General features: G+C 37.7%; 3 protein-coding genes and 1 long non-coding RNA gene across 9 annotated transcripts; 3 read left to right on the forward strand and 1 right to left on the reverse strand.

The window, feature by feature from the left end:
* Window positions 1-81,550: 81,550 nt before the first annotated feature.
* TAFA2 (TAFA chemokine like family member 2) lies at window positions 81,551-272,764 on the reverse strand. Of its 3 annotated transcripts, XR_005700630.2 has the most exons (6): window positions 271,852-272,762; window positions 136,438-136,544; window positions 104,788-104,940; window positions 103,700-103,824; window positions 90,200-90,446; window positions 81,551-83,677 (listed from the first exon to the last, which is right to left on the reverse strand). XR_005700630.2 is itself a non-coding variant. In XM_040062944.2 (5 exons), the coding sequence occupies exons 2-5, from the start codon at window positions 136,541-136,543 to the stop codon at window positions 83,666-83,668; spliced, it is 396 nt and encodes a 131-aa protein (XP_039918878.1). In that variant the 5' UTR covers window position 136,544; window positions 271,852-272,764; the 3' UTR covers window positions 81,551-83,665. The 3 variants fall into 3 exon arrangements, 2 of the variants coding, with proteins under 2 accessions (XP_039918878.1, XP_058276355.1); XM_040062944.2 differs by lacking the exon at window positions 90,200-90,446 and having other exon boundaries at window positions 271,852-272,764; XM_058420372.1 differs by lacking the exons at window positions 81,551-83,677; window positions 90,200-90,446 and adding an exon at window positions 91,191-92,465 and having other exon boundaries at window positions 271,852-272,764.
* A 619-nt stretch (window positions 272,765-273,383) lies between these two features.
* On the forward strand, window positions 273,384-276,636 carry LOC120752427 (uncharacterized). Its single transcript, XR_005700704.1, has 4 exons — window positions 273,384-273,453; window positions 274,594-274,688; window positions 275,276-275,373; window positions 276,385-276,636. It is a non-coding gene; the product is annotated as an uncharacterized LOC120752427 (long non-coding RNA).
* A 14,291-nt stretch (window positions 276,637-290,927) lies between these two features.
* Window positions 290,928-350,553, forward strand: USP15 (ubiquitin specific peptidase 15). Of its 3 annotated transcripts, XM_040061681.2 has the most exons (22): window positions 290,928-291,080; window positions 301,937-302,064; window positions 305,065-305,195; window positions 307,783-307,909; window positions 312,535-312,680; window positions 315,217-315,278; window positions 325,574-325,657; window positions 331,974-332,118; window positions 340,797-340,970; window positions 341,326-341,484; window positions 342,157-342,381; window positions 343,960-344,043; window positions 344,134-344,228; window positions 344,402-344,590; window positions 345,395-345,510; window positions 345,626-345,901; window positions 346,206-346,276; window positions 346,643-346,758; window positions 348,620-348,769; window positions 349,142-349,245; window positions 349,796-349,884; window positions 350,187-350,553. In XM_040061681.2, the coding sequence occupies exons 1-22, from the start codon at window positions 290,992-290,994 to the stop codon at window positions 350,370-350,372; spliced, it is 2,946 nt and encodes a 981-aa protein (XP_039917615.1). In that variant the 5' UTR covers window positions 290,928-290,991; the 3' UTR covers window positions 350,373-350,553. The 3 variants fall into 3 exon arrangements, with proteins under 3 accessions (XP_039917615.1, XP_039917616.1, XP_039917617.1); XM_040061682.2 differs by lacking the exon at window positions 325,574-325,657 and having other exon boundaries at window positions 290,948-291,080; XM_040061683.1 differs by lacking the exons at window positions 290,928-291,080; window positions 301,937-302,064; window positions 305,065-305,195 and adding an exon at window positions 307,098-307,175.
* Window positions 350,554-364,379: 13,826 nt separating this feature from the next.
* MON2 (MON2 homolog, regulator of endosome-to-Golgi trafficking) lies at window positions 364,380-436,194 on the forward strand. 2 transcript variants are annotated; one of them, XM_040061440.2, is made up of 35 exons: window positions 364,380-364,590; window positions 377,346-377,409; window positions 381,328-381,455; window positions 382,273-382,404; window positions 390,191-390,320; window positions 390,880-390,977; window positions 392,171-392,296; window positions 393,024-393,218; window positions 393,923-394,047; window positions 394,434-394,573; window positions 397,209-397,362; window positions 399,811-400,040; window positions 401,216-401,297; window positions 401,995-402,176; window positions 403,428-403,540; window positions 404,593-404,697; window positions 404,948-405,028; window positions 405,108-405,181; window positions 405,260-405,350; window positions 406,591-406,692; window positions 408,858-408,968; window positions 409,644-409,819; window positions 412,990-413,152; window positions 413,645-413,938; window positions 414,696-414,894; window positions 416,211-416,839; window positions 419,731-419,874; window positions 420,402-420,419; window positions 420,684-420,812; window positions 422,707-422,897; window positions 429,467-429,527; window positions 430,827-430,950; window positions 431,742-431,949; window positions 432,658-432,740; window positions 434,673-436,194. In XM_040061440.2, exons 1-35 carry the CDS (start codon window positions 364,480-364,482, stop codon window positions 434,834-434,836), a joined length of 5,157 nt encoding a protein of 1,718 aa, XP_039917374.1. In that variant the 5' UTR covers window positions 364,380-364,479; the 3' UTR covers window positions 434,837-436,194. The 2 variants fall into 2 exon arrangements, with proteins under 2 accessions (XP_039917374.1, XP_039917377.1); XM_040061443.2 differs by lacking the exon at window positions 420,402-420,419 and having other exon boundaries at window positions 364,425-364,590.
* The last annotated feature ends 23,986 nt before the right edge of the window (window positions 436,195-460,180 follow it).

A 460,180-nucleotide genomic window follows, 5' to 3' on the forward strand; every position in this document is an offset into this window, starting at 1 on the left:
ATGATCGTTGAGAAATTTGGATCAAATACATTACCTGAGCCTCAGCACAAACTTTAGTTAAGACATAACTTCAGAAACGTAGGATCAGAAGTTTAGTTTGAATATACTAGGATATATTGGTCCTCATGCTCCTAAAGAATTAAAGATAAAGAAAAGCTCTATATTTCACCATCAGAAGGATTTTGTTGCTAATATACACTAATTTAGGATGCTTCTAATAAAGATCTAACCAAGCTGTCATTATAAATTATGCAATATACCATTTAGAAATATTATACCTGAAAACAAAACCTGGAGAAATTTAGAACTCAGAACTCTTGAATCAGAATTCTAGAAAATGTTCCAGAATTGTTAAGATATTTTTCTACCTAAATGTAACTAATAATGTGAGCAATTAACACAGCCCATAAGAAATTTTTCACATTTATTTTGAATGAGTTATTTTCATATTAATCAGTCAAAAAAAAGAGTAATGTATTTAACTGATTCTTATGTAGATCTACAGCAACCAAGCCAGATGCAGAAAATTTATTTTTCTCTTTCACCAGGACCTCCACTGGCTATACAATTACTGTACCAGGATATAAGCTGATTGCAAGCCAAAAGTAGTAACATACAATGTTGGATATTAAAAATTTATTACAACAACTTGGGCAATAACTTAGTGGTGTAGCTCTGTGTGGTAGAGATGTGCAGGGTATCTAGGCTTTAAAGAGAATTATGGATGTAAGTCAGGGTGCAAATATAGAAAAAATGTTTCCTGAAACTAGAAGAAAAAATACCAAGAGTGAAATTTGTCAATATAGTCCTCTGAAATGGTGCCCAGCAGCCTGGTTAAAATCCTTTAATAGGAATCTGGTAGCACTGGGTCCTCCATGACTTGTGGCTTACCCTGTGCTATGGAAGCTTTTATGCAAAAGCTTAAAAGGCTGCAGTGGAGGAGGCTACACTTTTGCTGCACACAAGCTGTAGTAATAGTTATCTCAAGAAAATGGTCTAGTATAGATGGCAAAATCTGGACAGGTTATCTAAACAGGGAGGACTGCATTTTTGGTGCTTTTCAGTGGATATGAGAGATCATATCCAAAAAAAAGAGATAAAATTTAGAGGAAAAAAAATATTTTCACATATGACCCTTTCTTTTTATTTTTACACATAATTCAGAGAGATCTTGCTTTGTTTCAGGCAGAGTTTTTCTCTATTAATAATTATAGTAGCCAGTTGTCTCTCAAAACTACCTCATGCAATTATACTAATTTTTTTAAGTTTATAATCTCTACCTCTGTATATACAGTATATAAATAATATACAGCATAGTTTCATGGTATCAGAAATTATATGATGACCAATGGCTGGTAAATCTGGTCAAATATCAATCTCATAAATTTTTACATAATTACAGAAAGTGTTACTACCACATTTATTTAATGTCATTAACATAATTGACTTCAACAGGTGAGATAAAATAATCTATTTGGTTGTCCTAGGGTAACTATGATGCCTGTATCCCCAATCGTCTGTTCTGTTTGTGCTGTATATTGAGTCCTGTGCCTTTAAGACTGGTTCTAAGAGCAAGGAGAAGCGCGGAGTTTGTTTTGAGAAAACTGCCTGACTCCTCCACATTCTTCTGCGGACGGCGTGTTCGGCGGAGGCTTGGAGAGACTGCAGGACAGAGATTCCTTTTGCTTTTAGTTAGTTTCAGCTAGCTAGGGCAGAGAAGTTCCCTGGACTGGTTTTTTTTCCTTTTTCTTGTAACTGTTTAAACCTGCTCTGGACTGAAAACCCAGGGGAGCACTGGGGGCTGCACCTGCAGCCCACCGGGGCCTGGACCTCGGCATTTTCCAGCAGCGCCGGAGGGACTGGGACTGAGGAGAGACTGAGAGAGAGACGAGCTACACCCACGGCAAGGACTTTCTCAATTTGCCATCTCACTCCAGAATGAGAGGTTTTATTGTTTCATATTATTCATTCTTTATACTTGTATGTACTTCATTTGTTTAGTAAAATAGTTTTTTCCACTTTTCTCCAAAGAGGTTTTTTTTTTTTTTTTTACCGGACCGGTTGGAGGGAGGGGCCACTTGGGTTTGCTTCCCAAATGGATCCTATACAGGGGGTTTCCCCCAAATTTGTCCCCAAACCAGGACATTGGTTTAGTTCTTAATTGCATGGTTGGTTTGTTTTTTGGGTTTTTTTAATAAAATAACTAAACTTGATTTACAGACACTTTTATCAACCTAGCTGATTGCCATTTTATCTCAAGAGAAAGCTTTCCTCTCCCTGAGATCTCTCATTGACACTTATACAGACTTAAGTAAAACATTTAACAAGGGGGAACCTGTTTATTTTTGAGAGACCAGCCTATATAGGAAAAAAATTGAGGAATGGTGACTTGGACAAGGAAGGAGCTGTGAAGGAGTAGTGCAGCTTCCAACCATAGGACAGCTTTCATATCAAATTTAAAAGGTGATATTTTCAGGTTGAATAGAAAAAAAAAAAAAAAAAAAAGAAAATACAGAGTTTTCTAACAGAGATTTCATTTGTAACTTTTACATTATTTATTTAAAGAAAAATAAACTTCTTTTTCTTTACATAACAGAAGAAAACCACCATAAACTTGAAGAGAAGGTTTCTTCATTGGATTGAATTTATATTTTGCAGATTATACTATTAAAAAAAATCTGACCAATTATTTAGTAAGCACTCTAAACTTAAGCACTGTTTTTAAACTGTTTTTTAAACGGTTCTGCCTGTATTTAATCCAGGAAAGTAAATGTGAAGAGCTCCAAGGGCATCATCTGTACTTCCACTGTGGTCTCCACAAGAGTCAGAAGGAAGTCTAGTTGCCGTTACTCGTGTAGCTCCTTTCCCCATGGTGCCTGTTCCACAGACAAGGCAAAGGAGGAGATTAGTTGGTAGTCTTTCCGTGTGCTATTCCATAAGGATATTGTGTTGTAACAGACCAAAGAGCTCCAAAACTGCTAGTGGATGCTGAAGGATAGGAATTGTAAAGGTATTTCTGGCATTGTCCAAGTCTGTTCTGCATATGAGGTCTCAGTCAACCAAAAGCAGTGGAAACACTCCCAAAAGCACATCTTTCATGCAAAAATTTTCAGTGCTCCTTGTTTCATGCTTACCTCTTGATTAGAGAAACCATGATTGAACATAAAAAAATACAGGACCAGGGGATTCAATGGCCACCAGCCTTGCACCTACTGGATGCATTAGCTGAAAATACACACCACTTCATGGGAAGAGCTGTGCTTATCAAAAATCACTTCTTGAAGACCATGCCAACCAGTTTAACAGCATATCATCAAAACAACTTTTTCATGGTAAGAAGAAACATCTGAAAGGCCCAGACTCATTGGGCACTAAATGTTCTCATATACTGCTAATGTGCATTTTGTCAGTGTCACAAGTTGAATGGAAGCGTCTAGCAAGGTTTTTGAGGAACACTGTTAAACCACAAGATTCAGAAAGGACACTCTTGTTTTCTAAACTCCTTCTCAGAGAGGAATGTAGGTGCAACTGCATTAAATCCTAGTCCTAGACTTGGTAAACATTTTATATCTAAAGGATTGTATAGATGTAATTGAATCTTTGTGCAACTTTGTCCTGCAGTACTAATGATTTCAAACCAATATAAAAGAATTATTTATTTGAATTCATTATAGTAATGATTAAAATAAAGTACCTTAATCAGAATCATTTCTACTCAATATAGGTAACTATAACTATTAGAACAGTGCGCTATTTTTTAAGCAATATTGAGGCAACAGCACTAGAGCTAGAAAAATAATTATTAAGTAGAGAATTTTGTTGCTCACTCACACCAATGACCATGGGCAGAACTCTTTTGCTCAGTTTGAGGAGTAACCTTGAGGGGTGTTTTACTCACGAGAGGAATCTCCACACATTATGGAACAGGTGTGTGAGAAGTTCCCGCTGTTAAAAAGTGATAGTGTGCTTTTATGGTACATTGGTTGGCCGTCACTCACTTGTTTCTAGGCTAGCCATCCCAGCTCTAGACCAGCTATCAGTTCTATCATTTGTTGGTTCCTTTACGACAAACTTTGTCTGACACATACTCACCCATGCAAATTTCTGTTCTTCACATCCTTAGAATTTTTAACTTTGGGATTGACAAATCAGGCTTGTCTCAACACCAAAAGAAGTAACACCAAAAAGAAGAGTTACCCCCAATCTATATGCACCACTGATAACTTTTGCAAATTTGGTAAAGTTCAAGCTGTTTTACCTCCCACTTAGTCAGAATATCCTACTAAACTGATCCACAGTGAAGACTGACATAAACATTCAGATCATATCCACCTCAGGTATGCATTCAGAAATCTATTCTGTATTCTGAGATCTCCAGCCTATAAGTATTAATTTACAATTATAAACAGCCATTATCCATAGCTACTTGAAAGGCAAAGGCTGTTCTAAAAAAAAAATAGAGAAAATAATTTTATGAAAATGTATTCATGACAAATTAGAGACTTGGGCAACATTCTGATTAAAGTCAAAATGCCCTTTATTTCTTTTTTTTCTAATTATTGCATTGATATGTTCAGTTTATGACATGAATTGGTGCAAATAAAGGAACGGCTTCTCACCTTGTGCAAAAGTGGAACAGAAGACAAAAGGATGTTTTATAGATATGATGAATACCATGGACAAAATAGAGGCATTAGTAAATGCAAGAAGCAAAAAGAAGTGTATAGGAAAAAAAGATAGAAGATGGAATTTAATCTACAAAGAAACATGAAAGTGATTAACAGAGAATATTAAACTAAAAATAAAAATCTGATAATTTAAGGAATGAGGTTAAAAGAAAGAATATAGAAAAGCCTGGACAAAAAAGTCATACTCGAATCTTGCAGTAAGGGTTGGATGCAAACACAATATTGCTGTAGAACAAACATAATCTACATCTGGGTTGGGGTTCTTGCTTCTTTATTCACATGCTCATAACTACTGATTATATTTTATGTTGCACTAAAATTAAGAAGTAAAACAAATGACTGCTGTTCTATACGTCAACTTCATTTTTTTTACCAAAAAAACTCCTACTACCAATATCTAAGAAGAGTTGTCAAGGACTTCCTCAAGAAAGTTGCTTTTGCTCATAAAATAACTCATAAAATGTTCCTCTGATCATAAAAGTAACCTGCTGTCATTTTACCTTATCATTTTTGAATGTGATTTTTTAATCACAGAACAATATTGTTTTATTTCCCAAATCAATATAATAGAGAAAACTGAATATCTGCCAATACAGAAGACAGAACAGAAAGAGAAATACAACTTTGTGAGAGAGGATAAATAGAAATTTGGATAAAAAAACTCACAATGAAAACAGGAACATTTGAAGAACATGGAAAAAAAGAACATTCAGAGGTTATAGCTCCGAAAACAGCCTTAGTTATCTACTTAAATTCTGTGTTTATAAGAAAGCTTTACTAGTGATTCTTTCGCTTCTCCTTGCTGTCATTAAAGCCCTTCATCAGTGGCATATATCAAGGAATTTCTTCTGATAGTTTACTGTTAGTACAGAATTCAAGAATTTTATGTACCTTGAGGCAGAAGAGGCAATGGAGAGAAGATACATTTCGTATTACAGGTTTAAAAGTTTCTCAGCTAATATGGGATACCAGTAACTCCTTGTGCTGCATGAATGTTTCTGAGACAAAGGCATTCTGACAGTGAAATTAGAGAAGCACAACTCTCACAGGACAACCAACATGGCATCCAAATAATGAAAATAATGATCAGCTAACATAGTTTAGAAACAGCTACAAAATTTCCCTTAAATAAATAGAGGTCCCAGTTCCTGTTTCCCTGGAAATGCAACAAGTATATATTTCACAAAAAAATAATTTAGAGTAATAGGATTTCAACATTTACCTTACAGACATGTTGTATTTTGTATTGGATAGATTATATTTAAATGCAAGCTCAAAACCAGATAAGTAGTCTATGAAGCATTTTTAAAGATTTTTATTTTCTTAAGATTTTTTTTTAATATTTAAATGTTTTTTACACAGATACTCATGAGCTGCCCAGGCAAGCAATAGCAGTTCCAATTTCTAAGTCAGAATAGCAAATGTTGTGTAATCAGATACAAGTCTGATAATAATTTTCAGCTTAGGTCCATTATATTCCAAATAGTAAATGTACAAAAAGTGGTAAGTGATGGACAGAGCGAAGGATTTTTCATCAACAGCCTCTATGTCAGAGTGCTGTGATAAAGGAATGAAGTTGTGAATTATTATCTATTATATCTTGTTTTGAATTATCGACAAAGGTGGCCACAGTCAACTTCATATACTTTTTATTTCTCTTTTTTCACATTAAATTGAAAGTAAGTAAGTGCATGGATAGGGAGAAAATAGAGAAGTACATTACTATGGACAGTAGAGCTAGAGAGGGTAAGGAGAGTAACAGCAATTCAGGGAAATAATCTTCTTGAAGACATAAAATGACAATGAAATAATTAATGTCCAATATATGCAGCATTTCTTAAATATATTAGAAAATATATTGGCAAGTATCATAAGTAAATGTTGTGTGTCCTGAAGAGTAAGAGGGTAATTTAAGGAAAAAATTAAAGAGAAGGCTACTAACAACAGCCAGATATCAAGAGACTACTTCAGAGGACATCTTCTGTCAAAGAAACATCTGTCCACTTTTTAACTTTTTCTGTGAGGTAAAAAACCTGGTTTGGGAACTAAACAGCTTCTAATAAGATATTCGTGGTGAAAATGATAATAATTTTTGTTATCACTTCTATTTCCCATGCTTTTTCATTTATTATTTTGTTGCTTTTCAGTTCTGGTTTTTTGGTTCATTGTGGCTTTGTTTCCTTTTTTTTTTTTTTGTAACATAAATATCTGCATCAATTTCAATAATCTATATTAGTTTTGAACTGAAATGTGAAAATTGACCTAAACAAGGATAAAATAAACGTCAAAACTTTCTATAGGTGTCTCTCTATGGAGTGGGATTGCTGGTTCAGATTACACAGCCAGATTACCTGACTTTCTATAGTTTATCACTTGACATTTACAGTGCTAAAATTATAAGGGAAAAATCACAATCTCAAATCCTCCTACCACTGTAAACTCTGTAGTATGAGTACTCAGGAGATGTATCTGCAACATTTACTCCTCAATATTCCCTAAAATTGCTATCACAACACACTTTTTACTTCTGACACTGCAAAATGTAGTTTGGAGTGGTGGTGTTTGGCAGTTTACCACGGAATTCCTTATACCAAAGGAATGTAATTGTAATTTGTAACCCAGGTGAATCAGGTATGAATTGTATTAACGGCTAAATCACTATCATGGATACTAAAGGACTGAGGTCCACATTGAGGTATTTCATGAGACCTTTTTTTAGTGAAAGGCATTCAAAATTCTAATCACTTACAGTCGGAAATCTCAGTAAGAGGATTGCCTCAGAACTCTAGAATTCCTTGACATTAAGGTTTTCTTTCACAAACAGGAGTTCAGTAACTTTTACATCTTGAGCTCGGAGCTAGCAGCACACTGGGCAGAGCTCATGTGACAGGAGGGGCACAACACATGGCAGCCCTTAGCTTTGTATGCTGAGGCTTGGACTTTGAGTCCAAGCACCCTTCTAAAGACTCAGGATCCCACACAGAGCAAGAATTTAGCAGTCTTGGGTCTTAAAACTCTGTTCTTCAAGGCATATAAAGTCCCAGATTCATGCATACCTATAGCTGACCCTTGCTTTGGGGCATTAGCTATGAATTTTAGGCAGCCTAGTAAGTCCTTGGGGATTTGGTGGCTGATTAGACATTACAGAAGAAGACTCGAACTTTTTTTTTTTTTTTTTTTTTTTTTTTTTTTTTTTGGTAAAAGGTAAACCCAGGTGATTTTCTTTTTCTAATATGCTTTTAATGTCAAACTTTTAATCTCAAATTTAATCTCAAATTTTCTCATGGCTGAAAAGACTAATTTCCCTTAAGAATCAGAATAAAAAGTTTTTCAAACTCTAATTTTCCTGCAACACAGACATTAAATTTCACCCTCTCCACAGCATTTAATTGGAGGCCATAGGCACAGGTGTCTGTCTCATTCTTCACAGTAGCATTTCTACATGCATTTATCTATACCTCACACACACACCTACCAAACACTAATGAGTACTCAAGGACTTATCTGTGATCTTTAAGATATTTTCCACAGACAGTGCAAGGACAGAACTAACCTAGCTTGAGAGGAACATGTAGAAACTGGGAAGATTCACTTCTCTTTCTATCAAAATTAAAAGCTACTGAGCATGAGTAAAGGGAAGCAACAACTCACAGCGAAATTAAGTTCATAGAAGAAATAATATAAAAACTATTATTTTAAGGCCAACAAAGCATGTATGAGAATGTATTGAGCAGGAATGATGTTTTTCAAACTTATTTCCTGTTGCCAAAAAAGTTTCTCAGCAGATCAAGGGTTCCCTAGATGAATTCATTTATTAAAATAATATTTCACACAACTATGTTCTGCCCTGTGTATTGATTACCAACATCACATTTTGCATATATCATATCTCCACAGAGAAGGCTTAATTGGATATATCAGTCATTTAGTACAGTCTTCTTTCCTGTCTAGATTATTTTCGCTTTTCAGCAGACAAGTTATAGTGAATGTGAATAAATTCAGAGAAGAGTTGAAATCAAAGTCAATGTTGAGAAAGAATGAGAACAGAAGGTAATACATCTATACTGAGAGAGAGACATACATTGATAATAATAACATTCATGCTCGCAGTCCCAGATCCCTAATATTTCCTTCCTGTTGTCACAGTCTGTTTTATATTGCCTTGAAACTGTCCTAAAGTACTCATGGATTTTCTACAATCAGATGCACAGTCAGTCTCTCCCCCCAGTATTCAGAAGCCACAAACCACTAGTTTGATTCAAAGCAAATCATTCTCTCAAATGCACTTATTCAGGCAGGATGGGTAGTAAGAAATTTAACTGTATGTACCACTGGTCAGACTGCACGTAGGACCATGAGGACTGGACTAGGAATGCAACCAGAGAGAAAACAGCAATCTGTTATTTCCAGCTATTTAATGACTGAAATAAATGGTGTGTTGAAAAGGATTATCCAACAAACGTAATAAACTTCCAGTTGAGAAGAAATCTGCATTCCAGGCTTAATTGTGTATTTAACTTACACTAAAGCAAAAGCAGAGCTGCTCCACAGTCTTGCATGCTTTCTTAATGACAGACAACTCATCATTGCACTTGAAGAGCAGTAATCCTTCTGCTCCCCTAGCAGGTGTCTGCCTTCTAAGGAAGCTCCTCTTATGGTGTAGTAAGAAATGACACTCATTTCTAGCCTTCTTTGTAAGTACTTTTTTAATCATCAGGGGTAGTGTCACAGCACTTTGGTGGAATGGAAATCACCAGTTAATTAAGGTTCTGGAGACGTGAGGCATCCACATCCTCCTAAACATTCTTTTGCCTGGCAGTATGTAAAATGTCAGCATCCCAATTAATATTTAGTTTGTAGCTGGAATTTTAAAGTACAGTTACAAGAATGATGTAAGAGAACTATGCCAAATAATCAAGTTGTGCAGACCTTAAAAATATGCCTAATGGAACTTGTTAGTCTCAGCCTTATACACCTGAACTTTGACATTCAAATGTTATGTGCAATCTTCCTAAGGGACTTGCATCACAGTTTGAAAGAACTCAGGAGACATTTCATATGAAGCACAGATGAATCACCAGTAATGACATAAACCATAATGAAATAAACCGTAATTATATTAATATTCCTAGCAAGGAGGTCAGTGGCAATTATGAATGACCATGGTGAACCCAAAGAACAGACTGAGTCAAATCTTAACAGGTGAGTGTCATCATCATCAAGGTCTTCACACAGGTCAGTTCTTGGCTTTGCTGGTGGCAGTGAATGACAGTTTAACCCACAGTCCTTAGATTTTATTAAGACTGGAACTGCACTTATTTCCTTAGAACACCCTCATGGAAAGTGAGTAGCTTCTTTTTTTAAGGTCTTCCAGCCATAAAATCCTTGTTGATTCATTGATGTTTTCCTGATTTACAAAGCACTGCAGAGGTTTGCTCCCCTCATAATCAATACTTCATTCACACCTCACACAGAAAAAGTCTGTTGGTCTGAGGTATTTCCATGGACTGAGGAAAGCACATACAACTGCAGAGAAATATATAACCCTGTGATTAAAATCTTATTCTAAATTAAAATGACCAGCTTCTGCACAATTTTTTACAGTGTGATCTGCTACAGGATAAACATTAAGATGAAGACAAACTTTGTATTAGGGTGTTTATTTTCTAATAAATTAAGTGGAAATATTTATGCTTCCTTTTAGTATCTGACAGTTGAGCACACCCAACCTCTGCAAAATGAAGATGAGGACACATTGGTCAAGTTCTTTGCTTGAAAACCTGATTTTCAAGCCCTGTGATCTAAGTAGAGCCTTAGCAGATTCATTCCAGCATTGTTACTGTTGACAGTGAAGTGGATTAAATTTTTCTGGCAACAGTCAAGAATGTTTTGCTTTCCCCACTAATCAGCTACTCCTACTTTCACTGCAAAGCTCTCCCAAATCTGCAGGGTGATTTGGCACTCAGCTCACTTCTGCTAAGGGAGTTAAGAACACAGGTCCAATCCCACACTTAAAAGCTGCTGGAGGGCTTGCATAGGCTCTGGAGTGATCCTAAGCCCAGGACTGAATTTCATTAAAGGCTGTTGACAACCACCAGGCTCTAATTTGTAACAGATTGGGAAGAAAATGCTATTCATTTTGAAAATATGTATTAAAATTTCAGAGAAGTAAAATCAAATGCACAAATACATTGCTTTATTGGATTTTTAGATATATTAAGATATTTTGCTAAATTTATATATATGTATACCATAATGTAAAACCCACATGGGTTTGCTAGCATATATACAATTATGATTAGAGCCGCTTCATTTCAAATCTGCAAAATATTTTTAGGTCTTAACTTTTTGGAAATCTTGGTTAAAGACTTTAGGATTTGAACTGCTTGGATACATAATAGAGAACAAGTCCCTGCAGCTGGAGCTTGAGATTTATTGTTAGGGGGATATTGGAAAATTATGTGTACTAAACTCTTATCAAGGGATAAATATAAGTTCAAAGATGCTAGTCTGTCTTCTTTAGCACATAAATAGGATTTTCCTGTGCATGCAAAGCAGAAAGACAGAACCCAGAAGCACAGGTTAACCAGTATGTCAACAATGCAACTTCTTGATTGCTTTACATATACAAGACCTAAGATATGCCACTACAAAAATAAACACAATATGAAATATAATAGAGACACAGAGACAGGCTTTAAACAAATTCTTTACCAGAAAACCCATAAAGACCAAACCAGAGTCCCCTTTCCAAAGAAATAAAGTGTTGCTATGAATACTATTTGAATATATCACAGACAAATAGAAAGCAATTAAAATCCTCACAAAACTGAAATAGGATCAGTGTGCAATGCTTATCACACTGAACACATTGAGCTAATGAAGAAGAATTTTGCATCAAAATGCCTGATTTAAAAAATGTAACTATAATCACACCTTTTAGCATTCTGAACCATATTGTGTGCAACCACATAGGTGTTGGCAGTTTTCACAAACGGGACAGGACTGCTGGGATATGTTCCTTGAGCTTTATTGCGACATCTGCCTCATTACAGGGTGAGACAATTGAAAAATGGCAACAGCTCACGTCTTGCCAGCAGCAGCCAAAGATCTCTTTGTTAAAGGGCATTTTAAAAGTTTTCCAGCCAATAGCATATTGCTAAGGCTTACAAACAATTTTTCTTGCCAATCACTAAAAGCACAGGTACATCTGCTTCAAACAATGCTTGCCTAAATGCTTTCTATTACCAATACACAATACTCCATTATTAAGCTTTAAACCTTCTACTATCTTGCTAAGCATATTTTTCTGCTCAAGGTCTATTCTAGCCAAGCCTAAAAACTAGAACTATTGTTTAATGTCCTTGCTTATTCTATCATTGTATCTTCTCTACTTTCAGGCTTTGCAGCTGCAGCTAGCTCTAAGTTCTCAGCTCTTTCTGTTTCTGAGGCCTGCTTTCACAGCTTCTGAAAGTCCTCTTACCTTTACTATTTCTCACAACATACACTGATGCAAAGTCAATGAAAACTTACAGACTGGCTACCTGAGGACACCATGCTGTTAAGGTCATCCTCCAAGCATCAATGATCTGCCTTAGGTAAGGGACATAGAAGCCTCAACCTCAGCAGTTATGCAGCCCATGAGAGCCAGACCAAGATCCTTAGAGGAGGAATAGTATTGTTTTAGAATCACACTTTCAATTTTTGCTCCTTCAACAGATGAATATTGTGTCTACAACTGAGTGCCTGGGATTTCATACTTAAGTGTCTCAAACATTCAGTTTGGTTTTGTTGGGTTCACTAGTTCTTTCTCTCTTAACCCAACCCTCTTCTTCCTTCCCATTCTTCCCTGTCACTTCTTTCTCATACTGCAGTTAAAAGGAGCAGGAAAAAAAAAAAGTGCAGTTTTCAGTTTGGCTTATTACATCTTCTTCAACCTTTAAGTAAGCTCATTGAGGCTTGCATCATTATGAACTCAATTTTTGCCACAGTGCTTAATACACATACCCACATTACCTCTCCAACATCTTGTTTAAAATTGCATCCTGCTAAGGGTACCTCTTAAACTACAGATATTCTCTTCATTATGCCCTTTCCTATATTTCGCTGATGCCTGTTCTCATGAGTGACTGTTTAAAGCAATTTTGATTAACAATTCCTGATTCACCACTGCGCACATCTAATCATATTTGAAGAATGTTATAATTCATGGAAAAACTAAGCATGTAATAAAGGTAAAATGTCAAAAATGACAATATACAGCTTTTGTCTAGAGGTTTTTTTCCATAGTTAGACAGGCGATCTCTAGGGGGAAACAGTGTTTATTTGCATTCTAATAGAGGAAGAATATTTTTCTGAAACCTGCCAGTATTTCATTGTAAAGTAAGACATGCCTGAGTAGGCTCTTTTCAGTATTTCTCAGACACTTTTAAATTACCATATCCATTTAATTTTCTCAACCGAAACTCCAGTAGGATAGCAACATATAGCATGGCATTAACACACTGGGATGTTCAGCAAAGAAGACAAAAGCAGTGTGGCGATATGGTTCCATTGCACCACTCAGAGAGGTTCTAACAGGCAAGATAGACTCTTACTCTTCTAAATGTTCAGGCCCCAGTGAGCTATGATAGGGCTGACTATAGCACCTATTGCTCCTCTTTGGATAAGGAGGGGAGGAAAAATGAGACAAGGAATGCTGATTACATCTTCATCTTTCTGACTGGCATATCTGAACTAAAATGAATTGATTCTTCTAAATATTTCATTTTTTGAAAATGCTGGGTAAAGAATATTCAAATGTAAAAGTATGCAAACTATGCAGGCAAGGTACTATCTATATAGCAACAGTACCAGTGAGTTTAAAATTGTATTCATTCCTGTGAGAAAGAAACCAGAATAATGAAATTTCGGAAATATCGGATCAGTGAGAGTCCAAAAATGCTTACTCCAGATATTTTTAGTGTTATTTTTTCTCCTGTGAAAAACAAAAAAAACCAAAAAACCAAAACAAACAAACAAAAAAATAAACAAACCTACCCAAAACTACACTCACAATCCCACCCTCCCCCACACAAAATAGAGAGACCTTTTCTGTTCCTGCAATTTTTCAGGTGTAATTGCAACATGCTATTACTAGTTATTGATCTATTTCCATGTCACATACTGCTCTTCCTCATGCCAATAGGTAAAGCAATCTTACAATAAGAAGCTACATGTCAATAAGATGGGTCCTAGAAATTATTTAGCATCTCATGTTTTTTCCCAGTGCAAATCTGCAGCACAGCAGAGTGCAATTCCAAAGAAGATAAGAGAATGTTTCAGAGAAAAAGATTTGTTATCTCTCCCTTGCCAACAGAGCAGTAAGCTGAGTTCTCACCAGGTCTTCACTCAGAGGATTTTACTAACCCCAAGAGACAACCCAGTGATGTGTGCAGGAGCAAAATGTTCTGAGCACATTTCACAATTTAATAACCCTCTGGATTATGACTATCAGAAGTTATTTGTGACCTCCAGCATGATGTTACCAACACATAGCTGACAGAAACTAACACAATTTTCTCATTATTATTTTTTTTATTTAATCACCCACCTTTCACAGGTTTCCCAAAGGCTGTATTATAAAACAAGGGACTACCTCACTCCTGAAAATTCTTAATTCTTATTAATTACAATTTATTCAGGATATTCTTCTTCTTGAACCAGGATTGTACTGTGCTACACACTGCAAAAAAAAAAAAAAAAACCTAAAAGACAGTCACTGTCCTTGCATCAACTAAATGTAAGAGATAAATATTAATATAAACTGGCAGGGATATCACAGGAAACAATGAGATATTATTGGTCAGGATATTAGGGGATGATCTCCGTACAACATCTTAAAATGCCATACTTTTAAATGTATTGTCAGGCCTTATTGGCGCAAGTATTTTTAGGGTTAGTGGTCAATCTGAAAAAGCTCAGGAGTGGAAACTGCAGAAACCAATAAATACACAGGTTTACAGAACTTAGCAAATAATGACTGACATATTGCTTGATGCTCAGTAGAAATCAGCAGGGCAATTTAGTATTCAAACTCTGTGACTGGTCACCAAAATCTCATTACACGACTTCTTTTTTGATTAGAGCTTTCTAGTCAGAAGGCATGATGAACTCACCAGGACTTTTGATTTTTTTAAATAAGAAGTGTAAGTAGGTAGAATAGCAGATATAGTGAATGCAATTAGACACTCAGAGTTTCCTTTTAATTTTTTTTTTTTTAATCAAGAAGGTATTTTGGTGAGATATATAGACATCAGATTTTTCCAGCATAAACCAAAAAAATAGTTTAAGCTCGCTAGAAACTACTTTTATTCACTTTGTGTAGCACACAGTATTCTAGTTTCTCCTGCCACATTCACATTCATGAAAAGTAATTGCATTTTCATATACATGCAAAATTCTTTTCACCACATATGAGTTCTATTTATTCTGCCCACACACCATACCTTTCTGAGGAATAGTACACTCACAGAGCATTTTATCAAGTAAGAGTATAGGCTCTTCTGTACCTGAACAGGTCTGCCCACACAGCATTATACAATTCAGCCAATGTTATCTCATCATCACAAATTCAGCTCTTTCATCTATTTTATCCTTTACCTAAAATTGTCATCACAGAAGAAAAATGGAATTTACACATAGTACTTTTTCAAAAAAAAAGATTGCAGATTTGAGGAGAACAGTTCATCACAATCTTCTAGGAACTTTAACTGATATAAGCACTAATGGAATCAGGAGTCTAAACAACAGCTTTTGAATTGACCTAGGAAGACTTAATGGACAATCTATATCCTACAATAAATAACACAGAGACAAAAAGGCTTCACAAACATCAGAAGCAGCATATATACAGCAAGGAGAGGAAACATTCACTTATATCAAGAAACAGAAAGATTGATTTTTTCATGTGACTTTATATAACTAATATGCACTCAGAAACATTAAAAACACTTTACATTATTATGTAAAGAGCATATTAAAATATATGAGGGTATACAAACACTCTTAGATCTGAAATTTTTTCTTACCAAGAATTAGAGAATGGTTTGGGTTGGAAGTAACCTTAATCATCATCTATTTCCAACCCCCCCTGCCATGGGCAGGGACACCTTCCAGTAGGCCAGGTTTATCAAACCCTCATTCAACTCACCTGATTCAAAAAATTAGCAAACAGGTCTTGGTGTGGTAGGAACCTGACTCATCACTAAACCCATCGAGCTAAAGTCTATCTTTTCCTCAATTTCCTTACATCTCTCTATATCTGGACACTTCTTCCCCACACAGAGCCATCACACCCACGCTGGGTGTGCTCCTAGCAGGGTATCCTATGACAAAAAGAGAGTGCAGTGATCACTGTGCAGAGGTAGTGGGGATACAGACACCACTGCCATTCAATTCATGCCTAATTAACTCTGAAGGTCTGTGCGGAGAACTAGACTGTCAGTTTATAGAAGCTGATTGATACTGTTGTTGACTTCTAAGGCTCTGACTCAGCACACAATCAGACCCTGGATTTTCAACTCAAACCATGAACTCAAGAGTATGTACTACTGCAGCAGGACCTTTTTCCTTAAGGCTGCATATCAGCATAACACTGAAGTTCTCCATAAAGCTGTGTTTTGTTGATGTGCATGAAAAAACTGCTATCATGACTGAGCAATTTTGGTGAATGGAAATATTAGCTTAATGACAGATCTCCATTACATGGTTTCATTACATAACTGCACTTAGTTTTTAAAGAGTGTATGTTCCCATTTATTTCAGTGTAGAAACACAGTTACGCTTTAGTGCATCTGAGATTCTACAAGATTTGAGCAGATTAATTACAATTTCCTTTTATATTCTCTTATTTTAAGAATAATTACAGGTATAGTAGGTTACTGTCCATGTCTCCTTGCATCTATAATATTAGGTGTATTTTGAAAGTAGATAATTCACATTAATATAATGTTTTGAGAAGCCAAGTATATTTAGATATTTTCATTATGGGTGTAACATAGAAAATATCAAGGAGGGACATACATAGGAAGTGCAGAGTGCTTGAAAATTTGTTCCTTTCATATGAATGCACAGTACCAGGGCTCGGATCTTGTAGCTAAATACAACATTATTATATATTACACGGCTCACATGCACAGTCCTAGTTTATGGCAAATGCAACGTAATTCAGCTCAGCCTTCTTTCATTGCTGCCTCCTGTATTTGTTGTGTTTTAAGTCATGTGCACTCAGTCCTACTAAGGTCACTAGACTCGTTATTTTGCCTCTAATGGTGAGCAAGAAACCCCGGCACAGGAATCTTTGCAGTAGCCAAGGAAGAAGTCCTGCCTATGAAGGATATCTATTTTCCTCCGCCGCCTCCCCTACTATGACCACATTACAGCAAATGTCGTCCATATTGACCTTTGGGATCTCAGTAATCCATATTACATAGGAGTGTCTTTAGAATTAGTCCATATTTGAAATTGCTTACAGAATGCCATATAAATCAATGACGGTATCATGACTCATCAACAAGAATATAGATGAGTTATGAGAGTTCTCTGTAATACTAGAGATTAGATTTAAACTTCAGTTTGAAAACATCAGATCATTACTAAATCACTGAGTAGAATTCTTCAAGAAGTATTTGTATTGCTCTCAATATTAACCATTAAAAATAAATTATCACAGACTGTGGGAATAGAAAGGACAGAAAGTGAAAGGAAAAGAAAAGACAGTGGAAAGGGATGATTTGAATCACATCATACAGTGAATGAGACCCTTTTCTTAAAAACAAGAAAAAATAATCAATGGAAATCTCCAATCATCTTATTTGGTACTTAAATAGAAAACTTAAATATTTTCAAATTCTATTGCCACACCAATTTTAAGAGCCTAAACAGCAACTTCAGATGGACTTCCAAAGGATTTTGAAATGTCAGTAAAAATTTTTCTCAGACTGAAAATAAAAGACTACAAAAATCCCTGATCAGCACTTGTAAATTCAAATATTTATCTTGTTTTTTCAACATCAAGGATGCCAAGAGAGACAGAATAATCTGGCAGTATTTTTCATGCAGCTGATTTATTTTTAAGCATACTAAGGAGGGCTCAAGAAAAGAAAGCATTATCAGCAGTTTAAGGATTAAGTGTTAAGTGTCACTCACTAGGGAAACTGGCTTGAATTTCTCCCTCCCCATCCTCCTCCAATTAGAGATTTATTTAACATGCTCAGACTGAGATTGATCAAGGTAGAAGAGAGAACTGCTTGCCTGGACATCTGGTCCCAAATACTAGTGACTCACAAGAGAGTCTCACTCACAGTAAAATGAAATTCATTAAATACACTTACATATTCTCTGCCCTTATGACCAATTTTTATCCCACAGTATTCATGCCTTTTAATATTAAGCAAAAAGTATGCAAGCAGGGCACCAAAAAAATCCATTTCTGCAGCTGTTCAGTTACTTTCTATAGCCAGTCACTGAAGAGCTGTCATGGAAATTGATTATGAACAGTAATTTATTATTTATGAGCAGTAGTTCATTTCCCATGAGCCTTTCACAGGAGGGCATAGCTCATGGTGGAACATAATAGTGCAGCTCATATAGATCTCCTCCATTAGCTTTGGGTACAATCCCCAAGTGAGGGCAAATGTCTCATATTGTATCTTCCATCAAAACTCCATTTCAACATAAGTTAAGGTCTTGTTTGTGTTGAGTTCTCTGGCTTCTTCCAGAACCTCATTTATCTTTTGATTAGAAGCTCTCTTATTTTGAGTCTAAACACTAAACTTCATTAAGCTGTGGGGAAATCTGGTACATAAGATCAGTACTGGGAGGATGAACTGTTGAGCTCCTCTGATGTTTTGAGAGAAAGTTATTATATCCCTTTTAAGTCTCTCTTGCTGTGTTAAGGAACAGAGTGGGGAAGATGTTCGCTCTCTTCACAAGACATCTGTCATCTGTACTGTTATCATCCTATCCTCCTTCTTCCAGAACCCAAATACAGCAGAATTCCTCTTCTGTGAGAGAAGTACAGGTATGATATTCCCAAATCCCAGCTACTATACAGCAGATTCAATGGTTCTGTACTTCTCAGGATGAAATCCTTTGCAATACATGCTATATGATGATATTTGGAGAAATATTGCTGAGAAAGACATGAGAAATCAGTAAATTTCAGAGACTAAGGCCTACAAAAATGTAGGCCTTACTCTCTGAAAGTTCACAGAAGGATTCAGGATAGTTTCTTGTCTTCTTCCCTCATAATTAAGAACAATATTCAGAATGTCCATTTATAGACAGTTTGATCACTAATATTTTAGGAAAGAGCCACTACAGAAATCACTACTGAGTCCAGTTACAGGGTTGAAGAACAAACATTTATCATCAGTATTCTTGTTCTTTGTGAAATTATGAACTAAGAATTTATTTTTGAATTAATTAATAAATAGCAGATGTTCAAATTGGTGAATATACTATGTAGATAAGCAGAAAAAGTTTTTCAGTATAGCATATTTATTAATCCAAGAGTAAGTATGCTTTGATGACTGCATTGGCTTGATCACACTCTAAATTCACAAGCTGTCAATCACATAGTTATAGTCTGAATTCAAACTCCTTTTTAAATTTAGGCCAAAAATAAAGCATTGTATCATCACTGCCTTGCCAAGTTGCGATAAAACCCATTTGCAACAGCTGAATCAGCAGGGTCATTACAAAATCCAAAACTATGACAAAGTATAAGTGGAGTATTTGACTTAATTTCTACCTCATGAGTTAACACTGCCATCTTCATTGTCTCATACCTCCATCCATGCCATGTATTCACATCAGGCTCCATCTGTCACCAATACAAACAGAAGTCGTAATGTTACTAGAATGAATGTCCACACCTTAGTCACAATCTATTGCACATTTTATATGCAGGAAAATCCCCAGCACCATCTATTTTTACCCTCTTCCTTAACTCAGAAATGTTTTTTCCTTCAATTACTTTTGGACACTTCATATGGTATTTTCTGGTAGGAGAGAATATACATAGTCACCTGGAGTATTAATTCAGAGGAATACTCTAATAAAAATTCACCACTAAAGAATTTTTATTGTGGTTACAAACTTAAATCATGAGGGGGAAAGGGGTGGAGGAGGGAGAAGGAATTGTTTCTATAGTTTAGTTACTTTTGAGAATAAAATTTCATGGGCAACTTCCACTTTGTAATCTCTGTACATTAGAACAGACCTGTTGCTGGTTTGAAAGTTTTAACCCTTGAAACAGGAATCCAGTTATATAAAATAAATAATTTTGTAGAACTGAAGAAAAGTATGTTCTATTTTTCACTCACCATAAATTTTGCCTCATGATTTTTTCCTCCTAGGTTACTAAAACACTACAAAAATATACCTAAGTTCTTAGAGAGATTAATCACAATTCACCTAGGTTTTATTTTGAAAAATTCTTGTAAGTTTGATAATTTTTAATTGGAAAAACCAAAATTAATTCTGGATATTACTATGTTTTAATATTTAGAAGTGTCTAAGTCTAAAATTAGTTAAAGACACTAATGTGTCTTCAAGAGTATCTTAATAGACATATTTAACTTGATACATTTTTCTAAACCTATGTCTAAGCATAACAAATTGGAAGTTAATTTTAATATCATTCCAGATTCTCAAGATTTAGTCAAGTATTAAGTTTGAGGTAATATTCTACATGTCCTAATTGCATATAAACAGATGTTAGCAGGGTTTTTTTTTACAAAATAAAATTAGTTACAGATAGCTGGAGAGTTAAAAATTATTATAAAATGCTAAAATGCTAATGTGAAAAAAACATAGCATCAAATATCAAGATCTGGCCAAGGAGACTAAAGGCCATATTTTCTCATACTAACTTGTCCAGTTTCACAAGCTAAATATGCATCACTATCCTATCATCAAGTAAACCTAGCTCAAAAATGAGGGGAAAATGCTTATAACTTTTCTGTTGAGAAACATATATTTATGATCATTTTCTGGAAGACTCTTTACAATATGTTAAAAAATTAGGGGAACACACCATTCAGACAGCATTCTTTCTTACTAGGTTCAAATAAATCTTTGTACCAAGGAAGTGATGCATATTTCCTCTATTCAATGAAGCTACTTACCCCAACAAAAATGAAAGGGACTGCTGACAGCTTGGTACTATTGTTACTAAGAAACATCCTACTAAGATGAGACTGGATCAACAATTCATTTCAAGTTTATTTGTTAGAAAAACTTACCCAAAGAATAAAAATTGAAAGTGTTTAAAAAACAAAAAAAAAAAAAAACATTTTCACCTTTCATAGCATTGTTGGGCACTGGAACAGGGTCTCCAGGGTCACAGCACAGGGTTTCTTGGTCACAGCACCAAGTCTGACAGAGTTCAGGAAGCATTTTGACAATGCTCTCAGACATACAGCATGACTCTCAGTGTGTTCTGCACAGGGACAGGAGTTGGTCTTTATGATTCTTGTGGGACCCTTCCAACTCCAGCATATCCTACGATTCTGCAATACACTTCCTTGCCAAGTCTTGTATCTCTGTTCCTACTGGTGATTTTAACTCTTTTGAGTTTAAGAACATCAATTTTATGGCTGGTAAACCATTTCTATGTAAAAGTACTTATCTGAAAAAGAAGAAATAAACTTAATTATGCATCTAGTAGACTTTACTCAATATTTTCTTTTTTTCTTTTTATTTTTCCTGGAAATATGCATTAGCTCTGCGACACAAGTTTCATCTTTCTGGAGATGTGTTTCAAACACTTTTTTAAATTGCTACCATCATAATGCTCTTGGTACTTGAGCTCTGGTGAAAGTTAAAGTTACATCTTCTAAACAACATTACTGACCCTTAAAATTAAATAAACAAAAAGGTTATGTTGCAAAACACCATGCTCCATCAAGCAAATTCACCTGTGTTTTGAAAGTTCTGGTTAGAGTTAACGTGCTCTGGGAAGAGCTTGGACCATAGTTGCAGTGGCATAGGGTCCTCCATAGGCTGGAGAGGAAGCTCTGCTCCAACACCTGCAGCACCCCCTCCTTTTTCTCTGAACTTAGTGCCTGCAGGGCTGTTTCTCTCTATAAAAGCTGCTGCACAGTAATTTTTTACCCTTTCCTTTCCTAAATATTATCCATATGCCACCATTTTGGAACCAACCGTAACTGGCTCTGCCCTACTTGAGGGCAGCTCCTAATGTCTTCTGACAGAAGACATAAACCCATAAAACTACCCTACTACTCAAAGCTAACCACATAAACAAAACACAGTAAGTTTAATAGTGATTAAATTTGAAAATTTTTTAAAGCAAATGGTAACCTGTTCCCTATAATTCCAAGGGGACAAACATGCCTTTTTACAAGGGCGTGTAGTGATAGGACAAGAGGGAATGTCTTTAAACTGAAAGAGGGTAAGTTTATATTAACTGTCTGGAAGAAATTCTTTACTGTGACGATGGTGAGGCACTTAAACAGGTTACCCTGAGAGCTTGGGGATGCTCCATCCTTGGAAGTGTTCAAGGCCAAGTTGACTGGGACTCTTAACAGCCTGGTCTAGTGGAAGTTATCCCTGTCCATGGCAGCAGGATTGAAACCAGGTAATCCTTAAGGTCCCTTCCAACCTAAACTGTTCTGTGATTCTGTGCTTGAAACAGTGCTTGAAAGTAGAAGCACATCACACATGGTCTTCTGTTTAACAGCTAGACTGAATAACAGAAGTAATCGTAATCTTTCTACCTTCAAGATCATATATGTTTCAGTGACTGGCAAAAAGTTATTTTAATTTCCCATCTCTATACAGTGGGACAGTCTTAATAATGTTCTCTGTACAAAATTACAGAAACTTTAAATTTGTATTAACTTTTCCAAATACTATTGTATTCTATAGGCTGGGTCATCCTCATCCTCTCAGAGGAACTTACTGAAGCTGTGTTTCAAGTGCTGCACATTTATCTGATGAAAGTACCACAAGGTACTAACCTTTATCTACTCAATACCAAGCAGATCTCTAACTAGTGTTTTCCTGTGCATAAGGATAGCACAATTTTCTCCTTACTTTTTATGTAAATACACATCATTCTTGAATTTCCAATGCTTTGTCTTCATTTAAAACTCCTAAAAGACACAATATTATTTTTCTGTGATCTTCCTGAAATTAGTCTCTCCATATTTTAGATTCTGAGTTCATACAGAACTAGATTATTTTGCATTTGATTATTTTATTATAGTTGTCATTCATAGAATCATATTTTAGAAAACCTTCCATGCTTGTAAGTCCTTGCAGCCCTGAATACCACCTTTACAGCATACTAGCAAAAAAAAAAAAAAAAAAAAAAAAAAAAAAAAGGCCAGAAACTACACTCTCTGCCCCCAAAAAGCTAATAACCTAAGATACTGTCAACATCAACAAAAAGGATTCAAGAGCACTGCAGAAGAAAAGAGAATAGCAAGTTTCTAACAAGGGAAAGAAATGATATAGGGTGGATTTTAACAAGAACAGGGTCTTAATTAGGGAGGAATAAGGAGAGAGAGAGAGTGAGAGAGACAAAAATATTCTTGTAATAAGATAATTAGTGGCAGTAGTTTACATCAGCACAAATTAGGACAGGCAGTTGGCAATTAGAAAATATGCTTTCTTGGTGGTATCAGTCAAGTGGCACATAGCAGCAAACATTTCTAAACCAAATAAAGTGCCAGATATCAGCAGGAAACACAATCATCTTCTCTCTTTTTGTCACCATAGTTTTGAAACCCTGTAGTACTCCTTTTGTTTAAGTACTTTAAAAATTAACTGGAATATTTGAAAACAAAATACTAGATGCTTCCTAAAAAAGAGACAAATATATGAATAGGCAGAGAGGAAGATAAAAGGAAGCTGTCAGATTTTCATTTTGGACATCCATCATATGTGTTCAGATAAGAAGAGTTTTATGCTGAGGAAGAGGTTAAGTCAGAAACAACACCGTTGAAAACAGATTACTTAGATTATGCATAAAAGGCTTACTATCTTTGATCTTAGAAGAGTTTAGGCAGCTCCTTAATTTTTTTCTTATTGAGACATATACTAACATATTAGCCAAAGAAATAAAGATATCATTTACAGCCAGCTAAGTATAGCCTGCATTTCCTCTGGCTCCCTTCCGAAATAAGCATCCTCTTGTCTAAACTGTCAGTGGCAGCAGAAATATTCACTATGCACTGTACTTTTTACTCTCTATTCTTGGTACTTGGTAAATACATGCCTTTTTTTTTCCTTCTTTTCTTTTGTTTTTGCTTTTTTTTTAACACCTTTGTCTGTGATTCTCTATAATTCCTCTGACATGGTGACTACCTTGCATCACAGTGAGTCTATCGTGGATGAGTGGTCTGCGTGCTCTGAGGTGTGTGCTGACTGACATACAGCACTTTGGCAGAACTTTCCAGAAGCCAGTGCACCAGAGCATCCTTGTGGTGCATCCTACATCAGCACAAGTATTACCAGCATTGTGTTTAATCGCAAGAGAAGAATTTACAATTTCTTGCTCTTGATGAAAACCATGCATTATTTCTAAGCTGGTGAAGGAAATGTCCAAATATTAAACCAACAGCTTCAATTGCTTCAGCCCTATGTTACCTGATTATATTTCTCTAATAAGTCTCTTTCACCACCATACCCTTTTCCCCTTTCCTCACTCTGCTGGGATATCCCTGCAGAAATTCTTAAGTGACCTTTCTCACTATCACTTGTTCATCCCTCTCACCTGCAGCCATGCACCCACAGACCAGGAGTCCTGTCTGAGCAGGAAGAACTTGAGCAGGGGCCATGTATAACTGTGTTGAGCTGAATCTGCCAATGAGGACCTTCATCTGCATGGTACCAGTTACAGTTCTTGGGCCTAAAGAATAACTGGGATAAATACTGTCAATCATTGATGTCATACTCCTAGTCAGGCATCTGCAGAGTGTGCGTTAACTGATTGGTACTACATATTTGGGGGCTTTACAAATGCTGGGACGTTACAGCTGTTGGAGATGAATGAGGACAAAAATGGCATAGAAATCATTCCTACATTTACAGTAATGGGCTAAGGTGGAAAAGAAACAATCAGTGACACAGTTTGTGCTTCTAAGTGGGTAAACAGGATGGTTCGAGGGCAAAGGGGCAACCAAGGATTTAAACTTTAGGCAATTTCTTGAACATTATGTTAATTGAGTCCATCAGTGATGGACTTTTGTGTGCTCAGTTGTCTGGTTTTGTTGTATACTGATCCTGAGGTAGAAAACATACTCAAAAAATGGGCAACTAAAACTCCTGCTCCCAGAAGAGTTCAGTTTAAAAGGAATTCTATCTTAGTGAAAGCCAGTGTCATACACTGAAGGGAAGGAAGATATTCTTACAGAAATACATCCTGTTTTGGGTAGCAGCAGTTCATCCCCCTGAAAGTAAATCATCAACATCCTAATCACTTCTGAAATTTAGGCCAATGCATTTAATTTACTTTTCTGGGAGCAGTCAAAGATCAGGGAAGCAGCAGAAAGAATAACTAAACAAATTAGTTTCAATCTGAAAATGGCAAAAGGATTTTATCTTAATACCATTTTCATTTTCAGTTTCTGTTCACAAGGGGATCTGCTGTAGTGTTTAGCATATTTGATATCAAAGGCACTGATGATTCCAGGAGCTGAGTCAAATGACGTAGTGAACTGCAACCACAGCACTTTGCTGGAATGAAGAAAGCTTCTGAGGCTCTAATATCTGATGGGCTTTACTTAGGACAACAGTAAGACTTTACTGTGCATTAATGTTTCAAATAACTCAGTCTACTAAGCTTTTGAAAGTTAACAGCACATAGAAAATAATTTATTCTGGCCTAGCAAAATAATCTCTGAGATGCACAAATGCTCACATACTCTCTTCCATTCTTGTCTCCTATCTTTCTCTTGGACTACACCAAGCTTACACAAGAAGGGGAAAAAAGGGGCTAAAATTAATTTAGAGATATTTTCTCTAGCAAATAGGAAGAAGCAGCACTCACCTGCAAAGCCTGCACAGGCACAAGAAAACAGTTTAAAACAAATGTGATGTTGCATGTCTGTTAAAATTTCCTTCCACTGTAATAACTGGTTTTAACTGTAATAACCAAAAGTTAGATTCTTTCTTAAAATTACAGCCAACAGAGTATTAGAGAAAATTTGTCTTACTGTGGAAAAAGAGGTGTCTGTGAACTTCTAAGGAGAATAATTTTATACAAATATTGTGTTCATCAAGCCCAAAATTTCTTTTCAGAAATGTCTCATTAACAAGTAATTTTCATTGCACTGAAGCCAAGGTTTCAAGGCCACATTGTTTCTATTTATCATCCCTGTGCTACAAAACCCAGTAATGTGGAAGTGGTGGCTCTCTGACCCTGTCATAAAGAAAGTAATAATATAGAAAGAGCCTCAAAACTTTAACTTTGTGAATACACACTCTATCAAATATGTTCCAAGCCAGAAGGTTATAATACCGCCTATACGACTTTGTCAAAAAAATCAAAACATTTCAAAATATGCAGAATGCACCATGGGCTTCTCAGACCATCAAACTTTCCTGGGAAAAGAGCATAAGAGCATGACATTGGCCTTGATATTGAATAATCCCTCCAGTTTCACAGAAGAGAACTTCAAAGATTTGGAGGAATTTTAATTTTTTTTCTTATTTGCTCTAATTCAGACTGAATACAAAACAAACAGAACAAAAGAAAATCCCATTGAAAACTAAATATTACTCATTGGCCAACTGTGTAGGGAAAGAGATATACAGTGTAGTGCACCAGGCAGTGGACATGGGGACAATGTGACAGAGCTGTATGGATGCCTTGGTTCCCTCGGGCCATCTCTAATGACACTAAGACTCTGTATCTAGGGAACATATCTATACGCTGAAATAACTCCAAATTAAAAGATATGCATGTTTATCTCTACAAATTTAATGTCTAAACTCCGACTTTAATAGATAATAGTGGGACACTTCAGCTCATCATAAAGTTCTTATTTAGCATATGGTGAACTAATTATCTCTCTTGACTCCACTGGTTGGCTTGACTGGGTGTTTGTTTGCCATAGAAGAATTCTGGACCTCACTGACCTGTACACCCATTTAAAGTATCTTCAGCTCTAATTTTGATCTCACACAGTGGTTAACCCCTTGTCCCTTCAGAGAAGCAATCCTAATTCTTCCAGGTGAAAATACCTTTTCACATATATACAGATCTCTCTTCTTACTTTGAAGGTTAGGGACTCACAGGATCCATACCAAACGTTGACCAGAAGCTGACTTATTTCTCAGTCCAGTTAAGAACATGTGGATTCGGCATCCTCAGTTTATTAGGACAGAAAAAATTACAGGAAATGAAAATAATCAGGGGCAGTAGAAACAGTTTGCATAAAGCAGAAATAAGCAGATTAAGGTTCTGGCGACATCTCAAAAACCACAGGGCAGCTTGCAGAATTAATTGAGGAGCAAAGGCAGTCTGCACATTTCAAGGTGAGCTTGTATATAACAATTTGGTGTTAACAGAAAGATATGTCTACATGGTGGTGACAAAGATTCATGTTGAAGGGCACACTAGTCCTCTATTACAGCTGGAGTCTGTTTCATATTAAAGGTCTTTTAAGAGGAGGAGAACTGGAACGGGGGAGGACGATACTCGGAGTCTGGATATGCCTCAGCGAACCACTCCAGCTGAGTGGGCCACTCCATCTGAGGTTCTTCTTCTAGGTTTCTGTCTTCCTCCGAGTCTTCCTCCAGTTCCATGCCCCCCTCCCATTCAGGCACAGATGGTATAGCAACTTGGTTTACGGAGGGGGAGTGTATGGTGCTAGAAATTAACCTATTTAACATTCTTTTGACAATACCAATCATAACTAAAATTAATACAATAATAAACAAAACTAATAGAACTGATTTTATAATTGAGCCTACCCAGCCCAAAATGCCCCAGTTCCCAAACATCCCACTCAGCCAGTCACCAGTCTCTTTTTTGATGTCATCTACCATGCCCTGGATGCTCTGGATGGCTTTGTGGACATCCTCAGCCTTCGTCGACAGGTTGAAACAGCACAACCCCTCAAACTCCTCACACCGATGTCCATGGAGAAGGAGGAAGTAGTCGATTGCTGCTGGGTTTTGCAGCGTTGCCTGCCTTGTTATCTCCTCATCTGATAGGAGGCCGGCCAGCGCGTAGGAAGTTAAATTTGCCTGTTTAGCCACCCAACACTCCAGGTGAGCCAGCGTACCTAGAGCTTTCGCAATTGATACCCAAGGTAAAAAAACTGTGACTGCCACTCCTTTTACTTTTGACCAATGGATAATTTCTGAGTCACAGTTGGCAATGAGCGAGGCCAAATCTCTTTTTTGGACCTTTTTGCTGGTGGAATTTTTTTGCTGGCAATTCATGAGAGTGGTCTTGTTGGGGGAAAACAAGCCCAACCAGCCAAAAGTACATGGTCCTCCTACAAGGTGAGGGGGAATGCCTGCCCATGCTCTATCCCCACAAATCAAAAACACACCTTTAGGAAGGGCCAGGGGTTTCCTATCAGTTGTCGATGCCATCTCCACATGGGCAATCTGGCCGCACTGTATTTTGGCTGTGTAAACGTCCTTGGTCTGATAGACAAACTGATAAGATCTCTCCTGACCCTGAGGGGGGGTAAACATAAAACTAACACAAAAAGAAGCATTTGAGGAACCTAAAATTTCCAATTCATTGAGAGGAGAACTTAAGGTTGAAAGGGTAGATATATATTTTTTCCATAACAAAAATGGATTTCTAACGGGGAATGTAACTTCAACATCAAGAAAGGATTCAGGTGGGGATAGCTGGGATACGGATTGCCCCTTAGAGGCGCCCTGTCTATTAGTCTGCTCAGTGATCTCCAAGAGCTTGGAGGGTAACTCCTTGGGCCCATTTGGGATCCCCACAAGGCAGGACATGAGTGGGTTGTCTGCCAACGTGGCTGAGAGGCAAATGTGGTCCTGTCCCATTGCCCTGGTGAGAGTCACCCAAACGTTGGCCTTGGACTGGGGCACCAGCCATCCGGAGACAGGCGCAGCGAGACTGGCAAGCAGGAGGATGCTGAGGAGCAGGTAGAGTTTCCTCGGAACTGGGGACCGGCACTGGACAGGTTCCATCAGAACTGAAATGACTGAAACAAACAATCAGCACTTGAACAGGGGGTTATTTAGGAAAGGGAGCCCATCCCAGGAAAGACCTTCCCTCCTTCTCCGCCTAAAGGCTGCCTGGGTGACTTGGGGTAGTTTCTTTTTCTCCCCTGAGACCTTCGGGACATAGGGCCTCACCTATTTTGATGGAAACCATTTCAGCCCCGTGGGGGTGGACACGCAAGCGTATCCACGACCCCACATGACCAAATCGTGAGGTCCCTCTGTCCTTCCAGTCTCAGGGTCCCAGACTATGACCGGCAGCCTCTCTTTGATATTTAGTTGTGGGTTTGCCCCGAAATGGCGAACAATTGGAGGGTTCAAAAACTCAAAAGTGCAATTTAAAAAATTCATGGTGAATAGAGCCCTGGCCAATCGGGTCTGCGGTGTTTCTATTTTTAGAACCTGTTGTTGTTGGTTGAGGACCCTTTTGATTTCATGGTGGGTCCTCTCCACCATGGCTTGGCCTGTCAGGGAATGGGGGATGCCGGTCTTATGTCCCACTCCCCATTGTTGCAGGAAGCTGCTGAATTCCCTGGAGCAGTACGCTGGGCCATTATCAGTTTTTAACTCCCTTGGGATGCCCATGAAGGAGAAAGCCTGGATGAGGTGTTTTATTACATCCAAGGTTTTCTCCCCTGCGTGAGCGGAAGCGAAGACTGCGCTGGAGAAGGTGTCCACTGAGACGTGCACATACTTAGATCGTCCAAGTTGGGGGATATGTGTCACGTCAGCCCGCCACAGCTCACAGCTTTTTAGGCCTCTGGGGTTCACTCCCACAATCAAGGTGGGAAGTGCATGCTGGTTGCAGGAGGGACACATAGCCACAATTGCCTTAGCCTGTTCCCGGGTGATGTGAAACCGGCTAACAAGGCCAGGCGCGTTTTGATGGTGAAGCTGATGGCTGAGCTTTGCCTGCTCAAAAATGCTCAGCAATGGGGCCATCACTGAGGAGCAGCAAGAGCATCAGCCCTTCTGTTTCCCTCAGCAATGAACCCTGGCAAATCAGTATGTGATCTTGTATGCATCACAAAAAATGGCTGCTCCCTGTGGGAGACAAGTTTGACAAGCTTAGAGAGCAGCTCAAACAGTGCGGTGTTAGACGCTTCTTGCAGTATGGCCTGATCTGCTCTGGATAACACTCCCACCACATAAGCGAAATCCATCACTAAACTGAAGGGTTCGGGGAACCTTTCAAAGGCCCTGATGACAGCGGCCAACTCAGCAACTTGAGGTGATCCCTCCACCTCAGCAACATCTGCCTCCCACTGATGAGTCTGAGGGTCCTTCCAAGTCATGACCGACTTGTGGGACCTTTCGGACGCATCAGTGAAAACTGTCAAGGCCTCTAAAGGCTTCCTACTTCAAACACTTTTCAAACTTAATGTGAATTTGGCATCCTGATTAAAAATTTTGTGGGCTGGCCAATGAATGGAAATTTGTCCGGTGAAGGAATCCAGAGCAAACTGCAGTGCTTTGTTCTCCTGAAGCAGGTGTTCTAACATCGCCTTTGTAATTTGGCCCGATCTTAATCCAATTGGAATGTGAATGCATTCAAAATCACATCCGGCCAATTCCCTGATCTGGACTCTAGCCTTTCGGATCAGTTCAGCCACCAGTTCTTGTGGACATGTCATTCTTTTGGACCTTTGATGACTGAGAAAGACCCATTCTATGATTAAGAGTGGGTCTTCTCTGCCCTGGTCCTTTTTGATGTTGTTCCTCCATTGGAAAATGACCCCATGGAGGTGTGGCAATTTTCCCATTATTATGAATTTGAAAGGCAGGTCAGGATCACACCGGTGAGCCTGCCGAGTGGACATAAGATGCTGTACCTTTTTCAGCGCGTTCTTTGCTTCCGGGGTGAGTTCCCTAGGAGAACTCAGCTCCTCTCCCCTTTTCAATAAATTGAAAAGAGGGGCCAGGTCCTCTGTGGTCAGACCTAGTCAGGATCTCACCCAGTTCAATGCCCCACACAGTTGGTGGACATCTGCGAGGGTCTTGATTTTGGCCTTAATTTCCAATTTTTGCGGCACAATGGTCCGCTTGCCGATTTCCAGCCCAAGGTACCTCCAAGCCAAGGTGGCATCCTTTGAACCTTGTCTTCTTGCAGCTCGAACCCTGCAACAACCAAAGCATTGATTGTCAGGTCAAGCGAGTGGGACAAGACATCATTGGTGGGGGCACACACAAGCACATCATCCCTATAATGATGGATGATTGCTTTCTCCGCAGCTACGCGGACCGGGGACAGCAAGGAAGCCACATACCACTGGCAGATGACAGGCAAAACCTTCAACCCTTGGGGTAAAACTCGCCAATGGTAGCGTTTCCTCAGGGCCTCTCGGTTAATGGTGGGAACTGAGAATGCAAAACGCGGGTCATTGTCAGGGTGTAGGGGAATTTGGAAGAAGCAATCTTTTGTATCTATTACTGCCAATTTCCAATTTTGTGAGAGCATGGTAGGAAAAGGCATACCAGGTTGGAGTGAGCCCATGTCTTCAATCACATTGTTAATTTGTCTGAGATCCTGGAGGAGCCTCCACTTGTCCTTCCCCGGCTTCTGGATGACGAAAACTGGGGAGTTCCAAGGGCTGCTTGTCTCTACAAAGTGTCCTTTGGCCAACAGCTCCTCCACAAGCTCTTCAAGCACCTTCAATTTTTGTTTTGAAAGCGGCCACTGTTCTACCCACACTGGTGAATCTGTTTTCCAATTCAGCTTGCGGGTAGGGCGCTCCTCAGCGGCCCCCACCCAAAAATCCTGTGAGGGGTCTGGGATGTCAATTGTGACCCCCCACTGGGCCATCAGGTCTCTCCCCAACAAGGGTTCCTTATAATCCAAAACAAAAGGGCGTAAACTGGCCAATTGTCCTTTTGGACCCTTAATTTGCACCACACTCTTTGATTGCTTAGCCAATTGCATTCCCCCTATACCTTGCATGTGTCCGGCCACGTTTTCCAAGGCCCAATGTGACAGCCAATGCTTAGCTGGGAATATCGTCAAGTCTGCCCAGGTGTCTAGGAGGCCAGTGATGTTAAGGGCCTCCCCACCCACGCTCAACTCACACACCACCTGGGGCTTTGTCTCTGCGATGTTGTGCACTGGACAAGCTGTTGGTATGCTGTCTTCTGGGTGCTCCCAGGCAGGTATGATTTGGGCAACTATTTGTCCTTTTGGTAAGAATGTTGGTGGGTGGGTGCAACGTAGCCAGAGAACGAATCTCCCAGGATTGTTGTCAAGTGTTCCCAGAAGGATTTCGATCTCTTGCAGAGTGTGTTTGCAATCCCCCACAACAATGAGCTTACCTTCGACCCTTGGCCAAGTGCCCTGCTCACCGTTGGCGACCGACGCTAATTTCCAATCATCGTCTTTCAGGTGCAAACCCTCTGTGAGCCGTAACCTGTAGGGTGTATAGTTAGAATCAGTTGTCAAAATTGGTTTTGCAATGTCATCGTCTGTGTAAGTCATTTCCAGTAAGTTCTTTGTGCTGTCACCCCAACTGGGGCAAGGCAGCTTTTCATTCTTTTTCCCTTGGCTCCCTCCCCCTTCCCCTTCTGCCCCATCCATCCCATTTTTGTCACTACGCAGGGTGGACCTGCACTCCGCCATTAGTTTTTTTGTGGGGGTTTAAACCCTCTCCCTTTTCCCCCATCTCCTCCCCCTCTTTTGTTCTTGAAATCCTCAAATTCTTTCTTAAGGGGGCATTGGGAGGACCAGTGCCCCAATTTCCCGCAGAGAAAACATTTTTGGGAGCCTTGAACAGAAGGCTTCCTCCTGGTGTTTGGTGTTTTTCGGGAGTCCTCAGCATCGATGGGCGCAGCGTGGTGTAATTTGGGCCGCTGTCCTGTGGAGCTGCTCATGAATGGGACCTTTACCTGACATACCCAAAGCATGTCCTGCAGATTGGGTGGAGGGTCTAGGGGAAGACTCAAGATTGCAGCACGACATAAATCATTTGAATTTGAAAATGCAATCTCCCCTAAAATGCACTCTCGTGCCCCTTCACTTTTGACTTGGACCTCAATGGCTCTGGTGAGCCTCTCCACAAAATCTGTAAATGATTCACTTTGGCCCTGTCTTATTTTTGAATATGGAACCACAGGACCATGGGGCTGCATCCCAAAGAAAGCTGTCAAGGCTGCCTCTTTCACTACATGGAGGCACTGCTGGGGAATGGCGACTTGGTCAGTTGCCACCGGCCACTGCCCCTCACCAGCAAGGTGGTCAAGAGTGAGAGGGTTCCCGTGACCATCCACCCTAGTCTCCAAGTTGTTCAGGAGACCAGGCAGGGCATCTCTGAGCAGCTGCTTCCATGCTCCCTCCCAGAGCCTATACTTTGTGGAGTTAAGCAAGCAAGAAAACAGTTGCTTCAAATCAGCAAGAATTGCTTCTGCCCCTGAGAGATTTGCATGCAAAAGACCCCAGAAGTAGGGACTATTCCGCCCATATCCCTTATGGCTTTGCACAGATCTCTTATGGTGGCCTGTGGGAACGGGTGGGAAATCGCTGTGATGTTTTGGCCTCCGCGGGAATTTCTGTAGGTGACAGGGGCTAGGGTAGGGACGGGGGGGGGGGCCCGGCTGCTCCATCGGCTCCGGCACCCAGCTCACTAACTTCCGGCTTCAGACCGTGGGAACCGGAAGGGGGAGCGTGGGAACCAGGACTCCAGGATGTCCACCTTCCGGGCCGGGGTGAGGGGCAGGGGGTGGTTCGCTCGGGGGGTTGATGTCATCCAGGGGGAGGGATGATGGGGGGGCCCAGGGAAGTGGGCAGGGCCATGCAGGGCTGCGGCGAAGCGGGCAGGGCGGAGCGGGGCAACGAGCGGGGCCGCGCAGGGCCGCGGAGAAGTGGGCAGGGAAGGGAAAGCGGCGTCATTGGGATAGGGTGGGGTGAGCGGCGTGGAGGGGTTAAGGGAGGGTTTGGTGGGATCAAAGGGACCGCGGGAAGAAGGGCTGGGGGATGGTGACGGTCCTGCCACGCGGTTGCCGCTATTTTGTGGATAGGGGACGGGGAATCCATCTTGGGACTCTGTTTCCCCTTCAACAGAAAACCGAACTCGGGGTTTTTGAACCGGGAAAAGCAGGGATGGGGAAGGCTCTTGGGCAGCCTGGCCAGGGCTGCCTGAGAGATCCCTTGCAGCCTGGCACAGACCACATGGGCTGCGCCAGCTGGGCAGGTGGGGGAATCGGAGCGTTCCGGTGTAGCCTGAGCCAGCAGGCTGAATTCCCATCGCTCCCTTCAGAACGCTTTTCCGGGGACAAGGGGATCGGGGCGGAGGGGCAGGGGAACTGAGGGGGAGCCGTTCGCAACCCGGCCGTTTCTGCATTCCCTTCTGAGACCTGATCGCCAAACAGAGCTGAGCAGCTAAATTAAAATATTTCAGAGCGTCTCTGTCTCCCAACCCAGCCAATTGGGTCATTTTCTTTCTTACAGCGCCCCAAAATTTGGTGGTGCCGATCTGGTCAGGGGACACTCGCGGGAAGTGCAAATAAAGCCAGCGAACGAACCCTTTTAATTCGCCTTTTGAAATTTTCAATCGAGCATTCTGAGAAACTGAAATAAAAGTATAATACATCTCTTTTGAACGACTGAGAGTTTTACACCCATCTCTCCCGATACGTGTCGCTCCCAACTAACACCCAGGCAAACTGAAAACGAAAGTAAAACCCAACCGCGGCTCTTATCTCCTTAAAGCCGAGCCATGGTCTCTCCGCCCGCTCGGGGAGCCACGAAAGCAAACCGGTGGCTGCAAAAACCCGGAAAAATGCCACCGCGCGAATCCAATTCACGCCAAACTGAAAAGATTAAACAACAAAAGTAACGAAAGACGGTTCTCAGGAGGGTTTCCAACAGGGGACTGGGGCAAACCCCAAACCCCCGGGCTGCGCAGCCTAAATCCTTTATCAGGATTCCTGAGGAATATTCCTCCAAATTGGGACTCCCTCCGGGGGAGCTCCACCAAAAGCAAGTACCGCTTGCAGGCGATACTCACCCCCTCCGGGAACCTAGAAAGCCTGGAGTTGTTGGTCTGTCGCCAGAAGAAGACTCCGGGGGTGCTCTGGAGCTTCCTTCTTCTCCCCTGGGAGCGAGTTTCCGCAGAAACTGCTTCCACCAAAGGTAGCACGAGGCCCAAGGACTGCTGCGGGCGCTTCAAAGCCCCAGTCCGTGCTGCGGGGTCCACCTTGTCCAGGGGTCCACGCGGTGGGCGCCAACACACTGTTGCAGTGTCCCTCACGCCTGGCAGGCGTTGACCACAGGCTAGCTCAGTCTTTGCACTGCAGCAACGTGGATCAGTCGGGGTTACAGGCAGGGCAAGAAACCTCCTCCCGGTGGGTTTTTGGTTCCCCACACTGGCAGATGGACCTGATGGCGTCACGACTGTGGCGACGGAAAAAGGGTTGACTCTCTTTGAGCAGGGTAAAAGGTAGTTTATTAAGGGGAGTCCGGCAAGGAGCTCCGCCTCAGATCCTTGCTACCCAGAGAGAGCCCAGATCAAACCCGAACAGCAACTTATAAACGGGGGAGGATCCAGGGGTGGCGACAACGGGTCAGCCAATAAGGGAAAATGGGGGTGTAACAGGGGGTGTCAACTTCTGAACAAAGAATGAACCACAAGAGGGGAGGAGGGGATTCCCCAGGCACCAGCCTATCACTCGATGCCTCTCCTGGATCTTTCCAGAATCCAGGGAAGGGTCCTGAAGTGACAGACAGGGCGACAAAGAGGAGAGAGAGGGGGATTGACAGGGACAGGTGCAAAGGGGGTGATTGACATAAAACAACTGGTTATATAACTAACTCATAGGGGGGAAACCATTACAGAAAATGGGGGGCACAGTGGAATGAACCATTACAAAAGCTTCTTATAAAACTTACAAAAACAACTTAATAACTTAATAAAACAACTCTTGCACCACCACAAAGGTCAGCACTTTCAAATGTTCCATTCACTTTGTTACACAAACCTCATTCTGAGAAAGCAGAAAAAATACTATTTCTAGCACTTTTCATATCTAGATTATACCTCTTAGTCTATTAAAAAAAAAAAAGGCACACGAAAACCTAATAAATAAAATCTGTCTTGCAACACAAAAGGAAGTACTATGAGAACTCAGCTCACAATGAAGGCCTGTACCTTGAGCAGGCCAAAAAATATCAAGTAGTGTCTATCACTGTTCAAGGTGAGAAAAAAAAAAATTAGAATTTGAGGTACAGGAGTGGGAAAGAGCAAAGAGACAGAGGGAAAGACAGAAAGAGAAATCAAATATTTGAAAGCACTTTACCTGCTTCTGTATCAGATTCTAATTCACCTGCTCAGGTATTCTGAGTTCCTGAAAGCACTGAAATAAATCCTCTCAAGAAGCACCTAAGAATAATAAATCCACATTTTAATGGGACATATGAGTGACTCTGCTATTGAAAACTAGGGAAAAAAATTAAAAAATAAAATTTACTTTCTGGTATGCACCACTTGCAATGAAAAATCCATCCTTGGAAGTCTGAATGCAAATCCCTAAAAGAGTGCAAAGAAAACAAGAAAAGCCCTCACGTAACATATTTATAACTAACTCTTCAGACCAATCTTTAGGTAGGGTAACATCACACTTGGGTATGTGCTTTACAATTTGATTTTTAAAAAAGTTTCCCATGTGAATAACCTATATCTGGTTTACCTTTTCCTCCCTACATTCCCTTCAATACCAGGCACCTCTTGTATTAGCTTGACGCTGGCTGGATGCCAGGTACCTACCAAAGTTACTCTTTCATTCGCCTCCTCACCAGGAGAGTAAAAGCCAAATTTTCCTGTGCTGAGACCAATAGGGAACATTCACAAGCCTGATTGTCTGTTCTCACCACAGCAAAGAAACTGCATGAAAATATCTAAATTCAAGATCAGTATTTTTACACAGATTGATTTTAACAGGGCTCAGACAAATGAAGGGAATCAATTAGTTTTGAGAATTAGATCTGTGCTGACAAAACAGTAGAGACAAAGAGCATGATGAGATGGTAGAATAGTTTGAGACCTGTTGGTGAGGGAGGAGGGACCCTAGCATGTTTCTTTAGCCATTTCCCATTTAGCAGCATTATTAGGAACTAGGTCAGAAAGGCATTTTCAATATTATTGCAGCTTGCTCTCTGTTGTGGTTTGACCTCAGGTAGCAGCTAAGCACACACTCAGCTGTTAATGCACTTCCTGCCCCCAGAAAGACCAGGAGAGACTAGGAAGGACATGAGCAAAAAAACTTATTAGTTGAGACAAATATAGGTTAGTAAGTGAAGAAAGGAGAGGATAACACAAGTGATGCAAAAGCAATGCTCCACAACCCACAAACGGATCAATGTCCAGGCAGTTTCTGAGCAACAATTATAAGATAAATCCCACAATTTTTCTTCCTACTCATTTTGCTGCTAAGCATGAAATCTTATGGTAAGGAGTATCTATTCAGCAGTTGAGACCATCTGTTCCAGCTGTGTCTCCTCCCAATTTCTTGCTCACCCAGAGCTACTCAATGGGGTGGGAGGGAACAAAGAGGAAAAAAGAAAAAGCCTCCAATGCTCTGCAGGTCATGTTCGGCAGCAGCCAAACACCAGGTGGTTTAAATCACAAATCAAAACTAGCACTGCATGAAGAAATTTGATTTTGTCACAGGCAGGCACAGTGCACGCTCTGTGGGGATTAGAGAAGAAGGACAGAAATGCATGTTCCCCCTCCCCTGTCTGCAGAGGAGATGCCTGCACTAGAATAGGAGTGATTTGATCTTCATTCTCTTATTTCTTTCACTGTTCACCAGCTACACTCCATTTTTAGACTACTCTACACCAAGGTGTCATTAACCATCAAACTGGCACCACCTTTCCATGGTTTCAGCCCAGCAGAGAACAACTAGTCTTTTGTGGCTTGTCTCTCTCTCGGAGCTCTCCATCTCCGTTCTTGCTCCAGCTAGCTCGAGAGACAAACCACAGTTAGAAGGATTTTTCCTCAGGGTCCCAAAAGCCAGGAGCAGCCAAGAACCTTTCCCTTAGCAGAGAGAGCGAGACCCCATTGATGGCAAAGGAAGGTCTGCACTTAATCCGAGGGTGAAACCAGGGCTTTATTCAGTCTTTCTTCTGTGGTCCTGGCCCAGCCTGGGTCAGGCGCCCCGTCCTACTGCCTGAACCAAGAGAGGGAGGGGGCTGCATGGTGTGGGACTTATATCCAGGGGGAAGGGCCTAAAGGCAGGGATAAGCCAATGCTCAATCAGGGATAAGGTGGGAGTGGAACAGGGTTGGATTACATGGGCTGGTGGAAGGGCAGGGACAAACTTCGGGATATTACATTTTCCAGGGGAACAGGGGGTGTACGGAAGAAACCATTATAAAACCCAGTATAAAAATGAAATACAATATGAAACAAAATAACATACAGCAACAGTCTTCACTTACTCTGATGTTTGATTATTAAAGTACACATAATTTCTGGTCCCGCATTCAGTTGCCATTCATCCAGTTCACTTTATAGTATCTACTATCAACTGGCAGGCTTCTAGAAATAAAAAATAAATTACTTCACAGTTCTTGACATCATTACCCCATTTGCAAATAAATGTGAAGTGGCTAAAAGTCACTCTAAACAATCCTCCTGAAGTGCAAGGGACAAGAAGAAAAATATTTTTCTTCTATATCTTTTTATGAGTATTTTTACTATTCTTACAATCTTTCCTTATAATTTGAAATGACTGAACAAACTTTGAAAAGTTAAAGACAATTGTATTCCAGGTTTTAATCTGAACCTGTGTGCAGAGAAGAGTAAATTATAGTTTTCATCTTCGTATAATTCCAAAACATTTTGAAAACCAAAGTATTACTTTGGTTACCTATTGAAAGTAGTGAATGTAAGGTTAGGTATTGTGATGGACAATAATATGGGGAAACCTTAAAAATAAGTTCTGCATATGTTTCACTGGTTTCTGGATCCTCTTACTGCATCACACCTTTAGGATTTTATGAACTACACTGGACTTTGAATGAATTTGAGGTCAGTGAATCTCTGCAAATTTACAGCAACTGGGGAGCTGGACCATACTTTCTGTTGCTGCACACCAGAGTAATTGTTTCTGTTGGAAGAAGTGTTCAGCAGCAGAAATGAATATGAAATCACCCCACCTCATACTATTTATTGTATTTCTTTATCACTTGAAATAGAGAATAAGCTACTACACTGTGATCCTTTGTGGAAAAGCTTTGTGATGGATGCTCCCAAGCATGCCACTAAATCTTAGGAAAGCCATTTCAATGAATTGAATTGGGAATATTTTAAAACTGCTGACAAATTCTCTTAATCTGAAATGCTTATTAGCATATCCAAGTCTGTTCAAAAGGCATATCTTGTGAGCTGTTTGAAGGGGAAGCTTTAACAGAACAGTCAGGCATGTAGTTTCAGCAACACTTGATGGTTCCTCAAAATGACCTAATTTCTTTTAATTGACTATCAGATTGTGTTTTCAATCCCACTTCAGCATTTGCAAAAATCTGCTCTTAATCCTTACCCACTATTCCAAACAGAAGTGTAATTGACATTTCTCTAATATACAAGTAATCCTTGCTTTTCATATTCTATTAAATGCTTCTATACTTGCTAAAGCTGATGTTGAGGATGCTTTTGGAAAATAGAGAATGCTTCTGTTAAATCATGTAAATAGAAACATAGATTTTGAAAATTAAAGCTGCTGTAAATTTACTCCCTAATCTCTGCAATATTTCAGGTGAATTAAAGAACAAGACTTGAAAATGTTGCAGCATCCTCCTACTATAAAATGGTGATTTTCAACTTAGGTTCAGAAACATCTGCAGGTCTCTTATCCTTACTTATGTCTTAGCTGTTAATGGAACAAACTGCACTTCAAAAACCTAATGAGTCACAAACCTCAGACAGCAGATACTGAGAGGCACTGTTTAACTTCCCATAGTCTATACAAAATTTCATCAGAGCAAATGTACTAATAAGAGTGGAGATGCCCATGAACAACCTGCAGCAGACACAATGCCCCTTTTTAACATTTGATTTCACTGATCTTCTATACTTTTATCCTCATAAATGAAGCTCTGTAAGGCATTTTGATAACAATCTTTTTTGCCAGGATCAATGTGACATTTGATTAAACCAGTCTTTCTGCGCTTTATCTTTGAAGTTACTGGATTTTTCATTATTAAGAACTTAATCACTTTGTTTCTGATGTGAATCCATTTCTAGATTCAAGTATAATTTTCTGTTCTCTGGATTACTTTAACTGAAAGCCTTCCCACAGCTAGTTAATGCTTATATTTTTTCATAAGCTGAATCTACTTATGACACTGAATCTGAGAGCTAATCTTATATTGTATTTTTAAAACCTCATTAATTTAATGTGAGTCTAATACTGTAAAATCCAGTGTTTGTTAGAGGTAGAGTGCAATGCCCACACCATTTACTATAGCTGCTAGACTTTATGTCCATTATAAAACACAACAGGCTTTAAAGATAATATCTTAGATAGGGTCCAGTTTTGAATAGCACTGTGAAAAACCTGCTTGATTTTCTGTCCTAAGACTAAAAATGCCAAGCTTAGATATCATTACCATTTGGGACGGCTCAAATAACAATATGTAAAACTCCGGTTTCTTCGGAGGGCATTTTAGCAAAAGTTTATTGAAAGGCAAGGACTTTTATCCAGTGTTCTGGTACAATGAATATTATTGCTTGTTTCAGACCAACACCTCTTAGTAAACATCTTCGCAAGTAAGGTTAGAACAGCAGGTGCGAGATTAGAAATTGTTTGGAATATTTTCTCCCAGCTCCTCCAAAGCAATCCCTGGGAAAGTCTGTCTGACTTACTTCCTCAAAAGCTGCCTGATGCCTAAGAAATTCCTCTTTGAGCACTGTCAGTTCCCACAGGTAGACACAGAAACTTAGACAATATATGTAATGACCTGCATCCCTTACAATAACAAGAACAATAGGCATTCAGCTCAAGAACCTTGACTGGTAGGTATTTGCAGGAAATGGACACGTCTCAAATGTCAGTATGGGACAGATGAATTTGGAAAAGCATGGCTTCGAAGCATTTTTTTATCAGCTTCTGTTATCTCTGATTCTCAGAAAGACAGCAAACTCTTTGCATCTATCCTTCCCAGCAGGCTGCTTAGGAACAGCAGGAGTCTTCTTATTAGACTTCTTATTATTCTTATATAAATTAGAAGGAGTCTTCTAATTTCTCATATTCTATGTCCAAGAGAGAATTTAGGCTAGCTGTTTATCATCTTTTTTGGCACATATAATTAGTACACTAGTTTTTTCATGAAAGAAATCTGCAAGGGGGAAGTTTCATGGGAGAGAAGATAAAAATGTAAAGGAATCATCCCAGAGCAGTGGTTTGTTACTGCAAGAGAACTCTCAGTGCCATGGACTGACATCACCAAAATATTCTAAAGGCACTGTCATGGTGAGGGAATCAAAAAACTAAGCTTTGCCACAATAAAAGCTGAACTACCTTCTAAGTATCCACCTTGACTTACTTATTCAGAGAAAACTCACAATGGCAAAATAAGTATATTGACAAATAAGGAACAGGAATACAAGATAATAGGAAGGTGGTCAATTAGCAAATCCATGAGTTACCCAGTTAGCAAATGAATACCCCATCCTACTGGCAGGTATTGGAGGACATGTGTAGAAAAGTCCAGGGGCTGAGTAATCTGAGATACAGCTAAAAGTGAATCAGTGTTCAAAAAGATACACATGAACCCAGTGGTTATTGCCTAGCAAACTTCACTGCAGGTTGAGAAAATGAAGTAGGTAACCTAAAAATATCTGTGTTCCAGATATTAACGGAACTTAATAAACTCTTGCTTTATTAAAAGTCTGTTATGTTGGATTAAATTAGTATGTTATGGGAATACAAACACATAGAGGCAAGTTTCAATTTTACAAAATTTTTGTTAGTATTTTTGGGCTATCTGTTGATGTTCAACCAATCTGTCCCAGAAAGAAACAGATCATCATCAGAAAACCAAATGAAGAAAACACAAGCAAAAAAGTAATAATCTAATAAAAAATAGCAGTAAAATGAATTAGAGGGTTTTTTGCAAGATCTGTAAGTGTTGGATTTGTACTCTTTTAACATACCACTTTTTGCCAGCACTGAAAATGGAAAAAAAGTCATACATTCATCTTCATTAGCAATCAGGAAGAGGTTAAACAGCACAATAATTAAATTAGCAGATGATAATAAATTGGGAAGTGTAGTAAATGACTTTTCTACAGCAAAGGCACAGAAATGCAGTATAGAATTTCCTTAGGTTCTACTAAATATGTAGAAGATGAAGGAACTAGATAAAGTTGCTTTTCAAAACATAAGAAAAGAAACTGGACCCCCAATATTACTTCAGTACAGTAAAGCATGACTTGCACAATAGCATATTGCCCAGAAAGAACAGTGTGACTTTGAGAAGCACGTACAGAACTATCTTAAATTATAGGAAAGAAAAAATATTTCATTCTACAAAGTTAGTAGAATTTAGACTAATGTTTTCAATTCTAAGCACAACCCAATAGACATTGAAAAGCTGAGGGAAGCAAAAGCATGAAGGCAATAAGAGTGTGTGGAGAGAACAATTTAACAGAAATACTCAGAGCATGAAATATCTATAGATTGATTAAAAGAAAATGCCTAAATAAGTTAAATGAGTTGAGAACTTATTGAGGTCAAACTAAGCAAAATAAGTAGGTTGGGTTGCAAATGTTTAAAAGAACTTTTGGAAAAAATGAGATCTTTCAAGTTGTGTTTTGTTGGAACCCCTTTCTGAAGTTTAGAAAATAAATTTTTGGAGGCCATCTTACCTTTGCCAAGATGTTAATTGTTTGTTACCTCACCTCTAAATCCACCCACACTGAGAAATTTCTCCACAGCCTTCAAAAAAAAAAAAAAAAAAAAAAAAGCAAGGAGAGGCAGCCAAGCAGAAAGGAAAGAAATGGAAGTAACTGAATATCTAGCAAAAGCCCTAGATTTGAAAATATCTAGTAATGCCCATTGAGTTCAAAGGTCTTCAGCTTACTTGCTCTAAAAAGTAATTTAAGTAGCCTGACTCCTTGTCTCCTTATATGTATCTTGAAATTTATTACCCTTAAAAGCTGCTTTGGTTTGGTTTTCTTTAGATATGAAACTTCAACTCTTTCGTCACTTTTTTGCAACACTATTTTACATCAGAGTGCAGACACCCATAATACAGACTACAGACCGACTTGACAAAAAGATCACAAACTCATCATGCTGATCCAAGATTGATCTTTCAGCAGAAAAAAATCTTTTTCTTCTTTTTTTTTTAATTATCCATAAGCTAGTCTGTGGGCCCAAGTCCAGAAATTCCCTATTATTTCAATTTTTCATAATATCTTGCAGTTTAAAAACTAACATAACATGCTTTTGTTACGTTGTTTCCATTTCTCATAATATGTCAGAAATGGCACTTTGAATAATAAAACTATTGCATGTCTACTGCAATAAACAAGAGTTTCAGATAAGAAGATACTGTTCAGGTACATTAAAATGAAAAAGTACGCATTTTATTACATATTCTAAGAGAATTACTAATATTGTGCAGTCATTGCATTTTTACCTCAATGTAAATTAAGATGTTTTATGTTTAGAAACTAGCAAGACCACATTTTTCTGAAAACCTTCAAGATAAAGTCAAGACATTTACACCAAATATACTGCATGGCTGAGTCCCTTAAAGTTTTCATTGCAGTTTAGGATGCAAAGTTAGCAGGAGTTCATTATACTACTATAACAATTAAACATTCATACTCTAACAAATGAAATATTTGCAGTAAAAATGCCAAAGTCAAACAAATTTCTAAAACGTCCGGCACATTTCAATCCTTCCTTTCTCCTCTGGTCCTAATAATGTTCACAAAAAGGGTGTCTAAAATTAGCAGGTTTTATTTTACGAGCCCAGCAGGTGCCCGTAACAACAGGCACTCCTTCAGCTGCATAGGCTCAGGTGACTCATTAAGCCACACTAATTCAATCCCTTTCAATCATGGTCAACTACATTCAAATGGAGACGAGGCCTCCAACACAAGCACAATGATTTTCATATCTGTATGAAGAGACACAAGAGAGCACACTTTTGAGAAGGTATATTATTTTTAGGGTAACGTAAAGTCTCCATAATTTTGAAAAGATATTTAGTTTTGTTGATTTAAACTGAAGTTTAAGAGGGGGTTTTCCAATGGAGAATCAATTGAAGTCCACATTCCTTTTTTAAACTTAATTCTATGCTTCCTCTGCTTTGTATTGCTTAAGTGCCACATTTGAGAAGCACAGCCTTACCCAGCCTACCCTGCTGGCCTGGCTGAGACACTCTGGCTTCTGTTGCCCTTGATACACAAAGGACTGGCATGTTGGAGTGCTCCTCTCTGTTTCTACCTAGCCCTCATTAGATATGTTCACAATGAGGCTGGCTGGAATGATTTGATCTTCCAATTGGTGTCGTTATTTCCTTCCAATGATTCATCAAAGATAAGAGAATTACTGCTGCCCAGGGTCACAGGCTTTTTGGGTAGGAGCCCCATAGTTATACAGGTCTTTTACCAATTTGGAGCCACATTCAACAGCTTATTGCATTCCAAGATGGATTTGCTTGCTAAAAAACCCTAATAGACCACACTCACTACAGGTTTAATTGACTTTTGTACAACCAACAAGCAATACTCTCATAAAAGTCTTTTCCCACCCAAAATAGGATGAATTTTTACATCATATCTGACTTCACAAAACCAAGGTAAGAAGTCCTCCCTTGTCCTAGAATAAGGACATTTTGCTGTACAATGAAAGGTTTTATATTTGAGAAAAAAGTCTCTGACCTTCATGCTTGCTAAGAAAACAGCAAACACATGGATGAACTGCCCCATTTTTTCCAGTTCTGGAAACTGAAGATGACAATTTAAAATGTCAGCATTGTTAGCTACTCTTGCGCACAAAGTTCTATAGATTCAAGGGTATTAAAGCCAACAGGCATTAATGGGCTAGCGTAATATGACCTGCATAATATGTCACTGAATTCCCTCCATCCTTTCCTGCATCAAATCATTCAAACCCTTTTGAAAGATGTTGAATTTTGATCCAAAAATTTTCCATTATAAACAAGTCATCATATCCCAGAAAATGTTATCCTTGCCCCTAAATAAAAATAAGTCCACTTGTGTTTCTATTCATTTTCCTGCCTTTATCCTTTAATTAGTAACATATTTTCTGACAGATTTAAATTATTTCCTTTATAAAGATTTTCTCACCACCCAGGAGGCTCCAGGATGTGTGTGCACCACACAGCAGAGCTCAGTGCAAATATTCCCATGTTAATGGATAGTCAGCAAACCCACATGGTTCAGCTTCTCAGTAGGGCTTTTAAAATGCAGATCAAGAGCCATATGAATACACCATAAAGGCCAGAAGCATTCTCTTGCCTTACACATATTTCATGAGTCTTTGGATCTGTCAAGTCACCCTCCAGCTACAGAATTCCAGTGAAAAAAGCCATTGTCTCAGTTACTACATCAATTTCCTATTTCATGTGAAGTCACCGCAATACTGAGAGAATAAAATTAAAGAGAATTTATATCCCATAATCCTGGCAATCATATTCCTCTTTGTTCCTTTCATGAAAAACTGCAGTAATAACATTATCACAGTCTTTCCCTGCTCTGAATCCAAGGTTTCTTTCAAGAGACCCAGGCATCTCCACTTCTGGCTATCATTGCCCTAATCCTTTCTCTCAGCAGTTCAAAAACCTACTTGGAGTCAGTTCCCCAGGTTTAGCTCTACACCTTCGTGTAGTTTTCCACAACTGAGCCTCTTTCTAATTAGGGAATTACAGAGTAGGGGGTTTCAGAGCAGTTAGATATGCCAGAATGCTCAGTTCTCTAATGCATTCATTCATTATTCTACTTCCAGGTTTTAGATTAAAATAAATGAAAATCAAAGTAACCTCCCTTTCTCTCCAGTCTCATTCCAATACACACTGCTATCAGCCTTTTCCACAGCAGCAGAATTGTCCCTGCCACAATAATTTGCTTTTATCCTCTCCTCTTCTTTATTTTCAATAGTCAGTTCTGAAAATTGATGGAGTTCTTGCTTCCATTGTTTTAAAAATGGATGTGGGACTTCCTGTCCAGAAATCCATCTTTTCTCAAGTATCATTCCTCCACTGGTGCATGCTTGTTCTGTTTGTAGATGCTGTTTTCTCTCACACCTCTCTCCCTTCGCTGTGATTCTCCTTTGACTGACCGTTCCTGCATTTCATATACATGCAGACTAATCAAAGAAAAGGTCTCCTAATCTAAACTGACTCCCTAGTATGAGAATGATTTGCTGTAATTGCAGACAGTATTCAGCCTATGCATGAACACATTAGCTTTATCTTCCTTTTCCAAACTCTACCTTCTAGAGATATTTTTCCTACTTTAAGTCACTACTGAGTGCAAAAGAGAGATATTTCTTGTCCCACTCTTGCTAAAAATTAAGACTACAAAAGGCAAAAATAAGTTGGGTTTTGTCTCTGAAGAAATGTTATCTTAGAATTTACCTACTAAGTTGAGCAAAATGATATTATGCCACCACCAAGAGCCTGTCATTCATAGTTTAACAGTAATGCATCTTGAACAGTCATTTACTATAAAAAGATAGTGCTGTGAATGAAGCTCAGGCCAGTGGAAAGAAAAATTAGATCAGACAACAACAGTTTTAATAAATCTGATATTCACTATGGTCTAGGTTTGCTTCTTTCAGCAAATCTTTTTTATAATATCCAAATGACATTGGATCGATGTAGCCAAAGCTTTGAGATTAATTTCCTACATGGTATAGTAAACACACTTAGGTCTCACAAATCCCAATCTTGAAAGATGCATATTACTTGAACTCAAATTAGAAAAATCTAACATTTAAAGTAGAAAAGCTGATCTGTTAAGTGAGGGGAAAAAAAAAACAAAACCACCACCATCTAAATCTATTTACTCCCTAGATTTGTTTTGCTCTCAGTCCAGCAATTTGTAAAAGCTTTCTACAATACATTGCCCCACCCCAGTAACATTCAAGGCCAGGCTGGAGACGGCTCTGAGTAACTTGTTTTAGCTGAAGGTGTCCCTGTTCATTGCAGAGGTTTGGACTAGGTGACCCATAGACATCCCTTCCAACCCAAAACATCCTATGATTCTAGGATCTTCTTCTAGTCCATGGGGGAAAAAAAGAGACTTTCCATCATGGCTATGCTTCAGTCTACCTTGCTTTTCAGTAACCTTCCAGTATGGCTGTCACTGGAGCATCCTGCAGAGTATGTCTTTCTCTATGCCAGCTCCCTCTGCTCTCCTCCATACCCATCTGCCCAGATAAAGGCTCTTGTCTTCTGCCTTGAAAGGCAGAAGCAAAAAGGCAGCCTTCCTCTCTTTTCCTAAATCACTGTCTTTAAAGGAATGTATTCAACATTATGTACAGCACATGGTGAAGAAAGATGTTTAAACACAGGATGTCACAATCCAGGTAAACATTATCCTCCTCACAAAAGACCTGGAGGACACAACTGTTTTCAGTGCTGGAGGACAGTATTTGAAGATTTTATAGCAGTTCTCAGGGCAAGTCAAAATTAATGGTCAGGCCTTAGTAACATAAGGGCATAAAAATTGCCAAACTAGGTCAGTGCTGCTTCCAATAATAGTTTGCTAATAGATGCTTTGGGAAAGATTATATCAGGAAGAGTAGGAATAGTATCCAAGCATAGCCTCACAGATTCCAGCAATGTGTGTTTAGGGATTTCATAAGCTGGACATTGCATCTGTCCATCACATTTAATAGCTACCACGGGAACTGCCTTCCATGAGCTTGTCTAACCTGTCTTTGAATCCATTTTTACTCCTGGCCTCCACAGATTCTTGTGACAACAAATGCAATAAATTCATCATGAATTATATGAAAGAAATGAAGACACACCTGTCTTCTCCAAGCTCCTTGCTTCTTATATGATGAAGTTACCAGCTCCCATTCACCTTCTCTCTAAATCGTGCATGGGCTTATAATCCTCCACAATATACCTTTTCCAAGCTGGAATGGTCCTACATTTTCCCCTTATTTTGAAGGTTTTTTGGTGGTTCTTTTTAAGGAATCTTAGGATTTACTACTCCCTCCAACAGCTGCGGACCAGAACTCTTTCTGCTTGACCACTGGATCCCAGCCTGGTATGCCTGTTGACCCAGGGTTTCCACCCAGCTTTTCAGGTTCAACAGGTAGTGAATGTGGGCACATACCCCAGGCACACCCACAGCCACATGAAGCACAGGCACTCTGTGGAGTTACACACACAGATTTTCAGGTCTCCTGAATACCTGCAGAGACCCACCCCCAGCAGCCTGAACCCCTGCCTAAACCCAGGCTCCCATGACTGCTGGCCACTCCAGCCTGTGGTTTGCTGGTGAATGACAGTCACACCACACCCATCCCAGTCTGTGGATGATGCAGACAACTGACTTCCCTACAGCTGGCATGAGGCACATGGGCTGTCCCACTCCAGCTGCCAGCACTGAGCTGCTCAGTGATCTCATTTACATTGGTGATCCATAGTAGCCGGCTCTTTTCGTAACACACAGATAATGGAGAGAGGCAGAGACGCCCCACCCACTGAGGCAGTTGACACTGAGAACCCACTTGCTCCAGTAGCTGACACCACAGACTATGGGACACCCACACTCCCAGTCTGGCTCCAGCTGGCACCAAATCTGCTCACAGTGACCCTCCCAGTAACTGGCACCTAGTCTTTCAAGACACATGTGGTATAGAGTGAGATGACACAGAGAGATAGTTAAGAAAGGATTAAAATAATGGTCAATCAATTCCTGTGGTTGAGGAGGTGTGTTCCTCTCTTTGCCTCCCTTATTTTCATCTCTCAGGTTTGTGTCGTTTTTATGGTTTCTTCCTTTTCTTATTATTTTCTTTTGTATTGGAAAAGTGCTTGACCAGATACCTTCAAGGGAGTATACTCTCTCTCATAAAAGAAAAGAAAATGAAACCATTTATGTATTATTTTTAAGTTTTAAATGGCATTGTTTGGGAGACCCATATATTACTGCCTAAATTAGGCAACATGATTGCATTTCCAGTGACACCATTTCTACCAATTTGTGTTTGTTCTAAAGTGATATTTGTAGGTAGAGGTCTTGGCTATCCTTTTCATGGCTCAAGAAGAGGCATATATTGGTGAATGAGATACTCATCAATTTCAGTCACATAGGCTTTTCATATAGCTTAAATTTTGGGAGACTAGCATGGGAGAGACCACTGCAGTGCTAAAATTTAGTTACTTTTCCACATTTTCAATGGTAGAATTTCAAGATAACTATTTAAGCAGCATGATGCCAAACAACTAGACTAAGAAGAAGGTCAGTAACTAACAGTGCTTTTGGTCGTGCATGACGGAATTAGGAAACAAAGGCATTATGAGATAAAGTCAGGTCACTCAGAAACATTCATGTTATTTGTACATTAATAGTCATGTTATTAATTATTATCATTAGAGAAAAATGATATTAGGTCAAAGATTTTTACAAACATAGATCAAGTCCTCCCTAAAAGACCTTCTAGTTCATGCAAAACACAATGGTTCAGAGAGTGGAAGGTGTGGGAAACCATATAAGCACAGAGGCCAATGTGTTGATTTGCAAACACCACCAGTATTTTCTGCACTGGTTTCTGGAGCGTGTTACAGGTATATCACCTCACACTTCCTGTGATCAGTGCAGTTGTTCACACTTATGTTCTCCTATCACACATATTCTATCTTTGGTACTAAGGCACAGCAATGTTTCATGCAGCATCTGTATCTTGTAGAGCAGTAGAGAAAATTTGGTGCTGTGTTGCATTTGGGAAGCTTTCCTAGCAGGGCTACCAATCAAAGAAAAGCTCTGCTAAAAGTTACACTACCCATCAGCATTTTTTTTTTTCTCCTGAGAAATGATGAGCCTAGGCTGGCACCTGTGCAGTCTGACAAGTAGTATTTCCTACAGTGGGGATCAGAGATCCAGATGCTAAAAAAAGAGAGAAAGGGGCAAGGAAACATCCCAGAGGGGGATGTTTTGTGGATGGAAAGAGAAAGAAATACCCCTGCTCTTTCTTAAGCAGAAGCAGGACAAAATTAAAACCAGTAAAAAAGGCTGTCCAAGGAAATTTTAGTTTAATATAATCCGAAAAAGCACTTAACCAGTCTCATCAGCTGTCAACAACATAAACATACTCACATTTTTTGGAAACCATGTAAAATACTATCCATTTTTGAAAATCAGAATTTGCAAGCATAAATCACTTGGCTAGTTTGCACAGAATGTTTTTATAGAGCTGCTTTAGCATAAAAAAATAAAGTGAAAATAATAAATTATTCTAAAGGCATAATTACTAAAAGGCACAACAGACTCACATGTATAATAACAAAGTACTTTCTAATTAAAGTTGTCATATTATGTAAAGATTATGATTCACAGAATCATAGAATCACAGGTTGGAATGGACCTCAAACATTTTCTGGTCAAATTTTTCTTAGTAAAATCATGTTCTGCCAGTCCACACCTTTACAGCATAGCAGAGACCAAAATTAACACTGTGAGGCCTGATAGTTGCTGAGTGGGTTAACATCTTTATCTCTTGGTGATAACCTTATTAATGCAACCCAGCATCCTGTTGGGTTTCTCCGCTGAGAGAACAGAGCACACTGTTCACTCATACTGAGCTGGCTGTCTACAAGGGCCCCTAAGGCCCTTCGCACAGAGCTGCTCCCCAGCCAGGCTGCCCTCCCAGTCCATGCTTCACTCCTGGATTAAGGTTCCTGTATTTAAAGCCTTGGGAAAATACAGGTAGACATTGTCCACCCTCACCCAGCATCAGTTGAACAGGTTATTTGTCCTAGAAGATGATCACGTTTGTCAAGCATGATGTGCCCTTGATGAATCCATGCTGGCTTTTCCCAGCTGTGTTCTTCATCTGACCTGTGACAGCCCTTAGGAAAATTCATCCCATAACTTATTTCAGTGTTAGGTAACATAAAACTAACAGGCCACTAATGAATGTAACTGAAAAAACAGCAGTATTATAAAAAATCCTGGAAAAACTGGTATTAAGATTGGCTGTAAAAGTTGAGTTTTGTTCCCTTCTAGAAGAGCATCTTATTTACAGTACACTTTCCTGATATTGATACTTACACAGGTGCACCTAGAGAAATGTAATATTTGTTTTAATTTTAGTAAACTCAGAGAAGAGCAAGAATGAAAAAACTGTCTATTAATATATTAAAGGAGAAAATTGCTTGTTGTTAATAATTAGTGTTTTACATTTCAAATAGAAATGTATTTTATTCAGTTAGAACAAATAAATAGTTACAGAATTTTATTCTTTCTTGTAATTTAGTCAAGTTATTCTATTTACAGTTTTAAAACAGTGCAGGAAAATGACAGCTTGACATCTTCCCATAACATTTCTGAGCACAGCAACATGTAATATGGTCTGTTCACTTATACAAACTGACAAAGTTTAAGCTTCATTCAAACAAGAAAGTTTTTTCCACATAATGGCAGGAAAAAACATAAAAGTATCTGATGTGGATTGAAGTAGCAAAAAACTACTACTTGAGTTTGTAACTATTTAAATGATATAAAATGTTGACATTCACAGAGGAATATACTCAAACAAATGATACATATACACCAAACAATCATTTAATTACTGTCCTTTGGAGAACAACTTTAAATAGTCTACTAATATGTCAGTCACTGGAAAACAACAGACTGCTGTAGACAGGTAGCAGAGGGAGTTCAGGTTTAAGCTGCTTCTCAAAAGAAACACAGTATTTGGAATTTCATAAGGGAGGGAGAACATAAAACAGCAGTTTCTAAATTAGTTGCACTTTTTAAAAATGTTGAAGCAGATTTCCAGGATTTATACTTGCAGTCTTCCAGATTCTTAGTCCCTTGTGCAGAAAGATTTCCTACAAGATAGGAATGCTGAAGGTGTAATGCCACATATTTTGCTCTCCTGAGGGAGCATGTGATAGACAAGTGGCTAACTAGTTTCCATAGCAGAAGTCCTCCTGTCCTGGCCCACCTCACCTTCCTTGTGTTAGTCCCCTTCCCATGGTGGTAACTGTTTCACTGCCCCAGTTTTAGGCAGTGAAATCTTCCAGGTTGGATCACAAGTCTTAATAAATAGCCACATCTTTCACAATGCGTCTTCGGGGGGGGGGGGGAAAAAAAAAAGAGAAAGAAAAAAAAAAAAAGGTTTGTCATCTCTAATATGTTTCTATCTTTGATCCTGGTTTACTACAAAACATGCTAATTCATTTTTAAAAGTACAATATGAATAGTAAGGTCAGAGCAATCTTACCTTCACCCTATTAAACATGGTTTTTCACCAAATATGTCCATATTATACCCATTTGTTAAACACAGAGACTTTCCCAGAGCCTTTTTGAGTGTGATGACTTTTCTAGAGACATCGCTGTGTGGCAACTTGAAAAGCCCTTGGCTGACTTGTTACCATTTTAGGTTTTTGACTAGCTGTGTGGCTTTGTTTCCACCAGAGGATAGAATAGTTGGTTTAAGTTCCACATCATCCCATTCATTATCTCATTTGGTAAGCATGGTTTCAGTTTTGACTAAGTCAGGGCAGGCACTTTGAGCCATACTCCAGGACACACTTCAATTAGGCCAATTCATTTGTTTGAAGCTATGTTGGTCCTCATCCCTATATCATGCGGTTACACCTCCCGTGAAAAAAAACAGGGAGAGCAAGTTATAGGCATAATTCCTCCAGCATTTCTGAACAGTGCAAGGTTTCCCCTTTCTTCCTCTTGTAGGAAGCAATGGCATGTGACACCTGTATAATCTGAATTTCCCTTCTCCAGTTTTCTTCCGCAGTTTTAAAAAATAAGGGAAAAACAGAGCAAAACATATTTTCTTTCAAACTCAAAAGAGGGAATGTGGACCTTCTAGTCTATTTGGACAGGTTTGCCTTGTTCCTGCAACTAATCTAGGGAGCCATAGAGTAATGGTCTTTATAAACTACAGTCTTCTAAAAGTAGGAAAAGGAAAGAAAATGTGGGGGGAAAGGCTCTTTCTGGAAAATTAATTCAAGAGAAGAAACCAGGAAAAATTACTTTACCTCTACTGTGATTTGGGTACAAAAGCTAGTGACAATAATGAAACATGAAAGAAAGCATGTAATACATGCACAATTTATCAAGAAACTTAATAAGATGGCTTCTGCCAGTTGTTATCCAGTGATCACCAGTTTTCAAAAATATGAGTCTCAGTTCTTCAAGGACTGAGGCTCTTTCTTGGAGCTCTGAAGGAGAAGGTAGAAATTTTCTTACCTACTTTCTCACTGAAATCAGGCCTCTGCACCGGGAAGTGACAAGAAATGAGCATTGATGAATGATGAAATATGAAGTACTCAGTCATTTAGCACAGGAGGAACAATACAGGCATTCCTTCCAAAGATACAGGCACTGGCACTATTGTTCTGAGGCCAGTGGAGGTATATTTTTCAGAGGAGACTCTCAGTGACTGACTCAGATTGACTTTGTCAATATCTGTTCAAGTGCTGCATTTATCGTCTCCAAGCACCTTTGCACATCACCAGGCACTTACTGAGCATATAACTTGGTTCAACAGGGACCACACACTGCAAGAGACACATTCATATCCAATGAAATTCTGGTTTACGAATTAATAACATTTCAGCAAAACCCACAAGGGTGGATATCCAACCCAGTAAAGCCCAAACACAAGGTGGAGCACAAGGGGGAACACCATCAGCTTGGAGTTTGAAAATTCTGAGGCTATGTAAAAGGAGGAAAGGAATACTATTTCCCCTACACACTTCTTTCCCTTTATTTCCTTTCCTTCCTTTTTAATTAAGTCCAGTCAATTGTCTAAAACAATGAAGATTACTCTTCACTATCTCACCCTTAATAACAACTTCTGCTAATCTTCTTTCAGCAGAGTACTTCTTGCTATTTCAAAACACATCCTACTGCTTTTTCTCATTCTTTCCTACCATATCAGTCTTGGTGATTTTGAAATCATATAGCAAAGGTACCTTTTATTTTTTTATTGATTTGTCAATTCTTCAAAGCATACGCTGTGCTACTTCTACATGTAAGGAGGCGATTTTCAGAGAAAATTGTTTTAAAAGGATTAAAAATCACTACACAGAGTTTTTGATATTTCACTACAAAGAAAATATATCTCCCAGGATGGTTTTCTTGCTTCTGGAGATAGTATAATGGCAACCAAGTTTCTCAGTGTTCAACTTAATCATCCAAGAATTTTTCAACTGGTTTTTTGCACCTATTTTTCAGAAAAACCTTCTTTACAGATATTGAGTTTAAAATAATGGAGGATTGTAATTTATTTACAGGGTTTAAATGACTCAGAGTTGTCATTACCACTGCAGTTGTATGTCCTGCGAATTCACCTGCTCAGAAAGGAAGATAGTATTAGACTAGTTGTATATGAAGAGGTGTATGTCTTCCCTCTTTACCTTTTCCTCCTAAACAAATAAAGAAGTCTGGACTGCTTCTTATCCTATGGGACTCATTTTACTAAAAAGTCCCCATCTAGACTTTGTCATGACTCACTCCCAATTAGTCAGGACTAAGAGAGAATCTCCTCTATTCTATTCTAGGTACAAAGGCAGAATTCACAGAGGACATGAGGAAAGTGTATGAAGTGTAGGAATGAAGGATGAATTCTATTTTGTGTTACAAAACCAGGTCCAACATGTGGTCTAATACCTGGGAATATGAATTCCAAGTGAGGAAAAACAGAAAAGTAAATTAGCATAATATATAACATCATAAATAATAATTAAATAATAACATATAAGCCTTTTGGTTTATTATATTATTATCTGTGTCTCTATATCATCTATATCTATATCTATATCTATATCTATATCTATATCTATATCTATATCTATATCTATTATGGAAAGAAAGAGTCATCTGACTCTACCGTTAAGTGTTCTCAAGTAGTTTCAATGTTCATAAGAGCAAGCACTTTCCTGGGCCAAGCCCCATCATATCTATAACATAGTTGTCCAGCTCCCTTCTTCCTCCTTTTAACAGTCATTTTCCATCCCAGCCAAGGTTTTGAATTTAAATTTCTTAACAACAAGAGTTAAATCTTCAGCTTACCACTCAGCTATGTCACCACGGTGGAATAAAATTACAGCAAATATTACCAAGAGATGCCATCTTAGTTTAGGTCAGAAAAAGTCAAATGCTTTTATTTCATAGTGTGATGTGGCAGAAAGAACAGTTTTGATTTAAGCCATTAAGCTGTAAGTTAACACCATTCCAAAACATGGGGTTCCTCCTTTTTTTATCTGCTGTTTCCAAGTTTCAAGCTATATGATGTTATTTAAAAAGAAAGATTTCCCTTTTTTTATCCAGAAGACAATATATTTTAAAATTTAAAAATCTTTATTAATGAGGAAGATATATCAGTTATATAAATATTTAAACACAGTATTTAAACAGACCCAGGAGCTGAGGGCCATTAAGTACTTAAGGTGACACCATTTTGAGATATCACAGAGCAATTCTTGGAGTTTCCTGAAGAAAGTATCTTTAAGATCTCTTTCTCAGGCAGCATTATCTAAATTTTGGAGAACTCCAAATTATTACCTTGTAGAAGATTAGATTTATTGAGACAGTTTAACTTTAATTAGGGAAAATAAATTAAAATAGAAATCTGGATTCTCAGCATAATTGTAATCAGTTGTGCTTAAGAAAAATACACTCAAACAAGAACTGTTGCAGAGCACGATACTTTGATGATGAGAGGGAAAGAGACTTGCTTAGCCCAACAGAGTTTATAATGATATGCATTAGCAGAACAGAGGGACAACAAATTAGTACAAAGTGACTGTGACAAAATTAAGAATGGAGAGAAAAAAGCAGTCCAAAAGTACACGGCCATGGAAGAAAATTGGAGAGTTAATTAAATCTATTACATGATAGATCACATAGCAATAACTTCTGAATTAATTTGCGTGCATCCAGATACAATTCCTCCTTTTCTTTTTCCTAACGGAAAATTCACCAGGCACTCAAAAGGAACTCTTAAACATTCAAATCTTTACCAACTGGATTACATGGATGGAAAAGGCCTTTTTTGGTCATACATATTCAGAGTTTTTCTCTGAAGGACTAAGAAATATATTCAAAGTAATTGATTGTGATGCAATTTGGTATCATTCCTAAACTGTCTTTGAAGGTTTTGATTATGTAGGTGAATTCATATAATCCTGAGAATGAGATGCATTCCTTGGACAAAAGAGGCAGTCATGGGGAGTCATGTAAAATCATGGGAGGAAATAATTGAGTTAAGCCTAATTTAGTTTCTGCTTCAAAACTCTTAATACTGAGCTTCCTTTATGACTTCTCTGCTACTTAAATATATTGCTTGTTACTATAAATATGACAACATTTCAAAAAGCATTCATTTATGGCTGACTGCTTTAGTGGCTTAGTGAAAGTCAAGTGGATTATTTTTGCAACTTGTTCCCCACAATTAAGCCTTCTCTCCCAGCCTGACAAGAACCAAGAGTGTCCCAGAAAAAATCTGAAGTGTAGTTTGTAGTAATGCTGCTGCGCTTCTTTTTATTAACCATCTTCATTAGATAGCAACATTGGCAAAGAACTAGTTTTTTGTTCTTGACTGCAATTGTGACAATTGTTTCCAGTCTAGGGCATTAATTTTTGACCCGTTAAACCAGAAGGATTCCCCTGATGGCAAAAGGACAAATTCAGCCTGCCATTTGTGAAGCTTCATTTAGTTCTGTCCTAGATGTTGTCCAGAAAAGAGTTGGAAAGGTCAAGAGAAACCCAGAAAACAGAGAAGTATGTTCTTTCTGCAATTAAAATGTGTATGCTGAGTTCAAAAAGCAGCAGTAACCCTTCCTCTGCACTCTGGTTTTAATCAAGGGTTGTCAGTGATCCTGGTTGTCAGTGTAGCCCAGGGTGTAACTGGTAGCTGTTAAGGAGTGAATGTACCACCTGTGGCCATCTGCTTTGATCTTCAGGCTATTATGGATTAAGACTGTGGATTATGAATTAACACTGACTTTTGCTGGACATCATCCTGGCATTTACAGATATCACAGAGCTCGCTAAGGTATTGCAGCCACTTGAGAGTTATCGCCCTGTACACTGAGTTAGTGCTTCTTATTAACTCTGTGCCGATTGATAGGAGATTTGCATGACCCAGCATGGGATACAATTTATTTGTAAAAGAACTATGGCAGAAATACATAGAATAGGAAACGGCAAAGTAGCCATCTTATTCTTGGATTATTTTCATGGCCAAAGGCAAAAGGAAAAGTCATGAGAAACTCCTTAGTAAATTAGAATCTAGGATTTCTCATCATATTCTCTTTAGTGAATATTTCAGAAATGTATTTTTCTGCCACCAAAACCTGCAGCATGAGCTAAAATTTCCAGCTCTATTGCTGCAGCAAGTAGAGAATAAAATAGAAAATATCCTTAAAAATTGCCCATGACATGACACAATATTTACCTCTCACCCTGAGTCAGCATGTGTAGGTTTGCAGCAAGCAGTCAGACTTTTTGGGGGGGTTTCCATATCCATGCATATAGTTGCTAATAACATTCTAACCTCTGACTGCTTAATTATTACCTTCTACTTACATCATTCAGCAACTCAGTATTAAGATCCTGTTAACATATTATAAGACATTAATAGATTTATTTTTTTTAATTACCAATTATATTTCAGGATTGCTCTTCACATGAATGCTCTCCTGCTAAGTGATGTCGTCTCTGTGATTCTACTCTGATGTACCAATGCTGTAGTTAAAAATGGCAAATAACTCACTCATGTGACATTACAGGTGCATTTCATACCTTTCTCTTCTCTGATTATAGACATATCAGCTCATTAAACACTCCTATAAGAACACTAGCTGAGCCCTCCTCTTTAACAAACTACCATTGTGAAACTAGAAGCTAAGCCCTTCTCTTTTAGTGAAGAAATAGCACTGCCCGCATAATGAGGGGCAGGAGGCTAGAATTGATCCAAGGAGACCACACTGTGCTTCAGCCAGCATTTATTGCTACAGAGGTGATATTTTTTCATGTCTGATTTCAAGCATATTTTAAAATGTGTTCATGTGCCCTTTTCAGGTTGCTTCTTTTATTAAAAATGTTGATGTAAAAATGTTCCCTCTCAGAAAGGTTACTGTAACTCAATGTGCATGTGCCACATTGAAGAGGATTACTCCATGCAATCATTTAGAAGCTGTATAGCACTACAGGTACAATGAAAAACTAGTATAGATCGTAAACATGTGTAGGCTAAATAACATAATATATAACTATGTACAACAATATATACTGTAACACTAAGCCAGACTCTAATCTGGAACCTTCAGAGGTCCCCGACAAAAACCCATTTGTTTCTACAGAGAAAATGAAAGTATTTAGTGTGAGTGCTTTAATAAAAAAAAAAAAAATCAGTCATTTTTTGCTCCCAATCCAGTTGCATACTAACTGAAAATTGTGTCATGGCTCTCATGGGTTTCCTCTCCTGAAGATTTAAAAGTATATAAAGGCTTTATCTTCCCCCAAAATTGAGCCTGTATCATCTGGAAGATCACCACTGGAAAAAGCCTTCGAGCTATTGAAAGTCCTTCCTCTCTGGGTTTGTCAGTGATCAGAAGGAAAAACAGATGCAGAAATAAACACAAAGTGAAACATTCTTCCTTTAGAAATTCTTGTCCCTTAGATATTACAAGGACATGCAGTGATAGGACAAGGAGGGATAGCTTAAAACAAAAGGAAGGCAGGTTAGGTCAGATATTTGGAAGAAGGTGAGGGTGGTGAGGCATTGGAAGTAGTTGACTAGAGAAGTTGCGGACACCCCATCCCTGGAAGTGTTCAAGGCCAGGCTGGATGACCAGGCAGTCGAACAAACTGGTCTAGTGGAAATTGTCCCTGCCCATGGCAGAGGGGTCAAAATGAGATGATATTTAAGGTCCCTTCAAACTCTAATTATTTTATAATTCTGTGATATTCTCTGGTGAAAATTTCCTCCGAAGACATGGATCAGGTCACAGGGCCCCTCTATCTGCAGAAGCTCACAAAAAAAAGAGTCACCACAGAGACAGTTGTACACAGTCCTCCCTAGGCACAGCAGACTCCCCATAAGCCTATGTCCTCCCAGTTTATACTTGCTCATGATTTCTGTTTTCCTTTCCCTTGCTTTAAGTCTGATTTTCATAATGGTATGTTGAGGTAGAGGTCCTTGATCTCATCACAGACCATCAACCCTTTGTTTGGCAGTAGCATACCTGCATAACTGTTCATATGGCACCACTCAAAGGTATAAAAAACACCTCAGCAGAAATATATGCTGCAGCAATATAACAGTGCCCATTGGACTCTTGGCTGATTTTCCTGGCCAAAGGCAAGGTGAGAAGTAGTAACTAATTCTACAGTAGCTGAGGATTTAAGGTTTTTCATCTTTTCTTTATACAATGTTTAGATAAAAAGCCTTTAATAGCTGCCAAAATATTAGAACACAAGCCACAATTTTAAGTTCCATTACCCAAGATAAATTAATACAGTATGACAAAGTGATTCCACAGATTTGTTCTGTTATTATTACCTGTTTAAGAAATCCTAAATAAAATCAGTCAGCTGCAATGTATGCTGTGCTTCATTATGTGCTTCAGCTACGCCAGAGCTTCATTAGTTGTTTGGTACCTTAAACATGAGTAGCTGCTGGAAAGGGAAAGGTTATATTAATGTCTCTAAATACTGTACCAAATAATTAAGTTGTCAAAAAGAGAATTAGAAAACTTATTTTAGGGCCTTCCCTATTCTAATAATTTGGTAATATTTGTAGTTAATGATACGCACATCCTCATGGGCTATTAAATTACTTGACATATGGCAGTCCGGGAAATAACATTATTTGCATTTTAAACTGAGGAAACTGAGGAACAGAAATGCTATTAGACAAAACATAAATGGTGACTCACATTAAGCCACAAAATGGTGAACACAGAAACATAAATGGTGACACAGATTAATTTATCTGCATTTAATTGGGTCAAGCTAGAAATATAGTCACACCACACTCCCTTTGTTGAGACAGGGAGTAACCCAGCAAATATATTTTTGCTGATTAACAAAATGCTTCATATTGCCCTTACAGTGTGAGAGTCTGAGAATTTACCAGGGATTGTCTTGGCATGGCTTAGCAATGATATCAATTGTCTAGAAGTGAGGCAACTATTGTCATAAATTTCATCTTAGTTTTAGTTTATGACAACAAGTGGGTTAAAATATCTAGAACTCTTAAGTAAAAATTGAAAGATTTATCTGAGGTGCCAGACTGCAAATGCCAATGACAATCAACAAGAATCCAACAAGTGGTCACTATACAAGTGCAGCCTTATGAGTAATGCGGCCCTAGTTGTAAAGGAAAAAGCAAACAGAAAAGCTGAATAATCTGAAAACTATTAAAATTAGCCATATATAAGAAGTCTGTGTGAAGAAAACATATAAAAGTAAATCCAAGCAGATGCAAGACTGAATAAATCCATGTCAATATCATGCTCCATCTGACAAAGACCTCAGGAGTCTGATGACTTTTTATACCTTCCTTTTTCATTCTTCTTGAGAAGTATAGAAGGGTCAGTCTTGGACTCAGAGGGATATTGAAAGGGTGAGGACAGCACCACTGAACAAGAGAGAAATATTAGGAAGATTTAGTATAAAAATTTTAATGTTATTGATGAAAATGCTCTGTGTTAGTTTGCATTATTAGCCTGTTAAAACCTTAACTGGGATAGCAATAAATTCTTATCTCCATATATATGATATTATTTGCTCATAACTGAATATTAAGCATAGTGAGACACAAAGCCCGATCAGATCCTAAGGCACACAGACTGCCATAAGGTACATTGGTCTTTCATTCCCAGAATGAAGCACTGTGAGTTCTCCAGGAGCTCACACATTCCCATCCAGCAATAGTACTCTATTTATAGACTCAGCAATGAATTCTTCCTCTATATTTAGAGGAAGTGACATAACTTTCAACATATAATAATTATGGAAGATATGAATGCAAAACTAATTTTCTAATATGAATTATAAATAAATATTTCCATTTTCACAAGGAGCAAATGAACTCCTTGACAGTTTCAAAGATAGTAATCTGTGAATTCCAAATAATGCTTTTTTACAAAAAGGATTTCTTCCTTCCTGATAATGGCTCAACTGCTTTCAGTCTTATAATACATGGTATTGTATTCTGCCTGCACTGGAATGGTTACATTTCAATAGAAGTTGAAATAACATTCTTCCTAATACATATGCCAAAAAGAACCCTAGCATGTAAATAAAATGCCATTTTTATTATTAGCTCCTTTCTAGTCCATTCTTTATAATACAAAATTGGGACTTTTCATCCGAATATCACACTGTGAAATACCCTCTTTCTCTGTTATATTTGGTATCAGAAAATACCATGGCAGGTGAGACCAGTTCAGCAGCATGATGCCTCAGCAGTAACATAGGAAAAAGGATACCCTAGCTTTTTCAAAACCATAGTTCCTGCAACAGGAACTTTAGCTTTCATTTCTTTAGAATTCATGATTTCTCAGTGGACAAGAATAAGAGTAGGAAATTATTGTTGATGAGCCTAAAATAAAAACTTTCAAAGAAAATCTGTAGTTGGTAAAATCCCTGACAAGGAAATAATGGGGAAATTATTTTGGTACTGTAACCAGTGTAAAAACAAACAATATCAAAGGCAAATCATTCTGCATAGGAAATGTGGTAAGACTAACTTGGGCTTGCATTAAGGTTTCTGAGTATTTCAGAATCAAATAAGCATTGTCTAAAAATATAAATGGGGCAAAGTTGCTTAGGATGATTGAGAAAGCTGTACAGAAGTATAAACAGACTAGACAAGAAGTGCAAATGTGTAGAATCCAGCAGTGGGTAATAAGCTTGCAAATGATAGCCAAAAAAAAAAAAAAAAAGACACAATATATAAGAGTTTTAGAGGGCATGGCAAAAATTAAATAAAAATCTTAAGCATCATGGAGAAAGTGAGATATTAACAGATAACATAACAGAGGCAGAAATGTCCTGGGGTTTTTCACTTCCTTTTTCACAAAAAGGTTAATAGTGATCAGATGATTTATAAGATTGCTATAAGCAACAAAGGGATGTGAACATAGGCCAGACTAGAATAAAAATAAATCAGAGAATATTTAGGTATTCAGGAAATTTATATATATTCAAGTCACAGGGCTTGAGAAAATTTATTGTAGAGCAAATCAATCTTTGAATTGTTAGTGATTATCTTCTAGACTTCATGGAGAATAGATGAAATCTGAAACGGATGGAGAAGGATAAATATTGATCTTAACTTTAAGAAAAAGAAAAATAAACACCTGGGGAATTAGAGATCAGTAAACATAACTTTATCTTTGCAGAATGATACTGAAGTAAATGATTAAATAATCAATTTATAAGCTCCTAAAAGCAATGAAGTAGCTTTAAGCATCCGCTATCCATTTCATTAAACAAAACCTTTTCAGTGACCAACCTGTTTGTCATTACTGGCTGTCTCTCCCTCAGTAAACAGAGTAGAAGCACAGGCTGAACTGTGATGAAACTGGGAAATGGTTTTGACACAGTCACTCTCAGGAGAAAAAGCTGTGTCTGGTATTTTGGTTCTGGCTGAACACAGCTCCCTTGCAGGTAAAAGAGCCAGTTTAACATGATTGTCTCTAGTTTGCATCACACTGTAATATCATATTAGATGGGAACAAGATAAGGCTGCACTATGCATAATTCTAGTCAGTGTTTTCATGAACAATATTAATAGTGGAAAAGCTCCTTATCGTATTTGTAGATATTTGAGCTGAGAGGGGCTGCAAGCACTTTGGAGTGTAGATTTAGACTGCAAAATAATTTTGATAAATTGGTGAAACAGCCTCAGATCAGTACAAAAAAATTCAATAACAACACCTATGAAGTACTGCAGGAAACTCAAGTGCATACATCTAACAAGGCAAACAGGTGACTAGATAGCTACACTGCAAAAAAGGATCTGAGGTATATAAAGGCTGTAAACCCAGATACAAGTCAACAGTGTGCCACCCTTGCAAAGAAAGGTTATATTATTAAAAGTTTAGCATACAAGAAATAGAAGGCAACCATCCTGCTGTCCAAGGCACTAGAGTTGCAAGGACTGGATTCCAGTTTTCAGGAGAAAACTTTCAGAATTATATCAGTAAATAAAAGAACTGAGTACATTTAAAAGTTGGGAAAAAAAATCAAAAGGGAAGTCAAGATCCAATCTGTCATTGCTACTCCATGGTCTGTCACAATCTTCATGCCTCAGCTGACTTGTCCTGAGTAGGTCTTTTCCTTGACAGTTGGTTAAAAAAAATCTAGACTAAATTCTTTCTTATTACCAGCAAACTAATAGCTGGGGAAATTAAAACTGAAGCAGCCTACTTCTTCACCTAAATCCTTATTTCTTACAGCTTTTCTTAATAATTCTGTGACTGTAGTATGTAAATTAATCTGCCTATGAAAAAGTGCAGCTAGACATTACTAACTAGATTTAGTTCAGTGCATTATTTATTCACTGGTACATTTATGAGCATAAATTGATCTGCCATTTTTAGGACCAGATAATTGATAATATGCATAATCCTTAAAATATGCAAGATACAGATAAAAGTACAGTCTGTTATCAGGAAGCTATTCCAAATCAACTCCAAAACCATATTAGTTGAAATCATACTTCTCAGCTGATTTCTGCTTTTTAATGCTTTTTATGGTACTCGCAGAGTACCATAAAAAAGGAATGCGTTCTCACAGAAGAAACTTAGCTCATTTGCGGCACTTGAGTACAGTGAAGTTTCTTACACGACTTAACGCAGATGGCAATAAGAGTTAGATTTTATCAGCTGGCTCAGTAAGTAGAGAATTTCAGCTGGAAGATCATACACCTTTGTTTACGTTGGAAGATGAAGATGGAGGAATGGTATCCATCACATCACCCTGTATGGCATGCACTACGTGAAACATTGAACCTTTATTTGAGTGCAGAGAATGTCAAAGGAATGTCAATTTCAGTTTCAGGTAAGAATCAAATAAATGTTCTAAAATTTTTGACCAAACCCCACCAGATACAGACAACCTGCAAAGCTGACTGCTCAGTCAGATAAAAGTGTTTGGTTTCAGAGACTTTCAGGAAAGCTTGTATTTTTTTGCTTTCCATTGCTGGAGACAGCATTTCCACATTTCACATCATATTTTCCTTGCAGACAAGTATTATTTCTACTTTTTAATTTTTTTTAAATATTCCCTCCTAACATCTGACTAGGACAGAGTGAATACCCACTAAAACTCATGAATAAGAACTAAAAGGTTTCTTAGGAGTTTTAGCAGTGAATTTATCTTTTCTATTTTTTTCTACTTTGGGCTGCAATCTGACATGACAGCACAAGGTCTTAATTACTTGCTAAGGATTCACAGATAGATGGATAGATAAATAGAGAGAGAAAAGCAGTAGGTAATTGCTTCTAATGGAGGGGGTGGGAGTGGTGGCAGAGAAGGCAGAGATTATAAACGCTCCTAAATCAGACTGTTTCTTTTCTTATATCAGGGCTAGTTCTATTTATAGTTAGCAATGGAGAAAGACACACATTTTAAAGGATTTTAAACACATCACCACAATGAAGGAATGAGAAAGTTCTTTCAGAGAAATGCAGTTATCAGCTCCCAAGCTTAGCTGCAAAAGGCAGAATGTCAGGAGGAATCAGGCCAGATTCAGCAGATCAAGAGCTGTGAGGATGAGCAAAACCCAGGTTCAGCCAGTAACTAGGCTGAGCATGTGTTCTTAGCAGGCATATACAGAGCACATGTATGCCTTACACACATTTTGAAATATATGCAACTGGACATTCAGATAACATACACAACACTCACACAAGCATAGACAGCACAACAGCTCCCACCTCCCACTGAGCAGAATGGAATACCAATAGCGAAAAGGAACATATATCTCTTGTTATAAACAAGCCAATACCCAGACATGAATGAGTAAATAAAATTTAATTTGAACCCATTAAAATTACAAAGCAGAGGGGGGAACAGAGCTGGGAGCTTGGCGGGACTCCTTCTACCCACCAGAGGCTCCACTCACAAAATGGCGTCTCTGCCTTTTATACCCTGAGATTGTATCAACCACATTAATATTCATGGGAAGTCATTCTATGTCCTTCTGGCCCCTCCCAGTCCATAGCTTTGCACATATATGTACATATATGTACACTTGACTCCTCCCCAAAGCCTGTCAACCAGTCCTTCTGTGCCTTTCATTGGTGGAGCCCTTCTCGTTGGTGATGCCATGTTACCCTGCCAGGCAACAGGAGTCCCCCATTCCCTGCCGCCTCTTACAAGGGAAAATATACTCCCTCCCCCACTTGTTTTTACATCGCTTTAAGCCATGCTGCCAGGCAGCAACCACAAAAGGGGAGGGGAGGATTGAAGGAAGAACAGAAGAGGGTTCAAAATTATACAGGAACATCAAAAGTATGTGTCAAAAGAACTGTAAACCCCAACAAAACTTCTCCCAACCATACTCAACAACTCTTCTTTATTTGCATGAGTTAATCACCACACCTTATTCATAACACTATCTAGCTCAGACAGAAAGAGAGAGAGAGATATTCATTCCTCTCATGGTCTCCTGCAGCCAACACTCCTGTGCTTTGACCCTCTCTGTTCCTTTTGGCAGTGTAGACCATCTTTAACCACTCAGCTTAGCAAGGACGAGGTAGTCTGTGACTGGAAATTGTATTCAGATATGAGAAGGAGATAATTAGGCAGGAGAGAAGCCCATTTAGGATTGTAAGGAGGGAAATCTGAAAATTGAGACAAACCGTGAAATTGTGGGAGAGGGTTGTTCAATAACACCGTAAGTAAACAGGTGAATATTTAGGGGCTTGGTTTGGTTCTGATAAATATATCTCACTGAGAATAGTTATATAATCATAGAAAATAATGTCTGTGTTGAAAAGGACCTAAAAGTCACCTAATTCCAATTCACTGCCGTGGGCAGAGATATGTTGCACTAGACCAGGTTGTTCTAAGCCCATTCCAACAAAACCTTGAACACTTCCAGGGATGGAACATCCACAGACTCTCTGGGAAATCTGTTCCCATGTCTCACCACCCTCATAGTAAAGATTTCCTTCCTCAAACCTAAAAAAAAAAAGAAAATAAATTTAATAAAACATTGCCAAAATACACCATGGGCAGAAGCTCAAACTAGTGTTTGGGAGTGTCACTTACTCATCATATATTTGATTAGGACTGGCAAAACAACTTTAGGTAAAATAAATTTTTTCAACCATTACTGGCAAAGAAACCAAAAGGCTGGTATCTGTACAACAGGGGAGATGTCCTACAGTTCATAACAAAGAAAGCCTGCCAGATGTTTGCCAGTTTATGCATACCTCATGCCATTCACAGAATTTCGTATGTAATGGAAGTCTGCACAAGAAGATAAACAAAAAGGAAGTAGTAATAGAAATGGACATTTTGAGCAACAGAATAGGGAAAAGGTGTCAAGTCCATTTTGTCGGACACTTTCCCAATTCCAATCTTCCCTGCACTAAGATACCCCCTTTTTTTCTAGTTAGATTCCTTATGAGAACACCACTGAAAGCTTTAGTTAAACAATTGTGCGGTCTCCATCCTTGGAGATTTTTGAAACTAATCTGGATGAAGACCTAAATAACGTGGTCTGACCTGAGAAACAGCCTTGCTTTTTGTCAGAAGTTGCACTAGAGACCTCCTGAAGTTTCTTTCAGCCTTTGTTCTGTGATTCTGTGATCATAAGAAACTTTGTACATCAAAAAGTTCATTTGCATATCTGAAAGCAGTCAAGGCATTGGGCATGTTCTGATGAGTTTGTGAGCATGTCCTATCTGCAGATGTCTCTTTCTGCAGGCTATCAGTCTCAACTGCAGATAAATGCATGGCATAGAAGTTTGGGGTGGTTTTACCTCAAAAACTTTTGAGTTCAAACCAAACATTCCACTGAGCCTGAACCCAAATCATCTTAGAATGTCATTTTGTGGCATCTCTCAGTATAAATATCATCAAACTATGACACAAGAAGAGGGTGAGTGTCAGGGAGAAGTCATCCACGCAGAGGAGCTGCCAGCCTCTTTAGACTTCAGGGATGAGACAACAGATCTTGGACTTGTACCAATAGCTCCTTTCTTGACAATTATCTCAAAGCAGACTCTTGATGTGTTTGGTTTTTCTAGGCTGTCATAACAGAGTTGCTGCAACTGCTGCAAGATGATGTTTGCATTATTTTTTAAAAAATTCATCGTGACTTTCTGAGATGGACTTTTCTGTCAGCAAAACCTGCTTTCTCCTATTCTAGCTTCATGAATGGTATAATTGATAACTAATGAGAATTATGCCTCTGCCAAGGAGCTTTATGTTGGCAGAAAGATGTGAAGGTGGAACAGTCACCCCTCATGACACCCTGCTTTATGTAATGGATAGAAAGGAAAGTTCACAATAATGGTTCTGAAACAGTGAATAAAGTCAGCTGATAAATACCAACTGGAGATGTGCTTGGAACATCTTGGAACACAGAACCAATCCAGCAATGGAAAACAAAAATTAAAAGTAAACATCTCATTGCACCTGAATTAAGCTCAAATATAGTTTAAACTCTATTCCCACTCCCTGTTTAATTTGGTTAACTTTCTGTGAGTGGTTCATATTTTCGTTCCAAGTTCCTTTACCCCTACCTTAAAATTTTCTGTAAATACGTAAGAGAATGCAAAAGATACACAAAATAATGCAAGAATTGGGAGAAATCAGAACAATTTAAAATTTTTTTTTTAAAAAATGTTTCTTCCATAAATTGAATGTTAAAAGTGTTGACATGAACTACAAGAAAGCTTAACCACGAACAAGATTTTGATTTCCATTCAGGCAAGTAACTGGTGCCCTTTAAAAGCAGTCATTCATAAGACTGGGGGAAATTCTCACTATGCTGAACATGCAGCAACTGGTGGGATGCTCAAATGTCATGCTTCCTCTGTGAGGGCAGGAAACTATTGAAGAGTAAACATGTTCAGAGTGAAATAGTGTTAAACAGAGCTTTATGGGCATGGGAGATTTGTCCTGAGAACAAGGTTATTCTTTCCATATGAATTATGCCCATGGCAATTAAGAACTATGAAACATTTTTTACTGTATGGCGGACAAGCATGAACCAAAAAAAGCTAAATATACTACCTTACTTGAAAAGTCATATGAAAATTTGTATAAACTCTTCCTTGAAATCTTAGTTGCCATCTCAGCAAGATGGTGAGAGTGGTAAAATTTTTTCTCATTATGGAATGGAATGTTATTGTGGTATAAACACTCCTCTTTTTATACCAACAATTCATAGTTCCCTTCCTCTGAACATATTATATATTTCTACACATCATATATTAGTACAATTTGGTTTTCAAAAAACAAATACAGAATAGAGATCTAAAAATATTAGAAGACACACACACTGAACACTAAATACAGGTGGATGTTGATCATGGGTCTATCTTCTGCACTGTTTTCTGGACTTTGTATGCTAACATCCAATCACAATGTGCCACATGTGTCTCAAATACTGTGAAATTAAACAACTTCTCATCTTTCTGGAAGCTATTCTTCAGCTAATGTAAAATTTGTATTTAATAAAAGTTGATGAAATAATGGCACATATTTTGTTTTTTGCTCAGATGTGCTAATTGTTAATACTTTTCACTAGTATTTTCCATTTCAAACATGCATTAGACTCCATTGGTTAATTTCATTTTGTAGACTGAGGAGATTAAACATTGAAGAGGCAAATGAACCCACTTTGAGCCTCATTTCTTACAGTTCCATGAAGGATAGATTAACCATCACCATGTGGTGATGTAACCGTAAAAAATACCCATTCATTTACTGAACATTTGAAGCAATTCTGCCTTCATGCTTTTAGTTATACAGCTGATTATTAACAGTTCTGGAATCTAAAAAGTTCTCCCAATTCACTAAGGAGCTAAGTGAAATTTAGTGCTTGAAAAATAGTATCCAGAGATTATGCTGCATATTTCTGTCCTACAATAAAGGGTCATCTTGAAAGTGAGGATCAAATACCTTGTGATCATTCTACCCTTATCCTTTTTGATAAAGCTGCCTACACATCATGTCTAATGATGATGACTTGGAAATACAAATATTCATCCAATAGAAATGAGTGAAAGACTAAACAGATTTGAAAGGTCCACTGGGGGATAAAATCCCCATGAAATGAAAACCACTTCCTGATTCAGTGCCAAACTGTAAGGAATTAGTCTAAATTGTATTGGTTATTAGCTCTATGGTAGGATTTTCTTTGGCCCAGGAAAGGCTTACTGGAACTACATCCAGCACACAGGCAGTGAACAAAATACTTCTATTTCCTCCTCAAAAATTTGTCTAAAAATATCCATAGCACCAAGTACCTGCATCCAAATATCCCTCCTGATTCTCACAAGAATCTTGTACAGGAATGCCTTCAGAACCATCTCGGATTTGCCAACAATTTTTGGAACTGTACAAAGAATAGTTACATGATGCACAGTGCAGAAGGATGCCTGTTAGTGTGATAGGGATTTTTGTTGGCTAAGCACACTCATCAGTTTTGTGTCTCTGCTATCAAAAGCAGGATCCAAAGCAGGAGCAGCTTCCTGTAAGCTCCAGTGCTAATCATATCCAACACCTTTCAGAGGATCAGTACCTGTTCTTAGGCACCAAAGAAACACCTGCATCACCACGGATAGCAATTTTTCTTGTGGAGTGGGCTTCACTGAATTCTGTGTACTCCACAGCACATTCACAACCCCTAGAATGAATCCTAGAAGCAATACAGCATGAATCCCAGCATGAATGAAGACAAGAAAACTCAGGCACTCCTCCGAACACTGATAACTATGGCACACGTGGTGCAATCATTGATTGCAAATGCATATATTTTAATGGAAATAACTCAAAACCTGCAATGTCAGGGTTTTACTGAATTGTGGGTTTAATTTTTTTTATTGCTGTGGTAAAAGGACTGCTAATTTGCACTTAGTATCTTGCATCTGATAAATTTTATGGGTTTGACTCTATAAGGGTTCATTTCTTTGTCAAAGGATCAATTTAAGCACAAGCCTCAATACCTTCTACTTTAGGGATGTAGGGTGCTATTTAATTGGCTTGTCCGTATTACTTGCTGATTTTTGATACTTTAATAAAACCCTCTGGCATTGCTGTGTGTCCTAGGGTAACTTTATGATGCTTGTATCCCCAATCGTCTGCTCTGTTTGTGCTGTATATTGAGTTCTGTGCCTTTAAGACTGGTTCTAAGAGCAAGGAGAAGCGCGGAGTTTGTTTTGAGAGAACTGCCTGACTCCTCCACATTCTTCTGCTCCAGACAGTGTGTTCGGCGGAGGCTTGGAGAGACTGCAAGACAGAGATTTCTTTTGCTTTTAGTTAGTTTCAGCTAGCTAAAGCAAAGAAGTTCCCTGGACTGGTTTTTTCATTTTTCTTGGAACTGTTTAAACCTGCTCTGGACTGAAAACCCAGGGGAGCGCTGGGGGCTGCACCTGCGGCCCACCGGGGCCTGGACCTCGGCATTTTCCAGCAGCGCCAGAGGGACTGGGACTGAGGAGAGGCACTGAGAGAGAGAGCCGAGCTACACCCACGGCAAGGACTTTCTCAATTTGCCATCTCACTTCAGAAGGAGAGGTTTTATTGTTTCATATTATTCATTCTTTATACTTGTATGCACTTTATTTGTTTAGTAAAATAGTTTTTTCCACTTTTCTCCAAAGAAGTTTTTTTTTCGGACTAGTTAGAGAGAAGAGCCACTTGGGTTTGCTTCCCAGAAGAATCCTATCCAAGAGTTTTCCCCAAAATTTGTCTCCAAACCAGGACACTGTGGTTTCTCATTTCCTTACAATTAAACAGAAAACAAGCCCTTACTAAAAATGCAGAACTTTTTATTAGACTTAGATTAATATGCAATAAAAAAATTCCAGAGCAGTGCAATTCAAATTGTGATTACTAACAAGGTATGAAATTCTTTTTTTAAAATTATCTAACAATTCTTAATCTAAAAATGGAGAGGGGAGAGGGGAGAGGGGAGAGGGGAGAGGGGAGAGGGGAGAGGGGAGAGGGGAGAGGGGAGAGGGGAGAGGGGAGAGGGGAGAGGGGAGAGGGGAGAGGGGAGAGGAGAGGAGAGGAGAGGAGAGGAGAGGAGAGGAGAGGAGAGGAGAGGAGAGGAGAGGAGAGGAGAGGAGAGGACTTCGATGGAGAGGAGAGGAGAGGAGAGGAGAGGAGAGGAGAGGAGAGGAGAGGAGAGGAGAGGAGAGGAGAGGAGAGGAGAGGAGAGGAGAGGAGAGGAGAGGAGAGGAGAGGAGAGGATAGGAGAGGAGAGAGAGGAGAGGAGAGGAGAGGAGAGGAGAGGAGAGGAGAGGAGAGGAGAGGAGAGGAGAGGAGAGGAGAGGAGAGGAGAGGAAAGGAAAGGGAAGGAAAGGGAAGGAAAGGGAAGGGAAGGGAAGGGAAAGGGAAGGGAAAGGGAAGGGAAAGGGAAGGGAAAGGGAAGGGAAAGGGAAGGGAAAGGGAAAGGGAAAGGGAAAGGGAAAGGGAGAGGGAAAGGGAAAGGGAAGGGAAAGGGAAGGGAAAGGGAAGGGAAAGGGAAAGGGAAAGGGAAAGGGAAAGGGAAAGGGAAAGGGAAAGGGAAAGGGAAAGGGAAGGGAAAGGGAAGGGAAAGGGAAGGGAAAGGGAAGGGAAAGGGAAAGGAAAAGGAAAGGGAAAGGAAAGGCTAATTAAAGCTCCAAACCACAGCTTGTAAATAACATTGTAAAACATTGTACAGGCAAATTGAATGGCACTAATCTCTATTTTCTTCCCTACACCTACCTCTTCTGTTATGCATGGTGTAGAGCTGTAGCACAGCTGAACAAGTAGGGAGTATTTGTTCTGTTCCTCCTACAATTACTCCAGCTGTGCATCCCCTAAAATCTGGAATGTAGCTAGTAAATCCCACATTTGGTTATTTGCTTGTTCCCAACCTGATGGATTGCCAATGTCATGTTCCCTGCTTCTCATAGCTCTTATTTTGAAACTGTGAGGAACCCAGAGCTGAGGAAAATCCAATGTGTCTGCATTCCATGATGTTATGCAGAGAAAAAGACCATAGCAGAATCACAGTGTGATACAGAAATTAACTGCATTTTGTTGCACATTTAAGATGCAGCAAACTCTGTTGGTGCACAAGTTTTAATCCTTAGCAGGCAGAGGAGAGGATGTGATTGGGCAGTCTGTGTTGCTCGTGGCCCCATGTAAGCTTTGTGTGCTTAAGTGGGTTCAGATAACTGTGCTAATCTGTGTTGGTCTGGTTTGCATTGTGTGTACATTTATATCTTTAAAGTACATGCCCAGCCTTGCTACAGCCTGGACCTGATATTGAGACCATCAGCGGCCATGTCTGGCAGAGTGGGAGCAGAAACCTTTTCTGTGTTAAAGCCCTCAGGATCTAGCTTCCCCTATTCTTACTAGAGGCTCAGCTTCAACATACAACTTATTCTGGAGGCCATTTTTTTATGTATACACCATTGTGGTAAGCAGAAACCTGTACAGCTGGAAATACTTTATCATGAACTTGATTAACTATAGGAGAAGTTCGCAATCCATGGGAAAGCTATTATGTACTGGCTTGTCTGTGTGTGCTGAGAAATGTTCTCCACTGACAGCAAGGTTGGTTACCTGCCCCTGTAGTGATTGGCTCATAATAAGGAACATGCATGCTGCTGCCATTCAGTCCTGGCCAACAGCTAAGTACTGTGCTGCTGCTCACTTACCTCTCCAGTGAATTGGGATGAGATTCAAAAAAAGGTGGGTTAAGATAAGAACACTTTAATAGTTGAAACAAATTTAGATGATGGTAATGATGATGATGATAATTACAATAATAGTAATTTTAAAAAACCCAACCACCCCCCCCCCCCAAAAAAAAAAAAAAAAAAAAAAAAAAAAAAAGGAAAATAAAACCCAAGAGAAATTGGTGGCCCAAAATACAATCAATTGCTCACCACCCACTTACCAATGTTCATCCCAGTGATTACCGCTCCCAACCAACTCCCCCTAGTTTATATACTCGGGCTTGATATTCTGTGCTATGGAATAAACCCTTTGGCCAGTTAGGGTCAGCTGTCCTGGCCATGGACAAAAGTACTGTACTGGCTACTTAGAAGAAAATGAACTCCATCCCAGGACAGATGTGAACAGATTTCCCTCAAATTCTGCTGGTAACATCAGGTCTCCTTCCCTTCCTCACATAATAAAAAGCAGCAGAGTCTAGATTTGTTAAAACTGCAAAGCATTATAAGTCAGTGAAAGGTTTACTGCAATGAAAATATGATTGCTCTGTCAAAAAAAAAAAATTAAAAACTCAAATACAACAAAAACAATCAAAAGCAGAGGGGAATTCAGCACAGAGGCAGATCTCAGGCTGGATTTCAAAAAAAGTGGGATTGCACGTTACCCTATTGTTGCTAGAAGTACAGCATGACATGGCACTGCAACTCCCTCACCCTGTAGTCTGGACCACAAACCCCATTACACCTACTCCAGTTAAAATCTCTGAAAATTGAGTCAGCTCATGCTGCTGGGCAGATTATTACTCCTGCTTACACCAGTTCATAGCAGTCTGGCTCAGGTATCTCTTCAGTCTGCCACATGGATGCCCCACAGTGCCACAGATCAGCACACTCTACACCATTAAACTCCTCAGATCAGACACTCAGGTATTCACACAGCATTTTTTGTTGTAACTGTGAATGAAGCATGTTGAAATTCTAAGCAAGCACTATTCTACAAGCACCAATATTTCAACCAAACCCATTTGTGCACTTACTGGTTGATCCACAGCCCACTAGAGACGATGGGAAGACTGCCATTAACTTCACATCAGGCTCATAAAAAATGAGGCAGATAACTTCCATTAATGTTAATGAGAGTCATGTATATAAATCACCTAACCACTGACAGAAAAAGAAACCTTCTTCTGTTCTGCTTTTTACACAGCTCCCACAGTGTGATGTTCATCCTCCTCCAACAGCATTGTAAAGACAAAAGGTTTTTCAACAAACACATCTTTCTGATGATTTTGCTTTCTGTCAACACAAGTCAAGCTTCATGTAGACAGAATATATCTAATCATAAAGTCATGAAACAAGTACATTTTAACATTGTAAAGGACAATTTTTTTTACTGTGATTACTCAATTTTTTTCTAGTTACTTCTATTTGTATAAATATATATGTAAAAATCTTAAACAGAAATTATTTTTTTTCTTTTAAAATAGAAAGCAATAATGTAAAATGGCATTTATCTCATTAATATTTAAATTTGAGAGGAGTTTTAATAGCAGTGCAGAAGCTGCATTTTTCATGAACATTTCAACAATGGATGGTAGAGACACTGCATGAAAAATGACTTATTATTAATGACATGACACCAGCAGTAGATATTAGGATTCTAGAAAGCATTGCAAATGGATTTTTAGATCTCAAGACTAGACTGCAGCTGCTTTGCTCCACCAGGTTTAGTCTTTCTTTGGCTCCTTTCTTTAACTCCTTAATGTGGCACATTGATTATAGCCTCTCAATGGTTCCATTCCTTCAGGTCCCCATGTCTAGAAATTTTGCCACTCAAATAGCAAAGTGCAAGCTTTCCATCATTCTAATAGTTAAATAATGGCAAGGCTATGCAATTGAAACAGCATGAAAGGTCACCTTGACAATATTCTGGGTGGTAAAAGTAGCTTAAGGCATCACATTTCTTTATTGTGAACGAGTTGACTGAGTTTATTACTGTTCCTGATATTTGAATCATTTACAAGTTTGAAATAAAGTGAAATGCCATTTTGGAATTGCTGCAGATTATCAGATACATCAAATCTAAAGACTCCTTATAGAGCATATCTTTTACCATATTGATCAACAAAAAATGTGAGGAGACGTAGGAGTTTGAACCAATGACACAGTTTTTGGAACAGCTGGCACAGGTAGTCATTATGAAGTCTAAACCTCAGCAGAAGTCCGTAAGAAGCTTCAGTCATCAGCAAAGTTCCCAGATAGATCTATTTTCAGGATTTAAGGTGCACAGGCATGGAACAGAGAGCTCACACTGGGGTTTTGCAAAGTTTTGTGCCAAATGACATTCATAAACTGCCTTTGGTATGTATTTTATGGCAGGAATGAGACCAGGACTGAATTTCACATATTTCTCTGTTGGAGGTGGGACCAGAACCATAATTCCCACAATTATATAACAATATGATATCTGGTGAAACAGTAAAAGAAACTTAAATTTTCTGTCATCTTTATTTTATTCTTACCCAAGCCCTTGAAATTTCATGCTCTCTTTAATGTAGGTCTTCAAATAAACAGCAGCTTAATTTTTGAACTATTTATCTAGAATATTAAGATGAGATTTACCTGGAGAATAACTTCACTAAAGACAGTGGAGTTAACCCAGGCATTAACAGCCCTGACCTTGTTTTTGTGTTTCCTTTCAGAACTGCTAATTGTGGAAATCGATCAGTTTAAGGTCCTTATGTTACATGCTTTAACAAAAGGTGAGGTAAGATCCAAGCTATATGGACTTGAGCAATAAACACATCATTAACTGAAGTACAGTGAGCACTTCAGCTGCCAGTCTTCTGGTACATCTGTATTTCCTTCCAAGGACATAAAAATGTGGAAAATACTTGCTACTTTCCATATCCATTAGGAGCATTAGGTAAAGCCCAGGATTTGAAATGTGCTGGATACTAGATTGCATACATCAATACTTAAGGATCCATCTTTCAAGTCGCTATTAATCTTTTATATTGATATTACTATGGCCCAAATTTCTTATAATCAAATTTGAATCAAAGCAAAAGGCTGGATATTCTGAATGATGGAATACAATCTTACACAGAGGAGCTATAACTTTCTTCACTAATCAAGGTCTATTTTCCAGAGATTAATTAAATCAGTACATCTTCAAGGCTCTTTTACTACTTCATCATCTAGTTTCTCGTGCATGTACTGAGAGAATGGAAATACCACAATGTGCTGATGAAAGACTTACCACCCAATGACCATCTTCCTACAGTGATTAAAAAAATCACTAATGGATTTATTTTAAAGGTGCCACCAGCAGCTGACAGAGAGACTAATACACATATAGCACAAATGAATAAATCGTAATAGGATAAACATATAAGAAACTGAAAAATATATCTTATAAGTGTGATGTTCAGACTGGTGCAAAATAAAGAATTTTACATTTTCACTTAATAATAAACATTTTTCCTGTAGCTGTCAGGAAAAAATCCAAACAGAGGACAATCAAGGTTGTCAGTTAAGATTAAGACAAAGCATGTGTGGTAATGCATGTTTTGCTCCCTGCTGAGCCTTATCAGAGTAACTATTCTGCTCTGATAGGTGCAGGGCAAGTGGTGCAGCTTGCCAGCAGTATACTGTGTGACTGGCTTAGAAGAACAGTATAATAACACAGTCCGTTTCCAGCAGCAAAGGAGGAGGGTTGGATCTGAACTTCTGGAGGCCTTCTCTCACAATATGAGACCAAATCTTGTCTTTAGGAAGGCATATTGCTCAGCAAATACACACACGACTCCAATGCAGATACTACTTAAACAGCTATGTTCTGTTTTCTTTTAAAAAGGCAGTGACCTAGGTGGACATCCTGTGGACATGTCAGACATTTTTAAGAGAGACACACTGTAATAGATGCCCTACAGTTTCTCTACGTCTTTCTCTATTGACCTACAGTTTCTCTATGTCTTTCTCTATTGATTCAGCTCCATGCAATAAGAGACACCCTGTCAGAACTGTTCCTTTAGGAGCTGGGCAGATGTATTTCTCTAGGAACACTTTCTATGCTTTCTCTAGGTGATAGGCCATATTTTACCAGCCACTGCAGTAAGGTCATAGACATCAGGCTACCCACCTTCTACCTGCCTAATTGATAGCTCCTGCTAGTGCTCACCTCTACTACATGGACACTTCATAGTACCCCAAATGCTCCCTATTGAAACCAGTTTCATGGTCAGTCTTGAGTAAAAAAATAACAGAAAAAAAAATACCATAAAGCAGGAAAGAGTCCTAAGTGCAACCAAAAAAGCATCACAAATATCTATGTATAATACTTTGAATTAATGTATGATTAACTTATCTTTTGCTGTATTTAACTGTTATGGAGGATAAATTAATAATTAATTAATAGTAGTCAGTAGTCATTAAAACTTCTCCACACTGGATATGATCCCCATTCATTAGTCACTGAGCTGGATGAAAGAAATATTAACAGGTTTTTTGTGAAACAGAAACATGGTATTCATCAAAGACATTATGTTGACACTGAAATCACAAACCGGTAGCAAAAGGCCTGATCATGCCAACACACTTGTATTGGTGGAACTTCTGGTCATTCCTATCAGTGAAAAGATATTAATTATAATTTAAGTAAACATTTGAAAAAATGTAGGAAATACAAAGCTGACCTCAAATTAGCAGCAAAATTCCCACTATTATCCCTAAACCCAGGTTTTAACCCACCATCTAGAAGTGGATTTGAGTGCACTGAGACAAGAGTTCTATAACTGTCCATTTCCTTATGAAGTGAAAAGAAAGAGTTTGAACTTTCTCTGCTAAGTTTGCCTGTGCACAGAGGTCTTTTATAATATAAATTTAAATACACAATCTGTTTTATAATGTTTTCCATCATCTCTCTTCTCCATATGTTCTCCCACTAGGAATTTAATGAGTTCTACATATGAGGGATGACAAGGGAATATGCCTGAGAAATAATTCCAGCAATTATGCCATATGGAGGCATTGTTTTTGAGTCACTTTTGCCATGAACATTAGACAGAGCATCTGGGACCAAATTATGTCTACCTGCCCATGGACATTAGCAAAATCATCATCTTCCATTTGTAAATTCTGCTGAGGTAATCTGACATACAGAATGAACCATTTCATCAGCTTTATGATCAGAGAGCATGTTGAAACACAGTCCATTTATAGTTAGAAAAAAATGCTTCTCTTTAGAAAGAATAGTTTAAACCGGAAAATAAGATAAAATTATAGAAACTCATAATCTCTCTCTCTTCTGTCCTGTGTTCAGTTCAAGGACACTATTTATTAAAAATCTTTTCTCAGCATTACTGGAGTTTTGAAAGAACTGACTGGATTCCAGAACATGAGAAAATGACCAAAGTAAAAAACAAAGAATAAAAAGATGCACAGACTCTAAGTCAGTAATAGTAAGGATTATATTCTCTGTCTCTGTGCCCAATATGACAAGGCATAAGTAATTAATCACAAGGAGGAAACAGACTAAAAAAACCCCTACTTTATATGGAGATATAGTGACCAAAGCAGTGTGCATTTTGTAAGTCCTGATATAAATACTAAGACATAAGGCTAGAGATTCAAGTAGAGTTTCTGTCATATTTGTTATGACAGTAAGGAGAAAAGAGTTCCAGAGATTCCACCAATATGCTCATATGGAGTAAACTTGAAACTCTACATATTCCTCATACTCAAGAAAAATGTCTCAGCTATGCGAGTAACATAAGTATTTTTATGTGTTGTTTTCCCAGCTGTGCATTTGAGGCAGTGAAAGCCATAAATCCCAAACTACAAGTGTCCGCAGGTTACCTCAGTGTTTTAGTGGCGAAAAAAAAAAAAGTCTCTGCTGTTATAGAGGATCTATAAACCAAATTTTACATTTCACAGTTATGAACATAAATATATTTGAAGAGCTAATATAGAAGTTTTGCTGTTAGGGCTATATATAAGCAATAAAATTTCTATTACACAAACTATTTATTTAATTTAGTTGGGCAATAAACTGGTTTTCAGAACAGAAAGCCATATTTATTCCAAGTCTTTCAGTCACAGCAAATATTGATGTGATTAGTGATATTTAATCAAGAGAATATATTATCAAGGAATAACTGGATTTCACTTCAAATTGTGACACAGGTTGAGCAGGATACTTGCAAGGAACAAGTGAAAATAGAGTAATTTCTTTAACCATTAACCTGAATAAGGGTATGTGAACTTTAATGAATCTGCTCAGTTGGAATTTTCTAAACAAATTGCTAAACATTCATCTGCATCTGAAGGCCTTATACAAACCACACTGAAATCACCAAGGTAAAATCACCATTTCTGTCATCTGGCTTTGGAGAAAATCCCAGAGACATGAGACAGACCTTTCCTATAACCCAGAGAAGAGGTCTAAGGTCCTACTGTCACCCCGCCAGGCACAGGTTCAGGATGCTGACTGTACCCCTGTGGTCACATGCTGGATCCACTTCCCCATACCCTACATCTCTGGTGATGGAATCATACTCCAATTATTTGACTCTCCCAGACTCCTATTCACAGCAGTCTGATAAAGAACAGTCACTCCCTTACACAAGAGTTTCCAGTGTTACCATCAGTGGCCCTCCTGCCAGATAGTCTGAAATTAGTTTTAGATAAAGAGACATTGACAACACTTGTAATCTCACCTGTTAAAACAAAATTGTGGGAAATTCAAACTTTTCATACACTACCTCTTCTGTAGCACAGATGAATACATCACATACCAAAAACCCAGCCATATTTTTGCTAAAATATTTGTAATGACTGTCTGTAGTGTCCAAAAGTTACATAAGCTCTTACAGAAACAAGACCAAAGATGTAATCTGGAAATATCCGCTTATTCTGTGGAAGAATAAACAGAAAATCTTATAAGGATACAAAGTGTGTTATAAAGACAAAGTGATTAGGAAAATCTTATTTTTCAATTTAAGACCACTGAATCCATGAAAAATCATTTAATGGCATCAGATTGTTCAGGTGTGAGAGGTTTGATGTAGAGCTATCTAACTTTTGCAAAAAGAAAATAGAAATTAAGGCAACACTTCCCCTGCAAATCAAAACTGTGCTCCTTTTCCTTGCCAATAGATTGGTTAACAACAGATGTATAAAATTTGAGGCATCATGAAGGAGGCAGTAAATCAACAGAAAAGGATGCCAATCACATATTTCTCTTTTGTTGTTACAGACTTCCATGCATTACCTAGAAATTCTAAAAACCAGATTTACAATTATAATGAGCAAAAAAGAATCCCTGCATATATTTTTATGTAAACAAACAAATTTAAACACTTTATATCAGATTCTTTACTTTCAAAATAAATCTATCTGATGCGCTCTTAAAACATAGATTCTACACAAAACAGAACTGCATTGGTTTGGTGAAGTACTGAAATGCTACATCAGTAACTTTTTTAGGCAGAGCTGAAGGAGTCAAGATTTAAAAGATACAGGATAAATACAAAAACTGAAAATATATAGCACAATAGAGGTATTTATATATAGTAACAGTATTATCTGCTGTTTTAAGGTTAACACTCATTATCATCAATAAACCACATACAACCAAGATCTAGAATTTGAATGTTTTCAAGCTTTATTTTAGATTTGTTTGATCTGGTATGAAATTTTTCTCATTAAACTTCATATCAGGACTTCCTTTTGTGCTTTGTTGAACTGATCCAATACATTTAACAGCAAGAAGTATGAACAAAACAGTGATTTTTCTTTCCCTCTCAATGCACTGCCACTTGGAACTGCAGAACTTCCTATTCTGCAGTTCAGAGTTCTTGATGATTACTTAATTCAAAGAGTAACTGGATTTCCTTCTGATCATAATGCCTGATCATTTTTGCAATCAGATGAAACAATCTAGAAAGCAGTATATAAGGAATAAATGATTAATTGAAGCAATTCACATGCCTACATGAATGCACACAGCTGATGCAGTCACCTGTACTCCATTTTCAAAGGAGCATTAAACTTGCACTCTGGATAGCTGAGCTGTGGTTCCCAGCTTGTTTCAAGGTGCACAAGCAGCTCTGACTAACTGGCTTTCTTTTTTTCTTTTCTTTTAAACAGTTCCACAAATTTATCTGAAACATTACTTTTTCAGGATTGTCTATCATGTCTTGTGGCTTCTTAAAACATCCAAATGATAATTTTTCACGATTCACATTTTGTGAAGAAAAAAAGAATTTATTCAATCTGACCTGAAAACAACAGTACACCCACCTGAATCTCCCATAGGTATCAGTTCCTTTCAAAAAGGACATTTCAAAGTGGTGGGAAATATTTTCTGCTCTACTGAAGAAATATAATGTTAATATAACCTTTGAGATTCTTATTCACTAAAAAAATATTTTGTTCCATAAGTAAACAGATCTCCAATGTGCACATCCATACAGGGAACTCTATTTTATATTACAATTTTATTCACTTGCTATGAATAGTCGCAACATTAATCTACTGCAGAGAATCTATTCAGTATATTTGAAAATCCATTTATTTTCATTTATTGGTATGCATGTGTTACACTTGTATATAATGCAGTATTTTCAGTGCTGTTTAACAACAAGGAAACAAAAAAACCAAAAAAAAAACCAAAAACAAAAACAGTATTGAGAAGCATGATATAGATTTTTGACCAAAGAGAGGTCATATTCAGATTTTACAAAACAGCACATTTACACTTTCCACTGTCCCAGACAACCTCTTTAAGATGCTACCTTCTGTCCTGTACCTCTTAGCACAAATCCATATAATACTAATCCATCCTAAAATACCAAGAGACCTACTTTCTGCTACAAATGGTTTATCCTAATTAAATTTTAATCAGAAAATAAGATCTTTATCTGTTAACATATTTTTTATTATTTCCCAGCAGAATGATAGAATATTCCTCTCAGCTTTGTTCCTAACAGTCATTTATTTTATTTAAGCTCTCCTGTGTAGTAATACAGCAGAAGTAATGAAATGGTTTTGGAACAGCAGGGGCTACAGTGACAGGTAGAGCACGCCAGGGTGTTCATCCATCATGGAACTTAATATATAACTAGCCATGTCAACAGCTTGTAATGATTAAACCATTTCCTTCTATTCATTGTTTTCTTTTTTTTTTTTTTTCTTTTTTTTTTCCTTTTTTGTTGTTTGTTTGCTGTGTGTGGTAAACACTCAGGACTTAAACAGGCTTACCTCTATGTATTTTTAACTACCAATTAAGTGTGTGTGGCTTTCAATTCAATTCACCAAAGTACACAGTCAGAAATTCCTCTAATCAGTATGTTTATGCAGTATCACTACAATGAATTGCCAAATTTCTTTTGTATCAACATTAGAGATGGTACAATATACACTAAATGGAGTATAAAATTATACATTCTGTAATAACTTACAAAAAAGGTCAAAGATGCTTAAGGCTTTTAAATATCGAGGATCTTTTTCATGTAAAAACACATCACAAAGTTCAAGAATTTCTAACAAAACAAAACAGGTCTGAATAGGATGACTGTAAGCAAGCAAAATACCCATGGAGTGTAAAACTGGGAGAGCACTAGGACTTTTTTCCTTTCTGGCAAGCAGACTGAGCAGACATCTATACAAGCATCCATCAGTACTTAAGTTCAAGCAAGAGATTTTATTTTTTAATAAAAAGACAAAATTTATGAATGATTACCATCCAATATCATAATTGCAAAACTCATTTACATCCCTGCCTATCTTTATAAAAAAGGGATGAAATAATATAATTGACTGGTTACCATCAATTTAAATGAATTAAAGATTAGGAAAGTAAAGTACATATTGGGAACACCCATTTCCTTCAAACTAAATGGAAATGTATATATTAAAGATATAAAATTCCTTATAATGGAAGTGGTAATTGAGTTTTGACCACTACTTTCTTTAACTGTTAAGTTGCAGTAGTTGGTTAGCCTTAGGTAAACATGTCAACCTGACTATACATTCTAATATGACTGATGTATTCAGATAACTATCACTTGTCAACAATAATTATTAACAATGGATATATAATTCCATTCCTATAACAAAGCAACTTCAAGATGTTGAAATATGTACCTTTGAGAGCTGCAAGATTAGAACACAAATAAAAATGTCTAAAACTGCGCCATGCCAGAGGACAATTTCTGCAACAGAAATTTAATTAAAGCAGTGCGCAGTCCCACCAACAATCTGAATAGTGGACCAAGGATCATTTTAGAATGAAGGATCCAATACATTTCAGAGGTTGACTTCTTCAAAATGAAAAGCCACTGATCTGCAATGAAGAACCCAAAAGTTTGCCGCTTTTCTGCATCTTTAGAATATTAGCTTGTGATTACAGCTGCAAATTCCTCAGCAAGTGCAATTTTACAAGTGTACACAGTTCAATCAGTTGAAATATTTGTGACATTTTCCAGTAGTTTTGGTCTCAAGGCTGTTGCTGATTACAAGCCAGGTTCTCATTGAAACAATTGATTCTGAAGGATACACCCCAGCCATACAAAATTTCACTTCAAGGATTGCCTGGAGGAATGAAATTCTTATGTGTTGTATTTAATGTTATCAGCCTTGAGACTGGTTTGATTTGTCTTCAGCTATCGGGTTACCTGTAAAGAAAAAGAAAATCAGAAAATCAAAACTGGACATAGTGAATCCACTTCCAAAGTACTGGAAACTGAGACTGAAGTGTAAGATCTCTGTCCAGCAAAGTTCTTTTGATTGTTTTTAAATAAGGGAATAAACCCCAATGGTATTAGATGGCATTGCTCCTCACCTTAAATGGTGTGTTTAAGTGCTTTGTGGAATAGGATTTCACAAGGAAAAATTGAAATGTTATCATGACTAAAAATATAATAAAGTTATGAATTGTCAACTCACAAATCTCTGTTTTCTGTTATTCTTTTTAGTTGTTGTTAAGAATTCTGTGAGGTAATAACTATGCTTTTTAAATGTTAGCCATTGAGTATACAGTGACTCATACTGGAGCTGTATTCTTCCATGCTTGGCATGCATTTTTACAAAACAATCATAACATCATAGAATCATTTAGGTTGGAAAAGACAATATCCATTTAAAGGCTTGATGAATCTTAGCAAGCAATAATAACTTAGTGGAGAAACAGGACAAAACTCATGCACAAGTTAACAAGAAATCGAGATCCTGTTATTCACAAAGTAAAAAACTACCAAGGATTTAATTTAGAGTGTTTTCACACAGCCTAACATGAAGCAAGAGGGAAACAGAAGGACCACAGAGAAAGAGTGGCGGACAAAGCATTCCACAATAATTGGACTTGCCCTCTAACTGCTTTGGATTTTAAACTATAAAAGAAAAAAAATCTGTCATATCAAAGAAACGTAACTTTGAGAAATATTTCTGCTGTGTCAGTGGATACAATCAATCATAACGTAACCTTTTAATAACAAACTGTGTCAGGGGAAAACATCCCAAGGCCTGAGGAACAACTCATTGGAATGGTCACAACACTTTATGACATCAAGGGGCATATGCTTTTCATTTTGATCACAAAGAGAAGGGTCATGCTTCTTAATGATGAAACATTCTTTTGCCCTCAGCAAATCTGTTTGCATACAGCTCTTGTCATCTCTGCAGAGCATAAATGTAGAACAAACAGAATATTAAACAGACTGTTCAAGGAGCTCATTACTTCAGTTTGCCTTCTCCACAGAGTTGTTTCTAGGAACAGCACTTAAGGCAATAATAAAATTGTACTTTGTGATTTTTATGGTACATAGGCTTATTTATGACACTGCTTTTATTTTGCTTTGGTCTTGCTGTTGGAAACAGCCTCATGTGGCCTCTTCTAAAGTAGAAGATTGCCTGAAAAAATAATAAAGATTTAATTTAAAAGTCAGGCAACATATTTCTGTGCCCTACACCAAAGCTCAAAAGGCTGATGTACCTATCTTATTGTTTTGGGTTTTTTTGCTTTATTGTAGTGAGATGGAATTCTGCTCATGGAACCAGGTGCCACTGAGCCACACAATGTAAAATACACATCTTCTGATACTATCTGCAGGTTGAATTTTATTAGCTTCATTTGCAATACATATCTATATCTATATCTATATCTATATCTATATCTATATCTATATCTATATCTATATCTATATCTATATCTATCTGTCTATCCACTAAAGTGCCACTAAGACAAATATGACACAGGAGCATCCCGTGAGGAAAGGCTGAGAGCACTGGAACTGTTAAGCCTGGAGAAGAGAAGGCTCAGGGGGGATCTCATCAATGTGTACAAGTATGTGAAGAAAGGGTGCCAAGAAAATGGGGCCAGACACTTTTCAAGTGGTGCCCAGCAGCAGGACAAGAAACTGAGAAGAAGCAAACACAGGCAGTTCCCTCTCAGGAAAAGTTTTTTACTGTGAGGGTGACTGAGAGCTAGTACTTTTTGCCCAGGGAGATTGTGGGCTCCATTCTTGAAGATATTCAAAAGCTGTCTGATCTTAACTGGTTTTAGATGGCTCTGCTTGAGCCAGGGGGTAGCACTTCCAGAGTTGCCTCCCAATTTCAACTATCCTATGATGAATTATTTCTCTTACACCCAGATCTACCACGTGAGGGCTAATGTGATAAACTTCAGATAACAAAAATGGTGGTTTTGCACATACATGACTGCTCAGTTATATGGCTGTTTGGAAGTGCAAATACATTTTCAGTCACAAGAAAACTCAGTAAAATCATAATTTACAGGGCCTATCTGCCTCCCCCACCTAGTGCTACAACCCTGTGGAGAAAATATCCCTATGGAAGAAACATACACTGTAATATAAATTAAATAGGTGATTAAAATAAATTTTAAAAGCAGATATCCATTCAGATTTCTGCTGTTTATCGGGTCACTGACCTACATATATATACACATAAAGAGTGGTTCACATTTGCCTCTGTGTGTGATGTTAATACTTCTTATGTTCAAGCACAGATTGCACATCAACATTAGTGGAAGTTATATATTCATACACCATACAGACCAGGGAGTGAATAAACCTCTTGGTTATTAAAGGCAGTTTCATAAAGAAGCAATGAAATTTCAACTAATATCTAGTGATGGTATTCCTAGAAATGCTTAATTTTGGATACAGTAAATGCTATTTGATTTAAATCTCTGGGAAGTAAGGTATTAAGGTATTGTGCCAAAGGCCTTCATAGGAAAAGAAGCACCAATAACAAACAATATGTGTCTGATCTTTTAAATCCTTAGAGAATAGTAACACCCTGAATAGGTGCAAATCAAGTTTTCAATTAATAATTAATATGTATGGAAAATTAACAATACAAATTTGAAAAGTGCATGAAATTTTGGCATCCTAGGTGTTGATTTGAATTTGTTCATTCTTGGAACACAATTGCTCTCTTTATACTAATGAATTTTTTCACATCATTGTTATATCATAAATACACTGCATTAGAGTCTCTTCATTTTCTTGTCCTAAATATGCAATTAAAGCATAATTACTCTGCAGTTGCAGACTTTCTAATTTAAATTAGTGAGTGGCTGCTGTAAATTGGCTGTAATTGAATGTGGACTCATTTTTTTTTTTTTAACACAACAATATATAATTAAATGCACCTGAAGATTTCCACATTATTCTGCTCACTAAATGTTCAGAATAAACTCAGTCTTTGGGTACCTCATTCATGCCAGGGTAATGCAGAAAGGATCAGAGATGAAAAGATCTTATGACATCGCATTAGAAAACCTACCAGAGATTTTCAGCCTGAAGAGATTTTTCTGGACAACCTGCATTCATGTGCTGTTCACAATGGGTGAAAAACACCCTCACTTGTGAAATCCATATAGTGGATTAATACAGCAGATAATATTGTTTATTTCCTTAGAATAGAGTCTCAATAAAAAACAAGTCTGATACTTTTACTCAGGACTTTCTTCTGCCTTAGAAGAGGAAGGAAGAAAAATCAAGACTATAGGATGTAAAGAATGACTGAGGGAATATTCCCTGAATAGTAAAGCACTTCTCCCTAAATTCAGGCACCCAAGCATCAAAGATACAGAGCCACAATTAGGTATAGTAAACGTTCAGAGAAATAAATATATTACAAATCATTCACTAACTACAGAGTAGCTTCTACATCCAAAATTAGGCACATAATTAATTACTATATAATAGAATAAAATACAAAGCAATATATGGTATATTGAAATTAAGTGTATGCTGGAAAGTTTTATAACACAACTTGTACATTACTATTGAAAACTGACTCCTGAGTTTGCAAAGTCAAGCACTTGAAAGTTAGCAACTTGCCTTTTTATATGTCTCCTTGTAATTTTCTCCCTTTTCCATCATGCACAGTAAATAAGAGATTTTAGTGCATGAGAAGAGTTGGAGGGAAGACAGGACTACATATCAATGCAAATGCAGAAAAGGTAAAATTTTTAAGCCAATGTTTCTTGCCTTGACAGATGATTCCACATGGATGGACCCTCTGTTCTAGGTTTTCTCCAAAGAAACAGAAAATACTTAATAGAGGATTTTTTCTATTTAATTTGAACTGATTCATCAACCATATAGGATTGTGTGTGGTCATAGGCTATGTTATCTAAACAGACTCAAACTATCTTTTTTTTTTTTTTTTCCCCTGAGATACATAAGATGCAGAAACAAAATTATTTTCTGTGAAAGCAATTAATAGCTCACCCTGAACAAAGTGGTATTTCATGAGACAATGTCATCTTGGCACCCCTTCCATTTTTCTCTAAAATATTAAAAGCTTATGTATGGGGGTGAGAGAGAGGAGGAAAAAAAAAAAATAAAAAAAAAAAAAAAAAAAAAGAGAGAGATTTCAAGCAAAAATAAAAGGGGTCTCACAAATCTATTTATCTATTTAATGACCAACATGAGACATGCTAAATATAGGGAATGACAAAAGCCACAAGGAATGGCTTGAAGAAATGCCTAGAAATGGATTGTCCTTCAAGTCGTGGAGAAAAAAGAGAGATCCCATGCCAAAACAGCCCTATTTTGTATGCAGTATATTTCTGTCCATTTTGTGGCCTTATTGTGGCATCCTTTCTTACACTGTATACAAAACATCACAAAAAATTAATTAAATTATGAACCAAGTGATTCTTTAGCAAACCTTTCCTAAAAAGGAATAAACTCGTGAGGGCTATATCAGTCTTCCTTTTTTTTTTTTTTTTCTGTAACATGAATAATTTTTTTGTGGTAGTAAGAACTTAATATAAATATTACAGTGTAGAAACAGAAGGACCTATATAACCAGAACAAACATCTGCCGGTGCATTTTTTTCACTCATGCCCTCTGAGAGTGAGGTTAAGGTTGGAAATGAATCTTTTGAACAAACAGAAGAACACTGTTTCCTGGAACTTTAAAATCCATAGAGTGTGTTTGCCACGCACTATCGTTCATACATGGCTTATGAAAGCAAATGACAGTTTGCATTGCCACTTGTGCATGTTCATTCATTGAAACTATTCAACTTGTAAGCTTGGAAAATGCTTCTATTCTAGTACTACTATCTTGCACCAATGATAATCCAAAGTACTCTCCAAATGTTAACAAAAGACAGGTTCACTATTTCCTTACAGATGTATAATACTGTAATTAATGTTCCAATGAATTGGGGAAAGTGCACAAAAAGATGTTAAGAAACTTTCTGGAATAGGGCTCCTATGCTCATAGGCCCTTTACAGTAGGTAGGTGAGGGTTGGGGTCTTTATTGCTAAATAACTAAGTTTCTGGAGGAAGGAGGAACTATTTCAAAAGTCTGAGAAATGAAGATGACCCAAGCACATTTCAATGGAACTGCAAGAGAGAACCAATAATTAGGATACAGGCCCTTATTTTAGTATTACAGATAGCTCTTTGACTTGGGCTAATGACAAAAGGCAAGATCTGAACAATCCAGAAAACAGATGCTTAATGATAGCTACACAGATTCAATTACCTTCAAAGGATATTACATATTGGAAGACACTTTTTCAAATCATTAAATGTTTAATTCCTGTTTATAAAATTTTGATCCTACCTAACTCTTTATTTAAGGACTCAAGAGCTCAAATTGTTCCCTTAGTTTTATTTTGGGCACTGCAGTATGAAAAGTATTAATCTAAACATGTTCCCAAGCCTGTTAAGCGATTTAGAATTCTAGATCCTCACACTTGTCCTTCAGGAGCTGTGACTAGCTCATTTTATTAGTTAAAAAGAGTATTTCCCATGACATGACTTAAAAGGTTCCCAGGTCTTTGATAACCATGAGGCTCTAAAACCTTATAACTTTTTCATATTTTATTGCATAGTGACTAATTGGAACTGCACTTGTGATAGTTCCTGTGCTTAGGGCTTCCATTATAAAGAGACAAACATTTTGAAAACCCCTTTCATGAAATGCCATTTGAAATGCAATTCTACTCCTTTATTTCCCACTGGATTTCAGCAGAAAATTTTTGGCGGTAAAGTGAAGATCTAGACAGTCGGTGTTAAAAAATTGTAATTGAAACTAAAAGGCTTTGGAAATCATTCACACATAAAGTGAACTTTCCAATTACTTCAAATAGTCTGAAAGGTAGGACTAGAAAAGTAGGTAAAGGAGGAATACCTCAGAGCATGGCACATGTTTCTGTAAATGAGAAAGGTCTTCATCTTTAATGCAGCTTTGAGATAGATGGACAACTTCTAGCCTATCTTAGGAATATAATGGAAATACCCATTTCTTAGTTTTTTCTAAAATTTAAGTAATTCAGTATAGGATACTGAGCTTTCAATGAGAGATGCCACACCAGACTGAATGTATTAAGACGGATTTCACTTCCAAGTGCTGTTCTCCAGAGCATGTCTTGTTTTCCCATCAGAGTGAACAACTTAAGCTCACCAGCTGGGTCGACCTTTGAAAGTCAAGTGTGTGAAGACAGACATTTTAAAGCTCCCAGAAGCATCTTAGTAACACTCTGAGGCTGCTTAGGAGCACAGTCAGAGTCTCTCCAACCACCCTCCAGAAACTCTGCCCAAATAAGTCACAATTCCTTAATGCCTGCAGCAAACTAAGCAACTACAATGAGAGGTATGGTACAACAATTCCTGTTAATACTACGTAAACCTGTATTTGTACACACCTGCTGCTCTGTGAGTAATAAACCGGGGCTGGAACATATTTTCTGGAGTGGTTTGACTCGTTATTCCACAACGAATGTTCTGGCCCTTCCTTAGACTCCGACCAAGACTAGGATTCATCACAACTAGTGCTCCATCGTGGAGCCAGAATATTTTTTGTGTGTGGAAAAAACAAAAATTGTCATCAGGCACGCAGAAACCTCCTTTCTCTACTTCTCCATTCGGACTTGAGGAGTTTTACACGTTTGCCTAAGAAACAAACACATGTCAAGTACTACACTGTTATGAAATTAGTCACAGAAAACAAAACTGGGATAGTTGGAATCTTTTTTAAACTTACAGGGAAAAATACAAAATGACAGGAAAAATACAAATTTCAGAATATGAGAAAATTCTCTTCGGAAAATGCATAGTCTTCAAAATACCCAAACATACTCAAATTCAAGCCAAAAATCAATAGAAACTGATAGATTACATTCGTTTTTGAAAGCATATCAGCAACATTTAAGTAGGACAAAACAGTAAGTGAAAAGTTCCTTGAGAATAAGTTCATGCATAGACCTGTGGTACAAAAAGGAGTCATGAAGTCAGAAGAAAATTTCTTCAAAATGAAAGATTTGAGTGTGTTCTCATACATGTTTAAAGTAAAAAAAAAAAAAAAAAAAAAAAAAAAAAATTAGAAGGTTACAGGAAAGAGCATAAATTAACAGGTGACACATTACACATTTCAAAAGACAATATTCAGTTCAGACAGATAGTTCTTTATCTAGATATCCGAGATATATTTTGGATCTGCCAAAAATGATTGCTTCTGAAAAGTGATACACAGCATCTCAAAAGATCACCAAAAATTCTTTAAGTTTACTTCTTTTATTTTTTTAACTATTTTAACTTAAATATTATGCTGTAGTCCATTGGAAATATACATGATTAAACTCAAAACTTCAATAATTTCTTGCTTAAATAAAATATCTACATATTACAATACTATGAAACCAATTAATATGGTCCTGTGTTCATATTTCCTTGAAATGGATAATTTACAAAATAAAATTAATTGGTAAAACTCACTGGGACAGTTAGGATAGTGCATAGCTGATGAAGACATATGACTTACATCAAGGCTAACTCAAATTCATTAGTCTTTCCTATGTACTCATTATTACTGTCTTCCAAAATGTTATTCCACTGTATTGAACACACCCTAGTTTTCTCCATGTTTCTATAACTAGGCAGAGAACTGAGTTTATGGTAGAATTATTTTAACTTGACACAATGTTTCATTTACATACAACAGTTTTATATTAAAAGAGGACTTCAACATAAACCTTATTTTATTTTCTGTAACAGACAATAACTGCAACAATTCAGACAAGGATATATCCTCTTGAGGTTTTTATGGTCATCACAACTCCACAGGGGGACTGCAGCGTGGTGGCATAAAAGACTGCAAGACAATTAATTACATAAATGTAATATTTTTTTCTCTTCTACATCACTTATCACACCTAATCATCCCAAGTGAGAGATAAAAACCACCTCTTTCCTTTCAATATATGAGGAAACTGAAGCATAATAAAGAGTCATGTTACCCTTTCAACTGTGAGGAAGTAAGTGGAAATGGAGAGATGGAAACAGAGTCCTGTCCTTGCCTTTACCTGACTTCACTTTACCAACAGAAATATATATATTTCCATATAGATATTGTTTTTGTTGCTATACTTGTTTTTGTTTGGAAAGGAAAACCTGTAACAAGCAGTTTCCTGTGTTTACATTCTAAATATAAAAACCCAAAACAAATTAAAAAACGCCAAACTCAGCCTTGTTTTAAAATTAGACTGAGGTTTTAAATTGTCTAATAGGCATAAAGGATTCTGATCTTTTAATACACTTTTCCAGAAATGGGGTCAGACAGAACTTCCAATTATCCACACTAAAAAAAAAAATCAAGCAGTCTAAGTTAATCAGATTTGAGATCTTTTTATTCTTCAAATTTTATGCTGTAGGGTTTTTCCTGGTATTTTGAATGGAGAGTAACAAGCCATTTGGACAAGTTTAAAATAGAAATGTAAATTATTTCCTTACCTGTAATTTTACCTTCTCTATAAGAATACCTGCTGTTCTGTTAATGCAGTACTGTTGTGTTTTCTGCCTTTGTCCCAAGCTTCAGAGATTCCTCTGGTGATTTTTCCCCACTTGCTTACCAGCTTCCACTACTGGCATTTTGAGGAAGTGCACTCATATTTGGCTCCAGGAATACTGCCATAGCTGAGGGAATATAAGACAACTAAAAATCAAGTTAGAAAACAGCAGAACCAATATTCAGGAAGGAAAAAAATTTAAAAACAATGAATCAATCATCAGCTTGAATCCCTTTGATCATTTTCCTCTCTCTTTTCTTCCATTTCGAATTTCCACAAGAAGAAAAGATTTTTCTGTGCTTGGAGAAATTTTGGCTTAAAAAAAATTAGTACTGACAGAGTAGTGGGTACCCATTCAGAGAATAGAAAATTATTTTCAGGAGATCTAATTTTAACCTTCTCCTGTATAGGTACCCATCATGCTGTCACTCCAATACAGATAAGAAAGAGAAGAAAGGTGGCCGATTTGGAGGATTTCAGAAAAATCCCTGGTATTTTTTCTCAAGTCCTAATAGAACTCTGAAAAAGGAAGACTTGAGGGCTTTTTACCCAGAGCCTGTCATAGATGAACAATAAGAAGGATTTCTCACTGCCCAGGAAAAAAAACAAAACAAAACATATAAAGTCTCTTTCACTAAGACATGGTCAAGATTATGGTTTCTGATTCCCAATAGTTGTAGTCATCTTGGTCAAAGATGAAAGGAACAACAAGTGCTATCAGTTTAATAAATAGTTTTCTTGCTTGAGCATTGTGGAGACATCCAGGTGAAAGTTATGACACCTTATAACACCTCTGTACTCAGGAACATCTGGATATTATTTTTGAAATTCACACTACGCAGAAAAGTATTCTGTCAAAGCTAAAAATGAATGCTAGGAGTTTTATCTAAAAACCTACTGTGGTATTCAATTTAATTTGTCTTTCTTAAGGAATCTATCCAGTTGTCTTCATATATGCATCTTCTCATTATCTTCTACATAGAATGTAACCTAAGACAAGTATGAATAAATCAAAATAGCTAATTGCAATTAGACTCTGGAATTCTAAAATCTCAAGTAGTGAAGGAAAGACCAAAAGGCTCAGAGGAGATCACTGCCTTCAAATTTCAGGAATATAAGTACCAATGATGTGTTTTAAGGTTGCAAGAAAGAAAAGGACTCTGGAAATTTCCTCTATGACCATCACAAAAGTAATTGGCTTTCCAAGTAATAGGCTTCAAATTTGTCAAGTTGTATTCCAGAAGAAGGTCTCCTGTTACTTTTTTGTACTTTGTGGATGATGAACAATAATTATTAGCAAGTGGAATTGGAATGATGCCTCGAAGATGAAAAATTTGCATAATCCAAGGACACTCTGAAAAGGTGACAAGGAATCAGGATAGAGAGATCTCAAATTTCTAGAACAATTAAACTGATTTTGGAGTGCATTTGCCTGAATTAGAAACACATGAGCAGAGATAGAGTCCTTTGGTCTTCCTTTGACAGGAACATGTTCCTAAGCCACAAAGCTTGAATTCAGGATAAAGAAACAAGGTCTTCTGGCTGGCATCAGTAATTTATCTTCTGACATTCTTCAACCTGAAGAGACAAAACTGCAGCTGTATTAAAATCCTCAGATCTATTACTACTGAGTTTAGGAATAAACTCAGATAAATGTTGATTGGACAATCCATTGTTTCCTTGAGAACTCATTGATCTTCATAAACCGAAGACAAACTTTTGTTCAGCCTTGCCAACATAATTTTACAGGTTTCATCATACAAATAAGTCCTGGTGAACTAGATATGCTGTAGCTTCACCCAGAATCTGCACTTCAGAGTTCTATGGCATTCATCACTGCAGATATGGAAGGTGATGGATGATAATCAGGACTGTAAGATTTAAGAAAAGATCATCTGTGTATTCTAAAATGCAGTAAAAAAAAAGCTGAGAGTCTGTTTTATAGGACATGGAAACTCCTTTGGAGACTTTGGACACACAGCCGTAGTGTCTTTCCTGAAACTGACTTGGCATTCATCAGGGTGGTAGAAGGAGTAAACTAAAAGTCATGAAAAAATTAGTAATTATGAAATTCTCATGGAAATTAACTCTATGTTGGTTGTCTTCTTTATTAATTTAGTCATAGGCAGCACTCTTCCACTTATTCCTGCCTGAAATTTTTCTTCATTTAGAAGAGTTTTCACGAAGAGTGGAACTACCTTCATTATTCTTAGGGTGAAATAGTTAAGATTTACAACCATGCTCACTTTGCTGTGCAAGGGAATAATAACTGAGTAATCTGATTTCAACTGGTTTGAGAGTTGTTCACTCTTCCAACAGTGACTGTCTAGGCTCAGAATGCTCTGTATGTCTGACTGTCCACTTCATAGTGATAATTATTCATTTCCTTCCCTATAAGAAGGCAGAAAAGCAGAGCTGCACCGAGGGGAAATGTGTTTCTGATGTTTTCTATAATCAGTCCTAAAGATTAAGGAAATACCTCAAGAAAACTATGTTATTTTGAAGAATTGAAAGTATTACCTTTAGAACAATTGAGGGCCAGTTTTCCATTCTTTCATACATTTCTGCAACTAAGCAGTAAAGCAAAGTTTGTGAAGCCTGTGCAAAATACCCAGGGAAAGAGGAAAACTTCTGCCTGCAGCTATTTAGGCAGCAGATAATGTGAAGTTTCAGAATACCCCAATCTCTCTGACCAGAAATGTATCATTTCTGACTTGCAGGAATGATTCACAGAAGCCCCTAAATACTAAAAAAGGGTGAGAAAAGGAAGAAACACTAGTTTTAGAGCTTACCAGCATGATTCACATGATACTGGCATTTGAATATCATTTTGTATGGTAATTTCTGAGATACGAAAAGCTGATAAATTTTTTCCAAGAAAATTTAAAAGAACTGCTAGATATTCAAAGAGCCCTTCTTGCACAGCTGTGAATGGCAAAGAGACTAGCAGAATGAACCTGCCAATGGAAGTGGAAACACCTTTTATTTGGTGTCAGTTAGTTGGAAAAGTGGAAATTCATGGAGAAGTGAAGAAAACCAGTCATTAACAGCCTAGAGAACTTGTTCTTATTTTCCATCACAGAGGCAGATTATTATTCTTCAGACATGAGGTCAATATCTCAAACATGCCAGCAAAGGACAAGGCAGAAGGATAAAAAAAGTAAATCACAAGTTAAATCTTTTGGGACAAAGGCAGGAAACATCTTGGCTGGACAGATGAATTTGAGGATTTGCACATAGAAGAGAATAATGGTTGCAAAAATCACTGATTAGTAATTAATGACATGCAACAGAAATTTATTTGCATTTTTCTTTAAATATTGCAGAAATGGTTTCCTTTGATTGGAGAGTAATTCTGTCAATGTTCAGGTTCTGGAGAAGCTAAAATGATGCTTTACAGACTGCATCCTAGCTGCAGTCTTACCTTTGGAAAAATTATTCCCTGATAAAAAATGCATAAACTACAGCATATATTACTGTGCTGTGAGTGTAATGAAGGGATTGCAAAAGAATTCATTTCTCATGATTTTTACAGTGTCTACTCACAAAAAAAAAAAACAAAAAACAAAAAAAAAAAAAAAAATTGCCCCTTCTGAGTAGCTTGAGACCAGACTCAGTGTATTCACAGGGAGATATAGCAAGGTAATGTTAAATCAGGCTCCCTCTTTTCAAAAGACCTGTGCCTGTGAATATTGCCTTTAACCCATTATCTCTTTTGTTGTTACTCACTTTCATTCTTTATTTCAGTATCCATAGGACTCAAAGTCAAAACAGAACTAAACAAAATTTGAAACTGAAATGTCTTGGGCTTTGAATGCTTGGATTATCCTCACCTGCCCAACAAGTTCTACTAACCTCTCAGTCCATGACTTTGCTTACAGCATTTCCCACCACAACATTTCTTCTTTTAATCCTTTATTCCATAACTAGTCTTTTGTAGCTGTTTCAGAGTACATTTGGTTTTGGGGAAAGGACCATGACATGTCTAGATTTCTGTGACCACAAAGGAACATCACCAAGCTGTAGGCCTAGACTCCTGCTAAATGGAGACTCACAACTTTACATAGGATAGAACTAAGTACACTGACTTCATATTAAAGAAGCAAATTTGGTATATAAAGGCTATTTTTAGGAAAATCAGTAAATTGCATAGCCCTGAATACCGATGATTCCTTTTAACATGTGTTGGCTGGCATGCTAACTATTTCCATCAAAATGTTCAAGTGTCCCAAAAGATTAATGTTTAGGTGCCCTACAAAAAATACAAAGCTTCAAAATGAAAGAACTGTGGTGCTAGATCAAAACAATAATTACTTATTAATAAAGAAGTCCAACTTGACCCTAGAAAATGCCATTGTATTTCCATTACCAGCTTATTTGTCTCCTAAAACTTGTATTTATTCTTAGAAAATATGTGCATACCACTTACTGCTATTTTAATGACAGATTAGATACAGTGGTCTCTGAGTTAGCAATGAGAAACCTGCTGAGACAGATGCAAATTTCTCCTAATGACAGATTAGCCAAAGGCATGGAAAGAGATACCATAGCAACAAAGAGGCTGTCACACGTGCAATCACTCTTTTCCATGGGTAATATTTTGCTACAGTCTGTGCACTCACTTATATTGTAATCACATCATTTTTATGAACCACCAGGTATTGCTGGTCACTTTATATATGCACATTATTCCTACAAATCTTCATTTGAAATTAAAGTAAGAACTGAGGAGCCTATACAAAGGCTCTGAAGTGAAGCAGGGGAATGAAGTAGTTTTATGGTGAGGTGGTTTCTTCAATTATATAACCCTTTACATAATATTTGGAAAAGCACTTCCTGTACCTGACACATGGCAGATCATTGATCCATCCTACAATTATATCACATTTCTCAGTGGTCAAAACAAAAGGCAAAATTTTTTATGTCATGTAAATTAGTAGCAGTTTTATGCTGTAAAATGTCATGTACATGCACATGTACAATGTCATGTGAGAACTACACTGCTTTCTTAGCACTCACTGACCACAACTACCATGCATCCTGCCTATCAGAAACATCCTGGAGCAACTTATACATTGTATTTAGATGATGAATTTCTGCTTTTTGTAAATCCATATCATTACTACTGCTGTTTCTGAAAAGCCTGGAGGAGGAAGAGGAACAAAGACATGAGGGAAGAAGCTGCCACGTATTTAACTTTGGTAGAAAAAGCGGTAACACTTAAAGAGCCTGTGGATCTGTTACTCGTGTGGAGAAGTACAGACCAACAACAAATATTGCTGCGTTGCTAACACTAGGTAAGGCTCAGTTACAAGAAAAATACCATTCTCCTTTCATATCTAGGGACACATTTTAGCTCTCTTTTATTTTGTTTTCTTACTCAAGCAGCGGTTATGACAGCACTGGTAGCAGTTGAGTCACCACTTTATGCTGCCTCTGATACTGGGAATCTGAGTAGCCTACTGAAATGTAAAGGTACCAGAGTTCCTTTCATTCCTTATGCTGATAGGGTTATGAACAGCATATTTTATAAATTGAAACATAAATAAAATTACTGTCTCTCCTTTCACCAGCTGTAACTAATTTAGAAACAACCTAGCATTTGCAAGTGAGAAAGAGGAGATAGGGTAAAAATGTAAGCAGTATTTATAGATAGCAACAAAACTGCATTGATTGAGAGCAGTGGGATGCACATACTGAACACAGTTTGGCTTCAAATTAAGCCAGTTGTTGTGTTTCGACAGTACACTTTCTCTTTTTCCAAGGATCTTATTCAATTTTGAGTTTCCTTTAAATTCTCGAAGCATAACATAAAATTAGATAAATTGGAATATTACAAATAACTGAGTTCAGGCTCTCTCTTATATTGTTTTTGAAGGTATAGACACTCTCAGTATGGATTTCTCACCAGCCTGGCAGTATTTCTTTTCTTTTCACATAGTCGCCTATCTCTGGTATTGATTTGGAATGCAGATTTGGATTTGGAATTTTAAATGTACTTACTATGGATTTATTTTTGGCCCTATAATATTTCTCTTTTATTTCTCTCTGCCCTTGTAATATTTATTTTATTTTATTGCAGTACTCTATTTCTGATATTGGCTTGGCATATAGTTACACAATAATATAGCAGGTATTGATTTCTTTCTGTTCTGCAGTGTGCTTTCCTCCATATGTTAAAAAATCTTATCCAGTTTTCAGAGGAACAATTGCAGTTCTTTCAGCCCATCTTAAAAGTGTTAAGTTAAGCTGAATGCTCCTTTCCAAATGATGGCCCTTTATAACCTGGCTGAAAATACTTCTTTCCCTTGTTTATAGGAAAACAATATTTTAATTTTCTAGAGATTTTCAGGAGTTAATAATCAATATCTGCTATGTATCTGATTTTTTTTGTCCTTGTCAATTTATATTATCAGTATTAGTATTACACCAACAATTCTAAAAGAACATGCACAGTTGCCAACATGCACTGTGAGTAGCAGATACTGGACATGTTGCTCATCATAGTATGAGTCACTGATTTAGCTCATAGCTGTGTATCTTCAGAATATGAGAAGGTTTTTTTAAACATATTATATTATATTATATTATATTATATTATATTATATTATATTATATTATATTATATTATATTATATTATATTATATTATATTGCATTTGATAGTGGTCGAAGTCCAAAGCTTCCCAAACTGACAAAGAATGAATGGGCTTTTATGGTCATCTTCCTGATGAAGACCACATCAGACTAAATTATCTAAGTGACTAAATTATCTAAACTGGCTGCTTCCTATTCAGCATTAAGTATCTAAACATTAGGGGCTAAGTTAGTTATGGTAGTTTTCCTCTAGATTATTTGAGAAACCTTAGCACCTCCAGAAGATAATTCATCTGACTTATCTTAAAACAAAATCAATTGTCCTCTGGAGCTAAAAAATTCTAAAACTAAAAAGACAGTCTAGAGCTCAGGCTAGTTATCTCACTCTAGAGAGTCCTAATCCAAGCAAAGTCCAGTAAATTCTACCCCACATAATTTAACCACAATTTAGTGTTAAACTATGCCTCATTCCATAGGCAGTTCTACCAAATCAAACTAAAAGCTTGAGGACAAGGTACCATTTAATTACTGTGCAATGGTTCAAAGCTGCACCAGGCAAGGTTTAGACTGAACCCTAGGAAGCTTTTCTTTACAATGGTCAAATATTGGAACAAGCTTCTTAAAGAGGTGTCCAAGCCTATCAGTGTTTAGGAGACATTTAGAGAATGGCGTTATTTACATGTTTTAATTTGGTCAGCCCTGAATTGGTCAGGTCGCTAGATGAGATGATCATTATAGGTCCCTTTCAATTGAAATAGCCTATTTTATTCTATACCTTTTCCCATGAAAAATAACAATACATATTGCTCTACATGTTCATAAAACATCATCCCGGGAACACTTTCCCACTGCCTGGAGCAAGCACACACTTCTTCAGTCATGTTCCACCTCCAGAATCTCGAGATGAGACACAGGATACACCACTTTACCTTGTTCTTTTTCTCTAATTTCTGCAGGAAAGACACACAGGTTTACGAGCTGCCCAGGAGCCATGACATGTTCCAACCTAGTCCCAGGGAGGATGCCTGGAGAACTGGGACTCCAGGAGGCACTGCAAAAGGTTCTTTTTCAGTCTTTGTAAAGGGCTCATCTGTTTAATATAAACTCAGAGAATTTTTAAAATATCATTCTCAGTTTTATACATAATAATGATATATTTTTCAATTGATGAGAAAATTACTTTTTTTATATACAGACCCTTTCCTGTATGGCGAGAAGAAAAAGAAAACACAAAAAAGAAAGAAAAGCATAAGGAGAACTTCTGGAACTACAAGGATTGTATTAGAAAGAGGTTGTAGAAGAAAGAGTATTTCAAATGTAAAAAAAAAAAAAAAATCCACTTTTCTCACCATTTAAAGAGGGCAATGTGACAAAAATTTTATGTTTATATATCAAAAATTGAGGCTAGCCATGTGGAAAAAAAATGCAATTGTTTCCTTTCACAACAGTTTCTCAGCCTGGAGGAGAATACCCAAGTGTGCCTGGTAAAATCTCAACTATGCTCACAATCATCTCATAATTCTCCTAATGTATTCATGAACATCCTCTTTTGTTGTGGTATTATGCCCAGGAACACAAGCCATTTCTTTACATGAAGTAAAAAAAAAAAAATTTACTGATTTACCTAAGTTGTATTTGGCTTTTCCCCCCTTCACCTCCTGGAGGCTACACAGACCCAAAATAGTTAATTCTAGATCGGCAAAATCACTACTCATCTTACTCATACTCATTTTTTCCCTGTATTCAGTTCTTTTCTATGGTTAATTCTTAATATAAGTCTTTTCCCACTAACATGCAAACAAATTAGGAAAATAATAACTGGTTTTGTATTTTAAAGGCAAATAGCTTCCAGATTAGAGTTCTTAACATTTGAATTCTGAGTACCTCTAATTCATTATTCATGTATGACCTTATTAGATCTATATAACTGTACAAAATACAAAACCTCAGGTAGACCACAATTTGAAAAATCAGTTAGTTTTCTGCCACTTTTCATCTGGCCTTTTTTGCTATTAGGAAGTCAATATCGTAATTTTTACAATAGTGAGATTAAATATGCAAACAGAGGTGGACAAGCAAAATACCTCCTTCCTCCATTGTTTCTATTTCTAACAAAGGGTTAACTATTAACAGCTCAAGATGAGGAAATGTAGGTGCTACTTTTGAACTTGGTATCCTGTAGAAGATAGTACTTCAGCAGATAATTGGATTAGGATTATGGCACATGAAGAAGGCAAATTTACTGAAAATGTTTGGAAATGAAGATAAACTTTTTTTGGCCTTTCAGGAAAGCCTTGTGAAGGTTTTTCTGTAATCTACTTAAATCACCCAAGCTGTTCAGTTCTCTTTGTTTCTTTATGCTTTTACATTATACATGATAATCACATATGGGTTATTTCATTTCACAATCAGAAACTTATTATTCATAACTTATTAATACTGGCTCTCTGTAGAGTTACTTTTATTTTTCTCAAAGGGGGGAAATTAAAAAAAAAAAAAAAGCAATTTAATTTTTTCCTTTTATTTATATAGATCTTGGGGAGCAGAAAGAGGAGCTACAAAAATATGGTAGGGAAAAGTACTTCCCCTTTGATAATAAGCTTCTCTCTTAACACTCAAAGAACCATTCATATTTCCAAAAGCGATATTTATTTTACTGGCCATCAGAATGATGTCTCTTAAAATCATAGGTCACTGTATCTGAAAGACACAGACCTTCATGAACCTGTCACTGACTTGGTTTCAATAACTTAGGTCAACTTGCAGACAGAAATTTGAACCAAAGTTTGCTATTGTCTCAGAATAGCCTTGCAGCTCTGTCGGAAGTGAAGGAACAAGGAGGAAAACATACAATACCTGGACAAACTAGAAGACAGAACAAATAGTGGGGATTTAAGGTGACTAGTATTTTCCTTTCAGTGGTGCTAGGTCTGTAAGCAGGTAATGGTAGCCATTGTACTGAATCAGTGTTTATGACAGTAAATACAGATAAAGACTTGCTTTTCCAAAGCATCATTATTGAAGAGGTATGAAATTAATCCTAAGGATTGCCCCCACCATGGAGAACAAGAAAATTCCAGCTGCTGCAAAGAGACAGACCAAACAGTCTAACAATAACAAAGGCATAAGCTCCTGAGCATAAAAGCCTTGGGGTTCTTTAGATTCTTCACAGAGGAAGAAACTTCATAACCTCAACCAATGCAGAGAAACCTATAATCTGACAAACTTTTAAGAAATCTCATCAAAGCAATCATGATTGATTTTCCCCCTTTTGTGACCTCTTCTTTTCCTAGAGAAATATAATCTAGGCCCGCATTTTTACTTACCATTTGTTAAACCCTATCAATACATATAAAATGGCAAATACTCCATAACACTGTGTCATGTAGTAGTAACCAGGAAAAATTTCAAAACATACACAATTCAATTTCTATTTCAATTTCTATTTCTATTTCTATTTCTATTTCTATTTCTATTATTAAATATCTATCTGGTTCATTTTGATTATATTATATATGCACATACATTTTACATGCATATAATCAGATTTGCATTGGCATGTACAAAGTGTGGCCACCATTCCAGCAAGGTTATCTTCAGAAGAAACACATCTGAAAGTGAATTCAGGAAGGGAACTGTAAAACAAACATTTAGGAAGCATCCTTCCTTCAAAGAATGTCAAAATGTGTTGGAGACTTATAAATAGAGAAAGCGAGACATATAGACTTCTCTGTGGAACAGAAGGAATATAATTCAGTCAGTGCATGCTACATTTCACCACAACCAATGTGTACCAGAAATTTAGTGCCTATATAAGGAATATTTCAATAAAAATATATAGATAATCAAACACCTGTATAGAGTAAACACCTATCTAGCATATTATGGCCTGACAATACAAACTATTAAATACATAAAAGAAAAATCAGTCATGAGTACTTGTGCTGAGGTGCAGAGGGGAAGGTGTTTATACTTAAACACATGCATGTCTGTCTTCAGAGCACATTTTCATCTTTTATATGTCGAGGAAGAATTGTGTTGACCCTAACAAGACACAATGCTACAGTTTTAGGAAATTTGTGTGTTTAATGAAGAATTCTGAAGAATTTATTTTTCTTCTGTTTCTCTTAGCCACTAAAATGCAAATATGACAGCATGTTTACTTTGTTATCAGGCTTTGTATAAGATGACCTTTAAATATATTTCTGTTAATATAAATTTGAACCAATAATATGAAAAGTGCCAAATGGAGGAAAGGAACTCCCTGAAACAGTCAATTTTTTTTTTAGTAAATCACAGTTATACAAGATGGAAAGAACCAGATCATACTGTTATGACACATCAAATGCTTACCACACTCAGTGGTTTCTATGTAGAAACATGGTAATTACACGTAACTGATGAAAATTCTTACTTGCTACCCTTTGAATGAATAGCTTAGCAAAGTGTACAGACTTAGTGCAACTGATTTCAGAGAGAAATACATATTAGATTATAATGCATTTGATCATTACTGTTAGTTGAAGGGATCAACTCTACTATCCCCAGTGCTTACCTGAGAAGGTCTGGCACACAGCTTACTATGTTCAAACAATTGAAAAGTACGCTGAGAAAAGCGTGAGGGACCAGGAAGTCCAATCCCAGTACAACTCTCTTCCCATGCTTCTTTAGTCTTCTCAACTTAGATCTTCTTTGTGCACCCAATTTCCTGTGCACTTTTTTTTTTTAACTTGTTGGTAACATGTCAGGTTGGTATCATACCTACCCTAGTTGTTTTCACTTTATTCCCAGAGGAACAGCTCCATCCCTTACGATCTGGAAGAACTTTACATTCCTCCCCTTCAAGACACGGTTGCATGTGGCACCACCATTTCTGCTCCACTATAGAAGCTACAAGAAAACAAATTGCATTTTGTTGAAACTGACACTTTAAGATGTCACTATTTTGCAACATCCCTTTTATTTTCCAGGAAATATGAGATATGTGTTGACTGACAGCTAGTTTGTGATTTTCAGCCACCTCAGAACCTTCATAAGAAATTTGGTTTCCAATTTGCAAGAGGTGCTATGTGCTACAAAGTCAATCTCCTCACAGCACTTCTTTCCAACTTCATTTTTATCTTGCTAAGCCAGATTTCAAAGTTTTAAGTAGAATCTCTTCTTTTGCTTGGTCTATAATATAACCTAGCATAGCTTGATTAAATTTATTCCCCAATGATGACATATTTACAGCTTCTCTGACAGCCAACAACATATCAACATTGAAGAGATCATGTAAAGAGTGAATCCTGCCACTCTTTCAGAGAAACAGATATGAAAAATCAGCCAGTATTTTCCCAAATAAAACATATGAGCCTACACCAGAATTGTTAAGTAAGACACTAATATTGCACTGTAAATAGGAATTATAGTGTAGGTCTAAAAAGATTAAAAAACAGACAGAACTGTGTTCTGTTTGTTTGCTTGTTTATTTCCAGCGAGATAAATAGATAAATTAGATGTAAGACTGTAGCATGAAAATTATAGTCTTATGTAGGTTTTGTATAAATACTTTTAATTAAGTGAATTTCATACAACTCCAAGAGTCCTCTTTTAACTAGATCAAATTTAGCTTCTCAAGAGGCCTCTTTCACTGGCATCTAGTAATTTTGTTTAGCATATCCACAGAGCAATAGCAAGAATTAATTTTTCCATCTTCCTCCCAATTCACGTTGGACACCCCCTTCAAAATGCAGAAGCTTTCCTATTCTTATTTTAAATAGTTATCTGTAATGGAGTGGGTCTTATAAATGGCCTTAAGCCAGCAAAAACTCCTAGGAACACAAAGAAATGAAGCAATAGAAGGAGTCGCACCATCAACACAAGAAGGAGCTGCCCGGGTGGTACCTGCTACCTGCCCAGGGAAGCAGGAACACTTCACTGTCTGTGATCTTTCTTCTATCTTATTCTTATTGCAGCATCTGTGAAGCGCCACCACTTCACAGGTCCCAGTTTTAACATGGTGAGCTGTGAAAATAAGAAGATGAAAAATTTGATAACTTTGAGAAGTAACATCATATTTCTGGAGGTTTTTTTTAATTAGGAATGCATTAAACTTGGCTCTGTAAGGTAATCTGCCACACATGAAGTGAGAATTGTGATGGTGTTAACACTAGAATGGAGAGTTGATCTCTTTTCCAAATTATGTAGCTCAGTATTAACTATCTCAGGCAGGAAACACTGGCTGAAGAAGAAGTTGGACAAAGCTGCATATAGACCTGTTCCAGTGAAACAGGAAGCAAAACATAAAACTAACCTAGAAACTACATTAATTTCTGGACTCCCATAAACAGCTGTGTAACTGTAGCAATATTTTTTTTTCTTTTTCCCTGTGATATAAACTTTGAAATAAAAGTATATCAATGCTAAAATACCCATATAAGCATATGTTTTCAGAATCCATGCCTCCAGACTTTATGTCCAGAAGAGATTTTGACAGAGAACTGTCAGGATACAGGGAAAACCCTCAAATGAAATCCAGAAATAAAATCTACTATGGAAGCACACTTTAAATTTTTCTGCCTGGCACTGCAAAATTTTGGAACATGGGGAACCAAATCTTTCAAACAAGGGAGGAAACAAAACAATCTTCATTATTCCATATCTGTACCTATCACTTCCATTCATGCTGCTCTAACTGATTACTAGAATCATACTGCTTGAGTCCAATGGGAGGACCAATCTGGTAAGAGGAGAGCTGCCAAAATACCCTTTCTGGTTCAGCAGCCAATTACAAAAGGATCTGGAGTCTGGAAAAGGTTTTAACTGAATTTATAGCAGTTGCTTATATAAGATCAGATATTCCTGGGGGTAGTTCATTACCATCAGAAGAGAATAAAAACTCTGAACTTTAGCTGATATTGACCTACAACCTTGTATGGGCAGGAATACTAATTATGTGAAGCAATATGTGTCATTTAGTTCTGCCTTAGTTCTGCTATTTAACTTTTTGTGTGCTTTATGCAAAGCCTGTGTACTGAATGCTTCAGCTACTTTTAATATCCCTAATGTCAAACAATAAACAAGAGCTTCTACAAGGAGAAAGCCCTGAGAACAGGAGCCCAACACTGATGTCTGGATTCACTCCATTGTTATTTATACAGTGTCAGCTCCTAAAAGGCCTGAGGAAGGAACAAAACCTGATGTAGGCTATGGACCCCATGAATTTCCTAGAGGCAAAAGTGACAGATAGCAATTAGACTCTGGGTCTTCATCAACAAAACATAAACTGCTAAACATTTCATTGGGGAATTATGCATTTTTCAGTATAACAAATTCCAGTGAACAGTCTGTGGTCTTTGCCATCATTCAATGTATTGTACGATGTCAGGTTTGATTATACTCCATCACATCATGCTGTGCTACAGCTGAAATGATATAACACAATGCAAGCAATTAACCCATGATCCATTATATCTTGATATGCTGAAATGTTATATTTAAATCAAAAATCTGGGAGGAAAAAAAAAATCTCTTTATGCACAAACACTGATTTTCTTCACTTTCTAACTGTCATTTTTAATTCAATAGAGGATGAGGAAAGCAATTCATACTATCTCCCTGAACCTTGCAATCTCTGCTATTTTATACCTTTGATGACATTGAGCAAATATTTTTACAGCTGCTAGCACAGGCTACCCCCAAAATTACTTTTAATTCCTTTCCAAACAATTCCACTGGTATACATACCAATAAAGCAATTTAAATAAATATATTCAATATTTTTCTTAATAACACACTTGTGAAGTCCTTTATTTGTGAATAGGAAAAAATTTATTCTAAGATATATTGGGTATGTATAATATGTAGTACAACAAACACATCCTGCTTTTGCAGGTTCACATTAACTTTAATTTTGATAGGCAATTACATATCTTATACCCACTCATCCTAACACAAATTCACTAAATTGTATTTTATGCAAGGTTCATAAAAAAACCTAGACACTGCATCTACAAAAGAAAGTAATTTTAGTGGTAGGATGAGAACTTCAAACCACGTACTTTTTCACTATATTAGTTTTAATTTGCATTCTGTATATCACTGATCCTGTAATTTTGTGTTCTCACTCTCTTACCATATAACTTTACACTGCTTTGCTGTGTCTACAGAAATGCTGCAATACAACCGCCAAGGAAAAACAAAGTACAGTGTACACCAGTAGCCATCAGGAATAGAAGCCAGTTAAAACAGCTATTGTAAAATTCTGTGAGGGAAATTTTCATACTGAAACAAAAAATTTTAAAGTTCCTTTGCAGAATTTAGGAGGAGAAAATCAGGCATTGTCGGACTTTTATGGAAAAAGAGTGCAATGAAATGAAACAGTCATATTCATGTACAATACAGAAAAGCATTTCAAAGGGTGAAAATACATATGAAAAATGGAAGCGAACAAAAAATAACCACATACTATCGATAGTATTTGGGGATTCTTTAATAAAGATGCTTTGAAATTTTCTGGGTATAAAAAAAAAATCTTAAAAAATATACTAAGATATTTCAAACATTGAGAAATCTAGGCTAACCATTCTCTAGCTTTTATTTGCCATCTAAAAATGCCATGAAGATTCCTTGAGAGGAAATGCAGGAATTTCAGGTCCTTATGATATTAAATAATTAAGTTCCAGTGCAGTACCTACAGTATCTGTCACATTTGTGTGAAATTAAAGCTTCTATGTAGTAGATAAAGGATTCCCCACAACCTAAAACAAATTAACCTCATTAAGCCACTGGATCATTCCACAAAAGGAAGAGAGTACTTTGGGAGATTCACATTTTGGCTTTGTTTCTTTTCCTCCTAGCACAGACTTCAAAGTAGGCTGCTTGCTTTGCAGATATTGTTTGAGGAACCAAATGTCATTCCTGTAATCCTACAGAAATTAGTTATTCAAAGCCACTGCAAACAGTATTTCATTCACTGTTAATGCAAGTAGCAAGTAGTCCTTCCTGCAATCAGTGGGGAGAGGGGTTGAAGAAGGAGACTCAGAAATCTCTGTGTTCACAGATTGAAAAGCTTTCCCGATGATTGTACATAATATAATGTATGTATAAATTATGTTCCAGAAGATTCAACACTGTATCATGAGACACCCACTAATGCCATATCTTGTCATTAACCTGCCACTTTTACAGCTTTTTTTCATGTAGCAAAATCATCAGTACCCATCTCATAAATCATAACCAGAAACTTCAGTGATTGGTATCATGTTCCTGGAAAAAAAAAAACTAGACAATTACCAGTCTTCATCTTAGATAAAACTTTTCTTTTTCTTCATCGTAGCTTTGTATTTCTTTCCATCCGATGAATAAAATTTCAGTCACATCTGCACAGTGCATCTAGTGCTAAGTATAACCCTTACTCCTCTACTTTTGTGGAAAGATCGCTCCAGGGAACAATGGCAGGTACTAATCAAGACTATTATTTTGCAATTCAATTCACAAATATGAATATAAAGTATTTAGTGTAGGTATGCAAACCTTGCATTAAATCAAGAAAATCTGAATACTGTCATTCACCATGATTGCCTTTTCCTAGCCTCAACATTAAAACATTGATGTTCAATTCTGTCACCCATCTGCTCAGTCATTTGAATATTTTCCTTCCTGTAAGTTGCATCACAGATCATGCATCAACACATACACTGGCCATTAACAAAGAGGAAGAAATTATGTTGCCAAGAACTAAAGAAAATAAAGTCACGGCCTGTTTCTGTCTTCAGGATCCCCATCATTGTAGTAGCCACACATAAGTAGCAAGGAAAAAATATCAAAAAAAGGCTCTATTATATGCTCTGTGCAAAGCCACTGGCACAGCTGCGTGATACAGTTAAATCCATCTAATGACTAAGAGCTACTGGAAGAAGATCCCTTGTCTCTTGTCCAGCATTCTTTCATTCCTTGCTTTCATGAACACTCTCATTTGATGGTGAAGGTGGTATGCCAGGGATTCAGACTGGAAGAAAAATTTCCCTTTTTTTAGGGTTAGTTCTCTACCAGTTTAGCTCCTACAACTGGGTGCAGAGACCAGTGAGAAGCATTTTCAGCCAAAGGGCTGAAAGGAAGGAGCTGGCAGCCACAGACATCTGATTAACTCCTGCAGAAACCAGTTCCTAGATCAGTTTGCAAGAACTGCAGGTCTGTACTCTTACATGAAAACAAATGCATCTTAATTTATCCTATTTCAGGTAAGTTTTCTGAGGTCATAGAGACCATTTAAAATCTGCAAAACTTTGTTTGAGTCTATGCCATAGTTGAAAAAAAGAAGCATCAACAATAAATAGAAGAATGGAAATTACACTTAGCCTTGAATCTCAATCTACATTGTATCTGATATTTTATACACTTTAGACTTTTTTGGCATCGTGGGTATGATCAGAAAGATGCCTCATACGAAACACTACAGTAACCCAGACTTTCCAAGTAGATATATATGCATTTTTTATTCATGTAAAGCATATTCACATTAATGATCACAATGGAACGACTCTTTTAATTAATCATCCATAAGGAAAAATAGATAGTATTTCAGGACATTGTCAACTTACTTTAGCCACTTCCCTAAGTGACTAGTCACTATTCTATACCACATTACCATTAAAAAAAAAAAAAAAAAAAAAAAAAAAGTAACTGGGTGTTATTGGTAAAATAAATAAAATTAGTGGTTATAATATCCCATTTTTCCAGAACTAGTTCTAGATCACTGCCCTACCCTTAAATGACCAGAAAAAAAAAAAAAAAAAAAAAGAGAGAGGGTTTTCTTCTTGTAGTGGTTTCACATTCGCCAAATTCTGTTTGCTAAATTTAGTGGTCTTAGTGTTTATTCTCTTTTTTTGTGGGAGAAGATCAGGAGAAGCAAAGCAGGCTTAAGCTTAAAAAATAAACAATTAGTTTTATTAACACACATTAAAAGAATGGGAAAAAAAATTGAAGAAAAAAACCCAACAAAATGAAACTTCAAAACACTCTTCCCTTATCAAACTATTAACTTTCTTATTAAAAACATAGAGAGACACAACCTGTGATTTTCAGTCAGTTTCACCATTTAAACATAATCTCTCATCACTCTGAGAGAGCAGTCTCACTTGTCTTATGAAGACATTCACCACAAGACAAAAACAGTCTCGTGGCTCCCAATGTCACAAATCTGCAATCGCTCAGAGTTTTTGCAGATTGTGCTGTTTCACCCATTAGCAGCCTTTCCCCTGGCTACTTATGGGCCTCTCAGTGTATCTAGGGTACTGTTTAAGAACAAAACAAGGATTCTCTTCTATCTCTAAAACTGTCTCTATCGCAAAAGAAATAGAGATCTCCTTTTACCCCAGGAGCCAAGGGCCTTAAATCACTTTCTCTATAAAATTATCTTTGTCTCAAAGGCTGAGACCTCCTTTTACCCCAGGAGCGAGGGGCTTTAAGATTCTCACATAAATCTCAATCATATCAATTCCCAATTTTGATTAGAACCAGCATTCCCCCAAACATTAAGATATTAAAAGAAACAATCCATTTCTCCATAGTTTACCCCAGAGAAGTCTGGTTAAAAATGTCCACATCCTCAATCCTTCTTCTAATAATCTTTATCAGTTCTTTCACTCTTGCTCCACTGACTTCCTGCTGTGTCTTTTCTATGTCCACTCTTTCTTTTCTCTCTCGGGGAAGGGTTAGGCCTTGGAAGCTTCATGTTGCCAGGAAAGAGTTAAATCTGCCCAGGCCTGCAGTGGCCATGTGATTTCTGCTGATTTCTGCCCTGGGCAGCAGTCTCTCCCCTGATGCTCCTCAGATCAGCCTGGTTTCCTCCCTCCATTCGTCTCCATCTGGAAAATCACTGGGGGGGGGGGCAGCAGTGGAAAGAGTTCTGCCGGGCTCATAGTTGTTATCAGGGGGCCAGCAGAGATCCCTCCCTGCTCCAGGGGCTCCGGGGAAGTTTTAAAAAGTAGTTATGTTAACCTGCAACCTCTCCTCCCGCACTGGGAGCCAATGGAGCCCGGCCAGGCCTTGGGGCCAGCTCCCCACACAAAGGAGGGGAGCAGCAGGCCCCAATTCAGCATTATCTGTTCAGCTGACCAGGAGAAAAAAGACTGACCTAAACAAAATTAGGATTTAAATGAGTACTGCCCAAAGTCGCATTCAACATCCTCAGTGGTCAAAGCAGATGCCAATATCCCAACCTAGTTTCTGATAGGTCCCTGTTTTTCCAAGGTCCTGATAGGGTAGCACCCCTCATTCCTCCCTTAGTAAAAACAAAACTGTGCCGACCCATGAGACTTGTTGACGTAGTTTATTTGCTTTGTTCATACTGATTGACAAGGAAAACAAATGTAGGTTATTTTTCTGCTACACTTCAGCAATTTCAGTATGTCATATCAGCCTCAATGTGTCACTCTAGACAGGAAGGATACAAACGAACTTGCAAAATCTCCCTCACAGACACAAAACACACACTCCCACACAATATTATTGCATTTTTTTCCAATATTTTAATAAGTATTAGTAGCTTATCAAAGCATAAGCAATCAAAATCTTATATAACCACAGCCAAGCCAGGATTTCCATCTAAACTTTCTCTTTAAGTGTCAGACTAATGAAAACAAATACACTATCCAATTTCTTCATTCAATTATTTTTAACATTCTTCAATATTTTCTATAATATCCATGTAACAGTTTATTTCTACTCTACCAGCAATGGTTCTGACATTACTGCAGTCTGTGATATAAAGACAAAAACAATGTGAAGATTTTTGTTGAGGGTGAAATCTTTGATTTGCCTAGTCATTAGTGCACTTGGGAAAAAAAAAACCAGCCAAGATTTTGGGAACATACGCTTCAGTTTGCTTTTGTGAACACAAAACAAAGCACAACTCCATTTTACCTCCATGGACTGAAGGGAGAACTGGCAGCACAGACACTGTAGAAAGGATGCCTAACTCCCAAAGTAGCATCGGTAGATACACGTCAACAGCAACCTCAGTGAACATTACCTTTAAAGATCAAATTCAAAACCCTTTGAACTCAATGTTTTACATTTGATAAGTGTTTTTTGGATAGAATCACAGTGACAAAGTAATTGAGATTACTCAATTACTTTTTTTTTTTTTTCAATAAAGATGACAACTTGATTAGCAACTGAGATATTTATTCTGATGATTGAATATGCAGCACCTCTTACAGTGATTGAGCAAATGATGATATATAGTCCAGACATGTGAAAACTATGGTGAATTAGGACGATTAAATAATATAAAAACTAGGAGAAGTGTATCCACAGGGGTTGTTTTCTTTTTTTTCATTTTATTCTGTACATTTTTATAATTGGTTTGAAAGACTTATGATATTTTTTAAATTGGGAAAATTATCAAAAACAAAGTTTTTTTATTTTTTAAAAACTTACTTGGTATTCTTTTTATTTTCTTTTGGGTTTTTTCCCCTTGTTTGGCCAGTGAACTTAAAAATCTATTACAGACACAGCAGTAATTCCTGTGTCCTCAGTGTTGACAATGAGGTATGACACAGTTGCGGTGCATCTCAGGAAAGGCACTCATGTTGCTTTATTTTCAGATTACACATGGGGTGGTACTACACTAACAGCAGGACAAAAATGCTAATTTTGTGCTATCCTATTCTACAGTATCACAGAATCATAGAATGGGTAAATTTGGAAGGGACCACAGCTGGGCTTTGTCCTTTTGACAAACTCCCTTCAGATATTTATATACATTATATATACAAGCTCTCAAGAGCCAGCACTGTTTCCTTGTGGCCGAGAAGGCCAGCGGTATCCTGGGATGCATTGTCAGGTAGAGGGAGGTGATAATGCCCCTCTGCTCCACCCCAGTGAGGCACATCTGGAGTGCTGTGTCCAGTTCTGGGCTCCTCAGTGCAAGAGAGACGTGGAGTGGGTCATACAAAGATGGTCAAGGGACTGGAGCATCTCTCTTACAAGGAAAACCTGAAGGAGCTGGGCCTTTTCAGCCTTGAGAAGAGGCAACTGAGAGGCAGCCCTCATCAGTGTATATATTACATATTCCCATACAATTATTTCTGAAAACCCTATAAACACACCTTATTGACAGGTCCTATTTACTGTATTCATGTTCCCATGTTTTCTACCTCAACTACAGTTATTAAAATCACTTGTTCACTTTGGGCACCAAAAATTCCAGATAGAGTATGCTCTATTTATACCAGTAGAGAATCAATTTACGTTAAAAGTACAACATTGTTTTTCATTTCTGTTTTACTCTGATGTCTCTTGCATCTTGGGATAGGTTCTCAATTGAATTGCTAAAAAAACCTTAGCTGATTGCTTGGAATATTTTGCAGTGCTACTTGTAGGCAACACACACACACAGAAAATACTGCTAACTGCAGCTCCTCCCAGCCTTCTTCGATTCAACATGGTGTTTTCTCTCCTGAGAGGATCATTTTAAAATAACAAGTCATTCTTGATAAGTGTTTATTCTGCAGATGCTGGCCCAGCTCCTCTACCCCTCAATTAACCCAGTTAGTCCACTTGGGTAAACGATGATGAGCAGAGTTCATATGACAATGCTATGCACACAGCCTGGTAGCCTTTAAAACCTGAACTAATGAATGGTTTGCCACAGTCACACTGCCAAACATAATCTTCTGCACAGTGCCAAAGAAAAATTTCATCCATCGGTTTGCCAACAGTCATTTACAGCCATCTGTATGGGAAGACATTTTTCCCTTTGGAAAAAAATCAGGCAAAACTACAATATAAGCATTTCCCTGAGAACAGATCACTAATGAATCTGTGAGATCTAACTTCAAATATTCCCGTAGCAAAATCTATGCACTGAAATGGACTGCTGAGTTATCTTTACTATGAGAGGAAAAGACTTTCTGGGATAAAGTAGCAAGCCGGCATAGCCCCAGCTGTTCTCAGAAACAAAAAACTACAGATGGAGCACTTCATGTAGGATCTCTTGGACATGGAGAGCCCACAGTCATCTCCTGGCTTTACTGAGGCTAATTGTATTCAGTCAGTCTTCTGGCAGGAGTGAACTAGTCTCACGCAAATAAGCTTACCTCCTCTCTCTCAGAAAAGCCAGTGCCCTTTTATGGCAATGGCTACAAATTATTACTTCATACGAAACTTTTAGCCAAAGAAACAGGAGCTCAAAACACAACTGATTTTCAGGTAGCCTGAAGGATAATGTCCTCTTCTCCATAGGGCCCCACTCACCCTAGAGTATTGCCCTCCCTAGGTCCAACTTCTTAATCTTGAAATTGGGTAATCTCTAGGTTCAAAAAACCACAAAGCATTCAGAGACAAGATCACAAGCAGCTATCATTTTGGGGGTTTCTAGCTCTTTATACGTCTCCTCACTGGAAGAGGAGCAGAAGAAGCTTCTGCACGTTATCCCAGTCTTCACCTCAATCTGGACTCCCTGACTGCAGCCTGCCTGCAGGGTCTTGCCCCACGTCCCTCTGCAAGTACCCAGAGAGGAGCTGCTCCACCACAGCCACCACATAGGCCAGGCAGTGGAGTGGATGAGAGGATGATGACAGCAGCCAAGGCTGCGTGTTTCCTTATGGGACAGAAATTGAGCCACTTTGCTTTTTGTAGATGAGATGCTTCCTTCATTTTTAGTCTAGCAGCTGTGAGCTGACACAGTCCATGAGAAAGTTTGTGTAGAACTGATAGAAAAACACTCAGGGCAAGGTGCAGTTTATAAATACTACAAGTGAAAAGCCCCAGTATCTCTGAGGTTGTTATCAAACATGTTAAGCAAACGATATATTAAAGTGTGCAGACATTTTGAAAATTACCAGGCTGATGCTTGAGATTACTAATTATATGATTTCACAGAGAAAAAAGACTAATCCAGCTTTCAGGCACTCAAAAGAACATTTGGCACAAAGACTTTTTATTCTCTCATACTCTCTCTTTGGGCTTTCTGCCAAGTATCTCAACTCAGCAAGAAGCAGCAGCAGCACATGTCTCAGCGCAACCTTCAGCCTTTGGCAGAATACAAAAACCCCCACAGTTTCTCATCAGTCTCAGAGTATCAGAAGCCTCTAGTTTACACAATTATGGGGAGTATATTTCCTATTCCCCTAGATGACTCTCATTATTGATTTTCTTTTCTTTGTAGCCAACCCAAATGGTCACACACAATGTATAGATGACAAATTAACATTTGTTCTCTGTTTTTGCATGACCCTCTGGCACAACATCTTCACCCTAAGTAGTGTCTTAAGAAAAATATTGTGTGTGGAGGGTTCTGTGGAATACGATTAGTGCAACAAGGTGGAGAGGTATATTCAGCAATGCTTTTGACCTGCTTGCTTGCAGCCTTCTCATCCTCATTAAAAAGTATCTCAAGCACTTAGAGGTGCCTCTATGGAGAAAGCAGCCAAAGCCCAGGGAAGGGGAACCACGATTTCCCCAAAAAAAGGTATAGCTGTGTCCCTGCATCTTAGTTCCATTGCAACACATATCTAACACGTTATGTGTGTTCTTTCTTCTGCAAATAAAATATTCATTTATAAAGGTTCAGAAACTACTTTCACAGAATCTTAAAACGGCCTGGGTTGGAAGGGACCTTAAAGATCATTTAGTTCCAACCTCTCTGCTGTGGACAGAGACACTTTCCACTAGAGTAGGTTCCTCAGAGCTCCATCAAACTGGTCTTAAACACTTCCAGAGATGGGGCATCCACAGCTTCTCTGGACAACCTGTTCCAGTGCCTCATTACCCTCACAGTAAGGAATATTTTCCTAATATCTAATCTAAATCTCTCTCTTTCAGCTTGAAGCTATCCCCCCTTTGTCACTACATCATCTTGTAAAAAGACCCTCTCCACTTTTCTTGTAGGTAAAACACCTCAGTTTTAAGATGGTTAATTCATATTTAAGCATGTCAACAAGAATTTCATTAGCAAAGTATTCATGTTTTATTTCACTTTTCTTTTTTAAAAGAGTTGCTTAGCACCCCTTGTATAGCCTCTGCTAAGATTTTTTATGCTTTGAAAAGCAACAGTCCCCCGAATGTATGTTGAAAAACTAATAAGTCCCACCAAATAAAGAGAAAAACATTACTTCCGAACTAAGCAGCCCAAATTTCTTTTTCCTGAAGGCAAATATGAATATTACTTGTTTAATATCTGTACTGAAGAACTATTAATCTGATGAAACTTGCTATAACAGAAGCACTCTGGGATTTTAGTGACAACCCAATAGAAACCAGTCAGTGAAGTCAAGGTAAAGTTCTGAAAATTCTTCCAATGTAAAGATTTCCATTGTGCAAAATCTTTCCAAAGATGATAATCAGAACACTGACTCACTCACTATCCCTCTTCTATGCAGAAAGGTATTTATGTATGTCCTAGGGTAACTTTATGATGCCTGTATCCCCAATCGTCTGTTCTGTTTGTGCTGTATATTGAGTCCTGTGCCTTTAAGACTGGTTCTAAGAGCAAGGAGAAGCGCGGAGTTTGTTTTGAGAAAACTGCCTGACTCCTCCACATTCTTCTGTGGACAGCGTGTTCGGCGGAGGCTTGGAGAGACTGCAGGACAGAGATCTTGTTTTGCTTTTAGTTAGTTTCAGCTAGCTAGGGCAGAGAAGTTCCCTGGACTGTTTTTTTTTCCTTTTTTCTTGGAACTGTTTAAACCTGCTCTGGACTGAAAACCCAGGGGAGCACTGGGGGCTGCACCTGCGGCCCACCGGGGCCTGGACCTCGGCATTTTCCAGCAGCGCCTGGAGGGACTGGGACTGAGGAGAGGCACTGAGAGAGAGAGAGCCAAGCTACACCCACGGCAAGGACTTTCTCAATTTGCCATCTCACTTCAGAAGGAGAGGTTTTATTGTTTCATATTATTCATTCTTTATACTTATATGCACTTCATTTCTTTAGTAAAATAGTTTTTTCCACTTTTCTCCAAAGGGTTGTTGTTTTTTTTTACCGGACCGGTTGGAGGGAGGGGCCACTTGGGTTTGCTTCCTTAGAGGGATCCTATACAGGGGTTTTCTCCCAAATTTGTCCCAAACCAGGACAATGTACAACTGTACACTCACTATTTAAATGAAAACATAGCATAAGGTACTGAAAATAAATAAATAAATAAATAAATATATGTGCTTATATATTCATCACATAAATATGTGATGACATTTAACATAATATCTATAAAATACATTTAATTTTTGAAATTCCACCTTTTCAAAGCTCTGCAACATTTTTGCTTGCTTGCCTTGATTATTGTCTGGCTGGCTCATTTTATCCTACACATAGTTTTTAGATGGTTTGTTAAATTTTTTTGGTGTGGGATTTGGTTTGGTTTTGTTTTTCTTCACCTTATCTATTTTCATGACTGGATAGAAGGTACTAATTTAAAGTTTCTTTCATTCTCTAATGTATTTTTATAATATATCTTATTCAATTTTCCAGCTTTGTAATGCATTTTACTTAATCAGTCAATTAAAGCAAATTATCAAATACACTTTGAAATATTCCTCCCACAAACCATAGGCGCATGTATACACATTCACCTTCCTGACAACTATATAACTGCCTTTGTTTTTTCATTTTTCCTTTTTTAGACCCCTGCCTTCTAGGACTTCCCCACCGTCCTTCAGACTCCTCCATATGTGTTAAGAGAAACTCCATAGGATGTCCCAGTACACAGCTCACCATCTGAAAGATCTTAATTTTAAGTTTCAGCTTGCTTCTTTAGAGCCCCAGGCAGGCTCTTTGAAGTGCAGAGTCAGGAGGGAAACTTAACTCAGGCCTTTAGAAAAAAGATGCTAACAAGGCACATGTTGAAGGCATACTGTGAAATGCCTTCTTTTGGAGTGATCTCTCCTGCTACAACCTTTCCTCTACAGTGCTGATTCCATATAAATAGCAAGTCTCTGAGCCATGGGTATGATGAATCAATAAGGATCTAGACAGAGTCTCTGTATTGAAAGTGGATGGCCTGGGAAGAGGCTGGCTATTCTTCAAGACAGAGGAAAAGAAAGCACATTCCAACAAGCCAAGTAAAAGAGGAGAAACTGCCAGGAGAGCCATTCAGAGTAGTGCAATGAAAAATATTTTTGCCCAAGGATTCCCAGTAGATAATACTTTCAGATATGTCTTCATGCTGAAAAGGTACCTTTTAAGATGCTCCTAGCAGACTCCCTGACATTTGTTTCTAAAGGAACTCTAGTTATCAGAGGCTGTTGAGAGGAAATATACAGACCACCCTGATAGCTACCCAAAGTCAGAAGCTGCAAAAATATCACAGAACCCGGAACTACAGAAGTGTGCTTTTTAACAACTATCATGTAACAAAAGCAGCTGAACTAATTCACACCTTCAAGAAAACCTATTCAAAACAACAACATGGACCAAAAATCATAATTATTCAGGGACATTTTCAGACAATGACGGTTTGGCTTCATGTTTGGCATCTTAATCCTTTATCTTTATGGAAGCTCATACATTGCACACACAGGGGTGGATGTAAGAGGCCACACCAGGTCAGCTCAGGATCCTTTTTACTGCCTATTCACAAAATAAACCAGACACCTTGCAGAGCTAGACCACTGCTGGGACACAAGTACAGAGCACAGCTGCTGGGCAGCTCTTGGACATGAGTTTTCTGGGACTGCATACCTGGAGCAAAATAAAAGCAAATTATTAGTTATCATGGGTTGGCACGATTTTGTTTTCTGGTTATAGAGAAATGTGAGATGTTTTTTCCCTGCCCTGACCATGGAGTGGGTTGGGGGCGGGGGAGGACAGGGACCTATCAAAAAGCTGGCTGGGATATTGGCAGCTAAGTTGACCGATGGGAAATGTCGATGTGACTTTGGAGGGGACATTTAAAACTAATCTGCTGCTGATCGGTCTCTCTCTCGTTTCGGAATCAGCCATGAGGTAATGCTGTGGGCAGCCGGGCTGGCCCGGGTCAGGCCCTGCTGCCCCTCTGGGCGGCCGGGCTGGGCTCAGCCGGGCCTCTGAGGGCCGCTGCCCACACAGGGAGGGCCTGGGCCGGCTGAGCCCCTTTCCCCTGCTGCTGGCAGAGGAGAGAGGCGGCTGCAGTTCGGCAGTGCTGGCCACGTGCTCGGACCATGGCAGAAGGGGCCAAAACATGGCCCAGCTTAATCACCCCTGGCAGCAGAGAAAGCAAGCCTGCAGCTCCATAACAACTCTGAGCCGAGCTGCCTTAGATGAGACCGAGGGGTGGAAAAAAGGACATTAACCAGCTTCCTCCATCAGCACAGCTTTGTATTTTCTTCAGCTCCTGCAGCCTCGGTGTGTGCACGTAGCCCTTGCAGGCCTGGGCGGATTTAACCCTTCTCTTCCTTGAGAGAAAGAAGAAAGAAAACAGAGGGTACATAGAACAGACACTACATGAAGTCAGGTAGATTAAAAGTGAAAGAACTAATAATATTGGAATAGGATTGAAGAAGTGGATATTTTTGACTGGACTTTTCTAAGGTAAATTATGGAGAAATGGACTGTTCTTTGCAGCATCTTAGTGTTGTTGGATAGAATGCTATTCTAACCAAAATTGAGAACTGAAGTAATTGAGATTTATTTGGGAACTTTAAAGCCCCCACTCCTGGGTTAAAAGGAGGTCTCAGGCTTTGAGACAAAGATGATTTTAGACTAGAAGAAGTATTCATAAATAGTACCCCAGATACACTGAGAAGCTTTGCTGATAGAAAATCACAGTCTGCAAAATCTCCAGGCAGCAGCAGATGTTTGACATTGGGAGCACTGGACTATTTTGTCTTGTGGCAAATGTCTTCATAAAATAATCTTAGAGAGACTCTTCTCCTAAAAAGTAATGAGTAATTATGTCTAAATAGTGAGACTGACTGAAAATCTCAAGTGAGGACATAGAAAGCTATGTTGTTTAATAAGAAAGTTAATAGTTTGTAAGAGGAGAGGAGCATATTTTAAAGTGTCATTCTGTTTTAGTTTTTCTTTTTCTTAACTTCTTTTTTTTTCTTTCATTCTTTTAGTGTATGTTAATAAAACTATTTTTGTTCATTTTTTAAGCTTAAGCCTGCTTTGTTTTTTTTTCTCCTAATCTCTCCCTCCCACAAAAAGAGTATAAATACTAAAACCCCTACATTAATTGGTGCTTCCACCCGGTTTTATTAAATTAAAACCATTATATTAGTAAACTAATTTTCTATTATCCCTGAGAAGTCAAGCCTCCTGCATTGAATTTGAGACTCACAGACCAGCCAAGCAACTCTACTCCTGCCATGGAGCAGAGAGAAGCCTATGGTGCTGTGCCGTTCCTGCCAAAAGGGCTGGTGAAAAGGCCGCTGCTCACGGCAAGCTTCCAAACAGGTCCAGCTCCCACAGCTCCTCCTCCTCCATGTTACCCAACACCCAGACACATCGTTCTTCAGGAGGAACCAGAGCAATGCTTCTGCATGTGTCAGGAATGAGGCACTGTCCAAGATGTTATGTCAGTGCCAGAGACTGGTCATGTCAAAGGGAAAGTCCACCTTTCTCACCATTGTGGAAGTGCAAAAGGGGAAGAGGAGAGTGGTTGGCTCTCTGGGAGGTAAGAAATCTAAAAGAAAAAAAAAATAAAGCTTGAATTTTAATGCAACTCTTGCCAATAGGAACTTGCAAGGAAGACAAACAGGCAAACAACCTACTGCACATAAAATTATAGCATCCGCTACTGGCTGTCTGCATTTTTATGACTGCATATTCTTTGATCTTGTTGCTACTTTAATGTTGGATTTTCCTCACAGAGGTCAATATTAGAACCTCAAAACCTCAGACCTCACATTTCACTGAAGTGTGGTTTTCAGTTAGATAACTGAGATTGGGTAGCAGTTGCTATCTGTGGGCTTTTTTGACTCTTTCAAAGTCCCAAGTGCAAAGCTGAATGCCGTATACAATTCATCATAGTGCAGTGTATTTGTCTGCCAGTGTCTCAAAATGTGTCTGAAATGACAGCAGACTATTTATAAATATCCATAGGGCTGTGCCTCTTTCCATGGTTAGATGAAATTGTAATGGGGAAATAAGTGACTACCCACAATTTCTTATAAATATCTATGCTGCCTCACTAGAATATATTTTTCCTGCTTTAGTTCTAAAATGCACACCAGAAAAAATACATGAGTGTTAAATAACTGTCCAGGTCCACAGCACTGATATGCTGTAAAAGGAGCCAAGTGTAATCTTCTTTAGACTGTGGAAGACTGTCACAAAACCCAAAAAAAAATTGCCTTCCCCTTCAATTCAACACCTTAAAAGTTGAACAGCAAGGGAATACACCAGAGGATTTGACAAAATGCCATTCATGAAACGCCTTGTCTGATCACATATACAAATCTAGCCTGAGTTTTATTTTTACAGGGCTCACAAGTCAAGAAAATCTTCAGAATAATCCTAGCATATATCTTTAAGGTGCAGCTGTAGTTAGCAGATCATTGTAAAACAAAATAAAAAGATGAGGAAATCAGAAACTAAAGATGCAGCAGAATGATCCAGTATTTCACAACTTCAGTGAGACAGCCTTGCTTTAACACCTAATTCTTTACCTGGAAGTGGTGCCTTGTCTAGGAATTCTATGTTGACTGGGCACCTATAATTTCTAAGGAACTTGACCCACAATAAAAAAAGTAAACATGGGTACTGTGAACCTCCTTTTATTTCCCACACAACAACTCTGATATTTGTTTTGCTCTTCATTTGGATTTTTACTTTAATGAACATGCTGCATAAGACAGATGTAATCTGATTATTTCAGATCCCCTGCTTCATCTCTCCAAGGAAGTCACATGTTCATCTACCTTTCCTTTCTCGAACAGTTGTTTCTGGAGTCTAGCAACACATATATACTATTACATTAATATATTGTCATCTGATAGGACAGAAATCAAATTTCAGCAGCTCATGCAAAAGCCCCAAAAGCAGTGCACAGCAGTGTCCAAACCTGCAAACTGGAAAGATTTGCTGGAATTTTGTGCCTGATTATTTTTTCTCAAGTACTGTACATATGCATACCAACATAAACATGCATACAATCAAGGACATACAAGTGTCTCCAGGTAGATGTTTTAACACAGCAGTGCATCTTGACATCTTTATTCACTTTCTGAATCTTTATAGCATAATTTACAATATTATTATTACAATAATGAGAGTGGGGTTTCAAATGTTCTCCACAAAACCAAAGACACATCACCATATACTGGATGTCTACACCGCCTAGTCTAAGCTGGACATCCCTGTATAATCAATGCAGCTAGAGAAAGAAACACCTCCAAAAGGTATTACCCAAATTTTAAGTGTGCAAGATTAGATCCCTCCTTAAGGGAAACAGATACTACAGGATAGATATTACTTGATCCCTGATTAGTCATTTCATCCGTGAGAATATCCTCATTGAAATCTGACGTTGCCACAAAACTGAAACAGGCCTAACAGAGATCAGTGCTCTGTAATGACCATGTCTGCCCTAAGAATCACAATATATATGTATAACTAAACCAAGCTAAAATATATCCACTGATTTGTTGTCCTCTGTAAAGTTGGACTTTATGATTGATGACATTTGCCAGGACCCAGCAGAGGTGGGCCCACTTGAGTATAATAGAACACTTGATCAGAGGAAGAAACACACTCCTTAGTTTTTATTTCAGGAGCTTTAAAAACTTCACTAGTTCTGGCAGTAGCATATGAAGATTGATTTTCAAAGTTCTCTTTCAACACCAAACTTTCTCCTTCAAAAGAAAAAAAAATTAAAAAAGGAAAAGAGAGAGAAACATAAAGGACTCAGACATCCTGGATTTAAAATATATCACTGATTTTTTTCTTCATTGTATTAATAAAGAGACACAAAAATTGTCTGGAGTTTTTTTAAATCCCACTCTATAACTGTAAAATAACATTTCTGCATTTTTCTCCAGTTTGTCTGTAAGAAAGAAATCTCATTTTCCCATCTACCTTCTCTTTAATTATTCATAACTGCTATGCATAAACGTAGGAGAATCTTCCATAAAATAAAGTAAAAAAAAAAAAAAGCCAATTAAAAAAATCTTCTAAAAAAACTTAAAAACTATAGAAATTGTTACCCCCTAACGATTATTGTTATGAAAAATTGAGTGATATTTTATAGTTTAACACTCCTCTCTTACAATGACTCTAATAGGATAAGCCATAATTTGGCATTTTCCTATATTTTTAGTGTGGGTCATAAAGCTGCTGAAGTGTAGTCTGTTGTATTCCTAGCACCCAGCAGAAAAACAAATTAGTTTATAATCACTCCTACAGATCTGTTCTAAAGAGCTTTTCTGGCAGCCAAAAATAGTCTGATTAGTGGGGTCTTTTACTTTTTTTTTTCCCTTACATCATTATTTAGTATGATAGTTTTAAATGGGAGCTCTTTGCGGGATTTATTACATGTGTAGGTTAAAAATGTTCACTAGGCTAATTCATATTTGAAAATAGAAACAAGAACTAGAGTTGAGAAATATATTTCCTTCAGTGAAATTATTATTTTCAAAGATATGTTCAGTAATTACTGTCAAGAGTGTCCTATTGTCTAAACAGACTCGCATTTTTTTATTTCAGAAAGATGAAAAAATAATGAGGCTAAAATATTGCCTGTGATGAAATAAACCACATGTACTGCAAAAATAAGAGTATGATTTCCATACATTCAGAGTATTTTAAGTTAGTTTTGCTCTCATTTTCAGAAAGAAATACTGAAAACTCAAGTTTTAAAGGTCTTTAACATAAACAAAAATTGTTTATATTCTATCAGTGGAGGTCTTAGTCAAAACTAATTAAAGTATTTTTGTGCTTTGCTATTTCCAAAAATAGCTGACTGATTCTGAACACTTTTTTGATACTTCTACAACTATGAAACAGCTAAGAAACAGCTGTTCTAGAGTATGGCATTTCTGTAGGCAACAATATGCAGTGCTCCTTTTAGTTTCTTCTTTTTTTGTTGTTTTGTTTTGTTTTGTTTTTGAGGTTTGTTGAAAGAAGATTTAAAATTACATCAGTTTAAAAGTTCTTTCTTTTTCTCTAGCACTTGGAGAAAAGTACTGAACAATTTACTTTATTGCACACTTGTCAAGTAGAATATACCTACCTCCTTTCTGGTGGCTATGATCTTTTCTTCAGTCATGTTCCTCTTTATGAGCTTTTAATCAGAGTAAACCCAGGAAAACCTAATGACAGTGATGTTGTGAGAGAAGAAGAGTGGAAAATGTGTTTTGTCCTTAAATCTCTTTGCAGAAAATGCATCTTGAAATTTGCAGGGCAAAAACTGGAAAGTCATGAAAGTTATGAGATAAGACCACTGAGCCCTGTGTAATGGGGTTCCTCCTAGTTCCCCACTTTTTTAGTTGTTTGTATCTGATCCCATCTTCTTCCCTAATATTAGGCAGAGGGCCTGAGTGCATTTCATTCCTGCAATCCTCTAGAAGACATTTCCAGGACTGGTAATCGTCTAAACTATACTATGAACAAGAGTGGCCTAAGAAGGATGAAAGGTTAATTCTTTTCTCAGATGTTTCTAGGGCACAACCTCTGCAGTATGCCCTTCGTCTTCTGCAACACACCTTTCCAGGATACAATGTTTTGTTACAATGAAGGAGAAAATATGGGCCATTTACTTTCCATAATTGAGATGTTCTAGATTTTCACAGGTTTTCAAAACATAAACATAGACATAGGAAACAGTATTTTAACTCTCCTAAGACAATTTTTAAGAAAAACTATCAGGAAAAAAGAGATTTGCACAGCTTTCATATGCAAAGTGTGCAGCAGTGTAACAAGATGGCACAAAATTACTCTTCCTTCTTCCTTATTTAAACTTTTATCTTCTCTCGGATATAGTCATTTTTGCTCTTAATATCTCCGGCAGATGTTCTGGGGTGAATGAGGCAATTAAGAATCCAAAAATCCCATTTCTTCCAGATGCTTCTTTTCTCAAATATTCACTCACTGGATATATATTTACTTTCTACTCTGCAGTGTGGAGCAGTTAGCACACCTTCTGGGTTCCATTTCACAAAATTTCCGCAGTTAATCTGATACATGCCGATGCAGCTTAGATGAAAGTTTAGCACCAGTAATATTCTTTTTTTTCTATCAGTAGCTTATTTACATACTAGAACAAAATTGAACAAAGTTTTAAATAAGTATTTTACTTAAGAAATGTCTTCATTTTGTTTTTCACAAATTCAATACTTTCTGCTAACTGTCTGATGTTTAAAATTAAACTTTGGTTTTCCTCAAATCTAATCTAATTGTGGGGAATCTAATGGTGGTTTTGGTCTTTTTTATGATCAGTTCTATTCACTGAGATTGATTTATAGGCTGAAGTGGTTCGTCCTTGCTCCCCACTCGTCAGACATACATAGCCTTGGGTTCAAAACCTAGATCCAGAGCAATTCTGACCTTCTCAGTAATTCAGACAACTCTCCTCTCATACACAGCTCTGGAGCATAGACTCAGCTGAAGCAATTCTAATAACTTGCACCTAAAAATACAATGGCACACTGCACCCAAGAATTGTGCTGGTCTTAACAGAATGCTTTTACTGTGTATATCTGTTCTGCACCTCTGCATTCACCCAAAATAACCCACACATTCAGGTTTATACTTCAGTCACTCAAGGGCACTTGATATTGAAGCCAGAAGTATTTTGCAAGAAGAATTCTAAGTCTACTGCATTTACTTGAGAACAATTTGAGTACAAGAGTTATACAAATCTATGGGGAAAAAAGAACAAGACAGACTTGGCAGCTCCTGCCTCTGCCTCCTCATCATTACAGACAGAATTCTTGTTCAGCCTGGTAAAAGAGAGCTGCACAAGGCAGACTGCTCTTTTATGATTTTCCTGCTTTCTGTCCTCTGAACCCCCAAGCCAGCCTCTATCCTTCAGGAAGTATGCCATGGCTTTGTTCCCATCTAAGTAGAGAAGTGGAGTTTTCTTGGCCACAGTTAAACAATTCTTTCACACTCCCAAAGAGAGGGTCAGAATTTCTCTACTATTTCTTTGCAAATGTAACAGTTCTTCCAGAATTTCTCCGCGTGCACATAAATATCTTAAGGGCTGGTGCGAAGAGGATGGGGCCAGACTGTTCAGTGGTGCCCAGTGACAGGACAAGGGGCAACAAACAGAAACAGGAAATTCAGTCTGAATATGATGAAAAACTGCTTTCCTGTGAGAGTGTGTGAGAGACTGAAATGTTATTGTTAATGGCTTAGACATTTTTATGAAGGATTTTTTGTGAAATATGGCAAAACTGTACAAAGAACCTTTCACCACTGCAGCCCACTCCTCCCTGAATATGCCTCCTGACTGGAACTTTGGACTGTGAGTCAAGGTGCCTAAGGGAACTTGAGATAAGATAAAGGTGACACTATATTCAATTATCTCAGGTCTAGACATAAGTAAACAAGGCTGAGAGAGAAGAATGTGTCCACGAGAAAACCAAAACCAGCAGCTGTCCTGAAAATCATCTCTGCCTGGGTTCAGGGTAGGGGGAGCCATTAGCCCACAGGCTCATCTGCTGAGGCCAGGTTTGCACACACTCCCCCTCAGTCAGGGGGAGGAGGAGAATTTTGGGTGTGTGGAGTAACCTCTGGTCACAGGGCATGAACTTTCATCCTCCCTCACACAAACTGGTTCAGATGTAAAACCTCTCCATGCTGGAAAGGCCACATCCACGGGACATTCATGTGAGGGACAGCTGAGGGGGTGTCATCTTCCATCAAAGACTCCCAATGCTCCTTACAGGCTCTTTCCTGAGGCCTGGCACCAGGGGACTACACATGATCTAAGTGGCACAACAGATCCAGAGTCTGTTGCAGGAGACAGTGTCAAACTTGTCTCCCCCAGGGGAGGCACCTGGTGGTTCCCACCTTGTGTGAACATGTATTAATCCATTGAACTCTGTTTTATGAGACCCTCACCACCAAGAAGACCAGAGAGGATTAATGGGACATCATCAGGTACCATGGAGTGGTGACATTTTTTACTTAATCTGTCCCCCTATTGTTGGAACTGGCAGTGGTCAGAAAATAGATTTTTAGGCACCAGTCAGTAGCTTGAAGCCTGTGGGAAAAGCCAAGTATATAACTCTCACTTTGGCCTGGGAAATCATAAGGAGGAACACAAAACAATCCTTGTAGATATCTTCTTTTTGGTACCTGGTGTTTTTCCAAGTTGTTTACTGCTAAAGATGTTTACTAAGAGGTGTTGGTCTGAAACAACCAATAATATTCATTGGATGAAGTATCATTTAAAAAACCTTGTCTTTCAATAAACTTTTGCTATAATACCCTCCAAAGAAACCGGAGTTAAACGTATCATTATTTGAGCTGTCCCAAATGGTAATGATACTCTGTCACTATTTTTCTCTCCCACCCCACCCCTCCTCACCCCACCCCACCTTTCTCTATTTCTTTCTACCTCTCTGTCTCTACCTCATATTTACTGTTAAATAAAATCCAAACTATTGACTTCAACACATGGTCTCATTTGCACCTTAATTCAGGCAAAAGCAGCTCTCTAAAAATTTTAATTAAATCAGATCATAACAGGGTAACTGATCATTGGAACAGGCTGTGCAGAGAGGTTGTGGAGCCTCCTTCTCAGGACATGATCCTGTGTAACCAGCTCCAGGTGAATCTAGATGTTCTCCAGGGGTCCCTTCCCACACCAACAACTCTCTGATTCTGTGTATTTTAGCTCAACAAGGAGAAATGAATGTGTATCATTTGCAGAATGATATACAGATACAAATAAATCTGTCACAGACCAGATTTCACTGGCTTCTGAACTGTAAAATGAGACTCTATTTGAAAATTAGAAATAAAATAAGACCTTTAGAATTTTTTTTTCAGACATTATGACCCTGATGCAGGAGAGGAGCTTTTAGGCCGATAAAATAAAAACATCCAAATTGAGTTCTCCTGCTAAGAGACTTTCCAAAAGTTCCAGAAGCTGTAGAATAGGTTGTAAATTATTTGATATAGGAGTTCAAGGAAGTTTTTGCACTTACACGTAAAGCTTGAGTTCTCACTTTTTGAAAGGAATGAGCTCTGAAGGGTGTTTCAGAGAACCTAGAAGAGATGCCTAAAACTAGACATTGTGGAAAATTCCCTGAGTGTTCAGTTAGTTTTGAAATTCACCACTATTTTGTGAAACTCCCATAAATAAATTATAATCACTTTAAAAAACACTAAAATGGTCCATGTAAGCTATTTCAACTTCACTAAAATGGTCCACATAAGCTGTATCAGTGATGACCTTGCATTTTCCTCTTTCTTCCAAGTCTCTCATACCTCTTACCCACATATGCATACGTATATACATTGTCTTCTAAAACAATTACAAATTTTACAAATTTACATTGGGTCTTTTATAGCTGGACTCACCACCTCAAAGGCCTTTTCCCACCTAAATAATTCTAGAATTCTAGAATTCTAACTCTCTATTGCAGAGGAAGACTGCCTTAAACCAGAAAATTCCCTCAGCCACCAGTGAACAGAACTCAATTTTTTGTTCAGAAAGAAACTTTCCAAACCACAAACCAAAACAAAGAAAATATTTTTCTATGGATACTTCCCAGAACAGCTCGCTGCTTCTGAATGTTTCCTTGGCACCTGTGTGACTAAAGAACAGCTGTTCTGAAATATGACATTGTGCAAACAATTACTAACACTGTTGTAGAGTAAATTCAGTGATTAGTGTCAAGAGCGAAGGTCTCAGTCTTTATACATCATCAGCAGAAAATTAATACAGATGAAAAATAGATTAACATATGCCCCAAATGTATAGAAATAATCTCATGGGATTATTTCTGCCTGAAAAAGCACATGGGATGTGCTTTTTCAGGCAGAAACCAAATAATCTGACTATGTGAAATCCTTCGAATCAGATTATGGGGTATGCAGTAGATACCAGCACACATATGGGACAGTCATTGTTGATCCTATGGAATGTGTATAGGAAAGTCTAAGGGACAGTGCAAAGAAAAAACTAATGCTGGCACTATAATATATGTCCTCCATACAGGAAAGCAGATGTTGACTTTAAAGACAGAATTAGTCCTAATCCTGCCATTACAGTAATTTTACACATCTGGATAGAATGGTTTGTGGAGTAAGGGACCTTAAAGATCATCTAGTTCCACACACATACTGTTAAGGATCAGGTTGTAATTATAACATGATATTGACTCCTTATATTTGACTTATAAAAATGTTATGCTCTTAAAAAGTTAAATTTTGAGAAAATACAATGTAAAGGACACTAAAACTATTCAGATTTTCTTTTCAGTTATGTTCTTGTTTGATAGTCCCAGATGTACTTCTCCAAGGAAAAAAGACAGGAAAAAATGAAATTTTCATACCAGTGGAGAAAAATCGCCACAGAAAGCTAAAGATTTCAGAGTCTTTGGTATAAACTTGTCATGGCCATCCAATATATCTCAAGATAATCCAACCATTGGCTGCAAAGCCATCAGAAGACCCAAAGACAGCCTTTTCTACATTACATGTCAAATTTAACCATAAGGTATATACAGAGCTTTCCTGCACATAAGGATTCACATCCTCAAAGTAAGTAGACCCTTGTTACCAGCAATAAGTATTTATATAGAGACAGAAAATGGCATTTCCTCAAAAAGTTTACTTGTGTATATTCATCTGATACTTACCTTTAAAATTTTGTAACAATTGTCCTGTTTACAACTCCTATGTTACATATCTGTACTGGAAGGATCCTCTTTAAAGACAGTGTAACCATTACACTCAATCAAATGTTTTCAGACTAAAAATGTTTTCAGAAAGGGGGAAGGTTCTGGGGAGCAGGCACAGGCAACTCCAGCAGTGCCACTGGCTTTCTGTGGCACCACATCCTGCTCCATGATGTATGATAGGAGTCTTCAGGTCACTAAGCAGTCCTTCTCTTCCTTCCTTATCACAGCTGCATCTAATATCCATTGTTTTCCTCTTTGACTCCAGGAAGTTTATTTAAGACATTTTCTATTACATGATATGCATTTAGGCAAATGAAAAATTCAGACTATAACTCCAAGCCCAGAAAATAATATTTTAAATATGGAAATGCTAACAAAAATACATATTACTGTGTGCTACATTAACTGAGCACTTAAAAAGTTACAAAAAAAAAGAAAAATTGTGATCAAGAGATCCAAGAGGTTATACTGCGTAACAATTTATTTCATACTATTTTAATGATTTTAGTAAAAACTGTGGAATGCAACTCACTCTCTTTTCCTAGGCATAAGAATAAAGAAATCTAGAAGAATGCATTACTCAGTACACATAACAATTCTACTGGAGGAATTTGAAACCAAGAATATAAAACTGGAAAACTGGGTCTGATTCCAGTATTAGGGAAATGTCAACATTTACTCATGATAGGAACATGTAACAGAAGAATAAGCATGCTATCAGTGTTTTTTTCAGTCCTAAGATCTTACAGTATTTTCCTAACAAAGAAGTATAGTAAAGCTTAATCTTCTGAAACAGAAATTGGCTAAAGAAACAGTTGATTGGTAAGACAGTTATCTAAAGAAAGAAAGCATTACTATAAATGAAAATACTAAAAAGTTTGGAATTTGAAACTGTAAAATCAACTATATAATTTTTACAAGAATATAATGGTTTTTGCAATCATCTTCTTTCCTCCAAAATATAAAAATCTGAATGTATTCAAGAACATTACCCTGAGTACTTGCTTAGGGAAAGTTAATAAAAATTTGGCATAGGGATTACAAGACCAGCCCCCCCCCAAAAAAAGCCCTGTCCTTTTCCTTTCCTCAGAAAAATATCAAGAAGCTCTACTACTTGCCAAATATAAATAGAAATATTTTTAAGTGATGAGTATAATGAAAAATGGATGATGCATGATCGCAACACTGGAACTTGTTCCTCCATGGCTGCTTCAAGGACAGATGAGATTCACAGCCAAGGTGATGGTGGGAACAGGGTAAAAATGAAGGCAGCTATTTGCTGTGATGGAGCTGGCAGCACAGGGAAGAAATAGGCCCAACTCTGCTGTTGCAATGATTTCTGCATCCATGTCCTAGAGAACCAACAGAACTATTGGCACCCTGGCATTAAGAGATTCTTTTTTCCTTTAGACCCTGAGAGAAGGGTAATGACTCTTATCTTCTGAATTCTAACAGATATTAGCATTTTAGATTGCAGTGACAGATATGCACAAAAGTTTTTGACTGGCTGTTCCATTTTCTCTTCCAGCAAGTGGCAATTATTGGATTAGGTTCTGATCCTGATGACTGAAACTTTCAAATCAGGCTCAAATTAGATAAGAACATCTAATATCTTTCTTCCCTATGCCTGCTAAAATAACTATCATCTTCCTTTGTTTCTATATTTAAGCATTAATTACACTTAGAAATCAGTTAGTGAAAGCTGCACACAAAGCACTCTCATTTAAAAGAATTTATCTCTGGGCCAAACTTCCACAAGAGATTAAGATGGTCCATGTTTGAGACAGCAAATAGGACAAAAGGGTTATTGAATGAAGCAGGACTGACAGAAAAATTATACATGAGTCTATGTGTCCATCTAGTATTTTGACAGACCCTACTCACAGACCCAGCCTCACCTGGCAGCTCCTAAGTCATCCACACACATTCCTCTACATGCCTGCAACTTCCCTCATTTAAATATTAGACTTTTTTTTCTAGTTCCAGTAAAGAACCTGCAAATATTCAGAACTCTTCTGTCCTTTGACAGATCCGCACAACCAGAAGGTGAATTTATGCACAGGGTCAGATCGCTCAACAAATGTTACAGTACAGGAACTTCAAAAAAGTGCAAACTGAGGAAAAAACAGTACTGCATCTGCTTACCCTTTATATTAGAGCCCCCATAGTGGAACTGGGAGACCTGAATATGGTGTACTCTTTAGCTTTAGTTCAAACCGCGTATCTTGTGTCCCCAAAGAATAGCATTACCTCCAATCGGGCCTTCTCAAAGGAAAACAAGAAGGAGCATGTAGCTATCTAGTGGTTATTTAGGTGGAAGAAGAGATGTCTTATATCTGACTTCTGTCCTCTGCACTGGGGTTACTTTCTGTTTTTAAAATTGAATACAAACACTCTCTATTTCTGTGTTATGAATGGTGTCTTCTACATGTTGTAAAATCCTCAACAGAAAGGACAAATATTAATCCATACTAAACCACTAAAACCTCATGATGAAGGTATTTCTACAGAAAGTTTGAATAATTCGGAGATCTCCTATGTAACCACTAGGGCTATTCTCTATTCTTATCTAGACAGAGTCTCAAAACATTAGGAATATTGTTTCTTACTTCTCATTGTCATGCCCATTCCCAAACTCCAGGCATGTGGGGCACAGGCTACATCACAACACTGGTGCCAGCAGTGTTCCTGCCTCAGCATGGCAGCTGAGAAAGGCAGACTCATCCAAGAAGGGTGACCTGACCACCACCTTTAGAGGCTCAGTGGCTCCTTCATTTAACTGGATTTCAGAACAGCTCCTCCTCTGCACAGAGAAACCAAAATTCATTATCTCCTTGTGAATAGAAAGATGTTCCCTCACACTTTAGTGCAAATTCACAAACAAGTAAGAGCAGCAATTCTGCATCACGTGATAGTTTAGTTTATCAATATGATAGGCATCAGATTAATAAGTTCAGCTTCTGAGTGACTTCTTTTAAATGAAAAAAAAATATCATGACTTTTCATGATAAGTCAAAAAATATTCAATTACTTATCTACCTAGAGTGTTTTCTGGTTCCATAAAAAAAAATTCCTTCTGGCATGCATGCATTCATCATGAGCCATATTTTTAAATTACTTTTTTTCCCCCAAGGATTTAAAATTAATGTTGAACTTATTGTTTTGTATTTTGAGAAATACTAAACTATGCTTAGATTCAAAAGCACTCTTCATTTAATTAGAATTTTTAATTGCATTATCAATGTAAAAAAACCTTAGTGATCAAAAAGTTCACAGATTTATGTATTTTGAAAAAAAATTTCACTTTGTGTTGCAGTAACCTCTTCTCTGGAAAGGATTGCTTGTAAGGGGATATCGGTACACTTTTTTCTCAAAATGACCAGTTCAACACTTGACACCTTAAACATGGGCTGTGATACAATGGTGATCAAATCAATTCATGCTCCCTATGACAGAAATAGCAGAAAGGCAGTGATGCTAAACTGATGCCTGCCTGCCATATCTGCCAGCAAGCACTATATGTTTGTGCAGGTTTGTTGGTTTTCCAAGGGCTAGCAATGTGTAGGAGGATCAGGATTAGTCTTTATCAGTTTTTTGACTCATACACTTGACAACATCCTTTTGGAGATTGATATGCCTCTCCCCTCGTATGTAGGTACTGCAGCACAAATGCTCCTGGTACTGTGAGCTGATTCTAGGGTGCACACACTTGGGTAAGGCACCCATCACCATGGTATCTGGGTCCACAGCAAAATGAAAAAAAAAAAGCAGAGTTACTGGTGTTTTTTTACAGAAGACAGGGTAAATGGAATAGAAATAAGTGTACAGCCAGGAATTGCACTGAAGAACTCGTAGTCCTCTGTACAGGAAAAAAAAGAGCAAGATTTGTGTTGTTTTAAACACTGTTTAATATTCTTAGCTCTTGGACTTACTGTCCAGAATGATGAAAATTCAACCATCAGTCAAGATAACGGGAGCAGACTTCGCAAGGGAAAGAAGGGTGGATTTGGCACCCACGCACATCACACTGAAAAGATGTAATCTGAAATCCCAGGTTGTAACCCTGTTGCTCAATTGGTCCTCAGAGCCTGGTTTACTATGCCCTGCCTTTGGCCTCTGTTTTTCTTGCTGCTGACTTGGGCGTTTTCATCTGTGCCATATCCCTGAAATAAGTGCAACAAGCCTAGAGATAGCCTGTCAGAGTCATCTGTTTATATTCCTCATGAAGTCTGCCTGGAGAGCTGAATGCTCATTAAACAATTTTTCACACACTGATGGTCTTTTTCTTCTTGTACTTTTTCTTTTCTTTAACAATAGCTTTCTGAAAAAAGAGATGGGTTTGAAAGTTAGTGCAACTAGTGAATATTATGAGTAAGTCAATAGGAAAGTAAAGATTTTTTTTTTTTTAAATGCAGATTATTGATTTTTGGAATTGTAGGGGCTCCTTCAAAGTCATTAGGGTTTGTCATGTCAATATGTTAGTAAGGACTTCTATAAATGAAGATTAATGATGCTAGGGATAATTTGTGCCCAAAAGACTCACGTTTCTCAGTATTTGAAAACTGCATGTAAAGGTGAACACCATCAAGTTCAATGTACCTTAGCTCCATTTTTGCCATGAGAGCAGGGGGAATATTTTCTATGATACAATGGGAATTTAAACTCCCAATATCTTCGGAAATCAATGGTAAGTGAGCTTCGTAACTCTGATTTTTTGGTCTTTAAAAAAAAATACACAGTGAGTATAGCTAAATCCACAAGCCAAAATATCTCTGAATATTTTTTATTTCCAAAAGAAATCAAATACGTAAAGTAGATGCTTTTCTAAATTAAACAGTCAAGTCATGCTTCTCATTAATATTTTTTCCCTGCAAGACTTCTCCATATATTTTGTTAAAGGCACAAAATTTAATTTGTATCTTTTCTTGTATGAAAAGATACAAATTAAAGAAAAATAAGCTTTTCATTAGCTTGCAGGAATTTAAAGAAGTCCCTACGGCTAATAATCTGATTGTTAAGGGGGGGGGGGGGGGGGGGGGGGGGGGGGGCGGGGGGGGGGGGGGGGGGGGGGGGAGGGGGGGAGAAGCACTTTTCTTTTTTTACCTAAAAAAATTAAATTAAATATTCCTTAAGTTATTTCTGCTCTAAGACTGAGGCTCAAACAACAAACACTGTCCAGATAATCAATGGTATAGTTCTGCTGTGGTTTCCCTGGCACAGAAAAGCTGCAATGGGTGGTGGATGTTTACATTCTTAATTATGAAGCACTAAATCCCAAAATAGTCCTTATGGCTATAATTTGTTTCTATGAAATATGTGGTGATAAGTTTTGCTCATCAGTTTTCAAAAAAGTACAGCACGCATACTTTGGCAAAGTTTGAATTCCATAGAAGCAAACAGTTTGACCAGCCCTTGCATATGAAATCAAAATGGCCTGGATATCAGGTTTTCGGATGTTTAAAGAGAAATAATCAAAGCAAAAGAATTCTGAATACAGGCTAGGATATCTTGGCTCTTTTCCAATAGACAGCTGAACTGGGAAGCCACAGCAAAAATCTGTGTTCTGGTTTGGAGGGGGAACAAACAGTGTCAGCACAGTTCTTGTCTGGCGTGCTCCCCACCTGGTGTCCTGCAGGACCACATCAGACTGTTTTGTCTGTAGACAAATTGCAACTTGTATAAGACTTTGCAAAAAGCGTCTCTGCATCCTGAAGTCCTTAATCAGTGGGGCATTTTGAAGAAAGGTATCCTCACACAACAGAAAAATATCTAGCAGATTGATATATAAAAATACCTGCTCATGAAGCCTATCATCAGAGTGAACATTATAAAATGTACATGGAACCAGAGAAATTAACTAACTGGGGTTTTTTTAATCCTTCCTCTTGGTTTAACTCCTTAGCTTGTGATAAAGTTCATGGCCCACCCTTGCTTTATCCAGATTGTTAGAGTTTTTCTGATCTTGTATAAGCAGATAAACAGCCAACAGACATTATATTTCAATGAGAAGTGGAGTTCAAAATCCTGTTATACAGCAGATCACATTTCAAGTTCTATTAGCCTATAAGAAGGCATTAGTTTGTGAATCTGGAGAATTCATTCCTTGTGTTAGGGTTAACAGAAACACATGTGCAAAAGAAAGACCTTTTTACAATATTAAATAATCCATCACAGCTTGTGCTGGTATGTATACATACATATTAAGGGCTGGAATCACCAAGAGGAAACAAATCTCACATTGTCAGAAAAAGTTCCTGGTCAGGTGTTAGGAGTGAAGCATAAAAATCAGACAATACTGCAAAGCAGCAGTCTTCTTTGATGATGAAACAATCTCATTCAATACACATTATCCATGAAGCTAGTCTTGGTAGATAACTGCACACAGAAGCAGTTATGAGTTCCTAAAACTTGTTTCTTTCTAGGATTCATTCCAGGAATTCATTTGCATCATATATTTATGCTGATATAACTATTTTTATGAGACAAAAAGTATTCACTACGTTTTATTTTACCACACTTCTTTAGCATTTTTCAACTATACCATCATTACAAAATTACTTAATTTTTCAATAAATTAGTAAAAGTTTATCCATTGAAAACTCTCTGTCTTTGATACTGATCAGTGAACCAGTATCAGGAGACACAAATATGCATGAGGAGAAAAGGTCACATAGACCAGACCCTTCTGAATTTGTTGATGGAGGCCACAGATAAAACAGTATGATAGAACAAAATAGAATTTCTTACCTTTATGATGATTTGCCCCAGATGCTAATTTCCCCCACAGTGTTACAACAAATATTATTATTAGCAGTTTTCCTTTTGTTGCTTTCTGTAAGTATCTCTTATTCATCCTGAAAACAAAAATACACAAAATTAAATATTTATCTTAAGATTTCTTTAAAAGACATCTTTTTCTTAATTTAAGGAGAACTGACTAAGTTTTTAGAGCAGCAACATAACCTCCATGGTCTGACAGCATTCCTCTGCCTTATTCAGTACCAGGAGAATTCATCATTTCTCTCAGGGCACAAACAGTGTTCATAACCACAGCAGACTCCAAATCTGGCAAGAAGGATGCACCCATGCATCTCTGAGCAGGTTTTGATAAACTGAGCAGTTCCACTACTGTGTGTGCAGCCGGTCATGTTAGTGCAATTGTCTCTGATCATACAGTGGTGTTTTTAACTTTTGGGATTGCAGCTCTTTTGGGATTGTGCCCACGAGTCCTAAGGCAATAACAGATTTGAATAGACCTTCAGCTCGTGTACCAATCCTCCTGCAGAGAAATCCTGTTAGGAAGACCTGAGTGACTTGGAAACATGAAGTAGAGTAGAGCAGATTCACTACCCTCTCTCCTGTCTACCTTTGGGTTATGAAAAGATTTTATTTACTGCACCAAGGGAAATTGCACAGAGATCACTTCATTCCACTCAGTGATGTTTTCACTGTGACAGCAAGTCACCAGAGTGGTTCAGGCACAAGATAACACATGACTTATTTCTCAGTAGCCTCTTCCAAAGACAAAATACCCCTCCATCTGCCAAAAAGACAAGTTCTGGCATGTAGGCTCTAATGCTTAAGGATTACAGTTGTGCAGAGTGGCAAGAGGTACAATAATGAGTCCTTCTCTCCCTACTTCCCTGTGGAAGAATCCTAGGGAGCTGGCTATGAAACAGCTCTACACAATGGTCATGTTTCTGCTGATAAGTCAATAGAACAGTGATAACTCTTTCAAACCATTTATACTAGAAAAGCTGAAAATTTGATCAAAATTGTTGCTGCATTGTCATGTCTGGAACTAGGTTGGTTTTTTGAGCTGAAAAAAATGCATTGCTTCTTTATGGTTGCACATTTGCCTCCTATTATGTTCATAAGAAATCCAAAAGAATTCAAGTGCACCTCTTTTCCCCTGCTTGTGCACAGTGCTATCTTGGGCAACCCCAACCCTGAAATGCAGACTGCTCTAATACATAACCAGTAATATGTTCAAAGTCCCAAATCATTTTCCACTTCTTCAAAACAATTCTTCCTTCCAGCAAATTTCTTTCAAATATAACACCACAAACTGATAAGGCAGCACACACCCCACAATGCCACTTATGACTTCCAGACTTGAAACCAGATCACTTCCCCCGGTACTGCCAATCTTGCTCTCCAAGAGATTGATGAGCAAGCTGTGTGTCAGAAAACATGACTGAAACTAACAACCAACTGAAGAGTGCACCAAACCCTTTTAAACATGAATTCAGAGCAAACAGAGCTCAGAATTCTTTTACAGAAGTCACACATTTATTACGTTGTTTCCTAGAGGTTTAGATATCACATTTATCAAGCAAAAGGAGAGATGAGTAAGCAAGTGCTGTAGCCAGGATGGTGCATGTGCCCCTGAAAGCCTGACTGATTAATAATCACAGCAGAGATCACAGTGTGCTCTGAACCCCACTAAGGTCTGCCTTCTTGCACTGATTTCAGTGCCTTTGGAGTGTAAACTGCATATTCATCATTAGCTCCAGGTTTATGAACCACTCAAAGCTAAAGGGAAATACATTATTTGTCACTGTAAATAAGAATAAAAAAAAGAGACTGGAATGCACATTCAGCATATGCTCTTCCACAGCTACCTCTGTGAAAAGAATATGAATTAACTCTTTCACTCTAGATTCTCATACTGCACCTGTTATGCTGCTGGTGCCAAGTCATCTCTCATTAAAATCAAATCTTTCTTCCTCACCTACACAACACTGCTCAAAACCCAGTGGGACTTGCACCATTAAAGCAAGGTTGAATTTAATACAATTTCTTCCTGTATTCTGCTGATGCCAGATTCCCTCACTGTGCTGAAAGACTGGCAGCAAATGCACATCAGAAAATGCAAATGCATCAGGAAAAAAAGTAGTGGCAGGGGAAAGAGAGAAAACAAACTTCTCTCCCTGAGAACAACAGCCCTCAGGATGCATGGGCAGAGTGAAGATACAAACCCCTGCACACAGCTGAGCACACCAAAAAGGAGCAAGCTAGCAGTGACCTGAGCAGGAGCAAGCTGAGTGAGACTGTTTCCTGCAAAGTCAGGGAAGGGTTTCAGCTTTGACACAGAAAATCTGGGCTCATTTCCATTGCCAGGTTTCCCAATCATGAGAAAAACTGTACATCATGTTCTGTACCACAAGCCTATTACATTACTCTGCACTAGTTATTTGTGCTATTTCCTTTAGAAGGACAAAAATCTGAACTGTGTCTAATAGTAGTCCCGTAATAGACATAATTAACAGAAAAATCAGTGCAAGTAGTTGTTCTAGTTTGGGACTAATAGTTCAGAGGCCACCAGAAGAACTACAGGGAAAAAAAAAAAAAAAAAAAAAAAACACAACACCAAAAAAAAAAAAAAAAAAAAAAAAAAACCAAAACAAAAAAAAAAAAAAAAAAAAAAAAAAAACAAAAAAAAAAAAACACCACCGCCTGATTAGTTAAAAGCATTCATAACATACAGCTGCTGAAATAGAAAAAGCTGGAAGATGACGTTAAGCTTCAAAGTAATTATGCTATATAGCCCTGGACCCAGACCTGTGGCTGTGTGCATTGTCACTCACAGTGGTCAGTCCAACGACAGACAAGAGGCTGTATAAGCACAAACAGGATGTGAAGCTCTCTGCTTCAAGCACTCCTGCTGCACACAAGGACCACAGTGTAGAAATATAGCTCTAGAAACTAAAAAAATGAAGGGTTTGTAGTGCAAGAAGCTGAGATGTTGGGATGGATGCACATCATCAACAAAGGGAATTAAGAGCTAGAAAAGAAGGAGAGGAGAATGAGGCTATGAGGTTTGCACAGTATCTCAGTGCGTGCATTATCACCTGGGCTCTGAAACCCTGATGCTGGTTATTTTGTTATGGATTTGCAAAACAGCCCATGATAGAGCACTGAGAAGACACTGGGACTAGATAGCATTTGACCTCAGCTCTGAAACAACTACTAGCGTCTTGCAACCCTGATCTATGTTGAGTAAGTACATGCAGGAAATAAAATTGAGTCCATTTCAGAACTGTTATTACATGAACATAACTGCCTGTGTTAAGTACGACAAATAAGCTCTGAAATGATGTCTGCTTTTACTAAAGGGGATGCAGAGCTCCACAGACAAACTATAAATATTGACCTGAATAGTTTTCTTTTTGAGACATTTATTCTTTTATCTACTTTCTTTTCTGCAGAACCTCTCCCGGTGATCCATCCAGCCTTCAATAATGCCACATAAGCCAAAGCTGATCAAAACAGAAAATAGCCATACTATAGGAAACACCTACATCTGAAAATCAATTTTACACATGAGCTTTATGTGCAACAAAAAAATTCCTTCAGTTTCTAACCCAACATATTGGAAATAAACCCAAAGAATTCTCTGCACTTTCACACAAAAGAGGACATGAAAGTCTGCCGTGTTTGAGTTCATTTTTCAATGTGCTTTGAGGCGAGAAAATAGAAAGATAACCCTTTTTGTGATTCAGGAACACATCTAAAATATAACAAAAATATGTCACACACATAATTCAAACAGACAGTGGCTGAGTGTGGGATGTCTCTGTTGTGCCCAGCTCTTCAGTGACACCATAACACAAGGAATACATTCATAGGATTTGTTACTTTTGTTCCCTAAGATTTCTTTTGCATAAAGCACACTCCATGAATACCAGTCTGGTATGATGAACTCAAGAATTGGCTGTTTTGGTGATTAGTGACAGAAAACTGCAGGACTTTTCTTCTCAGGGAGAAACCAGATCTTATGCTGTGGAGGAGTTTCACAAGCTGCCGTGTCTGCAGAAATCCCTCTCCCTGCCCTCTGTGGCTCAACAACAGCAAACTGTGAATACACTCCAGTGCTGCACAGGCTCTCCTTGTCACAGCTCCACTTCACTTTCAAAAGCAGATAAGGTCCAACCATTCAGCTGCACTGAAAATAACGTGCATAGCTGTGTACTTTCAATATAGCATCCATAAGCTTTTGCATTTCTACTTTCTTCCTTCTTTGTTTCTGGACTTCAGATCAGCCACCTTGCCAACAGTTCAGAATTAAAGGAGAATCACATGAAAATTACCTTATATTGTATATTGTATGACCTGTGATAAACTGCCTTGCTTTCTGATTTTACGTGAAGTACAAACTCATGTCATCTTTGTTGTTGAGGAGTAAAAAATGTCAGGAAACAATGTTTTTTATTCTTCCTTTAAAAGCTTACACACAAATAAAATTCTCATCTGTTTCCTAGGAGTAACATCATTTTTCTCTGTTGTTCCTTGTTTTTCTTTTCTTTACCAACAACAGATTCTCTGAAGTCGTTCAAAATTCATTTGTTCCTGCTTTACATATGGGGGAAGTTTCACTGTCAGTAAGGTCCATTTGCCTTTTGCAAATACACAGACCCTGTGAATGCAAGTGTTCACAAAGAGATACATAAGCCTATTTCTCTACTGAATCATGACAAAATGTTTAAGAGACAAAAATCTGACAGAAAATTAGTCCCACGTCCTCTTAGCTTTATTTTTATGACAAAAATTGTATTTGCTACTTCAGAGAAAGCCTTAATGTGTACTAGAAATCACTTGAGACCCCAAGTCTCTTGTACAGAAATAATGCAGCTATTTAAATTATCTTCTCTGCTGAGTTGAATCGTGCATTATTTATTAGTTGTGTTAGTTGCTACGTCCTACACAATGCAGGCATTTGCAGTTTTATTCAGCCTTTCCAACGTAGTCTAACGCAGATTTAAAAATGCCCCCCTGGTGAATAAGGTCGCTTTGTGAAAATAACACCAATGTTATTTTGGTCACCCTGTGCATTTGCATATATATAAATTCCCTCTATGACATTCCTGTCATATTTGCTCAGGGAACAAGTAATTTGCCTCTCTCATTACTTCAGGTACAAGGTAGCTTATGAAACTCAATCTCCTTTCTGCTTCTCACATCACAGCTCGTAACAGACACAATGTTAACTCTGATTCCAAAAGGAAGCTGGGGGACAAACAGGGACACATTCTCACAAGCTACTTTCTTTGATCTAAGCAGGCAATAAAAGAAAGAGAATTGGCATTTAGCCTGGCAATGCATGTTAGTCTCACATAGGAGATGTGGGAAATCCCTGCATACAAAGCAAAAAGGGTGGGTTTGTGGTTTTTTTGTTTTGTTTTGTTTTTTTAAGTTGTTTAACAATGTGGATATTTCAATAGCCAGAATAAGTAGTCATAGAGAGCTTAGCCCCACTACTAAGAAATACTCAGAAATAGTTCAAGCACTCTAGGCAGCACTGTTGTCACTATTACTCTGTTAAGTGTAACAGTGGAAGCAGACTGAATGGCTTAATGCCAAAAAGAGGGCTTTTGAACTGCTACTGTGCTAAAACTTAGGACTCTGAGGCAAATTAACTCTTGCCAAAAGTCCTTTAGCATATGATCAATATATATGCCCATATCCATCTTTTACTTAAATCAGTGTAACTTAAGCACATGCTTAAATTTAAGCACATAAAGAAATGTATGTACACAGCATGAGTTCTTGGAAACAGATTAGCGAGTGACCTTTTATAAGAAGAGTTTCAAGAAAAGAAAATGTCTCAAATAGCTGAAAAATTAAAAGTTATGGAATATATGAAAACATGCAATAAACAAAAATAAACCATTCTTCTTTCAATACTTCAATTAGTTTCCCAGCAGAGGGAAACTGTAGGCAGATGCACATACAGGTAATTACATTTGCCAACAGTCTCATAGCACTTGGATGTGAAATTTACATATATATTATTGTTTCCAAAATCTGATAAGCATGAATGCTCAAATTGCCAGAGGTATAAAATGCTTTAGGCAACTAGCTGCATTCCATCTCCCAGCTAGAAACACTGAGAGATGACAGAAAGAACTTATTTCTTCCAAAAGAGTATGTATGGTTGTGATGAATGGTCTTCCCTCTAAACTGCAATCAATGCTAATGTCCCCTGTTTCCAGATTAACCCCAGTTCTCTGTATACACAGTTGATAGTAATTTTTATCATCATTAATTTTCCAATACAACACCTAATTGAAACCAATAAAGAAAGCAAAGAAACTGTAAACAAGAAATACACAGCCCTTCTGGCTATCTTCAACTCAAACAATACAGATGTATTTATCTGACTAAATTTCTTTCTTGGTCACTTCATAAGGACCAGAAAAAGAATGTTGATCTGATGAACATTAATGCTGACATGTTCCTCAGTATGGAGAAATAAAATGCCATGTATTTGTGGGAGTTTAAGTTCTATACTTCTACGTATTTACAAAAACATAAAACTAAAAGTAATAATCTAGCATTAAACCTATACATTCCATTCACTGAGTTTTTAAGTGCTAGCATAAAGCATTATGTAATACTTAAACATCCAAGGTATTAAAATATCTTTAAGCTGCCCAATGATGTCCACCACCTTTGTGAAATAATCTCTGACCCTGAAGTGTTCAGTATTAGAGGGCACTTAGGCTCCAATTCTCATCATTTTCTTTGATATTATCATGCCACTTCAAACTATTTCTCTCCCAGTTTCTATGCTTAAGGGAGCTTTAAGTTGCAGGGGGTACAAGCTATTCAATTAATCATCAAGGCAGCAGTATTTGCTTGTATCTTACATGTGATCCTCCCGTAGATGGTTATTTAAATTTTCTTTATTCATATCTCACTAACCAATCAAAAGCTTAACTGTGGGGAAAAAAATATAACTCTACAATGAGCTTTGAACAAAATGTGTCACTAAAATCTGAATCACTAGGAGTACTGTGATTTCATAAAGGCCATTGCAGTGGCAGAGATAAGCCTCCAAATCTTTGAAGGCAGAGAAAGCATCAAATATTAGTGGAGAATGGGAGCTGAAGTACCCATATTTAAAAGCAAGGACAAAAATGATCTGGGCAAGTGTAAGTCTATTAGTCTGACCTCTTCAATTTGCAAGACCTTTGAAAGCTTTGAAGAAAAAGATAAATTAAAGACAGGGAAGTAAATAGAACATAGAATAAAATGAAGCAGTGTTACCAAAGGTAGCTTGTGCCAGACTAATTTGACAGCTCTTTTTGATAACTCATTTTCCAGACAAAGAAATGAAGTAGATATAATTTGTCTGGTTTTAGATGTAGCATTTTCTACAGTGTGACTACAGAACTTCTACATTAAGCTGAAGACACTGTGGATTACAAGAACTGAAAGGTGAATCCAGGTGCAGTAACAGCATGTAGTAGTGAAAGGGAATATCAGGGATTAATAGCATTTCTCCTACAAGTTGGGAACTCATCATCTAAAACAACATATTGTAAAAACAATTCATTTACTTAAGCTGATCAAGAGCACATCAGTATCAATATGACACAAGATGGTTGTGAAAAAGGCAAATCCTATACATTATTAAATTATATATTTCTAATAAAGACACAGAAGGAAAAGTATGAAGTTTCTTAAACTATCATTCAGAATAATCTATACAATTCTGGCCAATCATCTTTATAAATGTGGAACTAAACCCACAAAAAATATGGGGACAGTCTTACAGTCAGAGGATTAAAGTCTCTACCAAAGAAGGAGTTTTAAAGAGCTTGGCTTGTGAAGCAAATGAAAGGCAAAAGGGAAACAGAGAAATCACAAGAAAATAAACACAATACGGGCAACAAAACATCCAGAAGAAATGAATTAGATGACATCTTGCCAGCAGGCAGGATAAGGACACATAGCTCAGTGATTCCAAAGCTTTGTCCCTATATCAATACCATGATTCCTTTATTGTACTCTAGTCCAGGAACAAAAGAACTAGGTTTCTTCATGTAGAGAACTATAAACAACTTCTTTGCAAGTTCATTAGTGAAGTGATTTCTTCCACATCATTTCATTCTCCTCAGAAAAACTCCTAATGCTGTTGCATTTTACAGTAAAAAAACCTGTGAGTGTTCTCACTAATTACCTGAACCCACATTGTTCTCCATCCACAAACTAACCCTAATGATGAATATTTGATTAAGACAAATATTCCTTCTTATTGTTTTAACATCTTCAAGGCATAATTCCCATCTTTGGGTCATAAAATTTAAGGTGACCCAAAAAGTCACAGTACTATACTGGTGGATTATTCAGTACCAAAACTGCTTTTTGACCAACTTCAGTGAGTTAAAGTCAAACTGTTGAGCATGGGTGACTATTCCATAATTAAGATTCCCTCTCTTGATTTAGAACTTGCTCTCTTTTCTATCACTAATGTTTTAAATTTCAAATCTTCATGTTTTCATCCTGTTTTTAACAATAACAACATGGAAATGTAAAATTGGCAAGCATAACAATAGTCAAGATTGAAGCAGTCTTGTTTCCTGCAAGAGCAGAAACAAAGAAAATGTAGGAAATGTGTAGAAAATATAGAGATGTAGAATCTAAAAATTATGTACTTTCAAGTGCAAGTCTTTTCATATAACAGAAGAAACTAAACCATTAGAAGTATTTTGAAAGTGCAGATACAGGAATTTAAAAATCTCTGTTGTTATTAGATCTATTTAAAGTGACTACTATCTTAAACATAATGTCTTTCAATCAATAGTGGAGGACTAATTCTGGGATTATTACGTGGGTATGAGTATGGGTGAAGGCCATCATAATATTACACAATCTTGCCAGACCTGAAATTTGTATGTTCAGATTTTATTGAGTGAATAACCAACTGAAAGTTAAATTTTGTTTTTCCGAAGAATTCTTCTGGCAAATAACACTATGACAGACCTCTGCAGATGAACAGGGAGGCAGGACTCAGACTAAGTTCTCCCATGCTATTTTCATGACAATTGTATCTGTCAATAGGCATAGTAGCACTTCTGACAAATAATAGCAGGTCTGAGTCTAATCTGTGTTTCATACCTGATTCCTACACATTTAGGGCCACAATTGAAGGTAAGGGTTCAAGCATAAATAAAAATGACCAGTTGCTCAAATCACAGAAAATGACGAATCTTGCTTGTGCAATGACCAAAATAGCTCTAACAGCTGGCACTAAGAAGAGAGAGTTGTCAACTGGGAGTAAACCTAGTTGAAAAGCGGTTGGAACATGTTCCTTCACTCTTTAAATGTCAAGCCCTAACACATGTCCATTTGTCACAGCCACAACAGGCACCACTTTTAGAGGGAAAAAAAAAGCGAGATCAAAGTTAGACCACACTTTTCCAAAATATGGATCTGGTACATAATGCAAATCTCTATTCCTGAGCATATGCATAGAAAAAGATTTTTTTCACTCAGAGAGATGCTAAAGAAAGGCATCCAGGCTGCACAAACAACCTTCAGCTCCAGCTGGGAAGTAGAACATAAAGTCCAGCAGGTAATACAGCTACTGTGCCTTGTACCCAGCAGAGGTATGCCTGCACAGAAGAAAATATGAGTTTTCTACTCATAGAAATGAAAAATGGCGTTTTTCTCTCTGCACATGGCTTTATCAAGTATTAGTGAGGTTTTGGCCCTGGCACTTTATCTAATCTGTTGCATAGACTATAATAACTAATGCTATCTTTAGAATCATCCAATATGCTAGACAATTTTCCTTGTCAGTATTCTAAAACAATAAGATATTATTAATACCCGCTGATACTGAAAATAGAAAATTTAGGGTACTCTTGTGCTGGCTAGCTAGGAATGAATTCAAGCCAGGTCATTGCTTAATGATAGATCAATATTTAAATGGCAGCCAGTTTTCCCTGAAAAATCAAATCAGTTTCCCATGCCCTTTTCAAATATCCCCTTTTGAAGGGTTACAGCAGCTATGTAAGAGTCATATGGAGCTTCAACCATGATTTTCATCCAAGTCTACCTCAAGAAATAATACATTCTTTTCGGCATGTACTATGCCTGCCTTGCAATGGCATTTTAATATGGGCAGGAGCTTATTAAATAGTCATTACCAGCACTTCCTAAAAGTTCTATACCCAGCTTCCTGCTGCATGATACATAGTTTGAGATTTGTAGGTAGAGTGCAACAGGAGAATGAATGACAAAACAAATCAATAAACGGTGTTTTGTTCCTCTCGTTCCTTGGACTCTTACAAGGTGCATTTATGTCAGCATTTCAATTTGAAGCTGGACTTCAATTTTCAAACAAATTTTAGCATTTTCTCCATTTACTGTGGTCTGGATCTATCATGGAATGATTCACAGCAAATTAATCCCTTTTAGATGAAAATTAAGCAAAAGATGAGCCTGAGAGTGCACCTAATGCATTCCTACAGTTTAGAAGTGTTCCATTCAGGACACAGGGTCCAGTCAAAAACAACCTCCTCCACTCAATTAATATAATGTGGACATCATGCCCCCAGCAACAACAGTTTGGGTTTACAAAATCACTTCTGTAAGGATAAACTGTTTGCTAATGTAGATGCAACCCTATAATCTCATGAGGAAGGAGATAATTATTATAATTATTTTATACTTGGATGAGATGCCCTTTTGGTTGTGATTAATCTGAAAAGCCTTTTCAGATCCTCAGAAAAACTCAACGGCATGTTGAAAGGGATCTGTCACTCAGGAGGCCCTCAAACAAGTTCTGATCTGCATTTTAGGGCCGTTATTCCTACTGTGACACCATAGCAAAGGGAAAAGACAGCTTGTGTACTAAAGTCAGGGAACAGTTACCTGCAGTACATCCCCCTAATTTAGAGCATAGAATTCAGAATAAATTATTTCAAATTACCTAGTGAATTGCTCCCTTTTGTGAAACAGCAAAATCCTTACCTTTTATGCAATTAATGACAAGAGCCTTTCTCTCTTTTTTTCACAGGGAGTATTACCTAATCTACAGGCAACTCTACTGTTAAGAAAAGGACAACTCATTGTAAAACTGAAAAACTGAATGCTTTACTGGCTCCATACCTGCCATTTTCAATCATCAGATTATTGACAGTTTTTCCCTGAGTCTAGTGGCCAAGCTACCAATAGAGTCACTGCTAAGATGAGTAGGTTGACCCTTTTAGGTGAATAACATACAGAAAATGACATGCTAAAATGGAAAGTCTGATAAATTACTGACTGCATTGGTACAGACACTGGCCAGCAAGGACCTGCCCTGCTCATCTTCCAGCCCAGAGGGAAGGCACTGGCTTCATGTTGTCCTGGCAGACCGGACTTGAGTAAAGGACCAAGCCTAAGTACACTTCAGTTTGACTTTATCAATAAAACATTAGGGTCATTATTCATAATTAGATCAAAATCCTTTTATTATAGCCTGGCAATGTGAAATGCCCTTGAATTAGAAGTTTGTAAGAGTGAACTAAATTTGAATAAAGATGATTTTTCCTCCTAATACAGACTTTGCCTAGAAAATACTCAGATATTACCATATTTACAACAGGTTCAAATGTTTCTAACAAATTCTGCATTTGTATTCTTATGCATGCTTAATGGAACAACAAAAAATATTTACTTTTATTTGCATATTATTATTAAAGAGAGCTCTGTCATTATACTTTCATAACAATTATGTTAGCAGCATCAGTATTAGAGACAAGGATATTCAGACTTTCATGCATGTTGTTTCTAAACAAGAGGTTATAGTCAGTGTTTGTAGGATTCATTATTAAAGCCAGGGCTGGTTTTTTTTTCCTTTTCATTCTTCATTTTATAATAATTAATTGGAACTGTATAGAAACTCACCAAGTAATGTTTAATTTGATGCCAGTAATAACCTAAATTTGGTAACACACAAGAGTAGTACAGTCAACTAGGATTCTTTTAGTGCTGTCTCAGAAAGGCATTTTTTGTGAGTCCATTAATAAGAGCATTACTCTCTAAATGTTCAAGACCTGAGAAGGGTCTTTAGGTAAGAAATAGAATTAGCTAGTACAACATAGGAATGGCCATAAATGAAAGACATCAGAAAATTACGAAAACTTCTAAAGATAAATGGTGAGATAGAAAGGTTTAGAATGCTGTTTCAATGGAATGATGACTGAATTTTAATGAGGGAATGCTGTATTTTGCAAGAACACAGATATAATACCGTTCATATATTACTTACTAAGAAAAAAAAGGTATAATTATATTTCTATATCATTTCAGTCACAAATGTAGCTATTGCAGTGCCATCACCATTAAAGGAAATGATTATGAGTTTGCCAGATTTGCAGGAGACTATATGTATGATATGGAGATCAGCAGTTCAGCATATATTCTTTTAATTTTGGAAAATCACCACAGCTTTCAAAATTTAAAAAGAAGCAAAATGCAATCTAAGCCAAAGTGTATTTCCTTCTGCATCTGTTAATTTTATTTCATTTTAACAGCTATCTGACTTGCACTTCCCAAAATCCTTTTCTGTTAAAGGTGAAAGCTCTTCTTGCAACACTGATTCAAAAAAGGACATTCTCTGCTTTTTTTATTGCTTCTTGTATAATTTGCAGTGGCAGCTACTAACAATGGGCCTCCATTTCAGTTGCACAGTGAAGGAAGCACAGTTTTCCCCCTGTTTCTCTGGAGTCTTGGACATTTAATGTCTCTGAAAGTTCCCAAAGTCCAGTAATTAGACAAGAATTTCAATTGTAATTATCCTTTGCAGTTTCACAGAAAATGGGATTTCTAAAGGCATTGAAACAAAAGGATCTGCTCTCAAAAAGCCTTAAGACCTTTAAAAAGGCAAACTTCAATTTCCACACAATCAGATTTGGCAAGTATTGCCAAATTTTTGTTTTGGAAATAATCAGTGGAGTTACATATTTATTTTATGCTTCTTTTTCCAAATTATCTACAGATGCTGTATAGAAATCTATTCTGGATAGCTATATTAAGTGCAATAAATTCATTTATATCGCTATTGTTCATGTTGAATTAATACAAATGCTGAACTAAGAATATAAACAATTTGCAGAAAATAATCTACAAATTCTGGAAAGGGGAGTTTTCCCATAATTTCCTTATGTAAGCTTTGATATTTCAGAGAAAAATAAAATTGATATTTCAAGGTCAAGGTGTGTTAGTTTAAAAAATGCTACCTAAATTATTAATATTTACTTACCATGGGAATGCATATATTTAACAAAAGCTTCTAAGATAAATGGAAATAAAAGTCAATTAATTAAGACTGATCCTTCTGTTTTGGATTTTTTCTGTTTCTTTTAATAGGTAATAGCATGTGCCCCTTCCTCTTTTACGGGTATCACAGCAATGCACATTTGGTTTTCACTGTCTAACGCAAATGCTGCTATATCTCCCTGAACGAGAGGAATGAGGATGAATTCACATCTCAGAAATAAATCTGGAAACAAGAAGAGCCATGAATCTGTAAATATATTGTCTTCAGGTACTTACAATGGCTGGCTTGCTCCTGTATGTCCAGTCTAACATATTTTATTTGATGGTGAGACTTTATTTGGCCCTTACTGCATAAACATTCATGAGTTGATATTCCTGTGCATACCAAACAGCAATTAGACTTCATAAAGCTATGCAAGCATTTTGGAAAACAAGTCTCACTACAGTTTTAAAAACTGCCACCATCTGTTTGGGAAAATCAGTGGGTTGGTTTCTTGTGAATTTGGCAATTAAATATGCTAAAATATAGTAGTAGCAGGATACAACATTTGCCATACCTATTACGAACAAAAGCTAAGTCAGACCAAACCTCAGACCAAGAGTTACCATCTGGCTACCAGGTTAATCAAAACTCTTGATACTCTTCAAACACTCTCAACTGAAATACAATTTTAGTGATGAATTTTAAAGCAACAGTAGTTAAATTCTGATTAGAAAAGCAAAGTTCTTATTTCAAGGGCTTAAAAAGCTGTAAAGCATATAAATCTGCATATTATGGGCTCTTATATTCAGATTATTTTTCTGTTTTTTGTTTCTAGATTTTTTAAATTTATTTTTGGAGGACAGCAAAAAATGCAGAAATTTTAGCAGTTCTCTAATGTTAGACAGATTAAGGCCAGTACAAGAACATAGTAGACTACTGTTCTAGTTTTTGAAATAATGAAGCCACAGCTTTTTCTGGGTGATACATCATTTCTGTTCTTTCCAGTAATAAAGAAAGCTAATAAACACAGAATACCTTTTAAGGGTATGTCAGGACTTCAGATATTCTGGAAGATTATGTCGAAGAATAGACTTGTTTCTAAATCTCATTATGTTTCCAGAACCAGCACCTTGGAGTATTCTATGAACAATAATTTGAGTGGAGAACTCTGCATGGCAGAAGATTAGAGTGAACAAAATGCTCTCAAACAAACACACTTCAATATCTGGCGTAAATGTGCAATCGGTGCTGCTCCAGCCAGGAGGAAATAGTTGTTATAACTGTGTGAAAAGAAGAAATGGCAGGTGTTTAATATACTCTTGCTGGTTAAGTAAAGGACTCCATTGAGTGGGCTTCATCTCATCCATTCCTGCTTTTCAGATCATTAATTCATATATACCTACTGGCATCACTCAAGCAATAATAAAACAGCATTTTCATTTTTAATTAGTATTTGACAAACATCATACTTTAAGGAACAGGCCACAATAGAAAAAAACTTTGGTGAGGCTCAAAGACTATTTTTTTTTTTTCTTATACTGCCTGTAGATGAGTATTTGTGAATTATAGCCATCATGAGAAATGTCTCATTTATCTTTCACCTCACATAAAAGATTTCCATTATAGCTGAGCAAAGAATTGGTATTTGATGAGCTTAATCTGGTTGACAGTGCATTGGAAATATATAGTGGTTTATATTTATGGGAACAATACATATTGGGTGAATTGCTTTCCCACTTCATTCCGCTGTTTGTTCATGTAAATACTTTGCACTTCTTGCAGTTAACGAGATGACAAATAGTTTGAGATGACTGCTAAACTTTGAGGTCATGGCATACAGTTTAGGTTCATAAGCCCTATGCTATCTTAGGTGAAATACAATGGAAACATAGGACTGGAAAGGACACTGCTCTCAGTGTGCAGAGAAGTGTCCTCTAGACAGTTTCTTTCAACTGGAATTTAGTCCTCCTTTTTGTGTTGAAGAAACATGAATTGCCACCATAAAATAAAGTATGCAAGGTGTTGAGCTCTCTAGCCTGGAACTCTGCACTAGGAAAAGTTTTTGTATTTACAACTCAGCACAGGTTCCAGTTTCTGTGGAACTGGGGCTACACCTTCGGATCCTGGGAGACACAAGATCCTAATAAACACTAACGTCCATTTTGGATGTTATTTACCCTTTCATTATATATCTACTCTTATATTAATTTTAAATGTGGGCAATTTAAAGCTGTGCAAGTCAGATAAGCATATAATAAAAATTAATTTTTAAATTAATTCTACTTTAACTTCCAAGCTAAGTCTATGGGTGCTGCAAAATCAAAAGTGATCTAGAACAATGGTATAAAAAATAAGAGTTTACATGAACTCTTCTTGGCAAATAAAAAATATGAAAAACAACAGTGAGTAACATAAGTCAAAAATGTAGGTCCTAATATCTCCCAGCAGCCTTTGAAGTTGAAATCTGGATCTGAACTCAAAGCCTCACCAATCATTAATAATTGCAGTATTTGAGAATAACTTGTGTGCAAATAAGAAGAAGAAATGAAACTAAAAAGCAGTAAGACCACCTCTTGACAACCCACACATAGCAGAGGAGTACGGCTAGGACATGAGTTGGAACAGCCTGTCTGCCCCAATGTGACCTCGGAGCTCTGTCCCGCAGCAAGGGGAGCCCCTGCCCCCCACCCAGTCATGGCAGCCTCGGCCAAGGCTGCAGCAGCAGCCACAGCCCATGAAGTGTGCTCTGCTGGAAAACAATTGACAGAAGCAAAGTGCACTGCCAACAGCCTTCTAAACATCCCCTTACTTCAAAGGACTTGGCCCATATATCTTATAAGAGAAAATATTAAATACAATTGTTTCACATAAATACAATCCTATTCACACTGAAGCTGCTATAAATGCCCACAGCTTTGGCACTGTACTCAGCACTGTACTAACTACAGCAGCAGATGTCCAGAAAAATAAACAAGAGCTACAACAAATAGTGTCCAACTATCATGAAATCCTACCAACAACTGAACCATCAAATTAGCAGGTCACTGATATTAATTGGGATCCTTGAATACTGCAAAATATTATTCATTTGTACAGTGAAAGTCTGATTCCTTACATTGTTACACAAAGACTAGTATAGAATAAATATAATGGATTAATGAATAATAGGAGAGACTGAATAGTATGCATTATGCTGTGAGAAGATAATGATGTGCCATTAAATAGATCAGCTATTATGCTTCCTAGATTTCAATAATGTAGTTAAGGAAGAGCAAATAGGGCAAAAAGAAGGACTGAAAGAAATGTAATGTTGTTATTAAAAATGTGTGCCTAAGGACCTTATGTGTATACTCCCTCACAATTTAATCTAATTAACAAAATGTAAGAAATTTTAACTCAGTACTACTTATGGGGAAAAAAAAATAGAAGTTTTCATCTTATATAAGATTTTGTATAAAGTACTTCTCAGCTCAAGATAGCGAACAAGTTAGCTATCTGAGAGCCTGCATAATTTTATGACAGAAAGTAGGGCTTATCACGCATTTCACATCTAGACTATAATGTAAAAAATTGTATCCAATTGCTGGGTTTGACTACTGGAACTAAACATGATGGGAATAAAATGCACATTCTTTTCCAAATGTAAGAAGAAAGGATGTTCTCATTAAAATGATTTGCTGATATGACTTAAAACAATTTATTTAATCTTCACCTTTTTTATGTAAATATCCTTCAACTGAGAATTTAAAAAGTATAATTTAAAATAGATTTTATAAGTATAATGAGATGCTCTGTCAGATGGCAAGACAAATTAAAAGTGCAATTCACACTGTTATAGCAGCACTGCCACCATGGAGCTACTAATCTTTTGCACAATGCTCACAGTAGAATGTACTCCAGGCTCTGTAGGGCACGTGATTATAGACTTGCAGGGAGACTGGGATTTAAATTATTCATCAGACGGATCTCCTTTTGCAGAAAAATTAGTGTGCCACATAAATAGCAAGAGTGTTAATTCTTGGCCTTTTGCAAATTAACTGCCTGGTAACAGCATCTGCTATTACAGGCCAGTTTCCCTTGCAGTTACAATAGCAATATTCTTTCAAACAGAAAGCTGTATACAAAATAATGTAGAATATTCTCACAGCCAATTTTACATGTCTAGAATGCAGTAGGTCCTGTAAGTGCAAACAGCCATGAGTAAGTCAGTCAAAGACCTGATGAATTCCAGAATATGGCCACAACCTCTACGACTGGAGAATGATTCCATCATAGCTACGGTATGCCTTTACATATGAACATCTGTAAGGAATAGGATATCAAAATAATCTTCCTGAAAAAGGCTTGCAATCTTCAAGACTGACAGGTATGGATTTCCCATGAAGTGATATGTAATTTCATCCATCTATTAACCACAGAACAGTATGAGTTCATTATTTACAAACTTCACTGACATCTAGTATTTATTAAACTTCCACACAAGTGGTACCTACTCCATTTGGGCAGCAAAGGTTGGCAACATTTGTGACATGTCAGATCTATCAGCATTTCAGTGGAGCAATACCAGAAGTTGGTTTCTTCTACATTTGAGGGAACTGTCATAAAAATTTCAACGTATGAGATAGATTTAAATAACCCATTCCAAGCAGCTTTACTGAAGGTATTCATTGGGCACAAAGACAAGCAGATGCCTAAAGTTTGGCCATTATAAAAAAAAGGTAGAACAGAAAATAATGTCTTGGCTCCTTTCTTCATGCCTAGAATGGTATTTGGGCATTGTGGCTCAAAAACTGTAAACACCACGAAATTATAAAAAATGAAAGGTCTCACAGAAAACCACTTTTGACAGTTACTTAAAAAAAAAAGTAAACATCCTTGATTTTAATACATAATTTAATTCACTGCTTCTGCCTTAGGAATGAAACAGTCAAAAGAACTAGTATCAAGAAGGAAAGTATCAAACTCAGTGAAATCTGGATGAAATGTCAACATTAAAATTAGAGGAAAAAATAATCAAAGACACTATCTAAATAATTAAGTACAAAAAAATGCATACAGGTTGATACTGGGCCAAAACACATATCTCCAGTTCAAAATGTTAAATGTTTCCCTCTGAAGCCTGAAAAGCAAACAAATAAATATAACTTCTGCCTAGGCTTCAGTTACACAGAAATCAAAGCTGTCCATAATGAGACGCAACACAAAAATTTGTCCATTACATCAGATTTCAGTTCACAGTTCTAAGAACTCATAGGACAATATTTTGGTCTTATAGGATAAACTTCCTTCTCATTTTAGTATAGTTCTTTATGTATCGCAGTAACCCCGCAATGGAACTTTAATGCATATGGACCTGTCCTATGTCTGGCCAGTAAATCCAAACATTTCAATTAGTCTTGACCATCCTCTCCAGGAAGGCCAAAACCACTACATACAAAAAAAAATTGGGAACACAATCCAGTATCCCCAGAAATGCAGTTATATCTAGTCAGCCTTCTCTCCTGCCATCTGAAAGACACTCAGAGAATATGCAGACCAGCCAGGACTCTTGTCTTTTTCTCATGGCTATCAATGGAGGCAAGCTGGCACATAATACTTTATTTCCCACAATAATGATCCCAATACAAATGCTTACAGCTCAAGGAGATCTGTCTACAGGAGCTGAAAATGTAATCTGGCACACAAACCAGAGACTTCTAGAGTCAGACTGCTGACTTAACGCATTGCTTTTCTTAAATGCTTTTTAATTTTTGCAAATATGTTCAAGATACTGAAGAAAGATTTTTTTTACTCTATAAGAATATAACTGATCTTAATCCCTAAACTAGTGAAAATCACTGATTCTATTGTGACAAAGTCCATGAGGAGTATAATGCCGCTACCAGCAAGTTACACAGACTGAGCCACTCTGCCCAGGAATATACACCTGAACCTAATCCATGAGGAAACTACACTGCAATACTCTTCCCAGTTTTTAGTCCAGATAACACTATAATCTAAAAATACATCAGGTTTCATTATCTAGAAGAGGTTTGTTTGTTACTATGAACAATTCTGCTTTTTTCAAAACCAGTATTCTATTAATTCACCTTCCCTCTCACTCTGTGACAGAAGCAAAGCAAAATAGCGCTCACATGGAAATCAGTCCTGATTCCTAGTTATTTTATGAGAGTTTGTAGCACTGACAGCTGCAGATGCAGTTTGTATTTCAGTTACATTTCAGGTGTGAAGTTAAGCATCTTTTTTCACCAGTATATATGAATTGAAAAATTGATTCTGAAATTATTATTTGGAAAAAACAATTCACAGAAGCATAGAATGGTTTGGGTTGGAAATTACCTTCAAGTTCATCTAACTCCAACACCCTGCCCTGGGCAGGAAAACCTTCCATACATCAGTTTCCCTCCAAGCCCCATCCCACCAGACCTTGAACTATTTATAGGGGCATTTAAAGCACTTCTCTGGACAGACTATTCCATAGTCTTATCACCTTCAGAGTAAAGAATTTCTTCCTAATATCTAATCTAAACATAGCCTCTGTCAGTTTAAAACAATTCCCCCTTGTACTATCACTATATGCCCTTGAAAAAAATAGTGCATGCAGTGACAGGACAAAATGGGTAATTCTAAATAATATTCAGGGAAGTCTTTCTGACATAATCTTCCTTAAAAAATTTCTACTCAAATTATTCTAACTAACTGCACATAGATACAGACAGCATATTTGACTACTAATAGACAGAACACAACATAGTGGTGATGACCTGAAGCATTTCTCCTGAAAGTTTAGGTATCCTTCCAAGAGGGCTTCAGAATGTCAATGCTTTGTACACATGTAAGGCTAAAATAATCAAATCCTTTTATTTAAGTACAATTGGTTTTAAACATAATCTTTCCCTTTTAAATGCCATTTATTTCCAAAAATGTATTTTGGTCTTGATTCCTCTAATTAAAAAGTAATATAGGGAAAGCCTAGCACTGCTGAAGGAGCAGTCGGGAAAAGATAATTATCTTTCTAACTGTCTTACTCATATATCTGAAATTAAAATCCCAGTACTTGTGATAGACTTGTAAATTGTAGGTAATGGAGCAACCAACCTAAATATAGCTCCATGCCACTGCAGCTGGATTGTTTCTGTTACTCCAGTTAGTTCATTTATCAGGAGTTTAAGAACCTCAGCATTGCACAAAGACTGAAGGCCAAGTCCCTTGGTAACTTTAAAGAATGTCCAAGCACAGAAGAAATTCCTTGCAGATAAAGTACAGCCTATAAACTTTTCAATGTTTCTATTCCATTCCTTTCTTCAAAGGGAAAAGAGGGCTGAGCCTAGATAATAACATTGTCCTTTAAGCATAATTACCCAGCTTTGTCACTGTTTCACACATAATTAAGTATTAATATTACCCTATAAGTAAACAATGCATACATGATATCTCTGCAATGGGCAGGAAAGCATTGCCTTGTACACATTCTGTTCACTGGAGTAAAATTGCAAATTGCATGCTGAATCAGGAGCCGTACTATACTGTCAGATATTTTTTTATTAAAATGAATTTGTTTGCTCTTCAGTACAATGAACCATTAAAAAATAATTTGCACAATGCTAGAAGTATTCATTATTGCGGGATTCCTATAAAGCAAACAGTGTGTCTAAATACATGAGCCATCACATAAAGGAAGATACTGGACACAAGACTGCTGTTAGGAAACATCGTTACATGTGTGCCCATACTGTAAAACTGCCTGTGATAGCTTAACCCCAGCCAGCAGACAGATCAACACCATCCAGGTCACTCTCTCCCTCCAGAAGGATGCATAAGAGAATCAGATGGCTAAAAGGAGAAAACTCATGGGCTGAGATAGAAGAAGTTTAATAGATAAAGGAAAAGCTATGCATTCAAGCAAATCAAAACAAGGAACTAATTCAGTGTTTCCCTTGGTCAGGCAGGTGTTCAGCCATCTTCAGGCGAGCAGAGCTCCATCACATAATGGTGACTTGGGAAAACAAACGTCTTCAACTCTGAAAGTCCCCCCTTGTTCTTCCTTTCTCCAGCTTTTCCTGTTGAGCACAACACTTGTCTGCATTACCCCTTTTGTCAGCTGGGGTCAGTTGTCTGTGTCCCGTCCCAGGTTCCTGTGCATTCCCAGCCAACTCACTGACAGAGCAGCAGGAGAGGCCCAAAGCCTTGATGTTGTGAGAGTGCAGTTCAGCAGTACCTAAAACATGGCCTTTTTCAGCACAAAAAGGAAAAACATTTCTAAGGAATAGGGGCACTATACTAGACGTTCTTTGCCTAAGTGCTGATGACGGCATGGGGAAGAATGCAAAAGGCTGTTTAGAATGTGGTCTTTCATGTTCATTTGTGGACTTTGAGACAAGCCAACTTGAGAACTGCTCAGTCTGACCTCTGTCCTGTATTTGAAAATCACCAACCCAGGACAGAGTTCAAACAGCATGACTCCTCATACAGCAGCCAGCAGTACATGGACTCATGGGTCTTATGGTGCACAAAGACCATTGAAATAATAACTATGAATGCCTTATTTTCCATAATTTGGTTTAATCATTTTCATAAACTCTCTCTGGGTTTGCCTTTCAAAATATCCCATGAGGATAAATTTTAGAATTTACTTTTCATTTGTAGGAAAAAACATTTCCATTAATTTGTCTTAAATTGGTTAAGACGCTGTTCCTTAGTTACAGCGTAACAAGAAAGAATGATCATGATGATTTTGTACATATTTTCACATTTCATTGCAGCTGTCTTTTTTTCAAAGGAAAGAGTCCTAGTTGACATTGTCTTTTTAATAGCCCATGTGCTCCATGCCTCTGGTTTATATCTGGTTAAATTCCCTGTAGCCTTCCTAGTTCTTCTATACCTTTCTGAGATAGAATGAGTTAATCTTTAATGTAGTTCAAAAAAACTGTGCAACATGTATTAGTTTAATGAAGTTCCGGTGTTTGTTCTCACAGCTTTACCTTTACATTTTTAACACTCCCTTCTCTTTTTCAGTCTTTGCCATTGAAGTGACATTCTGTATGAAATATCTGCTGTGACTCTAATGTTGCTAAATTATAATAACAATGGAAATGTTGAGGTCATTATTCTGTATGTGTAGTTAAAACCATTTCCTCTGCCTGCATCACTTGGTATTTATTGACATTGAGTTTAATTTGCCATTTTATTACCAAGTAACCCAGTATTGTACCATCAGAATCTCATCACAGACTGTTTTAAATACTAGGCATTACTTTGTTTTGTCTGCAAACTTTGTTGCTATAATGCTTATCTCATTTTCTAAATAATTTATGAGTGTGATATTCAAATTTATGAACATGTTGAACAGCCTAGGCTCAACACAGATTTCTGCAGGATTTTATTTGTAACAAGACTTCATTATAAGAACAAACCATTGATTTCTATCTAGCAATCTTTTAATAAGGTGGCAATATGGGTCTTTTTTACAGACAGTTCTAACTAGATTGCACCATCTAAATCATCTTGAGCCAATGTTTACTGATACAAAGAATTCTACATTTTTGATTCATTACATCTCTCTAGTTTCCAAGACACATTAGTGCTTACTGCATCTATCTATGTGTCCACCAATTTTACTCTTTATAATAATGTGTATGAAACTGTTTAATGCAAACTTCAAATTTACTGGTCTGTAATTCTCATCCTGAGAATCCCCATTTTAAATACCAGTACCATATTTTTCACCTCCTACTCATTCAAAATTGTAGTTGCATATTACTATTTGCAGGCCACCAGCTTTATATTTAAGTTCCTTAGAACATTTGGATGCAAATTATCAGATCATGGTGAACTGTTACTATTAATTTTATTGACCTGTTAAAAAATTTATTTTATTGGCACTTAAATTTGAGAAAGTTCCTCAGATGTATCATCCATAAAGAATGACTCTGAAGAAGGTATTTTCCTAGCCTTCTCTGCATAATACATAAAAGCAAACAACTAGTCAGATTTTCTGCAAAATAACCTTATTACACTCAATGGCTTTGATTATCTCCCTATTTTCAGCATTTGGTTGCAAATTTCCCATTTCCATTGGGAGGGGTGAGGGGAGGTGTCTGTTAATTGCAGGTTTCCCTCAGAAAGTTGTCCCTCAAAATGTTTTGTCTCATTTCATTGCAGTTTTACATTTGAGGTGCCAAGTTTACGTTTATTTCCTCATTTGAATGTTAGTCTGTGAGTTCTAACACTTCCACTCTGATTCTTATTTAACATGTTTTCAGTATTTTCAAAGTATTTTACAATTAGCCCGTAATTTTATCATTTATTTAAATGTATCAAATTTACCTGAAAGCATTTTTATCCATGTTGCTGCTTCCTTAAAATAGTTTCTTTATGCTTCCTCTTTCTCACAATCCACTTTTTTAGTGTTAAAAGTTACACTGAAGCTTTTTAGATTTCTTTTGTACAACATATTTGGAGGCAATAGAAATGTCTAGACATTATTGTGTTTTCTGCTCTAGTCTCTGGTTATTCATCTGGGGAATCTTCACTTACTATCTTTTTCAGTAAAGGAATTACAGGTATTTATGTGAAATTTTAAAATTGAAGCTTGACAACAGGCAATGGAAAGGACTCTTTTCATCCAGTATTTCTTCAGACTATGGAATTATTGTCAGATTTAGGCTAGGTGCTCTGTCAGATAGTATAATAAACATTTCCCTAGGCATGCTATGGCAACCTCCATAAAAATCTGCGATTTATTTTTACACATACCATATCTAACTTAATACTCCCACCAACCACCATTGTGTCTTAGTGTGTCATTTCTCTTTAGCTTCCATTCTACCAATGCATGTCTCCCTCATTATCTTCTCTCCATATTACTCCAGAGATGCCTTTTAGTCCAATAAAATTTAAAGCTAGCCATTTTCATTTCTAAATTTGGGGTTTAGACTTGAAATGCTGTGATGGAGCTGGACATGAAAGACATACACAGGAAGTTATATAGAATACCACTGTATTTATGGTAATCAAGTTAAGTACAGGATTACTTAACAGTTACTCCAAAAGCTAGAAACAAACATTAACTACGAAAATATGTTTATTTACAAGATATGTCATCATAATTGGATCTTCTCATTCTAAAACAAAAATACATGTTTACAAAACAATTTATTTCCAAAAATGTCTACATATATATATAACATTAATCAGAAGACTCTACTGCAAACAACTTTTTAGACATCTCTCATAAACGAAATTGCTCATTTTCTTAAATCGTATTCAGTGACAGTTGGTCCTACTTTTCTCTAAAAATTTACACAAAATAAACACAATGTTGTTCTTTTCATATGACTCTCTACCTACACTAAAATAGACTGACGTGTACTTTCAAAAATGTAAATTCAAATTCTGCAATAATAATATATTTTTAATCTTACAATTGAATGGAAATCTCAAATGCAAATTGCAAAGATAAATGTGAAGTGGTCAAACTGCAACTAATCATATACAACAGCGAAATGGAAGGCAAATAAAATGGAAGGGCAGATGCGGCACTCAGGGATGTGGTTTAGCAGGGGACTTGGTAGTGCTGGGTTAATGTTAATCTTGGTGATCTCAGAGGTCATTTCCAACCTAAACAATCTATTTCAAACTGTCTTCCAGAAGTTGAGTAAAATATAAAATTATATCTGCACTTCATTGCCTTTCAGTTCCTAGTATGTGATATTACCGTGTCATACTTGTGCAGACATATAAGACAGACAGACCTATAACTTTTTTTCAGTCCTGAAATTCTAGTCTACTATTAGTTGACAAGTGAATATGAAATCACAAGAAAATATTTTATCTTGTTTCTCTCCATAGGAACAAGGCAGAACAAAGAGGAGCAGGATGTCAGACCAAACATTCATATAACTCAATATTCTGTCTTTGGAAATAGTGAATAATGACACTTAAGGAACAATATAGAATAAAGCACATGGTGGCAATGCCATTATAAACTCTGCTTTGCCCATAGAATACTCCAAGACAGAGCTGGTTAAATGCCTCTTTTTCAGGTTGAAGCACACTGGCATGGAGAGTCACTCTTCATTTAAGAAAGCCATTACACACCTTTCAAGAGTCACATCCCTCTTTATATTTTCTAATTCTACTATATATACTATATGTCTTTCAGGACTAGAACCCTAGAAGTGTGCTAATTTTCAAGAATGAAGACAGGCCAGAGATTTGTACAATGCCATAATGATGTGGCATGCTTTGTTCTCTATACCTTTCCAGCACTGCTTTCCATTTTATTTGCAGCTTTTGTGCACTTGTAGCTATTTCTAAGCACTGAGCTGGCTTTATCATAGAATGATCAATTATAATTCCAAAATTTCTACCTTGTGTGGAAAAAGTCATTCAGAGCCCATCGTTAGGAATGCAGATTAGCTTTTCTTCCCAATGTACGTCACTATCAACACTGAATTTCATCTGGCTCTTTCTCACACCATCCCCTTGTATATTGAAATCTTTTGTAAATCTCATCACTTACTTTCCATTTTTACTTCACTGAATAGATTAGCATCAGCACACTTTGTCACCTCCCTATTCACCTCTTTTTCTAGATCATTTATGAACATCTTGAACAGATAGGTGTATCACATTTTCTTCTGGACTCCACCAATCTTTTTCTACTGAAAAAAAATAATTATTATATTTTCCCTAACATTTAACTATTTATTAGTCTAAGAGAAGATCTTCCCTCATGTCTCATGCAATGTCTCTTTGCAGCTTAATTTGTCACTAGTTTTGATGAACAGCCTTCTTAGAAACCTCTCTTCAGAATGCAAGTGAAAAATATTTTGCAAATATTTCCTGTTATTTTGATTTAAACATATTTGTTTATTTATTTATAATTTTCTGATTTTTGACCAAATTAGTTTTCCATAAAAATGCATATGTTGTTGATTAAATAAGTTTTTTATAATTTTCATTTCTGCTTTCTTTCTGTTTTGTGCATTGTGCATTGTTGCACAATAATCTTTATGTGGCAAGGACCTTACCTTTATGTAAGTGGTTCAATTAAGAGCTTTAAAAAGTACTTCACAAGAATGGCTTTTTTATAAATCAGGACAAGCAGTGAGATAATTAAAACCAAAATATGAGATTTGCTTATATGGCATTGGGTGGAAGTTCTGACAGTTTCTACACACTGAAATAACCACAGTCTATACAATATAATTTTTTAATAAATTATTTACAGGTGAGATGTTAGATCATAGTTGAGAAGGCTTTTTAAACTTTACCCAAAGAAAAATACATGTCGTGGTCAAATCCCAGGACATCTAGAAATACCAATTCAAGACCAAAGAAGGCAAAACAGCTTACAAGCTTAATTTATAGCTAAGTTCTAAAAACCAGCAACGTGCATGGCGCTGGCCTCTATAACAGGAGGCATATCAGGACTTTTTCTCCAGGACACTGCTGTAAGCTGCAGTTTACTGGAGTAAGTGCCAAGCCAGCAGAAGGTCACAGGATTCCAAAACCAACAGGAATCAAAAAAATCAAAAGGTATCACTAAGTGAGGCACCTTCACTGCATCAGAATCCAAGAAAATGCTGGACATGTAAAAGGATGACATATGCATAGAGCACAGCAGCTGAGGAAAAGAGACGCTGACAACAATTATTTCCCTCTGGACTCCTATCATGATAACCCTGGCTCTTCATGCATGGTGGATGTTGCTAGAAGTCAAGCCTGCTAAAGTTTAAATATACCTATTATCTGCTAAAAATGGCAATTTTGCTATAGAGGAAATCTGTCATTAACTATTATTGGCTTATGGGTCACATAGCTGTTGAAAAACATATAATTTATAGGCCTCTCTTCCCTGTCTCAAAAAGTCATGCATACTTCTTGTTTTAGATACTTGGAACATTATCAAGGTGCTACCAGTCAGTTTCCAAATTAACTCTCCATAATGAAATTATCATCTTCTTCAATACCCACCCAAAAGACTATTTGCTACCCATCTTAACATTTTGGATTCTCAAAGCTGTGATACTCTTTTTTTTTTCTTATTGTTTGAAATTGGCTGAATAAACCTTAACCACAGATAAATTGTGAAATGCAAGAAATCTGCTTAAAGAAATCTGCTTGAAGAAATCTGTTTAGTAATCTGCTAAAAAAATCTGAAGCACAGGTTAATATTAGTTTCCATTACTTATTTTTAGGCTGTTCTGTGCTGATTTGACTTTATTTCAGTGCAATTTTTGTATGAGTATGCTGGCACAATAAGAACATGGATGCCATGACATTAAAAAATCAAGAGATTAAGCTGAAATTTCTATGACCATTATTCTTCTAGAGTTTCTCAAAACTGTTCCATTTTTCCATTTTGTACCAGCCAGATGATTTCTACATCCTATACTTTTATATGTACCCCATCGAACTTGCCAAGCAGATACCAAACATGGATGATCTGTGAATGTTACACTTTGTGCATTTACTTTTCAGATTAGCAGCTGAAGAAGGCTGGAAATTGTAGTGCTACATTTCATTAACAAGATATCAATATGATTTATAAAACAAGATGCAGAGATTTCTCTGTTTCAGTCACTGAAGAATCACAAAAGAAAGATATATTTGAAGTACAACTTTATATCTCTGCTTGGTCACAGTCTTTATAATCCTAAGCAATAATCAAATTGAGCTCAGTCAGCTTGCTGTCTTGTACTCTTCAAGATGAGGCAAATATCTAACTTCAGCAATTCCTACAAGACAGTTCCTTCACAATAGATTCAGGAGTTTTAGCAACAGAAATTATTCTGTAGTGCTCAAAGAGCTGCAGGGCAAACTAACCTTGTCACTCAGTCCAGAACAGATAGTCTTTCCAACTAAAAAGGGAACCCGGAAGAACTGTTCTGTTTAACATCAATATCCAAGCTTCCTTTTGCTTTCCTCCGGTTGTGCCTTCTTTGCTGCTTTCAGACCAAGGGAGCTACACATTGTCCAAAATATAAACCAAACCCTTCAAACCAGCAATTGCCTTAACTGTTGCATTTTCTCAATATAAAAATGGAACATACACCTCAGGGTACTTATGTTTAGAAGGAAATGGTAGTAACTCACGTGAGCAACATCCAAAATTATATAGACAGTGGAGACTGAGGGTGTACACTCAAAAAAAAAAAAAAAAAAAAAAAAAGGGGGGGGGGGGTGGGGATATTTTTTTTGTGGAACAGGGCAGGCAGGGGATTTGTCTCCTTTCTGTTTCTCTTGTTTTCCAAGAGAACTGCAGCAAAGTAAGCCAGAACTCCCAGTATCTGGCCAGCTTTAGGAAAGAAAGAGAAAAAAATAAGGAATGAAAGTAGAAGTCGTCAAATACCCAGATAAACAAAGCTAGACTACACTGAAACACAGAGAGGCAAGCATGGAGGGACAGGGTCTCAGGGACAAGGAAGCAAAAGCAGCAAGGAAAATTCAGAAGGTTTTGTCATGGATTGAAAGAAACTGTATGACTATATTTCAGTGTTCTGCTTTGTGCCAGTACTGCTTTCAGGTCCTGCACTGCTGAACACAGGGAACTTTCCAAAATGTAGTCAGTAACCTGTGCAGACACCTCCAAGCAACATGCCCCAGCATAAGCAACAACTCAAATGCATTTTGGACATTCAGATTTTCCAGGGGCAGTCAAGCATGGAGCATATGACAGCACCTTGCTGTTAGCTGAAAGTCTTCAGCCCTGTACATTCAATTCTGCCTTTGAGTGTCCAACTGCTAATTTCAAACTTTTTAGTAGATATTTGTTGTTTAAGTTGCAACTCTCTTGTCATATTTTTTTTTCTTCCTATTCTAAAGCAGTATATTTTCATAAGTTTCTAAGGCAATGAAGCATTTTCATTTTTACTTTTGGTTTAAATTTGAATTTAAAGAATAAAAATCTAATAAAACTTTCATGAAATCTGTTTAAGGTGCCACAAAAAATACCCAGGAAGGAAAATAAAATTCCACATAAAATAATTTTCATTTAAAATTATTTAAAGGTATGTGCAATCTCCCTTGATTATTTTCATTTAATATTCATGAGTAAAGTAAGAAAATTATACAAAACATTTTAAGAATAAGCAGAGTTTCGAGCAGGAAGATGATCTCTTATCCCAAACTATGCAACATGGCATGATCATCTTTGATTCTTTCTCAACTCCTGGAAAGAGTAAAGAGAATTGTATGAATACAGCCACGTGCCAACTATGCCATCTCCCAGTCTATCATTGTGCTGTAGCTTAAATGTTTCACTGAAAATTGAATATTTTGTAAAAATTCCTTTAAGTTGGAAAAGACATTTAAGATCACAGAGTCCAGCCACTGAATGGACAAATCCCAATACGCATGATGAGGAGTGAATCACTGTACAACAGTTTAGTAGTATTAAGATTCAATGAGACTAGATGTATATTTAGGGTTTAAAAACTAAGTAGGTATAATTAATTTTTTTAAAAAATAAGTGTAATGTGATGATTCTCATCTACTTGCAGATCAGTATAGTGTAATGGCAAAAAGGACTAATGAAATACTTGCTTTCCTGAAAAAGTATTTAGAAGTTCAAATGAAAAGAAAGATTAAAAAATTTATATTTAAATATGTTTCCATCCTACAAATTTGAATAGGTTATTTAGGGAGAAAATCCTTTAGGCTTTAAATCATCATATTGTGCATAACAGCAGAAGAAACTTTGAGTTCCCCTTTATAAGAAAAAAAAATATTTTGAGTTTTCCTTAAGAATTTTGTGGATTTATTTTGCCCTAAAGCACACATAAATACTTACTACAGCTTTATATCTATCAAATTACAAAATATTTTGTTCAGCTGATTTCAAGATGTGATTTTAAAAACAGAAATAATTTTCACTGTTAGTGTTTTTGTAACCCTGCCCTGGAGATTCTATTCTATTCTAGTCTAGTCTTCATTGCATTAATATTGGGAATAAAAATGCTAGTCAATAAAAGGAGAGAAAATAAAGATTCAGCCTTTTAGCACATTGCAATCATATTTGGGTGACATTAAAGAATGGCATCTAGTGATTACATAAGACAACTGCATCTATTTATGTGTATTATAAGTTTATGATATTGTCCAGGAAGCACTCATGAACTCATTCATTAACTTTTCAATAATCTGAAATATAAATGAAATAAATTTTACTTAATTTTTTCAATCATCTTCTTTTTTTTTTTTCAAAATAACAATACAAAATACCTCTGGAGATATCCCTGTAGACTGTAATTTTGGATCAGTATCTCACTGGAAATCTTGGAAAGTCTCCAAATGCAATTTTTCAAAGTGCAGTGAGGTTTTCTCTGCAAACTGTTTGCTGTCAGCAAACATCAGCCAGCCATAATGCCAAGAAATATTGTTCAGTAAATCCTTTCTTTGTCAAGAGACAGCACCATTTCCCTTACAGTCTCCAAACTGTACACTTGCCCCGAATGCAGGTAATAGCTAAATGACTCTTCCTCAATCAACAGCGTAACTATAAAGCCACTCATTAAGACAGTGAAAGAGCAACTGATTTTCCCAGGGCAGCAGCAATAATCACAGAACTTCAATATCCACAAAGCAAAGAACTAAATTCCTAAAAAAAGAAAAAAGAAAAAAAAAAAAATTTAGACCATTCAGTCTTATGCTGTGATCAGTTGGACTTTGTAGTTCAATGGAAAATTATTTCTTTGTGTTAACAAACTCAGATGTCTAGGACAGAAGTATCCTGGCCTGGATCAGGAATGGTGTGGCCAGCAGGAGCAGGGAGGTCATTCTTCCCGTGTACTCTGCACTGGTGAGGCCACACCTTGAGGGCTGTGTCCAGTTCTGGGCCCCTCAGTTTAGGAAGGACGTTGAGATGCTTGAGCGTGTCCAGAGGAGGCAACGAGGCTGGTGAAGGACTTGGAACACAAGCCCTGTGAGGAACGGCTGAGGGAGCTGGGGTTGTTTAGCCTGGAGAAGAGGAGACTCAGAGGTGACCTTAGCATCCTCTACAATGTCCTTAAAGGTGGTTGTAGTCAGCTGGGGGTTAGCCTCTTCTCTCAGGCAACCACTGAGAGAATGAGAGGATACAGTCTTAAGTCACGCCAAGGGAAAATAGATGGATATTAGGAAAAAATTTTTATAGAAAGGGTGATAAAGTATTGGAATTGGTCTTCCGGGGAAGGTGGTGGAGTCACCATCCCTGGATGTTTTTAAGAAAAGACTTGATGTGGCACTTGGTGCCATGATTTAATTGAGGTGTTAGGGCTGGGCTGGAATCAATGATCTTGAAGGTCTCTTCTAACCTAGTGATTCTGTGTGATTCTGTGTGAAGTCAAAATATTATTTTTTCATTAATGGTATCAAAGCCAGGGCTTGATTTAATGGTCACAGTTTTAAGGATTCAATGCCATTCACTTGGAGTCTGCCAAAGTATAAATATTCATTTTATCAGCACCTACTGTAATTCTACACTCCCACGTTCTCAGATCTTCAAATTCCTGAGCCAATGGCTGATTACTAGGTTCTCTATCAGTATATATATATCCATTACAGGAACTTAAAGTTTATCTATCTGTACTTTAGCTGCTACCTAGAGATGGTAGCAATTCCAGGCAGTGTCAGCACATACTGCTAAGTAGTTTATGGACACTCATAGTGGTATCTCACTCCATGATGAGATCCATAAATCTCAGAGTAGGCTTTGTAGACTGCTAATCATTCCAGTTCTAGACCATTATTTTCAATCATCAGTCAGGGCTTGCCTCCATATATTTTTGTCTTGAATAAGTCATATAACATTCAGTATTTCAGATATTGTTCTGTGTGCTCCTCTTCCTCATGCTCTCCAACACTCTCCTGTTGCTTCACCCATGACAAGCAGCTGCCAAAACAACTGGAAAATCTGTTTTAATACTGGCAGTAGACATTGTACTTTAAGAATCTGCAGATGAACAGTAAACGCACCACACAGTTGTTTCAGAGTTGTAATAACATGCTGAATAGAAACAAGCAAAGTTTGCTAGCAAAAATACATACTTGGAATAGCAAGAAGTCAATGAAAAGCTTGTCATTTAGCCCTAAATTACAGAATTCCTACAGATCCTTGCAGATTTCCAGCTTTGCTAAGCCTCTACCATAGCAGGGCATCTGTGGCAGGGTAAAGAGACTGAGATCTGTTACCTTGTTTTCGGTATACAAATTTATGTAATTATGGAAATTGCATAACCAATTATGAATAATCTATAGAATGAAAACTGTTCACCTAAAAGGCCTGTACAACATCCTAAATGAATTCATTCAGGGAAATAAATTATTCTAAGTCATAAGTCATTTGCCAAATAAATTATTCACTGTAAATTGTTCACCCCCTAGTAATCAAGGGCTAATCTGCTGTTCCTCCCATGACCAAGTCAATGGAAGAATGCAAATAAATCTGAAAATTGTAATAACCATTGATCCACCTCTCTGGCATATATAACAATGCAAGGTGATACTTCCTATTTCTTTATAAAGGCTGTAATAATTCATTTGACAAAGATCAAATCTAGAAAGCGGAAATACTCAAAAGAAAATAAAATGCAGAAAGAAGAAAAACTTCTTCTCTTACAACAAACAGTAATATTCTGCCCAAGCAGAAACCATTCTAAACAGTTTAGGCGCTTACATTTACATTGTGGTATTGTAATCCTCTTTGCTCTCTCAGTTATTCACTCCGATCACTTACACAGCTTAAATTCTCTAGGTACTACATTGAACAAGTATTTTTTTAATCAAGATTTTCAGTGAAGGAATTTGATATGTTTGATTTAATTTCACTTTCGCTTGGAGAAAAAATCTAGGAGGCTGCAGCAAGACAAGCAAAAGCCAGTGTCTGAAGGTAGTTATTTCATGCTTCTCCAAGAAGAAAGATCCCTGAGGCAATAGCATACTTGTTAAAATGATGCTGAATGATTCTCATGAACACTTACCAGAAGTAAAGTAAATTATTTAAGTATGCATGGTTAAGTAGTGACCTTTCACTGGAGCTGGGGTTTGGATTAGTAGGCTTCTTTTGATACTTATTTTCAGTCATTCTGTACTTGAGTAGAGACTTCTACCCTACCTGCAGTACCTGTATTTCTCATTTCTTGTCTCTCTTCACTGCTATGGTGTCCTCACCTTCTTTATGTTCCTCACTTTTACATGTGATACATTTGTCTCCTGGCATATCCTCTAGCTTACTACACCTGGTGATTCCTAACATTCTGCATTTCTGTCCCTTCCTATTGCTCTAAATACACTTATTTATCACAAGTTCATATTTTGTTTTTCTCTCTACTATCAGAGTACTTGTTATTACTGTGAAGGACTAGCCTGCAGTCAAACTACTTCACACAGCATGCCAGGTCAATATCTGGCAAACCTTCTGAAGGCAGTGAGCAGAGACATGTCATTTGTTAAGCAGTTCGTCCGTTCCTGATTCATGTGCCTTCACTAGTGAAAGGAGCATGCATACCCTTTTCAGGTCCTCCAGATCCTCTTCCTGACACTCTGGATGCATAGTTTTCCTCACCTCTTCCACTTGTATTCTCTCTGAGGCCCTACAATCTCATTGCTCCACCTTGTCCTCCTGGCTCTGGCTTGCTGGGCATCAACACCAGGAGAAGGAAGAAAATAATGGCAGGGATCCTTCATTGGCTCACCTCTGAGCAAATCACCACCACCTGTTTCTGAAAGCAGTGGGCTCCCTCAGACATGCTCTGCTCCATGCCTTTTTCCTGAACTCACTCAAGCCATTTTTGAGCCCTTGACCCTCTAAACCTTTCTCTTTTTTTCTCTTGGTTGTTACCCATCATGAGTTGACTATTCACTTCATGCTTGCTCAAGAGATAATTTAGGAACATTTAACACAGGAAGGCTCAAGCAGTGTGGGAAGGCCATCTCTCCTGACTGATATTCCTCAAGCTCTACTCTTGTGTGCTCAGTGGATTCCTTAGGGTAGATATATGCTATCCCTTTCCATGAGCTGTAACAGATCTCAACAGGACAGTAATTTCCTGGCACACAAAAATATTCATGATTTCAACTCCTTTGCTTTCCCATTGAAAGGAAAGAAAGGCCAAATTCATCAAACTTTTGCAACTTGAATATGTCAACAGAAGATATTTAGTTTAGAATTCCCATTCCAGCGCTGATATTACTATAAAATACATACATGTTTCAAAACAATTGTTCAAATTAAGATAAACTAAAACATTTGGAAAATGGCAAGTGGGTTGTTTCCACAACTTTGGAACTTTTTCAAAACTCTTTTAAGCCAGGAAACTAAAAGGATCTCCCATGAGCAGTTTAGGTTCCATTCTGTCAGTGTTTTCCAACTAAAAACAGTTTAATCACAAACTACTTTGATCTACTCTATCTTGTACTTTATTGATTCTGTATTGATAAGTAGTTTTTCCTAAGTAATTTTTTCTGTTTATTTGTTCTAAAACCTTTATAGTAAAAATGCATTACTATACAATATAGATCTTATATTAGGTTTCTCATTGTGTTAATCCACCAAGATCAGGTGATGTTCAAATAGTTCCAACATTTTCAAACCTTACCTCTTACATAAAAACTGTGACCTCTATACTTAAAAATTTGAGAAATAGTAAAATATTCATTCTTTATTGTAGTTCACATCCCAAGTTTGGTGAAAGCTTGACAGATCAACACTGGTACTCTGGAGAACTGAGACATAAATTAAAATGCAGCTTTATAGCCTCTGTTCTTCTGAAAATCACATCCTACAAAGGGATCAACTTCAAATACAGACAATTCAGAAAGACAGGACCATTCAATAATCACATCTTCAGATTGAAAAATCTTTCAACGAGAGTCTGGACAGAAAATATAGATTGTGTATGTGTGAGTATGTACCTACAAAAGCAAATACAAACCTTTTCATTGCTGAAATTTCATTTAATTAAAAATAACATTCTTTGCTGAGATAAGGGAATATGATTGTTGATTTATATAATGAATCCTAAGTTTTTTCACATTAAGAAAAGACTAGTTTATCTTTAATTGAAGGGAGAGATTAAAAATTCACCAACAAATATATTTACTAAATTATGCAAATTTTCATATAAATAGAATTTACTTAAATTCAGTAAAAAATTATAAGTATGCAGAGCCACTTGCACTTAACTTGATGTGTATTGACAAAACCTTTTTCAAATTAAGTTAATTTCAAATAGTATGAAAGTTATCTGACAGAAATACAGCTGCAGTACATAGCTAGATATTGCTGGTTGCTTATGAGTTCATCTGGTCAATTGATCACTAAAAAATTGCATCAGTCTCTAAACTAGGTTCAATGAACACTGGGATACAAGCTTATGATTTTAACTGGTTTTCCTCTCTGCTCTGTATGTTGAGTGTTAAAATTAGAGAATGCTATCTACAGGCTAGACATCTGGAACATGAGCAAGTAAACTCTTTATCCCCTAGCAAAAATCCATGTGACCATATAACCTGTTCCCTAGGATTGTTGAAAAGAATTACTAAATTAAAAGTACCCCAAATAAATTTAACCTATTACTTTGTTTTCTGAATTTCAGAACTGCAATCTACATGTGATGAGCTTTTCTTTTATTAAAACCAAAAGGCTCCTGAGCAGAAAAATTCTACGTAATAAAAAATAAAGCCACCTCCTTTCCTAGCCTCTTGGTTTTTATCCTGGCCTTTAGCAATAGCAGCTGAAGTTTCATAAGGATACAGGTGCCAAAGCCTTGTACTTACATTTCCCTGCAGAAAGAGCTGTGGTCTGAATGACATAGTCCATAATACCCGTGACACAGCTGCAAAGATCTCAAGTGCCCTACTGATTTCTTTAAGCAGTAAAAACCAGTGCCCACCGTGCTATATTGTTTTCCTTATTTTATGACAGTGATAAGTGAGGCCTTGCAGCAGGAGGACCATTCATTCTGCATTATTAGATACAGCCCTTATTTGGTGCCTAATGTTCCATGACCCATAAGCGTTAAAGGAACAGCTAAGAAGTATTTGATCAGATAAAAGCAGGCATACAGAAGAACATATCGGAGAACAAAAATGTTTTTTATAATAATGTAATAAAATACAGCATATTCAGGTAATAACAGAACAAAAGCACAGTCTAAGTTGGAGGCAAATTCTTGCACAGAAAAACTGCCACATTCTTTGGTGGATTAAGAGACACAGAGACTCAGTCACAGGCATGAGAACAACCAGCCTCTGCTAGACATGCTGCTTGACCCGAGTGTTGCAACACTGATAAAGGATACGAGAAAAAAAATCACAACCTGTTTTATATTAGTCCATTAGTGTCTGGTTTCCTCTGGATTGTCAATAATCCTCTAAGAAATAGACTTTCACAGGACCAGCCACAGGGTTAATCCCTCAGGAATGCATTGGTCTGGCAGACTAGCAGAATAGGACAAGCCAGAAGCAATAGTAATACTACGTCAAAGCCATACTTGGCGGTCTACACAGAAAAATGAGATATACAAGGACAGAGTCTCTCTTCATTTTCCTTTGTTCATTTCTTTACCACCAGCAAAGGAAAGGTTATTTTAGTCAGGCAAGGCTGGAACTGACATTAGGAGGTCTCTAGTGCAGCCACCTTTGAGCTCAGACCAAGCTGCTCAGGGCTTTATCCCACTGAGTCTTGTAAACCCTCAAGGAGAGAGAGCACAACTGTCCTGGATAGTCTTATGGTTAAAAAAAAAAAAGTTTTCCTTCTGTTCAGTCTGTACCTCTCCTCTTTCAGCTTACACTCATTATTTCCCAGTCTCCCAAAGAGCACCTCTCCATCTCCTCATTAACCACAACATAAGCATCAATAAACCGTAGTTAGGACGCCAGGAGGCAGTAAGTCCTTCAGACTCACCTTGCAGGGCAAATGCTCAAATCGTGAGCCCTCTGCTGCACATGCTCCAGTTTGTGTCTTTCTTTCTGGGGACCAAAACTGAGCCCAGTGAGACAAGGTCTAATGAGTGCTGAGGAAGAGAAGATGATCCCTTCTTTCAACCTACCACTTGTGCCTCTATTTGCGCAGCCAAGAAGCCCACTGGCCATCCTTGGGGCCAGGGCACAGGGCTGCCTATGCTCAGCTGTCCACCGGAGCCCCAGAGAGCTGCTCCGCAGTCAGGAACAATCCCACATCCCGGGCTGCTGCAGGGGGTTTCCCTCCTAGGGCCAGCGATGGCATTTCTCTTCCTTGAATTAATGCATTAGCTGAGATTACCAGCAAGAGAAGGAACTGAAGTTCTTCCAGTAAGTGTCTGCCCAACAAAACCATTTTCAGCCTAAGCAGGGCCAGAGCAGTAGGAGTAGCCACTGTGCCTGTCAGAGTATTGCTGGCTGTGCTGCAGTACCAGCAGCAGCTGCCACAGAATCAGGTCCAATCACCACCCATGTGCCTGCTGGCTCAGGAAACCAAAGACTTCAAAGGAAGAAGCAACTCAAAAGCTTGCTTAAGGATATCAAATGAAGTGGCAGCAGCAGTCTCAGTGAGCAAAGTCCAATGAGCTGCTCAGGGAAAAAGCAATCATCTTGTTAGCCCTTAAACTGACAAAAGCAGCACAGAGCCCAACCTGAGAGCTGAACATGATTAACACTTATTCTAAGGTACCCCTGTGTAATCAGGAAATGCTCTGACAACAGTTCTAGAAGAAGATTAAGGTCTTTTCTATGCCTGAAAATTAGGTAAGTCTGCCTTCAATCAGCTCAGTAAACACCTGTTTTGCAAACAGGCAAGAGCTGGCCCTGCTCATATTCTATACCAGCACCAGCTCTGCAGCCAGAAGCTGTGGTTGGAGTTGTTCTAGTGATAAATCACCTCACTTGTCCTATGAAGAAATGAATGTGTTAGTTCAGATCTAGTGTTATACCCTTCACATACACATACAGAACAGCTCAAGTCTGCTCAGCAAAGAGATGATAGGCAGCAGAATGCTCCTGCTTTTATTTAGCCATAGGACTGCAGCCCTGAACCTTCCCTTTCTCCACTGCCCCCTCCCAGCACATTCCAGGGCAGTCCAGACCATGGACGGCAGTATGGACACAGCCCCATAAGGAAGCAACTGCACAAGGGTGGCAGCAGCACTGAGCCCAGGGAGCTGCCTCCCACCTCTGCAAACCAGGGCCCTGGGGAACTCACCCAGCCCAGGATGTTTTGTGCCTCTGAAACACAATTTACAGCAGCTCTAGATGTCTGGCCAAATTTATTTTGTTGCTGCAGCAACCATTTTTTATGGCCCCACTTGGCTTTGCCACCACCTCCATTGCCTTTAAAAAGATATTTCTTGGTAGGGGAGAATGTGAAGAGAAAAACTATAGGAAAGGAAATCTGTGGGGGTAAAATCCATTTGGATCTATACAAACTGTGTAGCCAAAAAATCCTAAAGACATTTTTCAATGAAAAACCACTTAAGCATTCCACATTGAACCCAGAAGAAACCAGAAACAAAAACGAAGGGAAACACAAGCCACAGCACATTTCACCTTGAGATTTTTTTTGCCCCAAAAGATAATACCATGTACTTTATCACTGCACTGCTCCAAAAGAATTTGTTTCTTTTCTTTCTAGATATTGCTGCGCCAGCTGACAAAGCTATGGACAGATTTCAGCAGAAAAATTTTGCATAGGTGTAAGTTTTACTCACTAAAGGTTAAAACCACACTGCATAACTCCCTACAACTGCAGTAATCATTTAATGTCTTTTATTTAATGAAACCAACAAAGCAGCCTATGCTAAAAGCCGGCTTTCATAAAAAATGAGGAAATTTGTTGACTTGGCAAATCAAAAACATGAAGAAAAATACATAAATGAGGTAATAAACAATTATTTTCACAGAACCAATCATCAATTTAGTAGTCTACATAACAAAAAGGATGGTGACACAAATATGGTGTAGCTGCATCTAGAAGATTTGATTTAATTGGTTGAATGAGTCAACTAGAGATGTGACTGTAAAAAATCCAGGATTTTGGAAGTTTAGGAAGAAGATCTCCTTACTAGTTTAATGCAAAATATTGTTGCTCTTCTGTTTCCATTCTATTGACAAAATGTCACTGATGTCTGCTGAAAGTCTGTAGGTCCCAAGTATGTAACCAATTCACCTTGCAGAGTGCTAAGTTTTTAGACCCAGACATGTACTCAGTAAATGTTCATTATTCTTCTTCATCGTGTAAGAATTCCTGTCCTCTTAAAACAGGCTCATATAAAATTTCAAGTAGACCTACAAAAACTCTGCATTTTCCAATCTTTTCCTCTATTTTTTACCTTCTTGCCTGCCAAAATTGATGTGGCCTGAACTGAAATAGTAGATTGAAAAACCCTTCTAATGCAAAACATTTTGTGATTCTATGAATTAAATTGTTTGGAATAAACCCATCTCCTTCCATGGGACCTCACATTAAGTCTTACTAATTTTCCACTAACATTGAAAGCACTGTGGAGTTACATGGCTGCAGGCTGTCATGTAATTTCCCAGCAAGCATTAAGGAAGGACTAGAGCAACCTTGATCCTGAAATATAATATAATATAATATAATATAATATAATATAATATAATATAATATAATATAATATAATATAATACAATACAATACAATACAATATAATATAATATAATATAATATAATATAATATAATATAATAATAAAATAAAATAAAATTTATTAGTCTTTAATTATCTAGAGTATTCTGGGTTTGTTAGTTGATGCTTTAGGAAACCAAAGTCAAGGAGTCTCCTCTCTGACTTAGTGTGTTTCAAAGGATCTTTCTGACTAATTCTTGTCCCTGGAAGATATGTTAGTCATTCCTAAGCCCTCAGATACAAGATCTGAACTATGTTCTCCCATGGAGACATTCCCCTTTGAATATCCTCAATGCATACAAATTATTCAAGGTTCCCTGCCCTTGCCTGCACATCCTGGGGACCTCGGTGCTTCCTTCTCTTGTAGCAGCTGGGCTTTAAAAATCATTATCCTTTTGTTCAGGAACATCCTGGCATTTGAAATCACCTATTGCTCAGGTGCCTGTTGCAATGTTTGACCATACTTCTGGGGGAAAAAAATACAACAAAATAAAATTGCCTATCTAACCTCAAATTTTTCCCCAACCTTGTTCATCCACAGCAAATCCAGAATAAAGTTTCATTATTCTTTCCACTATGTTATGAACTAGCTAGTATAGGACGCACACTTCTTCAGCACATATTATCATGCTTGGCTAATTAGGACTAGAATTTTCCCCATATTTCAGCATGAATTGCTTCTATTCAGTGAACATTCTATTCAGCATCAGTCTGTAGTGCAGCAGATATAAAAATAGAAATGTGATTCATGCATGCAGCTTTTCACTGTTTCTTCACTGAAATCAGACACATGATAATCAAACATTTCAGATGACTGTGAGTTTGAGATTGCTAGACCCCAAGTATTTGAGGAATAACAGTTTTCTAAACAGTAGAAATTCTCTTCCTGAACCTTTTCTATGGCTTTTTTAAGGCAGTGTTGGGGTTTTTCTGTTCTTGAAGGTTTTTTCATTACTGAATAAATGGGTATTTGGCATGGTGGCAGCAGCATCTGACTGTCAAGGATAACCTGACAAAGTGCCTTAACAAAGATTACTCACCAGGGATATGAGGGAAGTTTTAATGTCTACATAATCCTTGTCTCTTTATTGAAATGTGAAAGGCTATAAGTAGTACAAAACAAGAGGGTAATTTTGTGATTTGGATTTGTCCACTATGAATTTAAGCTTTTCATTTCACACCGGCCAAACAAAAGCTCTCAGTTGATAACTACTCTCAGGCAGTGCCAACCTAGCCTGGGACATAAATCAATGCCCTAGAGGTGAAACACTTCAAATCCTGTTAGTGTGTTACTAAACAATCTATTGTCCCACCTTAAGGGCCCTGGGGAGTTGTATAAACCAAGGCAATAACAGAACCTAGACTGAAGAACACATTTTCACACATCCTTTAGTATCCTGTACCGGTCAGCTTATTGAGATTGTCTGCACGTGTCAATACAGAAATAAATATTTGGCCATTCCACTGCAAAAAGAGTTCACAAAAATTAATGGCAACTATAAAAACCTCATCACTTCATTTAGACTGAATCTATCCTTACCATGAGCTTTGGAATGTGACAGCCATACATGCTGTACACAGGATAAAAAATGTGCTGTAGCAGAACTGCAGCTCCATGAAACTTCACAGGAATGTTATTTGGGGTTTTTTGCAGAGAACTCCATAAGCAAAAAACCCAAGCAATTAATGAATTCAGCTTGAATAAATCAAAATATTTTAAACAAATATCTGCTTCAATTTGTAATTTTTAGGCTATTTTGATTCAAAAACCTTCTTAATTTTAAAACCCACATCTTCCAACATATTTCCTATTTTCAGTAGCCCTGGACAATCAAGAACATACCTCAAAGCAAGCATTCCCCATTCTCTGCATAGTAGAAATTAGGCACCACCTCTTTACTTATTTGTTAAAAACCTTGTGCTTGACAAGCTCAAGGAACCACAGCCATCCAATTAAAGGCAGGGAACATTGAATAATTTGTACGCCTTGTAAAAAAAATTCAAGTTACTCTTTCTCTTTATAGTCTGTGTATAATTTTTTTAAAAACATTAAAATATTGCAAAATAATTCCAGAACTAGAATGTCATATCAAATTGAATACGTGACAGCTATGCAGTAAGGCACTTTTACTGATCAAGAGAAATAATAATTATAGATTGCACTTCAGATAATTTGCATTTTCAAACCTCAACTGTGGCAATAGACACTTGCGTGCTGCTGGCAGGGGTGGTCATGTAACAGCTCAGAATTAACTAACAGCCTTTCCAGCTTCCAGTTTGCCCCCTCTGGTTCTTTAGGTCATGTCAAAAGCAAATTGCCCTGCAGGGTCATGGAAACAGCAGCCAGGGCACCTCGTGCCCTGCCTTGCAGCAGGGCAGCTTTCCTCCCTCTCACCCCGGGACCCCCAGCAAGCTCTGCTGTTCAGCACATGCGATGGTGCCACTGTGGTTGCAGAAGCTGCACTTTTCAATTTTGCTTTGCAGCTTTTAATACTGCTTGGACAGATATCAGCATTCTCAAACCAGTTAATAAAAATTTACATATAAATAAATGGCTTTTATATACAAATAACTCCCTTGAATATTTAGGAGATATTTATTAGGATAATGTCCTGGAAGACATTAAGAAAGATAGGATAGGATATATATTAGCATAAATTGATACCATTTTAAAATGGAGGATGAAGAAGCCCTAGAGAAAGCAAGTGAATTTCAGTGGTATCTGCATGTGCTTGTGAATGTGATACTACTGTTATCACATTTCCTTTTTATTGTGAATACAGAAATATATTTTGACAACAAATGGCTTTTCCTTGATCAATTTGAAGTTTGATATAAATATTTTAACAACAGAATGTAGACACAACAAAAGAAAACTAAGAAATGCCTAGTTTTAGATAAAAAACCTAGATCTGAAAATCTCTTGTTTCACTTAGAATTTTATCACAAACCAGGCAATTTCTACTCTTTTTTTTTTTTCAGAGTAATACCACCCAAATATTTTCAACAACAGCAAAAACAGCAAACAAAAAATGACAAACAAAAAGAACAAACAACAAAAGAGTTGTACTGCCCTGGATTTATTTCTTTTTTCCAAATACTTCATTTTGACAGCCATCCATTTAAAATCCATATTAACCAACACAGAAGACATGGATTTGGGAAAATTACATGAAAGTAATATTATTAGGTAACTATGCTTCTGAAATAACCTCATCCCTGAAGTTATCTTTTCTAAGTCATACATGCTCATTTTATAAACTTTCCAGCATAATTTTATTTCAAGTACTTTAGCTAAGCATATTATGAAAATTCTAATTGAGTTTTTCGTAGTCCTCATAATTCGTTACTATGGCTTTGTATATTGCTGTCAGTTGACTTGTCCTAGCTGAGGAGCTTTTTCTTGTCACTGTTTTTGTCAAACAAAAATACTCGAGGACCGGAAGACTGGGAGATCTTTGGAGGGTATCTTTTCAATCAATTTGTGGCACTATATTCCTCTTCATCAGAGCATTTGCATGCTCCATTAGCGTGACAGTTCCAGAGATGGATCAAGCAGCAATCTCTAGTACATTCTTATGCATGGCATTATGAAACTCACTAATGGAAGCTGTCTTTTATTTTTCAAGTGTGGAAAAGCTAAGTCAGCATTAACATTTCTTCTTATACATGGGAGAAAAGAGAAAAAGCAGCAAAAGGGCAACTAAATCTAGCCCTCATTATTTTGGGATCACATTTTGGGACCAATCTCCTCTGGCACTGAATAGCTGAACTCTGCTGACTGAATTAATTTAAATGTATTTTTTGTTAGATATGTATGAAAAATCTCTATGCTGCAGTGTTGTGGTGCATTAATTGGGTTTATATTTGTAATGTTCTTTTCTATCTGTCCCCGCCCAGCTGTGCCCACCCCCCTCACTGAGACGTAACCTAATGCTGTTTTACCACGGATTGGGCAATGCCTCTGGGTATTGCCTCTGGACCCTGACCCCTGGGGGAAAAAGCCACGGCAGGGGAGGGGCCAGCATTCTCTGGCATCAGCGAGCCATCGGATAGGGTCTCAAGGCTGAGCAGGACATGAGAATAAAAGCAGAAATATCCCACCAAGCCAGAGAGACTCTACCTTCGGCGGTGTCTAGTCTCATGGGCAAGGCTACACTGCAGCAAAATAGAATCATAGAAAAAGGTGTGGTTCATACACCTAAATAAGAACAGAGATGCTAACATTAATCCATATTCAGAGATTTTCAAACATCAATATACATATATACCTATGTGTATATGCCTATATGTGTCTATACATATATATTCTATTTTATGCCCTCAGGAACTTAAGAATCAAATTAAACTGAAAATCAATTAAAATTAAGTCAGTTCATATGTTGTCTCCAGCTTTATAGATGTGGGGGTGGAAACCTAAATGTAAATGAATATCCTTTAATTTATGCTTTATTGTTTAAACAGATTTCCTGTGTAGACTCATCAAGATGATTCATTTGGATAGCTCTCAAAACAGTGACTACAGCTTTCTCTAGACCAAAACCAAAGACAGCCTTGTTTGTATTTTTCCTTTCCAAAATACTACTGAAATATTCTTGCCTAAACACCAAAGAAGTCAAAGCATTACAAAAACAAATCATAACCCAGATGCCACTGGGAAATGTTCAATTTTTCACAGAGAAGACCAGAATAGAAAGTCTCTAGATGTTCTCCCTGCCCAAAGAGGGAACCAGCTGAATTTAATGTCATTCTTCAGCAGCTCTACATCAGCCCCTCTTTTTCAGCCTCCCTTCAATAAAATGTCTTACCAAGGACCATGAGAGATTCCCCAAACAATGAAAAATAAACAAACATCCTGAGTTCTGTTTTAGGAAGATATTTTAAAAATTCCTCTTAATCACATCCTGGAGAGTCTGAAAAAAAATCCTTCAAATCCTTCAAATCTGTACTCTAAGGAGAGGACTGTACCTTCACTGCAGAACAGATTTGCAAGTACACTGCTGCAGACAGACACTGCAGTAAAAATTTCCCAGTTAACAAAAGAGCTGCATAGCCTTGACACACATACACACTCAGAAAGCAGGTTTTTATTACAATGTTGCAAATTCATCCTTTGCCCAAGAGGCTTTCGTGGCCCTACCATTAAAGTTAGGCATATTGCAAATGGAAATATATGGATTATCTGAAGATGCTGTCAAATAAATTAAGGCTATTGTTGAATGCTTACATGTCAATGTCAGACACCAATCAGCTTCACTTCAACTATCTGCAACAAATAGCAACAAAAATGCCATACAGTAAGTTATCCAAAATTGAAATTTATAAGAAAATACCGAATTAGTTAAAGTGTCTTGAGAAAGACACACTGATCTCTGAAGGCACTGGGGAAAAAAAATCAAGACCCATACTCCCATGCATCTTTTATTTATATCCTCACAGTTTGATTAATAGTGGAACAAGAAATTTTCACGGTAAAACATTTCTTAAGATATAACTTAGTTAAATAAAAGTAATGACTTAAAAAAAAAAAAAAAAAAAGACATACCACACCACTCTAATGTACATGAATAGTAAAGTTAATGAAGAAAAAGTCAAGTCTCTTAATTTTCCAAGCAAGGAACTACAGTTTGACATTTATTTGAGAGAGGTCTCATCTCAAGAAGAGTACAGTCTCTTAGACCTTATGGTTTTTAAAAAAAGTTATGACCCCCAATTTTATCTCAGTTCTGGTAAGACCATCTTCTTTCACACCATCAATTTTAAAATAGAACAGTGCAAAAGGATCAGTGAGGAGTCCACTTAATTATTAATATGGCCAACTAAAAATTCAAGCACTAGCTATTGTACAGCTGCCTTAAGACATGCAATAAATGGTGACTATTATCAATCACAGTAATTAGAATCCTGCAGCATAACTATATATTGAGCTGTTTAAAAAACCATGTTTGGTGTGTATTGTGACTTGTTTTAGATAATTTTCATGACATTCCAAGCACAACAGAAGACACAGCTTCTGCTATTTGTTTTCATTAGTACTACAAAATAACATGCAACTTATTTCAGTCTTTAGTGCAAACTAATTACATGTGTTACTAAAAGTATTATGATTATAGATATTTCATCTTTCTTAAATAGCTAAAAGTTGGTATCTCTGCTAATTCAGCATGGAATATATTTTAAAGAACAAAATTGAGAGTTTTATTCATATGTTCACCATGGAAAAGTTGTTCATGAGAAGACAGGTGACACAGAGGGTTAAGTGCAAAAGCTCTTTGGCACTGAGTTTAAGTCAGGACTGAAAATGAGCTTTACTGTTCTCATACACCTAATCCAAAGGAAGTCACTGAGCTTCAGAAGATAACATCAATTTTTCACAATGGATAGCCTGTTCTACAGATATATCTTAGTGAAATAAAAGAAGGTTATTCCAGGGAAAAACTGTCAGTTACACGATGAAACTCCTATGCAAAAAAAAAAAAAAAAAAAAAAAAAAAAACGCCTCTCAAATGCCAATAGGGTCTGTCTAATGAGTTACAAAAGGAAGTTTGGAAAAAAATGTTGTAAGGCAACTAGGATCAAGTGAACAGGTCTAATACTTTTTACATATTCTTTTTTAAATGTGACAAGAATTAAAATGCTTCTGCCCCTTCTATATTTAGATCCTGTCATTATAAAAAAGCAAAGCCTTATTAACATGCATATTGAATTTTTTTAAATTCAAGATATAACTCTTGATTATTCTTCAAAAGGAAATCATTTAATAAGAAAAAGCAGGAATTTCAAGTACCTTTTTTTTTTACATTGGACTACATTTTTAACTTAGCACAACTGGTTCCTAATCAAATTAAAAGAATAATTTGATCAAATAATAGAAAAATACAGTTTAACAATGCTAGTGCATACTATAGCGAGTGAGGGAGTAGCGCATATACTTTTCTGCAACTTATTCTTATACCACAAAATTGTGAGATGAAACAGAAACGGTCAAAAAAAGTTTTGAATAACTAGGATATTTACTGAAGCTAGTTTAACTTCAGGTATGTATTTGGGACTTTTTAAATCTGCTGTCAGCTTCACCAACTGGAACACAATGTTTATTGTCCGCCAGAGCCAACTGTCAAGGTGTTATCCAGAAACTGTTTTGTCCTCTGCTAAACTAGTAGTTAATATATCAATGTGAAATTTTTTTCCCTCTTTTACATCTCATTTCATAAGCTACATATGAAAACATAGAGTTTACAGAAAGTAAGGAATGATCACTTGTGCAATTGTCTTGCTTCTCAAAAGTTGCATTGAACTGGCTGATATTTCACACATACCTTCATGCATAAACACAAATATCAAGCTGAAATAAAATCTCAAGACAGTAAATGTTACAGTGTGTTAATTGGGTTTATATTGTGTTTAATTTTTATATTGGTTTTGTAATGTTCCCCCCCTGCCCGGTTCCCCTTAGAAACTGTATCACATGGTTTGTCCCTGCTCGGCCGCCCCCATGCCCCACACTGGAATGTAACCCAACTCTGTTCCACTCCCGCCTTGTCCCTGATTGGGCAGTGGCTTGTCCCTGCCTCTGGGCCCTGCCCCCTGGGAAAAAGCCCCGGGAAGGGGAGGGCCTCAGGCTCTCTGGCACAGGCGGGGACGGGGAAGGAGGTGTGTGCCTTTTGCCATCGACGGTCGTCAAAAGAACACCCACAAGTAAATATCTATCAAAGCTATAAGAAACTGAAAATAGGGCCCTATGGCAGGACTTGATAGGGATTCTGACAATAGGCAGGGCTAGTAATCCCTTTAAAAAAATATATGCATACACATTGTATGACACATTCATTGTTTATGATGACTAAAACTAGTTCATGGCAGCGGAGGATCAAGTTTTGCAACTTTAAAAGTCCTTTTCTGTATTCTTTCTTTAGCCTTCATAGAAATATACAACGCTGCATGAGATATGATGTGAAATTGCACAGGTAACGGCTTGTTTTGGGGATAAGTGGTTGATGGGAGTTGTAGATCAGGCTGGTAATGGAAGGAAACTTCAACCTTAACTGTACAATAACTATAACTGCTCCATAATAAGAAAAAAGATTAGGTCTAGGTGTATTGTTTTATCACTCTGGCACCCTGGAGTTGGTAACCATTTGCACAATCCAGTCAGGACAAGGCATGCTAAGAAAATTGAACGAATATAGGTTTCTAACCTTTCTAGGGGAAAGATTTGTCAGTTGCCTCTTTTTCCAGTTTTGTTCTGGAAAAGGTATTTCAAACAATTGGGGTGCAAAAGCATACATAGTGCTGCAAAAGTGTCTAGCAACCTCCACAGACAAAAGACAGCCATTTATTTACACAGAGGTAATGGTGCAGAGTTAAATAGAAGAAATACTGAATATTGAATTACACTGCATATTCACCAAATGGATTATGATATATCTGTATCTTAGTCATACTTCAGCAATGATTCAAAGCCGTTTTGTTAAATATCTGATATTTTGAAGAAATTCTAACTTGAATTTTCTTCTGTGTAATAAAAATAAAGTCAACAGAAATAAACAACTTGAGACACGCAGTGTTTAATATATAATTATACATTGCATAATTATGCACTCTGCATAATCACTGCTTATGAGCAATTATTTTTCTGCAGACCAAAGCATTAATCCCACTCTACTACCAAGCACAATTTTTTTAAAGTTTGCTTCAGTGGGATGACAAGATACCAAGTTGCCAACTATCACTACTACACCTCCAAAAGAATGAGAGAAACAATGAACTGATCTGAGAACTGCTCTCAGATCATAGAATCACAGAATATGCTGAGCTGGAAGGGACCCACAAGGATCATCAAGTCCAAATCCCAGCCCTGCACACAGGATTTGTCCAAATGCTTCTTGAACTCTGTCAGGCTTGGTGCTGTGACCACTTCCCTGGAGAGTCTGTTCCAGTGGCCAAACACCCCCAGGTGAAGAATCATTTCCTAATATCCAACCTAAGCGTCCCCAACACAGCTTCAAGATGTGTAGGAAGGCATTATTAATATGCAAGAATTACCATTTTGCTGATAAAAAGCTACCTTTACTAAGGGTCTTCAAAGTATTCTGGCCATATAAATTTTATATTTGCATAGCACAAGTCATCATGCTTTAGATCTCTTCCTCTTAAGTCATGCCTAATGTCCTGTCCAAAGTAATTTCAAGATGCTGAAAAAAGTCCTACATAGTCTTACAACAATAAAAATATTTTTAGGAACAGCTTCTGCTATAATTATTTTTACATGGAACAGAATGAATTGGTAACTCGGAAATGTGAGAGATGGTTTGTGTTCGCTAGTAAAAGCTAAGCTGCTATCAACTCACAGAGTTTACAAAACATTTGGATTATGTAGCATTTCAAAGTGTGAGAAATGTGGCCATTTTCTTTTGGTTGCAGAAAGAAATCTGAATACAAATGACAGGATTTCTCATGTATCCAACTGTTAAGTTGCATCCTTTTCATTTCTGACTAGTTTTCTTGTGCAGTAAGATGAGGAGACCAGATAGTTCATTATCTCCTTTAACATATTTTGCATGTCATAAACACACTTAAAGAGCAGCCAGAAGTAAAGCTGCTCTTACATTTGGCAAAACTCTTTCTGACTATAAATAAATGAGTCTCCACAAAACTTACTACTTTCTTAATTTTTACAAAATACTAATGTTCCCAGAAATCCTTTCAAAACATTTTATTCAGTTGTGATTTTAAAAATTTAATTTTAAATTTTAAAAAAACAATCTTATTTACAGTAAACAAATGACCCCAAACATAAACAATGACCCCAGAAAAGTTCATATGGATCTTATTTTTGTAATTCAAATGGATTCAGTAAAAATGAATATTAAAAGATGGAGTAATAGAATTCAATTGTGAGTGAAAACAAATATATTTTGCTTTGCTGTTAGGAGTTACTATACCGACCTCAACAAGTATAAAGGTGCCCTGGGTACTTTGAAAAACAACTGGAACATTTTTGTAAGCACCATATAATTTGTGCAGACTGCTTGACCTTGAGATGTCACATCTGCACACAGTCCTCCTGTTGTAAAACCAAGTCAATGATTAGAGGGTGGAGTTGCAACTTTTACTCCACCAGTCAGAAGGTATTTGTAGAAAAATAGGTATATGTAGCTTAATCTTTTTTTTAGAAAATGTCTTTTGAATATACATACAGAACTGGATCAGAAAAAGCTGTATCACATCCTAAATTCCTTACGAATTGTAATGTAGGCACATAAGATTTTAAGAAGATTAATCACCTAAAAATGCAGACAGCTTGCTGCAAAATGTCTGTTTGAATCTCCCAGCAAGGCTAGTAGCCATGTCAACAATAGGACTTAGGCACCATTTAATCAACTTAGTAAAAATGGGCCACTTACAAAATCCCTGCATCCAAACCCCTGCTATCCCTTAGTGAGGAAATAATCAGCAAGTACAAATTCCTTGTTCCAGTCTCAGCTTCCAGAGACAAGTACATTATTGCAATTGTTATTCAGCAATGGTTGTATGTGTAACCTTTATAAGCAGACTGGATCTGAGAGTACCTTGCCTCTACTCCGGTGGGCTTCATTGCTGGGCTACTTGCTGAATCCTGGTCCCTGAAAAAGAGGACTTAGATCATGTAAGATACCCAAATGACTGGAGAGGAAAAAAGGTCAGTAATGGACAGCAGATGTATTCAAGATACAACCAGCTAATCCAGATAATGGAGAAAAATAGTCACGTCAGGCGAAAAAAATACTTTTAAAAAATGGCCAGATGACTAATCATACTCTGGAGATGCCTGTTTTTCAACATTGACTAAAAGTAGGCTGGAATTACTAACTTAGACTAGCTTTAAAAACCAAAAGCTGGACTCTCCCAAGCCCAGGGCTGCAGAGCAGCAAGTTGCTTGCTCAGCAAGGCAGCAGCCACCCTATTGCAGAGGAGGATGGGGCAGAGCTATGGCATATTCATCAGTGAAGGATTCACTTTAGCTTTTGGAGGTTCACAAGACTATATTACTGTTTCCTTTTTCCATCTAGAAAATAAAACACTAGTTATACAAGCCTGTTTGTTCGGAAGGGACCAACATTTTCTGCTATAAACAGTAAAAAGCTGAGCTCTCTCCTATTAGTCTCCAAATTAGTATTATAGAAAGAAGGAATTTATTAAGGATTTACCACTAAGGAAAACTACTCTGTTTCATCCAAGTCCCTACAGACGAGAGAACTTAAATGAAATTATGTCAATAAGCACTATAATTATTTGAGGTTTAGAAATATCATAAAGGTTAACAAAATAAGAAAGAATAACTCAAAACTTCTGTAGCTTTGGTGGCAAAAGTACTTACGTCTTAATATTTTTTAAAAAAGAAAGCAGAATGTATTAGAGTCATCTATCTACCTATTGCTCCTTGGAAAATCAAACAGAAATAAAATTATTTCTAAAATTCTTTATCCAATCTGTTGAACATAGTATAATAAAAACTTCAAGTGTTTCAACAGGAAAACAGCAGTACCCTAGGGACACCATAAATTCAGGCAGACGAATGAATTTCCGTTGCTAAACTAAGTGTTGGTTTCAGTTTAGACTTAAAAGAACAAGTAACCTGCCTTTTAACACATTTTACTTTTTTTGATATATAATTATCTATGGTTCACATTTTGTCATTTTATCTCCAATATATATTTTTAAATCTTATTTCCAGAGGGATCCAGCATATAGATATCCTCATATAACCTCTTTCAAATTCACCATCCACTGTTTGCAATTTACTAACACTACCCTCATAAAATCCCTGCTGACTTACTCAAAGCCTATGCTTAAAACCTATTGAATCCCCATCCTTCTTGATTTATCCAACAACTTCAAAGCATACTCTTCTATTTAATTACAAAAATTTGACTGAGGAAAATGTTGGGACTCACATCAGAGAGATGAGGACCAAAAGTTGGCCCTTTTATTTTTAATCTTTTTCTCTGTGGCTTGACAGAAGCTTGACACTGCATAGCTCAAGTGGGATCCGTTTACTTGGGATGCACTTACTTCTTTGTCAGAAAGAGAACTCAAAGAATGATTAAAATAGTGAAAGTTTTGAACTATTCAGCCTAAATAATAAAAACAGTTTTGACCAAAGAAGATACACAGTATTTCCTCGATATCCCTTTGAAAAACACAGAGGGAAAGGGCAAAAATATAACAACCTACAGAGAAGTTCTCTCCCAAAAGGCTTGTTGCTCGGGGGGGGCATAAACTAAGTCAAAAACACTGCAGTCACAGCATTTCAATACTGTTTGCAAAGGACCTCAAAACGGGGAGCCCTGCTGTGCCCTCCATTGAAGGCCTCTCGCCTTAACAGCCCCAAGTCTGAACAGAATGGAGTTAGAAATTGCTCCTTAAGATGAAAGGACAAGTCAACATCTAGACTAATCATGTGCCCTGTTTACTGTTAGTTCATTCAAGCCGGGGAGTCAGGGCCTTTTCTTTGTATGTTTAAAGAAATTAATACAAATTATGCCTTTTTAAATTCAGTTTCTCGACACTAATAGAAGTTGAGGGCACATCAAAGCTGTGTTGAAAGCAGAGATTATTTTCTGTTTGTGCATTGGGAGAGCAAGGAAAAAGCAGGACTTTAAAAATTAAACTAGGATATATAGTACCACTGAGGGGACATGGTCAAATAATGTATCTCTGTATTTCACGCATATACATTTTTCTTTTGTCAGTCTTCCATTATTATAAAAGACTGAAAAATATAAGAGGATATTTAAAATCTGAAGTGAAAAGCCAGAAATAGGATAGAAACTGCTCAGTATTATTGTCCTCTTCATAACAAAGAAATAAAATTCATAAATAGCCACACAAGACAGGGAGGCTGTGTGGTTTACAGAAAGAACCACTGACCATTGCTGGTTGACCAATATTCATACAGAATAAGGCAGACAGGAACAGCTGTGTTCATAGTAGGCAGGACAGGAACAGCTGTGTCCATCCATGCCATCCAATATCAGGTTCTTGTACTCCTTAATAGAGTTTCGTGACCAAAAGCAGTGGTTGGCTCTTTGTAGTCCTTGGCACCAAGGGATGGAAGCCTGATGGCTGCCAGCATCAGTAATTTCCACACACTCACCTCATAAACTGTTCAACTCTTCTCACTTGTTATATATGGAGCCTGACATGTCAAAAGCACAGCAACATAAATGCATTCATTTTTAACCTCATTCAACCCAATCTCCTTCACACAGTCAGTTACAAAGGCTATATCTGCAGGATGTAGCAGAGGGCTATGGAGACTAGTTACTCTATTTATAATAAAGCTGCTGCTCCAGTCATTCTCAAAGTGTGGACAGTCAGTCACCATGTCATAGTTAGAAATTACTTTTCATTTCCTTATGATCCAATGATCGAAATTGATAAATGGTAATACTACCTATTGACACTAATGAGAATATGTCAGTCAGCTTCTGCTAAAGAATGCTGTTTGTGAGTCTCTGTTCTCTAAATGCCAGGCTGATGTAGTTTCATGCTGTGGTACCTCCATACATACTCTGCAAGGAATGATGTTTTACTCAAAATCACATCTCCTTTGGGTCATCAGAATCCCAGTACTACAATCCAGCATCTGTTTCCTTTTGACATGCAACCAAAACCACTGAAAATCCAGTGAGTCCAGACTGGAAGGAAAATTTCCACAGACACACTTAGAGGAAGCAGGAGGGGTTTGATGCTGTACAGATTTAGCTCTAGACAGTTCTAATGTCTCTCTGCATCCAAGGAAGTTGTCTTTACTAACCAAACATATGTCTGTGCAGATGTGAGAAGTTCCACACAGAGATGCTCAGATTAGTGTGGATAAAACTAGCCTGCTTATTAGAAGGACCCTTAGCATGGTAATCCATGAGTAGTTATACCCAATTCCTCAGTAAAGCTGGCTGGATGGGCAGTGAAATGCACTCGCTGTATGTCTGCTGGCACTTCCCGGGCACTGATCACATGGTGATCCCTGCTTTATAGACATCTTTACAACTTGCTAGCTTAGAGAATTAATATTCTTTCTCTGAACAGCACTAGAACTTTTTCACATTTTCAGACTGCTGCTAGAGTTTCAGAAGACTCTTCATACATAAGCATTGAAAACACTGCTATTTATCTTATATCTAGAAAATAAACCAACAGATCCTCAATAAAAATGCTTGAATCTTTCCCTATTAAATCCTTCAAGATGATCTTTCAAGGTCCTCTCTGGTTGTTTTCAATCATAAACTCTTAGCTGGAAGATACAATCCCATGCTGGGATGCCTTCAAAAAGAAACCTCTCTGTTCCTGCTAGCATCAATGCTTCCTTCAAAAACAAGACAAACTTTCACTTTCTTTATTGTCTCACAGGAAGTAGAAGCTTCATGAAAAAAATTCTCCACAGATGAGAAAAAGAAAGAAAGGCTCCTTTTTAAAAGTGTTAAAATTTGACATTTTTTTTTTTTTTCCATGAAAGATTGATTAGGACACAGATGTTACCAACAAAAATGGAATGACTTCAATATTGAAAAAAAACAAACAATCAACACTGTTTTTAAAATTCAAGAAACAGAAGAATGACAAGCTAGAAGAGTAAATCTCAATGTACTTCTGGAAGAACAGCCCAGTTCATGGAAAGAGAGAAAAAATGCATTTTTTTCTGAATATTTAATGCAAAAAAATACAACAAAAAACTTTAATAACTTCCTAGTCATTTTGTCTTACTTATGATGAAAGTCTCTCAACTCTTACAGCAGAACTCCACAGAAACACTGTCATGAGGATGGTTTATTTTAAATAGACCATTACCACAACTGTGATGCAGAATTATTTATTTGGGGCTTTTACAATTCTTATATATCTCTTTTTACAAAATTAGTTATACACAGCAAATAACCTTGCAAGTTCTCAGGGTTAGGTTGTTTGGGTTTGGGGTTTTTTTTAATAAGCTAGAATTTAAATATACAGAAACATACAACTTTGAGAAAAAAAATAACAGATCTAAAAAAATTTGAATTTAAATGCTCAGCCGTACTGGCTTCATTTATGAAGCAATCTCTAGCAGCAGGAGATAAATCAGAGCACAGCAGTAAATTATAGTCTTAATTCATCTGATTATATAATTTTATTCTTCTCTTTCTCTCTCTTTTTAAAACAGTGCTTGAAGGAATGAATTTATTGCTGAGGCTTCTCCTCTTGTTCTGAATGATGGATTCTGCATTATTCTTGGAAATACATATATACGTAATTTAGTACTTCAGAAATAATTTTCTTTGTTTTATAACTTTGCTTAAAATATCTGCCTCACACTTATTACTGAAATATTAGAAAATTGGGGAACTGAGAGAATAATATAAAATATGTAAATGTTCTGCAAAAACGAGTTTTCATCATATTTTTCATTTTTTCTTATCAGATCTTATTTATTGAATGAAACTTTTCAAAAAAACTCTGATGGGAAAATCTGAAAGTATATAGTAGCCCAGTTACTTTATTATGATGAAATACTCAATTGAGCTAAAACTCAATTATTCAGAGTCAAGTTTAGAGTAAACAGATCCCCAGATAATAAAATTATTCAAGAGCTGAAGTCCACAACTCACTGGCATTAGATTAATTCACTGCAGACACAACCTAATTGAGGCATTGGTGGGAAGCGGGTAAATGTAAAAGGTGTGACAAGTGGACACAGCTCAGGGAAAGAACCAGGTGGGCGAAACCTTGCTGGAAGTATTCTTCCCTTTACTCTTTTCTGAAAAGAGTAGCAAGGCTTTCTCTGTACCCTGCCTTTCTGAAGATGATGCACAAGGAAAATGCCGTTGAAGGAAACAGGTCCTGCCAAGAGACAGGCACTCAGCGCTAGCGGGACCTGCAGACTGGTGAGGTTGGCAGGTCAGGCTTGGCTCCTTACCAAACTGGCTTTTCCATCCCTCTCTTTGGATTAACAAATCCCGCAGTTAAAATCTCCAGCCACTTTGCTCTACTCATTTTCTCTAGCTTTATCTTGCTGTTTAGATCATTGCCTCTTTCCTTGACTAACTCCCAATAAAACATCATTTTATGGAAAAAAAAAAAAAAACCACTTCTATTTTAATTAGGTTTGAGAGGTATTTCTTGTATAAGAGAATAATGAGGAAGCAGCCAATTCCTGTAAAATATCTGCTGTTTGTCCTCACAGTTTATACATTAGGAGAGGCTAAAATAATTTGTGTAATAACCAGCTGGATCTCAATATTTTTCTCTCAAGCTGTTGGTTCGTTCAGTTCTCTCCCTCTTTTCAATACAGTAGTTTCACCACTGAACTTGCTGTTCCTTAAATTCCATCTGCGCTTTCAAACTATTACCACTATTACCTATCTGTGTAGCATGAACTGCAAATAAACCTCCAACCATGTGCTGAATGAGCTTATTCTGGTTTTGTTATACTCTGCAGCCTCTTTCATAAGCAAGTGACTGATCATTAAACAACACCAAAATTAGTTCAAATCATACAAATCATACAACATGACTATTTGTCCGTCTTTTTTTTTTTTTTTTTTTTTTTCCTATTTGGAGTTGATTTTCTTCACAGTAGCCAGTATGGGGCTATGAACTGTATCAGTGCCCAGGAGCAGCAGCCAGAGGGACTCTCAGAACTTTCTTTCCTTGGTACCAAGCTGAGCTCTGCAGTACCTTTCTCCCCACTTTTCCAGCCTTGTTGCACATCATAAAGCCACAGCAAATGTTTGCCCACAAAACATATGACTTGGTGCATCACAGCTTCTGGTCTGTCATCAGCAAACAAGATCAACAGCTGCACTTCTCAGCAGTGCAAAGAAAGCTTTTACACCGTAAGCAATGCAGTGATATCTCCACTCTACAGATGTTTTCTTTCTGATAGTTTTCCTTTTTAGTAGAAATGAAGAAAAAAAAAAAAAAAACAACAAAGATTACAAATTTGGCCTACATGTATCAAGAACTTTTGCACTTAACGTGTTTAGCTAAAATCACAGTGAATGATAGCACCACCCTTAAAAGATACAATCAGGTCATGTGTCAGCCCAGGTTTTCACAGAAGGGTATAAAAGCAAGCTACAACAAAGAACAGTCACTTGAATCACAGAACATGACAAACATGTTTTGCAGGATTTGATTTCTACTGCTTCCTTAGCAGGCCTACTCTAGATCAGCTGCCAGTGATGATTCCTCAGCAAAAATGGGATATGATATTTCCAAATGCAAAGCTATTAACAAAGCAAATGGGTTATAATACTAATTAAGAAACCACTAAGCAACCATGCATGACCTATTCCTGATTTGTGCTATGAGACTCTATACACGGAAAGCAAATGATAAAATTCAGCAAAGAGGATGACCATGCTGAGTTAAATGAATTTGTCATTCTTTATTAAATTAGCATTTAAATTCCAAAGTGTTGTTAATAACTTTTGGTTCAGTTAATACTGACTCTGAATTACAGCTAATTATGTCAATAAAGTAAAGCTCTGCAAATCCATAGTATGAATTCTGTGAAATTTTATATTAAAAACTGTAATTTTATATTCCCATAATCTATATAACTACAGTATTCAGAATTCTATTTAAAAACTATTTATCAGTGTTTGAATAAAAACACATCTTTACACAAATATAGACCAATTCCTTTTACATTTTTGATTTTAAAAAGCATGTTTATGTCTAAAACCCCATACTACGTAATTTTTCTTTTCTTACATTTATCCTTCTTCTGAATTTGTAAAGCAATGCTCTTGTAGTATTTCTAATATTTCAAAATAGGACAAAAAATTGCTAAGGTTTAGAAATTAATCCTTTGGGAGCAGACTGAAGACTTTCGTTCACTTATGTTGTAAGATATAGAATTTTATATTTAAAACATAAGATAAGAAATGCTATTTTAGTATTTTCTGAATGCAGAAGTGCCGCATCCACTGTGTGCAGCAGATCTTGTGTCCTTTCACAGAAGCCCTTAACTCCCTAAGAGTAACAGCTGCAACACCAGAAACAAAAGTTGGTATCTGGAAGGGCCAAACATTTGATGAGAAGTATTTTTCATCCACCTCTTGCATACATACCTGAAAATTATAGTAGCCAGAGTACATCCTTTCCAGAGGTTTGAAAGAGATGAAAGATTTGAAAGAACTAATTTTCATAGATGTGGTACATCCGTATGGGGAGATATATTAACCAAGATAGGTTTTCCCTTAAAATGCTCAGAATTTTTCAATTCATACTGAAATTCAATCTTTAATTTCCATGATTTACATATATAAGTCCTTAATTATACTAAGGCTTCTGAGATGAGCCATCATTCAAATAGTAGGCTGATTTCATACAAATGCATAACATAACTTTATTGGGGACTTGCAATCCAAATTAAATCCATCTAGGAAACATTTTACCATTCAATATTCATGCAAGTTCTGTTTAGACAGTGGCTATTTGAATTCAGATAATTCTACATACAATTCTAATTCAGTTCATACATATACATTGGGATTCCATCTACTTATTTTCCCCACAGAATTTTTTTTTTTTTTTTTATGTCAGTAATAGTTAAGGAAAGTTTGAAACGCGTGAGAGATTGACAAGTTCTCAAATAACTGGGAGCAGTTAAGATAAAGGCAGCAGTAGTACACACGTGGCCTACTAACTGGACCTTTATTACCAGGCACAACAAATAGCTGGCTACACTGTAAAATGTCTATTAAGTAGTGCAAAGCAAGTTCTACATTACAAATCTCATTCAAGAACCCAAAGAAGTACACAGAGATATTGTCTAAGGAGAAGTCTTTTGGATATGTGCAAAATTATTTCTTTAAACAACAATGAAAACTTTGGTTTAAAAAGCCAGTGTTTGAAAACTAATTGTGTATTTTCCATTTAAAGCAAAAAGGGTCTTTGAGAATTCTCATGATGTCACAGCTTGGCTATAAGGGAGGTTGATTAACAACAAAACAGTTTGCATGTCACTGGAACTCTAGGAGACAGCTCTACTGAGAATTGTAAAAGTTCCTTTGAAATCTATAAATAGAGAAAAAAAAACTACTGACATTATAGCAGCACTTAAATTAACTGAAATCATGACATATCAATGCAAATATTTGTAGCCTTTCAACTAGAAAGAAAATAATATTTCAGAACATAGAGCATGTATGTTCTATGAACTTGATACAGTTTCCTGGCACAACCACCTTATGCGACAAGTTCTCCGTCTGGTTTTGCCTCTGATCCAAGTCCTACACACCTTGAATCACTGTAGCCACACATTGGACAAACTTTTTATCCCAGAAGCCTTCTCTGCTAGCGATGGTGGCTACCAACCAAGTCACAAGTTTTCGTAACATTTTTTTTAATACATCTGTACTGCAATATTTTTCAAATGCTTTTAACTATTTATATCAAATCAATAGCTTTTATGTCTAGTTTTAGGTTTCAACTACTGTATTTAAGCTCTCTGTTGTCACTGTTAAATATGCTAAACATTTTAAAAGTCATAGTGAAAGTACACAACTTCTATTACAAATAAAACTGTCACAGGAAGTTTAAATAAAGTAGAATAAACACAAATGAGAGGTTAACAGGGAACTGGTAGCTACTATTAACATGGTCCATTCAGGATTTATTACTAATACTGATTAAAATAATACTAATATTCTAAAAGCATTGTTATAAACTATTGTGGGAAATAGTAAGAAAAAAGAGAAACACAGACGTCAATCCCTTTCATTGGAGTAATGCTACTGCAATCATTTTGTTAATCCACCATCTTAGCAGTATAAAATCTAATAAGTAGTATGTTACTGATATGCAAAGTATTATGCAAATTATATTCAAATGACAATGACTGATAACAGGTCAAAGCAGCATGCATTAATATTCTACTAGTTGTACTACAATTACCATAAAGTACTGCCTGCACACCACCAAGACAATTAATGACATTCTCTACATGTACATTAAACTACATTAATTTTTTTCTTAAATTTCTTTATTTCAGTCACAATGAAAAGAAACCTACTCACTACTTAAGCATTTTCACTTTCAGCAGGACATACAGAATATTCCCAGCTAATAAGCACTAACCCTTCTAGCATGCAAGATTCCAAATGCCACCATCACACATTACCCAGAAGATACACATTTTAATCCCACTCTTAACATGTCTCCATCCCAGCGAGCCAGAATTTTACAGTAGGCTAGCTAAGCAGAAGTGTAACTTTTTGTTTCATTTTCCCTTTAAAACCACATTACCTGTGATAAAATTAAGATATCATTACGAATAAAAATGCACAGTCATCTTTGAAGAGTACCAAGTATTTAGCAAAGTGTGGCAAAGACCATATTTTCCAAGCAGAGCCACTGCTCTTAACAACCACCTCACATCACTTTGGAAGAGCATCTATACATAACAAAGCTGACCTTTTGAATGGAAAACTCATCTTAAGCCAGGGCATCAGCATCACATAACAGAAACAGCACAGAGAAAAATAAAAATTATGGCTAATAACTGCAAACAACTTTGAGGAAATCTCAAATATTTTCCCTAGGTAGCATGAAGTGATGTAGACTGACACTAAGGCAGCACTGCCTTTTACTAAGCAGAGATCTCCAAATTCCAATGCTATAAACCAACGAGTCACTTTTCTTATCCAAAGTTCCAATTCTTGTAAGCATTATCCATTTTCATTCCTCAAACAGAAGGGTAAAAAGAAAAATCTTTCCTTACTTCTTTAAGTCACAACCTAGGTCATCATATGAATTATCACCCACAATCCCTTCCTTCAGATGATTCCCTTTCATGTTATTTTTAAGAGTCTGCATAGGTTAAATATTATATGATTTGGAGTCAGATTAATGTCTTTTGAATAAATACTATTTTGGAAGGATTTAATATTTTGGGACGTGTTCAAGAGCTCACTTATTCTGGTAAGAAAATTCTTGGTACAGAACAAAAGCCATCTTTGAAATCCCAATATACTGTGGCACAGACAACACTACACAATGACTACTTTTCTATTTAAAACAAATCCATGTTCTAGTTAAAAAATTTGTATGTTATTTTAAAGTAATGCAATAATCCAGAAAATTTTATTTTACTTGTTTTTAATGTAAAAACTCTTCTTAAAAGTTTGGTTTACTCTTGCAAGTTATCTCCTCAAGCATATGCCAAGAGAATTAATTTGGTATTGGTTGCTACTAAAAGATCACGCCAGCTATAGACAAGCTAATTAATTCCTCAACTGCAGGTTATGTCTGTTTTATGATGATCCCTGTAGTCTTGCAGCAAATCAGCCTCTTGAATGTGAGTTCTCTCTATTCGCCGCAACTCCAGTTGTTACAATCTGATTCTCAACTTTAAAATTTGCAGTGCTACTACTGAGTCTTCTGCACATACATGCACTAAACGTATTCTTTGGCCATTCCTAATATCAATATTGGCTGCAACAGGCTAAGACTGACTAGAATGAGTTAATATTTGCACAACCCTTAACCTTATATTTTTAACATCTGCACAACAGTTAAGTACACATGCAAATGCTGTGTGCTGTTACCCACACATGGTGTCTCCAGCTGAACTGAAGCTGCCAGGCAACAGAACTAACTGGACTGCTGGCAAAAGGAGCTGCCCTTCACTGTGTTCCCTCTGCTTCTGGCCTCTTTCTGTCCAGCTGTGCATACTAACTCCATCATAGTTTTGTTTTCCAATTAAAATTCTATTGAGAACAAAGAAAATATGACTAAAGGAAACTATCCACTGGAAGAGCAGTGGATGTCATTTACCTCAACTTTAGGAAGGCCTTCAACACTGTTTACCACAGTGTTCCTTTAAAAATATTAGGACATTATGCTCTGGAGGGGTGAACAGCCAGAGGTGTAAAAGATTGCTGAGATGATAGACCTCTGAGAGTAATGGTTAATGGGTCACACTTTGTCTGCAGGCCAGTTAGAAGTGATGTTGCAGGAGGCTCCTTGGACCTGTCCTGCTGAATACCTTTATTAGGGACTTGGAGGAGCCACTGGCATGCACTCTCTTCAAGTCTGCAGATGACACCAAGGCACAGGGCCAGCTGATATGCTGAGGGGTAGGCCTGCCATTCAGTGAGACCCAGATGGGCTGGAGAAATTGGCTGACAGGAGTTCCAAGGTTCTTCTTCATATTCAATAAGGAGAAATGCAAAGCACTCTTCCTGGGAAAGAAGAACCCGTGTAGCCACCCAAGCTGAGGAGGTTGACCACCTAAACCCTCTTCCAACCTGAATTACCTGTGACTCTATGATCCTAAGAGCCACAAACTTCTTTCAAGATAGGTATTATATAATTTAGTCATATCTGACAGAACAGCTGTGAGGTTTTATTTAAGTGAACTACTGCACCTAACAATCTCTTCTCTCTCTCTATCACACATTACTGCACACACACTTTTCCCAGCCTTTCCATTTGGCAGTGAAAGCATTAAATGAAGGACACTACCCCTTTCTCATCACTAGATTTCACAGAAATACAGATCTTTTGAAGAATTTCCATTTCCTCTATCCAAGGATTGCTCAGTACCTCTTCAGCAAGAGATTTCTGAGATCCAGTTCCAGCCACTTGGATTCTCAGCCTCTGAAATGTCCTTTTCCTTCAGATTATTCACTATTTAAAATTTTTCAGAAGTATTGGATACCTGATGTTTATTTGCATGCTTGAAAAATTGTTCTGTATTTGTGTCTCTGAAGGTTTTTATCAAAAGCAAAAATATCTGCATCCTTGTGAACAAGAGATACAGAAATCTTTTCCATCATATATTATGAATCCTTCCTTGTAAGTGAATTTCAGTACAGCAGAGTAGTCTGGAACAGATATGTTCCCTTTGTCTTGAGCATCAAGGATGTCACACAGTAAGAAATGGGAGTTCAGTAATTCGGCCAGCTGTTCCAAATTTAGAAGAGTCTGCCTCCATTCTCTAAACTTCTGCAGGTTTCCTACAGGACCTGAGGGAACCCAGTAGGTCTTCTTATATGGACACTACATCCATAAAACTGGAAGGCATAGTAAGACAAGTAATCACCCTACAGTATAAAGCAAAGTTTTTAAACACTCAAATATGATGTTAACAAAGGTGGATTATGTACCTACCAATACATAATCTTCCAATTGTGTTATGATACAATTGTGATGCACTGTAAATTTATTGAGATACCAAGAAAAGAAAATCAAACACATTTATAGGGGGAAATAAGTCTGCTGCAAAGTAGATTTCCATGGCATAAAAATGCTGTATATGCTTGTTTTTAGCATTAGAAATATCATAAGCTGGGTTCCCTGCAGTACTTGTGTTTGTTCTGAGATGTTTGCTGAAGGGCTAGTGTTGTTCAAAGAACTGAAGCGAACAATGCCAGCGTACAGACTAGCTTAGAGCTGATCTATGCTTGACAATGTAAAAAATTTCTCACCATTTTCATCAGCCATATCCTAGGAATGTTAAGTAATATTTAGGGGCAAAAACCAAGTAGGTGCCAACAAAATAACGATTATGTAATGGAAAAGGCATCTTAAAGTTAATTCTAGAGATTTTAAGTGAATTTTGGGGGACCAAGTCCTTCAACTATTTAAAAGAGACTACCACTCAAATATTGCACTTATGCTTGTAGTAACATTCTTACACACTCCTGGTGTGTATCTACCTGTAAGCAAAATGAAACCTGTGCTGTTTTCCCAAGAGCACTTTCTTAACACTTGTGATTATTTCTCAGGCAGTTCTTTCCTGTTTGGAGTTGGAAGCAGTGGTACATGATTTTGTTAGCTGCTATGCTATGAAGTCTTGTGTGTGACCATATTTCAAGGAGGCTTCTCACAAGTTCCATACAAATATTTCAAGGAGGCTTCTCACAAGTTCCATACAAAATATCAGATCCTTTAAAGAGATCTGTCCATCCCCACGTCTTACTTTTGTTTCTACAGAGGTGTTCCCAGAGAATTAGAAAGTCATTCAGCATAGTTCTCCATCTAGAGAATAAATATAAATATAATCTCAAGTCAAAGACTGCAATAATCTCCCAGCTATTTTAATAATAAGTATTTCCTTTTCATAAAAGAACTTTCAAGCATCTGGCCTATTTATTTTAGTAAAGAGAAGCTCATTATTCGAGCACTTCACTGTCTGTGAAAGGAAGTACAAACGTCCATCAACTGTTAGGTGCCAGAAACAATCTGGGAAAGGAATTTACTTGGTTCCCTCTTTACCACGACCCAGCCAAATGACAAGACGACTTTTAAGATTATTTACAGAAAACAGTTGCTCATCATGATAAAGCATGTCTTCTCAGCATAAGTGGCTGAGAAGACAGGAAGCCACTTAACTACCCCTTCAAAGCCTACTAGGAAGGTTCTACACAGTCCACGATTTCCACATTGAGGAAAACCTCATCCAGAGCCCCAGTGAGCAGAAGGCAGATTTCAGTGCCTCTGTTCCTCTCTCATGAATTGCAGAGTGCTTAGCCCCAACTTTTTCAAGGCAGAGTATTTTCTCATGTTCTTACAGCACATAGAACAATTAAACCTGAGCAGAACTGAAAGTGGAATCAAACTGAGAACTTTGTGCCTCAGGTGTGTGTAACAAATAAGAAGTCCACTGCTTGCGCCCTACAGATAACCATTCTTTAGTGGAGCACAGAAAAAGGTTGTAATACTCTCTTCTTCTTTGACAAACATTACACAACCATGTCATGTAAATATCAATTTTGACAGTTCCATTTCCTGAATTCTGCTCCCTTCTTCTGAAAAAAAAACCCTTCCATTAATCTATTTTAATCTCCTACAAGAGTGAACAAATGAACAGAAAAACACAGTACAGATTACAAGTATCAAGACAGTCTCTGTTACAGTCCTTTACAGTACAAGATGTTCTTTAAAAATCATCAATCATTCTTTCAGCTGAGGAGCAATGCTGAAACTAAAAGGACTCCTATTTTCTCATGAGGGCTTACACCTCGAGTTTTTAACAGCCATCTTTGCAGACCCAAAAAGTCATTTTATTTTATAAAGGAATCCACATCAAAGATTTCATGCACTGTCAACACATTCTTATCATTGTTTGCCTACACTCTTTGAACTATCTCCTTTCAGCTACTGAAATATTAAAATTGCATTTTCCTCTGTTCTGTCAAAAAGTTGTGCAGCTTAGCAGTACAGTATCCTATATTTCCTGAACATTTCGTTCTCTCCAGAGAAACTGAAAATGGGAATTAAATACATTATTTTATGAAAAATAACCATCAGACTATAAGAATGATGGGCTTGCAGTATCATGGAAAAGTGAAGAGGAATTTATTATCCACTGGTTTTTCATAATAAATATTGAATGCTACTTAAAAAGTATAAGATTAAATCAGATAAAGTTAAAAACAAGTACAAATGGAAATGTCTGGACAGATAATAGTGCAATCACTGTCACAGGATACGTCAGTATCTAAAGTTTATATGGGCTCAGTTAGATGAGCTCATGCAAGAAAACTATCACTGTCTATCCAACACAAAGATACAACCTCTGATTCAAAAGGTTCCCAGATGCAGAGAGCTGAAGGTCTGTTACCAAGCAGGCAGGACCTCTGAAAATATGTCTCATTTTCTGCAGTTCCACAGGTTTCCATTCACTAAGGAAGCCCAGGCTGAACTGACCCAGTGCAGCTAATCTCATATACAGCAGTACTCATGGCTGAATTTTAAATGACCACTCAAATCCAGTAGCTCAGTACAAGGCACAGAGAACAGAGCTGTGATAGTCACACATGGGATTATGTTTGAAATGTTTGAACTTAACTTTAATGAACATTTTTTACTAATTTGCTCATTAGTCTGATTTCATCACTTTTTTGTTAAGGATTATGCTGTAATTGATAATGGTTTGCTCTCATGTCCCTTCTGATAAGGAAGGAAAATGTTCCTGTTTTACAGCTGAGTAGTCAAAGAATGGGGAAATCGGGCATTCCCCTTAAGATGTCCCAATTTCAAAGATATATTTGGCCAGAGATTTAAGTGTGATGAGACAAGTTTTAAGAACTCTAAATTACTAAAGATCAGTCCGAACTGTATTTGGAGCACAATTATTATTCTATGCAAGAAAATTAAATATAAGCTAACCACTTAGTAAATACCACCAATACACTGTGACTATTCCTATACCCTCGGTTCAGATGACAACTTTGCTAATAAGTCAGAAGTTCTTCCACATGAGCCTCACAGTTGCACAGAAAGATAAGGCAAATGAAGGATTTCAGGGGTTACAAAGACTCCAAACATAGGATTCAGATTTCCAAATGAGCAGTACAGGAGTTCCTTAGAAAATAAAATCACAAATAAATAACGCAATCCTGAAATTTTCTCATATCGTGCATATTCCAGGCATATTTTAGTATATGCTTGGAAAATTTATTTGACCCGTTGGATTACAGTTATTTGCTTCACAGAACCAAAATGCAGTAAGTACTTAGAAGATAATAATTTTCATGGACTCTTCCCAATAAATATTTTGAACAGGGTGGTTTTTTTTTTGATAGCATAACTTTTCTAATCATTAAGATCTCTAGACATTAATGAGGCATCAGATATTTAATGATATAATATTTAAGAATTATACACAAGTTATAGCTGCAATCCCAAAAATATTTCAAACAAAACAAAGTCCCTGGATGCTGCCAGTCCCAGGAGAGTCAATGAAAAGCTGGGAGTGATTTCACACTCACAATGTGATTTAGAGTGATTTCTACAGAAACAGCTTCAGAACTCCCATTGGGTTTGATCCAAAGTCTTATTAAGTCAGTGTAAGGCTTATATGTCTTCCTTGTCTTGGATTTTTCCTCTGTTCAAACAGCAGTATGCTATATTGAACTGTCTAAAACCTGTTTCTTTCGATTCCCTTCACTTATTTTCAAGGTATTTATAGAAACATCATCATGAATTACTGTACAAATGCTAATAATGGACAAGAAACTCAAAAACCCTTTGACCTCCCAATGTTTTCCACATTGCAGCTTTGATAGCTGTCATATGACTAATCAATGAATTTCTGAACAGTTAGAAGAGTTGTTGTACAAGCCACTTTTTATAAGTGCTTATTTTAAGAAACAGAGTACCAGTAAATCCCTATATATATATATATATATATATATGTATAAGAACTATCCCTCCTGTGTTCCAAAATGCTTTCTTGTAGATAAACAACCTGAGACACAAGTATCCATCAGTCTTTTCTGAACAGAAAACTAACAGCAGGTTCTGACATTATGTCTGATCTACACTCCAAAATATTAGCTTATAATTAGCTTATAATTTTCTCCATGAACACTCTCAGAGATACTCCTCTCTACATCTTCTAAAATAAACTTTAAAAATATATAAATAAAGACACATCTGGTAGTACTGGGATAATCTTAGAAAAGATATGTGAGAAATTTCTGAAGCTCTGGTTCTAGAAGAAGAGCCACGATAAAGCCATGTCCCTGTAGCACTGGGACTTTAGCAGTAGGAATATTTTATGTTAATTTTTATTATTAGCTCTTCATTGCAATTCTATTCTTACTTGTCAATGAGAGAGTTTGAACTGCAAAAAAAAAAAATTTAAACCCCATTAAAGTTCCAGGCTGCCTACCCCCACTGCCTCAAGTATAGTGCCCAGCACCATCGATAAACCCTAAGGCTGCCATGATTCAGCTGCAGATCCTAGTTTATAACAAATGGATGAAAAAATGCACTGCTTCAAGGATACTGATGTACAAATGATAGTTTGGTATATTACATAACACTACAAAGTTTTTAAACATTTTAGTAGCTTTTATTTCATACTTCAATAACAATGAAATGTTTAACTTTGAAGATATTTCAAAGTTGTATATGTTTGATTCAAGAACATTTGGAGAGCATTAGAGAAATAATAACTTTACTTACTATAAAAAAGATGCTTTATGTCAATTAAAATATACTGTTGAAATAACCAGAATAATACAGCACTATTAGCCCAAATCCAAGCCAAAATAAATAAAATAGACCATGCTGCCACAGAAACATGGACTGCTCCTGTCATGTTCTACCCTTAACATACCTGCAAAAGCAGCTATACTATCATGCATACCCCAAAATTCAACAGCTTCAAGTGAAGTGGAAAACATCAGACCCCTTCCTTGAAGAATGGTGTTCCAACACTGGAACTGCTTTTGCCAGTCCCTAAGAGATGACCTACTTTTTAATGAGGATTAAAAACCAATTATTTTAGAATAAAATGCTGTCTCACACAGAGACCTAATAGCTGAATATCATCAAATAGTCTCATATAATATACGCTGCAAGTGTCTCTGTTTAAGAAGCCACTGCTGCATGCTACACCTTTCTAGATGTCTGAATATGTTCTAAATTAATCCCAACACTGAGTGAAACACAACAGACTCCTATCAGATCTACAAAGGCGCCAATGACTGCACAAAAACTATTCTGTATCAAGAGGATGAAAGAACAATCTCTTAGTGAGACAGGGGACTCTGGAAATAAAACAGGCCACATTTGCTCCCTCAGCCCTTGTCAACTGGGTTCTCCACAACATGGGGCAGTTGTACGTTATTGACTACACTCTTTTTCCCACTGGGAAGCATCATCTTTGTCAGTACAAGACTGATTTTTCAGCACCACTGATGCTGTGCAAACTGAAGAGGAATTTTATTGAAGTTATGAGGCTGCAAGCTTACCTTTTGTCCCTGTAATGCCCTACACATTTTTTGCAGTATTTAGAGCAGTGAGATACAGCCTATCAATGCAAAGTCCCATCTCCTTCATTCAACACTATAAACTGCAGTGTAGGAGCTCTCCCAGGACTAAACAGTATAAAGTTAGATAAGCTAAAAAATGGTTAATGGCCACAATCCTCTGTGGCTGCCTCACTTACGCAAGCAGTGGCAATGGCACGTCCTGATACACCGCCACAGTCAGCAGGAGTCAAGCCTACAGCTTTTGTCACTGCAAACACACATTGCTGCCTAATGAACTGAAGTAGAGCTTAAGAAGCTTAGCGAGTCAGCCAGTAGAGAGAAGTATGACTTGAAAGAAGAGTTTATTTAAACAGACATTCAAATTGTCTGTTTAAGGAGACAAGTTTCAACTAGTTCTACAATTATTATCTTGTGCATATCCATACAGAAACTTATTATTCTAAAGTCTCTAAACTTTTCGTGTGGGGAAAATTCCCCAAACCTTCTCACAAAGAATTGCCACAGTACTTCAGCTAAAAAGTTACCTTTCTTACATTACATTTATAAAATAAAGAAAAATAATAAATATTTAGTAAAAAATAAAATTATGTAAGATATTTGGAAAAATATCAAATTTTCCAAAATTTTCATAGAACATTAACAGATTTCACCAATATAAACACTTTAAAATCTGATAGGTTTACTGTGGACTTGAGTCTGTTCCCTTCCAAGTTTATAATGTAAAGTAAAATAACTTAATACTGCAGAAACTCTTTTCATTTCAATTCTGACCTTTTTAACAGTTGTTTAAATGGAAAAAAAAAAAAGGGGGGGGGGGGGGGGAGGGAGGGGGGTTACCAAGGTGTTGGCATATAGGAACTTGTTCATTTCAACTCTCATGGTATTGAATTAGAAAATACAGAACAAGCACATTAAAAGGCACTAACCTCCCAAAAGAGGTAATGACAAAGGTGGATTTGAAAGCAATAATATATGTTATAAATCCATGATAATATACCTTGACATTCACCAAAACCTGATGTTCTCAGCTCAAATCCCACCAGTCTTATATAGGCCAAATTCCCCATTAGCTTGGATGAAAAATAGGTTGTTTCCGTAGTGAAGAGGTGATTTCTTGAAAATATGATTAAACTCCCGGAAAAGCTCAGAGCACTCAACTAAATGTAAATAATATAATCTCCACCCTAAAGAATTTTCAGCCCAGAAATAAAAATGCAGGCTATCCTTGAAGCACCATCCACTCAAGCAAAGGCCTCCCCAAGGAGCCTTTTTGCTTTCTGCAGTGAGTTTTAAATAAATCATACAGAAAAAGAAGAAAATCCTTCTATTGTGTTGGGAGGATTATCCAGTTTGAAATTATTTTGACTTTCTCACTGCAGTGTTTCAGGGTTTGTCTCTGCTGCCAGCTTCCCTCAGGACAAAGGGCAACAAACCTGGCTCTGCCCTGCAGCCAGGCTCATCTACCCCAGCCTCACAGCCCCATAGTGCTCAGTAAAGGGATGCTTCCTGGCTCCAAGCTCCCTGCTGCATATATCTAGACAAAAAAGCCAATGTATTCTGCTTACTTGTAGTAATTACTCCTGGAGAGAGAATATATCCCATCTCACCAGACTAACAAAGACTCAAGAGTGCTTTGCAAAATAGAACATGTTTATTTTAACAAGGCAATTCATTACAATGTTAGAAATCAGACTGCAAAAAGGAAATACTGTATAGAGTTCTTCCTGGCTGCTTTGGCATCTCATGTAGAAAATCCTTTAGCTTGTCTCAGAGCTTTAACCCAGAGAGAAACCTGTATAGCACACTCTCCTGAGTGTGGATCTGAGCCTGGACCCTTTCTCTGGGTCTCATTTTCTGACACGCACAGCTCCTACACTATTCCTTCTCTCTTCAGCAGACAACAGACTTGACAAATAGCTAACATTTTCTGTTGTTTCCTCATTTTATGCAGTCTAGGGCTGACAAATAAAAGGCTAGATAATAGTTATTCAACACAAACCAAGTCTCAGCTCCCATGTTCTGGAGACCATCTGCCTGTTCATTCTTTTCTTTGCTCAAGAATATCACGTTTCCAATTGCAAAAGAATGCATTGGAAAGATGCTTTCTGTAGGTATAGTAGACTGAAATGAAATACTATACCCAGGGCTAAAATCTGAACTCTCAGAAATATGTTTGATCCCATGGATTCACTGGAGTGAATTTTTTGAGCCTTTCCAAAGCCTGTGTTGCTGTAGACCGAAAAATAGGTACCCAAGAGTCTGTTAGAATGGAAAGCTTTCATTTAGGCTTTGTAATATAAGGCATAAACTGCTTTTCCTTTGAAATCAACCTTTCAAAATTACTTTTTAAAGGTTCATGCTTCCTCTTAGAGGGAAAAAGACTGTAAGGTTGCTAATGAGACAGAACTGACTGGCATGCATAAACAGATTAGCACTATTACCCATATTGATAAAATCACTCTGATTATTCTGCTTAGGAAAGTTTAAAACCATTTTTTTCTCACCTATATAATACTGGAAAAGAGATCCACTTAATAGAAAGAGAATTATTTCTCCTTTTTCTGTCAAAATTTAAAATAGCTGAGAAAAAATGTAAAAAATGCTTTTTACATCTTCTATATGCTAATATTCCAAACTGTAATGAAATCTGGACTGTCATTTGGTCAGTTTCAATATCTGTGATTAAATAGCTTTCAAGAAGACTCATCCAAGCCCATTTTATTCACTTGCCAATTAAAAACAGGAGTAGAAAAACCTGCAATTCAGATGTTCAAGTAAATACATAGCATTTCCCTGTTGATTGAAAAACAACACAAATTCAGCTTGGAGAATATCCATGGATAATTTACTGTCTTGATGATGTACAAATCTTAATAGACTTCCTCAGGACAGCTCAGTAAATTGGATGATATACAGAAACTATAAAATGATTACTCACATGACAGGCTTATTATACTAACAGTCTGTAGTGGTTTCATGTTCACTAAATTCTGGTCTTAGTACTCACTCTTTTTCTCTGGGAGAGAGACTAGGAGAAAAACAAAGCAGGCTCAACCTTAAAAATGAACAAATAGTTTTATTAAGACACACTAAAAGAATAGAATAAAGAAAGTTGGAAAAAAACTAAAACAGAATGAAATTCCAAAAACACTTTTCCCCTCCCCTTACAAACTGTGCACTTTTTTACAAAACAACATAAAGAGACAAAACTTGTAATTTTCAGTTAGTTTCACTATCTGACAATAGTCTTTCAACAATTCTTTAGGGGAAGAGTCTCTCTTAGAGTCATGGATCCCACTGACTACTTAGAACAGTTCTCTTGTGGGTTTTAAACTGTCACAAAAACAGCCGCCCGGAGAAACCTGCCTTTGTGACCCCTCCCATTAGCAGGTCCCCAAGCTGCTTATGGGTCATGGGTCTTAGACTTTTGCATACTGGGGTGTCACCTTTTAAAGATGAATAACTCCAAAGCAAAGGATTCTTCATCTCAAGGTACAGAGATATCTTCTCACTTCTTCACTGGTGCAGGGGGCTTCTCATCTCTATCTCTGTTCAAGCATCTTATAGGATATTACTTAGTCTATCACAAACACCTTTGCTCAAATCCACACACAAATTTAAACAATCATCTCCCAAATGCGTATCTTTCCCATGATTTAAAGGAATGATCTAAATATAGAGTTCATTTCCATGGCTCAAGTAAGAATGGAACAACCAACTCTTCAACCCTCTGTCCCAATAGTCTTTTCACTCTTGCTGCTGACTTCATGCTCTTGATCTTACTCTCTGTCTTTCCTTACTCTCTCAGAGAAGGGCTAAGCTCTGGAAGCTTCATGTTGCCAGGAAGGGGTTAAATCTGCCCAGAGTCTTTGTCTCTCCCTCTGCAGCTCATGGTGTTAGATGTTCAAGGCAGTGCTGGTGAGGGAGGAAGAACTCACAGAAACATCAGAGGTCAGAGCACCCGGGCAGTCCAGAATCACAAAAAACCAGGCAGGATCATAAATGCCTTCTCAGCCCACCTCTTGGTGTAAATCAGGGCAGCCCCAGCCCAAACAGTGCCCATAGCTCTTATCAGGGGCCCGGCAGAGATCTCTCCCTGCTCCAGGGAAGTTTAGAGAAAGTAGCTGTTGTAAAGCAGCAACCTCTCCTTCCCCTCCCACCTGGGAGCCGATGGAATCTGGCCAGGCCTCAGGCCAGCTCCCCCCAAAAAGGGGGGAGCAGCAGGCCCAGCTCGATGTTACCTGTCTCTCTCTGGCCAAAGGAAAGAAGGAAAAGGCCCACCTACAGGAAATCAAGGGATTTTATATGGTACTTCCCAAAGTTGTAGCAAACAATTTTCAGTGGTCAGAACAGACGCCAATATTCTAGCTAACCCTCTGATAGGTCCCTGTCCTTTCTAAAGCAATTCCCAGGTCCTGACCTGGAGATTATTCTACATTCTTCTATAACTAAAAAACCAAACTGTACTAACCCACGACACAGTCTAAGATCTCCCAAATACATAGAATCATAGACTCATTTAGATTGCAAAGGATATTTAAGATCATTAAGTACAACCATTAACCCAATACTGCCAATTCCACCAGTAAACTGCATCCCTAAGTGCCACATCTACATCTTTTAAATGCCTCGAGGAATGATGACACACACTTCTTTGGTCAGCCTGTTCCAATGTAATATAATAATTAATATGAATTTTTCTACAAACAGGGGTGGTTTTTTTAATTTTATAATACATTCATATAATCTCATTTTTAAGAGAATCCTCATAGCAGCATAATGAGTCAACTGCAATTTCCTAACAGTATGGGCTGAAAATACCTAAAAGAGTGAATTACAGTAATCAGCCCTTGAGATGACAAAAGCATTAATTGGCATTTCTGTAGCTTTATGCTGATCAAGGTCTCAGCTTGGCAATGATATAGAGACTGCAAAAAGGAGCCTTTGTAACAGATGCAAATACTTCCCAAATGGTAAACCTAAAAGCAATGTGATGTTTTATGACCAGATGTATCAAATGATGCTAAAAGCATTACAGAATGTAATAGCAAAAGGGAAATATTAGAGGGAAAAATTATTTTAAATTATCTGCAACATAATTTGTGCTCTGTGAAGCATTAGCACTGGTATTTTTCTGAATAGATTAAATTTCTATAAATGAGGACATAATTAAGAATAAATGGAATAACTTCTAAATGACTTAAACATTTGGTCACCAAAAATGGATTATTGTTGTTGGCAGACTTCTCCATTCTTCTAATTAAGTCAACCATTTAAAGCACTCTCTTTCTATTAATCTGACACATGTGATGAAGGAACTATAAAATTTAACACCCTCTAATGAAACTGTTTCCACCTTGCACTTCTTCTCCTTAAATGGTGACATTCTGTTCCCCAAGCAAAAGAAAGAGCCCTATGGATTTCTCAGGGAGTGAAACCACAGGCAGTGTTTGACAGGTGAAAAAACAAACCACAGACTGCCTTTCAGTGACTTCACTGAGACTAAAGAAGGATGGAGGCTGCACAGGCTGTCCAGGCAACCTGCTTCACTGCCTGACAGTTCTTGCAGAAACAGCCTTTCCTTAGATCCAGTCCAAACACCTTATGTTGTAACTTATACCAAGTATTTCTTTTTCTTCCCACCATGCACCATTGATTGCAAAATGCCTGTCTCCACTTGACATCCTCCTAGGTGTGGGGTACTTTTGTGAAGTCCCCTTAAAATCATCTTTTTTCCAGGCTGAACACTCCCAGCTCTCCCATCTTCTCACAGGACAAATGCCCCAAGCCCTGATTGGCATCCTGAACTCATTGTAGTTCATCAGTGTCTTCTCCCACTGCATGGCCCAAAACCAGATGCAGTATCTGGACACAGAGCTGAGAAGAGGCAGATACCCCTTCCCTCAATCTGCTGGCTGTGCCCCAATTTACACAGCCCGGGAGGCTCCTGGCTGTCTCTGCTGCCAGGGTACATGGCTGGTCCATGCCTACCTGCTCACCAGGGCCCTAGATTGTACCAAGTTGTGCGACTCATCACACAAACAGGAACTAGGAGCACTTCCTGTTGATAGATGAAATATTGTTACCTGGGGCCATCTTTCCTGCAACAGCCTTGTCAGTATGACTGACACTTAGAGTAGAATCATGCTTTAAGAGGGAAAGACAAGGAAAATCCCAGGTTTTCTCTAAAAATCTGGATCAAAACATTTTCCTAAGTAATTTTTTTAGTAAGATAGACAACACCATTTCTTTCGGGACCATAAATTCACTGATGTGTATGACTTATCTGTCTGGAACTGGACAATAGTAAGGCTTCTGTAAATTTTGCAGTAACTGTCCTTAAAGCTTCTGTGCACTCCCACGCACCTTAGGTCAGACTTCTTAATACATCAGAATAATTCTTCATGGGCACATTTAATATAGCATCAACTAAGATGAGAGTAAAAATGTACTCCATAAAGATTCGCTACTGGGAAATCCCACAAACAGCTCTAGATAAAATCCTCTGCTAATATTGATTAGCCGCTCAAGCCTCTGCTTCTCCTACTGTAAATTATGCACTAATTAATGTTTGCTTCCTACTAGAGTGGCATTAATATGACAAAAAACAGGATCACAAACACTTAAAAACACACACAAAACACCTAATTAGCTCCCATTACTGAAAAAGGAACCAAACAGATAATTAATTAGCCTTACTAATTATAGCTATTCCTAGATCTTATGAGAGACCTTACATAAGTGTAACTCCTATTCCTATACCAGAATATCATCTGAGGACCTGAACAAACACTTGCCTTTAATTTTTTATCAGCCATCATTTCTAAGTACAGCACAGGAAGAAGCTGCCACCTCACTACAACATGATCCCACCTCACTGGCACTGATGAGGCTGCGCCTCAAGTGCTGCATCCAGTTCTGGATTCCTCACTTCAAGAAAGACATTGAAGTACTGGAGCATATTCAAAGAAAGGCACCAAGGCTGGTGAAGGGTCTAAAGAGTGAGTCCTATGAGAAGCGGCTGGGATTGTTTAACTTGGGAAAAGGGACATTCAGGAGAGACCTTATTGCTCTTGACAACTACCTGAAAGGAGGCTCAGTAGTGAGGTGGGGCTTGGCTCTTCTCCCAGGCAAATAGCGATGGGACAGGAGGAAATGGCCTCAGGGGAGGTTCAGATTGGACATCAGGAAGAATTTCTTCATGGAAAAGGTTGTTAAGCATTGGAATGGACTGCCCTGGGAGATGCTGGACTCACTGTCCCTGGTAATGTTCAAGAAATGATGGGACATGGCACTTATTGCTATGATCTATTTGACTAGGACCTGACTGGACTCAATCCCAGGAGTTTTTTCCAGCCTTAATGATTCTGTTCTATGGTTCTATGATTTGCTGTCAATGTAGAAACATTCTCTTGCTAACAAACAGAAATACACCCTAAATTCTGAATACATGTTTAGGACTTATCAGTTTCTATTAAAATAACAGAATTGTACAGAGGCCTGCATATGGCTATAGAACTGCCTATTTTAATTTTAAATATGCTTCCCAGTATATGAAATTGTTCTCAATGTATTTAGATTTTCAGAATCTTAACGGATAAAATAGGACCAACAACTTTTAATATATTATTTTGTCTCCAAGCATCCTAGTTCTGGCCAGGAATGAGTTAATTGTTGCAGTAGCCAGAAGAGGGTATGGCTAGGACACAGAGGTTATTCTAGACCATTTTGCCACTGCCAGTGGTAAGGGGAAGGGAGTGTCTGCTATGGAGAAGGGCTCTTTTGGGTCCACATAGCATGGCAGAGGGCACAGTCAGGTATTTTCTGTTCATGGGGGTGTTTCTGTGTGAATTGTTCAGCTCTTTTTTGCAACCTTTGTCATTAGTATTGTTGCTGTTGCAGTTTGATTTTTTTACCTCATTGCTGTTTCCAGTAAATTGTTCTTACCCCAACACCTGATCTTCACTTTTGGTGTCGCCAACTCTCCTCTTCAGCCCAACACGAGAAGGGAGAAGGGGAGCGAGCAGGAGGCACATGTTTTGGAGAGCCTCAGTGGAAGCATCAAACTGAGGAATACCATTGCTAAACTATGACACCATGCAAAAGAAAAATTGGATACTGAACCAAGAATTGTGTTAAATGACATACAATACATGGAATTATATATAGGCAGTAGTGTCCCATTTAATGAGGCTGAAAAATGAGGGTCGATGGGACTCTCCTTCAAAATATTCTTCCAGGTCACTTTTTGAAAATACATTTCTACAAGCAGAATTTAGTGCATACAGCTTCACAAACTTCAGGAAAAAATGCAAGGAAGTTATAAGCAAACTGAAGTGCTGACCTTACCAACAAGTTTTCTCATTTCATTAACAAAGATGTAGACTTGGAACAACAGTATGAAGAGTTGATTCTAGTAATTTCTCAAATGGAATTGTGCTGCTAGGTAATTCTGACAGCTTTCAACCATAGATAGCTCACACTAATGAAGATGGATGCTATATCAGCAGAGATGGTGGTAAGTTAAAACCCTGCACATCAAGGGAGCTGGGTCCTTCTCTTGTGTGACTAAGGCTTTAGACTCATTTTAACAGATGGCTTAATTTTCGTTGTGTTTTTTTCTTTGAAGCATTGGAATTTGCCCCCTCTGGTAAAGCAAGAAAGAGAGGATCCAGTACCATGGGTGCTGTCTCACTGGAACTTCAAATGACTCTCCAGTTTCACATCAGAACGAATTTCAGCTTCTTCAGAAGAATTGGTGGGGATCACTGGACTTTTGATTGCCTGCTGAGATTACTCAGGAGTTGTAGCTGGATAAATCCTCAACATCTCAGAGATATAGGACATACACGTGCCTCTCAATCTCTCTTATTTACTTTACTGTGACGTTGTTGTCTCTTTTTGGCCTTTCACTACTTTTGTCTTGTCTTAGCATGTGCCATGGAGCAGTAGGAATCACTTTTTTAGGGATGATATATGACTATCTGTGCAGCAGATGTTCTCCAAACATCAAATTCTATGAGGCAGCTCTTGTGTGAACCCCTGAACATGACGTCTGTTGTAATAATTGTAATAATTCACAGTGATTACAGGGGATTAGACTCAATGGCAGAGCTGTTTATACCTTCCCTATCTCACATCTGTGTAACAAATTCCTTCTTTGCAACTGATCAATATTTTTTCCCCACTCTTAAAAACTATTTCTAGCAAATTCATTAATTAGAAAGAATTCTGAAATCCTCAGGTCTAAGAAGGATACAAAGAATTCAGTTAACTTAAACTCTAGAGAGTGCATACAAAACCTGTGAATAACAAGCTCCCACTCTAGAATCTCCCCCTTATTTCCCCTATGCAGAACACAGCCTCCACCACCTGGTGATGGAGGACCAGATGACTTCTTTGAAGCAAAGAACAACATCCAGAGGCTCTAAGTTTTCTCCTAATTCTCCCAAGCCCCAACACATCTTTTCAGGACAGTGGATCTGCAGTTTGTCTTACCTCATGCAGCAACAGCAGATAACTGAAAAATCAGAGAAGCAAACACAGGAATTTCAAAACCTCAGAATTGTTTTCCCAAAGCAGTCAACATTAGCTATAGCTAAGTAGATAGGAAGTCCATTACTATTTTCTGCCAGGATAGAATTTTGCTGAGTTAGTGGCTTTTTTGGGGGAGGAGGAGGGCAGGGGGTGGCAGATCTTTTTACAATATATTTTTGTCTGTTACAGAGAAGCTGTATGAGAAATACTTCAGAAAAGAAATTACATTCAAAGCAAACAAGACTTTTTGGGGTTTGGTTCCATTCTTCATGTTGGGACCATGATGGAAAAGTGCATCCTTTCCACAAAAGAACACAGAGCAGCAGTAGGATCCTGTCACAGCAGCACAGTCCAAGCTTCTCTTAAATAGTCTTCTTGTGCAGATGGCAAAAAATCCAGAGAATGTAAGAGGCAGGGATAAGGTACCTGCTCAATAAAATGCTCTTACCATCACTAAAACAAGTATGTAAGAATGTCCACCTCCAGTGTCACTACAACTACTCTGAAAGAACTAGTGCTAGTAGCAGCCTGTTCTGTCATCGTAAAAGGTTTGGGCCTCTTTCAAAGGGCAGCATCAATTCCCACGATGCTAACATTTTTCACTTTGCTATTATATTTTGCTCAAACTTCCTTGCAAGGGTGTCAGTACCAGGAAACAGACCACAAGCAAATTAGGATTGTCTTTCCTACATTTTGAGAAGCATGAAGAGGTTAAGTTATTGTTACCAATACTATGGTAAATAAGAAATAATGGTATCTAATTTTCACAAAATAACACTATCTACAAATTCTTCAATGACCTAATTCTATATTTTACTGCTGAATGACTTCAACTGAGAGGACTCAGATAGTGTTACAAATCAGAAAAGACATCAAAGAGAAAGCAGAAGGTTCAAAATATTGATATTGATGTTTTACTGTTTAAGAGGCAATGTGATTGATGGATGGCTCAAGACTGTCAAAATCAAAATTCTGTAAACAAAAGGGGGATTTGTTTTGTTTAAAAAATGAACTGCCTTGGGATTACCATCCTCAGTAAGAAACAAATGAGAATGCACTCTTGCCCTGCCCAGTAGTAAGCTAGCTGTCTTCACCTCTTCGTTTTCAAAACTATTTTTAGACTGAATGACCAGAGTAATCTCTCCTCTACTTCTACTGTGCAGCCAGGAAAGGGATAGGATAGGCATGACAATGGCATGGCTGCATATAGTGGGATTCTAGTCATCAACAATGCTCCTGAGAGAAAAAATAATTCTAAAAGACGGTAGTTATTTTCCCTATTACACAAGAATCCTTTTTTCAAGAATTACTTTGTTGTATTCAGAAGTCTGAAAAATATACGCTGGTTTTAGATAGCACCACAATCCTTTGGGATTGATACTGACAAAACCTTTTGAAACTGATCAGTTCTCTAAGAAGAACATCACCACACTGGACTACTATACTTATCATTTGACTACAGGACAATACCATTTATTCTTGCTTAAATATTTACAGGCAAAATATTCTCCTCCTCTGATCTTAGGAATTTTATTTAATGCTATTCCTGAAGAAACACACAGGCCCTTTAAGTCTCACATATTCAGTACTCGATCAATGATATGGTATTTCACTTCATGTGCTTCCACCATGAAAGAAACTCATGCACTTACGTAGACCAGTAAGATGATCTCCCCCTCATCAGCCTGCAGATGCACATAGAGCTTCTCCCCAGATACTACTTACCACTTATATTTTCCAAGACATATCAAAAAGCTGTGAGTAATGATACCGAGTGGCATTTTCCAGTGGTTCTGTTTCTTTGCAGACCATCTTGCTCAAAGAAATTTAGCACCATCACTACTGTCCTTTTCATGTCCCAACAGAGTACCGTCTCATGTAAAGAGGGAGGAGCTTTGAAGGTCAGAACATAGAGAAACCAGTAGCACCAGCCCTTATTTATCAAGGTGTTACACAAATCTGAAGCAAATAACAGATATCTTCCCTTGTAAGAAAAAAGCCATACATGATCATGGGATGCACAGATAAGCACACAAAATGATCTTTGCTTATCTTAGTAGCTCAATAAATCTGCAAATTCAGTCAGAAGAAAATTCACAAACAGAGTGATTCAGGTTTATTTCATTAACAGAGTTTATGTGATCATGAATTCTTTGGACATGGGACACTTTTATACTAATATAGTCAGTAAAATTGGCTAACCAGTATTCAAAATCTTAAAAAGAAGCAAGCCAATAAAGACTAGAAAGCCGTAGTACTTCAATACACAGGATATTGTTATCAACAAATTGATAAACAGCAGATGACCATAAATTCAGTATGTCTTTCTTTGATATGCAATCACTGTCAATAATTTTTCTTACTATGTAGTCTCTAGGGCAAAAAAATCTTACAAATTCTTTATCATAGGACCATAAGGTGTCACCAATAATTAGGTTTTTTCCTTCCTTTATTCTTAAACACATTACCACTTATGCTTGAGATGTGATAGCTGTGTACTGCAAGACTCCTTTCCTTCACTGGATGGTATGCAGAAGTCCATGTTTCCTATGAAGCCCATCAAAATTAATAGGTATTTTGCCTTTAGAGAATGATTAATGCTTAACATTTACCTTAATTCCCTTTTGGCCATATTTCTATTTTCCTAAGGTGTCATCCTTCTCCTGTGTACTGACAAGCAGTGAGAAAAAATTTGCTGCAAAAAAAAGAACCAAGCTGACTGGAATTAGGAGGAGTAAATTGTGTGCTCGCTGGGAAGTAATTAAAAGCCATAAAGCAGGAAGAAGGCTGGATGTGCCTAAAAAGCATTATAATTAAAACCTAATGTATGTTAACTGTAAGTGAAGCATTGAAGTCAATGACATGAATGACAAAACTCCCACTGAATTCAATTGGGGCAGGATTTTATTCTATAAGAGCTAAACAAGAAGGCCTGTTCAGCTTCAGAGAGATTGATTAGAGGTTTGTGGATAAAAAGAAGCCTTGCTAAAAAATGAGAACTGGTAATTTATATACAATGATTTTCACAGTTGTGAAATAGCCACAAGAGAAATGAAAAAAAGAGAATTAAAATCAAACTAGTTAATCCTTAAGAAAGGGGAAAAAGAATTTTTTTTTTTTTTTAAATATGATTGGGGAAAAAACCAAAGACCATTAGAAAGGAGACAGAATCAAGAAAAATCCTTAATATGGAACAACTTTATCAAAACTAATAACCAGGAAGAAAGTGATGAAGCAGTTAAAAAGCAGTGATAACTTTATAGAGCATAGCTATTGATAAAAAGCATATTGGGAATACTTAGAAAATCTGAATTCATTCAATAGCATATAGTCTATTTAACCATGAAACAGAAATGAATTAAGGAAAACAAAAAAAAGAAAGAATTTGCCATTCAGTATGTCTAATCTCCAGAGCCCCGTTAAGTAATGGAACCACTCTTCAGAAACAATCAATCCAGCTTCAGTGGTTTTAGCAACATGCTGTCAAAAAGTGACAGCACAATGTAAGTTTGCCTAGACATAGTTAATGGATTTACAAAAATGTAAAAACATCTCACCACTATCCTGTAACAAATGTTCCACAAAAGCACTACTTGTACAGGGAATCTAGCAGGTTAGCAAACTAGCGTTAAAAAAAAATGCAAAAAAAATGAGAAAAAAAAAGGCAGAAAACTAGGTACAGAAAATTATATAATAACTTGGAGTACAACTGTGGCAAGGAGGGAACTGTGTTAATTTGGCTGGTATAAACAAAAATCTGATATTAACTGTCCACAAGCAGTGGAAATACTACCAGCCTCTGAACCATGAAGTGATGATGCTCTCTGTATCTGGAGAAAACTTATGAAGTCACTCCTCACCAGACCAGGAAATCTTCCCAGCAGTATAATCTTAACAGAGAGTATTAATTCATGAAAAATTTGTGCGATTACAGCTTCTAGAAGGATTGTGAGAAGCCCTGAAAAACTGGTGGAAAACAAGCATTTTTAACATTACTAGCACGCAGAGACTCTCCTAAAATACCATGCAACCTTTCATGATCTGATCCTGCAAGTCAGCAACTAAATATATGCAGTTAATTACTCATTTAATTTGACTGTGTGAGATTAAAAAAAAAAAATGACATGGGGCCAACTGAGGGAACTTGAGAGCTGTGCATTCTTAAACAATGTCTCTAGAGAGTTCTAGTTAGAGCTTTCAGGTCTGGTGAGATTTCAAAGCTGCCAGAGAAAAGGCAGAGGACAGTACTTCTGCAGCATCATGAGCTCTGTCTCCACCTCTTTTCCTCAGCTGGGCTGCCTAAGAGGTAGTAGGTCTTCTGCAGACCTCATTATCCTTCCTACACAACTATACCTTCTCTCAAAGGGCTGGCAGATGGCTACCCTAATGCGGCAAGCACAGGCACTTCCAACTGCTCTCATCTGTACAGTATCCTCATGGGACACTCCTGGAATTTCTGCACTGCACTGAAAAGGCTTAGTAAGAGAACATTCCCCTCAGACGTGAGTCACAGTCCCTCCGTAGAATGCGCAGCTTGTTCGTACTGCCATACAAACACTCCCTGGAGATCTGACGCACATCCTCACACACATTCTGTAGGAAACTCTATTTTTCTCTCTTCCCAACATCCACGTACAGTATAAAAAGTGCAAATGGGGCAGTCTAAAACTTCCAAAAAGCACAGACTACTTGTTAATTCTTACTGCAGTTACACAAGGATGTAAGAAAAAGACAACCCTACATCGTGTACCCATGGCTTTATATTTACATTCACGGTCATTTTTAGAATAGTACATTTATTTTTATGTACCAGGTCAGGTCATTCTAGACATACAATTGGTACTCTTATCTGCAAATTTTGGAAGGAAAAGGTCTTCAAACACTATGAAGAGCTGAGAAAATGCTAAAAAGAATTAGATTATCAACAAGAAAATCACCTTAATAGCTTAATAGCTTTGCATATCCCTTACTAGTGAAGAAATAATGAGCTTCTTTTTAAGTAAAAAGTCACTTTTCCTAGTTCCTCTACAAAAGTGATATTCAAACCTAAGACTAGAATATAAGAATAGTTTTGCTCATGAGTTGCATCATACACACTGTGTAACATTATACACTATTTTTAGACCTGTGAAAATCTGACATAAATCATTTCTGCTTCACAAGTCACCTGTAAGGAAGTACTTAATGGGGGTTTTTTAACTCTACTGTGGCTACATAATTGAAAAGTATGTACTAAAAATGTTTAAACATGAGGTTCAATGGCTTTAAATGAATACTGACACAGTAAAAATAGATTCCTTGAGAGAATTAACTAATCATTAATAATTTGAATTGACAAAGGTACAACTAATCAAATTCTGGCTTCATAGTAATTCTTATAAAAATGGGTATAAGGGGGAGAGCAAGCTAATGAAGTGAGAATAGTTTCTACAGAAATGGTAGTGAATCTACAGCACATTAACTCATTATAGAATTATATTTTTATTTCAGTATTTCCTTTCCAGGTCAAGAAAATCACAGGTCACTTAGGGCAAGCTAAGAAGGGAAAAGATAATGCTTTTTATTACCATAAAAGAAAGGTCAGTTTTATGTTAGCAAAGGGATCAAGTGTCTAAAAGGTGCTGACCTGAAAGAATGATTCAGTTATAGACATAAATGTACGAACTACATTGAATACAATTTATTTGAAAACTCCATTGTTAACCAGAGTGCCAGCTAGCAGGATTGCTATGCCCCACTATATTAAAGACAAAACTGGCAGGGGAAAAAAAAAAAAACAACAACACTTTTTTATTCCTGAAAAGTACAATACTTGAATATGATCCTCAAACTTGACAACAAAGTCTGAGGTCTCCATGGGAACCAAATCAACCTCCATGTACAGAATTTACCAGGCTGAAATGTGTGTGCACTGTAAAGCACATGTTGTTGGCTTCACAGAGTGATCAGAACCCTTGTACATGCATAAACAGCATGGATAGTAGAGACATGGAAGACCTTTCAGAAGTGTCCAACTAATAATGCATGGCTCTACAACACAGCACACATGTTCAGAGGCTTCAAGTGAGATCATTCCTATGTTCAGAGTCCCAGATGAGACTACTATGAAATGCTGATATGCAGCAGCTGGAGCAGGGGCATGTGGACTATGGTTATCAGGTATCCCTAAATCCCAGGCACATTTTTAAAGTATTCAAAATGTGCCAAGATTTCTAGAGAATACAGCTGAGAAAATCCAGATATACACGTGTGCTGGTTTTGGCTGGGATAGTTACTTTTCTCCACAGCAGCTGGTATTAAGTCCACGTTCTGGATTTGTGCTGGAAACAATGTTGTAACACAGGGATGTTTCAGAACAGCGCTGACACAGCATCAAAGCTTTGGACCTCTCCTGCTGCCCAGTCAGCAAAGTGGCTGGGGGTGCACAAGCTGCTGTTAGGGGACACAGCTGGAACAGCTGACCCAGAATTACTCAGGGGATATCCCATACCATATGGTGTCCTGCTCAGCAATAAAAGCTGGGGCAAGAAGGAGGAAGTTGGAGGACATTTGGAGTGATGGCATTTGTCATTCCAAGTAACTGTAATGCTTGATAAAACCCTGCTCTCCTGAACACCTGCCTGTCATGGAAAATGGTGGATGAATTCCTTGTTTTGCTTGCCTGTGAGGCTTTTTCTTTACCTCAACCCACAACTTTTCTCACTTCTACCCTTCTGATTCACTCATCTATCCCATAGTGGGATGGAGCAAGCAGCTGAGTTGCCAGCTGGGATTACTCCACAAGAGTGCTTTTTGGCACCCAACATGGGGCTCAGAAGGTCCAAGATAAGAACAGATTTGATTGGAATGTGCCAGATTGGATTTATGGCTGTTACTGCTGTTCATCTATTAATTGGCAGATCCCTGTGCTTGCAAGGGAGCGTGCTTGCTCACTGTAAATTAGAGTCTAGTGCTTGTTAGTGGCTGCTTTTTTTGTAGTGCTGCACTGCTTCTGATCTTATTGTACAGTGCCTAGGAATATTTTCACCCCAGCAGTGCCCATGCACTGACAGGTCATGAAGGCATCACTGCTGTTTCTGTACTCCTGTACAGGCTGAAACAGGCTGAAACTCCAGCAAGAGCTCAAGCTGAAGGGACTGTGACCTACAGCTAAGTCCCTGTGTGATCAGGATCTCTCCAAGAGTCTGGCAGTGACAAGCCCATACCAGAGGAGGTACCTCTTGAGGCAACTGTGCCCATGGCTGTGCCTGTGCCACAGCAGATTACCTCCGAAGGGACTGCGGCCATGTGGGAGAACATACACCTTGAAGCGTCCGTGGCTGTGCATGAGGCCATGCTGGAGCACATCAAAGTGTGTGGCTATAGATAAGCTCATGACAGCTAGACACAGCCCTGGAGGGACTCCAGCTCTGCGTCAGTCATGTTGGAGCAGGTTTATTTCTGAAGGGATTGTGGCCCGTGTACAAGGCCACACTGGAACAAGATGCACTTCAAAATGGTTGTGGCTGTGGATAAGTCTGTGTCACAACAGATATACCCCTGTATCGACCCTGGCTCATAGACAGACTCGAGCTGATAATGGGGAAAATACTATTACCTCTGTTCTACACATGCACACACTGAGAGTTCAAATTACTTCATGAACCTTCTAGCCAGCTTCAATTTAAAGTGTTCGCCTAAAAACTTCATTTAGCCTCCGCAGCTGCTTCAATCACTGTGAGTCTTTCTCTGGCTTGGAGCTGGTCAAGCGAGAAAGCAAGCACAAGGAGTTTGCAAAAGCTTCTTTTCTTTTTTTTTAAACCTTTACTTTTGTGTGAATAAAGGCAGTTGCATTTATATTCCTTGAAATAAATCTTATTTAACACAGTTATTCTGTCTGACTCTGCAAGGCAGACTGTTTTTTGCCAGGAACAAAATCTGTGATCATTATAAAACTGTGGGGAAAAGCAATGTTATATAAAAGGAATGGTTATTTTATATATGCACACAAACATAATATGAGACCTTATCCTCGGATCACACAAAGAAGGAAACAAATTGGTTACATTTGCTGAGGATGCCTTCTAACACTACTACTAGATTCTTTTCTGGAGGTGGGGCTGAGAGAAAGCACAAACACAGTTTAATCAGAGCTAGCCATTTTTTCTTATTAACATCATGTCTGATAATTCAGCTTATGGAAGCCTATGGATATCTTAAAAGATCACTGTAATGCCAGTTATGCTAGTTATTCTCCCTTTATATTTCAACAGATCAGGATTTTTCCCCTATTTTTTGTTTTTAATTCTGCCTTGCACAATACTAATTTTAAATTAGTTCCTTTTTCTTTTGCATTTAAAAAAACAAATTCTTCTAGGGAAATCATATCTGCCTCTATTAGTATTGTACTTAGATTTTTCTTACTAAAATACCAAGACCTTCTACTTTCAATTTTTTTTCCATTTTTTATTTTTCTTACTAAATTCCACTTTGACTATGTATTACCTTCTGTCACAGCAGTTTTCTGCACAGAATCTGAAATAAACATAAAGAAATGCCATAATTTTCAAGTCTCTTGAGAAACAAAGTATGTCTACACTTATGCAGTCCTACTTTAGACTGAAAATATTTCAAAATCTCAGATTTTTACTTAGTATATTACAACACATCTCAAAAACTCTGGTTGCATTTGACATTGCAGATTGTTTTAATTATGTACAAACATGCCTCCTTGTTTGAAGATTCTCCAGTCAGACAGGTCTGGCTGCTTTTTGCATTTTGTCTGTGTTATTTCAAGTACTAAGGAAAGCTCTCTGTTGCACTGTGGCTTACTGTAATTCTCAAGCATCTTGCTTCTACTCAGCCTGTTTTTATACACCAGCAGAAGGGCTGCACACTCTAAGAAATCATTTCTACAATTGCCAGTTTGCAGAAATTCCCTCATATTGTTGCTGAGAAGGAACTACACACTGCTGTTTGGTGGCCAGGGGATGTCACATTAACATATTGCTCTGCCTGCCTCCCCAACAGTTCCTGATGCTGCCTCCAGTCCAGGCTCTTGGGTGGAGGGTGCCACCCTAATGGCTGGGTGGGCTTTTCTCTAGCTGCCTTCTGGGATAAATAAATACATACATACATAAATACATAAATAAATAAACAAATAACCAATCTGCTAGCAAAGCCCATACCAAAACAAACAAACAAAAAAACTAGCAAGGAACAGGCAGTTAAAATATTTCTCTCTTAACTGACACATTGGTTCTCTACACTGCCAAACAAAGGCAGTTCTGACTATATATTTGTCTCCTACCCTCTCCCTCTATGAAAAATTAATATGCACAGGATTGCTCTGATGAAGAACAGCATGAAATAGTAGTATGAAGTGACAAAACATTCATTAAGGATTAAAAAAAGAAGGGTGGCTTTACACACTGCCAAAACTTTTATTTAAGCAGGCTATTCCATCCTGCCCCCACTATACAGAACCACACAAGGTTGACACTAGAATAAATCTCAACTCTATAAAAAATTTACTGACAACACAGACTACAAGAGAAGAGCTTGTTTACCCTCATCCTCCAGCTCCTGCCTTCCTGAAAAATTCAGCAGCTTAGTGCTGCATAAATCTGTGTAACACTTCCTGGGACTTCGACATCTAGCTAACTTTGGAGACACTGACACCACTGGCACTTCACGGAAAGGTGGGCAATCCCTCACTTGCTGTGCTAGAGGACCCCCGCCCAAGACACCTAGAAAAGCAGAGCAGAGAGAACAGCAAGAGGAAGGTGGTATAACACAGCTGTATCATTTTAATTTTCTAAAATTGGGGCTGGTAGGAAAGAAGGGTGGGTCCACAGAGAAAGCGCAAGCTCCAACCACCACCGGAATGGGTTGGAGTAGTAGCAGTGCCCTGTTATGTGCCAGGGACCACCCATGGTGCTTCATTCCCAGTGTGCCTTGCAGGGCCACGGCATGCAGGCACCAGCGGGATCCCACCGTTTTTCCAGATGCCACAACCCAGATACTCTCATGCTGATTTAACTATAGCCACAGCCAGGGCTCCTCTGGGCTTCCATTTATAATAACAGGATTTTTTTTTTTTTTTTTTTTAATCGAGCAAGTAACTCACTACTAATCTCATGCCTGAAAGTTTCAGATTCCAGTCTAAACTACCCAATGCCACCCTGCTGTTTGCCTTCCCCTTTTTGTTGGCATAAGAAACATTTTCTATAATAAAGGCTAGAGAAAACCTAAGAAAGATGCCCAACACAAATACTGCAAGTTTTTGTGAACAAAGAGGCTGTACAAACATCGTCCAGGATTCTATAGGTCCAGCTAATCCTATCTTTGGCCCAGATAAATAACATGAGAAAACCTCTGATTTCTCTTGTTTGTTAATGCCTTGTTAATGCCATTATCAACTGCCTTCTCCCCTTGCCTGTCCACCATGTAACACAGTGTCTTCAAATCTAATTTAAAAATAAAGTTTATGCTCTGCAAGTGCAAGAGAGAGTTGAACCAGGCATCTTTTTATGACAAAGGAAATTCATCTGGTGGAAAGCATGCCAATACTGAACTAATGTTGACATGAGCCAAAAAACCAGAATTCATCATAGATTTGTCAGCATGTCTACCTCCACAATCCCTGGAGTCCTGTCCATGTTGTCCTATGACACCAGAGAGCTACACATGGGACATTAAACTGGACAGTGAAACCATAAACAGAATGGATAATGTCTGTCTGATGTCCAGCACAAACTGGCAACACTGAATTACAGTAATGTGGCATGGGTACCACCCACACCCTGCTCAACACTCCTGCTGAGGACTGATGAAACCAGCTCTCCCCAAGAAGTGATCTGACAGATGATCTAAAGTGAGCAATGAAGTCCATGGTGGGAGAAGATAAACATGGTGAAGGGGCCCATGGGATGTGAATGATTCTCTACCTTTGTGTTAGGTTCTCATGGTCAGGTTTTGGTAGTGGGGGGGCTACAGGGATAGATTCTGCGAGAAGATGCAGAAGTTTCTTCCGTGTCCAGCAGAGACAATCTCAGGCAGCTCAAAGATGCATGTGCCACTGGCCAAGGCTGGGCCATTTAGGAATAGTGGTAGCGTGATAACAGATTTAAGAATTTTGAAAAAAGGTTATTGCACATACACTTGCAGCCAGAGAAGAATGGAGTGAGAATAGATGAGATGAACAACTCTGAAGACACCAAGGTCATTAAGAAGGAGTGGCAGGAGGTGGTTCAGGTGCTGGAGCTGAGATTCCTCTGCAGCCCACAGTACAGACCATGGTGAAGCAGCTGTAACCTGGAGCCCATGAAGGCCCTCGAAGATGCAGAGATCCACCTACAGCCTGTGTAGGAGCTGCACACCAGAGCAGGTGGATGCCTGGGACGAGGCTGTGACCCCATGGGAGGCCTGTGCTGGAGCAGGCTCCTGGCAGGGATGTGCAGATCCATGGGGAGAAGAGCCCACCCTGGAGCAGACTCTCTGGTAGGACTAGTGACCCTGTGGGAGATCCATGCTGGAGCAGGCTGTGCTTGAAGGACTGCACCCCACGAAAAAGTGATCCCTATTGGAGCAGTCTGTGGAGGACTGTAGCCCATGGGATGGACTCACATTGAAGCAGATCATGGAGAACTGTCTCCTGTGGAAGGGATCCTACAGTGGAGCAGGGGAACGACTCCTCTCCCTGAGCAATAGGAGAAACAACGTGTAATGAACTGACCATAAACCCCATCCCCTGTCTCCCTATGCTGTAGAACTGAGAAGGAGGGAAGGGTGGGGAGAAGGTGTTTTTAAGCTTTTATTTTACTTCTCACTATCCTGCTCTGATATTTTTAGTAATAAATTCAATTAATATCTCCAATTTGAGCTGGTTTGCCTGTAACGGTATTTGGTGAGTGATCTCTCTGTGTCCTTATTTATTTATTATCCTCAACTCACGAACCCTTTGTTATACTTTCTCTCCCTAGTCCAGCTGCAGAGGGGAGCGATAGAGAGGCTTTGGTCTTTGGTCTGGCATCCAGCCAGTGTCAATGTACTACACCCTTCCACATGCCTGCCTAGAAAAGGATGTTCTAGGCCACGCCAAAAATACCAGCACGGCGTGTTTCCACACCACTGGCTCAACGGTTTGATCACTGCTCTGACTGTTCTGACAGGGTGAAAAAAGAAGCTGAGAAAAAAAAAAATGTCAGTTACATTTTATCTGGAGAGTCATTTGACAAAAGTTTGATAGAATGGTGTGAAGCTTTCCCTGGTACTGGACTAGGAGATGCACTGAACTGGAAGGAGGCTAAAGGGCAGAAATCAGAAGGGCTGTAAAAGATTCAAGTGAAAATATCTTTTAGCAAGAGTTTCTGCCCATTCTTAATTGTTTAAAACACCTTTCCAGAAACTAGGGTTCATTATTGTCTCACGCTTAACGTCAGACATGCCATTCCATAAATTTTTTTAGCCTTGTATTATGAAAGATAACAGTTCCAAACAGTGAGAAATGTATATGCGTTTTTTGCATTTCTTTTTAGTCTGGCTCCAACAGTAAGAGCTGCATCCACAAAGCGAGCTTTAGGGAACCCTAGCAAGCATTGATATCTCCTCAGACAATCAGAGGTGTTCAGCTCCCTACTCTATTGGCTTCTGCCTCACACTCTGCTATAATACCCCCAAAACCTCACTGGCCAAAGATGAATGATGCCAAGGCTGGAGGAGCCAAAGACCTTTGCCTCAGTATGGGCCAGTTGCCCTCACAAGTGGGAGAGATCCAGGGCACAGCACAGGGACATCAGCGCTACCCTCGTGAGGATTTTGCAAGGACCAGACAATCCAGTGCCTCACAGCTGGAGCAGTCACAGTACTTCTCTGCCCGGAAACTAACACTTCAAATGATGTGTGTTTAGAACCCATGGCAAGTGTTCAGGTTTTTAACCAAGTCCATTCACTCCTCAGAATTGAATAAATTAAACTTTTTTTTAGCGTTTTAGTCCTTTAGGAAGGGACTTCACCCTTAAGTTGAATTAGGACCAAAGACTTAGACCTGAGATGTGTTTTTCTCAAGAAAAGACTTGGATAATCTACTGAACAAAGTGCACATTTTCATCCAGAAGGTTCTATTAGTTTTAAGGTTTTTGGTCAGATTTTGGACATAAACAGGTTAACAAGAATATAGCAAAAAGATGCTGCAAAAGTCAGAGATGTGTCCTTGAATGCCTTATTCTCTCCTGCTTTTTTTTTTTTTTTTTTTTTTTTTTTTTTTTTTTTTTTTTTTTTTTTTTGTCTTTTTCTCCTGCTAAAAGACCTAAACAACAGTGTTAAAGGGGAAGATTTCAAAGTCTGTAAGTGTTATTAGATGAGGAGCCACAACACATCATATGGAAACTGCAATTGAAGAGGAAAAGGTTTCTATCATTAAAGACCCTGGTCTTGCCAAAAGCAAATGTAGATGAATGCAGACTGACAAGCTCTGAAACAAAGAACCAAACTGGCAGGCTATCAGCTAAAAGAAAGATTCTGCAGCATAAAAAGAGATTGAGAGTTATTACAGAAAAATCCTTTAAAGCCTTTAGCCAAGTATCCTGTTGTAGTAAAGAAAGTAAACAAGAAGTTAGGTAGTATTGCTAAAGGAATATAAATAAGGGCTGTTGATATCACTATAATGGCACAGTAGTGAAATTTTCAGAGGAAATACATAGTACACTTTCAGTGTATATGCACTAGAGGAAAATATAACCTCCTTTCTGACAGGTCAAGCAAAAACCGCTCTGAAATGCTGGCAGCAAATGCAAGGTTTGAATCAAGCTAATAGTCAAAGTATGTATGGTCCTTCCTTCAGTCAATCTGTTTTTTAGAGGAAGGATTATTTCAAGAATTGTTAATAGTTTTAGCTTTGATTTAGGAGATGCACACCTTACCACTATCATCAGAGAATAATAAAGCAGAGATCTGATTTTGAGAATACCCAAGAACTCTGTGCGAGAGTATAACTGCTTCTGTAGGGACAGACTGGCTACGAGTGAGTTTTCCCTTCTACAACTTTTTTTTTTTTAGAAACAATTGCTGTCCTCCTTTATATTTTTCTCCATCATTTGCCAACAAGTATTGAAAAACAAGGAAGAGATACTTTCCTTCTCTTGAGTTACAATGTGCTTTCCAGCTTTATCTAAAAGGGCAACTGGAAAGTCACCAAAATTGCTGGAATTTCTCTTATTGTCTTTGTTAAACTCCCTACAGGTCACTGAAGGTCTAATTAATTATTACCAGCACTGCATATGACTGGGATATAACTCTTAAAAAAAATATTGCTGATATGAGTCACCCTGTTGCCTAATTTACTGGAAACAGCCATGGAACCCCCCCTTCTTCTCATAGGTGAGAGAGTCCTTTCCCCCTACCCCTGGCAATGACAAGAGTGAGATGGTATTAAATGACATTAGAGGGTCTTGGCCACGCCCACATGGCTTCAGGCTTCTTCACAGCGACTTCAAAAAATTAACCCTGTCCTTGGCCAAAGCTGGGACGCTAACTTAATTTAGAAGGGGAAAAGAAAGAAAATTTGCCCGAGTGGGGCTTTTTTTATTGTGTTTTATTTGGGGTCTTTTTGGCAATACAATGAAAATAACTGTATTCCTGAAAGTCTTTTCATAGAACTGAATAGTAACATATTTATCACAAGTGAGACCACTTACTATATTAGCTGTTATTTTGATAAAAATTTACCTGTTTATGTTTCTTGTCAGGGACACAAAGTTAAAGGATAAAAAAGTCAATCAAATAGTCATTCATTTAAAGAAATGTAAACAAATACATATTCATGAAGAGCTACAGGCTTTGATCAAGCATTCCTGCCCAAATACAATCTTCTTCTGATACCATCAGTACAAGAAAATCTCTACTAGTGGATTCCCTCACTGAAAAAGAAATTTCTTCACCAGTTTCCAAAGGCTCAAACAAGAAAACTGTAACAGAACACACGCAGCAAATTTCAGAAGCTGACAAAACACAGAAGAAAAAAAAAAAAAGTATGCAGATTTTATTTTTCCTCTCAAATGTTTTTAAACAGCATCATGAAGATAACAAACAAGAAGGAAAATGAAATTCAGGGGAAAAGAAGCAGCAACATCCATTCAATGGAAGACTGTACAAGGAAGAAAACGCAGGAAGAAACTAATATAGGAAATTCATTTGATGACAGTTTAAAAGCCCAGTAGCTTTCATGTTCTTTTAAAATATAAATGACTTTTAATACGAAATAAATTTCTCAGTTAAAGGTTGGTGGGCAACATTGCATGATGCAACATTTTTGTTTTGGACTTTGCTGTCTGCAGGCCATCTTAGCCTAGTAATCACTCTGATTTTGATATCAAATTTCTTCTGCCAGGCCTTCCATTGGGATAAGAGCTGGACTGGTGTATACCTGCTGGGAACCTAGTCATTGAAATCATTGTTGACTTTGCTTGTAACACATGATGCGATTTTGTCTCTGTGAGCATCCTGGAGGCTATTTTCAAGACCAGACCTGGCTGTTGTGCAGAGAAAGCCCGCACTGTCCCATCAGCAGAGCTGGCATGACACAGACAAGCGCCAGGGGCTTGCCTGCCTGACCTGATGGCAGATGCTCACTGTAAAGAGCATCTTCAAGGCAGCACCATATGCCAGAAAGGGAGAAAGACCAACTGCATGCTGCGGATGGCTGCTCCCAAGCCTGCCGCCATCCACTCAGGGAGGCACTCAGAAAAGCCAAGCTTTAGTTTTGCATACGCTGTAAACACGCTACACCTTCAAGTCCAATAAGAACAGAGTGTCAGTGAGAAACAAGTGTCAGGAGCTCCACCTTATCCATACAGCACTGAATTCCGTGCTTGTGTCTCCCCAAAGACTAGTGTGAGCTGCTGGTGACTGGGGAGGACTCCGTGAAAACTCAGCATGACTGAAAGTTCACTGCCACTTTTCTGTATAGAAAGCTACTTCTAAATACATGAACTAATATAAACTCTGGAGTAGGTACCTTATTTTGTTGTGGATTCATACAATTCAAGAAAATAGGGGTTGATCTAAGACTGCAGCCACATAGCACTGCCACAGCCACCACACAGAAACAGTGTAAATGCCAGTCACAGCGCTGAGATCCTGCAGTACATCTGCCTGTGATTCAAACAGGAAATCAACAGATTCTCAAACAAAGCCTGCCATGAAAAATCAATTTAAACTCCAGCTGAAGTATAAAATTCGTTCTCTCAAAATTTAAGAAAATAAAGCTCTAAGGAAGTGTCAAAGTCATTACAAAAAAAAAAAAAAAAAAAAAAAAGTTTCTCCATTTTTATTTTATGTAGAGTTTTTCAAATTAAAGCAGCAGCTTGCTTTGCTGCGTTCAGAGCTCTTTCCCTATCCCGAGTTAAGTGAATAATGCCTTTCACACAACAGCAAGATAAAACAGTTCATGCAGACTTTCTTGGTACTTCACAGAATGAAGCATCCTAAGAACACAATTAACGGCTGCTAATTCTTGTTATATTTTTCTTTTTAAAATCGGATGCATAATAATTTGTCTAAATGGTTGAATATATCTCACATTACTTCCTCTCTGGATTTTTAAGAAGTAGATGAGTAAGCGCATGAGTATCACTGCCTCACTCAGGCTGAAAGTCATGTCTTCTCATGTTCCTGATCATACAGGTATCTTCCCCTTCCTTTTCAGTATTTCCTGAAAAAAATACTCTTTGTCAAGCAGATATATTTTTAATGAAAATCAAATCCTTAGTGGAAACAAGATGTAAAATATCATGGAAGACTAAGACAGAAACTGAAGACATTCCCCATTTTCCAGTCAGCATATGCATTGAATTTACTCACTTACAAAGACTTGCGTTATTCAAACAAGCATACAAGCTACAGGGTGGGAAAAAAAAAAAAAAAAAAATCCTAAATTATAGTTTAATTGCACGCTAAGCCGTGTTCCTGGAGCCATCTGCCCTTCACTCAGAAGCCACCACTGGCACTCTCCCGCATGATTAACAGCCATTAAAAGTCCTCTTGCCTTCAGCATCCCCTGGCACAAAGCAAACACTTAATCTCATATAACAATACCATCTAGTGGTAAAATGTATTCATTACACTGGGAATCTCGTATTTTCCTACAGCACCCCCAGATAGACACAAGAGCAGAAAATGTCTCTGTACACAAATAACTCTGCCCAGCACCAAAACAAATTCATAACTGTTCATTTCATCTAAACATATTCTTAGCTCTAAGCACATTTAAACTCTATGTAGATGCAAGATGAGCTTCTACTCCTCCAAAGGATATTAGTTTAGTAATGCCATAAACTATCACCTAAGAAGCAAAGACACCAGACCAGGAGTCATTGCAAGGCACAGCACTACCTATTCCAAGTGTGCTGGCCACACGTCTGGAACAACACATGTGTCCACAGCTCCCCTATGACATGTAACAATACAAGAAATAGAAATTTCTCCTGTTATGAGCAGAGTAAATAGAGGAGGGAAAAAAAAAAAAAAAAAGAAAAGCTTTCTCCTTTCTACATAAAAACAGAAATTGCATTCAGCTGGCATCCTGAACCAGCTTCCCTTGTATGACTTCACTTATCCATGATAGCTAAAAAAGAGTGACAACTGAACATAAAGGCAAATTATTGCAAAATCTTTAGGAGAATATGAATGGTTTGAGAGAGCAGAAAAAAATATGGAGTGCATCAACAAGGTAGAAAGATGACTAATGCGAAACAGCAACAATTTGTTTTATAAAACAATAAATACTAGTGATACTGATGCAATAGAGCTAAATATCTATTTGACATGAAAAAATTAAAGACTCCTGTACTAATGCAATGAGACAATTTGCTCTACTTCAATGGGCTTTGTGGGAATATTAGCACACTGTAAACAACATATTAACATAGAGCACATATTTGTGAAGGGCAAATTTAGTCAATATTCAACCTGTAGGAACAATTTAGCACATAAAGCAATGTCATGCACAAGTCTGGCTTGTTATCAGCTTGACCTCTTGAATGTTTCTCCCTCAAAAAGGAACAAAAGCCCAGAAGCTGAAGCACCCTCATACCCAGGAAAAACTCAAACATTAAACTTTCACCCTATCAACTTACATAGAGATTCAGTTTTGGCAAGCTACAAAGTTCTGCTTATACTGAAACAGAAGATACTACAAAAAGCACTTTCTTGTTTGAAATATGTTCTTATAAAATCAAGCCAGATGCTTTAACAAAATGTGATGGTCTAGAAATCTTCTACAGCCCTTTACTGCAGCTGTTGTTTTCCTCCAATATACATTCACCCAAGAATCTTGAAAACTATTTAAATGCTTGTCCCTTTAATTATCTAATTCAGCAAGACTAATAATGTAACTATCATGCCATGAAAAACTGATGCTCTTCAGAACCTCCTTTAAGCAGCCTTTCACTTAATGAAAAGATCAGCAGAAAAAACAGATTTACAAACATGAAACATTTATTAGCCAGCAATAACAACTTGTTATTAAAATTAGCAACAGCAGTAAATCCACCAGTTATTCAGAATGTTATAAAGAGTCAAGATGTTAACAACGGAATATAATGACAACCTCTTACAAATAACAAATGATGGTTAATACTATATTTTAAGAGATTTTGAACAGAAATGTCATTGGGATCCTAACATTTCTCTCCAACATTTATTACTGCCACCCTCAAATATAAAATTACATTATCACATGCTTCAATAAATTATCTCAGATGTTAGTTATCAGTTCTAATACATTTTGGATTTTTAAATCTTTTCATAAAGCTCTTCTTATGGACAACTAAAATTAATTTGAAATTAATTCTTTACAGAATCAATATTTGATTGGTATCTGTAATTTATCATGACGGTTTATATAGGGTAAACATTAGTTTCACTGCTAAATTTGAGGCAGGAATTGATGTATTCTATTCCCCAAGGTTTCAAAAATGGAGTGAATTAGGATCTCAAGCTAGGATACTTGCTGGAACAAGAGTCCTGAAGCAGCATACCTGCTCTGCTCAGTCCACCTGCACTCTGCTTGTCATATCAAAAATCCATACCCAGGTCTCTACAGAATTTCAACCTCTCAGTAACGACTATGGACCAACATAATTTCATTCAACAAAATAAAAATCTAAAAGCAGCACTTCAGAACTAAACTATACCACTGAATGTAACTCCTTTTAATTTTTCATTTTCATATAAAACTTATGTTTATAAATTATTCGCCATTCCTTGCTGTTATTTGCATTTAAATTAATACCTTATGAAATAAATTTCTTTACAGAGAACATCAGACTGTCATAATTGTTATAATCATATAATAAAAAAACTTCTTGCATATTTAGAAGCACTAGTAGTAGCATTCAATCATGTAAAGTAGTTTTCCATCATTTCCACCTTCATAATTCTTAAGACAAAAATTTCAAGAGATTGATCATCACACAGCATACAAAAGCAAATATTGAACAGGAAAATATTAGTATCTGTAGAGATTTATTACAGAATTATAAATAAAATTTCATTTCATTCCTTAATATCTTCCTGTCTTAAAAACTGACAAATTAACTTTCTAAAATGTTTTAGTAGTTCAAGACATATGACTGAAAATTTTCATTATACAATTTCCAAGATTCCCTTATGTTTGTTGAAAGGACATCATGGCAGGACACAAGCAGTCAAGATCACGGAAGGCGGCAGGAAGAAGTTTGTGCTAGAGGTACTGGGTGGGCCAGACAGGGTGATGCTTGCCAGCATCTCTGTTCACTGACAAGGTAGAGCTTCCTGGGACGGGATAGTGGTTGTACTGGCCATGTAATAGTGGGGTGCAAGATTCTGGCAAGTAGGAAACAGAGTACTGCAGAGTTCTAGCCTGGAACCTGTCCTGCTTAATATCTTTATCACTAGCTTGGAGGAGACACACTACTGGAGTGCAGTCTCCTCTAGTTCACAGATTAACACCTAACAGAGAAGGGCCAGTTGATATGCTAGAGCTGTCCTTCAGAGAGGTGAAGGCAGGCTAGACAAACGTGCTGAAAAGAACTATGAGAAATTCAAGGAGGAGAAAAAGCCAAGTGCTGCCCTACAAAAGAAAGCCCCCCCTGCTGCAGCCCAGGATGGGGAGGCATAGGCTGGGAAGAAATTCTGCAGAAACTGCCCTGGTGGGTAGCTGAGCATGGGCCAGATCTGCGCCCCAGCCAGAAGGACAATCAGCAGCTTCTTGGGCTATATTAGTAGGGGCACACTCAGCAGATCAAGAGAATAAATCATCCTCCCTTAATCCCCCACTCAGTAATCACTAGACTTCATCTAACTGTATCCAATTCTAGAAAGACATGAACAAACCGGAGGGAGTTCAGCAGAGAGCCCCCACAATGTCTGAGGCTAAAGCACTTGCCCTACAATGAGAGACTGAGAGAACCAGGACTTGCTTAACCTAAAAAAACTTCAGGGGTATTTAACAGCAGCCTGTCAATGCTTACAGGGTAGTTAACAAGAAGATGGAGCCAAGATCTTCATGGGATGAAGACAAGATACAATGGATATAACCTGAAACAAAAGGTTCAGAGTGGATTTAAGGATAAAAACTTCACTCTTAAGGGCAGTCAGGCAGGGGAGCTGGTTGCTCAGAGAGGCTGTGCAGCCCTTCCACTTGGACGTTTTCAAGACAAGACAAAGCTCTGTACAATTCAGTCTGACTTCAGATCTGACCATGTTTTGAGCAGAAGTGGACTTTGAGCTCCCTTCTCCTGAATTAACCTGCGATCTTATGGCCCTAAGACTAAGCGATAACTTATCTCTTTCTTATCTTTCTATAGGATGCAGCATATTTGCTGGTAAATTAACTAGAAGCAAATACTTCCATTAGTTTGAAAGCAGAGTTATGCCTACCCGCGTTAAAATTAGCATTAATGTTCAAATACTTCAATTTTGGTGTTTTATGCATTGCCAAATATTCCTTATGAGGTTTTGCTACTGTTTGAAAAAAATCTTGCAGGTAATGGATTACTCTCTTTTCAGCTCCACAGTAATAATAACCCTCAAAACCATCTGGATATTTCAGAGTTTGAGGATTCATTCACCACAAAGAAACTGATGCCCTTTTCTGCTGACATTAGTTATTTTCTCAGCTAAAAGAAGAGGAAGAATATACATGCAGATTCACACTACCAAGGTGCACATCTGTTCTGCTCCAAGATCAGACCAAAACTGCTCTTCAATTATTTACATAAAGATGAGTCACCACAGATTCTACTTCATTAATCATCTCAGGTTGTTCCTTATTATGACATTTATTAGCAACCAAAATTTTCAAGTATTCTTGGAACACATGTTAGCATTATATGCCGCACTACACATCTTATATATGAGCAATTAAGAAACTACTTCTACGTAAACTGCAGTAAGCTTTATGGCAATCTTCACTAATTCCTGGGGGGGCAAAAAAAATCACTCATTCTGGAAACCTCAAATCTTATTCTCACCCTCTGTAGCATTCTGACGTTTTAACACAGGTCACAATCACCATCATAATCACAATCTAGAAATAAATTTAACCAAGTTTAACATTCAACTCAACATTACAGCACACTTACTCTGTTAGCTTCGCAACCTTGTGTCTAAGCCAATAGACTGAAGATATTTTACCCTGTGTAACATTTATCCCCATGACAAATGCAAAGAATAAAATGATGTTTGGACACAAAATATAGAAGTATAAACATAATCCAAATTGAAGTACGTTTTTGTGGACCATCTGTATTCCAAGAATACAGTTCAAACCTCATTTTTTTCCATTTCTCTCATCACGGTACACTGTTTAAATGTGAGATCCTCTCACATTGCTGAAGAGGCGATACATACAAGTAAGCTGTTGATGCTTCAAATCAAGTACACAGGACTGATCTGATGCTGCCATGAAGAGGTCCCACATGAGAAAGTGATTATTTATAATATTTCTTTTAGCCCTTTCTTAAGTTGCTAGCAAGGTCCATTAACCTAACCATAGGATATGAGAGATCTTCTGCTTCAATTCTCTTTTTGCTGAAACTCTCGCCTAATCTTTGTCCTTAGTGAAAAATTCAATCTCTCTCCCTTGTTCTACCCTGTGCCCTTGAAGCATCCCTGTAACAGTTATTTCAGCACTTCAGAGCATGAGAAAGGCACTGCCGTGAAGATGAACAGGGAATGAGGTCAGCTTCTTTTTATGAGCAGCGGAAATCAAATGGAAATACCTGGGACTCTGTTAGGGCCACTAAACATGAATTTCCATGTCCCATCAGAAGATGGCCTGCTGTATTCCATCCAGCACAAAACATCTCCACAGGACAGTTGAAATAAAGCTTACAAATTACTACACGTGACAAACAGATGTTTTTTCAGAATTAAATAAAAATTTCCAAAAATTCTATCTTTGGATTTCCTGATCTAAGTAGGAAGTGTAAAAGAAAATAAACAAAACCAAAATCAAATCAAAAACAAGCCCCAGAGGCCTGGTGTATACCAAGTTCTAACAAGAAAGATCTGAAATATGAAGCTGCCAACATAACCTCTGTTTACTGCTTGCAACTTGGTACATCTTACAAGGATGCAAAGGGAGAGGTTTCAATGGGTTGTATTTTTAAAACCTTAACCACAAAGCTCAAAAAAAATTACAAAGTTTATTTCATTATTTAATACAATGTTAAGTTGATTCTAAAATAGAATTACAGAAAAACACTGAATCCACAGCTATACTGTTTAGAGTTGTTGTGCAGTAGTTTGACTATTTGGTTCACGTTTCCTTTTAGATGTGCAAAAGAAAAATGAAGCACAGAGCTTAGAGAGAGAGAAGTGATCTTTATGGTAGAGTGGCACAAAGCTGACACAAAAAACTTTTCCAAAACTTAAGACTGGTTTGGCTCAGAAAATTCAGTTCTCAACAGAACACTTTAATGGAAATGTTTGTTTCTGAAGACTAAAAATTATTAGGTACAGATCATCTGCGGGATGTCTCAAAGCACCTAAGGTGAATGCTCTGAAATGCACATCCTCTGGATATGTCTGATGGTCCTTATTGATATAGGAAAAGTAATGGGAAGACTATGATAACTGTCCAGAGCAAAGGAATATTTGTCCATTTTTTTAAAGAAAATAATGATTTTTTGGATTTCTGAAATAGTAACAATTTGTCATCTGCAGCACTCGCTCACTGTGGTTCTGAGTAACTTTGGTACACCACTGAATTTTTGTTCCTCTCAAGGAGCATTTTAGAAGCACAACATATATAGAGGTCTTTCAGTATACAGGAGCTTAGATCTGCCATACCCTCCTCTGTGGAAAGCTCACTCAGACCTAGCTTTATTGTTACACAGTGCCTAAGAAAAATGAGCAGCTTTTCTGGGAAATGGGCACAGAGCCAAATCACATAATCTCTAAAGTAAGTAAATATTATTAAGATTATATTTCAGAATAAAGATTTGTTTTCCTCACCTTCTTAGCCACCCTCTATCTCTCCTTTTCCTAGTTTAGCTGAAATTAAAATGGGGTTTCTTGTCCAAGATATGTGCTGCTTATGGAGGAGGAAAGGAACCAAGGGAGAACCAAGACTCTCCTTGACAGCCTTGCACACCTCAGCATTGCTTAACTCTTTTGCACTTGGATACTATACTATGTGTGAGGATTATTTAGTGAGAATTTGCAATCAGGAGAAACACTAAATGCACAAACTGTGTATTTAATTCATAGCTATTCTTTTGGTATGAATACCACACAAAGACTGATCACAATGTTATTAGAAGCCATAATATCCAGAACGAGATGGTTCAGCACAGCAGTGCATCTTTTCTGCCTGCTTTTGGTGCTTCAGGGTGCACTGAGGGACACTGTCACTCAGGTTCCTGTTTCTCTTCTGAACCTATAATAAAAAAACACCAGCAGAAGCATGTATATCATGTCAGCTTGGGCTTCCTGAGTCTGCACACAAGCTGAAACCATGACTCAGTGACAGGGACTATCTCACTGCTTCCTCTGAAGTGTCACACCAGCCTGTAATACTTTCACAAGCTAAGCCAGAAAAAGGGTGTAAAACAACACCAAAGGTGTGCAAAATTGGAATCTTAGCACAGAGGAAAGCAAGCAAAAGCCGGGAAAAATTGGCAAGATGCAGAGAGTCCAAGTGAAAATACATAAAAATAAATTTAGGGAAAAATTCTTCATTCTCCCCATGACCTCTACATGAGTCCCCCTGACACTACAGAGAACTTTGGAGGTTTGGAGGCTGGCCTCAGCCTGTACTTCGTCTGACAGATTATCAAATAAATGCAGAATCTCGCCTTTTCCTCTTCATGAATTTGCCATGCCAGATCAAAGAAATGGGAATTTGGGACCAGTGCAGTACTGATGCAGCTGGCAGAGTTGTTTATTTGAGAAGCTAAATTCAACCTTCGCTTGGTCGAATAACTTAATTGTGTTTACTGGGAGTCTGCTTTTTAAAAGGTTCAATTCTTTCTGCTGCCAAGAATCAGAGCTTGCTTTCAGCATGAAATTATCTCAGGGGAAGGCTTTGCTGAGCCAAACCAGTCCAAAAGTATTCTTAATTGCTTTCCATACTCCTGTGAAACATGAGATTATGCAGCAAATCCACATACTAAACCAGAAAAATTAAGGAGAGAGAAAGGTGAAAAAACAACCTGACAGACAAAAATAATAATCTTAACCACATACCCTAAATAACAAAATGCAACTTCAGCTGTTAATAATTCTTAATCAGTGTGCCCCCCATAGAAAACTATAATCAGGCTACTTTAACAATGAAACACAGTCTATGCAGACCTATTTAAAATAAGAACACTATTTGAAAACTCTTTGACTGGTCTGTACAGATTTCATTTGTAAATTGTCTCATAGATTTAACTAAACTTAGAGAGTGCCTTTTAAAGGGCAAATAAATTTTCATTTGTCTTGATTTGCTTTTATTAATATGTGAGAAGTTTCAGGAAAGATGAGATTATCTTTCATGCTAGAATAGCAATGCTGACACAACAATATCATAACTAGCATTGAAAAACATTAGTCTACAGAAAGTTTTCATCTGTTGTACTGAATTACAAACAGGGTTTGGCAGCAATGCCTCAGTATGAAGGTAGACAAAAGGAGCAGTGGAATACAGCTTCTGTAATGAACAGCTTTATATTCTTCAAAATGTCTATGATTATGTCAGGAAAATTCAGAGAATTTCTCAAGTTTAGATAACAAGGAACTTTGAAGACAGATTAGTTAGAAACAGAATGCCTATAAGTATTATGAATCATTTAATACAGATATGGGTGCAGATGGGTCAAATAGATATCAGTCTAAATCATACAGGATGTGACAAATTTTGTCTCTTCAGTGATCCTTCTGTCAGCTTGAATAATTTGCAGAAGAATATATCTGGTTTCCCCTCTCCTCTATGGAGGCATCCCATTCTGTCATTCCGTAAATATAAGTATCCAAGCGGAAGCCTTTTCTAAATCTATTCAAAAATATACTCATGATTATATCTGAAAATAATTGTAAAGGAAGCTCTAAGCACTGAGGTGACTTAAATACTTTCTTTAAAAAAGGTATAAATTATAGTTTTCCCTGATCATCTTCTCTATAAACAGAATACAAGAGCAATCCATAATTAGTGGCAGCTCAGCTTAAAGCCAGGGGATGTCAATATGCTAAGAAAACTAGGAGTCTGACATAAAATTTTCCAAGCTCAAAGCAATCTTAGGTGAGACACTTGCTAAAACAGGCAGATGACAGGAACATGCAACACAGGTTGGCCAATGTACACCATATGAAATACTCCCGCCTACAGCCATGTGTAAAATTAGCATGCCACTCACCAAAAATAATAACAGTTTTTCAGTACATGATGCCATTTCATCATAAGTTGGAATGAGTTGAGCTGAAGCAATACACATAGAAAAGTAAAAAGATCTGTAGTCTCTCCACTATTCTGTATAAAATATATGATATCTACAGAACTCAGAAGTTTCTATGGTATGGTGTGTCTGCTTGGAAGTGATTTAGAGATATTGCACCAAGTCTTCAGTTGGCAAGTAGATTTCATTAGCTTCACCCTCATTAAATAACTTATTAAATTTCTTCTAGATTAGACACATATTTCTAGAAGCTGGATAGTTTCAAATCCAGATGATGTAGCACCCTATAAGTAAGTTACACTTCCAACATCTATCAACACTGAGCCCAAGTCCAATAAGTGATTCCACACTGCTCTCAGGCCCATGGTGTGATTCTTGAGGGGTCCTTCACAAAGCCAGTAGCTGGATTTGATCATCCTGATGGGTCCCTTCCAACTCAACATGATCTATGTATCTGTATCTTAGATACAGCACTGTCTGAAATACTAATGAAAATATATTACACAAAATCAGTTTAGCACCTCTTAAATTACTTTAAAAATAATTCATCTCCAGGGGTGCTGTTTCTAATGGAATCACAGATACTACTGATCACAGATAAAAATATTACTACATAAAATTATTTTTCATAAGATTTTCAGAACACATCTTAATCCAAAACAATGTTAAGAAAAACTTAGATTCTACAGTGACTTGATTTGGTAAATCTGGCTTATTTGAATTAGGGGTACTTTTGACAGAGCTCCATGTATCAGGGTTGAACTATTCACATTACTCTTACAGCATGAGAATCTTTAAGGAATTTAGAAGGTAAGATGATTGATTGATTGATCATAGGTGTGCAGCATGGTAGAGTGTCATGACATTGTCATGATATTTACTTTTAATAACTGTTGAATGGGACATTGATAGAAATGCTGTACTGTGCACTGTAAGGTACTACATATTACAAACCCATCTGCAGAGCGAATGAGAAGGAACAAAGAGAGAAGTTCCCCAAGCTCTTTTTTCACCCCTCAGTTCTTTGGGAAGATGTCTTGAGTTATGTAACCTAAAAATGTGTATTCTATTTCATCTGTTGAAAGCTGTTTTTTGGGAAATGTTTTTTCCTTCTCTTGTAACCCCGGGGGGAGGGGGGGGCGGATGCCTTCTGAAAATGGCTCAGCCATTAAATCCAGGTGGGGAAGTGTTTCTTATCTCTTTCACCACCCCTCCATCCTCCAGGGGGACATCTTCTGATCATGGCCCATTTGGGCCCACCAATGACACGACACATTCCATCATCCCATTGTGAGATGCTCCACACAGTGGGGGAGGAGCCAGCTGTTCCCAGCTAGATAAAAACTGGGACTGAAGGACACAAGGTATCTGTTTTTTCCACTGGATTCCCGGAGGAAGACCAGACCCATCTCACCACCACTGGACTTTCTACAGGACCACCTCTACTCTACAGAACCACATCTGTTACTCCAGAAGAACTTCTTTGGACAGCTTCCAACAACCTGACCAACAGGGTGCCAGGTCGTACTCCTGACTCTGTCAGGGTTTTTCCAGGATTTTTGTTTGCTTCCTTGCTTGTTTTTTGTACTACTATGTTTGTTTTTTTTTTTTTTTTTTTAATATTCCTATTCCCATATCTTTGCCTGAAAGTCCTTAATTGCAAAATTATAATAATTTGAAGGGGGGGGGGGTGTTACAGTCTCCATTCCAAGGGAGGCTCTGGCTTTCCTTGGCAGATAACTGTCTTTCCAAACCGAGACAGAAGAGAACTCATATAGAAAATGACACCAGGGTATATAAACTAGATCCCAAGCAACTGCATCACTACCAACAAGTGCAAAAAAAAGAAGTTTTTCATGATTTTCACTCATGTGGAAAAAGAACCCCATTGTATTCATTTAAATTAGTATAAGAAGTCCAGGCCTCACATAATTTACCTTCAGCAGATCTGTACAAACATTGGAGATTGTAGCTGAGGCAATAAAGAGGGGAAAATAGAATAAAACAACAACAACAAAAAAAGGGGTTCTCTTTAGCAAACAAGAATTATAAAAATTCTATTTAAACTTTTATGTTTTGTCTGACTCAAAAGGGCATTTTTTTTATATCTTTCGTGTTACACTTTTCAATCATTTTAGAATTCAGGTCACTTAAAAAGAAAAATGTCACTTCAAAGTAAAATTCAAGTAAATTCATTTCTATAATATTAGAACATTGTGTAGGCTCAAATACATGAATGTTTCCCTTAAAACCTAAGAACATTTTTATGTTTTCAAAAACCCCTTTTTATCCCCAACCAAATCTGTTTCCCAGACTGCAACCCATTTCAAATTTCAGCCTCTCCTTACCACATCACTGAACCTGTAAATCAAGTAAAAATGTGTCTCAAAATATGTAAAATAAAAAGGTTACCATGTGTAAATTACAGTCTCCAAATGTTGATGCTACATTATTTCATACTGTTATTCAGTGATCTTTTCTATCATTCTCTTTCCAAAGGACTGTGTGTAAAGGCTGTGGGAAAAGTGATGTAAACATTGCACTCGATAGTATTTTTCTCTTTTGTAATAATTATACAGAGAAGAAGTCAAAACAAGTGTAACAATTAATAAAAGATTAGCAAAATGCTCACAGGTAAGTAGAACTCTTGTGATGACATCTATAGAGGAACCTCACTGGCAATCTTATGTTTGACAAACCAAAACCATGAGAGAAGATGTTAGAAGACTGGACAAAACTCTCAGCCTAATGCAGCTCTGAAAGGAACTCACGGCTGGCAGACTGAGATGGGAAAAAGGTGCTCTACCCCAGTAAGACTGTCCTAGTACACATAGATAAAAAATGCATATACAGACACCTTCAGGCTCTGGTCACTCTTGAGGCACTGATTTCCAAAGTGCCTTGGAAGTTTTCCATAAGAGCTGGATGGCTAAATCCCAGAGACGGCAATAAAAACCTCATGCATCCATTGAAAGTATTTAAAGGCTGCTTACTTCTGTGTCTCATTAGGTATAATGAAATCTTAGACCTGTACTTAGACAAACTATACACAATGCAAAAGTAAGAGCTTTTCACACCATAAAAAAAAAAAAAAAAAAAAAAAAAAAAAAAAAAAAAAAAACCTTAATCCAAAGTTTAAAACTCTAGTCACTAAGATTAAGCATTTTAAAAAGTTTGTGCCATCCATGTTTGACTGAGCAGAACAGGAGCTTAAGTGTAAGCTTGAGAGGCCTTTTTTGAGATACCCCGAAAAAGGTAACCTTTGATAACCTTTTATTATCCAAACTCATTTCTTCCTTGTATTTCAAGTGGGACTACTGTCTAGCGTGTGAGATTTTCCCACCATTGTCACTGATACTTTCTAATTCCAGTTGGTTTTCATCCCTGTTGTAATGCATTAATTTGGTTTATATTGTGTTTCATCAGATTTGTAATGTTTTTTCTCTGAAGCACGTGGTCTGTCCCTGCTCAGCAGTGCCCATCCCCCACACTGGAATGTAACCCCACTCTGTTCCACTCCCACTTTATCCCTGATTGGGCAGTGGCTTGTCCCTGCCTCTGGGTCCTGCCCCTCGGGGAAAAAGCCCCAGGACGGGCGGGGGCCACGCTCTCTCTGGCACCGGTGAGCCGCCGGGGAAGAGCTCCATCAAAGCCAGGCAGGACTGGAGAATAAAGCTGTTATAGCCCACCCAGTGAGAGAGAGCAGGCTCTTTCCTTTTGCCATCGCCAGTCGTCTGATCTCATAAAGAGATATCACACATCTCAGTTACAAAACAATGAAAAATAGATCAATGCAAAGTCTTGAAAAAATAGTAAATAACATTAATCACATTTGCAGTTAAGAAACAGCGAGGTTTTGTTGGTCTAAATGAGCATCTTAAATTTTAATTAAAATTCAGCATTAGAAACATTTGTTATGCTTCTTTTAAAATAATTCAAAATTAACTTCTACTAGAAGAGAAAATCAACTGAAAACCCAGTAAAATGGTATAATGCTTTTTATCCTAGTATTTTCCTAAATAGCACGCTTACAATTCCTTTAATAAGAACTCCTACAGAATTCAAATCTTTTCTGAAGACTTTTACTTTACTTCATGATTCACAGAAAGAAGACACAAACAAATCCTTCCCCCTACCAGAGGGCAGTCTACTCTTCACAGGTGTCTCACTCTTGAAATCCAGCCTGCCCACTCACAAGAACAGTTGTATAGGATGAGACTAAAAGCATACCTCCTTCCATAAACACTTTCTAACAGTCATCAAAAGCAGGAGCCTTGTAAGATTATACAGAGCTTGCAAGAGGGTAAATATGCAGCGATCATTTCCCCATGCTCACAACTTCTACCGATTTGCAGATCTGCATCTCAGTTAATTCTTGAGGCAGAGACAGCTTTTTTTTTTTTTTTTTTTTTTTTTTTTTTTGGTAAGAACTTTGCAGAATTTTCTTCATGGAAGTAACCACTCCTGGAGTCAAGTACACTTTTAGAGCCCACAACCCTCTGCAGCAAGCAGTTTTGCACCTCCACCACAAACCATGCCAAGAATGCCCTCTGCCTCTCTACAAGACCCATCACGGTTCTCTTTCTCCTCCATCCATATATACTTCAGGATTTCTTTCATACTCTTCCATCACTCTGTCCAACCTAGGGCACTTCAAAATTTCTTGATCCCTAGCTGATCACCCTTGCATGGAAGGCAGCTGAACCTTCCGAACATTATCAATTACATATGCCACCTGCCTGTCATACACATCTTGAAATCAAGAAAATTTCAGGACTCTTCCCAAGGGAGACCTCCACCTTCATAATTAATATTCTTGTTCCCTAGTTTTGTTATGTGAATAGGTCACAGTACCACCTTATTTGGGTTGAATATTTACAGTCTAGAATACCTGTTGTCTTACTGGCTTCTAGATAGCTAAGATGCAAGCTCAGATAAACAGATCAATAGCACCATCTTGAATAAAAATCTGTTATCAATTACACGCGAAAAAATCTAAAGGATCCTGGAAGCATGTTGTAATATATTCCCTTCAACCCACTTTACTAAGCATATGAGAGAAACATCTAGGAGTCGTGACATTATTTTCAATTATCAGAGTTTGAGTGAGATCCCCAGCTAAGAGAACATGCTCTTCCAAGCGCCTGAAGAAAACCATAACCTCCATAGGGCATCACCTTGGAAGATACAGGATGCAGGTGAGAGCCTGAAGGAATAATTACCTAGAGATGGTCACAACACTGCAGACAGACAGCAAGGAACTAGCCAGGGACTGTTGAATTTCTCCTACAATGCCTTTTTGACAAAACTATGCAGCCTCTCATTCCAGAGTAACTGCATACACTGAACCTGAAACTAAGTACTTTGCACAACCAAAAGCCCACTTTAGGCACCATACCTGTTCTCTCAAAAACTTCAGGCTGAATTCCAAAACAGATTTCTGACTTTGGATGAAAAGTTAACGGAAAAGGTTTCTAGTCAGTTCCGTATCAGAATAATGACATTTTCCAAAAGCATTAAAATGAAGTAGAGTTGATATTCTCTGGTAGAGGTTGATTTCTTTTTTCATTGGGAATCTTTCAGCTTTCTTTGGGAATCTCAGTCGATTTATATCACAGGGGAATCTGTCTCCTACCTACAATGGACAATTTGTCTTTTTCTGTTTGAAAAATTCTCTCAAGAATCTGTCCCTACACAGGGGAAACAAGATTGCATTAGAAGTCCTTAGTTCAGGTAATTCCTTCACCCGGATTATCTTCTGGTATACACTGAATGATACACTCAAAATGCCCACCAAAATCATATGCTCATTAAAAAAAAAAAAAAAAAAAAAAAAAAAAAAAAAAAAAAAAAAAACACCCACCAAAAAAACCAGTTAAATTCACTGTCAATTTACAAAGATTTTTTTTTCCTCAGAATAATGCAAGTACTCAGAGAAAGATGTCCATGTCAGGATTTGTAAAGATCCTTGCTAACTTTAAAAATATTAAACAAAATTTTTATGTCAAAATAAAAACAGATATCAACAACATTAGCCCAGCTTTGTATTGTACAAAGATCTCAAAGTTTTGTCACTTCTGCAAGCAGCACATTTAGAAAGACTTTTATGGAGGCTTTGAACCCTGAGTATTTAAACATAGGTCTAAGGTCTTTTAGAATGCCACAAGTTTCCAGAAAGCAGTTTTAAAATCTGAGCTGTAAAAAGTATAAATCTCTGCAAAGATGACTGTTTTCCTGAAATATTACAGGGTGTTTTCCAGTCTTTTTCAGAGGCTGAACCAGCATGTGTATTTCTGCTCACTCACTGACACAAGCCACTAACCTAAAAGAGGTTTGGCACAAATTCAGCCCACCTTCGGTTAAAGCAGCAAAAATTTTCATGCAATAACAAGGGTAGCAAATATGTATTCTCAAACATTTTTACCAAAGCTGATAGAGACATTGTTTGCTGCACCCCTTTGACAATGCTATTATTTGACATCTCAGCACACCTTGTGGGTGATACCATCTCCCAAACATGACCTCAGTCTCCCTTACACACTGAACATTAGCCTTCTCACAGTTATAATCTTGTTATAAACTGTGTGAAATCTTCTACAAAGTTATGTTGCTGGAAAGCAGTTATCTACAGTTTCCAGGAGAAAACCTTCTTGTATAATGCACCAGGACAGATCTTCGTTCAAAAATAAAAGGCCACAATGTCTTACGTAAATCTGGGGGTTGAGTGAAGAAAGGGCAGTGATCTGGAGGTCATAAATATTCTGGCTATGCTCACTCCATATGCTCTGAAGTTCAACTATAAATAGCCTTCAAATTGCTACACACTTAAGAAAGTTGAGTAACCCAGCTTTCCCATTATAATGTGAGGGTAAAAGTCTAATAAAGCCACAGAAGGGCAGAGGAGAAGAGCTGCAGAAGCCATGTAGACATCTGCTGAAAGGATCCTAGCTGTGAATTTCCATAGAGAGAACCAGCTGGCTTTAACACAGACAAAGAAATGAGAAAGTACAAGGCCAGCCAGAACAAGGTCAGCTCTGTGTGAGTAGCAAGCAAAGCAGATAACACTGACGTGAGTGGTCTGTGGGAGGGAGAAAGGAACAGCCACACACACCTCTGCCTCCACAAATCTAATTCCCACCAAATTCTACAGCCAGTTATGAATTAAAACTATTTTCTTTTTACATATCAGTAAAAGTTGCACATATTTATATGTTTAGGAACAAAAGTACTGAAAACAGAAGCTGGGTCATCTGCTACCCCTTTCTGGCCAATTTATTAGTAAATTTTATTGTCTTTGTAACACATTTCCAAGCAAAAAGTACTGATGTGCTGGATCCTATCAGTAGCCTTCTGGTTCCCTCTTTTGAAAATTTTTGTGTTCCTTCCAGCTGCTGGCACCGCCTACACAAACCACTGTCCTGGGCATCCCAGGTAGCAGCAGCAGCTGAATTTGAACACAACCAGCAGCCCTTACTGTGCCAGAGCTGTTTCTATCATGCTGCCCTTGCAACAGCTCTCACTGAGTTCTCAACGTGGCAATGAAAAAGACTTTGTCATCTGTTTGGCTTCATACACAAATGACATCCATCACTTCGGAAATCACTTTTCCCACCCCCTAAAATTTTAATTTTGTAAATAAATATCCCAAGAACACTCAAAAGAGACGGTGATTTTTTTCCCCCTTCCATAACATCAAAGCAGGTGAGCCACAGTAATAAGAAAGAAAAAAATCTAATCAACATTAGGTTCTTATTGATCATTCATATTAGCATGCTACTTTTCTTTTGACAGTTACATCTTAAAGTCCTCAAAACAGCCAAACACAAACAAACAAACAAACCCATAACAAAAACCCACCCCACGATATCTTACTTCTTCTTCAAGGACATTAAAAAAAAAAAATCTCAATTTCAATAATCTCCTTAGTAATCACAGCCCATTTATTTTGAAAATAAAACTTTTTTTTTAATGAACAGTCTTCTCTTCCAGACAATCAAAGAAAATAAGTTTATGAAATCTAGTATTTGATCCATTTTGCACAGGCATGGTTCAGAAAACATCTATGCTTAGGCCACAGATTCATGCAGGCACCACTTCCTCTCAGAAGTCTAGATGAGGTAAGGTCATTGATCTAAGATTTTGTGGATTTAAAGTTTTTGAAGGGCAGCCAAAACTTTCACATCATTTTCCTGCTCTTTCCAGAACTTGAGATCTTGCTTCTTTTTCCTAAAATACTTAAACTTATTTACATTGTAAACAACATTATACTGAGAAGAGGGAAAGGTCAAAAAAAGAAAGGCATCCTTAACATTTTGGTTTGTATTTCAAGTTATCATTGAGGGTAGATTTTTTCCTACAAATAAATCTTGAGTTCCGTACTGAAAAACAATGTGGGCTTTTTGGGTTGGTGGTTTTTTTTTTTTTTGTATGTTATTTTAAATGTTGTCACATTCCTCTATCTGACACTCTGAGTATGCACAAGTTCAATTGCTTGGCCCCTGTGTTTACTATAAAACACTTTCTGACAATATGAGGATGACCTTTCTCCACAGAACCACCATCTCATGAACACCATCCCTCCCTAAGACCATTGAAGGAGACATCATACTGAAGTGGGTAATCTAATCGATTACATAAAGATTCAGAAAGCACCCACACAGCTTCAGGCAGAGCACGAGAGTTGCACACTGTGCTGGACTGCTCATCAGTGTTAGGCATTTACTAGGACTTCAAAGCCTTTTTCCAAGAGTTGGCTACCCACAAGAAGATTCCAAATGGGAGATGTTGTCTCCCATGGAGTATGTTTTTCTTCAACCTCAATTAGTACCACGTCAAAGAACACATTTCATACCCAACTTCTCTGTTTCTGAAGAAATTTCAGTCCTCCAAACTGAAGGGTTGAAAATCAGTACCTTCAGTCCAGACCTTAAAAAAAAGCCTGATTTGTAAACCATATACCTACAAGATGAGGGGTTCTAATTTGCGTAAGTCATCACTGGCACTCAATAATCCTCTAGTGCACCTGCTTTGAGAAACACAGTATATAACCTCAAAAAAGACAGTAAATTTCACATATACAGAGGTATCAACAATACAGTAATGTCATGAGATCAAACTGAATGTATAAAAGGTACAGAAAATTAAAACAGATCAAAACAAATTGCCCAGGTCACCATAGATAACTGTGTGGCTATGCAAGTTCTCATTTTACATAACTTTGAAAGTTGCTCTCCAAACTATACAGCATTTTCAATAACTACAAGGAAGGTCACAAAAGCATTTCTCTGTAGAATTTTAAAAAATTCAACACATATGAAGGATCAAAATCCAACAGAATTTGAAAAATCCCAAGTTGATGACCTGGTTCCAGGACTGGGCAAATTTCTGCTACAGCCAGGAAGGGGCATGCCTAGGATCCAGAGATAGAGATTTCATTCCAGAATGAGATTTCATTCCACCTCATATCATTTTTGGGTGGGAGAGGAGGAAGGGAAGGCACAGGGAAATGCTAACTCCAGGGCTGGCACAGCTTAGCAAAGGAAGTGGCCAGGTATTGCTTACTGTCAGGGGGTTTCTATGTGAATTGTTCATTTCTTGTACCGCCCCATGGTCCTCTTCCATTAGCATTGTTGCTGCTTGTTTTCTTATCTCACTGCTGTTTCCAGTAAATGTTCTTATCTCAGCCCATAATCTTCTTTTGTGCCTCCAAGCCTCCTCTCCATCCCACCACTGAGCAGGAGAGAAAAGCAAATGAGCAGCACATGGTTTGGAGTGTCCCAGTGAGAACACTAAACTGGGGAGTACCATTCCTAAACTAAGACATTTGATTGGCTGATTTTTTTTTTTTTCCATTTACAGACCAAGTTCAGATACATTTATGGACCAATATAAACCACCCGCAGAAAACTCAGATATAGTCCTCAGGGTAACATGCACCTATCCTGATAGCCTTGTCTCCCACGACCAGGAAAAGCGATTCAGACTGTTTGGATTAGCAAAGGTGAATACTGCTTCAAGGTTGTTTCACCAGGGATTGAAACAGTCAATGTCACAACTCAAAATGCATTGAATTTCAGTCCTTGCACTTAAGAGCCACATCTTTTTATCTCAAGGCTGTAACAGTTCTGTCAAACATCAGAAGTCCATAGTGAGTTTAACCTTGTAGCTGACACAACAGCATCTCCTGGCTAGCTAAGCTTTCTACCTAATGCACGAAGGCAAAGGACCTTCTTGTCACCTGTACTGCATAACAGCTGCAGGCACTGAACTAAATAAGCTGAAATAGAAATGCTGATCCATCCTCTGTGCAATGAGGATGCAGTCTTTACAACAATTTGTTTAGTGGTCAAGATCTAAAAATGTTTTAAAACACATTTAGCTAGATGCCAAAAATTTCAATTGAATGAAACGGGGAAAAAAAAAAAAAATCAACACACTACTTGCAATCAGCAAATTTCTCTCTTGGAAAAGTTTTGCACAAGTCTTTGGGGGAAAAACAAACAAACAAAAAGAAAAAACAAACTACACCTGCAGGTATCATTACAGTAAAGGTGTGCAAAAATATTATTTAGGCAAAGATTGTTTGAAGATGGCAATTAGCTTCTCTGAGTAGCCTACTCAATTACAAACCTTACTAATGTTCATCTCCTTTTTACAGGATTTCATGACAGCCTTTTAAGCAAGTTGTATGTCCAGAAAATTTTCAAAACTTTGACCTGACTCTTCTGGGCAGACAGATTAGCAAGTAGTTTAAATTTGATTTAAATACAGTGTTGTTTTATCAGCATATGGGCTGAATTGTATGCACATAATCTTTTTACATGTGCAAATGACAGTAAGTTATGCAGGCTGTCTCACAATTTCCACATGCAATCTTAATTTGTGCTCACAGAAAGTTCTCACAGGGAGTTGCAGAATTGCAAATTATGATTTAGGTGAATGGAAACTGTAAGAACTTCATATCCCTAACAAAGTACCATGGACAGGCATCAACTGAAAATGCCAGACCTGCTGTTCAAAAAGTGCTTTTACTGGGGATAATTTGCTTTATTGGCTCTGAGAAAGACATCTGCATCACCCAAGGTAAAATCTGCTGTCTCCTCATGTTGAAGTTTTATTCCCATGAACTCTAAGCAGGACTGCTGATATAGCCCAGCAGGTCAGATGTACACCACAAAAGAAAAGTGAGCTCCCAGAAAGTAGACTTCCTGATCTACATTTAGAGTAAAAGTAGGATGAAAATCAATATTTTAGTGAGTTTTTCTGATGCTCTCTTCTGTGCTGCTGTGAAAAGGAAACAAAATTGTAACAGTAGCAAAATTTCTTCTGCAAAATGATGCTGATATACTTGTTTGGGGAGACTTGTGAGGAAATGAAAGGTGAAAGTATTCAGAAAAACTTGCAAACTTCTGTAATCTCCCTCCTATTTTATTATAAGAATGGAGCCTGATTATAAATACATCTATATAGCAATCAAAATAAAACTTGCCCAAAGCTAACAACAGTAAAGATTATGATTTAATGTAATGACCCCTGTTGCCATATTATGTGAGCTTTTGTGAGATGTTTATATCTCTGACTGAATTTTCCCACAGCTTTCTGATGTAAACATCTTGTTTTTCCACATTCCTTTCTGATGATAGTCAACTGATGGACTTCTAGCCCGGCCAGTGGGATGAAGAGGTGGCAGCCTTGTTCTCCAACCCCTGGTCATTCTTCAAAACCTATAAAAGCAAGGTCTTTGTAAACAATAAAATTCTTTCGTCTTTCTTCTTTAGCCTTCATCTTGTGTGAGTCAAATCTGTGAGTATTTACTCGTGTCCACTAGTGACAGACCCCAACTTAATAATGTTATCTATTACAGAGAAAGATCTTACTGACTCTTGACAGATATTCACTACAAACACAATATATACATATCCTGATTAATATAGGTCCTACAAAAATCACCATGCAAATAGCCTAAAAACAGCTTTGAAACAAGATGCCTATTGTTAGCCTATTCTCACACAGCTCATGGGAATTCTAGCCATACGCAGACTCAGTCAAAACCTGGTCCAATATGTAATGGTACTTTGAACCAGGGCTGAACAAAGTTCATTCCTCATTCATTTTTACCTTAATAGTGCTCACCATCAGTTCAGCTGAACAAAATGTTGATGCTAATTCTGTCTGTTATAGACAGGTCCTTGGGTTTTAAACTGCATCCACCAACAGAGGTATATCTACCCACTCTAACACTTTAAGACAGATAAGGTCATTGGTTTTGAAGCTTGAAATTACAGTTGTCATATTATACCACAAATAATATACTACAATTTTTAAATTTGTATAAGCATTCTAAAGGAAAAAAAAAAAAATTAAAAAAATTGAAGGCTAAATTTATAAAGAAGAGCTGCTGAGTAAATAAGAAAGATAATGTTTATCCACTGAGAGAATTCTAATCTTCAGATTCCTGAAGGAGCTTACAATTTTACTTACCATAAAACATTTTATGTCTGTATTACAAGCAGCATACTTTTTTTTTTCCCAAATGTTACATATTTGGTTATTTACATAATTTCTTGCAATTAAATGGTAAAATGGTATTTAGGATCTTTCCAACCATAATTAACATTTTCTCCTGCTTTGCAATTAATTAGAAAGTTAGAAAACTGCATTACTAAATACTGCTTGGACATCTCATCTCTAATTAGTCAGATATTGATGTCCTGCTAATAAAAGTGTCCTGCAAAAAAAATACTTCACAAATGCAGCTATTGGAGGAATCAAGGCAGCTTCTTCATAAGAGCCTTGAAGACCCTCAGCGAATAAAAATACAGTCAAAAATTGCTTTGCATTTACTGACCAAAGAATAATTCTGGGGAAGAAAAAAAAAGGGCAATACGGGGAGGAAGATACAGTCACGTCAGAATCCAGGCCCAAGCATTTTATTTACTAAGTGAAATCAACAGTTGCTGTCTACACTAAGAATCATGTCACCACACAAATGATAAGCAAAAGTACTTCTTCTGTATAAAATTTTTTATAACTCTGTAGTAAAGAGTTTAAGACTCTAAGAAGTAGCAAACCAGGTGTATTTCTTATATTACTTACTCCTATTAGACAAAGGAAGGAGAGTTGCTTTGTTTTATGTTGGTCTTTTTTTCCAGGTCCATAGATTGATGCTATCCAGTGCCAATAAGCACAGTGCGAGTTTGGGGGCTGATTCCAATAGACCTATATTCTACAAAGAGACAAAACTAGAGGAGCTTCATGAATCACAGTCAAGTTGCTCATTAGAAAATCAAAACCCCAGAAGAAATCCTCATAACATTCTCAGTATTTTGATAAAACACTAGTAGATGTCAGAAATTATGTATTTCCCACTCCTCATAGGCCAAGACACATGGACCACTGCCACCACTATGACAATGTTATGACTTAGAGCTGTACACTTAATGACAGGGAGATGCAGTGAGGACTAAGGATTGAAAAAATCTCTTGCAAGCATGAGTCTTGCACATGGAACAAAGTAAAGGACAGAAAAATGTTTTATCATTGTTCAGCACCTCAGTCCTGAAAGGTCTTGCTAAGTGTCACTGTCACAAAAACACTTAATACAGAATATGCCTCTTTCAGGACTTTGCATTTGGTTTACTGCTCTGAAACTCTGTAATTAGATTTCTACACATATTCAGTATACAGTTATTCATTCTTGTGGAAATTTCTTCTCTCATTTCCTCGCTACATCACAGTCCAATAAATGTTTGTTCTCAAATTAACTATCCTTCTGGATGATGGTCACAGCAACAAAACCCGATCTGAGAAATAAAATTTAGTTAATGTCATGCTCCTTATAAACTAGAAGGAAAGCTGGAATCATCCTTTCCAGACCTACTTTAAAAAGCTGATTATTTCTTTCTTATTAATACGTATATTATATGTGTAACATATTATTATTAAAAATCTCTATTTATTTCTCTTAGAATTATCAGAAACATTAAATTTAGCTTAAAGAGTTTGATTAACAGCTTGTAAGATATTTCAAACCTCAGCTTAATATCCTGACTTTCAAGGGGTAGCAGAAGGGTTTTTTCACACATTAGGATTTTGTACTAGACTACACCATTAAAAGACAGACAAAAAAAATTAAAATAAAAGTTTTAGCAGAAATTGCCTACGATGTTAATTAGTTTTGTTATTGTTGTATATGATGCTGCTATTCCTTTATCTATCAATAACATAGGTACCAATAGGTTCAGGATTATGGCACCTACATTTAGGCATTGAAGTATAAGTACTCAGTTAACTAAATCATAGATTTGAAGAGACCTCGAAGATCAAGTCCAACCTTTGCCTGATTGTCACCTCGCCCACTAAACCACAGCACTAAGTGACATGTCCAGTCATTTCTTGAACACCTTCAGAGATGGTGATTCCACCACCTTACTGGGCAGCCTGTTCAAATGCTTAACCACCCCTTCCATGAACAAACTTTTCCTGATGTCCAACCTGAACCTCCCCTGACAAAGTTTGAGACTGTCCTCTCATCCTGTCACAAGCTGCCTGTAAGAAGCTGACCACCACCAAGGTACAACCTCCTGTCAGGCAGTTGTAAAGAGTGATAAGGTCTTCCCTGAACCTTCTTATCTCCAGCTCCCTCAGCTACTCCTTTTATGACTTTTGCTCCAGACCTTTACCAGTCATTACACCAATATTTTCTTGCTGTGAGGGCCCCAGAATCGAATAGAATCCTCAAAGTGCAGCTTCACCAGTGATGAGTAGAGAGGGAAACAGGATGTTTGACATGTTATTGATCTGGAACATTGTTATAAAGTCCACCCAAGCATCTTAAATATGTTGCCCCATTTAAAATGTTCACTTCAAATAGTCAAAATTCTACCTTTAAGGCAAGTTATTCAACTCAACCAGCTTGCTGTGATTTGAAGTACAATTTAGTTGAGCCAAAGCAGATAGGCATTTTAAAGCAGGCAGAATTTCTAGGTCTATTGATAAGCAACAAGATTCAAGTGTCCAAACACAACCATCTAGAGCCATTTGAAATACCCAAGAGAAGGGATCAGCAGATGCAATGCAAGCCATTTTGCATCTGATTCAGTTTCCGTAACCATCTGAAGTAGTACTTGTAGGCCAGACAAGATGCTTTAGAAAGTTTTAAGTGATGTTACACACCTGAATCCTACCCTGGATCTCACTTGACTATGAAGGTCAAGTGAGAAAGCACTTACCTCCAATTGCAATTGGACGCCTATTTTAGGTGTCAATCTCAAGATTAATCCTGCCATTTTTGGTAGGTTATGACCAAATTTCAAAGACCTAAAGCAAATCAGCACTGGACTCTTTAATAAACTTCACAAAGCAGCAACAAGGTGATATACAAAGCATTTTACTTTTAGCAGAACACCAAAATCTCTAAAGAAGGAGTTTATTTTACCATTAAAATACGACACTGTAATTTCAAATGTTGTTTTGCAAAGGTTCATTATCTGACAAAAAAATAATCACAGTTAAGGGTGCATTTACTCTTAATCTTTTGTAACTTTTGGGTTTTGGGGGTCTTTGAAAAAGAGAGGTGTTTACAAAGGTGTTCTTTTCAAGTTCTGTATGCTGGCTCAGGAATTTTATTTGATGATGCACCATTATTACTGTTCTCCAAATACCGGGAGGTTTAATACCTTTTTGAGCAGAAGCTTCAAGATTAAAAAGAATAATTTCAAAAAATAAAATTACTACCATATGTTCAAACAGGCAAGGAAACATAATACTATGAGACCTGTGAGACTGCTACGTCTAGCTGTATCATTCCAAGTCACAAAATTTAATTGCTGGAAAAAGATATTCAGGCCAATCAAGTAACACAAGGGGGTGGTAAAGCACAATTTTAGCTGTTATCCAGCTTCTGGATATGATAATACCATAGTGAAAAGGTAAATTCCAACCACAAGTTTTATTACTGCTGAAAATGCTGAGAGCTGGCTCCACCCTCACCTTTTCAGTCAAAATCAACCACCCAAAGAGCTTTTATTATATAAGATTCTCAGAGTGAATTTCAGAGTATCTACAATGGTTATGTGAAGGGCTCGACTCTCTTTTCTCTGACAGATCTAGGCCATCTGAGCAGGTTTTAAACCTCCTTCGTCACCTCTGAGACTGAAATTAAAAAGAAGGTATGCAGTACTCAGTGTGAAAGCTCTAGGCTTTTTTTCTATTGCAGGCCAGCAGAGAAACTGAACTCATGAAGCTAACCATGAAGGGATATGATGCTATTTTAAAAACCAGTTTTAATGATTTGTAGTGCTTGTTGCTCAAGTCCTTTAGCTTCTTCTGAAAAAGCTACTGTGTTACACAGACCTTTGAGCAACTGCGGAAGTCAAACCAACTCAGGGTACCAAATGGAAGAGGTAAACTGAAGCACATGATAGAAAGAACAGACTGTATTTTAAAATACATTTTCTATTTGATTCTTAATATTAAAAATAACTTTGGATTTAGAATGTTTCTGTCTGTTTTATTCAAACCTGACCACAAATCAGTTAGACTCACCAAAGAAGCCTGGTGTTAAAAGTCAGTGGAATGGCAAAATGCTAGCTATGCTCAAAGACAGAAAAAGGACTAGAGGCTTGAAAATTCTGGAACTATCACAAGTTCACTTCATATTATACTGGAAAATTAAAACTCTCACACAAAATTATCACTATAACTTATTATGCCTGACAAAAAGAAAACCAAGGAGTTGTGCTCTTTTATTACACAGCTACTTAATGTAATTGGCAGGCATTAATTCATTGGAGTGATGGGTATTTAACTTAGAGCTCAAATTTTTGTAGAATATATTTATAGGTATATGGAAGTTCCTAATAGTTAGTATGTGGGTACTAATCAAAGACATTATTTCATTCAACAACAATTTCTAAAAAGAAAAGAAAAGAAAAAAAAAAAAAGTCTAGTAGGACAATAGATTTGGTTTCATCTTTTAAAGGAAGGATTTCTTGGGCAGAAGCCTAACTTAAAGATTGTTTAAATAAAAAAAAAAAAAAAAAAAAAAGAAAAGAAAAGGGAAGGACATGTTGCAGCAGCCCTCTCGTTAGAGGGTAGAAATGAGCCAAAACACAGACTTCTTGTTTATCACAGCATGAAAAGGGTCCTGGTTTATTCCTCTTTACAGCTCAGCCATCCTAACTCCAACTATTCACTGACTCTGGCTGCAGCAAACTCCTACTGTAGATTTCTCTTGCAGCCTCTGACACTGGTTATTTCCTGATAAACTATGACTGCATGTATTAGTTTGCAGACTCTGACTGCAGGTTTTTACCCAGCTAGACTATGGCTGCAGGTTCCAGCAACAGGTGTTAACTGCAGACCCAGACTGACCTCACAGCAGTGATTTTCTGTCCCCAGGATCCTTCTTCATGATCCTCTTGTTCCCTCTTCCTCAGACTTCCTGTTCCTTTATGATTCTCCCCTCACCAGTTGACCCACTCCATTTTATCACACTTAACCTTTATTGGATATAGCTGTGACTCATCAGGGGCAAGGCTGTATTGGGTAATTAACACAGCTGTTACTTATCAGGAGCAAGGTCACCTGTACTCCCTCCTTCTACAGACATGGACATTCTCCATTTCTCCAGTTACGGCTTTTTTGTTTCTTCAATGCTAGAAAGCATGTACAATCAGGCTTCCATAGAAAGTCATAGGCAGACATGCTTTTCTACAATACATGATTAGACATTTCTGGGAAACATTAGTGAAATGTCTTCCAAAAACATGAAAGGAGCATATAATAAAAATAGAACAGAAGGCAGAGGCCAGATACATTTTCTTTCCTCCAAAATGGAAATGACTAGTCAGTGCCTAGACAAATTTTCATTTGTCCTGTAATAGTGCTATGTGAAACACTGTCTGCCACTAACCAGCAGAAAAAATATGACAAAGCATTCATCAAAGTACTTTTATTACATTCTCAGTTCCTTCTTTTGTTAGATTGTAGTCCCACTTGTTCTCTGACTCTGGCCATTATGAAGTACCTTAACAGAGAAACTTCCCTTCTCCTTCACAAAAGAGATCTAATTGATAAAAACTGAAAGTCTTTACTAAGATCAGACTCATTGGAGAACCTCATCAACAGCTGATTTAAAAAAAAAAATAAAAAACAAACAACAACAACAACAGATTATTTTTGTTAAATTATTATTTAACACTATACTATTTCCTTTCCAGTGGGCTCCAATCACTTATTTCATGGTAATGAATTAAGTTCTAGAACCATCTTGATCTGAGGGGAAATGAGAAACTAAAGCAAACAATGATTTTCAAACAATAACTTCTACCTGAAACAATCATCTTGTGGGAACCAACTTATCATTATATAGAGAGTTCCATCATCCATTTCCTTCTACCTCCAAAACTGCATGTAGTCCAATACCTTAAAACATTACAGTAGGTCTGATTCACTCTTTGCCAAAGCCCAGTTTGAAAAAAATGTTAATTAGCCAACAAATAACAACTCCAAAAGTGGAAGAACAGAGAATGATGTACCTTAAAATCTTTCCAATGTCTCATCACTACTATGATCATCACTGTGGGTCTGAACTCCACATCCCATGATCTAGGAATATATTGTATATACAGCAAAATTATGTATGTTTATCTTATGGTTTCAGTTGATAATGTAGACTGTCACATAGCTATTCATACACAGTCAGTACATACTGTTTTAAGGATTGTTGTACTCACAGAGATGTAAATGTATTTTAGGCAAGTAGCAGCTGTAAGTAAAAAGAAGAATAATTATATCTATAGAAAGAAAATAATTTGAAGTCATAATGGCTTGGTCAGTAAATGGAAAAATGTTCTTTTCAGGTGTTGGATAAAAGTTATACAGATCTTCTGGTCAAGACCACAATACACACAGAAATTAGAAAAACCAAACAGCTACAAATTTTCTCTCCAGGAAGGAGCCCATGAATTGACAACAATTACTTAGGACACTAAAAAGACACAGAGACTAAAATGTGCAGCTCATAGAATAGCTGTGGACAAAGCATGAAATTATAGCTTCTTACTTTTTCCAGTAAAACAGTAAATCTTAGGAAGGATTTGGCATATGCAGATTATTTTATCTCTCTGTTTAATGGATAGGAAGTTTGGGAAACTAAAAATATTTTGCTTTGAAAATCTGGCTTTGAATCACCTGAATCATTCACTAGTGAGAAATATTTTATTATTTCAGCTGACAGAACTAGGCCTGTCATGTTACTATAAGAAACCAGAAACGATTGCAACTGAACTGAAGCAATGCTGAACCAAAACGTTCCAGAGAAATGAGGGGAGAAGTAAAGCTATCTGCTTGACTAATTATTCATCTGTATACTTGGCTGTTTTCTCAAACAGGGTTGCAAACGTTCATAAGGCACAGATAAATTGTGATCTTACACTATCCAAGACAGAAGGGAATATACAGCATACCCTTCAGCTACAAGGGTGACAAGGATTCTACATAATACCAGAACTTCTCAGCATATTTTTCAATCATATGTATCTTGTATTCATTTTGAATCTGTATTCAACATCTACGGATTCGGAGAAAGGATCTTTTCTCGCAATTTCAATATTGTTCCCACAAATAGCTGTGAGAATGAGATATGAGTTCCAATATGCAACCAATGAAGAGAGTCTATCAGAGACTTAGTTTTACAACAGCTGAGACCTTTCTATCAATTTCCATGGCAGAGTCATGCATAAGTTTTCTTTCCATTAATCATTTCCATATTTTGCTTACATGGAACTCTAAGTAGCAAAACCCAAAAATATTAGAATTCATGGAAAGATTATTAGGATTTACCACAAGGTGGTCTTTTGGCAGGTTGCATATACATTTAGTTTGTATCTATTAATGAGATATAATTAACCACAATGACAAAAACAGGGTTATATAGCCTGCATTAGTACATATTATTAGATTTAATAAATATACAGATGTAAGGGAACATGTGAGCCACAAATACTGAACTCACTCCTTCATTGTAACTGAGTCAGCTGCAATTTTTTCCAGCTTATAATTAGACAACCACTTAATTTGAAGAATTATCCTAACAAACAGAATATTATCATTACCAAGAGAATATATGAGAATAACATACCAATTCCAAAATGTCCAAATCTTTACCATACATATGGAATATATTTGTGTTTGTGCTCAAGTTTACTCAAAGCATTCTCCAGGGTGAAGAAAGTATATTTTTTCTTTATTCAGACAAAGCAAAAACTAACACAGCCAGCCATGTATCTACCTTAATTTTGTGTTTTATTAAAATAACATATGCAGGTCTTGTCTGTGTTATTGATGACACCATGGTGGCTATTGGACTGATATAGTGGTCTCCAGGAGTTTCCAAATACAAATGAATCCTAATGAGATAATCCCTAGTGCATGGAGATGGAGGAATACTATCTAAAATAATGCCACTACTGTTGCAGAATTGGTTTCAAATTAATTGTTTCTTTCTAAAGCTATAATTATCAGGAGGAATGCAGTTAGTCAGAAAAAAAATTAAGTTAAAAGTGCATAATGTCTAATAGCTGATTAAATAGAGAATACATGGTAAATGTGGGAATCAGAATGACTTGCAGCTAACTGTGAGACGATGGGTCATGCACATGAAAAGAGACGGTTTTGGCAGGAAAGCAATTTGGTAATGCTGACTGCAGTCTGCATTTACTTGACATTCGGAAAGATCATATGACACCAATGCAGATGAGGTGAAGAGTGAAGAGAAAAGGAAGGGCAAGAACTAGAGGAGAAAAAGTTAGATTATGAGCAGCTGAGGCATGATGAGGAAGGAGAGAATATGAGTGTCATTACTGGGTGTTCAATTTTTAAAGTGGAAATGGGAACAAGGCGTTATATTAAAGAGACTTGGAGTGTTCAAGCAGCTATGGCAATAGCTGGATCAACATTTTTCTCACGGAGGAGTTTTATGAAGCGATCATTTGATGAATAATTAGGAATGTTTAAATTTATCTTCCAATGAAAAGTAAGTGTGTATGACATAGTAAGTGTGTATTTACTCAGTGTAAAATATATTTTTATAATAATGCAACAAAACAAAGAAACTCCAAAGACTATTTGAAATACTTAAGAATAATTAAGCTATCAAAAAATCCTCAAACCTAGAACATTATACCACAGCCTCAAAGAGAAAGAAACTCAGAATAGCTGATTTAGGCTTAAACTTTCTCCCAGTACATTTTCCATAAGCAGTGACCCCCAACAATTACAAAAGCGGACACAGACATGATCAAAATGGGAGAAGGCAGCTACGTATTTGAATGTACACAAACAGGTGCATGCCACACCAGCCTGCAAAAACAGGAGGGCTAAAGCTGCCTAAAACTTCACAGAGTTATCTAAAGGCTGAAGGTAATGCACAAAGAACTGCAAGCTGTGGGCTCAGAATCACATCTGACACAAAAGCAGTATACAAGGGGAAGAAAGTTACACAGAGTTACATTCTTTTATATTGTTAGGCTTCGGTCACAAGCTGATCTATGCAGTAAAACAAAATCTGGAATACAATCACCAAAAATACTTCTATCAATGTACTGGTTTTAGCTGGGATAGAGTTACTTTTCTAAATAGTAGCTCACTGTGTTCCAGATTTGTGATGCTGAGAGACAGCAGCCATGGATAAGGCCACAACAGAGCAGGTACACCCCTGAAGGGGCTGTGTCCAAGGGTAAGGCCACACCAGAGCAGTGGAGCACACTTCCGAGTTACCATAGCTGTGGATTAGTCCACACATCAGCAGATATGCCCCAGAAGAGGCTGGATCTATAGATAGACCCATGCTGCAGCAGGGGCAAGCGGAGAAGTTCACAAAAGTGTAAAAAACGCTATGGCCTGGTCCAAAGGGACCAGGTATGGAGATTGTAATAGATGTGCATTTAAATTGCCATAACTCATAATTTGATTTGCATGTTACAGTAAGCACTACAGCAAGAACCACCCAAACCAGTTGAGGACAAGCCTTACAAAAATGAGTGCAAATGCAGTAGTGGCCCAACCTGAGCTGGCTTTTGTGCCCAGTAACTCCACCTCTCCTCTCCTGAGTGACCACCATAACAAACAGAATCCAAGTCAAGGACTAGATGAACTCAATTGGTATTTCATGGACATTATACACTGGTGGACCATAGACTAAAGGAATAATACTTGCATGTATTAGAGAGTGAGAAGGGAAAGGGGGTGGTTAATGAGAGGATATTGGACAACATGGGACCTAAGTGTGACGCCAATTCTGAGAATAAGTGATAGAGATTGTACTGGGTTTGGCGGCATAGAGTTTATATTCTTCATAGTAGCTTTTAAGTTGCTTTGTTTTATATTTGTGACCAAAAGTGTTGATAACAGAGATGTGCTTATTGCTGAACAGTGCTTTAACAGCATCAAGGCCTTTTTTCCGTTCCTCACATTGTTCCACCAGTGAAAAAATTGGAGGTGCAGGACTGCTGGCCCTAAATAGCCAAAGAGATATTTCATATCATATGAGGTCATGCTCAGCACATGAAGCTACAAGGAAGAAGCAAGGACTGGCATACATTTCACAAGCCACTGCTACGTGTGATAGAACCCCGCTTTTCTGGACAAGCCTGCAGCCCTGCCTACCAATGCGAAGTGCTGAAAGAATTCCCTGTTTGTCTGTGATTGCATGTGCGGCTTTTGCTTTACCTATTAAACTCCCTTAACCCACAAGTTTTCTCACTGTTAGTGTTCCAATTCTCTCCCCCATCTCACTGTAAGGGAGGGAGCAAGTGGCTGAGTGGGCTGAGCTGCCTACTGGGGTTAAATCAGAACAATCACAATGATAATCAAATTATTATTATAAACCAAATAATAAAATCTCACTGCCATAAAGGAAGAATGAATCTGCAACAGGGAAAAAACCTCCAACATTTCCTAAATCAGAAGCTCAAACAGGATTCATGTCCATTTCTTTATTTGAACATCCATTGCACGAATACCAACATAATGCCTTCCTTATGAAAGTTTGGACACTTTGGCATTAATGCATTTTAAATATTACCTTAATTCCAACACAAGGTTTATCCCTTGTGAATCTCGACTGAACAGAAAAAAGAAGGATCATAATAATGAGAAATGTCAGTGTACTGGATGATAATACCATATCTAAATTTATGACATTATATTAGCATATAAATACAATATTTCTTGTGTCTTGATTCCAGTAAGCCCATAGAACTGAACTTATCTCTCGGTATTTGCTGCTGTTACCAGATCTTAAGATAAAACTTCCCATCCTTTTTAATAATAGCTTATTTGTTGCAATGCATAGAGTGAATTTTTTTACACTAAATTTGCACAGGTAAAAGAGTCTGAAGAGAGGATACATCCCAGAGAGGGTATTCTTCTCTTGTGATGGCACTGAAACAGATCTTTTTTCTGCAATTAGGCTCTGAACATGACCTAATTTCCTGCATGAATACCAGAGCCTGATATACTTAGCCAGAAAGTGATATTTTACTTTGGTGCCACACCACCACCACCATATTTGAAAATTTACCTTATTGTAATGGTAGCCTCTAACTCTATAATACAAAATACCCATATACCTGTAGAATCTTACTGAAATTTACTTGCTGTTATATAGTCTCTCTTCTGAATACAATGGGATTGAAGCTTCATAAAAGGTGTAGGAGTGGTAAACCACTGAAATAAAGCTCAAGTCTTGAATTTATACCCAGAATACAGACACAGAGTTGTGAAAACAGCACCCCACCTACATGCCTTCAGCACAGATCGCTCTAAGCAGTTAGCAATATTTATTCAGGCTCACTTTAATTAATTTGATTGGTCCCATTGAAGCCACACCAGCTGAAATGTCTCATATGATCAGACTTCAAGTTTTGCCTATCTGCACACAGCAGGCACATTCTAATTTTTCCCAGTGATGACCTTTAGGATTTGGACACTTCTACAGTTCAAACCAAACTAAGACTACTAACTCATCTTGGATAAACCACGAGACAAGCTTCAGATGGTACCCACACTCATCCCTTACTGGAAAAGATCCACATTTCAAACAGTTTACAACTTACAAATAATACAGAAAGACATTAGCTTTCCTCAGAGTCAAGCCATTCTGTGTGACTTTGCAGGGTTATTAAATGCAATAACACAATAGCCGGTGATAAATTATGGCTGAGCCTAGAAACTGAAAGGCCAAATAGATATCTTAAAAGGAAACAAATACTGAAAGTCTCAGCTGAAAGGGGATCTAGAGTACATCGTTTGGATGCAGTGCTCACAGCTCTCCCAAATGCAGAATCACAAAGCCGAAGGCAGTACCTATCCTAAGACTGCATGACTTCACGTCAAAGACTTTGGTACACGTTCTCTCACACACAGTTTCACATGGTGAGGGGGAAGGCAGGGACAATCTGTAACCAGGATGACTGTTCTGTATAAACATGCTCAGATGAACACAAAAATCCACTGGGTGACTCAAGGGCTGAGCCACACCCTTGTCATGGGTTTTTAGCTGGGGAGGAATGTGGAGTGTTGCTCTGTCAGGACCTTGGAATTGTTTTGGAAAAGACAGGGACCTATCGGAGGCTAGTTTTGGATTTTGGCATCTGCTTTGGCCACTGAAAATGTTGACTGCAACTTTTGGAAGTACTTGTATAAATCCTGATTTTTCTTCAAGCCAGCCCTTTTTTCCCCCCAGCCAGCTGAACAGGTAACATCAAGTCGGGACGTCCTGTTGGCCGGCTGGGCCTGCCGCTCCCCCCCGCCTTTGTGGGGGAGCTGGTCCGAGGCCTAGCCAGGCTCCATCAGCTCCCGGGAGCACAGAGGTGGCAGCTTAACATCAACTACTTTTAAAACCTCCCCAAAGTCCCAGAGCCCCAGAATAGGGAGGGATCTCTGCTAGGCCCCTGATAATAGCTATGGGTCTGGTTGGACCGAGGTCACCCTGACTGTCACTGAGGGGTGGGCAGAGCTCTCCCCCCCTCCCCTCCTCCGAGAGGAAAGGAGTGGAGGGGAGAAACCCTGCCCTGGGGAGAGACTGCTGCCCTGGGCAGAAATCACACAGCAACTGCAGGCCTGGGCAGATTTAACCCTTTCCTGGCAACATGACGCTTCCAAGGCCTAACCCTTCCCCGAGAGAGAAAAGAAAGAGACAGAGTGGACATGGAAAAAACACAGCATGAAGTCAGTGGAGCAAGAGTGAAACAACTGATAAAGATTATTGGAAGAAGAGATTGAGGATGTGGGCATTTTTAACCAGACTTCTCTGGGGTAAACGATGGAGAAATGGACTATTTCTTGTAACATCTTAATGTTGTTTGAGGGAATGCTGGTTCTAGTCAAAAGTTCAGGATTGATATACTTGAGATTTAATTAAGAATCTTGAACAGAGTAAGCCCCTCACTCCTGTGGTAAAAGGAGGTCTCAGCCTTTGAGATGAAGATAATTTTATAGAGAAAGTGATTTAAGGCCCTTGGCTCCTGGGGTAAAAGGAGGTCTCTGTTTCTTTTGAGATAGAGACAATTTTAGAGATAGAAGAAGAGAATCCTCATTTTGTATTAGAGGAAGCATTCTTAAACAGTACCCCAAATACACTGAAAGGCCCATAAGTAGCCAGAGGAAAGGCTGCTATTGCGTGGAACTGCACCATCTGCAAAAATTCCAGGCTGTTGTAGATTTGTGACATTGCGAGTCACAAGACTGTCTTTGTCTTGTGGCAAATGTCTCCATAGGTCTCCTATGAGACTCGTCTCCTAAACTGATGAAAGGTTATGTTTAAATGGTGAAACTGACTGAAAATCGCAACTTATATTTCTCTATGTTGCTTGTAACAAAGTTAACAGTTGGTAAGGGAAAGGAAGGGTGTTTTGAAGTTTTTTTTTTTATATATAATTTTTTTTCTTTTCTATTCTTTTAGTGTGTGTTAATAAAACTATTTGTTTATTTTTAAGCTTGAGCCTGCTTTGCTTCTCCTAATCCTCTTCCACAGGAAAAAAAAAAAAAAATAATAATAAAATAAAAAAATAAAAAAAATAATAAAAAAAAGAGAATAAACACTAAGACCACAACACTAAAGTTGGTAAACAAAATTTGGTGAATGTAAAACCACTACATTAATTGGTGTTTCCACCTGGTTTCGAACAAACCTAGAACAACCCTCTACCCCATCCATGACATAACCTGTCAGACAGAGATGAGGGGGAACAGCCATTACATAACTGACTGCTTTGTGGCAAAATGGATCAGAGGCTACAGTTCTGCCTTAGCAATATGTGATGAAGAAAGTGCAGTGAGGGAATAGAATAAATCCAATATGAGGGTATCACTGCAAATGTGAGAGACAAGTCAGGTCTGTGCTCCTGTCTCTAAAAGAGATGGTGTGAGACTGCATGTTACTGACAGATTTATTTTAGAAATGTTTTATATCCCGTTTTAAAAAGTGGAACATAAAGCAAAAGCAGTACACTAAGTAATTGCAATTTGGTTCTTGCAGTTTGGTTTTTGTAAGTAAAATAAGTATGCAGTACTGCAATACTGCCTCCTTGCATTTTAAGAAAGAAATTGCCTTATTGGATCAAGACAGTGGTCCATCTAATCCAGTACCTCATCTTCAAATACTGGACCTTAATATAGCTATAGAGGAGGCAAGATATATTCCACAGAGAGAGAGAGGCCAGCATACAACAAAGACTAAAATTTTATCTATTTTTAAAGTATTTTATATTTACTGACTCATTTATTAGTATTTTGATATTTATACAACCAGCTAGGTTTGTTGAACTATGATTGTTTATTATTTACTTGTGAAGTTTGCCAATGTAAAGCACTTTCTGCAGCATTAGCTTCAATTTGTGATATAGGCACAGAAGATTACCAAACACCCAGGAGTCAAAAAAAACTATGTATGCTTTCACCTGAGTGCTACTCTGTACTGTGGCTTTCCCCTTGGCATTGTTAAAGGGATGCTCACAGCTGAGGCGGCTGTATACAACGCTGTCCTGGTGCCGAGAGACCTGTGTTCACGTTTCCTATTACAAGATCAGCAAGATGTGAAGTGAGGCAACTAGAAAATGCAAGCGATGAACATAGTCAGATTAGGAGGTTTGATAAGCTTCAAAGATGGGGGGGGGGGGAAATTATAATTTTTTACACATGCAATTACATAAATGATTCTTCCATGCCACAAGACATGGAGGACCTTCTCCTATAAGTGTTTATTTCAGGACTAAGGATGTAATCCATATAAAGCATTTTCCAGTGCTACGTCAAGCAACAGCTACAGCTGTAGTGTGTTCTACAAATCACTGTACTGATATATTCAGACAGAAGAAAAAGCTAAGAAAGCTTTTTTTTCAGTGACTTCATCCCATTTTGTCTAACTCTGTAGTGTCATGCCTACCTGGTAGTTATGCTAACTAATATAACTAGTAAAGCATGAGGTCTTTGCTTCCTCTTTTCTATCTCCAAAGTGTTCTTTAAAACACATGACAAGAAAGAAGCTATATGAAGATATCTTGAATTGTTTATCTTAAAAATGTGACTGTTCTGCAGTAGTACTATGAAGAGGTATGTTAGGTGGCCATTATTATTTTGTTATCTCTTTTGATAAATAACTCACTACATATGGCAAACAAGAGTGGCTGGCTTGGGTATATAAAGAAACAAAGCATAAGCCCCATTATCTTCCCAAGTTCTAACAAGAGCAAAAGGAGATAGCTCTGTAGCTGTCACAAGGAAAAATGAACAACATTACTGTTGATGTTTCCACATTCATTCCTATGCCTGGTGAATGTTAGATATCTGAACTTAGTCATGAGAAATTATTTGAAGTAAATATTAACAGTTTATAAAACCAAATCAGTGAGCCAAATTTCCTGTTGAAATACCCCTAAAAGTGAATTTGTGTTCTAAAAAAATATTTCAAATGTAAACATGTGTGCTTATGATGGACTCTGTGAAGCTGAGTATAGTAAGTGTTTTCTCATGCTAAAAAAAAAAAAAAAAAAGCCCACAAGCAAAATCCTTGTAAGTATATTCTTAAATCCAGTGATCTTAGGATAATGGAGCAAATACTCCAGCTGGTATAAAATGTCAAAGCTGCAACTACTCCAAGGGAGCAGTGAAAGTCCACATCAGCTGGGGATATCCCTCAACATGAAAATGGTCGTGAACAGGTCAGTATTCAGTTCTGCTGGCATAGGACCCTTCTGTTATATTCATCCTTACACAACTTTTCTTCAATGCCTTCAAAATTCAACATTGCAAAAGGTAAATGGGAAATGTATTTCCCAATAAAAAGCTATTGCCACCTGAATTACTTGGACATGCAATAGAAAAGTGATGAAAGACATTTAAATGAGATGTTTAAATACAGACTGGAAATACAAAACTGATCATAAATTAATTAGACTGTAGGGTCTTATGTTGCTTTAGCCTCTGTATTACCATGCAGTCTTTGTTTATGGCCATTTATCTTCTTTGTTTGATGACATTTGACTAATAAATACATTGATGAATTGCATCAGTAAATGCCATCCATACATCACAAAAACAGGATGTACTTAGTGCTTCTGGCACACGGATGCTAAAGGATTTTGTTTTATTTGAACTTCAAGTACTTAACAAAGGAAATATTACTGCTCTGCTGGATACATTTTCTGATTTTTATTTTAATTTTCAGTGAGCAAACAGCTGCAGAATAATGTGACTTAATGAAGCATTTCTAATAAAATCCTGCAGAAGATAAAAGAGAAGCATAGAACCGCTTGCTCAGTGATAGTTGTATCATTCAGAATAATTTTTCAAGATGGTGATCACATTTCTGGGTAGATGAGTATTAGGTATTGTGATTTTCTGTCTTCCAAGTCAGTGACTTCCCCTTTAGTAAGATAACTAGTTAGCACTGTTGCATTACTTATTTATAGTAAGCAAAACATACAACATAATAAATGCAACATCTTTCTAGTACATTATTTAGGCTTTACACTGGTTGGTAAGTAGCAACACAGACAGCAATAAATTTTGGTGTGAAGATGCTTAGATCTGAAAAACTTCATGGCTACATTTTGTTTACCAAAAACATACTGCCTGTATCTGGAAAAATGTCCTTTATCAAGTCTGTCATCATCTGTGATGAAATTATGAAACTTCCTGGCTGTTACATTTTTCTCTGCCACAGCAATTCAATGTAAAGTATTATTTGCTTTATGTAAATCTAGATAGGGCTCAATGAATCATCACTTTGCAACCTGCCAGTAAAATAATCTCCAATATCCATCTGTACACACACCTATTTACTTTCATTCAGAACAAGTTTTTCATGTATTCCCCACCAGAATAATCAAGTGCACTACAGACATCTACACATAAAGCTGAGATCCCTCAGATTGTAAGAGAAAGCTAAAAAAGTTACCGTTGTGTCCAGTATGATTAAAGATACAGGCAACTTAGTCATCATTCTCTGATTAAAACAGCAAGACAGAATCAAGATTTTTTTCTCTCAGTCACCCACTACCATCAGTACATCTAAAATTAATACCACATTTTTGAAGAACCTTCTATGTACAAAAAAATATGCAAAACCAGTGAGTAGTAAATCTGATTTTCTGTATCAACTGAACAAAGCTTTCCACTGAAATTATGGTACTTAGGTAATTTATGTTTTTAAGAATAACTACTGGAAATTTGGACTATGTGAAACAAAACCCACATGGTTTTCAATATTGCCTCAGCAGCATCAGCTGTCTGAAATAAAATATTAATAATGAAATTTAGATTAATTACTTTACTCTTAATTATACATTCACAAAAAAATCTGGGCACCAGTATGAGATGACAGCACAATTACTGTGAAAAAGTATAATGAAACTTATAACCTTTGCCACCTCTGATAAGAATACCTTAGTATGCTCTTTCCCAACTTCAGCTAAGCTATCCACCTAGTACCATTGAACTACTATGTTTCGAGTGTTTACCCAACACTACAGGAAAGAATCCTAATTTCTCGATTTGGCTTAAATAGGCCCATAAAGTAGCTTTAAACATATAGTAGCTGAATGCTAAAGTCTGAAACTAGAGAAACCAGATAACAATTATCATTTAGTCAATAGTAATTTAAATGTATCCACTGTGGTGCAAAGACCCTATGACCTGGAATCCTTTATGGGGTTTTCGGAAATAGGAGTTGAGTATGTTTATTTAAATTGACAGTTCTGCAGGAGTCGAAGCACTGTTCTTTAAATACTGAGCCAATGTCTACTAGGGGGAGGGTGGTAGAACTGAGATACTTCTAAAAAAAATACTGATAAGCTCCAAGGAAAAGCTGGAAAGAGAGAATTGTAACTACACATATCATTTAAAATTCTTTAGCAATGATTTTAACTCCCCTAGGAACAAAACATACAGAAGAGCAATGCCTGGCAACTCCTAACAGGGCAGTGCAAACTCTTGCTCTTTATTCTTTGCATTGATAACCTGGTGTCCGATCCTACAGCTCCACAGGAATAAAGCAGGCTATTTTAAAACTTTCTTTTGCTAAATTATAAATGGGATGAAATAAGGGAAAAGCCCTCTCACTGTAGCATACAGAACTTGCGACGTATTTAGTAGGTAAATAGTCTCAATAAGATACAAAGTAAGCAACGTGGATAGACAAGGTATGTTTCATACTATATACCCACAACTTGGAGAGCGCTACAATGTAGAAAGAAATGGAGGCATGGATCGTCCCTTTGTCGCTTTTTTTGTTTGTTTTTAGAGGATGAATAAAGCGACTACCTGCTCTTTGAGCCGCTCTCTTGAAGGCGGCCGATAAAGCATCGGGGCAGAGTAACCCCCGAGTGCCCGAAGGTCCTGCGAGTTAGCGGCCACCCTTTCCATAAAAGTTGAAAACCGGGTGGATTCCCCCGCTCCCCTGCCTCCCTCTCGGCTCTGTTGAACTGTTCTTTTAAGTAAAATCAAAGAAAACTAAAAGGGAAAACAAAAGCCATGAGGATCGCCCTGCGAAAGGCTGTAGCCGGCTGCTCCAGATGCCCAGCAGGACGGCAAAGCAGCTCTTCTTCACATCCGGTTCCCTCCAACTTCAGGGCAACGGGAGGGCGCAGCCCGCGGCAGCCGCTCCGCACACCTCATACCCGGCCCCGCCGCGGCAGCTTGCGCCCTCCGCCCGCGGGGTCTCCGCCAACCGCCAAGGGTATCTCCCGGCGGGCCCACCAGCGCCCAGATAGACACACAGACAGACACACGACCCTGGAGCGCTCCGCTCACCTACCTGCAGTCCCGATTCTTGCTAGAAATGCCTAGCGATCGGCCGCCTCCCGTCCGGGGGGAGCTCCAGCCTTACCGCCCGGGCATCGCCGGCACACGCCCCGCGCCCCGCCAGCGCTCGGGGGCATGGAGCGGCTCCGTGCCGCGCTCCGCTCGGCTCCCCTCGGCTCGGCCGGGCTGGGGCAGCAGCCGTCCGCGGGGCCCGGCTCTCTCCCCCCGCCTCTTTGGGAATACACCAGGAATCCGGCTAAGAGATGCTAGAGGAAGGGTGAAGTAACTGGGAATGGAGAGAAGACTTGAAGTGTTTCTTGTGAACGATTTCAGAGTAATTAAAAAAAATAAAATAAAATAAAATAAATTGAAAGGGAAAAAAAGAAAAAAAAAAACGAAAAACCCACGAAGTATGGCTGAGCTATTGGAAAAGCGGAGATAGGGAAGTCCTGCAGCCTAGTACGGCTCCGGCCCCTACGCCAACTGCGCGCGGTCCCGATTCAGCCCCGCCGGCAGAGGAAGGAGAAGCCAGCGCGTCCTGCAGCAGTCCCTCCGTTAGAGCATCTCTGATTGGTGTGCCTTCCACACACAGCACGACTTCCCCCTCCTGCTGCCTCCTTCTCTCTCTTGGGAAAAGTAGCTGGAGAGCGAGAGCTTCACCTTCGGCGGCAGCAGCAGCCTCCCGCGCCCAGCCTGCGCGCCGCGGAAGGGCGCGGAGACGCCCCGGGAGCCCGGACAGACAGAGGCAGTGCCGAGCGCGCCCTCCGCTGCGGGGGGGAGGGTGGAGGTGGAAGGAGGTGGGGAGAGGGAGCGACGCCCTTCTCCTCCCCCGTATTTATCCGGCCATTCGCGGCTCCCCGCCCCAGCCCTTATGAGGGAGCAGGTCCCAGCGGCCGCCGGTCTGTCTGACCGAGGAGCGAGACTCAGCCGGCAGCGCTCGCCGCCCCCGTACACTGGGGCTTGGGCCGCCTCCTTGCGCCGCCCGCTCCGTAGCGCAGCTCTCCCGTCTCTCCTCTTCCCTGCGAGTGGCGGGGCGGGGTGCGAAGTTTACGCACAGGCGCATGTGGTCGGGGAGACCCCAGCGGGCCCGCCGCCGCTCCGCCGGGACCCCTCTGCCCCTGCGGCGGGAGGCTGGGGCGCCGGGCGGGGAGGGAGCCGCAGGGCCGGGCAGGGCAGCTGCTCCGGGGACGGGGGGCCGCGGCTGCCGGAGCAGGGGCAGGAGGGCCGCGGTGGCGCCGGCGGCAGCCAAAAACTGGACTGTGTCTCCCTCCAGAGGGAGAAGGGAGTCACGCACGGCAGCTCCGACGGCGGGAGAGCCGAGGATTCGGCCGGGCCCCTCTTCCCTGAGGTGGTGTGGCGGGCTTGGTCAGTGCACCTGCGCTCGAGAGGTAGTGAGGAAAGGTAGTACGGGTCAGGTCCCGAAGGCACCTCGTTTCTCCTAAAACAGCTTTAAAGACGAGTGGCGAATTGCGGTCGTCTCCTATGACTACTGATTAATAAGGGAAGATGTTGCTGATTAAGAATAATTAAAAGCAGAATTGTGTAATTTATTTTGCTGTGTTCTGTGCTGTTCAAAAGGTGGTGCAGAGAAGTGGAGGGGAGAGAGCTAAAAAAGGTAAGAAAGAAACCTCGTTACAGTGATACCAGAGTCAAGTTCTCAGTTTTGTCCTGTAATTCTGATCTGCTCCTAGATTAAATGGGGATGAATGCATGCAGCATTGAGAAGCAGTGATATACTTGACCATGTGTTGGGTGGGTTGGTTTTTTTTTTTCAATTCTACAAGCTAGTATAATGGCCAGTTTTCAGAAAAGAAGCTTTTGCTCAGTCCTTAAGTGTTGCATCTTACATGATGTTCATAATCAACTCTGTCAGAAGTAGAAAAAGGAAGTGAAACATTTCTCTTCTTGTTATTGTTCATATTAGAGTTCTTCCATGGAAGCAAGCATCTGTAGAATGTTTGAATTATTTTGTTTTTTCAAAGCAGACCTAAAGGTCCATGCATTCAAAAAATATTTAAAAAAAAAAAAAAAAAAAAAAAAAAAAAGGAGGAGGAAGGATGGAGGCTTAATGTTGACTAGTCTGCATGTAGTGATGCAGCTGTAGGATGAAATACAAAGGGCAAGTTTAAAGTAGCCTGGTATGTGACTGTCACAAGTGCTGTTGCAGAAAACACTGCAGTACATGTACAGGCTGGATGCTGACTGCAGCCAAATTAAATGGCTGCTGGTTGTAAAGACAAATATGGTCTTGTCTCATTCATTGGAAGCTGATACAATGACTTCAGAATTTCCCTACTTGGGAACCATGTTTCTAGAGTTGCAGACAGCTAAAAAAATAATTTAGAGGGAACTGGAAAAAGCCAAGATTGTGCTGCTATCGGCACCACAAATTCAGGAAAAGATATATAGATCCAGACTAAAGTCAATCCACAGGGATGTTCCTGCCTCACCAGTTCCAAATGACATAGGGTCCTGAATACATAGTAGAAAGGGTAATATTTCCAGCTCCCTCTCTCAGTATAGGACCACAAGTATTGCTATTCCATTAAAAGCAGTGAAAGCACACCAAAAATACAACTAGAGCAACTAAAATGCAACTACAGCAGCTGTTGCACTTCAGATGTGGCAAACACCTTGTGGCTATAGGAGCACATAATGTCTCTTTTACCTGCATGTACCATTACACTCAAGCTGACTGCACGCTGTAAGACCAGAGAATACTTGGTAGTTTCACGTTGGTGTCCTGCTGTTGCAGAAAGCTGGTAAACGCATCGGAAGTTACGGAACTCTTACCACCATTTTGAAACAAGTCCTATGCAAACAGCCAAAGAAAAAGTAGCAGACAAAGCAGTAAGTATGTAACCTGTTTTGAAACCCAAGAATTTTGTCAGTGAAAATATTGAAAAATATAGTCTTTATTTCATGATGCTGCTGCTCATGAGCAGTTCCAAATCTCTTTGTACAACATCTGAAAATCTGAACAAATCTGCAGTACACACACACAGCTTGTATGACACCATGCATATGAAAGTATGTCCTGAAAGACATGCTTTCAGAAAGCATCTCTGCTGGCTTTCACAGTATGGTCAACACTCCTGGGAAGAACTGAAATTATCTGTTGTAGCTATAGAGTGCAGCTGGTTTTACAGATGCTTACTTGGTAAGTCTGACTCATCTCCAAAGGTGCCTTTGTACATTCTGCACATGTGCGATATGATAAATTTACCATTTTCTGGAAACACCAGATTGGCAGTCTTTGTCTTACATAGCCTGTATTTATATCTTTCTGACTGGGAAATCCCCCGCTGAATACTGTGGCCCTAGAATACTATGCAGTTATGAACCACAATTATTACATGAACATTCTCTCTTTATTCCTTCAGCTTGTTTCATTTTTGAGTTAGTGTCACTATTTCTTACTTTTCATCAATTTGTAGGTCTCTTCCGCATACTAAAAGACATGAGACATGAAAATGGGAATTGGCATTTGCAACAGGTGTAGTATTTGGAACAATTTCAGCATTTCCATTTCAAGGTGAATAACACAGCATGAAAATCAGGAAAGAAAACTTTGTTTCTGACTAGTTCTGTGTGGATCTGATGTGTATGTTTTTATACAGTAATTTTACTCGCATGCATGTTCTGAGCTGCTAAATGGAAAAAAGGAAAATTTATATTTTGATGGCCACAAGTAGATTTAGTCTCTAAGAATTGACACTAATGTCAGTACTGTTCATTAAAATCTACCAACTGTTCTTCTGCTTTATCTTTCTGAAGAGACTTCTCCCCTCGCACCACTCACCATGCTAATAATCTAAAGTAGCTAAAAGTGCCAGTTTTGGCACTACTTTGCATTTTAGCAGTTAGGTCCTTGGTTTCTCATTTTTTTCAAAAATATTAGGATTTTGGTCGGGTTTTCCAAATATATTAATAGTCAGCTTCACATACTAAAATAAGCAGCAGCTCAGACCACAGTGCTCATCAGGAATATCTCAGTGTAAGGAGATAAATAGTGACATAGAGCCTGATGTATAGCAGCATCCTACAGCATTTCTTTATTGCCATCCTGTAAAGCTGGGGAACAGGAAGCAAGGATCTCAAATGTCAGCTGGTGTAAATTATCTTTGATTATCATCCTGACACTGTGTGAATTGAGGCAGTCCAACAGTGCCTACAAGTCCCCTTTGCAATGTGTGTACAGATACACGACACACAATCATGTTTTTATCACAGGTGAGAATCTGGTCCACCATATTTAAGTCCTTTAAAAGCTCTGCTGTTGTAGCGCATTAATTGGGTTTGTATTGTGTTTCCTTTTTATATTGGGTTTTGTAATGTTTTCTTCTGTATCCCCTGTTCCCCTTGGAAACTGTATCACGTGGTTTGTCCCTGCTTGGCCACACCCATCCCCCCACACTGGAATGTAACCCAACTCTGTTACACTCCCACCTTGTCCCTGATTGGGCAGTGGCTTGTCCCTGCTTCTAGCCCCTTCCCGCCCTGGGTAAAAGCCCTGAGAGAAGGAGGGGTGGTCTCTTTTGCACAGGTTCAGGACGAGGAAGGAGCTACTGGGATCTGGACTCTGCAGGGGCAGGACCCCAAAAATAAAGCCCTGATTTCCCACACCTCCCGCCCCAGAGCAAACAGCAGACTCTCTTTCCTTCTGCCATCAACGAACGTCTGGGTCTCGCTAAAGAGCCACCACACTCTGCTACATTCCAGATGTTTGCATACAAAAATAAAAGCAATTGACTCCTGAAAAGCTGATGGAAATGAAAAGGCGACAGAGAAAAGTTATTCTGGGGTTCCTTAATATGTCTCCCACAGGCATTTATTAAAATCATGCTGGTTATTGCATTTTGAAGGAAAATGGGTTTTTAACTAGCATGCTGGAATCATCACTGATCTTTCAAAGCTTCCACATAAAATGGAAAACCTGACTGCAAAACAATAAGTAACTAGTCTTTCTTTTCTATAACATGTAAATTATACAAATAAACGTTAGGCTTTGGGGAGGGGGGGTTACCATTTAAAACCATTCTCCTAAGATATAAATCATATGTATGCTTATGCATACTAACATAAATGCTGCTTAAGTATTTAAAGTATTAAATACATCTTCCAGGATGGGGGAAAAACAAAAACGATGACAACAAAAACAAAGAAAAAGGGAAAAAAACAACCCACAGTTACATATATATTCAAGGTCATTTTGGGAGCAAGACTTTATTGCATTCATTCAAGAGGAGAAAAGGCTGGGAGAAAATGGGTTGAAAAGGATTTCTGGAAGTCTGGTTGGGCTAAAGATCTCAATTTCAGTCATGCATGGGCTGACTTCAAAGTTAAATCAGGTTGCTTATGGCTGAGTCCAGTGGTTTCAGATACCTCCAAGGACAAAGTTTGTGCCTACCACTCTCTTTGTCCCATTTCCATCCTTTGACCTCCCTCACTAGAAAGATTTTCCTTCCTCACAAATTTCTCTTTCTACCTTTTGTGTCAGTTGCCTCAACCCTTTGCTGTGTACTTCCAAGAAGCCTCTGGCTCCATTTTCCCTGTAACCATCCATACGCCATTAAGTACAGCGGTTATTTCTCCACTTTCCCTTCTTTAAATGGCCTGAGCAAACACAGCTATCAGTTTTCTCTTATGACATGCCTTCACCACTGCTAGGACACATGGCTGATTCCTGTTGAACTTGTTCACCAGCACCTCCAGGCATTTTTCTGTAAGAATATTTGCTAGATAGTGCCAACCTTGTACTGTTTCATGGGGTTATTCTGTCCCAGGTTCTGTACTTGCATTTGTCTTTGAACATCATGAGATTTCTGTGAGCTCAATTCTCCAGCCTGTTTTCAGCCTTCTGAGCAGCAGCCTCGCCCTCCAGTGTATTGACAGCTCCTGACATTTTGGTATCACCTGCTGGGAGAGTTTGCCACTGTCATCCAGGTTGTTGGTGAGGACTGTCAGCAGTTGCTTGAGTACGGAACATGGGGAAATGCCACTAGTGACCAACCACTGTTCTTCAAGCCTTGCTGCTCAATCAATCTGCACTCATTTTTAAACTACCCATCCAGCCTAGATCTGCTCAGTTTGGCTATAAGGATGTTGTGGTACACCATGTCAAAAGTCTAACTAGTCAAGCTAAACACCCACTGCTCTTCCCCAGACAGACAGCCATTTGTAGAAGGCAATTATGTTGGTCAGGCAGAATTTGCCTCTACTAAATCTATATTGGCTATTCCAAATCACCTCCTTGCCCTTCATGCGTGTGGAAATTACTTCCAGGAGAATTTTCTCCATGATCTTCCTGCAAAATGACCTGTAGTTCCCCACATCCTTTTTCTTGACTTACTGAAATTGGACATTTTTACTATTTTCCAATTATTTGGGACCTTCTGCTGTCACTGTGATCATTTGCAGATGTTAGAGAATGGTCTCAATGACATCAGCCCACTCCCTTGGGGCATTTGGACACATCTGGTCCCACAGACTATTGTATGTCCACTTTGCTTAGATGGTTCCTATTGATTGTCTCCTATCAGGGGTAATACTTTACTCCCCCAGACTCACAAAGAAACCCTCAGATGAATGCTGTTGGTCTGACTTACCCCATGGAATATCATATGATCAGGTCTTATGCTCTTTCATCAAAAAGAGTAAAATCCCCCAAACTGTGAGAACTGTAGCTGTTTTGAAATATGAAGATGATTCTTCCTTATACTTTGTAAAGCACCTAAGCTCCCTAAAGGGCAAAGATTTAAAAACCTGCACTCATTTCTCATTTGCTGACTCCTAACAAGTCACTACTGAGCTTTTGAGAACTTTTATGTATCATCATAAGGCACCTTTCTTTCTCTATGCATTTGAGACTCTATGCTGCCAGGCATAGCTTCTGAATCTTGCTCTGGGTGAAGCACATATAAAAATGTTAGGTGTTGCAGTGTTTTATGCCATGGCTTCTACATTTCTTTTTGAATCTAGACTGTAATCCCTGTGAAAAGCAGGGAAAAAACAAACACCAAAGGATTCAGATCAAAAGTAGAACAATACTTGGCCTCTCCACCTTTTGCATTTAGTCTTAAATTTTCTTTTTAACCAGTTATTGACTTGGCTATATTACGTATTTAATAAGTAACAAAAGGCCTAAGCTTTTTTACACGAAGAGGAAGAGTCCATGGGTCAAATACTTGGGGGTGCCTACAGGGCTTTATTGTACAACAGTGTTGTATGTTACAAGAATATTAAGTGTAGTACCATCTTATTTGAGTTAGAGTATTATTCACGTGTTTGGGGAAAGCCTCAAACTATTCCAGAGGGCAATATAAGCCAATTTACCTTCTTTTTCCTTTAAAAAACCCAACAAGATTTCTTCTAAAGCATCCCTCCACCTGCATCTGTGGGACTTGAAACAAGAAATAGAAACAATCACTGAATCAGATATCCAGAGAAAGAAAAACAAACAAGCAAACAAAGGACCAGAAGTGTTCACATATGTCTGGCCTAAATTTGGGTTACTATAATTCAGAGGTCATTAGTGCATGCATTTTTCTTAATTTGATACTATATGATAGTTCCTATTTTCCTATGTATCAGAAAGCACCAACATTTGCAGTTATATTACAAAGAACTCCAAAATGAATCACTGATTTATCCTTGGTTATAAGTACATTTTGTTACAATTTTACATTAAATACTACATTATATACAAGATTATATACAAAATAGGAAACAAAGCAGACCTTTGTACCTAATGAAATTTTTAATTCAATTTTAAAATAAATATAAATATTTTCAAAAATATGTATTGAATTATTTTCATGCATTATGTTTACGTAATTAAATTCAAGGAGACCTTGTGAAAACTGGAGGTTAGGCAGACCAATAGTAGTAAGTAGGTAAGTAAGATCAATGTGATTTAACCAAACAAGTCATGGTTATATTTTTCTGAAACTCTTTACCAAGGCCAATGTGTTGGCAGACTTGTAAACCCATCTACAAAAAGGATTAGACTTCACTGTAGACATTCATGGTGTCATTTATTATCTCATGATGCAGCATTTTCTAATCTGTGCAGTGTTGTTTTAAAAACAGGCATCGCACTTCCTGGTTAAAAAGGTGTCAAAATTTACTAGCCCAGTAATTCAGTTCCTTCCAGGCTGGAGATAAACTAAGTCATTGTCAGATGTGTTGTTTGCTGAAAAACAAAAGGTCACCTGGGTTATTTTTCACCTGTTTAATAGTTACAAATCACTTTTAAAACAGTATCATCCAAATTTAAGAAAGTAAGTTTAGTGAAAGGTAAAGTGCATTAAATAATTAAATAGGAGTAAGTTGTTCTGTTCCCCAGTATTTCTTTCTGATTTAAAATCTTTCTTCCTCTGAGTTTTAACCATCTATATTTTAATAAAGGAAGAAAAAAAAATGCACTCAGGCTTGTGTATGTGCATTAAAAAACACTACATGATGGCCCAGAGGTTGTTGAAGATTTTGCATTTTATGATGTTTTAATAGTAGGGCAAAAAGATGTATTTTTATATGATCCTTCTGCATACTGAGTAAGGGCAAAGTAGAGCTTTTTAAGAGTCAAGAGCAGAAGAAGTAGTATTATTTAGAATATTACCATATTTATTCCAAAACAGCCACAATCTGAGGGGGGGAAAGGGCAGTGGAGAACAGGACAGGATGAAAGCATGAATAGAATATGATTATTTTTTAATGTTCTGAAATGCAGATTTCAAGATATTTTCAAATGCATGCCCAAAAGGATTTTTTTTTTTTTTTGAGAAGAGAAGAGAAGAGAAGAGAAGAGAAGAGAAGAGAAGAGAAGAGAAGAGAAGAGAAGAGAAGAGAAGAGAAGAGAACTAAAGAGTATTTCAGCTTGGCTGAAGAAAATCAGCTATCAATTCAGTATGAAAAAAATGCCTCTGATAGATACAGAGTCAAAAAACCCACAAAAAACAAAACAAACAAACAAAACAAAACAAAACAAAAAACCCACAGTCCATATATATAAAAGATTACATTATTATTTAGAGTTGCTATACCTTTCAATGAGATTACAGATGTGGAGATAATGGATTACATAGTCTGAATATAAGTAATTTCTCTTGTGTAAATATGGCACAAAATTATATATACATAGAGAGAATTACAGCCCCTTAGATCTTAGGATGTGCAGGGCTAGGAAGTCAGACTGACTGAGCTTTGCCTTCCATCTCAAGCCTTTCCTCCTTCATCACCGCATGGCAGGAAAAGCTAAAGGATGTGTGCCTTTGAATTTTTCTGCTGTTATGGCTCTCATCAAGAGATTCCTTTGAAGGTAGAAGTAGACAGACTCTTCAGAGCTTGGGCTGCATGAGAGCAGAGCGCTGTGATGCTGTGGTGGTGCTCAGAAGTCTTCATGTGTGCCTCTCTCCAGTGTTAGAATTAAGTCCACCCTCACCTGAACGAAGTGAAACTAGTTTCTTGTTACCCATGCTGAACAATCACTTGTGGATGGACATAAATGTCACCACCTGACTCCTGCACATGCATGCCCTGCCTGGCATTCTTCATCCTGCCAAAGCATTTACCCTGGGGGACTGAGTGCCTCACTTCTGGCCAAGTTGCAGAACTCCACCACCTGCCGGATTGTCTCACATAGCAAGTCAGTTCAAATTTCCATTACTTTCTCACCTTCAGGGCATGGTAAACATAGCATAAGCATTTTGGATTGATTTTGGAGGTATGTAATTCTAATTTTCTGAAATGCAGCCCACATATAATGTAAGGACGGTAAGCAGGGAGGGAGTTCTAGATCCTTGGGCATATATCTTGTATGGTCATGAGAATAATTTTGACATTTTTTGTTCTGACCAATGATTAAACATGTATAGTTTTCTTCTAAAAATATATTTTCAGACCAGACATTTCTGTATGCACTGTGGTCCTGAAACTCAGTATCCACAATGAGCAAAAGTAGCATTTTTACTTGTGGTTGGGGGACAGAGATTCATAGTAGCTGCAGTGTCAGGCAGATGCACTGGCATTTGGCAACTGGAAAAAAGTTCAGTGCTTAGAGCTTGGTGTGGAAACATTTGCTTTTCCAAGTAGTTCAAAGGTATCTCAAATGTCTCTGCTCTGCACAGAAGGAATAGCCTGAGACTAAGAGAGATGGTGCTGCTAGTGTGAAAACCCCACATCTTTGTTTTCCTCACACTTTAAGCTTCATATCTGTTGGCATATGTGTTGCTCCTGACAGCCACCAGAATTACCTCTTGCCCACACGTGCCCTGGTTTCCACTGCCATCAAGCACCCACAAATGTCAGAGAAGCCCATGGAGTTCTGGGGGGGGGAAGGATTTCTGAGAAATTCAGGGCAAGCATTGTAATTGAGAGGTTTTGCCAGCAGATGTCAGAAGGCAGAACGCAGGTAGCACACAGCCTCACCAAATCCTCAAAATGACATTTCGGTCCTTTTATGCTTCCCCTGCCTGCCTTCTCCACTCCTTCTCTCCTGGCACATATATGCATAACCATACAGAAGGAAAATCATTAAGGAAACACTGGCTTGAGGGTTTTTTTGTTTTCATTGGAGCCTTACACAGATACAGAAGATCCAATACTCTGTTAAGCTTCATGTCACATATGCAAGAAAAAAAGTTGTCTGCTAAACAAGCTGAATGATAACAAGTTCTGTGAGCTCTGGAACTAATGAAGTCTCGTTTTTTATGGATTTTATCTCATGCTTTATTGAAGATTTTGCTATGCTGTGAAACTTCAAATCTTTGCTTTTTTTGTGTAATGGTGGTCCCAAGGGACCGATTTTCAAAGAGGTGCTGAAACATCTTTCTGTGGCTTTTTTCTTTTCTGCCAAGGCATCTTTCCTTAATAGAATTGAATAAATTTAAGACTACTACCATCTCTCAAATTCTGTTGAAATCACATGGGACTCCAAAATGCACAAGGCTTTCGTCTGTAGGAAACCTAGTAAAAGAAAATGCAAGGACAGTTTAATCTATTATGGACTCAGATTAATGAGGCCATTTATTTCATAGTATAACTCTGCTAGAATTACTTAAATAGCTGAAATTTCACTGGCAGTTTAAATGTTCCATTACGTATTTTGATGATTCCTCATTTTCCTACCAGATTATGAATATTATGGAATATACAAAAATGTGTCTGATTGACCATCAGTCTTTGCTTTAAAATGCTGTTCCTGTGACACCTCTTCTCCCTTGTTTGTCCCTTATTCCAGAACAGAGAGTAGGTGGCATGGAATACCATCCTGTACATAATTCCTACATCCCTCCAGCGCATCCAAGCAGGCATTATTGATAGCAGTGAGAGAGAGCAGATTTGCCTTCTACTGGTGTCCTGTGACTTCCAGGTGAAATTACTCTGAATTTCTACAATGATCTCAGTGAGAATAAGATTAAAGGCTTGGCACTTTTCTCTTACTGTAAGTTTGTGCTTATTCCAGCTCTTTAGATTATATGCCAAATTAATGAGCTTTGTTTTTTATTAATCGATCACATTTTTTAAGCTTAGATTAGACTAGCTCTTAATATATACATAAAATTAGTTTGAGGGGTTTTTTTAGCTATTGTTTAAATTAACACCCTTAAATTAATACCTTTGTATTGTGAAGCTGGTTTTTGTTGCATTATAAGGGTTACTTATCCTTCTTGATCTGAGATTATATTGCCTCAAATATATAGCAACAGATGTTAAAATTTTATTATATTTTTTATGAAGCATGAATAATAGTCATGTGGACTCATCTATGTTCATCTATAATAATGATCCCTTTTGACCTATTTTTTGAGAAATGGGTCAATTCTGTAAAAAATTAGGATGTAGCTAAACACACTTTGACAAGACTGATATGTTAAATTTTATCACTTTCATATTTAAAAATTATCCTCATCAGATAGATTAAGAGCCATTTAAGTGTCTGGTAGCACAACTGTACAATTACTAATGCAGTTGTGGTAGTCATAGCAAGCAAAATTTCTTAATGTTACAGCTGGAAATTGAACATATAGCAAAGTGCAAGCCCATTTACTCTTAGTGTAAACAAGTTTGAGAATTATGATGACAATTGTTCAAAACCAAAGTCCATACACCTCATTAATTTTCTGGAGTTAGTTTTGGGGGTGTTGGTTGTGCATTTGGGTGACTTTTTAAAAATAATGTACTATCAACACAGTACAAGCCAACACATGCCTTCTCTTCAACCCTCTTCACATTGTCACTTCTTATGCTTACTCACCTCACCTCCGCTCTGACATCCTTGTCCCCGTGCAAGTTCTGTCTGCGATGGTAAGCTTGTCTTCATTTTTACTCCTTTATTCTATTATCAAGGGCAAACTCATACTCTCATTACACCTTTTTAGGCCAATGAGTCCATTTATGGAGACATCTGAATCAACAGAACTACTGACAGAATATATGAATTTTTAATGTCATAGTTTTACCATGAGACAATATTTTTAAAGTACTTACACTAGTCTCCAAATGCACATCCTGCTTATTCTAAAGAAAAGCCAAACCTGCTTCGTTGAATTGTCTCTAGAGTGTAAAAGCAGCTTTCCCACTTGCCCTCAAAGAGACAAACAAGTGGAAAGAAATGATGGAAAGTGGCTTTCCAGAACAAACTGAAACTAAAGACTCTTAGGTTGTCACAGATCAGGAGGGAAGAGCAGTCAAGAAAAATGGTTTTGCTTCTAGGAGTATAGCAAGTTAAGCTATCTCATCCAGTCCAAACTGAAAGCACAAAAGTACAGTGGTTTTCTAGTCTATGAAATCCACACCTTCAGATGCTTCCTTGAATAAAAGCAACACTGAGTTATACCAGGCAAATGACTGCAATTCTGTAGGCTGTTGGATCCAGCTAAATCTAATTGAAGTTTGTGTGTGTGTCCTAGGCAGATCATGGAGGATCATATTCCAGTATTCCTGCTTGAATCAGTAAAAGGTGCAAATGGCTAGGGATATGGAAATTCACCATTTTCTCAGAAAAAAAGAATACCATACAAGATCCTGCCAAGACCAGGATGCAGAAGTGTGGATGACAAAAGGTTGAATACACATTTAGTTTAAAGACACCACAGCCTCATCCTCAGTTTAATTGCTTCTAGCCACAAGCACCTTTTCAAACCGGATATTTTCCTATATACTCACACAGATCACCCCCACCCCCCAAAAAAAAGGGTGAGGAGATTTTCTGTGAGGCCTGCAAGGTTAATGCACTGAAAACAACATCTCAAGAAGTAAAAATGTATCCAGCAAAACTTCGCTATAGTGGCCTCTCTCATATCACACAGGTGGGTCCTGTGGTGTGTGAGAACAGCACACCTTCCTTGGGCACAGCCAACCCCTTCAGCCGAAGTACTCTCTTGCACTGCAATACAATCAAGAGGAGTTCTCTAAAATGTAGAAAACTGTGTCCCTTCATATGCAAATACTAACTGTAAAATGAAAAAAACATAAGTATGAGCACAAAAGTTGCAGGAGAGCGGTAACAGTGTGTTGTGACTCTGACTTTTCGTCCACTTCAAAAACCAGATCCCACTGCTGGTGCAAAGGCCAGGCCTTTCCAGCAGCTGTCCTTCTCCAGCACACTGGAATCTAGATGCAGGGAAATGGAGTCAGAAGGACGGCGAGGCATGGGCTAAATGGGGGCAACAGCAGGACCTGGGGAATGTGGCAGCTCTGACCCAGAGCTCTTTGAAATCACTTCTGCTTCATCATCACCGCAGGAAAAAAGAGATAAAGAAAAAAAATTACAAGAAGTTTAATGTATTTGTTTGGAGATTCCTGCAAATTCAAATGGAAATAATCTAATTTTACAGGCTTGACTGTCAATTAGTGATATTTTAAATTACCTTAAAGGTAGAAAGTCATCCCAAGTGTCAGCAGTAAAATAATTTTGTTATTATCTGAACAAGGCATTACTCTGACCATCCCCTGAAGTACTTCAGTGGAAATCACTTTCCCATGTACTATTACAAGAGGCAGTTTGATCCCATTGCAGAAGGTTCCAGGATGACTCTAGGTACAATTTGCCATTGTTTCCTCTCATCATACTCCTGCATGCACACGACAAGGGACAACACTGATGTTCATAAAAACTAATGTACTTTTTCACTTACTCTGTGAAAAATTCTCTAATCACCAAAAGATCCTGCAGCTTCTTCTGGAATGCCAGAGCAGCAACTCAAGAACTTTTCAATTTCTAAAACTTCGCTGTGTCTGAGATATTTTGATCAAAATATTTATTTCTCAGTCAAAATGTTTTATTTTTCCTTTCACAAATACATTGACACTCTACTTCCAGAGTTCTCTGCTTTACAAGGTCATGTGCATGTATTATCAGGTTACAATAAGTCTAACCACATTCCATAGCAACAGTAATGTTTTATTTGAAAGGAGGTTTCAAATAGGAAAGGAGAAACCACAAATCTTAAATATATAGTACTAAAATATACCTTTATGTAATTTTGTGTGCCATGTATGAAATTTATATATATATACCTTCAATGAGATATTTCCTTAGTGGTTGTCATTCATACACGTACATGTTTGTGCATGTAAAATGTGAAGTTGTTCTAATGCATTTGGTATCTTGTAGCATTTTTTGCTGGATTTCAGTGATACTGAGTTAATGAACTGAATGTGAATTTATTCATACTTTAGATAGCCAAACAGTAAAAATATGCTGAAACAATTTTACATGTGCCAACAACATTTAGTTCTGCAACTTATCTGTTGGCTGTATTAGGTCCTGCTATAAATCTAACCATTATCTCCTTCCACTTAAGTACCAATTACTTTTCTTGAATAGCAGTCTATTTTTAGCACACAACGTGCAAATATTACAGAACCTAACTTCTACATTGTGTGTTGATTCCATGTATCTCTAACACCTAGTGCTTAAAGCCTCCATTATGAATCATCCTTTTAAAACCACAGCTCTTGAATTACATTGTTGACAAGCTTTGGGTACAATTAACGCACTTAATTTTATCTCTTGCCTTCAAAACCAAACAGTTCATTTAGCAACCACACAGGAGAAAATTTGGATTCATTCTGATGTGCAAATCAAATACAGGAATTGATAACAGTTTTTTACATATCAGACAACCATGGCTAAAACCATCATACCATTGAAATTAGTTTCTGTGTTTAAAATTCCTAAAGGAAAAGCATTTTTGAAGATTCATACAAATGATAACTAATTTGTAGCAATCTAAAATAGGATGGGGTTTTGTGTAGAAAAAGCATTGAATTAAGGAAATTGAAAGTAACTATCTTGTGGAAAATGGGTAATTATTGTTTACATTAATATCTGATCAGATCATTAAAAAGCTTATTTTTCAGATGTTCTTATTTCAAATCCTAGGCCATTAGAATTTAACCTAAGTGTATGTTAAACACATATTTAATCAATAGGAATACAATTTATTAACTACATTTTTTAATGTAAACATAATATTTCTACATACCATATTTAGAATATATTTATTTTAATGCTTTTCATAGTGTTATTAGAAATAATTTCTCAGAAAATTAAAAATAAAAAGGAATGCTCTCCAATATTTTTAAAAAATTCAGAATTGGAGAAAATGGAAGACCCTGGCTTTTCTTCCATGGTCATTAAATTAGGCATACTCTTGGGACACCTTTTGTTAATCTCACTGGACTTTTTCTATCATCATTCCCCTATATTTACATCTACGATCTTTCTGACTTAATCTGTCCAGGATGCCTGATTCTAGACTTAGTACATGAAGGTGAGAAGGTAGAAGAAAATCTGTGCATGTAGCTTTATACACATTTAAAAATTATCCATTCCTTTTTCAAGAGTCTTTTTCTCTCATAAGAAAGATCGTTTTGGTAATACTAATTACTAAAAATGTAGAAAAAATGTAACAGTTTGATTAAATTGACTGAATAGAAAACCAACACATTTTTAAATGTTGGCTTTTTTCTTATCCCAACAAAAGTGTGTTATTGCAATAATTGCTAGAAATTTCCATTGCATCTAGCTGAAACAAATGTTTAACATGGCTATGTTCAGCCTCTGTGAATGAGGTAGATGGATTGGATTGGATTGGATTGGATTGGATTGGATTGGATTGGATGGATTGAGGCACAGACTGGATTAGGAATAGGAGTCGAACCTAAAGTGCAGTCATGGTTTTATGTCTGGGACAGAAATGGGTGTCTTAATTACATGTTATTTCTCTATCTCTCAGACTGTCAAATTTATCATGCATTTTCTTTCTTTCTTTCTTTCTTTCTTTCTTAAAAAAAAAAAAAAAAAAAAAAAAAAAAAAAAAAAAAAAAAAAAAAAAAAAAAAAAAAAAAAAGCGCATATTCTTATCTGCTCCTGTCCATTATTCAACTCATGCTTTCTTGGGTTCCCCCAATTTTGTTACATACTGCATTTTTGTTCCTGTCTCATCCCCTCATGTTTGCCTTACAGAAGCTCATTGCTCTTTCCAATAAATTATTCTTATCTCAACCACGATCTTCACCTTTAGGGCTTCCAATTCTTCTCTCTAGCCATGATGCGGGAGATATGGGGGAGTGGAAGGGAGAGCAAGTGAGCAGCATGTGGTTTGGAGTCTCAGTAGGAGCACTAAATTTGGAAGTCCCACTCTTAAGCCATGGCAGTGAACTTGAAAGAAAATGAAAAGGGGTGAAGTGAATTATTTTGTATTACCTGTGAGTGAGACTTGCAGTTGTCTATTATTTTTACAGAATTTATTGTTTACAGAAGTTTCTACTACTGAGATGCCGAGCTTCTCTTATCCCCAAAAGCCAAGTCATATTTTAAGGTTCGTTAGCCAAGTCCACTAACTGACTTGAAAACAAGCACTGAGAGCTTAAACTCTGTGTTGTATTGGGAATCAATAGAATCATCAGTATACACAGTTTGTTATCTGCAGCCCACTTGCTGAATGTCTGTGCTGCTATACGCTGAATTAATTGCATCCTTTTTTAAGATCAAGGTTTAGAACCACAAAAACATGTTTATAAAAATTCATCCATTAGCAATGAAGTCAGGCAAGGATGAAGGCCCACTGATACCTGGAAGGGCTGTCACCTCAGCTAGCTTTACAATATCCTGCATTCACCTATAGCACAAGCAGTAAGATATAAATCTGTATTACAAATTCTTGGGTTTCATTAGAGAAGCTAGGTCATTTATCACTATCTCCAGTGCTGTTTCCACTTACCAGGCAGTTTAAAGATCCTCAGGCTCTGTCTAGGACAGAGGTACTTGGAAACAATTGCTTGCCCACTGATAAAGCTTAAAACCCACCCCCCAGATTTAACACTAATACCCATTTTCCAAGAATGCGAGTTAAGTTTCGGATACTGTTCCATTATGAAAAACAATTGTTTCCCGTTGAGCATTGGTAGTCCCAGAAAGAGTCTTACTCTTATCTCTCCTTGGCAGTTCTTAAAGCTCTGCTTCAAATGGCACACTGTATGCTTTGCTGCCTCTCCTTGTACCACTTAATACCTGTCTAGTACCATAGATAGACTGAACTCAGAAATAGGAGATCTTTCCCTGAGTAAATGCAGTTATGCAACACAATGCACAGAGGCATAGGTGGCTCCAGGTGAACCTTTGGCAAAGTAAGGTGTTGATGGTCCTGCTGCAGCCTGATGAACAATAAAGCTATTTTCCAGCACCATGGATTGAGAAATATTTTCCCAAAAATTTCCATGAAAATATAATTTCTGTATAAATTCAATTTTGACACGGAGATAACTATCAGAGTGTAAACCACTGTTCTTATCTGTCAAGCCCTGGTGTGCGTGGGGTGGAAACTTGTCAAAGTTCTTTCCAAACTTGGAGAGTCTAACCCAGAAATTTATTCCTGAAGTGGCTGGAAACCTTCTTGTTGTTCTGTTAAGTTTTGTCTCATTAAATGTAGCCATTAGATCCACAGCTCTCCCTAACTTCTACGTCTTATTTTCTTGCCCCCTCCTCGTGAAATTTCATATTCCAGCTCTTAGAGAAGCCACGAATGTCATCGCCAGTTGCTCTGAGCTCCTGGGAGTTCTTACATATTTGATATGATTTTAGTATTATAATTTTGTCTTTATTTCAGTATCCTCATCCTCACGGATAATCCTGACAAAACACTTAGCTTCGTTCTACCATTGTCTGCATAACAGCCTTGCTTCTTTTTTTTTTTTTTTTTTTTTTTTTTTTTTTTTTTTTTTGCAGTGCTCATATCTATACAGCATTTTTAGCGCTGTTTGTAAGAGCTACATACTACTAGATTCTACGTGCTAATTAGCAAATAATGCCTCATAGCTTATAATACTTAACTGGCAGCGCAAGGTACATTGCTGGTGTTAGTCACACAAAGCGGCTGGCTGTGATGACTTGGTTTGAGGAAGGGGGCAAGGCATGCAATTGCAGGCATTACACTTACACCAGTTAGATCTGCAAGAACACCCTCTTGTTTTCAAATGTTCGTGACCAGCACCCCAACCCAAAATTCCCACACCGTTTTGATTCTTTGAAATCTCCATACAGACATACAAACGTGAAGACAGAGAGAACCTAGTTATGTAATGTAATATGTGGCCTTTTTTCTTTTTCTTTTCTTTTTTTTTTTTTTTTTTTGCGGCGGGGGGAGGGGTGTGTGTGTGAAATGCCAAGCGACAGGTTGCACTGTTTGTACAAGGTTAAGGCAAGAGTGACTGAAACAAACACAACAAATTATCCATTGGTTTCTGCAAAGGTCTGGAAAAGCTAATGCGAGTCACAAAGATTATTTGAACCCGCCACAGTATTTGCACAACACAGCTGGTATCATCATATGAATTATGGTGATCCAAACCACTCATCTGGTAGCGAGGCATAAGGGATCTAACGATGCACGCGCTTCCATTAAGGCGCTGAGGGAAATGTCGCCCGCCCGTCCCTCTCCGGGGGGGGGGAGAGCGATGGGACGGGGGGACGGGGAGAAAGACCTCCCGGCCGCGAGGGGGCGCTGCACCGCCCGGGCCCGTTCCGGCCCCCGCCCCGCGGCTTCTGGGAAGGGCGGGGCCGCGGCCGCCCCCGCAGGCGTCACTCCCAGCATGCAGCGCGGCGCGCTCCTGCTCCTGCCGCCGCTGCCGCTGCCGGGCGGAGAAGATGGCGGAGGGAGGCGCGGCGGATCTGGAGACCCAGCGCACGGACGTCGCGGCGCTGCTCAAAACCGCCCTCCGCAAGGGCGACACCTGGTGAGGGAGGAGCGGGGGGGCTCGAGCGGACGGGCGCGGGCGGCGCTCCCCGCCTCCGGGGCCTCTTGGCTGCCGGAGGGACCGACCTCCTTCCCCTCGCCCCCCCGTTCCCGGGAGTGGCTCGACGTCCCTCCCGCTGCCGGGAAAGTGGAGGCGGGTGACAAGGGCAGGGAGGCAGTGCTGTTCCTCGCGCTTTCCGCCGCTCGGTTCCCGCAGCTCCTGCCAGGCGGGGAGCGACTGTCCGGGTGCGGCGGGGCCTCGGCCTGGCCCGGGCTGCGGGCGGGCGGCGGGGAGGCACCGAGGTCAGCGCTCGTGCCGGGGCGCGCTGCCGGGTGGCAGCCCCGCATCGCGGGCCCGGAGCGCGCAGGTGGCTTGTTTTGGCGGCGCGAGGCGTATTGAGGTGGGGGAAAAAGCTCTGCTGCCAGGCGTTTCTTCCATTATCCAGGCCGAAATGGCCCCGGCTTCACCTTCACGTTGTCAGAAATTATATCTGTACTCTGGCCTAGGTACCCTGATGCCCGTCCGTGGCTGTGACAAGCCTTGAGTTTCAATTTTATTGCGACTGTAAACGTGTTAGCTTCCTAAGAAAGAGTCCCTGAAGGTGCGAGAAGACCCTTATGATACGTTTTCGGCAATGAACGTGTGAAAAATATGATTTTCTTGCCAGTTGTAAAATATTTCTTCATATGTCATACAAATTGTCAGCAGAATAATCCACGGTTGAAAAAAATTGGGTTAAATAAGCACCTCTTTTGGGCGTGTATTTGGTAATTGAGCTTCTATATTTGTAGTTCTATGAGACTAGGAAATGGGACTTTTTTTTTAGGAGGGCAAAAAATAAAGAACTGGCACTTTTTCCACTACTCAACCTCTTCATCTCTTCCTGTGTGAAACTGTCACCCAAAGACAAAGGCTGAAGCATTAACTTACAAGAAAATTAACTATGAATACACAGAAGTAGAACTAGCCCACCTCATTTCAGCTGTCATCACTCACTGTTCCAGTTCTATAAAAGACTATATTTAACAGTGTTGATACTGCAGCATGTGTCAGAAGCATACATTCTGATGCATTATTCAGATACTGCTGAGTATATGTTCAGTTTTGGCATACGAACAGACTGCTCATGAAGCTGGAAAAGTGTAAGAAACTAGAAGAAGTAAATGAATTCACAAATTCACATGGTGGTGCTGAAAATGACCAGCAGTAGTAAAAGCGTGCTCCGGGTTGATGTCTTTCAAGACTTTTTTTGTGTGTGTGTGTGTGTGTGTGTGTTTCTATTGGGTAGCTCCCAGTTACTAAAACAATGTTTCAAACAGTTAATATTGTTCAAAGTGATAGTGCTTTTATAACTAGTTGGCAGAATGACCGAAACAGTGAGTTTACTGTGCTGATTACTTTTTTTAGTATGTTTGATATTTTAATACGAAAGAATCAGTTAGGTGAGAAAAGCTTCTAAATGTTCTGTGAAAATATATCTAGCTGTGATTGACACTGATGTAAGTCAAGTGTTTTAAAACTGTATAAGCTACAGCAAAGTCCTGTTTTAAGTTTTACTCATGAACTTTTACATGGAGCTACATCAATGCTTGTGGATTCATAGGATTTATACTTGGACTGTGCAGCTATCTTGACAAATTAAAGGGTATGTTTAGTCCAGATGCTTTTTTAGAGGTATTTTGTCAATGGCCTTTTTATTTTTTGGGACATCAGTAAGGAAACAACAGTTAAAGTGCTGTAAGCCGTGATTCAGAATTGCATTGATTCTGTAGTAAATACTGCTGAAAAAATTTTCAGCAGTGCCGTACCAGCTTGTTCTGTTTGAGCTTTAAAACACTCAAATGCAGTCCTTTTAAAAATGCTGGCTTATACATAAAAAGTCTTTTCCATACTTTTCAGAATTTAGAGTGAAGAGAACAATAAGCTACATATGGAAAGTATAAAGCTTGGGGGGTATTCTCTAAGAAAAAAGCAACTAAAGAATAGGGCAAAGAGAGGCAAATCTTAGAAGCATCTAAGAAGTGGCTGATGAATTTCTTCATTAGTTCTACGTGTACACTGCAGAGAGAAATAAATAAAATTGACTTGAAAAGCAGCATTTTTAGAGTTAGGTATTGGAAGAAGTATTGCTAGAATTAGAAAGCGGTTGTATGGGTGGTTTAGTAAGCTGTAGAATTTGTTCCAGTAGATGTTTTTAAGGGTAGCTTGGGAATAGTATACATTAAGCTGTATTGCTCCAATGGACAAACAAGGTTAGTGTCTTTTAACTGATTCAGCTGCAGGGACAAGATTTTGGGCTAGTTTGTCCCAGTGGTTTGTTTTTTTGTTGGTTTTTTTTTTTTTTTACATTCTTTGTGGTCAGTTAATTATTAAACTCTGAGAGTTTGAGGATTCTTCTGTCTCTCCATTTATGGTCTTATTTTTCCAAACATACGTTAAATAAACATCAGGTTTTTCCAAGAAAGAACTTCCTTTGATTATCAGTTCTTTTGAGTGATGTCTACTTTTGTTAGTAAAGTCAGTATAAAAACTACACTTTTGTTCCACAGAACTTGAATCAATATGTTTTATTTCTTGGAGTATTGTCCAAAGGATCTTTAGGTTCTGTGGTTGAAAGACCTAGACTTCTGTTTAGGAAAAGAAAAAATGCTGCATTTCGTTGTATGTTTCACAATTTTAGCATCCAATATGATTACATCTCAGTATTTTGAAATTCTACTGGTGCTTGACAAGTGAGGAGAATTTATTTTGATGAGATGTTACCCTCTCATTTAGAATGACAGAAATTATTGGTTGTTACAGCTGCGGGCAAATCTGAACTCACTTAGTGTCTTCTACTCTCAGAAATCGAAGAGCTGTTGATGTTCATCAGCTTTTTAGGCACAGTGTAATTTGTGTGACCAACTGGTCTTGATGGTGTTTAGCACCTTCGTAGCTGCAGTGATATTCTTGAGAACCTTGCCACGGTTTCTGTTTTTACAGTATCGTGGAAGTACAGTTTTCAATACTGTTTTACAGTATCATGGAAGTACAGTTTTCAGTACTGAAAGTTATTGATCTTGGAACAGTTTTTTTATAGAGGGGAAGACACTCACTTTTTCTATGTGACTTCTTGGGTGATTTCTCTGTAATTTCTTCCCCATATTCAAGTGTGATTTCTTGATTTTACCTTTAAAACCACCTTCTGCCCTGACTCCTTGTAGTTTCTGTTCTTTTGTGGCTGTCTTGGAGATGTTGTCTCAGTAGCTCAGATATGACATTACAAGTGCTTTCAGACCCTTGGCTACCTCTTGCACATATTGCCCCGCCATGGTCTGGGATATGTAACCACATCTCTCACTTTTAGATATCACCCGCCAATAAATGTTTTACTTAAAGTGTGTGATAGTGACTTAAAAATAGCTAACATCTCAACGAGGAGTTTCACCACTTTCTCACTCTCTTCCTCCCAGAGTTTCTCCACTGTGCTTCTTTCATCTATTGCTTGCCATAACAATTTGTGAGCTGATGAGAATATAGAAGTTACTTGGATAAGAATTAGGCAGTTATAGTGGACAAAAATTATCACATGGAGTTTATTGAGTGGCTGAGGGAACAAACACAGTCATTAGATGTTTGAACAGGGAATACCAAGTAGCAGTACAAATATGTACTGTATACAGAATATACTGGTGAAACCATTCCACTGTCCAGTTCTGGTGTCCACATGTGACAGAAGGTGTTCATTTAGAATGAGTTCAGACATCTCAAAATCTAAGAGGGAAACCTTGTCTTTCAGAAAAGAGCCTGAAGAGCCTCTGTTTTGCTAGAATTTTGAGTTGTGTGCTGAAATAGTTATGTAAGAGGAAGATGTCTTCTAGGGTAAGGATTTTTAGATGAGCAGATAAAGATTTAAGACGCTGCGTAAGCTGGAGCTAGTCAGGTTTAGGCCAGAAGGAAGATGTTGATTTTCAGCCCTGTTAGCCAATGAATTTCAGTGCCAGTCATCACTTCACAAGAGTGACGAGATAGATTCTTAATCTCTTCTCGGTTTTTAAGACTTGCAAATTAGTAAAACCACAGAAGTATAGTATTTTTGGTTTTCAGATGTGTTTCTGATACACATCACTTCTGAAGTTCTGCTGAGTCTCGGTAGAATACAGTTATCCATACAGTACATTTCTTGGATGGTGAAAAAATTATTCTTTACTTAACCTGTGGGAATTGCATTGCCTTTTCAATTGTAATACTTGGTCACTGAAGAGAGTAAGTAAAAATGAAGTGGGGTAAAAATCCTTCCCAGTGAGTGATCAATAGATATGATAAGTTCAACCTTAAAGGATTTTTCTTCCAGAAGTGAATTTCCCCACTGAACATATAAGCATTTTAATTCTGACTGCGGTGAAAACTCATGAATCTTGATGAACAGACATCTGTAGCCCTGCTTAAAAACCCTGCAGTGCCCATCATTGATGACAGCCTTGATGCTGAAGTGCTTAGCTTTAATAACATTTTATCCTGTGGTCTTCAAGAACGTGCTGAGTTGGAAGGGACACACAAAGATCATCAAGTCCAACTCAGCCCTGGGCAGGACATCACCAAGAGTTAGGCCATGTACCTTTTTCTCAGTACTGTCCTCTCAGTGTTTTCCACATTTCAGCATCCATCATTGAATTGTACATGAACAGAACCTAGATTGAATGTTAATGGAAGATTTTTCTTGATTTTGCAGAGGGCATGATGAGATGTCATGGACCTGCACTTCAATAATACTTGTAACAATATTCTAAATTATTTTGGTAACTTCATAAAATGAGAAACAAGGAACACTATGTCAGTGTTCCAAGGATAGATTAAGAGTTGGATGGAATTTTTTTTTTTTTCCAAATGAAGTTTAAGTTGCTGATTTTGACTTTGAAACCTTGTGGTTGAAGTTTGGTGTTAGATTTTTCTTACTGCGTAAGAAATGGTGCTGGATGTGACCAGTGGATAACAGATTTAAGTTCTTCTGGACAATACATAGAGTGGAAATAAGTAGATGCATTTTTCTTCTGTTAATTGATTAGGTAGGGTGAGAGCATTAAAATTATGTTTTTTCCAGGCTTTTGCATGAAAATTTATTTGTTAGATTATTTTTTAATGAAAATTCTTTACTTAAATGGAAAATTTCTAAGGGTATTTGAAACACTTACGTGGTTGTTAATGTAATGTTCACACTGAAATTTTAATATTAAATTGCGCTTCACTACTTTTGGCTGAATCATACTTTTTGGTCGGTCTCTTGGTAGTATGGATGAGGAATGAGCTGCTTAGGCTACAGCAGCACATTATGGGAGTGGAGCATGTGGTGAGCTGTAGTGAGAATTGGATTAGTTGATTTGAAATCTTGGTGCATTTTGTTGAACTAAACAGTCATTTCTGAAGAGAAATCTGGAATACTTGGACAGATTTCTTAAAAATCTTTTTTTGTCTTTGACCTCTGCATTTTTTTCTTGTGGATTTACCTATATTTTGAATAAAAACATTTTATGGTATGTGTAATAGAGTAGAATAATTACACCATTTTGAACTTGAAGAACTTGTTAATTCTGCAAGAAAATTGAATTTGAAGGCATCTTTTAATTATGAGTATATTTGGTCAAGCAATTTTCATTAATCAGTGAAGAAATACAGATACAAACCTGTTCTTACGTTCTTATTTTTATAGTTGAAGTTGTTCAAGAACAGAAATCAGATGATGTGCCTTTAAGCAGGAGTCCTAATTTGCTTTCTGCAAAAGAGTTGTTCCACTTTGTCCTCTGTATTGCTTAATCTGTACTCATGCACAGTGAGGAGAGTAAAAAAAATCCTCACCTATCTCTCTGGACAATTTGCACTGTTGTACTGTTAGAAGTGGAATAGCTTCTGTTCAGAAGATATGATGTCCCAGGAGTACACAGTGCAGAATGAGTGTCTCTCTGTGAAGTGTCTTTTTTGAATATTAAAGTTTTCTGGTTTGATTTTGAGTTCAAAGAGCTGATGTATCAGTCAGTATAAATCAATCTAGGTTACCTGTTGTTTAATCTTGTCTGCATATAATGGTCACAAGAATTCAGAATGCTTTTGACAGCAGTGGGAAATACCAAGATCTTAGTCATACTGTTCAGATATTTTTCTGTCAACTTGGATGTTGATGTAAAGAATGAATGCCGTTGTACTTGTGTAGTTTCTGTTATGTTAATTATGTTTATTAAGTCCAAATATGCAGTAAATCACAGGTGAACTTGAATTACATTAAAAAGTTACAAACCATGGGAGAATTTTAGAAATCAGTAAGTTTCCTACTAGTACTTTCTTTGGTTCAGTGAACAATGTCCATGTAGTCATGCAGCTGTGAAATTTTAAAACTTTCATAAACTTAAAATTGATTTTTATTATTTGTTGAGTTTTTATTTAAGAAATGAATGTGTATTTACAAATGTCGTAATAGCTTCAACTTTTTGTACTTGCACGTTAATCTGCAAAAGTCTGTAAGTAATCATATTTTGGGCTGCCTTGAGTCTCCACAGTGGATCATTTGGTCATACATAAGGATACGGTCTTTTCTGGTAAATTTAATTGGGTGACCCAGTTTTATTGGGTTTGCATGGCAATGTGTTGGTCGCGGGGTTGCTACGGGGGTGGCTTTTAGGAGAAGCTGCCAGAAGCTTCCTCTGTGTCTTGCAGAGCCAATGTCAGCCAGTTCCAGATGGACTGACCACTGGCCAAGGCCAAATATCCCAAATTGAAAGGGACCCATAATGAACATTGAATTCAACTTCCTGCTCTTTGCAGGACTGCCTAAAGCTAAACCATATGGCTAAGAGTGTCTTCCTGCTGATCCTTGAGCTGACCGGCTTGGTGCTGTGACCACTTCCCTAGGGAGCCTGTTTCAGTGACCAGCCACCCTCTCAGGCTTTTAATGATGTCAAGTATGAACTTCCCCTGTTGCAGCTTCATTCCATTTCCTCATGTTTTATACCATTACCTGGCATTCTAGAGCACTCCAGCGTATAAATTGTCCCTTGTATATGATAATCCACTTCAGACAGGCAAGAAACATTTTACAGAAGAGAGCAGATATATCTTATGAAGCAATCCCAAGCTCTACTCAGGAGTAAATACTGGGTAATGAAGTAAGCCAGACTTGAACTGAGAACATATTCACGTGTTCTATAGTTTTTGATTCTACTTGCACAAAGAAAAATTTAAGTATACATAATATAACCAAGGAAAAGCTCCTAAAGCTAATTAAACTTTACAAATATTTCCTGTATTGTTAATACCAAAAATTCCATATTTGAATGTAACTTTCAGCAAATGGTACACGCATAGTTTTGCTTACTTTTAGTAAAGGTTTGGGACTATTCCAGTGTTCTGTGTTATCAACCAGTTGGCTCTAAGTGGCTTGGTTGTACTATTTTCTTCAAACACTTTCAGGTTACTGATTTATCTGAAATAACTATACATGTCAGGTATCTGCTGGTTTAGAGTTAATCAGTTCATTTGGCTGTGCAGTTGTCTTAGTTTTTAAGGTTTGCTCATCAAAGCAGAATATCTAGAAATTTGAGACTCTTCTTGACTCCAATCTTTATTCAAATCCTCTAGATTTGTTTTACCTCAGAAGATGGGTTGGTTGTCCTGCTCACTAGCTAAACTGATGACATGCCGGAGAGCAAAACCTGTGATTCCTGGTTGAGTGAAATCTTGTTTCTATCAGATAACAAACATTTCTTAATCATAACTCTAAGAAATGGATAGGCTATACATTATAACTTTGATTGGGAGTCTGGGGTAGCCCTCTTGGTCAGGTCCACAGTTCAAAAAACTACTGTAGCATTAGACTCATTTGGAACTCCTTTCTGCATTAGGTAATAGTAACAAAAATAAAGACAAAACATTGTACCCAGTTTAATATACATGTATTTTGGTCTCTGTTCTGCTAATGCATGGTATGCTATTTATGCATCTGGGACCGCACACGTTACAAGGAAGTGTATCTGGTCCAGGCGCATATCCCAAGTTTTTAATATTTTTTCCTAAAGAAGGGATCAAATATCATTTAAGAAATTAGGGTTTAGCAGATGTAGTTCTGTTTACTTGAGCTTCCTCTTAAATTACTGGTTGTCCCTCATAGGTAATACTTAGATTTCAGGTGGTTGACTGTATCATGGATATTATAGCACTGATGGAAAGATAAATTTTCTTCCAGTGGTTTGCCTTCTTCTGTACAGATGAGTAGTCTTGTTGATCTTGGAGAGAATGCTGTATTGAATATTTTTTTAGAGTCAAAAGCCTCAAGTTATAAATTTCTGATTATTACTTTTCCCATTAATGCAGAGAAGTGTGGATTTTTGCTACAGAAGTGCTTTAGCAGGTTGATTGATTCGCCTTAAACTGAGCATGGTGTAATTGTGTTCCTGTTGGTTTTGTTGTTTTTTTTCCCTTCCCCAACATAATCTTTAGTGTGGCATATCCTTCTTGCGTAAATTGAGGGTAGTGTATGGCATTGCAATGCAAATTTCTGATTTCCCTAATCTCACTGGAAAAGTAGTATTTCATAGTCTTGATTAAGAGCAAGGTCTTGTAGTGGGGTGTTCTGGTTTTGGCCAGGACAGAGTTAACTTTTCCACGATGAGGGAATGGAGCTGGGAGCCCAGCTCTGGGCTTGTCCAGGTTATTATGCTCTACCACCCGCAGGGGTGAGAGTCAGGGGCTCCTGCTTAGGACAAGAGTGGTGTGGATTGAGGATGAGAAAAGTCATGGCTGGAGGAAAAAACCCATCCACCACTGTTCACTGTCCCCCAGGAGGAGCATTTTGGATGTAAATCACCCTCTTTTTTACGCTTCTGTTATTAATATTGTTGCTGTTACTGTTTGTTTTTCTTATTTCTGTTTCCAGTAACTTGTTATTATCTCAAACTGTAATCTCTGCTTTTTGTGGGATGGGGGAAGGGGAGCAGTTTATGGTTGAGGTTTTTTTTATTCAGAGTACTAAATTGGGAAATACCATTCTTAAGGATAAGAGAGAAGATTACAGCTACTGTGACTGTGTTCAGAATAACTCAAAATAGCTTTCTCACCTGTACCAGATTTCTATTGAAGGAAAAGTAGCAGAATGTTCATTAAAACGCCTAATATGTATAAAACGTAGATACACGTACATGCACACACATGCCTATAGCCAGTAATTTGCTGTAAGAATTCACATCTATACTGTCTGCTAGCAATTTCAAAATCTCTGTGTGCAATTTTTTTTTTCTTGGCTAAATAAATTCAATAAACCTTTCTTTTCCATGTAATGCATGTTACCTCTACTTTGTGGTGAAGGAATGTGACTAGTTCTTACCATACTTACATACTTGCATGATTTATAGGTGACCTTTCAGCTTTCTTTCTAGAAGAAATATTAAGCTATTATTTGAGCCTGAAAAGATTTCTACATTCAGTTCCTAAATGTGAAGGGAAGTGACGAAAGATTTTTTGCACTTCGTGTTAGGAAACAGCAATGTTACAACATTTGTGTTAGGGAGGACTCTAAAGGACCCCAAGCTGTCTCTTACTGTTCCATTTTATTATCAAAAATTTGTATTAATCACTCTGTTACTAGGGTGTGATAAGACATTTAATACAAAGCATTTGAAAAGTAAAATGATTCTCTAGGAGCAATAATTTCTTAAGCGTTAATTAAAATAAGGGCAGTTTGCGTGTATGGTTGTTTCTCTTCTGTGTAAAATTATCTTTCCTTCTTAAGATTCATAGTTCACTCAAATTTAGGTCAAGAAAGTAGAGGCCAATGAGACAAGTCTAGCAGGTTTGATGGTGACTACATTCATAACCACACACATAAGAGTTACAGCTCTTATGGAATAGAGCTGGATGGCCACAGCAGGAGAGAAAGGGGAGAATGCTGTTGGCCTTAAGTATGTTCATGAGAATGAAAACCTAGAGTATAAAGCAGAAGGCAAGGTCATATCAGATTAATCAAATTCAGTTCCATCCTAACATAGCAGCAAAAGATTTCGGACAGACCAGGAAGAAGATGAATACTTTTATGAAGGAGAAATAATGCATATGGTATCCTAAAAAAAGAAATAAAAATCTGAGCATCACTGAAAAAATTTGGTATCTTGATCTTAAAGAAGTTCTGGACAGAAAAGGTACTAAATGTAGGTATCACTGGAATTTGTAAAAGCCAGACTGTGACAACAGTTTAATCTGGTTAAAAATACTGTAGAGCTGAGATTAGAGATATAATCGCTTTATATGGAAGTGTGATGTTGATAATTGTTTGTGGGAGGAACATCTAGTCCTTTGTCAAAAGCAGAGGATTTACTGTTTGTGTTGATGTTGTCTCAGAGGAAGAAAACATGCTCTCTGGTTCTTGACAAGGCATCAGATTCCTGAAGTTTTTTTAAGTTGCACATTAATGTTATAAATAAAACTCCCATCAGTAGACAATTCCTTACTGAAAGTTCTCTCTTACTTTTTTAAAGGGCTGTCCTGTCTAATTATAGAGATTTAACTTGAATCTCCTGAATTTGAAAATCAAGAACAGGAATTAAAGGTGACAATCCTTTATGCAAAAAAGGGATTTTTTTTTTTTTTCAATTTGCCATTTTTCAGCCTCTGGTATGTTGTACTGGCAATCTTGCAAAACTGTACCTGGTCCTGTTAGTGAGATCTTTAGTTGACCGCAGGTAAAGTCCTCCCTGGTAGGAGATGCTGATAATGCTTAGCAGAACAGAGAGAAAAGCATTGTCATTTCACAAGGCTGATGAGTGCTGGTGCGTTATTATGAATGAGGTAGGCAGTAGTAGCGTGCCAATAATTAATATATATGTCTTCTTCCCTTTAAGGTATCTAGTGGATAGTCGCTGGTTCAAACAGTGGAAAAAATATGTTGGCTTTGACAGCTGGGACAAATACCAGATGGGAGATCAGAATGTGTACCCTGGTCCTATTGATAACTCTGGACTTCTCAAAGGTAACTGCCTCTCACTGTGAAATAAGCCGATAGTACATTGTATGAAGTTGTCTTATCTTTTGAAGTTGGCAGTGTAAATGAACCTCAGCATATATAAAGGTAAAAAATTCAGTTTCTTTTCAGACCATGACAAGGGAACTGGAATAGATTTCCCTAATAAATCACCATTTTATAAATACAATTATTTGACTTCTTTGTAATGGTAACAAAATATGAAATAATGTACAAATTCCTGGTTTATAATGAGATTTTGGGTTATCTTGAGAACTGAAAATTAGTCAAGTTGACAAAAAGGCAGCTTGAGTTCACTGGGATTTCCCTTTTTTTGCTAGCTTAACCAAATTGGTTGATTTTTAAGTTGAACTCTAAAACTTACTTCTGTAAATGAGCCCCAAGCCCTTACTGTGTAGTTCTGGAACAATTGAGGAAGTGTTATTATTCAGTTCAGTGACTTAAGTTGTGTGACATGATAGGGGATAATTTCCTGTTTTCTTTATGGTCTTTTAAGGATATTAAACTCTGTCACTGCTATAATTACTCAGGTTCGACTGACTCTTGCTGAACTGTAGCCAAATTTTTGAACACAGGTCTCAAAATACTTTCCCACATATTTTAATCTTCACATCAAATTTTTATTTAATGTTCAGTATCAAAATACCATTAAAGCTGTTAATATTTAATCTGCAAAATCGAGCAGCTACAGAATTGTGCAGATAATTAATTGGTTTTCTTCCTTGCAGTTACAGGTAATGTAATAATACTGCTTGTTCTGGTAGTAATACCAGTTTTTCCAACTTCACAGGGTTTATGATGAACTCTTGGCTTTCTTAATTCAAAACTTCTGTAATTAGTATCTCATTATTATGCAAATGAAATGTTAAAGATGATTGCATCTTTCATAAATTTGTTGTACCATGTTCTAATTGTCAGTGTAAATGAGTGTGTATGTCCGACACTGACCAGTGCCTTTGTAGAAGGTGCTGTATTGTCATATACATCTATATGTTCTCTTCCATCTAGAAACTTTTTGCTCCAGGTGAGTGTTGTGTTTTGTTTTCTGAAATGTGAGGATTTAGATCTTTTGTCTGTTCTTGTAGTAAATCTTGCAGTGCGTCAGGGATGTTCAGGTGATACAACTCCGCTGACATCAGATGTAGCAATGTCTTTTTCTCCTGAGTGAGGTAGCATCAGCTTGTTCTCTCTTTTGTGTCTTCCCTTTCAAAAATAGGCAATTTCTAGTTTTCCCAAACACTTCTTCATTTGTACCATTTATAACTTAATCTGCATGCATTTTCAGATTATGTTTAAAGTTACTGTTGTTATGAAGCCTACTTTAGGGTTAGCTGTCCAAATTTGAAGTCATGATAGCCATTTTCCTAAAAGCTTCTGAAAACCCGTATTCTGTTGTTTTGACACTGCCAGTGCCCCTTTCAAAATACACAGCATCAGGGGTTGTGAACTTCACTTTTTGCTCATTCATGTTTCTAAACTATGGCTCCACACTGGCAGTGATTCCATCCATCTGGTTATCCTCTGACATCTCTTGTTCTTGCATAAAGGTAGTTTTAAAATTAAGGACATTAGTGCCCAGCAAATAATAACTTTCTCCTTCATCCATTGTAAAGCAACAATCCTCTCTACTAGGTTTTCTATGTTGCATAAACTGACCCTGACGATGCTTGGATTTTAATCTTTGGCACATAGTATGCTCTAGTTGCTCTCATCCTGCTCTCCTTAAATTCATCTGATATAAAGAATAAAAAATGTAAAATGGGCTTGCTTTCTCAGATATTCTGCAGTGTAATGCAGTGATAAGGAAAGCAGTAATTGCATTCACAGGAGACTGATTCCAGGAAACTGAAGTAGTATGTTGTGCTTATATTACTTAAATGCTTCTCCCTTGTTTCCAGAGCAGTTGGATGAAGTGAGAGCAATGAAAAGTAACAGGTAGAGATTTCAGTTAATCTCAACATGTGCAAAAAATGTCGAATGTGATGTAATGCGTGTCATGTTCAAAAGAAGAGATACATCATCAAAGCAGGCCCAAGGAAGTAGGTATTTAGAGTAGCTGATTGTTCATCATAGAAAACAGTGTTGTATATGAGGAACTGAATTGTCAGAATCAGGATATCTGTTTGATGGTTCTGAAAAAAATTATACTAGAAGAAATGCTGGTGTTTTTAGAAGGAGATAATAGAATCCAAATTACACCTCACAATGTAAGAACAGTGCAGAAAGAAATACCATATGAATCTGGTGAAGAGTTACATAGACCTGAAGACGTGCTCGTGGATGTCTCCCCACACTGTGCTCCCAATTACACTGTGATGCTTCTGGGATCGGAAAGACAGCTGCTCTGAATGTTTGAAGCTCACAGTGGCTCACATCTGGAATCACCTCTTAGACCTAAAAGATAGCTGCTAGTAATAAGGATTGAACAAAACCTAAAAGCATGCTGCTTACCTTAAGGGATTGTAAGTTGTGCTTCATTCGAGTGCAGCATCTCCCCTTCTCTGCAAAGAATTTTGTAGTGACTGTTTCCAGGGCACACAGAATCCTCTAAATAGGAGGCTGTACCATGCTACGTTCCTAGTCTGATAGAGGGTGAATAACTTCAAACTTTAAAGTTTACTACTCATTCTCATTTTCAGCTGTGGAAGTATCCATGATGATGTGGGAATATGTGTGAAGTGAGTGGGAGAAATGAATTGGTTGCTCTGAAAGCTAGGATGGTGTATGATAACCAACTAAGTGCTTATAATTGCATGGAGATATAAAGTTGTCACTCACACAGTACAGGAATACCACCTGTAATAGGTGTGTTAAGTGTGAACTGGATAGTTTGCTTACACCATTTCAGAAGACCTGCTTTGAACGCCGTAATACTGGTAACGCAATTGTGACTCAAAATATTTTGTCCGCTGTTTATGTGAAAAAATTACATTAAAAACTCAAGTACAGAATTACAATATTCAAGTGAAAATAATCTTTCTCTTATAGATGGTGATTCTCAGTCTCTCAAGGAACATCTCATTGATGAGCTGGACTACATCCTTTTGCCAACTGAAGGCTGGAATAGGCTAGTGAGCTGGTACACACTGATGGAAGGTCAAGAGCCAATTGCACGCAAGGTAATCCTTAACTACTTGTAGATGAATATAGTTCAGATGTAGTCCTGCAAATATGCAGGAGTTGCACAGGAATTTATTAGCAGACTTTTAAGTCCTGCCCTATGATAATCATATAGAGAACTCCTGTTTTAGTTGCTTATTAATATCTAATTTTTATTCAAGTTTTTGAGGCTTAAATGCGTAATATTGAGGCAGGGAGATGCAAAGGATATAATACTTTCTTTTTCTGGAAGTAAGTTCTCTTAATAAATACCTCAAGAAAAATTTGCTTTAGAAACTTGTATGGCTATTAATGCAAGCGATTTTGTAATTAGGTAAATAACTCTAAAACTGCATTGACTATGTTAGTGAAAAGCCTAGCTCTAATAATGTTAACACTGGTGGAGTAATTGGTAGTTTCTGTCTGATGAACAATCTGTTCTCAGCTGCTTGCTAAGGGAGTTATTTCTTTAAGCCAAAAGCTTACCTCAACGCAAGTAGTAGTCCGTGGTATGGTGGATAGTGGATAGTGTGGTCCTCCATCAGTATAAGATACTGAAAAATTAACGTCTTTAAATTTGTTTTTGTTCACTCCAGCACATAACAACCTTATTATTAAGATGATAGGACATTTTACCAGTTTATAGAATCTTTTTTCTGTTTGTGTTACTTTTTAAGATTTTTCAAATTAGTGATTGCATTTGCATCCTCACTGGACTGAATTACTTAGTTTTTAAAATCCATTTTGGTATATTTCTCCTTTCTGTATTGACCAGTTGGGTGTATTTTTCCAGTTACAGGGATCTTTATTTTAATTCTTTTAAAATCACTGAAAAGTACAACTTCTGTTTCCTTCTTATGACATGAGTGTGGTCTAACTGCATACATGCTGGCTGCTTACTTGAAGTCATATTAATGGTAGATACAGCTGTAGAAGAATTTTGGGGTCTTCAAAATTAATTTGGCCAGCAACAGAAGTTTGTTTAAGGGTTTTATAGTATTTTCTCTAATGTGATAAAATAGTTTTTTGTTTTTTGGCTTTGTTTTAAAGAGACATCCCTGAAATGTCTGTCTTTTTGTCTAGTTCTGTTGGAGCTGAAATCCATTAAAACAACCCTTCTTTAAAGATAATCTGCTATCAACTTGTTACTGTTTTTTCTGAAGGTGGATTTCAGTAAACTGCGTACTCTTCCATCATTGTGATAAACTAAAAAGTCTGTAACTTTTTCAGTTTGGGAAGAAGATGGAAGGAGAGACCAGTGAAATTAGAGTAACTTCCATTCCACTTGGAAGTAGCTAACTGGAAAAATACATGGAGTATAATGAGTGGCCAAACTGGCATAGCTTTGTTATTTTCTGCCAGTATGAACAGCAGTTACCATCTGAGAAGCATACTCCAGTTCAGTGTTTTTGTTTCTGATGCTTTTGTCATTCATTATTATTTTTCCTGTCTGCCTTTATGGCTTGCTTTTTTTTCATAAACATGGTATTATACTTTACTTTCATCCCCTTTATTACATCAGCTATTTTTGAAATGTAGATCCAAATTTTAAATTGATAAAATTTTGTATTTCGTCTATATCAAAAAATGTTAGGACTTCCTTTATGTACAACTACTAGAATGTCAGTTTTTTATTCTTAGCCCGACTGCATAGTTTGTTTACTGCCACTATTTTGTTGTGACTCTAGTAGTTGAAAACCACTAAGCTGCTCAAATTAAGATGCATTTTTGTTTAAATGCCATGATAGACAGTCATTAAAGCTAAGGTACGCAATGAAATAATTCACTAATTTCTTCATATTTTTCCTATGGCACATGCATATAAGTTATATTTGTACAGCAGATAGCAGATCTCTCCTAGCAATTAGCTGGTGGCTTTATTTTAACCGTATTTGTCAGATGTATCACATATCAGTCTGATGGTTATTTTTAGAGCAGTCTACATGACTAAGAGTACTGCAGTTACACTTTGGAAGATCAAAGGGAAAAACATTTAAGAGGTGACCCTGAATGTTTTTTTCTACATTTTATTTTATTAAAAAACAAAAAAATCTTGCATATTTAACTAATTCTGAACATATAATAAGCAACTGTAATGAGTAGGTAAAATTTCAAGTGAATGTATTCATTATTGGAATGTAAGTGGAAGGTTTCTAGGTTTTGTTTAAGAATGTGATACCCAGATTTTATTAGTTTGTATTATATTTTTGGTAATACTCTTCTACCATGAAAGCTAGTTCTTGATATTCTGAGGAAGTAGTATACAATGAATGTATTTGGAAATAAAAGTAACTTTGGGTGGTTTTACTTTTGATCAAGTATCTTTGGATTAAGGTTGCATATTTGTGATTTCAACTGTACTTAACACTTTGAAAGGCATCATGTTATACACAGGTAAGACATGATCATCATCATGAAAAAAAAGTACTTTCTAGTTTACTGTATTACTAAAAAGTTATAGGAGAATTTTAGTTCTAATGTTTTGCATTTATTAACTGTCTTATATTGCATGAACTTCAGTTTCTTGAAGAGTTCTCAAAAATACCTTTAGGCGTGTGTATATGAAAACATATTCAGACTGATATGTGATCCCATTCTGTTTTTCAGGTTGTTGAACAGGGTATGTTTGTAAAGCACTGCAAAGTAGAAGTATATCTAACAGAATTAAAACTGTGTGAAAATGGAAATATGAACAACGTTGTCACACGAAGATTTAGTAAAGCTGATACAATAGGTATGCACAACTATTTTCTAAAAATTTGTGATTGGTACTTTTATGTGGTAGCAAGTTCTGAATAAATGTCTAGATAAAATGATGGATGGGTATTTTGATCATTAAAAACAATGGGAATCGTTTTGTTTGGGTCAAAGTTAAAAGTTAAGAAATTGGAATATTGAGGGGATTTAACAATTTTAGCAATAAATTGTGTGTTTTATTATATAAGCATCTGTATTAACTTTAGAAGCTTGAGGTTTTAAGGAAGTGAATAGTGTGATGAAGTTTATTGGATTTCATAGTACTTTTTCTTGGCTTTTGATGTGTAAGAAATATTTTTTATGTGTTACATTAACCAGCATGTTCTAGTCATATATATGAAGAGAAGGATATATTACGAAACACAAGAAAGAATTTAATTAATACATAAATGGCTAAATGTGACCTACAAAGGCAGTATTCTTCACACTGTGAAGTGGCAGCAAGGCACAATCTTTTATAGTAATTGAATCCTCTGTTAAACCTTTAACTTATCTTTATTTGTATTTATTTTGACTGCTTGTTGAGCATTCTGTCATTGTTCGAAACAGTATTTTGATAAGATATTTGACTTTGAAAATAACAATCAGAACATTTTCAAAGAAATTGCTCCTCATTTTTTGTTGTATTTGTGTATGTGTATCTGAGATAAGAGTCTTCCAATCGTGTGTACTTGTGCAGTTTTGTACTTTATGCAGAATTGTAGTTTATGCCCTTGGCACTGTATGCCCAGCCATCACTTTGTTTAGATTTGTTGACAGCAGTGTATGTTTTTTAGCTTTTGCTTCTCTTCACATTATGAGTAGAGACTTACACTTACCAGCCTTTAATTCTTTGCCGATTGCTTGCTTTAGAGGCAGTCATTTTACTTTGTTAAATTTCAATATTTAAGTTAGAAAAAGAATCACCTCTTGTGTTAGAATAAAAACTTTAAAATTGTGAAAATTCTCCTCAAAACAAGGTTTGTGGTATGTTAATTTGCCTTTTTGAGATCTTGTTTAACTTGGGAATATTTTCTGAGGAAACCAGAAACTTGGAAAAAGCAATTCAACATTGTCCTTCCCTTAGGACCAAATGCAAACTATTTTACAGCTATACTGAATTGTATCACTGAAATTATAGGTAATGGATGAAATTTCTTTCTCTAATCAGAAGCAGGGCATTTTGGAATGACTGTTACTTGGAGGTATATTCATTTTTTCCTAACAAAGAGAGAATTATGATTATGAATAAATTGTTGTAAAGGGTAATGAGAAGCAGTCAAGAGTTCACTGGCAATCCTTTTCCAGACACTGGCCTTGTTTGCTTTCCTGAAATCTGGATGATATGCTCATGGAAGCGTTTAAAAACATGCCCTTCCTGATGCTGAAGCTTCTTATGCGGAGTACAAAGCAGAGAGCCATCCTTGCCAAGGCATCCAGAAGAGTTTCCACCTTAGAAGAAGAGCTAGAAAAATTCAACCCAAATTAAGAGTGAAATAATAAGTGATCCCTCTTATCCATTAAAAGATTGTGATTCCCCCCCGCCCCATTTCTTACCTCAAATATATTTAAGGTAGTTCTGGAATTCATCAAATACACAGCAGAAATGCTTATTATATCAATAAATAATGTGCAAGAGGGATTTTACAGAATCTTGATTATTTTTCTCTCTTCCTTGTATACTGCAATTAGGGATGTATTTTTATTAGAGTTGCAGAGGGCTTTTAGTGCAAAAGAGCCAGTAACAGCTGCACGGAAGTGAGTAGACACAGAATACTGTGGTCTTTTCAAGAAATTTTAGTTTTTCTATCCACCATCATTGATTATACTATTTACTGCACTCAAAAAATAAGTACAAGGCTTTCCTTAATTCACAAAACCAGAGAAATATCCTAAGTATAATATAATACTCACCCAACAGTCTTCAGATAAGTGTTGTTCTTGGAATACCTTTGCTTTTCAACTCAGAAGCTAAGCTGTGCTGTGTCAATAAATTAGTACAAAGTCAAAGGCAGACTTAACAATGTCAGTCATTCTCTTGCAATGATACTGTCACATCTGACATGTTCTTTGGACCTTCTTGGGAACCTTCTATGACTGAGGACCCTTACCTTGGAGACAGTGCATAGTGACCTTTTTATTTGCTGCAGAATACAAGAATGTAATGCTTGCCCCCCTTGAGGACTATTCTGGAATCAGTGACTAGCCTTTTCCTTCTTTAAGGAAAGAAGGAGGGATTACTTTCCTAGTTCAGACTGACATCTTAACGTTAACACCGAGGCCAGCATTTGTGATAACACTAGCCTTTAGGAGCCAGGGTGTATTTGTATTAGGATTCGCTGAACTTTTTCAGCATGGCATCAAGACTATTCCTGGTAGTCGTTCAAAATAGTACTTAAAGTATGCAGTTGTTTTTATGTATAAGCTGTATGATTTTTAACAATATAGGGTATGATCTGTATGGGAACTATAACTTCTAACTCTCAAATTGAACTGTCTCAAATTGTGGGTATACAGCTGGTGGAATGAGAGGCATCTTTAAATGGCAGCTCTTCCCATCTCTTTTAGATGTCATGCTAGTACTAACCATGTTATGCATTAGATGTATATAACTAAAGCTCCCCTGGAAAGTTTTGGAGTCACCATCCCAGGAAGTGTTTGAGTACAGACTGCATATGACACTTAAAGCTGTGTTTTAGTTGATACACTGGTGTTTGGTGAAAGGTTGGACTCAATGATCTTGGACATCTTTTCCAATGTTAATGAATCAGTGACTCTACTAGAGGAGAACCCCATACACAATGTGACTCAGACAATACCTATTTGATATGTTTTCATTTATGCTGGACCAGGCACTTCCACTTTAATTCATAAGCCAGCACTCCAGTAATACTTGCTGGGGATGGGAGGAAGAATTACAAAGCGTGCATTGGTTATACGTTTGTGGAAGTACATAAAAGAATCTTATTTTCACAGTCTCAAAAACTGACATAATAGTCAAGTAGAACATGCTCTTCCCAGAGTTTGGACATAATGTCATCCAATAGGATTGATTCATCCTGTCTTGTAATAGTTCTGTTAGTACAGCTGGAATATGTTAAAAATTAACATAATAATATTAGCTTAGTACTTGTGAAGAAAGCAACCCGCAATGCTCAGATAATTAATTGCCACGGTATTAGTAGAATGAAAAATTATATTTTGTAAATTCTTTTAGTGAAAGCCATTGATAAATCTAGATTTTCTACTTTTTGTTTTTACAAGATTGTTGCTGACTAGATAAGTTTTTATATTCAGATATGGATATAATTATTTGAATTCATTGGTTGAGAATTGATTCAGACAGTACATGGTTTCTTTTTTTTGAAAGCCAACAAATCAAATAAGTCTGTTGCCTTGTTGATATCACCTACTTTGCCTATATATCATCTCTGTTTACAAAAACAGATGATCCAGTCTAACACTTGCTTTCAGACCAAAATGTGTGATAACTGGTATAGAAACAAATTATATTCAGTTGCCTACAATGCCTGCAAATATTATATGGGCCCATTGTCATAGATTTCCCAAGCCAGTGTCTGGATTTTTCCAAGGTTCCTTTAAGTTCGGGTCTCAATTTGGCTTTTCTTGTTTAACCTAGTGGAAGAGAAAATAATCTTGAGTAAAAGGGAGCAAGAGAAGCTGACGCACTTGTGTTTTGTCCTTAGACTTTGGAGGAGTGTCTTTCATAGCGCTTAGAGGGCCTGTTTTTATAATTGTGCTTTCAGTGATCATCAGGGATGAAGTGTATATTTCTTGACTCCTGTTTTGTGTTCTATGTTAGCTGTTAGGAGACAGAGCTTCCATAGGCCTTTCTGAGTCTACCAGTTAAAGAAAGCAGCTAAGTGGGATTTCTGTGGTACAGTACTGTACATATTAGTTAAAAAACCAACTATTAGATAAAAGCTACTTTTGTGTAAGAAGAATAGTATTAATTGGAAATTTCTTATATTTCAGTTGTAGATAAGTTATGCTACCTTAAAATTATGTAACACTAGTTATATTTCTGTCAGGTTAGACTAGGGGCTGGTAGACCTTTTTTCTTTGACTCTTTCAGGGACATAAAATTGTTCACCTTCCTTTTAGAATAAATTTATGCACTTCAGTTTTACTGAGTAGTCATTTTTTTTCTGTGGACACGTGAAACTTCACACGTATATATTGTGGTTAGTGCTAATTGCACTCGAATATGGGTAGAAGCGTCAAGCCAAAAAGAGTTGATTTAGGGAACAGAATGACTTCATGCACCTGATTTTGCTACCATTCTCACTTCTGATAATTTTCTACCTCCCCAGACTCCTCTGTTAGTACACTCAGAAATGAGTAGGTGGCTCCTGTCACCTGTTATTTATCAACTTCTCTTTATTTGATCTGCCTTGCTAAAGGATTCAGCCCTCTGACTGTGTTTTAAAGGCAAGCTAACTAGCAATTTCTTGCTTGTCCTGCAAAATTATGTAGTTGCATGGCAATTTCTGCAGTTTCATTCATATTTTGAATATGAGGAGGTGAATTCTGATGCATTATTTCACCTTATACTGTTTGTGTATTGCAATGTTAAACTTGTGTTCTTTCCTTCCAAAACAGACACAATTGAAAAGGAGATAAGAAAAATCTTCAATATTCCGGGTGAAAAAGAGACGAGATTGTGGAACAAATACATGAGTAATACTTTTGAACCTTTGAATAAACCAGACAGTACCATACAGGATGCTGGTTTATACCAGGGACAGGTACAGTGAAATATTATTTCTTTTCTTGAATACATTTATCTTTTTGGTCATGAAAATGTAGCTGTGCCCAATGATTTTTGCTTATTTTTAAATGAAAATAGCTTTCTAATATATTGTGTTAGGGAGAGAGGATTTTGTGAACAAATTTGTTGAAATTAAAGTGATCTTTGTGTGTATTTTTGGGATTAAAGACTGAAAAGAGAGATTAAAGAGGATTTAACTCTCCTGGAAAATTAAAATTTTTAATATACTTTTAAATTTTATGTTTACCAAATTTTATTAAATTGCTGACATGGATTTGGTAAAATCTGAAATAAATAATTATTCGTAAGATCTTGGATGTATTCGTATAATGAAATCCAAAGTCTGAAGAATGGTTTAGGTATTCTAAAAGAATAATGTCTTATACTCAGATTCCACTGCCTAGATTTAACAAACAAAATAAGAAAAAAATGAAAATATTTTGATTAGAACCACAGAGACAGAGGTTTGTAGACCTGCTTTAACATAAGATAGTCACCACTTTAAAATAATCACTTTATGGGCAAATTACTCATAAGATAATTTTTTTACCTTTGAAGATGAATATAAAGAACAAACATTGAACATTAAACTACAAAATATAAATTCAAACAGATTGAGCAATTGCATTGATAGAGTGACTTTTCAGATTATTACACTGATTCTTTAGTCTTCAGATAGAGTTGAATGTTTTTTCAGCAGCTGTAGTTCATATAGTCACGCTACAAATGCAGATGGATGAAATTTGATGACAGTAATTTTAGGCGAGATTATATTAATGTAGTTCCTTTTGCCTTGAAATACTTGACTCTAACCTACTTACCAGCAGTATTTATGCTGTGTTTCAGTTTTCTTTTATGGCATGGAAGGTAGGTAATCAGTGTACCAAAATCGCTGCTTGAAATACTGTCCTTTAGCTTCATGTTGTATGCACTTAAACTCTCCCACAGGTAATTTTAACAATGCAGAAGTCCTACTGGAAGAGCCCACATCTCCCATAAAAGATTCACATCAAAGGTGTAACTTGCAAGTTACTTCTATCCCAGTAAAACATTAACTGTGAAGCAAGCTTGTCTAATAAAGCCATGACAAGATCTCTAGGTGACATCTGTACTTTGAGCAAAACAAATACTGTTTAAAATAGAGTTTAACTGTGGTTTCTGAAAATGCTAAATGTCGTGGTAGGCCATGTGTTTGGTCAGTTGCACTTGCTGGCACACATATGGTTATTTTTCTGCCTGAGCTTTCTAATCTAATAATAGTTATTCTGCTTATTACAGTCTGTCTAACCCGATAGTTGTAATAGTGTATGCAATTGAGTAAATTAATGCTTTGAATTTATCAGTTGATTTCCGAAGCAAGCCTTTAGGGATTCCATTGAACTCAGTCTAAATCTACCTTTTATTTAGTAAGCTTTGAGAGCCAGTCAAAGAAGTATGACAAAATCAGTCTTTAAGCATCAATAACCAAGGATAGCAGACTACTCTGTTCCTGACAGAAAGCTGGTCATGATAGAAGGCTTGTTTTCAATCTCATGCTCAAATGTGTTCAGACTGAAAACGTAATTGCATCTTCAAGTGGCTTATACACTTATAAGGTATAACCTTATAAGGTTTTGAGCATATTAGTATTTACCTGAATTTATGTCACGGTATAGAGACATACAGGGACAGCACGGCAGTTAATTAGTATCCTGAAACATCGGTATACAGTTGTAAAGAATTAGTTGCACTGGAAGTGGAGAGTTGGATTCAGTTTAAGTATTGGAGTCTAGTTGCCATTTCAAGGAATCTAGCTATCTTAGCTGTCAATCCAGAAAAAGGCATGAGCTGTTTGTCAGTCCCGTGTCATATCTGCCAGCATTGGGCAGATATCTCAAATACCCAGTGGAGTTTCAAATGACACCTCATGCCTGTATTTGGGACTGAGTGTTCTGTACTCCTTTCTGTACCAATGACAAATTGAATGAAATTCATTAGCCAACTGTCCTGTTGGAAAACTAATACTAGATAAATGCTTTGGTAAAATATATAGGAGTAACCATACAGTTACGATTTTAAGGCTATCAAGGTAGAAAATAGTTTTGTGTGGGTGTTTTGGGTTTTTTTCTTATCTATCTGTGTGAGGCAAAATTCCTTCAGGAATTATCCCTTCCTTAACAAGTCTGTTCTATAGACATGTGATTTCTATAGATTGACAGGTGCTGTTTAAACATTGCAGGTTATCTTCTGTCCTCTTTGAGAGATAAGTGGCTTGCCATCCCTGGATTGCAGAGGAATAGAAATACTAAGTAACTTGCCCAAATTAAGATGAGGAATGAAAAAAGCAGAGAGGAAGGTGCAGTGTAATGGATGGAATACTGAGTGTAATGGAATATTCTTGAATCGCAGTGAATAGTAACTTCAGTATTAGTCTTTTCTTGATCACATGTCAGCAAATCCATTAAAAAAGACGGAACAAAAAGCAATCTACTGGTATTTTTATTTCAGTCTTCTTATTACACTTTTTGTGGTAGGTCCTGGTGATAGAACAGAAGAATGAGGATGGAACATGGCCAAGAGGTCCTTCAACTCCTAAGTAAGTTATGAATTCTGGTCAAGTGATTAGCTTGCATATTATTTTGCTTAATGAAAAGAAAGTTTTTAAAAGTGGCATTTTATTTTGAAAATCAGCCTTCAGATATTTTAGTTGAAAATACACTTGAATATATTTTTTGTTAGTGCCATGCATTATAGAGCATAGCCTGATAGTGGTGAATTCTTGCATATACATTGCTTAACTTTGTTGATTTCAACCAATGATACACACTGTGGTAACTCTCCACGAAGACTAGACGACCGCCAATGGCAAAAGAAAGAACCTGCTCTTTGTCCGGGAGGGAAATATTGCTTTATTCTCCAGTCCTGCCCTGCCTTGGCTGGAGATCTTCCCCGATCGCTTTCCAGGCCAGAGAGAGCTTGGCCCCGCCCATCTGGGGGCTTTTTCCCCAGGGGGCAGGGCCCAGAGGCAGGGACGAGACATCATCCAATCAGGGAGAAGTGGGAGTGGAAGAGTTGGGTTACAGATGAGTAAGGAAAAACCACGATGCAGATTACAAATCCCATAAAACACAATATAAACCCAATTAATGTATTACAACAATACACTATCCTGTTTAAAATTGGAAAAAAATTTCATAGTAGAAAACTGTACAACTTAGCATATTTTATTTAGATTTCTGTTTCGAAGTACAGTGTCTCTGTTAGGTCAACACAGATTTTATCAGTATTTTTCTTATATGTAAATATTTTCATGGACAGCTTGTTCCTTTTGTCTCCAGAGTATAATATTTACCCACAGAGTTTATTTAAATTGCAGCCTGCATTACCATCATATGACTTCTGTTCTTTGTTGGGCTGTCATCCGTTAATGCAGGTTGATGTTGATTTTGTTTTCTCTTTTTCCTACTGCTGTTATCAACAGCACCTTGATAATGGCAAGTGAATAGAAAGAAACTTACGTGTTTTTCTGTATTTAACTATTTTTAATGTTATTTCCAGTGTCTAAATCATGTTCTGTTGGTTTTGAAGAACAGTTGGAACCATTTAATTAATACTATGTCTGCCTTACAAATAGTTAACTGTAGGTTTTGCCTTTGTTGGCTGGTTCTTGATCATATCTTTCATTAAAAAGTTTAGGTTCTTTTAAATTCTTTTTATTCCTTTTGAGATTATGTATGCATGTAGTTAAGTATCACTGTTGTTCTAAAGCATTTTTATAGTACCATTTTTATCTTTTGAAGGAGAGTGTTTCTTTATCTACAGTGTTTTATCTTAAGCACTTATATTTGGAAGACTATTTTCTGTTAAGTTATTTAATGAAGTCTGAGTTCAATTTAAGATTACCATGAACAGTATAATCTTGCTTAGCAAGATGTTGTAACACAAGGCATTGAGAAGGTGGAGCAGTAGAAAGAATGGGATGCTAAGTACTTGAAGTTTAATCTCTGACCTCAAAAAGCATCTAGTAGAAATTTAAATTCTTAGTCAAATTTTAGATGCATCTTTCAAAGGTTAAGAGAACTTACATAACTCACTATCATGGATTCTTTTGGAAGTTTTGGTTGGAAGATATTCTCGTGATGGCATCTGCTTTTTATTCTGCCGAACTTCTTTTTCATTTTATGGAAAGCATTCAGGAGCAGTATATAAATTAAAGAGTATCTCCTAAAAATGATCTGGGAACAAGTGAAATGCTAATTCAGAATGCTGGTGTCAGAGGAGGCTGTAAGTAAATCAGCAAATGAGGATGAATAGTAGTACTGTGAGACTGGGGTATGGTTTTGAGATAAGGCAGCTGTCAGAAAGTTGGGAATTTGAGATTCAAATACACTGTAATGGAAAGATTGCAAAGCTTAGTGAATTCAAATAGCAGCTATTAACAGGCAGTAATAGGACAGGTTTTTACATCTGTTTAAGACTGCATGAATAACCTAGTAAATGTTTAAAGAGATAGAAATGTTAGACACTCATTTTGAAGTTTTCTGTGTGAGGTCTATTAGGAGTATTAGTTTGCCAACGCAAATAGTGTACATCCACATACCTTACTACAGCCCTGTCATTGGTCACACACTGGCTCAGTGCTGAAGCTATCTCTTTGTAGTGCTTCTTTTTGTAGGGTACAAATTGTAAACGAATACTGATGTCAAGGTATAAAAGGCTATATTTAGAAATGTTAAAATATAGGATACTGGAAAGCATGAAAGATGATACAGCTTGAAAAGGCAGGATCATTTCAGAACAGGAACTAAGCTTTTCTACAGATTGACAGAATAGTTGAATTTGGAAAGCGTCTCTGCAGATTCTCTAGTCCAACCCACTTGCTCAATGACAGGTCACCTAGAGCAGGTTGCTTGGGACTGTGTACAGATAGATATGTCCATGGATGGAAGCTCTGCAGCCTTCCTGGAAAACCTGTTCCACTGTTTGATAACTCCTATTTTGAAACAAATTCCTTACATTTACAAAGAATGGCCAGTGCTTCAGTTTTATATGTATTGCCTCTTCTACTTTCAGTGGACATGACTGAAAAGGGTCTTCTTCCATCTTCTTCATTCTCTCCCACTGAGTATTTGATGTTGATAAAATCGCTCTGGAACCTTCTCCAGGCTGAATGCTCCCAGCTTTCAGCCTTTTCACTGAGGTCAGCTGCTGCAAGCCTTGATCACCTTCGTGGTGTTTCACTGGATTTAGTCCAGGATATCTCCGTCTCTCTGGTACTGGGTAGCTCAGCACTCCAGGTGTCTCTGGCCAGTTCTGAGTGGAGGAGAAGAATCACCTCCCTTGACCTGCTGGCAATGCTTTTGCCAGTGTAGCACACTGGGCCAAGGTGGTTGGCCCAAGGACATACTGCTGGCTCATGTCCAGCTTTTTGTCCAGCAGGACCCCAAGTGGTTCCCTGCCAAGCTTCTTTCCATTTGGTCACCTGCCTGCACACCCACCTTCTGCCGGTGCATTGGTTCCTGGCATTGTTCCTCCCAAGGTGCAGGCCTTTGTATTTCCCTTGACTGGACTTCATGAGGTTCCTGTTTGCTCATTTCTCCAGCCTTTTGAGGTCTGTGAAAATGACAGCAGAATCTATATTGTGACAATTGAAAATGAGAAACAGTAAGATGGAAAGATGTTCTGCACATTTCCCCTGCCTCTTTTTCGCAGAAGCAAAACAGCAATTTTTGTGTTGCTTCTTTTAGCAATTTTTCTGTATTCCTACTACACATGATGAATGCTGTCAGTTTTCCATTAAGAAATACACTAAACGTGTGAGCATCTTTTCTTCTGCAAGAAAAGAACATACTTACTTTTAAAGTGGCCAGATTGGGACCTCAGTTCAGTAGAAGGAACACTTTTGAAAATGATAATTCTGTTTTTCTTAAGACTGTAATGAACTCATACAAGAAAAAAAGATTGATTAGTATCATAATTTTCTCTCATTCTGAAATTAGAAATGAGTAATTTTAAGCTTGAGATCCTTTTCATGTAGAAGCTGAGACCATGCTGTGCAACTTAATTTCTTCTCTGAGTTCTACCTCGTCAGTATTTGCATTTGTTTTATGTATACTGTTATTCTAACTTCTGAATTTACTTAATTTTGGAAGTAATTGCAACATCCACTGCAAAAACCCTGCATGATTTAATGATATCTGCTATTGTGTCATATTTTAATGCTGCTTAAAATGTTTGTGAGTCTTGGGGTTTTTTGATTGAAAGTGTCTGAATCTGGTATACATTCTTAAACTGCTTGCAGGGTCAGGTTTAGGAATGACTGGATTTTTTGCTTTCTGAGAGGTTGTTTATATCAGCTTCTGGGATGTTTTTTGCTTTGGGAGGGTGACTTCTATGTAACTTTCTCTTTCTTCTGGAATGTCTTAAAATGTCACGTGCTCCCAAAAGACATATTACTTAGCAGTAATGATAGTTTTTACAGAAAATTTTGTTGACTAACATGTCTGTGGGTAGCTATCTCCTCAGTGTCATACACGACTAACTTATACAAACGTGCTGATCGTAGTTGTTTTTGTAGCTTAGTTGCTGCTGATCCCAGTATCTAATGAAGATTTGAGATCTCTGTGCAGACCTTTTTTTTTTAATCTGTGTCCTTATATGGGAAATTTTTTCGCAGGTAGGAAAAAACAACTAATCCTGTTGAATGGTCAAGATGGTGTTTTAAACTAAAAACAAAATATAAATTTTAAAAATCTTGAGATTGTAGTTCAGGTTACTTAAGGAACTGTACTACAAAATCAAGTTACTTTATGTTCAGGAAAAAATGTACATCACTTAAAACCTTTCAGCCAATCTGTGATTATAAAACATAAGACAAAGAGAAGCACTGAACTCAAGTTTTGACATTCCAGGACAGGGTTTCTGTTAGTTGTCTGTTAAGAAGTTGTTACCTGTTTATATGCGGATATAAAAGCAAGTTAGGGAAGCATACAAAGAAGCTATAAACTAGTAGGTTATTTCCTTCTAATTTTAAAAAAGCGTTGTAGCTGGGTTGTTTTTTTTTTCGAAAACTTAAAAAGAAGTTCTAAATCTACTGATCCGTCCTATTATTCAAAAATGCTTTCTGTATGGTAGAAAACTAAGAATTTTTGATTACCTGTAAATCTGTATTTCTGTGTTTGCATTAAAAGTAATGGATTTCATTCTGATACTTCTTTTATTTAGATATCACTGTGGAATAAGTCATCCTAATCAAATAGCTGGCTACTTAGCATAATTTACAGATGGCCTGCTGTTAACTTTAAAACAATTTTCATGTGTGAAAGGGAATATATTGTTGGTTGGTTGGGGCATTTTTTGGCCATACAAAAAGGTGAGACTTTACACATTCATAGCTTAGTTCTTTTTCTCCTTGTAATAATGAACATTCTCTTACAATTTTTTTCAGATTTTTTTTTCTGGTTCATACTTTAGACCATTTTGTCTTGGAAAAGCATTAAAGGCCCTATCTCAATGCTTTTCTTTTACTGGGTTGGACCCCATAATGTTTGTTAAGAGGAGGGACCAAATGGGTAAAGATGTTTAGCAGTCCTTTTTAAAAGAATATAATGCCCACTTATCCAAGTTTTTTATGAAAATATATCCATGAAAGGAAAAAGTTGGGTTTTTTTTTTTTTCTTTGAGCAGTTGTTACACAGACAGATGTGCCTTGCTACTGACTTCTGTAAGGAAGAATTGTGGTATATAGAGCTAACTGGAGACTTACTCTGATGTCTTAAATTGTATAAGCAAGAGCTATCAGCTTGTTTGTCAGCCAAGAGCTGGACTGCTATTTGCTGATAAATAATACTTGAGATAACCATGTGTCTGAGCTCCTGTGGGTAAACACCAAACCTTGGTGATTTCAACAGGCATTTTCAAGTTAGTTTAACAAACATGTTTATTAATACGAATTAATGGAGGGTTGAAAAACTCTTAACAAATGCATGTCCCAAACATTAATTTTTTGATTGATGATTGTTAAAATATCAACCTTTATTACTGCAAATTTCCTAGAGAAGTGTGATTAGCTGAATTAGTGAGCGTTTGTAAGAAGACAATAGTTTAACTAAAGCTTGCTTTAACATTGTATCCCAGCCCAATCATAGCCACAGTTTCAAGGAAGAGTCCTTGATAATGGAAGGACCTCTTGAGATAGTCTCACCTAGTTCCCCTACTGAAAACATGGGAAGCTGTAGCAGATTGCCTAGGACCATATCCAGGCATAGTCTCTGTTCAGATGGAATTTTATTTATTTTGTTTTATTCCCTTATACTTTTGTCCTTTCAATGGGCACCACTGAGAAGGTTTTTGCTCCATCTTCATTCTCTCTCATTGGGTATTTGTACAAGTGATAAGATTGTTCTGGAGCCTTCTCTTCTCCAGGCTGAATGGTCCCAGCTCTCTCATATAGATCAAATGCTGCATCTTTGTGATGTCTCATGAGTCTTGCTCCAGAATGTCCCTGTCTTTCTGGTACTAGGAAGCCCAGAAGTGAGCCCAGCACTCCAGGTGTCTCTGGCCAATTCTGAGTGGAGGAGAAGGATCACCTCCCTTGGCCTGCTGGCAATGCTTTTCCCAGTGTAGCATACTGGGCCAAGATGGTTGGCTGGCTCATGTCCAGCTTTTTGTCCAGCAGGACCCCAGGTGGTTCCCTGCCAAGCTGCTTTCCATTTGGTCACCTATCCCTCCAGGGGCAGGATTGAATGGTTTTCAGTCCCTCTCACTGTACATTTACGTAACCCATGTTTCATCTGCTTGTCTGTGAGGGTGTTGCAGGAGACACTGTCAAAAGACTTAAGGGATTTGAAATAAACCACACCCATTGTTTCCCCATCATCTACCAACATAGCCTTCTATGAGATTACTATCAGGCTGGTTGAGCAAGGTATCTACCACTGCTTTCACTCAAACACTTTCTCTTCACATCCAGCTTGGGTCAGAAGTTCCTTATTCATCCATTCAGGCTTCCTGCTGCCTTTGCTTGATTTTTTACTTCCCTGGATATGGACCATTATTGAATATAGAGGACTTAATGATCTTAAAGGTATTTTCCAACCGATATTTCCCCCTCTTCTTTCCAGGGCTGCACCCCATGACACTTTTCCAAGCAGGTACCTATAAAGGTTGAAGTCTGCTCTGCAGTAATCCAGGGCTGTGTTCCTGTTTTCTGCCATGCTGTCCCTCAAGATCTCAGATTTCATCATCTTAAGGTCATCTTGGCCAAGGCCCCAGCCATCACATTGGTTTTAAGTATCAGATGCATCCAAGAAACTCTCCTTGTTGGCTTCTCAGTTGTCTGCATTAGATAGCTGTCATCATTGCATCCCAGAACTCTCCTGCACATTTTTTATGCCCAGCTATGTTGGCCCACCAGCATGTCCCCCGTAATGACTAGGGCCTGTGAACGTTAGGCTTCTTCCAGTTGTCTAAAAAAGTCTTACCTGACTTTCTTTATCCTGACCCAGTCTGGATGGCCCCAGAGGAAAAAAAAGACTGTTCTAATTGCAGTTGTTTTTGCTGATGTCTGTATTTATCTCCTTGCTGTTGATCACTAGAGGAATTCTAGTACAGTTTAACCACAGTGTTAATGAAGTATGTGGGCAAGTGAGTATCTAATGTGAGTTACCATTTATTTTGGCATACTACAGTAAAAGTGGGTTTTATTAACCTGTTGTTTGCTGTTAAAATGCTAAATTATAATAAATAATTTGGGGAGGGTTGTTTGTTACATCATTAAAAAGTTACTTTTCAAAATCACCTGTTAGTTTCTGCTGCTGTTGTAGCTAGGTTGAGAATTTGGTTTACTCTTCTGCATTTGAGAAGCAAGCCATTTCCTAATTTAGTAGACCTTAATTGGCTTACTCTGGCTTCTTTTAGCCTTTTATATACAGCAATTATGCATTGAGTTTTAAAATTTAAAACTGCATTGCATTTGAATTTGGTTTAAATGATCTAAAAGCTTCAAATTTGTTTTGAGAAGTTCAATTTCAGTTCAAAATTATTCAAATCAAGAAGCTTCTTCTAAAATAAATACATGTATGAATGTCAAATTTAACTATTATTCTGGTTTGAATGGGTTAAAGCTGACTTCAGTTAGGTGTCTTTTGTGGACAGACATTTTACTTCTTTGAAAACTATATTCAAAGAGAAGGGTTTAAATTGATAAAAGAAATTACAGGAAAGCTTTGTGAATGTTGATCAGAATACTTCAAAAACCAATTAATATGTTCTTCATGTGGTGATACATAGAATGGTTTAGGTTGGAAGGGACCTTAAAAGTTGATGTAATTCCTTTCCCCTGCCATTGGCAGGGGCACCTTCAACTGGACTGAGTTGCTCAGAGCCCCATCCAGCCTGTCCTCAAACACTTAGAGGGATGGGTCATCCAGTTTCTCTGCAGAGCCTCTTCCGGTGCCTTACCACCCTCACAGAGAAGAATTTCTTCCTAATATCTAACCTGAACCTACTCTCTTTCAGTTTGAAGTCATTCCCCCTTAGTCCAATGACAAGATGCCTTCGTCATAAGTCCCTGTCTAGCTTTCATAGCCCACTTTAGGAACTGCAAGGCTACTCTGAAGTTTCCCCAGAGCCTTCCTTTACCCAGGCTGAACAGCCCCAACTCTCTCAATCTGTCCTCATAGGAGAAGTGCTCCAGACTTCTGATCGTCTTTTGGCCCTGCCCTGGACTCAGTTCAGTAAGTTCACGTCCTTACGCTGGTGGCCTCAAGAGATGAATGCTGCACTCCAAGGGGGTGTCACAAGAGCAAAGCAGAGGGGAAGAATCACCTCCCTCACCCTGCTGGCCCCACTGCTTTTGATGCAACCCAGGATATAGTTGGCTTTCTGTGCTGTGGATGGGTTGCTGCATTATGCTGTGCTTCTCATCCACCAACACCCCCAGTTCTTTCTCTTTAGGGCTACGCTCAATTTATTCTTTGTGCAGCCTGTACATGTGGTTAGGATTGCCCTGTCCCAAGTGCTGGACCTTGCAATTGTCACTGTTGAACTCATGAAGTTTCCATCTGCACATCTCTCAAGCCAGGTCCCCCTGGATGGCATCCATTCCCTCCAGCATGTCAACCACACAACACAATTTGGTGTCAACAGCAAACTTGGTGAACGTGTATTAATCCCTCTGTCCGTGTCACTGCTAAGCAGCACTGGTCCCAGTACTGGTCCCTGAAGGGCACCACTGATTTCCGCTTGGGCACTGAGTCATCGACCACAACTCCTTGAGTGCAACCAGTTCCTTTTCCATCAAGTCAAATCCATATCTCTCCAGCTTAGAGACAGTGTCTAATGCTTTGCAGAAGTCCAGGCTGATGATGTCAGTATTCCCTCATCCAGCTCTTTAACCCTGTTTTAGAAGGCCACCAAACTTGTCCAACAAGATCTGCCCTTAGTTGACAGCATGTTGGCTGTCACCAATCACCTCCTTGGTCTTCTTGGTTGATGACCTGTAGCAGACCCTCACTATAATCTTACCTGTCCCTGCCCTCCCTTCAATCTTTATGTGTGATTAGATCACCAAGAGGAGCTCCCAAGAGGTTCCACTGCCTGTCCTTCCTGAAGAGCCTATATCCTTTCATTCCAACACTCCAGGCATAGTATCCGTCCTACCACTTATTTACCAGTGGTGCCCTCACAGGCATATGCACATCTCCAGCTCCTCTTGTCTTTTGCCCATGCTTGTGCACTTGCATGGAAGCATTTAAGTGGAGCCCTCAATGGAGCTGAGGTGCTTGCTTCGGTGGCTGGAATTCTTTTGTGATGTGCTTCAGGTTCATTACTCCTGACCTCTGAACCCTTTCCAGGCTCTGTGCAGCAACTTTTACTGGCTCTGGCATCAAATTGGTATGAGTGGTGTCGATTGAGATTCCCCTTCCCTGGCAACATTTCTTTCAGAAGACGTTTATTAATAGAAAGTTGAAAATAAATGTGAAAATATACTTGGGAAAATTCCCAGTGTAAAGATGTTTATTTCCTTACAGAGTTTAGTTCTTGAAAGGTGCTTAAAAAGTCCTGATCCTGCAGAAGTTCTCTTAATGCAGGGATGTGTGTTTCAAAGCTTTTCAATGACAGCCAGAACTCCAATTCAGTTGAAGTTACATAGAGCCCACAAAAACAGGAGGCTAGATTAACTTCTTTGGGTATGCTGTCTTTTCCTTGCTCACCTGTGAGATTTGCTCAAGAAAAATGCACTGCAAGTTAGTTGTATATACTGTATTTATTTGTTATATTCAGAGATCTTTGTGATGAAAAACATCAGTATTCTTGTCTTTTAAAGTAGTCTTAAACAATGGAGATAAGTGATAATTCTTCTAATTTTGGCAAAAAATGTAGTGCTGTGCTGTCCTGAAATTATCAAACAGTATTACTGAGACAGTTTTAACTAAATGGTTCCATGCTGCTGTTAAATTAATCTTGAAGTATTTATCTTAATCATTTTTGTATCTCATCTCAACATCTATTTAGTTTGAAATGAAAATTTAATAAAACTCTCACATTAAAAAACTTTACATTTAAAGTTTTAGAATGTCAGAATATCTACAGTCATACTATTAGCTGAAAACAACTTTTTTAGCACAGTATCCTGTGCTTCTTTTAGTTTTTTTATTCATTCTGTTTTTTCAACAAGTTATGAAAGTTTAAGTACTGTGAAGCATTTAAAGTTTTAAAAGACAGATTCTGAGGGCTGCATGTCCTGGGTATTTTTAGAGCTTTGCCCACTTTTAAAAAAATATTTCTTTTCCATGCTTGTCTCTCTGCTTTGTTCATTTGTTATCTTTCTTTCATAGTTTTTAGTATCTCAGCATTTTTGTCTAATTTATCATTTTCATATTTTTAAAGGTCCCCAGGTGCATCCAATTTTTCAACTTTACCAAAGATCTCTCCATCTCTATCAAATAATTATAACAACATGAACAACAGAAAGTAAGCAATATACCTTAAAGCATTATTTAATAGTCACCCCAGTGTGATATAAACAAAGTTCAATGTTTTATGACTCCTAGCTTAAGAATATTGAATTGCTTTGCAGTATTTGGCTTGTGAATTGTTATGGTTTACCATTTCACAGTAGGTAGGTAACGCTGACACCAAGAAATGAAACATTAGGGATGTTTGTAACTTTTACTCTTCAGCAGGGAATACACTAGAGAGAATTTTGAGTGTTGTAAGGAAAGGTATAGACTTCATTTAGAGTTTATCATTCTAAAAAATACATTGTTGGTATTATTATCCTGCCTGAATTTAAATGGACAATAAGAAAAGTATAAAAGTTTTCCCTTGTTTATTGTACCTAAGGTATTAGAGCAGCATATGTGGCATCACATTTTGATTTCAAATCATGACAGCTGAATTGTTAGCTGTAATGTAGCCAGCATCTTAACTTCTGTTTCTTAGTGCTAGAAGACTTGAGGAAGATGAGGTTGTGTACTTGACAATTACAGTGAACAAAGACCTAGTAAGAGATTTGTCACTTTTATATGCTTTCTCCTTTGTATTCCAAATTAGAAGGTCTTTTAAATAAATAATGTGATAACTCTAAAAAAAGAGCTGTCATGTTGCATTGGCCAACTTTTTGTGTAATTTTTTTGTTGTTGTTATTGTAGACAACTGTTAAAAAGTTGGTGAATATAGAAAAACATGGAATTATTTCACTTTAACAGATAATGGAGCATCTTTCAAATGCTTGAAACCAGAGAGCACTCATCTTTAATGAAAGCTGGGGGAAGTTGAAGAGCCTTATTCTTACAATTTTTCCAAATTTTTAGTATTTTTCTAAATATGCATTTTGTGATCACATTTGAAGATGTTAAATATTAAAAAGATGACAAAAATATTAAATATATAATATCTTCCAGTTAAATACTGCACTTATCAGAAGTGATTTTTCCTAAGGGTGAAGCGTCACTTGTGCTTCTACCAATTGTGAGTAGCCCCAACTCTCACTGTTGAACAGTTGAAATCTATGTAATTAACTGCAGTCTACTATACTCTGTGTGTGAATATGTAGTAAATAAGAAAAGTATTGTATATATGATTGTGAGAAAAGGTACTTGATCAGAGCTGAGCCTCCAGCTGAGAACCAATTTCTTCTTCTAGTGTTTAAGCAAAAGGCAATGGTATTGCCAAGCCCAACACTTAACAGTGAATTTTTTTTTTAGGGAGCTGTGATTTTAAATCAAGCCGTCAAGACTTTCTTGTTTTCTTTTGTTTCTCTTTACTTTTTTTTTTTTTTTTTTTTCCAACATTAGCTTCTTGCCAGTGATGTAGTTATTTTTAGGCGGCACTTACGAAGCCTGTTGCCAGCTCTTGCAGCTGTTACAGATAGTTTGTTGACATGATTTACCTGATTTTACTTTTATTTCTTGGTTTATTTTGGAGCCAAAATGTGAGCTTTTAGAACTCAAGGAAAAATTCTGGGGTTTGGAGGTGTGTGTTTGTTTGTTGTTACTTTACAATTTATGATTTTCAACAGAAATAGGTGTTTAAAAGCAAGTCATAAATTTCACATTTTATAAGGAATTGGTCCTTTTAAATGATTTAATTATAACTTACACACTGTAAATTGTTAATAGGTACATGTACTCTCTAGTGTTATGAAATACTCGTCATTTTTCTCTTGTATATCAAACCACAGTACATTTGGATGTTACTCAGTGCAGAAGTATATGGTTTTCCTTACAGTGCAATAATCCAATTACGATGACTTGAAAATACTTTATAAATCACAAATTAATAATTTAATACAAGATGTAATGGAGGTGAATCCTTAGCAGCACTTATCTCAGAGTCTATGTTCAGTGATGAAGTCATATCCATTAATATACATTGTAATTTGAAGTACATACTTCTGCATTAAGAATTTTTGGCTTCAAATAGTAAATGGAAAGATGCATCTCTGAATTTTATTCTATTATAGAATTATGCATTAAGAATGTTCCAGCCTTCTTGCAAGTATTTCCTTGTCTAAGAAAGTCCTTCTTTTCCATTGATTAATGCTATCTTTGTTATTTTCTTAATTAACTACTGAATGTCAGCTTTGTCTGGAATTTATTTCCATGCTTATGTTTCTGCCTTATTGCCTCTTACGTTGCACATCGTCCTTAGTACATTAGTGAAATTAGACATTTGTGGCTTTCTAGGATATGTTGGCATCTGCAAATGGGCATGAGATGCTGTGACTCTAAAAGAAATATCAGCATTTGTTTTGAAGATTATTTTAGCTGACAAATATGATTTATAAGGCAGAAAAATCAAACAACGGGCTGTGTGTATTAATTGTCATAAATACTAGTCATTGGAAGCCTGGTTTTGCAATTACTAGAGCTCACCTATAGAGTACAAATGATGTTAAAAATCTGAAAGAATCAGGTTTCTTTTTATGGTACGCATTTCTGCAATGTTTTTCTAATCCAGGAGGTGTTCTGTGTAAGAGTAAGCCTCAAATTGGTAAATACTTAATTTTGTGTTGAAGTAGTCATACATTAGATGTCAGAAATAGCTTGTGCAAATTTTATCCAGTCTGAAGTCTTCATTTTTGTAAATGAGAGTTTGCATTTGATGAAATGGAGGATTCCAAATAATTGATCATTGATGTTCTTTTGCTTTTACAGGTGATCTTGTTGAAAGAATAGCATAGAAGGATTAGCATAATATGTGTTAGTAGATTCAGAAGAGCAGGGAGAGATACGCATCTTTTAGGTGTTACTAAATTTATTGCTGTTAATAAAGCAATACATTTCATATCACATATGGTGTTTTTTAAATTATCTGGGATGGGGATTAAAAACACCTGAACAGGGATTTTGCTTGGGGAATTAAGTGAAAAGTTGTTCTGTTTGCTTCATTCATAACCAGTGCTTTAGACTTTTGAAATGACTTGTTTGCATTATTTAGTAGTGTCAGCCTGTCAAGATGGATAGCTGGCAGCTTTGTTCATAGGCTTGGTATATTTCAATATGCTTCTTCTAAGTACAAGTGTTAATTGCATTACATTACGTCTAGAAACAGTTCCTTCATGTTGTACCTGACACATAACAAAATATTATGATAAAGGCAGTTTAAATAGATTATAATGTTATCTTTTCTCTCCAGACAATGATAATGAACAGAAATAAAGATAGTAATCTTTATGTAGTGAAATGGACTTCTGCTGCTGCTTCAGGTATCTCTAATATCTGATGAAACCTGATAGTGGGTTTCTTAAAGGGGCTGGTCACAGAAATGCATTGGCAGTGCATTAAAATGGTTGAAATATTGCAGAGCTCAGTAAGTCTTCCAAACTTCTATTTTTCTGGCCTCATACTTGCAACTCAAATTCCTTTATGTATGTACCTATTGGTATAGGGCATTCCACTGTCAAATTACCGAAGCTAGTGATGCTTCTCCAGGCTTCTCTGTTCAAAATCCATGCTTCACAGAACTCTTAACTGTACAACGAGTGCTCTAGGTTCATCGTAACCATTTGAAAGCTGCTTTGATGTTTAAAGGTGCACACAGATGGTACAAACAAGTCATTTCAGATCTAGCACATGAAATACAAAATTTATAGATTTACAGATAATAAAATCTCTTTTGGAAACTTCTTTTACCATTTTTGCCATTTCAAGACTTCTGTTCAAGGGTCTGAAGATGGTTTCACATTTTCAAATCTTGCCTTAGTTTTGTGAAGCAATTTTTTCTAAGAACTATTAGTGTTTTCTTTCTATTACTGTTCTTACTTTACTGGCTTATCCTAATACTACCCCTCTGCTTTTACCTGCATTGTTCCTTCATTAAAGGTAGAAAAGTTTTGCAGGAAAAACAGCTGGAGGCTTGAGGACATGCAATTATCACAAGTTACTTTTTCTAGGATATTTTTGCTTGGATTGAATTAATGTTGACTTACCGTGCATCTTCGCTTGCTTTCCATTGTTAGCTACTTAGTATTGACTGTTCAAAATAATTGCTTTTTCATCCAGATCAAAAGCAAAAAAGGCAAAGCAACAATGAAATTTATATAAAAATAATTTTTCCACAACAAAACAGTTTGCAGCCTGATGGAGCTGTAAAGATACATCTCCCAGTATCCTGCAAACAGTAGGCAGTGTTTTGTAGGTTATATTTTGATAAAATATCATAGAACCATGAAAGAAAAATGAATTCATAGACCTGACTCACAGGATGAGTGGTAGTGGGTTTAGTCTCTAAACCCCTCAAATATATTTCTGTGCGCCAGTACAAAAGATGAAAGAGCTCAGAAACTTCTTTCCCTTTTGAGAAGTAAACTGACAGTTTATCCCTTAGAGCAAGTACACACTGCATCTATCTGCTCTGCAATTATCTTGAACTAAGTTATTGTCATGAAATTATTGTCATTTGGGAAAATCTTTCATATGAATAAGCTACAGCCACAAAATACCAGTTGCATTCCCTTAGCTTCCTAATGTCTCCCTGAAGTTAGCAATTTGTGAGGGGGGAAAGCTGCAAAGAAGGAAATAAAAATTAAAATCCCCAGAAGAATTAAATTCAGTTTGTTCATTACCCCTACATCTCCTGAATTTCAGAGAGATTTCTTTTTTGTTGAGCGTGTGAAAAGTGTTCTCTGTAAGTCAGGTAAGGACAGCAGTAGGGTCGGCAGCAAGGCTGAAAGTAGAATCTTGTTGTGTACCCTTGTGCATGTGCATTTCTGTTACTGTTGTGCATTGTTAGGTTGGTTATATTGTGGGGGTTGCATTAGCACCACTGGCAGGCTTGTGGTTTTGATTCCTGGGGGAGCTAAGGCTTGCCAGCTTCAGGGAAATGGAGTTCACCACAGTAACTGGGCTGCAGCTGCAAAGGGAGATTGAAGGTAATTTTTCCTGGGGGTCTCTCATACGTGGGTGAACCGTAACTTGATAGGGTTTTTTTCATTGAGAATGACCAGTGAACACAATACCTCTTAGCTAGTCTGGGGGCAAGCCAGAGCAGAGAAAGTGCATATGTATAGAAAAGGGAAGGACTAATGGGAAAGTCGGCTATTAAAAAGAAATAAGCAGATGTAAAAGTTTGATAACAGCAGCTTTATGGACAACGGAGCTATAAACTACACAAATTTCTAAGACTCTTGAAAGAGGGAGAAACCCCCTTCTGTTTGAAAATTTTGATAACTTGATTAAAAAAACAACAGTTTTTTCTGAAAAGTAAGTCATTGTGCACTGAGGAGACAGCTGGATTCAGTAAAGAGCATGATACTGTTCAGGAGTAATGGCTGGAGTGTAACCATTGGGCACTTGCATCCTCAGATTTTTGCAATTACAAATCTCAGCTATTTGTCAGGATTGATTCTTTACACTGCATATTTTTCCTTATAATTCTTAGCATCTGACTTTCAAATTTTTGTTCATGTTGCTTCATATGTGAAGTATGCTTAGCATCTGCAGAAATACTCCTGAACTTTAGCCAAAGCTGCTGTCACAAGGATTTCATTATGATCAGTGCCTGAAGTGGTTAAAGTGATTGTGGTTGCTTGGTTTTTTCTAACATCTTACAGAACATCCTCTTAGAAGGATTTGCTTTTCTGGTGTTCTCAGATATTCTCACTTTACTGTTTTGAGGGTTAGTTTATATTTGATATTTTTGTATTTCATCTGGAAACAAATATTTTTAAATATCATAATTTTACCTATTTCTTCTACGGTTTCTCCAAAACATATTCAGCATAGATTTATATTGAAGTTGTTGCAAGGCATTTTGCGCATTCCTTTACCTCTCAAGGCTTTTCTGCATTTGCATGCTGGATTGTGCTGTCCTAGCAGGGAAGCTATAAATAGACTGTCTGATGCAGTGAGGCAGCTATGCCACAGTGGCCTTGGAAATCTCAGCTTTCACCTGTAACTCTGCATTCCCATTCCCACCGACCTCTCTTGCAGTAGCAGGATGCAAAAGGAACATCAATGATTGATTGCTGCTGGTGGTGTTTAAAGTCTGAGTGTTTTAAATACAATGGAGCAATGAAGAATAGAGTAAGCTGTGAAGCTGCTCCTGTAAAAAAGGGGTAGGGATGTAATAATTGCGGTTACTGCAGTATGTTTGATTTTGGTTATTTGCACAGGTGACTTTTAAATTGACATTAATGTTATTTAAATTTAAGTGTTTAAATCTTTACTTGTTCACAGAAGTTAGTTTAACATTTTTAATCATTTAAGTTTTTAAAATATTTGTATGGTTTAAAGTACTGTAGAGTACATGTTTGCATTGTGAAAGTTGTCTTGTTTTCTTACAGTGTGAAAAATTCAAACTATTGTCTCCCATCATATACTGCTTATAAGAATTATGATTATTCAGAGCCAGGAAGACACAATGAGCAGCCAGGCCTGTGTGGCCTGAGCAACTTGGGGAATACATGTTTCATGAATTCAGCAATTCAGGTATGTACTTAAAAATAAAATCTGGTAGTGTTATTACTTGGAAATAGTATCTTGAGGTTTTTTGTCATGTTTCAAAACTAATATTAAGAGATCTGCTAATCAGCAGGATAGGATTAAGAGTGAGGAAATTATACATCTATTTTGGCATACTTTAAAAGTTGATTTATGTAGCTGCATTCATATTGATCAATGTCAGAAAGAGGTTTGACCGGTGTTCTACATGGGTGAACTCTTGGAGTGGGATTCTTTGTTTTTCGTAATAATTGTCATGCACATATGTCACAAAAATGGCCTTTTCCTTTTGAAATCCACCTGAGTACCAATTGTAGTACCAAAAAAGGTGTCCAGAAGTAGATGACTGATAGATTACTGGCCCTTTATTTCTCATATTTACTCATTAAGTACTTTTAGTGCACAAGTTAGCATGCAGGAACCTTGGAAAATATTTTCCTTGGGCCTTTCCTCTCAGAATAGCTATTTCATGGATGAAATACTTTACAGGAATGTAAAATATACAGATATTTTACCAGAATGTGTTAGCTTCTTTCGTTGCCATGAGTGCAAGAGAAATACTAGTATATCTACTACTACTCTACCAAGATGAAGCAACCTTAGTGTTTTAATATTTAAATGGAAGCTGCAGTTGTAGAATAATTAACAGTCAGAACTAGGAGTTTGGTTTGGTTTTGTTTAGTTCTCGAGCTTAGTCACTGGAACAGTCTTCTGTCAAAAAACTGTTATGGGTATTTAAGTTCTTGTTCACATATTTTCCTGCTGAGTATGAAAATATTAGCACTTAACCAAGCATGCTGCAGAGTTAGCCTCCCTTCCTCCTTGGTCATTACAAGGGTTTCTGGCTTATGTTTGTGATTTCTTAAATAAAAGTAAAATTAAAAAAAAAACCCAAAACACAACCCAAATGTTGCATTCCTTCTTTAGCCTGTTGGAGTAAAAAAGGAATTTCAGGTACATTTGTAAGCCAAGTTTATGAAGCTGTTGAAATTTGTTCAAAAGAAAAATTTGTTCCAGAGTGTCATAGTGTGTGGGATACTTCTGTCCCTTCTTTGTGTTGACAAGTGAATAATTTGGCCTTATTTTCTGTAGCCTCCTGTTAGGTAGCTGCAGGGAGCCACAAGCTCTCCCCTTAGTCTTGTCTTCTTCAGGTCGAATTAATGCATACAGCTCTGCTTTTCCGTGTATATTGTTGTTCGGCCCCTTGACCATGTTGGTCATGCATTTCCTTACACTGGGGAGCCCTAAACAGGACAGTGCTCCTGCAGCAGTCTCACAAGTTCCAAATGGAGGGGAAGATTTGCACCCCTTTGCCTCTGACTGCAGCTACTAATACAGCCCAGTTTGCAGCTGGATACCTTTCCCATGGGGATGAACAGCAGGATCCCATTTCCATAGAAAAGTCTTGAGTCATATAAGCAAAACTACTTTCTAGCCAATTGGCCCCCACCTGTTAGTGGGCTATTCCATGCTTATTCCATACTTACTGACACAAGGCATCTATAAAATTAAACTTGTTTCTAAAAATACTTCCATGAGGATACATGAAGAGAAGTTGAACAGTGCAGAAAGTAATTAAATGTTTTTTAGCGTGCTATGCAAAAGATGGCTAAACTGAAGGGGGGGAAGGACACACATTTTGCAGTGTCCATTCCAACTAAGAATGCTACACATAACCTCTCTTGATTGCTGAATTGCATCAGTAATTATGCTGTTGGAAAGAAAAGTGTGTGGTTTTTTCTAATATGTCAGCCAGAATTATAAGTTGAATTCAAATATTCTTGCCACATAGGGAAAAGGGTTTTTTTATGATTCTACCTTGTTCATCAAGCTACACTGATTAAATAAGGATAATTTTAATTATTCAACCTTAATTGAACTGGTATACATGATTTACATATATGTAATTCAAAAGTAGCCTTTTATGGAATTCTAAGTGTGGGTTGTTGCCTTTAGGAGTCTTATACATTGTAACAAGCTTGTTACGCTTCACATCCCATTGTATTAAACAGATTTAATTCTGAGGCCTGCATTAGAAATTATATCAGCTTTGATTTCATTGCTTTTCAGTTACATCTAGAGAATTAAGTTTGCAAATAAGTTCTGAGACACTATAGTGTAAGTTAATAAATACAGGTTTGCTGATTACTAAGGCAGTGCTCTGGGTAAGAAAATGAGGTATTTATTGAACAGTGTAGCTTTTAGTTTGGCATGATACCTTTAATATGTCCTTGAAGGTATGGTTTTTCAAATGCATTATTTAGTGGCTTTCTTAACAAGGAAATATGAAGTATCTTTGAGTTTTACCTACTGTATGTCTCAAAGAAAGTACTGTTCAGAGTTTAATGTTATCTAAGAAATCCATGGAAATGCTTTTTAGTGAAAGTATGAAAGTACAGTGTGTTTTTGACACACTAAGGTCTCACAGGCTGCAGTCTTCCTCTTGCCGCCACATGCATTTTTTTTCAGTTACACAAAAGCATGCATTTCACTGTGCTGATTTGCTATTAATTTCATGTCCTACTTTTATCAAAGTAACATTTGATTATTCTGGCTGTAATGCCTATGGCCAGAGCACTCTGAACATGTTTTGATCTATCTTAGTCTTGGAAGCAATGAATAGATAGGCTCAAATACTATGTGAATGGCAAATAGGGAATTCTGCTTGGGACTCTTGGGTGCTCTAGGGTTTATCTGCATGATGGAGTGGAGTTCCAGCCTCAGCAAGATTAGACATCACACAAATCTGCAATGAGGAGCAGCTATACCAGATGGCTGTGCTGCCATTCAAAGGGACCTCAGCAGGCTGGAACCTCATGAAGTTCAGTCAAAGGAAATGCAAAGCCCTGTGCCTGGGGGGAACAACTGCACATTGCAGTAGGGGGTCAGCGACTGGATGGAAAACAGCTTGGCAGAGAAGCACCCAGGATCCTGCTGGACAAAAAGCTGAACAAAAAAACAGCAGTGTGTTCCTATGGCCAAGGAACAACAGCATCCTGGGCTACACTAAGAGCAGTATTGCCAGTAGGCTGAAAGAGGTGATCTTTTCCTTCCACTCAGCACTGGAGAAACACCCCCAGAGTTCTGCATTCACTTCTGGGCTACCCAGAGAGTTTATGGATATCCTGGAGCAAGTCTGCTGAGAGACCACACAGGTGATGAAGGATTGCAGCATCTGACCTGTGTGGAGAGGCTGAGAGCTAGGGCTGTTAAGCTTGGAGAAGACTCGAGTGATCTTACCATTTTTTTGGAAGTACCTGGTGGAGAAAAGTAAAGAAAACTGAGCCAAACTCTCGTCAGTCAGTGGTGCTCACTGAAAAAAGAGGCAATGGGCACAAACTGAAGCACATGCAATTCTTTAATATAGGAAACTTTGTTCTAAAGTGAGGTTTATCAAACAGTGGAATGGGGTTTTCAGGGAAACTCAAGCCTCCATCACTGAAAATGCTTAAAACCTATCTGAACAAAGTCCCAAGCAACCTGCTCTAGTTGACATGTCTGTGCAACTGGGTTGGACCAGAGGATCTGCGGAGATGCCTTCTAATCTCAACTATTCAGTGATTTTCTGATCTCCTCTGGTCACCTACTTTATCTTACTTATCCTCTTAAGGTGTATTCCGTCACAATTGTGCTAACACAGGGTTGTTTATCAGGATAAATCTGTTTTCTTTAAACAGTATAGTTTACTGTAGAGTACTGGACTCTGAAATAGTAATTTCAATTCCATTAATGTACCGAAAGTTCTGCTTTGATCCCTTCCATCTGGTTCGTGCTGGGTGTGATCAGTGCTGCTTCAACAGAAGCAGAGTAGTTTATCCATTTTCCAGCTGATTGCCACTTTTCTCAGATCTCTGTGCTTTCCAGGGAGCATTGAGGCCCCCAAGTATTTATATAGGAGCCATTTCTGCTTCAGAAACCACTGCATTTCTCACACAACTTCTCTTTGGTGTTGTCTCACGTAGAGTGAAGATGGTTTGCATCAGAGGTATTATAAACATTCCTTGACGAGGAGGGACAGTTCCTTTGCACAGCCTCATCTCCTGAGTCTGACAAACTTTTGTGAAGGTTCTTGCCCTATAAACATCCTAGGCAGAAATGTTAAAATCCTGACAATGTTTTAAGTTTTGTTGCAAGATATTCAGTAGTTCTTCAATCTTTAGGTAAGGTTAGGCTTGCCCCTTTATCCTTCTAAGTGCTTATTGTGAAGAGATCTTTGCCCTTCCAAGTAGGGATTTTAAGTGTTAAGATGCTCAGGGACACCTGGGGGACAGATGATGAAGAGATAGGTAAGATCCTCTTGTGGGATTACAGACAGCTGCAAGCTGAACAAGAGTAAGTCCAAGAAGGTATCCACTTACCACTGTTCCTTAATTTAAAAAAGCAGTAATTCAGTGTTCTTATTTTGGTTGTATTGGAACTTTTGTATTGTTTTCTTCAATTATTTTGAAGGGAGTATTCCATGTGTTTATTTTATTTCACTGTAAATACCTAAGGCTTGCTTTTTTCCTAATTAGGCCTAAATGTCTGCTTTTGCAGATCCAAGCATGAAATAAAACAAGAAGGACAAAAGGGAGTGTGTAGATTTTATGAAACAGATATTATTATGAATACTTGACTCATATTTTAAAAAAAAGTATTTGGCAAGCAGATGTTTTGTTCACATTCACTTAGGTACATAGCTTTATTCTAAGCTGAAAATAAATTAGAAAAAATTAGTCTCATTAAGCATTACTGTGCTGCCACCTGTGGATGTTTTCAAAGTATTACTTTCCTATTTCAGTGGGATGTTACAGATTAGAGCACTGTGGAAATGTTTGGGGTTTTTTTCCTTTTACAGTGAAAACCTGAGAGTTCCAAAATTTTCATTTTGTGATTAAAAAATAGGAGAAGAAAAAAAGTAGATGTTTTCATTAAAAGCATTATTTTTTTTCCCAAGATTTTTATTTTTATGGGTTTATTCCATCCATGTGGTTCTATACACCTGAATTCTAAACAAGCTTTGCAATGGGCATTTCAGAAGTTCTCTTCAGAAAGCTGAATAATATTCCCTCTAAAGTTACTTATGGCTGTGAGTTTATCTAGACAAAAGATGGCATATTTCGCCAATACCTGAAATTATTAAGTTTTTGGCAACTGAAACAGAGCAATATAGGCATGTGGAGTTTGGATTAGGGAGCATATTAACTAAGGGCTTTTTGCCATGTCTGATAGCATACAGACAAACGTAGGATAGACTTGTGTAAAGTAAAACACTTTTTTCCCCCATGGATCTTCTTTTCAGTTTGGCAGCTCTTGGTCTTTTATTAGGAAGCTGAAGTATGAAATTTCAGTGTGCCCTTACATAAAATTCTCAGTAAGAAGAACCAGGACCCTTAGAGGACTATTTGATTTTCAGTATCTCAATTCATGATCCTACTATCTCCTTCTCATTTCCCAAGTTCACTGCCATGATCGGTAGTGATATTTTCTTTATTTTGGAAATGTATTTTTATGCAATATTCCATATGGGATTTGAAGAAATGTTTCTTTGTTCCATTAGGATTATAGGATGATTTGTGGAACTTAAGGAGGTTTCTGGTGCAACCTCCTGCTCAAAACAAGGTTGACTCTGAGGTCAGAACAGGTTGTCCAGGGCTTTATCCAGTTGGATCTTGAAAACCTCCCAGGAAGGCAGAGCCTCTTAGTTCCGCTGCTTGATTGTTCTTACAGTGAAAACTTTTTTCCTTATATTCTTAACCTCTCATGTTTCAGCTGATGCCCATTGTTTCTTTTCTTCCTAGTATGTGCCACTGTGAATAGCCTGGTTCCATCTTCCCCTGAACTTCCCTGTAGGTACTAGAGGGCTGCTCTTGGGCCTCCCTGAAACAGTCCCTTCTGCAGCCTGAGCAAGCCCTGATGCTTCAGCCTCTTCTCGCAGGGCAAGTGCTTCTAGGCCACTGACTTTCTCGGTGGCCCTCTTCCTTTCTTTTTATCAATTAAGTCCATGCAAACTCTTATATCAGAATTAATTCCATACTTAAATCACAGAGATTTAGAAGGGAATGTCTTGACTGTTTTTATTATTATATTTCCCCCTCTATGAAGGTTTCATAGGACAAGTAGACTTGCAAACATTATCATGGGCTAGTATTGTATACAGTGTTCCAGCAACGCTACAGCACTGAGATGTGTATGCATATGTGCGTGTGTACATAACACTAAAAATAATGATTATTTTCATTTTCCTGTGCATCTTAATTATTTCCAAGTTACTAATATGTAACATGGAAGTATGATTTCAGTGCTAACCTTTGTCATGCTGAAGATTAACCTTCACTCGGTTTGTCTCTTGTAGTTTCTGCCTTCTATTCCACACTTCTCATGATCTTTTCACTAAATGACCAGTTCAGGTTCAGAGAACTTTGCAGAAATTTTGTTGATTAAAGAAAACTTGTAGACACAGCAGTACCTGAAATGAAGGACCATTCTCTTACCTTCTTAGTTGACAATCAGTTTTCCATGGTTTTACTGTATTTGTGTGGCTATTTTGACTGCTATTATTTTTCACATTTGTATCCTTTTAGTTTACTTACTGTCTGTGTTTTGAAACAAACAAAAAACCCAGAATCACTAGGTTGAACAGAGCACATAAATCTGGTAACTTTACTGTCCAGTAGATTGTCTTTCCATAAGGCTTCCTGAATAATCTACAGCATATCACATGAGTAAACAAGAATGTAGGATTCCCTTCAAATTGGCTTCTGGATGCTTTTTTCCCTCTGACTTTAGTAATGATCTTAAACAATTCTCCATTGTCAGCCTTTTCAAAGAGTAAACATATTTGTAATCATTTAGCTTTGTCAGTTACATTGAAAAGATCAATGCATATGTGGCCAACTTTATTACCTACTTCAGCAGCTACTCTTTTAAAGATTTTGGTATCTGATATTTTAGAAAAATATGTCAGCTCTGTACCTCAAAACTTGCTGTATTGAGATAAACATTTGTGCATTCCAGTGCTACCATCAGTGTCATCTTACGTTGTAATGCGGACATGTTAAAGGAAGAAGGGAAATTTTCCGTGGGAATATTCCTGGCTTGTACTACAAATATTAATTTTATGAGAAAGTGACAAGACCAGTTTATCAGGTGAAAACTAGAAACTGATTAATTATTTTTTTGTTGGAATCCACATTGTCAGGACATTGTATAATGCTTGACTAACAGAAAGACCTGTAGAAAAATACAATATTTTTGCATTATTTACTTCCTTATGTTGGACATTCCTCTAAACAGTTGGAACTAATTTCATCTCCTAAACCCACCCAAAAATAATGCAGAAGACAACACAGATCAGTGAGGTAGGGGGATTTGGGATCACCACTACTGATAGTAAAAGCTCTTTGCCACATAGCAGGAGAAAAATGAGATTTCTACAGCCCTGAGTGTCCAAAAGTGTCTGTAATACCAGGAATTTTTTTTTGCAGTGTTGACAGATCCTGAAAGCTTTAGGTGAGGAGGAAGAGAAAGAAAGGAAGGAGTTTGATATAGGCATGAAACTCAACTCTCTGCAGCATGTGACTGGTTTTGCTTTGTAATATTGCACAGGTATGATAGGCAGACATAGGAATACTTTCTTTTGCCCTGCTCAATAAAGGTGAAATTCTTCCAGTCTAATTCCTGTATTTTATGCAGTAACATAAGTGGAGCTCTTCCCCTTGTTTACAGAGAGGCAGACGAGACTGGTGAAATACTTGACCTTTCCTCAAATCTTCTAATAAAGGAAAGAATGCAGAAAAGCTTACAATATTTAATGAAAAAACTCTAAAGAATATATGCTAAGGCATGGCATGGGGCTTATTCCTGAGTGATGGAAATGTTTATGTTTAAAGAAGTATAAAGAGTAGCACACAAAAATGCAAAGTGAAACTGAAAATCATACTTCAGTAATTACATCATGCTGTCTCCAAATGCTGAGAGAAGGGACAAACTGGTACAGAGGATAAGTGGTTATTTCAATCTAAAACAAGGGCCTTGCTTTCCTTGGACAAATTTCAGCTCTAAACAGCATCACAAGATTTAAAAGAACATGGGAAGGGCTGCAGCACTGTGATTTGTAGTCTAGTCCCTCTAACATAGACTGCTGTCTCCTACAGCATCCATAAGCTGATATTAACAAAGAGAAAGAAAAGGCCAAGCATCCTCACCTTCCCTCACCTGCCAAAATGATTTTTTTTCCAAATGTTGCTCTGAATATGATATAATTTGAACTAGTAAGCCCTGTTGGTTCTCTCTTCCAAGCATGTGTGCACTCTCCACTTTGCAAATCTATTACAGCTTCAAGCAACACGTTTCATAAAGCCATTCATGTCTCACCTTGTTTTGTTTGTTTTAAATCTTGATAGAAATTATGTTGTCATGCTGTAGTTGGTTGAACTACTCTGTTTTATAAATTTTGAGGTAAAGCTCTTGACATATATTATCTGTGCATAAGTTGTAATGACAGCTGTAGCCAGTCTTGGTTTAAAGCCATTATTTTTTTCTGGAAAAGATTGTTTAGGATTTTTTTCTCTTCCTTCCAGGCACTAGACATTATAGTTCGTGGCTGCTTTAACAAAATTAAAACATTCTTTGTTTAGATATTATTTAAATCACTGTTCTAAAAAGTCTGTATTATTTTTTTGCAGTGTCTGAGCAACACACCTCCTCTTACAGAGTACTTCCTCAATGATAAATACCAGGAAGAGCTGAATTTTGACAATCCTTTAGGAATGCGAGGTGAAATAGCAAAATCTTACGCCGAGCTTATCAAGCAAATGTGGTCAGGAAAATACAGCTATGTTACCCCAAGGGCATTTAAGGTCAGTCGGGAAATTGCGTTGTGTATACATTGTCAGTTTCGGTTTTGTACTTTTAAGTGTATAAAACTTAAGAGAAATAGGCAAAAAAAAAAAATAATTTGAAGTACTGTTTATCAGTATGCAGTCCATTCATTGAATTGGTAAAACACTTGGGTGTATATTTCAGTAGGTGTCACCTGTCCTTTTGCTTTCGTCTTTGAGAAGTAGTTTTGACTTCCTTTCTCCATTGAAAAGCTTACCTTTCATAACTACAAGTTTTATCTTTTCAGTGTGCTGCTATAGCATCTCAGAAGTATCTACTCTTTCTAACAATTAAGGTACCAGAAGTGTTTTGAATTTTTTTTTTTTTTTTTAGACACAAGTGGGACGATTTGCACCACAATTTTCTGGTTATCAGCAACAAGATTGTCAAGAGCTGCTGGCTTTTCTCTTGGATGGTTTACATGAGGATTTGAATAGAATTAGGAAAAAGCCTTATATTCAGTTAAAGGATGCGGATGGGAGACCAGACAAGGTAGGGATTTTAGAGCTGATCATATTTATTTTAGTCGAAGTTGGATGCTGTAAGATACTTCTACATGATTATGCACTGGAGAGCTGGGAAACTAATTATGTGGGGCTTTTTCTGGAAGTCATTTCAGAAAATAGGACAAAACTTTAAAATGGAGATTTGGAGAAACTGTGTAAATTTCTTTTTAAGATAATGCAGGTAGATGGGAGGATGGTAGGGCCTTTAAGACTTCATTAAGACCATTTTTTTTCGATTCAGCGCTGAGTTCAGTTAGAAAAACAGTTCCCATTCTGTTCTTTTATTTTCATATCTACAGTATGCAGCCTTCTGTCTCTCTCCAGTACTCTTACTTTAGGGAAACTCTTCTTTTGTTATGAGTGTGGAATTAATTCAGGTGGAATTTTTAGTTTATCTGCTTTTATCTTTCCCCAAGCTACTTGAAAGTCACTCTCAGACTATGTAGTACCACTTAGTACCACTGACAAGATATCTATACTAGGAAAAGCAAACGTCTTTTAACCTGCAGACCTGATAGCAGTAACATTCCTTATGGGTCCTTTGGAGTGACAGTGTTTAGGTGGTTACGGAAAATGTTCTGCCGGGGACTTCTACTAATAATTCTCACTGTTCATTTCCTACTACTTTATCATAATCCAGATCATGCTTTGTTTACAGGTGGTTGCTGAAGAAGCTTGGGAAAACCATTTAAAGAGAAATGATTCCATCATTGTAGATATATTTCATGGCCTTTTTAAATCTACCCTAGTTTGTCCTGAATGTGCTAAGATATCTGTAACCTTTGATCCTTTTTGTTACTTGACACTTCCATTACCCATGAAAAAAGAACGCACTTTGGAAGTTTATTTAGTCAGAATGGATCCACTTGCAAAGCCTATGCAGGTAAGCGGCTTAATGTACAAACGCTTTGATTCATGAGGCAGTAACAATGAACCCGAGTTCCTTCACACAGTGCAAATTTATAAGCAAATCCAACAAGTTTTATTTTGCTGGTATATGTTCTGAAGTCTCACTTAGGAAAGTGGGGAAGACTATACATACCTGAGGAAGACTGTACATCCCTTGTACAGTTTCAAGAAAGAATTGATAATTTCTTTATGATTGTGTTAATAAGGCTTCTTAATCTTTAAAAAGTATGCTGACATAACTTTTTGAGAGCTGCTATGATTTGATTTTTATGTTTATAAAAATACTTATACACATAATCCATCAGATTAATTTCTTGGTTTCTTAATTATAGTAGGCAAATATTTGTAATAAGTGGTGCAAAAAAACACCCATGACTGAATATATTAGGTAGTGTTGAATTCTTCTGAGCTCTCACCTCATAGTCAAAAGAAAAAATTTCAAATAAAATTACTTGGTGACGATTATTCTTTTTGCCATTTTTTAGGAAGGGGTTGATATTACACACCTTAGAATATCATTAAAAAGTGTTCATAAGGTTATCGTAACCATGTCATGATTAAATGGTTCTAGCTGTACCTTGCACAGTAAGTGAGGATAGGTGAACTAAATACAACACAGGCAGTTATGCAGGCATTCAAAAGGCTCTAAAAACTGCAATCAGTACCATAAAAAGGAAAGTGGGAGGAAATAGTGTTTTTAAAGGCAATATGAGTTGGGGAATTTGAAGGTGAAGGGAGGTGTATTAACTAATGGGAGATGAGCCTGATAGAAATTTAATTGTGAAAATGGAGGATGCACAGCAGTTGCACAGGGGACACAAATTAGTTGAAAACTACTGTAGTAGTTGAATATGACTTGTGAGGTGGTTGTGCTGCAATTAACAGTTTGGGAAGAGTACCAGTTCAGTAGAGTCTTTGTGAGTCTAAATGATTATAAAACTTAAGGACATAACATGCTATACTTGGCAAATAATTACAGGGTTAATAATGCCTTATTTCTAATTAGTCCTGTCTTTATTATGCAAATAACAGGTAACAGTTTTGTGTGGCATTTTATTACAAACTGCAGATGCACTGCATAAAGGAAGCCACATAGAAGTTTTCTTTGACTTCAGTCATCAAGTTCTCTCTCTGCAGGCAAATGAGAATCTGTTGCCAGCCATTCTTTTTTTTCCTAGTAATACTTTATAACAACTTGTGTTGTATTCCAGATTTAATAATCTTTTCAATAGCATCTACACTATTTAAATGCTTAAATAAGAAAGTGCTGTTGAAATGCAAATCTTGTACTTTGTCTTATGGAGAAAGTAAAACAAGATTAAAACAAGCAATTGTATAAACTAATAAATGGAGTATTCAGTATGTGTATATTTGTAAAGCTGTGCAGGTTACTACATTTTCAGCAGCTTCTGGAATTGATGTTAATTGAGCTACAAGCTTTACACCTTAAGTTTCAAGAATATGAAAGAAATATGCTGAATATGTGTTGTTTGGGATTTTTTCCTCATGTATATTTGTCCTCTTAAGAAATTAAAATTATTTTCCTTTTTAGTACAAAGTAGTTGTTCCCAAAATTGGAAATATATTGGATCTTTGCACAGCATTGTCAGCTTTGTCTGGTGTTGCTGCAGATAAGGTAAGAGTGATCTCTTATATAAGGGACAACAAATAACATTTTAATGTGTATTAACGTGATTAAACAATGTGTACTTCATTTTCTTTCCAGATGATTGTTACTGATATATACAATCACAGGTTCCACAGGATATTTGGCATGGATGAAAATCTAAGTAGTATTATGGAACGTGATGACATTTATGTGTAAGTGTAGATAACGTGCTTCATCTCTTTGCAGTTTGTTTAGTTATTTGCCAGAGATTAAAACCTAGATACCAGATAAAGATTAACCTGGGAGGGGATACTTTTTTATTTTTCTTCTTTGTAGCCTTTTCCATGACCATCGTTCTTTGTATTTCTGATTGTTTTTCTTCTAGATTTGAAATTGCTATCAATAGAACAGAAGATACAGAACAAGTCATAATTCCTGTTTGTTTAAGGGAAAAGTGCAGGCACACTAGCTACAGCCATAGTGGTTCTTTACTATTTGGTCAACCTTTTCTCATAGCAGTGCCTAGAAACAATACTGAAGATAAACTGTATAATCTGCTGCTGCTAAGAATGTGGTAAGTTTATTGTTAAAAGAAAAACTAGTTTGTTAAGAATAATGGTAATGGTTAGAGTTAGTAGGCTCTTCATGTGCACTTCCATGTGCATTTCTAACATACTGATTAGATTTGAGTAGTTCTGTTTTCTTTCTGTTGAACATTAAATATAAAATTTTAGCCACTAATACAGATCTTAATTTGATTTTTTGTTAGCATGACCTCATCCAAAAAATATTTGAGAAGACAGTAGAGAGTCAATCTGTATTGTTAAATAATTCTTTTGTACGCTTAGCTGTTTGTTAGGTCTTGGTAAAGTGGAAATGTTTTCCAGTTATTCTGCTATGGTCATACTTCCTGTATCTACTGTTCAAGTTTATATACTAATTTATGTTGTAAAAGTACATGGTAGACACTTTCTGAAACTAGACTAGGATTAGTGTCATTATATAGAAGAAGTCAAAATCGTATAACCTCCAGTTTAAATTTATGCTTCTTTTTCTGTTGATGTAACTTTCTCTGTAATATAGTTAATGAGCAGTTAAAAAAAATGAATTCTGGACAGAGAGTGAGACCAAGAATCAAATTATCTCTGATCAAGTAGCTGCATAAAATACACCGTCACATACGAGCAGGTTTTCCTATGTGCTTGTAACCCTAGGCACGTTTGGCAATAGAACTGATGATCTGAATAAATCAGAAAGGCATGCAGAAGTACAGTATGCTAGCAAGGACTTGCGATAACAATTTAATTACCAGTTCGAACAATGAAAATTGTTTAACAATCCATTGCTTCTAACTGTTGCTTTCACTTGTTACGTTTAGCCGATATGTAAAAACATGTACTGAAAGTGAAGACACTGAAGGTTCCCTGCACTGCTGTAAGGACCATGGTATCAATGGTAATGGCCCAAATGGAATACATGAAGAAGGATCTCCAAGTAAGAATGGAATATCTGAACTTGTTTAGTATTTGGTGTTGAAATGGAAGCTAGTGGTTTTCAATTACTGTCATTATGTCTCATTTCTTCCTCTTTATTCTTTCAATTGCTTTAGGTGAAATGGAGACAGATGAGCAAGATGATGAATCCAGCCAGGATCAGGAGCTTCCCTCAGAGAATGAAAACAGCCAGTCAGAAGACTCAGTTGGGGGTGACAATGACTCTGAAAATGGATTGTGTACTGAGGATACTTGCAAAGGTCAACCACTCACGGGACACAAAAAGCGATTGTTTACATTCCAGTTCAATAATTTAGGCAATACTGACATAAACTACATCAAAGATGATACCAGGCATATTAGATTTGATGACAGACAACCTAGGCTTGATGGTAAGTCACAGGAAACAGCATGAGCAGTATTTGGTACTGAAGACTCTTTTCTGACTCTGATGTTTCATTTTCTTTGTGTGCTGTTTGATATATTTTTCTTCTAAATAGTAAATTCTTTATAAATAACTGATTTTTTATTGCAGTTGACTTTCTGAAATGCAGAATTTTTATGTGCTTCAATTTTTGTATTAAATTCATTGTAACATTGTGTAATTTATTTTGAAGAGTGTTTCCCCAAAGTAAATACAATTTCATGTAAAGCAAGAAGTAATATTAAGAGAAAACATTTTTTTTAAAATCTTAGAAAGATCTTTCCTTGCTTTGGATTGGGATCCTGAACTGAAGAAGAGATATTTTGATGATAGTGCAGCAGAGGTAAGCAGATTATGTTGCTCCCCCTTCCAGCACAAATAAAAATTAAACATTAAAAATGCAACTTAATTAGTGTGACATACAAGGTTTTAAGTCTTCATGAGAAGAAGCAACTACGTCTTTTTTCATGTCATTCTTAGTAGATATGTTGTCATAAATAAACTTCATATATACACCCAAGTAATTAGCAAATCTGAGGCTTATGAACTGGGAAGTAAATCTGAAGCTGTGGAAGCTTTTTACTTGAATGGTTTTTGATCAGTTTTTCCATATATAGGAGCTTTGTAGTTACTGTTTATAGTAAGACGACATCACTAAAATGAGTTTTGTTTCATTTGTTCTCTTAACTCAAGAAATACTTCTCTTTAGGATTTTGAAAAACATGAAAGTGTGGAATATAAGCCTCCCAAAAAGCCTTTTGTGAAATTAAAAGATTGCATTGAGCTGTTCACAACAAAGGAGAAATTAGGTGCTGAAGACCCTTGGTAAGCACAAAAAATTAAAACTATGTGTTATGGTGTCACCATATTTCTCAAAATTAATCAAAACCACGCTTGAACATAGAGATAAGTAGTTGATTTATTAATGGTATTTTGAGTCTTGTTTGAGAATGTTTCAACATAGTTGAAAATTCTCAAAATGCATTCTGTTTTGATCCATTACTTTATCAAAATTTTTACCGTGTACAGAAGGTTATATTTGTAAGGAAGACATTTAATGCATTCACAATTAGGAGGAAGGATGCTCTAGTCTGTGGACTGTGATGGACAGTGAATGAATAATATTGTGACAAATTCAATGCAGTGATTTAAACAAATACTCCTTTATGAGATGACAGAGGATGGTGCATATTGTAGCTTATTTATGCAAATACATAATTTGCCTTGCATTGATTATGAAATAGGGATGCGCATAAACAGCAAGTTTATGAGACGGTGGATGTTTGTAGTCAATAGAACCCCTCAAATCCATGTTCTAGCCATTAGGTTTTTGGCAGAGACTTCTATTCTATTCGTGATTCTTCCAAATTAGAATTTGGAATTATATCTGAATATTCATAATTACAGTATTTTCCCATAAGATTCTTTTTTTCTGGAAGTTTTCTAGAAGATAACAATCTTTCATCAACACCTTAAGATCAGAATTAAGTTTGAAAAGAGAGTCTGCCAGCGGATACCTGAAAGTTTTGGAGATCTCCCAACATTGTCACAGAGTTTCTCCTATATTTGTGCAGGGTAGGGAGCTAACTTTAAAAACGTTGGTTTTTTGTTTTTTGTTTCTTTTCCTGGGTTTGCTAGATTGTACAACACTGGATAGACTGTTTGAGATACCATATAACTCGGGTATGGTGAAGCACTTCCATTTTGGCAACACAATTTAAGCAGAGTATTTTAACTACTAAATACAACTACAGAAGTCAAGCAGTTGCTGCTAGATACAGCTCACTGGAGGTCATTAATCACATTTTTCTTCATTTGTTCAGTCGTCACAAGTCTAATCTACAAGAATTCATCATCCTTAGTCCTCTACTGTTTGTATTCTAAGCCAGCTGGGAAAACAGATTCTCAATTCTAGCAGCCTGCCCTTACAGTTCTCCTAATTTTTTGTCATTATCTGATATTGCTATTTAAAGACACTTGTGCAGTCTTCTAATTAGTGTTTATCTGTTTTATTTTTTTCCCCCTAGATTTTTACTTGTTAGATGCCAAAGTGTAGAATATGCATAGACTACTTCACAGAAGAGTTGCTTCCATTCGTTCTTACTTATCTTCTTCCCTGAACATTAGTTGCTGAAAGATTCAAGTATGCATTGCAGGGAACAGAAATTTCTAAGTCACAGCCTGTTTAATACTTGCCTACTAAGAAGGGAAGTTTCTAGTAATGAGTTTTTCCAGGTTCCAGAAGTCAGTGTTAATCTGGTTTTAGATGGTGGATGGGATAGGGTGGTGGATGGCAATTTGGAAATTGAAACTTAAAAGAGCCACAGTTATCTGTTATTTTTGGCTTTTATTTGTGGTTAGTTTCATAACGCTTTTTTTTTTTTTTAATATACAATACAAGAATGCTGTGTTTTAACTAAGGATACAGGGATCTGATCAGGGATGTAGGAGATGAGAATCCAATATTGGGGATGCTGCTTCTGTGTTTGAAATTATTTTGAGCTTCACTGGGATCACACTTGCACATTTTAAACTGGAAGGGATATCTATGGTATTAGTAACAGAAGATGAAATGTCTGTTTTTTGCTCATTGAGTTCCTCTCATGCATGTGACTTTCTCTTTGGTAGTGTATTTTAACATACATATGGACTACAGTTACATCAAATTGATATTTTTTCCTTTTAGGTATTGTCCAAACTGTAAAGAACATCAGCAAGCTACTAAGAAGTTAGACTTGTGGTCGCTGCCCCCTGTACTGGTAGTTCATCTGAAGCGCTTTTCCTACAGCAGATACATGAGGGACAAGTTGGATACATTGGTTGACTTTCCAATAAAGTAAGAAATTCAAATATTTTGATGCTAGAAATGTAAAAGCATGACTAGGCCATGTGTTAATGCAGCAATTACATAAAATGGGTTTGTTCTCAGCTTCCGTGAGAGGATCCAGTTCACTAATAACAAAATGCTTCAGGATTAAAAGTATAAACTTGGCAAAATAGTAATAATGTAAAATATGGAAGATTACTGGTTCCTGTTCCATTTTTCACAGAGTGAAAGAAATGCACTGGCCGAGTAGTCTGGTGTATTTTTCTAGGGCATATAAAGTAAAGGGCTCTGAGACCACCAAACTGGTTAAAAATGCTATTAACATGACTGACTTCTGGTTGGGTTTTGTTGTTTATTGTATTTTGTTTTGCTTTTTAACAGTGACTTGGACATGTCAGAGTTCCTTATTAATCCCAATGCAGGGCCTTGCCGCTACAACTTGATTGCTGTCTCCAACCACTATGGAGGAATGGGAGGAGGGCATTGTAAGTTCATTTCAAGTCTCATCATTCTAGATGTCAGCCTTCTTTCTGTGTTGATTTTGTTTGAAGTACTGATCACTTTGAATCAATGATGCTTTTTAGTGGTTGAGGGACAGGGGGTTTTTTGTTAGCTTGAAATGCTTTCCCACAAGTATTTTACACAAAAATCTGTATCCAATGAGCTTTCAAGGGTAATTGTAGGTTCTTTTATACTTCTAGCTATGCATATTATGAAAAAACATAAGAGTTACTGTACTCTTACAACTGATCTTGTCTTGTTTGTCTGCGTTTTTGTTCGTTGTGCTTCTCCGTGAAAGCAAAAAAAGTGACTGAGGGATTGTATTTTGACTGTCCTTTTCAGTATACATTGTTTTTAGGGGGGAAATGTTAGTGATTAAACTCACTTTGCTAAAAAATAATGTGTTAAAGATGTTTATAATAGTGATAATGAGGGTAAGTTAGTTGAATATGGAGTGTTTGACAGTACACTCTGGTAACTGTATTACATCTGTGAAGATACAAAGTCCTGAGACGTTGTACTTTCTTGTCCTAGATACTGCCTTTGCGAAAAATAAGGATGATGGAAAATGGTACTACTTTGATGACAGCAGTGTGTCCACTGCAAGTGAGGACCAGATAGTGGCAAGTATCTTCTATGTGTCCAAATTTGGGACTGTTGATGTTTTCTTGTCAGGGCAGGAAAAATGAAGAGTAAGCCATGAAATTTGTGTTAAATTTGTAGGCAGTAGTTTGTGTTCTTTCAAAGGACAGCACAAACCAAAAATGTTTTGCTACAACATGCAGAAATAACTTACATAAACAAGTCTGGATTTCTTTGTAATTTTACCTTGTATACATAGAAGCAAAGGAAAAGAGTTAGTAATCTGGATTGTAAATGTTTTGTTCAAAGCCTCATGGAGATATTGTACTACCCTCTTTTACAGTCCAAAGCAGCATATGTGCTCTTCTACCAGAGACAGGACACAATCAGTGGAACTGGCTTTTTCCCACTTGACCGGGAGACTAAACAAGGTGCTTCAGCTGCCACAGGCATCCCACTAGAAAGTGATGAAGACAGCAATGAAAATGATAATGATATAGAAAATGAAAATTGTATGCACACTAACTAATGGGAAGAACTAGAAGCCATAAGAGACTCTCTTACCGGGGATATGGATTGAAAGAGTGAAAATGCCCACCAAATTAAGAATAAAAATCTGAGATGGGGAGTTTCAGATAATAGAATGTAAATCTTTATTACATTTTAACATGTGCAGTACTTGAAGTGAAAAATAAAAACTTAAACAGAAATTGTCTCTAATGCATTTACAGTCTCATATTCACAAGATATATATAGGAAATCACAAATAAACCCCTTTTAAGTTTTCTGCTGCTGTTCTGATGGATTATGTTTTCTTTTATTTTGGATGTGAATTAATAACTAAAATATTAAATCTGTGGACTTCTGACATTTACTTTCCTAGTACTGCAAGAATACTACTGCCAAGTCTAGTTTCTGGATTAATATATACATGTTCCTTAGGTTGCCAACAGACTACCAGTAAAAATGTCATAAATACCTAAAGTAGTTTTCTTGACACCACAAATTTTGTTTCTCCCAGGTGTTTTGTGCTTTTTTTTTTTTTTTTTTTTTTTTTTTTTTTTTTTTTTTTTTTTTTTTAAATTTGGTCAGAATTAAATAAAATAAATAGTGTGAAAAAGGTTAAGAAACCTTTTGTGACATAGTGGAACATCCAGAATATTATGTTCATCTTACTTCTGGAACAGGTTCTGGATTTCATGCTGCATTAACAAAAAAAGTTTTCAATTAAGTGTAAGTATCCGTTGTTGCTTGTTGGAATCTACTCTGCAGACATAATTCCTGTTATCTTGCTTCTAAGACATGCATAATTTTTTATCTGATAACAGTCCAAAATTTAAATTCTCTCTCCCCAGTTTTTGTAGTTTGACAGCTTGCAAACTACTCTGTAGTAAAGTCAGAGTTAATAGTATTCTGTATCCATAATAATGACTGCGTATCAGGCTTAGTTGAGAGTTTTTTTCAATATGACCTGCCTTTAAATTGTTAATTAACGTAATCACTTTTTAAGGTAGGCCTGTTAATTTTCTTTGTGTGTTCCGGATGGAATTCACCATAGCCTTACAGTGTATCTGAAAAGGTAACTCATAAGAGAATTGGCATTTGCATGTTCGCGTCAGAACCTGTACAGTATATAAGGCATACAAACTCCAAGTTGGATTTCAGTTAACTATGTTCAGGGGTCCCAGGATGCCAAAATAAGCGTGACAGTTTGAAACGTTTTTTGATTTGCTGCTTTCCCCGTTGATCTAGTTGGAAGAATGTATTGTTGATTTGCATACAATACTGCCTTTGAGAGGGGGTCTTAAATGTGGGGGCACATGTCACATATCTACTACCTGGAGAATTGCTTTGTGTCCCACTGTTTAAAATTTAAAAAAGAAAAAAGCAAAAAGTATGATGTTCTTCACTTGAACTAATCAAATACAATAGGTTATAAATTGTGTATTGTAAATAAAAGTTCACTCTGTGAGTGCACATTTTGGTAAATTATTTATTTATGTTAGCATTAAAAAGTTTAAAAAATTGCATTTGACCAGGATATAAATGAAATATGTTGGACATGGCTTTGCTTTATACCTTGATATTAAAACTGGTGTTTCATCCTGGTATTTTAAAGCTGCTTTGAGGATTTTTGTTTTTGTTTTTTTTTTTTTAAATGTAAACTAACCTCCTGCATGACAGAGGTTAAAATTTTGTCTGCACTTGAGTTCACTTGGGTTTACATTTGAAATGCGCATGTTTATTTATACAGATTTCAATAAAGCTATTCAAGGCCTTATTTAGTGTTCCATTTTGTTACAAACTCTTTTCCCACGGTATTTGTGTCATGGGTAGTCTTTGAGACGTGTATTCTCAGTTACAAATTGGTTACAATTTGTAATGACCAACATAGAACAAGATTAATAGTATTTCAAGTAGATAGTGTATATAAAAAGGTTTCTCTCCTGTCATTGGCCCTAAAACATTTATAAGGCTGCAAAAACGATAATGTCATAATTTTGTTTGTTTCTAAAAGTAATACTGTAACAATAATCAAATGGAAATATACTAATTGTGAGATGGCTGGGAAATGAGGGAATATATTTAAGACAAGACAAACCTGGGGTTGGCAGGGGAGAAATGATAGGAGCTTTTGGAAGTAATCCTAGAGGAGTGATCAACTCTTTGAATAACATATGCAGAGAGGCCCCCTATATTCATGCTCCCATTTTTTCCATAACTTATTAGCCTAGAACTTGTTTGGAAAAGCCACACAGAGCAAAGGATCTGATTTGACTTACCAAAGTAATTTAGGAGTTTGTAGATTGGAGCTTTCATGTTTGATAACTCAGAGTCCTAATGCATGTCATTCTCCCTTTGAAAGTGCAAATAAACACACACATATGGAATGTTATATTTGAAGGAATACCTTCTAATTACTTACTAATAATTGGATCATCCAACTAGAATTTAAAAGAGTATAGATCAAAGTAACATTTAATTAGGAAAAAAGTACATAGATGCATTCTAATTTGTTGTTGTTGTTGTTAATATGCTTCCAAGATTACAAACACAGTTTGTATAATCAGCTTCCTAATCAGAGATAAAAATCAGTAATATCTCTATTCAAGTGTCTCAAAGGTTTCTGGGAATTCAGTCAAGTTTTGAGTTTTGTAAAATATATGTTCATGTGTAAGATACAGTTCTTGCAGTGTAGACACACTTTACAGAAAGTACAATATTATTTACAGTGTTTATCAAAAGTTATTCTCAATTAATGATTTATATGGAGAAGAGGATCCTAACACCTGTTGTGAATCATGTCAGATAAAAATCTAGTGTGCTTTTTTTCCTCAGAAAGTTTGCTGTCAATAAGTATCAGCATAAACTCTGAAATCACAAGATTCAGTTAACTTTGTAAATGTAAACAAAAAGAGTAGGAAGCAGAAGACAGCTTGCAATTCCCACTTACTCTGGATTTTGTGACTGCAAACTGGTAGGGAAGGAGAGACAAATAAACACTGTCCTGGGCCTCTTGTTTTATTTGGCTTCAGACGATCTTCTGGATGTTTTGGTGCAGATAGCTCCCTGATCTGTTCACCTGAATTGAAGTCCCACCTGCCTTCCTGGCACACTGGACTTACTTTGCAGCTTACTTTAGAGCTGATGAGTTGAGAAAAACTGTCAGATGTCCCACAGCCATATGATGTGGAAATATTTGCAGCATCTACAGCTACTTGCTACTAATGAGAAGGCCACAACCCTGTTCTAGGTTTCCCAGGACGTTAGCCCTGTGTTATGGAGTGCAGTGTATTTTTTTTCAACCGATTTGAAATCTTTTGAGGGAAATCAGTATGGTAGGCCAAGAAATTATTTGGCAAATCCATGAGTTTTCTTTAAAAATTATGCTGTTTTCTTTGATGTCAGAGCTGTAGTTGCAGGGTATGGTTTTTCATTGTCTCCAAATACTAGTTACTTTGACTAAGAAAATCAACATAAATGTAGTGAAACAATAGGAAAACTATATCTGATAGAATAAGCATATTCTTCGTCTGAAGGCAAATTGCTCTCTCCAGATTTTTTTAGGGTTTTTTTTTCCCTGGGGGGTAAACATTGTGAAAACAGTTTCACTTCTCTAGTTCTAAGATTGCATGCTTTACTGGCGTCATGTGCTCCTGAGGCAGAGAGACCTGTCTTACGGAAAAGAAATTACATTTTTGAATAACATGGAAAGCTGGAATAGTCCAAATGTGACAAATTTATTTAGGAAATGAACTGAGTTGCTATATGCCAGGTAGCATTAAGTTACCTTGGGCCAAATCATGCAACAGTTAATACAAAACTCTATTGATAAAGAATTCACATCAGTCTGTATGGTTTAATGAGAAGTAAATTTTGTTATTTGTCAGGGTGGTAACTGAAAAAGACAGTTGATAAAAATGATAATATAGATGCACCTGAATTATTTCAGCACTTGGCACTTAAATGTCACTTTAAGTATCACAGTACTCTCATCAAAACATGAATGTTACGCAGTACCATCCGACACGAAGTTTAGGAAATTACCAACCACCTCAAAATATCCATTAGGAAGTCACTGTGGAATAGGGATGTTGAAGAAGTTGGTGGCATTTGGTCTTTAATGTTTTTATTCAGTGTGAAAAATATTCAGATCATATCTGCAGAATGTGAAAAGTAGTAAATACCCCTATATCCTCTGTAGCCCTGGTGGACAAGCAATTCAGCCCTGAAACAGTGGCACAAGAACTAATCCTTGGATAAAATGAAAAGTTGGCTTAATCTTTCTGGGTGTCTGGTAAGGAGCCCGTGAAAATACACTATTTGAGTTCCTACCTTTTAAAAGTTCAGGTTGTAACCTGGGACATGTTATAGAAAAAAAAGTTAAAACCCCCGAGTAAATACATTTGCACTAACAGATGGGGAGAAGAATTACTGCTTTCTCACAAGGATTACTCAGAAGTACCTCAGTTTGCAAGGTGTCAACCTTATGAGGGGGGACTTAACTCTGTGCAGGGAGTCTTGGAGCGCAGGGAAACAACTAGTGGTTCAAAACTGGAACAGGACAATCTCAAAAGAGAGGTAAGTGTGGGAGTCTTATGCAATTATTTTTTAAAAGGAGAAGGAAGACACCGGCAGAACAACCAGCAGAGGCAAGTAGTGGGTGGCTCTATTAACTCTGGGCTAGACGCCTTCCCTGGGCTAGAGGGAGGCAGCTGAGAGGTGCAAGGGCCCTTCGCCTTCGGGGATGGAAACTTAATCTGAGTCATCTGAGCCACCTGCCCCAGCTTTGAGATCTCTGAATCCACAAACATCCTGTTCTTTTCAGGGGAATGTTCCTCTTTAGACCGAATTGTACCCATTAAAAATCACTTAGAAGTTTAGAATGGAGGCCTGAATGTGTCCATATTTGCTCAGAGCTCACTGCGGTTTGAGGGAAGGCCTTTACTCACTAGCATTATAATTCATTAATAGGGGAATAAAACCCATGCTGTTGTTCAGCACAGCGAATGGTATGACTTTTCTTCCCTTCTTTCTTCATTATTTCCAGCTTAAACTCATGAAGCCATTTCAAACCCTCTCTGTCAAACTGTCCTGGTTCTGACAAGGACATGAGGGAGGCAGCCTGGAGCCATGGGTGTGTGGCCAAGTCATTGTGCTATTCCATATTATTTTACATCGTGGCCAGAGGCAGGGAAAGGGCTCTCCCTTCCCGGGACAGGGCGGGCATTCCTTTTTCCAGGGAGCACTGGGGTAACAATTGTCCTGACCAGAGGCTTTCTCCACCGTTGTTTTTCTCTGTTTTGGGTTTGAGGGGAAATGGGATACAAGGACAGGCGAGGGAACAGTTTTTTCTTTGTCTTGGAGCTGTGCAGCACCAGGTTGGGTTGCTCTGTCATATATTTTTTGTATGTAAATCACCCTCTTTTTTGTATACTTTTCTTATTAATAGTGTTGCTGATATTGTTCATTTTCTTACCTCATTGCTATTTCCAGTAAGTTGTTCTTAGCTTAGGATCTCTACTTTTTTCCTCTCTCACTAGAGGGGTGCAGAAGGCAAGTGCCTGTGTGGGGCTTGATTTCCACCTGGGCTTAAATCATGAAAATGACCTTTGGTTTATTGTCATTTTCTCCAAGTAACACTTTCCCCCTGTTACAGCCTATACCAAAGCATACATCTCCATTTTCTTTCTTTCTTTTCCATTCTGGAAGAACATACTTGCCTCTCCATGACAATTTCTGTTAAAACACAATGACCCGTTCAGACATGCCCCTGTTGAAAAATGAGTAGTTCCTTAAAAATGAAAATTAAAACCTACATATCGTGCAATTGGTAAGAGGTCTGCAACCAGCTCTGGGGGCATAATGGCATTTTCCTGAACACAATGAATGCTGTCTGGACAGACTTCAGATGAGCTATGTTTGTTTTCAACCTCTGTCAATGTTCTAAAATACGTATTATGCTCTGGGTATTGTGTAAATGTCTTTTGCCTGAGGAGAAAGTCTGCAAACACAAGGGACAGTAATTACTGACTCTGTATCATCTATTCCTATTAAAAGCAAATACAAATAACATATTGCTTTTTGGTATAGGATATAATGCCTTAGCAGATGTCTTCAGAAAATTTAACCTTAGCTATTTATGTATTTTTGAGATAAGGTAGTGCAGATTAAATTATAAATCAAAGAAGGCTGTAGTACTACTTAATATTTGTAGTATTGGGTTATCCTGTCTATGTAACTTTGAAATTCTGTTTGGTTAATGTCATGGTCAGTTGGAAATTGTAATTTAGGGAGCTCATTTTTATGATTACAGCATTTCTGTAATATCAGAGAGGAAGAAATAATGCAGAACTGTGAATGTATGTAAAAACAATGAATCACACCAGGACAAGCCAAGAGTATGGAGAAACCCATACTACATGTCTAGAAAAGATGAATGTAATGAGAAAGTAGCTGTAGGATACTACTAAGGAGGTAGTGGAGGCTTTCAAAAAAGAGTAGTGTCCTATGGTTAAAAAAACAAACTACTGCAAAAGTCATTAACAGGCAACCAAAAATTAAAATCTTTGATAGTGGTGGTTTGTCTTGCAGATATACAATAAAAAAGTTTGGTTTCCAAAAATGGATTTAACTTCTTAGTGAAAGATAATGGTAAACCAGTAGAAAGGAAATAATCTAGAGGTGCTTCCAGCATATTATGAGGATTGAGGGCTGAGCTCCTAATAATTTTTAGGAACTAGTTTACAAAGGAAGGTTTGAAATGTCCTGAAGGGGGGAAAAATTTAATCACAAGATCAATGATATTGGAAAAGACCTCTAATTGAACAGCACCATATCAGCTAGATCATGGCACTAAATGCCATGTCCAGTCTTTCCCTAAACACCTCAAGGGACACAGTGACTGCATCACCTCTCTGGGCAGCCCATTCCAATGTCTAATAACACTTTCTGAGAATAAATTCTTCCTGATGTTCAACCTAAACCTCCCCTGGCACAGCTTAAGACTATGTCCTCTCATCCAGTCACAAGCTGCCTCAGAGAAGAGGCTGACTCCTGCCTGGCTACAACCTCCTTTAAGGTAGCTGTAGAATGAGTGACCCCTCCAGGGTCACTGAGCCTGCTACAGGCTAAAGAACCCCAACTCCCTCAGCTGCTCATCACAGGGCAAGGAAGTGTAAATTTCTTTGAAATTCTACTGTTGGTAAGGCTGGATCTTGCTTTCTGTGATCTTGCTTCCAACAAACTGAGACATTCAAGCCCACCAGCCATTTGTATCTCGCATAACAAAGTGTGGCTGAGTGGGTCAGGAGTAGAGCCATTTGGTCAATACTTAGTACATGTTAACTTCTAATTTTATAATTCAGTTGTTTATCAAATGTTCTTAGATCATGGTATGGTTTAGTTAGTTGTGACTGAAGCAGGAAAGCACGGCCCTTAGAAATAAACAGCCATAGGAATCTACTGATTACCATTCTGTCAAAAGGAAATGAAGTTTCAGACTGGCTGAACAAGTTTTACATCCCACTTAATGATCTGTTCAGTAGCTCCAGGCTTGGCTCTCAGGTGGAACAGTGAGTATTCAGACCTGGAATTTCCAATGGTGTAGCCAGCAGGAAGCCCGGAGTGCATCCATGCACTGGTGTGAGGAGACAGACAAGCTCATCCACTGCGCCCTGGGAGCAGGTTCCAGCAAGTGGCTGCTCTTTGTGAAATACTGAATACAACTTGTAGAAATACCAGTATTAACTAATGGAATCAACTGTGTAATTGCCACATGTATGCATCCTAGGTTGTGGCTGTCTCTGCTAGCACATGATTCGGAGGGTAGATACATACAGTGATACTGCCTTGCTTTATTGGGAATGCATATTCACATGTGGAGGTGATCTGGGTAGCCATTTTACTACAAAGGAAAGCATTTGGATCTTTTTGACTGGGTACCTTTGGCTGTCTTCCAAATTTCCTGAGAAGTTCATTCTGGTTTGCTGTTTGGATCCAACCTGAGTAACAAAGTATCTTTCAGGCTGCCGCTTATAAACACAGCCACACATGAACCTCATCTTTTCTATAAATGATAATCTCAAAATACTCAAAATAATCTCTACAAATATTTATCTCAAGGACAAAGTCCTCTGATTTAGGTAAGAAGTCTATAATCTTCATAAAGCAAGAAAGATGAGTGCAACACATAAGGTAAACCAAAGCCTCTAAGAGCAGCAGTTCTTCATTCAGATCTCTTCCATAAGAAATTTCTGGTCCTCATGGAGTTTATCGAAAGAACTGCCTGTAAAAGAATGGAACAGTCCCTCTTCAGTTATCTTTGCGAACAGTTGTGCTGGAGGTTCTCAGAAGTACATGGCCACACTGAGTCTTTTCTAGGCTGGGCTGAGTTAACTACAAATTACTTTGGTCATGCCAGCGGTAGTAGCTGTGGCAGTGTGAGAAAATGGTGTGCCAGCCTCCATGATACCTATATGAGTATAGTGAGTGTAGATATTTCTATAATTATTTTTATGTGGTTTACGGATATGACTGCAGTCCCTGCTACATAGAGGCCACACCTAACACAAAGGAGCTAACATCCATTCAGTGGGAGAAAACCCTTCTGTAGTAATGGTATCACTCAGCAGCCTCAGGGCTGCAGTCTGGAATGATTATCTTAGAAGGTTCACCAGAGCCTGCAGAAAGCATCCATTGACTTCCCCTCTCTGCTGCAGCAGCAAGCAAAAAAAAAAAAAAAAAAAAAAAAAAAAAAAAAAAAAAAAAAAAAAAAAAAAAAAAAAAAAAAATTGGGGAACACCCTTCTCCTCTCTAGTATTGCTCTGTGATTAGTGGATTGTCTGGAGGTTACTAGGTGTCTGGAAGTACTTCCATAATTTTCATACAAGCTGAAGAAGATATAAAAAGGAAATTATTAAGATGTAGGGAGGTTTTTGGCAAATAGATGAGAGAGCAGCAAATAAAGAGATTGCAGCACAATGCAAATTACTGACATTCTTGATGGGCATTTTTAAGTTATGCATCCTATAGTCAACATGAGTAACCAGGAAAAAACTTCTGCCAAGGGTGAAGATGTGCACTGTCCACAAGAAGAGCTCTGGATCAAATAACTGAAGTGCCTTGAATTACAACAGCTTTGCTTCAATGCAACTATGCCTTTATCTCTAAACCAAAATTCCTAATAAAATTCTCAAAGATTAAAGTAAATTTGGATCATAAGTGCAACATCACTGAAGTTTCTTAATCTGCTGATTGTGACCAGATGCTGTGCTAATTGTTTAGGTGGTAGGGACGGTCAGTGTTGGGTTTTTCTATGTAAGTCAAGTAGCATCTCCACCTCTTTCTTTATTTTCTATACTTGACAGAAAAAAAAATGTATCATGAATGGGCTGCATTACACACCATGCAGGGAAAAATCACAGATGAACAGATATTAATTCTGTTATTTGTGTAAGGGAATGAAAGACAAATTTGATTTGAAGCACCAGAAGAGTAATGTTTGTTTCCCAGGCCAGCCACATACTTCCTGTGTGAGCTGGAAAGTATGAAGGGCTTGGGAAGTGCTGATAAAATTTTGTGATTATCATATCTCTGTTGGTCTCTTGTTACACTGGCAGCTCTAACACAGCAATAAATTAATTCAAGCGTTGGACGGTAGTCCTTTATCACGGAAGATGTTACCAGGTTCAACTGATTCACTTACCAGCACTCAAAAGACCAATTAAAATAAAACAAACTAAAACAAAACCAAAACCAAATAAACCTCATTGCTTTGAGAATCTGTTTGGACAAGATTCAAGAAGGAAAATTTGGAAAAACAGCTTTGCTGGCTGGTTACATGAGAGTCTCGGAAGCATGTAAGCCTCTGGTCAAGAGATTTGCATGTAGGCCCTGGAGCTCTGCATTCAATAGGGAATCACTGCTGAGTACCTAATACACATCATAGGTCTGACGTTTTGGGCATTGCTGCTTAACACTGCTGAGAGTGACCTTAAACAAAATGTGACATAATTAACAATAGTTTGCTAATGGAAAAGAAGATGATCCACCAGTAGGATTGCTTTTTTAGTTGACCAGATGAAATAAAATGTGTATTAACTGTAAGCAAACAAAATGGGTACCAACATGTAAACATATTCTCACAGCTATGCAGAAAGGAACACAGGTGAAATTAATGAAGAGTTCACAATGGAAAATGTACTTTTCAATCTGCTGGTAGATCGAACTTCCTTGCACAGCCACATCCTAAACATCCTAAAGTCCTTCCAACAAGGACTTCACTTCCATAAAAAAAACCCTGAAGAATACCATATAGTAGGGGGAAGTTTATTACTTCTTTTGACCCATTTGTGTCCCAACATATACTCTCTTTGGTCTGTAATTTAAGGAACTACTGAAGTGTTCACATAGTAAAGGGTTTCTTTGTGCTTACACAGACCAATACAACACATAGTTTTTATAAAAGGCTACTGGATGTATTTGATATGAATCCATCTCTCACTGTCTTTTAATTTAAGATTTAACTTTGTCTCTTGATATCAGTATCTATGTTCAATCTAAGACAAAATTTTCTCCATTGTGACTCTTACCTATGAGGTACAAAAAAATCAACAGAGACATCTACAAACTCCTTTATTTTTCCACACAATTGATTTTTCATATCCTGAAGTTAGTTTACTACTGTCACTACTTACAGATTCATATCACTTACAGAAGTATACAGGAGTGTAGCTAAAGTGAACTCAGAGGAAATTCACAACTCTACCCTTTACGATGAAACCAACTCATTGCCAAAGTGAATGAAATCTGATAGTTTTGCCTCCGATGCATGATGACAGACCCCTGTTCTCATATACAAAGCCTGCATCTGCATACATCTACCAGGATGGGCTATAACTAGGAGTAAACACCTGAAATTAATACAGGCAAATGCTATCCCATGTTTAATCCAATTAAAAGGACTGATGTGTATCATTTGGAATGAACATGAGGTAACTTAATGAGTCACAATAGGTCTCATGATAATTTTTGTTGGTAATTAGGGCCATAAAGCTACAGGGAATTATTTCAATCACCCACTGCCCATCACAAAATAACATATAATTTAATAACAAAGTGAACCACAATATAATAATTGCAGTGTAATACAAAGTTAGCTTAAAAGCTGAGAGATGTGCCTGAGATGCAGGCATGTGTACTACTCCCAATTAAGTCAGCTTAACAGCTAACTTAACTTGCATTCTTAGCTTGCATGTCAAAAATGTGCCCTCAGAGATGTCCAGATATGCAACATCACCTTCTGAATCAAAAGTGACTTGAATTGTAACTGGGGTTTTTAAATGTACAGAAGACTTGCAAACTTTTCTGCTGAGGGTTAGGACTACATGCAATAGAACCTATTGCAATGAAATGCAACTGCAGAAGTCACATTCACAATCAGACCAGTGTCACTTAAAAGGATCCTGGCTAGTTTAAACAGTTTAACTGCACAGATTTATATTAACTGATAAATCTCTGCATTTACAAAAATACATCAAAACGGTGAGAAAGATGACCTTGTTGTTTAAGAGACATGTCTGAGATTCAGGCACATGTTCCCAGTTCTTGTATTCAGCAGATCCAGAAGAGTTTTCTACTGCAAGAATTCTACAAACTGTGAGATTAACTTCCAAGCTCATGAACAATTTTGCGGCATTTGGCTGGCAAAGCCAGCTCAAGACTGAGTGTCTAAGCCGGTAGTTGAAAAGATCTGTATGATCAATGTAAATGATGTCAAGTATGCAAACAGGCAGACAAGTAGATTCAGGTAATATCAATGTGTCCATGGCTTACTGTGTACAGTTAATCTGTGGAAAAATCCAAACAACAAAAAGGAAGTAAATCATTAAGGCTTACCTAAGAAATACACGGGCATAGCCAAGAATAAATAAATTAATTAATTCTCCTAGCTAATCATCAGTGTTTCTTATTAAGGTATTTGGACTGGTCTGTGAATTGCATCAGGCCTGAAGCCCAGAACAGATGCACTGAGATGGGGAAATCCTTGGGAAAATCCTTAGGATATTGCTTGTTGGTTAAGCATGTAAATTGTTCCACTGAAGACAACAGTCTTGCTCTTTTGTCATTGTTTTTTGGTTTGTTTGTTTTGGTTTTTTTTTAAGTAAGCATAGAAAAATCAAAGCTTCTGAGAATACACAGACAAATGCCCTTTGAAAGTTTTACAAGAATAAAAAAATTAATTTGTTTAATTTGTTTGCTTTTACTGGATACGGGTGAAATTCTAATTTTAATTTCCTTGAAGGCACATAAAGCTTGACCACCTAATTCAATTGTGACAGCGTTATACAGTTTTAAAAACTCACATCCATTTATCCAGTTCTACCAAGCTAACAGCCAGTATATTGAAAATAATATAAAAATAAAGATTTTAAAATGACAAATTATTTATAAAACAATCCTGTACTCTTTGCTTCACAAAGCACACCTAAAGATTTATGTATATAAGTACAGTCAATGCTGTGCCAGGGGGAACCTGTGTACTACATCATTCGCAACAGTTCTCAGAGTAAATGAACTCAACATACAAGTAGGGATGCTCAAATTTTTGAAAAGTTTTTACTTTTTCATTACAAGACAAAAACCCCAGAATATTGGAACATTGTCTGAGTAAGACTGAAGACTTTCAGGACAGTCTGAAGAAAAGCGGTTACTTAAAATTTTTAAAATTGTATGGCAGTAAAAATTTGTCCTTCATTTGGCTTCTTCATAATTTTTCGCTCAAGACTCCCAGGTTTGAAAACTACAGCATGTATAAACTCACGGATGTTTTCCAACTCCATGGGTTTATAGATGGGGAACAGAACCATGCTGCATTACAGGTAGGCAGCCCAGCACAGTACAGCATTTGCAGGACCAAGAATATGGAAAAATTATTATTGCAGAGACCAAAATCTTTGTGAAATGTTAATTGGTATGGCGAATGATGAATGGTATCCTCCAGAAGGAAGCTCCCAGGCCCATGTCAGGCCTAAGCTCTCTGCATTACAATTAACAGAGACTGAAGAGCTGGTTGTTCAGGAGCCAGCTTTAGAAATGGGTTAAAAATTGCTGGAATGGAATTCTGAGGGACACACGGAAGGTACCCGAGACCCAAACATTCCACATGCCCTTGTTTCTTTTCTGCCCGTGTTTCTCTTAAAGCTTGTCAATGAAGGATTCACCCTCGCTTTGCTTAGACGAAACCACGGAGCACTGTGTATGCACACAGGCCGAGAAGGGCACAAAGCTTCACTCCTGCTAAAGAACCATAGAATGGGCAGAGGTGGAAGGGACCACTTTGGGTCATCTGGTCCAATCTCCCTGCTCAGTCAGGATCACCCCAGAGCATCTTGCCTAGAATTGCATCCAGACGGTTCTTGAATCTCAGCGAGGGAGTCTCCACAAACTCTCTGGGCAGTGTTTCAGTGCACAATCACTCGTATTGGAAAGAAAGCAAGAACTTCAAAACGTTCAACAGAAAAACAGTACATCTCGCTTTTTGCTTTTTTTTTTTTTTTTTTTTTTTTTTTTTTTAATCAAACGCGCCTGAGAGCCGGACTTGGCCAGAGGGAACCGACCCCTGCAGCCGCTCGGTGGGGTTGGCGGCTGCTGAAACCCAAAGGGCTTGGTCACCTCTTTCCTCAGTGACCCTTCGCAAAACGCCGCGGTTTGTCCCCTCCCCACGTCAGCTCCTGCTGCCTGTCGCTCCGCGGCCCCGTCTCGGCCCGGGTCCCAGCGCCTCTCCTGCCCCTTCACGCCGAGCCAGTGACACCGCGGGGACGGGACCCCGGGGAAAGAGCTCCGCTCCCCAGGCCGCGCCTGCCCCAGCCCGGCACGACGAGCGCGGGTACCACTTCCCTCCCTCCCTCCCTCCCTCGCTGCCGGCAGCCGCCGCTCTCCCCGCCCCCGGCCGTGTGTGCGGAAGCTGCCGGCGCCCGGGATTGTGGGAGCGGGGGGAACGCGGGGCGGGGACGCGGCCGGGGCCGGAGGGTTCCGGTGCGGGGCGCAGACGTGTCGGCCGGGGCCGCGGAGCGACAGGCGCTGCCCCTGCCCGCTCGGAACAGCGCCCGGCCCGGGGCCGGCCCGGCGGCGCCATGGCCGGGACCAGCAGCCCCGAAGCCGTGAAGAAGCTGCTGGAAAACATGCAGGGGGACCTGCGGGGCCTGAGCCTGGAGTGCCGGAAAAAATTCCCCCCCGTCAAGGAGGTGAGTGGCGCTGAGCCGAGTCAAGCCGGGCCGTGCTGGGCTGAGCCGGGCGGCGGAGGCCGTTCCGGAGGGGCCTCCCTGGCCCCGGGGCCCGGCCGGAGCGGAGCTGCCGGCGTGCCCCTGCTCCGGTACCCAGCTCTGTGCCGTTCCCGCTGAGCTCCGACACGCACGGCCGCGGGCTGTGCACAGAGGTGGCTGTGCCCAGACGTGGCTGTGCCTGTCGCGTGTTCCGTGGCTGTTGTTTTCAGTGCGCTGCCGAGGCGGGGGCCGTGGGCCGGGCTGTGCCCCTCGGGGAGCGCGGCTGGCGGACACACCGTCTGTTGACGGGCGAAGCGGGGGCGGCCCCGCTGCGCCCTCGGCGCCCTCCGGGGAAAACGCAAAGTTCGGCTTGGCTGTCTCGGCACCGCCGAGGGAGCGAAACTCGCCGGAGGCGAGCTCGGCGCTGGGGCTCGGCCGCTTCGGCGTGCGGGCACCGAGCAAGCGGGGAGCCCGACGGGCCGGCTGAGGCCGAGGAGGGCCGTGCTCAGCCCCGGCCGGCCCTGCGGCTGCGGTGGGAGCCCGGGGCCCCGCAGGTCTCCCCTCGGGTCTGTGCCTTGACCCTCTCTCGAAAGGTGTGGTGCCCGGGCCGGCGTGCCTTATTCCTCACCGTTGCCCACCCTAGCTGCCGGCGTGAGCTGTGCGGGTCGCTCGTCATCGCTACCCCGTCGTTTTGGGGTTGTGTGGCTTTCCCACGGTGTGGGCACAACCGAGGAAGCTTGGGAGACAGAAGTTTGGGCTACTTTTTTTTCCCCCTCCTTTGCTAAAAACCCCCTTAATAAGCTCACTCCAGTAGGATTGTATGTTTTATTTTTGAAACCTGAGTTTATTCTGTGCAGTCTGAGACCTCAGTAATCTCGGTGAGCAGGATTACTTTAATTGAAGAACAATCGGAGTTTTTCTTGCTAACTTAGAATATACTTTTTGGCCGTAGGTTTTTCTGTTGTTTTTGTATAGTGAGTTTAACTTTTTCCCTATCAGCAGTTTGCCACTTGCTGTTTTAAAAAGTTTTCTGTGAAATAGTGGAAGGAAAAATACTAAAAGATTAAGTTAGATTAGGATGTAGACACAGAAGCACTTAAGAAAGGCATTGCCTATTATGTGACTTTAGTTCCAATTAAGTGATACGATGTTTAATGTTGTGTGAGGTATTATACACTTTAACAGCTGAATTGAAGCTAATGACTGTGCTTGTTTTGAAAGACATGAAGTGACACACTGTAGCAGGGTATGTTATGTACTGTTTAATCTGCAGAGGAATACTGATGTGTTTGAGAAATCTTGTGCGGTCACAGAAAAAGAAGAGAAGGTTGTGATCAGTCCTGAGGAATTGTGTGTGTTCACGTGTAAATAAGAAAAAGCTGCGGTCACTAGAACAGAAATCTGTGTTTGGAGGGAGATGGGAGTGCTGCTTGCACTCCCTTCTGTGTATTACTGTGTGACTCTTGGTTAGTCTCTGAACAAGTTTCTCCACTGCATTAATGTTTATTTTCTTTGAGACCTACAAAGGAGTTGGGCAGTGCTGTTTGTAAGCTAGTATTTTTAGTAATGCTTCATTACATTTGCCATGGCTGAATATTATAGTAACTACTGCATGTACTTAATACTTGTTCAGCACGTTTATCATATTCTTGTGTAAGTTTGACTTCTGTTTGTTTGCTTAAAAATGACAGCAATTTGTATAGCTTTCTTCATTAAAAGCACTTAACAAACTTTTTCACAATTGTCTGGGATTTGGATAGGTCTGTTGGAATAGTACTGAAAGATGTTTAAAAAGAGGTGGGACTTTCTCCTGGGAGTTGTGTGCTCTTACAAGGAATCTGAGGTGAAAGCAGTCCTACAGTAGGATGTGTGATACAGTTGCAGGAAATGATCTTACTTCCTCACTTCTGGAAGCCCTTTTTTGGTTTCAGTTTTAAAGAAAATGGGTGTCCTTTTTTTGTCAAATCTCAACTGCTAAAGAGATATTTTAATTGCATGCATTTGGTCTGATCATTATTAGAGTTGGCTAGAGTGATCAGAGGAATGGTTCATGCTTTTTACTAACTTGTAACAGCATCAGTTTTTTAAACCATGTTTAAATAGTGACTTTTAAAAACAAATTCATACTACTTACAATTTCACTTTTTTACTTGCAGTGTAACTACCTCCCCCCCCCCTCCCCCCCAATGCATAGTAATTTATAAGTTTATATTGCTGTTGATGTGTATGTTTTCATGGAACTTAAGCTTATTGTACTGGGATAAAACTATTGAAAAATTCCTAGTCCCAAATCAGTAGTTATGAGATGTATATCATAGTTGTTAGATTTGATAGGTACTTTATAAAGGTAAACTGCTTCTCATATTCTCTCTAGTGTTTGACGTAGTCAAAGATTTTGCTCACAATTGTTATCTTCAGCCACTCCTAAAATGAACTGTCTGTTCTGGTTTTATTTTGTTTGTTTTGTTTTTATATTAATAGTATTAAAATTCTACAAAGTGAATTTAGCTGCTAGGTTTGCTGTGATAAAAGCTATGGTGTACTTCTCAGTTCTGCTTGTTGCTCAGATGATTAACTTGAGTAAATTCTTTAACCAATACTGTAAGGATTTAGATCAGCTGTATGATCAGAAAAATAGAGCCTTTTTTATTAAAAGAGTTTTAGTTTTCACACTTTAAACCTTTCAGTATCTTTTAGGTTCAGAGGGACCAAAACAATATTAAATGATTCTTTGAACAGGTGTGTACATGACAAAGCTGAAGAAGTTTACCTGAGTTCTTTTGGGGGAGGAGGATGGGGGTGGAGTTTGGACGCAGAAGAGAAAGGGACAGCCAACCGTGGGATCTAGATCTTATCCTCAGTTAGGAAGTAGAAGTAAGTTTTTGAACTCTTCAATGTTTTGAGGACTTTCATTTCAATTTTTCTGTTACTCTGAGTCTGTAAAGTTTTCTTAGTAGGTCATGTTTATGTGAAAATTGTGCAGTTGCAAGTGCAGTAACTTACAGCAGTAGAGTCTGAGGTTTTTGCTGACTTCAATAATCTGTTAAGAAACGTTGAATTATTGAGTGACTCCCACTGTTAAACTTGGGACACAAATATGTGGCCAACTTCCTTCCCCTTAGTTAGAGCTCTTAACTGAGAAATAACAGGATGTTTGGTTGGTTCCGAAGTATCCATATGTTGTCTGTGCTCTTGTTACAAATAATATTGGAGTAGGATTTTTCTAGGTTATGCCATTTAAGGCTTTAAAAATTGGAGCTGCAGAAAGAACCTGTAGGTCTGAAATTATGCTGCTGACAATGTTTGGCTTTTAAATAACAGACTTATTTTTCTTAAGGGTGTGGAGAATACCAGTTACTGTTACACTTGAAACCCATTTCTCTTTGTTGCTAGATGTTTCTTCTGCTTGATACTTCCTCAGTCAGCACCGACTACAGAAGCGTAGTGTACGGAAGTGTACTAGGCATGAATGCTATACACTATGACCAAGAAGTGATTTGGTGATTATGTCTTTGATATGCCAAACCTGTTTATACTGGCAGATATACAGATAATGACATTGCTGGAAAATGTGTTTGTATCTTCATGATGTATTTCTGTAGCCTGATTAGAAGAGTAGATGCCAGCCATGGATGTGTCAGAAGCTCACAGGGAAGTGTAAATAAAACTCTGTCTTTTGAGCTTGAAATTACAGAGGATGAAACAGTCTTTGGTACAAGCATCAGTCCTGTTGATGTTATCTAAGGTAGTCTGGTGTTTCTCCTAGAAAACAATATTACTTGGTCATTAATACATAATTTTTAGTACAGTGGGCTCTGAGATTTGCTCTGTACTAGAGAGTATTGTAATGCTGCAAATGCTGTTAGCATGCCACACACATAAACTATTTTAACCTGCTGGTGGCTGGAGTTTTGGTATTGTGTGCTGCATTTGTGGAAAGCTGGAAGTGCTTTCCTTAGTGAACTGGAGTAAGAATTTTATCACAGAATTGAAAATGGTTTAGTGTCCTAAATAGGTTACCTGCTGTTTCTTATTGCAGAATGAAAGAGATGCAATAAACTACATTTGATTTGGTGAGATAATTCCACTGCATAAAAAAATCTTAGAAATACAAGGGGAAAATGCTCATAATTAGCAGAAATAATGGAGTTAAAATGAGAAATAAGTACACCCAGAAGTTTCTCACAGACTGAATCCCAGTTTTATGTAAATATTTGTTGTTTACACAGATCCAATCAAGCAGTCACAGGTTTCTAGTAGGCTTGTAGTCTCTGTGTTGTCTCAGGTTTTTCCTTGAATTTTAAATAGCAGTAAAAGGAAAATGAGTTTAAAAAACACCACCAAAAATTAATTCTTATTCAGCTCCCTGCACAGTTTCAGGCACATCTGTGCTGGTGGGAGAGGGCAGGCAGTGTTGGGGCAGAGAGGGACTACTGCATCATCCTGTGGCAGGATCAGCTTGGCCTGGACCAGGGCATGCCGTTTTCTTGGCAGTTGTGGAATGGGCTGCATTTGCCTGTTTTAGGATGTTTGTAATAGGGCTGAAAAAGAAGTGGTGTTCAGCTTGCCTCCACTGGAAGAGCAGCACAGAATTAGCTTTGAATACTTGGTCAGTAGAAATGCTCTCTTGAGTCTCTTGGAAGAAAGCTTTTGGTAGCCTCACTGTGCTGTTTCTTTACCAGATCCTTGTTTGAAAGAGCGGCATTGCTTTTACTTAGCTACTTATTGAGTTGTGTTTGCCTTTGGCACATTGGCATATTTTTGAAACTGTGTTGTAATTTGCTGTATCTAGGAAAAAGAATAGAATCCAATTTTGCAACCTTATTTTTTCTTTTATAAGTAACTCTTCTTGCAGGCAAGTAACCTTACAAAGCTCATAGGGTAAAAGTTAAAAAGGTAGGATTTGAGTGACTTCTGGACAAAGCAAACTTTATTTAATTATAGTAGATGTGGTATGGACTAGCCTGAGGCAAGGGATAGGATTTGCCCTTTTTGAGAAGCTGTGTGTTGTGTTGTGTGAAGACAGGCATTATTCTACATTTCTTCGTATGGACTCTAGTCTTGTTTGCATTGAGTTAAATTTAACCCCTGGGTTAAATTATTCTGTTTAGGAATTATAAGACCAAACATATTTTAAAGCTAATGCCAAAAAATGAATTGGGAAGCTTGTCCTTTTTAGAGAACCTCTGATGTCATTGAGTAGCGGTGTGGAACTAAACATGAGGATGTATTGCAAAAGTTAAACATGCATTAAAAAGATACAGATCAGTTAATTTAGTATATATGTCAACATGATTATTAGGACTCCTCATGCAACTGGAAGGAACAGTTAAAACATGTGAATGTTTGTTAGCTGTTTGTTCTGTAATGGTAATAATATTTCAGAAATTTTGTTGAACATAGTGCAGTAGACATATTGGATAAGGCTAAGAAAGAAAATTCCATGCTGAACTGTCTTGTGATTTGAGCATCTGAGTCACTTGACGTACTTTTAGCATCGAATAGTTTCTGAGTGCTCTGCATTCATGCTACTTTAGTGGTAAAAGGATGAGCCAAAAGAATCTAGGAAAGAAGAAACCTTCGTACATGGACCATTTTCTGTAGGAGTAACCAAGTTTTTGGGTTTCCTGCTTTATCTTTTAAATAAAATGGTTTAAGTAATTCTGACACTACAGCCCACAGGGAATTCAGCCTACACTAAACTTTCCAGGTTGGTTTATTTTTCAGGTCTTTACAACATTAAAAGGATGAAAACTAGAGGTTTTTATGGGATTTTTTTAATGGGTATTCACTTAACTAATATTTTAAAGGTTCTTTTGAAACAGAGGAACAATGCTCTCTAAAATGTATGTTGTCATACTTAGGCAGCTTGCACTAAAGCATGTGTTTTGTGCATGTGACTGGAGCTTGCTGTGTAGCATTCTTGAGTTTCCAGCCCATAGCTGAGCTGGTAACTTGAAAACAGTAATCCCTAATATAACTCTTTTAGCTCCCTTTTATAATTTCTGATCTTTACCACTTGCTATGTCTACTAGCTTTATGTTTGGAGTCCATTAATTTTGCAATGATTTTTATTCAATATTGACCCATATACAGTAGTAGTTTTTCAAAATTATGTTTTATAAAGTGAATTCTTACATTTCTAGGGGAAAACATCTATTCAGATGTGTTCTAAGCTTCATGGTCCATTGTAAATCATAAGTTTCATGTGATCAGTTTAGTCTTTGAGAAGAAATGTCGTGTTCTGAAGTGATTCATGTAAGGCACACAGGTCAAATATCTTCATCATGTAAAACCCTGCAATTTAATGAATTAAGAAAATTATTAAAAGTTTCAGTTTATCAGTCTGTTGTTGTACTTTCCAAGTTACACTTTTCAGTGCAGGTTTAAGGTGCCAAATGTTGGGTGTTTAGGCTTCATTGATTGGGCAGGCTTGGCTTGTTATGGAAATACAGTCAATAGAGCCAGAGAACTATTTGGGGTATCTTGTAGCCAGGGGATTGGTTCCCTCTATCACCTACACAGTAGGTGTTCTACATTGCTGCTTGAGATAGAGTAATGTTTATTCTTTGGCTTCCAGCCTCTTGTCCAGAAGAGCATGGATCTTCTGGGGTCTGTGTGTAGTTGTCTTGGATACGGAGACCTAAGCTTAGACCTCTGCCTTGAGCCCCTGCTAGTGGGTCAGCTGAATTAGCTTAAGGAAAGGCTTTAAGAATTAAGGGGCATTCAGGAGAGACAATCTCCATTGTAATAGGAGTCTAAATATTTAAATTTGTTCATCTTAATCGCCGATTTAATTTCCATCTGCTTCCCAAGGCTTCTTGAAGATTATCCAGGAAACTCATAGCAGAAGTTGGAAACCCTTGGTGACTCCAGTTCTCAAGTAGTGCCTAAACTGTCAGCTGTTATTTACCAGGTGTCTGGCAAATGGACATTGCTGACTGAATATAGTACTTGTGGCAAGTTCTCAGAAGCTGCTAGTCCCATCTGTTGTGATCAACAAGCTGAAGGCAGCATTAGTTTGAACTTCAAGTCTGTTTCTCCTAAAGCTCTGAAACAGGTTGTTGTTTTATTTGTAACATAGAATGATAATTGTGTCAAAAGTATGTAACTAAAATTCAAGTGCAAGTGCTCTGTTTCAATGGTTTCAAATCGGTTGTGCGGTACTTGAACGGATCACTCAGAAATCTCTCAGTAGTAGACATGGGCATGTCAGGATATCCTTACACTACATAGGTATCTAATGTATTATATACTATATATTATATAGTATATTTAGGTATCTGTATAATTTATATAGAACACAATACAGAATATGAGGTACATCCTTGTTCTTGAAGAGAGAAGAAGAACTTAAAGTTTTGTTTCTAAGTGGCTTGTGTTTCTTTCAGGTGTTGACTTTTTTGCCTTTCTGTCTACATTAGTGCTGTTTGGTAATGAGTTATTTTCAGGATTCTGCATTGGCTACTGTTACTGCAAACTCACAGTTACAGAAGATTAATGGACCAGAGGAGTAGTCACTCCTGTCAAATGTGAAAGAGCACTCTGAATATGAGAGCAACTAATATAGTTGCACTGGAAATGAACAAGATTGTGTGTTTTTAAAAACCAAAAAACAAACTGCCATATCTTCAGCTGGAGGAGAAAGTGTATGATAGAAACTGTTAATTTTTTTTTCCTAATTTATGATAATTTTGTGACAAAATGATAAATTGTTGAGTGTAAAAATGTGAGTGCACAGCAATGTCAAATCAAAACTGGCATTTTGCCAGTTTAAATTACATGTAAAACAAGTCTATATAAAAGAGAAGGGTCTGAATAGGGATTTTACTCGGGGGGGGAAGATAAAAATACAGAAGGCAAGTACAATGCTTTTTCACACAGATGTGGTACGCTTGAGTGCTTTCATGAAACTGATTTAGTGAGGAGTTTTTTGTGTGTTTTTTCCCATTTGGAAGAAATAGTTTAGCAGTACAGTAATGGTCCAGAATGTGATTTTGCACAGCAAGCCAAAATAACAAGCCAAGACAGGAGGACCTCTTATCTAAACTGATGGATATAGGGTTAGTGTTCCAGTTGGAAAGGCAGACAATCATGGACAGAAAAAAATTGCTCTTTTTATTTCATGTAATAGATATGGAAGTGACTATAGAGAACATATTACTCTCACCCAGTCTTAATAAAAGGTTGGCAATGTTATGTAAATACCAATACAAACCGTCATTCCTGATTGCTTTTCTTTTTAGAATAGAGAAATCTTGTGTGGTAAGGACTGCAAATATTACAACAATTTTAGTGTCTCTGGAGAAAGCAATTTGCTGTAATGTACAATGAAAACACAAGTGGTCATTCAAAAGCACTAGCGGTGAAAATTCTTGATTTTATTAATTTTTGGTAACAATGAACATTTAGAAATTCATACAAAAGTATCCTTAATGTTAGATCAATCCTTAGTAGAAAATAGCACAAGCTTGGTAGTTGTATTAAATATCCTTATGGGAATATGTATTTTGTTGGTTAATAAAGTCAAAAACTGCTGACTTCTATTCCTAATTGTTAGATACAAATTCCTTTGAAGATCAGCATGTTTATCCTTTTTAAAGCTTTTTTAAAAATCTAGGTTCAAAACTTTTTTAAGAGAATGATTGCTATGGCAGAGACAACGATTGCTTTTTCTCACTTTAGATTTGAATTTTGTGTCATCTTTCCCTTAGGAAAAGTTATTAACTATGTTATTATTTTTCAGTAAAAGAAGGGTAACTCTTTCATGTTTACCAGAGTAAAGGCATATCCATAGAGATTACCGCAGAACACCTGATGTACTGTCAGATCACATCCCAGTTGGCCCCTCTGGTCCCTTACTTGTCTGTCTGTATGCATTGCAATAGAGTTCCAAGATGTCTTGGCCTCTGACAGTTAAATGTTCAAGCATATGCCATGCCATGCCCTTATTCCTTGTGTTACCAAGACAAGTCCCATTCTTGGGCTGCTGGGTAACATGATGATCATGGAGTTAGCTCTAGTGGTATCTCTAGGTAATGTAGATTGCCTGCTGCAGCTGGGTTCAAGAGCTTCCACGATGTCCCAGAAAACAGATTTGAAGAACTGGTGCTTTCTAGATGCACTTACCATTCATGGTGTGGATGGCTTGCCTTTGTGTCATGCTGAATTCACATATAATTGAACAACCCAGTTATCCTAATACCATATGCTATTTATGAGTTATAGATCTTTAAATATATGTACACAGACTACAATGTGGGGAAATTTAACTTGAGAATGTTACCTGAATGTTGGTTCTGCTTGAGGATACATTAAATCTTTCCTTCCCGATTGCCTGAGCAGATATTACCTCCTCTGTTACCAATCAGTGCTTTAGATCCTAAACAAAGTAAAAATTTCCAAAACTCAGGAAAATGCTCACAGCACGTCTAATCGCAGGAAAGCTGAAATTCTTCACTGTTTCAACTGAGAAATCTGTTTAGAGTGGAAGAGTTTTGGATCTGAGAAACTCCTGAAGCTGGGTTTGGAAGTCTCTCTGCATTTCCACATTGTGGCCTCTCATGTGCAGAGAACCGCTGTCTGTAAGGCAGCTGTGATTGTTCTTGTCAGGTTGTACATTCAGAAAGGAACCTTGAGGCCAGGAGACAGATATTATGCACAGACTTCTTTTCACTCTACTTGAAACCACACTGTCCTGATTTTTTTTTTTTTTTTTTTTTTTTTTTTTTTTTTTTTTTTTTTGGTACATAAATTCTCTATTTGCCTTATTTTGATTTCTGTGAAGGATGATTTCCACATAATCAGCAAATACTTGGTAATTTCCAAGGAAGCAGAAGGATGATGGGGCAAGTGTTTGAGCCCAGAGGGTCTTGTTGAATTTTGCTGTGGAATTATTGACTGTTTGATTAAAACCAGATCAAAGTTCTGGAAGAAATTGACTTGAATATGTGCTATCACTGTTAGTCAATTTCTCTTCTTCATCAATATTTCACCTTCCCAGACTGGATGCTGCAGTTGCTTCAGGAGAAACATGAACCAAAACTCAGTAATGGCAGGTGCGTGTTTGAGACATTTTATACCAGTTCATTTCACAGTTATTAAACCAGCAGAATTGGAAATCTAATTGGCTGAAGGTTTTTAGTACATTTAAGCTTTGTTATGTTTCAGGAATTACATATATTTGCTTCTTTTCAAAATAAAGAGAGAACTGACTTGCTTGTTAGACTACTATGAGTTGCGGTGCTAAAGGAAACTGGTAATGTTACATCTAAAATTGGTGATTGCTTTTAAAAACATGGTGCCTTATATTTATGTGAAAGTAAATTATCATATTTGTACCCATAAATACAGACAAAATAATGCTGTCTCTCTCCTTGATTAGTGTTTTATAAGATCCCTTTCTCATCTTGCAGTGTCCTGCAAACTGTTACAGTAATTGAGGTGAATTTGTAAATGTAAAAACTGTCTTTTAATTTACCACTTAAATTGTTGCAATCCAAGCACACTTTTACATTCATATATACAGATTAGAACTGTTTACAGTTGTCATGTTTTCTGTTGGCTATTTGTGATCAGTGGAGTTATTTTTTTATAATGTTGTAATGTTAATTCATTGTCTCTTTTACATATGCAACAGAGTACTTTATTTTTCTTTTGTAGGATATGTGTGGTGTAATTAGTTTCTAACTGTAAACGTTTTTAACTGGGATTCTGAATAGAAACCATAGCATAATGCAAATGATCATACAAATTTCTGTATCTCATGGAGAACAATGCTTATATTCAGCAGTTAGCAGTTGTTTTGTTTTACTTTTTTTTTTTTTTTTTTTTTTTTTTTTAAGTATACTGTTTATATAAAGCCAGCATGGAAACAACTCAGAGCCATTATGTTAGAAAATTTTTATGCAAAGAGCATGGCGTTTGTGAATGCCACTAATATGAGCAGACTTAATATTTCTTTGAATCAGAATGAGTTTGTCACTCCTGGCAAGACAGAAATCAATTGCCAGTATATGTGATTAGTTGTAGTTTAAAGATAATTGAAGCTGGACTGTGACAAATCCTTCATATTAATTAATAGGAACAATGTGTTGTGACAAGAACCCCTCTGATTAGCTGACAGTTTATAACTGAAGAAGAACAGCGTTTGACTTAAATCTCAAGAACTTCAACACATTAATATAATTAAAATAAATGAGAGCTGCATTTGGCACGCCTTATGTTGGTTATGCAAAATATGTATGTTCACGTTGCTCATTTGAGCATGTTGCATTATTAATCAGGCACTGTGGATATTATTTACTTTTTGTTTTCAAAATAAAATAAAAAACTGTGTTTAGAAAATCTTGAATATATATCCAGGATTTTAAGACAGTGTTTAGTCTTCCTGTACTGTTTTGGGAAATAAAAATTTTAAAAAACACAACCAAACAAAAAACACCTCAACTTTACATTTCTCATTTAGTTATTTTGAGAAATATGTACATCAACCCTTAATTAAAATATTTAATTGTGACTTTATACAGTCACCTTAACCTGACTTCGTGTGAAATCTTGTTGGAATAATGTTCTGATGGAGAGGGAATACTAGTACTTGGTTAAATTTCATGTAGTATTGTTTTCATATTTCTGCTGTCAAAGCTTCTCTGCTTCTCTAATTGTTTTATGAGGTGACAGCACACATCTTTAAACAGTATTATCAGAGGAAAAATAGAAACGTTTAGTGTGGAAAGCGCACAGAAATACAAAGCTGAAATAAAAGGGAAAGTGTGCTTTTGAATTTGCAGAACAGTATTTTCCAGCGATTTGCATCCAGTCATTTGGGAAAACCTGTTGCATTTGTTTTGATTTATTCAATTCTTCCCAGAGGCTTACATTGTATTAATGAAATTAAGAAATGGAAAGGCACAATGTACAATTTATCTTTTGGGTTTTGTGCACAAAGCTTTCAGAAGTCAGTTTTCAGTTTGCTTGAAATGCAAAGCTTCAATGTTACGTTTCCAGTTTGGCTTGGTTTCCATTAGAGAACGTGACTTGAGCGATGTCTGCAGGGAGGTGTTTGTTGGCATTGAAGAGGCAGTTGCTGTTCCCCTGCCATGTCTGATGTCCTGGCTGGGCTGGACAGCCCTGCTTGTCACCTGGCCGTGCTGTGCCCACTCAGCCCCCAGCCCGCAGCCCTGGCCCTGCTGAAGCAGTGTGCGAGGGAGAAGGATGATGCTGCTGCTCTGCCAAGTCGTGCTTGTGGGGAAAGGGGAGGAACTGGTGCTGTGAGCTGTATGGCATGCTGGGAAGAACAGAGAGTATTGTTAGAAAGTTACCTTCATGGCACTACCCTGGGAAGACTTGCACAGGACATTTGGGAGCCAGAATCCAGGGGGAAGATGGGTTTAATTTTTATACTAGTAGTTTGAAACTGTATAGAGGCTATATAGCAGTGTTTATGCTTACTAGTGATTGGGGTTTTTTTTTTTTTTCATTCATAAGACTGGAAAGTAATACAATGAGAATCATGATTTCTAAAGATTCTGAATATAACCCTTCCTGTGGAATTCTAGAAAGGAATTCCAGCAGCTACAAAAATTTCACTTCTGCATTAGCTCTGCTGGCAGAAACCACTGCAAACACCTTTCTTGCTCTGAGAGTATACCTTTTTATTCATCTACAATATTTTTTGTTTCTTTGCAGATACTGATGTATGATATAGCATCTAAACGACATGTTTTCTTTTCTTCCAGGCTGCTGAATCAGGAATAATAAAAGTGAAAACAATAGCTGCACGGAACACAGATATTTTGGCAGGTAATTATTTGCTCTGCAATGGGAAAAATAAAGCTGAGTTACAGATCAAAATGTTAAAAAGATGTCTTGGATATGTCTAATAATACTGCATGTCTTTTAGTGTGTGCTCTATTGTTGATGCTTTATTTTTGGGCACCTAGCAGAAAATCCAGTAGGATAGAAGTGTTTTGGCTCTACTTGTTTCTTGTTAGTGCTATTAGGATGCTGAGGAAGGGCTCCATTTTCAGTTAATGCTCTACAAAAATAATCATCCACTTAGAAAAATAACATGAAATACTTAGACCCTACATTCTCTGTTTTAGTTGCTGTGGTTGAGTGCTCTGTGTGGAATTCTGCAGCATGATCCACATTTATGTATTTGTCCAGCCTGTGGGGACTTATAACTGTCAGGCAAAAATCCATCTTTATCTGAGACAAGGTCATTCAATTTAAGATGTTCCAATGCCTTGAGGGATGGGACATATCTTGTGAGCTGCAGCTTTGTAAGTGCTTTAAACAGTATCTCTTGACTGTCTTCAGCTTTATAAAGTTGGTTTCTTGCCAGTTGCTGCTAAAACCCTTGGCCAGATTTGAATGTCCCTGCATTAATACTTGAGTGTCTACCTCAGATGTTATCAAAATCCTTGAAATGCTAGATTGTTTGGAAGGTGCAGTAAAATAGCTGCAAACCATTTCTTGTCTTGAGGTATGTAAATCTGATATTGTTAAGGAGGCATTTTCTAGGATTATTTGAATTAACAGACCCACTCCTCAGTATTTCCCTTTAATGCCTCTTTTTAATTTATTTTCTTTGTTTTTACTGCTGTCATGAATGCTGACATAAGTGGGAAAAGTATGCCAGGTAATGTCAGCTATATAAAAAAGGGAAACACAGTACACAGACGAAAAAGGGAAAGCAGTAGTTAGCCATTTGGGAAGCTGTCAACATAGTACTGCATAAAGAAGTTCGTATTTTAGAAAGCTAGTTTCTAATCCTGCAGAATTCTCTGGTTTTTGGTTTTCAAAGGGAAGAGATAGCAAAGATCATTAAATTTGGTAATGGATGGCAGTCTTTGTTTTCATCTTTTTGAGGAAACGCTTTCTCGGAGTTGGTAAAATTTTTAAAATCATTTTCTCTTGGAAAGTTTAAGGTAGAATGTACTTAGTATTTAGTTCATTCAAAAAAACTGCACAAATTTGTTAAGAGGTTTGGGAAACTAGCAGGTCCTAAAAGTTATTTTGATTAGTTAATCTTTGCTAATAGGATAATAACTTTTTCCTCCTCTGTTCTGCAGTTTTGTACTGGGAAAATGTACTTTGCTTGCACTATATCCTAAAATTCCACAGTTAAAGCATAATGTCGTTAAACAGACTCAGTTTTTTATGAACTACTGTATTTTTTGAGGTATTAATTATAAGCTGATCTTATATATAAGTTAGTGTCAAGAGATGGTCTAGTTCATATTAAAATCTTTGGAAGAAAAATAATGTATACTAGTACATATACTTTGTAGCTGCAAAATGCTACAATACAATTGTGAAATCTAGTGGATACTTTTTGACTGCTAGATGATTTAGCAATATGAGACATTCTAGTAATACAAATAAATATTTTGATCAGGATATGGGGGTTTTTAAATAATTTGATGTAAACTGTCATTTCACTAATATAGATAAGAACAACTGTATCAGATTGAATAAGCTGACATGATGCTTTCTTGAATAATTTCATTGTGTAGGACTGTAATTTTTAAGAAAAAAGATACAAGCTTAGAATCTTTATTAAAATCTTTGTTATTTTTGGTGGGATATGTTTAACCTGCCAGAACTTTGAGGTCATTGATCTAACTTCTTTCTTTCTCTTGGAAAAGTTAAGTTGAACATTTTTGGCAGTGTGTACATGCTTTATTATTTATTTATAAGAATTTGAGAAATTCCAGAGGAGGAGAAAACTTTAAATCACAGGAGATAAATTTGAGAAATTATTTCCATGTGGCTTTGAGATGTGCAAAATCTTATGGTTTAGGAGTTCTTCTAAAAAATCAATTACAATCTTGCTGATGAAATGAACTGGTAAGTTATACTCTCCAAAAACTTCTCATTTGTTATGGTTCAGTAACACAGATTCCTTTTTTAATATATTCTGCCATAAATTGGTAACTAAATGAAGGCAGATCTTGCAATAATAAATTCATTGTGCATTTTAAGACCAAAGCTAATACAGTCACAGCATCCCATGTTCACAGAATATTCTGAGTTTGAAGGAATCATCAGAGTTTAGCTCCAGACCCTCTAAACAGGAAAGTCCCAAGAATCGCTCCATGTGCCTGGTTGCTATAAAATCAGATGGGTACCAAAGCAGATCTACAAAACATTAATTTTTCAGCTTCATAAATTAAAATATTTGTATAGATTCTGTTGTTAGATTGCTGGTTTTAATGGATTATAGAAGAAAGTACTGTAAAAGGCTAAATTTATTCTTTGTCTTGTTATTTATTAATTCATGCCATTTTTGCCATTCAGAACTGTATGTTGAGTCTCATGTTAAGGATAATATTTTGTGGTATCTTTTTGCTTGCTTTTTTCTGCTTGATGGTTAGAATTTAGTGGCAGTTCAAAAATGGCAACTGGACATAGAGCCTGTACCTGCTCTGAAGGGGCTGATGAAACTGCACTGTGTGTTGATATCACCCTGTAAGAACTATTATCTTATAGAAAAGTTGGCATCCATAATTTATAATAGCCTATCCTTTTCGTAGAAACTTCGGAGTCAGCTAGTGTTTCAGTTGGAAAATATCACTAAAATATATTTTTGTAGTTTTAACTTGCTTAATTTTTTTTTTCCAAATTAGCTGTAGCGATGCTTAGTCATATAGATCATGTTTGCATTTTTGTGTGAGAATGTATTTTTTCTTTGTGGTAACTATTGTCCTCTGAAAAGCATGTGAAACTTTTCATGAATACATTTCTTCTCTTACATGTAGACTAAAACACAGTGTATGACATTCAGTCATTAAGAACACACATTGAACTTTCAACTCTGAGGAATTTTTTAGTATCTGAAATGGTAGTGAGTGGCTAAGATCTTAGAAGTTTCCATGAATCAACAACACTCATCAGTCAGAGCCATGCTTTCCTTTTATATCTTTAATATTTTTGTATTTTAAAATTCTATTGTCTCAGATTTCTTGAATTACTTTTATGGGAAAAAACTGCTTTAAATGCCAGTGTAGAATGTCATATTTATTATGAAGCTTTTTCTCCTTAACAAAAAAAAAAAGAAAAAAAAAAAAAGAAAAAAAAAGAAAAAAAAGAGAGAGAGAGATGGGATAAGGGAAGTTTTTGGAAACTCGTTTTCTCCTGGCAAAAGTCCATTTTAAGAAGCTACCCTTTGTCACTAAAACGCGATTTGACAAATTCACAGCCAGGTGAACATTCCCTGGATGCAAACAGTCCAGTCTCTTTCTCCTCCTGTTTTGCCAGTGGCAGTTTGCTCTTCCCCTTCCTGCCCTGTGCATTGGAACGTCGCTCTGTGCCACCCTGTGTTGCTTCCTGCATTAGGTACTGAGGTGAAGCAGAGCAGGACAGTGCTACCAGCCTGAGACTGATTCCTGTGGCATGGCCAGGGAAAGCTCTTGGGTTGGCAGAACCTTACACCTTCTTGCTAACCACATGGACTCTTAAGTGGATGGTTTGGATTTGGAAAGTCATTTGAGTGTGTAAGGGAGAAGGTACTTGGAATCTGAGCCTTGGCCAGGGTAATTTTGGAAATGAGCTGTGTCACCCCAGTGTCTGTCTTCACTTCCCCTGTGGTCCATCTGTAAATCCTAGATTTCTAGGACTGGAGATTGCTTTTTGTTTATAGGTATGATGAACAATTTTTGCACTGTATATTTCAAAGTACTAAACATTGACTGCTTCCATCTTTCTCTTTGAAAGCATTGAAAGAGAACAGCTCAGAGGTGGTTCAGCCTTTTCTGATGGGTTGTGGAACAAAAGAACCAAAGATCACTCAGCTGTGTCTAGCAGCCATACAGAGGCTCATGTCTCATGAAGTTGTTTCAGAGGTAAGAGCGATCTTTATACAAAAACGTAAGTATTTCAAAGTGAGAAATACAGACCTCAAACGGAAGGTGCATGTGTTGTTTTAGGAGGCTCTTTATATTATAATGAACATAGGCCACAAAATATTTTACTCATATCTTGTTTTTCAGTAATTTAAAGGAAAAACTTTTACACCATAGGAAAAAAAAAAAGAGAGAGGAGAAAAAAAAAAAAGGTGAGGCAGTATTAGTAACCTTTAGAAGGAAATACATGAAAATTGAATCCAGCTCATTTAATTCACATTCTTACACTGCAGGAACTGAACATGTAAGGAATCTTGTGCATCCACAAAATATACTCTGTGCAATAACTTTATTGTGCCTTTGTTACATTTTATTTTTTAAAATAAGGTAAACTGGATGCACATTTTCTGCAGCAGTAGATGTCATGATATATTATGGTACTGCATATATAGTGTGTTAGGAAGCTGATGAAAATAGTAGTGCTTGCATAATGTAAGATTACACTGTTTTCTGTCTGAGTGAATTCTGAGGGTAAAATCTATTTTTACTGTGGCTTCCATATTTCCAAGTAGAAAATTTAGTACAGGCTTTAATTTGTACTGCATATTAAGACATTTCTGTTGTCAATTCTTTAAAAATACTTTGTGAAGCTTGTGACAATGAAATTGGCTTTATATTGTCAATGAAGTCCGGCGGTATAGACAAATATGCACATTCAGTTGTGATATGCCTTTATGACAGTGATGTTCTTACATGTGTACACAACATACCAGTACATAAATATTGTAATAGGTGACAAAAATTTATTTCTTTGTAGGCTGCAGCAGGAAACATTATTAATATGCTTTGGCAATTGATGGAGAACAGTCTTGAAGAACTTAAATTGCTCCAGACAGTTCTTGTACTTCTAACAACCAATACAGTTGTGCATGACGAAGCACTGTCCAAGGTAAGAATTTGTTGGTGTCAACTATAGAATTTAAAACATCCAAGAGGAAAAATGGGGAAATTTTACACATGAAGTATGTGAAAACAATGAACAAGGAAGAATCTTTCTTCATTCTATTATGTTCCTATTGTTTTTATGACTAGACTCTAAAATGGGATTTCTTTTAGCTTCCTTTTCCATGTGTTTTGTAATTCCTGCACAATAATACATTTCTGACTTAATAGGAACTTGACATAAAAATACTAAACCAATGCCTGTCCTTCTTACCTGTTAAAATCGGTGGATGTTTTTGAACTGGAATCAGAGAAGATAGCACAGTGTAAACTCACTGACGGAGAAAATGTTAAAAGAAGCTGCCTTCCACCCTGTCTTAAAATCTTTTGAAAACAATCCAGTTATTGCACTTTCAGTAATAAGTTTGTGTCTTAGTTTAAATATTAAACATTTTGGATATTATGTTTCAACTAAAACAAAAAATAAGGGCCCAGTCCATTTTAATTTAAATTATAAGATACTTCTCTTTGAAGAAGCAACATGTTTACCCATCTGTGAATTGTGAAACTATGCTTATTAAGTTTCTCTTCTATATTAAATTGTAGAAAATTGGTTTTTGCCAGTGTGCTGGCTTGAAGGCAAAACCAGCGAGAGACTCCAAGTCAGAAAAAACAATTTAATAGGAGAGGAAAAAAAGTAAAATAAAATAAAACACATGCAATGGTACAAAAGATCACTGACAGAGTCAGAATACAACCTGAAACCGTGGTGGTGGCAGTCCAGATGAAGTGGTCTTGTTGAAGCAGTGTTCTTGCAGAAAGGTCTGGTCGCTCTTGTCCTCTGGGAGTCCAGTGGGTAAGGCTGCCTGTGCTCTCCCAAGGCCCCGATTATATCCAGGTGGGAATGCTTGGCTCCTCCCCCTGGGCGGAGCATCTCACAATGGACTGATATCATTTTATCAGTTTTTGCAATGGGTCCTTGATTGCCTATTAAACAGAGATAGCTCCTGGGGAGAGTTATCTATGAGTCATGCAGGACGGTATTGATGGGCCATTAACAGAAGATAGTCTGGAGGGAGGGGGCACGGGAAACAGTGGTGCACAACAACATTTCATGTAGATGGTGATAGAATACATACTTTGGGCACATTTTACATTGTAACCTAGGACATAATCCACCCCTTATTCTATGACCATCTACATTATACCTAAATTAATACATTCTTACAGCTAGATAGATAAATATACACATATACAGAATGAAACCCTACACTCAGTTCTCACTTAAAATTAGGTCTCCCTGTGGTACACAACGGGTTTCCCCATCTTTCTGCATTACCCACCAAGTGGAACCAGGTCCTTGAGCAAAAACAATCCCACGGATGGGTCTGCCTTTGCTTGATGTGGGATTAATCCAAACAGTTTTTCCTAAGATGCCTTTCATGTGTACCACAGGGACTTTATCTCCATCCACTGTGTGCAAGGGTTCAGACTGGGCAGGACCAGCTCGATTGATTGACCCTCGAGTGTTGACCATCCAGGTGGCCTTTGCTAAATTCAGTTCCCAATTTTTGAAAGTCCCCCCACCGAGCGCCTTCAGGGTAGTCTTAAGTAACCCATTGCACCTTTCAACTTTCCCGGCAGCTGGTGCATGATAAGGGATGTGATATATCCATTCAATGCCATGTTCTCTAGCCCAGGTGTTTATAAGGCCGTTCTTGAAATGGGTCCCATTGTCTGACTCGATTCTCTCAGGAGTGCCATGTCTCCACAAGACCTGCTTTTCAAGGCCTAAGATAGTATTCCGAGCAGTAGCATGAGGTACAGGGTAGGTCTCTAACCATCCAGTGGTGGCTTCCACCATAGTTAGCACATAGCGCTTGCCTTGGCGGGTTTGGGGAAGGGTGATGTAGTCAATCTGCCAGGCCTCCCCATACCTGTACTTCAACCATCGTCCACCGTACCACAGAGGCTTTACCCGCTTGGCCTGTTTGATTGCAGCGCAGGTCTCACAGTTGTGGATGACCTGTGAGATGTTGTCCATAGTAAGGTCCACCCCTCGGTCACGGGCCCATCGGTATGTTGCATCTCTCCTCTGATGACTAGACGCATCATGGGCCCAACGGGCTAAGAATACTTCTCCCTTGTGTTGCCAGTCTAGATCCACCTGTGATACTTTCACTTTGGCGGCTTTGTCCACCTGCTCGTTGTTGTGATGCTCTTCATTAGCCTGACTCTTGGACACATGTGCGTCCACGTGTCGAACCTTAACGGTCAGCTTCTCTACTCGGGCGGCGATGTCTTGCCAAATCTCAGCAGCCCAGATGGGTTTCCCTCTGCGCTGCCAATTGGCCTTTTTCCAGCGGTTCAGCCATCCCCACAGAGCATTAGCTACCATCCACGAGTCGGTGTAGAGATAGAGTCTTGGCCACTTCTCTCATTCGGCAATATCTAAAGCTAGCTGGATGGCTTTAAGTTCTGCAATTTGACTTGATCCACTTTGTCCTTCAGTAGCTTGTGCAACTCGTCGTGTGGGGCTCCATACTGCAGCCTTCCATTTCCGGTTAGCGCCTACAATTCGACAGGAACCGTCAGTGAAAAGGGCATATTGTCTTTCAGTCTCTGGTAGCTCGTTATACGGTGGGGCTTCCTCGGCACGTGTCACTTGTTCTTCCTCTTCTTCAAAAGATAGTCCAAAAGTCTCACCTTCAGGCCAGTTAGTTATAATTTCTAGAATCCCAGGGCGATTCGGGTTTCCAATACGGGCGCGCTGTGTGATGAGGGCAATCCATTTGCTCCATGTGGTGTCAGTGGCATGATGCGTGGAAGGAACCTTTCCCTTGAACATCCATCCCAGCACTGGTAGTCGAGGTGCCAAAAGCAGCTGCGTTTCAGTGCCAATTACTTCTGAGGCAGCTTGAAGTCTTTCATAGGCGGCTAAGATTTCCTTCTCTGTGGGAGTGTAGTTGGCTTCAGATCCTCTGTAGCTTCGGCTCCAGAATCCCAGTGGTCGGCCCCGAGTCTCCCCAGGCACCTTCTGCCAAAGGCTCCAAGACAGGCCATTGTTCCCGGCTGCTGAGTAGAGCATGTTCTTCACCTCTGGTCCCGTCCTCACTGGGCCAAGGGCTACTGCATGAGCGATCTCCTGCTTGATCTGGGCAAAGGCTTGCTGCTGTTCAGGGCCCCAGTGGAAATCGTTCTTCTTGCGGGTGACCAGGTAGAGAGGGCTCACAATCTGGCTGTACTCAGGAATGTGCATCCTCCAGAAACCTATGGCACCTAGGAAAGCTTGTGTCTCCTTCTTGCTGGTCGGTGGGGACATGGCGATGATCTTATTGATGACCTCAGTGGGAATCTGCCGCCGTCCATCTTGCCACTTTACTCCCAGGAACTGGATTTCTTGGGCCGGTCCCTTCACTTTACTTCGCTTAATGGCAAAACCAGCTTTCAGCAGAATCTGGATGATCTTTTCTCCTTTCTCAAAGACTTCCCCTGCTGTGTTCCCCCATACAATGATGTCATCAATGTACTGTAAATGTTCAGGAGCCTCACCTTTTTCCAGTGCAGTCTGGATCAGTCCATGGCAGATGGTGGGGCTGTGTTTCCACCCCTGGGGCAGTCGGTTCCAGGTGTACTGTATGCCCTTCCAGGTGAAGGCAAACTGGGCCCTGCACTCTGCTGCCAAAGGAATGGAGAAGAAGGCATTGGCAATATCAATGGTCGCATACCACTTTGCTGCCTTGGACTCTAGCTCGTACTGAAGCTCCAACATGTCTGGCACAGCAGCACTTAGTGGTGGGGTGATTTCATTCAGAGCACGGTAATCCACAGTCAGTCTCCATTCTCCACTGGACTTACGCACTGGCCATATAGGGCTGTTGAAAGGTGAACGAGCCTTGCTGACCACCCCTTGGCTCTCCAGTTTCCGAATCATCTCATGGATAGGAGTCACAGAGTCTCTATCGGTGCGGTATTGCCGTCGGTGTACTGTTGTTGTGGCGATTGGTACCTGTTGTTCTTCAACTCTTAGTAGTCCCACAGCACAGGAGTCATCTGAGAGACCAGGCAAGGTACTCAGTTGTCTGATGTCTTCTGTCTCTACAGCAGCTATCCCAAAAGCCCAGCGATATCCTTTTGGATCTTTGAAGTATCCATTTCTGAGGTAGTCTATGCCAAGGATGCATGGGGCCTCTGGGCCAGTCACGATGGGGTGTTTTTGCCATCCACTCCCGGTTAAACTCACTTCGGCCTCCAATACAGTCAGCTGCTGGGACCCTCCTGTCACTCCAGAAATAGAAATGGATTCTGTTCCTACATACCTTGATGGCATCAGGGTACATTGGGCACCAGTGTCAACCAAAGCCGTATATTTTTGTGGGTCAGATGTGCCAGGCCATCGGATCCACACAGTCCAATAGATCCGATTGTCCCTTTCCTCTACCTGGCTAGAGGCAGGGCCCCCCTATTCTTGGTCATGGTACACGTTGCTTTCTTCCTGTAAATATGTTCCTGAGGTCCCTTCAAGTGGATCAGTCATATCATTCTTCTTATACTGTCTGGGGTTCTGTGCCTTTGAGACTGGAGCAATGTTGGCTCTAGATGAGCTCTTCGTGGTAGGTGTCTCTCTCTTCAGTTCACGTACCCGGGCTGCTAAGGAGGAGGTGGGTTTTCCATCCCAATTCCTCATGTCTTCTCCATGTTCCCGAAGAAAAGACCAGAGGTTACCCCGTGGAGTGTATGCTCTCTCCCTGGCTGGTGGGTACCTGCTCCTAATGGCAGAGACTCTTGTTGGTTCTGGCGAGATGTGGTAAATTTCTTCCTTAAGTTCCTTTTTTAGTTTCTGATGGCCCTCTTCAATCAAGCTCCGGACTTGCTCAGCCAGCCTTGTTTCCACAGATGAGACATGGGTACGAAATGGGGCGGTGACAGTATCCTCGTAAATTCTTAGTTTATTGACCAAGACGCCCACCTTGTCCTCACCTTCCCTCCATTGCAGCGTTGCCAGGTAACGGGAGTACATCTCTGGTCCAAGCCGTGCAAATCTCAACCACATCTGCGATGTGCACTGGACATCATCTGGGCTTTTAGGAAATCTCTCGTCTTCTGAGAAAATGATCTCCAGCACAGCCAATTCCCTCAGGCATCGGGTACCTTGTTCCATTGTGCTCCATTTTCCTTGGTGCACCTGGAGGTCTTCTTTACAAAGGTATCTGTTCCTCACACTTGTTAGCAGTCTCCGCCAGAGGCTGAGAGTTTGTTGGGTTCTCCCGATCCCCTGGTCAATGACCACATCCCGAGACAGCGATCCCAGTTGCCTGGCCTCACTTCCATCCAGAATGGTGTCATTGGCTGCAGCGTCCCAGATGCGGAGCAGCCAGGTCAGGATGGACTCGTTTGTCTGGCGGGTGAATTCCCTCCGCAGGTCACGCAGTTCACCCAGGGATAGAGAGCGGGTGATGATCTCTGGCTCTGTCTCTTCTGCTGGGTGCGAAGGTCCTGCCACATCCTCATCAGTCATTATGCGGACTGATTTGCTCTTTGATTTCTTCTTCTGAACAGGGGCAACTGCCACTGGTTTAGGTTGTTCTGCTTCGGTGACAGTTTGTGTGGAGATGCTGATGGCACTTTTGGTTTCTTTCTCCTCTGTGACAGCTTGTGTAGACACTGACACTGTTGCTTTGGTTTTGGTTCCTTTCTCCTCTGTGATGGTCTGAGTAGATGCAGAAACTGTTGCTTTGTTTTTGGTTCCTTTCTCTTCTGTGATGGTCTGAGTAGATGCAGAAACTGTTGCCTTGTTTTTGGTTCTTTTCTCTTCTGTGACAGTCTGCATAGATGCGGTTCCTGTTTCCTCTACGACAGTTTGTGTAGACACGGATGCCGTTGTTTTGCATTTGTTTCTTTTTCCCTCCTCCTCAAGGAGACGCTGCACCACCCCATGTAGTGTTTGATTTCTAAACATGGTGCAGGCTGTGCAGAGAAGGCAAAGCAGAACTAACAACAATATTATGCTGTCCTTGGCACCTAGAGAGAACTCAATACTTTTGAAAACTGCTGTGCCATACCTAAAAGACTGGAAAAAAATCATTCTTTACCCCTCCCCACAGGGGCTGGGTGCGATTATTGAGAGCCCAGATGTAGCATTCTGGACCAGGACAAGAACACAAAATAGAGTATATATTCCGAATGATGCTCATTGCCTCAGAGGTTATCATACAATAAACATAATAGACCAATACAGCAATTCTGGTACCATACCCTGGTCTACACATGAGCATTAAGACCGGCAAATACTGCCCCATGTGTGGGAAAATGTAGAGAGCTAGGTATAAGATATATGAAAGCATGTTGAGCATCATAGCGGACAGCTGTTTCTTTTTTCCTCACTACAAAATTGTAATTCTGACTTTTCTCAGTACCTCGTGCCCCACGTTGGGCGCCAAAATATATGTGCTGGCTTGAAGGCAAAACCAGCGAGAGACTCCAAGTCAGAAAAAACAATTTAATAGGAGAGGAAAAAAAGTAAAATAAAATAAAACACATGCAATGGTACAAAAGATCACTGACAGAGTCAGAATACAACCTGAAACCGTGGTGGTGGCAGTCCAGATGAAGTGGTCTTGTTGAAGCAGTGTTCTTGCAGAAAGGTCTGGTCGCTCTTGTCCTCTGGGAGTCCAGTGGGTAAGGCTGCCTGTGCTCTCCCAAGGCCCCGATTATATCCAGGTGGGAATGCTTGGCTCCTCCCCCTGGGCGGAGCATCTCACAATGGACTGATATCATTTTATCAGTTTTTGCAATGGGTCCTTGATTGCCTATTAAACAGAGATAGCTCCTGGGGAGAGTTATCTATGAGTCATGCAGGACGGTATTGATGGGCCATTAACAGAAGATAGTCTGGAGGGAGGGGGCACGGGAAACAGTGGTGCACAACAACATTTCATGTAGATGGTGATAGAATACATACTTTGGGCACATTTTACATTGTAACCTAGGACAGCCAGACACAAATTGCATGGTCAAGTTTCAGTCAAGCTGTTGTAAGATTTTAAACTAATGTGGCAATATCATCTGAGTAGAGTCCACAAATCACAGACATGGAAGAGAGGCAAAAGAAAATAGCCAGGTGTGGTTGAGATTCTTGAAAGTGCAGGAACACCGTATACGGACAGAAGAACAAGAAACACAGGTTTCACTACACATACAGATGTTAATTTTCTAAATTCGTTATAAAACAGGTAAGTATTAGACTATGAGTTTGTTAGGTAATAACAAAATCCAGTGGGAAAAAGTATTCAGGTCACTGCCAGCACAATGACACTTTGAAATGCATGTCTTAGGAATAATAGCAGTCAAGGCAACATGATTTTGAAAGTATTGTGAGTCAGTGTGGGAGAGGAATGACATTTTAACTTTGGAATTGACTGACTTTTCTGTGATTAACCTTACAATCCTAATGTCCTTTTGGCATTAATATTCATACCAGTTCTTCTGTGTGATGATTACTGTATATTCTCTGTATGATGACTGCAATTTTATTGGCACATTGTAATGTGTTCAGTTAATACCACTTTTTAGTTGCCTTTGGGGAGGATTACTAAAGAGTTTTTTGGCTAGGATAATACATAAAACGTATTCTGGATCTTCAAACTTTTTTTTTTTTTTTTGGACAACCTTTTAGCAAACTGTAGCAGAAAGCATTCCTCAATCCATGAACCTTCTTGACTCTTAGCTAAAAGATGAAATATGTTGTTGTAAGGTGATATTTTTTCTGGTTTTTTTCTGGTTTTTCCTTTCAGGCAATTGTACTTTGCTTTCGATTGCACTTCACAAAAGATAATATCACAAATAACACTGCGGCAGCTACGGTGCGGCAGGTAGTTACTGTTGTGTTTGAGAGAGTGGTTGCTGAAGATGAACGATACAAAGGTGGGCATACTGCTTACTCAGCTTGCTTTTATTTACCTTCTTTTTTGACACATATCAGACATTTCTCTTTCAGATAAAGAAGTAGTAAAATGTCAATAGATGTTATGAAAAAGTCACAGACATCATTAATTTTAACTGTCTTTTATACACTTACTTGTATTTAAAGGAGATTAAATCCTTCGCCATTGTGTCAGTCCAATTCAGTGCAACAATATATAAAACCTAGAAATTTTTTTTCAAGCTGTGAGAACTGGTCTTCAGGTTAGTTCTGTAAAGGGATTTGAGGTGAGGGTGTCATTTATGGTGCAGGTACCATAGATTACTGAGTGGGAAATACATGGCAGTAGTAGTTTTGAAGAGGATCTTGGAAAACAGTGCTTGGTATTGATGATCTTTGGTAGTCAATGTAATGTTTGTGTCTGTAGACATGATAAGTTGCAGAAAAATTACCTGACCATTCTCATGGAATATTCCTGTAAGAACACTTAATGCGTACTTGATTTTTAACAGTTCCTTTGTTCACAAACTTTGTTTTGGTTTGTTTTGTTTTTTTGCACAGATGCTGTTGACCAGCCAGCTGCAGTTCAAGGAAATAGTAATAGAAGATCTGTCAGTACACTGAAGCCGTGTGCTAAGGATGCATATATGCTTTTTCAGGTAGTTGGGGAGCATATATTTATGCATTTGCAGTTAAGATGAGGTGCTTCTACATCTCTTTAAGAAATTTCAAAAATTTGCTGTTGGCATATTGACAATGTCCTTAACCAGAGCCTTGGGCTTTCTAATGCTATTTATTCTATTTGGTGATGATATGCTGTATCACAGGAGAATGACGGCAAAATGAAGAGAAAGTGGCCTTGGAAAATGTTTTACTGTAAATCTTAAGTAAAAGCTAAGCATACATGTCTGCATTAAATTCAAGATTCTTATTTCTGTGAGCCTGTGGTGGATTTACCCTGGCTGGGCTGTCAAGTGCCCACCAGGATGCTCTGCCACTTCCTGTCCCAGCTGGATGGGGAAAGAAAATAATATGGAAAACAATTTATAGGTTGAGATAAGACAATTTACTAAAGCAAAAGCAAAATTTTGCATGTGCACGAGCAATGTTCAGCCACTTCCTGGGAAGCAGAGCTTCAGAATACATGGCGATTGCTCCCAAAGGCAAACATTGTGAATAACAGATGCCTGCCTTGTTCTTCCATTTCTTAGGTTCTATAACTGAGGTATGGAATGTCTCTTTGGTTAATTTGAGATGACATTTTTTGTGTCTCCACCCAAGATCTTGCCCAGCCCCTTGGCAATGGTGGGGGGAAATCTTGAGAGACGGCACTGAGGATGTGCCAGTGCTATTCAGATATAGCCAAAACACTGGTGTGTTATCAGCACCTTTCTAGCTACCAATGCAAAGTTCAGCACTATAAGGGCTGCTGCAGGGAAAATTAACTCCATCTCAGCCAGACCCAATGCAGAGCAAAACACTGCAACTGAAGTTCAGTCTTGTTTCCTGTGGTTGGTATTGGACATTAAAGGCAGGTATGTAATGAAAAGGAGTAGTTGCATTCATCACACCAATAAAAATCTTCTTGACTTAGCAAATTCACTGGTCTTGAGATATTTTTGAGGGTAGGAACAAACACACGTTACAAGGATACCAGCAAAGTTTAAAATTTCTTTTAAACATTTCCTATGCTTTAGAATTTATATTAAAAAAGTATTTAAAGAAAAATTATGTTGAAATCAGAGAATTATTCACAAAAGAGGAGAGTATGTAGATTTCATGATGAACGCAGGAAACTTTCTTGGCACAGGACTGTACAGAGAATGTCAGTGTTTCTGTGTTTCTTTTTAAGGATCTTTGTCAGTTGGTTAATGCTGATGCGCCCTACTGGCTCGTGGGTATGACAGAAATGACACGTACATTTGGCCTTGAACTTCTTGAGTCAGTCCTCAATGACTTTCCACAAGTGTTTTTACAAGTGAGTAGTTCTTGGATGGAAAACAGGAAGACTTTTATTGTAGTAAAATCTGCACACTTCATTAAATACTCTTTAATTTTTGTTTTCCTGAAAGACTTGTAGCTTTTACATGTTGCGGGGGAGGCGTTTGTTTAACAGAAAAGTTCTTTTTGAATGTTTTTCTATTCCCAAACACTTTATTTATGTTGATACATTTTGTAGAGCTGTTGGTTTCACTTTTGATTTTGCTGTTTATAGCTCCTTCAGAGATACAATTTTTTATCTTGCATTATTTATGGCAGCTCTGTCACTAAATTTGTGGAATTGTTGTTTCTACAAAAACAGTAACCTCATCCCACTTGTAAAGTAAGAATCAAGAGTGAATTGTGTATATCTACTGCATATAAATCCTTTATGATCCTGCAGTAATGTGTTTTACTAGCTGACTGTAGGTAAATAAAAAAGGTTATAAAGATGCAAGTGATATATTGGCAGCCTATTTCAATTTGCACAATACAAGAAGAAAGGTGCATGGCATGAACCTGACCATTGTAATTTCATGCTTTTGGCAGCTTTACAATGGTGTCTGCAATTCTGCCTTTTAATTTCCTGATTATAATTTATACCAAGATTTACATGATTTCAGTCTGCTTGATCATAACTACAAATGTAAATAAGATGCATAGTCAGAGCTACTGGTGGCAGTTAAGGAATATCTGCATATAACTTTTTCTGCTTCCTTTTTCAGCATCAGGAATTCAGTTTCCTTCTTAAAGAAAGGGTATGCCCTCTTGTTATAAAGCTCTTCTCCCCAAATATCAAATTCAGGCAAGGTTCCACCACCTCATCTTCCCCAGCACCAGTGGAAAAACCATACTTTCCCATCTGTATGCGCTTGCTGCGAGTAGTTTCTGTTTTGATTAAACAGTTTTACAGTTTGCTGGTAAGGATATGCTCAAATTTTCTTTACGTGATTTTGTTTTTCTATGTATATGCCAGTACTGTGATTAGTAGTAGTATTGATTAGTTCTTGGGAACTGTTGATGGGTACTGAGGAAAGAGAAAGCTAAGTACTCTTTTCCACTTACATTTATCTGTATTTACACGTATTCTAAATGTATGATTTTGTTAAACATGGACTTGTGTGAATTTCGTAGTAGATTAGCTGTCTTTTCCAAGTTTAACTGCCTTTCAGATTTTGGGAAGTTTTTGCTCTTCTGGTGTTTGCTTCACTTTAGATAATGATAATTACTGTGCCTTGTTAATACTTTCTAAGAGGCTTTTGACTTTGGTTGCTAAAGCTGTTGACAGAATGTGGGTAACAAACACATATTTAGTGTACTTATGTCCTGAGTTTTGGGTATTTGCTAAAAATGATATTTTTTATTTGTGTACTGTAGTAAATGTATGACCTTTATTACAATGTCTGTGAAGAATTTAACTCCTTCAGTACAATTGCATATGTGATTTCAGCTTGTCAAAAATGTTACATTTTAATATAACTCTGCGTAAATACTCATTCCAGGGATTTTTTTAGATTCTGTACAAAACTTGCTGTGATAGGACTCCTGAGGTGAAAGTTTTTTGAGAAAATATTTTGTAGGAGGCTTTTTCTTTTTATTAATTTTTATAAACTGTATATTCTAGGTAACAGAATGTGAAATCTTTCTGTCATTGCTGGTTAAGTTTCTGGATGCAGACAAACCACAGTGGCTACGAGCTGTTGCAGTAGAATCTATTCACAGGCTTTGTGTGCAGCCTCAGCTATTAAGGTATTAAATATATTGGGATTTGCTTTTACATCAAGTTTAAGATATACTTTTATTAATTTTCTCTAATGGAAAATGCTTCCTAGAACATTGCAAATGTATAGAAACTTAAATGCAGTAAGTTTCTAAATGATAATTTTGTGTAATGCATTAGGCAATGCTTATTATCCAGGAAGGGCTGAATTATAGTTATTTGAGTATGTCTGTCTTAGCAGTGTCAAAGGAACATTCACCTAAAATTAAATATTGTGGTTTACCTAAATATTTGCTGTTAAAATGTGCATTTAGTTTATAGGTTGGAGTGTGTGTTGGGGGGTGAAGTTACTGTTAAAATATTCTTTTCATCCCCAATTTGACAAATATTTTCTGTTTTATAAAATAACTTCCAGGTCTTTTTGTCAGTCTTATGATATGAAGCAACATTCCACTAAAGTTTTCCGTGATATTGTGAATGCACTGGGGTCCTTTATCCAGTCTCTATTTCTTGTACCAAGCACAGGGAACACATCAGCAACACCAAACCAAACTGGTAAAGTCTTGACCTTATTATAATTTTATGTCTTGACCTTATTATAATTTTATTTTTCCTTCGTTTTCTTGTAATAATGAAATCTGTTTTGGTTCAGCTCTAGTTCAGCTCTGTACTTCCGTGTTTATTTTGGTGAAAAGCTAGCTTGAGATGAACTAGTTTTCTCAGCTCTGGTACACCAGGGGATTTTATCTACCTGTATTGTGGGGAAGGCATAGACCCCAGTCAGCAGAGCAGTGCTCCTGCTTTGATTTCTGTTTCTGCAGTGACCAAGCTCCTCGTTTCACAACTTTCCAGAGGGAAATTCTGATGGCGTTATTTCTAATTTCTGACTATAAAAAATGTGTTTGATTTCTGTCTCCTTGTGAGGGGATGTAATTTATGGCAGGGCACAATTTAAGTAGTAAGACAGTGTGTGTTCATGGGGGGCAGTCACTGATTCTTCTGGATGTTCAAGGCCAAAACTGGAGTGAGGGAGCCGAGAGGCAGAATGAAAGATGTGTGTTTTACAAATATTCTCTTTTTTGTAAGCTGAAATCAGACTCATGTTGAAACTAAACTTGATTGTCTTTTCTTGCAGCCAGGGTTTTGGCATTTCACTAGGTATATTTGTATTTTAGTAAGAAGAAATAATCGTCCTTTGCCAGTGTTTGTCTTCCTGAGTTAAGGCTCTCTGTTTCTTCCTGTAGTTCTGGAAGCAGAGTCCGCAGCAACAAACAACATAAAAATAATTTGTAAGGTTATCCTTTGATATGCCTTCTTAAAAGAGATAAAAGCCAGATAATAAGTGTAATTATTGTCTATTGTATCTACTATTAAATTAAGAAACATTAAAAAGTCTGGGTTTAGACTCACACCTTTCAGCGTTTACTCATGAAATTGGAATCCCATGCTGGAGTTAGCAGTGCTAGCACGAGGAAATTTGTGTCAGTCTCTGTTTTTCAGTAGCTGTTTATACAGCAACTGATAGAACATTTGTATTAGTATTATTTCTAAGTTAGCTTATTTATCTTAAACTAAATCAGAAACACACTTTTTACCACATAATGTGCAGGTATGAGAAGCCATTCTATAATACTCATTTTGAAAACCTAAATTTTGCCTCAAGTGAAACAGCACTGCAGTAGGGTCATACCTCTAGTACTGTGTATTTCTCTGGGTTATTATTTCAGTTTGTTTTCACTTTTCACTTCTTTCTGTCTGAGTGTTTCTCATGTCACTTTCTCATGCATTTCTTTTTCTACCTTTTTTCCTCCTATGGCCATATTTGATGTGCAAAGAGCAGATCAATGAAATGTAATTCTTGCACTGAGTCTTCTAATTATAACAGCAATCCTTGCATAGCACACTGTCTTTTGGAATCATAGAATGGCTTGTGTTGGGAGAGGCCTTCAAGATGATCTACTTCCAGCCCCTTGGCCATGGGCAGGGACACCTTCCAATCGACTAGCTTGCTTGAAGCCTTTTCCAGCCTGGCTTTGGACATTTACACTCCTTATACACCTGATTTTTGAGCCTTGGCCTTGCAACAGGCTACCTGTTTCGTAGAAGTTGGAAGTCTGTGAAGTCTACTGAAGTTCTGTGTCATTTTAATTATACTGGGCAATGTTTACCACCCACTTTAATGAGTTAGATTAATACAAAAATAGTTGCCTATGTCTGACTGCACAGTGCGATCATAGAAAATGACACCAGTGTAACTGTGTTAGTGGCAGTGTTTGGTTAACCGTTTGTTTAGCAGCATGGTTTTTTCTCTTGCTTCAGTCTGTTAAGTGTTACTGTGTTAAAGTATAAGCATAAGCTTCTGTGTATTCATGTTGCCTAAGTTAGTAGTTTATTGCCTAAATTGGTAGCTCACTCTCCTCATATTAAAAGCAAGCACACCAAAATGGCAGTTACACTGTGAGTCGCCATCCTGGGACTCTGCTCTCTCTGCCCATTGTCTCTTCAGAGAGAATCTGAACTTGTGGGACCTATTCTTAGTAAGTATAGATGTCCTTCTCTATGAAGGAAGTGTATATATACATATTTCTTGTTCTTTTAACTGCTTTTTTTGGTTTCCTCAGTTGGAACCAAAATTTGTCCCTTCCTAGCTGTTGGTTGGCACATTGTCACCTCTTCCCTGATGGGGTTTTGTTTTACCGTGGCATGGAACAGATTCAAATGTTGCCATTCTCTTTGATTCGCTCCTTGTGGTTTTTGTGTTTCTGAAATCTTGGAAGTTTGTTATTGAAATAATTAAACTTTCTAGCTACTGAGTTCTTGATACAACTATGTAAATAGTCCTTAACTTTCAAGTATCTCTCTGACTCTTCACTAAAGCATACATTGTTTCATCAAGAGTGTGTAAGTTTGATTCATTCACAGAATGTTATGAGTGTTGCTGTACCTTTCACAGAAACATTACATTCTGACTGGAAACTAGGCAGTTGGCATCAATGAACTACACATAAGCTTATATTTTAGACAGCAGAGGGAGCTCAGTAATAGTTTTTTATGTTAATGTTGATTTTTATTGTTGAACTGGGTGTCTTCAGATTCATCCTGGTGTCTCATAAATTAAATGTAGAAAAAAGATGTTTGCTGATGACAAATACGAGATTGGTTGATTTTATCCCTTTGTTTTTGTGAACAGGAAGCAATGCATCAGGGAATACTGGCTCAGCACAAACTAACCCAGGAGTGCTTGGAATGGGTGGTGGTGCAACTGTGTTACCTGCCTTTGAGTACAGAGGCACTTGGATACCTATTCTGAATGTAACAGTGCAAGGCAGTGCTAAAGCTACATAGTGAGTACCTCTATCTTTTTGAAAATGTATGTAGCAAGTATTTTTATTTTGAATTTGATGATATAAAGACTTTTTTACTAGTGATATTGAGGATCTTGTTCCACTGACATTGAAGTCTATTAGGAATTTCCTCTCTCGGTGCCATGAGATGTTCTTGTCTTTTTGCTGTTTTTTCTGCATGCCCTGGATTCTGATTGGAATGTTCCCTGTGGTTTTAACATCAGTAGGATTTTGTTTTCCTACCATATTATCTGTATTGACTCTTCACTTTTAGGCCTCCCTGGAGTATAGAACAATTTTGGAATACCTGTTGCTGCATTTTGTAATGGCAGACATGAAGGACATTAAGCAAACAGGACATCAGTGGGAATGAAAAATAGTTTTCCCACACCAGCCAAACTGTATTTACAGTTTATTGAGCAGGATATTGTGGTAGATACTGGTCCGGCTGTCGTTTCAAACTATGTTGACTTATATACCAGGGCTAGATTTTTAATGCTCCTTAGAGTGGCAAATTATTTTATCATGACTTTGAACAATGGAGATGGTGTTCTCAGTTTAAAGCTGCAAATACTATGTTCCTTTTTAAATGGTGCAATTTTTTTCATGTCATGACCACACTAAAATTCAGTGAAATCTGTGAATAGTCTGAATCTCAATAATTTTAGGGTAGGAAGTTCTTTATCTGTCTTTGAGATGCAGAAGAAAAAAAAATCATCCTCAGATTTCAGTTGTTAATGTGTATGTGTTGACTTTTTATTCTAGCAGTGGACATGAATGTTGTTTTAGTTTACCCGCCTCTTCTCAAGGAATGCAAATTTTTAATTTGGTCAGCTACTACAACCTCCACTTTTCTTCCTTTTCTTTTTTCTTACTATCTATTCTTAACTGGCTCAAGAACCTTGCACCCACCATCATAGTCTCCTGTCCCGCTCTAAACTTGCTTGTGTTTTACCTTTGAATACCTCAAGTGACTCTGATGTTCTCTGTGTAATTTTTGCCTTTTTTCTTTTGTATAAGATTACAGAGTTGTCACAAGCTTTTCACAGCATTTTTTTTCTCCTGTCTAGTACTTTTGTCCGTAGTACCTGTATGTAAGGAGATTATTTAATGTAATGTGTCACATCCTTGCACCATTAGATTCTGCTGCCATTAGATTTTCAAACAATGGCCACATCTCATACTTTTGTATGAGATTCTCCAGAGACCACTATGCCTTGTCTTCCCCTTTGCTTAAGGAACCAAATATTTTTAAGAGGAATAGACAAACTATTCAAGACTTTTCACAGCCAATGCCATATAACAGTAACAACTCATATAATTTATTCAGTAATTAGCATTTTCTATCTTCAAAAGTAAAAGGGTGTGACCTCTACCTCACAAATACATTGTAACTATAAAACCCACTAATAATTTTAATTAGACCTGTATATATATTCACACTTATTTGTATATAGAGGATTAAATGCTAATCATTTGATTTAGCTGTAGTTCCTACTCCCCCGGATATCTGAGGCAGCTATCTTCAGGAAATTACAGATAATAACTGAAGTGTGGCATGTTTGGGAGAAGGAAAAATCTGTTGTGCAGACAAGACTGGTGACGCTAGAGTATAAAAGCATCTTTGGTATATTTTAGTTGGATTATGTAACTTTTTTAAGAGTAGTTTTTAGAGTAAAAAAGGATGAAATAATGATTGTTGTTGTAGCAGGTAGTTTTTATAACAGTCTCTACTTGTATTGATGCTGCTGCTATGTCAGCTACAATTTCTGTTTGATTTGTAACTCAGCAGTTCTTCATGTGCTTTTAAAGTACAAGATGGAGAAAAGTGGCAATGAGGCTGCTGTTCCAGCATAGTGATGTTTTAATTGCATGCTTTTCAGCAGTGAATCATGTAGACATATCCTCTTCGTAAAACAACTTCCACTGTTTACCTATGCATGTAGGTGATGAATATTTGGCCATGTAATATCTAGCTATGGACAGGCTTTTCTAGTCATGTGGACTCAAAGATAATGATAATAGAATGTCTGACTTGTTCTCAATTTGTTATAACTATGTTCACACTGTCACGACTTAGATGTGTTTCCTCCATTGTTCCTAGATACTTGTATTCTTCTGAGTAAGTTCTGTTGCAGTGGTTCTAAGTAAAATAATAATACAAGTAGAATTATTCATGATGCTTGCTTATATGTGTTAGTTTTTAGAAATATTTTTTGCAGATCTATACTCGGGGTTTGTACCCTTTTGGTTGCTGTCTTACTTAGTGATTCATTTGCACTTTTACTTAATGACTTTAAGATTTTTTTCATGAATTGCAATAAATGTTGAAGGATTGTATTTGGGGCCTGTTTGTACTTAACATTCATTTGGAATCTTGTTGGGTTTTTTAATTGTTTTTAAAAACAGTGGTATTGCTACACATTTGTCATGTTTTCAATTTTTTAGTTTGGAGATGCTGGACAAAGTTGAGCCACCTACAATTCCTGAAGGCTATGCAATGTCAGTGGCATTTCACTGTTTGTTGGATCTTGTCCGTGGTATCACTACCATGATCGAAGGAGAGTTGGGAGAGGCAGAAACTGTCATTCAAACTGCAACAGAGGCAACTTCATTACCAGCACAGTCATCAGAGCAAGATTTGCAGTCTGTTTCTGATCAATCAGAGAAAGAACTAGGTATTTGAAAATGCAAACACTATATGAAATGCAACAGTTCTACAGAAAGCATATTTTAAAATTTCATTATTTTTGCTTAAACTTGTTTTTTCTTATTTATATATAGAACTTTCAATGAAGTGTGGGGGTTTTTTTTTGGTTTTTTTTTTGGGGGGGGTGTTTTTTTTTTTTAATGGAACAGCAGTTCCATTTAAAAAGATACTTGACTTGGTGTTCTGCTTTTGACTTAATACTGAGATCTAAGGTCACAAGAGACAATCTGACTGACTGAAATGGAGTTATGACCATGTTAAAAGAAAAATATATTTCTAGTAACAAGATTAAAAAATACATAGGGAAATTTTTAGCAAGATTGTAGCATATAGGGAAGGATTTATTTAAAAGCAGAAGTGCTGTGAAGTGAGGATTGTCTTTGTGGAACATAGGATGAATCTGTATAGAGGTCTGTATGTACAGAAAGACTTGTGTTTGAACAGTGAGTTTGGCTTGTGCCCCAGAAGGCCAAAGCGGTACAACTGAAGTTTGAGCCGAGGCAGCCGTGCTGCCGAAAGGACGGGGCTGGGGGGAAGCGGAGGCCTTGGTCCCGAGCGCTGCCCCGGGAGCGGGGAGCTCTCCGTGGTGCTGCAGAGCTCCGGCACCGCCCAGGGGCTTGGCGTGGCCCTGGAGAGACGGACGTGTGCAAATGGGCTGGGCAGCTACCTGTTTGCTAGACCAATATATTTTTCCCTGTTGAATGAAAGAAACAAAAAAGTTATGGAGAATTTTTTTTTTTTTTTTTTTATCACGGGAAAGTGTTTTTACTTCACTGAAAAATTTCAGTGAGTTTCTTTTTCCATATTTTTGCACTTCTGAACGTTTATTTTTATAGACAAAGATCAAAAAAGTGATATATACCATGGTAAGCTGGATTTTGATTGGGTTTTTTGATGCTATTTAGAAAAAGCATTGCGTGGTGACTTTTTTTTTTTTTTACCTTCAAAATGCTACTTTAAATGCAGGCTGTTTAATACTGGTGAGAGTGTGTTTCTCTATGCACATATACCTGGCTGAGTAAACACGCATACAAAAACACACATCAAAAGACACAGTAGCAAGCGTTTTGTTTGTGATACAGTTGAAAGTTATTAAGGGATCTGCTGTATTTCTGCTATTAAAAAGTATCTATTTCTTTTAAGTTAGTAGAGCTGTCTGGGAAGAAATGGTGAACGCTTGTTGGTGTGGTCTTCTGGCAGCTCTGTCCCTCCTACTTGATGCAAGGTATCTGGATCTGGTCTTTCATTTCTCTTGATTTTTCTAAGTTGATATTCCAAGCTGTATTTTGAACTGAATTTTGATACCAGTCGAATTGACAATTGTCAGTGTAAGTGCTGTTCATGGCATCTGAGCAGTCAGGTTTGTGGCTTAGACTGAAAGACTAAATGACACAGAAGTCTCCAGAAGTCAAACATCAACCTTTAATGTATTTCAATACAGAAAAATTAATTGCATTTTCAAAGGATTGCATTTAAGCAATTTAAATTATCTTTATTTCTTTTTACTTTGCTTGCATGTTTCAACATATTGAAGTGATTCCATGTCCTGATTACTGCAAGTAAGAGACTAAGTAATGTCTTGGTACTTGTTAGTACTGTCTAATCTTTAAAGTGGAAAAGCTTTTTACTAGGAAGTGACTGTGGTAAATTAATTGACTCCTTCAAAGAGCCTTTTGTAATCAAACACCATTTTCTGAAATTAATTTTAAATATTTTCTCATAGCCTCATTTACTAAGTCACTGAGAAATAAAGTCCAATTTTGTAGGAAGTGGTTCTGAACGATTTTGTTGATTGCTTATGCTTGTTCTTCAATATTTATTTATAATGTTTAAAGTCTATATTCTTATGGTTTTCAGTTTTAGTTACCTGCCTGATTACCTGCTCTCTATTAACTCCTGCTGAACAATGTGTACTCTTTCAGCACTGATGAAACTGCCACTGAAAATATTCTAAAAGCAGAACTGACCATGGCTGCACTTTGTGGAAGACTGGGTCTTGTAACATCGAGAGATGCCTTTATCACTGCTATTTGCAAAGGATCTTTGCCTCCTCACTATGCCCTTACTGTATTAAACAGCACAACTGCAGCTCTGTCCAGCAAATGTAAATATATACATTTTTCTTAATTGTGTTTTTTCACATTGTCCTCTAAACCAAATTTTTTGGGGGATGTGATTCCAAAGACACATAGCAGTAGTATATGGCTATAAAAAAGTAAGTTAGAATCCCCAGATAGCATCTTGATAACCTGCTTTCAAGAATTGGTTACTCTTGCAGCATTTGCTGACTATCATTCTGATCAACCTAAAATTTCCTGAATGATTCACGTATGATAAAAGTTCAGATTCTAAGGAGATCTGTCTACCATTGTAAAGATCTGACAGGATATGTAATTAAGGCATTCAAAATCTGAAAAGGTCTCTGGGCAACTTGGATTCTAAAGCTTTGGCTAGAACATCCTGCATTTGTGATGTACTACAGTCTTTTCTACAATTGTCTAGTCATGGTAATGCTTATGAGTAAGTGGAAGATCCAAGTTCTGTGCTCTCTTCAGCCTACAAAAAGCTGAATTGATGCATCCCATATCATGAGAGAATGTTATAATTCATAATATATGCTGGTTTAGGATGTACTCTGTTTCCAACTCTGAAGGTGAATTATTACTTCCTAAGAAAAGTAACTACCTGAAAAATATATGGATGGATCTAACATTAGGGCTCTTAATATAAAACAAAAATCCTACTCGGGGAGCGAGGACCCTTACTTCAGCCCAGTGTACCGGCTAAGTTTATTATTAGATTGTAAGTCTGTGAAGAAGTACTCATGACTGAACTACACAGATATCTAGAGAAACAAAGCAGGGAATCACAGTTATTTTATGTAGGTTGCTCTTCTTTTTACAAGTGAGTTATAAAACGGGTGTCCTGAAGTCCCATATTGGAAGAATATCATGATAGAGCATTGATGACACCATCATTTTCTGAGTGCACTGGTGCAATGATAGCACACAGTGATACCATTTACACACAATTACTACCAAAACCTGAGTTGAGACAGTCTAATGCTCATACCTTAAGCATAGATATTTCAGTCTAGACACAAAATGTATGAATGTATTGCAAGCAATATCTAATAGTTAGAAACAGGGAGTAATTTCTGGATCTTTAACTCTCTAGGGCAATGATGCTGTAATCTAAATATACCTAAAGGTCTCAAAGTGAGGTATGTTTAAAGCTAATACTGTAAAAAAAAATTCTGGAGTATGTTTTCCAAAAGTTGGTTTATACTACAAGTAAGTACTGGATTTTAAATTTAGATTTTTTTTTTAACCTTCTCTTTTCAATTTTTCTCCAGCATATTCCATTCAGGGACAGAATGTTCAAATGATTAGTCCCTCAAGTGAGTCTCACCAGCAAGTTGTAGCAGTAGGGCAACCCTTAGCTCTTCAGCCACAGGGAACAGTTATGGTAAGTACAACTTGTAGGTGATCTTACTTTGCTTAACTATTTCTTCCTGCTTCTCAACGTGTCTCAAAACCAGGCTACAGCCTACACAGCATTCTTTCAAATAATGGTCAGCCAAACTATTGTCCTAAGGCTTTAATTTGGAACAGCCCTGAACAGAAAAGTTATCTAATTGCAAAGAAATTTTTTTTTTTTTTTTTTTCCGACTTTTAGCTCAGAAGTTCTTATCTATTCTATTTGGAAAACTCTAGATCTCAGCTGTCTTACATGTCTCTGTGTGAAGGTTCACTTAATATATACTGATTTTGTGGAGATGTGCAGTTAAGCTGTCTGATAATAATGGAGGAGATGACAGTGATCAAAATCATAGAATCACAGAACGGTTTGGGATGGAAAGGACCTTAAAGATCAACTCATTCCAACCCACTGGCCATGTGCAGGGACACTTCCATTAGGCCAGCTTCTCAGAGCCCCATCCGACCTTGAACACTGCCAGGGATGGGGCTCTACTTCTCTGGGCAACCTGTTCCAGTGCCTCGCCAGCCTCCCAGTAAAGATTTCTTTCCTGATACCAAAATCTGTTCTCTTTCAATTTGAACCCATTCCTCCTTGTCCTGTCACTATGTGGTTTTGTAAATTGTCTTGCCCTGTTTATCCTAAACGTTCCCTTCAGGTACTGGAAGGCTGCAATTAGGACATCTCTAAGCCTTCTCTTTTCCAGGCTGAGCAATCTCAATTGTCTTAGCCTTTCTTCATAGGAAGGGTATTCCACCCCTCTAAACATCTTGGTGGCCCTCCAACAGATAGATGTCCTTCCAGTGTTGGGGCCCTCAGAGCTGGATGCAGCACTCAAGTACTCATATTCAGCCTCACCAAGATAAGCCTGGGGGAAAAAGGAGAGATACTGAACTACTTCTCTGAAAAATATTTCACCAGTGCAAACAAAATGTAATTTTAAAGCACTTCAGTAAAAATTGGAAGTTTGCTAGAAACCCTGTCATTGTGGAATGATAAAAATTGGATGGCTGTTTGGTTGTTGTCTTTTTTTTTTGTAGCTGACATCGAAAAATATCCAGTGTATGAGGACATTACTCAACTTAGCTCACTTCCATGGAGCTGTTCTTGGTACATCATGGCAACTTGTCCTGGCTACCCTTCAGGTAATATTTCCTTCACAGGAAATGCCTTATGACTTGCTGTTATGCCTTGGTGTTTTGCTATAATTTGGTTTTCAGCTGCTCAGTGAGCAACAGAAGGAGCTTTGAGTCTTCTCATTGTGTACTGTGGATTTCCTTGAATAAGTACTGTAGCATTTCTCTTGAGTTCTGTTTGGCTGGAAGGTTGGTGGTTAGCTTGAGTACCATGCTAATTTCTTCTCTGCCTGAAAAATGATCCTTTTGTATTTTTCAGCATCTTGTGTGGATTCTGGGACTGAAGCCTAGTGTTGGGGGTGCATTAAAACCTGGAAGAGCTGTGGAAGGGCCAAGCACAGTAAGCATAATTGTTTTTCAGTTAAAGATTATGTAGTATTTTCTATTACAATCTGTAAGACATTCCTTTTTTTTTCAAGGTTCTGACTACAGCAGTTATGACTGATCTGCCGTCTATATCCAGCATGATTTCAAAACTTTTTGAAAACTCACAGTAAGAAACCTTATCTTGTAATTAAAATAATATGTGTATATCAAACTTGACAGTGTTTTGATAGCCGTTATTTTTCAGGTACCTTGATGATGTGTCTTTACATCACTTAATAAATGCCCTTTGCTCCTTGTCTCTGGAAGCCATGGATATGGCCTATGGAAACAATAAGGTATAAAATGAGTTGTTTATTTTTTTTTAGATGTTTTTATGAAATAGGCAGAAGACTTGGACATTTTTCCTTTAAGCTAACTATTTCTAGTACTAAAATCAGTAATACCTGTGATACTCTAGACTAAAAAATAAAATATGAACCAGAGATTGTCTTCTTTGTAATGGTTCATACAGTTACTAGAGTCTCTGAACATCCTCACTGTGTTCCTGTGCTTTTTGTTAGTTAAGGAATGTCATGCGTTCCCATTAATAAGATCGTGGGTGGATGAAAACTTTAAAAGCTCTTGTAATTTCAGAGGTTAGGGATGCTGAGTAGCACAGTATGTGCTGCAAGATGCTCATTTTCATTTCAATTTTCTCTTACTTCAGAGGAAACCTGACAAATAGGTATTTAAAAACCTGAGAAGTCATATTTACTTGGGAAAACCATAGTTAGTATTCATGTCAGCTTCAGTAAACTACCTTTAGTCCAGAAAGGTTGAAGACCCTGTGATTGGGTAAGATTGAATATATATACTCCTAGTCAGTAAGATTGAATATATATACTCCTAGTCATAAGATTATCCCAGAGGAGAATTTTTGAAAGTTTATCCTTAATCTGTTACACAGAGATAATGGAAGCGGCAGACACGTTTTACAATATTTTACTACTACAGCAACCGAGAATGAATTTAATAAGCAAAGTTTGTGTTTAAAATCAGTTGAAAGTTAGAGTAAGAAATCAGCAGAAATGGGAAGAGATAACGATTTCAATGCAACAGTCATTTTGACTATATGTTGATTTATAAAAAAGTAAAATCGAATGAAGCTTATCACAAGTACTTGCAGCTGCATTTGATGAATGGAAACGTATCATATTCTTGCCAAGCATTTACGAAGCAAACGAAAGACGGAGAATTAGGATATTATGCAATGAAACATTCCAGATAGTTTCACACATGATTTTAAGCTGGAAAGTTGCGATGGGGAGAAGGCTGTTGGCTAGCTGAGGCTGCTCGGGCCCGGTTGGAGGGAGCGCTGCGCAGAGGCGCTTTTCGCGGCGCCGTCGTTGCTCTGGTTTGCGCCACGCTGCTGCCCCCGTGTGGCCGCTGCTGCGGCGCCGCGCTCGCCGCGGGAGGTTCCCGGCCGCGGCAGCCGTGCAACGCGTGTGCCTCAGCTCGGAAATTATCCCCTGCGGAAATGCTCTCGCCTTACCGCAGCTACCCCAAAGTCATGTGTTCGAATTCCGTTTTATTAAGGAACCGTCGCTTTTTGCTGTTGCTAAATTACTGGAAACAGGACTAGTTAACATGCACAGGATTGAGATTCTTTGGAGGCCTCTGACTGGTCATCTTCTGGAGGTAACTAATGGCTTTTATCACTTATGCTAGAATTTACTTTGGATCTTGTGGAAATACGTTTTTAATGTGTAATTTAAAAGAGATTTTCAAATTGTAATTATATATTTTGGTTTAGGCACTTTATTGTTGCAACTTGAATGCCTTACGGTGTGAAATTATATATTTAAATTACAATATCTTAATATCTCTTGACAACTTTGTCTTTATGGTGCCATCAGTTTTTATATGGTTTTGACGCAGCAGCGTTTAAAAAGATCAGGTAATTATACTTCAGATATTTGTTCTAATTAAGGTAGTGCAAACATGTTTTACTGTTTCACACAGTACAAGTATCTAGGAAGATTCTGAGATGAATCTTCCTAGAACTTAAGCCAGGAGATTTGCAGGCTGTTTGTTTGGGTTTTTTAAAATATTTAAGCTAACTTCTGAATGCTTTCTTTAAGAGAATACTGTTCACATGTAAAAATATCATAATCCTACTGCAATTTCTTTACTATTTTAACTTCAACATGAAACATATACTTTATCAAGGAAAAAAAACCCTTACATTTTGAACAGAAAACTAAAACGCAGGTGATCGAATATAACTGTAGTTTTAATTCTCCACACAAGTACATAGGAGAATAAAATGTAAGAACAGGGTTTGTTTTAGAGTGGGTAAAGGAGAAGGCTTTTCTTCCTCATAATTCAGAATGTATCAGGCAGTTCCTTAGCACCAGTACATTGTTTCAACCAGTATCAAGGATTGGCCATGTCTATTTATGGAAGCCACATATTGCTTTATGAAGGAGAAAAAAATTGGATACTTCTGGGTTTAGATTTAAAGTGCAGCCATCTCTTTCTCTTGTTTATTTTTTGCCCTACAAGACAATAAGGTTGAACATGTGCATCTTGAGACTGTTTTCATCTAGGGAGCAGTCTGTCTGTTATCCATGCATTGTGGGTAATCTGCCCCTGTTTTGTAGGAAGAGCAGAGCCTTTCATTGGCTTTCAAAGTACTGCCTTATTTCCTTTTACACCTAAGTTGTTGAGGTACAATAAGGAAGGAGAAAACATCAGCTATAATTCAATTAAACACTATCTGAGGGAATAGCTCGTTCCCTGATTCTGGAACTAGTTATCTGTGCAGAATCAGAGCACAAAGTACTTCAAATTCTCTCTTTTTATTTTATATAAAGTTTTAAAAATGTAAGTAAATCAGGAGAGTGGCTATTTCTTGTCAGCTTTTAAAAAAATTAAACTGGCTCTTTTACATTGTTCTCCTTTTCAGTTTGGCTAGTGGCTGATAAGAGAATGGTCCACAAATAAAAGACATCAGCCTTTAAGATACTGCTTTGGACTTGATTCTGGGTTCTCACACCATCAGAGCAAGCACTAGAAGGGTGGGTGGGAATAATTATGTAGCAGTCAATGAAACTACACTTCCCATATTAGTTTGAGGGTAATATATTAGAGCACAGTTCTTACTAGCTGTCTAAGAAATCAATATGCACAATGTTTTCATTATTTATATTCTAAAAAAGCAGGTAGCAAAGTTGTTAGGTTTAGAGAATTTAGAGACAAAGAGAAATGAAGGTATGCATTTGAAACTCAAGTTTAAAGATGCTCACTATTGCTTTGTCAAGTTTTTAAAATAATGGAGGGTGAGGTTTATTTTATCTTCACTATGTAGTTACTTTTTGTATTTGAGAGTATAGAAGACACTTTCTTTGTTGGCTATGGCTGTCATATTCCTCACTTGATTATATAAAGCAGTGTGATAAACTTCCAATTTTGTAGCTTTAGGTTATGTTATACCTGAGAGTCTTAGGCATTTATTGAAGGATTGTTTGGTGCTTTTTAATTAATAATTATCAGAATCAGCAGTTAGTTTATTCATTTGGGAAAATTTATTTACTTGAATTATATATGTAATTTTCATTATGTTTCCTTCTGTGTCTTTCACTGCTTCCTATTGCTTCCTTATTCAGAAGGTATGTCCATCCAAAAGATAAATTTCTTTTTTTTACAATGAAACCAAATTTTATCATGTAGAGATTTATTGTATCATTCTTATACTATTGTATGTACATTCTAATATAATTAAAATACCAGTTTTTAATGTATTACATATGTTTTTTAGTTAAATAAAAGTGACTTTAAACAAAACATTGCTGCTTTTTCAGGTCTGTCAGCATCCCAACTCCAGAATGAGAGAATGGGGAGCAGAAGCTTTAACTTCTCTCATTAAAGCAGGACTGACATTCAGACATGATCCTCCATTATCTCAAAATCAGGTAAAGTAAGTTTAAGACCAGATGCTTTCTTTCTTCATTCATGAAGCAACTTTACTATTGAGTATATAAATTCTGTAGCTGTGACAATCAGATGTAACTACTGTGAACCACCACATGCATTCTAATAAACTATCCTGTTTCATTTTTCAAATACCTAACAAAGTGTGATGTTTGCATACCATGTCCAACATAATACACAACAATTTATGGGTCACTCTCATGAGTGCAAAACAGTTCCAGAATGTTTAGAAGTATATATGTGATGCTGTGGCAGATAAAAAATGTGTTGCCTAACTTTCTAAATTACAGATGTTCAATCCATGATTAGTAAAACATTCTAATATATTTACTGAGACTCACTGGATATTTTTTTCCAAGCTCTCTTGAGTAGGAAGCTGAGTGTAGCCCTGCCGCTTGAGCATAAAGTTACATGACACTTTTTATACAACTGTAGAAGCATCTGTAGCTGCTTCCTGAGGAACCTGGAGAACAGGAGCCAGGAAGGTAGATTTTCTGCAGACTCTTTATGGTCTGAATTTGAGCATTTAGTGAGTCAGCTACTGAATTAATTCAATGAGTCTTTAATTTGTACTGTATGTTTTCACTTACACATAAAAATACTTAAGAATCAGTTAAATGTTAGCATCCTTAATATGCTTTACTGTTTATTTTTAGAGACTGCAGTTGCTTTTATTGAATCCACTAAAGGAGCTGTCAAATATTAGTCATCCTGATATCAGGATCAAGCAGTTGGAGTGTGTGCTGCAGATTTTACAGAGTCAGGGTGACAGCTTGGGACCTGGTTGGCCATTGGTGCTTGGAGTCATGGGGGCAATCCAAAGTGATCAGGGGTAAGTGGTGGAAATAAAATTTTAAACTCATGTAAATTAAGAACAGTAGGAAAAAATCTGCTTATATTTTTGTAGTTTAATAGCCACTTCAACAATCATAGTTTCATTGTAATTTTTGGCTTGGGAAAAAATTTTACTTAACAAAAATACACTTTTTAATTCTTCTTGAAGCACACTTTATTTTACTGAATTGATAGTCCAGAATATTATTCCACTCTACGTTCTCCAGTAGTCAGCATGCAGTATACACTGAGGAGTACTCAGCATGCCATTTCATTTGATCTTGACCTTCTGGTGGACACAGCTCTGGTGCTTGCCAATACTTTTGAGTGTATCAGCTGTTGCTCACTTGATCTAGTGGGTTTTTTTTTTTCTTAAATCTTCCAGTAGTCTCTACTGTGTTTTCTTCTGATCCCTCTCTCTTTTTCTTGAAGCCTTCCTACCTAAATGGTTGCTGGTAGCAGAAGGATGGAAGATTATTTACTGGCTATGGGCAAATCCCTTGACTTACGCAATTGACTTTGTTGCTAGCAGAGGTGGACTTATTCTCTTCCCACAAGGGAAAGTGAGAGATGAAGTTGCAAGGAGTATTTTTGAAATGGGCAGTGAATTGAACATCTGCCTTTGCAACTGTAAGCACCAAGAATTATACCCACACATTCAAACCATATTTGTTGGTTTTTTTAGGTGCTAGTCAAGATCAGCAGGATAGGTCATCATATCAATCTAGTGTCAGGAGAATTCTCCTTAGCATATCTCTCCTTTTGTCCCATCTTAGCTTCTGGTCATAAAAAAACCTAAAGCCTTTTCAAGTGTTTGAGAGATTTTGCTCTTGAACCAGTATTGTTTGCACTGGCAGTAGTACCTACCGAAATTCCCCGGGATTTTGGCATTCTTGGTTGTGAGCATCCTCTTTTTTTGTAATGAAGCTTCCTTTGGTAGTTGTTGTTTCCACACTGGGTGCAATGTGTTCCTGCATGCCTTTTGATTTTCGCTGGTGTTAGTGATGGATGAGAACCACCACAAATTCCTAATCAAGACAGTCTTCATATCCCATTAAATCTCAAACCCATATCTCACTGGCCAATATCTCAAGATGTTACTAACATCTGGTGTTATATTTTAGTCTCCTCCTACAAAGAATATGGAATAATCTACTTCAACCACATAGCACTGTTTGTCTACATCATATTAAGTACAGTAGGAAAAAATTAAGCATGCCTCCTTTTCCTTGAGAAAGAACCTAATTTCTTACCAAAGTTACAGTTGTGAGCACAAGATGCAGATACTATTACTGTACTTCAAATATTAACTTACTGACCTCCAGACTTTCTTCACAAGTTTCTTCTCTCTGATCCGTGAACATCCTGGATTCCAGAAATCCATCTACCTCCGCTCCTGGAGAACTTCATTCCAGGCTTTTATAAACACAAAAAATGCTGTTTTGGTAGCCAGAACCCATACTTTGGTCACTTCTGGATTGTACAGTACTAGCCTGCCAAACAAAAGGAAGCCTGTCTTTGAAGACGTTTTCCGTGGAAAGCCTCTGCTTATTTTAAGCATAGATAAATAGATAAAGCCCCACACAATCTTAAGATTTCTCACTAAGCTTAAGTTTCTTCCATTTATAGTTACCTTTTTGTGGTCACCTATAACACCAAGGACAGTTCCACAATTTCAAGAGTGGTATCACTGTTGCTACTTGCATGAGGGACTTTAAAACCCTTTTTCAAACACATAGTAGTGTGGGACCTTAGTTGGGAAAAACTCTTCTGAATTTGTTCTTGTAGCCTTGCACTTAAAGTTTAGAAAGACATGTTACTTTCCCATTAACTCAGTACTTCAAAATGAGTAGTGGAACTATACTTTGATGTCCTGCCTCCTTCTCTTTTCTCTTAGAGTCCTTGAAAGTCACATAACTCTGAAACTTTGTACTGGAGGGGGAACTGCAGTAGTTTTGGGTCTGTTTCACTTTATAGACTCCTGTAATGAGTATGGGGGAAAGTATTGAGTGAGTCTATCCTCCATCAGTATAGCAATGATAAATACTTTGATCTTACATGGTAGGATGGATATTTCTGTGCAGTATTCATCATATTAGAGAATTATTAGTTATGCCATTACTGTCCATGTGAAGTTCCTCTGGTTTCTATATCGTGTTGGCTGATACAATGCAGTGGAAATGACCCACCACTGATTTTGATTTTGGATTAATTAAAAAAAAAAAAAAATCCATTTGTTATTCTGCAACAGGTAACTGACATACCTATAGTCTGAATTTTTTACCCAGGGTATATATCCTGAAGGACACCAAGTTTCTGTATTACAAAGCTTTGAAATTATTTCTGTTGTACATTAAACACCGATAAAACCCCGCAGTGAAATTTAAATGCAGCTTCCCTATTTTGTGTTACCAACACTCCACCACTCCTTTTGATTCCTTCATTTTATCTCTCACTAAACAAGATTTTAGTTGTAAATGGTCTTGCTGCTTCTTGAGAACTCCTTCTTGCAAACCTTTTCTGTACTATATTTTTATGTTTATATTCAGAATCAAATTCTGAAGGCAAAGTAATTATTAAGGATCTATTTAATGGTAGATATTTTGAAAAGTTTTTGTCTGATATTGAAGCAAATAAGACTACAGTTATGTTAGCATGCATCTTTCCTAATAAATAAAAACAAATTTTGTCCACCTGTTTGGCACACTTGAAGTAATTTGTAACTGCTGATGCAAGAAATTCTTCAGAACAGCTTACTCTTTGGAAGATTATCATGCTTAAATTAAGTTCTTTTTCTGTCCATTGTGGCTTTTTCTAATGTTCTGGCTAACACAACACTTGAACGATCAAGTCTTAGAACTCTAAAACAGAGAAATGGATTTCACTAAAAAAAATTAGCTAAGGACCACTGGAAAATCTAAACTTCAACTCCACTAGGTAGTGAACATGGACTAAACGTTTTCATCAGAAATTTAAGCTTCAACTTAAAATTATATCTCAAGAAACCCATTTAAAATGGTGCAAATTCTTCTCAAAAATATTAATTTGATTTTTTATTTTTGTATTCAATAATGCTCTCTCCTGAGATATTGTATTCAAAATATTGCTGTGCTCTCGAAGAAATGCGAAATGAGCGTGTGTGCTTTGTTTTTATTTTGTTTTTTTAAGAGAGTCCTTAATACGGACTGCATTCCAGTGTCTTCAGCTGGTTGTGACTGACTTCCTTCCTACAATGCCATGTACTTGTCTGCAGATAGTTGTTGAAGTTGCAGGAAGCTTTGGTCTTCACAATCAAGAGCTAAATATTAGCTTAACTTCAATTGGTTTGCTGGTGAGTTTTTAATTTAAATAGTGATGCTGCTTCTGGCTTTCATTTTTGCTTTTCTTTTTTAATGAAAACTTAACTGTAGTCATTTATACAAATGAATGCCACAACCTAGCTTTTTGGGTTTTTAATGAATTCCTATGCTGTCATTTGGAATCATAGGAAAATTGGGTGAGCACATCTTACCTTTAACTTCCATGAATCTTGGCTTACTAAAAGAAATAGTATTGCGTTGTAACCGTGTTCATCAGTATCTTATTTTTAATCTTTTTTTTTTTTTCGTGCCCCCTGTAATGGGAACCTAAAATCTGAGAAAGAAGAGTAATTTTTGGACCTTGTAATATTTCTGCTGATCTTATTTCACCAATGTAGGGTAATCAATATCTTGAGGTACTTTGCAAAATACTTTGTGAAAATAAGAGGCAATTTATTTAATGATCATTAAGCGCATTACCCGCTTTTTATTGTACAACACCATATGTCTTGCTTATTTTCTAGTGGAATATTTCAGATTATTTTTTCCAAAGAGGTGAAATAATTGAGAAGGAGCTAAACAAAGAAGAAGCAGTGTTGCAGAAACAGGCAGAAGAAAAGGGAGTGATGCTGAACAGACCTTTTCATCCTGCATCACCATTTGACTGTCTTTGGTTGTGCCTGTATGCCAAACTTGGAGAGCTGTGCGTGGATCCCCGACCCGCAGTTAGAAAGAGCGCTGGGCAGACGTTGTTTTCTACTATTGGTGCTCATGGAACATTACTGCAGCATTCAACGTGGCACACAGTAATATGGAAGGTATGATGTGTAAGCTTCCTCTGAAGGTTTTGTAAAGAGCTTTTACGTTTTAGTAACCGTTGACCATTTCCCATTTAATAACTGTTATCACTTAGATAATTAAAGCTAATATAAGGTGGCAGAAATCTGATCTCTTGGGTTTTGGTAATGTTTTTTACACTTTGTCTTCTCTGGCTTTTAAAGCCTCTTCTAAAATATAATTTTAATATCCTAATTATTTTTTTTTTTACTCAGGAGTTTGATAAAAAGATGGTTTACTTCCTACAAGAGTGAATGACTTTTGTGTGAAAATGGGGATGTTCGAGTGTCATGTGACTGGGTTGAGCTTTTAATAGATGGAGGCTTGCTTTGCATTCTGTTTTGAATCTTTCAAGAGGATCTATCAAATGCTGTATTCTGTCACAGTCATTTTTGTTGTGCTTTATTGGAAACTTTAGGCTATATTTGAGCCTGCCTGTTGTACCTGTGAAGTACCTGTAGTACCTGTCTGATATCCACTAGTTTTAGCCTCCTCTTGGTGCTGATGCTGTTCTTGTGGGTTTGAGTGTGCTGTTTCCAGCCCTTCTCAACTGACTAACATCAGCTGACTGATTGTTAATCTTGGCTGCTGTGGAGACTGTTTATAGCAAGGGAATTTTCAGGGTGACTTAGTGACAGAAAGGATAATGAAAGAATTTACTGGGTTTTGTTGGTTTACTATGAATACAACTGTTATTTGAAAAGTTGCATTTTTCCTCTTTTTTTCTGGCTATTACAGGTTTTATTTCACCTGTTGGATAGGGTTCGAGAGTCTTCTACGACAGCTGACAAAGAGAAGATTGAATCAGGAGGAGGCAACATTCTCATTCATCATTCAAGGGATACAGCTGAGAAACAGTGGGCTGAGACATGGGTATTAACACTGGCTGGAGTTGCAAGAATATTTAACACCAGGAGATACTTACTGCAACCTCTAGGTAAAATTTATAGTTGTTAAAATACACAGTGATAAACTTTCTGCTTTTGTATGTTCTTTCCAGTTAAGTACTGGGCAAGAATCTTAACCTTAGCTCAAAAATGTTTTTTGTTGTGTCATCTCAAATGTTATGAAAATCATGGAGTTATTAATTCATGCTCCATAGAGCCAAAATTTGTAACTACACATTTCCTCTTCTGTGCCACAGTACTTGAGATTAAATCTCAGTAGTCACAATTCAGTCCCATTTCTGGATGCTAAATAGCTTTAAATTATAGTAGACTGATAACAATAATACTTTGTCCATACTTTGTTCTTGTCAGAATATGCTTTTCCTTTTGTCTGTCTGAGGGAATGCAGTGCTTGCCTGGAACTCTTTTGTGGCCATCAGTGTCAAATTTAACAATTCTCTTAGAATGTAAGAACTGACCTGTAAAGTCAGTGGAGTATTGAACATTTACATTGTTCACCTGTATGTAGTAGTATTTTGCAATAGCTTGGTAATTTCTACGAGGGAAAAGTGCAAAAGGAATAGAGAATGTATAGCTTACAAAGAAAAGTCCTCATTAGCTTAATCTACCTTCAGCATCCTGTAGTATACAATTAATGTATATTAACTGGATATAAGCTGTGTTGTATTTCATACTGGTCATTTGTGATACAGGTATCAACATATTAACAGCTAGTAAGTGTATTAGTCATTTGCAGAAATGTGGTAGAATTTAGGCTATATTAAACTTGAGTTAAAACCGAATTAAAAAAATAGAACTACTTTAATTATTCAAACCCTGTAATTAGTAATATTGAAAATGGAAGGTTAAGGCTAAATTTAATGAAAAACTCAAATGCCTCAAATGAAATCTTTCCACAGTATGATTATCAGAGCATTTTAAAATCAGTTCTTTATAAATGCATTGCATGAGTATAGATTTGACCATTAATTCCTTGTGTGGGCTTAACCCTTCTTGACATCAACAGGTGTCTGATATGTATAAGGACAAATCTGTTTCACTATACTGAATGAAGAAAATGTATTTTACTGGTATGGGATCTTTTGCTAGCAAATTTATCATGAAGGATAGGTATATTGTTTCATTTTTCATATTTAAATGTTTCTCTGTCACATTCATTCTTTCAGGTTATGGTTGAACCTGAATAAAAGTCATTCAAGTGGCCACCTAATCTCTTGGAATTTCTGTGCATTAGAGTAATAAGTACATTAGCAGCCTTTTAGAGAGGCAGGGCAGGTGGGAATGGGAATAGAAAGCAAGTTCCAAATTGATTTTTTTCCCCCCTCCTCTCTCTTTTTTTAAATAGGAGACTTTTCTCAAGCCTGGGATGTTCTTCTTGATCACATCCAGTCAGCAGCACTTAGCAAAAATAATGAAGTTTCCTTGGCTGCTCTGAAAAGCTTCCAGGAGATCCTACAAATTGTTTCTCCTGTTCGAGACTCTGAGAAGCCTGAGACACCACCTGCCATCAATGTGTCTGTACCTTTGGTGGTAGGGACAACAACTGCCACTAGTCTTGGCAGATCATTCATGAGAACTGACTCCATAGGAGAAAGACTAGGAAGATACAATGGATCTGAACTTCCTGTAATAACGGATGAGATTGAAGATTTGAATCTATGGTGGGCAGCCTGGAACAGCTGGTATAGGATTGGATCAGAAAGTACAAGGCCTCCAATAACTTGTGATAAATTGACTTTCATTCCCAGCCAGCCTTTTCTTACAGCTTTAATTCAAATATTCCCAGCTCTTTACCAACACATCAAAACTGGTTTCAGCATGGATGATCTCCAAAAGCTGGGTGTTATTTTGCACGGTGCTGTTTCAGTTCCAATCAGTTCAGATGCTTCCCCTTTCATCCTTCCATCTTACACTGAAGCAGTTTTGACAAGTTTACAGGAAGCAGTGCTTACAGCTTTAGATGTTTTACAAAAGGTAAGATTACAACTTCTAGAGTGTGAAAGGTAAACTACAGTGTGTCTGACTTGTCTATAGAACTATAGTGTGGTGATTTAAACATGATTTTAAAAATTATTTATAATTGCACAGTGTGTTGTATTATAACAATCAGATCTCCGTTCCTGCTGCAAAATAGATGCTCTGCATTGAAATGAATGGTGTAGTCTTTATGAAATGTGCTTTTGCTTGACTGTAGAAGTACCTTAAGCGTTGTGCTGTGTTTGTAGCCATTTACTTGTCCATTTAATATTGAAGTACTACTGATGTTGATACTGAAGGTTTGTACATAGAAATGGAGGAACAGTTCCTCAGTGTTCCATATGATGTCGAGGTGCTGCCATAAACAGTCTAGAAAGAGCAGTGATTATGTGAACTTACAGTTTACACAAAGCATAAAATATAGAAGGCTCTCTGGCAGAGTACCTGCTTTCATGCCTCTTATTAATCAGTTTTTAAGGAAAATGCTGCATATCTGCGTAAGAAATTCTTACTGTAGAACTCATCCTCAAAGAGCACCCTTCATGCAAATAAATCTATAAACAACAAATGAGGGTGCTCTTTCTCTGGAAGCCAAAAAAACCCAAAACAACAACATAGTACTTCTTGCTTCTTTCTTTTTGCAGTTGTAAAATATCTTCTTCCAAAATTCAGTGCTCAGTCACAAAATGTATTTCTTCAAAAGAAACAGAGTTGATAATGAATGAAATCATGCATTTATATTAAGCACTACTTTTAAAAAACACTCCCTCTCCCAAAAAAGCAACAAGTTACTTGGGAAATGCTAGAATTAAAATATGCACATGACCTGACTTTGTTCCCTTTGGGCTTTTATGTTACAACTACTTTGCTTAACTATGTGGCCATAGATCCCCTCCCTGCTGCTGTCAGAATCCTGCCCCATTTAGCTCATAGAACACATGGTGGCTCCAAATGAGCAGAAATTCAGTGTCTTGTTTTCTCTTTTGCTTAGTGTGAGCTGATTAATCTCAAACGTTAGCAAGGTAGAATCATTATCTTGTAGCCATACCTTTAGTTGATGGTTTTAACAAATAAGAATATCATCACAAAAAGGCTTGGGTTAGAAGGAACCTTAAATATCCTCTAATTCCAACCATCCCTGCCATGGAAATGCTATGGCGTGAATTATTTTGTTTGAATTTTAATTCAGTTTGCTTGGATAGAAGTTGGTATTAAATCTCAGTTTTGTAAGTGGGTGTATAAATAACACGAAGTTTTAAAACCAGTCATGTCTACGACATTTTCACCCTTTTCCAGTCAGGCTTGACCCTTTTTTATCTTCCCTTTTCCAGCAGGTCAGTCCAGCCCAAAACCTGTTTTTCCCAATTGATCAGTCCATTTATGAATCTCAGATTTTTCTGGTATTCACTCTCCTTATCCAGATGATCTTGGTTTCCAAAGGCTGCAGGCATTAGGGCTTTTCAAAGAAGGGGTTACCAGAGGTTTTAACATGAGGAAAAACTGTACATTATTATACTCTTGTTCTTGTCAAGATGTTTTAGCTGAAAGTTTGTAAACAATAACAAAACCAAAAACTCTACATGAGAAAGTGAGACATCTCCCCTTCCCCACTCCCAGTGTCAGTGGTTACCATGGCAGTTACAAGCCTTTGCAAATACAGACTTCCATAAGATGGTACCTCAAATCTCTGATCCCACCTATACTTATGTTACTAACACAACAACACTGAAGTTCCAAAAACACTTGTTAAAGTATTTTTGGACATCAGGAAGTTCTGTGAAGTTGCGTGATCACTCCTCTTGGCTGTATAAACAGTACAGCTCACATGGCAAGGCAGCCAGCCAGTGCTGATGTGAAGCGAAGACCATGTGTCAGATGGGTTTTGCTTTAGGCCAGAGTACCTTCTTCCTCTCTTGAAATCAACTGATACTCTCAGGAGTACACACAGAAGCTAGTGGAAGCATTAAAGAAGAGTATGTAAATATTTGCAATCTTTGAAACAAAATATTTCTCTGTGTTTGCGTGTAGGATCAGGTTCTTTGCTGATAAAGGAAGACTTGGGTCAGTTCTGATTTTCTCAGAAGGAAGACCTTTGCAGTTTGAATAGCATGGGAAAAACCTAACATTTTTCAGACTGAACCCTGACTAGTTTAATAAATATATTTTATAATGTGATTCCACTAACAAAGGACATCATTGCAACTCAAGAACATGGGAACGGAAGGGAGCTTTGGATCTCTTTTCAGGCTTCCATATGTTGAGCCCATTTTGCACCCTTTGTTTTGTTCTTTTTGTCTTTTTATTTCCCATTAGAACTCATCTTCTGCTCTTTCACTGCTGTAGTATAGGGGGCTTGGAGTTCTTTGGTAGTATAAGTACACTTCCTGAAATGTTTTCCATTTTAAAGCTAGATTGTGTTTCAGCTATACCAAACTATATAATTCTCATTTCATTTATATTCCTTTCTATAAGACACTCTTTTAACTACTTTTTGAATCCTTCTATGATTTACTTCTGAGATTTAAATGTTTATTGAAGTAGAACTTAAGGAAGATGTGGCTGAGATCTATATGCAAGACTTACGTAAGACTTTATTTTACTGACAAGTCAAAGCAGAGTTTGTGAAGAAAAGTTATTTTTTATTGGATGAGATAGCAGTATTTACTGAACTGTATATGCCCAGGTATCTCGTCACTTAATTTGCTTCAATAAAGTAATAAAATTTTATTTCCTTAAACTCTTGGAACTATACACTTATCTTTCATACAGCTCGACCCTTACATAGTCTTATATGGCGATTTTCTGTAGGAGTTCCTTGTACTGATGCAGGTGTTAAAGCAAAAGCTCAAGAAATATATATTAAAGTTTTGTATTTTCTTTTGATAAAGGCTATATGTGTGGGCTCAGAAGGTATGCAGATAATGTATCCTGCAATCTTTGACCAGCTGCTGGCCTTTGTAGAATTCTCCTGCAAGCCTCCACAGTATGGACAGCTGGAAACAAAGCACATTGCAAATGCAAAGTATAATCAGGTAATTAATTAGAAATCTCACTTGTTTCCCATGGCTGGTTAATCAAATTCAGCTTCAGATATAGGTTGTTCAGCAAGATGCATTTCTTCAATCTGTAAAAACATAACTGCATGTTGTGTAATAAGTATTTTTACATGCTTTTGTTATCTTCTTTTACTCCCTTTGCATTCTTCTTTGCTTTTATACCTTGTATTCCTTCATGTAGGAAAGGTCTGGCTTGCACACCAGACAAATGTATCTGAATTTGTATATGAAGTAATCTAAAATAATTTGTCCTACAAGAGATACTAAATTAAGCACAGAGACATGGTAATTTTGAATGGAGAAAATTCCCTCAAGCTGCAGATTTTTCAATTGCACGTGCTGTAAAGAAATGGAACATGTTCAGTAATTTTTTTTATCTGTGTACACTGCTGTTCACTAAGCATGAGCATCTCATTCAGTGTAATCGAAGAGGTAACTATTATGTATGTATGTATTAATTCTTCTTATTCTGTTTATCCTGCAACACAATGGAATCACACTAGATACAACTTTTTGCACCGGTGAGTTAAATTTCCTTCAAGATTGTCCTAATGTAGTTGTCTTGCTTAGACTGCAACATTTCTCCTATTTAAATGTACTTTACTTCAATGTAGAGTACATTTTCATACAGACTACGTTGTATTTGCAGTTTTGTTGCTTGGACCATATTTTTAGCAAACCTTGCATGCATTAAACTGAGAGTTCAGTGCAAAACATACACTTTCTGTTCCTTAATTAATATGTTTTCACGTATAATTTTGTAATTTACTCATTCCTTTTCCTAGGCGGAATGGGTGGCATTGAATTATGTACCATTTGCAGAGAGATCATTGGAAGTTGTGGTGGACTTATACCAAAAGACAGCTTGCCATAAAGCTGTGGTAACAGAGAAAGTTCTTCAGAACATTATTAAGGTAAAAGTTTGGCCTGCATGTGCTCTGAATTTAATGAGCTTATATTGAAAATCATGAGTTTTATTTTCAGCTAGTGTTGACAAACACTTCCTGGGAAGCTTCAAGCTGTAGTAAACAGATGGATATTTTATGAAGATGAGCAGCAGGGAATAATTTCTTTGGGAGCTGGAAGGCTATTTATTAGTCTGTATGTATTGCTCTTAGCTGAGTAACGTCAGCATCAGTATTTCAGTGTTAAGATAAAAATTACCAAATGTGTTATGCCACGAAAATTTCATCTTTGAAAGTGTTATGCACCTGAGTGTGGTAAATAGGCCTGTTAGTAAATATGGCATTGAAGGCCAAAGCCCAGTTTCTGAAGACTGGCATATATGCTTTGGGGGCATGTGCTCCCATCTTTTGATTTGCTTTTAATGACTTCATGGGTCAATTCAGCTATGAAATGTTACAGGTGTGCAAATACACCTTTAAAGTCAAATTGTCAATTGTTTCACTTTTTTGGCCATTCCATTTCAGCAAAAAAATTTAGTAAATAATAGAAGTAATATTTTCCAGTAATATTTCTGGAAAATAAAAATCTATCTGAGCTAGCTTGTTTGCAATGACTTGGCTGACATTAGGATTTTCCTGTATAGACCTTTAGAAACCTGAATGTGTTTAAAAAGGGTGATGTAACTTGAAATCTGTTATGAATCAAATATTTATATTTCAAAGTTAATGCAGTTGTTTTTCACTTCCATTTTAATGGGATTGTTGAAACTGATAGAAATACCAAATTTTTGTAACATTTGCAGTTGATAACAATATGATCTATTGTGATATATGAAAGTGCTTTTAAATTTATTTTTCCTGTCTCTAAAGCACATGTTGATTTTGGAATTAGATTTGACACATATGACCAATAGCAGCAGAAAAAAAGGTTCTGTTTATCTCTAGGGTTAGATTCTAGGAGCCTTTTTTTTTGCCATAAAGAGTTAATTATATTTGACTCCCTTGTGAGAGTCAGAGTGAGTCTTTCCTCCTTTTGCTTTCCTCAAATCAGTGACTGCACTAAAGGCATGTGGGGCATACATATAGTACCTGAATTTAGTCACTATGTATTTGAAATGTCAAGTAAATAGTTGGTTTTCCAAGATAACTTACTATCAGGTTCTAAGGTTTGACTAATACTAAAAGGAATGCATACAAGTGTAAATAGTTCATATACCTAATGTTTTAAAATTTATTAATGACTTTGTTTTATAGATATTGAAGATGACTGCCTAAAAGACTTAAAATTTGCTGTTTTCATGTGCTTTATATTTGAGTTGTGTTGTAGCCTTTATCTTAGAATTTCACTAACTGTTGTTTCTTTCAAATTTCATGTGGTTTAACAGTCAATAATGACCAGATTTCTTCCAGTGTTTATGTTGCAGCATTTAAAATTCAACTTCACTAGGAAAAGTTTAAATTCAATGAGGCTTTTTTCTTTACTGTGGAAGCACTTGGGATGGCTTTATAGGAATGGGACTGAATTCTGCAGAATACACTCATGATAACAGACTGCCTGCAGTCTCTTAGATGTTAGAAAAGCCCATTTGTCAGACTTAGCAGAAATGGTGAATGACAATACAGAAAAAGAAAATTAGTGTGTGATTTCTTAGTGTAAATGATAATGGATCAATTCTGACTTCTAACCTTGTACTTGGCTACAGACCTGTGCTTTAGCCAGCTGGTATATGATAAACTGTCTTCAGAACTGCATTTGTAAAAGCCCACCTCATTTACTAGCAGAAAAGGTAGGGATGTGTACTGCCATCTACGACAGTGTCCTCTGAGATCTTGTGCAGAAACTTACTGTAATCTTAGATTTGTCTGAGCAACGATAAATTTCGTTTTGACTTTCATTTTGCAGACACTTAGAATACCTCTTAGTCTGAAGTACTCATGTCCTTCTGAAAGCACATGGAAGCTAGCCGTATCCTCTCTTCTCAAAGTTCTCTCCATTGGACTACCTGTTGCAAGGCAGCATGCATCTTCTGGAAAATTTGACAGTATGTGGCCAGAGCTAGCAAATACTTTTGAAGACTTTTTATTCACAAAAAGGTAAACGCAATTTCCTTTTTTTTATTTTTTGAAGGAAAATATTTGTAAGTAATTTGTTCACTATGTGTCAGTAGAACTATTTGATATATTAAAATTATTTTAATGAATGATGGAGAAATGGTAGCCGATCTGTGTACTTCAAAGAGCTGTACTTTTAGAAAGTAGTACAAAAAGCTTCAATGAAAAGCGTGTAAGAGCAAGGAAGAGCTCAGCTGAACTCTCAGTATAAGGCATAGTCTTTCTGAACAGGACAGGGAGTTCTGTATGGACTCCCAAGGATGTTTACTCTAGGTTTGATAAACAGTTGCTGATACATACTCAGTTTGTTCCTTTCTTCACTTTGAACAAAGTCGCAACAGTATTTTTTCTAATAAAGGTGAACAGCATTAACTAAATGTGTTTCTCCTGAGTTCCAGCTTGAAATACTCCACTTACTGTGAATTTTTGAAAATTATTTTGTACACTGCTGTTCACTTAGAAGCCCATAGTTATGTTGTATTCCTTTCTACCTACGATAAATTGACTGCACCTTAATAATTAACCACACTTTATGATACTTTATGAAAAGTGTAGCTAAGTAGCCATATTTATGACTATAAATTCCTCTCAAGGAATCTCAATCATTCTCAATCTACACTGGGCAAGCTGAGAAAGTCCAGAAGTGAAAAATAGTAATGAGCAGAGACAGACAATTTAATCATAGGATCCTAGAATGGTTTGAGTTGGAAAGGATCTTAAAAGATCACTAGATCCAAACACCCTGCCATGGGCAGGACACCCTCCACGAGACCAGGTTGCTAAGAGCCCCGTCCAGCCTGGCCTTGGATCTATTAATTTGTTCAACCAAAAGAATAGAACATTAGCAAAACATTGTAAATTTTCAGAATATCATAAAAGCTTGCTTCAGAGAATTTTTTTGTCCCTTGGCAATGCGTAAAAATCTATTTCAGTACAACAAAGATTTTCTAGGTTAGAAACTAATAGAACCTTTTACTCCAAGGAAGGTTAGGTATTTTAGATAATTGCTTAGGAGTGGTATGGAATTTCCATCTTCTGTAAACATCTGTGAGCAAGCATTTTTTAGGAGTAGTTTAAGTATATCTAATAGCGTTTTAGAATAAAGAACAAAGTGGAACACAAACAATTTAATTCCCTGATTTTCAGTAACGAATCTTTGTTTTTAAAAGAAAACTGTAAGGTTCTTCAGTGCCTTACACTAATATACTCTGTGTTTAGTTTTTGAAACACACAAAAGTCAACAGCCAAACACAGCTATATTTACTAATGATGGATAAATAGCAGCTTGCCCAAAACAAACAAAAAATAACTACCTATAAAAATTTATTTTAGGGACCTATCTGTTAGTAAAAATGTGTGTAATAATAAATGGGTTTGGAATATCATCAATATGATTATATGACAGGTGAAAAACCTTCCTATTGTTTTTGCATTTACTTGAAATAAATTTCTATTAAGTAGGAGGACCTTAAAATAGACAGTCATCATGATGGCTTAAAAGACAAGTTATTTTATGCTTCACTGTTTCTTTAATGTAAAATAATCTTTGCAGAACTTGCTTTCAGCTGCAGTTAGTATTCTTGCTTCCATTCTGAGACAGGCAGTCCACATCAGTTAACTCCCTATAATCTATATCATTGCTGGGTTTACAGGATTCAAATGAAGGTTTTTCAGGTTATTGTAGAAGAATGTATGTTCACTTAAATGTTGCTTTGGGAATACATGTTACTATTGTAATTTAATTATTCCTAAATATTTGCAAAGCAAATTAAACATTTTCATTTTACATGTTCTTAGCTGAACAAGACTAGAACTGCTACAGTTTTTTGGTATTAATTGTATATAAATCCAGGGAAGTAAAATTATCACAATTCTTTGGTGTAATTCAGGATAACCCGCTATCATTTGCATGACCTTTTTGGCCAAATATGTTGTCTGGTTTTGGTTTTTTTTAATATAGTGTGTGACTTATACTTTACTTGAATATTATTTCAAACATAGAAATTTCATCTTAATTTGTTGCTTGCTAGGAACTATTACTCTTTATGTTAATTCTAATACCTTTTGTCATTTGTCATACATGGGCAAATATTCTCTGGAGGTAGAAAAAAATAGTACTTGTGTGAATATTTATGATGCCTTATGATCATCATACCTTATATCATCTGTCTTAAGTCTGGTTTTGCCTCTTTAGCAACCAGAGTGTACATTATAATTTAACATACAAAATGTATTTTAGAGAAAAATTTTCATCATAATTAAAGGTGTTCTTAGAAAAGTGTAGGAATTTTTTTTTTTCACTTAGAAACTCTAAGGTTCAAATTAATTTAAAATGCTAAAAATAGGCCGGTATTTTATAGAACCACATGGCTACAGCAAGATAATTTGACCTGTTAGTATAATTAATGGCCACTATCATTACCCTTTCCAAGCTTGTTGTGAGTAGATGAATTTTGCTTATGTAGTTGTATTTTGTGTGGCTACAGAATGTCTGGGGTTGGGGTTTTTTTCCTCCCTAATGTTCGTCTTTTTCTAAATAGTAGTTTGCCTTCCAAGTGTATGGTTCTTCTACATACAATTAGAGCCTTGTCCTTTGGTATCTTTAGGATAGATAGACAGCCTTTCTATTCTATCAGCCTGAGCCTTGTGCTCCTGAAAAACATTGAAGCTGAAAAGGGAGTACATCTTCCTCATACCAGTAGTCAGGACAATTAGTAATAGCAGTCATTTCTCCTTTTCTTCATCCTCTTCGTTCTCCTCCTCCCCATATTGCTACTGAAGCGTGTCTCTCTCGCTGTGATGCAAGGAGGGCCATAGAGATAGCTGTGGAAGTTCCCCACGTTGAGGTAATTCTCTTCTGATTTCCTTTGGTAAAATCTTTCTGCACTCTGTGCAAGATGGCAAGTAGGGCAACCTGTCCTTTTTGGTTTGAAATTTGCTAAATTGTGTCTTCTATTGGTTTATAATTGCAGTTCACTTAGTCTCTTAAATTTGTAGTTGTTCCACTTGTAAGGAAATTGAATTCAGAATTTTCATATTTACTGTGTTCTTTCAAATTTTTTTTTTTCTGTAATTCTAATAGAAAACATATGTTATTCATAGTGGTGCCTTATTCCAGGGTAATTTGAGAGAATCTATTCACTGTTTTGAAAGTAATAGCTAAAATTTGTTGCTGAGTTGACATGCATGTCATCCTTCAGGTTGCAGGGGATGGCAGTGAGAATGTACTTCCCAAATATCCATGTTGATCCTTTATTTAAGGCCAGCCAGGAGGTATAGAACTAGTTTTGGTGTGTTTCCTGATTTATTTATATTAACAATGAGCGTTTTTTAAAACTTTTGGTACTCCTTGGATTTTTGTCCATATCATCAAAATGAGTTAACCAAGCCACAGCTGAGAAGAGAGTGCTTTTAGTTAGATTCATGACTTGTAAACTTGAATTGGTTTTAATAACCCTGCTGAACCTGACCAAGTTGCTTTACTGCAGCTGAGTCAGGTCATCTCTGGTGGCTTTCCAACTTGCAAATGTGTCACACAGGACAGGGAGGTTATTAAATTAGGTGCAGGAGTGTACAAATCTTACTAAGGCCAGCATGGATTGACTCCCCAAGAGGCCAACAGCAAGACATTACCATGTTACCTGGATTTTTAGCATTCTCTAACATGTCACCCCTTGTGACAGGAATAGTTAGACCTGAATATGGTTAGAACTGAACTTTCTTATGCTGGCATTTGTAATTTTTCCTAAGCTCTTTGTTTCAATGAAACTGGAATGTTACATCACAAAACCCTCTTCCTTTTCTTCCTTCAGTCTTGATACATTTTCATATTCTACACTTTTCATCATTAAATGTTCTAGACGTTCTGTGCTGTTGTCTGTCCCAGGCTTTATTCAAAGCCAGGTAAATGTCTCCTCTTCAAATCTTTATTCTCCCAGCCTGACTTAGCATTGTTGGGATGGTTCTAAATATGAAACATCTGCATCTCTATAAGACTCACAAAAGCCTTAATGCAGTCAGACCTCCTAGCAGCACTGCATAGCAGATTTGATTAGGTTTTTTTTTCCTTTAGCTTTTATTAAAGTATGCCAGTGCACATTGACTTCTTTTTGTATGCATGTTCTCCAAGTTTCTACCTGGCTGAGCATTGGGTAGAAAAATTAAATTATTTCATTGATGTTCTAAATTTTTAACCAATATTTCAAACATATTTCTAGTCTAGTAACTCTTCTAGTAACCATGGTCCTAGAAATCATATGTATAGATAGCCTAATATGGCTTCTGGCAGTGAAACTGAGTTGGCATTGATTTGACAAGGGGTCGCTGTAATTTGAACCCTTAAATTAAAGCTCTGTGAATAGCTGTATGTACCTCCTCAGCACGGTCCCACCTCTGTCTTTTGGAGAGGAACAGAATTTCAAGCCAGCTACGGGGCTAAATGAGAGGATATACTCACTGACGTTTAAAAAGTACAAAGCACAGCAGAAATCGTCTCTGCAGCTTTGTACAACAAGAAGTTTCAAATATAGACAAGAGAGCCTAGGTAAATGAAAAAGGAAAATGTTACTGTCATAGAGAATTAGTGACTTCCAAGACAAAAGTTTTAGCTTTAAAAAAACCCTAAAACCTAAGGCAAGCTACAGCTGAGGAGACTCAGTAATCTTGATTTTTGTCATAAATCAAGATGACATTTAAAATTAATACATTTCATATAACTTAATTTGCACAAAATTGTCTCCTAGTAAGAAACTGGTCTGTTTATTATTTCATATTGTTCATATTGTTCTTCTTTCCCAGAGGCTTTCATAGAAGGATGTCAAGCCATTATATACAATAAAATTCACCAAGTGTGTGTGTGTATATATATACACACACACATATATATATATAATTTATTAGAACAGAAGTCTATGCTCACATGAGGGAATACTTTCCCAAAAGGTGCTTCTGAATAGAGTGGTGTGCACAGCAGGACTTCGAGTGGTTGTTAATTCTTTGCTCTTGGCTCTGAAGCCCTCCCCATTCAATGGGCAGTGGCTGGGAGCACTGTACTGAGCAAAGTCAATGCATCACATATTTATCTTTCCTGGCTCTCGACCCTCTGTTACAGTTTGGATATGTTGGGCCAGAACAGCAAAGTATTTGGCCCCTAGATAGATGTATCCATATAGATGAAAATCTATTTATTTGGGAATAATATGCCACATGAACAAATATGTAGAAGATAAGGTAGATCAGATCTGGATGCCTGGGCAGAAAAGCCTTTACACTTCTCTAAGTAAACCTCCGCTTAGAAAGTGAATGATAAATTAGGAAGTGTCAGACTGAAATCTTCCCATGTATTTCAGCATGGCCTGCATTTCTATGCATCATAATAGCTTACATTACTGTTTAAAGATTTTGCATACTTAACAACTCAGTGTTAGAAAAGGTACTGACTGAACAACTACGTAATATTTTATTTTATTCTATGTTTTTAGCATAAAATTCCAAACTTCCTGACTGCCTAATACACAATCCAGGAATAAATCCAATATTTTCATATTTTATTCTTTGTGTTTTTTCTAGTCATACATGTAACATATGTCTGTTTCATAGATAAAGTGATCCAGACCTTATCTGCATGAAGTCTCTTTGAGGAGCTATATTTAGGAGATACATTTATATTTCAAGCAGAAACATTGGTACATGCATAATACATTCCTAATTGTCAAAACTGAAAACTAGATGGAGGTGTGAAGACTGATCTTCCAGTGTGTTATACTAATCATTTAGAAGATGAGGGGAAAAAAAGCCTGTCTCAGAAAAATCTTATTTGTCTTTATCAGCAACGTACAGGAGGGAGCACTGGAAGAAAAACGCATGCAAAACAAAACATGTCAGCTAAACTAATCAGATCTGAATGAGATTTCAAAACATTCAAGGTTCTTAAACTTATATTAAAATTGGCAATGGGATAGAGGAGACAGGCCCAGATGAGTAGCCTTACAAGGACAAGATTGGCACAGGTCCACAGTCCTATCCTGGGCAGCTGCCTTGCCTTGTGAGCATGTGCTTAGCTCTGAACTACCCACTACAGGGTCTGTTGAATCGCTTCTGGACATTTCATCTGAAAATAAATTCATATATATATATATAAAAGTGGAAGAACTTCAGAAAATTCTAAATCCCTTCAAATCTATTGTTTATAAAATGGGTTTTTCTTTTAATACAATTCATTAAGAATGAGAACAAATACATAATTTCAGTTAGCAGGGGAAAATGACATGGTAATATCCCATTAATGAAAAATGTTTAATTAATATAGAAGAAAATTTAAAATTTAAAAAAAAAAAAGCGACTGAAACTCAAAAGTATTTTTCTTGCATAGTAAGTGAAAAGACTAGATTGCTCAAAGCCCCCATCCAACCTGACCTTGTGATGATTAATCATTACAGTGTAATAGTACCAACTTGATGCATGTAATAACTGTAAATGTAATGCACTTTCCCATACTTATCTCCTCATGTATGTTGTAAATTTAAGTTATAACATAGTATGTTTATTTTTAGTACACCTCCTGATAATCTCTCAATTCAAGAATTTCAGAAGAATGAGAGTATTGATGTTGAGGTAAGGAGCCTATTAAAAATATACTGTTGAAATTAATGGGTTAGTGACATTCACAAGTTGCATTTTGTTCTGAAATAATTTCTTGAAAAGTTATCCTTTCATTACTTTTTATGTGATATTGTTTTCATTTTTGAAAACAAGACAGGAAATTCATAGGTCCAGAATTCAGCTGCTTCAGAGTGATGCAAAATGTAGGAAGTGGGATGACAATAACTACTTCTTGTCATCTCAACTTCTAAACAGTATAGACTGGCTAAACCAGAATGTGTTTCTGCCTCTAACTCATTATGTGATCGCTATTTATTATGTTATTGCTGAGCATTTACACTGGTAATTGTAGACCACAGAGAAAGCTAACAATTAAACCTGAAATGAATGCCTTCTGTGTTGAGGGGGCAGTCAGCAAAAATTCATTTTTTCTTAGACATTGTTGCCCTTAAGATACATTCTCTATACTAAGAAGCTTTGGCATATATGAAGAAATTATGTAGCTTTGTGCAGCACAGAGATCACTGTAATTGTAACGAGATAATGTTTGATTGCATATGGCTGAAGAAAATTGGGAGAAGACGATACCTGAAGTGAGGAGGGACTTCTCTCCTTTCACTCCAGGACAAAAAAACATGGCAGAACAGAGATTAGGGGTACAAAGCAAAAGGAGTTGCAGAGAAGACATGGCAGTATCTATGGTTTCATCACCCGTCATATTTCCAGAGGAGTGACTGGGACACGAAAATATCTGGATGAAAAGTGAGAGCAGTTCTGCCTGCAGTGAGCAGAACTCTCAAATCTAATGCTTTAATTTATGGAGATCTAAACCCATTTTGTTCCTGAATAGGAGCAAGACAAGGATAGAGGGCATTTCTGTTAATATGTGTTGCCTTAGCTTGTTTAGATAATTAGCGCACTTACTCTGCTTTGCAGATGTCATGTTGTTAGGGATGGGTATGTGTGTTAATGTCATAGAGAGGGTATTGAATTGAGATGGATGGAAAGAGAAATTCCTAATGTTAGATCTTTTCTTTTCAAAACCATAAATTCTACTTGAATATACTTTGAATGTCATTTGAAATCTGATAAGAAACTCTTGCAGAAGTGGCAGAGGGAAAGGTTTTTATTTCAAGTTCAATATCCCATGCAAGACCAGACTTTTGGACATATCTGCAAATTTTAAATGCTAGCAATAGAAGATTTTGTGAAGTCTAATAAGGCTTTTTTCTCTTGTTAAATGTTTCTTTATACTAGATTTACAGTTTTAGTATTTAGAAAATGAACATAAATATATGTAATTTATTTTAGGTGGTGCAGCTTATCAGCACAGAGATACTGCCATATGCTAATTTTATTCCTAAGGAATTTGTCGGTCAGATAATGACTATGCTCAATAAAGGCTCAATACATTCTCAGTCATCCTCCTTTACAGGTATGGTACCTGAATGACAAAAATTACAGTGTTTAAATCTACTAGAAAATAATTAAAATGTTGCGTGTACTTATTATGATAAAGACTTGAAGCTCCCTGGGACGTATTCAATATGGACTGCTTGATAGCCACCTTTTTTATAAATTATATTTTGTGGAAGTTGCTAAGCTTTTCTTGTCTTGTGATTTTTTAAAAATTACTTCCTTACTGCTTGGACAGTATCATATATATAATATCGTTCCTGCGTTACTTTCTACGTAGTTTATTTTGCTTTGTGCCTGTTCTAATAATAATTTCAGACAATTTTAAGACAGACATCCTCTTCTTAAAACGTAAATGACTTTAGTGTAACTGTATGGTGTACCTAGCCAGATACCTTCTCTGTCTTTAATAAAAAATATTTGTAGAGGTTTTTGGAAAGATAAAAAAAATGGACATAAGCCGTTACATAAAATTACTGCACTTAAATCGTGCAGTACCAAATATGAGTATTTATGATGTAGGATTGAGTTTGCTGGTTTTAGATTATAACATGTATTTGATAATTAAAGCAATGTCAGTTATGTGACATGTCACTGGGAATGTGCATAATTCATCTCATGTTCAGAACTCTTGTGATTTTTGCACAGTCATTTTTTCTTAGATTGTATTCTGAACATTTGTTCTTATCACTGTTAATATTTTTTAATACTAGAGGAGTGATAACCTTTTCTCAGTGTGTAATAAATGGATTTGAATCATGCAGCATCATGCACACTGAACAATTGAAATGCATAATTTTACTTTGACAGAAGCTGAAATTGATATTCGAATGAGAGAGGAATTTTCTAAGGTGTGTTTTGAAACACTGCTCCAGTTTTCATTCAGTAATAAAGTCACAACTCCTCAAGAAGGCTACATCTCTAGAATGGCACTTTCTGTGCTCTTGAAAAGGTCACAGGATGTATTGCATCGCTACATAGAAGATGAGAGATTGAGTGGCAAATGTCCTCTTCCACGGTATGTGCACTGTTTTTAGAAAGTAAAGGTATTACCAGGATTTTATGAGAAGGAATTTGCATTCAAAATACCACTTAGTCATGAAAAAAATGAGGGGGATGGGAGAGAATGAAATTTAAAAGGCAGGGAAATGTTTATGGGGAAGATATTTCAAAGAAAATGCTGGTACCCAGGTTTTTTTGAAAAACCTTTAAGTAACAGTGGTCATATTCTGTGCTGTTACAACAGTTTTCAGTTACTGAAACCATGTTTTTTATATCTCTAGTATTATATTTCTGAAATCTGATTTCCTTTTATTCCCAGTAGAGCATGTGTAGTTTCTAAATTGAGAGGTGAGTAGAATCTCCTCAAAAATAAAACATCCAAACAGCAGTATTGTGAATCATTACTCAAGTAATTGTTTTTGAAATGGAAAAATTAGACCAAAAAACTAAGAAATTCCTTAAAATGGGAACTTACTTGAAATTCACTTCACTTTTGAAGGTTTTGATCGTGAATGTGGAAATTGATTATCTTTGTTAGCCTTATCACATACTTTGATATGAGTGTTTTCAGATTGAAATTTGTATGATGTTACTGTTTCCAGTATCGAAGTTAAAGCTGTCCTAAGCTGAAACAACAGCAGTGATGGTGGGAAACTTTTTCTATTAAACTTACGTTCTTGAAACAAAAATGAGTAGTTGACTATTTGCATTTTTTCATTTGTAGGCAGCAAGTAACAGAAATCATATTTGTTTTAAAAGCTGTCAGTACTCTCATAGATTCACTTAAAAAGACTCAACCTGAAAATGGTAAGTTATTGTTAAATAACATGGTTCCAAACAAGGTAACATTATATCTGCCCCAAAGATGTATTTATTATTTCCTTTAGTAGTTTTCCCACAAATTTGAAGGAAAAGTGTACTCTGTAGGCGTCAGTATTCTGTAGTTCTTTGTGTATGTAGGTGACAGGAAGATGGCAAGAACCCCCACAAAGTTTTTCCAGTGTGACTAAAAGTATAAGGACCTAAGATATTTTTAATAAAAGAGAAAACTTCAATTTATGGTGTCCTTTATTAGATAAAGCTTAGCATGTTCTGAAAACCAAGAGAAAAACCCCATTCCATAAAATATTAATGGAATTCTTAAACATATGAAGCCTGACTAGATCCCTTTTTCCTTCTCATGATACCTTCTTAGGTTGCTATGGTTCATATTCGCATAGGTGTGCTCTGCTGTTAAAGGGGTGCACAAGCTAAATGCATGGACAGGCTGGTAGATACTAACACCCAAGGTCTTGCTTTCCCTCTCTCCCTGCTCTATTATTTTCTGTCCCCTGGACTGAGCTTAGCTCATTGATGCCTGAGTAAATGATTAACAAATGTATTTAAAGGGCTGAATCAAATGAAAGACTTCAACTTCATTTATAATGATCTATCCTGTTCCTCCTGCAAGCTGCACCTCCTGTATGCATGGAGAGTTCTTGGAAGGAAACTTAATCCTGCGTCTTGGTTAAGTCCACTGTATTGGACTCTGAAATTCTGACATAATTGTGTATACAACATTTCCTTCTAACTCCCTGCTTTTCATATTAGGAGGAACATAAAAAAAGCCCCCTTTATAATCCTGAAACAAACAAACCAACCAACTAGCCTTTCCAGAAAAACACAGGGAGGTGGGTTTCTGGAAAGAGATGCTGACTCATTTGCATCATCACTGAACAGCCAGGGTTATGATCATGTGGTTTCAATGGTTCATGGCAAAGTGTGCAGGCAGAACTATGCCAGGATACATAAAGCCTTTTGGCTAACCTTGAAGCTAACCAAAGTGCTCCTTTGGTGGGTCTTCCTCTTAGGGGGGTAGAGAAGCTGACTCAGCTGGACTTTCCCCCCCATATCCCTCTTCCTGCAATGAGACGTATGTCCCCTTGTCCATATGCAGCAGCTGCCAAATGCTGCAGCTTGCCAAACTTCCTACACGCTTTCTTAGAAAGAGAACCACTGGACAAATCACAGCATTGTTTCACTCCCATTTCTTCTACCTTTTAGTAATTTTATTTATTTAAGATAATTGTAAATGTTGTCTGAAGCCAGGGATTTGTTCTCTTTTGAATGCAGAGCAGAAACAGAAATAAGCAAGAAAGTAGCATTATAATAAGAATCATGCTATAAGTTTTAATTTTACTTGTTGGACTAACAAAACCTTACCACGGATATTTTTTGTCTTTCTACCTTTGTAGAAAGACATTTTTTGTGTTTCTGCCTTTGCTTTCTGTAGCTCTTGTAATCTGAAATGATCTGAAATCAATAGAAATTCTCATTGCGGACAATTTTCCAAAAGTGAAATGTGCATCCAGTTCCGTTTTCTGTCAATAGCTGAGAAAAGCAGACAGAGAATGCATGTGTATTATAGATTGAATAGAAGTATTATCTTAAATTTGTCAGTGTTTCATCCCATTCACACAGTGAATGACTCATATGTAGAAACACAGGTGTGTAGCACCACTTTAAGGATATTATCCTTAGTGGATAAGGCCTCCGGCTACAGCTGAAAAAACAAATAATTCTGCAGAAATCGTGGCCTGTATCTGAGTGCCCTTCATGGATGCCATAGTGTCTGCATAGCACTAAGTACCTATGTTTAGGCACACTGTAAATCTGCCATTGCTTAGAGGTATTGGAAAAAATCTATTGTCAGTATTTGGACAGTGGTAATGACTCAGTCTGTTCTTTTCTTCCCTGCAGTTGATTCTAGCACATGGGCACAAGTTATTGCCTTGTACCCGACTTTAGTAGAATGTATCACCTGCTCATCTTCAGAAGTGTGCTCTGCTTTGAAGGAGGCACTGGTTCCCTTTAAGGACTTCATGCATCCACCAGCAGCCAAGGTACAGAATGGAGAGTCTTGACCCATAAAACTTCTTTTTTATTCTTGAAGGGAATATCCAAAAATGTTTGCTCCTGGGTGAAGTTTCTCTGAGGAAATCTCTTGTGACTAGTACTTTGGCAACCAGTGCTGACTGCCTCTTAACTGTACTAACAAGAGCTCAGTAAGTCATGAATACAGGCTTTATCTCAAAGGTTCCAGAGTGAGTAGCAGTGCAAACCTTTAATAAATTTACATGACTAGTTGGAATCATTTATAATCTAATGTACTTGCTACAGTATCTTGAAGTGGTGATTGAAAAGTGGGCTTATGTACAGCTTGTTGTGTATGTGTTAATGATGTAATTAAAAATATTTCAATTCAGTCAGATTTATTAGGCTGGTGTTTTGCACCCTTTTTTGAAGTACGAATTGTACTAAAATTTTATGCAAGATGGTACTGTAACATTCCATATATCTGTAACCAGCCTTTGTAAACAAAGGGAACTGATATACTTGTGTGTATAATAAATGGTACAGTTATGTATAAAATACTTGCATTTATTATTTAAATTCTTTTAAAAATATTGATAATGTCAAATGCTTGAAAATGTATTTATTCTGAATAAGTTGTATGCTTGCATTTTTACTTACAGTTTGCCTTCTAAATTGGCAGATATGCTCATTCATATCTGATCATGTTAGTTTTTGCTTAATTGAATGTATCTTCTTTGTGGCCATTGGACATCTGCAAAGGGTCATATAACAAAAGATTGAAGCAAGCAGTCACAGTCTGCTGATCTCAAACTTCAGAGTAGCTGACCTGAAATAAGTTTGAATATGCAGAAATCCACTGTAGCACTTCAACACTACCATACCTCACTTCATAATAAATTTGTTTCAAGATGTTTGTTCTACTTAACTCTATCCATTTTTGCAGTTGCAGCCTTGCTTTAAAAAGAAAACAAACATATTTGAGGGTTGTTAGCCTTTTTTGACTTTCTTGGCAAGTATCACAATATTTGAATCATGACCCAGGAAAGGCAACTTTAAATATCTAAAATACTTGGCTGTAATATTTTGTTCAATAATTTTAAGTGTTTTGTTTTGTAATGTCTTTTCAGCCCAAACAAGTTGTTCTAATCTTTTAATTATAAATTGTGTCTGATAAAAACCATGAGATTTTTGAAGATAGTCAGAAATGCAGTAAAATTTGACATTAAGTAAATGTGAATTTGTTTCACTTTAACATAATACAGAATTGAAGCAAACCACTTTTAATAGTATTGTTTTTAAAGTTTGTGATCTAGCATTTAAACTCTTATATAATGAATTTTGATTTCAATAATGTTTCACCTGTATTCACACTTTTAGTCTGTGATGTGAAAGCACAAAGGCCAAATGTAAAAAAAAAAAAAAGATAGGTGCCTTTCTATGGATTTCAGAATTTCAGAGCTTGCCTTTAGGTTTTTGTTTCTTCAAATCTTTTGTAGATATTAAAAGATTGTCATGCATAAGAAATGGTATTACATCTGTTTGCTTTGTACTTTCCTCACTAGAGGAACACTGATTGGTATATGTGAATAGGTGTAAAAGATGTAGAAGCTTAAAGCTGAAGGTGTGATAAACTGTTCAGGGTTACCCTGCATGAATAATGTTCGCCAGGCAGTTGTTTGGACAGCTTGCTCCCACAAGTCTCCAGTTTATGGTCCTTTTTAAAAGCTTGCTGTTTCCAAGTATGGTAAATATTAAAGAGGCTTCAAGACCTTGCACATTTGTGACCAAAGTTGCATGGGACTTAATTGTCAAATCTGAATAGTTTTAAGAGAATATACAGTTTACATTAAGGAAACAAATTTTCTTATTAACAGAATTTGTTAATTAAGGGTCAAAATACCTTCTCCGGAGGAGCAGTTCCAGTATTCCGCAGAAGTGGATCTTACATACAAGTAACATCATGCATACTCTGAAAGTGAAAACCTGACAACTGCTCTCCTAATTAGTGGAAAATAAGTCGAGATCATTAAAGAAACAAACTGTAGGACATGAAGGAAGGGAGTTAATTTGTTTTAGAATATGTAGGTGTGCAGTCCAAACTATGGGTGAATTTGTTTCTAATTAGTTTCAAATGGGTTTTTCAGCGATAATGCAGATGCATTTGTCCTAGTCTTTCTTGACTAGAACTTAAGACTACCTTACACCTATGAATATCAATCTTCAAAAGGTTTTGAACTAAACTACCAATGAGCTAACTTACCATCCTTTCCTCTTAATTACAAAATGATTATCTATGCTATTTGAGATGTTTTAGACATGCAATCCGAGGTTGACTGTATTAAAACTGCTTTTTTGTATTTTGTATAAATAGTTTAAAAACTAAAAACAAAGCTACTTAGTTTAGAAAATGTTTTCATTGATTAATTTTGTCTGTGAACAAGAATTAGTCCCTTTACTGTGCCTTTTTGTCCAACACTCAAATATTTCTTCCAACTTGAAATATCAATTTCTTTTTTCTATTTGTACTTTTTGCTAAGCATTCTTAGGGCTTCTTTGAGGCATGCAGCATTTTTGAATATTTAAATCCCACATTTTTACATGTTTCTAGCAAGGTAAATCTTGTTCCAGAAGAAATTGAATTAATTAAACATTACCTGTTGAGTAGACCCAAGTTAATTTCAAGTCTATAGGGTTGCTTAGTTATGAAAATTAAAACCATTTTCAGGATGGGGTCTGCAGTGTGTTGTGCTGAAATCACCTAGAAAAGTGGTACAGCTGACTGGTCAGCTGGAAGTTAGGAGATAAGCATTAATTGCTTATTAAATGTAACCACAGTCTTCACCTTTTTCCTTCTTGCTTACAACTCCAAAAAAAGATGCAGATGGGAATCCAAAGAGAAAATTATTAGATTATTAGTATATTAATGTCAAGACTTTGGATTACTTGGGAAAACTTGTACATCTCAGTGCCATGACCATTGCTTTAATGTACATGAGGATTTCAGATTGCATACTAACTGATTGTGGGAAAAAAAGAACAGATGTCTCAAGCTGGGAAGTGCTTATAGAAAGTCTTATTCCCAGAAGTAACCTACAGTAGTTATTTGCTTGTCATCAGAGATGGTTATATAACTGGACATTTGTTTTGTTCCCTCGTATGTGAGGCTGCTTCTCCATCAGCTTTATTGGTGAACTGTGGAATGTTACTGGACATTAAACCACATGAAGCACATGGTCACTGCTAGTTACTTACAAGAGTAAATAAGAGTATGTCTGTGAAACTTGAGTAGTTTATCATTGTACTCTGCAGATGGAGTTCTTTTTTTACCCAGGCTGAGTTGTTTCTTCTTGCCAGATCTTCTCACAGCTGGCCTTGAACTCTGCAGGCAAGATACTGTTAGTGAGGCTAATGCCTTTCTTTTCCTCACAATAGCAAAGATAAGTACTAGTCATCAGTGTATTTTACTGAAACTCATTTAGAAGCTCAAGATATGAGTATCTTGGGAGGAGGAAAGCACATTTTCTACTTGTCTGTTTCTGTACAGCTCAGTTTTGTGTCTCTTCACTAGTTGTTCACCTCACATTTGCAGCTAGCTACTCATTTTCTGTATGGCAACCTTCAGCTTCAGTCCTCCTGAATAAGGTGAGACCCTACAAGCATGAGAAGAAATTGCTATGCACAGCTGCCTTGTGAGCAGTGCACATTCTGACTGTGCTACTGCTACAGGCCCAGTAAAACAGCTTAGAGTGGGGTGTGTCAGAAAGTTCCAAATAAGGTAACCCTAGTGTGTAGGTTTTGTTCGAATTGGAATCCAAAACAGTGCACAGACATCATCTTTATCTGTAGGTGAAAACCATTTAACCATTGGCAAAATATTGATATGATATTTTTATATCACAAGAAAAGTTTCTTTTCTCCCTGGATTTTTCACTTCCACCTTCTGACAGTGCTTTCTGTGTGTGCTTCAGTTGTAACTTTTGGAGGCACGGCCTCTTTGTCTAGACAACATTTTGTATATCAAGGCAAGTACAAGACCATTAAAAATAATTTTCAGTGTAGAACACAGATTTCATTTGGAGAGTAGACACTCTTGAGAGTCCATAGCTGAGTTGTAGTGTTCAGATTTATGTCATAATCAAAGTATCTGACTGCTGTCTAATTTAGGACAGACAACATTACATCCATTGGGAACCAATTGCTGGGATCAAGAATGACCACAGCAGCAGCAAGAGAGGGTGGTTTAAGACAGCTTTTGTAAGAAGGAAAGTGAAATTAAATATTCACAATTCTTGTGGGAGAGGGAGAACTTCAAAATAAAAATGACTTGACTTGAAGAAGGCAGACCACAGAAAATTGACAAATTAAGATCTCACAGAAGACAATTCTGAACTAAGAGAGGAACTGAGGAGATAAGACAGTTTCTTGGAGATGTGAAGGTCATGACTGAAAGTATGTGCCAGACAAGCTGTAATAAGAGACCAGCTCAGTTAAACGAGGAATTTCATAGACTTTAAACAGTGAGGAGAGGCCTGTGAAAGATAGGAAGTCAGATAACCACCAAAGATGAGTGTTAACAGATAAGGATGAAAGTAGATACACCTGTCAGCTAGCAGAGACTAAATGCATGAGTAATAAAAGGTTTGTCACTTTACAAAAGTGCTGACTACCTAAAAGGGTATGGCTGTTTACACAGGTGATGGTGTTTGGTTCAGAGCTGCAATTTGTGTGTGGAATTTTTTTGTTTGTTATGGTGATGGCTAATCAAAAAGATCAGAAATCTACTGCCAGTCTATTGCTTGTGCAATTGATATGAGTGACAGATTGAAGAAGCTTGCTTAGAAAAAGGAAAACAGGAGAGAAAATGGTTATATGTTGTCAAATTGACTGTGCCTGAAGAATTTCTTCCTGGTATTTAAAGAACTAATCTGAGTAACTTCAGCATTTTTAAGATCATCTTTGTGATGTCCTTGTGTCCTCTCAGAGAGTAACATGCTAAAACCTGATCCTTCTTTTTCTAAGCTCCTTATTTATGAATTTATGTCTTAATTATGAAACAAATGATAAAAAGGATAAGATTTGCCAGTGTGTTTACTCTGCTGACTACAGTATTTCACTAGCAAGAGATAAGACTATTCATTGCTTGAATTTATTATCTATATTTAGAGGAACTCTCAGATTAGTTTATTTTTGTAATCAGTTTGATAAGCTTTTCTTTCTCCATGTTAACACATTTATTTCCACTGGTGATCCAGATATCTGCCTTAAGAACTTACTTCATAAGTAACCTCATTTATCAGCAGTGTAGTTCTCTTTTCACCTAAACTGTATTCCTTATGGAAAGAATGAGTTAAGTACAGCTGCCATATTTTTCTTAAATCAAAAATATTGTGATGTTGAAACATACTCAAAGGCATTGGCCCCTTGGTCTGTTTTGTTTTTAGAAGAGATTAGCAATAATTAAATGAGAAAGGAAAGCCCTTGCAAGTCAGTTTTGTTACTGAACACCCTGATCTTCAAACTGAAGTCATTCCTGCTGCACTCTGTGCACAAAAATATCTGCCTTAAGACTGACACGAGTCTCCAGTGGTATCTCCGAGGCTGAAGCTGCTTCAAGACTGCAGATGTTCATGAGGCTGTGGTGGCTGGAAACTTGAAAGATGATATTACTCGGTCTGATGTTTTTAATGTTAACTATTTCTTACTTAGAACAATTAAAGTCGCTGAGGAATTGCTTAGTTTCTGGCTCCCTTGCCAGAAAACTCACACCTCTGTCCCCCATCACATCACAGACCAATGCCTGGTCATGAGGGGTGGGGCTGAGAGGTTCCATAGAAAAATGGCAGCCAAAACTGGATTGCCACCAATTCAGAGAGAGCACAGAGAGCAGTCTGATTTTGATTGTCTGTCATGAGAAAACATGTAAGGGGACAGGAATATTAAGTGCACAGTACTGCTGGGATATACATGTATAAAGAACTGGTTTCTGGAGCACATCACGACTATTACTTGTAGATTTACTTACTGAACATCTGTTCATCATGCTTCTGGGCTTGGTAAAGCATTATATGGTAAAGCATTACATTACCTTACCACTAAAATGAGCTCTAGAGCCTACACAAAGTACTGCCGTAGAACAAATTAGGAAAGAAAGATTTATCTTAGAACGGAGTTATTTAAATTAAATATTTCCTCTCAAAATAGAAAATTAATAACGTCTGTTACAGCTCTGTATGCACTATACTGTCTTAAAATTTTAAGCAGTTTTGTTGTTAGAGTCTCAAAGAGAATGTACTGAACTTATGAATGGAGCAGCACGAGCCCCTCCCTTTTTATAGAGTGGGAAGCAAGTTTTTGAACTGCTAAACTTTAGTCTGATAGTAGTAGCACTTTCTTGCAGTTTAATATCACTTTAACCAACTCAATTCAAATGACTAGGTCAAACTTGGAAATGGGTTAGGAATTGAAAAAGTTCTGCCTTTTTTTTTCCCCTTCCATACACAGAATAGACCTGTAAAGGTAAAATCTGCTCTCTCTAAAAGCTGAAGACAGTGGCAACCAGAAACAATCAGTTCTGTACTCTTTGTTAACAAAATGTATTTCATGGATGTATCCAATACATTTAAAAGAGATCCATCTAAGAATTATTTTTGAATGCCATTTTTCATATTATTGTACTTTGAATCCAAACAGAGCTTTTGTCAAATTAATGAAGTGTTAAAAAATGTACTCAGATGTTTTCAAATAAAATGTAACCATTTAGCATCTAACATGCAATATAATCTTAGCTCTGTAAAACATATTCCCTACTTTTAAAAAGTTACCAGACTTAGTGGGACTTTATTTAATTGCAAACAAACATTTAAATAATTGCTAATGAAATAATAATCCTTTAGAGGAGATGAATGCAGATGCAAAATCAGGCTTAAAATATAGTTTCTTGTTTATTTGTTATTAAATAGAAGTCACATTTGACAGAAATCATTCCTCCTGTAATCAGACTTAGGAGAGGCAATATGGAGCATCTGCTTTGGGATGCACAAGTTGGATTTCTCTTCTGAGATTTAGGTAACTAAAATTTTGAGGTCTACCACAAGATTACCAAGCCTGGCTTTCATTTGCAATCAGGTAAGACAAAACAGGCAGGCCTGGCAGTAGAGTCATTCCATCCTAAAAGGTCATCTAAGTTGCTATGTGGAAGTGACAGTTCTTACTACGAGAGTATAGGACAACTTCCTTAGGCTTAGGCATCTGGTGTTTCATGGTGTTTTTTTAGTTTACTTTGGACATCTCAAAATGGAGAAGATGAGAAAGCCTCAGTAAAAGCAGTTGACTTTGCTACTGCAATGTGTTGATGGTGCTAGTTTTTTTTGAGTTTCCCCTAAGAGCATCTTCTTTGTGGCTTTTGTTTTGTTTGCATTTGTAAGGGCTTGCTCTAAGGCTTGCCTGTTTTTTTCCTGGGTGGAGGTAACGTTCAAATATTTATCTGTTGTACCCTCTGTCTGCAAGGGACAACAAGCTGTGACTTCCTTGTAGTCATGGCATTAGTCTAAATAATTACATGAAGAGTTAAGAGATCTACAGTTACTGATACTGTACAAAGCTGAGCTCTTTTTGAGCCTTAAATTCTCCCTGCTACTGATCCATCTTGGTTTTCAATCGGTTTCCCAATTTGGATGAGTACATGATATTACTGTATTTATAAACTCAGTAAACAGAACTAAACATTGCCATCACTGCTACACCTTTGTAAACTCATCAAATAATTTTTCTGATTGTTTTATATATTACACTTAAATGATCCTTTTTTCACAAGTGTTTCAGGTCAGCAAGGTTACAGTTACTTCTGATACTGTCCACTTGGGTGCCTCAATTCTTATATTTGGCATTTGAATTTGTCATCTCCTAGGAAAATGAGAAAATACTTGCCAATAAACATGAGTTCTTGGAAAGTCCCTGCACATTTACGCTCTCAGTAAACAAAACTTGAATTACTGAAAGTAACTAGGGCTCCCATCCTCAAAATCTTTCAGAGCTTTGCATTACAGCATGAATCAGCAAGGTGGGTCGCTCCAACAAACATTAGGGATTGAAAGCTTGCAGACTGGTCCCTGTATCCAGCTGCATCCTGGCATATTTCCTAACCTTTTAGGTAATTTTTCATTGCTTTCCAGGATCTACTGTATTAGATCTCGGACTTTTACTTTTTAGGTAAATGCAAGTCAAAAAGATGTGTAGGTCTTGTGATTTGCTGTATAATAAACTGTGATGTATGCTGAGTATCTGCCAGTAGTTTGTACTGATATCCAACAACAATTTTAAAAACAATTTCTGGTTAGACATGATAAATGAGAAATATTTAAAATATTTAACTTCCCAAAAAGAAACAGTATTCTACAGTTATTTCTCCTTCTTATAATAAATTTATCCAAATAATGTGATTTGAATTTACATTTTACTTTCACCCAGAAGTGCTGATTTTCATCAAATAGAAACTGATAATTCCTTGTCTGCAAAACTTAGTAAATATTCTCATGATATTAAGACGGATTTCAATCTGTTAATTAACAAATATAAAACAGACCTTAATTCGGGAAAATAAGTAATTGAGATGTGAAATACTGATAGTCTTATGTAAAAGTGGCTTTACATTATAGTTGAGGCGCACATTAAAAAAAAAAAAAAAAAAAGTAAAAAAGTAAAAATTCACCCAGAATTAAATAAAAACTTTAATAGTTTAAGTTTGGAGGATTTTTTTTTTTCCCACTGCTAATATATTTTGTAATAAACTTAAATCTGATTATTTAATAGGAAAAAAAGTATGAAAATATCTAGCTACTGCTTTTTCTTAATAAATGCTTAGACATCCCCATTTTAAATTGTGTTTCTTTTTCAGAACTGGGTTTTTATGTGTACACGAACTTAACTGAGTAGGAACAGAGCATACATTTCCTTGGTGCATCCATATTTGTAATACTTTGACTCTCCTTAGTTGACCTCAAGAAATACAACATAAAGCCTCACTGTCCCTGTGAGAAACATGTATTTATGGAGGAAAACAGGAATTGAGAGAAAGCACTCTGGAGGAGATCAAACAGTCCCTTCCAGAACCAGAAGTAAAGGACTCTGAGTTACAGGATGCTTCCGTTTTCTCAGCTGTAGAATGTTCTTTAACAGGCCATGTGCTATCAAAACCACATGAACTTCAGGACTGCCTCTTCATACACAATCTCTTAGCATGTTTTCTCCAACAGAATGTCACTGGTTTAAATGTGTTTTAAACAAGTGATCAGTGACCTGAATATGCCTGATGCTTCATGTAGGTAGCAACTTCAAAAAGGGGGAACTACCTAATTGTAATGTATTTTATCTTTGTCGCTAAGGTGGCAATGTTTTGGCTCCTCTCCAGTGCGAGTTTCTCAACTGCAAATTTGTTGCAAGCTGCCATAAAAGGCATTGCATTTTCTTCTTAATCTGTTCTAGATTTCCGCATTAGAAACTTCAACTCTTATGTCCATATTCTGCACCACTGATGATAATAGTTTTTGTTAACACAATAACACATTTCTTTTTAAATTCTTCCAGTCTGATCCCTCTGGTGTGCTGGTAGCTGGTTTTTTTTCAATAGATTTGTTCATAGATGTGTTGGTGGTGAAGGACAGACAGAACAATAAGAACGTTAGTATTTTTATCTTTCTTGAATCTGTAATGAAGTTCACAGTGGGTTTCTTTGAGGTCAGTTTCTGTGGAATAATCGTCATGGAGTCTGTTTACATTTAGAAAGAAAAGAGCTTCCAAATTAAAAGTCCGGAGCCGAGGAAGGTACTGGATGTACCCTGAAAGCCTGCGCCCACTGTGCTTCTGGGGCTCAGGAGGTAAAAATCCCCGCCCCAAAGCGGCCCGTGCGGTGACAGCCCGGCGGCACGTCTGCCCCGCCGGCCGGTGCCGGTGCCACGCCGCTCCCGGATCTGGCCGAGTCCGCTGCTCCCGCCCGCCCCGGCCGCGGCGTTCGGGGAGCGGCAGATGCGGCCGGGCCGTGCCCCGGGCAGCGCAGCGCCCCCGCCTGTGAGGAGCGGCCCGCGCCGCCCGCGCCATCTTGGGCACTCGTCGGGGGCAGCCCTCCCCCTCCCTCCGCAAGATGGCGGCGGCCGGGTGAGTGACATGCCCGGTCACGTGGCGCGGATCGCCCCGCGCCCCCCCCGCGCCGCGCGGTCTCTATGGCTCAGCCGGACACACGGGCGGCGGCGGCGAGGGACGGGCGGGCGGACGGAGCCGCGGCGCCCGCACGGCGCCTCCTTTGTCTGCGGCCTCGGCAAGGCGAGAGCTTTCCCCTCCCCGGCCCTCCGGCGTCCTCGCCGGAGGGTTCGGCTTCCTCCTTCCCGCCGACAGAGGCGGCGGGGGCTCCCCGTTGGGGCGGGGGTCCTTTCGCGCCCCCTTCGCCCCGGCCGGCGACGCGGCGCTTCTTCAGGCGAGCGGGGCTGGGTCCGGAGCTCCCCGGCCCATGGCCGCCTCTCCGGGGAGCGGGCGGGCCGGCCCGGCGGGGGTGGCGGGAGGTCAGGGCGGGCCGGCGGCCGCCTGTGGCCCCGCAGCGCGTTCCTCGGCGGGTGGGCGCGCTGCCGGGAGGGGCGGCGGGCAGGTCCCGTGCCGCCGCCGTTCCCGCGGGGGGGAGGCGGGGGGGGCGGCTAGAGGGTCGGGGGGGGGCGGGGGTGTCTTTCGGCTGTGTTTCTCTCCCCCCCTTCTGTCCCCCCCCGGCTCCTCGCCTTTCTTCCTTCCCTCCCTGCTTCCCCTCCCCGCCCCATCTGTTACAGGCTTGCGGAACTGTGGCTGTTTGAAATTAAACGTGATCTTTACTGTACCAGCTGGGGTCTGTAATGTATCTGATAAATGAAGCTCTTCCCGTCGGTTTCAGGTCATGCAAGGAAAAGGGCAAATCTGGGGAGGGAGCTGGGCGGGGTTTCCCTTTGCTTTTCGCAGTCAGGCGAGAGGAGTCTGGTTGATGTCTGCAGCAGATAAAGGAGACGAGGATCATCAAAAGACCTCAGAGCCCTTTTTATCTTTCTTCTGTTTTTCCGTCTAATTTCATTTGTCGCTGCTGTGTTGTCTGCCTGCTTGTTTCCCCCTTCAGAAGGGGTCGGGAGCACCAGGGCCCTGGCTGAGGTAGTAGTTTGTGCTGTTGGTCGGGTTGTGACATTGCCCGCTGTGGAGATAACTGCGCAAGCTACTGCCTTGCTAGTGCTGGTGATGATCAGCTGCAGATGAAGACAATGACAATGGGAATCCCCTTTGTATTCCCGGGATTGCATGCTGCTGAGGTGGCAACAATTCCTTCTCTTCCTACCCTTGGCCACCGAGACAAGTTGTGGGGTTCGACCCCATCGATAGGATGCTCCTTCTTTCGAAGAGCTGGATGAAAGATCACTGGTTTCATGCTGTTTGGAGGGTACCTGAATTTGGGCTGAAGAGCAAGTGCCTGCATTTCTTCTCATGCTTATAACTTATTATTTACCTGGTGTCCTTGAAAGAGGTGTATTTTCTATTTTGTGAAGATAGAGATCAGTGACAGACCTGTGTTTTGTGTGTTCTGCATATGCAAAACTTGTATGTGTGGTATTAAGTGATTTTGTCTGAATGGTAAAAAATCTTGAGTATTTCTTTAACGAAAGCAAAAATACATAATTAGTACTTTATATTGATAAGAGTCTTGTTACAGTATAGTTGACCATTTGTACTGTTGGTGCTCACAATTTTAGGTGAACTTCTGAGATATCTTTCCTGTATATTTTAAGTTATTGTTAAAAGCAAAGTAATGAATTTGCTGCTATGAATTAATTAAAATTGCTGGTATATTTTTAGTGATGGCTAAGGGTATTTTTTTGGATGCAAATTTTAGTGTGTTGATTGCTTATTGCAATGGCTTAAACTTGTAATATATTAAAACCTTTACAATAAATCTGCATAACTGTCTCATGTTTTTAAAAACTAACTGATTTTTCAGTCACAATTTTTATAATACCTAACTATGAATTTGTTCACTTTATAGTGAAAATTAAAGTGTAGCTAAACACTTGAAATTAAGTGGATGCCTTAGTAGTGCTTCTGATTCACAGTTCTAATGTATTTATAATACTGAGAAGAAACTGACAGATATTTAACTCAGCCTCTCTTTTTGAATTGTTTGAACTCGTGTTTAGGAGACATGGAAAAGTTGCTCTTACACCTCTGCTGAATGTAAAGTGTCTTGCAGAACATAGAGAAAAAAGTTTAATGATATTTCATTTTTACCCTGTGCAGTGCATTATTCTGGTAATTCAACCTTTGTCATGAACTAAACTTTTCAAAAGCTAGGTATTCTCATGCTCGATAATAAACCAACACATTAAGTGTTGTTACTAGTAGCTTTTCTCTGAATTAAAATAGCAGTCCTAGCTGTTAACTCTTTCCAAATTTAAAACACCCTTGGGTTTTTTTTCCTAACTTAATTGAAGTGTCAGAAAGGATGCTGTAGCTGTCTGCTTTTCACATCCTAACAAGCAGCACATACCAAGCAGCAGAGCTTGTTTGATCTCAAAGTTAGGATGGTATTTTCACTGTCTTCCTTTAGGCATCTTATTTTAACTGGCTAATCCACCAGTCCCTTTCTCTTCAGTGGAAATAGCAGAGAAATATCCGTGATACAAACCATGCTGGCAAGTGTCTTAGCATTATTTGATCTGAATTAGCCTTTCACTGAGCTTGTCTCTGTATGTTGATTGTAAAGGATGTGAAGGTGCTTCAGCTAATCTAAGTTCCTGTAGGTGGGTTGTGTGAAACTGTCCTCCCTGTTGCTTTGCCTTATGCTCAGGCAACTTGGGTAGGATGGAGTTGTAGCTTTTTGAGTTTGAGGGAAAGAATCAGTGAGAGAAAATGTGCTTGCCCACGCTGCCATTAAGCACTTAGTTGTTTTATCTCCTGTGTAAAGTATCTCACTTAAACTTCACTTGCCACCTGAACAGTAGCATTTTATACCATGGATGACTTAAGGACAATATTAAGAACCTGTACTAAAATGAGACAGTGCTACTGAAATAATGCATGTGGTGGACTACTGAGATGCTGTGTAATCCATGAGGGGGTTTGTCCCCATGTCCACATGGGTCTTGGTTGTGTATTACTCAGTAAGTTTTAGGTAAGTACATGTGAATTGTTTCTTTGAGGAGTTGCATACAAGATGCTTTGCTTTGCTTTAGGGCTATCCATAAATTTCTTGGTTTAGAGCACTACTCCATCTAGCATTCAAAATACAGAAGTTAATCCAGTCAAATTTCATCCTTAGTTTTGTCCTAGTTTCAGCCACTCTTTAACTGTCCACCTTTCCTACTGTACTTGTATGATGAAGGTTGCAACATCAAGCTTTGAGGCAAAAAGATTTAATTCTTCAGTGTAATGGAGAACCTTACCTTAGAGATGTTGTAAAAGTCAAGGTTCTGAAAATACTATGAAAACCCCAAATAGCAAGAGTATCTCTTATCTTGTAAATTCAATCATTCTTTATTGCAGTTTGATGAATTAGTTTGGAAAGAAAAAATTCATCATGCCAGTTAAAAAGTATTTCTGCTGGCACGTTATTTTCTATGGCATCGTCTCTCTGAGATTTTTTTTCTGCCTTTATTCTTCTGAGATTTCACTCAGTCAGACTTTTTGTGTGAATTTTTTTAGAAACATTAAAATAGACACATGGCTGAGTTGATGGAATTTCTCTGCAAAGTTATTTAGTTTATAGTGTCCCTATTGTGTATTGTTTACTGTGCTGGGTGAGAAAGTACTGCAAGAAATGTTCATCTGTAGCTTTTCTGAGCACTTATTTTGACTCATGGAATAATAAAAATGCATTGAGATTCACGGCATAGTCGATTAACCTTTGGATGTTCTTATTCCCTGGTTTGATGTCTTTTTGCGCTATTGTCTTACCTATTTTGTGAAGAGCAGTCACCAGCTGCTCACCCCTCCAGCTACTGTCTGTCAGTGCTGCTTCTAAAGATACTGGCATGCATCAGCCTAAAATCTTAGATCCCAGATAGTTGCATCCCTGCAGGGTGCAGTTGCCCTCTCTGTCACCAAGGAGAGTGCTGTGTTCCCATACTAGCAAAATTGATATTTGAAAACTTGTCTTCACTGAGGGCTGGCTTGGGCCTTTTACTTTATTAGGTCCTGGATCATGCACATAATGATGACTGAGACCTCCTGCTTTACACTGGGCAGCAGCTTGAGACAGTAAGAGAAAATGCCAGTTTCTGGAGAATTAATTACATCTCTAAATACATAAGCACTTACTTAAAATGCTTTAGTGCATTAGATAAATAATATGTGGCTTTTCATTTGATACTTTCCCCATAAGAATGAGTACCAAATTAACATAAGGGAGTGTTTACTCTAGTAATTACAAATGAAAGTGGACCCCATTCTTTATGTTTAAATAGTTTATGTGCATCTTCCACTATCCTGTGCCTAAGTGTTACTCAGTGAAATCAGAGAAATTAGTTCAAGAACATGCCTTCTGGAGGAGGTTTTATATTGGTTATATATACACACATACATATATATGCATATATCAGTTATATATACATGCTTGCATATATACATATATGCATATACACACAGTATATGCCTCTAGGGAGTTTCTGTAGCAGAAAGGAAAGTGTCACTCAAAACAAGTGTGAATGGGAAACTGGTCTTACATATGTGTTACATTTCTCTAGACTGTCTTGAATATTAGTCTTCTAATATGTTTTTTGGGTTATAATTTTTACAAATGTATAAATTTATTTTTAAGAAAGTAGTCAGTCTTTTCATCTGAGCAAGTTGAGTTTTTTGGCTAAGAGTTAGCCTCTCAGCTACATTAATGTATAGGCTTTGTGAACTTCTGTCCAAAATGAGCACATCCTGCCACTGAAGGTGTGAGGGGAAATGTAACAGCAAAAGTTACCTGCACTGGGGATCTACTGGAATCCCAGAAGTGAAAGGCTTGCATTTAATAGGGGTAGGAGTGTTTCCTTGGACATGGGAAGTGCTGCAACACCGTGAAAGCTACCATGTTTGCTCTGGGAAGCAAGTCGGAAGACTGAAAGTGAACTTCTATTTGTTTTCCTTGTCCAAGACTTTACCAGCAGAAAAGGCTCTCTTACCTGATCTTACAGTTTCTCTTCCCAAGTTTGGTTATTTCTGCTGTTATTCTGTTTGATTTGTATCTGGAACTTTGCTCTTGCCTTACTGGTTTGTCTAGCCTGCTTGCCTCTGCAACCCAAGCCAAACTGCCTGTATTTTCTCAGTGATAGAGTTTTGAAGTTTGCCTGCCTGTTTTAGGCTTCTGGTGAAGGTTTGCAGTGGCTGTAACAAAGAGCTGTGTTGGTTCATGAGATTAGCTACATCCAGAACTGTATGATGGCGATGTGTCAGTACACACATGGAAAAGAAATCCAGTCTTGCACATTGTTTCATAAGTGCTGGAAGTCTCTTACTCTAGGCCAGCTAAGAAAATAGCATCCATGACATCTAGTTATCAGATCCCTTCTTGGTCCCTGACCACTTTTTCCCTATTTTCTACCCTCTCCACAGTAGCTTCAACTCTTTTCAGCCACTTGAAAGAAGGTTGATGTTTTAGAAGGAAATGATGTACTTCTGACTTCCCTGAAAATAGGTTTAAACAGCTCGTTAAATTAGTGTGATATAGCCAAATTCTTCCTTTCACATGAGAACTTGGAGTATGCCTCATTCCATTCTGAAGGATGCTTTGCTGTCCATTTCACCCTTTGCAAGAAGAGAGGAGTGTCTTAAAATTAACCAGCCTTGTCCCATAAAAACAAAATGAAGTAATTGGTATGAAAATGCTGGCATTGAATGAGACAAGGTCCTATTTCTCCTCTCTTCTCTGTGGAGGTTTGTGTGTATTGGAAGAGAAGAGGAGGAACTCTCCAAGTGATAGTCCAGTGACCTTGTATTACCTGAGGTGTATGTTCCTAGAAAGAACATTACTGTGGTGCCAAGGCTTTTGACCAGAAAGGCAAGAGCATCTGTTGTGTGCCAACTGCAAAGAAAAATAGCAGTGTAAAGGCAAGTTAAAAAAAAAAAAAAAAAAAAAAGGCAACAGATTTTCAGCTGCTTTCAAATTTATTTTTTAAAGATCTGGTTTCTGGTTTATCTGGTGAAAATCCATGTGTTTTGTGTGTGTGGTTTTTGCTGAGTCCTTGTGTTTCAGGCTGAAGCTTAGTTTTCAGTCTAAAAAGGGTCTTGTTCACCCCCAGTGTTTCTGCATCATGCTCTTAAAGGGGAGGTTGATCCAATTAAGTTTCCCAAATGAAGCGTCTGAAAGGTTAAAATAAACCTAAAAATACTAAGTTTTAATTACTGGAAGCTTTGCTCATGATAGTGTATTTGAAATATGAAGTGGTGCCTTTTTTCCTTAGGTAGGTGTAAGTGAAAGCTGTATCAGTTTTGTCTGGAAAAATTATACTTGACATGCATTGTGATTTTTTTACATTGTAGGGAGGTTTAGGTTGGGTATTAGGGAAAGGTTTTTCACCCAGGGGGTGGTTGGGCACTGGAACAGGCTCCCCAGGGAAGTGGTCACAGCATCAAGCCTAACAGAATTCAAGCAGCATTTGGACAGGACTTTGAGGCACATGGTGTGATTCTTGGGGTGTCCTGTGCAGGGCCAGGAGTTGAGCTCAATGATCCTAATAGGCTCCTTCCAGCTGAGGATATTTCATGATTCTGTGAGCCTTGCTGCACCCAGTTTTTGTCAGCTGTCAGTTTTTGGCAGCTGGTGGAGTGGACAATAACTTTAGAATGGGTAAATCTGGTGTCTGAATCTGCTACTGGGATAATGATGCAAAAAACTTAGTGCATGATGTTTTCTTTACAGTTCTCAGGCTAAGGAGAAAATAAATCACTTCCTTACCTCCACTTAACCTACCTGCTTACTTCATTAGGAGCCAGTATCTACATAGTGGGCTGTTATGAGTATGTGGTGTCTGTGCTTTCTGAGGTCTTCTTTCCCAAGGTGAAAATTCTAAGTGCTGTCAGGATGCACACATGCATTATCACAAGTGGGATTTGTCTTCTGCTGCTCTGTGTCATGTAATCCTGATTTACACAGTGATTCCAGTCGTGCTGAAATTTGGCAGCCTAGAGATACAGTTTGGTGGTGAAATAGTAATCATTTGAGCTAGGCTCATTGTTGGTGCCATCAGTGTCATATGTGCCAAAACCTGCATATGGACCCAAGAAATGCTTCTGTTGGCAAGGATGCGGTAGGTTACTCTTGTAGAACCTCATGCAGATTTGGCTAGAATGCCTAGAGGAAGGTAGGTCTGAACTGCTATCGCGTGAGAGCTAGCAGTGCTATGCACATTAAATGTATATAGGTGTGCCAGTCTTCCAGCTAAGATGCCATTATTTTCCAGTTCCCTCAGGTTTCTTTCCTCTCTTGTGACTGACTTTTTCACTACTCCCCAGCCTCATGAATGTCTTTCTTCTTTCCAGCATCTGAAAGATTGCTTTCTCATCATGTTAGTCCCTGACTGTTGTACATGATCTGTCATGCATCCTGTACCCAGCTGCTGCTTTTGCTACAATAGTACATAGTTATAGGCTAGAATAGAAAAGAAAACAGGGAAGGGTGGCAGGGAAACAAGTGCTTAAGTTTACCAATCCTTTTTAACAGCTGAAAAGTAAAAATGGTCTAATAACACAAGTGCAGGGCTTAAAGAAAGTAGATAAATAGTACCGATGCTAATCAAAGCACAAAATTGTCAGTGCCAAGTCTAGTGAGAGCAGAGGTGTTTAAATATTTATGCAGTAAGTTCTCCCCTCCCTTTCCCGGTCTTGTACTACCTATGGCCCTGCTGTTGAAGCAGCATGACGGTCAAATGCTTAGGATATCTTATGGCTCCTGACAACCTCCAGCAGCCACCACGTGAGCTGCAGCTAGCTGAAGCTGAAGCTGGAGATGGTTTGTGAACAGTTCAAGGTGATATTAGGACCTTCTGTGTCAGAAAGCCTTAATGCAGGTGGCTCAGCTGGTCATGATGATCATGTGTAATGCTGCCCAGATGGCTGTGGTCAGCTTATGCCAAGGGTGGACTTGGCATTTGCCCAGAAAATCCTTTATGGTAATTCTGAGGTCTTTGTGGTACCCCCCACAGCCTCCTATTGACTGGAGTGGCAGGAGGGGTTGCAGGCAGCTGTGGAGCAGCACGACCCATCGTCAACAACCAGCAGAGACTGAACCACTGGAAATGAGCTGTGCACAGGGCTGCTTCCAAAGGCCCATCTACTCTGGCACTCTTAGTCTGGCAGAGCTTACTCAAGGCTAAAATTTGCAGTTCTGTGTATGGATGCCAGTATTGTTCATTCCAGTTATCAATGCTCAGAAAGGCAAAATACCATTCATAATGACAGCTGTAGATGACAGAGTGATTGATGGGACAGTACATGTGGAGCATTTACTGTTGCAAAGCAATCCAGATTGTTTCTTTAGACACGGACTAACATATTTAACATGGTCAACCATGAAGTACCACATACACAAGCAAAAAAAGTAGGCTACATCTGCAGGATGTGTTGTATAGAGACCTAAAAGTAGTTTAAGGTAACAGATGGCAATTCTCGGTCTGTTATATAAAATTATTTGTAAACGTCAGGAAAAAGATAAAAATAGAATTAATTCAGACAAAAATTCCTGCAGGTTTAAAGAACATATTGAGATTATATCTGATGGATAAAGGAGTGTTTGACAGCAAAATTATTGCAGTGGACCCAGTGTTTTGAAATTAAGCCTAAATGGTAGAAGAGGAGGGCTTCCCCTCTATTCATCTCCTTTTGGAATTTGTTGATTGGGTAAAAAGATGTGCAGCTTTTACCTTCAAAGTCAACACCAGTGTGGGTCACCACACTTCAAGGTTCAGTCGTGATGTTTGAAATCCCATAGTTCTCAGACTAAACCAAGGTAGTAAGGACTGAGGTGATTTTACCATCTTTACTGACTGAGCTAGTCCCAGCCCTTATTTAAAATACCAAAGACTGCACTTCTTCCGCCACTTTTGCTTTTGTTTCTCCCTTTTCCTTTTCTAGTCTTCTGATTTTTTTCCTTTATGCTAATCAAGTTTCATTTAATTAGCCAAAAACTTGCCTTCTACAACCTTGTGACAGGTACAAAGCAGTGTCTGATGTTACAATAGTTTTAGTAGAACTTTTAAGTGACTGAAAGATGACTTTGTCATTAATAGTGGCTGGTATGGGAGAACCTTCTAAGACTAAATGGCACTTTCTTACTTGTTTAGTATTCAGGGTTTTTTTCCCTCCCTCTCTCTCTCATTGTGTTTATACATCCCTTTTGGCTTCACACTGTGAATCTCTAAGCTATTTCGATTTGGTTTCCCATCCCTAAAAATACCATGAACACTATTACCAGTATTTTGGTTTGTCAAGACTGTGAAAACAGGAGTGTTGTTTCTGTTGTATATTTTGTATATCTAACATAATAGGAAAGGGATACAACTGAAGATTTAGATTAACTTTCAAATACTTTAACTGGGTAGAACTAGTACTGCCTCTCCCACATTCTTTATAAAGTGCTTGTATATTTCTAGTACGGTAGTCTGCGATGGAAGAAGGCAGGATGAAAGTGCTGAGTGCATAACTTGACATTTCATACAGTGCAAGGCAGCATCATGTTAACTCCTTTGCACTGATTTTGGCACTATACAAGGACCAAGGTACTGTATCTCATTAAGCAAAGATTTAGGAAAGAGACTGGCATAGTCCTCTTGAAGTGGGCTTATGTAACACAGCATCATTATACAGAAAGAAAGCTATTAAGCTGAACAAAGTGATCTTCCCGGTATGCAACACTTGATTATTGTATATTGATAAACTTATCATCTTAATTCAGGAAGAAAATGGGTCTGTTGGATAGAATTTTAAAAATTAAGTATTTGGAGAAAACTGTCAAGATACATGTGATATACGTAGTCAGAAGATCAAAGAACAGGATGGAAGGTAATATAGCACTTACATATACCAAAGACTGTGGGTAGCTTTTGATAATATATAGAGTCACAGAGGAGGTAGCTGTATCTTATGCCATTAATTTCTACAGTTTGAGTTGTAGGTATGATTAAACCTTTGAACAATTGACTGGGAAAAGTGGTGGAATTGAGGCATGCTATAGCTCTTAACAACTGTGTCTTTAAACAACACACACCGACCCACATTTGATGTCTGACATTTGAAAAAGTTATATGGCTGTCGTATGGAGCAAGTGACAACAGTGATACTGCTAGGCCAGAACATTACCTGGGACTGTCTGCAGCATCAGACTCCATGGCTACTTAATGGATAAGCTTCTGCAATGATTTCAAAGTCTGGTCTTCAAAACAGTCAGCTCCTTCTACCCTGCAGTCTGTGCCCCAAACTTCTCTTTTTTAGGAGATGGTTATCCTGCCTCTCTAAGTGTACTTAAAATCCTCAGCTCCATTGAGTCCAAAAGAGACAATGACTATGGTAATGGTTCTTCTCTTCTTCCTGTAGTATAAAAATCTGCAGAATGCCTATGGCTACTAATTGAATATTCAAAGCCAGTGATTTCCTTTCTCTTTTCCTCCTGGGGGCTTGGGGAGGTGGAAGGTTATACACTGGAGTGTGAACAGACTCAGGAAGTGTTATGCTGCCACCTGAAAGGAAAAGGGTTAATCAGAAAATCTCCACAAGTCACAGTCTGCACTGCTGACTGGACTGTAGGAGGAAGCTTTTTGTTGTTGATTTTGTTAGTTTGGTTGATTGGTTTTGTTGTTATTCAGGGTTTTTTGCTTGTTTGTTGTTTTTTTTTTTGGCGGAGGGGTGTTTAGCAATCAGTGGCAAATACCTAGTTAATGCTTGCTGGTATTGTAATTTAAAAATGCTGCTTATAAATGGAGAATTTCAATGCTATGAGATAAAGCTTGTCAGTGGGACTGCATTGGCAAGCAGGTTACAGTCATTTTCGTGTCCTGGCGTGGCTGTCGCAGAATACTTCCTTTGCTTTCTGAAGCTTTTCTTCCTTTGCTGTCATCATTGGTTCTAGTTATGAATATCTTGGGGTGCTTATTCAAGTACAGCTGAAAAATACTCCCCTCAAACAGGCTCAAGTTCTCTGCTTCAGGAATGTTAGTCTTCTCAAACACTTCCCTTTTCTTTGTTCTCATCTTAATTCAAGCAGATTTTGTTTTCTGTATTGTTAAATATTGATCTTCATTCAGCAGCGGATCTTCCACTTATGTCTTTTTTGGCTATAGAAGGCAACTGGGGAATTGATGGATCCGCTGCCGGTATGGTCAGTATTCCTTCGAAGTAATACAGGTCCTGTGCTCTATTTATGGAAGCATCTGAGCAGGTGGTGCAGCAAGAAACTATCACTTGACATGGGCCAGTAGATCAATCTACATTATGGTCTGCTTTTCAATAAAACAAAAACCAGAAAAGCTGTGATAAATGCTGATTTCCTTAGATTCCTCTTTCTTTTATACAGGAATGATACATTTAAGTGTGTTTGTGCCAACAGATTTTTCTTTTCAGCTAGTGCTGAAAAATTGCTCTTCCTCTCCAAGGATACTCCCATGTGTTCTGCTATAGAATAACCAGCTAAACCTAATCTCATCCTTTTTCAACACTTGAAAGGAGCAGTTTACAGAATTTTTCAGGAAACATAGATTGAGATTTTTTTCAGCTGCCCAAAGTGAATTTGGGGAAGCAGTGAGTACAGGGACTCAAACACAGTGATACAGAGATGGGTCTAGTAGTTTGGAAGTAGTCTGAAGCTATGCCAAAAATGACTAACCTTTCCTGTGAAACCTGGATGTACTCATATGAGGAGTCTGCAGCCACCTGCCGTGGTATTGTCACCTAAATCACAGACTGGCACATTTGCTGCATTGTTAGGCAGTATTCTGAAACCTGATATTGAACCTGACCCAGAAAATAATTTCCTGTGTGTAGTTCAGGTGTGTTGCTGTGTAGTACAACTTGTTCAGCTGCCTTTGTATTTCTAGTAAGAGCCTGCAAAGCTCAGCTTGTCTTAAAAGCTACAGGAAAAAGGTGAAGGAGCAAACAATCTTCTCTATCTCACTGTCATGCTGAGGTTATCAGAAACACCTGTTTGTGGTATCTACAAAAGAAAAGAAGGAACTGCTTGAAAAGCAACACAGGTATTTGTATTTTCTCCCACTCTCATTTCCCTTTTTTAAATCTACTCTAACCTGAATTTGGCAAACTACAGGATGGATGAATTATTGTATTTATGTCAGTGTTTGCAAATAATGGAAAGCAATTGGAGTTCTTACAGTCTTTGCCTTCATACTGACTGCTGCTTCACCTAAGAACATGCTATTTTGTATCAAGAAGTATGTAAATACACAGGTCCTTAAGAGCTGCACAAATTTAAGATACAAGTATGATCATTTTCTCCAGCAATAATTCCACTTCTTTACTGAGTTTCCATTTTGGCTGTTTTTTTTCTTTTTTGCATTTAAAAATAAATTTCCATTCTCCCTCAAGTGTTTTAGCAGTTTGAAAAATGGATGGATCTTTGCACAATATGAAAAATAATTTTCTTAAAATGAATGCATCTATTCTGGTACTTTTTCACACCTTCACCTGCTAGACCTTTTTTTTTTTTTTTTTTTTTTTTTTTTTTTTTAATTATTATTTTGACCATTCCCATGTGACCATTTTCATTAGCTTTTTGCAAAAATACACTGTACTAGAGAGAATCCTAGGCCTGTGACTGAAAGCAAACCAGTTTCAAACATAAACTAATGACCTCATTTGCTTTGCATAAAATTTATGGGGTTTATTTTTGTTGGAATAGTATAACCTTACTGTGTAACGAATATAAAATATATCTGCTGATTCAATGTTCTTATAATTTAACCTTTTCCTCCTTTTCTGAATTTGGTTACTTGTTCCTATCAGAAGACTTCACATCCTCATGATGTTTTGTTTATTTATGGTGACTTCTTTTGTTATGATGAGCCCAGGCAATGCTACAGGCTGGGGGCAGAGTGGCTGGAAAGCTACTCAGTGGAAAAGGACCTTGGGGTGTTGGTCAACAGCACTTGAACATGAACCAGCGCGTACTCAGGTGGTCAAGAAGGCCAATGGCATTTGGACTTGTGTCAGAAATAGTGTGGCCAGCAGCGCCAGGGCAGTGATTGTCCCTCTGTACTCAGCACTGCTGAGGCCACACCTCAGGTGCTGTGTCCAGTTCTGGGCCCCTCACTACAAGAAGGACATTGAGGGCTTGGAGTGAGTCCAGAGAAGGGCAGTGGAGCTGGCAAAGGGGCTGGAGCACAAGTCCTGTGAGGAGCAGCTGAGGGAGTTGAGGTTGTTTAGCCTGGAGACAAGGAGGCTGGAGTGACCTTATCACTCTCTACAACTTCCTGACAGGAGCCAGGTGGGGGTCAGCCTCTTCTCCCATGCAGCGAGTGACAGGAGGAGAGGACATTGCCTCAAGCTGTGCCGGGGAAGGTTCATGTTGGACTTTGGGAAGAATTTCTTCATGGGAAGGGTTGTTAAGCGTTGGAACAGACTGCCCAGGGAAGTGACTTGAGTCACCATACCTGGAAGTGTTCAAGAAATGACTGGACATGGCACCTGGTGCTATGGTTTAGTTGACAGGGCGGTGATATGTCAAAGGTTGGATATGATGGTGTTTTAGGTCTCTTCCAACCTAGATAATTCTATGATTTCTTATTAACATGGTGTTGAGTCTTTAGTGACTAGACTTTTTTATATTTCAAATAATGCTGGTAAAAATCTCATTTTCCCTATATGAACTCCCACTTGTTAATGACTACATAGAGAAGAAGTGTGTTGTAGGAATGAGTTCTAATAGAACACTTTTCTAAATCTTCTTCCGGTTTAGACTAATAGCAGCATTTTCTTCTGTTAAGTTTTTCCCCTTCAAAGAAAGCAAATTTAGTTAGTTGCACTTAAGTTCTGATGACCAAGTTGATTACTACTTAATTATTGTCCTATTGGTGCTTGAAACTCTGGCAGTAAGCTTAGTATTTCATAAGAAATGCTGAACTGTAAACACTTACACATGCATTTTGAAATAGTTTATGTACTTGCCCTTTCTCAAAGCTCTCTGACCTTACCTAATCTGATTATGTAGAAAAGATGGTGGGTAATTGCAGTTAACTATTGGAATTTTCTTTACTTCTCTGTGGTGGGTAAGCTTCGGCTGGGTACCAGGTGCCCATTGAGTCACTCTATCACTCCCCCTTCTCACATGGACAGAGGAGAAAATAAGATGGAAAACAGCTTATAGGGTGACAGTCTAATAAAGCAAAAGGTTGTGTGTACACAAGCAAAGAGAAAAAAAAAAAAAAAAAAAAAAAGTATTTTTATTCTCTATTTCCCATCAGCAAGCAATGTTTGGCCCTTCACCGGAACCAGGGCTTCAGCACATGTAGCGGTTAACGTAAATAACGAATGCCCTACTTTGTGCTCATTTTCTTAGTTTTTATAACTGAGCTGATATAGGGTATGAAATATCTCTTTGGTCAGTTTGAGCCAGGGGGCTTAGTTGTGTCTCTTCCCAAGACATGATGTAATTGGTACTCCCTTCTGAAGAAAAATGGGTAGGCTGTCATGTTTGCTAAGATAAAGATTTGGATCTGAAACTTAAAATGATCCAGTCAACAGCAGTGTACACATTTCCTAGAAACTTCCAGTGGAGTTTTCCCATTTCCTAAAGAAAGAAGGGTAAAAGTGTGATGATCAACAGATGACTCAAGAGTTGGTGCCAAGATCAATGGATTACTAAGAACAGTACAGTAAAACAGTATTTCATAATGGATCTGCTAATATTATGGATACTTTATGAGATTCAGCTTAGACCCATGCAATGGGCAATAAAGTTGAGATAGAGCTACATTTATGTACAAACCGTGATTAGATGAACACATGGAAGGGCGTAGGATATGAAGGCTCATCACAGAGTATGGCATGGAGAAAGACACAGAGTGTGCTGTTAGAGCAATAGTCATCCCAGGCAGACTGCTGGGACAAAGAACTCACACTAGTTTTAAGAAAGCATTTTGTAAACTGATGAGAAGGCCTATGTGAGACAGTTATAAAACCATTGAGGAATAAAATCTGGGTTTGCAAGAGCCCCTTCCTATTGTATGGTCTTAAATGTTTATCAAGATCGTTTCTTACTGTTTGTCTTGATTCTGTCTTATGACATCTTTTTGTTAACTGCCATTCTGTAATGTCCTGTCATTGTTACACACTTAACATTGAAGCTGGGTAGTTTTTAAGCATTTCAGCCTTCCCCATGTCTCTTGAAACAGAAGGGTAAAGTAAATCCATAGCCA

This window comes from Hirundo rustica, chromosome 4, assembly GCF_015227805.2.
Source record: "Hirundo rustica isolate bHirRus1 chromosome 4, bHirRus1.pri.v3, whole genome shotgun sequence".
Taxonomy (NCBI): Eukaryota; Metazoa; Chordata; class Aves; order Passeriformes; family Hirundinidae; genus Hirundo; species Hirundo rustica.

Coding starts and splice junctions, on each gene's coding strand:
- USP15 (XM_040061681.2), top strand. CDS start 290,992: ATGGCGGAGGGAGGCGCGGCGGATCTGGAGACCCAGCGCACGGACGTC. Junction 312,681..315,216: donor CTGGTTTATACCAGGGACAG/GTACAGTGAAAT, acceptor TTTTTGTGGTAG/GTCCTGGTGATAGAACAGAA. Junction 344,044..344,133: donor CTGGTGTTGCTGCAGATAAG/GTAAGAGTGATC, acceptor TTTTCTTTCCAG/ATGATTGTTACTGATATATA.
- MON2 (XM_040061440.2), top strand. CDS start 364,480: ATGGCCGGGACCAGCAGCCCCGAAGCCGTGAAGAAGCTGCTGGAAAAC. Junction 413,153..413,644: donor TAACTTCAATTGGTTTGCTG/GTGAGTTTTTAA, acceptor CTTATTTTCTAG/TGGAATATTTCAGATTATTT. Junction 422,898..429,466: donor GACTTTTTATTCACAAAAAG/GTAAACGCAATT, acceptor GTTTATTTTTAG/TACACCTCCTGATAATCTCT.
- TAFA2 (XM_058420372.1), bottom strand. CDS start 136,543: ATGAATAAGAGATACTTACAGAAAGCAACAAAAGGAAAACTGCTAATA. Junction 104,941..136,437: donor TGGGGCAAATCATCATAAAG/GTAAGAAATTCT, acceptor TTATTTTCACAG/CTCACCATGTTAAAACTGGG. Junction 92,466..103,699: donor ATAAAGTGAAAACAACTAGG/GTAGGTATGATA, acceptor ATATTCCCTCAG/CTATGGCAGTATTCCTGGAG.